Below are 576,716 nucleotides of genomic sequence, written 5' to 3'. Positions count from 1 at the left end.
TCCTGTGTGCCTGGGCCTGTGCAGGGTGTTCAGGAGGGGAGAACTCACTCACGAAGCCAGGGGTGACTGAGCATCAACTGTGTTCTGCTCGTTGTGCTATGAGTTAGGGCATCATGATGGACACCTAAAGGAAGCCGTGATCTGGTGGGGGAGACAGACACAGAAGCAGATGGCAGCGGTGGCAGAAACATTCCAGGCCGCCGAGCCTGGAAGACAGGACCACTCAAATACAAAGACCGTTGTGGCACAAGGGACCTTGTCAAGCGCTACTTGGAGCCAGGAGGGCCCCCTGAGTTCAGAGCAAGCAGGACAGGCCGCTGCCACCACGGGCCTTCAGAGAGGAGAGAACTGCTGGGGCAAGGGACGCCAGGGTGACTTCCTGTGGGCCTCAGTGTGGGTGCGGTATCTCGAAGAGGATTTGTCCGTGTGTCCTAGATGGTTAAGGGAAGCTTTGGGGTCCCCAACCCTCTGCCTCTCTTGGAAAAACAAATGTGTATTAAAGTATAGGAGTCTTTTGCCCAGAAGCCTCTCTGTCTGACTGCTCCTTGTGCTTTTGTCTCTTGCCACCTGCAGGCTATGATTTAGGGCCCCCTCCCCAGGTCATCTGTCCCCTGCCCGCTCCTCCTTATGTCCCCTGTCTGGTGGCAGCCCAGTGGGCCAGACATGACATGACTGAGGCGGGCAGCCTCTGCATTCTCGGCTGCTGTGACAGCTGACAAAGTTACAAGGACAGGACGTCAGGGAGTACGGGTGGCCTGCTCCCTCCGCCGGCTGCCCCTCTGCTCCATTCCATTAGGATTGATCAGTCTGGGTCAGGGGTCTGCTGGGCCTGCACCGGGCACCTGGAGCTTTCACGATGACGGATGGCAGTGCTGCCACCGTGGCACCCACCCCCCCACCAGCCCTCACTTCCACCTCGCTCCTCACCATTAGTCCACATCCAGCTCCCTCCCTCTCTTGTTCTGGCTCTTCCTTCCTTCCTTCCGCTCCATCCTCCGCCCCCAGCTGAACCCAGCTCACCAGCCACTTTGCCAGGCCCCTCCACCCAGCACACTACGGATACTCTCCCTCACACGGCACTGGAGTTGCCCAGCCAACGAGCCTTGACTCAGGAAGTGAGAAAGGCCCCCTTCTCATTTCAAACTGACCAGCAGTCCCTGTGCGGCCAGCAGAGGAGAAGAGGAGAACCCCCAGCAACCACCCTTAAAGAGTTTCCCTCCAGGTAGGAGAGAAGACCTCCCTGCACAAAACTCTTAGAAAGCCTGGGTGTGAGATGTCAGCCAGGAGATGGCATGAGTGACAGACTGGGGGTTCTAGGAGCTATCAGGGTGTCACAGAATGAAGAAGAGAGTGAAGTGGAGAAACTGACTCACAGCCGTGATCCTTCAGGCACCCCCATAAACCCACGCTGTGGGCTCCCACACAGTGCACCCCGTGGACTCAGGCTACCTGCACCCATGAAGGGGGCAGGCAGAGGTGTCTTGGAGGATGTCCAGGGGCCAGCAGGTCAGGAGACAAGGGAGTAGGGGAGCTGCTGTTTCCTTTCTCCTGGGTGGGGCAGGGCAGGTTGGAGGCCCTGAGTCCTGTGCAGAAGCAAGCCTCCATCTCCAGAACCCTCCACAGGCCCACCTTGAAGGATCCATGGAGCACAAGGGACCCAGACTGTTTCTGACAGTGTCCTGTGTGAGTCAGCCACGTGTGACTCTGTGCAAGGTGTGGCTGTGTGTGTTTGGGACCAGGGTGGATTCACTGTGCGTGGCCTCGTGTGACAGATTAGGTGTGGGTGGGGCGGAGTCTTTTGCTGATAGACTTGAGGCTATGTCTGTCACTATGTCTGAGTGTATGTGTGTGAGTGTTTGTGTGTGAATGAGTGTGTAAGTGGGTGTGAGTGTGTGATGTTCAGGTGTGACAGTGTGGCTGTGGGGTGCGGGTTTACAGCTTTCTGGGAGGCCACCATACTTAGGGGAGTGAAGGAGCAGACACCTGCTCTCCGCTTCCTCCTTTCCTCCTCCTCTGGGCATCCAGAGGTCCAGCCATCATGAGCAAATCACAGCCCAGCCCCCTCCCACACACACTTTTAATCAATTTGGTGCTTTCTTATCAAGAAGACAAGCTATTTGCTCCCTGAAGATCAGATGGTGATGGATGAAATATAGGGAATAATTAAATTAGCAGTGTAATGGTGGTGCAAACCTCAATTAAAAAAATATTTCCATTGTCGTAAAGTCGAGCTATAAATTTTAGAAGCCCTGCATTCCTGTGGCCTGCGGTGCTCAGCAGCTAGACTGGCCGCCCTGTGGGTGTGGGTTCCCACCAGATCTGGGAGAAGGACTGGGCTGCTTGAGACAGATTTGAAGCCCGCCCCACCAGCGTATCCCCTTCTCTGTCCCCGTCATACCTGAGCAAGACCCTGTCAGCCTGAGAAGTGCGACTGGCTCCAGCCCACGTTTTGGGTGTGTCCCCAGCTCTCAACCTGGTTGACCTCCCTCTCCCTTCGTGTTTTCCTTACTTTAGACTGAATGTCAGGAATTTGGGGGGTCCAGCTCCCGCCGTGTTTCACCAGCACAGGATCCCGGGCCTGTTCATGAGGTGCCACTCTGCCACAGGTGAGAGTGTGTGGGTGGGCCCCCGCCCCCAGAAGCCCCAGCAGGAGCCTCAGGAAGGCCCACGGGAGGGAGCCACTGCTCCTGCGCACAGCAGGCACCAGGAAATCCCTGTGCACTGATGGAATGGACTGAGGTCACCCTCCAGGGTGCTGGGGAAGGTCTCCTGGATGAGGGGCCAGGAGGGAGAGGGCTGAGGCGCTGGGGCAGAAGCAGAGGGTGAGGGGAGGAGGGACTGGAGAGTAAGGCTGCGTGGAGGGGAGGGGCCCTCAGGGTGTCCCACTCCCTTGTAGGGGGGATTGGCTGCTCTTCCCCCCAGCTAGCTTATTGCAATAACTGCTCCTTGTATGGTCTATTATGCTAATGAATTATAGCAACTGACCTCAAAGGGTGTGTGTTGCCTTCTTGAGCTCATTAGTAACCCAAGAGAGGGGCCCCATGCAACAGGAAAGTTGGAGGGGAAACGTGCAGGGTCAAGTCTTGGCCTGGGCACCGCTGGTGGGGGGTGGACCAGTGGGGAGGAGGATAGGGAGGCAGGAGATAGAGAGGAAGGGGGAAGCTGAGCAGGGGGGAAAGGAGGAGCGAGAAGAGCCAGAGCAGCGGTCAGAGGCCAGTGGGTGGCCCATTTGGGGAGGGGGACAATATCCCCCACCCCCACTTCTTTGTGATCAAGCTTGACTGATGCAATAAGGCTAGCATTGATCCCTCATCGTCACCTTTCTTTTCCTCTTCAAGAAGCTCTCCCACCTCAGATGGTCCCTCCCCTTCTCTATCCCTCCATAAAATCTGCCCCAAGGAAAGAGCAGATTATCTGACTCACACTGCTGTACCCCCTAGGGAGTGTGGCATTCATGCAGGGACAAGGACCAGGAAGGCCACAGGGGGATCATCAGCTGGTGGGGAAGGAGGCAGGTCTGGGTGGACTCCATGGGGGAAGCGGGCTTCCCCCAGCCCTGGGCTGGCTGCCCTGGACAGCAGCCCTGGAGCCTGGCTCTGCTCAGCTGTGGGTGTCAGCGCCCCTCCCTGCCAAGGGCTCCTCTGCCAGGCCCTGGCTTTGGGGAGTTGGGGCATGTGGGTCGGCACAGATCTATTGGGATTAGAGCTGGAAGGAGAACGGGTTGGGATGGAAAGCAGAACATGCTGATAATCTGCTCAGGATATTGCAAAAATAAGATCCAGCCCATAAGGGAACCGGCAGTTACGAGAAGAACTTGGAGCATCGGCAAGCCCTGAACTCTTCTCCCAGCCTCTTGAGGCCAGAAAAGGCCCTAGACCAGTGTCCTCCGGTTTCTAGCCAATCTCTGGGTCTATCCAAAGAAGTTGAGAAGGAGCAACTGATTCAATCTCATGGGGGTAGAGGTTGGCAAGAGAACCTAGCTCAGTCTTAGGTCTGGTACTAGGGAGGCTGCAGATCCTGAACCTCCAGGCTTGAACACGAGCCTCCAGGCAACAAGAGGGACTTGGAGGTTAAGGAAGCAGTTGGCTGGCTGTGGTTCTGGGCACCCAAGACTCAGACCACAGAGGCAGGGGCTGAGAGAGGGAGCAGGACCTGGCCCAGAGGTGTGGGTTCAGCCCCATTGAGGGGCTCAGCTGGCCTAGACCCACCCTTAGAGACCCTTCTGACTGCCTGCAAAGTGGAAACCCGTAGGAGGGCAGGAAAGGAGGGGTGGCCCCTGGGCTCCTGCTGAAGAGTCTTGAGCACAAATAATGCACAAGGAACCAGAGAAACTTGGGGTCATCTCTCTCCTTGAGAGATTCCTGCTAGAATCTGTGCCTTGGGTAGGGGTCAAAGCAAAACCTACACATCCCCAAGTGCGGCCAGCAGGGGTGGGAAGCCCCCAGTGCAGCAGGCACAGCTCTGTGAACCCCGTCTCTTTCTCATGCTAATACTTAGACTGAGAGCGGAGAAGGCCCCAGGACCAGATGAGAGGCGCAGTTTTTATTTTTTTCTGCTGGTGGATTCTTCTTCAGGTCACTGCAAAAGAGTGCAGACTTATCCTATAGGAGGCGATAAAACCTTTTTAGTGTGAAGAGAATTCACAGAACCCAACTCTGTCCGCACCCTGAGGTGTGAGAGCAAAGTGAAGGGTAAGTGGGTAGTCACGGGTTTCTTCTTTGAAACCCTAGAGGGGAAACTATTTAGGAAAAGAGAAACTATTTAGGACCATAACAGTTAAAGATTATTGAGAAAGGACTGAATTGTACCTAGGTGTTTTTTTTCTTTATGGGCTTGTTTTATAACACTTTCCAATCTCCTGTTTAATGACGCCATGTTCAAGTTAATTTAATTCAATCAAAAGTTCTATTTTGACTTTTTCTAAGGATAATTAGTGGGGAAGCATGTGTTCTCTCTTGGTTAATGGTGTTGTCATCTACACTGTCGCCAGATCAGGATAGCTCAGCGTCCTCCGTGCGGATTCTGCCTCACCCAGCCCTTCTCTGACCCTCCAGTCTGGCCTCCCTTCCTCAGGCCTGCCTCTCTGCATCCCTGCCTCATCTCTCCCTGTGACCCTGCCATGCTCCAGCTCAGCTCCGACCACAGAAGGCCAATGCTCATGTTTCACCCCCCCTGCCCCAAAACTGCTTCTCTAGACGTAAACCGCTCCTGCCATTTCCTTGATGAGCTCCTTGCTTCCTGCAGGTGGAAGGAAGCTGTTTTAGGCTTACGGAGGTGTGGTCCAGGGGCTGCTGAAGGCTTCGGCTCCTGCTCTTCTTCCAGGAGGGATCTCTCCCGTCAGCCACGTCACTTCTCATCCCTCCCTGATCATCACTTCTACTCCTTTGCACATTGGGATTTCTCTTCTCCTTCTGCAGAGAGCCCCTCCCTTCCCATGGACACACACATTCCTGGCAAACTCTCATTTTCTCCTTACTTACCTCGCTCTGATGTTACCTCCTCTGTGAAGGCTTCCTGTTCTCTGAGCTAGTCATTCTTTCTCTAAGCTTCCAGAAGACACATTTCAACACACATCACGTGACGTTGTCATCCTCTTTGTACATCCGTCAGTTCCACCAGAGCAAACACTCTTTTTGGGGGTGGGGGAGGATATGCCTGAAACATAAGAGCAGGTAAATTAAAATAACCGAAAAGTAAGGAAGATAAATACATTAATTCACAGTCTCTGGAAAATATGCCCAGAGCACAAAGGACATACCAAGGCACATATCACCACCTGGTGGCCATCTTCAGAATTACAAGTTTAGTTTATTTTGATTCGCTAAGTGAATCCCTAAATCTAAACCTGAGCAGTTAACAGTAAATGTCACACTTCAGCGCTATGAGTATAGTGTCTAGAGATAACAGTCTGGCCATTTCACAGGCTTGCATGCAGGTAAAAGGTGTTAACTGATGGAAATACTTTAGAAAATTGCTAAGTATATGTTGAACACAGGCCACATGTCTGGTCCCTGCCAGGGGCTGTGGAGGAGAGAGCTCCCGCTGTAGTGAGAGATACAAGATTCACACATGAAAGGATCAGAGAAACATTCAAAACTGCAGGTGGTGTCAGGAGGGCTTGATGCACAGGGCAGGGTTGAACAATGAATCAAATTAGAACATAGCCAGTCAGCAGGAGGGTGTTGGAGGGGAGTGGACACAGTGGTTCAGATGGCCAGTGGCCTGTCTGATCATCCGAGGGTATGGACCAGCTAAGGCAGGGGGAGGCCACTGCAGGATCTCACTCTTCTCTTGACATCCCATCACTACCATTGTCACCATTGCTGAACCTGTTGGAGGTGATCATATTTTCTTAACAAAAAAGTCCAACACGGTCTGACAAATATAACTGTATGGGGACAAAGAGAGAGGAGGTTTGGAATGGGGATTGACCCAGCAAATCTGAGCAGTATGGTTCTGTGCTCATTAGTACAGAATGGGGGATGGGGGTCCACTGAGGAGGGCAAGTGGCTCTGGGACAGGCAGAGAGAGGAGGCCACCTCTCTGGGTGTGGGGGACGGGGCCCTAGTCCAGGAAGGAGGAAGTAAATCAGGAGGGGCTCCTCAGCCATTCCTCCACCCCAAAAGACGCCTGTTACCGTGGGTGGAAAACAGCAGCCACTCTGTCCAGCCGCAGTGTCCTGTGATTCTCTTCACTTACTTCTCCTACCACCTCCTCTCTGCTCTGTTCTCAGCACTGACACCCTCGCTGGGCTAAGGCTTCCGCAGCATCCCTTTCCTTGCACGACTCCCAACATGGCCCTGGGGACCTCCAGTAGGGGCAGGAGGCCAGCATCTGGAGCCTGTCTTGGTCGTGGACTGATCCTGCTGAGCCGCGGTGCATCTCAGTTCCTTCACTGCAGGCTGGCTTCCATCCCTGCCCACCTGCTTTTCTCAGGATGTGCCACTGGCCCCCTGCAGGCATCCCCCCACCCTGCCCCACTTGCACCCTCCCTCCCCAGTCCCCATTCCTAGCCCTACCACCTCCCTCTCCAGAGCTGAGGCCGGCCTGAAGACAGATATTAATGTGCAAATTAGCACAGCCCGACTGGGTCCAGATTGCCACTTAGAATTTGCATATTAATAAATGTTTTTGTGACAGCATTTAGCAGCTCAGGAAGGACAGAGAGTCTCCCCTCCCCCACCTCCATAAGAGAGATAACAAGACTTGAGAAGCCAAACTTGTCCCCCTCCCAACACCCAAGTTGCAGGACTTCCTCCCATCAATCAGTCAATCAATCAATCAATCTATCTATCTATCTATCCCAGCGTCGCATCCCCCCCACCCTGCGCCCCGCTTTGAGCATCTCTGCCCAGTCTCACAATTAGCCGTAGAGGAGGCAAGACAAGCTCAGAACCGAGGAGGGCTGTGCGGAGCAGCGGGGCAGCAATCATTGTGGCCGGGGTGTCCAGAAGGTCTGCCGGAGGAGGGGGAACCATCTGGGTCCCCAGACAGGACAGGCGTGGTGGGCTGAGGGAGAATTCATTCTTTCCAGAAATCCTGAGGGTCCCCGCCTCCCTGGCCAGCAAGGAGAGAGGCTCAGGAGGCAGCACAAGTACTGGACTGCCAGTCAGAAGCCCTGGCTCTGTGCGGGTCTCCGTCATAACTCATATGAGACCCAGCATCTCTTTGGGCCTCCATTTCCTCTTCTGTAAAATAATAGGGTTAATACCTGACTCCCCGCGTCACAGGACTCTGATGGGAATCAAATGAGATGATGGATGTGGACGTGCCTTGAAAAGAAAGGAGGGGTTTACAGATGCCATGTGGCATTTGGCATGGGAGGGAAAATCCTGAGCCTGTATATTACAGACTTCTGTATTATACATGAGCCATCTGGAAATTAAGGACTGTGTATAATAGAGTTTTCAGCTGGCTGAGGACTGCCTCCTTCAAGCATCAAACTTTTAAACTTTCATTTTAACTACTTGGAGGGAACATCTTTCTAAAATGTATTCCAGTGCCCTGTTTGCTTATTCAGTATAAAAACATCACTTAAAGTTTTCCTCCTGACCCAAGTTTGTCCTTTGCAAGGTAGTGGTGTCAAGAACGCCAGAGGGGGTGGACCATTCTCTGTGCAGGCGGTGGGCACCCCCACTGCTGTGTTCTGGAGATTTTTGCTTCTCCCCGTGATGGTGACTCTGCTCTGCTTCTTGGCCCTTCTGATTAAATCAGTGGCTGATCAGCTTTGGTGATGGAAACCAGAATCACTTAGTTTCACTCGTTCATCCAGGAGTCTGTGTGTGCCAGACTCCATTCCCAGCATGGGGAAATAGTAATGACCGGATCAGGGCGCTCACATTTCTGGGGAGGGGAGCAGGGGAGGAATTTGTCAACGCTGTTTGTAAACTAGCAATTAATAGCCCTAGAGTGAGTTTTCTATGAGCAAAGGTCACATGAGTTTTAATACATGGACCGTAAATATTTTACATTTGTCGAATCAATGAAGGGATTAATAAACCTTAGGGGCCTTTACGACCTACTTCCTGGTTCTCCTGTGTTCTGAAGAGTGAGAAAGCTTGCTTGCTAGTTGCATTACAGAGAGAAAAGGCCTTACACGTGCATGAGTGTGCACATGTGTGTATGCGTGTGTTTGTGTAAATTGCCCGGTTGGAAAGAATAAACAGAACCTCTGGAAGCAGGAGGCCAGCAGATGCCGCCTTCTCCTCCCCTGCCCAGGGTGTGAGGGGGCCGGGGGAGTAACCCCAAGTCTGTGGTTGCCATGCGTGAGATGGAGCCTGGTTGGGTTAGGGACCAGCTGTGCGTGGGAGGGACCCCAAACCTCCTAGATCTGCATTTCCCATTCTCTACAAAGGGCTTCTGCCAAGAGAGATGGAGCAGAAGAGTGGTTAAGTGCTCAAGAGCCAGACTGCACGGGCTGGACTGCTGATACCAGCTCTGTGGGTTTGGGAAGGCTGTCTAGTCTCTCTGTGACTCGGCTTTCCCATCTATAAAATGGGATGGTAACGGTCCCCATCTCGTCGTTGTGAGGATGCTCTGTTAACAGATGGCAAGCACGTAGAAGTGTCAGGGTCAGCACATAATAAGCTCTAAGTAAACATTTGCTGTTTTATTTTTGCTTTAACTGCCTTGCCAGGTCATTTTAAGGACCACAAGAGTTAACAGTTGTTCAGTGCTAGTTGTTGCCTCTGGGACACCTCCCAAGCCCCAGACTCCTGCTCCCAGGGCTTGGAGCAGGTGGGGCCCTCCTTTACAAGCCCTCTGGTTGCCTCCCCTCTCCCCTCCTTGCCCCACTGGGCCCATCAATAAATATTCAATCAGTGCTGATGAGTGAGAAAGGGCTCAGGCTGAGACTGGGACAGGACAGGGTCTTGCTGTGAATTCTCTGTAGATGCAAGAAGTGGGTCAAGCAGAAGGGAGGGCTGGGGCCAACAGGAATCTGAGCCTTAACCCAGATGGCAGTGGGGGTCAGCAACCAGCCACAAAACGTCCTCTGAGCTCAGTTAAAACAACTCCAGCACCTGAGTCCTGGCCTGGGTGGTGGGAAGAGATGGGGAGGAATAGAGGGCGCCACCCCTGTCATCTGGGAGACCCTATGCAAATGGCAGAGGCAAGGTGCTCCTCTACCTCCCATCCTAAGAGAGTGCTCATGGGATGGAGAGTTTAGTCCCTACCCTAGGGCACCAGCAAGGCTCCCACCTATGGGAGCCCACCTGCCTTCTAGAGCCCCCATATGGTGTGATACAGCTTTCAGCATTCTGAGAGCTTGGAGCCTCGAGCCAGAGGGCCTGAGCTGAACCCAGATGGAGGATGAGCTGTCCTTTAGAGCTCACCTTCTCCAGAAGCCTTCCCTGATTTTGTGACATAATTGCCTAGTAGACCAACTACATTCTTTTCTCCAAAGTAGCTCCCTGAAGATGGGGACTGGACCTTATCCCAGCACCAGCGCAGGGCTGGCATCAAGTAGGCCCTCAGTACTGGTTGTTAGATGGAAGGATGGATGGATGGATGGATGGTGGATAGAGGGATGGTTGGATGGATGAACAGATGGATGGATGATGGATGAATGGTGGATAGAGGGATGGCTGGATGAATGAACAGATGGATGGTGGATGGATGAGTAGATAGATAGACAGATGGTGAATGGATAAATGGATGAATAGATGGACAGATAGATGTGGATGGATGGATAGATGGATGGATACTGGATGGGTGGATTTATGGATGGCAGATGGAGGGATGATGAATGGATTACTTGTAGAAGAGTGGCAGGGTAGCAGAGGCCAGGGTAAAGAGGAGGACATGAGTATGGGGTTGCGCAAGGACCTTGTGAGGATCGACTTGATGGGAATAGTGGGGAGAGGGAGGTTGCACACAGACCTTCAACCTGAGGCCCAGGAGAGAGGACCTCAGTACCACATGGGCACTGGGGAAGGCAGAAGTTTCCCCAGAGGGATAATTGCAGGTAAAGTGGGGAGTCAGGGGAGTGGTTTTTGGCAGGATGTGGGAGGAATGGCAGCTGGTCCTAGAGGGAGGTAAGGTCAGAGGAGTTTCTGCGTCTCCAAAATCATAACAGTTTTGGGAGCACCAGCCATGTCACCAGTGACTCACCCTTGGGTTCAAATCAAACACAGGACTGGGCAGGAGATGGGGGTAACGCCCCAAGCTAAAAGGAACCTAACATTCTGGCTATGGCTCAATGGAAAATGTAGACATGAGGCCTAGTCCCCGGGACTCACCAACTCTTTGAGTGGGAGGGCGGGTCCAGGGGTGAAGGGCCCCAGGGCAGAATGGCGGCTTAGCCTCCCTTGCTAAGGCTCCTTGAGAGCCTGACATTGAATCCGCTCCTCTGCCTGTCTCCAACACCATGTGCCATGCACACAAAATGGGGAGAAGAGGAGGGCCAGTGGGGGGCCACAGCATCTCTTAAGTACTCTCTCAGGAGAACCCTTTCCAGCTCTGCTCAGGTCCCAGCACAGGCAGGAAGTCCTTCCTTGAGTCTGGCCTCCATCCCTCTTGGTGCAGTGTAAATAAAGAAGCAGAGGGGGTCCAGTTGGAAGTTCCAGGAGACAGTTCTCAGAATTCCCTAGAACTTCTCTGGGGCGAGGAGACATTGAAGGACTTTGCTGGCCTCAGTGGGGCCCCAGATCTTGCCTACTCATTCAGGAGCAAAGGGCTGCACTTTTTTTTCCTCGTGGACTCTTACTCGCGATGCCAGAGCTGGCCGTTATGGAGGTGATTAAATTTAAAGCCACTGCAGTAAACTCCAGCCTACAAAAAGCAGCCAGCTTCATTAATAGGTAATTGGAAGCTAAGCTTAATGAGGTAAGAGAGAAAAAATTAATATCCACCGTCCCTTTTAGGATGGCCAGCACACCTCCGCTGCCACCACACTTCCTCGGTGGCACCGGCTACTAAAGTCTGGCAGGGAGGCGTGTCTTATAGCTAGGACAGGACACCAGGTGATGGAGAGCAGGGTGGCATGGTCGGTCACAAAGACAGGAAGACCGAGGAGGCTGAGAAGGGAGAGCAGGAGGTTAGTTAGGATGGGAACAGTGGGGAGACTTCCTGGAGAAGGAGATATGTCAGCTCTGAAGAGTGCAAAGGACGAGTTGATGCCGTGAAATTAGGGGCTCAGGAGGTGCTGGCTGCCTGGGGCTGTCCCCGCCTTCCTGGACGCCCCATGTTGACCCCCGACGTTGACACAGCGGCCAGTGCGCTCCCCAGCTGCTCCTTCCCCATCAGGCCTGGGCACGCCCAACTCTGGTCATATGTCAGCCAATCCTCAAAGATCTAGTCTCTCAACATTTGTGGGTTTTCATAAGACCCTAAAAAATAAAAGCATGGCTTACCCCAGTGGTATTTCCCTTTAATTTGGGGTTTATAATATATATGTGTTTATCTCATGGAAATGAATACTTCCAAGAGACTTGCTCGTTGCAAGCGTTGTCTGATTTATTTCCTCTCGATGCTCCTAGAAGGATGTGGTTGTTAATAACAATAATGCCGCCCATCTTACAGCACTCTCTGCTTTTCAGGGCATTTTAAAATCCATTATCCTATTTAATAGAATTGTAGACTCACAGGGAAATTGTAAAGTCGGGGGAGTTTGTCCTTGGCCACCCCTATGGCCTGCCAGTGCCTGCCTGCCTCCCTTTCTGGGCTCCCTGCTCCTCCTGTCTGGCCGCCCCAGCCCAGCAGAGCCACTGTGAAGCCAGACCCCGTGTCCTGTCCTGCGACCCAAGGAAGCGGTGGCCAAGAATTGGAGACCCTTCCACTCCCTGGGGGACGGGTGGGCATTCCGAGGAGCTGTCTGCTTTCCTCACCTTTTCCCAAAGTCGGGAGGAGGGCTCAGGTACTGGGAGGAGGGGGGGACATGGGGGCGCTCCAATGCCAGCCTTGCCCCCAGTAAGGGGCAGGGTGAATGGGAGGTGACCTCTTTAGTTTCTCGAGATGGGGCACAGAGTGTGGCTCTCTTCCCCTACCCAGCGCCAGGCTCCTGGAGGTCCAGCCTGTGCATACTTGGGGGTGTGCAGAGGAGGGGCCCTTCTCCCTCTCAAGACCTCTGCTCTGCCGCCGCCTTAGGATTCTTCCCCCGGTAGTATCTTCCCTCTGTCCATGGCTCTCCCTTCTCCCTCGTCTCCCCCAGCCCTTTGAGCTCCCGCCTCTTCTTCCAGCTCGTCCTCTCCCTCTCCTGTGCACAGCCTATCCTCCCTCTCTGCCCTTCCTGTGTTCCCTCAGCCCCGCCCCAGGTGCACGAGTCCTCCTACCTAGTGGGCAGCCCGAGTCCCAGAAGAACCAGGCACTGTGTCACATGGGGGTCCCACCTCTAACTCAGACCCCAGAGGCGATGACTTGAGTAACTCAAGCCGTTTCCCCGTGAGCACACCTGTCTCTTCCCGACAGCCCAGCCCCAAGAATGGGGTTATAAGCCCATTTGTGCACATTGGTTTCATTTTCTCCATTTTCTCTCCTGCCTGTTTTCTCGGTGCCTCCTCCTCATTTCTAAGGCCTTCGGAAATGGCCCTTCAGCTGGGACCTGCCCAACCCCACCCTGCCTCTAGGGCTAGTACATTAGAATCACCAAAGAGCTGAAGAAACATCCCATGCCAGGGTCCCTCATACAGATTCTGATTGGATGCGTCGAGATGGGTGTTTTTTCTTTTCTTTTCTTTCTTTTCTTTTCTTGAAGCTCCCCGGGTAGTTCTCAGTGCAGCCTGGGTGGAGCCCAGTGAAGTAGTCCTTTGGGCTGTTAGACCTCAAGGCCTTAAACAGGGTGGGCGGCTCCTGGAGAGGCCGGGACGTTGTCCTCAGTCTGTCGCGGGGCCATCAGCGGAGCGGTACCCACGTCCACCCAGGGGCAGCAGACGTGCGCCCTCGCCCTTCCAGCCCTGCTTCTCCCACTTGGACCCCTCTGCGTTCCCACCTCCCAGGAAGCCTCTTGTCCACTCTCCCCCCTCCCCTGACCCTCCCCACTGTACACTCAGCCGAAAGCAAATACTCAGTACATAACCCCAGAGGTACCCAAGAAGTAGGGAGGGACTGTCTGCTCTGCTTTCAAATTTCCACGTCCACTGTCATGAATTGAACTCCAGGTTATGACCCCAGCTCTTGCCAGGCCAGAGAAAAAGCTGAGCGTCCTCCCCCTGCTTCCCGGGAGGTAAGCCAGGCCAGCACTGCCACCCACTTTGCAGGGGCCCCAGAGGCCTGGCCCATATTCAGCCAAAGCCAGACAAGACCCCAAGACTCCTGTTCTCCAGCTCCCTGTTCCTGGGCACAATGCATCATGGCAGAAGAGAAGCGGAGAGGGGCTCTATTGCAGCCAAGTCTTCCTCGAGGCCTTCCTGGAATTCTCCAGCACCCAGCACTGTACGCATGGAGGCCTTGAAGGCCAGAGGAAGACTGCGCTCTGGCCAAAGGGATAGGAGAAGCAGGGAGCACACCCAGGCAGTGCAGCGTTGCAGGAGACAGCAAGAGGAGGGACGGATGCAGTGTTTGTGGAGGCGCCCAGGCTGGGCTGCAGGGGAGACGCAGCTGAGGAGAGGACAACCAGGCCAGGAGGGGGCTGGGGCAGATTACAGAGGAAGGAGGGCTGAGCTGATGCTACGGGGGTCGGGGGGCCATTGGAGCTCCTGAGAGGTAGGTGGCCCCAAAAGGGACATGGTCTGGAGAAGTGAGGCTGCCAAGTGAGGAAAGGGCTGGACTGGGGGTTGTCCTTGTAGGAAAGGGGTGAGGGCTGGCGGGGGAGGAAGGGGAGGCGGAGGCAGCCATGGGTGCACTGCAGCAGCCCGCTGGACGTTTCAGATGCCCTCCTCATTAAGAACCCCATCTCTGCTCCTGACTAACCTGCCCCGAGTCTGGGCTCAGTAAAGGAAATTGATTACTTTCCATTGCAATTAACATCTGGTCCCGGGTCACATCGTTAGGATAATTTGTTACAGGAAAAGCAAAGGAACTAGCTACCAGGTAATAAAGTTCTACTGGACCCAATTAAAGAGGCCTCCTCCAGCCCATGGGGAGGGGCTGGCATGGGGCAGGCTCCCTGGGACAGAGCCGGGGACCTGGGAGACTGGGAGGGTCATCAGAAGCAGACGTTTGAGGGTGAAAGAGTAGGGGAGCTTGGTTTGAGCCCGGGCCCATCCCCATACTCGGGCCTCCGGCTTCCCCAGGCCATGGGCGGCTGCACTGGGTGCTGGATGGAGCCGCCTCTAGCCTTACTCAGGCTTTGTGTCCCGGCTCTACCACATAGGGAAGCCACCTCCCTCTCTGTGGCTCTGTTGCCCCCCTACCTCACAAGGATGCGGAGGATTAAATAAACTATTGAGGGTCAAGCTCTTTGCACAGGTCAGCAGTCAGGGAGAGCTGCCTATGATTGGGTGATCTGTGTGTCCATCCCTATGCAGAGCCACAGTCCAGACTGTGGGGGCTCCTCAGGGTATGTCCCTCCCTCCTCACTGAGAGGATGAGCCCTGAGGGCCCTGAGATGACCCAGGTGCCCTCCCTGGGACCAGACCATCGGCTTGGTCACGTTAATGCTCCTTTCCTTCCTTCTTCAACCCCATGGCTGAGCACTTTCCTAAAACTCCCCAAAGATACCTTTGCAATTCATTTGTTTGCCAGGTGGGCAGATTTATGGTAGGTATCTGTATAAATATTTATACTCTGCAGCAAGGAGGTTTTAGAGGTCACACACACACACACACACACACACAGGCCCTCGTGCCCCCACTCCCACCCTAGACACAGCCAGCCCCGCCCCCGGCCCCAGTCAGCTGCAGCTGAGGGATGAGTGATGGCCACACTTGACCTGGAGACATGCATCCAAGGCTGGACAGGCCCACACCCACATGCACACCGTCATCCCGCTGGGCCAGGCCCTGTGCCACCAGCTTGCTCCACCTCCGTTCCACAGAGGAGAGGCCACAGCTCGGAGAGACAGGACTAGACCCAGAGCTGCACAGTCAGTCAGAAGCAGAGGTGAGGTTTGAGGTCAGCGCCGGGCCAGGATGACACTTCTCTGCTCTGCATCTCCTTGCCATGAGGGGTTACCCTCTGCAGGAGAAGAAACCAGGCAAACGGGACACGATGGCCTTCCTGAGGCTTTTCCATCAAGATTCATTCTCCCCGAGACTTTGGGAATACCTGGTGGGAGAGCACCCCACCCTCTCCCCAGGGACCCCCCACTTCTGCACACCAGCATGGCATAGTCAACACTCAGTCCTGAGCAGCCCCCTCAACAGGCGGGGAGCCCCACAGTGGCCAGAAAAGGTGGAGATCAGAGAGGACTGGAGTCAGGAGGCCTCCTGCAGGGTAGGAAGCGTAGGCATCCCCTAACCCCCCCATCCCCTACCCCCCTATCCCCTACCCCCGCCCCCGCCATGGGAGGTAGGTGCTAGACGTCAAAGGGTAGCAAAGGTATGACAGTAGGACAGTGAGGGCCATGCCTTCGGCAGGTGTGTCGGGCAGCACAGACCCCAGCCCGGCTGGGCAGAGGGCTCACAGCCCAACCACCTGCCTTTAAAAATTAGTTCACTGGGGGCTGGCCCAGTGGTGTAGTGGTTAAGTTCCCACGCTCAGCTTCAGCAGCCCAGGGTTCACAGGTTCGGATCCCGGGCACGGACCTACACACCACTCATCGGCAGCTGTGCTGTGGCAGTATCACATATACAAAATAGAGGAAGATGGGCACACATGTTTGCTCAGGGCTAATCTTCATCACAAAAAAAAAAATAAAGAAAAAATTAGTTTACTGAACTACACACTTAAAAATGGTTAAGGTGCTAAATTTTATGTTGTGTATATTTCACCACAATTTTAAAAATTTAAAAATAAAATAAAATCCTGCCATTGGGGAACTTAAAACAATAATTAAAAACAAAAGAAAGGAAGGAAGGAAAAAAATTAGTCTTGTTGAGCCTGCGAGGAGCAGGGCTAAGGGCATGGGGGACGTGAGAGGGAGCCTGCAGGGAACCTCTCGGCCAGGCTGTGGGTGGGAGCTTGGGGCTTGGCGGCAGTGGGAACAGCTGTCTCTCCAGCATGTAAATTGCTGTATATTTGGGTAAAACGCACACTCCCAGCCCATCGCTCAGCTCCCACATTCTCCTCTCGAATTTTTAATTTGGCGAGAGCTGATGTATGGTGGCTCATCACTCCCCAGTATTATTGTTCGATTAAAGCAGGCCTGTAACCCAGCAGCTGTAGATCATCCGGCCGTTGGGAGCCCACAGGCAGCTCGCCTGAGGCCGTGGTGTTGGGAGGGAACTCTTTACCTGCCCACCTGGGCCTCTCATGTCCACCAGCAGCCTGGCAGGGGCACTTGTGTCCGGGACACACCCACCCCTTCCGTGCCAGGCTGGCACGATGCCGCACCCAGACAGCCTGCCCAGCTCCTCTCTGGCTGGCCATGTCCTACCCATTCTGACATTTCAGCCTCTCCACTGATGCCCGCTTCCCTTGGAGGCTGAACCACCCTCTCAACCTGGGCTGGGAGGTGTTGAGACACAGCTGGTTCTGGGGCTGGGTGGCCTGGGGCACACTACTGAACCTCTCTGTGCCTCAGTTTCCTCATCTGTAAAATGGTGACTCTAAATGCCACTCTCAGGATTGTGGTGAAAATCAAGTGAATAAATACACAGATCTGCTAATCATCACCGTTACTATCACGGTGTTCTTTGTTCCGACTCAGCTCCTCAAGGAGCGAGAGGCCTGTTGTGTGCATGTTTGTTTCCCTTAAGGGGCTCTTCAGTGTCTTGGGTCAGAGTCCTGGGATGTTGCAGTCTGTGGTCAGCGGGCAGGTGGGGTGTACAGAGCTGGGTCGCCCCCTCCACACAGCTCTGTCACGACTTACCAGGTGGTGTCCAATCCAGCCGCGGTCTCCCTGGGCCACCTTGGCATCCCCACCTGTAAGATGGGAATCATCTTTTCCCTGCGTATCTTCCCAGCCTGTTGTGAGATGTAGAGGAGGCAGTGCGCATGAACGCACCTTCAAGAGTTAGCAGGTAAAGGCAATGTCAACGTGTCTGCTGTCAGATCGAGTCTCCTTGGTTGAAACCTTCTGATAATCAGGCTCTCACTCATCCCCTGGCGCATCCCCCACCCCAGCCCTCAACAGGCCACACCAACAACTCACTCAAGCAGGGCCCTGCCCACTAGAGAATGCTCCTCTTTCCAAGGAGCTGTTATCTACACTGTTTTACCAAACTCCAACTGCTCATTGAAAAAGAAAGAAAAGAAACGTGTGCTTATGAGTGTCTGAACTGTGCCCGCCCCCAGGCCAGTCCTGTGACCTCTCTGACCCCAGAGCCTTGCTCTCCCTGGGCCCCTGATTCAGACGGCTCTCTCACTCACCCTAATTGCCACCCCCAGGGCCTGGCACTGCTTGAGGACTGCCCCAACCCCTCCCTGGCTCTGATTTTATTCCATCCTGGGCCAGCCCTTTGGTCACACCGGCTGGGGGTAGCAGAGGGCCTTGACTGCCCTCTCTCAGCTTCCAAGAGCCCAGGTCCTGGTAGCAAGACCATGTCTCTTCTCTCCCTCTCGATCCAGCAACAAACCAAGAAAACCCATACTAGGATCCTAGCATTGCTCAAGGAGCTTTTTACATGCAGATCATGAGAAGCCTCTAGCTGTTCAGCATGAGGATGTGTATAGAAGGAAGGATCTTTCTATCAGGAGGGCTGTGGCCACAGTCCAGGAGAAAAAGAGGTGCTGGATGAGATGTCTACAAAGGGCTCACCCCAGGAGGGTCCATGCACATCCTCAGAGGCCAGGGTCCCAGGGCTTCTGGCCAGTAATCAGCCCCCAAGGACCCACAGAGCACCCCTAGGACCTTGGCACCCTGTGAACCACTCCAGGGCTGGTACCATGAATTTTTCAGCTTTATACTAGCTGTCCCTAGCATGGGTGTTAAATGTTTGTTGACTGAATTCTTGGTTAAGATCTTTGAGGAATCATGGCAAATAGAAATGACGCTGTGAGGCCGAGAGAGGCAAATGTAAAGTCTGATTTCCACCGAAGAACAGGGTGGTCCCTCAAGCAACAAGCCAGTGAGTCCAGTCAGCCCTCAGCAAGATTCCAGAATAGATGGGACGTGCATGTTAGAGAAAGAAGTGGTCGTCCTCAGGGCCTACCAAGGATGCCCTAAAAACCTGGCCAGACATTTATTTTCTTCACTGACAGGTCAATTTGAGTTGGGTGGCCCTCAGCAAGTCTTCTCGTGCGGATCTTTTGGCGAATCAAGACAGAATAGTCTGGATGACAGAATAATCAGATTTGTAATTGGTTGAAGACCTGTTGCTAAGATATAGTGGTAATTAGGAGGGTATCAACCCAGGGAGGTGTCTCCAGGATCAAGAAGCTGCCTCCGGCCTTGGTCCTGCCCTAATCCACGTTGTTATCAATGACTTGGCTGCAGATAAACCAGTCAGACTGACTGAATTTTCAGTTGGCTTAAAACCGAGAGGAAAGGTGCATCTGTTAGAAGACAGAATGAGAATGCAAAAACATCTCAGCGTTGAAAGTGATGGGCAGAATCCAGCAAGATGAAGTTCAATGGGGAGAAATTTGGGGCCTTTCACTGGGGGCGGCATTCTAACTGCAGACGCACAGAGAGGAGAAGGTGTGCCTTCGAGCAGCTGCTGACAGCTCAACAGGAGTCTCCAGGATAATGTGGCTGCCTGGAACCTAATTGCTCCCTAGGCTGCATTGAGGCAAGTGCAATGTCTAGAAGGAGAAGGGTTGGTCCCACTCTGCTTTGTGCTATTGAACCAGTTCTGGGACCCAGTGAGAGGCTGGTAAACACTGGGAGTGTCCAGAGGCCCGTGGTAGGACGTGGGAGACTTTACATGCGTGACATGTGACATGGTTTAAGGAGGCAGCGCTGTTAAACCAAGAGAGGACCAGCTGGGAAAATGGTCATTTAAGGGTGGTGCCAAGGAAAAGGCTTGTTTCCTGTGGCTCTGAAGGATGAAATTAGGCCACTTATGGAAACTACCAGAAGTCAGATTTCAGGTAAACACTGAAAGCATGCTAACTTTCATTGCTGTCTTGAGGTTAAGTGACTGTACCTGGACGAACTGGACACCTCAGAGCAGGGTCATTTAATGGGGACTAATGGTCAGGATGTGGAGAGGCTGGATGGCCTCCAAGTTCCTTGCAAGTGCATCTGAGTTCCTCGATTCCTACCGGGTGTGGAGAAATCCCAGGGGCCCCTCCACCCTGCGATATACCTTCTAAGTGTAAGTGTTCCAATAACATCCCAGACCAAGGTGGATGGGTCTGGTGGGAAGACTGGAACATCCTCCCACCTCCCCTGCTTCTGAGCAGCAGGATGAATCCATTAGTGATATGACCCTGGGAAGATGGCTCCAGCCTGGACAGAGAGAGCAGCCATCCTCAGCTGCTTCTCCTTGGGCTCAGGAAAGTGGGGAGGCTGGTCCTCCAGAAGGAGGAATGAAAGGGCTCTCATCCAGAGGAACTTTCTGGGATGGCACCCGTTGGACTGGGAGCCGGGAACTGTAGTGGGCCCTCAGCTTGTAGCCTTTGGGAGTCAGAGTCGGAGGGTCTCTCTTGCTTGCTAGCTTTCTCTGTTCCTGTCCCTCTGGCTTCAGGCAGTAGGTGCCTTCTGCTTTAGGGGAACACTTGACTGAGGCAAGCCGGGGGATCAGGTGAGGCTCTGAGGAAAGAGAGGAAAGGCTTTGCATAATCTCACTGGGAGGAGGCGAGGAGGGGAGCCGAGGCTTCTGCGGTTTGCATAGCCCAGGGCCCCAGGGCACAGAGGAGACAGAGAGGAGTCTCATACATGAGACACAGTGCACTGGTGCATTCCCTGGGCAGTGTCTCTCAGAATATGCTGTGGGGGCTGCGTCCCAGAGTATAAGTCCATGGTCTGGCCTGGCTGGAGCAGAAGGTATGAATGGGGTTAGAGGAAGCAGCGATTCTGGGAGAATCACTGAAACCAGACCACAGAGGCCCGTGAATGCCAGGTGGAGGATTTAGAGCTAATCCTTTGGCACTGGGGAGCCATAGCATGACTTTGAGCAGTGGAGTGGTAGAACCAGGCATAGGTGTGGGGCAATAAGGAGTGGAACTAGGTCAGCGACAGTGAGACTAGAGAGGAAGGGGCAATTCCAGAGCGTTTGAAGAATTGCAAAGTGTTCCCCCGAAGCAGAAGGCCTGGCCCTCTAGTACAGCAAGGAGAGGGAGTGTGGTCAGGACACTGCCTTGAGACTTCAGAAAACCCAGTGTAAACACACACTCACACTGTCAGGAGATGCTGTCCCACACCCAGTCAGAAGAGGCCGTCCCTACATCCCTATCCTGCACCCAATCCCCAGAGCCACTCGTAGATTCTTCGGATGGCCCAGAGAGCCAGTCCTCCAGGAGGTAGTGCAACCACGGTAAATTGGAGTGAGGAGGCGTCTGGGGGAAAGCATGGCCCTTGAGCAATGGCGGGGCGAGGGTTTGGGTCCCACCAGAACCGGGGACCCAGCCCAGCCTCCCGCTGCCCCCTCATACACGGCAGTGTTCTGGGAGAGAACGTTTACGTGTTCCATTTGGGTGCTGGTGGCCCCATGGTAGAGGCTGCAGACCAGGGGAGAGGCTCAGCAGCTGGGAGGGACTGGGGGGCAGGAGGCTTAGATCCCTCTGGAAGCATCTCTAAATGAACATCACCCCAGCTTGCCCTGCCCTCTCCTCCCTTCTGGAATCTACCTAGCTCTGCCCAAACAAGCACATGGCCCCCAGAAGGCACATGCCCCTGAGGCTTGCAGTGCGCATGGGCTCACCTGTACACGCCTGTGTGCAGCAGGAACAGCCCCGCCCACCCATACAGGGGCGCCTGGGTGTTCACCCAGATCCTCACAGGCACCTGCTCATGCTCACACACAGATGGTACATGCCCATCTGCACAGCACAAGGCACAGACAACACAGGTGTGCGTGGGCAGCTCACCTGTGTGTGCATGTGGCTGTCCCCCCCAAGGACAGAGCAGACAGGCAGGCCTGGGCTCACGTGCTTGCGGGAGTGTGGTGCATGGCTGCCAGCTCCCTCCATGCCAAGGTGCTCCAAACCCTGGGGTCAGGCTGGAAAAATGATTTTGTTGGCTGAAAGTGATGGAGGCTGGCCACCGACATGGAGAAAGAGGAGGTTTTATGGCAGAAAATTGGATTTGAAATCAAACCAGGCCCCTGGGAAGAGGGCTGGTCAGAGAAGGCAGCCATCAGGATGGGCAGTGGAGGAGAGCCCAGCCAGGAACCAACAGGGGGGAGACAGCACCCTCCTCACTCCTCCCCGGGGAGCCAGGCCCCACTGTCTCACTGTGGGGGGAAGGATTAGCCCTCAGGACTAGACAGGCAGCAAGGGCTGATAGAGAAGTTTCTGGAAACATAAGTAGGAAGGCATGAGGTCCAGCGGAGGGAAACCAGCAGGGAGGATGAGAGGATGAGGCTGGACAGGAAGGTGGGGTCCCCTGGTATGTCCATCTGCACTGCACACAGGGGAAACCAAAACCTCACAAAGTTGGGTTCGGGGGCAGGGGAAGGTTGCGTTCTCACCTAATAGATTGATGAATAAATGAATGAATGACGTCTCTATCCCGGGACATGTGACCACACCCAGGTCACAGATGGCATCTCTGAGACCCGAATGACCCATAGCTGTGTTAAGGGGGGTGCTGGAACCTGGCTCTGAGAATCCCAGGGCAGCACCCCTCCCACAGCTGTGGCCATGGCCCTGGGCTCTGAGCACCCACCCCACTGACCCACCTCCTCACCAAGCCCACCCTCCCCTGGCCCTGCTGGAAGACTGCCTGGGTGTGGGGATGTTAACAAAGCCAAACAATTAACTGGAATTGCACAGGGGGAGGGGGGAGCTCCTGGCGACGGCACGGTTGGCATAGGGAGAGATGGATGAACTTTCCCACTTCACCGGCGCCACGGAGCTGACAGTAAATATCAGAGGTAATGATATTGACTTTAAGGTATTATGGCTCCAAATGTCACTTGTGCTCTCCTTCTCTTTCTCTCTCTTAAGGGAAAAAAAAAAAACAGTCTCCCCGATTTGATTTACATTTTTCCTTCCTCTCTTCCCTGTTCCCAGAGCAGGGAGGATGGAAACAGTCCTGCACCCACACCTGGTGAGTACCCCACACCAGAGCTCGTTAGAAAAAGTCAGATATGGCTCCCCTGTCCCTCTTGTCCCAGATGTCTCATGCAGGACGAGGAAGACATCCCCAGAGCATCCTTTCCCTCCCTCCCCCAACCCCCATCCCAGCTCAGGAACCCCCTGCAGCCCTCCCAAGGCTGAGAGAATCAAGGCCGACAGGTCCAGCCCCCCAGCTCTTTCCAGCTACCTGCCCACCTGTGTCTCCAGTCAGGCTCTTCTCCCCCATCATTCCCACACCCCTTTGACTATGCTGCTACTTTCCCGCCCACCTGCCCCGTCCTCTCCATCTCACACCTCCTCCAGGAAGCCCCCCACCACCACTACCTGAGCCCCATCGCCCTCACTTCCTCCTGCAACACCCCAGCACATACACCCTGCGGCAACCCCTCCTCGAGTGGATGCTGGCCCCATGGCCTCCCAGATTTCCTCCCCAGGTGGTATCTCTAAAGCCAAGTTAAAGTTCTGAGAGGCCAGCACCCCAACTCACCTACTCCTGGATCCTGCAGAGCTCAGCATTTTCGCTGGGGTTTTCGGTAAATATCTCTTAAATGGGAAACCAGTAAGGAGCCACCCAGAAGAGCTCTATGTGGAATGGGGAGATGGGTGAAAGCAGAGAGAAGAGGGGAAGGTGGGGTGGGAGTGGGCACCAGATCCATCCCAGACAGAGAGGCTCCAGGTGTAGCGGGAAGAGCACAAGGGGGGAGGTTGGCAGGTCTGAGATTCCAATCCAGGTGCTCCGGGACCGGAGGATGCTGTTACCTTCTCCAAGCCCAGCCTCCTGGTCTTCCACTGGGAATATCGATGCAACCTCTACTGGCTCCATCTCTATGGGAACCAAGCTTCAGGTCCCACTGAGGCAGGAGAGGAGCAGGCCAGGGGCCCAGATAGGAATGTGGGGAAGATGGGATCGGCGTCGGGCAGACTGCAGCCCCCTCCACCTCCACTCCCGCATAAGTCACCCACCTCTGAGCCTCAGCTGTTTGTTTGCAAAAAGGGATAGGGACCTGTCCTGCAAGGCTTGTGTGGGGTTTGGAGCTGGCAGGTGGAAGTCAGGAGCAGAGGGCCTAGGACACAGCAGAGCTGACATCTGGGCATGACTTGTGGATGTTCTTAATAAGCAGGATAATAGTAAAGACCTGACCAGGCTGGGCTCTGCACTGTGAGCAGTTTTCAGGGTTCACCGCATCACTGTTCCAGCCCAAGCCTTGTTCTGTTGGGCACCTCATGATCTCATTTGGGAAGAACAGAAACCATCCCCCTCGGCAGGGTCTTCACAGGGCCAAGATCTAGAGAACACGGTGATAGATGTTGCCCCGCCCGAGGCCTCTCCTTTTCGAACATTTCCAGTGACAGGGAGTGCGTGGCCTTTTCCAGATGTTCTGTTCCGCAGTTAGACAGTTTCAAGGGTTAGAAAGTTCTTCCTTTGGTTGAGCTAAAGCCTGCCTCCCTCTAAATTCCCACTGAGACCCCATGTCATGATCACACAACTCACTGTCGAGGGGGGTGCCTCGTTCCTGATCACCCAGTTGATTACCTGGATCCTGGGCAGGATTTTACTATTGTTCCCATGAAGTGTCATTTTTCAAGAGGTAATCTGGCGTCCAGCTGTTGACTTAGTTTTAAATCTGCCCTGTCTGCTTTCAGGGACTCTGAGGGAACCCTCTCTCCTCCTTTTCATCAAGACCCCTCCCCAGCCCTTGGCCCCCAACCTCAATCATGGGGGTCAGGGGATGTGCTCCTCCCTTCTAATGAGGATTCCTGCTCTGTGACAGGGGTGGGAGTGGGGGGGCGGGAGGGGGTCAACCAACCCTGCTCCTCCCAACTTAGGGGGTGCTGGAGACCCCTTCCTCCCTTCCTTGGGCTACTTCCCTGCTCAAGAACCTGCAGTGGCTGCCCATTGCCTCTAGTGTTGAGTTGTCAAGGCCCTTGCTATTCCAGCTCTTCCTCTCCCTTTTGGTGCCTTTTGCCCAGCGCCTACCCCTTACTTCAGCATGTTAGTTCTCTGCTCTCTCCCACCCTACCCCATAAATCATTGCCCAGAAGCCTCCCGCATCACTGCCACCCCCCCAGTCCTCCTCCTTTACGTGGGTGTTGGATTCTCACCACCCCAGGAGACCTTGGGTGACTGCCCCAGTCCCCACTGGCCTTCCTCCTCTCTCTCTCCTCCAGCACCTGTGGTCTGATCCTCTTCTGCCTCTCGGCCACTACTGTGGTCTTCCACTGCCCCCTCCCCCGCCGCCTGCCAGTCTCCAGTCTGCAGAGGGCAGAGGCCCTGCCTTCTGTTCCGTCATGTCCCATGTCTATTTCTTCCTGTCCCCCTCAGCTGAACTGCATAGAAATCACCTATATTTCTCTGTGGAACACCTTATGAGAGCATTTGAGACTTATTCTGCTGTAAGCAATCCATTTCTCTTCCTAATTCTAACTTTAGGCCCAACCGGAAGTGCTAGTGACCAAGGTTTCAGGCACATCTCTTCCATGGGCTGAGCAGACAGTGGGGCTGGGGGTCCAGTGCGTGTGCTGCTGAGGGCCAGCCCCGAGGGAGACAGCGCCACAGGAGAAACCCTGGATGGGCTCGGAGTTACAGACTGCAGCCTCTGGACCAAGGCCCACAGCACAAAGCGGGACCCTCCAGTTACTCTCTCAGGATCCGGTGCTCCCTGCTCTCCTCCCCAGCTGTGGCGTGAGTGTCTGACACTCCAGGTGGGTCCCAGAGCACAGGTAGGGGATGGGGTCAATTCCTGGGGTGGCTGCCAGGGAGAAATGAGAGGACATTTGTCATTTCTCCTGCCCCAGGAACAGGACCCGGGTTGGGAAACAGAGTGAAAACCAAGAACAATGTTTGTGGAGACGCTGGCTATAAGGGAAGAGTGGGAGGAAGGGGAGACAGGGACCCAGAAGGAGAGGGAAGCTGACGAGGGGCGGGCACGTGTGCCCTGTGACTGGGCTCCCTGGTGCTGAGTGTGAGGGATGCTCTGCAGACCTTACCATCACCCATCCCCTGGAAACATGCCTGTTTTGAGCAACCGAGGGTGAAGAATTCCATAGAACAAAGGAGCCACCACTGGGCAAAGAGGCTGCTCCTTTTATCCCCCTTTTCCAGGCTCTTCACCCAGAGGGGCTCTGGTTTTAGATGCGAGGTGTCCTGGAGACACAGTGACAGATGTGGTCCCCACCCTGAGAGTCCTGGATGCAGACAAATGGGCAGACAGGGGACCAAGCAGAGAAAGGGAGGATGCTGAGCATGAGAGTGGGGCCCCACATGGAGCAGAGAGGTGCACAGCAGTGGGCGGGGCCAGCGAGTGCAAGGAGGGCTGGGCCACCCAGGGGGTGTTCGCAGGGACAGCCATAGGGTCTAAAACTCAGTAGTCTAGAAGCCGTGGTAAGGAATTGACTTTGAATAACCAAAGATAATCCAGATCACTGGTAACCTGCACCCTTTTAACTCCAAACTATTACTGTCCTTTCCATCATCCTCCCTATAGTGTGGTTGGCAGCTGACAGTTTCCACTTCTACTAGGTAACTCCCTAGTAATACCTGCAGCCCCTCATACAGTCCCAATTCCGAACTCTTGTATGCTAAGAACCCAGATTATCAATACCGTTAAGATTCTGCCTAAAGTAAAGAGTTATAAGGCTCTAAGAGAAGGCCTGAGAAAATCTATGGTATAAAGAATGTTGGTACTTATTTTCTTTTTTTAAAAACCTGTACCTACTTTTTTTATGTTGATGTTGGATACCTGGAAAAATGTTTCCTCCTTTCCTCTTTCTTGTCTGTGTCCTGGTAGGTGATAAATTTCTGTACATGAAAATATTGCCTGGGTGGGAAGTTCCCTTCCTGTGTCGCAGGGCTACTAATGGCTTTTTCAAGGCACAAAAGCATGTTCAGCATGTCCTAATCTCACCCGGCCTCCCATGCCTCCCTTCCACACACACACACACACAAGCACGTGTCCAGGACCCTCCTCAAAGGCCTAGCGGCACCTGTGCCCAGTGGGCATTTCTGCCCTTGCAGCCCTCCAACCACAGGAGAGGGGGTATTCCACTCTGTGTGGGGGTATGCCTAGGAGATGTGGGGAGAAATGAGAGTTTCAGAGAGAATCAGAGGAGAAAACGGAAGAAGAAACCAGAGAGGGCCTACTATGTGCCTGGCTTTCTCCTGAGCATCACCTCCTGTAATCTCCTGAAGGGCCGTGAGCAAATATCATCTCCATCGTCCAGACAGGGAAGCTGCCCAAACCTCACCTGAACCCTGAGCCAGTGTGAGCAAATGCATAGAGATTTGTCAGAACAAGACAGGAGGGCCCGGGAGGCAGGCGAACAGAGAGAGAGCAGGTGATGAACAAGAGATGGGGGAAAGGCTGCGGGAGACACAGGACAAGGAATGAGGTTCAGAGAACTCAGGAAGGGCCGGCGAGGAAAGCAGGGTCCAAGGGACTTATTCAGACCTACCTACGGGGCCCTCAGATAAGTCCAGGGCAAGTCTACTCCAGGCTGTGGCAGCCCGGTGGTCCTCGCTGTGCCCTGGCAGAAGGGAGCCTAGCAGGGCAGTCTGCACTGTGCTCCCTGACCACACCCCAGTCCTGTGACCCAGACCCCCACCCATCCGTGGGCTGTGCTCCTTCCTAGGAGCCCAGAGTCTGGCTGGCCCCACGCCCTGGGCGAACAGGACCTGCGGCACTGCCAATTCCAGATCAGGTGGGGCTGCCTCTCAGGTCTGGCCTTGATCTTGGGCTGCCGCCTGGGAGTGGAGTGTCGGCAACCCTGACTTGATTAACATTTAAATGCCATTTGGTGTGAGGAGGAGGAGCAGGAGCAGAGCTGGAACAAACAAACCTCGGAGCTGAAGCTGGAGTGGGGCGTCTGGCCGGAGGAGCCTGCCTAGCAGACATGGAATTAAAGATCTTTTCTGGTCCCTGGGGGTCTAGGTGGCCAGGCCTTCTGTCCCTTCTCAGGGGCCCCCGGGCCCAGCTCTACCTTGAGCTCTTTGCTCGTTTCACCAAGACCGAGGGACAGTGCCCATCAAGTACACACAGGACACACACCAGGGTCTTTGCTGTGCTTTGTCAGACCACGGGGCCAGGTGGGGGTCTGACCACAGGGCTTCTCTGATCCTCCAGCTTCCTGCTCGTGCAGCATCATGGCCTGGCCTGGCCTTCGTGCCCCTGGAGATCGGGGTGCACGCAGTCCACCCTCGGAAGCTCCCCTCGGCTTCCCCTCCGCCTCTCCCTCCCAGGGCAGGCGGGTGTCTCTGAGGGAAGGCATGGAATCCCTGGGCCCCTCTCCAGCCCCTCCCACTCACCCGGCAGAGGCTGCCTCTGGAGCAGCTGTAATGGGCCAGGCTGCGCCCCAGCTGGGCATCTCTCAGGGGAGTCTTTCCATTGATACAGAGCAAAGGCTTTAAAAGCCACTTAAAATGTCCTTAATGAGCGAGAGTGACCCCTCAGGAGGAAGAAAGGCCGGAATAGAGCGTGGAGCTGAGGGGAGCCACAGGGCAAGCCCGCCTCCCCCCTACACCTGCGGGTGGGGCCCAGGCGCCATTGCAGGCCACCTCAGAGCCAGGTAGGGGTGCACTGTCAGCTAGGCAGGCTCATTCTGTTAGCCCCCACAGCTTGATTTGCACATCCAGAAGGAGCACTGTCCTTGGCAGTCATTAACACAAGAGTCTAAATAACTTCACTAACGGGGGTGGGTGTTTCCTGGGATTTGCCAGCCCACAAAGCTCTGTCGCTTCACTGGTTGAGCCAAGCTGGTCAGGCAGCTGCAACGGGGTGAGGGGTTCGAGGGGTGATGGTCCTGGGGCCACAACTAGAAACCCCACTTAGCAATTTCAAGTCTGATGCATCCTCGAACTCTCCATATCCGAGGTTAGTTTTGGTTGAACTCTGCCCTTTGGTGGATGCATTTGCTGAGCCAAATCCAGGGCAGGAATGTGACATCGCCAAAGACCAGCACCCTTGTGGAAACGCAAATGTCCCTGTACAAATGACAACTCAGTCCTAGATGAATGGCCTTCTCAAGCCGAATTTTTCAAGGCTTAATGTGTTCCCAGCATTGCTGGGGGCCCTGGGGGTGCCGCTAATCACACTAGACTTTCATGAGCACCTTCGATGAGTCATACTGGTGCCAGGACCTATTTCATCGCACATGCCCTCATCTAGCCTCACCCACCTCGAGGAAGGTGACAACATTCTCATCCTGGAACGGCCCCGTGGAGGCTAAGCTAGGGTAGGGAGATTTTTCACAGTCACGCATCTCCATGGATTGGAGCTGAGATTCAACTCCAAGCCCATCTGGCTGCAAAGGCCACTCCCTCCCACTGGTGCTCCCCCTGGACTCCCCTGCAGATCTGCAGATGCCCGTCCAGAACCCAGACATCAAGCCAGCAAGGAACCTTCCCTCCTCCAGAAGGAGAGTGTGGTCATTAAGAGTGTGGAGCTGGAGCGGTGCTGCTGACCCCTGACCAGCTGCATATCTCTGGGCAAGTGATTTCACCTGCTTGGGCCTCGGTTTTCTCATCTGTCCAATGGGGATAATATCACTCTGCTTGTTCTGTGAAGCACTTGGAGTAGGGCCTGGTGGACAGTAAGCTCTCACTCACGGTGTTATTGACACGAGACACGCAGGGGTTTCTCCACTTGAAGGGCTCTGCAGAAGGCCCTCATCGTAGACTCTTGCTCAGTATGGGCTGGATACTGTGCAGCTGGTAAGCGCCAGTATTGGGGTGAGGCCCCTGGCCTAGCAGTGATGAGACAACACTAGCCTGGAGCCCCCTGAGGCTCCATCCCTGGGTCAGATAGTGAGGGTCCAGGTGGCTGCGGCTGGAGATTGGGAAGGGGCATCGGGCAGGCAGAGCTGAGCAAGTGGAGCAGGCTGCTCCAGCCTAAAAGGCAACAAAGGATGGCTGCACTGGGGTCCAGACAGCCCGCGGCTGCTCAGCTCCAGGCCCAGAGATGGCCGCTGACCAGCCTTCCCAGGCACCCCTGAGACTCTCCCATGTGGGCCGAGGTTTTGGGGTACCTGGCTTGGCTGGCCTTTTTCTTTCTCCCTGAGGGTTGAAATCCCTTCATTCACTCAGCAGGTCTTTATTGAGCTCTTACTATGTGTCAGGCCACAGAAAACAAGTCAGGCACACTGTGTGCCCTCCTGGAGCCTATGGTCCACCAGGCAACCGGAAGCTGACTCAGCGCCAGCCCGCAAGTGCATCAGTCAGCAGCTGGAAGGAGGGCCTGCAGCCCGCACACCAAGCACATGCATAGCACACCATGCCCGTGTACAGCCAAGATTCACAGCCAGGTGTAGAGCACATCTGGGCTCAGGAAAGCACAAACAAGACAGGATAGTTTGGGGGGCCTGCCTCCCTGCCAGCCTCCCTCAGCACTCCCTGCCCTCACACGTCCTGCTCCTGCCACGTTGCACATACTCTCTCACCCTCCCGAGCTTTGCACATGCTGTTCCCTCCACCTAGAATGCCGTTATACCTTCATCTGCCTGCAGGCTCCAAGCTCAGACCTCAGCTCCTCTGGAAACCTTCGCGGACACCCCTAGACCTTCCTCTACAGCTCCCACGGGGCCTTGCACAAACCTCCATGGTCCCCGTGGGCATTTCAGGCTAAGAAGACATCAGACCACAAAAGCACACAGCGTGATCGAGCGAGACAAGTGGCTAGAGCACAGGGCAGGTGGAAGAATGGGTGGGAGAGGGGCGGGGGGGCAGCAAGGGCCTGGGGCCCTGCGGGGGGAGCAGCATGCAGGACGGCAAACGAGGAGAGTAGAGGCAGGAAGGCCCGTGGGAGGCTGCTATGGTCACTCGAGCGAGTGGTGTTGAAGGGCCGAGCTCGGGCAGAGGCTGTGGGGGTGCAGAGCAGAGGGGCAGGGCATGGACGCCCGAGCCAGAGCAAGACCCGGGTGCCTGGCGTGAAACTTGGTGGAGAGATCTGGGTCCGAGTCAGCGAGACCGAGGTCAGAGCGTGGCTTAGCTGGGGATGTGGGCGAGTTGCCGAAGCTCGCTGCACTCCATGTTTCTCTTCTGTAATAATATTTTCAGGATTACTGAGAGGATTTGGTGAGAACAGCATGAAATGTGCAGCCACTGCTGGCCACAGGGTTCCTCCATTGGTGCTGGGCCCTTTAGACACTGGGGTCCTCCATGTGCCTGGGGGTCCAGGCTCTGTCTCCGCCTCTCTTCTCTCTGCACCTCTGTCTTTCCTGATACCTCCTTCCGTGGCATTCTCTCTGTTTGGGCCTCTCTCTGGGCCCCTGTCCCACACCCCATCCTCTGTCTCTTTGCTGCCTCCCTATCCTTTTGTTACTCTTCTTTCAATTCCTATTACGCAGAACAGAGGAATATTTTATTATTTGGTGTGTTTATTAAATCAGTTTTATGTTCCCTGTTTTTCATTTTTAAAGTGGATGAGTGCCACACTATATTTTCCTATTAAAAAGCAAAAACTAAACGGAGTAGCTAGGATGGCCCGCAGTGGTTTTGTCCATTGGTCAGTGCTCCTTGATAGAAAACCAGCAGGTTGGGTATTCTCCTAAGTCACGGGGACGCCACCTCATTCAGAAAATGAGGGGCTCTCAGCACACCCATAGCAGCATCTCCAGGGAGGCGCTGGGGACCAGGCCCTGGGCTGGGCTAGGTGTCTGTGGCTGGTGGAGACGGAGGCTGCAGGCTGAGGCTCAAACGGAGGCTGCAGGATATTCAGAGGCCCTCCCTGTGCCCTCGGTGTGGGCTACGCACTGCAGCTCCCCAGCAGGGGCCACCCAGGCTCTGCTGAGTCCTGGCTCAGCTGGTTTAGCCCCAAGGGCAATGGCACAAGGGCCCAAGGAGGCCCGCCTTTAGCTCCTTCGTCGTCCCATCTTGGTGGGGGGGGGGGTGGCATGTAGGGGGAGTGAGTGCAGGTCCCAGAAACCACCTCCACCAGGGAGCCTGCCTGGACTGCTGCCACCCACTCTGATCATGGGCTTCTGTCTCTGTCCTTTCAGGCCTGTGTTTTCAGTTTAAAGTTTACAGCTCATCATGTTATAGCACACATGCACAGGCACATGCGCACACACACACCCTCCCAACATTGTCACACACTGTCACACACATGCGCACAAATACACACTCAAAAACATCACATGCCTTCTTGGATACAATCAGGCCACCTCGTGGGGATTCATCTTCTCAAACATATTCACCTGTGTGTACACACTCACAGGCCTGTAGACACCAGTAACCAGGCACACACTCACAGATGCAACTGTGTACCCTTGAACACTCCCACCTCACCTCCCCAAGCAGGCTCACGGTGTCACTCTCACAGAGAGTCACATACAAACCCAGCCATGCCTAGACACAAATCAAGCATTTCCAGGGACACACAGATACACACACACACAAGCACAGGAGCACACATGCGTGCGTGCACACATATGCAAATACACACGTGTGCACACCATGATCACCCTTATGTCCATCCATAATCTGATCCTAACAAACAGGCGCCAAAGCGCCCTCTGCTCTGCTCCCCCAGGCTTTCACGTGGGCATGTTCCTTCCCTCAACACCCTTCTGCACCCAATTCCTAGGAGCCCTGCCGTGAGTTCTGCAGAGAAAGAGTGCTGGAAACCCAAAGGCTTCCTTCTTGAAACCTCTCTCCCCACTGGTGGGTGTCTCACTGGCTCCTGAGTGCCACCGTCCTGGCTCCCACACAAACCAGAATCACCAAAGTGACCTGAACGGCAGGGCGGGCCTTTAGAGCCCTTACACGCAGGTTCCTGGAGACCCCCTGGAGAATGGGAAGGCTGGAGAAGGTGTAGGGGGAAGGCCCAAGCTGGCCCTTTCCCTCCTGGAGCCCCTGGCCCTGGGCCTTGGCTCACTCCATAAGGCAGCCACCACCAAGAGCCTCTCACAGGCCACAGGGTGAGAAGTCAGGGGAACAGAAGCCAAAAGGGGACCATCTAGTTCCTGAACCCTCCAGTCTTAGAACCTGGCCAAAATGGACCAGGGGTTTGCTGAGAGAATAGATACGTTTTTACCTACGTGTGGGGACCAGAATGTTTTCAAGGTTATATTGGTATGTTACCACTCAAGGGCCCACAGAAGAAACATCCTAACGGAGGTGTCTTGAAGTTCTCCCAGGCACCCAGATCAGGATGGAAATGTCCAGGTCCTCTGCGACCCTCCACCAGGCCCCACAGCCAGATGCGTCTCCTCCTCAGTCTGTGGTGCATTTCCCCCATGGTGGACTCTGAGGCTGGGCGGCTTGTGGGTGAGGCTAGGCTTATTCTCCCCTACTCTGCATGACCCTGGTAGTTACTCACCTAGACTCAGTTTGAGCATCTGTGACATGGGATACCAGTACTTCCCTCATACAGCTGTTGGGAGGGGAACTGAGCTCCTGGCACACTGCCTAGAACATGGTAGGGGCTCAAGAAAGTTCAGTTCTTCCCCTAAGAGTCTGAGTCCTAAGAAAAAAAATCCCAAACCCACACCTCTGGCTCGGACCTTCATCCTAAGGACCAGTCGTCACCACCGCGTTGGTCCAATTGACATCTCCACCTGAAGCAAGCTCACCACCCGCCCTCCTCCCCAGTCCCGCACTATCCCCACCCCGGATGTCCCTATTACTGTCAACTGTGTTGCTGCCGTCAAGCCTTCGGGTCCCCTTGGAGGGCTCCTGGTCCCTCCTGCATGCTGACCTGAGCCCCAGTGGTCCTTCCCCCATGCCCCCATCACTGCCAGCAGGCCCCAAGCCCACCCAGTTTTCCTGGGGCCCTTTGCAGGAACATCCCAGCTGGTTCTCCCCACACCCTACCCCATCACCTCAGAGCCGTCCCCAGGAAGACAACCTTACTGCTCCACTGCTGTCCCCTGGCATTGCTCAAACTGTCCCCACTCCCGGGATTTTTACTCTATCTGTAAAACCATATGCCCAATCAAGTTTACCCCTGGCCCCTCAGCCCCTTGAGAAAGGGTCCTCTCTGATGCATTCTTGTAACCCAGCCCCTGGCACAAAGCAGGCACCAATGGCCTAGCTCTGCCCAGTCCCACCTCTGTGCCTCAGTTTCTATCTTTCCCTGCATTCCCAGGTGTCTCCCCTCCTCTGAGTCCCCCACCTCCTCCCAGGAGCCTTACCTACCTGAGCCTCCCCACCCACCTTGAAGTGGAAGCTTCCACCATCTGAAGCAGGGCCCCACTCTCCCCTGCCTCTGATCTGACTTCCAGATTCTGACCTGATTTTGGTTGCTGAGAATGGCAGCTAAGGGCGCACCAGCTCTGGGGCCAGGCTGCCTGGGTTCCAGACCAGATACATTTCTTTTCTGTAGAATGGGAAGGAGGTGACGTGGAGGATGAATGGGATGGTGTATGTAAGCTCTGAGGACGGTCCAGGCACGAGATGAACATTCAGAACTGGTAGCCGTCCTGGTCATTCTGCCGGCTGCCTTGCTTTGGTGTTCTTCTCCTGGCCTGGCCCAAATGGAGCACCCTACAAAGCCATGGCCTGGACCCCGGCCCATGCAGCTCCCAGGACTCTGGTCTAGAACCCAGGAGAGAGCGCACAGCTGGATGTTTGAAAGAGAAGGGAGGAGGATGCTGCCAGCACCACGCTGCACACACCCCTTATTTAAGCTGCATCTGCCAGCCGGCCATTTAGAACCTTGTTATATATCCGGACAGTCTCTGCTGTCCTGACTTCATCTGCTGGCCACTCCTGTGGCTGCCTGGAGCTTCACCTGAGCAGTGAAAATTATCCTTGAATGCATTTTTTCTAGACACCGGCTCAATCTCAGGGTAAAGCCAGCCCCTTCCTATCAAAGGCAACCCCTTTTGGCAACCAGTCAATTGGAGTTGAGGACACAGGCGACCCACTGGAAACCTGGGCAGGAGGTTTGGGGATCCACTGGGCTGGGGGACACAGGCCCGCGAGAGGGAGAGGCACCGTTTCTCGGAGAGGAGACCGCATGTACGTAGTGTGTATAAATGTATACGATAATCATTAGCAGCGATTCAGCTGTCTGCTGCTGGTTTGCAAGATAAATTGCATTAATCAACACGATGCCTTCAGAACTTTTGGCGAGCCGTTTCTTATGCTAATTGGACCACTTAAAGTAGACTGTCACTGCGCGGATCTCCGCTGTCAAGACAATTACTGGCATATGCAAGCCCCTCCCTCCCACCCTGCCACCCCCACCATCACCTTTTCTTTTTTAAATATAATATTAATGAGAAGAGCTATGCTAATTACCTGGCCAAAAATAAAACCTTGAAAGAAGAAGGGGGGAAATGGGTAAGGATGTGACCGACAGGGGGACCTGGGTGACCTTGAATGCTGTGGGGAGAAGCCCTCTGGGTGGAGGCTTCCTGGAGGAGGCGGTAGGATCAGAGACCAGGTCTGGTCAGAGTTCTGGGCCTGCGGCCCTGCTAGGGTGGAGTCCTGACTCGTCCTCCCCTGCCTTGGTGACCCTCAGGACTCAGGTCAGACACAGCAGGAACCCTGGGACCGGGGACCCTAGAATCTTAGGGTCTTGGGTGAGAGACACCTACAACCCCAGAACCAGACATTCCGAACCTTCTAGACTCTGAGAGATCAAGGAACCCTTGAAAGGCCATCTGATTTCAGCCTGTCTCCCAGAAAAGACTAGCAAAAGAACCCACCGATCAAGTAAAGCCAAGTCCATTGCCTGCCTCAGGAAGAGAGGGCACCTGCCATCTTGGTCTTAGTGGTGTATCGGAAAAGGGAGGCGTTTATAGGGTTGGGGATCTCGTTGGAGGTGGGTCTTGCAGTGTGGGGACCTGATTGGAATTGGGTGGAGCTGTCAAAGTAAAACCAGAGCTGGACAGTAGTTAAAGCAGAAAAACAGATTTTATTCAGGAACTATTGCAAAAGAGGAGAAGAGACCCCCGTACAGAACTGGGCTCAATTCCAAATACAGCATAAACGAGTGGGGATTTATAGCCAAGCAGCAGGGTAGGGGGCAGTGGATAGAAAATTCCTAAAAGGAGACATGAGGGGTAGGGGGATTCTGGCTAACCTGACTTGACAGGACTCTTGCTGAAGGCAAGCCGGGCCATCAGCCATCGCCTGTGGAATGAAGGGTGAGGCATTTGATCAGATGTGAGGGCGATCAGATATCGAGAGGGTAGGTTGTCTCTAAACAGACTTGACAGGATTCTTGCTAAAACTGGGCCACTTGGCCCAACAAGGACAGACACCAAGGTGGAGGCCTAGACAGCTAAGAGGAGCTTGGCTAAAGTTCAGTCAAGGAGCCGTCAGGTCCGTGAGATGATGGCTTGGAACTGGGGGACACGAGGGTTTCGAGCAGGTGAGATGAGTGAACAGCCTTTCACGGCGAGCAGGTTCGCCCACGTGCATGATCTCTTGTCCTGAGAAGGGGAGCTGAGTGGTTTCTTGTTCAGAAACATGGATTTTCAGGAAGTTCCTGGAACAAACAGTAGTTACTTGCAACTTTCTCTTCCTGGGCTGAGAACTTCCTGGAATGGTCCAGTCACGGTCATGTGGACAGTGTGATCTCCATCCATCCATCCATCAAGCAGCAGGGCCGCGGGCAGTCGTTCTCCGCGTCTGCATCTGTCAGGGGTGCTGCCCCTCGCGCGCCTGGGCCTGGTTGCTAACGGCCCTCAGCCGCCTAACTGGACATTGAATCCTATCAATTCTAGCTCCTCACTCAGTCTCGAGCATGTCCCTCTCCTGAATTCCACTGCCACTGCCTGACTCCAGGACCTCCCTGGGCGCCTCATCATGGAGCTGCCAGAGTGGCCCTACAAATCCAGTCACAGTAACCGCACTCTGCTGCAGGACCAAGTCCTCTCGCCTGGCCTGGACACCCACGGCCACCTCCACCGGGTCCCTGCTTGATTCTCCCCCCTACCTCCTCCTCCCCTCTCTCGCGAGGTGAACTCTGTGCAGTTCCTCCACTCCTCCTCTGTGCAGCGCCCCACCCTCCACTCTACTCACAGTTTTCTGTCTCTGGGCCTTTGCACCTGCTGTCCCTCTGCGCAGATGCCCCTCCCAGCTCGTGCCCCTGGCAAAGTCCTTCAGGAATCAACTGCGTCAGCTGCCCTCCAGCAGGTCCTCAGTCACTTGCTGCTTTGTGGCCCTGATGGGCCTGACTGCGAGCATGGCCTCAGCTCCCCTGCCTGTGTTGTTTGTTTCTAGGCCAGGCCTGTCTTATTCCAGACGCATCCTTGCTGTCTGCACAGTGGCTGGTCCATGTTTGTGCTTGACACGAGCTTGTGGAGTGAAGAGGTACATCTTTCTATTGCCTTTTGGATAAAAAAAGGAATTCCTCCTTAGGCCCCCTGTAATCCCTCCTGCTTTAATGTAAGCCATTGTATCCTCTGCTGCTTGCCCCCTTCCTCCATAAACCTACCATAGGAAAGACCCAGACCCCATAGGCAGCCGCATCTCCACACTGACAGGCCACCTTGGCCCCTGACTCTGACCTGGAAGCCTCCCAGCTTTCCCACCACCTTGGTGCTGCTCCTGCTGGATCCTACACAGACGCCCCAGAAGAGGGACAGGACAGTCCCTGTCCTTGACTCAGGGTCAGAGAGGGAGGGCAGGAGTCGTCTCAGGAAACGGAACAATGCAGACCCCCTGTCTCCGTGTTTCCCGTGAAAACTTGGTTTCCATGAAGTGAGTTACCCTCTGACCATGTCCAGTGTTTCCCTCTGGCCCTGCGTCACCCACAATGAGGAGCACTGGGAGAGGATTATGGAGCAAGATGGTCCTGCCATCAGGGGGTCCCCATGCCCCCAGCCCCTACTGTGCTGTGGGGGTAGACAGCACACCCCTGGAAGGGAGGGAGCAGGGGCAGGGGGTGGGGGAGGAAAGGACAAAGGGAAGCCCAGGTGAGCTGGGAGGATCCAGCACTGACGGTTTTCAGGCGGCCTGTCTATGTGTTATCATCCCAGCTGAGTCTCACCTCACCTGGTGAAGGACATTTGACCCTGCTCAGCAGATGAGGAAACTGAGCTCAGAGGGGTCAAATGGCAACGGATTTCTGTACTCTTTCTGCAAAGCTGTTCGGAGAAAGAAAGAAAAAGGGATCAAGAGAGAAGAGCAGGGGATCAAGAGAGCACGGGATCAAGAGGTGGATTGAGGCAGAGCAGAGAACTGGGGATCCCGGGCACGGGCGAGCAGCCAGGACAGGAGGCTGGAGGCCAGGTGGGGAGCGGGGAGAGCTAGGCCCACCTGGGGCACCCTTCCCCATCCTCTCCAGGCCCAACAGCCTCTCTCCCTCTCCCAGGCACCCCTGAGCCTCCAATTGGCCGAGGTTAGAATCAGCTGGAAGAAGGGACAAAGGGAGCCCTCAGGGAGGACCTTCGACTGAATGCTAATCTGAGGACCCAGAACTGAGTCCTACCCTGGGCAGGCCAGGCCACAGCAGGCAGGCCGAGGAGGCCCAAACTCTGCTCCCGCCAAACTCCTCCAGCCCCCACCCCTCACACCAGAGTGGGACCCTGTGCACCCACGCACCCCAAATCCTCAGTGCACCAGTCTGTTTGTCTCCTCATGCTTCCTTGTTGAACCTCCTTTCCCAGTGGAGCCAGGGAGCCCCGGGCAGGCACGAGGCAAGCGTAGGGCAGGTGTAGGGCTAGCTCTGACTTCCCCAGAAGGTGCTCAAGTGACAGCGAGGTGGAGGCAGGGCCAGGGAGGACCCTCCAGCAGAGGGTGTGCAGCTGCCTCTGTTGGGCCTTTTTGTGGTGAGGAGACCTGCCCCGGCAGAGGGGGCAGGGAGAGCTTGTCTGGGACACTTTTCAAGATAAAAGCAGATAGTCAGGCACAGAGAGACTGGCACAGGGCGGGGCAGGTGCTCACAAACCCCTTATTAATAAATGAGTAATTGGCGTAGCCGTCCCCTGACTGATGAGCACAGCAGTGCATCAGCATCTTCCACGTGAGGCCACGGATAAATCTTCCCTGTGTGGCCGCTGTCACCAACGCACTTGGCCAGGGAGGGTGGTGTGACAAGGAGACTTTGGAGCCTCCCAGGGCACCCCCTAGCACTCTAGGGCTCCCCCTTCTCTTCCCAGCAATGCCTCAGAGCCTACGGGTTTCTCTGCAGCCTCCACCATGAGACAGCCTAGAGAGTCCCCTGAGGCCTCCTTCCAAGCCTCTTGCTGCTGAAGCCTCTTGCTGCTGTTGGGACCTGCTTCCTCAGGCTTCCCCCACCTCCCGTCACCCCTCCCTCAGCAGGTCCTGGAGGCCCCATCTCCAGGTCACCTCTCCCCCCACCCACAGCTCCCATCCCCCTTCACTCCACTGTGTTCTCCACTGCTCAGGTCAGGCGCTCCCTCCTTCAGACCCATTAATGACTCCCCATCAACGACTCCCCAGTGCTGCTGGGAACAAGGACTCAGTGGGATGAGATCCTGGGGCCCCAGCCCAAGCCTGCTCTGCCCCCCTATGCCCACCCCAGCCTTCCTGAAGCTCCTCACTCTCGCCCTCTCCCTCCCCACCTCACCTCGTGTCCACCCACAAGTAACTCCCATTGCCCCAAGGGCCTTCCCCACCTTCTCCTGCCCCCCACCCCGGGCTCCATGTGCTCACCCTCAGTGTCACCTCCTCAGAGACGCCTTCTCCAACTGCCCTGTATAAACTGGGCAACCCCTCCCCCACTCTTCTCTGTCCCTGCCCCTGCAGCCCTCTCACAATCAATCATCATTTGTTCATAGTTCGTTTATATGCACGATGTCCGCCTCCTGCCCTGAGTAGCTGGTCCTTCAGGGCAGGGCATCCACACCTGGCACACGGCAGGTGCTCACTAACCCTCAGTCCTAGTGATGACTAAAGCTAATCAATTCCAGGGTGCTGGCTATGAAATTGGCAACTCTGTCACACCTATCTCCCACTCTGAGTTTATCTCCTGCCTCCTCCCTGGGGCCCAGAGCCCTGTCTTCCCTGGGCTCCCCACGGAGGCGCCTTCCTTCTGACTCACCGTGCTCTGAGTGTGTCACCTCCCAAGGGGTGTACATTCAGAAGGGGACCTGGAGACGGGGACTTGTGCCCCAGTCAATGGGGCGATGCTCTCATGGTGTCATATTAGGCACTGGGCAGGCTGATGGAGGAGGCCGGCGCTGTTCCAGACCACAAGGGAGCCCCTCATCCCCCACCACACACAGGAGGTGACGGTGGGACGTCCCTGCTCCATGCCCCAGAGATGGCCTTCTCGGTGAGCCGGAGAACAGGCACAGCATGCCTCTCCCCAGGAAGGCGCCATTTGGAGTAATCAGTTTTTTAATTACTAGTAATTAAATGTGTGTAACCTGCCCAGCTGCCACTCCAGGAACTGGGACAGAACTCCTGGGGGTACAGTGGGTTAGGCCATGCTGGGAGTGGCCAAGCCCGTCTTCAGCCACCTTGGTGCCAAGGAGGGTGGATGGGCGAGCAAGAACGAGCACGAGTCCCCAGGTGCCAGAGAGGTCCAGGGGGGCTGAGGGGACCTCAGCCTCAGGGTGGGCTGCCTGCATTTCTGTCCCAGGGCTCCCCAGCCTCCTTGGGGCCTCCTTCCATTTTCCCTTCAGCCTGGAGCAGCAGGACACCACACACAAAAGGTGGGTGCTTACAGGGGGGGTCCCACCCTGCACTTTCCTCCCTCTCAGCTTCCCAGATGCCCAGCCACTCTCAAGAGAGTCCTCCTAGGGGGTCCCCCAGGCCACCACTCCGCAGAGCAAAAAGCCGGCCCATCCCCAAACAGAAGCACTTAGTTAATTTAAACATCTATCGAGCATCTATGATGCTCTGGCTGCTGCAGCCACCCCTCAGGGGAGTCTACGGGCCCCCATCTCACCACCCCCTCCCCAGGTTCAGATTGAGGCTGGCTGGGGCCAGGCCCTCCAGGTGACACCCTCCTCTCAGATTTGACCCTTTGCCCTGCCCTTGGCTCCCTGGCATCTCCACCTCCCTCTCCCTCTTGTTCTCTCCGTGCTGTCCCTCTCTCTCTCGACTTCCTCTCTCTCCTGCTCCCCCACTTTATCTCCCATTTAGGGTCTTTTGCAGAACAATTAAAACAAGAGAAAGGCAACCTTCTTGCTTTCTTGCAGTTCCCATTTGGGGAAGGGGCGGTGGGGGCAGCCCCTGCTGGCTGCAGGCCTGGTCCAGCCCGATGATGCTTTAATTAAACCCGTCCTTACAGGAGCTCCACACACCGCCAGTCCTGGGACTCCAGCCCCTCCAGAGACCGAGCCACCAGAGGTCTCCCAACAGGCTCACACTTCATGGCCCCCTCCACCCCCTCAGTTCTCCCCTCCTCCCCACATCCTACATCCTGCACACATGGGCTTGAGTAGATGCTGGACAAACAAGAGGGTTCCAGCAGGTGGCGCAGAATTGGGGGCCACAGGCACAGATGGGATCAGGGTGGGCATACTCCCCTCTCAGTCTTCAAAACAGGACAAAGGACTCCTGTGTGCATCCCTGGGGCACAAAGTCCAGGAGGCTGCAAGGCCGCTCGCAGGCTGGGCCGCCAGGCGAGTCCCCCCCTCCAGCCATGAGCCCCTCATCCGTCAAGCGGGAATGGTGACAGCTCCTGTCTTCAGGTTCGCGAGCGGCCGTGTGCCTCTGAGAGCCCTTTGCCAGCCTGTAACATAGGGTTAGTGCATGGATAGCAGACACAGTGAACACTACGGAAAGCCATGCAGATGGGCACGGCGACTGTGGCTCCTGTTAACTCCAAGGGAGAGCACTCTCATGCTTCACTCTGGAGCCTCTCCTTGTCTCGGCAAGGCCGAGTTCTTCCAGAGTCTAACTGTAGCTCCTCCTGCTGTAGCCAAGGAATAGTGCCACCTTTCCATACCTGCCTAGAAAGCAGATGGCCCACCTTAGGGGCTTAAAAACAGCCCCAGGAGTCACTGTGGTCCACGTTACCTCTTTTACCCTCTGCCTCTCGGCACCCCAGGGCTCAGCCCCAGCCTGCCACATCTCCAGAATTCACTTGTCCTCTGTCCCAGGGGCTGTTTGTGGGGTGTATTCCAGCAGCTTGTCATTGGCATCAGCTTCTTGGGAGCCTGTGGAGCAGGCAAGGTGGCCCTTGATGATCTGGCTTTTACCTGGCACTTACTCTGGGTGCCCAGTCCCGTGCTGGGCACCATCCTGCTCTTACAGGACTCTGGGGAGATTCGGGAATGAGCCATCTCCAGCAGGCAGTTGCTAAACAATGTGGAGCCTACAGACAGTCCTGGGCAGTGGGTGGAGCCAAAGGGGGGCCAGTGGTTGATGCTGGAGCCATCTAACGGGCTTCCTGGAGAAGTGGGCTCTTAGATAGAAGTCTTTGAAGAATGGGTAGGAGCTGGGCTGGAGGGAGACCATTTTTAGCAAGGGGAACAGTGAGCGTAAAGGAAGGAGGGAGGGACAAGACAGGGTGAGGGGCAGTCTGGCAGGAGTGAAAGGTGAGGGTTTGGGAAGTGGGGAGGCTGGGTGGGGTCTGCTCCACCACACATGCACCCACCCGCCTGTCCACACACATGTTCTGGGAGAGCCAGGCTTTGCAGGGCATAGAGTGTGGGCAGTGCCCAGGTGATCATGGCAAGGAGGAGGATGCCGTGTGCAAAGACTAGCCACCCCGTATACACGCACATGAGCCACAAGCAATCAAGTAGTCCCTTCCTGCCCCTCTCATACACACGCTCCCCACCCGCCATGGGTGGGGGCAGGCATGGAGGCTGAACACAAAGCCCAGCCAGGCCGGAAAGCCCACAGCTCCGGACCCTTAGACTGCGCCTGGGCGCCATCTGGTGGTTTTGTGGAACACTGCACCCTCCGGGGTTGCAGGATTCTTGGAGCATTTGGGACATCACACCCAGAAGTGACATCCCTGGTCCTCATACACACACAGAATCATCGATGGCCGGTCATGATGCGACGGCATCACCTCAAATGCACACAGGGCCTCACAGGAAAACTCCAGCAGATACACGTGGAACTAGATGCAGTCATTGCCGTCCACACTTCTTTTTACCTCTTCTCGCCACATAAAATTTAGGAAGTAAGGGTAGAAAACACAATTCGTAGCCCAGCACAAACATAACCACAGCCAACATCTTCGGGGCGTTGGTGTGTGTTCAGCACACCGTTCATTCTCTCCCGCGGTCACACTGCACACAGTTTCGAGCTCGCACATCTAGCTGGACCTCCTCCTCCGATGTGAGAACCGGATGGCTCCACAGACCCCCCCCCCCCCGGGTGCGCATGCTCACGCAGACCACGCGGGGGACAGGGCACTGGGACCCGTCACATAATCCATCACGTTATAACCCCAGGGGCACCCTCGCACTAATAGGAGTGGTGAAATTAAACACACTCTCTCGCACTGGTTTTGTCCCATGAGGCTCACAGCACATCTTTACATCCACCAGCTCAAACACTCGTTATTATGTCCCCCCATTATTTCCCAGATGAAGGCGCCCAGATTCAGAGAGGTTAACTCGCCCAGAGTCACAAGACGAGGAACCCCCTCCCCTGGCCTCTGGTCTGTGCTCCCTGGGGAGGGCAGGGCTGCCTAGAGAAAAGAGGCCCAGGGACGCTGTTTCCAGTCCAAGTGGGGGTGGGCAGAGTGCGGCTGCAGAGCGCGGGGCAGGATAGATGCCCACTCCTCACTCCCGCTCGGCACTGCCTCCCAGAGGCCTCCCCAACCCTGTAAGGCGGGGACCCCTCCCCGACAAGGCAGCGGCAACAGAAAACAGAACGTGGGGTCAGTTATTCTGTAAGAGGCGAAGGCTGCCCCTGGAGCCAGCCAGGGGGCCGGCCCGTGCTCTCTCCAAGCTGAAGCTGCTCAGAGAAGGTTGCCGTCTTTAACGGGCCCCAGGGACTGCTGCAGGGAGCAAGAGGACGTGAGAGGAGGTAGACAGGCTGCCACGTGATTGTGTGTGTGTGTGTGTGTGTGTGTGTGTGCGCCCGCGCGCACATACCCACTGTTATTTTTCCCCAGTCTAAATTGCATCCTGTATGGATGCAAACTGGTCATAGCTCTCCCAGGACAGAATAACCCCGGATGGCTCTTGGAGGCTGGGTAGAGGGGGCTAGAGGAGAAGAAAAGAGGCTGGAGCCAGCACCTAAGATGAAATCCGATGTCCCTCCATCCTTCGAGACTGGGACACACACACACACACACACACACACACAGAGCCTCACAGACAACGTAGCCTGCAGGTACATTTATGGGTAGGAGAGTGTGGGAATCTTAGCAGAGAGACTCAGATCAGTCAGAAAAAGGGTGGGATTAATCAGGGCAGACTTCCTGGAGGAGGAGGATCTTGAGGCTAGTGGCCTTGGGAATCCTTTAGAGAGATAAGTGCGTGCTATGAGGCAAGCATTGTTAGCAGCTTCATGTGAATATCTTATTTAATAATCATAGCAACACTTACTTTTAAGAATCATCATTTCCCTTTTTATGAATGAGGAAACTGGGGTTCAGCAAAGTCAAGCAACCTGTTGAAGGTCACACAGCTAGTAAGTGGCAGAGTTGCCATGGAAGCGTTAGCCTTGTTGGCTCCTGGGAGCACTTCCTTTCATCATCATACAATCCTAGTGTCAGAAGGAACCTAAGTGGTGGTTGGGCATGCATGTGGATTGCAGCTCCGGGACCTGCTGGAGCACCCTCACAGGACAGGTGGCAGTCCCCACCCTGCAAGGGTCCTGGGCCCTTGTTGGAGCAGGAGATGTTCCTGCCACATCCTGACGCCCGGAGCTGGGTGAAAACCCTTATACCCTCCACCCACTGCTTTCCAGCCCTTTGGAGACAATGTGATGCCCCTGCCCCTACTCCAACCCTCCTCATTTAAGGTGGTTTCCAGACACCCCCCAAAACGTGGCTCCCAATGGACGTTCTTATCCTGTGTCTGAGTACCCAGCATATTTCTACCTAAATGTGTGGGCCGTGGCCCACACTTCCCCTCCTGGCAGCAGCAGTTAGAATCCTGAGCTGGTTGCACAAGTGGGTGCTACCTCCCCGTCTGCTCCTCTGGGATCACCAGGGCTGCTGATTTCCCCGGGGAGCCCCACCTGCCCTCCTGGCGAGGACCCCCTGCAGGACACACAGCTGCAGCACGGAGCTGGTTATTCACACCCAGATGGATCAGTTTCCTGCACATTACAATCAAATCTGCTGAAACCTAGCTTCCTAGGCTACCGCGTCTCACTGAGACGCCAGGGAATCCCAAAGGCTGGTGCTCCACCCCGCTCACCAAGGTGGTTCTCACCACCAACCCTACCTTAACCAGTCGTCCTAAAGAAGAGAAATTGGGCATTTCCTATATGAAGGCAAGGGGTGCAAAGGGGTGGAAGCTGCAAGTGGCCCAGGCTTCAGCTGGATATCGATGAGAGTATGTCTCATAGAGCATCAACTCACAGGTGGAGTGAGCGCCCCGGCATGGGAGGCTTGCAAGCTGGGGCTGCATGAGCACTGGAGGGTGGGGTGAGATTGCTGCCGGTATCTCATGGGTGGTGAGATGAGACCCCTGCCATCTTCTGAGTCTGTGATTCACTGTCACTGTCATCTCCAGGGACATATTCTTTAAGAACGATCCGTGTTTAGCATGACCATTTGAGAAAACCCGACAGACCCCTGCAGACCCCCCTGATCTTGGTCTGGAAGACCCTGGTGTAAAAGATGGAGAGGACATTGACCACTAAGGTCCACCCTCAGGCCTGTGGGACTAGGGCACAGGAGATGGCGCTGGGTTCAGGGATACTTGTTAAATGAGTGAATAAATGAATGAGTAAGGGAATGAATGAATGGTCAGCTACAAGACCACGTCCTGCTAAATCCTCTTCCTGCTCCAAGGCTAGCCCTAAATTCAGAGAACCTGCAGGCTCCCCTGGGACTCCACACCCTATGGGGTCCAGCCCAAAGCCTCGTGAGAAATGCTGCACCTGGGACCCGGTATCTGTCCCCGCTGGAGGGACCCCAGCGCAGTAGGTGCTGAGCCCCGCCCAGCTGTCCGAGGCGTGAGCCTGAGAGCCCTCCAAATGGAGGCGAAGTTTCTGAGATCAGAATGGACGCCCCACCCTGGGAGTTGACTGCATTTCCGGAGCCCAGGGTTTGTGGGAAAATGTGTGCTGACACCCACCAGGCGACCCCAGGCACCTGCAGGAGGCTTACTGTGGGAGACCCTGTATGGGGGAAACAGTGGGACAGACAGAATCCCACGTCACTGGGAGTCCCAAGGCCGGGGAAGCCCAGTGCAGACCCTCTCCCCTCCACCTTCCCTCCCTGCTCCCTCCAGTCTCTGTCCATTCACTGGCAGCAGCATAACCATGTGTCCACACAAAATACACCCTACAAAGAGGACTTCCAAGCATTTGTACACACATGACTCCACACACGGGCACACACGCACCTAAGTGTCTGGGTGCCAGGACCCTCAGAGCCGAGCTCAGGTGAGCACCTCCCCCAGGCCCGGCAGAAGTCCCACTTTCTGGTAAAGGGATCCATTTGGGGGACAAACACTCCCCCTCCCCACACTGAGGGAGTGGCTTGGCAGCAGGGTAAAATTTATCATCATTATCCTAATATCATCTCCAGGCTCGACAGTGGCAGCAGCTAAAGAAAATACCAAGGCTTAACTTGGGGCACGTGGGAGAGCGAGGCAGAGATAGGAAATATGATTTATGATGGAAATCAATGCAATCATAATACTCTGTGCTTGTAAAATTGGGCTGTGCCTCCTGTGCCCACAGGCCCACTTCAACCCTGCCTGTCAGAATGTTGGGGACCCTGGGGCCGGGGGGCCAGGTGGGTGGAGGGACCCAAATGATTGGGACACTGCCCATCTTCTTTCTCAGCCTTCTTTGGGGATAATTGGGGTGCAGGGCATTGTCTAAAGAGGAAGATGGAAGGAAGCAATTTAACCTACATCAGGCAAAGTCTTGGGTGCTTTTGCCCACATGGCTTGATCTGATCACAAGACAACCTACTGAAGGTAGAGAATTCTGTCCTGCATTTTCAAGTCTGTGAAACTGGAGCACAGAGAGGTTAAGTGACTAAGTTAAGGTCACACAGCTAGTCAGGGCAGAGCCAGTCGTGCTGTTTCCATGACATCACGTGGCCTGGTGTAGGTGTAAAAAGGCTGTAGGGGTGTGCCAATGCCATGTGGTGTGAGGGGCGCCAAGAAGGCTCCATCTCACCCAAAACATCCTCTCTGCCTATCCCAGCATCCAGAATTGCACCATTAGCAATGTCCCTTTGAGTTAAGCCATATCCTATTCAGTTTATAAAATGTGGTGGTGGTGATGGTGACAATAATAGTGATGGTGACAATGGTGATGGTGACAGTAGTGATGGTGACAATGATGGTTTTTCAGATGTGTTTGTCACTAATATGGGGCAGGGGGTCAGAGTAAAATGCAGACGGACATTGCAGGGAGTGCTGGAGATAAACTTATTTCTACCTCACAACTTCTCTAGAAGAACTGAACCAGGAATCCTGCAGAAACGGTGGAGCAACCTCTCTTCCTGGTAGATTCGTACACGAGCATTCTTCTGTCACTGACTGGAAAATCCCTTCACTCTGTGACAAGCCATTTGTGCTAAAGATGGGGGAGGGGCAGTGATGGAAACGAGGGGAAAATGACTTCTAAGGATCCCCCACCTGAGTTCCTGCCCGTCTGGGGGTAAAGCAGCAGTAACTGAGGGAGCCTCATGACAGGGGCATTTTCTCCTTACGACCTCTTAGAACAAGGCAGCGTTTAAATCAAACGGAGGAGGGAAGGAATGAGTGAGGGAATGAATGAATGCCATCAGGGGCAGCCTCTTCCTGACTGCACTTGTTGAATTCAGCGGCAGGGAATGAAATTAGACCCTGGGGAAGAGCCGCCTCGCGGGAGGGCCGGGTCTCTGCGGAGCACAGAGGCTGATGGCGATGGGCTTTGAAAGGCGCGGGCACAGTTCAGCCCCCAGGAAGCTCTAAGGCCGGGATATCAGGAAGGACCATTAAACTGGGCTCTGAAGGCGGAGAGAATCACGAGGAGGGGATGTAGGGCTCAGAATGCGGGGCGGTGGGTCTCCCCGGTCTCTCCACCACATCCTCCTCTCTCCCGGCCTCGGGGGACACTGGGGCGCAGGCCAGCTCTGCAGTCACCGTCAGCTGCCTGTCCACCAGGCCCGGGGCCACCCTGCCCCTTTCTGATCAGCGCCTCCCGGCCACTGAGGAGGAAACAGACAGGTGAGGCTGCCGTGAGCGGAAAGGGGTGCAGGGAGGAGGGAGCATCAGACGGGCGAGGGACACCGCTGGGCCAGCAAGCCAGGAGAGCTGTGACGCGGCCAGGGCCCGGGAGGGACAATGAGATGGAGAGAAATGAAGCGGGACTCGGCTGAAGCCTGGGGTCGCGGGGCCGGGCCGGTGGGTCGGACGGGGGTTGGAGGTGACAGCTCTGGCATTTCGAAGGGCACCCGGGGGCCAGCGCCTGCCTTGACGAGACCTCGAGAGCTCGATAGACTTTCCAAACCTAATTAGTGTTTAATGGTCTGGAGAGACGCCGCATCCGCCGTCCCTGGCCGCACCACGCCGTCCGGCTTCAGATTCTTAATTAACCTTTAAGGAGGTGATCCGCTGGTGGCCGCCTCGGAGGCCACGTCCGTCCCCACTCGCGGGCGCGCCCAGGGCCCACGGCTCTCTGGGAGAGGGTCTGAGGCTGACTCCAGCCGCCTCCTTTAAAGCAGGCTTTCGAAAATTCTCCCACCGAGGTGTCCCCGACTCCGCGCCTTTGCAGTGGAGCAGAGGCAGTGCTGAAGGACACAGAAATAAAGGAAAGAGGAGAAACGCAGCCATTGCCGCCGCCGTTAGGGGGCGCAATCCGGCAGGGAGCCCTCCAGGGGCAGAGGGAGGGGACTGGGATGCAGCCGGAGGGGCGGGCAGCTGCCAGACTAGGGGTCCTTGTCCCCGTGTGAGGAAGTGGGCTTTATCCTGTGGGCAGGGCGAGTCCCTGAGGGGGTCCCCGGCAGCTCATGGTTGAGAAACGTCCTGCTTCCTGCCAAGAACGTGACACGAGGCAGGAAGAGGGGACAATCAGAGGACAGTAGTGCTTGGAATAGAGTTGAATTCCAACCTGGTGGCGCAGAAGGTATTGGAGAGTGTGAGCCTGGCCACTGGGCGGTGGCAGTGACACTCCTAAAGCCGGACAACCCATGGAGGGAGTCAGGCTTTGCGCTGGAGGTCATGCACACCTGTGGGACAGCCAAGGAGAGTGACCAAGAGCGTCCGAAATGTGACAGGGAAAGACGGGGATGGAGATGAGGATTTTGGAATTGGGAGTGCCAGTTGAAGAGAAGGGGAGAGGAGGGAGAGGGTAAGTGGCCAGCAGCACCTAGGAGAAGCCCCGTGTTCAGGGGACAGGGATTGACAGGGGAGGGCAGGGAATTCAGAAGAGAAGCAGAAGAGGGTGCAGTGGAGGCAAGGGGGGGGCACCAGCATGGAGAGCGAACCCCTGCATTCCAACACCCCACTCCCCACACAGCACACACCGTATGTACACACCACAGTCACCTCAAACACACTGCACGTGCTGACACGCACACATACTCACAAACATACACACCCACTGACACCTACAACATCTGCATCACACACTCCCAGTCACCCACTCCCAGTCACTCCCTCCACACACTCGCATCTTGCACCCACACTCAGATGCCCCCCCCACCATGTACTCCAGCCCCCAGGCACATACGATCACACTCAACACCTAAGCCTGACACACTCGTGAGCAGTGCCCATGACCCCAGAGACCCTGGCGTGTTCCGGGAGGAGGGCCATGATCGATGCTTATTAATGAAGCTGCCCCGGAGATGGCTAATTGATGGCGGTGTGCGGCTGTTGTCTGGAATTTAACCTGATTCATCATTTAGCCTGTTGGAGGCTGGAGAGCTGTGTTAATTAATGCCAGGAAAACAGACTTGGACGAGCTGGAGCTGGCGGTGCAGCCTCCTATTAGAAAACAGAGAGCAAGGGGCAGAGGGAGGGAGGGAGAGAGGGAGAAAGAGAAAGAGAGAGAGAGAGAGAGAGAGAATGATTAAATCTAAAGCCCAGAGACAAAACAAATTTCAAAAAGCAAATGTCGGTGCCATTTCTCGGATGACTCAGGTTTGCGCTTGGCCGGCATCGTCAGGCTGTGGTGTGAGGATTAAGAGCAATTTCCTCTAGATTTGTCATTTACTTGGTGTGGGTTTGTTGTTTCCTCTAACTTGCCTGGGGACTCTCTCTCCAGGCCCAGAATTGAGCCCCTGGATGGGGAGGAGGGGTCCCAGGTCTGGGGAGGGTGATAGGGAAGGCAGGACCCCTCTCCTGGTCATGGAGGGGGCTCAGCCTGACAACAGAGTCCACAATCCCAGGGCAGCCTGGGGGGCTGGGCGGGGGCAGGGGGAGGACTCAGAGCGTCCGACTTAGGGATGGGCTGAAGGGAGACGGGGCCTGGATACCACACAGGGGGGTCCCTGTCCAACCTCCAGGGCCAGGGGCCCCCTCCCCTTCTCAGTCCCACCCATTCAGCGTGTTAAGAGGCTCAGAGTCTAAATCAAGAAGGTGGTGGTCCCACTGTGGGCTGGGAAAGGTCAGACCCAGCTGGAGGGAGTCCGACCCCCACCTCCATGAGGCCCAGAGCCCCACAACCAAGGGCCCTAGTCAGGCATGAGCTCTCAGGAAGGGCCCAGAAACCTCGCTGTGATGGGAGGGCCGTGAGCATGTTTTGATGGAAGAAACCCAACCTCAGTTCTGCCTAGCTGCGGCAGCCTTGGGAGATGGGCTTGACCTGCCCTGTGGAGCTCTGGTACGAGGGCAGATGAGGGGAAACTAGGGGAAGTGGGTTCGGGCTGGGAACACGTCCTCTCTTGTCACTAGAGCTGACCAGCGGGGCTTTAGGAGAGAGCCCCCAGTCCCACCACTGTAATGTGTGAGCAAATACTGAAGAGCCGCCTGCTGGAGCTGAGGAAGGGACTTCTACCAGAGTGGGTGGCGGGTCCCTGCCACGTGCAGAGCTGTGTGGCTGGGCATTTGGGGAATCAATTATGATGCTGCACTGAGGGCAGAAGGCACAGTGGGCGGCTGGGGCCCAGGAAGCGTGGGCTTGAACACCCTTTCAGCAGGCCCTTCTGCAGACTGGGTAGTGAGTTGCTGGAGGGAAGGGACAGGTTGTTCAGGTTTGCCGTGCCATCTTTGTGCCAGAGAACAGGGCCTGTCACACAGGTGTTCAATAAGCATTGGAAGCATGGATGGATGGATGGATGGATGGACAAACGGACTTTGTGACCATCAAAGCAAAAGGCTCTAGTACTGGTATGCCAGGTAGAGAGGGTAGAGCGGGGCAAGTGGAGGAAAGGTTTTGGGGGCCGAGGGGGCCAGAAGTCCCTGAGCTCAGGGTGTGCCTGCCTCAGTAGAGCGTGGCCTCCCCCACCCCAGTCTCAGCTGTTCAGAGGCTGTCCACTCTTCTCGGTTCAATAGAGTCCAAAAGAGAGCCCCGGGGTGGGGGGAGGAAAAAAATCAAATGTTAGGTATTCTCTCAAAAATGATGGAAAGACCCACTAAGAGAAGAGGCAAAGAGGAGGTAGGGGAGAGGAAGGGAGGGAAGGAGGAGGGAGAGGAGAGCTGTCACTTACTTATGGAGCACTTTCAAGGTGCCAGGCTCCGCGTGCTGAGAGGTTCACCTGAGCTGTCGTGTTTAATCCTCTCCACACCCCATGGGCAATGTGACTCTAAGTCAAGTAACTGCCCCATGTCATATGAGCAAGGATATGGCAGAGCTAGGAATGAAATCCAGGCCTCTCAACTAAATCAGGGCTTGTTGCATCCAGAATTTTCTATCCACTGTTGTTTAAAAAAAAAAAATCGCACACCCCCCTGAAGAGGGTTAGCGACCCAGGCTGGCCAGCACAGGCTAATAAGCTTGGTTTCCACGGCAGCAGATCTTAATTAGGACCACAAGGGTCCTCCCACCCTTGCCAGGGCAGCCCTGGGGTGTTGGTGGGAACGGATGAGATGGACTTGGGGCTTGGAGACAAAGAGACAGGCTGCCCTTGGCATGTGGACCTGAGGGAGCCCTGACTGGGAGGTATGGGCGTATAAACTCAACTGCGCTATTCCATCATGGGTTCTCACTACCTCCGCCCCATCCACCTTACCTGCCACAGCCCCCAAAAGCATCTACCCATGCAGATGGCCCCCAACCCCAAACTCATTGTAGTGGAGGGGGCGGAGACCAAAAAGCTGACCCAGGAGTCCGCGCCTCCTGGAAACCAGCAGAAGAGACCTTTGACCAGCCACGTCCCATGTGGGGGCGGGGGGAGGGGGGAGCGCACCTCCTTTATTTGTGCCAACCCACCCCCTGCCCTGTGGGTGAGGGGAAAGCATTCTGTGAGAACAAGGAGAGGAATGGGGGCTTGGCGAGGGATGGGAGAGAGAGAGGAAAACAGAGAGAAGAGGAGGTGACAGCCCCGGGCAGTCCCACCAATAGGCTCCGTCCGCGCTGCCCGCTGTTGGCTGTTTGCTGGACACTGCCAAGCAGAGCAGCCTGTTGCATAGCAACTGCCAGGAGCCTGTTTGTGGGGGCTGGACCAAGGAAGCTGCTCAGGCTGCAAAGGGGGCTGCCAGGACTGAGGCTCCCGCGCCCCACCCTGCCTCCTCACCACATGCACAGAGCTCCCCACCCCACGTTGCCTGGAGCGCCAGCCAGCCAGCTCAGGCTGCACACACCTCCCAGCCCCCACCATCAGGTATGCTAGGATTTCACCACCTTCTCCCTGAGACCCCCTGCCAAGTAGAAAGCACACAAGGCCAGCCTGGGGTTGGGGCTAGGAGTCCGTCTGGAACCAAGAATTAAAGCCAAACTGGGGAAATTTTACTTCAATCCCTCGAGTACATCCTATGCACAAGCCCTAGACTTCTGTCTTCCCACAGATGGGGAGGGGACCAGGTACCGAGATGATGCTGGCCTTCCTGATCTAGACATTCATCCGCATTCCTCAGGCACTCCCATCTGGGCTCCGCACCCCTGCGCACGCGGCCGCCTCCTTGCTCTTTCTGAACCTGGCCTTGATGGACTGCCATCCCTGCTGAAAATAGATGGGGATACCACTGCCCACAGTCCAAGCTCCGACCCTCCAAGGGCCACTCCAGGTCCCCCTGCCTCTGCCTGACCTGCCTGTGCACTCACTCTCCGAGACTCTCCTCACACTCTCTGGCACCCTGCTGGCCCTTCCCTCAGCTCACCCAGGTCTTCTATGGTTTGTCCTGCCCCTGAATGCCTGACCCCCATGTCCTATCCCACATCCTCCTCTCCCCCACCCCGTGAGTTTGCTCACCTGGCTCATGTGGTTTCAGAGAGGACTGAAGAACATAAGCCACGTCATGTGGTCAGTGCAAGGTCCGGAGCTTGGGAAAGACTTAATAACTGTCACCTGCCATGGTCACTCGTGCCTCCCAGTCCCCCATCCAGGCACACGGCTACAGCCCATGCAGGTCCACACACTCTCGTGTCCTGACTCAAAGCCAGCAGGCCGGGGCTGGGTCACAGCCGTGTCATTAAGACAGGCTCCTCTGCTGCTTCTCAGCCGCCTTCCCGTCATCCCCTTGAGGGCCGCCTTTGACAGCAGCAGGCCAAAGTGAGTCCAGAGGTGATGACTTGCAAAGTAACAAGTGTGACTGGGGGGACCCGATCACCAAGGGCTTGCTGGAGAAGGACACGAAGGCTTAGGACTCGACTCTTTAGATAGTTATGAGAGAAGGTGAGGATGAAGGTGAAGAGTGGGAAGGGAGGGGGCCCTGCAGCCGGCACAGGGAGAAGGTGAGATGTCTCCGTGGGTGACCCAGAGGGGACCTCAAGTACTTTGCCAAGGGACAGGCTCAGGGCCTTGGCTGGCAGCCAGCCCCACCCACAGGCAGCTCCGAGCTGGACGTTCTAACCATGGAGAGGGGTTAAGAGCCAACAGGGCCTACATGCCAGTATGCGTCCTGACCCCACAAGCATCAGATGGCCTCCTCCGAGTGGGGGGTGGCAGCAGAACCAGATTTATTAAAAAATCTTATCTGGAGGGTTTGCATTTCAATGGGCTGTGGATTTGCATATTTTAACAATAACCTCAGATTCTTCTGTCTGGTCTGCGCTCACTGGCTGTCTCTCTAAACGATGATCTCTGCTCCAGTAAACCCTTCCTAATCCGAAGGTACAACAACACCACTTTGCTGGAGGGAAGATGAAAGAGCCTTTCTCTCTCGGCCGGAAACAGGGTTGCCCGGCGGGTGACCGCTTCTGGCCTCTGGACACTCCTGCTGCAGGGGCATGGCTGAGGCAGGACGGAACAATGCCAGTGAGGGGGCACAATAGAGGATTCAGTCATCCATTTGGTCAGTGAGCATTTATTGACCACCTACTGTGTACAAGGTGCCACGCTGGGTTCTGGGTGTGCAGCGGGAACAAAATGGGTGTGGGCCTTCCCTGCTAAAGAGGAGTCAAACACTGAACAAATAAATCCACAAATTTTGGACCATAATGGTCCATAACCATCCCAAGTTGTGGCAAGGCAATGAAGGAAAGAATGGGGAGCTTGAAGGGACATCTGATTTAGATTGCAAGGCCAAGGGGGAAGCCGAGACCTGAGGGAGGCATGGGGGGAAGCCGGGCAGAAAAGAGAACAAGAGCCTCTGCACCCACAGGCAGCCTTGGGGGCTGCCCCTCACACCCTAGGAGGGGTGCTGCCAACTGGCCTGGCCAGGGTGGGCCTCAGAGTCTGGACCGTGGTCGGGGGCTCCAGCCACGGCAGGTGTCACTCTGCAATAATTGCTGGGATGTTCTTGAGTCAGAACTTTATGATGACAACAGACGGGATTCCTTGCATTTTCCACCCCTCTTGATGGAATGAACCATATGCGATTTACTAAGGAGGTAATTAAAACATTAATATATTTACAACAAGCTACAAATGTGTGTCGCTTCTGCCATTCCCCTGCCATCCCTTCTCAAGAGGGGACTGCAGAAGCCCTGGGCTGGGTTCCTTCTCTCATTCCAAGGTTACTAAGGGCCTACTATGCACAGCCCTGGGAACCCAACAGGGCACTGAGTCAGAATCTGCCCTCCTGGGGCTTTAAACAAATAATTTCTCTATTAATTAATTTGTTAATTATGAGTTGCTAAGTGCCGTGAAGGCAAAGTCCTGGGGGAGGGCGGAGTCCCTGGAGAGCGCCCCCCTGTGGTGCCCACGATCTCCTGCGAGAGTTCTCTTCATATCACGTGGTTGCCTCCTTACCACCAGCCTTTTACACCAAAGGCTGGAAATTCTCAGTCTATGCTCCCCAATTTGCCCAAAGTCCATCTTTAAAAGATAAATCTTTGAGTGATGATCTCTCTGTGGCTGGAGCTCGTGCACTGATCTGAGCAATGTTGAGAACACCCGATGGTCAAGGAAATGCCCATGCCTGGAGCTAGGGGATGGAGATAACTTTCAAGGGTGATGGTGACCCAGAAAGGCATCGTCTTCAGGGCAGCTTCATGGGCACTCAACCTGTGCAGTCACACGGGGCCCCACACTCAAAGGGTCCCACGCTCGGGGTTTAGTGCTCTGCAGTCAACATCTTAAAATTCTTAAAATTTTATCTTCGACCTTGTATTTTGCAAGTGAAGCCCGTAGGATGAAGGAGGACGTGTAGAAAACCAGGGGTCTTTGCTTATGAGAGGTTCTGCCACCCACCGCCTGCCCGATCCATGCACGTCCTGGGCCCCACATGCAATCACTCTGCCCTCCGCACCAGCCAGCAGCGGCCCGGGTGCACGTTAGGGGAGGGTCAGGGAGGGCCCACTTACCCTGTGGTACTACAGGCTGGCAGCACTGTGGCATGTCTGGCTGGCCTTCAGAGGCCATGTCTGAAGAGCCTACTCAGCAGGGGTGAGCCTTTTGCCCGGGTACCTAGTGCATCCCTGGCACAGCATTTACAATACCCTCGAGGGTCGCCTGTCCACTGTAGGTTGGGGTCGGGGGAGCCCATGGGCCTAGGTGAAGTCTGGTCTGACTTCCCAGGGCCCACCCCCCGCCGGGTTGCAATATGTCAGTCTGTGGTCAGTGGAAAGGGGAACCCAGCAGTCCCCAGGCCCAAGCTGCCCGCCCCCCACACCGTGTTGCAGGGCGGGGCTCTGGGTACCTGTGAGGGTCTGCCTGCCTGAGGGGACTCTCTCTCCTCCTTAACCTACCTGAGTCTGGCTTGCGTTTGTCTCCTCTAGCCAGCCCAAGGCACCCTCCAGGCTCAAGCCACAAAAAACATTGTGCAATTTCAGTGATTCTGTGTAAGAGTTAAAGGTTCTGATATTTGCATTTAAAACTGGCATCACACAAAATAAAGAAGAATGGTAGAATCCATGCTAATAATTTAAAATTTATATTTTTCTTTACTTAAAACGACATCAAATAGCAAATAAAAATACCGTGACAAGTCAAGAAAGAGAAACCGTGGAAGAAAGGAAAAGCTTTACATTTGAGTGCTTTAACGATGCTTTTTTCCTTGCTCTTTGAACAAGGGGCCCTGCAAATTATGTCTCTCTTCCCAGAGCAGCGATGCCGCTGGGGTTGGGGCACAGACGTCCCAAGGGGCCCCAGCGTGCAGGGTCTGCTTCTTCACCATTTCCATGACCGTCATGTGTGCTGAGGTGGGGGCAGACAGCATAAAAGTGGAGTTCTCTGGGGGGATGAGAACAAACAGCGGAGACGAATGAGTAGGAGCCAGGCTCCTCACAAGCGCATCCAAGAGTGGGTGGGCAGGGACGGAGATAAGAGCTGCCTCCAGTGAAGGCTGCAGGTTTGGACAAGAGAAGAATCGGTGTTGCATCACCACACTCCTTCATGACTTGGGGAGATTCAGGCCCCTCTGGTGAGCAGGGAGCTCGGTATCGCCAGGCACTCACACATCCGGAAAGGAGCCGGAAATGCTCCTCAGCTTTGAGGTCTGGACACCCACCCTGGAATTACATCCGGGGGCTCAGCTGCCAGCTGGAGAGCACTCTGGCCGTCCCCGCAGGCCACCACGGTAATCTCTGCCACCCAACCATCCTCCCTCTCCCCTCCCCTGGCACCGTGCCGGGTGTTGGTCCAGACCTTCCTGAGGCATTTTTGGGCCACGGTTTGGAAAACAACGTGGAGGCTGATATTGATTGGGAGCCTACTGTGCAGCAGGCCCTGCACCAGTTTCCTCCCTTATCTCGTTTAATCCCAACTCCAGCCTAAATGAGGTCTTTTAAAATGTCTGTGATGTCACACAAGACTGCTCAAGCATGCGCAAGCGTGCACACACATGCAGACACACTCTGGGGAACTCAGTCCTGAGTTAGGGTCTAGGGGCTCCGGGAGTAGGAAATCAGGTCCCTGCTCTTGCTTGAGAAACAAGTGTCTTTCTGTCTCAGTCTGTCTCTCTGACACACACACACACACGCACGCACATACACACACAAGAGAAGAGAGAGAGAGCAGCAGTGCAGGGCCACGTGTGACTAGGGGGCTGAGAGATAACCTGGAAGAGGAGGAAGTCTTATTAAGGAAGAGGAGAGTTTGGATGGCCAGTGAGGAGTGACAGGGAACTTTCCAGGTCCTTTTATTTCTGAGACAGCTCTGGTGGGCCACGCTGGGGCGGGGTGTGAAGCAGAGGGCTCAAGTGCCTGAGAAGATGCTGGAGGAGAAGCCAGCTCGGGGGGGGAGGGCCCCAAGTGATCCTGCAGGCAGTGGGGGTGGTCCCCAGTGAAGCAGGGGTGAGTTCACGGGTGGACGTCCCCAGGGCTCTCACGAGCACTGGCTTAGGCAGGTGTCAGGCCGTGAGGGACCCAGGGGGCTCAGCACCCCCAAACCTCCATGCCAGCCCTCAGGAAGGTGGTTACAGCAGAAGGGAAGCCAGGTAAAGACAGGCCCTTCTCGGTCTGGTGGCAAAACACATCTGGGCACTCAGGGACCAGCGTCCCCCTCCGCCGGCTGGCCCAGCTCTGGTGGGGTGCTCACTCCAGCCTCACAAGGAGCCCCTTGTGGTGGGTGAGGGGAGAGGAAACACACAGGCAGGAGCATGGCTCTCGCACAGAAGCACAGCCCGGGTTGTACCAGAAGGACAAGAAAAGGGGTAACTGTAGCTGCCAGGGTTTATCAGGGCCATCTTCCCACATAGGGGAGGGACCCCCTGCACGCTGACTCACAGAGGGTAGCAGAGACCTGCAGACACCAGTGAGAGCTAGAAGTGGCAGCAGGGAACAGAGAAGGGAGGGAGGGGATGTGGGATGAGGAGAAGAGTCAACAAAGAGCCGGCTGGCCTGTTTATCAGTCTGTCTGTCTGCCCACTGGCCACAGGCCTCTCTTTCCGTGGGGAGCCACGCTGGACGGACAGGTGAACTCTTTGGACCAGCGCAGTCATCGTATTTATTCTAATTGTATCGTAATCGTCCCCAAGGAGCCTGGTTCAAATGAGCTTGACATTATTAAAATTTTAATGCCCAGTTTTCATAGCTGAATGAATATTTAAAGGGTATGTCCCAGCTTAAGTTATGATGATGAAGAAATTAATGGAATGTCTTGTTTAATGCATGGATATGTGTTGATGCAAAAAGTGGCAGAGATGGGGAGGGGGAGGGAAGGTAGAGCCCAAGCAGAAGAGGCCTGGGAGGGAAGGAGCCACCCGCCTGCCGTCTGCTGTAGTAGGGAGCAGGGAGGGCCCCAAATCCTGGGCCAGGACCCCTCTCTCCCCCTGAGGGGGCCCTGGGCTGGAAGCAGAAACACAGTCGACAAGAGCTAGTGGTGTCCCCGGAGGACTGACCCCAGAAGCCTGCAGGGCGGCTTCAGGGAGCTCTTCCTGACCCAGGGAAGGCAGCCCTGGGGCACCAAACCCCACCTCAGGCACCTGGAGGCACAACCAGGGCTGAAGGCCACAGGGAGACCGGGGGACTCTGATGACACCTCAGAAAGAGAATCAGCAAGGAAGGCGCCTGCACCCCAGCCCAGGTCCCTACCGCCCCCAGCCCCAGGCCCTCCTGAAAGGATAATACAGTGGCTGAGAGTGACAGCTGGACAGACGAGCAGGAGATGGGGAAGGGAAAGGCACCAAGAAGTGGGCTCCAGTGTCCTTGAGGCACAGTGTTCACCTGCAAGGGACACCCTGGGGCCCGTGTGGTCCTGAGGCTATGGCCAGGGTCCGAGGGTGCAAAGTTAGAAGAAGAAAGACAGAGATGGCATCTGCCCCTCCCACCTTCCTCCCCATTATCCTCTCTCCCCTTCCTCAATGTCCCTTCCTCACTGGCCATCTCTGTGTCCTGGCTCAGCCTCCTGTCTCCAGAATATGCTCGCTCTGTCCACTCCCCCCTCCTCAAGGCAGAACCAGGCCTTGGCGAGGCTGGACAAGGCCAGAGTCTGGAACAGGGAAGAGAGACACTGGCTGAGGGAGGGAGATCTCCCTTCAGGCCGGAGGCATCTATACAGAGCCTGCTCCAGCTGAGAAATCTTCTCAACTGAGCCTGACACTTTATTTCTGCTGAGAATTAAGAAAGCACGGGGCTGTATTTTATCTCTCCATCTAGCCTGGCACCTCTCTGACAGCCCCGCAAAGGCTGTCTGGACACTGACCATCCCCAGATCATAATGAGACATGAAAAATGACCCCAGGAGCCACAGGTCCATGAGAACCAACTTACTTCCCCTCCACCAGTCTGTTTGGAGCACCCCGTGGGGGCCCAGCCCATGGCTGAGGGCAGGTGGGAGGCTGGACGAGACCCTGGATCCCTGCTTTGGGGAAGCCCACAATCAAATTGGAGCCCAGCACTGAGTCGTGGAGGAGGTCTGGGGGCACTGTCCAGGGCTGGCCCGGTCAGGAAGGCCTCCTGGGGTTGGGGTTGAGGAGGATCAGGCCTAACTCTGTGAGCCTAGGGCAGAGCATTCACGAATGCCCAGGTACCAAGTTGGACAGTGGCGGGCTGCCTGAGGGTGGGGCGCCCCCTGGCATGGAAAGCTCTGTGCACAGGCAGATTCCATTTGTCTTGTTTAATTTACTATGGAAAATGGGCCCCATCATATCAGAAACAGCTCTACCCCAGCCCTTGTTAATCCACAGGACCACCCCAACTGCTCTCATGTAGAGAAGACTGTCTGTGGGACCCAGAAACAAGGTGCCAGGGGAGGACGCTTCCCAGCGGTCCCTGCCTTTCCTCCTGACATCACCCCTAAGCTTTGGGGTCTGCCTGGGCATGCTCTGGCCCCAGGGATGGAGCCTTCTCCTCAGCCTGCCTGCCTCCCTCATCTCCACAGCAGCAGAGCCCAGCTGGGTCTGGTTCACACACCTCTGCCTGCCCCTCCTCAGCCACACCTTCCCCCCACTCCTTGCTGAGGAAGTCTGAATCCCCTATCCGGCCCCCTGCTCCCCACACTTCTACTTTGAACTTTCCTGGACCATCCCCAAGCCCGTCACGCCTGGTGCCCAGCATCTCCTGAACACGTAGGCAGGTGTCAAGAGTCCTGGGTTCATCTTGATATCACCATTGACCACCTGTGTGACCTTGGGCTAGTTTCTTAACCTCTCTGAAACTCCATTTCCTTGGTTAAAATTAAAGATAATCTATTTGCATACATCATAGGAAAAGTTATGATAATACAGCAATATAATCTATGTAGCAGCTACTCGTGTTCCTGTAGGTGTAGCAGTGTATTGCTACACTGCTAGAGGTGGTGGGGGCCCGATTTGGGGGGCTAGGCTAAAGAAGATGTATTTGATTTGTTGGCCCCAGGAATCTGGCCCCAAACTCCCCTTGCCAGATGGACATTTTCCCCACTGACTTCCTCCCTGGGCCCCCTCCTTTCAGAGTAACTGGGGTCAAATGAAATAAAATATAGGAAGGCCGTTGTATTGTTGGCACTGGGCTACCCATCCGGGCTGAATCCCAGATCTGCCACTCCTTGGAGCTTTGGCTTCTCATCGGCAAGAGAGACAATAATCCCTACCTCAGAGAATTACAATAATTACATAAGCAAGAAAGCTGTAGAAATATACCCAAGACAATACGACGGCCAGAACTGGGTCCAGGTCCGTCGTTGGGGCCATTCTGGGGTAGGAAAATGTCATATGTTTGAGGGAGACCAGGAGGAAGGGGTGTTCCAGGAGGGAGGGACAGTCTAGAAAAGGGTTGGATGCTGAGTCCCAAAAGGCACTGGACGGGAAACCAGGAGCGCCCCGGCTCCCTCCTGGAGCCCTTCTCCCATAACCAGAAGCCTGCTCTGCCTCCTGGACCCTTCGCTCAAGAACTAGAAAGGAAAGGGTTTAAGGGGGAGCCAGGGCCCCCTAAATGAAGCCAGGAACTTCATTATGTCCCTCCTCCTTCTCCCTGTGGTTGGAGCTTTCCATCACACCACGATCTCCTCTGCTGGCAGAGTTTACGTACAAAGCCCCTTTCTTTCCCTCAACTCCATAAGGCATGCCAAGTGGGGATCTCATGGCAAACAACGGCACCCTGACTGCCTCTCAGTGGATGGACCCCCAGCATCCTGTCTTGCCCCCTGGCCACCTGTGCCTCTGCTCCTCTGTTTCCGTGTCCTGCCTCCTGCCTCTGTCCTTCCTTGCAGTGGCTCTGCCCTTCCCCTGGCCTCGTCTTCACCTTGCTGAGTCACGGGCACCCACACTCCCCCACCCAGTTGTCTTGACGCAGCCAAAACTCACTTCGAATCCTAGACCAGAAGGCCAGAGGAAGCTTGTGACTGGCTAGTCCAGCTTCTGTACACCAGGGAGATTGGCAACAAAAAGTTACCCGGTGCAGGACGGAAGCCTAGAACGGAAGCCCAGAAATAGCCCTGGCAGACCCAGGTTCCCAGGGTCATCCTGCCACCTGGTGGCCCTGCCTCAGCTTCTCCATCTATAAAATGGGGGTGTTAGTACCTGCCTGCCTGCCTCTCGGGGTTTGTGTTTACCAGAGAAATGTGATAAGGGATAAGGGAGGTGCGTGGCAGGCAAACCACCGGCAAAGACACCAAGTACCATTCCATTTGTGTGATTCCCACCACTTTTATTGCTTGAAATATCTTGGGACCTCAGGGCTGGAGAGCCCAACCTCATGCCTTGGGCAGCAGGGAGGATTAAAGGCTGCCGCCGCCGAGCTGGGATGCTTGGAGTTCAGAGACCCCTAGTGGCCTGAACGGGGCATTGAAACGGGTCCTCGAGAGAGGCCGCACTGGGATACTTGGGGAGTCCGGCAGTGCCCGGGTGTCCCCCTGTCACCCAGATGCCACAGGAGACGAGTAGCTGCGCCCAGCCCACGTACCCCAGGGGACAGCCCTGGCTGCAGTCGGGAGCCCCAGCCCTGAGCTCTGCTCCCACCCGGAGCTGGGTGGCCCAGCACCTCAGGCACCCTGGGACCCACAGCCCACTTCCAAGATGGCACGGGGTGGGGTGAAACTCGCTGCCATGCCCCGGCCTGGGCAGGAGGCAGTCTGCGGCCAGAGACCAGCTCATTTTGGCAAAGCCAGCTGTCTCTCCAATGAACCAGGGCTGGCCAGAGAGGCACTGTGGGGACCTCAGATTCCGACATCACAGGCTAGCAAGAGCTGCTCAAAGCTGGCAGGGGGACACCACAGGGTCTCCAATCTAGAGAAATTCTCCTGAAATCCTGGGTCCCTGGGGACTGCACAGGAGGGGAGATGGGTGGGGCTTTATGAAGACTCACACATTTGCAGCCGCGCGGGTGTGGGGATGCATGGGTGTATGCGTCGGTGCGTGTGGTCTGTGCACCTATATACCTGTGAACACTTGTATACCTTTAGGTGTGGCTGTGTCTGCCCCCCGCCCCCCAGGCCTGCTCTAACACTGTCCCCTGTGCTCTGTTGCAGATGAACCGGCCGATCCAGGTGAAGCCCGCGGACAGCGAGAGCCGAGGAGGTAGTAGCTGCCTGCGCCAGCCCCCTTCACGTGAGGGCCCACTTGTCTCTGCCCCCCTCCTCCCTCACCCCTCCCTCCCTCCCTCCCACCCCCAGCGGTACAGCGACTCCCTGCCACCTCCTCCTGCCCGCTGGGGACCTCCAGGCTGGGGGCTGACACAGGGCTTTGGAGCTCTGGATGACTGGTGTGGGGCAAGTGAGGGGAAGGGGGAGACGATTGGGGTCTGCCAGTTGGTGGGGTTCCTTCCTTTCTGCTAGTAAACAAGTGGCATGTCTTGGGACACTCTTCTGCCCCCTTCAGGACACCCCAAAGGGTGCGCCCACCTCCATGTTACCAAGGGAGACTCCACTGTGATGAGACTTGATCAGTTGAAAGGGTGCCCGGCTGGGAGGGAAAAAATGGGTTGCAGCCCTGCCCTGGGAACATTCAGGCCAGAGGGGCAAATCTGAGAAGGGCCGCCCGTGGGGGCATGGGACCGCTGAGGCCAAGATCCTGGTGATACATACAGAAGGATGGAAAGATGTCTGGAAGGGGACAGAGCAGGAGGACATGGGCTCAGCCCACAAACACAGGCCCCCTCCATCCTCTCCACCAGTGAGGGCTCGACCACCAGGCCAGGCTCTTGGCATCCTGCGCCCACCATCCTCGGTTCTGGCCCCAGTGCTCATGCCCACACCATGCCCAGGCCAGGGCCCTCTGCTCTTAGGAGGGCCTCTTAGCTCAGCCAGGCACTGAGGAATTTCTTCCTCACTCTCCGTCCCCTCAAAAAGTTTTCCAGGAAATGAAGAGCAAAAAGTATAATACACAAAAGCTACTTGCAAATTCAGAGAGTCAAGATCCTTGTCCTGAGGAAACTGCAGTGTGGCCACAGGTGGTCTGCCCGCCCCTGGGGCTTGTGGTCCCTCCAGCCTAGGCCGCTGCCCCTGGGCCCCAGCAGGGCCCTGACCTGGGCGCAAGGCCTCCATGGCCTGCAGCCCTCTAGATCCGGGCCTCGACTCGCACCCACAGGGCCCGGCTGGTGTCTTGGTGCTGCCTGAAGGGGCCCCATGTCCCAGGGCACAGACACACTTCCCTGTGGCCCACTGAGAGCTTCCCATCTTGAGGACCCCGATAGCAAAGGTGGGTCAGTTGAGGGGTAAAGATGGTTCAGGTACGAAGGACCCAAGGGAGCAGAGCCCACCTGGTTCTCCGCTTGCTCCTGCCGGTTTCCTGGCAGTCAGTGAATTGGTCTTCTCTGCACCCAGAGGCTCTTCAAACACCCAGTGTCAGGCGTCCTTGCCCCAGCAGTGAGGGGAGTGCTGTCCTGCCACGGCCTCACGCAGGGCTTCTCCTCGGTGGCACGTGGCAGAGCCTCTCCTAGGGACTGTCTCCAGGAGGCAGGCCCAGCAGAACCTGGGCCCCGGGTCACCCCGTCACACAGTGACTCACCTGCAACACGCTGTTCCCGTAGCAGGGCCAGGATGCACGAAGAGCCCCTGTCCCAGGCAGGTGGCTCCGACAGGAAGTAGCACCTGCTACTTCCTACAGGAAGCAGTCTCGGAGAAGGGGTCCCCGAGGTCAGGCAGCCAGAGACTTCGGAGGAGCTGGCACCTGAGCTGGCCTTGAAGGAGGGGAGAGTCCACCTGGAGAAGGAGTGGGGGTGGTATGAAGAAGGCCCCACAGAGGGAGGCCCCTGAGAAGGAGCAGCGGGCCCCTCTGGTGCGGAGCAGACAGCTCCAAGTCCAGCCAGTTTTCTCCAGAACCGGAGCGGGTGTCGGGAACCCCTCCGCCCCCAAGGCCGTGCTGAGCTGTAAGGCAAACCTTTTCTCCCTCCACTTGCCTCCGAGGCGATAGCTCTCCGACGCCAAGTTGCTAACCTCATCTCCTTTCTCCCATATATCTGAGGCCGCTGACACTCGCCCCAAACCAGATTAATCAGCTCTTTTATTCTCTCTGCAGCAGAAAGGGGGGAAAAGAAAGCCAAACCTAAACATCTCTCTATTAATTGCATATTCAATATTAAACAGTGAGATGATCCTGAGTCAGCATTATCACCAAGCTATTAAAAAAAAAGTCAGTTTAAAATAATTTAATATCCATTAAATACTTCTTAGGGGGGAGGGGATGGGGGAGAGGTGAACATTGAAAAAGATGAAAGAAATGGGACGGGGAGAAGGGGATGGAAGGCAGGGATAGGAGTGGGATGGAGGAGGAGGAATGCGCTGGGAAAGGCCTGGAGGATGGGAAGGAGTGAGGAAGACTTGGGGGCTCAGCTCGGAGGATAACGGAGGGTCAAGAAAGGGAAGCGGCCCCAGAGGAAGAGGGAGGGTCTGCCCCACCCCAGCTCTCCGCATCCCAGCTCCAAAAACTGTTCCCAGGTTACACAGAGTCCCAAAGACCCTGAGGACATGGGACACATGTGCCCTTAGGACCCCCAGCTGCACGCCAGGTGCCCTTGAATGCTCACAAGCAGCACAAAGAGATGTATTTTCTGCTTAGGATTTGGGGTACACACAGGGGCCTTCGGCTGGGGGGCAGGAGGAAGGCTTCCCTCAGCCTCGCCCACCACAGAGGGAGGCCACAGCCCACTGCAGTCACGTCAGGATCCCAGCTTCTTGTTCCAAATCTCATGCTTCTAGAAGCATCCACTGGTCACATCAGCTTACACTCAGAGGAGGGCTCCAGGCACAGGCGTGGATGGAGGAGTGTCGTGTGTGTAGGTCTGTGGGTGCAGGGGCAGCTTTTTCACTTTCAGGGCTCCCATCTCTGATAGGAACGGCTAGCTGATGCTGACAGGCCCCTGTCTGTCAGGAACGTCCTTTCTGGACCGTCAGGATCTCAGCTCCTTTTCCTCTGATGTGGGGCTGGCTCCATCCAGCCCTACCTCCAGAGGCTGGAGTGGAGATACAGGTATCCGAAAGGCGCCAAGTGTGAGGAAGACGGGCTGGCTGGGTGCTCAGCTCCCCAGAAAGAGCACAGGATGGCAGTTCTGGTTCTGGTCCAGCGTCCCAGTCGTGTCTTTGCCAGGAATGAGCTCCGGCCCAGGTACCCCCTCTCTGGGCCTCCACGCCCTCTCCCAGGGACAGGAGGGCTCACTCTCAGTAAGGCTGCTGTTTACAGAGCACCACCGAGGGCTGGGAGTTTAAACAAATATGTTTAATCCATACAACAACTTTGGGAAGTGGAAGTTATTGGCCCCACTCAAAGGTACAAACCAAGACACAGAGATACCAGGTAACTGGTTCAGGGTCACAGAGCTAGAAGGTGGGAGAGCTAGAATTCAAACTCCTGCCTGTCAGTCACCAGCATCTGAGTGTTCTGTATTTCTCTGACTCCCAGGATAATCTCCCAGACTCAGGGAGTTTGTCATGCCTCAAGGCTCATTCTCTATGTGACCTAGAGGGGAAGAGCAGGGTCCCAGGAGAGGGAGGCAGGGCCAGGCCAGGCAAGGAGCTCCTGGACCTGCCCATGAGACGTGAAAGAACAGCAGGTCAGAGAAGAGAAAGCTCATCATGGCCTGGAGTAGGCAGGGAGGGCTTCCTGGAGGAGGCGAGAATTGGACCAAGACGTGTAGACAGGACACAAAGGAAAACGGGGCCCTGAACACAAGGCCAAGGAGTAGGCTTGTCTCCATCAGAAGCAGGAGCCACTGCTTCTGGAGGGGGGACCAGGCAGAGAGAGGGCATCACAGCTGTAATGGCCCTGGGCAGGAAGACAGGAGACAGAGCCAGCTACCACCACCAAGAGCCAGGGCTCCAGCTAGGCAGGGAAAGAAAACCGAAAGAGAAAAAACCTCCCCAGGGGTCATCCATGCAAGGAGGATCCAGGTGACCCCGCAGAGCTTGCTAGAGCAAGCCGTATTTAAACTCAGATTCACCCCCAAATAAGCAAGCCCATTCATTAACCAGGAGCGTGAGGCAGGCAGGGGACAGAGAGGAACCAGGTGGAGGGCGCCCCCCACCTGTCCTGGCCGTCTCAGAGGCAAGGACACTCCCCAGGGCATGCAGTGCAGTGTCCTTTGCCTCCTGGCCCCAAGAGCCCGTTCACAGTCAGTGTCTGAACTGCGTCTCCTCAGCTGCAGGGGCCCTTCGGCCTCCCACTTCCACTCTCAGCCCACAGTGTGCTGCCCTGCAGCCCTGACCCCTCCTCATCCTCCCTGGTCTCAGCCCAGGAGAGTAGACAAGCCCTCCCACCGAGGGAGGCTGCTGTGTCCAAGTTGTGGGGCTCCTTTCAGGGAGTCAGGCTCTGGGCGCCCTGGCCTGGGGCAGCAAACCTGCTTGGGGACCCCTGGGCAGAGCTGGAGGAGGCTGGGGCTGGGGAGTGTGCCCACCCACCTCAAAGGGCCCGAGAAGGTCAGCAGCCAAGTCGGAGGAGGGAAGGAGCGGCTGAGACCTGGGCCAGGTGTAGCAGACATTGGCCTGACCCCACCCCACCCCCACCACTCCCAGCAGCTGCGTGCTGTCTCCCCTGACCCCTAGAAAGCCCTCCACCCATCACCAGAAACCACTCCCACCTCTTGTACAGGTTAGAAGGTGGAGCTAATGTGGGCCTCATCCGTACTGTGTTTGGAGGCGCCCCAGAAGGCAGTCACACACCCTTCACACCAACAACATCTCACCAACATGCCATATGCCCACACTGACAAAGCCACCCACTGACACACACCCAACTTCACACACGCTCCGAGTGAGGTGGAAAATAAACGTCCCTACCAGGGACACAGTGGCTGGGGGTGGGGCACCGACTGGGGCCACCAGGGTTTATCTCATCAACATGAAATGACAAGAAAAACAGCAAGACGGCTGGTTGATGAGTTGGAGAAGTTAGAAACCAAGATTGCTTTGGAGGAAGTCCTGGGAAAGCGGGGTTCGGGATGGCCAGGGGCTGCCCTGCTTAGAAGGGGCAGGTGTGGCTCTGGGGAGCCCCCAGAGGGAACATGAGTCTTCCAGGGTCTGCCACCACGGCCTTTCCCTTCCACAGCACCGGGGACTGGAAACCACCCACACACACAAGACATACTTCAGCCCACACAGGCCTTTGGCTGGGACACGTGAGGCCTGAGCTGGCCGAGAGGTCACAGCCCTCGATGAGGACCACTGAGGGGCTCCCAAGTTCCCTCCCCGGCCCATCCGGGCGCATTTGCCTGAGGAGGCCTTTGTCAGGCCCAGGAAAGAGAGGCAGGGGGCAGCTGAGACTGAACTTGAGAGGAGAGCCTGGACGGAGGCCCCATGGAAGCCCAGTGGAAGGGTGTTGAGTGGACGCCGGCGGGGGGGCTGAGCTGCGTTATAAAGTCTTGTTCCCCCACTGGCTGCAGGGCCTGGGGGAGGCTTAGGAGAGGTCGAGGGCAGTAGCCCTGAGCTCCAGCCATGAAAGGGGCCCTGAAGGGGTAGTTGCAGTAAGCTACTATCTGAGGGCACCCCAGGGAAGCTTCTAGAAGGTGAAAGAACTTCTTTTTATGTGTTCCCCCAATCCCCCGCCCCAATTCCTTAAGAATTTCCCGGGGCAGAAGGACCTCAGAGCACGTTCCCTTTCCTCCCTCTCCTCCATTTCCAGACCTGGAAGCCCACATCTGCTTCTCTGCACCAGCTCTGTCTCCCTCCCTCCTGTCTCAGCCTGTCTCTGGCGGGACCTGGGCAGGTTGAGGAAGGCAAGGGAGGTCCGGGGCAGGGGTGACAGCCTGTGAGTCATCCCTGTTCCACTCATCCCCGTCCCCGAGGCAGGTGGGCGCCCAGTCATTTAGCCAAGCGGCCTTCCTGCAGCCTTTCGCTGCTTCCCCGTTCATTTAACAGCATCTTCAGGGTGTCTGTCCCCCGCTCACGGTGGCTGCACTCGTGTGGCAGCGGAGTCCCGCTGGGCCGGCTAATGAGGTTGGACACATCGCATGTGAACGCAGCTCCGAGGCCCTCCCCGAGGCCACGTTCCCCACCATAAATCCGTGGCTGATTCCGTCCTCCCGGCCCCTCCACCATCTGTAGCCCCATCGGTTCCTGCGGCTTTTTAAATCCTATTAAGTTCCTCATTTCTCCTCCGAGCATTATTTTATTTCTAAACAGACACAGACAGCGTGCTGTCAGGCAGGCCTTCGGGGGGCCGTTGGCAACCAGCTGAGGGGTGCGGGCCCAGGCAGGGGCAGCTCCCGGCTGCCGAGAGGTCCAGGGGCCCCAGCAGACCCAGGGCCACACCGCTGACCTCCCAGTGCTGGGTTTCTCACTTCCAGACTTTTCTAGCTGTTTAGTCCCATACTCCAGGTATGCAACTGAGCAAGCGTTTAGATGAAACGGACGTGCGGGCTGGTCCTGCCTGATGAAAATTCGATGTCCAGAAGTTTCAATTTTCCGATCTTAGGAAGCAATATATAAGTCACTTGACAAAAGGTTCTGGGTGAACAGAAACCCCTCAGGGTTCTGCTAGGAAGCCCTTGGCAGGTGGGAGGGGTACACAGAAACCTAAAGCTAAAGGAGCAGGGGCCACAGCACATTGAAGATTAATCTGAAATTATACCAAGACAGTAGGAAACCAGGTTTAAAAAAAAACGTATTACTCTAGACAGCCCCTGGCCCGGGATGCAGTGTGGGGCAGGGGGTCGGGGAGGGGGAGGTGTGAGAAAGGCTTGAAGGACAGGTGTGAACTCCCTGCTTGAAGGACAGGTGTGAACTCCCTGAGGGACTTCCTGGGTGAGGTCCCCTGGGGAGTGGGGGTGGGAGTGGGCAGAGATTCAGCCCCGAACAACAGCCTCATTTGTGCAGCTGTGAAGCCACGTGTCTGGAAGTCAAATCCCACACCACGAGCCCTCCACCTCCACCCCAATCTCTCCCCTTTGGGGCATCAGGCACCTCCCCCTGGGTCCAGTACATCCTGATCTCTACTGTGTTGCTCCTGGTTTGTACCCTGCCTGAGAGACCCCAGAATGAGCAGAGCTAACCCCACCCCAGCCATGATCTAGGGAACCTATCAGTTGGAAATACTTAAACAAAAGTAGGAGGGATTGTGGTCAGATACATGGCAGAACTTCCTGCCCATCAAAGAAGCCAAGCCCTGGGTAGGACACTTGCCCTGGCGACGAGGTGTCTAATCCTTCAGCCCTTCCCAAAGGCAGATCACCCACAAAGGGCCTGGCAGGGCCTGCAGTCACCCCCGCCCCAGGCTGCTCCCTGCCCCAGGACTGTCTGGGCCCTGCTGTCTTATGTCTGACACGAACTTCCTGAGCTGAACACTGTAATGCCTTTTCTTAAACATGGGTCCAAAATAAATGAGGGATTCAAGTACACAAAAGATCTGCCAGGACATTGGCTTGGGGGCTGGTGTTCAAGGGAAAACATTACAATCTACAGCTCGAGAAACTCCAGTGGGAATAGGACAGGACAGGCTGACAAAGCAGGCTTGCTGAGCTCTAGGAAGAAGGCTGAGAGAGGCTATGGAGTTGCTTTTCTTCTTGATAGTTTTTAAAAACGGGAGAGGCTGGGTGAGAGGGAGACTCATGGGGGGAGGGTGGACACTCGGCTCCTGGGGCCTCTCCCGGCCTCGGGGGGCGCGATGTTCCCCTTGTGCCACGGTTTATTCTCCATGATCCCTGTTCCTTCTGACTTAAAAGAATCTTTGTCTCCTTTCTTTCCCAAGCCCCCTTTAAAAAGAAATTGTAAAAATCCAGGAAGCTCCTCTAGTTTACAGAACCGAACCCAAACAGCAGCTGCCTGAACTAGGTCTTTGTGGTTGGGGAGGGAGGTGGTTGGTGGGAAGGGTCCCTAGGGAGGGCCCCGTGGAGGTTCCTGTGGGGCAGACACATTATAAATACCTCTGTAACTCCTGCCATAGGTGCGAAATTATAATTAACTGCAAACCTGCTGAGTTTAAATGGACTTTCGGTTTTCAGCCGGGGAAAGGGGTGTTGATTGATCTGCATTTTGTTTTTGAAGGGTTTTTTTTAATCCATTCAGCAAGTTAAGTTGAGACTCACTGGCTCCTCGCCAAATTCCCTCCGGCCCCGACTAATTTAGCAACGGATTGTTTCAGGGGAAATGGGAGATGAATCATTGCAAATGGGCTCCTGCATGATATTTAAAAGCTGCCTCGTGTGTGCCCAGGCTGAAGGAGCTGAGGACAGGAATAGGAATGACAGAGAGAGGGGACCACGGCCCTCTGTCTCCTGCCCCATCGCCACTCCCATGGTGTCCTGCTGCAGGCACTGTATGTGCACGCAGGAGGAAGATTCCCTGCTTCTCCGAGAGACGGGAGACGGGCAAGATGAGACAGAGAATGTCACACGAAGTCCTTCCTGGGCTGGGCAGTCCTCGGCGCTGCCTTGAGTGAGCCCTGATGTGGACGAGATGTGTCCAGAGCCCTCCTGGTCCCTGGCTCAGTCGACTTGAAACAGTCAGACTTCCTGATAACAACACGGGAGTGGTGAGGTTGTACGGGGGAGGTGATAGGGGAAGGCAGGGAGAGACAACGTGGACCAGACAGATCAGAACAGGTAACACCTACCTGGCCTTCAGAGGGGAAAGGATTTGAATGAGGAAGGGCAGAGCTTCCCAGGTGGGAAGACAACCTGAGCCAAGGCAAGTCTGGAGGATCCCAGGAGGCCAGAATGAGGGGTCTGCTTTGCAGAGAGGGCAGGATATGGGAGCTGATTTCCAGATGGTACTTTAAATGGATGCATTTAGGCAAGGGGAAGCCATCTAAGGCTCTGGGGCAGGAGTGACATGATATAGGTGGTCCTTTGGAAACAGTAGTCTAGGGATGCTGAGCCAGATGTGGGGAGGGAGCCAGAGCAGAGGACCAGCAGGGACAGTGCTGGGCATCACAGCCAGGGCTCTGCCTCCAAACTTCCTGCCCTTACCAGAGCGAGGCCCCACCTCCTCCTATTGCACAGGGCATGATGACACCCCCTTGGAGCTGCCATAGGTGGAAAGCAGTTGGTGGACTGTAGAATCTTCCCTGATGACAGCTGCTGCTGTTATTTTATTCTTAGAGTCCAATCCCTGGGAAATGAGAGGAGGTGACAGGGTGAGGACCTCTGACAAGGTCTGATCAACAAAGTGCAAGTAAAATCTTACTGCCTAGGGCCAGAGCTTTGTGGAGCATGTGAATTACCAGAATGAGGCGGGACAAGGAAGGCTTCCTGGAGGAGGTGACTACTGGGATGACAGGTTTACAAAGAGGTAGCATCTGGGCTAAGTGTTACAGGCAAAGACGTGAAAACAGACAAGCAAGGCAAATATGTAGCATCTTAGATTATTATTATTATTATTATTTTTGGTGAGGAAGATTGGCCCTCAGCTAACATCTGTTACCAATCTTCCTCTTTTTGCTTGAGGAAGATTCGCCCTGAGCTAACATCTGTGCCAATCTTCCTCTATTTTATATTTGGGTCACCACCACAGCATGGCTGACGAGTGGTGTAGGTCTGCGCCAGGATCCGAACCCATGAACCCGGGCCACCAAAGCAGAGTGTGCCGAACTTAACCACCAGGCCACGGGGCCAGCCCCTTAGATATTTTTAAAATAATGTTGAGAATTTGTTTGGCTGGAGAGGAGGGTCCACTTTCTGGAAGACTTGGATTTGGTGCATTTGGGTCTCATTGCTCCTCGAATTTCAGGGCATGCACACCTACGCCATGCACACACCTGCACCGTGCACACACCTGCGCTCGTGCACACAATGTCTGAGTCTGTCTCTTCTCGCCCTTCGGTCCAAGTTCACCAGGCCTGTCCCAGAGTCTCGTTTCTCTGCTCGATGCTGCTGCCCATCCTTCCTGATCAGACATGCCCTGCCTGCTGTTGGGGAGCCTGCTCCTTCCCCACCCAGCACAGGGCAACACAGAGAACCAGGCAGTGTCTGCAGCAGCTGCTGCTAACACCAAGCTAGGGCTCTGAAAGGAAGATGGACAGAGCGGTAGGGCCTCGATCCTCCCATTAAGTCATCCAGAGCCTCAGCTAAGAGCGCCTCGAGCCCTGCAGCAGCCCTGCAAGGACAGCCAAGCAGCACCCCCATTTCATGGAGGGAGAGACAAGGGCTCGGAAAGCAGAGCTGACTTGCCCAAGACCACACAGCCAGTCATCAGCCTTCGCTCCTCAGCCTTTCTGGGCAGGCCTCCATGCCTTGCTGCCTTCTCTCAGGTCTGTGCTGGGGTGCTGACACCCAGAGGAAGCTCTCCCAGCATCAACGCCACCTGTCAGATGCACAAAGGATGAGGCTGGACCACAGCCTTCAGGATGGGCTCTCTAGCTCCTCACTGGCCTCACCCAGGCCCTTTGGGAACGGGGGCGTCTAGGAGGACTCAGGGCAGGTCTGAAGCTGAACTTGCCTGGATGCGAGACCAGTCAGTCAGCAGCAAGATGAGCCTGTCTGTGGCCCGTCTGAGCGTGGAGGGTCAGCTGGGAGGAGCAGGTGGAGAAACGCCATGTCTGCCCGGCACAGGAGAGCCAACCTTGGCACTCAGGGCCTGTCTGTCTGGGCCCAGCAAGGAGAAAGGCTTTGCGGAGGCTGGAGGTCAGGAGGAACCAGCCAGCATGGGTTTTCTTTTTCATCATATCAGGGACAAACCCATGATCCCGACATCACGGACGCCACATCCCAATACTGGGTAACTGGCCCACATGACTTAGGACGTTTAAGGCTCAGACATAAATGGCCAATTGCAAGTGACTCAAAACTTCAGAGAGATGGTCTCTGCCCCTGGAGAGCTGATGGACCATGGCAGACAGATGCACGGGGTCCAGGAAGATGTCTTCAAGTCTTTGCTGAGTTCTGGGCCCTAGAGAAGCTCACAGTCTGATGGAGAGATCAGTTTACCGCCTCAGGTGCACCACATGAGCAGTGGGGAGAGTGCGAGCCACTGCCGGCAGCAGAGAGAGCTGTGCAGGCCGGAGCAGCCAGGGAAGGCTTTCTGGAGGAGGCTCCCTGTTGCAGGGGAGTCAAGCTGAGAAGCTGGTGAGACAAGGAACGCAGGCTCCATGGCATAGAGTCTGTCCAGGGAAAAAGAGGAGAGGCCTGAGGAGAGAGTTGCAAGGAATGCCTGGCTAAAGTGTTGGGGGTTTTCTGGAAGATGATGAGACACCCTGGAGACTGCGCAGGCAGTTGGTGATTGATGGAAGCTGGACCCAGGAAGGCCGACCACCCACAGGGAGGACTGGACAGGGTGTCATGGAGACCAAGGAGAGCCCGATGCAACCTCTAGCAGTGAGGGGATGGGCAGGGGGCATGGGAATCAAACCATAAGTTCAAGAGCCCTTTTGTCACCATGAAATACGAACTCCAAAGCCACCCCTGCCCTGCCCAATTCCTGCTGCCTTCAGACCTCCAAGTACACACCCGCTCTCAGGCACACGCCCGCCCTTGGACGGTCCTCTCTGACCCTTCCCAGCTGCGCAGCTCCACGTGGTCGTAGCCCTGCTGAGATGCCTTCTCCAGCTATTCCCCACTGGACTTCCAGGCTCAGAACCTTTTCCTGCCCTCTGTCTGAGCCATAAAGTCAGGCAGTGAGTGTTAGTTTCTCATCTCTCCATAGAGACTGTGCCCTCCTTGGGGGCAGGCATGTCTGGCCCTCCACAGAGCCCGGCTAGGCACCCCCGCAGGCCTCCCTCAGTGCCAGCACCACGAGGCCAGTCTCCCACTTGTGTCCCTAAGTGGGAACCTTCTCCAGCATCCCAGCTCTCTGCCAGCCTAAAAGCAGCCTCCTCTCTCTTCTCCCCACCCCATAGCCCCTCCAGAGTCAGACCCACAGGCAGGGGGCGGAGGTGGGCAGCAGGAGAGGTACCACTGACATTGGCATTCTCCTTGCAGCGCATCTTAATAATTTAATGGCTATTAGCAGAGCCGCCGTGGTGGTGGGGGAGGGGGCACAGGGGGAAGATTTATAGAGAGAATTCACTCCAGGTTGGGGTTTTGTCTTCCTCTGTTTTCCTGGCATTTATCATGCATGTTTTAATTTGGATCGCAGAGTTGCTACCATCTGGCCATTATCGCAAAGAAATATTCATTTTCACTGAGTGACACAAGCTCCATTCATCACGGAGCGCGCTGATTGCCCCGCGAGTGTAGGGCTGCACTTTCTCCTTCATTCGAAATGAACCTTGAGCTATGAGTAGGTCCGATTTGCCACAAGCAGAGGCAGGGGGTGGGCGGCTGCCACTGACCTCCCAGCCAGGGGGGCAGGGGGCACTTTGGGGGAGGGCCAGGGTGGGAGTCGGGAAGCAAGCCCTCTTCTGCCATCACAGCCCTCCCAGCTCCCCTCACTTCTCCTGGGGAGGGGGTATTGGTGGCCCCCACAGTCTTGCCCCAGGCATCTGACAACCAATCCCCCCCCACCTCGAGTCCAGGGCAGTCCCCAGGCCAGACCACATTGATGGCAAAGGTAGCCCCTCTGTCCAGTCCTTGGGCCCTCGCATCTGATAAACGCACTGATGCTGTCCTGCCAAGGGCGGAATTTGCTTAAGCAATCTTTCCCTAACAGAATATCACTCTAGTCGTGTCATTTCAGGTCAGGGCTGTGTGGGGGACAGAAGGGCCTCCTCATTCTCCTCTTATCACGTTATGGTGGTACCATCGGGGCGGGGCCTGTGGGAAGAGACGTGTCTGCCTCCAATTGGGACATTTCCAGAGTGTCACCCTTGTATCCACCCGCTGCTCACTGCAACACACCATCAGGGGCCACTGAAGGCCTTTTATCAGCTTTGGCCTGGAACTCAAGCATAAGGCTGGACACCCAAGGGGGTATTACAGAGCATCCTCTGATTGGGCTGAGCCCCACTTTAAGCCCACTCAATAAGCAGGCATCCAGATCAGCAAAACAGAGAAAGGAGGAGAAAATCTCTTTCCATCCATTTTAGATAGTGAGTCAGGGCACCCAGAATTTGCTAGGTCCTTCTGTCTTTCCTGCCCCAGTGGGGATTCAGACTCAGCATGAAGACATCAGCTGAGCAGCGCCCCGCCCCCCATCCCCAGCATTAGATACTCCCAGGAGGGGAGTGAATTAGTGTCAGAAACAACTTCACAACGGAGATGTCTGCTTTGCCAAAAAGGCAAAATCGGGCAGGAGGGCTTTCATCCACAGAGGTTCTGTTTCCCCAGGTCTTGGCAGGAGCCCAGGGTCCATCTGACCTTCCAGGTGTCTGTCCTGGAAACTGTGGCCAGACTCGGAGACGCTGAGCCCCGACTAGGACTCCTGTGCACTCCTCACCCTGTACAGATGGGTGCACCAACCTGATTCTTGGCACAGGCGGTTTACAGTCTGGCTAGGACTGGGGTAAAACCACGAAAAGACCTCGAATCAAAGCGCTAAGTAACCCCAAGCGAGGGCCCTAAGGTGCAGGACTGGAGACCAACTGACCTTAACCGCCCTCTCCCCTGGCCAGGTCCTTCCATGGGTCACTGTGTTTCTTCTTCTCCCCACTCCATGACTTGGTGATTATTGCTCCCTTGTAGAGATGAGGCAACTGAGGCCCAGAGGTTAACTTGCTGGGGTCACCAGCTGATAGGTGATGGGTACATCGAGGAAGGAACCCAGGCCCCTCTGATTCCCAGCACCATGCCTGGTCTGGAAAAACCATGGATGACTTTGAGCAGGAGGTGGCATTTCAATTGCATAGGATGGGAGCCGCGACATTCTAGGCAGGGGGACCTGCCTGCCTGTCTCACTCTCTGGTTTTCTGTCCTGGCACTTGTTGAACCTAATCAGCTGTCCTCACCGCAGACCCCTCCTCCCCGCTTCGGCAGCCTGCTGTGAGGCCTCCGCCTCCTGGTGGAACGCGGGGACTGGCGCTAAGCCGGGCGAAGGGCCCCTCCCCGCCCCCCCAGGAACGGGGCGCTGCCCCCTCCTCCCTTGGAACTCATTCCGTGACACCAGCAGCTCTGAAACATCTGCTTCTCCATCCCGGACCCGCAATTTGAATAAATTACCCCGACGTGGCGGCAGCCTGTTATTAATGGCTTGAGTTTTATAAGATGCTTTAGTTTAATAACACTGTAGGCCGGCGCTGCGCTTCTCCCAGATATTTTTATATTTCGCCTCTTCCCCTCCTCCTGCCCCCCTCCATCCTCCTGCCACCTCCCGGGCTCCGGTCGCAGGCCACAACCCCACCAAGCCCCACTCTGCGCCCCGCTGGCTGGCCCTGGGAAACCCGGGGACCACCAGCCCCCACCGGCGCCCCGCCGCCGTTCGCCCAGCGCGGCGCAGCCGGACCGTGTCCGCCCTTCTAGGCGATCGACGCGCCCCCCCCTCTCCCCGCCGCGCCGTCCGTTTCAGGGCCGCGGGGAAAAGGGGACCACCGCCAGGTTGATAGCTTCTCTCCCAGCCTCACCGAAGGAAGCCCACAGGGACGGAGCGGCTGAAGGCGGGGCAATGCGCAGAGAACACTGTCCCCAGGCTCTGGTTCTGCGCTCCCCATCCCATCACAGAGGCTCTGCTGACTTTGTGGACCCGACAGAAGCCTCAGGAGCGAACCCACCTCTCCCCAGATGGGCTGGTAGTGCTCGCAGCTTGGGAGAGGCGAAGGCCGCATTTTCTTTCTTTGTTCGCTGCTCCTGGTTCCTCCTTCTTTTGTTGGTTTGCGCTCAGGCCCGACACACCTCCTTCAGGAAGCCCTCCCGGGTTACCTCCATTGCCCTTGTTCCGGCCCTTTGGGCTCTTCCTAAACGCCCAGACACACCCCTACCCCACTGCCCTCTGTCCTCTGGCTTTTTCTCCCCACAGCCTGCCAGCCTGCCTTCTCATGGAACCCCCTGGGGCCTAGCCCTTCTAGAATATCCCGAGTTTGATTAACAGTTGGTGCTCATATTGTGCGTTGCTTCAACAAGCTTGTGTATCTGTGTGGGTGAGGCTTCCTGCAAAGAATGAGTACACTTGCTGAGAGGGAGAAAAGTGGGCCAAGAGGTGGGTGGGTTTGTTCATTGGGGATATAGGCTAGAAAACGTTGAGGTTTAAATAAGTAGCCAGTGTAGTCATGTCCTCAATCTGTTCCCAAAAACATCAACCACAGTCACGGTCAAGAAGTACAGAGATGCAGTTGCAAGCTTAGCCCCCAGCTCAGGAAGCCGTAGGTACAGGCCTGGCGGGCAGCCAGCGCTCACCTCACCGTGGGGCTGTGGGCCAGAGGAGCCTTCTTCTAGAGGAGTTGGCCCCCAGGATGGGTGGATGAGCCTGCCGCCAGGAGGGCCCCAGAGCCAGTGTCTGGAAGCAGAAGGAAAGGATGTGCCTGTGGGAGGGTGGAATGGGAGGTAGGAAGGTAGGATATTCCAACAGGCTGGAGGCCTGACCCACCAGTCTCTGGCCCCCTGGAGAGTCCTTTGAACTCCCAAAGCCCAGATGTGGTATTCTGGGGGAGCTCTTGGAGGACCCTTCTGTGCCTGGGCAGAATTTAACTGTTTAGTTTCCTGTTCCTGAGGCCCCAGTGGTGACCCTGACACTGGCTCTAAAGGGAGGATGTGCTGCAACCCCCTCCCCTCCCACCCCATTCTGAGGGCTCCAGGAGACTGAGGCTCTCACTGCTTCCCATTTGGTCTAACGTTACTGTGGGACTCTGCCTTGGCTAAGAGCCCCACCATTATAACATAATTACTGCTGAAAATGACCTTTAAAATATATTTTAAATTCAAAATGTCTTTAAACCCTTCACTGAGCACCATTTTTCAATTTCAACAACTGTTTTCCTTTTTGGGGGGGAGTGAGGGGTGGGGAGTGGAGGAAGGAGCCCTCCTCACAGATTTCAAATGTTAATCTCTCCCTGTGACAGAGAGAGCCAGCCCCTCAGGGGCACCCTGCAGGGGGCCCAGGGAGGGTGGGCGGAGAGGACGCCCTGCCCTTCCTCAAGCCTCATCTCTGGGGCCTCAGGCGCTGCCCGCACCCCGCCCAGCCTGTGCCCCCAGCCCCCAGCCTGAGCTGGCTCTCACCCGGGGCACCTGGATAAGAGCCAGAGGAAGTGCTGAGAACATGGGGGCAGCTGTGCCAGTTCCTTACAGCCCTCCGCTAGCCGCCTTGCCTCCTCTTCCGTTCTCCTTCCAGACGAACATTCTCATACAACGTTCAGTTCCCTGCCTGCTCAGCACCCTCCGGGGCCCCAAATTTCTGCAGGATGAAGCCCCCTGCCCACTCTGCTCCCCTGCCCCCCATTTCACACCCGCTTTGCCCTGGCCTGGCTGGTGCACCCTGTCTCTCAGGCAGCCCGTGCTCCTTGCTGCTTCTCAGGCTCCGTGACGGTGGTCACCTGGAAGGAGAATGGACGAGGAAGCAAAGCCCGTAGAGGAGGGCAGTTTGCAACCGGCCACAGCTGCCCCCACCCGTGGTTCCCTGGAGGCTCACACAGGCGGGTCTGGGAGAAGGATCTAACCTGCCAGGCATACCACACTCCGCCGACCGCTTCGGCTCACCCGTTCTCCCCGCAGCCCCTAGGAAGCTCTGCTGTGCCTCCCACCTGGAATGTCTGATGCTTCTATCCTCACTAGTCAAGTCCCTCCCTCCCCCTCACCATTCCAGGAAACCTGTGCTGCCCAGTGTCACCTCAGCACCTTCCGATGTGGTCACTGACTTGTGTCCTCCCTCATAGTGATCTCATGGCAGTCTGCCCTCCACACAGCTTGTCTCCCCTTCAGAAGGGGGCTCCCAGAGTCACTGAGCTAGTTGCCAGCAGCAATGATAAGGGGATAGAGGCAGCGTGAGACCGTCTGGCCCCTTACATGGACGGGGTACTTTCAGGGGTTCAAGTCATGTTGATACTGACAGGAACTCCACTCTCCGCGTCCACTGGGGACTTAGCCACTTCCAGCAGCAGGAGAGGGTAGAAGCAGGGGGTGGGGGTGGGGGGGAGCTGACGTGGTCAGGGCGTTAGGTGGGTAACTCCATCCATCTCTACCAGGGAGGAGTGGCCGGTGGGCATCAGACAGTTCTTCCAGTGTGTTCTTGGGACTTTTCCTCAAATGACCAAATTTCCATCACATCTAACTTGTTCACTATGAAAGTTAACATACATTCCAAAGCCAAACCAAAATGAGATGGGTACTGTCCAATTCTTTGGATCATCTGGGTTTTTAGATTATCCATTTGTGAATGTCACCTGCCCTCGGCCACGGAAATCAGGATCCCTCAGTGTTGAGAAGTCATCGGGGTGCTGCCCCTCCTTGGCTGAGGTTTGGGGCACGGCAGCTCCTTGGCCTCCCACAAGGAAGGTCAGGGCGTGAGGGAGGGAAGAGAGGTGATGAGGGCTCCCAGTGCTCAGAAAAGGGGGTTGTGGGGATGGGGCAACGGGATGGCATCCATGACCTGGCTTTGAGCCCAAGTCCAGTTCTTGGACCCTTGCTGCTGCCTGAAAGGGTCCTGAGAAGAGAGGATGGGGGGTGGGGGGGCGTGAGACCACTCTGAAGTGATGAGGCTCCTGTAAAGAGCAAGATGCTGGAAGGACAGAGCAAAGAGCAGCGTGGGGCGAGACGCCAGCAAGCATCCTGGCCAGGCCTCTCTGCCTCCAGCTCTTCCCACAATGACACCGCCACACCTCCACTAGATTGACTGTCCTCAGACCAACTTGATACTCTATTCTCAAGCTCAGGAATCTAGAATGTTTCCCTATTTCCTACTCCCTTTGACTGACTTTCAAGAGTGCCTTCAATCTGGCCCCAGCTGTCCATCCCCTCCATTGTGAGTACAGGGTGGGCATGGAGTAGCTTAAGAATAGCCAGCATGAAGAGTTCTAATGCAGTTCACCTTGTGGTATGGCCATCTTAAGAGAAGTATGGTGTCCAGAATAGGGGATGTGATGGTTCTACTTATACTGATAAGATCACATACTATTTTACAAATGAGGTATTTGAAGTTCAAAAGAACAAAATTACTTGTCCACAGTCACACAAAAATTAAATGGTGGGCCGGCCCGGTGGTGTAGCAGTTAAGTGCACGCGTTCCACTATGGCAGCCCAGGGTTCGGATCCTGGGCATGCACCGACGCACGGCTCGTCAAGCCACGCTGTGGTGGCGTCCCATATAACGTGGAGGAAGATGGGCACGGATGTTAGCCCAGGGCCAGTCTTCCTCAGCAAAAAGAGGAGGATTGGCAGATGTTAGCTCAGGGCTGATCTTCCTCACCAAAAAAAAAAAATTAATGACTGAATTGGAACCCAGTTGTGGGTGACTCTGATGTCTTGGCTCCCAGCCCCTTCTTTCTTCATTCCTTCCCTAAATCCTGCCTAGCCACAAATCCCAGCTCAAAGCCTCCCTCCTCCAGAAAGCCTTCCCTGCCTGCATCAGCCCTGCCTGTCCTCTCCCAGCCTCTGCACAATCCTTTGTGTGTGTGTTTGCTCCACAGTAAGGTCGTAAGTTCCCTGAGGGTCAGAGAGTAGCCCCAGCCCACACACCTTCCTGCAGGTCCTCCCCAGAGCTAGGATCAAGTGGAGGAACCAGGGCAGGTCCACCTTCCCACACCAGCAGCCCGCCACCTCCTCTGCCTGCCCAGGCCCAGAGCAGCCCGGAGGTCTGGACAGTGGTGGTGAGGACAGCAGAGCAGGGAGAAGGGGGAAATGGAAGGCATGCCACTCCAGAGAGGTACACGTTCCATGATGTACACTAACAAGAGGATGCATCATTCCTCGTACTGTCATAAATATTATATTTGTAACATCAATTAAATGGCGGTGAACTTAAATCATTTATAATAGAGATACAGCCACTCAATGAACCGTTAGCAGAGTCAGCGCCTTCTTGCTCCTAGCAGAGTCCAGCAGAGAGCAATGGCTCAGCCTGGGCTCTGGCTCCTAGTGCCTCCCCAGAAGGACTCCCGGGGCTCGTGGAATGGGAGGAGGGTGAAACGGACAGGGGAGCCCCCACCCTGGGGAGGTGCAGCTCAGGCAAGCTGAGCTGGGAGAAACCATTTGCCTTGCATGAGGCAGCCCCCAGTGCAATGACGGAGAAGGAGAACGCCTGTCCTCAGGGGTCTAATGGGTGGCGCCTCCAGGAACACTCATCCTATAAGCTTCACTGCCGGGACGGGTGCTACTCCTGTGGGCCCTGGGAGGTAGACGCCTTTGCCTTTTGGGAATGCTGTGCTGGGTGCTGTGCTGGGTGCAGGATCCAGTGCAGCAAGCAATCCATGAACATCTACATCGGCCGGGGAACAATGCCCATCTCTGCCTTCTTGTAGTGTCAGGTCTGATGGAGGACAGGGATGAAGAATCAGGCAGGAACAAGAGTGTGTGAGACCCGGGGGGCTGTGGGAGCCCCTGCAGTGGCCCCTCACCCTAGCTGGGGAAATTTTCCTCCATTCCCTGCCGACTCTGAGCCTCCTCTCTCTCCTGGACGACAGCGCCCCCTCCTTTCCATGTCCCTGTCTCCACCTGTGCCCCCAGAGTCCATTCCCCACACGGTGGCCACATCAGAGTGTGTCTGTCCACGGTATAACTCTTTGGAGGCTTCCGGTCATCTCACTCTGGTGGGAGTCCAAGGCCCTCACTTCTCCTGTCCTGCTGCCTCCATGACTCCACCTCCAGCCACCCTCCCCCTCAGTCCCTTGCTGCAGCCCCCTGGCCTCACGGCTGCTCCTCAAACATCCCTGCTCTGGCCTTTGCACCAGCTGTTCCTTCTGTCAGCCCTCTCCCCCATGTGCATTGCTTCCCTTGTCTCAGCTTACACGTCCCTCTCACCCGGGCCTGTCCTGACTTGCCAACTAAGGTAGCCCCACGTTTTATTTTATTCATGGCACAGACCACTTCCTGATCTTTTCTTATTCATCATCTTCCTCTCCCCACTTAAAGGGGAGCTCCAGGCAGGCAGGACTCTCTGTATTTATTCTTCTCTGTGTCTCAACACCTTGCACAGTGCTTGGCCCAGAGCAGAGACTCAGAAAATGAATGGCAGGATGCACAGGACAGGGAGGCACTCGAGTAGGGCTATGAAAGTGCTGGGGTGCAGGATCCCACCCGGCGTGCAGTCAGTGAATGTCTACAACGGCAGGGGTGACATATACCAGGTCCTGGGCCAGGTGCCAGGGGTCAGAGGGGAAGGGAGAAGGCCCCACCTTCAAGGAAGCTCAAGGAGCACAGAGGGAGCCCGGGGCTCAGGTCTTCTTTGGGGGCTGGGAAGCTGGGAAGGTTTCTTGGTGGAGGGGGAGTTTGTAATGGATCCAGAAAACGGGAGGCTCCAGGTGGTGGAGGGGATCCCAGTCCAGGCCTGGGACAGCCTGACCAAGGCCCAGCACGGAGGCGGATGGGCCACTGGGGCGGGGGTTAAGAAGGGGAGCGAAGTATGGGGACAGCACAGGGCTAGAAATGTGACTCACTCAGCCTGGCCAGCTTCCAGAAAACTCTGTGCAATCAACCAGAGAAACACATTTGAGAAAACAGAATTGTGAGAGTAACTTTGAAGCCTCGGTTGCCATGGGAACATATCTGTAAATACTTAACTGCAAACATTAAGTGACACACAGGATGGAATGAGGAAGCGAGAGGCGGCAGTGCTCGCGGCGGGAGCTGGCCACGTCCAGCGGTGCCTTCCATCATCAGCCAGGGCCTGCAGCGTCTCCCCACTTCCTCACCCCTTTCTCCCAGGGTCTCTGCCCTGGATCCTCTTCCTTCCACCATCTCCCTCGCTTCTTGCCCTCCTTGCCCCCGTGGCTCCGTGACTGCATGGGGGCCTGTAGGGCGCTCACCCCGGAGCCTTCTTTGTCTGCCCTGGCACTGACCTGCCTGCTCTGGTCCTGCCCAGAGGTTTTTAAACCTTCTGGGTCACAGACCCCTTTGGGAAACTGAGGGAAGCTTTTCATTCATCCATTCAATTGTGCCACAGAAGGTTACTGAGCACGGCCAGGCCCTGTGCTAAGGCTGGGCGGTCCCTGCCCTCCCAGGCCCTATGTGTTAGGGGAGGGGGCAGACAGTAAGCAAGATCCCCAATCTAGAGCAAGGGCTCCAGCACGTCAGCCAGAGTTCACAGTCAGGACAGGGCCCTGAGCGAGTGAAGGGGTAGAAGGGGTGGGTGGAGAGGATGGGAACAGACCCTATCTTGTAGAATCTTAAAGACTTTGGGTTTTATTCAAAGTGAAACGGAACCACTGGGAGGTTTTGAGCAGAGGAGGGACATGCTGTGCTAGCTCTGGCTGTTGTGTGGAGACAGGCTGTACAGGACAAGGCAGAAGCAAGGGACAGTTAGGAAGTCACTGCAATGACAAAGGAGAGATGGATGTGGCTTGGACCATGTGATGGGTTTTGTGGTGAGAAACACTATGGTCCTTGTAAGAGGGAGCATTTGTGCATCTTTGGGCCATTTTATGCACACTCTCAAGACCCTCCTGGACCCCAAGACTCAGCCGCAGTCCCCCTAAGGTCCTGTGGCCCTGGGTTCAGACCCCACACTCCTGGACCTCTCACCTTTACTCCAGTGGACATCTCTAGTCCTTAGCCCATTCGTGCAGCCCAGGTGAGCAGATCCCTTGAGCCCAGTGCAGGCCAGGCTCCCTTCCCAGCTCCCACAAGAGCCATGGTGTCATTGATGGCAGTGCCTCTGCCCAACACCCAGCAGGCTCCACTGAGCGCTTGGAGAAGGTGGGGGATGTGTCAATGGGCCAGAGGGCCCTTGGGTGGCCCAGGCAATATGGATGAATCTCACAGACATTATGCGGAGTGAAAGAAGCCAGACACAAATGAGTACATTATGTATGAAATTCTAGAACAGGCAAAACCAAACTGTGATGAAAAAAGTCAGAACACTGGGTGCCTTTGAGGAGGTTGGGATGCTGCCCAGAAAGGGTCATGAGGGAACCTTCTGGAGAGATGGCAATGTTCTCTATCTTGATAGGGGCGTGGCGTACATCAGTGTTTGCACTTGTCAAAACTTATTAAATTATATGCTTAAGATGTATACATTTCACTGTTGGTAAAGTTTATCTTTAAAAAAAAAATAGACCTAAGAAGGATGATGTGTTCCAGACAAAACTAGGAGGGGTCAGCTGCCTAGGAGGACGCCAGTCTCTCCGTGGGGAAAATGGTCCCCCGCCTTGTCAAGTGCTCCGAGGCAGCTGCAGGCAGGAGGGACGTGATCTGATAAAGGAATGCATGTGGAAGTGTTAGAGGTTGACTACAGGGATAAAGTGATTTTGCATTTTAAAAGAGAATTCTGAAGACAGCAATGCTTACCCTACAGAGATGAATCTAATGGTGGGATTCAAGACCCCTTGGCAGGCAGTGGTAGGAGCCCCCCTTGCAGATCATCTGCTCTGTGAACATGATGGCAAAAAAGAGGGAGAAAGGGAGAGAGAGAGAAAGGTTTATCATTAATTAATATTACCCCTCCCCCCCAGCTGCCTCTCCATTGCCATGTGTCGTGTCCATCCGTGACATGGCCCCCATTCCCCCCGACCCCTCCCACCCCCGGCCTTTGATCCTCTGTTTCTTCCCCTCCTATCTCCCCCTTGCTGTTGATATTGCCCTAATTGATCTATGATCCAGGTCAGAGCCTTGCAGAGTCTGATTTCAGTCTGGTGTGTTTCTCTCTCTGCTCCAGAGAGGCCCAGGGGTCCACGGGAAAAGGCTGGAGGGGAGCTTCTGCTCCTTGATTCAGCCCTTAGTTACTGGGGTCCCTCTTCTGTTCACCGCTAACTCCCCAGCCCCAGAACCCCCACCCTGCGCAGTCTGACAGGAGAAAGACTCCCTTAGGAAAATGACGCTGGACCATGGGTGGGGCCAGAGCCAGGGGCTGTCCCCTGGGTGCGGCATTGGTGCGCACTGGAGCAGTCAGGGAGGGCTTCCAGGGAGGGGTGTTGCACAGGCTTTCAAGATGGAGGAGGACTGAGATCAGCATTGGGAGACTGCAGGAAACCAGGGCACCCATAAGTCCCAATATGCCAGGACAGGTCCCAAGTTGCCAATCGTCCTGGACGAATTATTTATAATGCCCTTTCAACCTAACAAGGGTCTCAGTTTAGACAATCAATTATATGGTCACCCAATTTGTTAAAAACAAATAAATAAAAAAGATGACTGAATGGCAAAGCCAAGAGGCAAATATGCCCATGGGTGTGCCAAGTGGCTGGAATGCGTGGTCCTGGAGGAGGCAAGGAAAAAGAAAGGAGACAGTGGGGAGGAAGGAGACTGGACCAGGGGTGCTCTGAGCATGCCGAGGGCTCCAGAGCCCCTCGCAGGGGCCCTCTCCAAGCGAGTGGAACACAGCAATCTCACACTCTCGCATTTCCAAGAGAAGGCAAAGACCCAGAGAAGCGACATCCTTGGGCACAGGCTGCACAGCTCGTTGGTGACGAAGCATGATAGAACTCAGGCTCCTCTCCACACCCCGACACTCGCAGGGCTCCACCCTGGGAGAATAGTGACAGTTGCATGTCCCACTTCTGACGATGGGTGCAGAGGACTCCCCAGGCCCACCCAGAGATTTCCGATGAGGGGGTACAGATCGTATACAGATCGAATTCCACCGCTTACTAACTGTGTGACTGTGGGTGAGCTTCTTGACCTCTTTATGTGCCTCAGTTCCCTCATCTGTAAAATAACCGTAGCAGTAATACCATTTCTGATGACTGGTGCGTTGCAGGAACTCCAAAAATAGACAGAATCCTTTCCAGGAACCCCCTGAGCACCCCTGCTCCCAGCATATTCTGGGCCCTCTCTGCATGGGGTGGTCTCTGACCCATGCCCATGTGTTTAGCCTCATCACAATCCTCCTTGGGTCCACTGGCATTGAGTTCAGGGAGTTCCCCTCATTTACGCCCAAAGCATAGTCCTTTCAGCTTCTTAGCCACTCCATCCCGAACTGGATTCAAGTTCCTTCTTGAAAAGTCGCAAGACTGGGCTTCTCAGGCATCAGCCAGGACTTAGGCACCAGTGGCCGCTGGATGACCTCCTTGAGGAAAATGAGAGGAAGAAAGCAGGACCTTTGCGGCCCTCCTCAGTCCGCACCTCTAGGGCAGAGATTGGGGTGGGTGAGCCAACATCCAGGAGAGACCCCAAAGGGTGGGTGCTTTCATGGCACCTGCTCCTGGGGGTAGGTGAGGCACAGCACAAGGAAACGCCTCCCCTCTGCTTTCAAACTAGAGCCCCAGAGATAGAAAGAGGGCTGTGGTCACCTACAGGGGCCAGAAAGATGGACACCGACAGGGCTGGGGCGGTGCCTTTGGGGCATGTCTTCCCACCTGAGACTCTCTAATGACATCTGCTTGGAAAGCAAAGTGTAAACTGATGTCTAACAGGGAACAGAGAACTTAACTTCTGCATTTCTCCTATCTTCTCCAGCAAAGAGACTGGCCTTCAGGATGGGAAATGTAGATAAACATTGTAAAAAGAGAATTAACATCCGAACAAGGCAAGGAGTCAAACCTAGCCCCATAAATTAGATTGAAGCTCCAGACCAGAGCAAACTGTGAGCTGTGGCCCTGGGAGGGCATACGGAAGGGGCCGATGGGCTCTGGAGCTGCTAGGGGTCATCCTGGAGGTGTCGTAGAGCCTGGAAATAAACAAAGGCTCAGGTTTTTAAAAGGTGAAGAGGCTGGATTCCCAAAACTGGCAGATTGTCAATCTTGAAGACAACCTTTGGCAAAGTTCTAGAATAATTTTGTCAAACTAGTGGCTCAAGACACTTAGGGGAAAGTGATGGTGACTTTGGAACCACTGTGGTTCACCCAGAGTGAGCGGGGTCAGGGGGCTGGTGCCTGTTTTGATAAGTGGGTGCTGTAAGGCCCATAACCTGGCATCGTGTCACCTAATGGGGGCAAGTGGCGAAGTTGCCCAGAGTAACTCAGAGCTGGGTGGGCAGGGAGGGAGGTCCCTGGTGACATCCATGGCCTTTGTCTTTGTGCCCTCCTGCTGAACATTTTTATGAAGGACTTGGGAGGAAGGGTAAGTCATAAAAGCTGATTTTTAGATTTTCTCCTGACTGGCAGCTGGTCTGGAGGATGAGATGCTGGATAATACACTCAAAATCCAAAGGCATCTCTCCAGTGCAACTCTCACTGCAGATGTAGCACCATGTGAGCCCCTGTGGCTGTCCCCCGCCCTTGCCACAATAGCAGTGCAGAGGTTCTAACCGCTTCCTTTCTGAAACCCGAGAACCTACACCCCTATTGGGATGAAGAGTAATGGAAGATTCTGGAAACTTTGTAAAATCGTGTATTTGGGAACTCGTTGCCAGTTGGTTGGTTGGTTGGTTTCTGTGTTCCCTCCTTCCCCGACCCCAACATGTTTTACATTGTAATGAGACAAGTATCCTTTGGGGTACTAGGCCCCTTTGAGAATCTGATGGAAGTGATGAACCCTTTCTCTAGGAGAAATACTCATGGATGTGAAATGGGGCTGAGCATCAGGGGTTCCCTCTAGCCCATCAGAGAACCTCTTAGGAAACCACGGATTTCCAATAGGCAGCCCCTGCCAGGCAGCCCACCCGGCAGTCACTGCACCTCGACGTGACCTGGTCTACTCCTTCCTTCTGAGGAGAGTGGGGCAGTGATCACGCAAACCCTTGGTGCCTGTAGTGGTTTAAACAGTGTCTCCGCAAAATTCACATCCACCCAGAACCTGTGACCTTATTTAGAAATAGAGTCTTTGCAGATGTAATCAAATGAAGACAGGTCGTATTGGATTAGGGTGGGCCCTAAATCCAAAAGGACTGGTGTCCTTAGAATAAGCAGGCAATTTGAACACAGAGAGACAGAACATACAGGGAGAACACCAGGTGATGATGGAGGCAGAGACTGGAGGGGTAGAGCTGCAAGCTAAGGAAAGCCAAGGATTGCCGGCAACCACCAGAAGCTAAGAAGAGGCAAGGAAGGATGCTCCCCTGGAGCCTTCAGAGAAATCACGGCCCTGCTGACACCTTGGTATCTGACTTCTAGCCTCCAGAACTGTGAGAGATTAGATTTCTGTTGCTTTATGCCGCCGAGTTTGTGCATTCTTGGGGGAGCCCTGGGAAACTAACGCAGTGCCTGAAGGAAGCTGGAGCAGAGAAGGATGCTCAGTGGGCCTGTGGCTGGGCCTCCACCCCTTCCCTCATCCCACCACACTTCATGGGGTCCTGCTGGTCCTGGCTGTCCACCTGAGCCACTGCCACCAGGCAGCCCCTGGGTTTTGCCTGTGAGAGGGTTCCAGGCCACTTGAAGAGAAGTTAGAAATCCCAGCACATCCATCTTAATATGTTTTATTACAGCCTGCCAGTTTAGACTAATGACGAATTTATTGTATAAAATACCAGCAATATATTTTTTTATTTTGTTAATTAATTATCTCAAACAAAGGTGAAATTTATAAAAGTGCAGAAACGGTGCGCATTGTAAAATCACCTTGCAGCAGGAGATGAAATTATTACTAATATAGGATCAAATTATTATTGTATTGACTTACTTACTTTATGACTTTGTAATGGATTTCTTCATTATTTTCTCGGGATTGTGGCATTCGTGATTGCATTAAAGTCTGTTAATCTATGCAAATATCATTAGGCACTGCTAATAACCAGGCAACTTTCCTCCATTTCAGGGAATGCGCTAAATGCTTGGCCTGCGTGGGTCACTTCTGGGCAGCAGGGAGGGAAGAAAGACAGCAGCAGGCAGTTGTGGAAGCCCTCTCCACTCACAGCCCCGCCCAAGGCAGCAGGGGTGGACACTTCTATAGGGTGGTTTGAGGGTCTTGGGCAGGTCTCTTTGCCCCAAGCCATCACACATCTTCTTTCCCTATCAGAGGGCCTGGCTTGTCACCATAAACCTCCATTCCTTTGGATTAAGGCTTTGGAGGGCCTTGTTAAAATGCTCCTATCCTGGAAAGAAAACCTCATTGGCTCAATATCCACTGTTAGTGCTCTAGAACCAACAAGGTGGTAGAGGGGAACATAGGGCCTTGCTGTGTTGGGACAAGGGACTGGGCAGTTTTTATGAAGATTACAAAGAGAGCTGGATCTAATTATGGATGCTGTCCGAATAGAGTTGGCCAAAATAGGATATTCTTGGGGATACCTGTGGATCCTGGAGACCTAAGAGAGACGTCTCCAGTGTGGTGGCGTAGGGGAGGTGGATGAGTAGATAGAGGTAGCCACTAGGTGAGCCACTCATTCTTCAAAGGGATTCTAAATCCCTGTGACCTCACCCCTGGGTCCTCAGGTCAGCCCACGGCTGCAGGCCTCATTGTCCCATTGCCCGATGGAGGTGGTGAGACCAGGCTGAGCCCCCTGCCCCAAACACAGAACTGATCACAGCTGGTGGGAACCACATCCAAGCCCCTAGCCCCTCAATCCGAGGTGGGATTTTATCCATTTTATCATTGCTGAAAGTAGACCCTGGTCACCCCAGGGTGCGGGGTGGAAAGACACGTGTCTGTGGGTTCAGGTTCCCATCTCAACCTTGAGCTTTCTCAGACTAAGCCCCCTCCTTAGTACGTGGGTTACTGTTATTATTCGCTCAAACGGCATTTCTGGAGCATCTGTTACGTGGCAGGCACTTCACTAGGCGCTCCCGACAGTGAGAAAACAGCAAGCTCCGTTCCTGGCACAGACAGAGATGCTGACTCACGGTTTTTAACTGAAAACTGTGTGGGACTTATCATTCTCACTCTCCTGGCTGCATCAAAGGATGAGCTTGAGGATCAGGCTCAGAGAAGAGTGGACACCCAGCCCAGGTCACAGTTTTGGGGACTCAGGGCTGGAGACGAGTTTCCTAACTTCAGGTCTGGGGTGCTCCCCGCCGCCCCCCACCACCATCCCCCCGTCTGGGTGGGTGACACTGGTCTTGCAGGTGAGATGGCACCAGGCCCAGGATTCGGCTATGGCATGTTCTCCTCCTGCGTGAGTTCCCACTGCCCTCCTTGGATCAGCATGCCCAGACTTTTCAAGGTTAAGGAGCCATTTTTAACATCAAAAATTTATCAGCACCCCCCCCCCCCGACAGATGTTTTACTTTGAGTATCCATTGTTTGAGAGAATGCAAAATGGCAAAAAGCTACCTTGAATTCAGCAGTGCTTTTAAATGAATTGGTACTTTTAAAATCACAACAGCATCTATATGCATTTGAAAAATAGTCACATCTACCTAGGAGTGAAGTATTTCTGATGCAGTCAGCAGACAAAGCTTGAGGTGTCTGGGCCCCCAAGGTCAGATGGTACCACTGCCCTGGGCCATCTGGCTGCTGTGCACTGGGAGGAGAGAAGGGTGGGGCACGATGGATGGCACTGGCAGGGAGCATCCCTGTGGCCACCAAGGGGGCACCTAGGCTGAGAGCCGTTGCCATCCCCCTCTTCTCCTCCTGTTCCTCTCTCTCCATCAGCCTCTTCAGCCTCCTCTTCCTCACCCTAAGCCCTGGGTGGGGGGACTCCTTGCTAGGGCTGTTGTAGCCCACACTTCCCACTGCCCGTACATACCTGGCCCCACCGCACATCCTGTTCTGATTACAGACCCCCTCCCCTCCAGCCCAGCCTGCCCTCTGTGGCCCCCCAGCTCCGCACCATCACAGCCCTTCTCCTAGACACCTACCTTCATCCCCACCCCCTCGCCCTCCCTCTCAGCCTCTAATCCTTCCCAGCCCTGCCCCTTCATGCTGCTTTCCCAGCATCTCCTTTTCCATCCTCAGCCACTATAGGCCTAAATATTTATCTGGTCCCTTTGATCAGAAAGGACATTTTCTGGCAAAATCAATCATGTTGAGGTGACACGAGCCATCACATTTCAAAGGCCTCCCTGAAGAGGGCAATGATGAGGCTGAAGGCCTCGAACCCAAAGGATGGAACTCAGGTCCTCAGGCAGGCACATGCGAGGCATGTTCTATTCTGCACACCTGAGAGGGCACAGCTGGCAGAGATACCTGGTGCCAATCCCACTTAAATCACTTACTGCCCTGGTGAGCTTGAGCCTGTTACTCAGCCTCTCTAAGCCTCAGTTAACTGATCTGTCAAATGGGGATATGACTGTGTTATATTGAAGCATGATAGTGAGCAGAATGTGTGGAAAGGCCCAGCTGGCACAGAGCTGTCAGCACCATCCCCTGTAGAAAAGTCTGGCTGCAGCAGAGAGAGGAGGACTGGCGGGGTGCCCCTGCTAGTGAGCCAGGGTCTTCGCCCTCCTCCATTCCCAGACGTGCCTGCTCCAGGCAGAGTGGGCCCCCAGTGCTGTTACCTCCAGCCTCTCCTAGAGAACTGTTGGTGGGAGGGTGTGTCTTGCTTTTCAAAACAGGATTCTCCAGCTGCTTGCAAACAGGCATCTGTGTTGAGTAAAATTCCTTGTGTTCTCTCCTCTGCACTCCCATCCCACGTTTCCTTCCTTATCCCCACCCCTCCCTGCTCAACTCTTCCCAGAGAAGGGAGGCAGGGCAACCCATCCTCAGTACCCATGGCCTCAGCCATGGTGATGCCCCACCCAGCAAACGCTTCATCCTCCACAATGCTCCCCCTGTCAGCCCCCATCCTGCTCCACCCTTCCACAGCTGGGCCATTCAGGCCCCAATTTGGAAGCACGTCTACCCAAGGATCAGGTCTACTCTTTGCGTCTCCCAACACAGTGCCTTGCACATGGTTTGTTGACTGACTGCATGTCTGACTGGTGAATAACAGAAGGAGTCCAGAGCTGCCAGGCAGGTTTCTGAAAAAAAGAATTTCCCCTTTCTGCCACTCTCTAAACTGAACTTTATAGTAACCAAATATTGCCAACCTAAAGGCCTCAGGGGGCCCCCTTGAGAGACAAGAGCAGCCTCATCTGTTGTTAGCAATGACACCCACACACCAACAGTTAATGTGCTGCCATCCTTCAAAATTGCTTGATCTCTCAAGGAGACTGACAGTAGACTGATAGTCCCCTCACAATCTCATTAGTCATTAGAAATAATAACGTCTTGCAAATTGTGCAGCCTCTTCCAGTTCCCAGAGCCATGTGATCTCCTGAGCTCACCAGAGCCTTGACACCATCTGGTCTAGGGGGCAGGCTGGGGAGTGCCTTCTACGTGGTGGATGAGAGCTCCGGAGCCAGACCACCTGAGTTCAAATCCTGGCCCTGCTATTTATTAGCTCTGGGACCTCCAGAAAGTTGCCAAAGCTCTCTGTGCCTCAGTTTCCTCATCTCTAAAATGGTGGTGACAGTGGTACCCACGTCATAAAATTAAAGTGCTCGGAGCAGCGCTTAGCCCACGGTGAGTGCTCAGGATGAGTCAGCTCTCACTGTTCTCTCTGAGGGCGTGGTCCCTGGCGGAGGGGGTGAATGGATGAATCTCTGCGTATGCCATAGGGGCCCAGCCTGCCCCACTCCAAGATCCAACCCGCTCTGTGGAGTTGGAGGACACAGCCTTGGCCTTTGAGGAGCATGCATGTATGGGGGAGACAGACAGGCCTGCCCCCAGGAAGGGGGGCCCTCATTAGGAACAATGGGGGCTCAAGAGGCCACCCCGGCTGGCCTGCAGGCTCAGGGAAGCATCAAAGAGAAGCTTCAGGTGTCCACAGGAAACCAGCCCCACTGCAACCTATGTTAACCACAAACCCATGAGACATGTGAGGTGCGGGGACCTGAGCTGAAAGAGAAGTTGGTTTAAGAGAGGTCTTGGCCAGAGCAGGTTCCTTGTTCTTCTGAGAGCTGATACCCCAACAGGTGTGGGTGGCCATGACTAGTTTTCTGACCTTTTGCATTTAGACCCCATTATCTGAAGTCCTCAGAAACATCTTGGCCATCTATCCATCTACATTCACCTATTGCTATTTATGTACCATCGATCATAAATCTATCTGGTTTCTGCGATCATTTTTCTCTCATCTGTGTATCTATCTATCATCCAACATTTAATCTGGATATCTAGCATCTATTAATCATGTCTGCCATCCATCCATCTCTGTATCTATCTGTAGTCCATTATCAGTCATGAGTTAATACAGTGTGTACTTAAGCATGGACCATCTGAGTTCCATGGGGAAAGGGGTGAGGGGCAGCAGTGACTCCACGAGGGCTAAGGTGGCTGGAAGAAAGATGGATAGCAAGGAAACTGGAGGGCTTGTGAAAAAGGAGCCTGGGACTCTCCTGTCAGAGTAGGGCTGGCCTGATGGATGGAGGGGAGAGGGGCACCAGACAGAGGAGAGGATGAAGAGGAGGAGGCTGCGAAGCCATTAGAGGAGTGAGCTTCATGCTGACCCAGATAGTCCCTCCCACCCTACCTCCCTAAATTAGGACAATGTCTTTCCAGGATGACCCTATGAGGGATGGGGGGATGCCTAGGCTCAGGTGTCAGGGCAGAAAAGGTGGGTGCTACCCTCCCCCCAGCACCAGTAGGCACAGAATCCTGCAGTCTGAAGGCTGAGCTCCCGCAGACAGGCCGAGGGCCAGAGATGTGGTTCCCCAGGAGAGATGGCCAGGAGCAGCCTGGAGAAGACCCACCACAGCCCTTCCCAGCCCCAGCCGCATGTTGGTATCACCTGAGTAGCTTAAAAAAAAAAAAAAAAAAATACTGATGCCTGGGCTCCAGACTAATCTATATCCCAGGGGCCAATCCTAGGCATCTGTATTTTTGAAAGCCCCCAGGCGACTTTCATTGCAGCCAGGGCTGAGAACCACCCTCTTATAAGATCTGAGACTCCTGCTGTTGTTCTCAGAAGGGTGTCCCGAGGAGGAAGGAGCAGGCTTTGGTGGTCTAGGGGCAGGATTGGGCTCTTGGAGGCGGGGGGCTCTCCGGGGGGCACACATGATGGACTTTCTTCCGGGCTGCCTCCCGGGCCTGGCATGGAGGCCAGTGGGAGTACTGCCAGGGTGTTGGGGAAGCGTCATCCCACACTGGGTCGTACCAGAGGAGGGCCTCTGAAGACCCCACCCCCACTCAGGGTCACCAGAGGTCCTCGTCACAGTGTCCAGGGGTGGGGTGGGCTGGGGGCTGCAGCTTCTGGGTCCACGTGTGACTCCTGCTGTGTCAGGCTAGCAAGGTTGATGCTGAGGTGCTTGCGCCTCCGCAGGAAGGTGGCAGCAGGCTGTTAGAAGCTGGGGTACCGCTCTCCTCCCTCGTCCCACAAGAAGCAAAGCCTCACCCTCAGTGTTAAAAATGGGTGGTGGGTCAGAGGGCCAGGAGGTTTGCCCGGCTCCCTGGCACTGCATTCCATCTCTGGCTGTGGCAGGGGGCCGGGAGGAGGCGGGGTGGACCCAAGACCACCAGCGCTCTCCACGAAGCTGTGGGAAGTTGGGCCACAGCTGGGAGGATCTGTGGCCAGCGTGAGGGTCACCCATGGCTACAGTTAGAGGCTTGTCTGTGACCGGGTCGTGTGCAGGTGGAGTGTATCCTTCCAGCAACTGGGCAGCTCCAGCACTCAGCTAACGACCCCCACCCCCTCCGCGGTTAATAGAGACAAGTGGCTCTACGTGGGTACTTTTCCTTCCTCCCCATTATCCGCAGCCACCCTGAGTAGATTCTCTGCCCTGTCAATGAAATGCTCTTGACGGCATTCCTTGGTCTCTCCTCCTTTTGCCCCCACCCCCATGGACCACCCTGCCCCTACCTGTCCCCTGCAGAAACTTCCTCCCCCTGCTGGAATAAAGCCCTGCTTTTTCTGTCTCCTTGAGAGCAGAGGACAAACTGGCCATAATTTATGCTCCCGCATGATATAAAGGAAAAAAGGCCCCATTATGCTATAAATTATCCTGTGATGGGCGAATTGCTGGAGAGTGTGCCAGACGCCAGCGGAAACCCCATTAGACAACAGGGTTCGGCTGCTGAGAAGTCCCCACAGAACTCCGGGCCGTCTGTCGTGAGCCGTGCGCCTGGTAAGGATAATGTAGCAGATCAAATGTATAATCAGTTACCTGGAGAGATGGCTGCGCGCCATCGCCCCAGCAAAAGGTGACTTCTACGTAGAGCCACGGTGTGTCCCAGGCTCCCGCTGGGAGGCCTGGCGCAGACTCAGAGGCGCGAAAGTTGAGGGTCGAGGGCCAGAGAGGAAAGCAGCAAGGTGTGCTGTGATTTAGGGAGCTGGGCTGAGCCAAGGGAGGACATGGTGGGCAGTGAGAGTGGGCACAGGTGAGGAGCCTGGACCCAGGGTCTGCGTCCCAGGCCAAGCTTCCAGTGGTCAGAGGTGAGGGTCCAGGCCTTGGGCCTTGAGGGAAGTGTTTAGAATATGGTGGGTGGGAGAAAAAGGAGGAGGAAGGAAGGGGTCTGTGTGTGTGTGTGTGTGTGTGTGTGTGTGTGTGTGTGTCTGTGATTGCTACTCCCTCATACCATGTGCCCTTTCACGCTCCCTGCTCTTGCACATGCTGCTCCCTGACTTGGGATGCCTCCCCCTTGCCTTTTCCACCTGGCACACCCTACCCATGAGTCCTTTAGGGCCCAGCTCAAGGCTTTTAGACCCCTCTCCACCTCCCATGCCCACAGAGCTCATCACTCCAGGCTCTGTGCTCCCATCATGGCTGGTGCCCACTCATCTCCAGGGGACACTTATTTCCTACTTTCTGAGGATTCCTGGAGTTCAGTGCCCTGCAGATGTCTATGACATGATCTCTGAGACAAGAGGAGGAATAGCAAGTTCAAATGCCCCGGAGCAGGGCTGTGCATGGAGTGTTCCTTACACAGCGTGGAGACCTGCGTGTCTGGAGCAGAGGGAAGGAGGGATCAGGGAAGAGATGGAGTGTGGGGTGCCTGCCTATCACTTTACGGGTCACTAGAAGACTTGGACTTGTTCTCAGTGAGGTGGGAGCCACTGCAGGGTTTGAGCAGGAGAGAGACAGGCTCTGCCCTGGATTTTAACTGACCCCTCTGGCTGCTGTGTGGAGAGCAGATAGCAGGGGCCTGGATGGGTGTCAGCAGTCAGTAAGGAGGCGACTCTCACGGCCTGGGCCCCATCCTGAAGCATTTGGAAGGCAGAGCTGAAGGAAAGCAAGCAGGGGAGGGGGGGGTGGCGGGGGGACTGGATGCGGTTCTTCTCCAGTCTCCTGCCTCCTCCCATCCCAACATCAAACAGAGCCTATCTGGAGGGAGCTCAGCAGATCAAGGCCTGGCACTGCCTCCCCCGGGGCCAGAGCTGGCTGAGGGTCCTCATTTGCATCCCGGGTGGAGTGGAGCCCCCTCTCGGCCCCCCCACGCCACCCCATCCCCGCAGCCTTTGATCTGGTTTGATGTCTCCTTCAGCTTCTTCCCAGGCAGGAAAGCTCTCATCCTCTGGAGGCGGCTCCCGCCCGGCTGTACCCCTGGCTCGCTCTGACACAGGGCGTATGTTGTGGGGATGAAGGGAGGCATCGCTCTTCTACTCACTGGTTCACTTCATTCGGAGAACCCTCCTTGGCCTGGCCTGTGACTTGTGTCCCAGGTGAAGGGACTGGCTCTCAGGAGGGCAGCTGACCCGGTCACACGGCTGCAGCGTGATCCAAATCCAGGCCCTTACCTCTGGTGTGGACGGCGACGCTGGAAGCTGCCTGCACCCGCCAGAGAGCGGGCAGTTGTTGGGTTCTCAGACACGAGAGGAAGGGGGTGCAGACCCTCCCCAGCCCTGTCCACCACCCCTACTGGGAAGGCAGGTCTGAGACTACGTGCTGCCTGCCAGGGGAGTGAGGTGGCTCTACCAGGGCTGGCAAGGAGGCAGAGGAGGCCTCTGGATTCGAGTGGGGTGGGGGTCAACAACCTTGAAAATGACACAGATTTAGATTCAGATGATCGGTTCCATCCCTACTTGCCCCTTAGGAGCCATGGGTGCTTGATAGGTCTGGACCAGGAGAATTCGTGGAAAAGGCACATAGTGGTGCCCAGTGTAGCTTCTGGGGAAACGTCTCTTATTTTGGATCAATCCTGGTAGACCTCCTAGAAGAGGCCGGGGAGTATCTCAGTGGCTCCCGAAACGCTGCCATTTGGTCAGGGTGGTGCGAAGGGAAGCCTGGCTTCTCAGACTAGCCCAGGCAGGCATGGCTTTGCTCCATTCAGGGTCCCTGGGGGTCCTTTCCACACCCCAGGGAGCCAGCACCGCTGCGGGTGAGCAGTAGTAACGGCCTGGATGCGGCACAATGACTGTGTTTATTAAGTGTTTACTCTGTGCCAGGCACTGTGCTAAAATCTCACGTACCTCGACTCACTTACTCCCCACAACAGCCCTACAAAGTGTATGCCATTTTTCTCCCCTTTTACAGATGAGGAAACAGAGGCTCAGGGAGGGTCTATGACTTGCCTAAGGTTGCACAGTCAAAAAGCAGTAGCACCAGGATTTGACAGACAGCCTCAGTTACTCTGGAAGATGCCCTGGCCCAGCCCCTCCTGTCACGTTGCCCCCATGCCTCTCATCCTCTTTGATTGAAGGTCCTCCCTGGCGCACGATGAAGTTAGGGAGGAGGAACAGGTCCTTCCCCCTCAGACTCACTGCCTGTGGGCCGTCGGGCACTGAGATCATGTCCAGGGAGAGCAGATGGTGCTGGGATCCAGGGAAGTCCCCTGGCCCCACAGTAAACAAACAGCCTAGAGACACCCTGCATGACAGCCCTCAGGGCTCCAGGCTCTGCCAGCAGCTGAGGGGCAGGTGCATGGGGCACCGGGGCTCTGGGCTCTGGCTCTGTCCTGCCCAGCCCCAGAGCCATAGGCTGCAGAGCAGAAGAGAAGCCTTGCAGCTCAGTCATGTGAATGTCTGGCAGGTTCTCCTTGCTCCCCAAACTGCTGCTCTAGAGTCTCCAGGGACCCTATGGAAAGTGTCCCTCGCTGGCCTGGCCCTACATCCCCCACCAAGTCAGGCCCCCCAGGTCTCCCAGCAGCCCCTCTGCCACCTCGCCAGCCTCAGACCTCAAAGACATTTATTCCCCACCCAGGGCCCTGGCCCCTGGGTTCTCCCCAGCTCAGGTCCCCCCACAAACCCTCTCTCAGCAGCTGGAGGGAAGAGAACAGTAAAAGTCTATTGTGGCAATAAAAGGCATTAACCATCTGAACACTCGCCCACAGTGCCCCAGCAGCCATCTATCCTTAAGCAGGAAATATTGTTTAATGCTGATGGTAATGAGCGAATCAAATTTTGAAAATTAAACCAGAATTTGAACATAAGCGCCAGGGCGCTGGCATTTGGCCAGTCAAGTGACGCTGCTGCCACCCGCCTCCTCCTGCAGGGGCCTATCAGGCTGCAGGGTCAGCAAGACGCTCTCCAAGTGTCTGGGGGCCCCTCAGGCACCACCCTGAAACATCCTCACAGGGGTCTGGCCTAAACCTGCCATCATGTCTTGCTTCTCTGTTTTCTGGGCTCTCCTTTTACAACGCAAATCCTTCCAGCCAGAGCCCCATTCTGCCCTGATGTTTTCTGAGCAAATGAGCACGTGGAAGGGTTGGAGGAAGGATGAGACTCTGGCAACAGACGCCATTGCCTGTTCATAACCACCTATGGCTTCCCGGGAGGTGTAACCCAATGCTTTTTGTAAGTTGGGAAAGTAAGGCTCAGAGTTAGATTGGGGTTCTGGGAAAATAAAAAAGATTCCCATGGCCAGAGGAATGGGAGATGTGTGTGCTGGTGGGAGGGGAGCAGGCAAGAGGCAGTTGGGAAAGCAAAGTCAAACTCCCCCAGGACTCCATCCTTGCAAGCCCCACAGAGGCAAGGACTACTTGGGAGCGAGTGAGAAGAGCAACCTTTGCTCAAATTCTCTTGTAGGCCTGGAGCCTCCTGCACCTGTCCCCTGGACATCATAACTCCAGCCTGCCTCCTCCAGGAAGCCTTCAGGGCGTAGCCACTTCTCTCTCCCCGAACTGGCCCCTTCTGGCCTGCAGTCCAGAGCTGTTACCTGTCTGTCCTCTCTCATGGGGGGCTGTGGCAGAGGCTCTGTGGCCTGTGGACCAAAGACTTTGGACTCTCCAGGGATCTGAGAGCCATGCATACCCCCCCACCCCACTCTCCATTGAAAGAGGAAACCCAGAGAGGCCCCCAAGACACATCTCAGACTTTATTCAGCCAAGTCCCAGGCACACAGTAAGTGCTCACTAAATGCTTGCTGAAGGAGTGACCAGGAGGTAGACCCAGGAGGGATGTCAGGTGCTCTGGTCCAGTCCCGTCTGAGGTGGCTGTACACACCCTCACCCGACACAGACCTGGGTACTTTTCCGTCCAGTATTTGATTGGATGTGTATCCTTGGGGGGGTGCAGGCAGGTATAGACTCTGCCCACTCCCCAGCAGTGGTGGTAGGACATCTGGGCACAGAGAGCCGAGTTGCCCTCTCTGCGTTCAGGCAGGGCTGGGACTAGCACCTACCTTCTGTCACCCAGCCCTTCTGGGGAGTCACACTCCTGCTCCCCAGAACCCCAGGTGCTCCCTCACAACCGCAGACACAGGCGCTCACATTTAAAAGGGCAGGAAGGCTGCAGCAGGGGTTACAGGACTGGGAAGTCAAGAAACCCCAAGAGACAGGGTGTCGTCCAGGTCCCAGCTGTGCGGCTGCAGCTGTGTGACCTGCAGCTCCCTCTCTGCCGACTTCTTCATCTGAAAAAAGGAGGGGCTCTTGGTGTTATTTGGGCCCGGCCCAGCTCTGCCACTTTGTGGCCTCATTCCCCCTGGGGAGGACACACCAGTTCTAGGGGCCACTGCGTGGCAGCTCCACTGGCCTCTGTGTTTGAGAACTTGTATATTGTGGACGGCCTGTCTCCCCATCGGGATGTCGGCTCAGTGAGCAGACTCTTTTGTTTACTGCTATAGACGCAGTGCTTGGAACAGTGGCACAGAAAAGGTGCTCAGCAAACAGGTGAATGACTGTAGGAGCATGCTTCCCTTGCTCCACGCCTTGACCAGGAGGAACCCACGTGAAGACCCGAGGGTGGGGGAGGTTCAGGGTATTTTCACATCACCCAGCAGGTTGCTGGCAGGGCCCGTGCAGCCTGAGAGTCAATGCTTTCCTGTGCGGCCACCGGATTCAGTTCTGGGAGTCAGAATGTGAGCATAATGCAGCCCCCTGCCCTCAGCTGGGCTCAGTGGAGAGGAGGATCCTGGGCTCCAGACACTAACCTCCACTCACTTCCACATCTCCCCCGTGGCCCAGTGACCTCCCACCCAGGGGCATCTTCAGCCCATCTCCACCCTGGCTCTGAGGTCTCTCCTGGCCTCACCTCCCTTTCTGGTGCCCTGCATGGCCCAGTTCCAGCAGCGCCTGCCCGAACATCTTCTCAGAGGCGCAGTGACCCCCCGTACCCCAACTGTGAGAGCACTACAGCCTCCCCATCACCCAGAGCCCCTGCATCACTCAGGCAGGCAGGCTGTGGTCAGGGTCGGCTCAGCCTGCCCCAGGGGGTCGAGGTCTGTGTTGATGCTGCAGGGGGTGGAAACTGGCTGGGGAAACTGAGTCATTCTCCGAGACTCTCCCTAGGTTGGTATTGGACCCAAGACAGCAGCCAAATGGTGCCAATGGTCATCTGACACAGCTTGGGGACAGTGCCTCAGGAAAGTGGCTAGAAGGAGAGGAGGGCATAGGGGAGGTTGTCCGTCTCAGCAGGTCAGCCACAGCCTGAGTCTGGTCCTAACTGTTAATTCAAGTGCTCCTCCTGCAGATGCGGATCCTCTGACCTCTGCCCCTCTATGACCTCTGTCTCCTCCTCAGATCAGGGCAAACCAAGGTGGGGGCACTCCATTTCCTCTTCCTCCTGGATAGAGAGTCCCAAGTAGTGGTCATTACCGTTGTATCACTGCTGGCCAGGTTCTCTTGGACGCATAGCATCCACCACAGGAGGAAGGCCTAATTATTCCCATTTTATAGACCTAAAAACTTGACGGGGGGAGCAGTTATACAGCTGGAAGGCAGGGGAGCTGGGGTTTGAGCCAGTGGGCCTGAGCCTGCAGGAGGAGACCCACCCTCGGGACTCAGCATCCTGCCAGCCCCCGGTCTGAAAGACAAGCCTTACAATCACTCACCCAGGACCAAAGCCAACTGGAAATGGACAGAGTGCAAACTGAGCATGTTTGAAGATCCTAGAAACTAACGAACATTCCAACATTCGTGTTGGGTGGGGTCATCTCAGAACACCTGGAGGAAGTGAGTATGGATCTGGTGTCTTCGGTTGTTTGCAGCCTTCCAGAAAGGTAAGGCTAGTTGTAGCCTCCATGGGGAAATCTGGTTGCAGGAAGAGGGGGAGCCCAGTCCCCTGTACATCTAAAAAGTCCTCAAGAAGGAAGGGCCCAGGCCTGGAACAGAGAACTGAGAGCTGGCAGTCAAGGGAGATTCAGGGGAGGGAAGAAGGAATTAGCAAAAAACAAAAACAAAAAACTGGCGAAAGGGAAGTGGCTGGATAAAAAGGCACGTGTGGATGAATTTTAATGCAATCAGAAAGCTGTCATAATGATAATAAAGGAATATATTCAGACATCAGGAAAGGCGAAGGCGCAGAGCTGTGGTCCCAGCATTTAAATCAGACTCCGGTGGAGGAGGGGCCTTCTCTTTTCTCCTTTTTCCTTCCAAGAGAGGAGATGGAATTTTTAAGCAGGTGGGCCAGGATTTAGCAGAAGGCAGGTTTTCACTTCTGTGTCTTCCCAGAAATCCCATTTATTCAGAGTCTTTAAAAGGCACTGGGGGTGACGAGGCACTCTGGCCGGGCCTGGAGAGCAGAAGTTTCAGTTATTCAACTAAAGGCTTTAAAAGCTCCCGGTTCATTTCATGTAAAATGCTGTTGCTGCTTCTGGGAGTTAAACATAAGCGGTTGCCCCTTCTCTCCTCCGTCTCTGCCTTCTCCTCTGCCCATCTTTTCTCTCTGCTCTTTGTTTCTAATTCTTTTCTCTCTGTCTCTGCCCTTTGCCCTCCCTCTCTGCTCCTAACCCCATCTCCTCCCATCCCTTCTCAGCTTCACCCCTTCCACTCTCTCTCTTCCTTCCTCTTGGTTTCCCAGTCTCTGCTCCCCCATCCCAGAGCTTGGAGTCGGTGAGCCCTGGAGATGGGGCAAGGGTACGCCCAGCCCAGCCACAGCCCAAGGAGCCAGATCGAGTAGCCCAGGCTGGGGCAGGTGGCAGGGCCAGGGCTCCAGGCCCAGAGCTTGGGCTGAAGCCCACCAGTGGTGGAGGTCCAGCCTGGTGCGCCCTACCCGGAAATGGTACAGGAACTGGCAATAATGCCCTGCAGAGGATGGAAGCAGTTGGAACCCAGGGCCACCTTATCACAGAGAACTTGCTCCGTGCTGAGTGCTCTGGGCTGCCGGGTACCAGCAGGGCAGCGGCCAGGCTTCCTGAAGAGGAGGACTCTGGGGTGGCTTGCGAAGGAGTACAGGGGCCTGGAGCGTCCCTCTGCTTTGCTCCAGCCCCCAGGACAGCCCCTCAGCTCTACATGAACTCTCCCGGCAGTGTGGGCAAGGGGGGCTCTCTGGGGCAGGAGGTACCAGCTGCCCTGAATACAGAGGGACGTAGTCCCAGAGTGCCCTTGCGTTCAGAGGAAACCAGGAACCCATGGCCATGCGCAGTTTTGGGGGGTGAGCATTTCTGCAGCCTCATCTGCGTGTGCCTGTGTGTATCAGTTATTCAAGAGCCAGCGAACATCTATTGAGTCCCCACAGAGGGCGGGCACCACGGGAACCCTGTTCCAACTACTGTGGCTGCACAACAACTTAGTCCCAGACCGAGTGCAGTAAAACAACAGTTTATCATGCTCGCGGATTCTGTGGGTCAGGAACTCAGGGCACAGCATGAAGGGCTGTCTGCTCCAGGATGTCTGGGTCTCAGCTGGAGGACTCCAAGGCTGGGGGCTGGACTCATTCACTGCCATGTCTGGTGGTTGATGCTGGCTGTCAGCTGGGGGTCTGGGTTCCTTTCCGTGTGGACTCTCCAGGTGGGCTCCTCGGGGGTTCTTCACAGCACGGTGCTGGCTTCCACAGAGCAAGTATTTCCCAAAGAGAAAGCTAGACGGAAGCTGATCCCTTTTATGAGCCAGCCTTGGAAGTCAGCTGGTGACTTCTGCCATTCTTTACTGGCTGGAGCAGTCACAGCCCCGCCCAGATTCAAGGGGAGGGAACAGAGACCCCACCTCTCAGTGGGAGGAGTGAAAGTCACTTTGAAATAAGAGCTTGTGGGATAGGGAATTTTTTTTGCAGTCGCTTGCTGTTGCTACAGATGCACACAGCCCGACGTGATCCCTGTCACCCGAAGCAAACAGCTGACTGCGGTCAACAAACTCCTCGGTCCTCAACACAAGTGCAGGGAAGCTGCTGAGGGAGCCCAGCTTCAGGAACAGGCTCCCCAACAGTGCCCAGGGCTGAATTCTGCAGGAACAAATAGGAAGGACCAGACCAAGAAAGGGGTAGCAGATGGAGGTAAAACCATGTGAGACAGAAAAAAGATATGCGCCTGGGCCTGGCATATCTCTGGGCCTTCCATAACTCTGTCCTGAGGGCCTGCTATGTGCCAGGTACTGGTACACAGACCAGCAGAGGCCTGGTCTCTTTCCCCACGGAGCATACATGGGGGTGTGGGGCAGGGAGCTAGACAGAAATCAACAGCACAGGCAAAGCAGTAAATAATTGTCCTTTGAAATCTGGGCCATGGGAGTGAGGGGCTGAGACAGAGAATAAAGGAGAGGAAGAAAGAGGGGCCTTAGTGAGGAAGCAATATTTAAACTGAGGCCTAGAAGAGAAGGATTCAGCCTTGTGATGTGGAGGGCACTCAGGCAGAGAAAAGAGCATATGCAAAGGCCCTGTGGCAGACTTGCCTGTTGTGAGTTAATTTTGGTAACTGTGGGTGAAGGTGGGGAGAAAAGTGTGTGTCCAAGAGGAAGGAAGAAGGGAAGGGAGGGCTGCTGAAACAACCTGTGTACCTTGGGTGAGCAGCCAGACCAGTGGCCTTCTCCCTCAGTGTGCAGCCTGTCCTCTAGGCAGGAGGGGGCAAAGTCGCTGAGATTCAGCTCCTCGCTTGACACAACCCCTTGCCTCCTGCTCTGGCTGTGCCCTCCCTCTCTCCCCAACGCCCCCCCCCCCCCCGTCCCGTCCCGCCGTTGCCCACCCCCTCCAGCTATGCCCCACCTCACCTCGCCCTCTCTCTGCTCCCTCTCCCAGGCTGCGAGACCCCGCCCCCACTCCTGCCCAGCTCCCCCCTCTCCCCCCGGAACCCTTCCCCTCCGGCCGTGCCTCCTTCCCCCCGGGCCCGCCCCCGCGTCGCCCGGCCCCCGGCCCGGGTAAGCATCTCCTAATTTTGTTCCAGAAGATAGAAAACTTTTCGTGGGCATGCTCAACAAGCAGCAGTCTGAGGACGACGTGCGCCGCCTCTTCGAGGCCTTCGGGAACATCGAGGAGTGCACCATCCTGCGAGGACCCGACGGCAACAGCAAGGGTGCGTGGGGGCGGGGCGTGCGTGGGGCGGGGCGAGGTAGTGGGCGGGGCGAGGTGGTGGGCGGGGCGGACCCGCCAGACAAGCGCCTGACTGACGGCGGAGTCCGAGGCCGCCGGGAGCTGCCCCGACGGGCGGGCCAGGAAAGGATGCTTGGAAGGGGCGAGGCTGTCGGGCCTGGGGGTAAGGAATGGCCGCGATCGAAGGGCAGACAGGGACGGGGAGACTTAAGGGTGCTTTCAGTCTCCGACTCGTCCAGGTCTTTCTCTGTCCGTCTGTGGCTCTGTCTCTGTGTTTCTCGGTGTCTCCCTTTCCCACTCAGTCTCTGTGTGTCTCACCCATTCTACTTTCATCTGGGATGCGCCCTCTCCCCTCGGCCGCTCCCGTGCCCCGCCTCTCCGTCCTTGCGCTTCTCTGGCCTTCCTCCGGGCCCACGGGCCGTGGCTCAGCCTCTCCCGTCCCTCCAGGGTGCGCCTTTGTGAAGTACTCCTCCCACGCCGAGGCGCAAGCCGCCATCAACGCTCTGCACGGCAGCCAGACCATGCCGGTGAGTGCGGCTGCTCCAGGGTGGGGGCGGGGACGGGGGCAATGGAGGGACCGAGACACCCCCTCCACCCCGCACACCCTCGGGGCCCCTCTCCCCTCCCTCCGCGCAGTCCACACCGTGCCAAATACCTGCCGCCCTCACAGCGTCTCCATGAGACTGGAAGGCATTACCATTATCCCCATTTCTCAGACAAGGACACTGAGGCCCAGAGAGGTTAAGGAAGTGGCCCGAGGTCACTCCGGATAGAAAACGCCCGCGGTGGGGTTAAGACCCCAGACCCTTGGATGAGCGCGGGTGCCCGTGCCCCGGTAGCGCCCTGCCCAGAGGACCGGGTGGGTCCAGGCCAGGGACACCGACAGCTGGGAGCGGAGGCCCAGGGCAGGTGGGCCTCACGCACAGTCCTGGCTGCAGGGAGCCTCATCCAGTCTGGTGGTCAAGTTCGCCGACACCGACAAGGAGCGCACGATGCGGCGAATGCAGCAGATGGCCGGCCAGATGGGCATGTTCAACCCCATGGCCATCCCGTTCGGGGCCTACGGCGCCTACGCACAGGCAGTAAGTGGGGGCTCAGCCAGGCGGCTAGGGGGGCAGGGGTTCTCCAGCTTGTTCCGCTCAGAGTCCCAGAGAGCAGGGAGTCCTAACCTCGGTGAGGGGAGCCCTGCTTCTGGCCCAGAAAATACTGCTCCTGCCCTGGGGAGTGAGGAGTGGTGAGGAATGAATCCAGGGAGTGGAGGCCAGAGGGACCTTAGAGAAGGCTGGTCCATTGTGGGGTGGCTGCCAGGAGGAGGTGTGTTACTGTCCTGTTTCTTAAGGGGAGGAGCTGGAGAGAGACCTCTAGGAAGAGCAGCAAAGTGGGTTACCCTGAGCGCTCCTCCACCAGTCAAACCCTAGGAAGCACCAATTGGGAAAGGGAGAGAGTTTCAAGTGTCCGGTTGTCACCACCCCACTCCTACCCCCACTCATGGAGAGGTGTCCTCAGGCCTTGGGACACTCCTGACAGGCCTCTTGTGAGGTGCCCAAAGCCACACCCACACCCACACCCACACCCACACTTCCCCTGCAGTCCCCCCAGCCCTGCCTCAGGCCATTGGCCCACCAACTTCTTTCTTCCACATTGGAGCCGGCTCTGCCAGCATCTCTCCTGAGTTGCCTCCCAGAACATGTAACCACAGCCCCCACAGGAGTGGCGCTGAGGAAGGCCAGGGTTCTGCTTCTACAAATGCTAGCTCACCTTACTTCTTCAGCAGTACCCAAAGTGGGCCGGTTTCAACAAACTCCCCAGTCCTCACTCACCTTTATGAAAACATTGCGGGTGCCTGGGGTTCTATTCCTGATTCTCCTGTGGCTGCTACCCAACAGACTCCAAGTTAGGACCATTTTGGACAGAAATCCACACCAAGTTAATTCTACAGAGGCTCATCCAACATGTCTCTAGAACTTTAGGTGTCACATCTCCATGAATGACACCCCTGGAGCCAGTCCCCTTCCCCACCCTCTACAACTTGAGAGTACCTTAGACCCTACCGTTACTTTTTTTTTTTTTTATAATTTTATTTATTTATTTTTTCCCCCAAAGCCCCAGTAGATAGTTGTATGTCATAGCTGCACATCTTTCTAGTTGCTGTATGTGGGACGCGGCCTCAGCATGGCCGGAGAAGCGGTGCGTCGGTGTGCGCCCGGGATCCGAACCCGGGCCGCCAGCAGCAGAGCGCACGCACTTAACCGCTAAGCCACGGGGCTGGCCCCTTACCGTTACTTTTGAATACAGTTCTCTCTTAGGGGGTGGTCTGTAATAGCCATTGAGAACTAGAACAAGAAGGGAGGAGACATCAGGGCTCTCTAGGGGTGGGGGCAGGGAGATGTAGTTGAGCTCCCTGGGGCTCAGGGCCTGGGAAGCTGGTCTCTGGGAGCTGAGCCCCCTGGTGGGGAGGGCGGCCCCCCTGGAAGTGCATGATATTTTTTCCACTCCCTCTGCCCCAGCTGATGCAGCAGCAAGCGGCACTAATGGCATCAGTCGCGCAGGGTGGCTACCTGAACCCCATGGCTGCCTTTGCCGCCGCCCAGATGCAGCAGATGGCAGCCCTCAACATGAATGGCCTGGCGGCCGCACCCATGACCCCAACCTCAGGTGAGCTGGCAGGTACTAACACAGGGCCTGGCCCAGCGGGAGAACAGCTGGACCCAGGCTGGGACCATTTGTTTGGCCAGTTTCGGCTACCAATGGACCATCCTGTGACACAAGCACATGGTGTCTGGGCCCAAGCAGGCCTCATCTTCTGGTGGCCCCAAAATATTCTAATCCCTGGGGACCCAAGAGAAGATGGGATGTGGGCCCCATGCAGTCCATGATATGATTTCTGGGTGGTGAGAATTGCATTCAAGTTGTTTAGCCATGTCAGGAAGCAATTCTATCTTGATCTCTATTATAGATATCTGGAAAGAAATTGACATGAAAACATGTCCCTTTGAGGTCCTAGGGGAGAAGAGCTCTGCCCATTCTGTGGCCTTATTTGGTCCCTGGCGCAAGCACAGAGGGACCCCCTTTTTTTTCATTTTCCTTTAGCCCAGCCTAGATTCAGTGGCTTTTTCCAAGAGAACAACACAACAAGCAAGAGCCCCAGAAGAGTTATCAAAGGACAAGAGGGTTGGAGACAGCCCTGCTCACAAAGCATGTTTTTAATTGGATCTTGGCTATTGTCCAGTCCAGTGATTCTCAACCAGGGGCATTTTTGCCACCTCCACCCCCCTAAGGATATCTGGCAATGTCCTGACACATTGTTGGTTGTCACAACTCGGAGAGGGGGTGCTACTATAATCTAGTAGGTACAGGGTACTTTTAAACATCCTACAATGCACAGGACAGCTCCCCACAACAAGAGAATGTCTGGTGCCACATGCCAACAGTGTCAAAGTTGAGAAACCCTTGTCTAGTCCCAAGGGCTGGCCCAACCCCCCAGGCTCTCATTCACTGCCTTGGCTCTCTGCTCCCAGGCCATAGCGGCAGTTTTCCTGACATCCAGCATCTGTTTCTTTCCTAGCTAAAAGTCTCAAGTCTGTGCCGTCTCTAGGCCCAACTTGAGCACTACACCACAGCTCTGATCCCCAGCTTAGGACAATCCTTAGACCAGGCCAGCCTCAGATCCTCAACACAGAGAGACCTTGCTTCCTACATGAAGAGGAAGGCCCTTTCCAGCCTCTGGGGCCTCAGTACAATCACCATGCCATCCACAACTTGGGTTCCACCCACCTGGCATAGGGAGGGCACAGCGTATTGTCATCTGACCCCAACTTTACTCTTGCTACAATGATCATCACCGTTGACTCAACTGGAGGAGGCCAAGGGGTCTGCTTTGTATGTGAATAGAGCTGAGTCTGGACTCTACAACAGCCTCTCTCCCTCAGTGCAAGGGAACACCAGAATTAAGACCTCTTCCACCCGAGTAGCAAAACTCCTTCCTGGGGAGACAGATCAGCCCCTCAGTGATCCAGACAAGAGAGCAGAGCCAGCAACTTGGTGGCTATAAACAAGGACCTGCCCATCCTGACTTCGCTGGGGTGAGCAAGAGGCACTGAAAAAGACCGAAAGAAGACCAAGTGTGGTCAAAGTCAAGGGCACTGAGAATAGTCTGTGTGCTGTAGGTCCAAGGTTGAGCCGTCAGTGGTCAGGGAAGTCTTGGAGCAGGTGGGATTTGGACTCTGCCTTGAAGGATGGATACCATTGGGATGGGTGGAGTCCCTGCATGCTGGGAGATAAACCCTGGCATGATTCACAGATAGGATTGAGTTGGTGTGTGAGGTCCAAGTCCAACCCCAGGCCTTTGGAGCCAGCAGGGCAGAGCTCCATGACTTGACCTTTCTCACCTTTGTTCTGCTTGCCTTCTCTTCTCTTCCACCCCTTCCCACCTCTGGAAACAGGTGGCAGCACCCCTCCGGGCATCACTGCACCAGCCGTGCCTAGCATCCCTTCCCCCATTGGGGTGAACGGCTTCACCGGCCTCCCCCCACAGGCCAATGGGCAACCTGCTGCAGAAGCTGTGTTTGCCAATGGCATCCACCCCTACCCAGGTAAGCACATCTGGTATCCCTTCCTTCACCATGCAGCACACTTCTCATCCATTCTGTCCCCGCCCTTGCTGTTAAAATAGGGAACATGTGGCTCCTGCCCTCTATCTCTTCCTTGGTGGGACCCCAAATGTGATCAGGGAGAGCCAGCCTCCTGCCCTCCTTCAAGAGCCCCTGGTGGGAGGGAAGAAACCAAATTCCCATCCTTGGGCATGTGTCAGTCTGATGAGTGGGAAAGGACCCCATTCCTGGGGCTCCCTCAGGTAAGAAAAGAGAATAGATGCAGTGTACAACCAGGCAGAGAGGCTAGTGACTGCAAATTAATTGAGAGTGAATTTGACTCATGAGACGTGAAGAGATAGAAGCTAAAAGAATAATCATATTTAGTGTTAAGTAGGAAAAGACTCTTTGGGGAAAGAAGGAGAGGTATATAGATTGGCATTCTGGCTAGTACATATCAGTTCAGTCCCTTGGTACACATAAAACCCTGGTCAGCACTTTGGACAGCGGATCAGGACCTTGGACAGCTCCTGGGCCCTACTTTCCTGAATTCTGGCGTGAAGGAAGATCCAAGCAAGAGGCCTGTTCCTGATTAACTTTGTTCCTCTTAAACTTAGCAGTTCTCCCGTGGTGAGTGTGTCCAATTGACCTGAAGCAGCTCCTCTGTCTGGTCCTGAGGATGGATTGACTTTAGAGCAGACTAGCAAGGGGCAAATGTCCTAGAGCAGACTAGCAAGGGGCAGTGTAATAGAGATGTAAAGAGTGCTGACTTCCTTCCTGGAGGGCAGATGGCAGGGTTACGGAGTCCCCATGAGTACTAGTAAGTGCCCAGTCTCTGCCGGATGAAAGGGGGGCCCCAGAAGGAGGGGAGGACATGGGCCTATCCCCTGGGAGGTCAAAGTTCAGTCAGGAACACTATATACATTGACAGGACGTTGAGACAGTGTGGCAGAATGGAGTCTGATCAAGAGTGAATGTTCCCTGACTTGAGATGCTAAAGGATTCAAGTAAAAGGAGAGTTCTATAGGCTGAAGAAGTCCACAGAGCTTCTCTGAGGAGGAGGCTCAGATTGGACTTTAACAGATGCGTAGGAGTTGGAGAGGTGAGGATGAACAACGTGGAGCGGCTGTCCTGGAAGCCCAGAGGCAGGAGGGGCCTGCCTGACAGGGGCAGGGGGTGGTAAGGAGGTTGGCCCAAGTAGGACAGAGGAGGTCAGCCGGTGGTAGTTCAGCAGTGGGGGGCAAAGTTGTGCTCCCTACTCTAGTTGCCCATCAGAATCCACTGTGTGGCTTTGAAAAACCATAGAAGCCCAGAGATTCTGATTTCAGTGTCTGGAGTGAGGCCCAGACATCCAGAGAATATAAAAGGTGCACCGGCAGCAGAGTACAAGGTCACTGTGCTAGAGGGAAATAGAGGAGAATTTCCTGACTTTGAACTTGGAGTTGTCCTTGATCCCATCCCAATGCTTGACCTGAAACCCACCCCTCAGTGCATAGAGAAGAGACCAGAGAAGCCTAGAGAGTGAAGTGGCAGGGCCTGGAGGATCTGGAGTGTTGTGTAAGGGTGAAGACTCCAGGCTGACAAGGGAGGCAGGGAGGGGCTTGGCAAGCTGGAGGTGGAAGAGATCCCACCAATCTCAGCTTCCAGGGCTCCTCCTCCCTCAGGTTCGTGGGCTGGGAGATGCAGTCCCCAGCACATCTGGGTGGTTTCATTTCCTCCCTCCTCCCTGCCCACAAGCCCATCTGGATCTCTGGATTTTGAGAAACCTGTTCCTTCCCCACTTCCACCAGCATCTGTGAGCTATTTCCCTCATGGAATTTGGAAATGTTTCTCTCCCCCATTTGTAACAATCTGCCACATCCCATAAACAATTCCCTGCCAGAGCAGGAGGGAGGGATGGAGGGTAGGAAAGGAGAAAAGTAGTACATTAAAAAAATTAATTTACCATCTTTAAATGCAGAGTTTGGAGCCGCTGTAATGAGCGAGATCTTTCAAAATGTTCACTCTTTGGCAGTTACTAATGAGGTCATTAAGCAGAGAAGTAGAGAAGGGTTTCAGAAATGCTTTTCTCCACTTCCTAGCCTCAGGTAGCTTCTCTGTTCTCCCCTCTTGCTTGAGATCAGGTTGGAAGCACACAGTGTGGCCTTTGCTGCCACATCACACCCCTGAAGGAACATTCATTCATTCCTTATGTCGCAGTATTTGCTGAGTACTTGCCATGATCCTGGCACTGTGCTGGGGGAGCTGTCATGTAATTTGTGCAGGTTATATTTTGCCCAGGGCACCAAACTGTGTGCCCAGAGGAAGAGATACCTTTTCCTAATTTGCATAAAGGCATATGTGGGCAAGCAGCTAGGAAGACCAAGAGGACGAGCCAGACATGGCTCTCCCTCCAGAGAGCTGAGGCTGGCAGAGGGGTCAGGCAGAGGGAGCAGGAGGGACGAAGAGACCACCCCGCCAAGCACCACCACTACCTCAGCAATCAGAGCTCCAGGCTCCGCCGTGGGGGAAATATAGGGACAGGGTTTTGTTCTGGGGCAGCCCCAGACAGGAAGGGGCCTGCATCCTGACCTAGCTTTAGCTGTCCCGCTCTGAGCAGTGCCCTTCTGGGCCCAGCTCCCCTGCTGCCTTCCACGCTATCTCTAAGGACCTCTGCCCCAGGATTTTCCCTTGGCTCTCCTGAGGCCCAGGGGCTATGGAATTTGACTGAGAGATTCAGAGATAAGAGTTCAGAAAGGAAGTTTGGGCATCCTTCCTGGTCTACAGGCTCCAAAGCCTGGCACTGCCAGTTAACTTGGCTGGCCTGGGTCACCAGGCAGATAAGCTCAGATGGTTTTTTTCCTGCCTCCCTGTGTTATCGAGTTTGCCTCAAACATACTGAGGCTGGATCTGTCCCCACCCACCTCCCAGAGCCTCCAAGGCCAGCCCACTCCCACTTCAGCCATCATTGGCCTTGGTGACCAAAGGCAATGTCCACCACTGGTCCATGCTCCAGGCTTTTGCCCACAGCTTCTGCAGACACAGCAAAGGCCACAGAAGTCAACCAAGCCTTTTCCCCAATCCAGTTGCCTCAAGTTTCTTGCCAAAGTATCAGCCCAAGGGTCCTCTCCTCGCCCTGGGCAGTAGGCATCCCAGAGTCACGAGATCAGGTGCAAGGAAGGTCCTTGGTCTTCTGGTTCTTCAGTTTCCGTTGGGCACACCTCATTTGTGTGGCCAGTCCCTGCTGAGAGCATCTCAGCCATGGCCTAAGAGTGCAAGAGTGTGCAAAATCCATAAGAATAAGGGAGAAGTCCTTCTGTTTAAGCAGGCATGAGTGGCCCAGGAAGACAGAGTGACAGGTGAAGCCTCCCTTGCCCTTTTTTTTCACCCAGCTGGGACTGCCCCTGACTTCTGCTGGAGATAAGTGAGGATGTCACCATCCTGACAGCCTCTAGCCCCCTCGCCTGATTTCCCACAGCCCTTCTCCAGGGCCAAGTCCCTCATGTGTCTCCCCACCAAGCCCCTCATGGTCAAGCTCTCCTCTGGCATCTCCTTCCCAGGCCTTCACAGCCTTCTGCATGAACCGCCCATCCCACTCCACCCTAGGCCGGCTGCAGCCTGTAGCCCCCAGTCAGAGTAGGCAACCTTCTACCCTACTAAGCACTGTGGGCTGGGGAAGGGGGAAGCCCAACAGCGTCCAGGAACTCAGGGTTCCTGCCTCAGATGTCCTGTCCCAGGGCAGGCACCACAGTAGCTAGGAGGGGTGATGAAGCCACAGTGTCTCCTCATGGGCATGGTGTGGGAGGGGCTGGTTTGGGTGGACACCACTGACCTCTGTCCCCTTCGCTTCCCTGCAGCGCAGAGCCCCACCACCGCGGACCCCCTGCAGCAGGCCTACGCTGGAGTGCAGCAGTATGCAGGTCGTTAGTATCCACGCGTCCCCACACCTCTCCCCCAGCTGTGTGCATCTCCCCACGCCCCACCCCAGGCCTGGGCCCAGCACTGTGTGGAAGGGAGGAGGGGGGACAGAGTGGCAGGGAGCTTCGGTGTAAGGAGGGAGGGCTCTACTGGCAGAGACCCCCCTCTGCCTCCCTCTCTGCAGCCCCCCAGCATTCAGGGAGAGTATCCTCATCCTGGCAGGGTGCCCTTACAGTGGTGGGTGGTCAGAACTTCAGGTGAGCTGGTGAGCTAGGTTGAGGCTTTGACCTTGCTGGGCAGCTACTTTGAGGCCAGATTTCCCTTCCCCATGGTGCTGCCCGGGCTGGTTTGTCCAGGACCACCAAGCCACAGAGCAGCACTGGGGTGAGGCCAGAGCTAGGGTGCTGCCCATCACAGTCCACAGTCACTGCTCTAGCAAGCATACATGCCTGGGTTTGAGGGAAGGAGAGACCCTGGAAAGGAAGCACTTTCCATCGCCTCTCCCCCAGCCATATACAGGTAGCAGGAGTGGGGCTCGAGCAACGATGACAGGGAGCAAGGAAGGCTAGAAAAAAAGAGGTAGAAAAAAAGAGAGGAGAAGAGAGCCCTGGGGTGAGCAGATGGCCTGGGGTCACTGAACGGGAAGGTGGTGAGCAGTTTTAGGAAGCACAAGGCAAGCTGTTATGCTTGTCTCCCTCCCACCCCTGGTCTGGGCAACATACACACACACACACACACACTACACACACACACACCCCCCGCATAATCATCCTGGCCCAGCTAGTGTCCTGCTGTCTGGCTGAGTCAGGTCCCTTCTCACTGTGCTCAGAAGAGCCAGCGATGTCTGCCTTGAGGACGGTAGGGCTGCTTGGCAACTTGGGGACCCGGGTGAAGCTGGCCTCTCACATCTGGGGCCCAGGGGAAGCCCTTTCTGTCATCTCCTGGGCTCACCTGAGCTCTGACCTCAGGTCCTGCCCCTTTGGGAGCCAAGCCAGGCTAAGGAGGGGGCTGGCTATTCTTGCCCCACCTCTGACCCTTTCCGATTAAATACAGAAAGCGTCAGGTTTGTCCAGCTCTGTCCTGGGGGCCACCCGCTGGCAGGATCCCAGAGGCCAAGCTCTCCCCGAGGGTGGCTCCCCGTCTCCCACACGCACCATCTGAGTGGGAGTGAGGCTATGTCAGCCAGAGTCAGCATGGCTCAGAGAAGGGGGAAACCTTCTTGTGGGTTCCAGGTGGTGTGGAGTGATCTTGTCCATGGCATTCTGATGTTTTTGATTATCTTTTATTGTATATTATCCACACGAGTGGGCTGTCCATCGTTTCAGATTAAACTTGCCTCTCCCCATGCGTGCATGCACGCGTGCACACACACACACCCCTCTAATGTTCACCGTGCTGCTTCTCCTTCATTACTCCTGAAAGCTGGCTTTCTCTTAAGTGGCTGAGCTGAAACGCACTTTTTGGTTGCTCTGCTTTTACTGCTCAACACTGAAATTTCTCTCTTTCTTCCTGCCTCTCACCCTGTCTCTCTCCATGTCACTGTCACCGTTTCTTGCTCTTGCCTCTTCTCTTTGGTCCTCCAGCAGCCGCCTACCCTGCTGCCTATGGTCAGATAAGCCAGGCCTTTCCTCAGCCACCTCCAATGATCCCCCAGCAACAGAGAGAAGGTGAGTCCATGAGCTGGGGCTCCTAGGCTCCTCCCCACCCCCTTCTCTCCCCAAAGAGGCTGTTTGCCTGGGCCTTTGTCTGGGTGTTTCATTCGAAAGGTGACCACATTTGTGTGTTGTGTCGAGGGTGAAGGAAGATGGCAGGGTTGTGAGACATGGCGCTCTCTAATCCAAGCACCAAGGGATGTTTCTCATGGGCAGCTCTGGACACCCAAGTGGGGAGATCAGGAAGGTTGGGCCCTGGAGGAGGTGGGGTCCAAGAACCCAAGAATTCCCCCTCCCCCATGGACAGGATTTGGCCAGTGAGGAGGAAGGGGAGAAGTGGGAATGCTCATGGCTGCGGGTGGGGGGGAGTGGGGAGACCAGTTCATTGTGGACGGGGGAAGTTGTACCCCCTGGGTGACCAGGAGAGACAGCTAGATCTCCTAGGGCAGGACTCCATGGGCAGGTAAGGGGATGGGAGGGCCCCAGTGCAGGCCTAATGGAAGGAGGGCATCCTGGAAAGCCCCTTCCAGAGGCCCTTGTGTAAACAGGGCAGGCCAGGCAAGGCCAGTGGGGCTCAGAAGGCAGGGACTTCATAAAGACCCTCAGTGTCCTCCCATTCCAGAGCCTAGAGACAGACCCATAGGAGCTGGATAAACAAGCCCACCCTCCGGGGTTCCATGGGCCTGAGAGAGCTCAGTTTGAGGGGATAGGAACACTAACAAGGTCCTGTCCTCCCCACCCCCATGGAAAGGGTCACCCTGCCAGTGAGGCTGCCCCATCTGCCCTAGTAGCCCACATGGCCAAGAGCTTCCAATGGTCTCCAAAAGGCTGGGTTGTAGCCCCTGCAGCAGATCGTTGGGAGCCATGGGATTTGGGTTAGTCCTGGAAAGGCCCCTGGGGGTCTGCTGGTCCAAACCCCTTTGGTTAGACAGGCCCCGAACAGGCCCCAGAGCCTGGACAGCTGAGGGCCCGGGCTTTGAATAAAACCCTTCTGTGTCTGACTCCCAGATTGGCCACCTCCTCCCCTCTCAGCCTTGGTGGCCTCACCTGTAAAATGAGGACAGTGATGATTATTCCCCAGAGGGGTGTGAGGATGGAACTAGCTCAAGTCTGCCTTCCGACCTCTAGCAGTTGCCTATGGATTTCTCACTGTGCACACAGCCCTTCCTTCACCAAATTGTCACCCCTCCAAAGTTGTACCTGAGGCATGTCCCCAGTTTACATGCACTGGGCAGCCCCTGAGATCTGTACCATCAGATCTCCCCCTGCCCAGGAGAGCCAAGCCACAGGAGCTGAGGGGTACATACTGGGGCCCCCTGCCCACCATCTGCAGTCACGCCCTGCTGAGCTCTGACTGATGTCTGGACCCACCATGGGTGAAATGGGGGTAGGGGTGGCCCATCAGCCCTGCCTCCACCAGAGGGTACCCTCCCTGGAACCTGCCCTGCCCTCCTGCTGCCCAGGCCAAGCCTTCCAGCGCCACGTCAGTCAGATCATAGCTGTAAGGGGCGGGGTCCTGGAGTCCCAGTGTGGCCAGTCAGTTCCAGGCCCAGAATAGAGAGTCGTACCCAGAGGCCCTGCTACTTTTGCCACCCCACTGGCTTCAGGCTGACCCACCCTCACCCTGTAGTCAGCGCTCTGCATCACTCTGGCCCTTGGGCTCAGGGGTCTCTAAACCTGCTATACATACACACACACACACAGCTGCAGGTCATTGCTGCTCTGACCAACACCCGACAGCCCCTATCACTGGCCTTAAACTCAGGCCCGCTATCTGCTCCCTGCCCCTCCCCCCACTCACACTCTGCCCCACCCCAGGCCTCTAGCTCTGAACTCCTCATATCTTCTCCCCATCTCTGAGCAGCTTCAACACCCCCACCCCCATGCCCTGCTCCCTTGGCCAGACCCTCTGTGGCCAGTCTCCACTCCAGCCTCCTTCGAGAGAGGGGATCTCCCACTGTTTTACCCATTCTCCTAGACTGTAGTGCGCTGGATGGCCCACTGTGGGGGAGCAGGGCTTGGGGAGGGCGTACGTGAACTCGGATGCATACAGAACCACACTGCAAACAAGGGCAAGCTCATGGTGCTGGGAGTGGGGTTGTTGGGGAAGGTTTTGGGGGCTCTGAAGGATGAAGTCTTCAGCATGTAGAGATGGGGAGATGGGTGTTCGAGGCAGGGAGAAGAGCAGGAGCAAAGGCATGGGTGCTGCCAAGTACGAGGAGAGCCTGGGTACAGGGGGAGACAGGTTGAAGGTGGGTTGGAGCCAGACCAAAGCTGTGTCCACAGTGTTGCATGAGGCATGGACGAGAAAGAAGGCTGTGTTCCTCTAGCCATGCCAGTGGTTGGCCTCTGTCCATCATGGTCACCTCCCCCATGTAATGCCGTTGAAATACCAAGACACGCTGGTTGCTAGGGAGGACCCTCCTTCCAGCTCCTTGTCTTTGAGTTGAGCCTGAAAACCAACAGGTGCCTGAATCCCCAGAGGCAGTTTGCTCCACAGACGGGTTGAGGTTACTCTGCCAGGGGCTGCAGTGCGGCCCGGGTAGTCACCTTCTGTCTCTAGAGCTCCGTTTCACCATTTCTCAGAAGGCTGGGTTGGACCAGATTGATCTCCAAGGTCCTCCCAGTTATACCATCTGGATGCTCTATAATCTGTGAATGAGGGAATGCAGTGAGGGCTTGGGGTAGCTGGAGCAGGACAATGTGTAGGCTTGCTGTTGAGGGCTGAGGGGCACAGGCTAGGAAAGTCCCTGTGGGGCTCAGCCACACACTATGCTGATGGGACTGAGCCTACAGGCCCTGCCCTCGAAGGTTCCTTGTCTCTTTAAGGAGAATAGACATAACATCCACACAAAGCAGCTTGCAGAACTTGAACTTGGAGTGAGGGCCCCAAGTTGAAGTCAGGTGTCAGTATGGGGTAGAGTGGTCAGTGAGTGAAGCTGGGAAGAATGAGGATGGGAGGAAGAGGGAAGGCACGTGCTGGGTTTGGGGGGGGCAGGAGGACTGGAGAAGGCAAATGCCTCTACCCCTGGAGAGCGCCCCATCTGATTGGAGAGAAAAGCTCTCAGACATAAAGAAGAAAGAGCCTCAGACCACAGAGTATGGAGTATGAACTCAGGGAGCACCCGAAGGGAGAAGTTGTGGGGAGTATCTGGGTGGGAGTCCTGGAGGAGGTGTGGCTTAGATGAGGCCTTCAAGCTGGTTCCTGCCCCAAGGGGACTCACCTCTAGCTGGGACCATCAAGGGACACATTCACCGGGCATGAACCAGTGAGAACATGGCATGTTTGGAGGGGTCGGGGTGACGGGAGGGCCACCAGATCTCGGGGGATCCAGCTCCGGGGACCCTTGGAACTGGGTGAGGGAGCACGCTTGCGCCGTCCCGAATGCGCCGTCAGCTAGCAGTCTGCCTGGGAGACAGCAGTCCAGGGAGGGGAGGCCGGAGGGTGTGGGCGGGCAGATGGTGTAGGGTGGGGACCAAGGACCGAGGGGTCAGCGGCTCCGAGGGCAGCTCTGGTGGTCTATCGCTGTGTACCTGTGGGGGGTGGAGAGAGATGGAGGGAAGGAGGAGAGCAGGAGGGGAGAGGAGAGGAAGAAGGACAGACTCCAGAGGGAGCTCTTTGCTCCAGAACTGGGTTATCTGGCAGAGACCCACGACAGCTGGTTCTGGCCGTGAACGCTGCATAGCAGCCCACATCGGTGCCTTACAGCCGTCACTTTTAAGCTCATGCTTGGTCTGCACCAGCCTCTGATCAGAACCTCAGTCCTTACACAGGTCTAGCAAGTGCCGCAGTTTCCTCTGCATGTCCTCCGTAGGCTGGAAACCATCACTGAAATGACCACACTTGAAATAGTTAAATTACATGTGGCTTTCTCTGTTTAAGATGGCAGGAAACAGATGGAGCATTTTGGAGAGATTTCCATTTCAAAGAGTTAAAATTGAGATTTCAGTCATTTAAAAAGAAAAATGAAATACTTTAGCTATCTGGAAATTTCAGAAGTCTAAAGGCCTCAACAGTGTTGGGGGTTTCTGGGGCACTGAGATTTATGAAAGATAGGTAAAGAGAGAGAAGAGCACAGACTATGGAGGCAGAAGGCCTGGGTTCATATCCTGCCTCCACCCTCTACTAGCTGTGTGACTTTTGGCAGGTGACTTGACCTCTCTGGGCCTCAGTTTCCTCATCTGAGAGGTGGGGATGACAGAAGTACTTGCCTCATAGGGCTGCTGTAAGGATGAAGTGAATTAACCTACATATAAAGTGCTTAGAACAGCCTGACATGTAGTTCATGCTACAGCAGTGGCAGGGCTGTCATTGTTTAATGAAATTGGGAGGCTTTCATGTAGTGAGGGTCACAGGTACCCTGGCTAATTGCGAAGCCTTGTTGAAGCCCCTGCTGTGCACCTAGCCCACTGGAGCGGGGCAGGATAAATCTTGGTTTCTGCCTTCAAGACCAGGGCTGAGTTTAAGGTTCTGGGGCAGGGGAGAGTGCAGCCGTTGGGGACCAGAGGGGAAGGAGTGTCTGCAGGCCAGGGAGGAGCATGGGCCAAGCCCCCACCCCATGGGGATTCCGGGCCCCAGAGTCTGAGGTGGGCCCTGCCTACAGGAGGTGAACACCACAGGCATGGCTGCCCCAGGGCAATTCCCTCTGTCCTCCCCTGAGCAGAGCTGGGCAGGAGGGAGGCCCAGCAGGCCCTCTTAGGTCTCCCCACCCCTGCCTCTCCCCAGCACCTCATTTCCACGACTGATCAGGCCTTGGCAAGTTCACCCCATTCACTCATCAACTCTGCCTCTGGAGCCCAAGAGTTGCCAGGCACCCTGTTACCAATCCATTTTGCAGAAAAGGTGACTGACTGAGGCACAGAGAGGTTCAGTGACTTGCCCAAGGGCAGAGTAGAGACCAGAGCTCAAACCCGGGGCTCAGCAGCCCCCACTCTTTCGTGGCCGCCTTTGGATCTTGGATGAGACCCCCCTCCTAACCTCGCCCCCACCCCTCCCTGCTGCCGCTGCCTAACTCGCTCACCTCTCCTCTGTCTCTCTCTCCCCTCCCTGCCATCCCTCCTCCCCCGCCCACCCCCTCCCCTCACCGCAGGGCCCGAGGGCTGTAACCTGTTCATCTACCATCTGCCCCAGGAGTTTGGGGACGCTGAGCTGATGCAGATGTTCCTCCCTTTCGGTAATGTCATCTCCTCGAAAGTGTTTGTGGATCGGGCGACTAACCAAAGTAAATGCTTTGGTGGGTAAAGATAACAAACCAACTAGCTTCACCTAGGACAGGGCGGTGCTCGCACCAATTTACCGGTGTCCAACTGCTTTAACCTGCTCCTTCACATCGCCCCTCCCTGCCAGTGCTCCCTGGGGCCCAACCTCCAGTCTCCTTCTCTTGCCCCTCTTCTCTCTTCTGCTGGTCTTTTGGCTCTGGCTTTTCCTGCCCGCCCCCACCTAGCTCCCCATTGCCCCATCCCAGTCCAGGAGATAGGTTCCCCTCCCAGCCAAAAAGTCCAGTTCCCACCCACTGAGAAGGGGGAGCGGCCACCTTGGGCAGGGGTGGGAGGGGCAGGGAGCAGAGCCCAGCAACACCCATTCTCCCAGCAGCCCTCTCCTCTCTCCATCAGAGTGCCCCCTGGGGTGAAAGCCGAGCATCATCCTTGGAGTGGGGGGTCTGCCCAGCTGAGGCCCCTACCCTGCCTGCCCCTTGGCCTCCTCTGTCCACCTCTCTTCCTGCCCCCACCCCCCTTCTCGGTCTACCCTGCTCTTTGCTCCCCTCCTTCCATCCAACGAACCCTCCTTCTCCCACCCACTCCCCTCAGGCCACCAGAGCTGCATTGTTGAGGAGTCAGGAAGAGGAAAAAGGTCCCTGCCCTCAGGAACCCTCAGGTCTGAGCGTAGATGAAAATCACCCTACTCGACAGCAGTGAAATGTGCGAGGCACCGAGTAATAGTGTAATGAGAAAGGCAGGTGGATGTAAATAAGGGAAGGGGAGGGAATTCCAGGCCGGGAGAACAGAATAGACCAGAGCATGGGGCTGGATGAGGAGTCAAGGAACAGTGAATGAGGAAGCAGGAGGCTCTGGGGAGAAAGGAGGGTTCAGGGGACACCAGCGGTGGGGGAGGGTCTGTGCTGGGGAGGGCTTTGACCTCAGAAGAGGATGTCTTATGTGGTGTGGTAGGCAGTGGAAGATGATGGGAGGGCCTCGGGCTAAGAGTAATAGAATGAAGATACAGCTTTCAGGAAATGTGCCTGTGTCCGGGTGTTAGATGGGAGAGGGAGGACTTGGGAGGATCTAGGAGTATGGTTTCTCCATATATAGAATGCCCAGTTAAATCGGAATTTCAGATCAACAATGGACGCATTTTTAGTATAAGTATATCCCAAATGTTACCTGCAATATCTGGAATATACTTATACTAAAAAAGTGTTCATTGTTTATCTGAAATTCTGATTTAAATGGGCATCCTGTGCTTTGATTTGCTTCAGACATCCTGGAATCGCACCTCCCCACACCTCTCCCCTCCGCTCCTCCTTAGCCTCTCCTGCCTCCTCTTCCGTCTCCATCAGCCCTTCCTTCTGGGCCCAGAGCTCCCCAGGATTCCCCAGGCCTGAGGAGTCCAGTCCCCAGAGAGCCACACATGGAACCCGAGCTGAGTCTGCCAGAAGCTCAGGATCTCCTGGTTGACCCCCAGACTCGGTCTGTGAGGACAGAGTAGGAGGCTTCATTGGCCTGGGAACCCAGATCACAACCTGGGGGTGGTGGAGGGGAGAAGGTACAAGAGTGTCGAAGCATCAGGAAGCACATGTTAAGGAGATTCCAGTTTGGAGACCAACTGTCCAGAACCATGGAGGGCCTAAGTTTCTAGAGCATGTTCCCCAAAGCAGTCAAGACCTTTGCCCCATTGTCCCTCTCCCTCTGGCAGCTGCCACAGGAAGTTTGTGATACTTCAGTGGCCTAGAGTTGCCAGCAGCTCATTTCTCTTTGGGTGTGGGAAAACAAAGCAGAAGGAAAAGACAGGGTTGTACCCTGCACTGTTTGGTATTTCTCCTGGCAAATTACAATTACGTATGTAAAAACAACAAACTGGAGAGGATGATTGCATTTGCTCTTTAAGTAAGCCTTGGCAGTTACAGAAATCAGAGGAAAACTGTTCAGAACCCAGAACACACTGGGCACCTGGGCTAGAGCAGGCTTGGGGCGTCTCTAGCCATACCCTCGGGGCATCTGTGTTGTCCTTGGGTCCCTGGCGTGGGAGCAACCCAGCTTCTCAAAGGCATTTCCTTAGAGCCCACCCCAAGTGCCACCCTCACCACTGGCCCATTTAAGTTCCCCAGGACCAAGATTTTTTCCCTGCTTTTTCTGGAAATCATCCTCTGTATACCTCTACTCTGGCTCTTTCATCTCTTCCTGAACGACCTTCTAGCACTAAACATCCACTGGCCTTGAAAAAGGATGTGGTCCCGCCATGCTGGCCTGGCCCAGCGCTTCCTCCTTAAGCCTCCTGGGTTCTCTGCTTGCTCTGGCAGCTGAGCCTCCTGCAGCTCTCCCAGAGGCCTCTCCTGTGAGAGGGAACTCCAGCACTCACTCCTGGGCCAGGCATTTAACCCTCTGAGCCCCAGTTTCCTCATTTGTGAAATGGGGACTTCAGCAGTCAGCCCTCAGGGATGCTGTGAGGGTTACATGAGGTGGTGTATGTGAGGGGCTTGGCCAGAGCGGACCCTCAGGAGGGGCTAGAGCCCCCTTTATTCCCAAAAGGAGGGGCCATTTTTGCCACAAACGTGGTCCTGCGTTTAAGTGAACCCCTCAAAGGCTCCCCTCGCTCTTTATAAGCATAACCAGAATCTTCCAGAGGCCTTCAGGAGCAAATGTGCAGCACTAATGGTTCCTATGTTGGTGGGAAGTAGAACTGGAGGGACATGAGGAGGGCCTCCTATCTGTGCATCTTCCTATGGTCCGGGAGGCAGGAACTTTCTCGGGGGTGGCAGGAATGGGGGAGGGGGCTCTGGGAGAAGGAAGACGGCCTTGGAAACAAACATGGGAGACGGTGCCCAGAGTCCTGCCCCTGGGGTCCCCAGTCAGCAGAGGAGACGCTCCCTGTGCTCCCTGCCCCGACTGCTAGCCAGTTAACAAAACTAGGTAAGGGAGAAAAGTCTCCTTGAGATCTGAAAAGTCAGGTCTCCTTGAGCCTGAATTCTTCCTAAACCCCTGGCTTCCGGAGACTCTAAACTTTTCTACGAAGGTTGGGCTTCTTCCCTCCAGGACCTTCTCCCTGACTCGCCTCACTCGGTGGCTGTCCCTTCCCTCACACCTCCCCATAGACAGCGCCTCCAGCCCCTTTGCTCTTTCTCCTGTCAACTCCCTGCTTTGCTCACATTTGTTTCCTGCAAAAAGAGCCACCAAGCACAGGTGATGAGGCAGAGTCGGAACTGACGGTGCTGGTGGGCCAGGGGAGGAGGGCAGGGTGTAACCTGTCACCTCTCTCTTGTCCCGGAAGGGAGAGAGAATTTAGTTCAGCCACCCTCCTTAATCTGGGGGAGAGCAGTGTAACAGACACACAGTTCACACATTTGAAAACTGCTCTGCTCTGCTCACCACTTAACTGTGGTCTTTAGACACAGAGGTTGGTGGGGAGGCGTTGGGCCAGGAGGGGGCGAGGGGAGGAGGTGGAAGGATGCCTCACATTAATCTCCCACGATGGATAATCCTAAATCTTTCCTATCTGTTTTGGCATATGGACTTACACAGATATTGGTTATGTTGTGCTGGGCCCAGTTCTGACCAGTTCCATTGCTCATTCGCTCGCACTCTTGAATACACTCCTGTGCGCGTACACACACTCCTCCTCCATCTTTGATGGTCCGTGGCTGCAAGAGAAAATGTGAACAAAAGCAGGAAGGAGACAAGAGAAAGAGAAAAGAGGTTGGATGGAGACAGTGTCTGGGGCGGAGTTAAAAAGGGAGAAAGAGCCACCACATGGGTGGAGCGAGGGAGTGGTTGCAGACGGGCCAGACGTCCCATAGACAATTAACCAGGAAAACAACTTCTACTTCAGTGGCGTCTGTTTATCCCTTATATATCTAATGGCCATTTGGGGACCGGCACCCCAAATAAGGCATGTATGCAGGATGGCCTGGGAACTTTGCCAAGCTTAGTTTCATATATTTTGTAGGATCTAAGTCCATTTTACAGGCAAAAAGGCCTCTAAAGTCAAATAAATTCCAGGAAATACTAGTTAAACAAAGCTATAAAGGTTTATTTACTGGAGAAGTTGGGCTGGGAGGGTAATGTTTTCATTTGTTAATGTGCCTTAAAGGGTCCCAGAGGGACCTGGCTATAAACCTACTTGACCACAGAAGCCCCTTTCTCAAGGAGCACCTATTAGGGCCATTTTAGGAAATGCTGATGTAAAGTGTAGTCTCTATAAGAAGATGCATTCCAAGTCCCAAAGCGGTGAATGAATGAACTCGGGGAACCTGACCCATCCCCATCTGGGGACTGCTTGTTTCAGAAGGTGACTGGGAGCCCTGGATAGTTCTATATCCCGTCCTGGGATGTTGGGAGGAGTGACTGTGTGAAAAGCACTTCTGCAGTCCGTGGTACACGGAGAAGGCTCTCAACTAATTTTTACTAATAGTGTTAATTTATACTATTATTGTTATAATAGTAGTATTATTATGAGGGGTTCACACATCGGTTGGTGTGTCCTTAGTCCAGGGCGAGAGCTCCTGCTCCCAGGGCTTGGAATTTTACTGAATAAGAGAGGTGCTGACAGCCCCTGGGTGCGAGGTGGTGGGTTAATGCGAGTCGGTGTGGATTACCCCGGTGTCCCCCAGGAGCCCGGTTGGGGGCCGCCTCGGCAGGCAGGCCGCGAAGACTGTCAGCCTCTGCCCTCCCCCGCGGCCAGGCGGCCCTGGCGAGGGGGGCGGCCGGAACCGGCGGTGGAGAAGTTTTCTCCGTGGCGCCTCCCCTCCCTGCCCCTCGCACTGCTCTCTCTCCCTAGGCCGGCACCCCGTGCCCTCCCGCTGCCAGGCCCCCTCCTGTCAGGGAGGACAGTGTCCAATAAACTCCTCCACCCGCAGGTGTGTCCGCCCCCTCCCACCGAAGGAGAGGGCTGAGGTGCGGGGGCCGGCCGGGGTGGGGGGCGGGCGCCTCTCCGAGCCCCGCCGCGCCGCGGGCCCCCGCCCTGGGGGAGAGGGCGCCCGGGCGAGTGGCGCCGCCCGAGGCCGAGGTGGAGCTGGGGAGGCCCGGCCGGGCCGCCCAGATCGGCGGAGCCGGGAGCCTCGGAAACGCCCACCCCGGGAGGGACCACACTGACGCGGGCTGGGGGGGCGTGAGGCCGGCCGGGGGCGGAGCCAGGAGCCTCGGAAACGCCCACCCCGGGAGGGGCCACGCGCACGCGGGCTGGGGGGGCGAGAGGCCGGCCGGGGGCGGGGCCCGAGGGGGAGGAGCTTCGAGGCCCGCTCCTGCCCGGAGGCGCGGCGGGAGCGCGGGGAGGGGCCGCCGCCACCGCCCCGCCCTCGGCCCAGACCTTCTCCCCGCCCGCCCCCCCGCGGCCGGGGCGGCCCCGTGGAAACCCAGGCCCTCGTCCCTCGTGTCTCAACAGGCTTCGTGAGCTTCGACAACCCGGCCAGCGCGCAGACCGCCATCCAGGCCATGAACGGCTTCCAGATCGGCATGAAGAGGCTCAAGGTGCAGCTGAAGCGGCCCAAAGACGCCAATCGCCCGTACTGAGCGCCGGCGGGAGCGTCCCCCGGGGGAGACCAGGACTCGCACAGGTAACCGGGGGCGGCCGGGGCGCGGGGACGGGGGTTTGGGGAGGGGACACCGGACGGACCCGCCGCCTCCTCCGGCCTCCATGGGCTGGACCCTCGCTGTGCCTTGGACCCGCTGCACACGGCTCGACCTGCTTCTCGCCTGGTGCCTAGGAGGCAGGCGCAGAGCTGTGGTCATCCCGGCAGAAGTGGGCATGGCCATTCCCCTGCTGCACAGCCGAGAGGGGCAGGAGTGAGGGAACCGCTCTGAGAAGGTGGGGCGAGCCCTGGGCCTGCGCCTCCAGGTCTACACTGGCAATTTGTTTGCCAGAAAACCCTGGGGTGAACAGATGGCATGCTCAGGGCTGGGAGAGTTTGGAGGCGGAACAGGCTCTGCAGGCAGCTGTAGCCTTCTGCTGGGGCCTTCTCCCAGACTCCCTGGCTCTCCCCTCCCCAGCTCTCCTGCCTGGAGGGCTGGTGGCCTTTAGACTCTTGACTCCCTCACCCTTCCAGTTCCCCATAGCTCAGTCTGTCTAGAGAGGAGGGATAGGCCTTTTCAAAGGAAACTTTACCAAAAAAACCCAGGATGGGACAGAAGCTGAGGAGGGTGATGGTATAGCACTGGGGCCACTTACCCTGCCTGCTTTACAGAGGCCATGATGAGTGGGCAGTTGTCACCTTTTCCTGCTCAGTCTGGGTCCTGCCTTGCAGCTGGAGACACATTCGGCCACTCCTCTTCCAGGCCACGTGTTCCCCTGGGTGAAGCGGCTTCCTGGGGAAGGGGGGAGGAGGCAGATGTGCCAGGCCATCAGAAGTCCACCTTCAGCCCGGATTCCCCATTGCTGTGCACTCCTGCAGTCCCAGCTCATTCACAGGCCAGATGGGCTGCCCAGCCCTCAGTCCCTTCATTCCTTCAGTACTGTGCTTCAGGTACTGCTGGGTGCTCGGGGCTCAGCAGTAAGACAAGAATCCGTGCCCTTAGCAGGGGAGACAGACAATAAACAATGATATATGATCAAAGAGTAAATTATATAGTGTGCCAGAATTGTTGGTTACAGTTAAATCAGGTAGTCAGGGTGGGCCTTGTTGAGAAAGTGACATTCCAGCAAAGACTTGAAGAAGGTAGTGAGGCAGGGAGCTGTGCGTCCTCCCAGGGTAAAGGCTGTAAGGTGAGGGCAGGGTGGTGTGTTCGAGGAACAGCAGGAAGCCAAGTTGGCTGGAGGGGAGCTAGCACAGGGGCGTGGTGGGAGGGAAGATCCCAGAGGTGAGGAGGGCCGCTCATGTGGGACCCGCAGGCCATTGTATGGACTTTGGCTGCTCCTCTGAAATGGGGGGCTGCCGCGGGGAGCCATTGGAGGGCTCTGAGTAGAAAAGTGATGTGATTAACTTGCATTTCATTGGGATCAGTGGCTGCTGTGTTACTACATTCTCCGGCCTAAAGTGGAGGTCTAGTGCAGGGACTGCTTAGTTCAGGGTGACAGCAGTCAAGGTGTTGTAAGGGAGATGAGTTCTAGATGTAATTTGAAGGCAGAGCCAAGGATGTTGTTTGTAATGAAGTAGAGGTGGGTGTGAGAAAGAGGAGTCAAGCAAGGATGACACCGGCTTTGGTTGTTGTCATGACCTGAGAAAAGGGGTTGGGAGAAGGATCAGCCATGTAAAAGTTAGGCATTTGAGTGGAGGTTCAGAGTCTGGAGTTTGAGAGGGAGGTCTCCAGTTTCCCAGTCTCCCCTCAAATCCCACCACTGCCCCCAGAACACCTTTCACCCACCCAGGAGCAGCAACACCTACCTTCTCTCGCAGAGGGTGCTTGAGCCTCTACTCCCTGCAAGGCTGGAAACCCAAAACCCGCCTCTCTTGCCTCCTGAGTTCCCACCCTTGCCCGTCTCTGGCTTGCGTGAAGGTGCATACACACGTACATTCAGATTGTGGGCACCTTCCTGTGCAAGGCACTGAGCTCGGTGCTGGGGTTGCAGAGATGGGTCACCATCCTGCCTACATGGAACTTCTGGCTCTGTGCACACAGACACCAGGAGGCAGCCTGCAGATGGCTGCATTTCCATAGGAGGGGAGGTTCGGTTCAGTGAAAGCAGCCCTTTCTGGATATAGAACACTTCTTCTTAAATAAGCTTAGCTCTGCCATTGAGGCATGACCTGGGTCCTGGTGCTTCTTCTCTTGGACTTCCATTTCTTCATTAATGAAACCAAGGTGTTGGAGTCATCAGAGGATTTTTAAGAAGGGGCCTACTCCAGAGTCATGCCCTGAGGTTCTAAGGGGCCCCTGTGGGTGTGTTTTGTGGCTCCCCCGAAAGCAGCCTGTCTTAGCCTCCTAGACCTTGATGCAGCTAAAACCCAAGCAAGGATAGAACCTCCAGGTCAGAGAAATTCCCAGGTGAAGGGGTGAGGAGGGCAGATTTGTTGTTTGGGACGTAAGGTAAGAAGCGGCCTTTGGGGTAGAACCAGCTGGCAGTCATCATTGGGGTCGGGGCTTGAGAGGAGTGGTTTAAAAAGTAGAGTGGGTTCTTCCACCTGGGAATACAGAGGCCAGGAAGATGAGAACCACAGACGTTCACACAGTCTTACCATGCCCAAGGCAGTTTTTATAGGTAACAACTGTAAGATATAACTCTATAGCTGTAGCTGCTCTCAGGTAGGTAGTGTTGTTATTCCCATTTTACAGATGGAGCAGAGAGAGAGAAAGTCACTTGCCCATCAGCTACTACGTGGTAGAGCCATGATTTGAAGCTGGGGGCCTAGTTCCAGAGGCTTAACCCCTTCAAGTAAGGAGAATGGTAACCCCCTACCGCTATCCTCACCCCAGCCCTCCCACCCCAGAGTGTCCTGACTACCAGAGGGGACATGTCATGATGTCTCACTTCTCTGGGGTCAGCGATCTGACTACCTCCTCTCTACTGAGCAGTGATCTAAAGAACTATGATGTGACATAACTCCTACAAGAGAGTTGACCTTTACTCCATTTCGGCAGCATTTTAACGAATGGTGCTTTCAGGCTTCCCAACCCAAGACTGTCAGCGGTTGTCACTGGAGGAGGCTGCTAAGATAAGGGGCACGCTTGGGGATTGCAGGGAGAAGTGGCCGCTGTCAGGCTGCTGCGAGGGAGGAGACAGCATGCACGAGCAGCTAAAACACTGCACGATTTTACAGGCCAATAAACGGTGTTTACAAATGATGAGTCCTCCGTGCTCAGAAGGGCAGGGCTAGCCCGAGCAGGGGCTGAGGGACAAGCCAGAGCTGCGACGGGGAGGGGGATCTCAGGGCCAGGGCTGGCCACCCACAGTGGGGAAGGTGGAAGGCACAGCAGGCCTGGTGGCCAAGGCCAAATCAGAGCAGAGTGTGGCAGGGCTGGGGAAGGAGAGGGGCCCCGGCACGCCACCAGGGGAGCATGGTTGGGCTTTGGTTCCATAAAGTGAGGCCCAGGGATTGGGCTGGGGATCTGACTGGGTGATGGCATCCCCATGTCTCCCGAGGGTGTGGCTCTCCTTCCTCACGGGGTTCTTAGCTTCCCTGCTGCCTCTGCTCCTCTGGCTGCTCAGCCTCCCTATCTTGTGCTAAGATGGGAGTTTCTCCAGGAAATCTTTATCAGGAAACTCAGAGGAAGGAAACAAAGGCAGGAAGAGGGGCAAAAGTGCAGGCATGGCCAGGTCCACAGCCAGCGGGCAGAACACCCAAGGCCCTTGTCCTACCACAGAGCTGGCCGGCACACCCTGGGTCCCAGGCTGAGGGTGGCCCGCAGACTCCTAGCATGTGGTTCTGCGGTTGGAGAACACACTGGGCAGCACGTCTGCCTCCAGTAGGCGTTCCGTGTCTTCTGGGCCCTGGTCTTTGGCTCTGAGTGTGCTTTTGCACAGCATCTGCTCCAGGCTTGGCGGACACGGCTGCTTCGGGTGTGACCGGTCCAGGGCTGGGCCGTGGCTTCGGGCCTGGGCCTTCTCTGCCTAGAGCCCGCCTGTGTTTAGGACCTGCCATCTGAATTGGCTCAGCCTGACTATAATTTCCTCACCCAGGTCGTGAGTTGCAGCTTCCCAGGTTTGATTCAAGCTCCCCCACGCTGGTCAGTGACCCCGCTGCCTCCTCTAGGGCTGTGCTCTGTGAGGCTCCTCCAGAGGGTGGCCTGGAAGGGGTCACTCCTGCAGGCAGAGGTGCAACTGCTCCCTAATGAAGAGAGGAGCAGTTGTGCACGCGCAGAACCCTGGGGAGGCTCCTAAGGGGTGGAGTGAGTGTGAGTGTGTTTGTGTGTCAGGGGCCAAGCGCGTGTGAGAGATGAGAGGCATATGAGAAGGTTCCCTAGATGGAGATTGAGGAGGGGCTGTGTGAAGCTCAGGCTTGAATCCCCAGCATGTGGGAGGTAAGTGACAGTGACAGTGCCAGGTACTGAGGGCAGCTGGAGGAAAGCTCGAGAGGGCGAAGGAGTAGAGCAGAGTGGGGAGGAGTGGGCGTCCGTGAGATGCTCAGGACTGGGGGGAAGGGGGAAGGGGGAAAGAGAGGTCCCCAGGGGTCCCTTAGTTGCAGTTGCCATAGCTGACACCTGATGGCACTGCCTTCCTCAGTTCTTAGGCCTCTTCTCCCACCGAAAGGGACCTGCCAGTTGGATATCCTGGATGGGTCTTAGGGCTTTCTTTCGGGAGAGGTGGAAATGCAGGAGAGGGTAGCACGTCAGGACTTGGTGGGCATGCGGTGGGCCCTGGTCTGAGTGAGGGAGACCTGCTGTTGGAAGAGCAAGAACCCAGCGTGACTGGCAGGCAGGGCAGGGGCTGTGGAGAGGGAGGGGCTGGGAGCTCTTCTGTGAAGGCAGAGCTGGAGGCCAGGTTTGGGCTTAAAATAGAGTCACCTCTCAGCTGCTTTGCGGCTTATCCAGTGACATTTCACGATCCCAGGCTTGCCTTCCACGCTCCCTGAAGGAGAACGCAAAGCTGAGAGTGGAGTCCGCTGCGTGTGGAAGCCTGGTGGATTGGAAACCCTGCAGATAAACCTGGTGCCCAGACTGGGGCACAGGCCTGGGGCTGCAGGGGAGCAGGGGCTGGGGAGCGAGCTCAAGGGTAACCATGAAGAGAGGGTGGAGCTGAGGACCCCCAAATCCCTGAGTGGGGACAAAGAACTGTGCAGTGATGAAGAGTGCAGAAGACAACTCAAGGCGGAATAATTTGATGATGCTTGACCCAGAGAGGAGCTCAGCCTCAACCACTTAGGGCTCCACCAGTAAAGAAGGCAGCTCAGAGCCTGTGAGATGGGTCAGTCTGGAAAGCTGTACGTGGTGGGGTGTTGGGTATAGAGGGATGGAGAGGGAGGAGGTGGAGTAGGGGAGGTCAGCAGAGCAAAGGTGACGGTGGCAGAGACCAGAGACCAGGGCCATGGCACTCCCCTCTCTGGTGGACTGTCCTCTGTATTACCCACCCTGCAGGTGCCCCACAGCCCTCCATGGGGGCCTTCCATGGGTCAGAGCTGCGCGGCTTCTAACGGCGTCACGTGCCCAGAAGCAGCCTCACTTGGGCCACCTTGGGAGCTAAGCAGAGGTTGTGAGGTGATTGTGAAGTGAGATCAGTAGTGTCAAGGCGTTTTTATAGAAGTCCAAGAATGTTGATGTGATTTACCCTAAATCTCAAAACTAAACATGTTCATTTCCTGAAGGTTCTGAGGAAAGAGGGTTGAGGCAGAGCAGAAGGGGAGAGGATCATAACATCGTACAGTGGGTGCTCTTGCGGTGGAGACACCTTCCTGGGGATGGCAGCCAAGGTGGGGCCTGAAAGGGTGGGAGGGCTGAGTTGCTGTCGGTGTGGACTGTACTCTGGCAGCAAAGTGTGTCATGGGTGGACCCCACGGATACAACAGTCACTTAGCCAGCCTCTGACCTACCCAGCAAATCAGGGCCACCCTGACGGGCGGCCCCTACTGGTCCACAGGCTGAAGCCACAGAAGGCTGGGGGGTGAGGAGAGCTCGGCCCCTGGGGGAGAGAGAGAATCAAGGGTCATATAAAGCAGAGAGCGTGCTCTCTCGTCTGCTTGCCGGCCACGGTGGTTTGAGGGGCTGTTTTATTTTTTTCTGGCCCCCTCACCAAACTGCCCATGCTCCCCTCCTTTTCCCAACGCATGATGGATGCCCTAGTGGCCCTGTGTGAGGTTCTGCTACTGTTCACAGTGTATCATGTGTCTGCATAAACAGCCGTGTGTGTGTATGTGTGTGTGTGCTGACGTGCCCATGTTGTTTGTCTGCTGGCTTCCTCCATCCTTTGAGTTCTTTTCAGTTCTCTTATAATTTGACTGCTGTTCTCTCATCAGAGCTTTTAGACTGATGCTGTGGTCTGGTGCTGTATAAGTATTTTTCCTTTTAATTTTGTTTTAACGTCTTCCTTGCCCTTCTTCACCCTCAACCCAACTCTCCCTGCCCTCCCACAGTCCCAACCCCACCCGACCTACCCCTGCCTCTTCCTTCCCCCTTGCCCACACTCTCTTGTCCTCTCTCTCTCTCTACATATATAAATATATATATATAAATCTTTTCTTCTTTTGTCATTCAATCAAATTCCAACAACCCAACCAGGGCCAGTCAAATCCACCACAGTCTCGCGCTGAGCTAGGAATAAAGTTCACGTAATCACATGAGAGTGGAGAAAACAGTCCCCCATCCGTAAGTTCAAATCAACTCAAAGTTCACAGTGTGACATGATGGCGTCATGTAACAAGGCTAAGAATCGGTTGCATGACAATTGCCGTCAAGTTTCGTGGAGGTGCTGTGATTGGAGCGTTTTTCTTGGATGTCGTATCAGTTGATGATTGGCCAGTCATGATCACACGTGCATTTTCTTGACTTTTGTGCTGCCACGATCTTTTTTGCTGTGCTCATTTTCGTTTCGTTCTTGGTGCTTGCAGTGGTTTTACTTTCTGTTGTTTGGTTTTTCTTGTTCAGCGTTTTTTATGCTTCTCTAGATGTCACATAGAGAAAAAAACAAAACAAAAGAACAAAAAAAATAGTAAAAATAAAGATGAATTCCGGAATTCTCGAACACAGGATCATTTAACTGTGCAAACCATTATTTTTTTCTTAAAAAATAAGGAAAACATCTTAAAAATATCTATGCGTGGTTGATTTCCTTGCACTTGAAAATATTGTGATTTTATTTTTTTCTAGAAATTTGGGGGCCTTTTTCAATTGACACTTTCCTAGGTCTGGTCTTTTTCCAGTTAGGCTATTTTAAATCTCGCTTCAAAAGGAAAAACAAAAACAAAAAACAAAAAAATCTCTACAGTAACAGAATGATAAAAAAAAAATTCTAAACCAAAAAACTAGAGTACAAAGCCAGAGGCTCTGAGAGAGAGCCCAGTAACAATTGTAAGGTTTGTATTGTAGCTACTTCTGCTAAATTAAATGTGGGGAGGGGAGGCGGGGGACTGGGGGTTTGGGAGGGCTTTTTGGTTGGTTTGGAAAAAACAGTCCTGACAAAAGCAAAATGCACCTTTTTGTTTACAACTGAAAAAGGGTCCTTGACAAGTGTTTTTTAATTTTATTATTATTTTATTTGGTGTTGTAATTGTTTAGACTGCTGTGTACGGTTTGCTGTTTGTTGAATCAACAGTGTGAAAAACCTGCCAGCATGGATTGATATACGCATGACGTTGTCCCCTCAACTGGGGGCTTTGCAGTTCTAACTTTCTTGATGTAACCAGTCACCCCCATGTATAAGTGGAAGCTGCTTGCTAGAATGGAGATGAGTCTCATTTGTTAATTCACAATGATTAAGCATTCTCCTTCTGATTCTAGTCAGATCATGATTTTTTTCTTAAAAGCAAAACAAAACACCAAGAAGCCACCATTCAAAACAAAATCGAGAACCGTCTCATTTATTTAAGTTTGATGATTAAATCCGCCCGAACTTCTTTTAGGTTCTCCCATCCCCTCCCTTGAAGTTCTGAATTTCCTCTAAATTCCCTGGCATGTATGAGAAAAATATTATGTGTGTGTGTGTATGTGTGTGTCTATGCATATACATACACACATATTCCTGTATATCCACATATGTGCAGGTGAATATATTCTACACATATATCCAGATATACATATATATACATAGCCTCGCAAATAGTTATGGACCTTGAGAAAGGAGCGGTTGGCTGGAAACTGGGCAAGGATTCAACCAAATTTATATCACGGATCTGTCTTCCTTCTTTTCCTCAAGTTGGGGAGGAGTGGGCTGGGCTGCTAGGTTTTTGCTCTCTTGTTTGCTAGGCTTCTGTATACATATTGTATCTGGGCTAGATCCCTCAGAGATCAGTTTAATTATGAATTCACATCCCACAGTCCCAAATTCTTCCCTTGGATTTTAGCCATCCTCCAATCCTAAAGGAACCCAAATCGAGACCCCCTTCTTAACAACTAAAGCTCAGCTCCAGCCTTCACCACTAGGCCTCCCAGTGGTTTCTTACTCTGAATACAAGAGTCAATTTCTTTTTTATGTATCATGATCATGACTAATTCTCATACTGGTCTCTCCCCTCCCTCCCGCCATCCCCCAGAGCTCCCACCCTAACCCCCGAGGCAGGATCCTTTTGGTGTTTGGATGCATTTTGTGGTTCCTCTCTTGGCTTAATCAGCCCTGATTTTCTTCATTTTAGGGCAGGATGCTGAACGGGCTACATTAAAAAACAAACCTCTCTCTATATATATTTATAAATGAGAACTGTTGGATGACACCTTTGACATATCAGCCAATATCAATCAAGCTGAAGACTCCAGACACTCTCTGTGACTGTAACATTTCTTCAAGGAAAGTATAGCATCTTTGGAGTTCAGAGGGCACGTGTTTGGGGGAAAATATATGTATGACATAAAGAAGAAGAAGATGAAAAATGAGGAAAAAAAAACACAAAAAAGGCAACTTTACAAGAAAACTTGAGATCAGATGGGGAGGCTGAAGGGCTGGGACCTGGGAAGAGACGCTGCTTACCAATCCCGGGGCTTTTCCAGCCCATGGGCGCCTGAGGCAGGCTGGGGCAAGCGGTGTGGCGGGGCCTGGTCCCCAGGGGGCGGCTGGGAAGCTGCCACTGAGCATCTCTATCTGTCATTCCTTTAGCTATTTAGGGACCAAAGGACCAAACTTTTTATTGCAGATGTGTAGCTCTATGTCAAATAGAGGGGGAATGGAGGAGAACCTCCTTCCTGCCTCACGGCTGTTCTTGAAACAGCTTAGAGCGATTCTATGAAAAATGTAATAAAAAAATTAAAAAAAAAAAAACACAAAATAGCAAAAAAAAAAAAAAAAGGAAAAATAATGCTTCAATGCTTTTAAAACAGCAAGATAATAGTTCTTTGATACTTTGAGAGGCGCTTTGATTACCCTCACTCAAGTCTATGACACTTTCCTATGGTTTTCTGTATTATATGTCTGGACGGAGCTGTTAAGATGAACCAATTGGTGGATATTTGGGGAAAGCAAGAAAAATATTAAAACTCATTAACTGTGAAGTGTGAGACAACAAGGAGGGGAAAAAAGGGACTTACAAGGCAAGATAATTGTTGTGAAAAGTCTGTAAATGCTTCTAACTCTTCCCCCTCTTAAAATCATAATAGTTGTACAGAATTTTAAAAAGGAGAAGTTTAAAATACCTATATAATAGAAGAAAAATTAGAGGAAAGCAAAAAATAAAAAAAAATAAAAAAGGAAAAAAAAAACCTATAGAAGTTAGCGTTACTGCTAAAATCCCAGATGTTGTAGGACTGTACTTTTGTAGAGTTTAGACTGAGCATCAATCCCTTCTCCCCGCGAGTGCTGTCGGACGCCGTTGACCCCGAGGGCCAGGCCGGGCTCCCCCAGACCTGGGGCTCCTGGCTGCCCGCCGCCGGTGGAGGCCGCGCCCTCGGCAGGAAGGCCCGCCGCCGCCGCCCTCGCCTCGCTTCGCTCGGGAGCTGCGCGCGCTCGCCCGCTCTCCGCAAGCCCTCGACACCTTCCGCTTCACTCGCCTTCCATGCTTGCTCCAGAGACTTTCCGGGCAAGGGAGACCTGGGAACTTTCATCTTAAAACAACTAAACAACACACACACACACAAAAACCTTAAACAAGAGAGAGAAAAATAAACAATCTTTGAAGAATTTCTGAAACTGTTTACAAGGAATTTTGAAAAACAGGGATGTTTAAATGATGCCGGCTCTGTTTTTCTGTAAATAAATTTGCATATTTTGTAGGACTTTTAATTGTAATGATAGAGAAAAAAACAAGGAAAACTATTTAATGAAAGCACGATATTTATCTTTGGTAAATGACTTTAGAGCAGTTAAAAAAGACATTGCTTAAAAAAACTCAGAATCAGAAAAAACACTGAATTATTTAAGAACACATATATTTTAAAGTATAACATATTTATTATAATTTATTTGCACCATTGGGAAGACTTGCTTTGGCGTTCTGCCTTGATACCCTCCTCTCACAGATGTCCAGTTCATCTGGAGGCCAGGAGGCTCTCAGACCTACCATTTTTTTCCGTTTTTGCTTTAGGAGAACAACTCTCTGGTTCCTCTCAGGCCTCCTGTCTTTCCTTTCTTTCTGTCTATTTTGTTGGTTAATTATTATTTTTAAAATTTTCTTTTTCTTTCTCTTGGCTCCTCCTTTTAGGATGTCCAGATGTTGTAAAAAAAAAAAAAAAACAGCTGCAGTTCAGTACAACTGCTCTTTTCACACTCAACTCCCTAAAACTCCTTGTAACCTTCTGTAACTATTGGATGACGCTTTCTCCAGCTTAGCCCTAAATAAAGCACAGTTTAAAAAAAGACTCATCTTCGGTGGTCTGTGCCTCTCGGAATCTCGCCAGCAGTGCCTTGCGGCCCCAAGGCTGGTACCTTGGAAGTAGCTTTGGTTCTTCTCTCCACGGAATCTGTGTGCTACCCAGGCCCTCATACATTTGGAGCCTAAGTAGTATGGAGTGCTTTCTGGGAGGTGATGGGAGCAACAAAAGGAGGTCCTCTTCCACCCTAAGAAAAATCTCTCTCAACTGGTGTGCGTCTCTGAAAGTCTCCATTGCAGACCCATTCTTTTGGTTCCTGGGCAGGGATGGCCACAGTGTCCGATCTCAACAGAAAGTCCCTCTTTCCTCCTTGACAGGAGGAACCTGAGGCCACCTGACCCAAGATGGGGTAGGGGCACAGTGCTGTGAGGAGTTGGGGATGGAGGCGTTGAAGACAGGGACCACAATGAAGGAAGAATGATGAGGACATAGTCCAAAACTTGCCACCGGGTATTTTGCTCTTGGTGCTGCACCTTCCACTGCATTGACAGTTTGCATGGATGGAGGAAACTGAGGATTCTGGATGATGCCCTCAGAGTCAGGGTTCTGGTGGGAGGGGGATGTAGAGGGAGGAGCTTCCTGGAGTACTGTGCATCTCTCTATCATGACAGAGAGAGACGGAGAAATGTCCAAACCTTGAATGCCAGAGGAGATTTGAGAAGGAAAGGTGTGTGTGTGTGTGGGGGGGGGCGCATTTCTAAAGGAGGAAGAACAGGAACTAGGACTTGGGGGAGGGGAGGTGGAGAGGAGGCAGGAGGGAGCAGGTCCTCCTGAGGTGAGAGCCCAGGCAGATGCACACCAGCCTTAAGCCTTCACCTGGCCCTGTCCTGGGACAGACCTTTCTCTCTATCCTATTTCATTACCACCACCCCCACCCACCCACCACCACCACATGCACACCAGCCCCCAGCCTTCAGCCCTGCAGCCTGGTCCAGGAATGGGCAGGGTCTTCATCTCTTTCCACTTGAGGGGGCAGGTAAGCTTCACGGTTTCAGTTGCCTGGTAAGGAAGAAGACAAGAGTCCTGGGAGACAAGGGTCTTTGTGCCCTCCTGTGGGAGAGGGGAATGGCTTCAACCCTCATCTGTCTTCTCTGAAGCAGGAGTGGTCGAGAGCAGAGCTCAGAGCCCCAGCTACAGAGTAGTGCCTGGACCCTGTGTTCCATCATCTCCCATCTCTCTTCCCAGGGCTCATACTAGCCTGTGCAATGTTAGCCTGGGGAGAAAAGGCCTTTATACATCAGGAAATGGGGCAGGCCTTCAAGCCTTGACTTAAATATGGAGACGGTTGCAAGATGAGACCCTCACTGGCCCCTAAACTAACCTACACCTCCCCTGCCCACCAGGCTGCAGCGTCCGGGTGACAGCCTGCTCTGCCCGTTCTGGGGATCTTATGGGGAGCTGGACTTCTTGGAAGAATTCACTGCAAGGGGCTGGATGTCACACTGGGCGTTATGCTACCCTGTGAGGAATGCAAAGGGATTTTGTAAGGAATTATCCCAGTTTTGAGCTTTAGACAATTCAAAACTGTGTTTTCTGTTGAACATTTGTAGTCAAAAGGCAATGAATCTACCAGAGGATGACAACCTCAACAACACTTCCTCCTGTCATTCTCTCAGACTCCAGGGAGCCTCACTGGCTTCCCCAGACCTCTCCTATTCCCTTGTCTCTACCTCCACACTGTGACCCTTCTCTCTGGCACAGCCCTCCCCCTCCTCCACTGCTGTCCCCAGGGAGCTGGGCTGTGAAACCGGTCAGCCAATTTTGCTCTGCTCCAGGCCTGGTTGACTGAGAGGAGAGATGAAAACACAGGGCCCAGATGTGAATATGCCAGTTCTATAAAATAACCCCTTTATTTAAACCATATGCCAAGTGACTAATGTATGCATAGCACATTTAAGAGACAATACAATTTATTAACCCCTAAGGGGGAAAGTCATAGATTCCTTGAAAACTTGCTGAAAACTATCAGGTCACTTTGCATGTGATTACAGGAGTTTGGGGATCCCGCAGCTCATCCATCATCCCCTGATTAAGAAGCCCTGATTTGTGCTGTTATTTAAGAAAACCCAAGACACAATTCTCATTAATTTCTCCTTGTATTCTATGGCTTATATTCCTCTGCTAGTATTCTACCTGCAGTGTGCGATTCTTTCATAGATCTACTTTTAAAAGACGTTTTATTATTAGAAACTCTTTATTTCAAGCATAATGAAAAGTACAGATATTTGCATGAAGAACCCCCCACATACACACCACCTAGCTTCAACATACTGTCAGCTCAGGAATCATTTTGAAGGAAATCCCAGCTATCAAGTCATTTCACTGGTAGATACCTCAGTTTCCCCTCATGTTTTTGAGGCTGCATTGATGCCTAAAGGCTGGCTCTGGGCTGTTGGGGGCACTTGTGGCCTCTCCCAGCCTTCTCCAAGGGTGGGCCTCGCCCCTGGTGTGGCCCCAGGCCTCCCTCCAGCCCCTGTTCCCACAGCTCCTTCAAAGGCCTTTCAGCTCTTCATCTACCCATTTGTACTCATATCTGCTCTCTCACCTTTCTCTTCTCTCCCTTCTCCCTGCCTTTCTGTGTGATGCTAGTATGAAAAGAATATGTTTACTGAGACCTTTCATTTAATAGCTCCTGTCTCCTTCTGGGTTTTTATAAACATCTGACATTTTTCCTGTTCTGAGCTGGATCCCACCCACTCCTGCACACACAGCACAGTACGCTGAGACACAGATGGACCAGAACTTCCCACCCACACAAGTGCCTCCAACTCTTCCATCCACCTTCCAAGTCCTGCTACTGCTGGGCTGGGCAGATCTGCTGCTCCCCCTGGCACGGGGTCTGCAGGGCCAGTGTTTGAATTATGCCAGAGTGGAACCCAAATGAGCATTCCCCACCTGGGTAAGGTGGATAAGGGATATCCGGGCAGTGCACTCAGGGGCCCTGCCCCACCCAAGGTGACAGCATCAGACTTGGTTGTGAATGCCATTTGTCTGTCTTCCCAAATGGAATCCATGCCCAAATAAAAATGATCAGCTACCCTTGATATCCCACCTTTGGTGGACTGTTCACTCCCGGCAGTCAGATGTTCAGTCGCTGCCTGTGTGAATGAGTGAGTGAAGGAAGGAAGGAAGAACAAACTGCAGGCAACTGCAGGCATGTCCCAGAGAGGTAGGTGTTCTGGAAATGCTTTTTTATGTAATAATAGCACATTTGGAATAAATGTATAGCCAACCCTCCCTTTCCCCTCAGATGAGTATTTGCAAGGATAAGCTTTTTACTTTATAGCTTCCTCTCTCTACTGCCCCTCCTCCTCCTTCTCTAAGCTGTCCTCCCTTCTCCTTGCAAATCCTCCCTTGGGTTACTTGCCCTCTCCTCCCCACCCACTTCCGTCTCTGGTCTTCATCACTCCCAGATGCCCTGAGGCCTGGCTGGTGAGGGGAGTGGAAGGCTAGACAGCCAGCACAGCCACCCAATCTCAAATTCTCTTCCTTCATGCTAGCCTAACTCCTCCTCTCTTCAGGGAACTTTGAGCATCTCCATCTCTGCTTGCACCCTCTGTAGAGGTCTAACCAGGATTTGCCCAGACCAGGAGGAAGGTGGAGACTAGTGCATCAGAGTGAAAAAGGCATGGGCTTGGATGTCAGACTGGGATGCAAACTCCAGTTCTCTCAAGTACCTTCTGTGTCACTTTGGAAAAGTTACTTAACTTCTCTGAGCCTCAATTTCCTTATCTCTAAAATGGGGATGATAATCCCCCCCAAGAGTTGTGAGGAGTAAGTGAGACACAGCCATACACAGCTGTGTCCCACCCCAAGGGTTCTCTGAGTTGTAACTTCCTTACAGTACAGATACTCAGAATGAATAATTCAGGCTCTGATCCCCAGCTCCTTCCCTTTCCTTATTTCCATTCCATTGACAATTCATGTCCGAACCGAACCAAGCTTGAACTTGACACTAGACCACTTTAAGTCATTTTCTCTTAAGTTCAGTCAGCCCATGACACTCCCAGAGAAGTCCTGTCGTGTTGAGGTGCACACACCTCTGTCTCTCTCTGCTCATGTTCTTTTCCAGGGGCCCCAATCAGCTGACACTCCTCTGCCCCTTCCTCCTCCTTTGCCCTTTCTTTTCCCAAGAGCAGTCCCAACACCACTGCGGCTGCTGTTCTGCAGCCATCTCCTCCTGGTTCATGTGGCCTCAGGCTGCATATGAATTTGGTCTTTGCATTTAAAAATTATTTATTTTTTTGAATAGGTAACATATCCATATATTTAAAATTTAAAAAGTATGAAAAAGTGTACAATGAAAAGTCTTCTTCCCACTCCCAAATCCAGCCACTCATCCCTCCCCCAGAGGCAGCCAGTGGTACCAGCTGTTCTTGTTTACCCTGCTCTTCAGTGTGCAGATGTGGAGTGCAATGGTGTAAGGAACCCACTGTCATCCTCATTTTCAGTAGGGACACCCAGAGCCAGGCAAGGACATGCCCAGGCTCCCTCAGCTGACCCGGAGGATTCTGAGGAGATGAGCCCAGGCCTGGGGATGCTCAGGACCCCACTGACTGGGTGAAGGAATCAGGGTTTTTCCAATCATACTTACCAGTTGAGCTCTTCTCTTGGAGGCAGGGGTGTAGCCAGCATTTATGGGGTGCTTGCTCTGTGCTAGACACTGTGTTAAGAGCTGCTTAATTATTATCTCATCTGATTCTCACACTGGTTCTCTGGTGTAGATATTATTATCCCTATTTTACAGATGAGGAAACAGGCTCAGAGAGGTTAAGTTCCTTATCTAGATGACCCGGAGTGAGGGGTCAAGCCCACGTCTGTCTGCAAAGCTGTGCTCTTCATCTCTACATCCTGTCTCCCTCGGTTGTAAATTCTCTGCACAATGGCTCCCCTCCAACCCTTCTCTCATGTCTCCCGTCTCTTCCCGCCTTCTTCTCACATGCTTTCTCTCAACAATTTCAACAGTACCTTTAAGAAATGGCATCGTCTATATTGACTTATGTACCAGTCCTTTCCTTCCCTCCTCTCCTGGATTATTGGGGCTGGAACTGGAGTTCTTAAAGGTGAGTGAGTGACCAGTTACTAAACGTGTTGCGAATGAGTTTATAATTCTCCCTGCCTGGTAGCACTTGCTGGTGGTAGGGACAAAAGGGAAAGCATGGGAGGAGAGAGAAAAAACTCAAAGACCCAGTGAGCTTTTATTATTAACAAGGAGAGGAATTAAATAGAAATAAGTGTAATGTTTATTAACATTTTATGCAGCTACCTGAAATTCAAAAACCTTTTGAGCTGTGTCAGCTCTGTTTTCCCCAGTATGCTGAACTCTAGAGAAAACAATAAGCAAATTCTTAAAATCCATGCAAACTGGTTCTCCATCACTCAGAATAAAGGGGAAATTTTAACCATGTCTGAAGGCCCCCACTCCACTAACTGAGGTATGAAGATTCCTCTCGTCTCCAGAGTCTCCACGTGCATCATCTTTGTCGTGGACCCTCTCTCCCTACCTCCTCCCGGGGCCCGGCGCAGGGGGCTGTGGGCATAGGGGTGGCAGGAAATCCAGTGGACTCAGGTGCTGCCAACCTTGTCTCCCTTCCACTTCCTTCTTGGGGTCCAAAGAGGGGCTTCAGAAGCAAGGCAACTGAAGGCGTGGGCAGCGCATGGACTCCATGGACAACCCCTGGGAACTAACATGAGGGCCACTGAGCAGACCCAAACAGCGCCCCACTTCATTCCAGTCCTGCCCAGGGACTCGGATCCCATCATTAGGCCTTTTTCTTTGGGTTAGACTTGGGCCTCAATTAGTTCTGCATGAAAATTACCTTGGGGTGGTTTTGTTCCCTAACCTGCTCAACCAGTATTTATAATGCACATACCAAGTGCCAGCACTGTGCTAAGATCAGAGGGGGAGTGATGAAGACAGCACACACGCAGCCACCTTCCAGGCACAATACAGGTGTGTTATAGTGTTATTTCTAGTGCTGGAAGTAATTCTGCAAGGTGCTATCACCTTACTTCCCAGATGAACAGTCAGAGGCTTGGGGAAGGTAAGTAACTTGCCCAAAATCACACTGCAAGAAAGTAATGGAGGGCTGGCCCCGTGGCTTAGCGGTTAAGTGCGTGCGCTCTGCTGCTGGCGGCCCGGGGTTCGGATCCCGGGTGCGCACTGAGGCACTGCTTCTCTGGCCATGCTGAGGCCGTGTCCCACATACAGCAACTAGAAGGATGTGCAGCTATGACATACAACTATCTACTGGGGCTTTGGGGGAAAAAAATAAATAAATAAAATTATTAAAAAAAAAGAAAGTAATGGAGCCCAGACTCAAAATCAGCTTCACTCCTTCCCCATCATGAGGATCCCTGACAAGCCAAAGACAAGTGCAGGACAGCGTGATGGGACTGTGCAGGGGGCCTGGGGTAGCCCTGAGGAGGGAAGGCAAGTAGCCCAGACTGGGGAGGAGGAGACACTTGGGCTGAGTGTTGGAGGGTGAGCAGAGGTTAAATAGACCCCAAGGGATTGGGGGGGGGGATGGAGGAACAAAGGACCTCAGACCTTCTGAAGAACTGCAAGATGTCTTAGGTAGGTGGGGAGTATGCTGGGGAAGACACAGGGCCTTGTTTGTTTAAAAACAATCCACTTACTTACCCATCCTGGCCACTTCACCGATACTACCCCAGTTAATCTTCCCGATAACCAAGGACTCTGTTTTACGGACCAGCTTAAGTGGTGTGCTGAAAGTCACACAGTGCAGCAGAACTGGGGTTTGAACCCAGGTCCCCCATGGTGGATTCCATACTTGTAATCATTGTATTACCTTGGAAGAGGCTGCCTCTTCAAGGTACACGCATAGTGACTCTTCACTCGGAAGCCTCTCCACTGACTGTATTTCCAAGCCTCAAACAAAGACCTGCAGTCTAACTACAGGACAGAAGAGCAGAGACAGGACTGTCCTGGAAAGGCTCAGACCTCTCTGCCTCCATTTCCTCCTCTGTAAATTGAGCAGGTGTTCTGAGTCTCGAGGATTTGGAGCTCTCTGCTAGGTGCTGGGAAGGGGCGGTGAGGAAAAGAAAAGGCAGAGGAGGAACACCATGAATGCCTCAGCCCAGCTGTTGAAATGAGAATCGCCTGAATGGGAGAACTCAGCAGTGTTTTACCCCCCACTTGATTCTGTTCTCCACACTGTGCAGAAGACACTTGCTTTGCCCTGCCCTGAGTGCTAGGTGACCTAGTGCTGAGTACTAGTGCTGGGCTCCAGGCACTCCCTTTAATTGAGAATGACTTGAGAGCATTTTGTGCGTTTAGCACTGAACCCCATGCGTGGCAGATAGTAGGTGCTGAAGGAATAAGAAGAGGTGCAGAGTGGAGGTGTGCCTCCCACGGGCCCCTTCTGAAGCACCCCTGCCTGCCACTCTCAGCAAGGCCCCTCTGCCCACCTTGTCCCAACTCTGACCAGGGATCAGAAGAAAGCCTGATGGTTCTGGTCTTCTCACTAACCTGAGAGCTCCTGGGATGACAGGCATTTGGGACAGGGTCCCCTTGGGGCCTTCAAAGATGGCTTATGGCTACAGATTCTCATGTTATTCCAGATTTCTGACCATTCACATTCTCCCTGCCCTTAGTTCAGGGTCCATCTGCTCCAGGGCAGTCTAGCTCAAACTGAGCACCTCTTCTTAGGACCCCATATTGCCCTCAGAGCGGGGACCACTTCATCGGGCCCTTGTTCCCACTGTTCTGTGTTGCTCTGTGTGCCTGACTCCCTCCCTAGTTGAAGGCCCTGAGACAAGAGGTGAGTTGTCTCCTTTTCCAGTCTCTCTCCCAGCACTGGGCTGGTCAGAGAGGGTAGTAGGAACACAGCACAGAACTAAGGATTTCACTGGACTGTGCCAAATCGTCCTTGGATGCTTAAACTAGGGGGTGAAAAAGGTAGATGAGAAATGACATTTACATAGTATCAAAGTTTCCCTCCCCCACCCCTCACAAGATACTTATAAATGACAAAAGGAAAGTTAGTAATTGTTACAATGGAGAAACTGGCACCTTAACCAGATGATCAAAGTTAGTATCACCTAGAATGAAAGAAATCGCTCTCAGGAGCCTCCTCATATCATGTATTGAGAAAGACACAGTATCACTTAGTCTTGCTGAAAATGCATAACCTGAATTTAATCATAAGAAAACATCAGACAAACTGAAATTGGGGAACATTCTACGAAATAAATGGTTTGTACTCATCTAAGGAGACATGACAACTAAATGCAACTGTGATCCTGGATTGGATCCTGAGTCAGAATTATGTTTCTTTTGTTAAAAAGATAATTTGGCAAATTTTAAATAAGGTCTATAGATTAGATAATGGCACTGTATTAATATTAATTTCCTTATTTTGATCATTGTACCGTGGTTATATAAGAGAATGTCCTTTTTTAGGAAATACATGCTGAACTGTTTGAGGAAAGGAGTATTATGTCTGCATTTACTCTCAAATATATCAGAAAAAAAGTAATATGTGTATTTATATATGTGTGAGAAAGAGTGAATGATAAAGCAAATGAGTTAAAATGTTAACACATGGGAAATATGGGTGAAGAGTATACAAGAATTCTTTGTATTATTTCCAAAACTGTTCTGTAAGTCTGACTTCAAAATAAAATGTTTGGAAAAAAAGTGTGGCTGGTTTGAAGCTTAGCTGGGTCAGCCTGGGTAGAGCTGTCAGCCTTTTGGACTGGGCATCGCAGGGATCAGTTCTCCCCAGTTCTTCCCCTGGAAACGTGCCGGGAACCTGAAAGGAGAAACCCTCGAACGTGGACATGAAGTGGGTGTCATGGGCAGCGTGGTTTGTGCCTGCAGCCCACTAGGAAATGCTACCAGGCCTGGCTCCAAGACAGCTGGGAGTGCCTGTTCCCATGCCCATCCCCGGGAGCAGCCTGACTAGCAAAACAAGAAAACAATATTGCCTTTAGTTCTGAAAAAAAGAAGGGACAGATTTGAAAATACCAGAGGTGTGGAGTGGACAGTGGGGCAGGGAGGGGGAGAAGGAAGGGCGTGAGCAGCCCACAGCCATGCCTTATGGAAGCAGGTGGCCACGTGGACCACAGCTCGGGGGGCCCTACCTGGAATGGCTCTTGGCTGTCTGCTCCTCACAGTTTCAAGGCTGGGGTCTGGAGAGTCAGTGCTGTTGAGGCAGAATGGCCTGAGAAGCCAGGACCCTGCACAGGGGGCGAGGTGATGGTTCTGACACAGTCCCAAATCTGAGGAAGGCAGCCCAGGCTAGTGGGAGAGACAGAGGTAAACGGCATTCTGAAACTGGGGTAAGCGTGGCAGTGGGGTGCTCTGCTGGAGGCTGAGGAGGGAGCCGGGAGCACTGCCTGAGGTAGTGACATGCAGCAAGTATGCAGCAATGGTTGGGAGCTGGCAGGCCTAGTTTTGCCTGGCTGTCATAGAATCCCCGGTTCTCCATGCTTCATAGGGGCCCACGGCCCCTTGCCAGCCTTCGGATAAATTATAAAAGCACCTGATGTGTATAAAGTGCTTTGCAGTTGTTTACCCAGCAGGTCATGAGCATCCTTTCATTGGATCCCCACGTAGCCTGTGAGCCAGGCAAGGCAGGTGTGCATAGGTGTGCTGTCTACATTTTTCAGATAGAGGCACTGAGTTTGCATAGTGAAAAGACTTGCACAATGTCACATGGCTAAGGTGGCAGAGCAAAGACTTGAACCTAACCCTCTGACAGAGCACTCGGTAAACTGTAAACTGTGCCGAGTTATGGCATCTATGTGGTCTCTTTTCACTGGGCCCTGCTGCTCCTTCAGGTTTAAACAGCAGGCTTAGCATTCAAGGCTGTCCATGAGCTCACTCATCTTGAGGCCCCCTCTCTTGATGCCTTTGACATGTTGCTCTTCTGTCTGGAGCATCCTTACTTCCCTGCCTTTGACCAGGAAAAAGGTCCCATCTTCTGGGAAAATTCTGATTGAAGTCCCCCTCCCAGGGACTGCTGTTCAGGCCTCTGTGACTGCACTAACCTCCAGGCACTCTAGTTGCAGCTCGACATAGTTCCTGTATGCTGGTGGAGGTCAGGAACCATGTCATTGGATTTTGCCTAGTACATAGTGGACAGTCGAAAAATGCTTCCAAGTTTACTGAAGACCAGTGATTCCTGAATTTTTTGGATTACAGATTCCTTTGAGAATCTGATGAGAGCTATGCATCCTCTGGTCCAGGTGAGCATCCAGGTGAGGAGTGAGGCGAGAGACAGGCGATAAGAGAGGGCTGTATGCAGGGCAGCTCCCTACCCAGACTGACGTTTTTGGAAGGGATTTCACATCATGGGAAGAGTTTTCATTTCTGACAGAACACCAGTCCAACACCTCCCCATGGACAGGACAGGACAGAAGGCCCCTGGGTGCCTGGCCCTATTTCTCCACTCAAAGGCTCTTCTGAAGCTTGGCTGGGAGATTTTGGGGATGCACCCCTAGAAGGCAGCCCCTGCTGTGATTGCACAGGCTGCTCCTCCCAGGAGGTGAGAGGCAAGCAGAAGGGCAGGGAGAAGTCCTGCTTGGGGTCACTGCTCCCAAGTCCCTTCTTGGATGCATTGCTATTCAACTTTTTTTTTTTCTGCAATGCAGTAAATCTCCTTCTATTATTCTCCAAGTTGATATAGTAAGCTGTGTCATTTTGAGAAGAAATACATAATGGTATATTAGAGGAATCATGGATCTCCTCATTCATGCTTAGAAAAAATTTATTACAATGTAAGAAAGTCTGAATAACATGAATTTATTATAATGATTTAACACTTCTGCACTTGAGTTAAAAATGCCCCTCCATAAATAACTGTCCCTGGAAAACATAGCAAATTTACACAGTTGACCGTTTCCCAATGTTATATAGATCCAACGAGCTTAAATCACCTCCAGCTGGGAGGAGAACACTGAAAACTGGGGCTGGGAATCTCATCCTACCTCAACTGGCAGCAACAAGAGGCACAAGAGCCAGCCTTCCCTTTCTCCAGCTCCCCCACCTCAGCACCAGACAGGCCCACCTCAGAACTGAAAGGGGCTGACATACGGGGAAGAGAAGGACAAAGAGGGAAACCACAGCTCATGACTGCAGAACAGGTGAAGGACAGTGGGCCTCAGGCATCCTGGCAGTGATCAGGCTGTGAGCTGTTGTCTGTGTGGCGGTGCCAAGGTCGCCCAGCTGTGGACTGCAGAGGAGAGGGGGAGGGAGAAGCCAGCGCTGATGCCCTGTCCACATCTCAAACAGAGCCCGGTCTTCTAGCCAACCACCTCTTCTACTTTCTCACAAACTCCAACACTGCTCTTTATTCCTGGGCCTTCTGGTTCTTCCATGTTCCAAGAAGCCCCCTCTCAGCACCTCCTCTGGCTCCAGTGGATACCCCGTCTAGCCCTACTTTCATGGACACTTTGGCCTCATCATTCTGGCTCTCCTCTGGGCTAGTTTCCAGGGCGAGCACAGTGTTCCAGGCACCAAACTTGTAAGGAGGGATTATCACCTCCATTTTTTACAAATAATTCTATGAATTATTATATCTGAGGCTTAGAGGGTATAAGTAACTTGCCTAAATGTATACAGCTCATAAGTGGTAAGGCTGGGTTGATTTCAATGTCAGTATATGTCGTATTTGGATACTTAACATTCTAACAGGGAAGACAAAACAGTACACAAATCAGTACAGCACAGTTGAGGTGGGCTATAAGAAAAGGCTCTATAGAGTATTATTGGAGCCAAGAGAAAAGAGTCTGTAATGATGCCTGGGGAGATCAGGAAACATGGAAGCAGTGACAACTAAGCTGAGTGTTGAAAGATTCATCCAAAAGAGAGGGACCTGGAAAAGAAACACAGGCAGGAAAGAGCAGTGTGTCTTTGGGAGATGGCCAATAGCTGTGAGTTGCAAGGGGACCAGAGTGAGGTGGAAGGAGGAGGGAGATGAGGTGGAAAGGGGATGTGGGGGTTGGATGCTGAGAGTCCTGGTATGTCACTCTAAGGGGTGCGCCCCTTGCCCTGTAAGCATTGTGGAGTCCTTTGGATTTCTAAGCAGGAAATTACAAATCTTAGACTTGTTTTGGAAAGAAAATGCTAGTCACTGTGGGGATAGGACTGGAGAGGGAGCAATGGAAGAGTCCCCAAGCCGCACTCTCCCACAATCCTCTCAGTACGGCCCTTTCTCCTTTGTGAAAGAGCTGCAAGCAGCCTGGAGTAGTACAAAGAGTCCTGGACTTTGGAGACACGGATCTGTTTCATTTCTTCCTTCCCTCCCTCCCTCCCATCCACCTACCTATCCATCTGTCTGATAAATAATGATGGAGAGCTTACAATGTGCCAGGAACCGTTCTAAGTTCTGGGGAGGTAGTGATGAATAAGACTGACATCTTATTCTGGCCACCATGGGGCCTATAGGCTAAAGGAGGAATCAGACAAATACTGTGTACAACACAGTAAGTGTTGTGATAAAGGATGTACAAAGGGCTAAGAGAGCTCATAGGAAGTCAGGAAAAGGATATTACAGTGCCATCAGGAACTAATGGAAGTTCACAGTGGTTGGAGCACAGAATTCAAGAGACAGAAAGAAAGAAAGAAAAAGAGAGAAAGAGAAAAAGAAAGGGCTGGAGGTCTGAAGACTGCAGTGAGCCAAATAAGGAAGAGCCTTGTGCATCATGCTCAGAAGTCAAATTCTCTCAAGGGCAATAGGAAACTGTCTAGCACTTTAAGCTGGGATGTGACATGATAAGATGACCTGGTAGCTTTACGGAGAATAACAATAGTAACAGGTAACCCTTACTGAGTGCTTATTTATTCCATGCTGAGCACTCTACACACATTAGCTCATTAACCTTCACAATAACCCCATCAGGTAGGTTCTGTTATGATCCATTTAAAGATCAGAGTGAGGCAGAGAGAGGTAAAGTCACATGTTCCAGGATGAATCCAGGCCATCTGGCAGGAGACCAATGAAGAGACTGTGGTCCCAGAGAAGCATCAGCAGAAATAGGAGGACTTGATACTACTTGGAGATTGACTGGAAGTAGGAGAGAGGGACAAGTGGATGACTCTCTTATCCCCAGTTTCTGACTTTGAATTCTATTCCTTGCTAGCTGATGACTTTGGTTGTCTTGTCAAGCCTCATTTTCATTATTAGTGTAAAAGATTATCATCCTCAAATTTTAGGTGTGCACAGATATATGCCTAGCCTCATTCCATAATGGGTTTGAGATGGCTTACAAGAAAAACCCATACAATGAAATGATTTTTAAAAAGAATGATGAGGCCCCATCTCATAAGGATAAAATAGGACAGTACACAGGGCCCAGATTAGGGTCTGATGCACAGTAAGTGCTTTGTGAGTTGTGGATGTTTTCCTGGCACCCACTGGCTTACACTTCACATGTCCAACTTTCTGTATTCCTCCCTTCCGGCACAGGGTCTGGGTTTCCATCCTTTTTACCTGGCTAACTCTGTCACTCCCAAGTCATCACCACATAATGACATTATTTTTGTCCCCCATTTCAGTTTCTTCCTATCCATGGCTTTTTTCTCTCCTTTGTTGCCTAACAGTAGTTCCCAATTTTTGCAACTCCAAGGAGCTCCTTTGTTGAAACCCCCATGCACCCCATGTTGGGAAACAATCTGTTTACCAAAGTGCATATGTAGATTTATCTGCCCATGTGTCATGTATATAGATATGCCAACAAGTCAGAGATGACCCGCCAACAATAACTAAGGCTATCACAACTTGACGTAGTGATTTCCACTTCAACGTAAAGAAGTGTTGTTACAGTTGGCCTGTGCAGCTTTTTTTCTATAAACATGCAAGATTTCCATTAGTCTCTCGGAAATAATGAAAACTGCTCACGGATTACTAGTAACACTCTTGTGGACCAGGCTTGGAATTAGGGGAGTTTAATGAAGTGGAGGGTCCCCCAACTTGAAAAAAATGCCCTGTAGCTAGTCTGAACTTTCTCTTCTATCCACCATTCTGGTCCCTCTTTCCTTTCAGAGCCAGATTTCTAAGATGAGCAGTCTTGGACTCACTCTCTCCTCACACCTCACTTTGGGCTTTCACTCAAGCCCAGTTTAGAGACACACCGATCAGGTTTTTGTTTCTGACTTTCCAGCACTCCTTGGCGTCAGCAACCAAGGCCCATGGATGCCTCTTCTTTTGTGATAGCTTTATGAGCCCTAACTCACACCCCATACAATGTCCCAATTTAAAGTACACAGTTCAGTGGTTTTCAGTATATTCACAGCCATGCAACCATCACCACAATCAATTTTAGAACATTTTCATCACCCCAAAGAGAAACCCCATACCTTTTAGCCCCTTCAGCCATCACCCTCCATTACTCCTATTCCCCCCTGCCCTAGGCAACCACTAATGGACTTTCCATCCCTATACATTTGCCTACCTGGATATATATATATTTTTTAATTAAAGCCCTCCACCCCCTTTTTTGAAGATTGGCCCTGAGCTAACATCTGTTGCCAATCTTCCTCTTTTTCTTTTTTCTCCCCAAAGCCCCAGTACCTAGTTGTATATCCTCGTTGTAGGTCCTTCTAGCTCTTCTATGTGGGACACTGCCTCAGCATGGCTTGATGAGCGGTGAGTAGGTCTGTGCCCAGGATCTGAACCTGCAAACCCCGGGCCACCAAACGCGTGAACTTAACTGCTACACCACCGGGCCAGCCCAAGACATTTCATATAAATAAAATCATACTGTATGTGGTCTTTTGCGACCAGCTTTTTTCACTCATCATGTTTTCAAGGTTCATCCATATTGTAGCATGTACTTCATTTCTTTTTATTGCCAAATAATATTCCATTGTGTGTATATACCGCATTTTGTTTATCCATTCATCAGCTGCTGGACATTTGGGGGGTTTCTACTTTTTGGTTATTATGAATAACGCTGCTATGAACATCCATGCAAAAATTTTTGTGTGGACATGTTTTCACTTCTCTTGGGTATATACCTAGGAGTGGAACTGCTGGTCATATGGTAACTTTATATTTAACTTTTTGAGGAACTGCCAGACTGTCTTCCAAAGCAGCTGTACCATTTTCCATTCCCATCAGCAGGATATGAGGGTTCATGGACACTTCTTACTTTCCTCTAAAATCCCCCCCATTCACTATCATCTTTGCCACTACTGGGGTTCAGCACCTTATCAACTCTCCTCACTAGTGTTTCCATGAAGGGAGCTTCGCTGGAGCAATTTCTGACTTCTGTCCCCACCCCTTGCTCATCACTCCATCCCTGGTGTCCTGTTATTTATCTTTTCAGTCAGTGGCAATTCTGCCCTCCTTTGGTGCACATTCTCAACAGGGCAACGTTGATGTAAATGCTGCATTTGAGGTCTTTCTGTCCAACTCAGTCCCCGGCATGTGAGGTAGATTCTAGGTGTGTCTGATCTCCAGCCCCTAACTCTCCTGTGGGTGGGTCATCACAAGGTCCAGACTTGGAAGGAAGTATTCGATGGTGCGATGGTAGCAACATATCAAATCTGCACCCTTCTATCCAGTCCTACCAGTATAAAACTAAGGGGTGACTGCTGGGGTAGGATGGGGGTGACAAACTCCCAACATCTCACATGCCTGTGACAATAGCTTCATAACAATTGGTGTCTCTGCCTGAAGTGTCACCTGCTTAGGCTAGCATGAGGAAGATGTGTACAATAGAAAGGACATGGCTGCAGAATTAGCTCGTCTTCCAGCCCACTTACTAGCTCCACCACTTAGTGGCTGAGGCACAACACCTGCCCTCTCCAAGATCAGTTTCCTTCTCTATAACATGGGGATAGTGCCACCTACATCTTAGGGTTATTGACTGAATTAAGTGAAATAATTTACCTACGGACCTTGCTTAACACTTAGTCGGCACTCAGTAGGTGTTAGTTTTCTTCCCTTCCTTATCCCATCCCCTCTGATAGACTTGATACTACTGCAAGGTAGATATTTCTAAAAAGTAGTTCTACAATAGTTTATGGCTTTTCATTGCTTGAAGGATAGAACTCCATTGCCTGACATTTAACATTCTTCACAACTGGGGCCCAACATACTTCTCTCAGCTTATTTCCATGCCTTCTCTTCTAGTACCTCACCTATTAGCCACGATCTCCTCACTATCCTTTCAAAACACATCTTGAGCTTTCTTGCCAATGAACACTCCATTTCTGCACTTTGCCACCCCAAGTCCCTTCCCACTCTCCATCTATCTTAGATATTCTTCCAAAGCCTCAGTCAAATCCCTCCTCCATTTTCTCCTCCTCCTCCCCCCATAAAACCTAAGTAAATTCAGCCCAGCAATTTGCTATCCTGAAACCATAGCACTTATAGCCTCCTACCAGTCATTGGAAATTTTACTGTGATGGCTCTTATTATTATTAAAAATTTTAAAGTATGAAACTTTGTCTTCTATCTAGTCTGTTAAGTTCACTGAGGATAAAATGATAACGATAACTACCATTAGTGGAGCCCCTTGTATGTGTCAGATACTGTATGCAGGCCCTTCACATATGTTATCTCATTGAGTTTCACTCTTACAACCATCCTATGAGGTATGCATTATCATTCCTATTTTACAGATTAAGAAACTTAGGTTCACTGTGGTTAATATATTGCCTAAGATTATTCAGCTAGTAAACAGTGTTAACTGAGATTTGTACCAAGGTCTACTTGGTTCCATAGCTCATGCTATTAACCACTTCCCTAGTGGGGTCAAGAACATCTAACAGAACGCTGGGCCCAGAGGAGGCACTCAACTGGCCAAGAGCACCAAGGAAGACCTGAGGACAGCCTTGGGTTTTTGCAGGTCATGGATAAAGTAGTTGGTTGCCCCACTGACAATATGATATAGGCCATTCTTACTGATTTTACTAGTATACCTACCATGTCCTCCACCCAACTGAAGGTAGGCCTCACCCTCATTTTGGCCACTATCTTTTCAGAAGAGGTCTTAACCAGCACTGTAACACCCTTTGTTATTTAGAGAAGACAGTCATGTCCATTATGTCACCTGGAGAGATTTGTCTTTTTCCCAGGGATATTGCTTTAGATAGCCTTCCTATGGCCTCCACCTCTAGGGACAGAAAGAAGTTCCAGGTGGTGACACTTACTCCTTGGGGGTTACCGACCTACAAAGCCCCCGAGGAGTGGACACGCTGCATTGTTGCTCACCTTGGTCTGTGAGAGCTCATTTCTGAGAGATGGTGGTGGAACGTTCAGTTCTAGTTGAGATTCTTAAAAATGTTCATCTTTGAACACCAGATTATGGTAGTGATGTACTATAGTGGGGAGGGTACCAGCTTGGTAGCAAGACCTGCCACTGACAGGATGTGGGAGCTCAGACAATAACTTTTTTCAGAACTTTCTTCATCTGTAAAATGGAAGTGATGGATTATATGGGCTCTAAGGTCCAATCCAGACATAGAATTCTGTGACTCTGGAAGGTGGTGGGATGACAGTGGGAGGGGGAGTGGAGATGGACAAGGCTCAGAGCATTTTCTAGGTGCTTACTCAATCCTGAGTGTGTGAGTGGTGGAGGTAAACAGGGAGGAAAGATAGCTGTGAAGCTGAAGCTTGAGAGGTTAGAAGGTTCCACTTCTGAATGGAACAATGGAACCCTAGGGGTCTAGGAACAACCCACCTTGAACAGCAAGTCTGAGAAACCATGCAACTGATAACTAATTTATGAAACTGGTCCTCTAGCTGCCAGGTCATTCTTCCTCTGAGGAGTAGGGTGACACCCTCACCCCACTCATCTCCAGCTTTGTTCCCAGACTCAAGGGTCACCTTATGACAATTGGGGCAAACTTTACTTATTTCATTTTCAGCTTGGGAGCTGGTTGAGTGATGATTCTGTTCTTGCCACTTCTGCCTCTGAAGGAAGGGTAGCTGCAAAGTCTCCTTGCTCAGGTGGAGGTGCCAGGCTGGCTTGAGGAGCAGGGGGCAAGAGAGGGTCTCTGCCTGTCTTAGTTGAATCCATAGGTGTGATCTTAGAACTGGGTATTTCAGGCACTCTAGCCCTCGCCTACATTCTCCCAGTACCTAAAGCCAACTAGGCAGGACCATGTTTCCTGTCTCCAAGTGCTGTGATATTTCTTCCTTGCTGAGCAGTTTTGGGGATAGGCACAGAGAACGGACTCAGAGGTGCGCATAGATTGAACCTTCCATTCCAGTAACCACACGACTGAGAGGAGGCTTGGTGTCTGTGTGAGGGAGTGGGCTGCAGTCAGCCAGGAAAACCTACTACAATGTGGCAAACCATTTCCTTTCTTTCCATGGACCACAAGCTGCTGTTGTTTTAACAAGTACTCAGGAAAATAACATTTTGATAACCTAGGGCACTGGTCTTGCTTTTAAGCTGTGCCACACTGACCTGATGAGGGATGTTCAAGGGACAATTCAATAACAAACCTACATGGGGAAAATGGTCATAGAGATAATTTATTAACTTAAAATCTCATATTTATATCAACATTTGCCCACGTTAAACACAACACACACTGAGGTGAGGATGAAACATGAGCTGGGAGGAGTCTTCCATAGCCCCCACCTCCCTAATGACCACAGACTTCATCTGGCTCTGCTCCTTTAGGCCTGTCCCTTCCCAGGGTCTCTGGCCAGCAAATCTCTCGTATGAACCATGGTGCTGGAAGCAGGCCAAGTGAAAAGAGTGGCTCTGAAGGAGGAGAGAGCCCCTCCCTCCCCATGACATTTGGGTACTCTAGACAAGTCCCCACCATGGGGTCAGGTATGGATAAACACAAGTGTGCCTCCTGGAAGGGTGACTGTCAGCAAAAGCTTTTCCTTGATTAACCTTTGTTTTCTAAATCAAGCACTTTGGGCCCTACTTAAGGAGCTTCAATGGACACTTCGTCCTTTTCCATTTTGCAAACACTGATTGGTTTTTCTCTCGCAGAATGGTGGGAAGCAGCGTGGGCAACGTGGTAGCACTATCAGCTGCACTCCTAGTATGTGTCTCATCTTGCTTTGGGGAAGTGGCTGGAGGCTGGGGAAACAAATCCCAACCAGTCACTGTCGGGAGCACGTCACAGGGAGGAAAGGTAGATTCCTTTCTGACCTTCTCTTGGTAGGTTAGTCTGCAATTAGGTTAAGCCTCCAGGGTCTACAATAGCCTCGAGGCTGTATGACAACCTTTTCATATATATATGTATATATCTCAAAGTAAGACACAGATTAAAATGTTTACATATACTGTTCAATTCATAATGAAGACGTGAAATTAGACACAATTCACATCCTATTGCCCTGACACTCAGGAAATGCCTACAGGACAGACAAAGGCAACTAGTGGAGGGATGTGGCATAAGAAAAATATGTTAACTGACACTCCGCTGAAAATCCATCTTTGCCCTTCCAAATTGCTCATTCAGGGGGAAGTAAAGAAGCAGTTAAACTCCATTCTCTGGCATGTGACCTCCAAAAAGCCTTTAGTTCAGATCCTGTTTATGATTCTTCTAAAGGCAAACAAGCTTCCTGAAGAAATCATAATCCTTTTCTTGGTCCTTCTGGCATCCTTACTCTGGAGAGCAGTAAGGACACTGGTGTCCAAAACGGGTGAGTGTGGTTATGGTTGATCCAAGGGAGTCAGATTACTTAAGGTGGTCATGACACATGGAGCAAGAAAAAGATAGTTCTGGAAACCTAACTTTAACTGAGAAAATGGCTAGGGTCTCAGTTTGCTTCTACCCATTTTTGCCACACCAAAGAAAGCTCCATTTTCCCAAAGCTTTCTGAAATGGGATGAAACTAATTCAGTTACTCTCACAGGGGTGAACTTTAAAAGGATATAATCTGCAATGATTTTTCAACTTTTCAGGTGAATAACTACAACTAGTTGGTTCTGACCTTATGTTTACCTCAGATTAAGAATATGGTATCCGTAGTCTCCATTCTTCTCTCCTCTAAAGAACAAAAAGACCCAAGTGAAGGAAGGCTGGTTGGAGGCAACAGGGCCTCAGCCTGAAGAGACAATCAGATTTGAAGCTATCCAGACAAGGAAGCTGCTCAACAAGGCTTTTGTAGGCTGAAGTAATCTAGTTTTGATAAGGAATTTAGGGAAGCCATGCAGGCTCACTAAGTGCTGCCCTGAGCGGGCTGACCTTGGCTACCAATACTGACTGACAGAGTCTTTGTCCCAGTTCAAACCTGGGGTTGGGGAAAAAGAAAGAGAGAGAAAAAAAGCAACACTCTCCGGATCAGATAAAGTCACTGAGCAATACACATCTGGGGCTATATCTTCTCCTTGCTTCCAATGACTGGAAAGTTTTAAACTCACTGGCTCTAGTAGGCTCATCATATTGCCCATCAGCTTGAGAGGCCACTAGAGCTCAGGGTAAGCTGAAGCACCCATCTCAAGAGCTCTGCTGAGTAGAACAGAGAGAGAAGGAGATCTCGGGTAGACTTCTTCCATAGGCTTTCTCTGCGTCAGAGTGAGGCCCAGTGGGAAAGGGTTGGGGGACACTCTGCTTGGGGTGGTGGAGCATAATCTGGCAAGCAGAGATGGTTCTTTGGGGCCATAGGACAGTGGCCCTGAGGAGAGCATGTGCAAGGCCTGGTCAACCCAGTGCCTTTGATCCTCATGGGGTGAGAGGGAAGGCCAGGGAAAGCCTATCAGTCTGCAGCAGCTGGATGGTACTCTCCTTCTAGTGGCATCTTCCCCAGACACAGTCAAAGGAAGTTCATAAGGATGAATAAAGTAGATACTTTGGTCAACAAAAAATACTAAGATTGCTCTTATTTATCCTGGGAAATGTGAGGATGGAAGGAAAAGGTTTTAGGCTTGTGCCTCCACTGGATTTCCCTAGGGCAGTCACTCTGTTGTGTGATTTAATGCCAGTTTCCAAGGGTTGGTTGGGTCCCTGCCTCTAGCCCATTGAGCCCTTTTGGTTATGGGATGGGCAGGTGCCAGGCTGATGACTTATAAGACGGACTGGCAATTGGTCCTCAGTGCTGCTTGTGACGGTAGGGGCACCAACTATAACTTCAGAATTAAATGACTACACTTAGATAGAGGTAGAGGTAAGTGGTGAGAGAACAGGGTGGACAGGTAAAAGGGTCTGTCTGTCTGAAATTGCTTACATTACAAGGGGTGACTTTTAAATTAGAGGAGTCTTTCAGAGGAAAGGTTTTCCTCGTGTACAAAAGAGAGCCAAACTTTTCCAGCAAAATATTGAAAAGGAAACACTCTTGAAATGATGCTGAATATGCCTCTGCCATGCATATGGCATATTAACAAATTAACATGTCCTATGTTAATTTTCTAATCTCTGAGTGGCATAGGAAAGATACTGCCCTCCACCCCCACCCCCTTAATGTACTATCTACTGACTGGTCTGATCAAAAACACCCTGGGTTGTTAGAATGATTTCTATATTCAATACATAACAGGATGCTAGTGGGATAGATCCCTGCAAAAGGGGAGACACTATTACTTTGCAATTGAATAATTTAAAATCCTAGATCAGTATACAAGGAAACCCACATATTTCTGGTGGAAATTTTGCAGCATGTGCTTCAGTGTCAAATGAAAAAGATATCTTCCAGAATTTGCTTTTCCTCCAGGTCTTCAGGGGTCCTGCCTGCCCCCATCTTGTTCCAGGTTGATTTTAGAGGACTGAGTCGGCGAGTACTGTGATTCCAGGCCCCAACTTCTCTGGAGGGATGGGGCTGAGGTTTGGAAGTAGACTTTGGGCTCAGAGATTGAACCAAATCCAACAGAGATGTCTCATACCTGTAACACACACAACCCAGATAGGAAATGATCAGACCAGCAGAACATTAGAATCCAAGAAGCCCACAGAGATGGGCTGCCCAGGGCAAGAATGAGATCCCAGATCACAGCACACGCAAGATGGCCTTCCAGGGGAACTTCCGGGAAGGTAAACACAAGAAAGTCCCTGCTGTCGGTCTGTAAATTCTCTTCTGCTGACCTCTAACATTCTCTTCTAATCTGTGAAGAGAGACTGTGGTGGGGCAAAGTAATCATGATAACAGTAATGACAGAGTAGTAACATTTATCGCAGGCTTACTAAGTGTCAGGCACTGTTCTTAATGCTTTACATATATTTAACCTTCATTTAACCCTCTAAACAACCCTATGAGGTACATCCTGTACTCTTCGGATCCCCCTTACATACATGAGGAAACCAAGGCTCAGGGAAGTCACTTCACCAGCATGAAGCCATTACATGGCAGAGTCAGGATTTGAACCCAGACAGTTTGTCCCCAGCACTCTTATCCAGGACACTAAAGCTGCCTCTCAGACTCTTTGTAGTCAGACAGACTTCGTTTAAATCTCTGCTCTATCATTTGCAATCTGTGTGATATTGGGAAAGTTATTCAATCTCTCAGTTCAGTTTCTCCTGAATAAAGGGCTAACAGAACTCCTGTTAGGATCCAATGAATCAGTTGGTATAAATTAACATACAATAAATACTCAATAAATGCTAGTTCCTTCTTGCTATCCTACTCCCACTTTCTCTAGAATCTTGGGAAAAGAAACCCTCATCTGAATCTATAAAGAGATCCCTCCAAAGAAAGACTGCCTTGGTGCCCAGCATTTTTATTTATTTATTTATTTTTTTTTAAAGATTTTATTTATTCAGTTTTTCCCCCCAAAGCCCCAGTAGATAGTTGTACGTCATAGGTTCACATCCTTCTAGTTGCTGTACGTGGGACTCGGCCTCGCGTTGGACGGAGAAGTGGTGCCTCGGGGCGCTCCCGGGATCCGAACCCGGGCCGCCAGCATCAGAGCGCGCGCACTTAACCGCTAAGCCACGGGGCCGGCCTCCAGCATTTTTATTAAAAAGCTTAAGTTAGGAGTGGCATAGAGGTAGAGAAGCTAAACATGGTCAACAATACCCTCATCCATGGCCTGTTGTACGTATTTCAGGGATGGAAAGCCAAAGGCACAAATGTATCTGCCTCCATACTCATTCATACAAAGAGTCAAGTAATTGCTACAGATGTATCGTGAAGTCTCAAGCAGGGCGTGTGTGACCTGTGTAGTTGCACAGGGCCCTGCACTTGGTTTAATGCTCTACTGTTACAGATCTTTGATTTTGTGTTTTGTAAATGAAGTCTAATGGGAGAAGAGAGCATGTGTGTGAGCAGAGGAGACACACTGGGCATGCGTGTGTGGGTTCAGGCCCACACGCACAGTGGGCAATGGGCAGTGTGTGTGCCAAACAGTTGGCTTGCCTGCCTGATGTACACATTCATGCCAGAAGCATGCTGGGGTACTCCCTGCAGGGCCCCAGGGAGGTGGCCGGGACTAGGACCTAGGCCCAGATCAGTGATGGTGATGGCAGCAGCAGGAGCAGCAGTGGTGGTGGCAATGGTGGAAGGCTGGCTTGCCCGTCTTTTCCCAGAACCCATTCCATAGACAAAAATATTAGCTCTCTGGCCTGAGCACTGGGATAAGAACTGCTAGAGCTTAGGCGATAAATGTCAGTGAATTATTACAAAAGCATACACATAGACATTGCAATAAAGCATATCAGAGAGATATTAGAATTCTTCAAAAAGTTTAGAATCTCTGGTTTTAAAAACTGCTGCAGAGGCCAGCCCCGTGGCGTAGTGGTTGAGTTCGGCACACTCTGCTTCGGGGGCCGGTGTTTGTGGGTTCAGATTCCAGGCGAGGATCTACACTACTCGTCAGCCACGCAGGGGCGGCGACCCACATAGAAAATAGAGGAAGACTGGTACAGATGTAAGCTCAGGGCTAATCTTCCTCAAGCAAAAAAAGAGGAAGACTGGCAACAGGGCAATTTGCCAATGACACAATTTGCTCTGTTAGCTCAGGGTAAATCTGCCTCAGCAGAAAAAGAAAAAAAAGTTCTCATCACAAGAAAAAAAAATAAAAAAACAAAACAAAAAATACTGCTGCAACATTGCAAAGCAAATATCCACAGGCTTAGAAATAGAAATTAAATGTAAAGATTGTTGCATCTGATGGAAAAGAACACCATTTTCATATGCAGCTTCAAATGAACCAATTAATGAGGAATACAATTTTAAAATTAATTTTTCTTTGTAATTGAAGATACAGCAATAGAAAGCATAAGTAGGTATTTTGAATTATATACATATCATTATGTGACTTTTGGTTTCCTGTATGACCTCTACAAGTTACCAGACATGACAGAGAAAACATTAAAATGATGTATAAATTTATATTTAAAATTAAATTCTAACATACATGAAACTAATGTGTATAAAGAGTTAAATATTTTTAGAAAAATTGTTCCATAAGAATCATCAGCTCTAGATATAACAAAATTTATATTTTGGAATACTTTATCAGAAATCTATTCCAATTTGTCACAGCCTATAAAATATTAACAGCTCCAGTGTCAGTTGCATCAGCAGAAAGATCCTTCCCAAAATTAAAAATTACCAAAAATTATATGTGATCTTTCATTTGCCAAGAGCAACTGATCTGCTTTTAATTATATCACTTAAAGTTGCTAAAAGTATAAATTTTGATGATCTAATAAATGAATTTGAAAAGTGAGCCAGAAAAATCTTATGATCAATCAAGTTACTAGGTTAATAAAGTATTATTATTTATTGCCTTATATAAAATATCAAAAATATAATCTTGTTGCTACCTGTAGGAAATACCTGTATGTTATTACTCATGTATCACCATTACCTGTTGTTTTATAAACTTCTTCTTAAAGGAAAAAGTTTTGTATTTTAGTACCTTTAACTGCATTTTTTCATGCTACTTTTTGAACAAGGGATTTTCCTTTTGCACTGGTCTTGTAAGTTATGTAGCTGACCCTGCCCTCAGGTCCCAGGCAAGATCCGACTACCATCTCAGGCATGGAAATGTCATGATATTTTCTATGGTATGAAACCTATAAATTGAAATCCTTTTTAGCAGCAAATTTTTTGCAGCTTTTATTCTGACAGCATCAAGGCAATGTTTCAATACAATTATCTTTGTCATTCAAAACCAGGGTTTCTGTGTTCAACCAAAACATCTCTGTTTAAGGTGTAAGCCAATGAGTTGGATACTGCTTCCAAGAAAGTTTGCTTATAAGCAAGACAGACCTACGTGACATTCAAGGAATAGGCTTTGTTTGAACCTTCCTCGGAGACATGTGGCAATCTCGTTGGTAATATTCATCTCTTCATACAGACCATTAATGTTTTTGTTAATTAGAAACAATAGAAAGCCTACATTTTTCTATACAATTTCATGCTTAAAACAGATAGGGAGAGATATTCTGAATGTGGAAATAAACCAGCCGCCCTCTCTGTTAAAAAGCAGAGCCAAAATAACTGAGGATCAGAAAGTATATCAGAAATCAATCTTTCAGAGATGCAAGCTGAAATCCAGAGTAACAATAAGCATTTGTGTTCAAAGACTGATTAAATAGGTGCCAACTTATCATTTGAAAAATAGTTGTGGGCTTCAAATTCCTTCCTAGTACTCTTATTCACATACAATATAGTAAAAAAAATCTTTACAATATGGAAAGAATGACCCACAAAATCATAGAAAGTTAGATCTGATGTATTAGTCAGGATAAGTTAGGTTATGCGGCAGTAACAAATTAACCTCAAAATTCCAATGGCTTAACACAAGTCAAATATATTTTATGCTTATGCTATATGCTTAAAGTAGGTCCAGGCAGAATGGCTCCACTATCTTTTGACTGCATCATCTGGAACATGTGAGCTTCTCCATTTACTTGGAAGGGAAGACAGACTGAAGAACCGTACATAGGTTTTCCACAGCCTGGAAGTGACACAACACTTCTTATACCTGATTGGCCAGAACAGTCATGTTGCTCCAGAAGGGGATATTGGCAAACACTAGTAATGCCTACCCACTGAGGAAAAGGTCTTAGACATAATTTGGAATAATTCTCTTATTTTATCAATGAGAAAACTGAGGTCCAGAGAGGTATAAGTGAACTGACTGGGGTCACACAGCGAGTGGCAGAGCCAAGTGGTTTTTAATCCAGGCTCCTTGACTTCCTAGACTAGTGTATCTTCAATCTTTCCATCAAGATGAATAAGATGTGTAACTAAAGGAAAAGTAAAAGAAGAAAATGGTTGCTGTTTCCAACTACATTTTGTTTAAAAAGTATAGCATGATTAGTTGTAACTCAGTGTGAACACACCCATACTCCTAATATACTGGGCTATCTTTTCACCAACAATTTTATCTACCCTAAAGTACAAATGCTCACCTTCATGGTTCTGCTGTTATAAAAATTCCATTTCTCTAGAAGCCACATTCAGTCATGGATTACACTGTGGCAGAAGAATCAGAAAGTCTGTGGTAGGCAGGGCTCAGTGGCGCTTCCTAGCTAATTTTGTTCATTAAGTGTTTTAATAGTACTTTTGCTATCAAGAAAGACCAAATAATTTGGCAGATTAAAAAGCAACAAAACAGAAGGATTATTTTACAAGATAAAGCTTGAGAAATCTCTCAATTTTACACCAGAATTATATATGCAATAAAGCAAAATAAAAAATGAATTCCCATGGTATTTTGCACCAAATACTGGCAAAGAGCAGTGTGTTTATCAAATTGTGTTCCATGAGCAGTGCATCTTAGTTTGCTGAGGATACATGTGACAGAAGGCTATAAAATTGATTAACCTGGCTTGACCCTGATAGGGATGTTTGGTATTTAAATAATTTAAAGGGACATACAACTTATTCAAATCCATAAAACACTATCCCTTGAAAAACTCAGACTATATTTTAGCCACAGGCATTAACTATGTTGGTTTTTCTTGCCTCTGTACCTCACATTGCCAGTACTCATGAGTTACTTAGGCACACAGGCTGACTTTAATAACTTCATTATGGAGAAGTGATAAGCAGAAGGCTAATTTGGTCTATTCTGCCAGTCTCATCCAGGAAGCAATTCGAACTTGGCTGCACTAGCATTAATTCTGTCCTCTTGGATCTCTCTTTTCAGTTTTGTTTGCCTCTGAGCTAGCAAGATACTTAGACAAAACCCAGGAGAGGATGTAGTCTCTGCAGATTTGACTTGGCTCCACGCCACCAACTCAACAAAGGGACCATTTGACATGGTGTCTGAGAATATTAGCACAGGGCTAGGAAATGAATCGATTTCATGGTCCACTCCATAGACTGCACTGGATGAGAACCTAACCATGACCCTGGAGCTTTCCCCTCCCATTCCCTTTTTCTCATCTTTTGTGATTTCAGTAACCTCTCCTGATTACCCTCCTCTTCCCCTGCCTTTTAAAGGATGGAACGTCCCAGGGCTTAATCCTTAATCCTTAACTCTCATATCTTAGGTGATTCCATCCATTCTCATGACTTTTAACATCAACACGTCAATGACTCCTAAATGTATAGATCCAACATCAACCTTGCTCCCCAGTTCCCGACTCACATACCCAACTGTTGCCTGAATCTCCACTTGGATGTGTTATAGGCATCTCAAACTATCCAAAACAGAACTCTTATTTTTTTCTCCAAATCCTGCTCCTCTCCATCAACCCAGTTGCTCAGGCCAAAAACTTGCTGTTATTCTGGATGCTTACCTCTGGGCTTGTACATATGCTATATTCTCTGCTTAGGATGCTCTGCTCTCAGATCTTGCTTGCTCTCTCCATTCATTAACGTCACCTCCTCCAAGAGGCGTTCCCTAAACACTCTATCCAAAATAGCCATCATACTCCAGTTACTTTATCTCTTTATAGTGTTTTACTTTCTTTATATCTCTCAATACTACCAGAGTACATTATTTATTTAGGGCTCCATGAGGGTAGGTTTATTATTTTATTGATATTGTCTCCAGTGCCAAGAATGGTCTCTGACACGAGGTAGGTGCTAAATATTTGTTGAAAAATATGAATGGGGTCCAATGGCTTAAGTTTTAGTGCCTTCCTCCATAGGCAGCTTTTTTGATCTTTGGGTACATAGTGTTTTAAAAAATCACAATATATTTCAAAGATTCTGAAAAGTATTACCCATCCATCTATTCTTCTTGTTCTCCTTTTACAAAAAAGGATACTACACATAGGGCTTGTGTAAATTACTTTTTCAGTGAATATATTGTGACTATTTTTTGCCTATCAATTTTTTACAACATTATTTTTAATGATTTCAGATTACTTTGTCTCCTAGATGGACTCTAATGTATTAACCAATCCCCTATTAAAGAGCACTTAGGTTAGATCCAAGGTCTTTTGAGACTAAATCAACTACTATGTCTCTTACTCCTTTTTTTCAATGAGTCAATGCCCAAAGGGTATTTCCCACTCCAATTTATCATAGGTTACCAAAATACTACTATCCCTATTATGTTCTGTACTGTCTCTCTTTTTTTTTTTTAAAGATTTTATTTATTTTATTTTTTCCCCCAAAGCCCCAGTAGATAGTTGTATGTCATAGCTGCACATCCTTCTAGTTGCTGTATGTGGGACGCGGCCCCAGCATGGCCGGAGAAGCGGCGCGTTGGTGCACGCCCGGGATCCGAACCCGGGCCGCCAGCAGCGGAGCGCGTGCACTTAACCGCTAAGCCACCGGGCCGGCCCCTGTACTGTCTCTCTTTTCCCAGCCCTTCCCATGTCCCCCAGTGCTTTTGATGCTTTTGCTTCATGATATACTTGGCTGTATTTTGTACTCTTCTTAGAGTACTTCCTCCATCTATTTTAACTGAAACCTGGCTCTTTCCTGAGGTCAATGCTTCCCCTACATCCTTCTCAGTGATCCCTCTCTTGGGGTCAAGAGGCAGTATTGGAATCATCATTGCTTCCACTATTGCTTTTTGATCATTATATCCCCATTCTCACATTAAAATCCTATCGCTTTCAGGATTCCTATCATCTGCTCTACCACCCTCAACCTCTCTTCATCTCTATCATCTATGTACTCACTCACTCTCAATCATTGAAGATGTTAACACTTGATTCAGTCTTCTTCAATTCAGCTCTTACCATCATCCCTGCTAATGTCAACATCACATGAGTGACACTCAACCAACACTCTGACTTCTTAGTTCTTTGATCTCTCAGGCCAAAGACTTTCTTAGTAAGCTTTCTCTTCATATCCTGGAACTTGTCATCAATTAAAATGGCATCTCTTCTGAATTCAGTAATTCAAACATCCCACTACTTCCTGATGCCCACATCTTACCCTCAAGCTTGGTTTTTCAACTATTCACACTATCTCTGTCCTTTGTGCACTTATCAGACTATTAATTCAAACAATCATTGTTCTAAGAACTGGGAATAAAGTGGTGAAAAAGATAGCTAAAATCTCTGTCTTGGTGTAACCTTTAATAGCATATTTTCTTCCCAACCTTTTATCCCTTATTCACCTTGAATTTCATGGTCCAGCATTCCAATCATTCTATTAACAACGCTCTTAAAAACATGTCCCCTGTCTTTTTGTCCTCTCCTCTAAATCTGGAAGAATCACAACACTGCATGAATCCAAATGTCTGGTTTTCTGTGAGTTATAGTTGGGCAACTTAGTGTAAATGAAATAAAACAAAGAAACAAGCAAATGGACAAAAAGCAGATCCAATATAGACTCATAGTCACTAACCTTAAGTGAGTGCTAAACATTTTCCGACAAAGCTGCTGTATTTCTCTAATCAGCTGTTTGGTTCTCCTCATTTCCCCCTCTCCCTATTTATCCTAAACAGATGGCCTGCTTCCCACTTCAGAGAAAACAGAGGTCATTAAAGAGAAATTGTCTTTACTCTATCAAGTTTACAAGTCTTTCAGCACTCATCATTTCCTCCTTTTACATTGAAGGAAGTGATCCTTTTCTTAGACAAGGCTAATCACTCCCATTTGTGCTTCTTCGGGACCTTTTAGTATTGACTATCCACTCTAGAACCATCAATCTTTTCCTGCTTACTGGGTAACCAAGAGCATTTAAGAAGTTCTCTCCTTTCCATAACCAAACAATTTCTCAATTTATTCCAATTTGGCTTTCGTCTTCTACAACTCCACTAAAATCAAAATTACCAAATTCACCAACCTCCATGTTGTGAAATCCAATGGACTTTTTGTAGCCCTTATTTTACATAATGTCTCTACAGCATTCAATGTGACTGATTGCTTCTTTATAAACTTTAAACTGTTTTATTGAAGTAAAACACACATACAGAAAAGTCCACCTATTTAAAGCGTACAGCTCAGTGGTTTTTCCTTTATTAACAGAGTTGTGCAACTATCGTCATAATTTAATTTGAGAACAGTTTCATTGCCCCCAGAAAGAAATCTGTACCCATCAGCAGTCACTCTCTATTTCCACCCTCTCTCTCAGCCCTAGACAACCACTAAACTACTATCTGTCTCCATAGATTTGCCTGGACATTTCATATAAATGAAATCATACAACATGTGGTCTTTTGTGACTGGCTTCTTCTATTTAGCATAATATTTTCAAGGTTCATCCATGTTGTACTACGTAGCATTACTTCATTCCTTTTTATTGCCAAATAATATTCCACAGTACAGATATACCACATTTTGTTTATCCATTCATCACATAATAGATGCTGGGCTGTTTCCATCTTTTGACTATTGTGAATAGTGCTGCTATGAACAGTTGAATACAAGTTTTAGTCTGGACATAAATGCTTTCATTTCTCTTGAGTAGATACCTAGGGGTGGGATTGCAAACTCTATGTTTAACCTTTCAAGGAACTGCCAGACTGTTTTCCAAAGTGGATATACCATGCCATATCAGTATGTGGACATCTTTCTTCCGGGACTATTAAGTTTCTTCAGAGAAGAATCTTTCAATATTCTGCCTGGGAGGGAGATATGGTCTACTTTGGGGACTGGGAAGGAGGCCGACCTTTCCATTTGTAAACTTTGAATTCATCCCATTTTCAGCCCTATCTGACTCATCTCACCTTCCAAAGTATATGAGATTCCCAAGTCCTCTCTTCTCTGTTGAATTTCTCCAGAGAATTAATCTCTAGTCTTCTGCCTGGAACTAATATTCCATATATGGCACTGTGGCAGGAGTATTAAGCTGTTTGATTCTTGCTTCAAACATCCACCTCATACTGTTTTTAGTTCTACCCCATATCACTACTTTCCATTGTTCATCTTGCTTCTAATTCCCAAACTTTTCCAAAGTTCAGTGACATCAATTTCTTTTTGTGTGAATACTTTTCTCAGTGCTTTCTATGTGGTAGCTTCCTCTGTCCTGTTTAATAAGTTACTAATCCTCTATTCATTTTCCATTTTCTAAAAATGTATACAAATCTCTAGTATATGAATGATTCTTCTCCTTTTGTATTTATTCTTGCGAATTTATACCTTTAAAAACATTCATTTAACTCTCATCTTACTGGCGTCTCAGGAAATACAAGAGATAAACATAAGTGCTCAATTAATCATCTTAGCTAGGAAATACACTTTCAGAGAGGTTCCATAAATTTGTTTCTAGGTTTATTATTAGGAATTTCCTAATTTTTTCATTGCTATTATGAATGAGTCGTCCCTCTCCACTATATCTTTTATTTTTTTTTTTTATTTTTGTTTATTTATTTATTTATTTTTATTGGTTTATAACATTGTAAAAATTTCTGGTGTTCATCATTGTACTTGTATTTCTGCATAGATTACATCATGTTCACCACCAAAATACTAATTACAACCCATCACCATACACATGTACCGAATTATCCCTTTCACCCTCCTCCCTCCCCCCTTCCCCTCTGGTAACCACCAATCCAATCTCTGTCCCTATGTGTTTGTTTATTGTTGTTATTATCTACTACTTAATGAAGGAAATCATACGGTATTTGACCTTCTCCCTCTGACTTATTTCACTTTGCATTATACCCTCAATGTCCATCCATGTTGTCACAAATGGCTGGATTTCATCGTTTCTTATGGCTGAGTAGTATTCCATTGTGTATATATACCACATCTTCTTTATCCATTCGTCCCTTGATGGGCACTTAGGTTGCTTCCAAGTCTTGGCTATTGTGAATAACGCTGCAATGAACACAGGGGTGCATGTACCTTTGCAAATTGGTGTTTTCAAGTTCTTTGGATAAATACCCAACAGTGGAATAGCTGGATCATATGGTAGTTCTATCCTTGCTTTTTTGAGGAATCTCCATACTGTTTTCCATAGTGGCTGCACCAGTCTGCACTCCCACCAGCAGTGTATGAGAGTTCCCTTCTCTCCACATCCTCTCCAACACATGTTGTTTCCTGTCTTGTTAATTATAGCCATTCTGACGGGCGTGAGGTGATATCTCATTGTAGTTTTGATTTGCATTTCCCTGATAGTTAGTGATTTTGAACATCTTTTCATGTGTCTCTTGGCCATCTGTATATCTTCTTTGGAGAAATGTCTGTTCAGGTCTTTTGCCCATTTTTTAATTGGGTTGGTAGTTTTTTTGTTGTTGAGATGCATGAGTTCTTTATATATTTTGGAGATTAAGCCCTTATCAGAAGTATGGTTTGCAAATATCTTCTCCCAATTGTTAGGTTGTCTTTTCGTTTTGTTGATGGTTTCCTTTGCTGTGCAGAAGCTTTTTAGTTTGATGTAGTCCCATTTGTTTATTTTTCTATTGTTTCTCTTGCCCGGTCAGATGTGGTGTTTGAAAAGATGTTGCTAAGACAGATATCGAAGAGCGTACTGCCTATGTTTTCTTCTAGAAGTTTCATAGTTTCAGGTCTTACATTCAAGTCTTTAATCCATTTGGAGTTAATTTTTGTGCATGGTGTAAGGCAAGGGTCTACTTTCATTTTTTTGCATGTGGCTATCCAGTTTTCCCATCACCATTTGTTGAAGAGACTTTCTTTTCCCCATTGTATGTTCTTGGCTCTTTTGTCAAAGATTAGCTGTCCACAGATGTGTGGGTTTATTTCTGGGCTTTCGATTCTATTCCATTGATCTGTGTGTCTGTTTTTGTGCCAGTACCATGCTGTTTTGGTTACTATAGCTTTGTAGTATATTTTGAAATCAGGAAGCGTGATACCTCCAGCTTTGTTCTTTTTTCTCAGGATTCCTTTAGCTATTCGGGGTCTTTTGTTGTTCCATATAAATTTTAGGATTCTTTGTTCTATTTCTGTGAAAAATGTTGTTGGAACTTTGATAGGGATTGCATTGAATCTATAGATGGCTTTAGGAAGTATGGACATCTTAACTATGTTAATTCTTCCAATCCAAGAGCACGGAATATCTTTCCATTTCTTTGCATCTTCTTCAATTTCTTTCAGAAATGTTTTATAGTTTTCGGTGTACAGATCTTTCACCTCTTTGGTTAAGTTTATTCCTAGGTATTTTATTCTTTTTGTTGCAATTGTAAATGGGATGGTATTCTTAATTTCTCTTTCTGCTACTTCGTTGTTAGTATACAGAAATGCAACTGATTTTTGTATGTTGATTTTGTATCCTGCAACTTTACCATATTCGTTTATTACTTCTAAAAGTTTTCTGGTGGATTCTTTAGGGTTTTCTATATATAAAATCATGTCATCTGCAAATAGTGACAGTTTCACTTCTTCCTTTCCAATTTGGATCCCTTTTATTTCTTTCTCTTGCCTGATTGCTCTGGCTAGGACTTCCAGTACTATGTTAAATAGGAGTGGTGACAGTGGGCATCCTTGTCTGGTTCCTGTTCTTAGAGGGATAGCTTTCAGTTTTTCACCATTGAGGATGATATTAGCTGTGGGTTTCTCGTATATGGTCTTTATTATGTTGAGGTACTTTCCTTCTATCCCCATTTTATTCAGAGTTTTTATCATAAATGGATGCTGTATCTTGTCAAATGCTTTCTCTGCATCTATTGAGATGATCATGTGATTTTTATTCTTCATTTTATTAATGTGGTGTATTACGTTGATTGATTTGCGAATGTTAAACCATCCCTGCATACCTGGAATAAATCCCACTTGATCATGGTGTATAATCTTTTTAACGTATTGTTGTATGCGATTTGCTAGTATTTTATTGAGGATTTTTGCATCGATGTTCATCAGTGATATTGGCCTGTAATTTTCTTTTTTTGTGTTGTCCTTGTCTGGTTTTGGTATCAGGGTAATGTCAGCTTCGTAGAATGAGTTAGGGAGCTTCCCCCCCTCCTCAATTTTTTGGAAGAGTTTGAGAAGGATAGGTATTAAGTCTTCTTTGAATGTTTGGTAGAATTCACCAGGGAAGCTGTCTGGTCCTGGACTTTTATTTTTGGGGAGGTTTGTGATTACTGTTTCGATCTCCTTACTGGTGATTGGTCTATTCAAATTCTCTACTTCTTCTTGATCCAGTTTTGGAAGGTTGTATGATTCTAAGAATTTATCCATTTCTTCCAGATTGTCGAATTGGTTGGCATATAGTTTTTCATAGTGTTCTCTTATAATCTTTTGTATTTCTGAGGTGTCTGTTGTAACCTCTCCTCTTTCATTTCTGATTTTACTTATTTGTGCCTTCTCTCTTTTTTTCTTGGTGAGTCTAGCTAAAGGTTTGTCTATTTTGTTGATCTTTTCAAAGAACCAGCTCTTGGTTTTATTAATTTTTCTATTTTTTTGGTCTCTATTTCATTTATTTCTGCTCTGATTTTTATTATTTCCCTTCTTCTACTGATTTTGGGCTTTGTTTGTTCTTCTTTTTCCAGTTCCTTTAGGTGCATTTTTAGATTGTTTATTTGAGATTTTTCTTGTTTGTTGAGATAGGCCTGTATCGCTATAAACTTCCCTCTTAGAACCGCTTTTGCTGTATCCCATAAATTCTGGCATGTCATATTTTCATTTTCATTTGTCTCCAGGTATTTTTTGATTTCTTCGTTAACCCAGTCGTTGTTCAGTAGCATTTTGTTTAATCTCCATGTATTTGTGGCTTTTCTGATTTTCTTCCTATAGTTGATTTCTAGTTTCATACCGTTGTGGTCAGAAAAGATGCTTGGTATTATTTAAATCTTCTTAAATTTATGGAGACTTGTTTTGTGGCCTAATATGTGATCAATCCTGGAGAATGTTCCATGTGCATTTGAAAAGAACGTGTATTCTTCGGTTTTTGGATGGAATGCTCTGTATATATCTACTAGGTCCATCTGTTCTAGTGTATTGTTTAAGGCCAATGTTTCCCTATTGATCTTCTGTTTGGATGATCTGTCCATTGGTGTAAGTGGAGTGTTAAAGTCCCCTACTATTATTGTGTTACTGTCTATTTCTGTTTTTATGTCTGTTAATAATTGCTTTATATATTTAGGTGCACCTACATTGGGTGCGTAGATATTTACAAGTGTTATATCCTCTTGTTGGATTGTTCCCTTGATCATTATGTAATGCCCTTGTCTCTTTTTACCGTTTTTGTTTTAAAGTCTATTTTGTCTGATATGAGTACTGCTACCCCAGCTTTCTTTTCATTGCCATTTGCATGGAGTATCTTTTTCCATCCCTTCACTTTCAGTTTGTGAGTGTCTTTAGGTCTGAAGTGTGTCTCTTGTATGCAGCATATATATGGGTCTTGTTTTTTTATCCAGTCAGCCACCCTATGCCTTTTAATTGGAGCATTTAGTCCATTGACATTTAAAGTAGCTATTGATAAGTATGTACTTACTGCCATTTTTAAAGTTTTTTTTTTTCCCTCAGTGTTGTAGTAGTCCTTCTCTGTTCCTTACTTCTTCTATACAGAATTGATGGTCACTTTAGTTTGACCTCTGTCTGAAAGCTGTACTCTTTAACTCCCCTCCTCCCTCCTTTTATGTTTTTGATATCATATCTAACCTCTTTTTTGTGCATTTGTATCCAATACGTTCTAATCATGGAAATAGATAATTTTTCCTATTTGTGCTCTTCTCTTTTCCCCTTAAATCAGCCCCTTTAACATTTCTTGTAGCACTGGTTTCTTGGTGACAAACTCCTTTAATTTTTGCTTATCTGGGAAAATTTTGATCTCTCCTTCCATTTTGAATGATAACCTTGCTGGGTAGAGTATTCTTGGCTGTAAGTTTTTTTCTTTTAGTACTTTAAATATATCGTGCCATTCTCTTCTAGCCTGTAAGGTTTCTGCTGAGAAGTCAGCTGATAGCCTTATGGGGTTTCCTTTGTATGTAACTTGACATTCTCTTGCGGCTTTTAGGATTCTCTCTTTATCTTTAATTCTGGACATTTTGATTATGATGTGTCTTGGTGTGGGCCTCTTTGGGTTTATCTTGTTTGGGGCTCTCTGTGCTTCCTGTACCTGGATGTCTGTTTCCTTCCTTAGGTTAGGGAAGTTTTCATCTATTATTTCTTGAAATAGATTCTCTGCCCCCTTGTCTCGCTCTTCTCCTTCCGGGACACCTATAACATGGATATTAGTGCGCTTGATGTTGTCCCAGAGGTCCCTTAGACTGCCCTCACTCTTTTTAATTCTTTTCTCTTTTACCTGTTCACCTTGGGTAATTTCTTCTAGTCTTTCTTCCAGCTCACAGATCCGTTCTTCTGTATCCTCTACTCTGCTTTTGAGTCCCTCTAATGAATTTTTCATTTCCAGTATTGTATTCTTCATTTCTGATTGGTTCTTTTTTATATCTTCCATTTCTTTGTTGACATTCTCACTGAGTTCATCTATTCTTCTCCCCAGATCAGTGAGCATCCTTAACACTCTTAGTTTGAACTCTCTGTCGGGTAGGTTGCTCATTTCTGTTTCACTTAGTTCCTTTTCTGGGGTTTTGTCCTGTTCCCTTACTTGGAATGTATTCTTTTGCCTCCTCATTTTGCCTCTTTCCCTGTGCTTGTGTCTACGTATTAGGTAGGTCAGCTACGTCTCCTGCTCTTGGATAGGTGACCTTATGTAAGTGATGCCTTAGGAGGTTTCCAGTGTGCTTCCCTCAGTTCTCAATGTTCCAGGGGTGACCCCTATGTGGGTTACGTGTGTCCTTCTATTGTGGCCTGTTAGCTCTCCCTATAGGCGCCCAGGGAGGCTGAGTTATGCTCCTGGCCAGCTGTTGTAATGCTCAGCTGTTTGTAGTTGTTGTGGGCCCTTCAGTCTCTTTATCAGGTGTGGGGAGCCCCAGCACAGTTGGCTGTAAGTTCTAATACCACATTTGTATTGCAGTATTTCTTTTAACTGAGTAGGCCCCCAGTGTGGCAGGTTGTTAGGCTCAGGGCCTTACAATTGCTGTAAGCCTCTAGCCTATTAGGTCTCTTGTCAGCTCTCTGAGGATTGCAGCTGGGTGGGGCTGGCCTCAGGCACAGGAGCACCCAATTGTTTCAGGCTTTGGAAGGTGGGGCAAACCTCCTATGTGGGTCTTTGAGAAGCACAAGTCTTCTGCAGCTGACAAGCCCTGTTGCCCACAGGTCCACACACACAGTCAACACAGTCCTGCCCCGTGTGAGCGCCCCGACCCCCAAGCGGACCCAGTCTCTCCACGGCGGGAGCCCCACACACTCCGCCACCACCCCACACTCTCCACCCGCTCCTTGTGCACACCCTGCCCCGCTCAAGTCGGCTCAGTTGCCAGGCTGCAGAGAATCCAGTCACCAATCTATGCAGGCCCACACGTTGCCTGAGGGCTTGTTGTTGGGTGGGGCCAGTCTCTAGGGTGGGCTGCCTGCCCTGGCTGAGCTGGATTAAATCGGTGCTCTAGCGGGTGGAGCAGACCCTGGGCTAGCAGGCCTCAGGGAGAACTCCAATGGCGTCTGTGTCAGCACACTCACACCAGGCCACAACAATGGCTGCCGCCAATGTCCCAGTCCCTGGAGAGGTCTCACCCCTCACCGAGATGCACTCAGGGCCTATTAGGTGAGTCTCTTGTCACCAAAGCACTGTGCACCTTTCTTCCTGGTGATTTTAGGATGCTTTCTGACACGGGTGAGTTTGTGCACGGGCCCTTTAAGAGCCAGTTTTAGTTTCTTTGTGAACCGGGCTTTCTGGGGGTGCTCCCCAATGCTTTAGTAGCAGGCAAAGTCAGATATTATGCCGCTGGTCTCGATTGTGCTGGGTCCACAAAATGCCCACAGCGGGGGCGCTCCCCGGCTCAGGGCCCCGCGCCTCCAGGGAGGGTGCGTACCTGTGAGCTGCTCCCGGGCGGCCGTGAAGCTGGCGCCTTGTGAAGGCGGCGTTTTTCCTCTCCGGAAGGGAGTCTCTGCCTCTTCTACCCCAGTTAGGATTGTCCGTTGTTGCAGGAGTTCCTCTTATCCCGTTTTCAGTTCTGTCTCAGGGGTAATTTTTCCACGAGTAGTTGTAAATTGGCTGTGTCCACGGGAGGAGGTGAGTTCAGAGTCTGCCTACGCCGCCATCTTGACTCCGCCTCTCCACTATATCTTTTAAATAGCTAATGCTGTTATAGAGATTTATAGTAATTGAGTTTTATACGTTATTGAACTCTCTTAGTTCTTTAAATTATTTTTTCAATTGATTCTTATGGGTTTTATGGGTAAGCAATTATATTGAATATAAATAACAATAAGGTTATGTGTTTCTCATTATTTGTATTATTTTTTTTTTATATTATTGTATTGGCTAGAACTTCCAGGGAAATGCCAAAACTACAGGTTTTATAGGTACCTTTGTACAATGCTGATCTAACAGGAATTACTCTATTTTTTCATTATTACGTATTTCCCATCCAGATATTCTTTATTGTGTTAGGAAATATTTTCTCTTTTGGCTTACTAAAATCAGGAATGAAAAATTAATTTTACCAAATAACTATTCAGTACATACTGAGATGATAATAAACTTTTCCTTCTTTGATATATTGTTAAGAAATATTCTAGTTTTGGCTTGCAAAATAGTAACCATATTTAAATTCATAGAATATATTCTACTTGGTTATACAGTATTACTCTTTAAATATACTGTTAAGTTAGATTTATTATAATTATTTTAGGGTTTAAAAATCTGTATTTATAGGGAATATTTGTTTATAGTTCTTCTTATGGTTCTTTATATCCCTATATATTATTCCTACCTGGGTAGGGGAAAAAAAATGGTACCAATTCAAGAAAGAATAGATTTATAAAGAAGGTAGAAAAATAACCAATTACCACACTGGGTCAGGAGTCCTAAAATAGGTCTTCTCATGAATCCTAAAGTTGTTTTTCTTGAAAGTTCTTTACTTTTTAATTGCTAAAGCAAACCTAGGCTGGCATTCAGGTTTCTGAAATACGTATGGAAGATACAGCATATCTTATATGTGCTTCACAACCACTTGTCAAACATCAGCAAAAAGGCTTGTAAGAATAATAGGGTGGTCTTGAACCTGCCCATGGGACTGTAGACCTCATAGGAGAACTACTAATATAGATGGAGAGAAAATCATGTGTGCAGACACAGGATTGAGGATATGACTCAGAACCTTACCTTTCTATCTCTTGTTCTCCATTCAGCAGAGGTGCTGTTACAAGAGGACTCTGCTAACTCTAATTTAACAAATTTCTTCTTGAAGTGTTTATAAGCCACAGAGTGAATACCATGCAAAGTCCATGTACCTTGGAGGGAGGCTAAAGAACTTATCAAAAAGTCATATGGGTATATGGGAGATCCTCCAATCAAGAACAATTTTAATATAACATATTAAAAGGCACAAATAACAGTAAAATCTCTTACTCATGTTATTATAATTTATATTTTTCTATAATCTTTGCCTTTTCATCTAAGTCTCAGTTTCTTATATGGGAAGGAAAAGGAACTGAAATAGCCACAATGATTTTTTTTTTTCGTGAGGAAGATTGGCCCTGAGCTAACATCTGTGCCAATCTTCCTCCAGTCTGTATGTGGGACACCGCTACAGCTTGGCTTGATGAGTGGTGTGTAGGTCCATGCCTGGGATCTGAACCTGTGAACCCTGAGCTGCTGAAGCAGAGTGTGCAAACTTAACCACTACGCCACCGGACCAGCTCTTATAGCCACAACAATTTTGAAGAAGAAAACAGAGTTGGAAGGCTCATACAACATGGTTTTAAGACTTACTGTAAAGCTACATTAATCAAGACAATGCGGTATTAGTGAAGAATAGATAGACAGATGTCAGTAGGAAAAAAAGAGAGTCCAGAAATATACCAACACAAATATGATCAACTGAGGTTTTTACAGATGTGCAAAGTCAATTCAGTGGACAAAAGATAACCTTTTCAACAATTAGTGCTGCAAAAATTGGACAGCCATATGCAAAAAAATTGAACTTCGGCATAAACCTCACACCTTATACAAAAATTAACTTTACATTCACCAAGATTGACCACATTCTGCGCTATAAAACACACCTTAACAAACTGAGAATAGAAATCATATAATGTTTGCTCTCAGACCACAATGGAATTAAATTAGAAATCAGTAATAGAAAGTTAACTGGAAAATCCCCAAATACATGGAGATTAAACAACACACTTCTAAATAACACATGGGTCAAAGAATAAATCTCAAGAGAAACTAAAACATATATATATATTTTATATATATATATATTTATATATATATATAAATATATATGTGTGTGAGGAGATCAGCCCTGTGCTAACATCTGCCAATCCTCCTCTTTTTTTGCTGAGGAAGACTGGCCCTGGGCTAACATCTGTGCCCATCTTCCTCCACTTTATATAGGATGCCGCCACAGCATGGCTTGCCACGCAGTGCATCGGTGCGCGTCTGGGATCTGAACTGGCAAACCCCGGGCTGCTGCAGCGGAGCGTGCGCACTTAACTGCTTGCGCCACCAGGCCAGCCCCTAAAATATATTTTGAACTAAATAAAAATGAAAATACTACTTACCAAAATTTATGGGAGTCAGTGAAAGCAGTGCTTAGAAGGTAATTTATAGCCTTGAATGCATATATTAGAAAATAAACCTAAAATCAATCATGTAAGTGTCCACCTTAGGAAACCAGAAAAAGATCACATTAAATCTAAAGTAAGCAAAAGAAAAGAAATAATAAGAGGTAGAATAGAAATGAAAGTAATTGAAAACAGGAAATCAATAGAGAAAAATCAAGGAAACCAAAATAGTTTTTTGAAAAGATCAATAAAATTGATAACCCTTTAGTTAGGCTAACTAAGAAAAAAGGAGGGATGACACAAATTACTAATATCAGAAATAAAAGAGGGTACATCACTACAGATCTCATGGACATTAAAAGGATAATCAAAGAATACTAAAAACAACTCTATGCCCACAAATGTGATAACCTAGATGAAATGGACCAATTCTTTGAAAGACACAATCTGCCAAAAGTCACATAAGAAGAAATAGATAATATGAATAAGCCTATATGTATTAAAGAAATTGAATCAATAATTAATAACCTTCCAAAAGAGAAAGCACCAGGCCCAGATGGGTTCACTGGTGAGTTCTACCAAACATTTAAGGAAGAAATTATACCACTTCTCTACAATCTCTTTCAGAGGATAGAAGCAGAGGGAATTCTTCCTAACACATTCTATGAGGCCAGCATTACCCTAATACCAAAACCAGACAAAGACAATACAAGAAAACTAGGAACCAATATCTTTCATAAACATAGATGCAAAAATCCTCAACCAAGTAGGATTTATCCCAGATACGCAACGCTGATTCAACATTTGAAAAGTCAGTTAATGTAATCCATTACATCAACAAGCTAAAAAAGAAAAACACATGACCATATCAATAGATGTAGAAAAACTACTTGACAAATCCAATGCCCATTCATAATAAAAATTCTCAGCAAACTAGGAATAGACAGTACTTTCTCAACTTGATAAAGAATATCTACAAAAAACCTACAGCTAACATCATACTTAATGTTGAGAAACTTGCATTTTTCCTACTAAGTCCAGGTGCAAGGCAAGGATATGCTCTCACAACTTCTTTTCAACACCATCCTGGAAAGACTAGCTAATGTAAAAAGACAAAAAAAGAAAATAAAAGGTAAACAGATTGGGAAGGAAGAAATAAACTGTCTTTTTCACAGAAGACATAAGTATCTATGTAGAAAATCCAAAAGAATCAACAAAAAAATTTCCTAGAATTAATAAGTGATTATAGCCAAGGTTGTAGGATACAAGGTTAATATACAAAAGTCACATGCTTTCCCATACACCAGCAATGAACAAGTAGAATTTGAAATTAAAAACACAACACCATTTATATTAGCATCCCCTCGAATGAAATATTTAGTTATAAATCTAACAAAATATGTACAAGATCTATACAAGGAAAACCACAAAACTTTGATGAGCAAAATAAAGAAGGACTAAATAAATGGAGAGATATTCCACATTCATGGATATGAAGACTCAATATTGTTAAGAAGTCAGTTCTTCACAAGTTGATCTATGGATTCAATGCAATCAATCCCAATCAAAATCCCAGCATGTTATTTTGTGGATATTGACAAACCGATTCTAAAGTTTATATGGAGAGGCAAAAGATCTAGATTAGCCAGCACAATATTGAAGAACAAAGTTGGAAGACTGACACTACCCAATTTCAAGACTTACTATAAAGCTACAGTAATCAAGATAGTGTGGTATTGGTGAAAGAACAGACAAATAGAACAGAACAGAGAGCTCAGAAGTGGACCCACATAAGTATAATCAACTGATCCTTGACAAAGGAGCAAAGGCAATACAATGGAACAAAGATAGCCTTTCAACAAATGTTCAAAGATACCCTGGAACAACTGGACAGACATTCCTACGCAAAAACATGAATCTGGACACAGACTTTACACCTTTCACAATAATTAACTCAAAATGTATCAAAGACCTAAATGTAAAATGCAAAAGCATAAAACTCCTAGAGGATAAATAAGAGAAAAACCTAGATGACCTTGGGTATGATGATTACTTCTTAGATACAACACCAAAGGCACTATCCATGAAAGAAATAATTGATATCGTGGACTTCATTAAAATTAAAAACTTCTGCTGCAAAAGGCATGTCAAGAGAATGAGAAGACAAGCCACAGACAGAGAGAAAACATTTGCAAAGACACATTTGATAAAAGACTTATCCAAAATATACAAAGAACCCTTAAAACTCAGTAATAAGAAAACAAACAACCTGATCAAAAAATGGACTAAAGACCTTAACAGACATCTTACCAAAGAAGATATACACATGGCAAATAAGCATATGGAAAGATGCCCCACATCTTATGTCATCAGGGAAACAGAAATGAAAACTACAATGTGACACCACTACACACCTATTACAGTGGCCAAAAATCTGGAACACTGACAACACTAAATGCTGGTGAGGATGTGGAGCAACAGGAACTCTCATTCAGTGCTGGTGGGGATGCAAAATGGTACAGCCACTTTGAAACAGTTTGGTAGTTTCTTACAAGACTAAACATATTCTTACCATATGATGCAGTAATTGTGCTCCTCGGTATTTACTGAACAAAGCTGAAAATATGTCCACACAAAAATCTCCACATGGACGTTTACAGCAGCTTTATTTATAATAGGCAAAACTTGGAAGCAACCAAGATGCCTTCAGTAGGTGAATGGATAAATAAACTGTGGTACATCCAGACAATGGAATATTATTCAGCACTAAAAAGAAATGAGCTACCAAGCCATAAAAAGACATGGAGGAAACTTACATGCATATTACTGAGATAAAGAAGCCAATCTGGAAAGGCTACATACTGTATGATTCCAAATATATGACATTCTGGAAAAGGCAAAACTACGGAGACAGTAAAAAGATCATTGGTTGCCAGGGGTTGGGCAGGGGTGATAAATAGGCAGAGTGCAGACGGTTTTTAGGGTAGTGAAAACACTCTGTATGATACTATAATGGTGGATACATGTAATTATAAATTTGTCAAAACCCATAGAATGCACAACACCAAGAGTGAACCATACGTAAATTATGGACTTTGGCTGATTATGATGTGTCAATGTAGGTTCATCAGTTGTCACAAATGTACCTCTCTGGTAGGGTGTGCTGATAAGGGGAGAGGCTATGCAGGTGTGGGAGCAGGGAGTATATGAAAAATTTCTGTATCTTCCTCTTAATTTTGCTATGAACCCAAAACTGCTCTAAAAAAAATAGTCTTTTAAAAGTTAACTCTAAATGGATCATAGACTAAGTGTGAAACATAAATTTAAAAACTTTTAGAAGAGGGCCGGCCCCATGGCTTAGCGGTTAAGTGCGCGCGCTCCGCTGCTGGCGGCCCGGGTTCAGATCCTGGGCGCGCACCAACGCACCACTTCTCCGGCCATGCTGAGGCCGCGTCCCACATACAGCAACTAGAAGGATGTGCAGCTGTGACATGCAACTATCTACTGGGGCTTTGGGGGGAAAAAATAAATAAATAAAATCTTTAAAAAAAAAAAAAAAACTTTTAGAAGAAAATATAGGAGAAAACATCTGTGACCTGGAGTTAGGCAAAAAATTTTTAGATATGACATCATGAGCACAATGCACAAAAGAAAAAATCGATAAATTAGACTTCATCAAAATTAAAAACATTTTATTTGTGAAAGACATTTAAAAAGACAAGTTCTACACTGGGAGAAAATATACGCAAATCACATATCTAACAAACGACTTCTATCCAGAATATATAAAGAGTCTCAAAATGATACTAGATGGAAATTTGGATGGACACAAAGTGGAGTTTATAAGATATATATAAGTTAAATGTATGATAACAAAAGCACAAAGGCTGGGAGGGGGAAAGTGGAAGTATACTGTTGTATGGGTCTTATACCATACATGAAGTGCATTAATATAACTTAAAATAGACTGTTCCAATCATTTGGAGCTATTGTAAATGGCATTGTTGTATTCATTTCAGTTTCCAAATGTTCATTGTTAGTATAGAAGTACTATTGAATTCTGTGTGTTGGCCTTTTATCCTGCAACCCTTATAATTATACTCATTTAGTTCTAGGAACTTCTCTGCAGAGTCCATGGGACTTTCCATGTAGACAATCATTTTGTCTGTGAATAGGGACAGTTTTATTTGTCCTTTTCCAATCCTTCATCTGAAGTATTTTTAGCATTTCTTTTAGAGCACCTCTGCTGGTGATGAATTCAGTTTTCCTTCATCTGAAAATGTCTTCATTTCACCTTTATTCGTCAAAGATATTTTCACAGAATATGGAATTCTGGGTTGACAGGTCTTTTCCCTTAGCAATTTAAAAACGTTGTACTCTTTCTATTGTCCTTGGTTTCTGATGAGAAATACATAGTCATTCGAATTGTTGTTCTTCTATATATGTCAGTTTTCTCTGGCAACTTCCAGTATTTTTTCTAGTTTCTAGTTTTCACAAGTCTAATTATGATGTGTCTGGGAGAGGATTTCTTTGAGTTTATCTTGCTTGGAGTTTGCCAAGCTTCTTGAATCTTCTTGTGTCTTTCACCAAATGTGAGAAATTTTCTTCTAATATTTTTCTACTTTATGTTCTTTCTCCTCTTTCTAATACTCTCATACAGGTCCCTGAGGTTCTGTTTAAATATTTTTTCAATCTTTTTTTCTTTCTGCTGTCCAGACTGGATAATCTCTACTGATTTATCCACAAGCTTACTGACTCTTTCCTCTGTCATCTATTCTCTGATACTGAGCCCATCCAGTGGATTTCTAAATTTCAGTTATTTTAATCTTTCAGTTCTAAAATATGCATTTGGTTCTTTATATCTTCTATTTCTATGCTGAGACTTTCTACGTTTCCGTTAGTTTGAAGAGTGTTTGTCCTTCCTTCTTGAAGCATGGTTATAATAGATGCTTTAAAGTCGTCTGATAATTCCAACATCTATGTCATCTCTGGTTTGGCATCTATTGATTATTTTTTCTCTTATGAGTTGAGATTTTCAAGGTTCTTCATATGCTGAGTAATTTGGATTGTATCCTGGACATTTTGAATGTTATGCCATGAGACTTCGGTTTTGTTTAAATTCTAAGGAGATTGTTGATTTTGTTGTGTTTTGTTCTGTTGTACCAGGCATTCAACCAGGATTGGTTCAGGACACAGTTTTCCAATCTGTTTTCTGTGAAGTGTTGTTATAATGTCAGTTAAGTTTTCAAAGCATTTGCAGTGCTATTTGAATCAGTCCCACATGTGCCCTACTCAGTGGACAGTGTGGGACCTGGGCAGTGGTCCATCCTGAAGTACAAAGCCTATGGTCTGCTGTCTAGGGAAGGGGTCAGAAATTTTTCTGTAAAGGGTCAAATAGTAAATATTTTAGGCTTTGCTGGCCAAGAGGCAAAATGAAATGGTACTCTTATATAACAATGGAGAAATTAATTCCACAACTTTTTTATTGACAAAATTAAAAATGGAATAATAATTGAGTATACTTTTTTTTTTTCCCATTCACGTCTACTAATGAAAAGAATGGAATTCTTTTTTGTGGGGGAAGGGCGGATAATTTCACTTAATTAGGGGTCAAAGTTAATGTTCCCTATCATCCAAATTGAAAATGTTCATCTGTTAATGCTGATCTGTAATGAGATTTTTTTATATATTTCATCTGTGAAAATGTCTTTTCATACAGATAGGTATTGTCAAATAGTGATATTAACCCACAACCATATGATTTTAATTGAGAATGTATAGAATTCTATTAGAGTCTTCTCTTAATATTTGCCTTGTGGCATGTCATTTCATTGAAGATTAATCACTCTGATGGTTAGGTAGAATTGCACAGTTAAATGGATTTTGCAATAAAGAAATATCCTTTGCATTTGCATCTAAGACAGAAAAATGTTCCTGGAACTGTAGATTGAGCTCAGAAAATATATTTCCTAGAAATTTGTGTGAAAATGGAGATCTCACTTCTTATTTTAACTTTTCACAGCATGGGAAGTATATAAAACAACTCGATATCACTGATGATTCAAACAAGGTTAGTTGTTGAAATGACTATCACAGTACAAGTTTGTATATAAGCATCTGTTTTGCCTTGTAATTTTAGGTTGAATTCATTAAGAAACATTGTCAAGTCTGCAGCAAAAACTAATTTTCAAAGTGATTCAGTCTTCAATAATAGAGGCTGAAGGGGATTTTTCTCATTTAGAAAAATTTCAACCTCAGTCCTCAAAAAAATCATGAAATTCAAAAAAATCACAAAAATCTTTACCCCTTCTAAGCCATTGAACTACTGGGTAGCAATTCAGGATATTCATCCTCTGTATCTGACAGAAATTCATGGAACTGATGATGGTTAGGTCCATGAGAGCAAATGAAGTTTACCATTGACATTACTGATTCAATAACACATGATAAATTCAAATATTTTCCTCAATAGCTGCTGATAAATAATATAATAAATAACCATAAGCTTTAAATACCTTACATATTCACAAGCTTTGTAAATTTGGTTAATTAATCCTTTTTCTGCTCCATACATAATTTTACAACCATCAGTTGTAATACATCTTAGCAGATTCCACTTCAGGTTGTATTGAAATAGTATTTTCTCAACTTTGAAAATATTCTTGCTTGTAATTGTTCCACATAGACTATACACAGAGGGTAATTCTTCAGTCACTGGCACTGACTTGGCACTTGGCACTGACTCCAACTGACCAGTATCTGTAACATCAGTCAATTCGTCAAGAATCATGAAAAACCACCTGAAATCATTTGCCTTGTTTTTATTATTTATTTTATTTTATTTTATTTTGTGAGGAAGATCAGCCCTGAGCTAACATCTAATGCCAATCTTCCTCTTTTTTTTTGCTGAGTAAGATTGGCCCTGAGCTAACATCTGTGCCCATCTTCCTCCACTTTATATGGGATGCTGCCACAGCATGGCCTGACAAGAGGTTCGTCGGTGCGTGCCCAGGGTCTGAACCCGCGAACCCCAGGCTGCCGAGGCAGAGAGCGCGCACTTAACTGCTTGTGCCACGGGGCGACCCCTCATTTGTCTTGTTTTTAAATTGACTACTGATTTTCCTCCTAATGTCAGCTCTTTAAGCAACTTGAGATACTCTATAAATAGCTAGATCTCTCTCTTTTTGTAGCTCTCTCCTATCCAGCCCTCTGTCCTACAAACACTAGTCACCTTGGCCTCCCTCAGACTCCCAACTCTGCCTCTCAAGTCAGTGAACTTGTTGGGCTCCACTCAGGTTCCTGAATTGTGGTTCAGAAATATAAATGTAGGGCTAACCTCATTTATTTCTCCTTTTTAAGGGATAACTGTCCTTGATGTACAATATTGGAAAACAGTTGTTTCATATATTTGGTCTGTTTGTTTAGTTGTCTCAGGTGGGAAGATAAATCCAATCTCTGTGACTCCATCTTAGTTGGAAGAGGAAGTGCCCTGCTAGGATCTTGACTTGAATTTCAAAAGCACGCTTTAAGAATATGCTTTAAGAAGCTATCTTGCTTCCTCATGGTATTCAGGTTTTGCCACTGGAGGGATTTAACCCTGCCCACAAATGTTAATTATTTTGCTTAGGGTTTAGTAAAATTTTTGGAAATATATTTAATATTTGCATTCTGAAGGTGCCAGAACATCACATATTTATTTCCCAAAATACCCAGATTAAAGTTACAAGAAGAAAGCTGCAGGCTCTTCATGTGATGGCAATCCACACTTCCAGTTTCTCAGGGAGAAAAAGGACAAGTAAGACATTTGTAGGGTGAAACAGATCTCAGAAGCAAATAGTCAAGTTTTTAAAAAATGTGTATCAATGTGATTTAAATCAACATTAAGGATTAACTAACTAGAAGGATAACAGAGGCATCAGTAGTACAAGACACGCTAGCCAGATCTGAAATATCAGTAATCCCGTTGTGTCCCTACATGGCAAACAAATAAGCATAAATTTTAAACCAAATTCTACCTTCGGGTTTGCTTTATATTGCCTCCTTCACAGCGATCTCCATAGCAGACATGCAAATGAAAGGTAAGAAGAGCAAAAAGGGCATGGTTACCCAACATGTCAAAGTGGAAAGAGAATGCTTCTTTTTCAGGAATCAAGTTTAGATCTCAGGAAGGAATAGAGAAAACACAGACAGAAAAGTAAAATGGAACAAATTCTTGATTTTTCCTTCCATCAAAGATATTAGACAGCTTTCAGGAATCCCTTTGAAAGATAAGATTTCTAAGAAAAAATAATTGCAGTTTCAGAGGCTCCAACAAAGCCTTTGGAATTATAGGGACTTTCCTAAGAGTTACTTTTTTTTAAAGTTCTCATTAAACATAAAAGCAGAATTAAAACTTTTGCTCCTCTACTTCTTTCCCCAATTTCCCCAACCTCCTAGTCACTGAAAAAACATAAGCCATGAGGAACTATATTACTCTTCCGACCACGAAATTACCAATTTCCTTGTATCTGCATCCATTTTCTTCCTTCCCTCTGTCACAACGGAAGAGTGAGCGGACCATCTCCCAACAGAAGCTGACCCTTCCTTATCTGCTCTGAATTCCATCTCCTGTCACCTTCTTGGGGACTTGCATCATTTGATCATCTCCTCTCTCTTCTTCAATATCACTTTTTCTCTCAACTGAATCATCACCACCAGCATTCAAACATGCTCTAGTATCTTCCAATATTAAAAAAAAAAACCCTTAAACTTCTTTATAGAAAAGTCACAGTTAATAAATGAACAGGGAATAACAACAGAATAGTCATCATTTTGCAATTCTTGATCTAGTCAGCAATCATCAATGGCTGCTAAAACTTTAAGTGAAAGGTTGATAGAGACCTTTATAATAGATGGATCAGGATTTATTTTCTTCCTGTAATTATTTTATTTTCTTCCTGATACATTTTCTTCCTGATATATTACAATAGGAAGTACACAGCATCACCTATGAAGTACTCTACGTATAGAACAATTAAACTTTAACCTAATCAAACCTCTAGATCTAATTGTCAATTCACATGAAATACAAAGTACAGAGGAAGAGGCTAAATGATGTCATAAGAATATAATCATTCAAGTCCTAGAATAGGTGAAATTTTACAAGACAAATGACTCAGTTACTTCAACAAATAAATGGCATAACAAAAGAAGTGAAAACTGTTATAGATTAAAAGAGATTTAAGAGATCCATCAAGCAAATGTAGTATGTAGACTTTAAATGCATAGTGATTAAAAAAAATCAATGATAAATATGTACATTTGAAACAAACCAGGAAAACTGAACATGGACAGAATATTAGATGATATTAAAGAATTTCTGTTATTTTGTTAGGTGTGATAATAGTATTTTAAGTATGTTTTAAAAAATCATTATCTGTTAGAAATACATACTAAAGTATTTATTGGTAAAATGACATGTTGTCTGGGATTAAGAAGGAATAGTGAACACTGAAGGTTGCTGAAACTCAGTAAACCACATGGGTCCATTGTATTCTCCCTACTTTTGTGTGTGTTTGAAAACCTCCAGTACAAAATTAAAAAGAAATCTCCCCTAACCCACATCCCCTTTTGCTTCTCTTTCTAACAAGTTTTTTGAAACAGCAGCATGCACTCTGTCTACTTCCTCACCTCTCATTTGGTCTGCAATCACTCCAACTTGGCTTTCCCCTGACTACTTTCCTGAAACTGTTCTTCCTAAGGTCAACAAAAACCCTCCATTCTGGCAAATCCAGTTTCAATTATTTTGACCTCTCAGACTCACGCTACAGAACTGACCATGCCCACCTCCTTGAAACACTTTCTCTCTGTTCTTGGTTTCCATGACATTACAAGCTCCTGAATTTCTTCTGGTCCTTTGGGCCACTCCTCCATATCACTTGCTAGCTCTTTTTCTTCTATCCAACTTCAAAATATTGGCATTCCTCAGTGCTTAGGTTAGAAGTCTCTTCTCTTTTCAGCTTTCCTACTCTTACTCTTCTCTTTCTTTTGAGGCGATCTCAGTATTATACAACAGCTCTGTGCCAATTCTCAAATTTATTATCTTTAGTCCAAACTCCAAAATCCAATCATCTACTTGATCTCTCCACTTGGATGTCTCGAAGCATCTCAAACCCTAAACCAAAATCTTCATCTTTGCCCCATACCTACCCCTTCTTTCATGGCTAAATCTGTTCCCTTCTCTCCCAGTTTTCTCATTTCAAGAAAAGTTCTTTCATCCATTCCATTTCTGAAGCCAAAAATTTTAGAGTCATCCTTGATAGCTCACTCTATTTACTGCCCTCTTCCCCATAAGGTCCTGTTGGTTCTACTTCCTAAATATATTATGGTGTTGATTGTTCCTATGCCATTTCAACCCTTGGGTCCCAGTTACTGTCATCTCTCATCTGTATAACTGCAACAGCCATACAACCAAAGTCAAAAGATAAAAGAGAAGCTGCGGAAAATATTTGTGACATGTTACAAAAGGGGCTACTTTTTTTTTTTCATATGTAAAAAGCACTTACAAGTCAAAAAGAAAAAGACTAACAATTCAGTGGAAAAATGGACAAAAGGTAGAACAATAGTTGGTAGAAAATACAAATGACTCAAATATAAAACTTCACTCATAAGAGAAATGCTAATTAGAACTACAAGATATTATTTTTACCTTTCTGACTGGCAAAGAACTAAACTTTTCGATTACACTCTTGAAGGTATAATAAAATAGGCACTTTCAAATATAGCAAGTGGGAACATAAGTTGTACAACTTCTATTGAAGCAATTTAGCAATATCTATCAAAATTTATAATGACTGTGACCCACAATTGTATTCTTAGGGATTTAGTCTATAGATATCCTCACACATGTAATAAATGACATGTATAGGAATATTCATTGCAGCAGTGTTTGCAATCATGAAAGACTGGAAATAACCCAAATATCCATTCACTAGTGGGCCGATAAAATGCATTAGTGTACCTTCATACAGTGGGACAATGTATGTATTTAAAAGAACAAGGAAGTCCTTCAGTACACACATTCATACACAGAGCCAAGATTGTACATGTATAATTACTGTGGAAAGGACACACAAGAAGCTGGTAATACTTACATCCAAAGAGGGTACTTGGCTGGCTGGGAGACCGGGGTGTGAGAAAGCCTTACTTTTCATATCCCTATGAATTTGTACTTCTTAAATAAGGCAATAATTATAAAAACAATCTAGTTCAGGTTTCTCTGACAAGTCAATATTTAACCCAACTGTACCTGAAATTCCTTAATGGGTTTTTCCTATAATCTGTGTAGCCTAGCATTTTACCTAGGAGAACAATATGAAGAAATGATTTAGAGGAAAGCACAGACATTCCCTTTTATGGAGATTCCTGGATTAAGAATAAATAAAATAAAATGTCCAAGAGTGGTGATGTGGGCCTGTAATTCTTATCTGTAATTGTGAAATCTTGAGAGTACTGAAAACTGAAAGTTTTTCATAACCTTTTTGGTAGCAACATTTGACCTAATCCAAACTTATTTGGTCACAAAATCTGAACTGAGCTGATGTGAGGCTATTGATACTTCTTGTTATTCCACTTCATGTGACTAATTATACATTAGGCTCTAATCCATATGTATATGCACCATGTTACCTTAAAAAAATTGTGAATTCTGAAATACATTTGGCTCCAAGAGTTTTGGATGAGGGACTGTGGACCTGTATCATTTTCTCTCCTGGCTATCAATCCTGAGTTAAGTCTTGACACAAAGGTATTATCATTAATAGAAACAGCCTTCTGAAGGTTACCCAATCTTCTTCTTCAATAATGCCCATCATTAAAGGTTCATGAGATGCCTGCTCTTGGCTTTTTGTTGTTGTTCTTTGTGAGTTTGGGTAAAAGACGATCACTATGCAAGTAATGTACTTGCTCTCAGAGATTTTGATATGAAAAGCAAATTTGGGCAAATCTGAAAATTTGTGCAACTATAAAAATGAAATTGTTTAAGAAGAATTTCTTTCCTGGGCCGGCCCCATGGCTTAGTGGTTAAGTGCGCGCGCTCTGCTGCTGGTGGCCCGGGTTCGGATCCCGGGTGCGCACCGACGCACCGCTTCTCCGGCCATGCTGAGGCCGTGTCCCACATACAGCAACTAGAAGGAAATGCAGCTATGACATACAACTATCTACTGGGGCTTTGGGGGAAAAAAATAAATAAATAAAATTATAAAAAAAAAAAAAAAGAATTTCTTTCCTTTTTGTCATTGTAGCAGGAGCTACACACAGATCAAAAAAAAATTACCATCCCTGCTCCCCATGCCTGTACTTTTAAGTACTGGAAAACTTAAGATATATTAATTATTTTCTAGCATCTTAATCATTCCGTGAAATCATGATGTTAGATAATGGCCATTTAATACAGAATGTTCTCTTTTCTATGGAATTGTAACTTTCTACTAATTATGAATTGAAGCCTAATTTAGTATGGCTGGAAGCCAGCACAACAAGTGAAATTAATAGACCAAAACCTTAGTTATCTTGAGAGAAAAGCACTGTTAGACAGCTTGGAGTCAAAGAATGTTCCCTGCTAGGCTCCAGTAGGAAAAGCAGTAAGCTGACTGCCAGAGAACATAATGCAGAAACCAAAACCAAGAGAAGTGCTTGCCCTGTAAATTCTACCAGGCCAAAGTGATGCTAGAGTACCCTGTTTATTAGCATGCACTTTGTTTTTATTTATTTATTTATGTATTTATTATTGAAGTATAGTTGACATACACTATTGTATTAGTTTCAGGTGTGCAACATAGTGATTTGACATTTATTTACATTACAAAATGATCACCCTGATATATTAGCATGCACTTTAGAAAGTTCAGGGCACGTATGGATATGCATTCATTCTATTTTATGCTACACATTATTGAAAACACATTCTGTAACATAAATAATTCATCAGTGCATTGTTTGAAATTTAAGATTACAAAACTGAACGGTAGTGTTCTGTTTTATGACTGTACTTTCAAAGAGAAAGACAATATGGACAGATGGACTGTATAACCTTTATATGAACCTATTAGGGAGAACAACCCAACAGAAAAGAAACAACCCTCACCCTCCACACATACAGAATTTCTTTGTGTGTGTGCAGAGGCTGTTATCTTTAGGCTTAAGTAAAATCAGGTGTTCAGGGATGCTTTAGCGGGCACAGAATGAGCTGGAGATTAAGGCGTTCTGCTGGCTCTCAGTGCCACAGCTGAAGCTGGGAGACTGGAACTGACTGTGAGCAAGGTGAAACGGGAGTTCTTTGGAAGGAAGAGACCAGAGATTCTTCCAATTTAACATAGCAGATTATACCCTTCCATCCTTTGGTCACAAAGAAGGTGATAGAGGTTAGCAAGGGGCAAAATCAAAAAACAGTAGAAACTAGTGGATATACAGTTAAAGAGCTCACTCTCTTTGTTGAAAAGTATAGATAGCCCCCAGAAGAGACATCACTTAAGTGGTTTATCAGGATTGTGAACTCAGAGACTGTTTCCCTAATTCTGGATAAATCTGCATGGAGAGGCATGTTTGGGTTAATATAAGACTCCCAATTGGCCATAGTCTTTGACACCTTGGATGAAAATTAGAGATGGGGGAACATCCAGCCTTTTGGGGTGAATAAGGGCAACAATACACAATGTGTATCCTGAAAGAGGAAATTGCCGAATTCTCCTATTAAAAGCAAAATGGAACACCGCAGGTGAAGCAGCTGATATGCTGTGAATGCAAGCCATGTTGGATTGGCATTATGGTAACCAGGATGTTCTCCCAATGAATATGCCTCTGACCCAGACCCTGATAAAAGATGTGATCTGAGTGCACCTAATATCACTCCCATGTTACTTTGTTTCTGGGGGCAGGAGAGGGGATAAGAAACAGTTCAGGAAACTATACCTGATTTACTGTCCCAAATTCCTTTCATAGGCTTTACTGATGCTAGAAAATAGAAGTCATCCGTAGAAAGCAAGGAAAGGAAGAGGAGTCAACAGACGAGAAAACAAGAGTAGCCACACGGAAGTATTTTGGTTGTTGTAAACATATGGAATGGAAAAATCAGAAATTGATGGGGAAGAAACCAGAGTTTTAACAGAGCATTACCAAGACTGGGGGACTCACTGGGTTTCTCCCAGTGCTCTGGCAGTAAAAAGACCCAGACAGATCAACTATCTATTCCAGTTTGGAAGAATTTAGAAAATTGGATGACAAGGAAAAGCCCAATGAATTTGATATTGAAATACAAGAGGTGTCAGTAAAAAAAGCTTGAAGCTGATGAAGATTGATAGGAAGGCCAGGATCTCTTGGCTCATTGTGGTTGGCAGTGGGTCAGCATAGTAACTGAAACTGACATCCCTTGTTTGGGTCAAAATCAATGATAAATGGAAGAAAGGAGGTAAAAGAATAAATAGGGTAGGCTAAGGTGAAAAGCCAACACTATTTTGGTGTCCTGAAAGAGGCTCAGAGCAAGAAAATAATATTCTTTCTTAGCTCAAACTCTAGACGCCTGGAAGGTGAAGCAATATGGTTTGCCAAAGCTGCCTCTGCTTCTGCAAACAGACAAAGAATGGCAACCAGCAAGTTTGAGTGGCATCCTCCAGGAACTGTCTTTGTCCTGCATTACTCCTAACCAGGAAGATTACATTTAATCATTCTTTCCTCTACAAAGAAACTCATTCTAATTGCGTGATTAACTTTAGTATGTATTTTTCTCATCTCCAAGATAGATGTAGGAGTCTTTTTTAGAATACACCATACATTTTATAGCAATGATTTATACTTCAGATTAAATTTGTGCATAGATCCAAAAAAGAAGGAAAAAGGAGAGAAGTTTTATTGGAAACACAATCACATTGTAGTATTCCTAAGGTAACTTAAGGGAGAAACATGTACATTCTCATTCCAAACATTCAACCTTGCTAAGAGGCCAACCCAGGAAATTTTATTTAGCATTGCTAATTCCCACCTACCTCTTTCTTATTTATTCATGGAATGGTTAACACAAAAGAGTTTTTGCTTTTTAAACTTCCAGATATTTTGCAATTTAGAAAAATTTAGTCTAAAGAAAGAGAAATGTATAAGAAGTGAAAGAAAAAAAGGATTGGAAGGAAATATACTAAACACTAAAATATTAACAGTGGTATATACATTATATACAGTGGGTTGTAGGATTACAGGTAATTTAAATGTTACTTTTAAAAATCTATATTACCACTGCAATTGTCTCAAATATGCATAAGTGCTTAAGTGATTGCTGCCAATCACTGGTGTCAGTTTCTTTAAAAACTCATTAGCAAACAGATTCTTGAATGGATCCTCCCTAACCCCTATACACAGCCCTCTAAAAAGGATTACAGACGGTATTATGAGGAGGTGAATGCTGGATGCCCATGTAACAGCCATTTAATCTTATTCAGTAGTTTAAATCTGACTCTGGGACCACAGGCTGAAGGTGGTGGCAAGAAAGTAAATTTGAAATAGCTCATTATAGACCACACAGTATTTCATAATTTTGGTAAGGGCACATGAATATATTTCTTAGAAGTTAATGGTAAGTAGTTTATGGTAGTAAATTGTAATTCTAATTCTGTGATATCTTTGATCTTAAACCTCTGATGAAGGAAAGATTTTAATTTTTTTGCCAACAGTGACTGGTTAAAAAAAGATCTTGGCCTCAGTCTGATGGTTTTCATATTCAAACACTTGAGGATATCTTGTGTTTCAATCAGAAAATTCATGATAATCTGTACTAATGAAATAGTAACAGCAGCCAATGTCAACAGAGAGGTTTTTCCCTCTTTTGAGCCTTGAGGCCACACTTACCCATATGAAAAGCCATATTAGCTGAAAGAAATTATTTTTTTTTCTTAAATAACAGCTTTTTGTCAACAGATTTTTATCTGTCTTTGTTTGGAGATCTCAAATGGATCAACTTTACTTTTTTCAATCTAAAATGAACGTGACACAGGGATTTACCCTTTATACAACAACAGGAACAGAGAGAGCACAAAAGACTGTGTAGTCTGCAGGGCGTGAAATTAAAATTTGCACATTGATAAAAAAGACTCCAAAAGACAAAAGAAGTAATGACACAATGCTACAATCCTAGCATGAAACCTTCTGGTGTGAATAAAAGTCAAGGCCATGTGACCTACAGCTTTTACATCAGAAGAAACATTTTGCTGTTTTCAAAAATATTTATATCCTAAGGGACAAGATAAAAGAACTGGGGCAAGCTGTGGTGAAGCACAAACTTACTGAAGGGGACAGTTCTGGAAAATCTACTGAGCTCAGCAGCACCTGGACGAGGAGCAAAGGGAAACTGCAATCCCGGCGGAGGGTGGCTCGTCTACAAGCATCATGGCAATCCCAGTGACTCCTCACTCTTCTATTGTCCAGAGTGGTCATGCTTCCCAGTGGTTTCGGGGCCTGTTCCAGTCTTAGTTCTGCCACTAATTAGCTTCCTTTGTAAATCAGTGGTTTGTGTTCAGTCATGATCCACCCCTGAGACAAAGCAATACCTCAGCTTTTACCAAAATCTGGTTCTTCTATCACCAGTCCGTTTCTCTCCAAAGCCCAGAAGACAGGAGTTGGCTGCAGGGCGCTTTATTTTAGGAGCAGCACATTTCTCACTCATGAGCTGAGACTGTGGGGACAGCAGACACGGGGCTGGATGGAATGAAGGGATACCGACTGAGGAGTGTCCTCTGAGCTAGCTGGCATAGCACTTCCACCTACCCTTGCAGGAGCGCACCACTTCATTAACAGAGAACATTGACAAGCATCCTAATGAAAGTCCACACAGAATGTCATTTGTGGTAAATAGTCCATTCTGCACCTTGTAGGGCAGGTGTCTCAAGGTAAGATACTTCCAGCCTTCAGCAGGTTATACCGAGTGCCAAGTACATGACTGTGGTGACTTCTGTTGGGCAGACTTCTTCCAGGGCACAGGAAAGAGACAGCCCTCGACAAAAAATAAGCTTAACATCTCTTCCCTCAGCATGGACTGGCATGGTGCCCCAGCTCTGGCTTCCATTCCAGCTCTTAAAAGTGCTTCAGCAGGGTTACTCAGAGGCCCAGAAAGAAGAAAATCTCCTGGGTACAATTCCCAGCATCTTTTTATTTATTTAATGCACAACATTTAAAAAATAATCCCACTGGCTAAGCATGCCTTTTATCCTATCTTTCTTATTATATATTATCATTATTTAATATGAACATTAATCCAGAATACTTTTAAACTGTCAAAATGTAGACAGGATGACTTCTTCATGTATGTTAAGAAACACAACTGTATACCAGGCTTTTATAAGACATGTAATTATATACAAAGTTTGTCTGCTTTCTACCTTGCTGTCCTGGTATTGGGCTGGAGCATTTTTTCTTGGCTTTAACGATTGGCTCTAGTTTTCAAGTAGCCTGTGTCCCGTGACAGGGAGAGCCTGAAGCAGGGTCCCTATTCTAATACAAATCCCAACCCACCTCAGAATCTCCCAGCTCTCCCAAAAGAAGAAAGAGCCTCTCATGTATAACAGTAATCACTCTCCCCTTGCCTGCCAAGAGGTTTATGTTCCAACCAAGCTGATCATTTTATAAGCATTTGGGGATGAGTGCCAAGCAACAAGATGATGAGCTTTCAATCTCAGTAACAGTCATACTTCAGAATGCACCCATGACAAAAAGAAAATCAATGAAAGGCCTAATGAATAAACAAACAATGCATTGGGCACTTACTCTTGAGCTTTAAGATTTAACTTGGAACCTGTCTTTCATGGATAACATTAGGATTTGTACACTAAGTGGTTCATTCATCTTCTCTAAAAAGTATATCAAAGATGTTTTGGTGAGAACATGGACCCAGAAGTCTTAACGCTAATGAAAATTACAACATTACAATATTACTATTTACAAAAAAACTTTCATATATATCTTTCTCTTAATTTTTGTGGTTAAACTCATAAAAAGTTATACGTAACACAAAATGTTAAAATAAATTTCCCTATAGGACAATAAAGAAAAGGTGGGCTAAAAGAAGAAAAAAAAATGACTGCCATGTCTCTTTTGGGTAGCCATATCTCATTAATATAAAAAGCAAATAGTTCATGGGGAAAATACGAAAAGTGTTAATATATTAGAAGTGTTATAAATACACAACTATATTTAAATACATAAACAGGGTGCCAAAATGTCCAGCTGAGCTGAAGATACATTAGCCAATGACCATTAACTATATTATTCTCTGTCTTCTCCATTGTAAGAATTCTTGCTGATAAAGTCTTTGATTTACTCAGCGGCATTCTTGGTACTATCATGAATTATCCTGACCATTCCTTCTTCAAGACAAAGCACGTAGCCTACACTAATATATAATCACCTTTTCCAATATGTGTGGTGACTGCAATTTGGACTTCAAGAGTATCATCATTTTTCTGTATTTCTCTTGGGCCCTCCCTATACTAAGATCTGATGTTTTCAGACATGATTTCTTTAAACACTGAAAAAGTAAATTGGACCCGGTCCCCTGTCAACTGGGAAGGCCAGAAATTCCCATGGAACTGCTCTGCACTATGCTGTGAATGACAGGGTGCCAAGTTTGCCTATCTACTTAACATTTCTCAACTACTGGCCAGCACAAAACCCAAAGATTTTGAAGGGAAGTTTAAACCATGTTATTCTGAAATCAATTATTTAATTATATTTGAAAATGTTCATTTCTCATTATTTTATTCCCAAAATACGTAAATTACCATGAAAGCAATAGATAGACCTACATGTTTCGTTTTGAGTTTATCTCTAAACAAAGGCTAAGGTTCAGACACATATGATGGAAGGCTGGAAACCTAAGGTTCCATGTGGTCAAGAGAGTCTGTCAAGGTTTTGCTGCAAGAAAGATGTAGAGAGAGGCAGGATGAACCCAGGTTTTTGGGCTTTAATTTTAATACCCTTTTCTCTAAGCCCTGCTGCCTGTCTGCATGCAAGGATTTTAATTGGAGGAAACCAAAACAACAAAGTAGCCATAGACCAAAGCAGAGGATTAGAAGAAGCCCTATGATATGGCTGAACATAAGAAATCGCTAAGCAAGGACAGTTGTGAGACATTGTCTAAGCACTCATCTCAATGCAAAGAACATGCTGAAACTGCTCACATTGAGGATCTGCTGTCATCCAGCCTAGAAACCGCCTGAAAGCCTAGACATTTTCAAATTCTTATAAAATGGGGAAAACCTTCAAGTAGATGAAAATGTGAGGAAGTTCTGGGAAGTAATGGAAGCACAACTAATGGATAAGCTGGGTAGAAACCATGGTTCTTTTATAGATGTGGAGAAGACATAAAGGAAAATAGTTCCTATAGGAATGCCATGAACTGGTAAATTTAAAGGAAACATTTGCTTTGTGATCGTACATTCATTCATTTATCCAACAAATATTTATTAAATGTCTACTAAGAGACAGGCCTTGCTCTAGCAAAGGGATATAGCAACGAATATAACAGAAGAAATCCTTGCCCTCTTAAAAGTTTACATTCCATGTTATACAGGAGAGGGAGATATAGACAATAAATAAAACACATTAGTAAATTATATAATATATTACAAGGTGATAAGTACTATGAAGAAAGATAAAGCAGAGAAGCGGAAAGAGGTAGAAAACATTAGGAATGATTTCACTAGGAGTTTTTCTCTTGCTACTAGCTGAGAGTTCCCTCAGAGAACTATGGGTCCATATAAGCATTTCATAGAGAAGACTGCTATCAACAATATGTTTCAGTGATTAGTCCCAAATTTCAACAGTTTAGATTGGTAAGTGGAGTTCTTCAAGGGCCTCTTAATCATTTTTTTCAGTGCAGGCTTATTGATGTATTCTGATAATCCCTTGGGGACAGCATGACAATGGCTAAACAAAATTGCTAATGGAAAGGAGAGGCCCTGGGGTTGGGTGGGGGACAGAAAGAAGAAGAGAATATTGATGTGCTGGGGTTAGGTAGTGAGAGGATGTGCAGCTCCAGAGCAGGGGCTTCCAAATGTGTGTCTTTAGACAAAGTACATCAGAGTCATCTAGGAGAATTAAAAATACACATCACTGGGGCCCATCCCCTGGCAATTCTGATTCAATTAATCTGGGATGAGGCCTGGAAATAGGTACCCTTACAAAGATTCTTAAGTGATTCCAATATGCAGATAGACTTTAGAACCACTGCTCTGAAGGGAATTAAACTTTCAGGATTTTTAAAAAGGGCTACTATGGGGCCAGCCCGGTGGCATAGTGATTAAGTTCGTGCGCTCTACTTCATCGGCCTAGGGTTCACAGGTTCGATCCTTGGTGCAGACCTACGCACTGCTTATCAAACCATGCTGTGGCAGGTGTCCCACATATAAAGTAGAGGAAGATGGGCACAGATGTTAGTACAGGGCCAATCTTCCTCAGCAAAAAGAGGAGGATTGGCAACAGATATTAACTCAGGGCTAATCTTCCTCACCAAAAAAAAAAGGCTACTATGAGGAAGAAATCCATTATCAATAACTCCGATGAGGCCTGGAGTGACCCTAGAAACAGAAGTCCTAGGAAGAAAACATTAAATCCTAACTCTACTATTTGGCCAAGAATTTTACTTCCCACCCTCCTCTATTTAGAAGAAAAACAAATGGGAACACCTCAAGACATTAGAAAAATTTGCCAACATTGCGTAAGAAAAATCCTTTGAATGCAGGGTCATTAACATTCACTTCTAAGTCACACTTCTGCAGAGCACTATCACTCCATGCATTTTGCAGAGGGGCTAGTACCATTCATACGCACTGTTCTAGGCACCCAAACAGGTCTTGTTGCCCAGAGCGCAGAAGATGGAAGCGAACACTGAGTGCACACTACAGCCTGCACGAAGTTAAGGGCTTTGCATACCTTGTCATATTTAATCCTCTGAGCAAATCTGTAAGGTAGTTATTAATATTCTTATTTTCACATGAGGAATCAGGCTTAGAGAAGTAAAGTAGCAGGCATGTTTACAGGGTGAATATTAAAAAATATAACCCTATCGCCTGCCTCTATGATGAACCTAAACCTATTCCTAACTGTCAGGGATACATAGAGTTTGGAACTACAATAGCGAGGTCTAAAGCTCTGTCCCTTATTGCTTGTGTAATCTTGGGAAGTTCTACAACGACAACACTATCAAGCCATATACCAAGACTGTGGTAAGTACTTTATGTAAACTGTCTTGCTTAATCATCATGACAAGCCTATGAAGGAGATATTATTACCCTCACTTTATAGATTAAATTAAATGATTTGTCCAAAATCACATTGCAAGCATTCAAATCTAGCCCTATAAACCTAGGTGTTACAATTAGTACACCTGGGCTCTTAACTGTTATATAACTGCCTCTTGGAGCTTTACTTTCTCATGATTGTGAGGATTACATTAGGTAACAGAGATAAGAGAATTTTTATAAAAGCATTAAAGTGCTCAGAAGAGTAAGTGACACTCAACGAATGTTTCTTAACATTGAATTTAAGGGAATTGATGACCTTGGCCCAAATGAACAGCACTAAAACAGCAGTTCATGAGGCTAAAAACTGTGAAATGATAGCAGGAGCTGGCAATACTGAACAGATGTCACTAATCATCGCATTTTTCAGAGTTCAGTACCCTGGAGAAGACTTACCACGGAAGCATAATCCTCACCTATTGCTGCCTTGACAAAGAAATAATGTAGTTATGTCTTCTGTTCCAAGGGTAACCTTAGGGTTTTTGCAACTACTTGGAACTACAGGGTGTAAAATTTTGAAATGAGTTTACCTCCTACAAATGTGTGCCCTTTGTTTTCTTTTTAAATATTGTTTTTAAACTTATATAACACATCGTTGTTGTAGAACATTTGGAAAATATAAAAAAGTGTGAACAATAAAATAGCTTTTATAATTTTTTCACCCAGAACTTTGAAAGCTTTACTGAAGCCAAGGACTACAATTCTACGTGATCAGTAAACATAAGCTGTTGTAATGTACATTTTCCCTGTACAGTATGTTCTTCCTATGGTAAGAATGTCTTGGCAAGCTTCCCCAAGCTAAATTCATTTCTTAAAATTATGCTATGCCTTTATTATTTCTACTTAGCCTATCTGTTTCTGTTTTCTTAACTTACACACTCTATAAACATTGTGTGCAAGAGGAATGGATGATTATATTAATGGCTTTTAACACTGGGAATTATAGTAATGGCCCAAAAATCATGGCTTAATTAAAAGCAACATCTTTTCATCAAAGACATAAGAATTTCCATGCATTCAACTGTTCTTATTAGTAATGCACCTGCTGGCAGGGAATTCCAAGTTAAAAATCAAATTAAGATAAAAATCCTTTAGGGCCGGCCCCGTGGCTTAGCGGTTAAGTGCATGCTCTCCGCTACTGGCGGCCCAGGTTCGGATCCTGGGCACGCACTGACTCACTGCTTCTCCGGCCATGCGGAGGCCGTGTCCCACATACAGCAACTAGAAGGATGTACAACTATGACATACAACTATCTACTGGGGCTTTGGGGAGGAAAAAAACAAGGAGGAGGATTGGCAATAGATGTTAGCTCAGAGCCGGTCTTCCTCAGCAAAAAGAGGAGGATTAGCATGGATGTTAGCTCAGGGCTGATCTTCCTCAAAAAAAAAAAAAAAAAGATAAAAATCCTTTAGAATGGCTGGGCTTTTCATCCTCCTGATTAAAAATGGAAGACAGAGAGGCATATTTATAACCTCATATTTTCTTTTACATATTCAATACATTCTTTTTTGAAGTTTTCAGATTATTCCTTTTTATTGTTATCATTTTATGTGCATCATTTCATTAGGTTTTGTTTTTATTTTGTTATTTACAATACACTCGAAATGGAAAAGTTATAGTAAATGCTACTTTGATTTGTGTAGTGTATAAACTGTTACTCTAAGGGCAGATAAAGCTAAAATGCTAGTTCACAATAACAGCCCACATTTTAGGAAGTCATTTTGAAAAATCTAAAAAGAAATTCTATGTAATATTTTGAAACTGAGTTTTAATAGTCATTAAAAAAAGCTTTACAATGATACGTAATTTGTATGAACATATATTATAAATGGATATATCTGTACATGCCCAACACAATACCTGATATACAATAAGCGTTCAATGAATAGTAGCCAGTATTGCCATATATGGTCATCACTCATATACTCGACTACACAGAGACAGTGAGGTCTGCTATTTAAACCTACTACACAGACCCAAGTAGTGCCCGTGGGCTCTGGTTTGAGGTTTGGGGTTTTAGTTTAGGTCCACTCTCTCTACCTTCAGGAGAATAATATATTATCATTTCCTCTGCTAGGCACATGAGGGAATCTGGTTGAGTACTTAAAATATTTGTGTAAATGCATAGGTGACAAAAAAAGTCTGATTTTTAAAAAAAAGATTTTGTTGCAGTTAGGATTCTGGGCACGAGCGAGAAAGTGTTGCAATTTGGCTGTTGTGTATAATGGAACCACAGCACCTCCTCTGCTCTGTATGACTAAGTTTCTTCCTATCAAGTTATAAAAACAAATTCTAACTCTTAAAGTAAGTCTGTCTGACTCCTGCCCTAAACCAGAATTTTATCAGCTTTGTGCCTAATACCTCAGAACCAAATACAAGTTTTAGGCAGCATGGGAGAATGACAAAACACTAAAATTTGAAGAGCTAAATTCAAGTCCTCTTTCATGCTTCCTTACTGTGTGACCTTGGGCAGCCACTCAGTTTCTCTCAGTTCTCATTTCCTCACTGTAAAATGGGATAATACCACTACTTATCTCAAAGGGTTTGGGTGCAATTTATTTTATTTTTTATTTATTTTATTTATTTATTTTTTTGTGAGGAAGATCAGCCCTGAGCTAACATCCATGCCAATCCTCCTCTTTTTGCTGAGGAAGACTGGCCCTGGGGTAACATCTGCACCCATCTTCCTCCACTTTATATGGGACGCCGCCACAGCATGGCCTGACAAGCGGTGCCTCGGTGCGCCCCTGGGATCTGAACCCGGGCCGCCAGCAGTGGACCGCGTGCACTTAGGAGCATGCCCACTTAACCGCTACGCCATGGGGCCAGCCCCCATTTTTGCTACTAGTATAATAGAAATATGTTTCTTGTGCAAGCGTTAAATACTCTGGCAGCTGTCAATCCAGAGTTTTGTTGCCTGAGATAAAATAGATCACATATTTTTATGCTTTTCCCTTCTCTGCAATTTAAATGGTTACTGGCAATGTGATTTGGGAAACTAAACGGAGCCTAAATTGCCCAAGGGCTAAAGCCTTGGTTCATAACCCACAGAGAATGAAGAGGGACAAATGCAGAAAGTTTGTCCCTCTTTGTGGCACAGAAAAGGACCAAGATGCCATCAGTTGTTCTACCACTGTAAAGGCTATGCCATCATAACTGGAACTGGAAGCAACTGGATTTTCATGTCAAGTTACTTAAGAGAAAAATAAAGATAAAAAACATTGTCTTTTTTAAAAAAAATAAAAATTGTATATATTTAAATTGTAGAACATGATGTTTGGATATAAATATACATAGTGAAATGATTACTACAGTCAAGCTAATTAACACATCATCTCCTCATATAGTTACTATTTTTTGTGTGTGGTGAGAGCACCTGAAATCTACTCTCTCAGCAAATTTCTAATATTCAATGTAGTATTATTAATTATAGTCATGATGCTGTACACTGGATTTCCAGACTTGTTCATCCTACATAACTGCAACTTTGTATCCTTTGACCAGCATCTCCTCATTTCCCCCACCTTCCCACTCCTGGTAACCACCATTATACTCTCTGTTTCTATGTATTCGACCTTTTTAGATTCTACATATAAGTGAGATCATGTAGTATTTTTCTTTCTGTGTTTGGCTTATTTCACTTAGCATAACGTCCTTCAAGTTCATCTGCATTGTCGCAAATGGCAGGATCTCCTTCCTTTTTAAGGCTGAATGATATTCCATAGCCCATTCATTTGTTGATGGACACTTAGGTTGTTTTCATATCTTGGCTATTATGAATAATGCTGCAGTAAACATGGGAGCACAGATATCTCTTTGAGGTACTGATTTCATTTCCTTTGCGTATATACCCAGAAGAGAGATTGCTGGATCATATGGTAGTCCTGTTTTGTATTTTTTGGTGAGGAAAATTAGCCGTGAGCTAACATCTGTTGCGAATCCTCCTTTTTTTGCTGAGGAAGACAGGCCCTGGGCTAACATCTGTGCCCATCTTCCTCTACTGTATACGTGGGACACTTGCCACAGCATGGCTTGATAAGCGGTGCGTAGGTCCGCACCGGGGATCCGAACCTGAGAACCCTTGGCTGCCGAAGCGGAGTGTGCAAACTTAACCACTACGCCACCAGGCCGGCCCCTGGTAGTCCTATTTTTAAGTTTTTGAAGAACCTCTATACTGTTTTCCATAATAGCTGTACAAATTTATATTCCCACCAACAATATACAAGGGTTCCCTTTTCTCCACATCCTTGGCAACACGTGTTATCTTTTATCTTTTTGATAATAGTCATCCTAACAGGTATGAGGTGATAGCTTATTGCGATTTGGATTTGTATTTCCCTGATGATTAGTGATGTTGATTGAGCATCTTTTCATATACCTGTTGGCCATTTGTATGTCTTCTTTGACAAACTTCAACATCCATTCATGCTAAAAACTCTCAAAAAAGTATGTATGGAAGAAAATTTCCTCAACACAAAAGTCATTTATGAGAAGCCCACAGCTAACATCATAATCAATGGGGAAACACTGGAAGCTTTTCCCTTAAGATCTGGCACAAGGCAAGGATGCCCACTCTTGCCACTTCTATTCAACAAAGTACTGGAAATACAAGCAATAAGGCAAGAAAGAGAAATAAAAGGCATCCAAATTGTTAAGGAAGAAGTAAAATTATCTCTGCAAATGACATAATTCCATATGTAGAAAACTCTAAAGACTCCACCAAAAATCTGTTAGAATTAATAAACAAATTCAGGGCCGGCCCTGTGGCTTGGTGGTTAAGTGCGCGCGCTGCGATGCTGGCAGCCCGGGTTCGGATCCCGGGTGCGCATTGAGGCACCACTTCTCTGTCCATCCTGGGGCCGAGTCCCACATACAGCAACTAGAAGGGTGTGCAGCTATGACATACAACTATCTACTGGGGCTTTGGGGGCAAAAAATAAAAAAAAAATAAAATAAATAAAAAATAAAATAAACAAATTCAGTAAAGTTTCAGGATACAAAATCTACATACAAAAATCAATTGCATCTCTTTACACCAACAATGATCTATCCAAAAAGGAAATGAGGAAAACAATCCCATTTATGATAGCATCAAAAAGAATAAAATACTTAGAAATAAATTTAACTGAGGAGGTGAAAGATCTGTTCACTGAAAACGATAAGATGTTGATGAAAAAAACAAGACACAAATAGAAAGATATCCTGTGTTCATGGATTAGAAGAATTAATATTGTTAAAATTTCCATTATACTCAAAGTGATATACAGATTCAGTGCAACCCCTATCAAAATTCCAATGGCATTTTTCACAGAAATAGAAAAAACAATCTTAAAATTTGAATGGAACCATAAAAGATTCTGAACAGCTAAAGCAATCTTGAGAAAGAAGAGGTAGTTGGGGCATCACATTTCCTGATTTCAAACTATCTTACAAAGGGACAGTAATCAAAACAGTATGGTACTGGCATAAAAACAGACACATAGACCAATGGAACAAAATAGAGAGCCCAGAAATAAACCCAAGCATAAATGGTCAGCTAATTTTCGACAAGGGTGCCAAGAATATACAATGGGGAAAGGATAGTCTTTTCAATAAATGGTGTTGGGAAAACTGGACGTCCACATGCAAAAGAATGAAATTGGACCCTTATCTTATACTACATACAAAAATCAACTCAAAATGCAGTAAAGACTTAAATGTAAGACCTGAAACTATAAAATTCCTAGAAGAAAAGAGGAGAAAAGCTCCTTGATGTTGGCCTTCCTAATGATCTTTGGATATGACACCAAAAGCTCAGGCAACAAAAGCAAAAATAAACAAGTGGGACTACATTAAAATCAAAAACTTCTGCATAGCAAAGGAAATCATCAAGAAAATGAAAAGGCAACTGATGGAATGGGAGAAAATATTTGCAAACTCTATGTTTGATAAGCTGTTAATATTCAAAATATATAAGGAGCTCTTACATCTTAATAGCAAAAACAAACAAAAAAACCAACCAACCTGATTAAAAAATATGAGGCTGGCCCAGTGGCAAAGCGGTTAAATTCACATGTTCTGCTTGGGCGGTGGCCCTGGGTTTGCTGGTGCAGATCCTGGGCGGGGACCTACTCACCACTCATCAAGCCATGCTGAGGTGGCGTCCCACACAGAAGAGCTACAACTCTACAACTATGATATACAACTATGTACTGGGATTTGGGGAGAAAAAAAAGAAAAAGAGGAAGATTGGCAACAGATGTTAGTGCGGCCAATCTTTCTCCAAAAAGAAAAATGGGCAAAGGATCTGAATAGACATTTTTTCAAAGAAGACATAGAAAAATACTGTCTTCAAGACAGAGAGGAGAAGTTTAACTTCTAGATCGCAGGGTACTTGGATCCTTCTGGCCTGGGCTTGGTAGAGTATGGCCCAGTATTCTGAGCCTGGGCCCCCAATGTCAACCTCAATGGGCAAAGGGCTTTCATAAGCCACCTTCAAATCAGCCATCTGCAAACAATTGCTCGTGAGCATGACTGTGCAAAGGCAATTGCTCTATAGAAAGCTCAGCAAAGTGTAAACTCACACCAAATTTTTAGCATTTAGCATTTACAGCAAATTTTTCAGAAAACATTAAGCATATGGTTTGACAGCAAAGAACCAAGGTCTTAAAAAAAGAAAAAATTAAACTATTTTTTTTAAAAAGCCCCCAAATAAGCTATCAAGTTCTTCAAAGCACATACTCAAATATTTTCCAACCCCTCCAACAAAAAAAAAGGTCCACAAAATCACCCCCCAGCATACCTCAAAAACAAATAAAGCAAAATAAAACAAAACCTTCAACTCTGTGTTGTGGTAAAAGAATCTTTCCGAAAAAAGCTCGAGTAGAGAGGTGAAGAGGACTTCCTAGAAATAGGCTAACTCAAGCTCCAGTTCCAAAAATTCACTAATTGGGCATGATTTGGTGAGATCTGCCTTTCTCTCTTCACATCTCACAAGAAATTTTTTAAAAAAAGAGGACACGAGTCCCATCCATAACTCTTATGAGTCAGGGAAAAACGAACAGGCCTTAGTAATCTTTTACTCCTGGGGCTGAGAATGCAATCCTGCTGCTGCACGCGTGATACTTGCCTCTATTCATCTGTTTGGAATAATTATCACTATGTTGTCATATGACTGAGAGACAGAAACTCGACCAGTATTTTAAAAAGTGACAAGATTTTTGTTTCATTGAACAATCCCAGAAGATACTCTCTTCATTTTAACATAAAATATGTCAGATCTACATACCTAAATAGGAAGACATCAACTTATAAAGTATATACAGCTGTAATAGACTCTTTTTTTTTTTTTTATAATTTATTTATTTATTTATTTTTCCCCCAAAGCCCCAGTAGATAGTTGTATGTCACAGTTGCACATCCTTCTAGTTGCTGTATGTGGGACGCGGCCTCAGCATGGCCGGAGAAGCGGTGCGTCGGTGCACGCCCGGGATCCGAACCCGGGCCCCCAGCAGCGGAGCGCGCTCACTTAACCTCTAAGCCACGGGGCCGGCCCTGTAATAGACTCTTTTTCTCAAATTTGAAATAAAAGATTTGAAGATCCAAAGCTACATTAATGCAAGTATCTGTCTGTTGCAAGTATACTTTTTGATTAAATTGGCATACATCAAGTACAATTAGGAAGGTTATTTATAACGAAGAAATACATAATTCTGCATCTTAATGGGGATGACAATTACAGCTGATGGTTGCTAATTAACATTACTTCTTTCGCTGTCAGTGTCAGATATTTCCTGTACAATCTTTATTGCTGGCAATGGACACACCATTTTGGAAGGCAAAAAAGGGTTAATTATCAGTAACATTTGTACTCATAACAAATTCATTGGTAACCCGCTCAGCTCTGGTTTCCTATTGGAGACTAGAGGATCAAGTCGAATCAGTAAACTTGGACTCAGTGGCATGGCAGGAAAAGTATTTGTTCAACTTTCTTTTTGAGCGAAGGTGCACCTACCCACCAGGTGTTCAGAATGACCAGGAGAAAAGCTCCTCTAGTCTTCTCTCCAGGTGGAGTGGTCTGTGGGTGTTGCCTATTCCAGCTAAGTGGAAATGCATAGCACCGTTAAGTGGCGCCACCCTCTAGTGCCAAGATGACCACTGTGCTTATTCTCTTGGATAGCTCAGGGGTGTGTGATCAGTGCTGGAGGCCAGAAGTGAAATGGAGAGAAAGAAGCATTGCAGCTGCCAGCAAGGAAAACTATAAAGCCCTCTTTGCTTGTGCTGTAAGTTACATATTTATTTTGTTAGCATGAGATAGATGAATATTTCTACATAGAAAGGTGCCCAGCTAAAATCAGGATAAGTGATATTAATGTCCTATGGTCAGTATTATTGAACCTTGAAAGCAATAAACTTTATGAGTCAATAAATATTACATTTGCAACATAGTTAACATTCCTTTACTGTCTCTAGCACTTATTACACATTGTAACCGCAAGTCTACAATACATTATTCATACTTGGGGTGTCACCACGTGATGGATTGCTGTAGGAGAGGCTGTCCTTTAAATAAATCAACAAATAAAAATGCAAATGTTAACATTTTCAGCCACAACTTTTTCTATCTTGAATGGGGAATGAAAATTTCATATTATATTGACAGGCAGCAGAGAGTACAATTAACAAGCTACATTGCGAATCAGAGAGATGACTTTGCCCCGCCTGGTTTTCTCACCTGCACATGGACTGATATGGGATTCTTCTAGGTGTTAGCTCTTTTCAAAGAACAAAGGAAAACCTGTCTCCCACCAGCATCTGTCCTACCCCTATCCTCTTTTGCAACTCTAGAAATTCTTGGAATTTAAGGTGAACAGGGGAAGGGCGTTTACTCTTGCTCTCCTCAGTACCTTTAAAGGTCTGTTGGGTTGAAGAACAATAGGCTTCTTTTGCATTAAGAGTCTGTGTGTAACTGAAAAGTAGTCTATAAAAAAATGCCTTTTTTACACTTCTAAATAAAGACAATTCAAATAATCCTGATTCTGAAATTTGGAAAGCACCCACTGTGTCGCCCTCCTGGTAACTGATTTTCATAGTCCTGAATCGTTTTCTTTAAACTCTGCACTTTGTGTAACAGACCTATAATATGCCAACATGCACTTCTAAGGATAAAATCTGGTGCGCCATACATTATTTTATTTAGCCAAATGCTCATTATTTAAGAAGCTTCTGAGAATCCACATTTAGCTGATCTGCAGTATTAAGAGCTAATAGATAAAGAATCCTTTTTTAAAGGTCCATAGATATGAGTCTTCATAGCAATTTTAACTTGGGCTTGTAAAACTCTACAAACTTGATATGGTCCATTTAGAAAATGTGTGCTGAGGATGTTCTACAAAACCCGTACTCGGGAAACATTTTATTCTTTTTCATGCTTCTCTCTAAACTGAAACGCAAACATCAAAAACATATTAAAGTAGCATTAAAGATCTCATTTTAATCTTCAGCAATAGGAGAATTCACCAAGATTGAAAATCCAGATTGTTTCTCCTCTTTACCTGTAATTCTTCCAAAGGAATCTCTCAAGATGAGCTGGGATGGATCATCTTCAAGTGGAAGCATTTAGCCACAATGTTAAGTGGTCCAGGGAGGGAGCCCCATCAATATTTCAGAATCACAACTTACTGTGGATCTTTGGCAAAATGCCAACAATGGCAGCATTAAAAATAAAAGAAAGGAGTAACGGAAAAAGAACGTGGTAAACTAGTTAAATTTTCTTTTGATTATAGGTGGCCTCCAAAATAGGGAGGTTGTTGTTGTCAACTATTATAATATTTAAGATCATGGGCTTTGGAGTCTGAAATGCTGCTCTACCTCTTACTAGCTGTGTGACCTTAGGCAAGTCACTCAATCTCTCTGAGCCTTAGTTTCCTAATTTTTAAAATGAGGATGACAGTAGTACCACCTCATAAAGGCTGTGAGGAAGAGTAAATTGGATAATCTTGCATTAAATCAGATAAGCCTTTGATATCAAGGGCCTGGCACAGTGCTGGGCACATAGTGGATGTTTCATAGATGACAGCCATTATTATTATCCACTGAGTTAGAGTCATTTCCCAAAAGTTCTTTAAAATTATGTCTTAAGATCTATATTCATCTGATAAGATGCTAGGAATTTAAGTGTTCAATCAATCATATGCCCAAGGAAACATAAACCAAGCCCTTTTGGTGTTAATGTTTATATATTCAGCCTTAAATACATAATATGGGAGTTGGCTTTATTTGATATGAGAAATTTTAACACCATATTTCTTTTCCTGACTCTAGAAAAGGCTGATCAAAGTATTAACTCCTCAAATATCTCTGGCATAAGTAAATGTTGACAGTCCTTTAACTGTAGTATACAACCCATGACAATTTTCAATATCAACTACTTCAGTTAGTTAAACTTTTAGTCCAAGTGTATAACCATTCTGTGATAAATTGGGAAGGACCTGCTGCTAAGCAGATTTTCTGATGAAAGATAGGATTAGCTTTGCGTTTCTATGGAAATCCTCGCCAATTACCATTATCAGCGAAGAAAGGGCAGGTATAAAGGAAAGAGTTCCATGAGTTCCACCTGGCCAAATCTAGATGCTTCCAAATAAGGGCCTCTCTCCTGAGCAAGAGCCACTAAGAAGTGTCAAGATTTTCCCACTCCTTATTAAATGAACCTCAAAAAATGCTCTTATCTGGAAAATGTTAAAGCAAAGAATCCCTGAAGCTCACCGGGAGTTGTTGTGTTGGAACGGTGATGTGGTTGTGGTTACAAGCTGCTTTTGGTTTCCTGTTGTCATTGGAGATGTGGACGCATCTTTTCTAACTCCTGATGTTGTCCCTGTATGAACAATAAAGGAAATGACTAGGGCATTCAATAAAAGGAAATGGAAAAGTCCAATCTGAGTAATATATTAGAGATGACAGGAATTCCCCAAGCTTTAAAAGTAAGCCATTTTTTCCCCTGAAATTAAACAATGGCAGATGGAAAACTCAGTGGGTTGTTTTGGTTGTGTAAACATCAGATATCCACAATATCTTACTTTAAACAAGTACATTTGTGCAATAACAGACTAACTAGAGATTTTGTTTTTAAACTAGATGGCCTGTCATATTCCTGGTGATTTGGGTTTACTGTGAAAATGCACAAGAATGTAGACTGCTTAATTTTGTTCCCTTTAACTATCATAAGAAAAGACCTTTCGGGGCTGGCCCAGTGGTGTAGTGGTTGAGTTTGTGTGCTCTGCTTTGGCGGCCTGGGGTTCGCAGGTTCGGATCCCGGGCGCGGACCTATGCACTGCTCATCAAGCCATGTTGTGGCAGCGTCCCATATACAAAATAGAGGAAGACTGGCACGGATGTTAGCTGAGGGATTTCTTCTCTTTAACAAAATATAAAATTCCAGCACTTTGTATCTCCACACCCCCCAAATTAAATTGATCCTCCCCCTAAAACTTTCAAGGTAGACAGAAATCTTGAATGTTTCTTTTAAAGAACTATGCATTGGGCTAAAACAAGTATCCTACTGGAAGAGATGCTCAACTAACTATTCATTCCAGGGCTGATTTGGCCTCTGTTCCTTTCTAACAGGCAATGTTTAGTTGATAATTCCTTTTTCCTTCTGGAGTGCTAAATAATAAGATGAGATGGACAAAAAGATTTTTTGTTTTTGTTGTTTTCTAATTATTACTATTTCTAATAATAATAATTTTTCTTCTCCTTCTCTTTCTCCTTCTTTTTAATATTATTTTCCAAAAAACACAAAATATCCTTGTTGTTTTCTTGGAATACTATAAATATCTCATTCACAATTTTCTTCTAGTTCCTGGGTAACTGTTGCCCAGGCTGCTTAAAGAAGTTATTTGGGAAGAGTTACTATTTCTTTGAAGAAAGGATGAATATTCAAATAACACAAAGACAGCTTTGGCATGTTGGGAATACCAGACCCTAAAATGCCAAGAATACTGGGAATGGCACAGCTTAGGTGTGACCAGAGAAAATCAGGCCTAGAGAAAGCAAGAGCCTTATATCTACAGAGATTAGTGTCAGAACAATTACCATGATCCTTGGTATTCAAAAGCTGTACTCAGTAATTGACAGTTCTCTATATGTACAGATGTAAAAGACCAGCCATTTAAACGTACAATTCAGTCCTCTTTGTATACTCAAACCTGTACATTCTCATACTAGAAATAAACTCCATACAGTGCATTCAGTCGGTAAATATTGCCTGAGTACCTAATGATGGGCAATCCTGGTGCCAGGATTGAGCTCAGGCTTAGTTTAGGAGGAGGAGAAGGAAGATGTGAGAGTAAGAAACTGAGATAATCTGAACAATCTGGTAAAGAATCATAAATAACCCAAGGCCGTATCAGGTAATAATAACAACTAACAGACACAGTACACTTACTACGTGCCTATGTGTTCTAAGCCTTTTCCATATACTATATTCTCTCTTTTTTTTAAAAACAGCTTCATTAAGGTATAATTTGAATACCATAAAATTGAACCATCTTAACTACAGTTTGATAAATAGTCGTAAATGTATGAAATCATGGCCACAACCCAGTTTAAAAAATTTTTGTCACGGTATTTACTTATTTTTACAATCCAGTTTTAGAGTATTTCCTCACTCCAAAAAGTTCTTTCACACCCTTTTGTAGTCAATCTTTTCTCCCTGTCTGGTCTATTTCTATCCCCCTCCAGCTCTATCTCTATAGTTTTCCATTTCTAGAAATTAGTTATATTTATCCTCATAAACACCTTTTGTGATAGATACTATTTTTTTATATCTAATTTACAGATAAGAAAAATAAGCCATAGGGGACTCACACGAGCTGCCCAAGGTCACAGCTAGTAAGTGATAAAACCAGCATTCATGCCCAGACAATCTGATCCCAGAGTTTTCACCTTTATGCTATACTGCCATAGTAAATAGTATAAAAAGTCTGAGGAATTAAGAAGTGGGAGAGATCACATCTGGCTATGGGATTAGGGAAGATTTGATGCAGGAGGTGCAATTTTGATAAGAAGGAATAAGGAGCATGGAATTAACAAAAGCATTGAATTAAAAGCCTCAAGGCTAAATATTTAATGTATTCAGGAAATATTTATTGAGCATCACTATGTCCTTGTACCTTGCTAATCACTTTAAATCACTTTACATGCATTATCTCATTAATCCTTACATCGGTCCTTAAATTACTGTCCTCATTTCATGGAAAAGGAAGTGGAAACTGTGAAAAGGTCAAGCAGCATGTCCCATATCACACGGCTAGTAAGAACAAGGCTGGGTTTTGAATGCAATCAAGGTCTCTGACTTTGTATTGTAAACTCTTAAACATTGTGGTAGTTGGCCTCAAAACTAAACAAAGCAGCAACAACAACAAAAAAAGCCAAAGTGGTCTCTGGAGAGATTATTCTTGTGGCACAATTGAGAAGAGAGTGGAACAGGGAGAATGGAGGCAGGTAAAGCAGTTCACTACAATTGTCTGGGTAGAATCCTGGGTGATGAGAGGGGAAATTAAAATGGGCAAACAAGAATAGAAACAACTCAGAGGTATGTGTGGGTGAGGGGAGAGGGAAGAAGAAATGCCTGGTAGTGCTAGAACACAAATATCTTTCCAGTCACTATTCCAGAAGACCTGAGCATTAGTCTTATTCATTCTGTTTTGATACTTCTGTCAAAAGTGTGGTTGAGACAGTTGACATTTGATGGAGACAATTTAAAGAAGGAATTTTAAGAGTCCAGAGACTTCTATGGAATCCACAGATGTACTTCAAATGTGTGAATCCCTCATAATTGCAGGCACAATAATGTGTGTGTATGTGCTCATTCATTTTTCTGAGCATGGGAAAGGGAACATAGCTTTCATCAAATTCCGAAAGGGTATGGACCTCCCCAAAAATTAAGAATGACTGCTCTAAGGCATAGGGCAAGTTGATTCTTCTTCTTAAATCTCTAAACTCTATTCCTTATTAAGTTTCCAGGAAGCTACATATCAACTTTTAATTATACTCGTTCCTTCTATGAAATTTGATTTAATATTAAGTATACCAACAATTACACACAGTTATACATATTCATAGAACTACATATCCCTCTTATTTATACACACACACATAAAGATAACATACACATTTTAAAAATAAAAGTGCTGGTAAAAATATTACCCATTAGGCTGATAAATTTCATATATAAATGTATATGTTTATATCTATAAATATATGTGAATATATGTAAATAAACATACATATATTTTTGCATACAAAGATGGAATTGAACATAATGGATCATGTCCTAATTACATACAGCTGGGTCTATGTCTGCTTGTCTGTCAATGAGTATCTCATGATAAGATAACTTCTTAGAGTTCAATGTTCAGGAAAACTGTTTCCGGGCCCTTTGTTTTATTTTGCATTTTAAAAATAGCTGAGCTATATTATACATTAAGTTTAGTTTAAAGAATAAATGACAAATAAAATACCAAAGTAAGCCCTTTTCAGATCAAGAAATAAAGTACTGGCAGCATTACCACCCAGAAGCATCACCAATATCTATCCCCAATTACAACCTCTTCTCGCTTCCAGGAGCCAGCCACTATTCTCATAATTATTTCTTTTCTATTCTTTATATTTCATCATTTATATATGCATCCTAAAAATGTGATTTAGTTTTGCTGCTTTTGAACTTTATAATAATAGAAACATACTACATATACTCTTTTTAAGACTTCTTTTTACTCAATATTATGTCTGTGAGATTTATCTATGTTGATGATTTATGTAGCTGCCATTTGTTTTCTTTGCTATGTAGTATTCCATCGTATGCATTCACGACTTTTTATCCATTCTGCTGCTGATGGACATTCGGAGTGTTTCTGGTTTGGGGCTGTTATGAAGAATGCCACTGTGGCAGAGGCAGCTAGTTAAACACTAAAATGCACTCTTCCCTTCTTCCTGAGTGCACAGCTAGACTATATCTCCCAATCCTCATTGTAATATTCCTGTCCTATTAAAACCTTCCACATGTACTCTTCCATGCCCGTCTTCATCCTTGCTGACTGCTATGGAAAGGTCAACAAACGGTTTTCTGTAAAGGGTCAGATAGCAAATATACTAGGCTTTGTGCGCCATCCAGCTCCTGTTCTAACTATTCAACTCTGCTATTGTAGCTGAAAGCAGCCACAGACAATATATAAAAAATGGAAATGGCTGTGTTCCAATAAAACTTTATTTACAAAAACAAGCAGTGGGCTAGATTCGTCCACGGACCAAGTTTGTCAACCTCTGTGTTACCGTAATGCTCCAGGTGATCTTGGAAGGCACATAAAGATGGCAGAGCCATCATTCTTTGAAGCAGAGCTGCTGTCAACTTGAACCCCTACCCTGGACTGTTACAGGAGAAAGAAAGAAACTTCTTGTTCTTTAAGCCGTTGATTTTTTTTCTGCCTACTTGTTACCACAGTTTATCCTACCCTAACTGAATATAGTTGCTATGAACATATTTGTAAGTTAATCACTGTGTGTATGAGATTTTCTCTAGTATATATACCTAGAAGTGGAATCACTAGGATGAAGGGTATTTGATATTTTTTTTATTTTTATTTTTTTATTTTTTAATTTCTTTGAGGAAGATTGGCCCTGAGCTAACATCTGTTGCCCATCTTCCTCCTTTTTTTTTCTCCTTAAAGCCCCAGTAGATAGTTGTACATCATTGTTGTACATCCTTCTAGTTGCTCTATGTGGGACACTGCCTCAGCATGGCTTGATGAGTGGTGCGTAGGTCCGTACCCAGGATCCAAACCTGTGAACTCTGGGCCGCCTGAAGTGGAGCGCACGAACTTAACCGCTATGCCACCGGGCCGGCCCCCAAAGGGTATATGTTATTTATCTTTAATAAATAATGCCAAACTGTTTTCCAAAGTGGTTGTATGAATTTACACTCTGACCAGCAGATAGGCATTCCTGGTGCTCTAGTCTTACTAACACAAGAATGATAATGAAAACACAACCGATGATAATTTGTGGGAGGTAGCTAAAGCAATGCTTAGAGGAAAGTTGTAGTTTACATACTTATAGTAGAAAAGAAGAAAGATTTAAAATTGATGATCTTTGGGCCGGCCCCGTGGTTCAGCGGTTAAGTACGTGCACTCCGCTGCTGGCGACCCGGGTTTGGATCCCTGGCGCGCACTGACGTACCACTTCTCCGGCCATGCTGAGGCCGTGTCCCACATACAGCAACTAGAAAGATGTGCAGCTATGACATACAACTATCTACTGGGGCTTTGGGGGAAAAAATAAATAAATAAAATTATATAAAAAAAATAATAAAATAAAATAAAATTGATGATCTCAGCTTTCAATTTAAGAAGCTAGAAAAAGGAGCAAATTAAGCTCAAATTAGTAAAAAGTAAATAATAAAAATAAGAACAAAAATCAGCAGAATAGAAAACACACAATAGAGAAAAATCAACAAAAAGAAAAAGCTGGGTTTTTTCCCCCCAAAATTTAGTAAAATCAATTACCCCCTAGCAAAACTGATCAAGGGAGAAAATCACAAATTACCAATATCAGGAATGAAAGAAAGATATCACTACAGATGCTAAGGCCATTAAAGAAAAGGCGTGTTATAAATAACTTTATGCCAATAAATTCAACAACTTAGATTAAATGAGCAAATTCCATGAAAAACAAAACTTATCAAAATTGAACACAAAAAGAAATAAATCTGAATAGTCCTACATCTATTAAAGAAAATGAATCTGTATTTAAAATATTTTGCACACAAAACAAAATCCAAAATAAGAAAATTCATACACACACAACATCACCATCAACACTACAACAAAAGCAACAACTCCAGGCCCGACGTTTCAATGGTGAATTCTATCAAACATTTAAGGAAGAAATAATGCCAATCTTACACAAACTCTTTCAGAAAAGAGTGAAGGGAAAAATATTTCCTTAGGAGAAATGTCTTAGGAGAAATGTCTACTCGAGTCCTTTGTCCAGTTTTTAATTGGGTTGCTTGACTTTTTGTTGTTGAGTTATAGAAGTTCTTTATATATTCTGGATACTAGATCCATAGAAGATATATGATTTGCAAGTTTTTATCCCTTTCTGTGGGCTGTCTTTTCATTCTATTGTTAGTGTTCTTTGATGCAAAAAATTTTTAATTTTCACTAAGTCCAATTTATCTATTTTTTTTCCTTTGGTTGCTTCTGCTTTTGGTATCATATCTAAGAAACCATTGCCTAATCCAAGCTCACAAAGGTCTGTAGATCTATACCCATGTTTTCTCCTAAGAGTTTGAACTCTTATTTTTAGGTCTTTGATTAATTTTGAGTTAATTTTTGTACATAGTGTAAGACATATAAATGATCAATTCAACTTAGTTTTTTTTGGCATGTGGATATCTAGTTGTCCCAGCACTATTTGCTGAAAAGACTATTCTTTCCCTATTGAATTGCCTTAGTGCTCCTGTCAAAAATCAATTGGCCAGAGATGTATGGGTTTATTTCTGGATGCTCAATTCTATTCCATTGATCTCATTATATAACCTTATGTCAATACCATACTATTTTGATTATCATAGCTTTATAGTAAGTTTTTTTTGTTTGTTTGTTCTTGTTTTTTGTGAGGAAGATTGTCCCTGAGCTAACATCTGTGCCAATCTTCTTCTATTTTGTATGTGGGTTGTCACCAGAGCATGGCTTGATGAGTGGTATAGGTCTGCACCTGGGATCTGAACCTGCGAACCCCATGCTGCTGAAGCGGGGCCCGTGAACCTAACCACTACGCAACTGGGCTCGCCCCTGTAGTAAGTTTTAAAGTCAGAAAGTGTGAGCCTTCCCACTTTCTTCCTCTTTTTCAAGATTATATTGGCTATTTGGAGACCCTTGCAATTCTGTATGAATTTTAGGATTGGTTTTTCTATTTCTGCAAAAAATGTTGCTGGGATTTTGACAGGGATTACATTGACTCTGTAGGTTGATTTGGGGAGTATTGCCATCTTAACAATATTAAGTCCTCAAATCCATGTCTTTCCATTTTATTTAGGTCCTCTTTAAGTTGTTTCAGCAATGTTTTGTACTGTTTAGTGTAACAGTCTTGAACTCGGTTAAATTTCTTGCTAGGTATTTTATTTTTTTGATGCTATTATAAATGGAATTGTTTTCTTAATTTCCTTTTCAGTGTTCACTACTAATGTATAGAAACACAAGTGATTTTTGTGTGTTGAATTCCATCCTGCAACTTTGCTGAAATCATTTATTAGCTCTAAGAGTTTTTTGTGCATTAGCTCTAATAGTTTTTTGTGCATTCTCTAGGATTTTCTATATATAAAATCATGTCATCTGCTAACACGGATACTTTAATTTCTTTCTTTTTTTTTTGCTGAGGAAGACCGGCTCTGAGCTAACATCTATTGCTAATCCTCCTCCTTTTTTTCCCCAAAGCCCCAGTAGATAGTTGTATGTCATAGCTGCACATCCTTCTAGTTGCTGTATGTGGGACGCGGCCTCAGCATGGCCGGAGAAGCGGTGCGTCGGTGCGCGCCTTGGATCCGAACCTGGGCCGCCAGTAGCAGAGCCCACGCACTTAACCGCTAAGCCACGGGGCTGGCCCTAATTTCTTCCTTTCCAATTAGGATGTGTTTTATTTCTTTTTATTGCCTAATTGCTCTGGCTAGAACTTCTGGTACAATGTTGACTAGAACAAACACAATTCCTTAAGAACAAGGTCTGCTCTGCTCCCTCTGGGTCCAGGTACTCACACCTGGAACTTAGGCTGCTGGCTTCAAGACTGCTGCTATGCTGGGGAAGGGAGTAGAGCAAGGCTAAATTAAAACTCCACAAAGTTCTCCTACTATGTTTGAGAAGCCTTTTTTTCTGGTTAAGCATTTGCTTGGTTTCTGTAAATCTTTCACTATCTTCTAGAGTTCTGATATGGTTTTTGCCAGGTTTTTCAGTGTTTCTGGGTAGGAACGAGCCCCTGGAAGTCCCTACTCTACCATTTTTGCTGACAGTCTCCTGACTCATTTATGACACTAGTGTAAGTCTGATACCAAAATCTGACAAGGTCATTACAAAAAAAAGGATGTTACACGCCAATATCTCCCAGTCAGCATAATTCATCAAATTAAGGGAATAAAGAAGAAAACACATGATCATCTCAATAGGTGCAGAAAAAAGATTTGATGAAATTCAACACTCATTATGATAAGGACTCTCAGCAAATGAGGTGGGAACTTTCATAACTTGATAAAAAGTATTTACAAAAACCCTACAGCTAAAATTATACTTGATGAAAGACTGTCTGCCTTCTCTATGAGCTCAGGAACAAAACACAGAAGTCTACTTTTACCATTTTGTTCTATATTGTAATGGAAGTCTTAGGCAGTATAATGAGATAAGAAAGAGAATAAAAGGCATAAAGATTAGAAAGAAAGTAGTTGTTATGGACTGAATCGTATCCTCCGCCCCCAAATTCATATGTTGAAGTCCTAACTTCCAGTACACCTCAAAATGTGACTATATTTGGAGACAGGGCCTTTAAAGTGGTAATCAAGATTAAACAAGGTCATATGGGTGGGTCCTAATCCAATATGACTGGTGTCATTATAAGAAGAGGGAGACTGACCAGGGATACATGCTTACAGCAAAAACGTCTTGTGAGGACACAATGAGAAGACTGCCACCTGCGAGCCAAGCAGAGAGGCCTCAGTGGGGAACTGGAAAGGAACACGAGGTAACCTTCGTGAATAATGGAAATGTACTATATCTTAATTGGGTGGTGGTCACATGGGTATTTGATAAACAATTGTCAAAGTTTATCAAACTGTACACTTAAGGTCTATGCAATTTTATTGTATATAAATTAAACTTCAACTAGAATAAAAGGAAATGAAAAAAACCCCACAGTTTTCTTGACTCTTAAGGAAGTGCTATTTTTTTTGGCAAGGAAGACTGGCCCTGAGGTAACATCTGTTGCCAATCTTCCTCTCTTTGCTTGAGGAAGATTGGCCCTGAGCTAACATCTGTGCCCATCTTCCTCTATTTTGTAAGGGGGATGCTGCCACAGCATGGCTTGATGAGTGGTGTGTAGGTCCACACTTGGGATCTGAACTCATAAACCCCGGGCTGCTGAAGCAGAGTGCGCAAACTTAACCACTACGCCACTGGGCCAGCCCCATGGCAGTGCTGTTTTTAAGACCCCACTCTATTGATATCTCTTGGACATTACAAATCGATCACCATAAGGACTTTGAAGGGACAAGTATATACATTTCTTAAATCACTAAATTATAGGAGGCACTGAGGTCAAAAGATTTAACTGATTAGATCCTTTTTGTGGGAAAGCAAGGCAAGAACACAGAAAGAAAAATCAATACATATAATGTTATATTAATTCATTCCACAAATATATAATGAACACCTACCACATATTAAACAACGTTCTAGGAGATGAGGATACAACAATGAACATATGAAATGCTTATATTCTAGCCAGAGAAGATGCAAAATACAAAAAATCAGCAAATTATATAGTATTTTGAGATATGTTTTTCTATTGTAAAGGATGGGAAATGTAGAGCCTCTGGTTTAAGTGATGATATTCCATATATAGCAATTTCAACTCTTAACGCTAGTCTCTTGCATTTGAATTCCTTTTTTGAGTGAACTGGACAGGACAATTTAATCTACATGTCTGGGTTTATTCAGAGCCCTATACTATGCTTATCTTCTATGTTCTGTCGATAAAGGCATCACCTTTGAACAAATCTTTTAGCTCAGACATCTGGAAATCAGAAGTAATATCTTGTGGTACCTTTTCTAATGGTTAAACATACAATAATAATGATGATGATGCTAATAATAAAAGAAACATAAATAAATGCTCCTTAGTCACAAGATAGAAATGGGTTCTATACTTTGGATACTCTAACTTGTTCATTTCTTTAATCATGTCACCTATATTAATCCATTATGGGTTACAAAAAACACTCACATCACTGCAAGCACAGGCTCATTTAGAGGAACAATTAGGAGCTTCAGAGATTATTCTTCACTTCAGATGAGTCTACAAGAATCCTCTTCCAGTAAAAGAAAAATGTGTTTGGGACCACCTCAGGGAGCCTCAACCAGTGACAGCTGCTATATATTATATTACCCAAAAAAACCCAAAGACAAAATGAAGGGCAAGATCAATACCATCAGGTAGATCCAATTTCTCCAGGTTTAGCCTCTCTCAAACTCTGTCAAAGTTTTAAGGCGATTCAGAGATCAATGAAAGAGGAACAGAAGGAGGTAGCTCTAAATGTAGTAGGGGCTTTGGATGGCTTCACAGCCTGACTTGGGAATGGGCAGTGCCAAGCGTCAAGGTCTAACCTTTGATTCTGGAACATGTGTGCTCAGTGTCCTCAGAACCTCTGCTAGTCCATCAGCATAAGAGGAAAAAAATGCTCCCAGCTTCAAGGGCTCTTATAAAAGAGAATCAGTGATGGGTGGAATCAGGAAGGGGTGGTTCTAGGCAAGCTAGGAGAGAATAAAAATACTTCTGCACAGGGAGGAAAAAAGAGGAATGAAGACTGGGTGTTTCCAGATTTATGCCTTTGGCTTAAAAGTTCTTTACTCAAGTTTAGATTTTCCTAAGTAATGTCTCCTTGCTCCACATAGCTCAATAAAAGCAACTAAAACAGAACATTCCAAGCATTGATGATTGAAAAACAATTTACATTTTAAGCATAATTCTGACAACACTGTGTATATTTTTGCAATCACCACATTGTTTCTTGAGACAAGAATCAGGTCTTTTTTACAAGTGTCGTATCAGTAAAGGTGACAGATGGCGAGGAGGATAGGAGAGGTAAAGGAGTAAGAGACTGATAATAAAGATTAATGGTCCTGCAGTAAATGTCCTATGCAGGACTTCATGATTAAAGGACAACAAAAGTAACAAAAGATATAAAACAGAAGAAAAGCATATTAAAAAATTCAGACATACTAAAGAGGGGAAAGCAATTAAGGAGATACTAAACCAAGCAGTGTAACTTAGGCAATTAGTGCTAGGTCATTGGCCTTAGGATAAACAGAGTGTCTAAACCTCTTGCAGCACACCTTGGCAAGTCTGTCTCCCATTTGGTTGGGTGCCACAGCAAACGCCAACGCAGTAACTTTGCCCTGTACTGTAATCCGTGTAAACTAGCTCTGCAATGGGCAGAATGGCTCAAAGGGGCAACTTCGGCTACCTCAATGATCAGGTACACCATTGCCAATGGCTCCAAATCAGAATAAAAGAAGAGAACAATACAAGACAGCCTTCCTAGTGACTGGAAAAAAAAGTTAATCATTCCTATGAATCCTTTAAAACAAAACTCTTAAAAGGATGAAAAAGTTTCTATTTTCCTCACTATAACCTTCCTAACTCTATAACCACTCTCCCGCAAAAAAGGAAGAGAAAAAAATATCTAATGAAAAAAATAAAACATGAGTGAAAAAATGTTCCTGAAAACTTTGCAGAATTGTAACAGCTTTCTCTTGGTTAAACTGATTGGTATAGCAACATTATAAAATGACCATTAGGATTCATTGTGCACAAGGGAAAATGCTGAAATGTCAGCAGACTACACAGCAAAAAGGAATGGGTTCTGAACCCCTGTTAGTCAAAAATGATTTTGTTTCAAATTATAAATTGATTCTTTTTGGACACAAGCCCTTTCCAGGGTTCCAGCTTCTGTAACTGGGCCTGGGAGAGATTAACCTCCACCACGGCAAGGGCTGGCCTGATGATACCTTTCTCAAAGTGCCTTTTCAATTGCCGCTGTAGTCTTAACCAATAACAGAAGGTATTTGTCCCTTTGCTATTACACTATATTTTTCTCATTTTGCTATTTTATTTTAGTGCTGACACACAACACAAATTTATTGACAAGTTAACAGAAGACTATGTTAAGTCTTACAGCAGAACCACCACATCAATTTTGACTGGCTCACCACTCTCCAGAGTGCAAAGTAAGAGTTTCCCACCTCTGATGGACTACTAACAGAGAAAGTAAAGAAGATGCTACCTCAGATACTAAGTCTCCTCAATTTCATTTTTGTTTCTGGCAGCAAAGTCGGAAAAGACAAAAGTTGTTCTAAGTTATCCTAAAGCAATGGCAGTCTACAGAACTTTTGCCTCATGTCAAACAAAACGTACTTTTGCTTTTGTTTCAAATTGTGGATAGCCTTCCTTCTGAAGTTTGGATTAATTATCATCTCTCAATTATCTGGGAGAGGACTAAACAACTTCTAGATTAATCATAATTAAAACCAAAAAACATGACAAAGCTGGCAGCAGATGACCAAAGGCAAGGAGCAGCACACCTGCAAGATCTTCTCAGAAAGCACCACTCATTCTCAAATAAATAATGTAGTGTGGCTAGAGAGATTATGACAAGTTGGCTTCTTAACACCAGAGGTGGGCAGGTGCTAGCCCAGTGAAAAAAGAGGTCAGTAAGAAGGGAATCAGGGTTAATGGTTGTGAGTAGGAAAGAGAGATGTCTGGGAAAGAGGCGTGAGCAGCAGGGGGCTCTGAGACCTTCCCTGGCCCTTTGTTTTCTGTCCACCTCTTCTGTACAATGAAGCTCAGACTTGTTCCATTCTGCTCCAAAGTCCTCTCCTTAATAATTCCAGAAGAGAATAAGCCAAAAGCTACTCCAGAAACAACCGGGAAACACAATTAAATTTGACTGTTTCACTTAACATTTCACATAGATATTTAGAATTGATTTCTTTTAAAATATCTACAACATATAAAACAGGAAGAATTACTGGCACTTAAAAGACTGCTAGGTAATACATGCTTAAGACTTATGAGGTTTTGTTTTAGCCACAATGTAGAATTATACATGACCTCTCCTACACTCTCCCCATATTTCCAGTTAATTGATTAACTGTAGTTGGTAGAGTTTACTTCCCATCAGAGATTTATGTTCAATTTCTTGTCCTCTTTATTCACTTTGAACATTATTTTGTGTCTATGACCATACTTACTGCTGAATAATTCTTACAGTTTGCTGCTTGCAAAAAGAGGGACAAACTGGGTAGTTTCTCACATGAGTATTCTAAGAGAAATGCTGATGCAATTCACTGATGTGGTAGATGTGCTACCTGCCGCCTTGCAGGCACATGTCAGTTTGTAACATATGTAACTCTTGCTCAGCTTTGTAGGAAATCCTCTGGAGTTCACGACTAGCAGGCAGCAGCAACCACTTGCCCCCAACAGCTTCTCATTTTGCTACTATACGCTAAGCTTACCTCTTTGGGGTCGATATGTATCTTTCTTTTGACATGTCCACAGGGCATCATCTTCCATATGCGACTGAAACCCAACTGTCTTCTTTTCACTTCTATTCTCTCCACTGTTAGTGGACTCTTGGTACTTTTTGATGGATGGTGATGTTCCAAGCAGCCAGCCATCACATTTTGACTTCAATAAACTGAAAAGGATAAACATCAATGAGCTATAGAGAGCACAGAAGCGGGTACAGATCACACAAAGGCATATAAATTCAGCATGAGTTGAAATGCCTTTCATGGCAGTAAAAACTTTCTTTTTCTTCTTACTTTTATTGAGGTATAATTTAAATAATTTACTATCCTGTGTCCTGCCACAACAATTTTGGAGAATAAATGGTCTTTATCCTCAAAAAGCCTATATTTGGAGTTGGGGAAATGAGACTCAGACTCACGAAACTGCTAATAAAGCCACAGAGTATGACTAAAAACCAGAATATCTATAGAAATAAAAAGTATGCTAAAACAAGACCTGCATAACTAAAATGTTTCCAAGTACTAAAAATGAACATCAGGGATTAAAATACCACCAATTTGCTTCAAATGCATTTGTGTTTCTCATCTTCAATTGTTATCTATTTCTTACGTACCTAGAGTATGTAAGGAGTAGTACAATAGTGCATGTCGAAGAACTGTTCTCTGTCCTCACATAATTTCATTATCAAATCAGCAAGGCAAATATGGAGTAAAAGGAATTTTCATGAACATCAACACAAGTATGTATGTTTTTCTCTCTAATAAACTGTGTTCCCACCATTAGCACATTTCCTCTTATAACATTTTATTTTTTTAGAGAGAAATGTTCTGATGATGTATATCCCTTGCTATTGCACCAGCCTCTTCCTTCTAACTTAAGTTCACCACAGACTCATGACGTTTTGATTTTGTCTTCCCCGTGCCCATAAACAATGTGAAAATTAAAGTTAAAAAAACAGAAGACCCTTACTCAAGAGGTCTTTACTCATCTAAAAATTAAGACGTTTAAACTCCCCAGAAGCAGAGGTAATCTCTAGATAAGAAGTAGTTGATAGAGTATTACTGGATCCATTACTAATCCCAGATGGCCCTTGACCAGGATATAAATTATGTAAACCCATGAAAGTCACTGGGCTTCTGGTTTGTGTTGATCAGCATTTTTAGTAATGTTTGCTCATATCATAATTTATTAATAAAAACCAAGAAATTAAATGGCTTTATGTTCAGAGTGATATAAAGAAACAAAAACTATTAGCAGTACGGCTTAATATGGGCATAATGCAATGTATTAAATTTATACTCTTTTAAATAATTTTTTTATCAGAACTCAAGGGATCACTTTCCCGTGTGGACTCACCAGTGGATGTGTATCTTAGCTCATATAACTTCTATTCATGGGACAGGAAAATAGGGATAATAAAACTACCTCACTGTGAATGTAAGATAAATTTACCCCAACCCAGAAGCCCAAAATCCAAGCACATCCAACAACTACATCTCTGCTTGTTCTTATAGAAAATTAATGTGACCAACACTACTGGCTTCCCCAAAATTCATTCATTCTCCGCTCAGCTGAGCTCCCAATACTAGTTAATGCTGATCACTCCCAATACTGATGGCTTTCTGCTTCTTTACCTCATTTTACACAGAAGTTTTTCTGTACCTTTATTCCAAACCCTATCCTGGTAATCCTCTATCTCAACAGGGGACTTGGCTTCTAATTTCCTTCCATCTTTATCCATCTACTATTCCTCTTTTAATGTCTCAGAAGAAAATTATACTTTTTGTTCATACTCTTGATACCACTGACATATGCCCTTTGTAACCATGGCCTGTCAATAATCTCTTTTTCTTATAATTTACAAGCTCCTCCTCCATTTGACTGGATTCTTTCCTAGGAGTATAAACAGGATTGGACTTTCCATTAAAAATCAAAACCTAAACCTAAAACCAAAACTCTTCCCTTAAGTGGGAAAGTATAATAATAGTGTCAGTGAGGGTGTGGGGACAAAAGCATTTTAATACACTACTGGAGGAACTGCAAATCGGTATAGCCTTTTGGGTGGGTGATGTGTCAACACAAAATAAAAATGCACCTACTGTCCTAACAATTCTACTTTTAAGAAGTTATCCTATAGAATTACATAAACAACAGCATGAGAATATTTGTTTAAGGAATTTATAGAATTATTTGTAATAGTGAAAAACTGAGGGCAAATATTCAATAGGAGAGTGAGTAAATAAACAATAGTACAGCCATCATAAGGAATACTCTTCAGCCATTAAAAAGAATGAGGTAGATTTCTATACTATTGTAAAGAAAATTCATGACATACTATTAAGTAAAAAAAAAAAAAAAAAGCAATTTGCCATAACAGAATGTATAATGTGATCTCATTTTTGCAAAACCAAAAATAAACAAAAAATATTTTTAAGTTCTGGATGGATAAATACCAAACCAGAGAAGAGAAGCAGAAATAGAGTGACTGAGGGAGAGATTTTTATAATTTAATTTATATCCTTCTGAATATTTCATTTCTTCCAATAGGCATGTACTTTTGTAATTAAAAAACAAAAACTTTCACCATCTTCTTCACATTACCATCTTCTCTCTCCTTTCTTTCTCTGCCAAACTTCCAGAAAACAGTAATTAATTTTAACAGACATACCTACTAAAACTATTTTTTAAAGAACAAATCTAGTGACCTTTTCTCTTTCAACAGTCTTGCTTGTTCCTAGACAGGGCAATTGACTCCTTTCTTAAAACTTTTTCCTTTGGACTTCATAATATATTATCTTGACTGGTTTTCTAGTTTTAGGAGGCTTCTACTCAGATTCTTTTACTGGGAACTCTTCTACTTCCTTCCTCCTAAATGCAGACTTTCCTGAAGATTCTGTCCTTGTCCTTCTTCTCTCTCCCCTTAGCACTTCCTCAGTAAACCTTGCCACACCATTGTATCTTCAGGTATGACTTCTAAATAGATTCTTCTAGCCCATAGTGCTCCCCAAAACTGCTGACCTCATCACGTATCTGCTGAAGGTTGTGAAGGGATGTCTTGTCATACCTTCCAAACCGACTCATGTTAAAGCAATGCATTATCTTTATCTTAAAACTAGTTCCTTCATCTGTTTTCATTCTCATTTAATGACACCACCATTCTCACCAGTCACTCATGAAAAACATCAGTTATCTCAACTTTGGCTTTCCTTGCTCCTGTTCAATAAATTGCCAAATCAATCATTCCTTTATACAGTCATGTGTCTTTAACAATGGGGATATGTTCTGAGAAATGTGTGGTTAGGCAGTTTCATCATTGTATGAACATCATAGAGTGTACTTACACCAACCTAGATGGTATAGCCCACTACACACCTAGGCTATATGGTACTAATCTTATGGACCACTGGTGTATATGTGGTTGTCATTGACTGAAATGTTGTTATGTGGTGCATGGCTGTACATTCATCAGATATTTATTGAGGACATACTCTGTGGGCCTCATAATGTGCTATGGGGCTTGGGTGGGCAAATATAGAAAACAAATATTTATTGAGCACTTGATATATGCTAGGCACTAGATATACAAACATGAGCAAAACCGGGTTCGTGTTCTCAAAGTGATTTTAGTGGTGGAGACAGACGTAGAAACAGATCATTTTTAATATGATATGATACATGGTACGATTCAGGAACACACAGAGTGTTAATCAGGGCACAAAGACAGAGCATCTAGCCCTGTCTCCATAACTGAAAGGAAATTCCTGAAGCATTCAAACTAAATACTGGAGGATAAGCAGGAGACAAGGAATGATGGAAGGATGTTCTAGGCAGAAGAAAACAGTATTAGCAAATATAACAACAAGAAAAACTTCACCATGTATTTTGGGGAGAAGTGGAAGATGAAGAAGGAGCGATAGGAAGAGGTCAGATCATGAAAGGTTTGGTTTCTCATGTTAAGGGGCTTGAACTCTATCTTGAAGGCAAGGCAGAGTCACTGAAAGGCTCTAAGGGGAAAAATGACACAATCCAAGTGGAATTTATGAAAAATTATTCTAGCACCATGTAGAGAATGTACTGCAAGAAGCTGGATGAGTTGGAAGGCTGCTGAAACAGCTCTAATGAGAGATGATGAGGGTATGAAACAGAGAAGCACTAGTAGGAATGGAAAGGAGATAGTTTTTAAAACATATTTAGGATTTAAAATTGGCAGAACTTGATAAATGTTTGAATGTGAGAAGTAAGGGAGAAAAAGGAGTTGAGAATGATCGGCAGAATTATTTGTGGATAAACAATACAGAGAAGAAGGTTTGGGGAGGGTGGGAGAAATTAAATGTAACTTGAGATGCCTTATGAAACATATGGGAAGCTATTTTAAGAAAGCAATTGAATCAACAACTCTGTAGCTTTTTGCTAGTTGGCTGACTGACTTCAGGGTGGCGGGGTTGAGAGACAGAGTTGAGGAAATATATGCTTCACTTTCAATTTTCTTGGTGAAGGAGAAGGTAAATTCATTCTTGTGAGTGAAAGAAAAGGGTATTGAGGAGAGAGATGAAGGTTTGGAGTATGTATTAAGGGAATTCAAGATAAAAATGACCAAGAACAAAGAAAAGATTGTCCTGCAATGTTGAAGCCCTAACAATTAGAAATTATAAATTTATATCAGGGGTCAGGTGCACAGACGTAAAAGCAGAGAAACTCTGAGCGCTTGATCCAGGGTTAGGATTTTATTAGGAAGGTGCAGCAGACTGGAGGTCAAGGTTCAAGCTCCAACACCCTACACCAATACAGTCCCCAGTATGAAAGCCCTCCCTACCTGCACAAACTCTGATATTCTGTGCCATGCTGCCCCCTTCTGTGGATCAGGTTCTAACACCTCACGATCAAATTAATTTGGGGTTATGATGTGAGGTAGGGATCAAGGTTCATTTTTTTTCACTATCTATATCCAGTATATCCAGCATTATTTGCTTAAAAGACTTTCCTTTTTCCAAAGAATTGGTTGGCACTTTTGTTAAAAAGCAGTTGAACATATGAGTGTGTCGTTCTATTTCTGGACTCTCTTCTGTCACACTGATCTAGTTAATCTATCTTAATGTGAATACCAACCTGTACTGATTACATAACTTTTATTTACATACCTAAAATAAGGTAGCATAAGTCTTTCTATTTATTCTTCTATAATAGCAAAGACTGTCTTTACTATTCTAGGCCCTTCATATTTCTATATAAATTTCAGAATGTTTGCCAATTTCCATAACAGTATGCTGGTGTTTCTGACTGAAACTGCATTGAATCTAAGCTTCAATTTGGAAAAAATTGGTATCTTAACAATATTGAGTGTTCTAATCCAAGAACATGGTATATCTATCTTTCTATTTATTAAATTTTCTTAAATTTGTCTCAGTAGTATTTTGTAGTGATCAATGTAGAGATTTTGTATATTTTTTAAGTACTCCTAGGTACTTGATTGTTTTTGATGGTACTGTAAATGTTTTCCCTTATTTTATATTCTAATTGTTGTTTTATATCTATAGCTATATGATAGCTAATTGTGATATGTAGAAATAAAACCGATTTTTATACATTGAACTTGAACTTGAATTCTGTGAGTGTGTTAAATTCACTTAATTCTAGTAGCTGTTTCTGTAGGTTCCTTAGAATATTTCTACGGAGACAGTCATGTGATTTGAGAATAAAGACAGATTTACTTATTTCTTTCCAATATTTTTCATGCCTGATCACACTAGCTAGGACTTCTAGTACGATGAGGAATAGAAGTGGTAAGAGTGGACATCCTTATGTTACTCCTAAAAGTGTTCATCATTAAGAGATGTATCTTTGTCCATACTCTGTATCAGATTTCTAGTTTGATGAGAGGTAATGTTTTTTCCTATAATGAGTGAGCATTGGAAGACTTATGTTAAATGCTTTTTCAGCATCTGTTTGAGATGATGTTTTTCTTCTTTATCACGTTAATATGGCAAATCACATTGATTGATTTTCAAATGTTAAGCCAACTTTGCATTCCTGGGATAAATTTTACTTAATCAAGCTGGATTATCCTTTTTATATATTCCTGGACTTCATTTGATAATATTTTGTTAAGGAACTTTTTGTTTTGCATTTATGTTCATGAGGAACATTGGTCTGTCATTTTCTTTTCTTTTAATGCTTTTACCTGGTTTAGGTCTCACAAAAGGAATTTGGAAAAGTTCTTTCTTCCTCTGGTCCAGTGGTTCTCAAGTAGGGTAGAAAGAGAGCATTTTGCCACATAGGAGACATTTCGCAATGTCTGGAGAGGGTTTTGATTGTCACAATGCGGGGGGGGTGGGGTGTGCTACCGGCATCTGATGGGTAGAAGGCAGGGATACTGCTAAATATCCTATAATGCAAAGGACAGTGCCCCCTTCCCCCCAAGAAAAATTATTATCTGCTCCAAAATGTCAACAGTGCCAAAGCTGAGAAACCCTGTTCTAGTCTCTGAAAGAATTTGCGTAAGATTGATATTATTTCTTCTTTAGATGCTGTGTAGAATTCACAAGTGAAGTTTCACAAGTTGAAGAAGTTACAGAAGTGAAGAATTCACAAGTTTTATTTATGGGAAGTTTCTTAATTAGAAATTAAATTTCTTTAACAGATATAAGACTTTTCAGATTTTCTACTTTTTGGTATCAATTTTGGCATATTGTCAATTTCAAGGAATTTATAACATTTAAGTTGTCAAATATGCTTGCAAAAAATTGTTCATAATATTTCTTAATTACTTTTTCAAATATTGTTAGAATCTACGGTGATATTTTCTTCTCCATTCCTGATATTGGGAAATTTTTTTCCTCTCTATAGGAGGTTGATCATCTTGAAAAGGTTTATTAATTTTATTTACATTTGCAAAGAATCAACTTTTAGCTTTGTAGACTTTCTCTATTGCTTCTTCTCTTTTTCACTGTAAGAATTACCAAAGAATGGCTGCTACAAGCTTGAAAGCAGAATAGAAATATAGAAATACTACAAATTGGGTAATGCCAGGAGAAAGTGGAGTTCTGGCACAGCAGAGATATTGTTAATGTCCTAGACTTCAGCTAAGACACCAGAAAGTCTACATCCTAGACAAAGCCTTACTGTAAACCTCTAACCAAGCCTAAAATCAAGCTATGACTAAATACACAGGGAGGAAAGAGTTTGGAGATTGAGTCTTACTAATTTAGGGTGGCTTGGGAAACACCTTGGGCTTTCCAGAGATCTGCCCTCACAAAGCATATAGCCTAACCTATCCAAGTTCAAGGTGACTAGCAGGTAGTTAAATTGCTGAGAAGAGCAAAAATCAACACTCTTTAGAAAATGATAATAAAATCCACATCTCTAAATGTATCATCCATAATATCCAGGATACAATACAAATATCCAGACACAAAAAGAAAGAAGAAAATGTGACCCCAAGTTAAGAAAAAAATTCAGTCAACTAAAATCAACCAAAAGATGGCCCAAATATTAGACTTAGCAGATAAAGACTTTATTTAAATCAGCTGTTATAAATATGTTGATGGACATAAAGGAAAACATGGTCTTAATGAGTGAACAGACAGGCAGTCAGAGTTGAGAGATAGAAACTCTAAAAAAGAACCAGATGGAAATTTTAGAGCTGAAAATTACAGTGGTTGAAATAAAAATTGGAAAACTGGAGATGAAAGGTCAAAGAGTAAGTGAATTTTGTGACAGAATCAATAGAAGAGACCCAATTTGAAGAACATAGAGAAAAAAATTGAAGAAAAATGATCAGAGTCTCAGGGATCTTAGAGACAATACTAAACCATCTAACAAACACAATTAAAGTCACAGAAGGAGAAGAGACTGAAAATAGGATAGAACAAATATTTGAAAAAATATATTTTAAAGAAATAATGGAAGAATATTTCCCAAATTTGATGAAAAACATTGACCTATAGATCACAGTCAAACTGTTGAAAACCAAAGATAAAGAGAATCCTGAAAACAACCAGATCAAAACGTCAATTACTAAAGAAGAATAATGATATTGACAGTTAACTTCTCATCAGAACAATGAAGGCCAGAAAATAGTAGAACAATATCTTTAAAGTGCTGAAAGAAAAAAAAAACAACACCAAAACTGTCATCCCAGAATTCTGCATCTCATGAAAATGTCCTTCAAAAATGAAGGAGAAATAAATTTTCAGATAAACAAAAACAGGGAAAATTTGTTGTCAGCAGAGCTGCACTACAAGAAATAATAAAACATTTCCTGAAGGAAAATGACACCAGATGGAAACCTGGATCTAGAGAAAGAAATGATGAGCATCAGAAATAGTACATATGTGAATAAATATAAAAGTCTCTATTTTCTTATTCTTCTCTTAATGTCATTAAAAGTTTTATGAATGTTTAAAGCAAAAATGGTAACACCGTATTTTGGGATGTATAATGCAGAGCTCTCATGTATATGACAATAATGTTACAGAGAATGAGAAGCTAAATATACCTATACTATAGAAAAATTCTTACATTCTACATAAAATGGTACAATATTAGTACTACATAGACTTTAATAAGTTAAGCAAACATATTGTATTCCCTATTGAAATCAATAAAAATGTGCAAAGAGACATAGCTAATAAAATAATAGAGAAATTAAAAGAGAAAACTGAAAAAAAATTTTTTATTACCCCCCTCCCAAAAAAAAGCAGAGAAGAAAAAACAGAAGAAAAAAGAATAGATGGGATTAATAGAAAGGGGGGAAAAAAGCAAATTGTTAGACCTATATCCAAGAGTATCAATAATTCAATTTAATTTAAATGAATTAAACACTCAAATCATATGGAAGAGATTGTCAGAATAGAGAAAAAGGCAGAACCTAAACCATATGTTGTTTATAAGAGTCACACTTCAAATACCAAAGAATAAATAGGCTGACATAAAAGGATGGAAGAATATCTGCCATACAAACAGTACACATGGAAAACTGGAGTGGTTTTATATAATATCAAATAAAGTAGACATTAAGAAAACGAGTACTACCAGAGATAAAGAGAAATATTTCATTGTGATTAAAATATTTCACCATGATTAAAGGGCAAATCATCAGACACACATAACAATCCTAAATACATACGCATCTAACAGAGTTTCAAAAAACACACAGTAATACTGATAGACTAAATGAAGAAGTAGAGCAATTTACAATCATATCTGAAGATTTTATCAATTGTTATCAATTGATAGGGAAAAAAACAAAAATTCAGTAGGTTAGAAAAGAATTGAATACTACTACTAATCAAGTTGATTTAATTGACATATACAGAACATTAGACTCATCAACAGAATATACAGTTTTAAAAGTGCACATGAAATATTGACCAAGATAGATCATATTTTGAGCCATAAAATAAATTTCAATATATTTTAAAAGAATGAAAGCTTACAGATTATGTAAGCTGACCACAAGGGAGTTAAATTAAAAGTAAAAAACATAATATCTAGAATAATTTCAAGTATTTGGAAGTTATGTAACATACTTCTAAATAACCTATGGGTCAAAAAAAATCACAAAAGAATTTAGTAAATATTTTGAAATGAATGATAATGAAAATACAACATATCAAGATTTGAAGGATATAGAAGCAGTACTTAGAGGGAAAATAACTGAATTGCCAATATCAGAAAAGAAGACAAGTCTAAAGTCAATGATATAATATTCCATCTTATAAAGTTAGAAAAGAAACAGCAAAGTAGATATAAAGTAAGTAGAAGGAAGGAAACAATAAAGGTAGAAATCCATGAAATAGACAAAAAATAGAAGCACAGAAATTGGCCCTTTGAAAATATTAATAAAATTCATAAACTTCTACCAAGACAAACTACGAAGAACAGAAAACTCAATTTACAAATATCAGATAAGAGAGGGGATATCACTATAGATTTTATAGATAGTAAAAGAATACTAAGGATATTTCATGAACAACTTTATGCCACTATATTCAATAAAAGAGATGAAATAAAACACACACATTTCTTGAAAAATATAATGTTAACATTGACTCAAGAAGAAACAGAAACTATGACTAGCCTCATATCTATTAAATAAATTGACCTCATAATCAAAACATTCCCACAAAGAAAACTGACCAGATAGCTTCACGGGTAAATTTTATCATATTTAAGGAAGAAATATTAGTAATCTTACACAAGTTTCAGTAATAGGAGGAAACACTTCTCAAGTCATTTTACGTTACCATGTAATATCAAAACCTGATTAAGTTATTAAAATAAAGGAATACAACAAACTAATATCCCTCATGAACACAGACACAAGATTCCTCAACAAAATATTAGCATATTAAATTCAGCAATATATAGAAAGGTACTGCATCATGGACAAATGAGTAGTTTTCCAAAATGCAATGTTGGCTTAACTTTAAAAAATAAATCCATGTAATCATTACATGAAAAGAACAAAGGAGCAAAACCATATGATTATCTCAATAAATACAGAAAAAGCATTTGACAAAATTCTGACAAAAACTCTTAGCAAACTAGGAATAAAAGGGAATTTATTTCAATCTGATAAAGGGCATCTACCAAAAATCTATATTTAACATTATATTCATTGGTGAATTATTGAATGCCTTTTCCTTCAGAGCAAAGCAAGGATGTCTTCTTTAACTACTTCTATTCAATATTGGATTGGAAGTTGCAGCCAATGCAATAAAGTAAGAATAAGAAATAAAAGGCATCAAGCTTGGAAAGGCATAAATAAAGCTGTTATTATTCACAATGTGACTGTGAACTTGAAAATCCTGAGGAATCTACCAAAAAAAAAAAAAAAAGAACCCTGCTAGAATAGGTGCATTTAGCAAGATCATAGTACACAAGGTAAATATTAAAAACTCAATACTCTTTCTGTATACCACCAATAAAGTCAATGAAAAGTGTGCAAGACTGTTAAACTGAAAACTACATGGTATTACTGAGTTAAATTTAAAAAGATCTAAATAAATATAGAGATATATCATGTTCATGGATTGGAAAACTCAATATTTTTAGGATGTCAATTCTCCCCAAATTGATCTAATCATAATTCCATTTCATTAATAGAAATTGATAAATTGAATCTAAAATGTAAAGAAAAGAACTTAGAATAGCTAAAATAATTTTTAATAAGAAAAACAAAGTTGGAAGACTAATAATACTATCTGATTTCAAGATTTACTAAAAGCTCAAAACTACACTCTGTGTGACACTGACATAAGAATGGACACACAGATCATTGGAATAGAAATCCATAAATGTGTGTGCATGAGGGTACATATCCAATTGACTTTTGAAAAGGCATCAGGCAATTCGATGAAGAAAAAATAGTTTTTTCAACAAATGGTGCCAGGATAACTGGATATCTGTATAGAAAAATAAATGAACCTTGAGCCTTACCTCACACTACACACGAAAGTATATTTGAAATGGATCATAGACTTAAATGTAGAAGTTAAAACTATAATAACTCCTATAAGAAAACACAGGAGAATATCTTTTGAACCTTTATCAATAAAAATCCTGCTCTTCAAAAAACACCATTAAAGAAATAAAAGGCATATCACACAATGGGAGAATATATTCACAATACATATATTTGATGAAGGTATGGCATCTAAAATATACAAAGAATTCCATGTTAAATAATAGGGTCGTTTATACAATTAAAACTGGTTAAAATATTTGACAGATACTTTGCAAAAGATATATGAATGGTCAATACACAACATTAAAAGATACTCATCATAATTAGTCATCAAAGAACTGAATATTAAAACCACAATGAGATGCCACTTCACATCCACTAAAATGGCTGAAATGAAAAAGTCTGACTATACCAAGCTTTAGCAATGACGTGGAGCAAACAGGACTCTGATAGTTTGCTGGTGGGCTTGTAATGTTATATAGCTTTGGAAAATAGTTGGGCAATTTCATGTATTGATGTATACATGAATTAAATGTATACATCAATTAATTAAATGAAATTTAATTCATTTAATTAAATGTATACATTTAATTCATGTATAGTTAAAAATAGAGGCCGGCCCCGTGGCTTAGTGGTTAAGTGTGCGCGCTCTGCTACTGGTGGCCCAGGTTCGGATCCTGGGCGTGCACCAACGCACCGCTTGTCCGGCCATGCTGAGGCGGCATCCCACATACAGCAACTAGAAGGATGGGCAACTATGACATACAACTATCTACTGGGGCTTTGGGGAAAAAAGGAGGAGGATTGGCAATAGATGTTAGCTCAGAGCCAGTCTTCCTCAGCAAAAAGAGGAGGGTTGGCATGGATGTTAGCTCAGGGTTGATCTTCCTCACAAAAAATAAAAAAATAAAAAAAAAATAAACTTACAATATGTTACAGTAACTATACTCCTAGATATTTAGTTAAGAGAAAGAAAACACGTCTACCAAAAGACTTGCACGCAAATGTTTATAGTAGCTGTTTTTTATTTTTTTTTTTCTGGCCAAATCTGGAAACAATCTAAACGTCTATCAACAAATGAATTGATAAACAAATTGTGGTATACTTATACAATGAACTACTTTAACCGCAGGCCTTTCAGGACCAATTCAACTGACCCCACCTTATCAACAGAGTAATTAAGAGTTGTCTTTCAGGAACTGAGACCCCTTGTCCAGTTCAGGCCAGTTGAGACCACCAACCCATCAACTGGGCCTGTGCAAATGCTCCATAAGTTACTTTTTGAAGTCAAGGAGCTAAAAACGCTACCCTCAGATCATGGTAATGCTGCCATTTTGTGAACACGTGTCCTATGAAGAGCCATGAAGCTTGACTATGCTTGCGCAGATCATCAATTACCTCACTTCTCCTTACTTCCAATCATCTATCTCCACAGTTCAGACTGCCCTTTCCCCATGAATTGTTCCCCAGGCCCTGGACTGGGGAGACAGATCTGAGAGCACACACTCCCATCTCCTTGCAGATCAGTCTCACAAAATGAAGCTACATTTCTTTTCCCAAAAGCTGATGCCGTAATAATTGGCTTTTTTTATGCGCATTGGGCAAGAAAACCCCAATTTTGTGCGGTAACACTACTACTCAGGAATAAAAAAGTAATGGACTAATGAAACGTGCAGCAACATGCATAAATATCCAAAACATATGGTGAGTAAAAGATGCCAGATACACACATACTGTATGATTTCATTTATAGGAAGATGTAGAACATGCAAAACTATCTTAAGTGATAGAATCAGATCGTTGTTTGCCTGGGCCAGAGGTTTGTGGGGGAACTTACTGCAAAGTGGCACAAAGTACTTTCTGAGGTGGTGGATACTTTCTATATTACTTGAAGTGTTAGTTACACAGGTATATTCATTTGTTAAAACACATCAAACTTCGTGTGTGCATTTTATTAAATGTAAATTATATTTCAATAAAGTCGATTAAAAAATAAAGTTGAAGGAAACAGCAGAAAAAATTTTAACAGAGACTTTTAGATATAATGAGATGTATCAAATTAATAACTCTATGTTATTTCCAAAACTACATAGATCCAGACAGTGAACTGAAGAAAGATTCATTGACCATGTACTTTCTACCACTCATTCACTGTGCGAGGCAGCATAAAGTCAAAACCTAATTCTAATGTCCATTAATGCTTATTCTGAGGATCAGAGCTCATTTTACTGAGCCATTTAATCAAACCGTGTGATCATTTCAGTGTTTCTTATCACTTCTTACAGTCCAGATAAAATGTGTACAAAATTCATTGAGGGGCTATGTCTAACACAGGACATCATTCACTGATATGATGAAATTATTAGGGATAGTTTTATTTTTATATAGCATCTGTTGGAACTGTTAAAGTGATGGTAAAATGATGAAAATTGTTACCGCACCAGGTCCATTTTTGCCCGCTGCCCAGAGAGCTAACCACAGAGACCACGAGATTGCAGAGACAGAGGGTTTAATCACAAGGCAGCCAAGTGAGGAAAACGGGAGAACAAGTCTCAAATGTGCCTCTCTGAAAATAGGGACTCAGGGATATTTATGGGGAAGGGAGCAAGGTGGTCTGAAATGATTGGAGGTGAGGAGAGATGAGGTAATTGATGATCTGTGCAAGTATAGTCAGCCTTCATGCCTCTTCGTAGGACACATGTTCACAGAATGGCGGCATTAGCATGCCCTGAGGGTGGAGTTCCAACCTCTTGCCCCCAAAAGGGCCCAGTTGATGGGTTGGTGGTCTCAATACGGCCTCAAGTGGACAAGGGGTTCAGTTCCTGAAAACATAGCTCAAACACCCATTACCATGGTGACCCCGACTCCAGGGGGATGTTACCTATAGGAACCTAGTGGGAGTCAGACAGCATATTACCTAAACAGCACAGTTAATGGTGGAAGTTTATCATGCAGATTTAAGTCCTCATCTTCTGTTCTGATCAGTTTCTAGGTAAGGCCATCCCCCTCTTCCTGGTACAGGGAAGAAGATACTTTTACAGATGGAGATTTTCTTTACAAATGTAAATGTCTCTCATAAAGGGTAACCAGAACTAAGAATGGGCTTAGCAAGGACCCACCCAGACACTGGAGATGTCTATGGTGATGGCCTGTTCTGGGGGCAGGCCTCCCATCCCAAAGTCCTTTGGTTAGTTAGTGGGGGTGAGGGTCAAAATGTCATTCAGGCAGAGACATATTTTGAATTGGCAAATTCCAATCTCCCATAGTTACTCGCTGCTTAATCACCAATGGCTGTTCGCAGGTTTCAAAATCAAGATAACAGAAGAAAAGAGGTTAAACTCATGGCATTTAGGACTGCCACACTGTATAATTCACTCTTAAGTTGCTATGATTTTATTGAACTTTATTCCCACATTTTAATATTATAAAATACTAGATGGGAAACTCTGAGGAGCCCTGATTTAGGATGGGGAAAGGGAAAAAACTTTTAGTTCTTCAAGTTCAAGAAAATTCTAATAATCCAAAGTTCCCTGAACTTTTCCTTCTTTTTTGCCCAAATCTCATATCACGATAGTTCTGTCTGAGCTTGAATGGCAAATTTTAAATGTCATTGAGGACCAAGTGAATACCACTTGTATTTGCATTCCTTAAAAAGTGGAAAAACATTAACCTTTTGTTTTATTGAATTAAAATGCCACGGAAATGCTGATGTAGTCTTGGGAGACTGGAATACTTTCACAAAGAAGAATAGCTGTCATTTATTAAACACAAAGAACAATTACTTGATAGGATGCCTTCTGACAAAAAGCAGATTGGTATTCTCATCATAGAAAAGGCATTATAAAAAAAAAAATGTAGCCAAGACCTCTGAGATTTGAATAATTTAAAGCTGCATTTGGTGCAATTTGAATTTTTCTTTAGGGAGGCAAAGTTAAATACCTTTAATTTGTTCTAATTATTTCAAATTTGCAAGTTAATTATGGTTGATCATTAAATAACAAAAAGGACTATCGTCTCCATAGAGTTTTACCTCCTACCCTCTGCATTACTTAAGCTAGATTTTAGTATGCATGAATTAACTTTCTAAATAATCACACGGTTTGACTAAATGGCTCAGTAAAATGAGCTCTGATCCTCAGAATAAGCATTAACGGACATTAGAAATGCTACTGGGACTCATGTTACTTACATTATAAGTATTTTTAATGGGGCCTTATTTACTAATCTTTATGTACTGTTCAAGTTAGAATACCATATAGATACATTATTCTGCTTTACTGGAGGAAAAGTCCAATCTTTGAGACAATAAAAACAAATGTCCATTTAACACCAAATAAATTCATTTTGAAATTAATCCAGGGATATGATGATGGATTTTAACTTGTTTTAGCTGTTCATCTCAATGAATCAATCTAGCAAAAATGGTCTGCTTGGTCTGTAAATGGAATATTATACATCCACTGATGTGCTAAGTGATTTAAGTAGCAAAAGGAGGTCCAATGAGCTAGTATTTAAATTCAACCTGCTACTTCAAAGAAAGAATTCATGGTTTCTTGTGTTGTGAGAGCTTCTACTTACCACTTCTGTGAATACTTGGCTACCAACAAATGTGAAGCCAAATGGCATATAACCCTACTGCTTAGAACTCTTAAAAATAATTTTCCTAAACATCTCAACTAAATCTTCATATTCCCCAGGGATGGAGCTGTTAATGAATAAAATATTCTAAGACCAAAGAGTTGAAAGAATAAAATTTCAAAAATGAAATTTCCATATGCTGTCAGATCTTTCTATGTTCCCACTCCAAAATCATCAATACAAATTTTATTGCCATACATCCAATAAATATTATCTGAGAGCCTACTGTGTGTCAGTTCCGTGTTTGGACATAGGAATACACAAAGGAATAAATGACTACCTTTGAGTATTTACAGGTAAACAAGAAGAGAGAGCCAGCCCAACAATGAAGACATAATGTGGCAGGTGTTATGATGGCAGTATATGCAAAGCGTTATAGGGACCTGATAAACATGACAGAAAGCTTGCAAGAAAGGAATGGGGAATCACGGAGAGGATGAGGTAAAAAAAAATCAGTAAAAAGGAATGATGATTTAGTGGCATATACTATGCAAAAGGCACTGGCATGGTTCTAGCTCCAAAAGATGTTGCCATCCCAGTAAAGAATTTACTTAGATAATATGCCAAATCCCTTAGGTGTGCTGGGTAGAATAAGGTCTCTGGAAGACAATAGGTACTTTAGAGGTAGCGAAGATATAACTTAGAAGTGCATGGCATAGGAAAGAGAGGAGTCTGACCCAGAGGAGTAGTTACAGGGGCCTAGTAGTTTAGAATGTTAACTTTCATGTCAGACACAACTGGGTTCTGGATAGCTATTTATAAGTTCTGATGTGATTTCTCAAGCAAGTTACTTAACCTCTCTGGGCCTCATTTCTTCATTTATAAAATGAAGTTAATAATAGTATGTCACTCATAGGGTTGTTGTGAGGATTAAATGAATTAACACATGTAAGATACACAAGAGTGACTAACCCATAAATACTACCCAAATGTTAGCTTCTATTATTATCATTATTTCTATTACTATTAAATGAGGCAATATTTAAAAGACTTAGAGCAATATCTAGTACATAGTAGGTGTTCAATAATTTATTACAGACTAGATGAATAGATGGATGGTATAATTGCTGAGAATTATAGAGAAAGAGTAGGTCACTGGGCTAGGGGGGTGGGTAACTGGATCGGATCCGAAAACCTTGAATTTGAGGGACCTGTAAATCATTTGGGCTAGATAATATTATCATGCAGTTATAAGAGACCCGAGATAAAGATTTTAGTGTTATCAGCATAGTAATATGATCTAAATTCATGGGAATGAATTAAATTTCCCAGGGAGAGAAGTCTATTGAGAAGAGGGAGGAGGATGGAATGGTCAATATTTAAGCAGTAGGTAGAGGCAAAGGAAGCAGTGAAATACTTTGCGGGGAGGAGAAGCAAAAGCCAACAGGGCGAGAATCTCCCACAGGGAGGCCAGCAGAGAAAGAAGAAAGGATACTGCCAAGAAAACAAGGAAATGAAAGAGATATTAGAAAGGGTCGCTGTGTCACTTGCTATTGAGAGGTCAAGTAAGATGAAGATTGAAAAGCGGCAGAAAGATTTGGGAATTAGGATACTTGTGACCATGGGGAGCATGGTTTGACGGATACATCGGCGAGGAATAAAGGGAAGTGAAGAAGTGGAAGCAGAGATGTAGATTACGCTCTCAAGAAGTCTGGAAAAAAGAAAAGAAAGATAGGACAGTGTTTCAACGGTAAAGCAAAGGTGAGGGTTTTTTAAAGGAGAAGGATCTTTGAGCACGTAGAAAAAAAGAGTCTGAAGACGTATGACAAGAGGTATCAACGCAGTGAAATTGTTAGGAAAATAGGAAGGGAATGTGAACGAGGCACTGATGCAGAAGACATTTGGATTTGAGATCTCTAAGGGACCTCTAAGCAATGCCTCATAGGCACTTTAAGATGTGAACTCTGGAGAGAGGTCAGTGCTTCACACAAAGATGTGACCCTCATCATATAATTAGAGATTAGGGCAGACCTCATTTTTAGTGAGGGTATACACTTTATACTTGAAGATGTCACTAGATCTTAATTTGCTCCCTCACCAAAGGGAATGTAGCTGGAATTTCATTAATTATAATATCTTTATTTTAATTCTTCCCAGAAGAAGCAGCAACTGAGAGAGTTAAGAAAAAGAGAATGGTGATGAAGCTGTGCTAAATAAAACGTTGTGCTGTAGCCATCACCAAATTACTAAGTTGAGTTCTGTTGCTCTGATTCCAGAAATGCCTTCAGAATTTCTCTATGGTCTTCAATAACAAAAATAGCTCTTTAAGTCAATTAATGTATATTTCAATGTAGAATGTGTACTTTTTAACTTTTTAAAATTATGTAAGAGAAGGTGAACAGTTGGGAAGATGAAAATGTCAGTTCAATATAAACTAAGAAACACAGGTATAAACACAAGTATGAAGATTGTCCACTACTCAATCAGTTTCCTAAGGGCAGATACCATGCCCTACTCTTCTTGTAACCACAGGCCCTCCAGGACCAGTTCAACCGACCCCATCTCTTATCAACAGAGCGATTCAGAATCGTCTTTCAGAAAAACTGCAAAATCACGTAGTCAGAGCATGTGTAAAATCATGACTTGAAACAACCTAGGAACCAAAGTTCCTCCTTCCCACAGAACCCAAGGACTGAGACATGACTGGAACTTGAAAGCTGGACTCTTATCAGAAGTGAGGTTCCCTCCTTCAGGAAGATCCAGTGTTAAAATTCCTTCCCCATCCTGTCATATATGTTTAAAACCTTACCATAAATGCTTGAAGCCCACCAATCAAAACCTGTCCCACCGGCATCTCAGTGTGCCAGCCTGTTCTCCCTAACCTTTTAAATTTTGTCCCAAAGCCTGAATCAGGGAGACAGATCTGAGGGCACATGCCCCTGTCGCCCTGCAGATCGATCTCACAGAATAAAAGCTGATTTCTCCCCCAAAGGCTGATGCCATAATTAATTGGCTTGTTTATGCGCAGCAGGCAGAGAACCCCAGTTTTGTGTCGTAACATTCCTAGATCTATAATCCATATTTTAATTTCATCAAAGCATGTACTTATGAAGCTTCAAAAATCTGGCACAAGATGAAAAAGACATTATGAGGACATGTTTATAATATGCTAAAAAATATCTTGCAAATGAACTGTGAATATAATACAAAATTTTAGAACCAAGGCTAATCCAATCCAAGTTACCAAAGACCTATAAATTTATTGGAAATGTCAAAAAAACCTAACGGTGGTCAGTTAAGGACTGTGCTTGAAAATCTCCCTGAAGAAAACCTAGGTCCAATTGTGAATCAAAACACAGCCAGAGTGTTACTGAAGATATAAGATGAGGACCAGCCCATGTTTCTGCTATCTCTAAAGCAGTAATTCTCAAAACGTGGTCCAAGGATGTAAAAAATATTTTCATAATAATACTATGATGTTATTTGTCTTTTTCACTTTGATTCTCTTATAAGTATACAGTGAAATGTTCCAGGAGGTACATGACATGTGATATCACAACAGATCGAATGCAGAAGCAGATGTGAGAAAACAAAAGCCAGACATTAAAGAGATTTGCAAAAATGTAAAGCAATGATACTCTGCTTACTAAATTTTTTTGTTTTGGAAATATAGCTTTCATAAAAATATATTATTTATATCAATATGCAATGGGTTTACTATTATTATTTTTAAATGAATAACTATTTAAATATTAATTACTAACACAGTAAATATTAATAATCTACATTAAATAGACATAATGTATATAAAAAGTCTTTGGAGGGTCGGCCTGATGGCTCAAGCGGTTAAGTGCGTGCGCTCCACTGTGGCAGCCTGGGGTCTGCCGGTTCGGATCCCGGGCGCGCACCGACGCACCGCTTGTCAAGCCATGCTGTGGCGGCGTCCCATATAAAGTAGAGGAAGATGGGCATGGATGTTAGCCCAGGGCCAGTCTTCCTCAGCAAAAACAGAGGAGGATTGGCAGATGTTAGCTCAGGGCCAATCTTCCTCACACACACACACACACAAGTCTTTGGAGTCCTCAATAAAATTTAAGAGTGTAAAGGGGTCGTGAGATCAGAATGTTGGAGAACTCCTGCTCTAAATAGCATGATAAATGATGAGACCGTGGAAATAATTACAAACATGATCTTTGGGAAACTGAATGTGGCATCAATATGGAAGATTCCAGAGAATCAATGGGAGCAGAGAATCATGAAAAAGTTTTGGTTTTTTTTTTTTTTTTTTTTGGTTTTGTTGTTTTTTTGTGAGGAAGATCAGCCCTGAGCTAACATCCATGCTAATCCTCCTCTTTTTGCTGAGGAAGACTGGCTCTGAGCTAACATCTATTGCCAATCTTCCTCCTTTTGTTCCCCAAAGCCCCAGTAGATAGTTGTATGTCGCAGTTGCACATTCTTCTAGTTGCTGTATGTGGGATGCGGCCACAGCATGGCCGGAGAAGCGGTGCATCGGTGCGCGCCCGGGATCCGAACCCAGGCCACCAGTAGCGGAGCGCGCGCACTTAACCGCTAAGCCACGGGGCCGGCCCATGAAAAAGTTTTTAATTAGAAAAATTAGTAAACAGTAAAATTGACTTTTTGGGGGGATATATAGTTCTATGAATTTTAACACATATATAGATTCTTTTAACCATCACCACAATCAAGATACAAAATGGTTCTATCACTCTAAAAAAACTCCCTTTACTATTTCTATGTAGTCATACCTTCCTCTCATCCCTAACTTCTGGCAATCACTGATATTGTTCTCCATCGCTGAAGTTTTGTCTTTTCCAGAGGCCATGCAAATGGAATCAAATAGGATTCAATTTTTTGGGGGGGAGGGGGCCGGATTGGCTTCTTTCGTTCGGGACAATATCTTTGAGACTCAGCTAAGTTGTCACATATATCAATGGTTCATTTTTATTTCTGGGTAGTATTCCATTGTATGGACTTACCAGAGTCTGTTTATCCATTTACCCACAGAAGGACATTTGTGTGGTTTCTAGGTTCTGGCTATTGCAAATAAAGTTACTGTGAACCTTCCAGTAACTAAAGGAAGCCCTTAAATTTCAGTCAGACGGTAAAGTAGGACGTGTTCTGGCTCTTACCACTGATAACAGCATGCTTAAAAAGGAGTCCTCTTCCTGTATTCTCAATAAAAGTTTTGTAACAAACTTTAAAAATATCATCCAAAGTTCCTGAGATCAGACTATATCATTTACATTAACAGAATGCTTATTCCCTGTTTATTGAAGGAAAGTCAACTTACCTTCAAACAAACTCCTTGAGAATTTATCAGGAGTTCCAATTCCAACTTGCTCTTTCCCACTGCCAATTCAAGAGACTCACATTAACTTTACCTGATCAATAAGAACCACAAAAATAACCCACTTCCTGGCATTTACAGAATCATGTGTTTTGGGGTTTGACTGCTGAGTATAACAACAATAGGCATCAAGAGGCTTCCTTGTCTTCTTGGACCAAACAGCTAAGAATCTCCCCTAAGGCTTTGATTATTATATAGGGGACACCCAAGCTGGTAATGTGAGACTTAGAATCAATGAACCTTCTATAAAAATCCTGGGTGCAGCACCAGCATGCTACAAGACCTTTTATGTTTTCATATAATCAATCTGACAATAAGTATATACACACCATTCTCTACCACAGGGGCCCTTAGAACTGGCTAACAGCCATTGATGGCTGGAGGCTTTGGGTAAATAAACAGCAATTTTGAAATCTACTTTTTGATTTTTGCCAGTGGGTTCTATTCATAGTACCATCATCTCCTGAAGTAAATGAGAATGTAATAGAAAGCTGAGCAAAAACAAAAAACAGCATTTTAGAGAGATTTAAAGAAAACACTTAAAAGGACCCATAATTAGAGTAGCCAGCTTTGAGCTATGAAACTGTGAATTTCTTATAGTTTGTATGAGCCATGCCCTAGCACCCATTTGACCCAGAGTCCTCCAACAGTAGGAAAAGTCCCAGAGTATAGGGATAAAATGAAAGCCTTTAATTACCCCAGTGTGACTAGTTTAAAGGAAATCAATCACACTACCTTAATGTTAATAGTTATATATAATTTACACAGTCCTTTGCATGTTTTTCTCATATAACATTTGTTGCTATTGGCATTATTGTATAGTTACCAAATGAACCATAGTTTTTGAATTTTGCAATTTAAAATTGGTATCGGTTGAGTTGTGCTGTTTTGCAAAAAGGTTTCTGTGCAGTAAGTGTGTTTCATCAAAAATCTCACTGTTAGGTGTCACGATGGATTGCTTGTTGGAAAAAAGTGAGAGGTAGGAGCAGGGAGTTGCTAAGTAGGAGTATATGATAACCACTTGGCCATGAAAAACAAATCATGACAGCATATTGTGTTTATTAGTTCATTCATTTAGAGATGCATGCTCCTTTTACATTGCTCAAAGGCTCTGCAAACACAGAACTAAGGGATCAGAACTCATGGTTCAAAAGGTTGACTTCAAATAGCACTACTCAGCCACCTTTGGCACATACCTGCTCTGCGAAGCAAGGGCAATTTTGACACTACTTTGAATCTCCAGCAGCTATAAAAATATGCAAAAGCTATTTGCTAAAGATAATGACAATAGCATTATAAAAAAATGTTTACTGAATATCAGTTACACTATAGTAGGACATGTAAGACATAAATTAATTCACACAACAAGCACAACCTGAGCAAAGAAAGGATCTTGTCTAGTTGGTTCCCAAACTAGACATTAGCAGAACCACCTGGGAGCTTTCTGAAACTATAGATTCCTGGGCCTCATCCACAGAAATTGTGATTTAATAGGTTGACATTAAATGTCTTTGGTTTCTTCCTTTATTTCTCCTATAACATGGATTTCAGTTTCCATAGAGCCATGAAGGGACTAAATAATATCTATCTATAAGATTCCCTCTAAACACTGTTTTAGCTGCATCCCACAATTCCTTATATGCTGTGTTTTCACTTTCATTCAGTTCTATATTTTCCATTTTAACTGTAGAGTCAGCATGCTCTACAAAATAATTTATATTTTCACCAGATATGCATTTTGCCATTTTCCCTGCAGCCCTACAAGCATGGGTATTATCACTCTATAATTTTTGCCAATATGATGAATGAGAAGTGATAGCTGACTGCTTTTTCCTTGAAGAGTAAGAAGCCAGTCATGTAAGAATCTAGGGATAGACCATGCCAGGCAGAGGAAACTGCAAGTACAAAGGGTTGGGATGAAAATCAGCTTAGTGTATTCAAGGAATTGCAAGGCCACTGTGGCTGGAATATGCTGAGCAGAGTGACAGCAGTACATAATGAGGGCAGAGAGGTATTCAAGGACCACATCATGTAGGGCCTTGTAAACTGGGGTAGAGTTTAGATTTATATTTCAAGTACGCATTGGAAGCTACTAGAGGGTTTTAGGCAGAGGACTGACACGATTCTGACATACATTTTTAAAATAACCACTCTGACTACTGTGTCAAGGATGGGCTGTAGAAATCAGAAGCAGAAATAGGAACATCAGTTAGCAGGCAACTGCAATAATCTGGGTGGAAATGGTGGTGGTTTGAATTAGAGTGGAAGCAATGGAAATGAAGGCAAGATGACAGAAAGTGAATAATTTGAGAAGTAGGGCCAATAGGACTTACTAATTAACTGGATATGGAGAGTGAAGGAAGGAGGGAAGTAAGTCAAGGTGGTTTGTGCAGTTTTTGACTTGAGCAGCAGGGCACAAATCTATCTGAAATGGGTAAGAAGAACAGTATAAATTTAGGTTTTCCAAACACCTTTTTTTGTCACCTTAGTGGTATTCTGTAAGAGACAGTGGTGACTACATGTTCAGTCTGCTTTCTTAGTTCATAAATCATCTTATAATTAAGAATCATGTCCAGAATTAGTGTCTAGTTCATTGGATTATAACATGAAGAATCCATTTCTTTTTTTAATTTTAAATGAAATTATCCATCTTTAGCCTCCTGGCACCTCCACAGTTTTCCACAAATCTTCAAGGTTAGCAATAAAGGGTTAGCAGCCTTATCTACAAGAACTTCTACTACCTTGAGATGTATATAAACTAAGCCGGAAGAACTGAATTTATATATTTATATCTATGTGTATATATATACACATACATATATATGTATATGCATATATGTATTTTAAATAAACTCCTCACCTATCTTTTGCTTCAGTTTTCTTGTACCAATGGTTGTTCCACTCTTTCTAGACCAAAGATCATTCATCTTGAAAAGAAAAATAGTAATTGGGTAATGTTTCATACTCTTTGCCATGTGCTAACACATCATAGGCCCTAACTAATAAGCCTATTCTTGGTTTGCCCTTAATCCTTCAAACAAAATCAAATAAGCTATTTCAGTCATCCATGGCATGTTTTAAAACCCTAAACTTATTTGGGACTTTAGTATATTTGATAGTATTCTTTGAAATTCTCTTATATCTATTCTTAGACATATCTTTCTATTTTCATAGCCACAATCTAAAGAATCCTCTCTCAATTTCTCAATTAATTTACATTTGCATGGTCACAATTATACTTCTGATATTTTCCCAGCTCTTTTGATTGTATCCTTTTGAGTCTCAGATCAGAAAATCATGCTTCTCTTTTTTCTGCCTTTCTTAAGTTTTAGTGACACATCTAATTATGACCAATTTTTCACTTGTCAGAAATAGGGTGAGCATGACAACTCTACTGGTTACCTTCATCTCCTTTTAGATTATGAAATGCTAACTGGCAGTCAAGAATTCTTAGAGTGGAATAAGATTTCCAGTTTTCATTTCTCTTTCATTTTACCCAAATGCTCTCCAGCACAACAACAACAAGTAAGAATGCTTTCTCTCTTAAGTCTGACAACCACTCTATGACGTTTTCTTAAGAAGGACTAGGGAAATCGAGGCTTAGCAAGGTTAAACAATTTACCCAAGTTCATACAACTGGTAAGTGGCAGAGCTGAGATATGATCCCAGGTCTCATTGCCCGCCTTGAGCTATTAGGTCACTGCACTACATTGTCTTGTAATGATCCACTCCCGGGATAATGGAATTCCACACTTGTATGTATTTTCCTGACATACATCACTACTTCAATGTCCCAAGAGATCTGTTTTTCAAAAAAGGAGGAAAAATTCAATATTCCCAAAATCAGTTGGACATGCAATGCCACCAGACATCTTTCTATATTTTCTTGGTCAGCTCTTTCCCTCTCTCAAGCTCTTCACAGCAGTAATTTCAAGCCCTTTTCACTCTTCAAACCTTCAATCCCACCCTCAATCAGCCCTATACTTTCCTTGCCTCCCCTACCACACTCAAATAGATCATCTCATCTCTTGCTTCACAGGAAAAATTGAGAATATTACATGGGAACACCTTCAATTACCTGTTAATGAACCTATAAACTTAAAAATATTTGTCCTTTCTACATTCCCTCCTGTTATAGTGGGTAAAGTCTTCCTTCTCTTGACTGAAGTTAATTCTCCCACCTGTGATTCAGATTCCATTTCCTGTACTGCAGGGATCTCATTTCACCGATAATTCCCTCTCTTATATTTTCCACCTTTTCATCTTTACTGTCTCCTTACCATCTACATTTATTTTTTTTATTTTTTTTTTTTTTTAAAGATTTTATTTATTTTATTTTTCCCCCCAAAGCCCCAGTGGATAGTTGTGTGTTGTAGCTGCACATCCTTCTAGTTGCTGTATGTGGGACTCGGCCTCAGGATGAACGGAGAAGTGGTGCCTCGATGCGCACCCGGGATCCGAACCCGGGCCACCAGCATCGCAGCGCGCGCACTTAACCACCAAGCCACAGGGCCGGCCCACCATCTACATTTAAATATCCACTTCTTGTCTGGCTTAACAAAACCTTTCCTTGACTCTACCTCTGCTTGCAGCCATGGCTCCCAGCCTCCTCTCCCCTTCATGGCTAAGTCCCTTTGTCATTGTCATTTCCTCAACTTCCACCCAATCCAAAGCCCATCATCATCCATCCCCACCAGCTCTGTTGCTAAGTCCAGTGGAATATTTTCAGCCTTATCACACTTGCTCTTTCAGCATGATACAAAGACCATCACTCTCTTCTTCAAACACTTACTCCCCTTGATTTTTTTTTTTTAAAGATTTTATTTATTTTATTTTTTGCCCCCAAAGCCCCAGTAGATAGTTGTATGCCATAGCTGCACACCCTTCTAGTTGCTGTATGTGGGACTCGGCCTCAGGATGGACAGAGAAGTGGTGCCTCGATGCGCATCTGCGATCCGAACCCGGGCCGCCAGCATCGCAGCGCACGCACTTAACCACCAAGCCACAGGGCCGGCCCTCCCCTTGATTTTATGATGTCATTTTTCTCTTGGTTTTTCATCAGTTTTTCTCATTGCTTGTCTCAGTTTTCATCACAGGCTACTTTTCCTCTACCTATTCCTGAAATGTTATTATTTGGGGCTCTGTTTTAGCCTTATGTTATGTCATCTAAATGTATTCAGATTTTAAATGTTTAAAAACATTGTGCTAACCAAACACTATGCCTGTAGGCTTGAATCAGCCAGGAGGCCACCAGTTCCAGTCTTCTGCCATAATCTCCTTTAGAGATTATTTGGGTTCCCTTTGTTTCAATGACCATTCATATGTTTTATACACATACACATACACACGTTCTCTGCCGAACATCTCATCCATTCATTTATTTACCCAAATAACAAATATGAGGCTTACATCCCTTCCAGAAACTTAAAGTCCAGCAGAAGTGTTTTCATTTTATTTTTGACATGCTGAATACCAGATATTTTTTCATGAACATTTTCTCCTTGTCAGGTCATGTCTTCTATCCTATATAGCATGTTCATAGTTTTATCCCTATAGTTCCTCTGTATCCACTTTAAAGTTCTCTAGATTAGGACAGCTAGCTCTCGATGTTCTTCCCAATCACCATATAAAGTACTCCACTTTCAGCTAAGACCCTTTTTTCTAGTTGACTGAGGACATGGTCCTATAATTCAAACATATTTTTGTAGTCTGTAGTTATATCTTCATACTTAAATGAATAATTAGATTTGAAGAGTCTCAACAGGTTCTTTATAACAATATAGATAGAGGTTCTAACAATGGCATACTTTCTTATGAATGTCAGGTCTACATAATGCTACCTCCAAATGGGTATAAGAGAATCATCAACTAACCTGAGGAATTCCCTTCTTATAGAGGACAACAATAGATTTCCTTGATTCTGCTAGAACTTAGATATTTTCTTTACTGTTTTTGTGTTTTTCAAATTCAGGTTACCTAATGGTAACTGAATTTATCCTTTTCCAAATTTCTTTACTTAGTTTGCACATCGATAAAACGGGAGAGCTGGACTAAACCTCGATAGGCTCTTTAAACTCTAAAACTGTAAAAATTCATCTTCATATTCTAGCTTTTATTATTTTCATTATAACTTTTCAAGAAGCACAATTTCTGTTGTATAAGCATGGTAGAACAGACTATTTTTCTTCTCTTTCTACTGCGATATTTTTCTGCTTGCCACCTACCTGACAGGGCTTTTCCCATTAAGAAAGCTAGAAATTTCTAAAATCTACATGCTTGCTCAGAATCCTATACTTCCAGATTCCTTTTATATTAGTTTCTTCATTCTTTCTAGAAACTCTTCAAACTTTCTACTGAAGTAGAGTTTAAAAACCTATCTTTTTTCACTTTTCACTCAAAGACACCTGCTTGCATGTAAAACTCTTATGACTGAAAGACAAAAAGAGCAAAATTTCTATAATTCATCAGAATAGTAAACTACCTCATGGCTAGGAATTTCAGTTTCAGGCAGAACTAGAGCCTTTTCTGGTTCTCCTTGAGAGTTCCTGGGCTGGTTCTCTGGACGAACTGCCAGATCTTTTTACTTCTTTAGTAAAACCAATTCCTTTCTTATACCAATCCAGTATTTTTGCACTTCACTTTACTAACAAAGTAACAAAGATTATATAATCCCTTTACCAAACTGGGAGGAATTGGAAAGGATTACTCATCTCTTCTCATCCTCCTTTCTTTTTTTTAAATTTTTTGTTTATTGCAGTAACATTGGTTTATAACATTGTATAAATTTCAGGTGTATATCATTATACTTCTATTTCTGCATAGATTACATCACGTTCACTACCCAAAGACTAATTACAACCCATCACCACACACATGTGCCGAATTATCCCTTTCGCCCTCCTCCCTCCCCCCTTCCCCTCTGGTAACCACCAATCCAATCTCTGTCTTTATGTGTTTGTTTATTGTTGTTATTATCTACTACTTAATGAAGGAAATCATACGGTATTTGACCTTCTCCCTCTGACTTATTTCACTTTGCATAATACCCTCAATGTCCATCCATGTTGTCACAAATGGCTGGATTTCATCTTTCTTATGGCTGAGTAGTATTCCATTGTGTATATATACCACATCTTCTTTATCCATTCGTCCCTTAGGGCACTTAGGTTGCTTCCAAGTCTTGGCTATTGTGAATAACGCTGCAATGAACACAGGGGTGCATGTATCTTTACGCATTGGTGTTTTCAAGTTCTTTGGATAAATACTCAGCAGTGGAATAGCTGGATCATATGGTAGTTCTATCCTTGATTTTTTGAGGAATCTCCATACTGTTTTCCATAGTGGCTGCACCAGTTTGCACTCCCACCAGCAGTGTATGAGAGTTCCCTTCTCGCCACATCCTCTCCAACACATGTTCTTTCCTGCCTTGTTAATTATAGCCTTTCTGACGGGCGTGAGGTGATATCTCATTGTAGTTTTGATTTGCATTTCCCTGATAGTTAATGATTTTGAACATCTTTTCATGTGTCTGTTGGCCATCTGTATATCTTCTTTGGAGAAATGTCTGTTCAAGTCTTTTGCCCATTTTTTAATTGGGTTGTTAGTTTTTTTGCTGTTGAGATGTATGAGTTCTTTATATATTTTAGAGATTAAGCCCTTATCAAATGTATGGTTTGCAAATATCTTCTCCCAATTGTTAGGTTGTCTTTTCGTTTTGTTGATGGTTTCCTTTGCTGTGCAGAAGCTTTTTAGTTTGATGTAGTCCCATTTGTTTATTTTTTCTATTGTTTCTCTTGCCCGGTCAGACATGGTGCTTGAAAATATGTTACTAAGACCGATGTCGAATCATCCTCCTTTCTTTGCAGCTAAGGTCAAGTTGCTTTTTTCCCCACTTCCAGCTTAGCCAAAGTAACTTCTGTGTGTCATTTTATAAGGAAACAAATAAGCAAATAAAAAAACCAAACACTTGACATTCCTATTCTTATGGAGGACATTTTAGTGTCACTGGGATTCAGTGCCACCAATTTCTGTTGACAATCCCATCTTTTCTTTTTTTTTTTTTTTTTTAAAGATTTTATTTATTTTTTATTTTTCCCCCCAAAGCCCCAGTGGATAGTTGTGTGTCGTAGCTGCACATCCTTCTAGTTGCTGTATGTGGGACTTGGCCTCAGGATGAACGGAGAAGTGGTGCCTCAATGCGCACCTGGGATCCGAACCCGGGCCACCAGCATCGCAGCGCACGCACTTAACCACCAAGCCACAGGGCCGGCCCCAATCCCATCTTTTCTTACTACTAAAGTAGTGCAGCTACCATTAGATCACACTAAGTAGTCATCAACTAATCAGTACATGTAAAATCAAGATGAATTTTAAAAAAAATCTCTGCTTTCTCTGATTCCTTTGCATAATATTCTGTCTTTATACCTTCCTATTTTTGAAAATAAAGTTTATATTTTGGAATAATTTTCGATTTCCAGAGACGTATAAAGATATTACAGAGAGTTCCCACACACCCTTTACTGAGCTTCCCCTAAAGTTAACATTTTACAATACTATGGTACTTTTATCAAAACTAAGAAAACAACATTAGTATATTACTATTAACTGAACTCTAGACTACTAGGATTTCATCAGTTTTTACACTTATGCTTTTGTTGCTGTTGTTCCAGGATCCATTCCACGTTGCATTTAGTCATCACGTCTCCTTAGTTTCCTAAAGTCTGTGACAGTTGCTGAGTTTTCCCTTGTCTTTCATGATCTTACCTGACTAGTTTTGAGAACTGCCCAGGTATTTTGTATAATTTTGTATTTGAATTTGTCTGTCGTTTTTCCCATGATTAGTAAAATATTATGAGTGCTTGGGAAGAATACTGCAGAGGTGAAGTTCCCTTCTTATCACATCATGGCAGGGGTTACATGACACCAACATGACTAATCACTGGTGACGTTAACCTTGATCATTCGAGTAAGGTAGGGTTCACCAGATTTTTCTAAAGTATGATTTTCCACCTTTCCATATCCTATTCCTTGGATGTGAGTCATCAAGTCCAGCTCACACTCAAGAGGTATGGGGATTAAGATTTACCTCTCGGAGGGGAAAGTATTTAGTTATATTATTTGGAATTCTTCTGAAGGAACATTAGTCCCTTCTCTCTCATTTATTTGTTTACTTATATCAGTATGGACACATCTACACTTACTTATACTTTGAGTTGTAATCCAATATCATACTATTTATTTTGTTGTTCAAATTGTTCCAGCTTTGGTCACTGGAAGCTCTTTTAGGTTGGCTCCTGTGTCCCTTTGACATTCCCTCATCCTTTCGATTTCTGAGCACTTCCTTGCTTTCTGGCTCACGGTTCATCTTTCATTCTCTTTGCCCCATCTCTATAATTAGCCATTTCTCTAAGGATTCCTGGTTTCTTTTATTGGAGAATGGTATTTATTATTTTATTGTAGTCACATTGGTTTACAATATTGTGTAAATTTCAGGTGTACATCATATTTCGGCTTCTGTATAGACTCCATCGTGTTCACTACCAAAAGTCTAGTTTCTGTCGGTCACCATTCATATATGCCCCTTTACCCCTTTCACCTTCCCTCTACCCCCTTCTCCTCTGGTAACCACCAATCTGTTCTCCATATCTATATGTTTGTTTATCTTCCACATATGAGTGAAATCATATGGTATTTGTCTTTCTCTGTGGGACTTATTTCGATTAGCTTAATACCCTCAAGGTCCATCCATGTCGCAAATGGCATGAATTTGTCCTTTTTTATGGCTGATTAGTATTCCACTGTATATATATATCACATCTTCTTTATCCATTCATCCACTAATGGGCACTTAGGTTGCTTCCAAGTCTTGGCTATTGTGAATAATGCTGCAGTGAACATAGGGATGCATACATCTCTTTGAATTAGTGTTTTCATGTTCTTTAGAAAAATACCCATAAGTGGAATAGCTGGATCATATGGTTTTTCTATTTTTAATTTTTTGAGAAATGAAGAATGGTCTTTAGAAATCAAAATGTGGGTGTTGGGTGTGCTCACTGCTACTGGGTATCACTGCTTCTAGGCCCTTTTGGCAGACATGGTTAGGAGATATATATTATGCATACTAACTCACATCTGTATTTATTTTTGTATATATCCATATGTATGCTTGTGTGTGTATATGTATATATGTGCTATGGACTTAACTGTATCCCCACAAAATTCAGATTTTGAAGCCCTAACCCCCAGTGTGATGGTATTTGTATTGGAGACGGGGCCTTTGGGAGGGAATCAGGTTTAGATGAAGTCATGAGGGTGGGGCCCTCATGATGGGATTAGCGCCCTTATAAACAGAGACACCAGAGAGCTTGTTTGCTCTCTCTCTACCACATGAGGACATAGTGAGAAGGCGGCCATCTGCAAGCCAAGAAAAGAGCTCTCACCAGAACTTGAACATCTTGGCACCCTGATCTCACAGTTCCAGGCTCCAGAACTGTGAGAAAATAAGTTTCTGTTGTTTAAGCCACCCAGTCTTTGGCATCTGGTTATGGCAGCCCGAGTAGACTAAGACAATACATAAACATGAGTATATACTAATGTCTCCACCTCAATCTAGTACACAGCATTCAATCTAGCCTTATACCTTGCTTATCTTTAATTTCCCTCTATATCTCTTTTAAACAAATAGACTGTAGGTATCTAGTATTAGTAGTTGTCATTGGGCTGCAGATATATCTTACTGGAATAGACATTTACTCCGGATATGGATTCACCTTCTGTGCACACATGCTTCTTCCAAAATTACCGCCCATGGACCTACAGAATGCCTTATCCACCATAACGATATTTTACACAGCATTGCTTCTGATCAAGGAATTTACTTCACAGCAAATGAAGTATGGCAATGGGCCCATGCTCATGGAATTCACTGGTCTTACCATATGCCCCATCATTTTGAAGCAGCTATCTTGAAAGAACAGTAAAATAGGCTTTGAAGACTCAGCCACACTGCAAGCTACGTGGCAATACCTTGTGGAGCTGGGGAGAGATTCTCCAGGATGCTCTAAATATGTTCTAAATCAGTGTCCAATATGTAGTGCTGTTTCTTCCATAGCCAGGATTCACAGGTCCAGGAAAGAAAGGATGGAAATGAGAGTGGCTCCACTCACTATTACCCTAAGCAATCCATCAGCAAAATTTTTGCTTCCCTTCCTCGTGACCTTAGGGCCTGTTGGTCTAGAGGTCTTCATTCCAAAGGGAGAAATGCTTCCATCAGGAGACACAACAATGATTCCACTGAACTAGAAGCTGACACTGCTACCAGGCCATGTTGTGCTCTTCATGCCTCTGAATTAACAGGCAAAGTACAGCCTGTACAGTAATAGGCTGGGGTTGTTGATCATAATTGTCAAGAGGGAAATGGGTTGCTACTACACAATGGAGGTAAGTAAGAGTATGTCTGGAATACAGGAGATCCCTTAGAGTGTATGTGTCTGGGTGCCAAGTTGACAAGGGGTGGGCCGTGACAGTCTTTTTTATATGTTAACTTGGGTAGGCTACAGCCTCCAGTTAACCAATCAAACGCTAATCTAGGTTGTGGAGGTATCTCCGAGATGTGATTAAAATCCATAAAATCTTAGGTAGTCTGGATGGGCCTGATTCAGTTCTTGAAAAGTCTTAAAACCAGGGCTGAGGCTTCCTTGAGAAAGAAGAAATTCCCTCTGTGGACAGCAGCATCACCCTGTACCCGAGAGTTCTCTTGCTGACGGCCTGACTTATGGACTTCAGACTTGCCTAGCATAAGCCAATTCCTTGCAATACATCTCATAATATATATTTCCTATGGTTCTGTTTCTCTAGTTGACCCTGATTAATACAATCCTCCACCATGCCACATGACATAACAAAGAAAGATTCTTTCCATCAAACAGCCCAGGGCTCAAATTCAAGGTTAAAGGATTAAGGCTTGCACACACTGTTTACCAAAGGAGAAAATGCCAAATAGCAAAAGCAACACAGAAATCAATCCTCTTCATCACAGGAGCAATGTGAAAAACCAATGAGTTGAGTTCAATATAAAATCTTCTCTGTAGGATTATCAAAAATTAGTGCTGTTTCATACGTAATAGCCAGTTCTTCTGAGACAGACATCCACCTAAAACAAACCACTATGAGCTAATCGAGATCACAATTGTATCCTCAGACACTTTATGATCAAAATACATGCCCCGAAACACAGTCATTATTTCATCTTATCTTCAAATAAACCTCTATCTACTCAGGAAGTTACCCTATCTACCCAGGAAGTTCCTACATACATACTTCTACAAATAAAAGAATGCACTTTTTTTTTAAACTTCTGTGTTTGTTTGTGTTTGTCCAGTGTGTATTCAACTGTCCTGAATCCAACAATTGATTTTTAAAGTATATCCAGGCAGCTAGAAAAGCCAATTGAAGCCATTGCTAATTAAAAATAAAAACCTTTAATGGCATCTAAAAATTTTATATCTTTTCAGAGAGAACTCTTGGGACTTCTGAAAATAAGAATAAATAAATTGACTTAACAATCACTAGTCTTAACCTTGCTGCCTCCATTCTTTTACAGGCATATAAAAGTCTCACATGCCAATGTGATATTTTAGTAAAATGCTTTTGGCTTCCATCCATTTTGTCTTAGCTCTTTTTCCCTCTTCCCACTGCATAATATCTTATGTGTAAATACTTCAGTTGTATAAATGACACACAGCAATATGTTTATAGATTCCTTTCATAGAAAAATCTTACATAGTTGTAGAAAGAAAAAAGGAATCAAAACCTGGACATATTTTATCAATTAAGTCATAATATCCAGAAACAGTCTCTTGGATTCTACCAAAGATTTGATATGACAACTTAGTCTGCACTTGCAGGCTTCAGACTAATCTCTATTCATTGAGGCTTGCAAAAACATGCTAAAAAATAAATGATACTTTTTAACCAGCTGATACCTCCAAGACAGCACTGTTTTTCTCTCAATCCTAGGAAACAATATACAGTATCCAAGATGCCACCTCTATTCCGTATTGTGACACGAATCCATATGTTTCAGATTGGAACAGGACAGGCAGTTCCTATCTAAACAGAAATCAAACTGCTCTCATTCCAAACACATCTGGGAACGAAGTTATCAAAGCAAGCTGACTCAAGTGGCAATGAAACTTCCAATTCCCCAATCCCACTAATATTTTTGGCTGGAAAGAAAATTACTTTCACAAAGATTTGTGAACGTATGTTACAGTGAAGGGTGAAAACCACCACTTTTCTATCCATTTGTGTACAGCAGATAAGGCGTAAATGTTTACACACTCTATTAGTCAGCTCCTTGTGTTTAACCAGTGGTAGCAGCAACATTCGTTAGAAAATTTCTCTAATTTCTATAGATGATGCTCTCTACCCCCTATCTCTACATACATATAAATAAGACACTGGGAAAACACTATGTAGCCAATAATCTAACATCCTGAAAATTTATGAATTTCTATCTCAGAAAATATTTATCCCACAAACTCATTATGTACTAAGATAACAAATGTGATTAAAAAATTATCCACAGCCAAGAACATGTAGATACTACATATGAAGAAGCTAATTCTAAGGATATACTATACTATATACAAGGGGGCAGTAGGTTTGTCTTTTTCTATTCGAGTGCCATCAATCTGCCAAGTTACAAAGCACGTGTAGACAATAGCTTGGGAGAACCCTAAGTATGTTCAGTATATTAGCTGTCATTTAAAAACCAGTGTTTGTGGCAAAGATAGAGAAGGGAGGTGCCCTAGTTTGGAATGTAAGAACGAAGCTTCACTCTTGAAGGCTATGTAAGGTCAAGCTAAGGCACGGACAGAACAGGCACCAGATTGGTGATGTGCTACCATCTCCCTTACTGGTTAAATGAAAAAAATGGAAAAGCTGATTAATAAATTATATATTTATCACCAAGTTATCTTTTTAAAATTGTTGGTTATATACAATTTTTAAATTCCAAATTATCATTCACCAGGACATAGGTCTCCTAAATAGGATTTCAATAGTATTTGCTCCTACTTGTCTTACCATTGTATCTGTTTTGAATACAGAATGAGATGTCATCTTGGAGAATTAAGTTTGAAAAAGCAACTCTCAACTAGAGGAAGGGGTAAGTGGGCAGAAAAATCTTGAGGAGAAAGAGAGAAAGAGTGATGTAGTCTGAAAGCAAGCAAAACTTTGTACCATTTCTTTTGTTCTTATACTTAATTTATTTTGAATATTGAACAACACTAAAAATAGAGGACAATTTTTTAAAGTTTTAGTGAAATAAATTTATATACCATAAAATTGACCCATTTAAAGTTATTCTTAGTAAGTTTAAAGTTGTGCAACCGCCACCACAATCTAATTTTAGTTCCAACACCCCAAAAAGAAACCTCAAGCTTATTTGCAGTTGCTCCCCATTCCTAACCCCTGCACTAGGCAATCAGTCATTTATATCTTTTATCTTTAGATTTGTCTTTTCTGGAAATTTCTTATAAATGGAAAGGTACAATTCGTGGTCTTTTGTGACGATCTTCTTTCAATTAGCATGTTTTCAAAGTTCATCCATGTTGTAGCATGAATTAATACTTTGTTCCTTTTTATTGCCAAATATTCCATTGTATAGATATATGACATTTTGTTTATCCATTCACCAGTTGCTGGACATTTGGCTTGTCTCCACTTTTTGGCTATTATGAATAATGGTGCTGTGAGCATTCACAAAGAAGTCTTTGTGTGCATGTACGTTACCTAGGGGTGGAATTGCTGGGTCACGCGGTAATTCTATGTTTAAGTGATGATTTTTATATTTATCAAAAAGGTAAAGGATTTAAAAAGATTGAAATGTGGGTCTAGAGGTAAGTACTGCAGAGGAAACAGGTTTTTATTTTATTTGTTGTTGTTAGCACTCCTAGAGAGCCTGTGTATAGCAGAGGAGAACCCTGAGTGGTCTTTTTGCACCATCCTCTCACCATCAGGTGCAATATCAGACAGTGCTTCGCTGCTATTCAAAGGGTTTTCACGGCCAGTTTTTTCGGAAATGGGTGGCCAGGTTCTTCTTCCCACAGTCTGTCTTAGTCTGGAAACTCTGCTCAAACCTGTCCACCATGGGTGACCCTGCTGGTATTTGAAATACCGGTTGCAGAGCTTTCAGCATCACAGGAACATGCAGCGGCCAAAATATGACAAGTGACAGACGGGTGGTGTGGTTCCCTGACCGGAAATGAACCTGGGCTGCGGAGATGAGAGAGCCAAATCCTAACCACTAGACCACCAGGGATGGCTTTTTATATTATAGCTCAAAAAAATTTGAGAGAGGACAGGAAGATCACTGTCCAATCCCTGAAAATTTCTCTATTATCAAAGCTATGTAACATTCAATTAATAGCAAACATTTTTCTCATTTTACTTTATTATACTTTATACTGCAATGTTTCTGAGCCCAATTTTATAATTTGACTGATGATTTCTAGCGTGTCTAAGGTAGACAACAGTGATCCCCACTCATGTTAATCAGTCATGTTGTTAAAGAATTTTGAAAGAGAAATTGGAGAAATGTTCTATTTTTGCATGAGCAATTCTTTAGGCCAAAAGGTTATCTATGAGTTTCAAAGAGCAAAGAAATGAAGAGAAGTTAGAAGGTAGGGGGAGATAATCAGAAGGGGATTTGCTGTGCCAATTACCATGGATAATCAAAAATAATCCTAAAATGATATTGCCAATTGATCACTAAAGTGGCTCTAGAAATTTGCATTCCTACCAGCAGTGTATCAAAGTACCAGTTTCCCTAGACCCTTGTTAACACTTGATATTATTAAACTTTTCAATTTTGCCAATTTATTGATTTAAAAATGTTATCTTTTTGTTGTTTTTAATTTTCATTTTTCCAAGATTAATTGTGAGAAGATTTTATATGCATATTGGATATTCAGGTTTACTCTTCTGAGAGTTGCCTATTTGGGGTAGTTTATCTTATCAATTTGAGGGAATTTCTATATTATGGATGCAATACTTCTTATTCATCATCTTTTGATGGCTTCTTATTACATACTCCCTCTATCCTCCTCCCAGATGCTATCCTTACCGTCACCTTTCTTACTAGATGATCTACCTTCATATTTTACTGAGAAGATTGAGATTTTAAAAAATCCATTCCATAAATATTTTATGAGCACCTACTATATGCTGAAGAAACAATCTTCATAACACATAGAAGATATGTTATAACATATCATATGTAACAAGACAGTAATGATCCATGCACTCATGAAGCTTAAAGTTGGGTGGTGGTATACGGGACTTCAGAGTACTGTAATAGGGAAGGATGGGAGACACATGCTTTACATCGACTGATTAGGAAGGTAGCCCTCAGCAGATGATATTCAAGCTCTCATCTAAACAAGTTAACACTAGGAAGAACAGGATTAAGAGTGTTAAAGGCAGCTACAGGTATGATGCAGCATGCACTAGAAACTGAAAGAAGACCAAGTGTAATGCAGCTGAAACATAGGATGCAAGGAAGAAAGTGCAAAGTTAAGACAGGAGAACATAAAGGGCCCTAAAGGCCATGGTTAGAAGTCCACATTTTAAGTAAAATGGGGGTAGGGGTCACTAAACGTTTAAGAAGGAGAGTGGTAGGAGATAAGGTAAGCAGAAGCCAGATCATGTAGAACACTCTAAGACAGTCGAGGAGTTCAGATTTTATTCTACATGCATTAAGGAATCTTGTTTTTTGAGGAAGACTGGCCCTGCACAAACATCTGTTGCCAATCTTCCTCTTTTTTCTCCCCAAAGACCCAGTATATAGCTGTGCATCATAGTTGTAGAGTTGTAGCCTATGTGGGACGCTGCCTCAGGATGGCTTGAGGACCGGTGAGTAGGTCCATGCCCAGGATCCGAAGCAGCGAACCCTAGGCCACCAAAACGGTATGCGCGAACTTAACCACTACACCACTGGGCCAGCCTCGCATTAAGGAGTCTTTGGCAAGGAAGTATACAGCTGCTGTGGAAAATGGATTGTAGCAGGGTAAGAATAGAAATAAATAAAGTAGACCACTTAGGAAACCTCTGCAGAAGTCCAGACTTGATCTATGGTGGGAGGAGTGCATACATTTTGGAGGTAGAATAGAAACAAAAGAATGTGCTTATAATTGTTTGGGAGGGGAGAGGGAAGGAAGGAGAGAAACCAAGGACATTTTTTAACTTGAGTAGCTAGTATTATTTATTGAGATGGAGAAGACTGGGGATGGGGGAATGTGGAGTGGGTGATGGAAAAGGGATATAAGATTTCTGTTTTAGTTTTGTTATCTGTAAGATATCTATTAGACAGTCTAGTGGAAGTCTTGTGTAGATGACAAGATCTGTGGATTTAATGATTGGAGGAAAGGTCAGGCCTGTGGAGATAAATTTGAGTCATCAGCATACGGATGATATTTAAAGCCAAGGGCCTAGATAAGGTCACATGAGGAGAATGTGTAGAAACAAGAAAGAAGTGGTGGGTCCAGGTACAAGCAGAGAAAGAGAAGCCAGCACAAATAACTGAGAAGTTGACAAGTGATTTGAATTGATCCCCCTACCTTTTCTAGGACTGTGTTATATCAATTACGCATTTTCTGCAGTCTCTTTCTTCATTAGCCACTTCCCCAAGATTATAAAAATGCTTAGGTCATTCCTATCCTTAAAATCATATTCCCTCAACCAAATTTCTTTCCAAGGCACCATTTCTGCTTTTCCTCCTTTGTTTCCATGACACCGCACCAGGCCGCTTCTTTGTCAACTTTTCACATTATCACTCTTATTCCTTCAGATTCCCACAAGTAGGCATTTTCTAAGGTTCTCTTTACATTTCTCTAAACTTTCTCAGAAATGAATATCCATTCTTGCAGCTACAACACCAATGCAGATGACTTCCAAATCCAAATCTCTAACTTCAATTTCTCTTAGGAGATTTAGATCCAAATTTCTACTTACATAGTAGACAGCTTTGCGTGGAAATCCAACCCATTTAATAATCATGAACTGTTAGAGATCAAAAAAAACCTCTTAGTAAAAATCCACTTTAACTCTCTCATTTGCAGGCAAGGAGACTGAAGCACATAGCATTATCTTTAAAGCCATGTGGCTACTTACTAGAAAGACTAAAACGTGGCATTCTTGACTCTTATTCCAATAGTCTTTGAAATCAATTAATCCATCTTCATCACAGAATCAGTTCTTTTTCCTGACTTTTTTATTCTGCCAATAATACTGGTCCAAAACCTTTGACTTGATATTTAAACTCTCTCATAATCTAACTTAATTAATTAATTTAATCTTTAGTTTCAGTTTCTCTTAACTCTTCTGGTCCAACTAAAGCATACTTACTGCTGTGCCCCTCACATACTGTGTGATTTCCTTCCTCTACTCAGACTCTCTCCATGTCTTCTCCCCTCCGAAACACACACACACACACCCACACACACACCCATAGATACCGCTAGCCTATCAAAATTCTCTCCTATTTTTTAGGACTTATCTCAAATATTACCTCTTCCAAAAACCTTTTCTTAATTTCTTTGGATTTCTCTTATAGCCCTTACAGTCTATATAAAGAATAAATATTTGCATATTTGCCTTACTCTACTATTAGAGTATGTGCAGGTAGGGGCTTCTCTACATTTCCTGCAGTACCTAGCAAGCCAGGCATGTTTTTTAAATAATAGATGTTTAATTAAAATTTTTGTTGAATTGCTCAGTATTATATGAAAATGCAAAAATAGTCGGATTTTTAGAAATCTGCAGAATTACAAAACTAATGTTAATTTATAAAGGTCATCTTTGTATAGCCAACAAACTAAAAAACAAACCAGAGAACTTATAAGCAATCAGAGTTGGTTGTGACTTTTTGAGTCATTACCATCTTTCATGTGATAATTATCTTCCAATGGTTTGGCTCAGCTGTGCCCTACTATTTGCTCTTATTTGTCATTAAGGCCTCACATATTATTTCTTCTCATTCTATAGCATTTATGCAGGAAGGCAGCAAAGTAAGCTCCCTTGACTGTGATTCTTCCCAAAGATAATAGAAAATAAATTGCAATTAGATTTTGGTAATTGTATATAATTAACTCAAAATGATCTGTTAATTATAAAAAATATGTTTTTCACTTCTTTATTATCTCATTTATTTTAGTTCCAAAGTCTTAATGCCTCACTTGAGTAAGTTTAATATTTTAAATACACAGAGCATTCTTAATACTCAGATAATTTAAATTTCCAAATAAACAAAATTTAGCTTAAAATTAAATTTTATCTAGGGAGTTCTACTGGCAAAATCAAAGAGCCTGCAAGGTAGAAAAAAGGTCATTTCCCATAATAATTCTTGATTATATTATCTGAAATCATCATACATTTTTGCTTAAACAATTCTACAAAAGCTGCTCAAGGCTGTACAGTATTCTCCTTTGACCCATCTCTACCTCTTTCTGGGGTTAGTGAAGACAATGTCATTTCCACAGCCAACTAAATCAATCCTAAGTCTGTCAGACTTAGGAAGCAGTTGCCAGGGTTTCTTCAAACTCTTATAATGTATATTAACATTTTAAAAGGTCTATGGTCTTATCAAAGGCATATTAGGTAAGATTTTTTTTGGAAGCGGTGCATAGTCTTACCTTATTTTTGTCATAATTATTTGAATGTAAGACCTGCACGCCCAGATGCACCTAAACTTTAAAGCATGTCCATCTCTTAGACTGGAGCGCAAGTTTCCAAAGCATTCATTACACGTACCAGAACAGCAGTGATGAAAACTTTCATAAATTGCAAGTACGAGTATGAATTGCTACAACTTTTTGGGAAAGAAAATTGGCATGGACTGTTGTAATCTATAGTTGTAAATTATAAATGTAAAAATATCCTTATGTAAAAATAGCCTTTGACCTAGCAATTTCATTTTTGGGAATTTATCTTAAAAAAAATAAAAGTACCAGAACAAAAGAATGTAAGTACTCTCATGCTTATTACAGCTTTTTGTGTAGTGGTAAAGAACTTGAAACTATTTGAATGTCTAACAATAGAAGTGCTGGATAAGTTTTGGTGTATATGGAAACCATGGACTATTATGCATTTATAAGAAATGAGTTAGTAGTATTTGTATTCGTTTTCTACCGCTGCTATAACAAATTACCACAAATTTAGTGGCTTAAACAACACAAATTTATTATTCTATAGTTCTGTAGGTCAGAAGTCTGACACGGGTCCAACGGGGCTAACACTGAGGTGCCGGCAGGGCTATGTTCCTTTCTGGAGGCTCCAGGGGAGGACCTGTTTCCTTGCTTATTTGGGTTGTTGGCAGAATTCAGTTCCTTGCAGTTGGAGGACTGAGGTCCCCATTTCCTTGTTGGCAGTCAGATGAGGACTGTTCTGAGCTTCTAGAGGCTACTTGCATTCCTTGGCTTATGACCTCCTTCCTCCATCTTCAGAGCCAGCAAGGGCAGGTGGTCATTCTCATGCTTTGAATCTCTTCTCCTCCTTCCATCTCATCTCTGACCCAGCGAGGAAAGGTTCTCTGCTTTTCAGGACTCATGTGATTAGACTAAGCCCACCTAGATAATACAGGATAATCTCCCCATCTCAAGGTCTGTTCCCTTGATCATACCTGCAAAGTCCCTTTGCCATGAAAGGTAACATATTCAGACGTCCCAGGGATTAGAGCACAGACATCTTTGGGGACAATTATTCTGCTTACCACAGTTCTGTATCTAAAAACCTGATAAATGACCATTAGGCACTAGTAAGTGGAAAAAAAAAGATTAACAACTAACGTGTTCAGTTTGATCTCAAATATAGATGCTGTATATATATGTAAGAATAAAGAAAGGTATAGAAGGAAACACATTTGGGTGCTAATACTAATTCAACCAAGACAGTCAGGATAAAGAATAGCATAGAGAATAAAAGATGACTATCTTTTCTTGATGTGTCTTTGGATGTTTTACATTTTACGAGAAAAATGTTTTTCTTTGAAATTTAGAAAAAGTTTAATTAAAAAATAAGATGAATTATGAAACAAAATGTATAATATAAATACAGATCACATACTCATAAAGAAATAAGATCTAGAAGTTATATACTAAGATTACCTTTAGGTGATGAGATTATGGGTATGCTTTATTTTCTTTTAGCCTAACAGCATTTTATATTTTTTTCTACCATAGGCAAGCAAGTAAATATATAAACATATCAATAAACATGAGTAGCATTAAGAATAAGAAATTATTTTAAATGAAAAACAAACATAATAAAAGTTCTTATATATCAACTAAAGAAGAAATATAATGCCTAAACATAAAAAATATGGATACAGTCAGAAAATGAAAATTCTACAAAGAAACACGAAGAGTTAATAAACACAGAGAAAAGTATTCATCCTAACTGAATATTCAGTAACTACAAATTACAATAGGATTCTATTTTTCCACCTATTAAACTGTCAAATATTGTTTAATTATACAAATCAACATTGGAGAGCCAATTTACATGGCTGAATAAAAACAAACTTCTATTCCCTTCTGAAATCCTTAAAAATAATAGTAAAAGGATAAAAAAGACTTTAAATTATGTGATTGTTGTCCTTTCTTCTTTATTTTTCTGCAAAGAAGAGATGTCACAAAATTTTAGAAGCCTGGAAATCAGATGTGTAAGTTCAAACTCAATTAGTCAACTAGAAAAATCAAAACTGAAATATTTTCTGGCTAGGGCTGAGAAGGGGGTTAAGCTGAAACATGCCAGAGAACTCCTGAGAGGCTCAGGGATGGAGGAACCATGCAGGAACGGAGGTGGGACCGAAAGCATGACTAGTTGAAAGGCTGCATAGCAGTAAAAATCCAAGATGCCCTCCTCTATCTCCAGAGCCAGTTAGCTATCTCTCTCCATCTTAAGAAGACTGGAGGCTTATTCCCCCGGAGAAGTTGAACCAGAGTGACTCTGGTCTTGGGGGCCTGAAATACAGTTGAAGACAGAAATACCACATAGTTAAAAAGGTTATTAAGTTAAAGCCTACATAACAAGTAATGAGTCCCATTCCTCTTCCTCCACTGGACTCTCCATATTAGCAGCCAAGCTTATATAATACACCCATCCCTAATTCCCATCCAAGCAGAAGATTAATCCCTAGGGAAACTGATCACCTCAGTAGAAAAGACCTACAGATACTAACAGGCAGAGGTTCCTACCTGATAACCCCACAGTGAAACCCATTAGTTGAAAAGTCCTGCTTATATATACCGAGAACTTTCAGTAGCTTTTCACTGCTTTGTAAATATAAATGGATCATCAGACATTTGCAGGGGGAAAAAAAACCTTGAACTTCGTGAAAATAGAGACAAGGCACCAGAAAAAAAAGAAACTTTAAAAACTATTATTAATATCCTCAGAGATAAGAAAATATATTGCATATACAAAACAAGCATGGATTCTCATTTTAAAAAAGGACATTCAGAGAATAAAGTGTTCTTGGAAATTATAGTAGTAAAAAAAATCAACAGAAGGGTTGAAAAATAAAGTTCAGGAACTCTTAGAAAATAGAAAAAAAGACACAGATATGAAAGATAGGAGAGAAAAGTAAGGAAACAAGATATGATTCCAAGAGATTCAACAACTGTCTAATAGAGTTCTGGAAAGAAAGAATAAAAAAAGGGAAATGGAGAAAACTGACAAAGAAAATTTCCCCAAACAAGAAATTTTCCCAATTAAGAGTCCACTGATTACTCAGCATAACAAATGAAAAAAGGCTAAACTAACGCACATCATCATTAATTTTTAGAACAATGCTAAGAAAGACAAGATCCTAATAGTGTCCATGGAGAATAGGTCACATAAAAAAGATAAAGAATCACATTGCACCAACCTCTTCATGGCAACCCTAGAAACTAGAAGAAAATGGAACACAACCTTCAATCTCTTCTGAGGAGAAGTAATTACCAACCAATAATTCTATATGCAGCTAAATTATACATTAAATGTGAAGCTAGATGTAAGATATTTTTCAAAGGTATGAGGTCTCAAAAAATTATTGCCTCTGTACGTCCTCTCAGTAAGCTATTGAAGGACATGTTTCAGGAAGATGAGTATAAACTAAAAAGAGGACATGTGATCCATCAAAAGGGAAATATAACACAGAAAAGAAGTAAAGAAAATTTCCAGGATGATGGATAAGGGAGATTTCAGGATGAAATCCCTAGGCAGCAAGCCTAGAGAACAACCAATTCAGACTAGAGTGGAATTACGAAGAGCTCCAGGAGGGATATCTTAAAACAAACAAACAAATCAAAAGGGTGGGAAAAAGCAAAAAATAAAAACAATGAAGAGATATGATAATAACATATATCTGAATATACTCAGAGAATTATACTTTATTGGTGAGTTTGGGAATGACAGGAAATGGGAATGTTCAGTTGCATTAGGCAAGAAATTTTTGTGTTTTGTGTACTGCTGTATTACTCCAAGATCTAGAATGTACCTAGAAACTGGTGGGAAACTATATACATTTGAGTGAATTAAAAAAATGAATAAGTACATAGAAAATTAAATAAGGCACTTCTAAATTCTAGAGAAAACAATTTATCATATAAAAGTAAATATAATAATTTAATAATCATCATCATAAATGAATATAATAATAAAATAAATTTAATAATCAGTATAGTACATGGCTCAGCTGTGTATAAAATATCTACAGTCTTATTGTAAACATATTGTGATATAGCTATATTGAGAGGACAGAAGAAAGGATATAGCATGTATGGGTATGTATGTTAGAGAGATGGAGGAGGGGAAGAGGGCAGAAGGAAGGAAGAGTGGGAAAAAGGAAGAAAAGAGGGAGAGAGCAAATAAATGGTTATCTGTGAGAGGCAAATCATCATCTTTCAGAGCAGAAAGTCAATACTTAATGCCTACATAAATGTGATATTTAGAAATATGGATATAAATAGTAGAAAAAACAGATAAAAGAGGAAACATCTAAAACAGTCAAAACTTCTTGTCTCTAAAAAGTGGAAATCGTGAGTAGAAGGGAGTTGTAGAGAAGGCTGCTGTTTTGCATAAGCCTTGTTAAACTCACTGAAGCTTGAAACTATGTATATGCTTGATTTCAATAGTAATAAAAATTAAATTAAAAATAAATTATGGAAAGTCACAAAAAGACAAATATTGTATGATTCCACTTATATGAAGTATCTAGAGTAATCAAACTTATAGAAACAGAAAGTAGTATGGTGGTTGCCAGGAGCTGGGGGTAGGGGAAAATGGGTATAGGGGAAAATGGGTATAGAGTTTCAGTTTTGCATCACAAAAAGTTCTGGAGGTTGGTTGCGCAACAATGGGAATATACTTAATGCCACTGAACCGTACCGTAAAAAATGGTTGAGATGCCAAATTTTATGTTATGTGTATTTTACCACAATTAAAAAAATAAACTATGGCAAAACTATGCTGAAAGGAGAATTCTTGGGTTCTGCTCCTGATAATAGCTGAGTAGCTCCTATAGGACCAAACCTCCCACAGGTAACAACTATAAACCGGGAGAAAAAAAAAACTTGAATGCACTGAAGCATGGCCAAAAGCAAGTAGAAACTGTAAGAGGATCAGCACTTGAAAGAAGACAGCAGCATTGGGAGAGTTTTCAGTGTTTTTTAGTGGCTTTTAGCTGAGGGGCAGGATTAAAGAACTGGAGGACAGAATCTGGGCTGACCAAAGCAGCTGAATGAAAGCCTCAAATTCTGTGTAACAACCATGCCAGTTCTGGCAACAACCATGCCAGTTCTGGCTGACCCCCGGACTACACATGAACAGGGCAGACTCAAGCATCTCAGCTAAAGTAAAAAGAACTCAACAGTGATTATAACTGCCACTTACTCCAGGGAGACAGAGCTGGAATTTGAGTTCAGTCAAGTTAACTGCCTGCTAACGTAAAAAGTTAACATTCAGAGAATATAACTGAATTCCAGAGTCATTCACAATGACCAGAGAACAACCCCAAATTACTAGACACACAAAGAAATAGGAAAACATGACCTATACTCAAAAGAAAAGTCAATCAATGGAGACAAACCCCAAGATGACCCAGGTGTTAAAATTAGCAAAGATTTTAAAGAAAAAATGTCTGTAGTGAATAAAATAGAAAATTTCAATAAAGAAATAGAAATTATCACAAAGATCCAAATGGAAATTCTAAAACTGAAAAATCCAGTATCTGAAAATTTAAAAAAAATCACTGTATGGGCTTACCAGCTGATTGAAAATAGAAGAGTTGATAAATTGAGAATAAATAAAAAAAAAGATTTTAAAAAATTAGCAGAGTCAGGAATCTGTGGAACCATATCTAAAGGTCTAATATAGATGTAAACAAAGTCCCAAAAGGAGAGGAGAAAGAGAACAGGGAAAAAATATATATTTGAAAAACTAATGGACAAAAATTCTTCAAATTTCATGAAAAGAGAATTCTCAAACATGGCTTTGGGGGTATAAATTAACTTTTATGGAAAGCAACTTGGCAATGTGAATCCAGAATGTTAAAAGTATTCATATGTCCTTTGAGCTAGTAGTTCCACTTGGAGGACTCCATACCAAGGAAATAGGTAGAGATAAAGTAAAAAATTTATTTACAGAAATGTTATTCAAACTATAATTTATAATAGCAAAACCTTGTATTATCCAATAATAGGCTAATAATATTGAGTAATAAGAATTGTCACACAATAAATATTTGTTGAATGAATTAATATCAAGTTTCATAAAATATTTAACGACATCAGAAAATATGATACAATGAAAAAAGCAAAAAGAAATTCTGTGTAAGCATAATCCCTATTACTCAATATAGAATATATTATTATAAAAGAAAGACAGAAAGGGGAAAAGAGGTCAAAGGTTTGTCTCTGAATGGTAGGGTTGTGAATGATTTTTATTTTCTTCTTCACACTTTTCCATATTTTTCAAAATTATTTAACTTGATTGTATTTATTTATATGATCAGAAAACAGGTTTCTCCAATATGAAGCTATAAATATATACCAAACATATCCTTAATATCTCTGTCCTACTTATTCTTGTCTTCATTCACTGCTCAAGCTTACCTTGGTCCAGAGTCACGACCATTCATATCCAGATTGAGCTCTTGGGGTTTAGCAAGCTCTTTATGAGCAACCAGTTCTCTCGACTTAAATACAGCTTGAGTTCTTAACCTGTAAAAATAAATTTGACACAGAAATAGAACAAACAATCCTAAACTTTGTATGGAACCATAAAAGACCCTGAATAGCTAAAGCAATATTGAGAAAGAAGAAAAAAGCTGGAGGCATCATGCTCCCTGATTTCAAACTATATTACAAAGCTATAGTAATCAAAACAGTATGGTACTGGCATAAAAACAGACACATAGATGAATAGAACAGAATAGAGAGCCCAGAAATAAACCTATGAACATATGGTCAATTAATTTACAACAAAGAAGCCAAGAATATACAGTGGGGAAACCACAGTCTCTTCAATAGAGTCTTGGAAAAACTGAACAGCCACAGGCAAAAGAATGAAACTAGGCCACTATCTTACACATTACACAAAAATTAACTCAAAATGGACTAAAGACTTGAATGTAAGATCTGAAACCATACAATTCCTAGAAGAAAATATAGGCATTAAGCTCCTTGATATCCATCTTGACGATGATTTTTTGGATCCGACATCAAAAGCAAAAGCAACAAAAACAAACATAAGTTGGGGTGTTTACTTAAAAAATAAACATCATTATTTTAACATTATTTTTAAAATAAACATCAAACTAAAAAGCTTCGGCATAGCAAAGGAAACCAACAAAATGAAAAGGCACCCTACCAAACAGGAGAAGATATTTGCAAATCATATAACTGTTAAGAGGCTAATATCCAAAATATATAAAGAACTCATATAACTTAACAGCAAAAAACCCAAACAATTTGATTAAAAAATGGGCAGATCTGAACAGACATTTTTCCAAAGAAGACATACAAAAGGCCAACAGGTACATGACAAGATGCTCAACATCACTCATCATCAGAGAAATCAAAACTACAATGAGATATCACCTCACACCTGTTAGAATGGCTATTATAAACAAGACAAAAAGTAACAAGTGTTGGCTAGGATGTGAGAAAAGGGAACCCTTATGCACTGTTGGTGGGAACGTAAATTGGTGGAGTTACATGGGAAAACAGTATGGAGGTTCCTCAAAAAACTAAAAATAGAACTACCACACAATCCAGAAATTCCACTTCTGGTATTTAACCAAAGAAAATGGAAACACTAACTCAAAAAGATAAATGCACTCCCATATTCACTGCAGCAATATTTACAATAGCCAAGACATGGAAACAACCTAAACATTCATTGGTGGGTGAATGGATAAAGAAAATGCGGTATGTATACACAATGGAATATTATTCATCCATAAAAAAGAAGGAAATCTTGCCATTTGTGACAACATGGATAAACCTTGAAGGCATTATGCAAAGTAAAATAAATCAGACATAAGAAGATCAATATTATATGATCTCACATATATGTGGAATCGTAAAAAACAAAAAGGAAACACACAAAAATTGAGTTCATGGGTATAGAGAACAGATTGATGGTTGCCTGAGGCAGAGGATAGAGGATGGGCAAAATGGGTAAAGGTGGTCAAAAGCACAAATTTCCAGTTATCAAATGAATAAGTCAAGGGATGTAATGCACAGCACGGTGACTATAGTTAATAATACTCTATTGCATATTTGAAAGTAGGTAAGAGAATGGATCTTGTAAGTTTTCATCACAAGAAAAAAAAAATGTTGTTGTAACTACATATGGTGATAGATGTTAACTGGACTATTGTGATCATTTTGCAATATATACAAATATTGAATCATTATGTTGTACACCTGAAACTAACATAATGTTATATGTCAATTACACCTCAATAAAAATATATATGTAGAAAATAAACACATAAACAAATTAATTAATTTAGAGAATTTCTAATCCTGTGGAACCTAAGAAACTGAATGGTAACCCTTGGAAGACTAGGATCTTCCAACCTAGACCCCCAGCAATAATCTTCAGATTAAAACTCAATCTGTCAAAAATAAATGAGTATGTCCCAAATACACAAAAATAAACACAAATCACTTTCAAAGGAATTCGAATTTTCTTTATTTATTGAGAAGTGGGGGAAGACTGATTTGGTTCGAATAACATTTAAAAACTCAACACTGGCCGGCTCCGTGGCTTAGCGGTTAAGTGCGCGCGCTCTGATGCTGGCGGCCCGGGTTCGGATCCCGGGCGCGCCCCGAGGCACCACTTCTCCGTCCAACGTGAGGCCGAGTCCCACGTACAGCAACTAGAAGGATGTGAACCTATGGCATACAACTATCTACTGGGGCTTTGGGGGGAAAAAAAATGAATAAATAAAATCTTTAAAAAAAATAAAAAAATAAAAACTCAACACTATAGATGCTTTAGGAGCACTTTAAGCTCTTATTTAGAAATTTAAAACTTCTCTCTATCCACAGCTAAGCAAGTGTATTTTGATCACCAGAGTCTAAGTGAGAATTCTAGTAACATCAATTATCACTGACCCTGCCCAACATATCCACAGGAGGCACCTGCTTCCTATACCGACAATTCAAAGAGCTGGGGCTACATCTCACTGACTAACATATTTTCTCAGGGTCACAGAAAAATTCCCTAAAGGAACTAGAAGAAATTCTATCAATCAATGCTAAATTAGTCCCACCCTCAATGTACCGAGGTGGGAAGGCAGTTGAAGAAATTAGCATGAAGTTCTTCCACTGGGAGTTTGGGTGGCAATTAATAACTGGCGCCAAATACGTGACCCTTACTACCCATTCTGTCAGTTTTTTAGAAATGTTTTCTGGTTCATTTTTAGAAATGAAATCTGCAAAAGTATATTCTTTAACTATAAAATAAAGCCATGAAGAAGTAAAAATATTGTTAAAACAGTATGGTCAGTTACATCCTTGTTAAAAGAAATTCTTGCAACTAACTATGCATAGTGATATACAAAGAGAAGTATGTAGATTAATTACCTTCTAGGATTAAAGTTTAATAATAATATTTGGTAGTGACACACAGGTAGGTAGGTAAATGCAGAGAGCTGGGGTAGCTATACTTACATCAGACAAAACAGACAAATCAAAAATTGTAAAAAGAGACAAAGAAAATCACTATTAACAATAAAGGGGTCAATTCATCAACAGGATATAACAACTGTAAATATATACGCATCCAACATTGTTGTTATGTGCCATCAAGTGGGCTCTGACTCCTGGTGACCCTAAGAATGAGCAATGTCCACCATGTCCTAGACTCAAGAGTCCTACTCACCTCCTGTAGACTCATGCCTATGGCTTCTTTTACGGAGTCAATCCATCTCATAATTGGTCTTCCTCTTTTCCCGCTGCCTTCTACTTTTCCCAGCATTATTATCTTTTCCAAAGAATCCTGCCTTCTCATGATGTGCCCAAATTAGGACAGCCTTAGTTTTATCATTTTTGCTGCCAGTGATAGTCCAGGCTTAATTTGCTCTAGGACCCACTTGCTCATCTTTCTGGCAGTGCAGGGTTTCTGTAGAGCTCTCCTGTAATGCCATATTTCAAATGAATCAGCATTCTTCACTGCCCAGCTTCTGCACCCACACATAGTAATTTGGAATAAGAGGGTGTGGATAATCTTGGCCATGGTCTCTAGTGACACTTTCTTACACTTGATGGTCTTTCCTAATTCTTTCATTGCTGCCCTTCCAAGTCTCAGTTTTCTCTTGATTTCTTGGCTGCAGTCTCCATTTAAATTGATGACAGGTAAACAAAATCTTTAGCAATTTCAAAGTCTTCATTTTCTACATTAAAGCTGTGTAGTTCTTCTGTAGTCATGATTTTTGTCTTCTTGATGTTCAAATGCAGTCCTGTTTGGGCACTTTCTTCTTTCACTTTTGTCAGAAATCGTTTAAAGTTATTGCTGCTTTCTGCCAGTAAGATGGTGTCATCTGCATATCTTAGATTGCTGATATTTCTTCCACCAATTTTCACTCCTCCTTCACCTGAATCTAGCCCAGTTTTTTTTGTATGATATGTTCTGTGTACAGATTAAACAGACAGAAGAATAAAATGTACACTTGTCTGACACCTTTGCTTATAGGAAAGCATTCTTTCCTTCCATATTCTGTCTCAACGGTGGCGACTTGTCCACAATATAGGTGATGCATCAAGGTCAATCAAGTGCTGAGGCACACTCATTTCTTTTAGAGCAGGCCATAGCTTTTCATGATGCATGCAGTCAAAGGCTTTACTGTCATCTGTAAAACACAGACTAACCTCCTTCTGAAATTCTTTGGAGTGCTCCAGTAGCCAATGAATCATTGCAATTCAATCTTGTGTTCCTTCCCCTTTTCAAAATCTAGCTCAGACATCAGCTATTTCTTGCTCCATATAAGGTAAAAGTCTTTTTTGTAGCACTTGAGCACCACTTTACTTGCATGGGAAATTAAGAGTAATGTTTCTACAGTTACTGCACTCCTTGGCATCTCCTTTCTTGGGGATTGGGATATATACTGAACATTTCCAGTCTGTAGGCCATTGTTTTGTTTCCTGTATTTGTTGGCATATTCTCATTAGGCTTTTGACAGGTTCAATCTCTGTGGCTTGAAATAATTCTATCGATAGTCCATCTACCTCTGGTGACTTATCTCTTCGCCGTACTTTCAGGGCAGTTTTCATGTCACTCTATAAAATTATAGGTTCTTCCTCATAGGATCCAATATTGGAGCACCTAAATATATCAAACAACTACTAACAGATCTTAAGGAAGAAATAGACAACAATACAATAATAGTGGGGACTTCAATACTCCACTTTCAACAACGGATAGATCATCAGACAATAAAGAAACATTGGACTTGAACTATTAGACCTAACAGACATATATAGAACATTCCATCCAACAGCAGCAGAATACACATTCTTCTCAGGTATAAAGAGAATATTCTCCAGAGTAGATCATGTTAGGTCACAAAACAAGTCTTAACAAATTTAAGAAGACTGAAATCATACCAAGTATCTTATCCAACCACAGTGGTATGAAACTAGAAATCAGCAATAGAAGAAAATCTGGAAAATTCACAAATAAGTGAAAATTAAACAATGGACTCCTGAGCAACCAAAGAGTCAAAGAAGAAATCAAAAGGGAAACCAAAAAATATCTTGAAACAAATGAAAATAGAAACACAACATACTAAAACTTCTGGGATGCAGTGCTAAGAGGAAAGTTTATAGCAATAAATGCCTACATTAAGAAAAAAGAAAGATCTCAAATAAACAACCTAAATTTGCACCTCAAGAAACTAGAAAAAGAAGGACAAGCTAAGTCCAAAGTTAATAGAAGGAAGGAAATAACAATGATCAGAGCAGAAATAAATGAAAGAGGGACTAGAAAAACAATAGAAAATACCAATGAAAACTAAGAGCTGATTTTTTGAAAAGATAAATAAAATTGACAAACCTTTAGGTAGACGAACTAAGAAAAAAAGAGAGAAGACTCAAATAAATAAAATAAAAAAGGAAAGAGGAGATATAACAACTGATACCACAGAAATACAAAGGATCATAAGAGACTACTACAAACAATTATATGCCAAAAAACTGGATAACCTAGAAGAAATAATAAATTCCTAGAAACATACCACCTACCAAGACTGAATCACGAAGAAATAGAAAATCTCAACAGACCAATAATGACTAAGGAGATTGAATGAGTAATCAAAAACCTCCCAACAAAGAAAAGTCCAGGACTAGATGGTTTCACTGGTGAAGTCTACCTATCATTTAAAGAATTAACACCAATCCTTCTAAAATTCCTCCAAAAAACTGAAGAAGAAGGAACATCTCCAAACTCATTTTACGACGCCAGTATTACCCTGATACCAAAGCCAGATAAAGATACTACAAGAAAAGAAAACTATAGGCCAATATCTCTAATGAATATAGATGCAAAAATTCTCAACAAAATACTGGCAAACCAAATTCACCACATTAATAGAATGAAAGATAAAAATCATATGATCATCTCAATAGATGCAGAAAACATATTTGGCAAAATTCAACATCCTTTCATGAAAAAATTCTCAAGAAATTGGGTATAGAAGGAATGTAACTCAATATAATAAAGGCTACATATGACAAGCCCACTGCTAACATCACACTCAATGGCGAAAGGCTGAAAGCTTTTCCTTTAAGATCAGGAACAAGAGAAGGATGTCTACTCTTGCCATTTACATTCAATATAATACCAGATGTACTAGCCAGAACAATTAAGCAATCTAAAGAAATAAAAGGCATCCCAGTTGGAAAGAAAGAAGTAAAATTATCTCTGTTTACAGATGACACAATCTTATATATAGAAAACCCTCAAGACTCCAACAAAATACTGTTAGAATTAATAAGTGAATTCACTAAAATTGCAGGATGCAAAATAACCATACAAAAATCAGTTGCATTTCTATATACTAACAATGAACTGTCTGAAAAAGAAACTAAGATAACAATCCATTTACAATAGCATCAAAAACCATAAAATACTTAGGAATAAATTTAACCAAGGAGGTGAAAGATCTGTACACTAAAAACTATAAGACATGGTTGAAAGAAATTGAGGAAGACATGAATAAATGGAAAGATACCTCATGTTCATGGAATGAAAAAATTAATATTGTTAAAATGTTCATACTACCAAAAATGATCTACAGATTCAACGTAATCCTTATCAACATTTTATTTGCATTTTTCAAACAATCCTAAAATTCGCATGGGACCACAAAAGACTCTGAATAGCCAAAGCAATCCTGAGAAAAAAGAATAAAGCTAGAGCCATCACACTTCCTAATTTCAAACTATATTACAAAGCTATAGTAATCAAAACAGTATTGGCATAAAAACAGACACAAAGACCAATGGAACAGAACCAAAAACTCAGAAATAAACCCATGCATATATGGTCAACTAATATTTGACAAGAGAGCAAAGAATACTCAATGGGGAAAGGACAGTCTGTTCAAGAAACAATTGGGAAAACGAGATATCTATACGTAAAAGAATGAAATTGGATCACTATCTTATACCACTCACAAAAAGTAACTCAAAATGGATTAAACACTTAAATATAAGACCGGAAACTATAAAACTACCAGAAGAAAACATAGGGGAAAAGCTCCTCAACATTGGTCTTGGCAAGCTCAGGAACAAAAGCAAAAATAAACAACTGAGACTACATTAAAATAAAAAGCTTCTGTACAGCAAAGCAAACAGTTACCAAAATGAAAAGGCAACTTATGGAACAGGAGAAAATATTTGCAAACCACATATCTGATAAGGGGTTAATATATAAGGAACTTATACAACTCAGTAGCAAAAAAATCCGCCCAAACCAAAAAACAAATAACAGAAAAAATGGGCAGGATACCTGAAAAGACATTTTTCCAAAGAAGACATACAAATGGCCAACGGGTACCTGAAAAGATGCTCACCACTAGTAATCATCAGGCAAATGAGATATCACCTCATACCTGTTAGGATTGCAATTATCAAAAGGACAAGAAATAACAAGTATTGGGGAGGATGTGGACAAAAAGGAATCCCTGTACATTGTTGGAGGGAACGTTAAGTTGGTACAGTCATTATGGGAAACAGTATGGAGGTTCCTCAAAAAATTAAAAATAGAGGGCCGGCCCGGTGGCTTACGGTTAAGTGTGCGCGCTCCGCTACTGGCGGCTCGGGTTCAGATCCCGGGCGCGCACCGACGCACTGCTTCTCTGGCCATGCTGAGGCCACGTCCCACATACAGCAACTAGAAGGATGTGCAATTATGACATACAACTGTCTACTGGGGCTTTGGGGAAGAAAAAAAAAAAAGGAGGAGGATTGGCCATAGATGTTAGCTCAGAGCCGGTCTTCCTTAGCAAAAAGAGGAGGATTAGCACGGATGTTAGCTCAGGGCTGATCTCCCTCACAAAAAAAAAAAAAAAAAAAAAATTAAAAATAGAACTACCGTATGATCCAGCAATCCCACTGCTGGGTATTTATCTGAAGGAAACAAAATTAGTATCTCAAAGAGATATCTGCACTCCTGCGTTCATTGGAGCATTAATCACAATAGCTAAGATATAGAAACAACCTAAGTGTCCTCAACAGATGAATGGATAAAGAAGATGTGAGACATATATATATAAATGCCACACACACACATACACACACACACACACACACACAATAGAATATTATTCAACCATGAGAAAGAAGGAAATCCTGCCATTTGCAACAACATAGATGAACCTAGAGGACATTATGTTAAGTGAACATACTAACATACCAAAATTTGAGAGACATAATTAAAACAGTGCTGACAGAGAAATTTATAGCATGAAATGCTTCCAGTAGAAAAGAAGAAAGTCTCAAATCAATAATCCAAGCTCCTACCTTAAGAAATTAGAAAAAAGAAGAGCAAGATAAATCCAAAGCAAGCAGAAGGAAGGAAATAATAAAGAAACAAATGAAATAAATAAATTAGGCCACTATTACCTTGATACCAAAACCAAAGACCGTATAAAAAAAAGAAACCTACAGATCAATATCCCTCATCAATATTGATGCAATTATCCTTAACAAAATATTAGTAAATAGAATTTAGTAATATATAAAAAGTATTATACGCTATCATCAAATGCGGTTTATTCCAGGGGTGCAAGGCTAGGTCAATATTCAAAAATCAATCAACGCAATCCACTATATTAGCAGGTTGAATAAAAAAAATCACATGATCACATCACTTGCATAAAAGGGATCTCACAAAATTCAACAAACATTCATGATAAAAACTTTATATAATCTACAAAGGAAAAAATTGATAAATCAAACTTTATCAAAATTAAAAACTTCTGCTCTGTGAACAATCCTGTTAAGAGAATGAAAAGACAAGCTACAGATCAGGAGCAAATACTTGCAATCCACATATCTGACAAAGGACTTACATCTACAATATATAAAGAATTCTCAAAACTCAACAGTAAAAAAAACTCAAACAGTCCAATTAGAATATGGGCAAAAGATATGAAAGAAACAATTTACCCAAAAGGATGGCAGGAGGGCAAATAAGGAAATGAAAAGATGTCCAATATCACTAGCTATTAGGGAAATACAAATTAAGACCACAATGAAATATCACTACACATAGATTAGAACAGGTAAAACAAAAATTTACGACAGTACCAAACGCTGGCAAGGATGTGGAGAAATGATCTCTCATACGTTGCTAGTAGAAAAGTATTTTAAATTAAATATAGTATAAGCTAAATACATATTTAGTTTAAGAAGACTAAATATGCACTTACCATACGATCTAGCAATCATACTCCTAGCTTTCATTAGTAGAAATGAAAAACCTTAGTCCATACAAAAACTTGTAAAAAATGTACATAGCAGCTCTATTTGTAACAGACAAAAACTGGAAACACCAAATTGTCCTTCAACAGATGAATGGTTAAACAAATCAGAGTATATCCACATCCTGGAATACTACTCAGCAATCATAAGGTACAATATATGCAACAACCTAGATGGATCTCAAGAGCATTACACTGAATGGAAGAAGCCATATCAAAAGTTCACATACTGTATAATTTCACTTATATAACATTCTCAAAAATGACAAAATTATTGAAATAGACAACATATTAGGAGTTCCCAGGGGTTAGGGATGGTGGGGGCAGAAGAAGGTGGGGAAACTCTACTGGGGTAGTACAAAAGAAATCTTAGTGGTGATGAAACAGTTCTGTATTTTTATTGTGGTGGTGGTTACACAAATCTACACACATAAAAAAATGGCATAGAAATATACATATACGTTGTACCAATGTTCATTTACTAGTTTTGATAATGTATTGTAGTTGTGTAAGATGCAGCCATTGGGGGAAACTGGGTGAAGGGTACACAGAACCTCTCTGTACTATTTTTGCAACTTCCTATCGATGTATAATTATTTCAAAATCAAAAGTTTTAAAAACCTCTATAAATTTTTGCATACATGTAACTTGCTCAAAAGCTGTGTTTCATAGCTCTTTCATCTAAGCTGGGATGATCAAGAGAATAAAGACTTTATCATCATTATGCAGCATTATTCGAATATAAAATGCTGTTGCAATGAACTTGACCCTTATTCTAAAATCATCCATTCTCTCCTGCTACGGATAGACTGTGCCCTCTTTCAAGTCCACATTTGATTCATTTTCTATCCAAAGTACCTAGAACCATTCCTCACATACCATAAGCATTCAATAAATGTTTGTCAAATGAAGTTCTCAGGAGAGACTACACATTAACTGGAGGATTAGAGATTGAGGTCATAAAATCGAAGCAACATTTCAGCCTTTGTGACAATCTTGTTATAAGAGGTTTCATTTTCACTTACTTTAAAAGCTTCCAGGTTTCAACAACAAAGAATAGAACTGTTTGATCATAAAAGAAGAAAAAAAGGAAGATCACTTTTGGTTCTAAGAAAAGTATTACACTGAGGGAAAAATGTCAAGAACCTTCAAAGAAATTAGAATGTAAAAAATATTAAGCAGAGTCTTTAAGTGAAAGAAAATTAACTCCAAGAAGTAAAGGAAATAACAGTAGTTTTAAGTGTGTCTGTATAGGATGTATGTGCCTAATAAGAATGTGTACAAAGGGGAAATGATATGTTTGACCAAGGAAGAAATGGTAGGGATATATATAAGCACTTCCCTATGAAAACTTGAAATTTAGTTTTTTTTTAAAAAGACATAAATACCATATTTTATTGTGTTTCAAACACAATTGTCTGATTTATTACTATTTTTGCTTGAATAAATTAAAATAAACTTTATGACTGCATATGCTGAACACTATATAATATCAAAATTGTACTTTAGCTTTTTTTTTTTTTTTTTTTGTGAGGATGATCAGCCCCTGGCTAACATCCAATGCCAATCTTCCTCTTTTTGCCGAGGAAGATTGGCCCTGGGCTAACATCTGTGCCCATCTCCCTCTACTTTATATGGGACGCCGCCACAGCATGGTTTGACAAGCGGTGCGTCCGTGCGTGCCCGGGATCCGAGTCTGCGAACCCCAGGCCGCTGAAGCGGAGCACGCGCACTTAACCACTGCGCCACTGGGCCGGCCCCTGTGCTTTAGCTTTTGAAACACTGTTCTTAGGGAAGAATTGTTAAGAGAAGAATAGTTTAAATGTGGGTAAGTTTATAAGAACTGGTTATTGAACAGGTTATGTTTCATGACCAGAAAAGGTTGAATTTAGAAGGTTCCCATCATTTGCTATATTTTATATTACGGTGGATATACATAAATATTGAATGATGACAGCCAGTCATACTTCTTCACAATCTGATTTCACAACCTGAAATCTCAAGCATTTACTTAACGCCTAATATTCTCTACATCAAACAGCAAAGGATTTGTGTAATAGTAGGATCATTTAAAAATACTGTCTTTGGAATCCAGCAAAAATTAGACTGGACTGCACAGAAGTAGATACTCTAAGCTAACACTTTGGAAGACAAGGCAATCTTTCAAGTCTTCCAAAGAAGACAGTGGAATTTACTTGGTAGTCATAGTTGGTATGCATCTTGAGCAAGCCAAGAACCCGAGGAACCTCTGTTCCTACACATCTGTTATAGTAACACAGCAGTCATTTTACACCGTGTTCTCCCAGCTACAGACGTTGCTGAAAGTACGGGTAGGACTCACCAATTATAATCCAGTCGAGACTGATGAAGCTGCTGCTGTTTTAGGAGCAGCTTTGTCTCCTGCTGGGCGAGCAGATGCTGAAGGCGCTCCTTTTCAATTTCCAGTTCCATTTTCTGAAGCATAAGTTGCTGCCTTCTATCTTCTGAGAGTTGCTTTTTGACATCAGTTTCACTAGGCTGAAGTGCCCCTCGGCCATGCATCAGAGATGCCCAGGAAAGCTCACAATAACTGCAGGATTCTGGATGTGTCTTGGAATATTGAGGTGCCAGGTTTGTAGGATGGCTGTCATGAACATGATCTGCATTTTCAGAAAGTCTGTGATCACAACACTGACTAGAGGGAGCAGGCTTAAGGTGTTGGCATTCCTTCATCTTCAATTCCTCTGGTGGAGCTTTCTCTGTAGGGACTGCATCTACTAGTTTTCTCCCTGGGGATCCATAATTACATGTTCTGGTCTCTGACTGCACCCTGTCTAGATCCTCTTTGGGATAATGAAGGGCTGCTGGTTTCAAAGAATTATTCCTAAACTCCACAAGGGATTCTGAAGCTGGGTCCTGGTTTGCAGACTTAGGCCTTTGCTTGGTTTGATAGTAGGTTTGTGGTTTGGCTACACTCAAGTAGGAACCATCCAGTTCTACAGAGGAAGACCGGAGAGTGCTTTTCCTATTGGATACCTAAAAGGAACCACAAGATCACTTGTCAAATAAGAGCACAATGGAACGAGTTATTTCTTTTGGCTTTTCAGAAATCAATGATATATGTTTGTCAAGACAAAGCTGCTGTTTTGTTTTCTTATATAATAAATGACAGTATTCACACAGCTAAACAGACACGTGCCTCAAAGCTAAACCCATTTTCAAACAATCTACATTTCAGTAAATCCATAAGGATGAGAAAAAGAAAGTGTTGCTACTTGCTGCTTAAGCAAGATTTGCAGGAGCTGCAAATAATGAGGATTACATAAAATCAACTTTGAGAAGAGAGAAAAACATTAAATGTTAATGTCTTAAAATGTTTAATTTTGAATACTAAGCCAAGAAATCCATTCAGCCACCTTAAATACCTTTTGATTGGCCATTACACAGCATGAGATTTGATGTAAAACATTTCACCTTATATTGAACAGGATGTTAGTTACTGCTAGAAATTTGATGAGTTTTTATAAATATCGTTACAGCACACAGATAAAACCAACCACTTTCAACAAAATATGATTTTAATCAAAAGTGGTTATTTAAATACAAAACATATTTAATTTCAGCTATAAACGTAAGTGATTTTTCAATTAAGCTGTTCAAGTGATTACAATCTGATAGAACTCAGGCAGAAAGGAAGCACTTGCAAATTCCCTTTGACAGGCCAACAGAGTGAGCTTTCCCAGCATTTTAGCCTGAAGCCTGTTCTATCAGGGAGAACAAAACTTAGTGTATATCAGTGATTCTCACAAACTTTAGCATGTATCAGAATCACCTGGAGGGCACGAATTGCTGGGCTTCATCCTCAGACTTTCTAACTCAGTAGGTCTGGAGCAGAGTCCAAGAATCTGCATTTTTAACAAGTTCCCTGGTGACACTGATGCTGCTGATCTGGGACCACACTTGGAGAACCACTGGTCTGTATCACAGGCCATCTGACTCCTCCTGTGTCCCTCATAAAGACCATTTTGATTACATCAGACCCACTCAAGTAATCCTGGATAATTTCCTCATCTCAAGATCCTTAACTTAATCACATCTGTAAAGTCTCTTGTCATACAAAGTCCCCTGTGCCATATAAAGTGACATTCACAGGTTCCAGGAATTAGGACATGGACATATTTGGGAGGCCATTAATCAGTCTACCACAACTTCTTTTTAAATAAGAACTAATTCATAAACAGTTTTGATGGTTATCTATTCTAAGGACATAGAATGAACGAATAATTGAGATCCCTAGCAGAAGGGGGAAAAAAATCCCACCAATTTACTTTGCAATAGTTGAAAATGATGAAGTGTCTCGTGAAAAGTGTCAACTAACAGAGATATACAGCAACACCACGTTTCCTACCCTATGATAAAACAGGGCTATTACAATGATTCTTAAGATTTTAAGTGAGTTTCTAAAGCAGTGTTAAAGGAGTTCTATTTAAATGAGAATGAGCCACATCTGGGAAGAAGACCTGGTCCTCTTCAAAGAAGACATGCAATTCTGTGCACTGAGCAGAATGACAAGCTACAGAAAAGGAACTAGTCCTAGGGCAAAATTTATGATAAACTACCTCATAAAAAAATTTAACCTTTTTTTACACCTAAAGGGAAACTCTAGTCCACATTAATCTCCCCTAATATGAACTTCTGTAGCATTGACTGTCAACACAAATATTTAACATTTATCATCTGCTACTTTGTATGGTAAACTATCTTTTTATAGAATTATTATACTTGAAAAATGACAGATAAATTTTTTAAAGGTTCAGAAACTTAAATCAAATATTTTATATCATCATATACTTTCTAATCCATGTATTATTAACATAACAATAGACAGCATGTATTATTTTATATTCTCATTTTTGTTCCTTAACATTACTTACATATACACATTTTTAGGTATTAACATAGCTACACTTACTTTAATGGCACTGATTGTTTAATTATTCACTAATGTCACACATTTGGAATATTTCTAAAATTGTTTTTGGTAGTTAACCTTTTATGTTTTTGAGAGGCAGTACAACTTAATGATTTTGATGCATGCTTTGCTCAGAGAACACTGCTCTGCCAATTACCTGCTGGGTGATTATCTGCTGTCGGTAGGCAGAATTCTAACATGGTCCACAAGATTGCCATCCTCTCAGTGTACCCACCCTGTATTATCTCCTCCCTTTGAGTGTAGGTAGGGCTTGTGAATATGATGAGATATCAATTGTTTGATTATGTTACATTATACAGCAGAAGGGACTTTACAGATGTGACAAAGGCTCCTAATCAGCTGAATTTGAATTAATAAAAAGGGAGATATCTTGTATGGGCCAGACCTAGTTAAGTAAGCACTTTAAAAGAGGGTCTGGTGCCCTCCCCAGGGTCAGAGATTCTCCCGCTGGCCTTGAAGAAACAAGCTACCACGTTGTGGGAGGGCCAATGGAGGAGATCATGCGGCAATGACCTCTGGAGCAGAAGGCAGTTTCCAGCCAACAGCTAGCAAGAAAATGAGACATCTATCATACAGATGTAAGAAACTGCATTCTGCCAAGAACCATGTGAGCTTGGAACCTAGGACCTAGAGCTCCAAATTAGAATGCAGCCCTGCTGACATCTTGACTGCAGCCTTCTGAGACCCTGAGCAGAGGACCCCAATAAGCTGTGCTGGACACATGACCCACAGAAACTGTGAGATAATAAATGTTTACTGTTTTAAACTGACAAGTTTGTAGTAATTTGTTACACAGCAATAAAAAACTAATAGAGCATATTACTCAACTTGCCTGATCCTCAGTTTCCTCAACAATAAAATAGGGATTAAAAACAGCATTTACATCAAAACTGAATGTGATGGTGAGACAGATGGGCAATTATCAAGGGTGACAATTTATAAGGGTACTAATTCACAAAAGGAAAAAAAAACCCCTTTTATTACCCAAACTTTCGTCAAGGAGAACATTGTGGTGCATGTATATATGTGTGTTGGGAGGTGAGGGGGTGAGATCCCTAAGGGGCATGTTCAGTTGCAACCGATTTGTTTTCTAAAGAGAATGAGTTCAGTCATCTACCTCTATTTTGCTACAGTGAGGTTTTCAAGTTGGGCCAGAGTTGAATTGCTTAAGATAACAGAGAGGTTCTTCATTTTTCTCCTTCATACAAAGGATGTCAGACTTACACTAACATCTTGCACTGCCTCTTAGGGTTGTTGTGATGATTAGATGAGATAATCCATACAAAATGCTTTGGATAGAGCTTAATAAAAAGTTCATATTCAAGAAATGTTTCCTATTATTATTATTACTATTATTATCACTGATTTCTCTGCTTCGACAATTTTTGAAGGCAGGAGCTATATTTACTCCTCTATATGTATAGCACTGGGGCTTGCACATAGTATATTCTCAATAACTATGGGTTGACTGTATCAGCTTAGTAGACAAATTCAAGCTGGGTTATGAGTCAGTAACTAAAGAAAACAAAATTAGAATCCATGATTAGGCTGAATCGTGTTACTAAGGAAGAGGAAGAGAGGAGAAATAGAAAACTCCCTGTTAGAATCTGAATATAAGAAATTAAGTCATTTTATTAGTGGAGTTAAGACAAATATTGCCTCTGGGACACATGGAAGTCACATTGGGCCTAAATAAAACAGATGTGTTTTTCTTTCCGGAGCTGCTCCATGCTTTCTATGTGATATTTACAAACACGATTTCTCTTATCTAAGGCTTAAACTAATAGCAAATCCAAAACCGCTGTCTCTTGCATATGGGTGTGATATGAATTTTTCAGATATATAACACTAACTTAGAAACCAATAGATTTTTTAAAATGGAAGCATAATTTATAAAAAATAGAATACACAGATCTTAAGTGTACAGCTTGATAAATTTTTACATTTGCATATATACCCATGTAATCATGATCCAGATCAAGTTATAGAACATTTCCATTACCCCAGAAGGTTCCCCTGTGCTCTTTCTAGTCAATACCACCTCCTCACACTCCCAGGGGTAACCATTATTCTGACTTTTATGACCATAGATTAGTTTTGCCTATGTTGAACTTCATATAAATGGAATCATACAGTATGCTACTCTTTTGTGCCTGGCTTCTTAAGCTCAACATAATTTTTGAGCTTCTTCTATGTTGTTGCACATATCAATAGTTCATTCTTTTTTATTGCTACATATTACTTCATTGTATCAATATAGCAAAATTTGTTTATCCATTCTCTTATTGGATTAGGTTGTTTTCAGTTTAGGGCTGTTATGAATAAAGCTGCTATGAATATTCTTATACAAGTCTTTTTTAGACATATGCATTTATTTCTCTTGGGGACAGGGTAGGTATATGTTTGACTTTACTAGAAACAGTAAGTTTTGCAAAGTGGTCGTTCTATTTTATATCCCCCTTAGCAAAGTAAGAGTCCTAGTTGCCTCATATTCACACTAACACTTGGTAGTGTAAAGGTTTTTTATTTTTAGTTTTGTTTTTATTTTTATTTTAGTAGTGAAATCTCATTGTGTTTTTATTTTGCATTTCCTTGATACATAATGATATTAGTGAACATATGCTTGTTGTTCATTTGGATATTTTCTTTTGTGACATTCTTGTTGAAACTGATACCTTTAAATAATTCAAAATAATTTTTAAAGGACTGAAGATAAATGAAAAATGAAGGTTAGGGAAGACACTTTCATGCAAATTATTTCTGATGAGAGAACGTGGCTCTAAATAGTCACCTTCATTGACCACTGAATGCAGAAGATGATCCCAGAACACCTTGCCACTTTGGCTGTTCTTAACTCAGAGTTTACTATGTACTATGCTAAATTTTTTATATTCGACCTATAATTCTTAACAACTCTGTAAAGTTACCATTTTACAGATGAGAAAATGAAGTTCAATGAATTAACACAACTTTCCCAAGGTCACATCAACACTTTCTGTGAAACATAGGAATATGTCTCACTCCAAATCTATAGTCTTCCACTACTCCATGGTGTAGCTTTCTTTAAAAATTTCTTTAATATGAAATAAAATAAACATAGAAAAGTGCACAGGGCCGGCCCTGTGGCTTAGCAGTTAAGTGCGCGCGCTCCGCTACTGGCGGCCCGGGTTCGGATCCCGGGCGTGCACCGATGCACCGCTTCTCCGGCCATGCTGAGGCCGCGTCCCACATACAGCAACTAGAAGGATGTGCAGTTATGACATATAACTATCTACTGGGGCTTCGGGGGGAAAAATAAATAAATAAAATCTTTAAAAAAAAGAAAAGTGCACAAAACAAATACGATCAGCTTAGTGAATAATCACAAGGCAATGCCCCTGTAACCACCATCCAAGAAACAGAACACCATCTGTACACAGAAGACCCTTGATGGCCATGCAAAATCACTACCCTCTACCTCTTCTGCCAAAGGGAATAACTATCTTAACTTTTACGGGAATACCTTCTTTCTTTTAATACTTCCCTGCTTAAATATCCATACTAGAGTTCAGTTTTACCTGTTTATTTTTAAAGTATAAATGGAATCATATCATACACACTCTTTTGTGTCCGACTTTTTTTTTTTTTTAATATTTTTTGTGAGGGAGATCACCCTGAGCTAACATCCAACGCCAATCATCCTCTTTTTGCCAAGGAAGATTGGCCCTGGGCTAACATCTGTGCCCATCTTCCTCTGTCTTATATGGGACACTGCCACAGCATGGCTTGACAAGTGGTGCGTCAGTGCGTGCCTAGGATCCGAACCTGTGAACCCCGGGCTGCTGCAGCAGAGCGTGTGCACTTAGCCGCCACGCCACCGGGCCAGTCCCAGTGTCCAACTTCTTTCACCCAACATTATATTTGTGAAGTTCATACATGGTACCGCAGGTGGCTGTAATTTGTTCGTTTTCATAGCTATATAGTAGGGGTCAGCAAACTTTTCCTGTAAAGGGCGAGACAATAAACATTTTAGACTTTGCAGTCTATATAGTCTTTGTCATAACTATTCAGTTCTGCTTTTGTAGTGCGAAAGTAAGAGATAATACATAAACAAATGACTATTCCAATAAAATCTTATTTATGGACGCTGGAAATTGAATTTCATATAATTTTCCTATTTCATGAAATATTCTTTTTCCCCCCAAACATTTAAAAAGTTAAAAACCATTCTTAGCTCATGAGTTGTACAAAACCATGCAGTAGGTTGGACTGGCTTGCCATAGTTTGCCAAATGAACTTGATGATTACATTGAATGCTCTTCCAATTAAAGGATTCTATGAACATGCTAAGATATGTTCAAAACTCAATAAGCAAATTGAATAATATGACTTGCAATGTGCTATCTATTTTACATGTTTTCTGTGTGATGAAAATGAGTTGGGTGGAGCACTTAATCAGAAATGAACAGAATGATATTTAGCAGAAAAGCATGTAAAAGAATATATCTAAGCAGGAAAAACAAATTGTAGAAATTAAAAAAAAAGTTTACATAGAAAATGACCTATGATTCGCAACAGATAAAAAAGTTGAGTTCAAAATGGTAGAAAATTTGGATTTGTCTTATACAAAAGGTACCACAATCCTTGGCTACATCTTGAGCCTCTAAAAGTGGCAGAAACGAAGCCAATAAAGTCTTTGACAAGGCATGCTATGGGATGCAGAGCACAAAAGAAAGACGACAAAATGCAGGCATTTTTAGCTTATGACAGTTGGAGCATAATGTCTCTTAACTCAGGTAGACACATGCTAATGACCAGATAAAACAACAGCAAGGAGAAAAGTATAAGGTCTAAGAAAAAGTGTGCGAGACTTAGCATGGACACAAGGAAGAATTTTCTGATACTGAGAGTTGGAAGAAGGTTTTCCAAATCTTTACAAAACTTTGACAGGTATTTTAAAAAGATGTCATAGAAAAGAAAGATGTCTATATTATAAACATGCATAATATGATCTTGTATACACGTATGCAAGGTGTATACATGTGTATAAGCACACGTGTATAAGCACATACCTGAACACAGACAAAATCATATGCTATTCCCATGATAATCCAGAGTTTTCCTGTATTCTCATGTGTTAAAAAAATAATAACTGCAGTATTGCTTTGTGAAATACCATCAACAAGTAAACAGTGATGTGTTATAACCTTCTGAAAATCATTTTTACTGGCCTGGTCAATCTCTCTGCTTTGAGCTGTAGAGAGGCAAACTAAACTGCAGTAATTATTTCTTGCAACAGGTTGTTATTTACTTTGTGTGATTAGGAAGTGATTACATACAATGCATTTATGAGCTGTTAACCACAGGATTAGTCAACAGTATCAAAAGTCTTATTGGCATTCATTTCTCTGATGATAAAAAATAATTTACTATCCTGGCAAGCACCCTATTAACAACCCTCATATTCCCACTGATAGCCTAATAAGAATGAAAATCTCAATTTTGTAACTTCAAAATTTTCCCCTGAGCCCTTTATTTTACTGCAAAGTCAGAAATTCAAAACCTAGATAAATATTTCTAAACCTAAACTACCGTGTGTGAGGCAGGTCATTGCATTACCCAGAACATTTGGAGCTAACATGAACTAAGGCACAGAACAACATGCTGCATTTTTAGTCGGGCTTACATGGACCAGTTGTCAAGCTGACAGGAACTACGTAATGCAGCAGCTGCACTGTATGGTTTGCCAAAGTCTCATCCCAAATAAATGTTCATTCTCCCCAGTGCAATTAACTCTCCGATGCTGGCAGATTTTGCTAGAAGATCATCAAGGTAGATTACCTTCCAGTGTTATGAACTAAATACTTACAGATGTTATATCATCAGTTATAACTTACAAACTTCTGCATTTAGCAAGAAATCCAGGCAAATGAATCATCTAATTTATGAATTATTTATAAGAAATTCACAGCATGCTCCGGGCGTCATCCATGGCCTTTTCCAGGTCATATGACACCAATTAGAGCTGAATTTTAAATTATTCAATAACCTGAACTCTCTTGTCATTTAACATATAGATATCAATGCAGTAAACAAGTTAAATCTAATGGGCCCTAGAGGTTTAAGCTTCTCCACTGCTCAGCAGCTGAAGCTGTAGGCCACCAACGGAAGAGAAAAATAACAGAATGCAGCAGTCAAACGCATTTGCAAGACTCTAATAACTTATTCTAGTTCCCATAGGGATTGTAGCACAACTTAGGAATATTGAATCTAAAAGACATTAAAGTCAATAATTATGAATTTTGAAAAAATATAGGTACACAATAATGTATAAATGACAGAATTCTAGCAACAGATACCAAATGCCATACCAACTTTTAGGATATGTACAACATAGGCCTGCCGAAATTTTTAACAGTAACTACCAGACTCAGAAAAGGCTAACCCTCATATTCTTTGACCATTACTACATTTCTGAAAGCTGGAATTTGTTGATTTGCTATAAAAATGAATAGAGAACAGTATACTTGAGTTGACGTCAAAAGACCTTGATTAGAATTCCAGTACTGCTACTTAGAAGTTCTGTTATTTTTGGCAAGTCAGTTTACCTTTCTCTTGGGCAGTTTAGACATTGGCAAAATAAGGGGTTGGGTTTGATAATCTTTTTATCTCTCTTATCTCTTGATTATCTCTTTATCTTTATTAAAGATTGTTTATGCTATCTTTAAGAGCTGAAAAACCCAGGGATTAGGTTCTTGTACTCAAAGAAAATGAGAGAAAAGAAAAGGGTTAGATGAGAAATTATACCAATTAGTAGTAAACATTCTGCTATCAACTAACAGACCTACTGCAAAATTACTGAATGTCCTTTGGTTCTATTTTCCCTAGCAAATGTTGTGTTTTAACAACATTACTGCTTTATGTGACTCACATGCTGAAGAACTTAAATCAGCATCTTAATTTCTCTATCTGGTAGTTAAATCTGAAACAGATACAAAAGAAAACTGAATAAAACAAATGTATAGTTGCGAGGACAGCCCTAAATATTTTGATGGAATTTAAAAGGGACAACCATTCACCACAGAAATACATAACAGTGGTGCTGATTCAAATTGCTTTCATATATACGATCGTAATTGCCAAAAGCAGGAAAAAAAGAAAAGAAAAACCAGCTTTATACATATTTTCTAAATCTATAAGAGGAAACAGATGCATAAGTTTTAATTATTTAATAAAGATCAGAAAGCAGGTAAAGTAATTTTATAGAGAAAATGAGACAAAGATAAGTTAGAAGTGGTGAGGACAACCTTCATAGGTAAAAATGAAAACAAAACATATTGAACAATAAAGCCAACTGGTACTTAGATTTAGTTAAGGATGAAGCACAAGAAAATGATCCCTAAGAGTGTACACAAATTTTCTTGTGCCACTCTCTTGGCATTACGTTTACAGAGCGTATACTGGGGCTCCAAATGGTCCATTCACTGTCCTCTCATCTGTCCCTCCAGTAACCATCAGGCTCAAGAATGGAAACAAGAACTGCATGTAGGCAGATGTTTCAATGCAGTTCTTTTTAAGGAAGCAAACCAGATCAGTTTGTGTCAAATGAAGGAAAGTTTTAACAAAGAATTTTTAATACACTATCTAGAAAACATCAAGTTAACACTATTTGAACGTGACTGACTATCTCTGAAGGCGAGGTCAGAGTTTAGAACCCATTTGTGTTGTTGGCTGCGGGGGAAAAAAAGTATTTGTGTTGTATTTTTGAGATAAGTATGTGAAAAAACTCTTCTGAAAAAGAGCATTTAAGAAATACCAAGAAGTGTAACCTATAGTCAACTTGTAAAGAAATAGGAGAGAAGGAAACCAGGCTGTTTTTTATCAAACCAAGATTTTCCAAAGTGAATCACACTCTTTCACTAAAGATTAAAGTCTCCTATATCCATTTTTTCCCCATGGAAGTGGCTGCAAATCAGGGATGCTAAAGAAACCTAATGAGAAGCATTTCAGAAAGCCCCGAGGACTACCAAACCAAACAGATTTAAGGCAGTCACTCTTAGAAGGCTAGCCCTTCCTTGCGGACTTTTAAAAAATTAGGACATTGTTTATTAGCTAGTTTAGTTTCCTGTAAAAAAACCAAGAGAAGGGTCCGGCCCGGTGGCACAAGTGGTTAAGTGCACGCACTCCGCTGTGGCGGCCCAGGGTTCGCTGGTTCAGATCTCAGGCGCGCACGGATGCACTGCTTGGCAAGCCATGCTGTGGCGGAGTCCCATATAAAGTGGAGGAAGATGGGCACGGATGTTAGCCCAGAGCCAGTCTTCCTCAGCAAAAAAAGAGGAGGATTGGCAGATGTTAGCACAGGGCTGATCGCCTCACACACAAAAAAAAAAAACCAAGAGAAGAGATTTCATTTGGAAATTAATAAAAAATAAATGAGTGATGAAATTTCCTCATGCTCAAACATCCTAACTCCTTTTCCTATCCTTCGAAATTCTACTCATGTTTCAAGGCTTGCTTAGTACCACTTCCTTCTATTGTGGTTTGCCCATCCTCCAGCTCAGATTAGTTGTGCCTTCCCCAGGAGGAATCCCAGGAGTACTTTATTCATTCCTTTATTGTTGTATTTATTTCATCCTGCTCCATCATAGTTCAGTGTTAGCTGTTTTCACATCTCTAAGTTTCCTTGTGATGTGTAAGTATCTAAACTTCTGCTTATAGAAACTGCAAACTCTTTGAAGGCAAAGACCTCAAAGGATACCATTACTTTTGTTCATTGCTGTATCTCAATGAGAGATAGTAGGTGCTCAATAAATAATGATTTTTGCATACAGTTTGGCCCCTCTTCAGTACATTATATGGAACTTGAGGACAGAGGCAATGCTACTTTCAACTTCATATTTCAATGACACTGGTCTTTATAAATAAAAGATACTTAAATTAATAATATTTGTTGAATGAACCAAGAGGCAAAAGCAGGAGCAGCAAGTTAAATGGCCTAACTTGTATCTTAAGGAACTCTATGGTAACTTATCTTAAAATGTAGTTTACTTTTGCAGGAGCCATTTATTTTTTCTATAAGTACCTTTTCTGAATCAAAGTGTTTAAAGGTTGATGAAAAATTCTATAGATGTAGGAAAGATTCCAACTATGTCTTTCATTGTACAGAGGCAATAAAAATAGGGATCTAGATGCCTATTTAGTTTGGATCTGTGAAACAGTAAATTAACAAGGGCACTTTTTGCTTTTGAGATGAGAATTTAACCTTACAGCAGATCATTATATTATTTTCTAAAACGTTCCATGAAAAACTACAAAACAGGTGTGCCACGTCAACGTAAAGCAGGGATAGGCAAACAGGTTGTAAGACATAATAACTGAATAAAAGGCAACTGCCACAGGATCCCTACTTTGAGTTATTAAAAAAACAATCAGCCTTAGCATAAGTAACTCTCATATACACAAGAATGGCATATTTTGAGACAGACAATATTAAGTTCAGAAGAAAGATTTATGGAAATTTTGGACAAGCAGGGCATTCAGAAATGTAAAGTTAATTGTGTTGCCCCCCAAATCCTTTTTCAGCTAACGGTGTCATCCAATGTGCAAAACGATACTCCCAAACAAATACAGTCCTATAACTATTCTGGGTGCTGCTCTGGTGCTAAATGTGAGAAGAAAGAGTTTTGATGCTAGACATTTTGGGAGAAATGATTTTTTTTTAAGTCATTAAATGAAAGATACATAGGAATGAACAAAACTTCTGTAGCTAAAAGCCAAATCTTGTATATTTTTCTAACAACAGAAAGGAAGAGTATATATAAAGAAAATACTATGGATAAACACATTCAGTATTATTATTCACTTACTTTTTAATTTTACTGAAAAGTATAGGCTGCCACCTTCGTGTGGGCAGGAGGATGGAGACCTGGAAGTATCTGCCAGATACTGTGCTAGCTGCCAAGAATACAAAGCTTAACAAGACAGAGCCCCAACCTTCATGGCCCTCAAATTTTGGCTAAGGGGGAAAACATTTTTATGTGATAAGGTCTATTAAGATTCTCATGTGCAAAGAGTTGAGGAACATTAGGGAGTTTAGTTTTGCCTTTAGTGGGGGGAGGGCAAGTAGGGAAGGTTTCATAGTAGAGGAGATAGTTAAACTAAATTTTGGAAGACAGATCGAAGTTTATTAGTGACAAAGGTGTGTGTGAGGGTATGTAGCATGTGTGGGCTAGGACATTTCAGGTAGAAGGGGAAATAAGAGTGGAAGAACAGAGATTATGAAAATGAATATGTGTGTGAATATATGAACTCTAAGTAGTCCAGAGCATGGAGGACAGGATGATGGGGAATGGATGAAGCCAAAATGTTACTATGTGCCAGAGTAAAAATGGTATAAGTGCCATGTTACAGAAGTTGCACTTTAAATTTTTTATGCCCACCTAATATAGGAAGTGGCCAATGAGCCAAATGGTGGGCAGTTCAAAGGAAACAAAATAATGAAAGGCAAGATAATCTACAAAGTATCTGTAGGAATCAGGACATGAAGTTTATATGGGGAGACAGTAAAAAACAAAGAAAGAAGGCAGGCCTACCACAGATCAAACCATGAAGAAACTAAACTGAAATAATGTAATTAAAATTAAAGTGTTCATATCTGCACATTATACTAAATGATCTTTGGAGAGTAAGGGGACCAAGTAGAGGGTAGGTACCTAGCAAAGGCATAAAAAGGAAAAAGGTACCAACAACCTTTCTACAATTTGTTGATTAAGTACTCTGTGGAATTTCTTCAAGGTCTAGTACCTCTAAATTCTCAAAAAGGTTGGGCAGAATCCATGGTGGATTAGTTTGTTACAGTCAATCTCCCCTCATGAATAACTATGAGGACAAAAAATTTTTTAAAACCTGTTTGAAGGCATTAAAGTGTTACTAAGGTAGTGAGGACATGAAGGGGCCAATATCCTAGATAAAAGGTAAACAAGAAAACATAGCTTGACATTGGTTGTCACTTTTCTGTTCAAGGAATTCTAAATTAGGATGTGCTGGCTGAGAAGCTAAGAAAGGCTATAAATAGTCTCACAGGGCTGGAAACAAAATTTGGATTTCAGAGCTTGCCAAAAGAGAGGTCCTGTCAAAAACCCCAGGCTTTCAGATAAAAAAGACAAAATTGGGGCTGGCCCCTTGGCCTAGTGGTTAAGTTTGGCATGCCCTGCTTTGCTGGCCCAGGTTCAGTTCCCAGGCACGGACCTACTCCACTCTGTCAGTAGCCATGCTGTGGCAGTGACCAATAAACAAAATAGAGGAAGACTGGCACAGGTGTTAGCTCAGGGTGAATCTTCCTCAGCAAAAAAAAAGACGAATTGTCCTATTTGCAACAACATGGATGGACCTTAAGGGTATTATATTAAGTGAAATAAACTAGACAGAGAAAGACAAACAGTGTATGATTTCATTTCATATGTGAAAAATAAACAAACACATGGAGAAAGAACATTGTTATAAACTAATATGACCTAAATAAAAAACAACAACAGCAAAAGAAAGCCAGGCTTTCAATTGAGACCCCTAAAAAGCAAGCAGTAAAAACGAAACAGAAATAGAAAAAGCCCATGTACCTACTAAAGTTGAACATCAAACGCACTCAGTATCAAACTGGGTAAATATCATTTGAATCAATGATAACTGCCTGCAAGAAGAAAAAGCAAATTCTCTCTAGAAAAAGATAACATCAAACAGAGACCCATATTATATCTAATTTTTTTCACAGACAATGTCTAACATTCAATAAAAAATAAGCAAGCACACAAAAAGATAAAAACAACAGACAAGGAAAAAAAGAAAATAGAAACAGAACCACAAGAGACCTAGATATTGGCATTATTGAACATGGACTTTAAAGTAATTGTTATTTATGTGATTAAGATATTAAATGATATGATAGAGAATACTTCAGGGAACTGAAAACTAGAAAAAAATTAAACAGAAATTTTAACTGAAAATACAATAAATACAATTAAAAACTTAACAGAAGATTAGATATATCTGAGGAGACAATTAGCGAACTGGAATAAAAGTCAGAAGAAAATATCTAGACTAACACAAAGAGATGAATGTAAAAGGATGGAAATATATAAAAGAATGTAAGTGACATATGGGACATGATGACAAAAGCCTAAAATACATGTAATTATAGTACCAGAAGAAGGGAAAAGAGAGAATGAAGAAGTAATATTTAAAGATAATGCAGAGAATTTTTCAAAACTGTTATCAAACCAGAAATTTAAGAAGTAGTACGAATCTAAAGGATGATAAATACAAAGAAAGCCATACCTAGAGCACATTACAGTAAAATCATTGAAACCAAGGACAAATAAAATATTCTCAGAAGCCAACAGAAAAAACAGGCATCTTACCTTCAAGAAGATAATAATAAGACTTACAAATAACTTTTCAATTGAAAATAATTCTATTACCTAGTGAAAATATTCACTAAAAATGAAAAAATGAAAGTGATAGACTTTTGTTTCCAGTCCTGAGGGAGTAAGTGGGTCAGAAATTAACTTCCAACCTTAAAAAAGAAAATCTGAGAAAATGTAGGAAAAACCAGTTTCAGACAGTAGGCAACAGGTAGCAGAGATGATGCTATCTGAGAGAAAAGAAAAAAATTCAGTGACTCCTATAGTAGAAAGGTAATAAATAGACAGACAGAATCAGAAAATTGCAAGTCTATATTAGAATAGGTTAGTAAACAATTATAACATAAAGGCTAATGGGAAAGAAAGCATCAAAAATAACTATAATCACTTTAATTTGGTAACAAAGTCACAACACAAAAAAAGGATAATTTGTGACAACAAAAACATGCAAGGGGAAGAGGAAAAGGCCAGAACCTGCATAGACTAATGGAGATAAGATGTTATCAGCAGAAAAAGGGCTATTTCATCCATCAGATCTTTTATACACACCTCATGGTAACCACAAAACAAAAATTCAGAGCAGAGTCATGAAACATAAAAAAATAGGAAACTTAGGAACACATCACAGAAAACTACCAAATGGAAATGGCAGGCAGAAACACAAGGAAAAAGAAACAATGAAAGTATAGAGCAACCAGAAAACAAAAGATAAATGGTAGGAGTAAGCCCTCATACAGAAATAATCACTCTAAATGTAAATGGGTTGAATTCACCAATCAAAAGACACAGAGTGGCTGGATGAATTAAAAAACAAGACTCAACAATATGCTGCCTCCAGGAGACCCATCTCAGCTCTAAAGAAAAACATAGGCTCAAAGAAAAGGAATGGAAGATGATACTCCAAGCAAATGGCAACCAAAAGAAAGTAGGTGTAGCTATACTTATATTAGATGGACATTATATAATGATAAAAGGGACAATCCACCAAAAAGACATAACATTTATTAATATATATGCACCTAACATAAGAGCACCAAAGTATATTTATTAACAGACCTAAAAGGGAGAAATGACAGCAACACAATAATAGTAAGGGACTTTAACACCCTACTGACTTCAATGGATAGATCATTCAGATAGAAAGTCAACAAGGAAATATTGGCTTTAAATGAAAGACTAGACCAGATGGACTTAAAAGATATATATACAACATTCCATCCAAAAGCAGAGTAATATATATTCTTCTCAACTGCACAGGAAACATTCTCGAAGAGAAACCATATGTTGGGAAACAAAAACTACCATATGATCCAGCTATTCCACTTCTGGGTATAGATCCAAAGAACATGAAAACACTAATTCAAAAAGATGTATGCACCCCTATGTTCACTGCACCATTATTCACAATAGCCAAGACTTGGAAGTAACCCAGTGCCCATCAACAGATGAATGGATATAGAAGATGTGGTATATATATACAATGGAATACTATTCAGCCATAAAAAAGATGAAATCTTGCCATTTTCAACAACAAAGATGGACCTTGAGAGTATTAGGCTAAGTGAAATAAGTCAGATGGAGAAAGACAATTACCATATGATTTTACTCATATGTGGAAGATATACAAACAAACACATAGATATAGAGAACAGACTGATGATTATCAGAAGAGAAGGGGGTGAGGGGAGAGTGAAAGGGGTAAAGTGGCATATATGTATGGTGATGGATAGCAAGTAAACTATTGGTGGTGAACAAGATGCAGTCTATACAGAAGTCGAAATATAATGATGTACACCTGAAATTTATACAATGTTATAAATCAATGTTACCTCAAAAAAAAAAGAATTAATGTAAAATAACTAGATACATTCCAGACTCCTATCATCCAACATTTTATCCGTTTATGCTGCTACCAAATACATGAAATAAAACTTTAAATGTATTACATAAATAATAAAGAACTAATACAAGAAAAAAAAAAGAAATCATAAAACATAATCAATTAACATAAAAGATGAGGACAAAAAGAAGTAGATGGGACAAAGAGAAATTAAACAGCAATATGGTAGATTGAAACCCAAACATAAATGAACTAAACACTCCAAATTAAAGCACAAGATTTTCAGACTGGATAAAAAAGCAAGACTCAACTATACAGTGTCTACAAAAACTCACACAAAATATAAAGACAACGACAGATTAAAAGTAAACTGAATAGAAAAGGATGTACCATTCAAACACTAATAAAAAGAAAGCTGGAATGGTTATGTTAGTTTCAAAGCAGACTTTAGAGCAATAAAATTGCCAGGGAAAAATAGGAATATTTCATAATGATAAACGGTTTAATTCAACAAAGCATCAAAGTAATCCTAAATGAGTATGTACCTAATAATAGAGCTTAAAAATACATGAAGCAAAAATGACAGAACAGAAGTGAAAAACAGAATAACAAATAATTAAAGTTAGAGAATTCAACACTCTTCTCTCAGTAAATGATAGAGGTAGTAGACAGAAAATCAGTAGGGTTATAGATGACAAACAACATTATCAACCAATTGGACCTAATTTACATTCGTTTTAAGTGCACATGAAATGACCACCAATAAAAACTCTATGCTGAGCCATAAAACAGGTTTCTACAGATTAAAAAGAATTGACATTAAGACAAAGAAATTAACTAAGACATCAATAACAGAAGATATGTGGAAAATCATAAATTATTTTAAATTTTAGGAACATACTTATAAATATCCTATTCATGAAAGAAATCACAAGGGAAATTAGCAAATATTTTGAACTAAATGAAAATGAACACATAACATACCAAAATTTAGAGGATTCAGTTAAAGCATCGTAGGGAAAAGAGTGAAATTTATAGCTTTAAATACCTGTATTGGAAAAGAAGATCTCAAATTAATAATATGAGCTTCCATATTAAGAAACTAAAAAAAGAAGAACACACCAAACCCAATGCAATCAGAACAGAAATAAAGATTATGGCAAAAACTAATGAAGCATAACATGGACAACTAGAGAAACAATGAAAACAAAAGCAGATTCTTTGAAAAGGTTAAACCTTAGATAGACTGATCAAGAGAGAAGACAAACTACACTATCAGGAATGAAAGAAAGACACCACTACACACCCTAGTCATTGAAAAGATAATTAAGAAATATTACAAATAATTTTATGTCGATTAATTTGACAACTTAGATAAAACGAACAAATTATTTGAAAGACAGATTGCCTGAATGGATCAAGACGAAATAGAACACCTTAATAACTCTATAACAAGTAAACAAATTGAATTTGTAATTTAAAACTTCTCATGAAGATAACTTATGGCTCAGATGACTTCATTGATGAATTCTCTCAAATAGTTAAGTAAAAAATACCAATTTACACACATTTTTTCATGAAATAGAGGAAAGAGGAACACTTGCAACTTATTTTACGTGGCTAGCATCACTCTGATATAAAAACCAAACACATTACAAGAAAACTAGAAACCAATATCCTACATGAACATGGATACAAAAATTCTTACTAAAATATTACCAAATTAAATACAACAATATATAAAAAAGGTAATATAAAATGATCAAATGATGTTTATCCCAGAAAAGGTAGGTTGGTCTAACAACTGAAATTCAATCCATGTAATGCACTATCTTAATAGAACAAAAGATAATTATATGATTAGATTGATAGAAGCAAAAAAAAGCATTTGACAAAACAACAACCATTTAGCAAATTACAAATAGAAAGAAATTTCCTCAATTAGATAAAAGGCATTTATGCAAAACTTATAGCTACTGTCAGATTTAATAGTAAAAGATATTATACATTCCATATGAGATTGGGAAAAAGACAAAAATGTCCACTTTTACCACATCTCTTTGGCATTGTATTGGAGATCCTAGCCAGTGTGATAAGGAAAATAAATAAATGGCACAGTTTGGAAATTAAGACATAAAACTGCCATTACGTATAGACAACACGATCGTACATGTAGAAAACCATAAGGAATTCAGAATATCAAAATTACTTATTAAATTTAGCAAGATTGCAGGATATAAGGACAATATATACAAATAAGTTATATTTCTATATTAGCAAAGAACCATTAGAAATTGAAAAAAAAACACTATTTACGATAGCATCCCCAAACAAGAGATACTTAGAGATAAATTTAACAAAATATGTGTATGATCATGCAATGAAAATTAAAAATACTACTGAGAGAAGTTGAAGAACACCTGATTATATGGAGAGAAATACTGTGCCATGGATTAAGACTCAATATGGTTAGGATGTCAGCTTTCCCCAAGTTGATTTATAGTTTCAGTGAAATCCCAGTACATTCTTTCATAGAAGTTGGCAAGCTTATCTGAAATCTATATAGAAATTCAGTGGAGCTAGAATAGCAAAAACAATTTTGAAGACAAAGAAGAAGTTGAGGGACTTACACTGCCTAATTTCAGAATTTATTATAAAGCTATGTAATGAAGACATCGTGGCAGTGGCATTAGGATTACAAAGAACTGGAAAAGGATAAAGAGTCCAGAAATGTATATATATGATTGTCTCTTGACAAAGGTACGGTACTAGTTTTCTAAAGTTATGCAACAAATTACCACAAACTTAGAAGCTTAAAACAATATATGTTTATTATCCCACAGTTTCCGTAACTAGGTCCTCTGCTCAGAATCTTATGAGGTTGCAATCAGAGTGATGGCCATGGTCAAAAATGAGGCTTGGAGTCCTCTTTTTTTTTTTTTTTTTGTGAGAAGATCAGCCCTGTGCTAACATCCGCCAATCCTCCTCTTTTTTTGCTGAGGAAGACGGCCCTGGGCTAACATCTGTGCCCATCTTCCTCCACTTTATATGGGAGGCCGCCACAACATGGCTTGCCAAGCAGTGCGTCGGTGCGCACCCGGGATCCGAACCAGCGAACCCCAGGCCGCCGCAGCGGAGCGCGCGCACTTAACCGCTTGCGCCACCGGGCCGGCCCCTGGAGTCCTCTTTTAAACTCACATAGTTGTTGGCAGAATTCATTTCCTTGTAGTTATAGAACTCATGGAGGCTTGCTTCTTCAAGTCCAGCAGGAGAGTTCTCTCCAGAGAGGATCCTACACTCTCTTTTAAGAGCTTTTGCTTGATTGTCAGGCTTATCCAGGATCTCTTTTTTGATTAACACAAAATCAACTGGTTTGGGGCCTTAATTACATCTGCAAAATTCCTTTACCTTTGTCACATTCTATTGGCCAGATGCAAGTCACAGGGTTCACTTCCAGTCAAAAGAAAGGAATTATACAAGGACATGACACACTGGTAGTCACCTCACTGTGTCTGCCACAGGTAGTAATTCAATGGGGGAAAACGTAGTCTCTTCAAAAAATAGTCCTGGACAACTGTATATCCATAAGGAAAAATACAACTTCTACCCTTACATCACTCCATACACAAAAATTAACTCAAAAGGAATTTTAGACCTAAACGTAAAAACAAAAATTATAAAATTCTAGAATAAAATATAAGACAATCTTTGTGACTATACAGTAGGCAAAGTACGGTTTCCAGATTTAGCAAATGAAAATACAGGACTCCCAGTTAAATTTGAAATTTAGATAAATAATAAATAACATTTTAGCATACATTTGTCACAAATATGGCATAAGACATAGCAATATTTTTTAAAATCCACACTTATCAGTGGTTTCCTCTGGTTGAACTGGCCATAGACTACTTCAGATGAGTTTGAAATCACGAGCAAGTCCATGAGCTGCAGGCTAGTCTTGTACTGGAATCATGGTACAACTTGTGATATTTTAAGAATAGTTTGTCATTTGTCCCCCAAAATTGTATCATAATCTGAGCAAATTTTTTAAAACTACATGATTTGTATACGTAAGAACTGTGTCACTGTAGTAACATTGTTTTAATTCTTAATCAGGACTGTTTTAAATTATGATTTTATATTACTAGCTAACTTAGGTAATGTTTTATTTATTTTAAATTTTAGTTTATATATTATGAAACCGCTTCACTAGACTTTTTTGTCAAGAAAAGACATCACTTTTCTGAATGCAGAAGTAGTTAACTATTATACACCAAACAGTGATGATGGAAGTGATTCTGAAGAAATGAAGGCCAAGAGTTCATACTAGTTTTATTTCATATTAGTTTTACTTAAAAGTGTGATCTTTCATATACTGAGCGCAGTTTTGTGCCAATAAATGATAGTACAGTGCTAAAACTATAGTGTATTATTTATTGAGATGTTCTGGCTCAAGAATGAATGAAATTATCAAAATTTACATACACACATGAAGTTAAAAACCAAAAAACTTCTTTGAAAGAAAGAGTATTGAGCCAACAAAAGCAGTGTGCAATATTTACATATAAACATTAAACATTAGTGTTTTGTGGGCTTATATGTAGTAATTTGGATTGCTAAGAATAAAAAGACCATATACAATTGCCAAAACATTAGTGAAAGACTGCATCCAAGGTATTTCAGGATGTTAGGTGAATCTGTAAAGAGGGTTGCTCAGGCACCACTTTTTCATGACATCATAGTTTGATGCAGCTATGCAGGAACTGGCTAGTAATATGGGAAACAAATTTATGGAATAAAATGAGCACGGTATTTTTCATTGGAAGCTGAAGAATTCACACATACTGCCAACATGGCAATTTTTCTAGTATATGCGCGATTTAAACATCATGATATGAAGAAAGAATAGCATTTTTTGGCTTCATTGCTGACAAACATAACTAATTTTGAACAGTATAAGACACTACGAAGGCTTACATTATTCCTAAATGTGGTTTGACAGCACAGCAGCAATACAAAAACATTCTGGACCACATATCAGAACATAAATAAACATATTAATTCCTTCCTCTAGAAAGTTTTATTATTAAAAAATCCAGTGAATTAAATAGTGCGCTTAGTAACATGTTAAAAATGTGGATTTCAAAAGCTCATAGATAAGAGAACAGATTGGTGGTTGCCATAGGCAGGGGCTGGAGGTGGGCAAAATGGGTGAAGGTAGTCAAAAGGTACAAACTTCCAGTTATAAAACAAATAAGTCATGGGGATGTAATATACAGCACAATGACTAGAAAGTTGCTAAAAGAGTAAATCTTAAAAGTTCTCACTACAAGAAAAAAAAATTCTGTAACTATGTATGGTGACATAACTAGACTTATTGTTGTGATCATCTTGTAACATATACAAATACAGAATCATTATGTTGTACACCTGAAACTAATATAATGTTGTATGTCAATTATACCTCAATAAAAAAATACTAAATTGTAGATTTATATAAAAAACATGGATTTCACATGGATTTCACAAAGGCAAATGCATAAAATTTGACATTATTCTATTTATTTCTGACAATATGGAAGCAAACCCCTAACAACTGTTATTATATGCTGAGGCATGATAGTTATAGAGGAGAAAAGTTCCGTTGATAATTTGGAACAAATCTTAAGTGTTTCTGCAACATAAGAAACGAATTTGCCCACAACTTTTAAAAGATATGAACTGGAGAGCCAATCTAGCTTATTTGTCTGATATTTTTGGTATTTTTTACTGATTTTGAATGCTTTCATGCAAGGTAGAAATAAAACATGGTCTTCAATGGTAGACGAGAGTGAAGAGCAAAAATGAACGGTAGCAGTTTGGAAGAGCAGCAACACTAGGGATTGTTGCTATATTCCATAATTTCAATGAAGTAAATGACGATCTTGATACTGTACATCTGTAAAAAGTTATCATTGAACTCCTTTCAAATTTGATGTTTCAATTTTTATTTTCCATCAAAAGAAGATCCATGCATAGAAAATCCATTTCTTTCATTGAAAGAATTAAATTTAACTATAATTTTAAAGAATAAATTGTTGAAACTGGTTAATGATAAAGTATTGGACATAAATTTTTAAAATACAAGTTAAAAGTTAAGAATGAATATTCCGAGCCTAATGAAATTGCTTTAAAATCTCTTCTTCCATTCTTAGCAATATACCACTGTGAGAGACATTTCTCTATATTAATAAAACAAAACAGAAAAAGTTTAAATATATATTATCACCTGTGAGTATCATTATCACCACTTCAAACAAGATTGCACAGGTTACCAATGAAGGAGCAACCTTATGTATCATATTAAAAACTTTCAATATTGACATATCTGTTGCTATTGATATACTTGCTGCTCATTCAAAGTATGTACAGTCATTTATTATGGGGGAACTGTGATTTCACACATACATTTTTTTAGTTATGATTCCAAGTGACAAAAAGTGATGTAATAGTCATTCTCTATTTTAATTACCTGTATGCATGCTCTGATGAAGATTTTTATAATTGTTTTTTCCTATGTTACATCTGTTTAGATTATGTTTACTGAAATATAATTTATGTCTGTTGAAACTATTAATAAAGATTTGCTTATGTCATTTATTTCATTTTCTAGTATTTCATTTTTAATGAATTTTACAAAAGTTTTAGTCCATGGAAATTAGAAACAAACAAACAAAAAAATCAAACCTGGTCCGTTACCTCAGACAGTTTAGTTTAGGAAGCCCTGAACTGAATCATCTAGAATATAGCCAGTCTGTTACAACACTATTTTGAAAGGGTAGACTTGTTCCAACGTGACTTATATATTAGGGAATAATCTGAACATAATGCAAATTTCATATTTGCTTATGCACAGTTCTTTTTGTGAAACATACTAGGTGAACATAGAAAACTTCATCCAGCTAAAGTGAGCCAGGTAAGAATTTACAAAATGCACACATGCACACACACAAAGCAACCACCAGCCATCTCAGTTCCCCACATGTGTAACACTACAAGGTTGTACTTTGCTATCCTTTCACACTGTCAACTTTTCAATATAGAAAACACTCAATTAACATCCCCCAAATGCCTAAGCATCCTGGTTCAAAAATGTCAAGCAGTACATGCAAAAGGAAAGTTTCAAGTATTGAGGAGAAGCTTGAAAGAATAAAGTATTTTGAAAGAAACAAGAGAACGTGCTACCTCCTGAGCAACAAGCATAAAGGAATCCACACTGAAGACCATCAGAGACAATCTGCAAAAATAAAAAACCTATGGCTGATGTAACTTCAAGTGCTGTAAAATCAATAAGAACATGGCCTAAAGAAATAAAAGAAATGGAAAGACTGGTGAGCATTTGGATTGAGGACCAAATAGTAAAATAACTGAGGACAACCTTTTTCACAATAAAAGAGAAAGCACTTTCTATATACAATGATCTTAAATTAAATCAACAAATCCTGTAGAATTGGCTCTTTTTCACGCTAGTTAAGGCTGGCTTAATGCTTTCAAACATCAATTCAACTGTCTGGCAAAGCTGTGAGTGCAGATGAGAAGTTGCAAAAGAATTTCTAGCAGTGATACAAGAGTTTATTGAAGAAGGCTACACATTATTAAATTTTCAATTTTGATGAAACAGATATCTATTATAAAGGTATGCCTCAAAAGACATATACCTCAAATGCAGAAAGATGTGTCCCAGGATTTTGGGCCAAAATATTACTTAACTGCATGTTCAGTTCCAATTCCTAACCCAGGTCCATAAACCACACCCTTTCATATCCGGTATTATAACTCTCCTTCTCATTTCAGGTAACTCTACTTCACCCACTTCACAATAATTCACAAGCTGCAACTCTTACAACACTCACTTCAACAAGCAAATTTCAGGTCTATTTTAAGGTGACGCGTCAAATTTATTTCATTATCTTCGTATTTATTTTTAACATTTAACATGCGTAAACCTGTGCTACTATTTTTATTAGGTTCCTGTTTTTTTTAAGTATTGCTTTAAGTTTTTGAGTGTTGTATCCCTAATCCCACTTTTCCCATTAGCGCTGTGTTTTTTATTGTGTGGTTTTGCACAGCATGGTTATTTTTAAAAATATGTATATGTCACGTTATAGCAGAATTGAATGTACTCCTCTCCTCAACCATTTTCCTACCACCTCCAACTCTCAATAATGAAGGGAGACAATGAATAAGATCCGTAGTTAGTGTCTTTGAAAAAGTATCTGCATTCTCCATAATTCCTGGGAGTGTTGGTATATATTTTAAAGAAGTTAAAAAGAGATAATTTGTAACTAAATAACCAATATGTTTGGGAATCTTGCCCTCCCCCAAAAAAGTGAATGCTAAAGAAAGCTTTAAACACAGTAAAGAAGCAAAATGCTTGAAGTGTTATAGTCCACGACTTATGAAATTAGAGGTCAAAATTATTACCTTTGATGTTTGACTTCTGAGCTGTCTTGAAATATCTTACTAGCTTCTTATTTTGAGAGATTCACCTTATGCAGCCAAGCATATGGAATCAATAAAGGTGCCATTTCACTTGCCATGGGCAGGTGAATTTTTTTTAACTTTTACATTACTACTAGCTTAGAAAACAGCAACATCTACAAAGCTCTCTAAAATACATCTTTCATTTGCTATTACGTAGTAATGTTACTTAGTAAATACACCTAATTTGGGTTCAAACTAAAGATTGAGATACTTCAGTATTTACAGCATTCAGGATGACAAAATACCTTACTCTGCTCAATGACATCCTTAAAATAACTCATTTAAGCATTTACAAATGTATACATGCTGATCATGCTTAGTACTTAATTCTCATCTAGCATCCTAAATGTCACCAACAACGAATATTCCTTTCACATCTTTACAATGCAGTACGTATCAACCTCAGGGTCCTTTGTGAATAAAGAAGCTAAAATAATTTGGGAGTCTAAAGTCATGAAGTCATAAAAACTTCTGGTAGCCTAAAGACAAGCAAAAACCAAATTTTCTCTTAGGAGCCATCTCTGTATATTCAATGTATGTAACATATGTCATGCATTTTTTTCTTCTTATAACATTCTCATGGTGCTCAGATAATTTATTCAGATCATGAGTATGAAACATAAAATTAAAGATCTAGCTCTTGAAATTGTATAGCAGCATTGATTTACATCATGAAGTTCTTACTTAATGTACTTATATAAGAAAAATTGCAAACTAATCACAATATAAATAAGAAGTTGGTACAGTATTCCAAGAGAAAAAACTTCTAAAGTTAAGAAACAAATATATATTAAAAGTTATAGGTATTTAGACATTACATGATAGTTAATTTCACATTTTTTTAAAAGCCAGAAATTTGTAGTATTCAAAGGAGTTAGGTGTTTTATTCTACTAATGGTCCAGAGAAGGAAGGATAGAAATATGGACATACACAAGCATATAGTAATATATATAAACAAGTACATGGCACACAGGCCTACATACATTAGCTTCAATCTAAAGCAAATTTCTTTTCTAATTTGTGGACTGTCAAACCCAGAGAATTATGTAGCACAAGTGGGTTGGGTTCCCACTATCCATTCCCTTCCTCCTTCTGGAAAGGCACTGTGATCCTTCTAGAACTGAATAGAAACTGAAAGATTGTTCTTTCCAGAAGACATAATCATTTAAGAAATCCTATCCCCAACAAAAGGCACTTATGTGTATATAACTTTCGATGTTTTGCTTATTGCAATGAAACTCCAATAAAATGGACAAAATATAATTTTGAAACAATCATATTTGTTGAAGTTTAACCTTATTACACTACAGTATAGTTTTAAGAAAAATAGCCATATTATAGTTTCAGCAAACTAACCCGGCTTGAAAATGATAGTTTAGTGATAGAATAACTTTCTTTCTCCTTTTATTTTACACTAACTGTACCGTTTCTTGATTGTTTTATTTATATAAATTCCCAGGAAAAACATCTAACTCTTAATCTAGGAAAATAATCAAAAGCAGAAAACCTGAGGGTGGAAATTCTGGAGTGACAAAGTGTGGAACTCAATAAATCCTCTCCTGTTAAAAACAGTGAGAAAACCATACTCAACTGTGAAAAACAACCATTTCAGGACTGTGAGAATTGAACAAAGGCATACAACAAGTTAAGAAGCATTTATTCAAACTGAACCCTGGGTAAGAACAGGGAGAGCCTGTGGCATTTTAGCCTGAGGCTGTCTCCCATGCCAGATCCCTGCTAGATAGGATAGGTAGAGCTACAAGCGTGGGGCAAGCCCTGAAAACTAACAGCACAACTAGAGGGTGCTAACTTGATTTGGAGTGAAGAGTGAAAAATCATCACACCCTTAAGAACTGTAGAAACAACAGTGACCTCTGTGGCAATGAGAATAACCAAAGTTGCAACTAACCTGAGGTTGTAATCCCGGCGGGGCAAGCAACTGATTGGTAGAGCAGTCAGGAGTTAACAAGGAGACTGGGAAAGAAGACAGCAAGAGAGACCCTTGATAAGTTTCTTATATACCAGATGGTATGGAAGGCAGTGTGCTGTGTGCACACTTAGCAGAGACTAGACAGGGTTTTAACTATCTGCCTATCTCCATCTGAATGTGCGATCTTGTGAATATGTAGACAAGACATGAGAAAGTGTGGCAGAAAGCAAAGGCCTTCCAACCCACTCACAAACAGATCCATTGGCAAAGGGTAGAAGCCATAGTGACTCAAGGTGTTTGAGCACAAGCTATCACCAACCATTAGCTGTTTGCTAATTAAGTTGTGCCGACTCCAGACTGAACCACTATGAAGCTAGACTTCAAAAGAAAAAAGGTTGAGTAGAGACATCAGTGGACACATATTTCAGGGGAGACAAACTCTATAGAATTAATTCAAGCAGGGCAGTAAACAAACAAAAAGACAACAACAACAATGACCTTCAAGAAAAGGAAAAGAAGCAAGAGCTGCTACAATATACTATATAAAATGTCCAGTTTTCAATAAAAAATTACAAGAATTGTGAAGAAACAGGAAACATAGCCCATGTTAAGGAAAAAAAAAAACAATCAACTATCTCTGTGGGGGCCCAAATATTGGACTTACAAGGGTTTCAAAGGAGCTATTATAAATACATTGAAAGGCCTAAAGGAATGCCCCAATTAAAAGGCATAGGGTGGCTGACTGGATAAAAAAACAAGACCCATATATATGCTGCATACAAGAGACACACTTCAGACCTAAAGACACTCACAAACTGAAAGGGAAGGGATGGAAAAAGATACTCCACGCAAATGGCAATGAAAAGAAAGCTGGGGTAGCAGTACTCATATCAGACAAAATAGACTTTAAAACTAAAACGGTAAAAAGAGAAAAAGAAGGGCATTACATAATGATCAAGGGAACAATCCAACAAGAGGATATAACACTTGTAAATATCTACGCACCCAATGTAGGTGCACCTAAATATATAAAGCAATTATTAACAGACATAAAAACAGAAATAGACAGTAACACAATAATAGTAGGGGACTTTAACACTCCACTTACACCAACGGATAGATCATCCAAACAGAAGATCAATAAGCAAACATTGGCCTTAAACGACACCTTAGAACAGATGGACCTAGTAGATATATACAGAGCATTCCATCCAAAAACCGAAGAATACACGTTCTTTTCAAATGCACATGGAACATTCTCCAGGATTGATCACATATTAGGCCACAAAACAAGTCTCCATAAATTTAAGAAGATTTAAATAATACCAAGCATCTTTTCTGACCACAACGGTATGAAACTAGAAATCAACTATAGGAAGAAAATCAGAAAAGCCACAAAAACAAAATGCTACTGAACAACGACTGGGTTAACGAAGAAATCAAAGAAGAAATCAAAAAATACCTGGAGACAAATGAAAATGAAAATATGACATGCCAGAATTTATGGGATACAGCAAAAGCGGTTCTAAGAGGGAAGTTTATAGCAATACAGGCCTATCTCAACAAACAAGAAAAATCTCAAATAAACAATCTAAAAATGCACCTAAAGGAACTGGAAAAAGAAGAACAAACAAAGCCCAAAATCAGTAGAAGAAGGGAAATAATAAAAATCAGAGCAGAAATAAATGAAATAGAGACCAAAAAAAAAAAATAGAAAAAATTAATAAAACCAAGAGCTGGTTCTTTGAAAAGATCAACAAAATAGACAAACCTTTAGCTAGACTCACCAAGAAAAAAAGAGAGAAGGCACAAATAAGTAAAATCAGAAATGAAAGAGGAGAGGTTACAACAGACACCTCAGAAATACAAAAGATTATAAGAGAACACTATGAAAAACTATATGCCAACCAATTCGACAATCTGGAAGAAATGGATAAATTCTTAGAATCATACAACCTTCCAAAACTGGATCAAGAAGAAGTAGAGAATTTGAATAGACCAATCACCAGTAAGGAGATCGAAACAGTAATCAAAAACCTCCCCAAAAATAAAAGTCCAGGACCAGACAGCTTCCCTGGTGAATTCTACCAAACATTCAAAGAAGACTTAATACCTATCCTTCTCAAACTCTTCCAAAAATTGAGGAGGGGAAGCTCCTAACTCATTCTACGAAGCTGACATTACCCTGATACCAAAACCAGACAAGGACAACACAAAAAAAGAAAATTACAGGCCAATATCACTGATGAACATCGATGCAAAAATCCTCAACAAAATACTAGCAAATCGCATACAACAATACGTTAAAAAGATTATACACCATGATCAAGTGGGATTTATTCCAGGTATTCAGGGATGGTTCAACATTCGCAAATCAATCAACGTAATACACCACATTAATAAAATGAAGAACAAAAATCACATGATCATCTCAATAGATGCAGAGAAAGCATTTGACAAGATACAGCATCCATTTATGATAAAAACTCTGAATAAAATGGGGATAGAAGGAAAGTACCTCAACATAATAAAGACCATATATGAGAAACCCACAGCTAATATCATCCTCAATGGTGAAAAACTGAAAGCTATCCCTCTAAGAACAGGAACCAGACAAGGATGCCCACTCTCACCACTCCTATTTAACATAGTATTGGAAGTCCTAGCCAGAGCAATCAGGCAAGAGAAAGAAATAAAAGGGATCCAAATTGGAAAGGAAGAAGTGAAACTGTCACTATTTGCAGATGACATGATTTTATATATAGAAAACCCTAAAGAATCCACCAGAAAAATTTTAGAAGTAATAAACGAATATGGTAAAGTTGCAGGATACAAAATCAACATACAAAAATCAGTTGCATTTCTATACACTAACAACGAAGTAGCAGAAAGAGAAATTAAGAATACCATCCCATTTACAATTGCAACAAAAAGAATAAAATACCTAGGAATAAACTTAACCAAAGAGGTGAAAGATCTGTACACCGAAAACTATAAAACATTGCTGAAAGAAATTGAAGAAGACACAAAGAAATGGAAAGATATTCCGTGCTCTTGGATTGGAAGAATTAACATAGTTAAGATGTCCATACTTCCTAAAGCCATCTATAGATTCAATGCAATCCCTATCAAAGTTCCAACAACATTTTTCACAGAAATAGAACAAAGAATCCTAAAATTCATATGGAACAACAAAAGACCCCGAATAGCTAAAGGAATCCTGAGAAAAAAGAACAAAGCTAGAGGTATCACACTCCCTGATTTCAAAATATACTACAAAGCTATAGTAACCAAAACAGCATGGTACTGGCACAAAAACAGACACACAGATCAATGGAATAGAATCGAAAGCCCAGAAATAAACCCACACATCTATGGACAGCTAATCTTTGACAAAGGAGCCAAGAACATACAATGGGGAAAAGAAAGTCTCTTCAACAAATGGTGTTGGGAAAACTGGATAGCCATATGCAAAAAAATGAAAGTAGACCATTATGTTACACCATACACAAAAATTAACTCCAAATGGATTAAAGACTTGAATGTAAGACCTGAAACTGTAAAAGTTCTAGAAGAAAACATAGGCAGTACGCTCTTCGACATTGATCTTAGCAACATCTTTTCAAACACCACATCTGACCGGGCAAGAGAAACAATAGAAAAAATAAACAAATGGGACTACATCAAACTAAAAAGCTTCTGCACAGCAAAGGAAACCATCAACAAAACGAAAAGACAACCTAACAATTGGGAGAAGATATTTGCAAACCATACATCTGATAAGGGCTTAATCTCCAAAATATATAAAGAACTCATGCATCTCACCAACAAAAAAACTACCAACCCAATTAAAAAATGGGCAAAAGACCTGAACAGACATTTCTCCAAAGAAGATATACAGATGGCCAAGAGACACATGAAAAGATGTTCAAAATCATTAACTATCAGGGAAATGCAAATCAAAACTACAATGAGATATCACCTCACGCCCGTCAGAATGGCTATAATTAACAAGACAGGAAACAACATGTGTTGGAGAGGATGTGGAGAGAAGGGAACTCTCATACACTGCTGGTGGGAGTGCAAACTGGTGCAGCCACTATGGAAAACAGTATGGAGATTCCTCAAAAAAATCAACGATAGAACTACCATATGATCCAGCTATTCCACTGTTGGGTATTTATCCAAAGAACTTGAAAACACCAATTTGCAAAGGTACATGCACCCCTGTGTTCATTGCAGCCTTATTCATGATAGCCAAGACTTGGAAGCAACCTAAGTGCCCATCAAGGGACGAATGGATAAAGAAGATGTGGTATATATACACAATGGAATACTACTCAGCCATAAGAAACGACGAAATCCAGCCATTTGTGACAACATGGATGGACATTGAGGGTATAATGCAAAGTGAAATAAGTCAGAGGGAGAAGGCCAAATACCGTATGATTTCCTTCATTAAGAAGTAGATAATAACAACAATAAACAAACACATAGGGACAAAGATTGGATTGGTGGTTACCAGAGGGGAAGGGGGGAGGGAGGAGGGTGAAAGGGATAATTCGGTACATGTGTGTGGTGATGGGTTGTAATTAGTATTTTGGTGGTGAACATGATGTAGTCCATGCAGAAATAGAAGTACAATGATGTACATCTGAAATTTTTGCAATGTTATAAACCAATGTTACTGCAATAAACAAACTCCTTGAGCCATCAAAAAAAAAAAAAAGAAAAAAAAATAAATAGCACCAGTCATTCTCCACAAAAAAAAAAAAAAAAAAGGCCTAAAGAAAAACATGTTTAAAGAATTAAAGGAAAGTATGATATTGACAAAAAATGGAGGCTATCAATAAAGAGATAGGAACTATTCCAGGAATGAAAGGTTGGTTTAACATAAAAAAAATCAATTCACGTAATATTGTGTATTAGTAGAATGAAGAACAAAAACCAAAAGCACATGATCATCTCAACAGAAGCAGAAAAAGCATTTGACTAAATTCAACACCCACTCACAATAAAGACTCTCAACAAACTAGGAAGAGAACTTTCTTAACTTGACAAAGAGTATGTATAAAAAATCTATAGCTGTAGGTTTTACTTAGTGTACTTAATGGCAAAAGACTGAATGCATTCCCTCTAAGACCAGAAACAAGACAAGCATGTCCACTGTTACCTCTTCTAGTCAACATTGTACTAAAAATTCTAGTCAGTGCAATAAGAAAAGAACAAAAAAGACATACATTATGGAAAGAAAAACTTTTTATTCACAGATGCCATGATCTTTTATGTAGAAAATCCTAAGGAATCTATTTTTAAAAACCCACAAACTACTAGAATAGTAAGTTCAGCAAGGTTATAGAATACAAGATCAATACACAAACATCAATTGTATTTCTATACATTAGCAATGAACAATCGGAAAATAAAATTAGGAAAACAATTACATTCACAATACCATCAAAATAATATGATTTTTAGAAGTAAATTTAAAGAAGTGCAAGACTTGTGCACTGAAGATTACAAAACACTTTTAAGAGAAATTTTAAAACATCTGAGTAGATGGAGAGACATTAAATGTTCATAAATCGAAGAGCTCAATTTCATTGATGGCAATTCTCCCCTAATAGGTCTAAGATTCAATGCAATCCCTCTCAAAATTTCATGAGGCTTTTTTGGAGAAATTGACAAGATTAACCTAAACTTTATATGGAAGTGCAGAGGCCCCAGAATAGCTAAAATAATTTTGACAAACAACAACAAAGTTGGAGAACTTACACTTTTTGATTTTGAAACTTATAAAAATACCGGCCGAGGGGCCAGCCTGGTGGCGTAGTGGTTAAGTTTGTGCGCTCAGCTTCAGCAGCCTGAGGTGTGAAGGTTTCAATCCTGGGCATGGACCTACGCACCACTTATCAAGCCATGCTGTGGCAGGCATCCTGCATATAAAGTAGAGGAAGATGGGCACGGATGTTAGCCCAGGGCCAATCTTCCTCAGCAAAAAGAGGAGGATTGGCAACAGATGTTAACTTAGGGCTAATCTTCCTCACACACACAAAAAAAACACTGTCAGACATTCATGATCAACTGATATTTGACAAAAGTGTGAAGGCAATTCAATGGGGGAAAGGACAGTCTTTGCAACAAAGGGTGCTGGGATTATTAGATATTCATATACAAAAAAAAAAAAGAAAAGAAAAGAAAGAATTGAGACCCTTACCTCACACCACACACACAAAAAAACCTCAAGATGGATCAAAACTTAAATATAAAAGCTATTACTATTAAAATTCTATTAAACATCTAGAAGAAAACATAGGAGAAAACATTTTTGATCTTTGGGTTAGGTAAAGATTTTTCAGATATAACACCAGAAGTACAATCCATAAAAGAAAATATTGATAATTTTTAGTTCCTCTACATTAAAATCTTTCATACATCAAAAGATACCATTAAAAAATGAAAAGCATGGGGCCAACCCAGTGGCATGGTGGTTAAGTTCATGCGCTCCGCTTTGGCTTTTGGCCTGGGTTCGCAGGCTTGGATTCTGGGCGTGGACCTACAAAAAACTTGTCAAGCAATGCAGTGGCGGCGTCCCAGATGCAAAATGGAGGAAGATTGACACAGATGTTAGCTCAGACACACTTGTCCTCAAGCAAAAAGAGGAAGATTAGCAACAGATGTTACCTCAGAGCCCATCTTCCTCACCAAAAAAAAAAAAAAAAAAAAAAGAAAAGTCACAGACTGGGAGAAAATATTTGCAAAACAATTTTCTGATAAAGAACTTGTATTCAGTATATATAAAGAATTCTTGTAATTCAATAATAAGAAGAAAAATAATTCAATTTAAAAATGGATAAATAAATAGGCAAACAGATATAGATATTTTATACATGAAGACACACAAATGGATAATAACCACATGAAAAGATGCTCATCATCATTAATCATTAGGAAAATTAAAGCGATTAGCATGTTAAAACCAAAAGAACAAGTACTCACACCTACCATAATTGCAATAATCAAAAATACAGACATGAGGAGTTGGGGAAACTAGAATTCACATACACTGCTGGTGAGAATGTAAAATGGTATGGCCATTTGGGAAAACTGTTTGGCTATTTCTTCAAAAATAAAACATAAAATTACCAAATTACCCAGCAATTTCTCTTCTAGGTATCTATCCAAGAGAAATGAAAAAATATGTCCACATAAACACTTGTATGCAAATATTCACGGTACCATTATTCATAAGAGCCAAAACTGGAAACGATCCAAACTAACTGGCGAAATGTCAAACAAAATATGGTATATCTATAAAATGGAATACTATTCAGCAATAAAAAGGAAGAAACTACTGACACATGTTACAACATGGATGAACCTCAAAAACATGATGCTAAGGGAAAGAAACCAAACGCAAATGGCTATGTATTATATGATTCCATAGGCGCAGAAAAGGCAGATCCATAGAGACAGAAAGCAGATTAGTGGTTGCCCAGGGCTGAGGGTAGAAAAAGGAATGACTGCACCTGGGCATGTGGGACCCTCCTGGGGTGACTGAAGTTTTATAAACTGGATTGTGGTCATGGTTGCACAGTTGTATAAATTTAACAAAAATCATCAAATTGTATACTTAAAATGGGTGAATTTTATAATAAAAAGACAACATTCATTCATTCAGTCATTCACTAACATTTATTGAATGCATACCATGTATAAAGTACTGTTCTAGGTCCTGTGGAATCATCAGTGAATATAATGAGTCTGCTCTAATGAAAACCCATATTCTAGTGGAAAAAGACAAACAAACAAGCAAATAAATAAATTACAAAGTCATCTGTAAGTGGTATAAACACAATAAAAATAGGGCTATTTGATGAAGAATAGTTGGGGCAAATGATAAGAGACTAAATGAACCCTTGCCGCTTCTGTTACTTGCTTCAGGATTTCTGCCATCTTTTTAAGATCCCCTCTGCTATGACAGGCAATGTGTCATTAACATGGGAGATCCAGGGGCTGGCCTGGTGGTGTAGCGGTTAAGTTTACGCGTTCCGCTTGGGGGGCCGGGGGCTCGCCAGTTCTGATCCTGGGCACGGACCTATGCACCGTTCATCAAGCCATGCTGAGGCAGTGTCCCACACAGAGCAACTAGAAGGATGTACAACTATGACATACAACTATCTACTGGGGATTTGGGGAGAAAAAAGGAAAAAAGGAGGAAGATTGGGAACACACATTAGCTCCGGGCCAATCTTCCTAAAAAAAAATGGAGATCCATACTTCAACTTTATCTTGTTTCAGATGGGCCTTTAGAGCCTATTGGCTGAAAAGCAATTTGATTTGGGGAGAGATTTACTGCACAAAGCCCTATCTACTTATGGCAATATATAAATAGTGAACAATACAGTTTATAGAAAACAGGCGGAAATGGGTAAAAGTTAACTATAATGACAACAGAAAATACAAGCATTTCAAATAGTGGAACAGATGTCATTTTCTTCACTGCTAAGACTGGGTGATGATAAAAATTCAAATCAAAATTACTGTAATAATATTCATAATGTATGGTTTCTTTAGGGTCTAGAAATCACTATCAGGTATTGCATACTGTATAATTTTTGGACATATTTTGGCTGAGGTCATGGTTAGGATGATTATACTTAAGCTGTTTTTTTACCTGAAATAGCCTAAAGAGTACAAAAAAAAAATTAGTTCTTTAATCTATATTAAATCTGGAAGGTAAGAGAAGCCCTGTTCACAGAAGACTGTCCTAAAATGCTATTGCAGAGAGGAGGGAGGGGGTATATGTGGAAACAACATAAACCTTAATTCTTATGCCACTTTTCATGTGGAAGTAGGAGAGTGGACTCAGGCATTTAAACCAGAAGGCTAACCCAGGCAATGACTGCAGATAGAAAGAGCAGGCGTCTGTAAGCACGGACTGGCAAACTGGCAACAGTCTTCATGTTTCTGCATGAGTCAACAAGAACTAATCAACTCAAATTGTATGGAATATCTGTGCATGCCAAAATGTCATCATTTGCTCAAAACAGTCAATGTGTCCAAATGAATTGTATGTAAAAGGCTTCCACCAATCACCTCACCTTGGAAGCCTGGCACAACTTCAACAGGCATAGACAGCATCCAAGGTCTATCAGGCTTATTAGCTAAATCCTAATCATCTAGTAATTTAAATGACACCACAGTCAGCATGCTTTTGATTAATCTATGAACAAAAACTTTCTCTTACAAAGAGAAGGACAGGGCAATCTGCTTCTTCCTGAGAAGTACTTGAACCTGGAAGTCTTGCTTCATTAAGATAATATTAATCCTATAATTATTGTTAGAATTCCTCTCCCAGTTAACACTTTCAGGTTGGTGCAACAGGTTTCTAGGGGTCAGTATGGTTGCTAATCCATAATAGATTTAATACATTTCTTGGAACTATAAAGGAACAATTGTAAATGCTTATTGACTTGGCTAAGAAAGACCGCTAAATCAGCCTACTTCAGTGCACCAGAAAGGCATTTTCCTTAACCGTCACCAACAGTGTTATCTTTCAATGCTCTCCAGAAACCACTGACCAAGTGTGGTTTCTTTCACAGAGCCGCTTTCTGGGCAAAGTTGCTAGGCGGCAACAAGCGCATCTGCAATCAAATGCTTACAAAACAGTGACAATTTTTTTGGCATTCCTGGGAAAAAAGAAGCAGCCGTTAACATAAGACCTTCTTAATATCTGTAAACGCAAATCTGACTCTAAACATAGAATGTCTCTTCCTTGAAGGCATACTTTGAGGGAAAGGCAGGGGAAGAAAGCTGAGGTGTCATGGAGAAGTAGAGAGGAACTGAGGGGTGTAGACCAGTGAGGAAAGAAAGAGCAATACTTAAACCAGGAAAAGCTATATTGATAAAAAATATTTCAAACTGGTTTTTAAAAACAATTTTAAGGGTTAGTGTCAAGAGGGCAGCAAAGGAGGACTCTGAACTCACCTCCTCCCATGGACACAACAAATTTACAACTACTCTTGGAACAATTACCCCTGAGAGAGAACTGAAAACTGGATAAAAAGAACCCCCACAACAAGGGACAGTCCTGACTGAGGTGGAAGAGGCAGAAGTGCATTTCTGGAGAGAAAAAAGGCCACCTTCACAAGCCACAGCACTTCATGGCTGGCCAGGAGCAATCCTAAGGTATGCAGCCTTCCCTGGAGGAGTAGGGGATTGGAGCTGGGCAGTGTTACTGCTAAAAGCATCTTCTGAACTCAGCACAACCGAGATGAGTGTCATATCTGGCTTGGCTGGCTACTAATTACACAGAGAATACTCCCAGAAAAGCTATCAGACACAAGAGAAAAAAAGCCTGCTCTTAAAGGGCCCATGCACAGACTCACCCATTTCAGAAAGCAACCTAAAATCACCAGAAAGAAAGGTGCATAGTTTTTTGGTGAAAAGAGACTCACCTGATAGGATCTGGGAGCAACTCGCTGAGAGCTGAGACTTCTCCAATGACTAACACATTGCTGGCAGCCATTATTGTGACCTAGTACAGGGGTGCTGACACAGAAGCTGGCAGATGCCTTTGGAGGTCTTTGCCTGGCGTGTTAGTCCAGGGGCTGCCCCCCGCACTAAAGCACTGATTTAATCCAGCTTAGCTAGGGCAGGCAGCCCGCCCTAGGGACAGGCCCCACCCAACAGCAAGCCCTCGGGAAACTTGTGGGCCTGATGGGCTGGGTGCTGGGAGACTCTGCAGCCAGGTGAGTGGGTTGGTCTCTGCAGGGCAGGACGTGTGCGAGGAGGGGGTGGAGTGTGTGGGGTATTCGTAGAGTGCGTGGGGCCTCTTCAGTGGGGAGACTGGGTCTGCTTCAGGGGCTCAGGGCACATGCACAGGGCAGGATTGTGTTGATGGTACATGTGTCCCTGTAGGTGGAGGGGCTTGTCAGCTGCAGAAGACTTGTGCTTCTCAAACAGTCACATAGAGGATCAGCCCCACCTTCCAAAGTCTGAAATTAATGGGTGCTCCCGTGCTTGGGGCCAGCCCCATTCATCTGCAATTCTTGGAAAGCTAAAAAGAGCCCTGCAGGCCAGAAGCTTACAGCAATTGTAAGCCCCTGAGCCTAGCACCTAGCCATGATCAATTAACAGAAGTTAAGGGGTCTACTGACTTAACAGAAAAGCTGCAATAGGAATGCGCTATTAGACCTTGCAGCCAACTGTGCTGGGACTCCCCACTGATAAAGTGACTGAAAGGGTCCATAGCAGCCAAACACAGCCGAGCATTACAACCAGCTGGTCAGGGGGACACCCTAGCCTCCCTGGGCACTTGCAGAAAGAGCAACCATGCCACAAAAGAAGGACACATGTTGACCACAGAGGGATCACTCCTGGAACATTTGGAACTGGTGACAAGAGGGAAGCACACTGCTGGGCCTCATAAGGCATCTCTTACATAAGGCAACCTCTCTAAGATCAGGAGATGTAGCTGACCCACCTAATACACAGACATAAGCACAGAGAAAGAGGCAAAAAGAGGAGGCAAAGGAATATGTTTCAAGTAAGGGAACAGGAAAAAACCCCAGAAAAAGAACTAAATGAAACAGAAGTAAACAATCTACCTGACAAAGAGTTCAAAGAAAAAGTCATAAGGATGCTCACTGATCTTCAGAGAAGAATGGATGAACTCAGTGAGAATGGCAACAAAGAACTGAAAAATATAAAAAAGAATCAATCAGAAATGAAGAATACAATACTGGAAATGACAACTTCACTAGAGGGACTAAAGAGCAGAGTAGATAATACAGAAGAACAGATAAGAAAGCTGGACGAAAGATTAGAGGAAATCACTCCAGCTGAACAGATAAAAGAAAAAAGAATTTAAAAGAACGAGAACAGTCTAAGGGACCTCTGGGACAAGACCAAGTGCACTAACATCCTTGTTATAGGTGTGCCAGAGGAGAAGAGAGAGACATGGGGCAGAGACACTATGTGAAGAAATAATAGCTGAAAATTTCCCTAACCTGAGGAAGGAAACAGACATCTGGGTACAGGAAACAGAGAGCACCAAACAAGATAAACCCAAAGAGGCCCACACCAAGACACATCATACTTAAAATGTCCAGAATTAAAGATAAAGAGAGAATCCTAAAAGCCGCAAGATACATACCTTTCCTTTACATACAAAGGAAACACCATAAGGCTATCAGCTGACTTCTCAGCAGAAACCTTACAGGCTAGAAGAGAGTGGCATGATATATTTGAAGTGCTAAAAGGAAAAAACCTACAGCCAAGAATACTCTACCCGGCAAGGTTATCATTTAGAATGGAAGGAGAGATAAAAAGTTCACGAAACAAGCAAAAATTAACGGAGTTTATCACCAAGACACCAGTCCTATAAGAAATGCTAAAGGGACTTATTTAAGGGGGAAAGAGAAGACCACAAATAGGAAAAATTATCTATTTCTATGATAAGAGGATAATGGATACAAACGCACAAAAAAGAAGTTAGATATGATATCAAAAACATAAAATGTGGGAGGAGGGGAGTAAAAGAGTAGAGCTTTTAGCAAGAGTTCAAACTAAAGAGACTATCAACTTCATATAGATTGCTATATACGTAGGTTACTAGATATGAACCTCATGGTAATTGCAAACCAGAAACCTATAATAAATACACAAAAAACTAACAGAAAGGAACGCAAACATAATATTAAAGAAAGCTATCAAACCACAAGAGAAGAGAGCAAGAGAAGAAAGGAACAGAGAAGAACTACTAAAACACCCAGAAAAAAAGTAACAAAATGGCAATGAGTACATACTTATCAATAGCTACTTTAAAGGTCAATGGATTAATGCTCCAATCAAAAGGTACAGGGTGGGTGATTGGATGAAAAAACAAGACCCATATGTATGCTGCATACAAGACACACACTTCAGACCCTAAAGACACTCACAAACTGAAAGGGAAAGGATGGAAAAAGATACTCCAAGCAAAGGGCAATGAAAAGAAAGCTGGGGTAGCAATACTCATATCAGACAAAATAGACTTTAAAACAAAAACTGTAGCAAGAGACAAAGAAGGACACTTCATAATGATAAAGGGAACAATACAGTAAGAAGATATAACACTTGTAAATATCTATGCACCCAACATAGGAATACCTAAATATATAAAGCTATTATTAATAGACATAAAAGAAGAAATAGACAGTAACACTAATAGTAGGGGACTTTAACACTCCAATTACACCAATGGATAGATCATACAAACAGAAGATCAATAAGGAAACATTGGCCTTAAATGACACATTAGAACAGATGGATTTAGTATATACAGAATATTCCATCCAAAGACCACAGAATACATATTATTTTCAAATGCACATAGAACATTCTCCAGGATTGATCACATATTAGGCCACAAAACACATCTCAATAAATTTAAGAAGATTGATAGAATACCAAGCATCTTTTCTGACCACAGTAGAATGAAACTAGAAATCAACCACAGGAAGAAAACCAGAAAAGCCACAAATTATGTGGAGATTAAACAAAATGCTACTAAACAACGATTGGGTCAATGAAGAAATTAAAAAATTCCTGCTGACAAATAAAAATGAAAATACGACATGCTAGAATTTATGGGATACAGCAAAAGCGGTTCTATGAGGGAAGTTTATGGCAATACAGGCCTACCGCAACAAACAAGAAAAATCTCAAATAAACAATCTAACAGTTCACCTAAAGGAAATGGAAAAAGAAAAACAAACAAAACCCAAAATCAGTAGAAGGAAGGAAATAACAAAAATCAGAGCAAAAATAAATGAAATGGAGACTCAAAAAAAAAAAAAAAAAGAAAAGAAAAAAATCAATGAAACCAAGAGCTGCTTCTTTGAAAAGATAAACAAAATTGACAACCTTTAGCTAGACTCACCAAGAAAAAAAGAGAGAAGGCTCAAATAAATAAAATCAGAAATGAAACAGGAGAAATTACAACGGACACCTCAGAAATACAAAAGATTATAAGAGAATACTACAAAAAGCTATACACCAACAAATTAGATAATCTAGAAGAAATGGACAAATTCTGAGAATCAAACAATCTTCCAAAATTGAATCAAGAAGAAATAGAGAATTTGAATACCAATCACCAGTAAGGAGATCGAAACAGTAATGAAAAACCTCCCAAAAAATAAAAGTTCAGGACCACACGGCTTCCCTGGTGAATTCTACCAAATGTTCAAAGACAACTTAATACCTAGCGTTCTCAAGCTATTCCAAAAAATTGCAGGGGAGGGGAAGCTTCCTAACTCATTCTACGAGGCCACTATTACCCAGATACTGAAATCAGACAAGGACAACACAAAACTAGAAAATTGCAGGCCAATATCACTTACGAATTTAGATGCAAAAATCCTCAACAAAATACTAGCAAATCAAATACAACAATACATTAAAAAGATCATACACCATGATCAAGTGGGATTTATTCCAGAGATGCAGGGATGGTTCAACATCCACAAATCAGTCAACATGATACACCACATTAACAAAATGAAGAATAAAAATCACATGATCATCTCAATAGATGAAGAGAAAGCATCTGAAAGATACAGCATCCATGTATAATAAAAACTCTGAAGAAAATGGGTATAGAAGGAAAGTACCTCAACATAATAAAGGCCATATGTTACAAACCTACAGCTAATATCATTCTCAAGGGAGAAAAACTGAAAGCTATCCCTCTAAGAACAGGAACCAGACAAGGATACCCACTTTCACCATGCTTATTTAACAGAGTATTGGAAGTCCTAGCCAGAGCAATCAGGAAAGAAAAAGAAATAAAGGGGATCCAAATCAGAAAGGAAAAAGTGAAACTATCACTATTTGCAGATAATATGATTTTATATATAGAAAACCCTAAAGAATCCACCAAAAAACTTTTAGAAATAATAAATGAACACAGTAAAGTTGCAGGATACAAAATCAACATACAAAAATCAGTTGCATTTCTATACACTAACTACAAAGTAGCAGAAAGAGAAATTAAGAATACAATTCCATTTATAATTGCAACATGAAGAATAAAATACCTAGGAATAAACTTAAACAAAGAGGTGAAAGATCTGTACATTGAAAACTACAAAACACTACTGAAAGAAATTGAAGAAGACACAAAGAAATGGAAAGATATTCCGTGCTCTTGGACTGGAAGAATTAACATCGTTAAAATGTCCATACTTCCTAAAGCAATCTACAGATTCAATGCAATCCCTATCAAAGTTCCAACAACATTTTCCATAGAAATAGAACAAAGAATCCTAAAATTTATATAGAATAAGAAAAGACCCCGAATAGCAAAAGGAATCCTGAGAAAAAAGAACAAAGCTAGAGGTAAAACACTCCCTGATTTCAAAATATACTACAAAGCTATAGTAACCAAAACAGCGTGATACTGGCACAAAAACAGACACAAAGATCAATGGAACAGAATCGAAAGTCCAGAACTAAACCCACACATCTATGGACAGCTGATTTTTGACAAAGGAACCAAGAACATACAATGGAGAAAGGAAAGTCTCTTCAATAAATGGTGTTGGGAAAACTGGACAGCCACATGTAAAAGAATGACAGTAAACCATTATCTTACACCATACACAAAAATTAACTCAAAATGGATTAAAGACTTGAATGTAAGACCTGAAACTGTGAAACTTCTACAGGGAAATATAGGCAGTAAACTCTTCGACATCAGTCTTAGCAGCATATTTTCAAGCACCATGTCTGACCGGGCAAGAGAAACAATAGAAAAAATAAACAAATGGGACTACATCAAATTAAAAAGCTTCTGCACTGCAAAGGAAACCATCAGCAAAACGAAAAGACACCCTAATAATTGGGAGATGAAATTTGCAAACCATATATCCGAAAAGGGGTTAATATCTAAAGTATATAAAGAACTCATACATCTCAACAAGAAAAAACCTAACAACCCAATTAAAAAATGGGCAAAAGATCTGAACAGACAATTCTCCAAAGAAGATATACAGAAGGCCAATAGGCACATGAAAAGATGTTCAACATCATTAACTATCAGGGAAATGCAAATCAAAACTACAATGAGATATCACCTCACGCCCATCTGAATGGCTGTAATTAACAAGACAGGAAACAACAAGTGTTAGAGAGGATGTGGAGAGAAAGGAACTTTCACACATTGCTGGTGGGAGTGCAGACCGGTATAGCCACTATGGAAAACAGTATGGAGATTCCTCAAAAAATTAAGAATAGATAGAACTCCCATATGATCCAGCTATTCCACTGCTGGCTATTTATCCAAAGAACATGAAAACACAAATGCGTAAAGATACATGCACCCCTTTGTTCATTGCAGCATTATTCACAATAGCCAAGACTTGGAAGCAAATCTAAGTGCCCATCAAGGGATGAACAAATAAAGAAGATGTCGTATATATACACAACGGAATACTACTCAGCCATAAGAAACGATGAAATCCAGACATTTGTGACAACATGGACGGGCCTTGAGGGTATTATGCTAAGCGAAATAAGTCAGAGGGAGAAATACAAATACTGTATGATCTCACTCATAAGTAGAAGATAAAAACAACAACAAACACACACATAGAGGCAGATATTGGATTGGTTGTTATCAGAGAGGAAAGGGGGAGGGAGAAGGGCCAAAGTGTGATTAGGCAGGTGTGTGGTGATGGATTGTAATTAAGTCTTTGGGTGGTGAACGTGTTGTAAGCTACACAGAAATCAAAATATAATAATGTACACCTGAAATTTATATAATGTTATAAACCACTGTTACTGCAAGACAAAACAAAGAATATACAATAAAAAAAAACTATCTAAGCTTAAAGAACTCCTTTTTGTGTTAAAAATAGCATAGTTGATTACCTCACTCTAAACTAAAATTAGTTTAGATTGTTTCATCACCACAGAAAAAGCATATCAAATAAGAATGGATAAAAGTGACAACAAAGGAAGAGACTTGTAGACCTGAAGATGAATTTTGTTCATTTTCTATCTCATCGAAACTCCTGGTTCTCCGGTACTTGTGTGATTAAGCACACTGATCATTTCTTCGCACAGACAATATTTCTAAGTTATCTGCACCAAGAAGATAATTTTGGGAAATGTATTTATAAAACTCTGCATGTGATAGGACTCACCAGTAGTTTGATCAACAGATGACATTTATTTCCACTACAACAGCGCAAAGGTTCTCAACCTTTAAAGTTCATAAGAACTACCTGGAGGCCTTGTTAAAATACAGATTTCTAGGCTCCAATGCCAGAGTTTCTAACTCAGTAGGTTGGGTTGGGGCCTGAGGATTTGCATTTTTAAAGAAGTACTCAGGTGATGCTGATGCTGCTGGTCTGGGGAACACATTCTGAGAAGCACTGCACCAGCAAATGCTCCTGACTTCAGGGGTGGATTCCCTTTGGCTTTGGGACGTGAGTGTTCAGTTCAAATGTTTTCATTTCTTTACTTCATACAATGGGCTGCACACTCCTTTCTTGCTCCAGCCTCCTCCCCTCTGACTGTTCTATACCTAAACATCTATCACGGATCCTCCTTTTGTGAATACTGGAAAAAATAATTCTTTCCCATTAAAGTAAGTACCTTCTGTCCATAAATTATCTTTTCCCTAAAGGTCTAAGACTATGTGGTCTATATGTAATTAATAAAAGAAAAACACATTTGGATTTCTTTTCACTTATTGTACTCTCTCCTCTATTCACATTTTATATCCATTACTTTTCAATGTATCTGGTACTGCAAAGTACCAGATGTACCTCATTCAGCTCTTTTGTTCAATAATGTTTATTAAATTTTCTACTTCCCAGTTTATCTGAACTTGCTTTTATTTTAAGAACAAGTGTATTTATGACAAGAGCACACTTAAACTTTTGGGATGCAGAGGATTATTAACCAATCAGTAACTGCATTTCATTTCTCTATCCTTTAAAGGTATTAAGAGATTTTCACTAAGCACTGCATCATAGAGAAGGCACATGAGATATATCTGGTGAGAGCACCTTTTATTGGGTGAACTCAAAGTTTATTTTTATTGAGTTAAATCAAATTCATATAGGAAATGTTAATGAGCTAAAAGATTTGCCCAAAGTACATGAATCTTGGGCAAAAACCATGGAGTTTGATTCTCAGCCTAAAAGCCAAGAATTCAGGAAATATTTCTATTTCTGTAGTTCTTATTTAAATCTTCATTTTCCTTTTATTACTTTGACCCCCAAAATAAGTACTCTTTACAAGATTCCTATTTTACATCAATTTGGGCTTTCTTTAATTATAAATTACAATAAATCTGACAAAAATGTAGCTTCTCTTCCCTTAAATTTTCTCATATAAGTATTTTTTTGGCCTGTGAGGTTATATTTTACCTTCTCTAAAACAGCAAAAAACATTCAAAAACTGTATCTCCTACAAGTTTTTGTTCCTGTGCATTTATTATGCTCACAATACACATCTCCCTTCATAAAGCCTCTTTGTTTTCCTAAGAATATCACTCAGTTTGTATGCCAAAATCTAACAACCACATTTAAGACAGTTTCAGTGAGAATTTCTATTTGGGGGTATTTTGGAGTAACATGAGACACACTTACCTGCCCACTGTAAACTAGAAAACTGGACAAAATATATAAAACTGTTTTCAGACATTGAACAACAGGTAGCACAGGTATAAGAGCCCTAGAAGAAGGTAAACAAATGAGCTAAGCCCTACAATGGCCCTGGACTTCCATTTGGACAAACATTCCAGACTATGGTGCAAAGAGGGATCTTAAGAAGAACACAAAAGTCTTGGTAAATTACAGAGATAGAGATCAGAGTTCAGGGAGATTGAGGTGACCAGAGTTGCAGGACACAGTCCCAGAGAAGAGAGAGCTATGCAGAAAAACTGTTGAGTTATCTGCATATTGGCTTGTTTGTCTTTTTGCTGAATACCAAGACTGCACATGTGTAGAGTGAAACTCCAATAGCCTGGGAAAAGAAGAACCAGAGAATTGTAAGCAAAACAATTTCCAGAAGTCACACAGAACAGAGAGATGTACAAGTTTTGAGCAGCCAGAATAAGAGTTGTGGTTGATGCCAGGAAACTCAACCCTATTGAGAACTCAGAAAGAGCTAAACAGCTGCTAGAGAAAGGACTAGCGTAGAGACTAGCCCTAACAAAGTTGAAAGACAAGCCTCAAAAATATCAAGCTGATCCATCAAAAACTTAAATGCCTGCCAGGACACTCTGTAAGGGAAGACAAAAAAATCTAGACACTTATCAATCTAACATCCACACTGATGAGCACACAATGAAAAATTACAAGACATGTGATGACGTTGGACTAATTAGTCAATAGAAAAACACCTAGAGATGACAAGTGATAGAATTAGCACATGAGGACTTCAAAAGATGTATTTCAAATAACCTCAATGGGATTAAGGATGTAAAGGAAAACATTAACATAATGATAAAATAAATGAAAGACAAAAAAATTACCAAATGGCATTCAATAGTTGAAAAATAAAAAAACTGAATGTTAACCTCATGCAGTAAAAGTTTTAGGAGATTAGATGTTGGTAAAGACAAGATCAGGGAACTTGAACTTGAAGACACAGTAATAGAAACTATCCAAAATGAAGCACACAGAGAAAAAGATTAAGATTATGGAACAAAGCCCCAGTGGTCTGTGGAAAGATAACAAGTGATCTAAGATACGTGGAATTGGAGTGCCTGAAAAGGTGAAGACAGAAAAAAATATTTGAAGAAATAATGATGTAAAATGCTAAAATTTGGGGCCGGGCTGGTGGTGCAGCGGTGAAGTTCACATGTTCCACTTTGGTGGCCCAGGGTTCGCCAGTTTGGATCCTGGGCGCAGACCTACTCACTGCTCATTAAGTCATGTTGAGGTGGTGTACCACGTAGAAGAACTAGCAGGACCTACAATTAGGATATACAAATGTGTACTGGGGCTCTGGGGAGAAAAGAAACAAAAAAGTAAAGAGGAAGATTGGCAACAGATGTTAGCTCAGGGCCAATCTTCCTCAAAAAAAGAAAAAGCTAAAATCTAATAAAAGCTATAAACCCATAGACCCAAGAAGCACAATGAAACCCAAGCAGATAAAGAAAAAAGAACACCAAGCGGCATCATTATCAAATTGCTAAAAACTAGTGAGAGAAAGATCTTAAGAGTAGAAAGGTTAAAAAAGACATTAATACAAAGGAACAAAATAAAAACGACAGTAGAAGCTTATTTAAAAAAAAAATGCAAACCAGAAGAAATGATACAGTACTTAAAAAGTGGTGAATCCAAAAAAAACCAATTGCTAAGCCAGAATTGTATAACTGACAAAAATTTCCTTTAAAAATCGAAAGTGAAATAGATATTTTCAGAAAAACAAAAGATAAAAGAATTTATTGCCAGAAAACCTACATGACCATAAACAAACAAATATCTTCAGGTATAAATAAAATGATACTGGATGGAAACTTGGATCTAAACGAATGTAGACTTCCAGAAATGGAAATATAAGCAATATTTTTTCACATTTAAAATTTATTTAAAAGATAATTGACTGTTTAATGCAATAATAATAAAAAAAACTTGGAGTTTATAACATATATAGGAGTAAATATATGACAAAAAGAGCTGAAAGGATGGAAGGGGAAAATGGAAGCATTCTGTTGTAAGGTTATACACGAAGTAGTAAATTATCACTTAAAAACAGACTTCTAAAAATGCATATTGCAACCCTCAGAGAAACCGCTAAAAAGTAAAACAAAGATAATGAGCCCAAAATAGAGATAATAAAGACTAAAACTAATTAATCAAAAGAAGGCAGGAAAAACTAAAGAAAAACTGAAAAATTGGTGAAAAACAGAAAATAAATTATAAGATAGTAAGTTTAAACCCAACCATGTTGATAACTGTATCAATTGTAAAGGATCCAAACACTCTAACAAAACGCTAGAGATTATCAGACAGGATTATAAATCAAAACCCAAATATATGCTATCTATGAGAAGCCTACTTTAATTATAAAGACAAAGATAGGGTAAAAGTAGAAGGATGGGAAATGATATGCTCTACAAGTACTATTTATAAGAAAGCTGGAGTGACTATATTAATATCATAAAATGCATACTTCAGAATAAGTAATAATATCAGGGATAAAGAGGCATGTTTCAAGATGAAAGAAGTTAATGCACCAAGAAGACATTACAACCCTAAATGTAAAGGCATCTAACAACTGAAATTCAAAATACACGAACAGAAATGAAAGGAGGAATAAACAAACCCACAAGCACATTTGGAGCTTTCAAAGTTCTCTCTTAGTAACTGATGGAAATAGGAGACCAAAAATCAACAGGTATATAGAAGATATGAGCAAATACCATAAAAATATTGACCCTATTGATATGTATTGAACACTCCATCCAATAATTGTATATTATATTATTATTACATGTAGATAAAATATTTACCAGGATAGTCCATATTGTTGGGCATAAAACAAGTCTCAATAATTTCAAGGTATTGAAATTGTGGCGAGTATATTTTTGCACACAAGAGAATTAAATTAGAAATAAATGACAGAAGCAAATCTGCAAACACTTAAAGTTAAGACTCTTACAAATGATTATAAACTGTTCAAGGAGGAAATCACAAAGGTAATTAGAAAATATTTTGAAATGAATCAAAACAAAAACACGACAAAAAATTTGTAGAATGAAGATAAAGGAGTTTGCAGAAGGAAATTTATAACTTGTTAAATGCTTATATTAGAAAAGAATACAGTTCTAAACCAATGATTTAAATACCCATCCTAGCAAGTTAGAAAAAGAAATGCAAATTAAAACTGAAATAAGTAGAAGGAAAGAAAAACATATGGGTAGAAAGAAATGGTTTAGAAAACAAACAATAGAGAAAATCTAATAAAAGTTGTTTTGTTAAAAAAATCAATTGGCTTGATCAAGAAAAAAGAAGATAAATCATCAAAATAAAAAATGAAAAAGGAGCACACAGACACAGATGCCAAAGACATTACCAAGTTAATAAGGAATATTATGAACAACTATATGCTACTATATATGACAACTTAAATGAAACGGAGAAAGTCCTTGAAAGACTGAAATTACCAAAACTGACTGAAGACAAAAGAGAAAAATCTTAATACCTCTATGTCAATTAAAGAAATTGAAGTAGTAATTAAATACATTACTACAAAGAAAACTCCATCTCTGATGGCTTCAGTGGTGAATTCTATCAATCATTAAAAAATAATGCAAAGAGCAAACAGAAAAAGAAAGAAACAATTTCCAATTCATTTAATGAAGCCAGAGTTACCCTAACATCAAAACCAGACAAACCTATCACTAGAAAAATAATCTGCAGATAAATATCCCTCATAAACATAGACGATGTTAAAATATTGAGGAAAAAGGAGGAAAAAAAAGACACTTTGCAGAGATAACCATAAGTCAGTTTCTCCTTGCCACCCGCTGACAAAGTCTCCACATACGGTCTTTATCAGCTGTAGACCAATTAAACCCATCAGTTCACAGGTATTCATAGACATAACACAAAAATGAATCTTCCTTCAGAAATCTAACATTTAAAGCTTTGAGATGGAACTAAGAAAGATAAAAACTAGAACCAAATTTACTGCTATCTTACGCTCCATTCCAGTGCAGATTTTAAGTAGTCTCCCCACTGGTATGAAAAACATGACAATCACCTGCATTTAAATGAGAGGAGGAGGAGAGTGTGATCCTTGATAACATGTGAGCAGTGGTATTCAATGAGTGTAGTGCTCACTTGTTTACTATTAAACAGCAATATGCTCAAATTATTTGCCTGATGGGCTATGGAAACTTTGTCCTAAACCAACAGAATATGTATGATGGCTTAGATTTTCATAAATATTTTTTCATCTTAACATAACTCATCTCCCAAAGTGACAATTTCTTAACAATTTAATGAGAACAAACCACAGTTAGATAACATCTCTATTTCTTACATTCAGATATGGCGGAAGTAAAGGAGTCAACGTGGGGCTCTGACAAGTCTCCAGATTCCTTAAATTGCCATGTGACAATACAACGTACCAAGCAAAAGTATCTATACAGTATTTTTTAAGATTTTTTTCACTGGAGAATGTATGTAATTTAACTTCCCAAAGTCTTTAATTTCCACACTGTATTATTAAATAGCAGCCTTCTCTAAAGGCACTTTGCTATCTAAATAGCAACTGAAGCAATTTGCATAAGATCAGAAGAGAAATAGGCAATTCTATAGTCCTAAGCGTCACCAGCAGGTCTGCCTTTCTTAAAATCCTCTCTGACCTCAACTTCATTGAGGCACATGCTTGGTCCCTGCCAGGTCAAGTGCCAAATAAATTCTTCAATTAAAGAAAAAATCATTTAAGGAACATTCATGCTCTAATGGCTGCAAGGTAACTTTCAAGAAACTATCTTCTTAACACCAAAACAAATACAAAGAAATCCTACCAATTAATTTTTAGAAGCTGTGAAATGCCCATCTCTAGAGTCAGAAGTTGGTAGTTGTACTACGGACATTTTTCTTTCTTAAAAAGAAAAGTTTCTTATACAATAGGTTTCATTACAGGAATGTATTGATTGAAACTAGTTTCATTGCCACTAATGTTCTGCTTAATTTTAAAGATAACATAATATTGAACAGAATAATGTGTTCTATTAATAACATTTTATTGAAAGAGTAAACTGATTTATTGCATATGTTTGTCCAAATAAGCACCCAGATCATTTGCCATAAATCTTCCTGAGTTTAAACAGAAGGCTGAGATGCAACTTGATAAAAATAAAAAGTTATCATAAAACATAATGAAAAATCCAATTTGAAAATTAAACAGTGCACTGCTCAGCTTCATGCTTTGTTTAGGGTCTGAAGCTTGCAATGCAGATGAAAGAGCTGGTCTAGTTTACTTAAAACGGCTATTGTGAGTCTTCATTTGGGAAAAACTATAAAAATAATTAAAATCTGTTAGAGGAAATCGGGCCATTTAGCTTCTGGGGCAATTCACTCTAATCTCATTGCTTGTCCACTTTAAAGTAAAATAGCTTATTTTTTATCGAAAAATACTTTTTAAATTGAACTTTATTTTGTGGGAGTGAGAAAGGGCAGAAATTAACATAAGACTTGCATTCACAAACTAAAAATTTCTCCATAGCTTTAGTTTTCAGTGAATCGATTCAAATCCATCCCTGTGTGTACGTGTATACACAGGAGCATGGGCAGACACCACCCAATTCTAGCAGGTGATATCTGAAAGGATGCCATCAGGCCAGTCCTCTAAGAAAGGTGATCCATACACCATTTGGAAGGCAATGTCTGGACTTTACAGCCAAGAAATAAGGTTATGTTCTACTACATACTTGCCACTGATTCTATATAAACTTCGTCAGTTATCTGTATCTGATTTCTCTCACATAGAAAGCTGTTAAAGATCTCTTTTGTATCATTTACCATTTAGAAAAAACCTTGTTTTCTGAATGTATGTATGGCATTCTGGATATTAGGAAGTCTGACGTGCTGTAATCTTTCGGATTAATTTTGCAAAAGAGAAGTTAACTATTTTCAAGAAACAGTAATGTTTGCAGCACAAATTTTAAAAGCAGTATTACAGAAACCACAATATAGATATTGGCTTTGATACGGGCTAGATTTAAGAGTTCAACATTTAAATAATCTGAATTTATTAACCAACACCAAATAGTGCAATTATACTCCTGTTTACAGAATATCCACCACCTGGGTAAATCCTTCACCTACTACATAACATACCATAATTTATTAAACAGTCTTTTACTGATGGAAATTTAGATATTGTGCTGACTAATGAGGCATGGCTCACTCCATCCTCCACATAATTGTAAAATTTGGGAAGCTACAAATCACATATTCCAGATTCCCTTGCAGCCAGGGCTCTGGACGTCAATTAGTTTCTGCCTATTTCACATGATTTTGGTGGTCTCCTTTTGTTTGTCTCTGCTGGCAAGAACACTGGTGAAAACATGAGAATTCTCTCCAGCAAAAACATCTCAGGGAACAATTTTCAGTTTTCTGGGTAAGAAAAAGCAGTTGTGGCAGCAGCAGAAGCACCAATGACTTATTGATCTGGCTTCCTAACTCCTAGATCTCACTGGTGGGAGTCTATTCTGTAGTTTCCTGGGTGTCCAGAGACCGTTACAGCAGCCAAAGATGCATTGCTCCTGATCCCAGCATAGCTCCAGTGATGGTCTCAGAGCATTGCTCCTCAAGGATATTAATTCTATATTGTTCTGAAGTCATTACTGGAAGTCCAACAAAAAACCTGCTTCTTCAGAACCTTTCAAAGCTTTTATTCCCAGTATTAAATTCATTTCTGCTTAAAACACCTAGAGTGGTTTCTGTTCCCCACAATGAACTCTGACTGACATAGTTTTGCTATTACTAACAATGTACTTATTTTTTTTCTTTTTCTAAATTAAGGTACAATTTATACATAGTAAGATTCACCCTTCTTAAGTATACAGTTCTTCAGGTTTTGAGAAAAGAATGCAGTCAGTAATCACCATAACAATGAAGATAGTTCCATCATACTAAAAAATTCCCCATGCTTTGTAGTCAACCTCTCCCCCAACCTCAGCCCCAGATTTATGTCTGTCTCTGTAGTTTTCCTTTTCTAGAATGTCATATAAATGGACTCTAACAGTATGTAGCCTTTTGAGTCTGGCTTCTTTCACTTAGCATAATGCACTTGAAATTCATGTATGTAGTGTGTATATCAATAGTCCACTCCTTTTCTTGCCAAGTAGGCTCATTTGGATTGTTTCCAGCCTTTAGTGAATATGAATAAAACCACTATAAACATTCACATACAGGTTTTCATGTGAATATAGATCTACATTTCATCCAGATAAAATCTAGGAGGTAATCCAGGTGAAAAGTGGAGCTGGACTAGGGTGGCAGTGAAGGTGGTAAGAAATGGTAGGAGTTGGGATATATTTAGAAGGAAGAATGGGCTGGATTTGGTGATGGATTGGATCTGGAGGTGAGACTCTCTCACCTCCAGATGTCAATTATGATTCCAAAGATTTTCTTCCTGAGAAATAGAAAGAATGAGAGTGCCACTTACTGAGCTAGACAGATGAAGGTGTTACAGATTTGGAAGGGAAGTCAAGAGTTCAATTTTAGTCATGCTGAGTTTGAAATGTTAGTGGACAGATCAAGTATATGTTTACTGTTAGCTTCATTAGATTGAAACCCTTTAGGGTAGAATCTATATCTTTTACTAATATGTGATTTCCTAGAATAGTAAGGGAACAGATTAGAAGATTTGGGGGTATTTATCACCCTTAAAATTCTGCAGTGAGAATCAGGCTGTCACAGGTACAAATTTACAAGTGCACTAAGTTCTTGTATTCCATAAATGGCTACTTGTAGGGTCCCTATAATTTAGGTGAATATAGCTCTGCTCTGTGACAGCTAGAACCAGCATGTATATAGCAAAGAAATACCACTTTATTGAGAGTATGAGGTAATTTCATGGTTAGGTTAGGGAATTTTTTATGTTGAATTTTCTATTTTTTGTTTCTGTCAATTATTGCTATACCTCTACTCTCTTAGGTCAGAACAAACAGCTTTAGTTCCATAGATCTTAGTGTGGCATAATCTCAAATGACAGCATCATTTTAATTGAGTTCCAAGGCTGGACACCCTTGGACACAGTGTTTTAGCTTTGATGTTGCCCTCGTAATGAGAAAAGGATCCCAAAGAGCTCAACCAACATTACCTCTTACTTTTCCACAGTGTATATACTGCTTCCTCCATCACTTTCCCTTTAATGAATCTGCAACCCCAGGCAATGGAGATGAAAGCAGTTACGTCCATACGTGATCCAAGCAAACTGCAGATCTAGTGGAAGTGGAGTGACCAAATTCTGGTGCCAGAGTGAAATATATTATAGTAGTGACAAAAAGTGCCTCATTAAAGAAACCCACAAAATGGTATCAACTCCTTTTTTTTTTTTTTTTTTTTTTTTTTTAAAGATTTTATTTATTTAATTTTTTCCCCCCAAAGCCCCAGTAGATAGTTGTATGTCACAGCTGCACATCCTTCTAGTTGCTGTATGTGGGACTCGGCCTCAGGATGGACGGAGAAGTGGTGCCTCGATGCGCACCCGGGAGCCGAACCCGGGCCACCAGCATTGCAGCGCGCGCACTTAACCACCAAGCCACAGGGCCGGCCCTCAACTCCTTTTAAGATCTCTTTACTCTTTCAACAACAGGCAAACGTATGACAGTAACCCAGCAATTCTGATATTTTGCTAGATTTTATACTCCTCTGCACACCAAGCATAATTTCTTCAAAATACCTCTTTGCCCAGATATATCATGGTAAGCTTTTCCTTATTCTTTTCAATGTCTAAGACCTCTTCATGACTATTTATATTTTAGTTGCCCTAATCTTTATAACTAACAATTTCTAAATAAATACTCTATCAATTAGGAAATGTGTAAGGGAAGAGAATTCTTTTAGCTTAAAGAAATTAGGTCTTTTCTTTTTCTTATAATGAGGTGTCTGGAAGTACACAATCTGGGGCTGTTATAGCAGTGCCACAATGTCATCAGGGACTTCAGTTCCTTTTATCTTTTGGTTCAGACAGGGACTTGCTACCTTTTACTCACAAAATGGCTGCTCAATCTCCAACATCAAGCCAGCATTCCATAGCGCAAGGTTTTTCAACTTGGCCTATTGACATTTGTACCAGATGATTCTTTCTTGTGGGGGGCTGTCCTGTATACTGTAGGATGTTTAGTCATACCATGGCCTCTACCTGCTAGATGCCAATAGCAACCCCCAGGTGTAACAACCAGGAATGTCTCCAGACATTGCCAAATTTCTCCTAAGGGTCAAAGTCACCCCTGGTTAAGAACTGCTGCCACAGACCAAAAAGAGAATGGACAAAGGACAAAAAAAGCCTAACTGTGCAGCCTGCTACACTCCCATTCTACTCCTACCCCCGTGGCCCTCTTAAGAGGATTTCTTAGAAGCCCCATGGAACAACTTTTACTTACATTTCACTGGCCAGAACTGTATCCCAATGCCACTGCATCTGCAAAAGCTGGGTAATGCAGATTTTAGCTGGAGACACTGCTACTCGCAATGACTGGCATTCATTTAAGAAGGAATAAGGAAGAAATAGATAAGAGGTAGGCAACTAGCATTCTTTACAAGAGAAAGTGTTTCAGTACTTTATTTAAGACAATTCTGTTCTGCTCTTTAAACTGACATTCTTGAGTACACCGTTCCAAAGGCTCCCAAGGTTTTAAAAAGAAATTTTACCCTGATTTCTGTCTTATAAAAGACTTATTCTTTTTTGCAGAGGCTGCCTTTTCCCTTAAGAATTGGCTATTCTTTCCTAGTTCTTTGTATGTAGAGTAATCTCTTTTTCCTCTTTCTGGGACTCCAGTGACACAAAAGTTAGGTCCTTAAGGCTCTGTTCATTTTTTTTTCCAATCCATTTTTTTCTTTCTCTTCTTAAGACTATAGAATAGTCTTAATAGAAATAGAATAATTTCTATTCATCTATCTTCAAGTTTACTGAATCTTCCTGTCACTCCATTCTGCTGATGAGCCCACCCAGTGAACTTTTTATTTTAGATATTATATTTTTTGGTTCTAAAATTTACATTTGGTTCTTTTTAATAGTTTCTATTTCTCTGCTAAGAACTTCTATCCATTCATTCAAGTGTGTTTACCTTTACGATACGGAGAATTGCTATAACAGCTGCTTTAAAGTTTACACCTGATAATTCCAATATCTGGGCGACCTTGGGGTTGACATCTGTTGACTGTCTTTTCCTTTGAGAAACGGTTATAATTTCCTGGTGTTGGGTAGGTAGCATAATTTTGAATTATATCTTGGACATTTTAAATGTTATGTTATGTTGACTGAGTCCTGTGACCTCCTATAATCCACCAGAGAATTTGTTTTAGTAGGCAATCAGGTCAGTTAGGTTCAGGCCACAAGTTCTTTCTCAATTTCCCTGAGCAGTTCAGTTCTAACTGAAGTTCAGTTCTCAAAGCCTTTGGAATGCTGCTGTGGGTCTGACTTATGCATGTCTAGCCTAGTACTCGTGCTGGTCATACACAAAACGAGGGACACCCTTATCCATCTCTCTTTTCTGAGACTTCTCTCATATCTTTGGCCCACAGGGCCCCTTTCCCTGGCTCCTCAGGCAGGAAAGGCAGGGTTTCTCTTGCAGCACTGCCACTGCAGCTGCAGCTGAGCAACCGGGTCTATCTTAGCAGCAAAGCCAGGAAAGGGCAAAAAAACAAGCGGATTCCCCCCAGTTTGTTAGACTGCAGGGTCCCTTTTCTTGGTTCCTCTAGCCAGAAAAATGAGGTTTCTATCAGAGTTTCAGTTGCCAGTACCAAGCCATGAGAGAAAAGAAAAACAAAACAAAAACTAGGAAACTCACCCCCAAACTGGTTGCCTCTCTGAGTTTTGACTTCCTACTACCATCTGCTTGCTTTTGTTTACTTACATAGTTGCTCTTGTATTGTGTCCACTGTTTTTAGATCTAATAAGCAGAAAAGGTAGGCTACAGGGGGCTTATCCCATGCTGGCAGGAGTATAAATTTTCTAAAATGTGTTTTATGAAAGTCATAGAATTATAAACTTCTATGAAAGTTATAGAAGCTAGCCACACAAACCAAAACACAGAATCTTAATAGGTAAAGAACAAAAAATAAAGAAGAAAATATATTCCTTCCTAAATCATAAGAGTTAAAACAAAACAATCATCAAGATGAAAAAGGAATTTTTTATAGCCAAGTGTCTGAACTAATGAAGTCAGACTGCTAATGGGTCATACTGGTTATAAAGAAAAAGACCAAAAAACTTCCTGAAGAACTTGCTACTATTCTTCCTTTTAAAGTAACTTTTTGGGAGGAGGAGTAGGGGGAGAAGGGGACAAACCAAATAAAAAGCAAGGAGTTTAATACTGGAAAGTCAAAGCATCAACCAGGAACCTCAGAATGGCGTCCTTCCATTTGAATGTCTTGTGGTGATAATTCAGAGAAAATTCTTTAGCTTTTCTCATCTGCAAATGCTAACGCCAGAACTCCAATACTGAAACACAGAGTACTCCCCCTTCTTCCTCCTCCCTCCTGCATTTAGTCACCTTTTCTTGGTAAGGATTGGTATACTAACTAGAAGTCTTCAGCTGCAAGCAAGATGTTTAATTTTCATATTTCTTTTTCATAGCTTTAAAGAAAAAAGAACCCAAATATTTATTTACTTTCTGTTTTTAAAGTTTACAGCCCTTTCAACAGACTCAGTAATCAACTAGAACAAATATAAAAATTCTCATCTGCTCCAATAACAACCAAACAACTGTGTTAGAATCTTGGCTCTACTCATTATAACCGTAATTAATCGACTTTGAGCAAGTAACTTAATCTCTGTGACCTCCATAAAAGAGGATAATGATGGTGCCTACCTCATAAGGTTAAGGGGTGAGAATTACATATGTCAACATATATAAAGAGTTTAAAGTAGCATCTGGAACAGATTAAGTGCTATGTAAGTTATCAACTATCATTGTTGTTGCTGTTATTAAAATAAGTATGAGTCTAACAAGGCAGAAAAGTGGAAAAAGAAAGGATTTTAGAGCCAGACAGAAGGTTTGATAGCATGCCTAACATTAACCATGTAATCTTGGGCAACTTAACCTTAGAAAAGCTATTTCATCATTTGTAAAAAGGAAACAACAATATCCACTCATGGCATTCTGAGGATTAATAAAAGATACTGTTTTGTAAAACAAATAGCACACAGAAGTGATCAGTAAATACTAGTAATTATTACTATCACCATCACCCAACTTCTCTTCAAACAATAAGGTATTCTTCTGCCCTCTGTAGAAGTTGTATATTTTACTTTAAGTTCTTTGAGGGAAACTAGAAAAATGCAAATTTTAATTTCACTGAAAACCACTAGCCAAAGGACAACTTTCCTAAATCCCGGAAAATGAGAAATAAGAGAAAGGTGCATTTATCTAAAGTTTTGCCAAACCCAATCCTCTGACAAAAGTACCTGGAATGGTTATCTTGTTAGAGGTCTTAGAAAGAACTCATCAACAAAGCAGTTTCATCATATGTGCAAATTTCATTTTAAGAGCACTTCATTTTGTTGCTTTACTAACATATCAGTGATTGTTCTCTACTGGAATGTTTTTTTATTTGAGGTTTGTGGAGCTTTGATTAAAGTTGGTGGATTGAACAGCAAAGGAATGGCAGGAAAGAAATATAAAAAGGTACAGACACACAGGGATAAAAAAATTGGAAAAGATACCAACAAAACTTTGGATGATGGAAACTAGGTGGATAAACTACTAACTGATTCAGCATGTATGAAGCAGAATTCTAAGTCAGAAGTAGGCTGACTGGTATTAGCTCAGGAATTGGAAAGACTGGATACTACTAAAAATGAGGGTAGAAGTGAGGCTGAAAAGAGCAGAGTTGATTGAAAGTCTGTAATAAGGAGACAGTAAGTTTTACAAGGAGATGAGTTTGTAAAAGAAAGAAGGCATTTAAGCTAAAATAGGCAGACTGGGAAGTCAAGAAAGCACACTATGGAAACCACACACAGCAGCAGAAGTAAAGAGAGACCAGAGGTTTTCAAAACTAGAGCAATAAAAAACACATGATGCTAGTGGTCTATCTCTGCTCTGCCTATAACTAGCTATGTGAACTACAGTACCTGAGTTTCCACTTCCGTAAATGAAGAGGCTGGATGAGACGAGTGCTTCTCACCTAGGGTTCACATTAGTATCAATGAGGGAGGGGAACCCTTTTCAAAAACCACACGTCCGGAGTCCTATCCACTGACATTATGACTCCTGGTTATGTGTGTTCCAAAAAATCTCCCCTTTACTGAAGAAGATGATCTCAAAAACTCTTTCTCGTTTTAACACTTTATACTTCAAGTAACAAAGAAACATAAACATAATTAACTCCACTCGAGAAACCCATTGCGAGCTTTCCTTTAGACCATCTTGAAGCACACCAGGGACAGGCATAGAAGAGTAACAACATGAATTTACTCCACTAAAGAATGTTTGTCCAGTGAATGAATGTATCCGTGACATTGTTATGAATTTATTTTATAACTCAAATTAAGTAGGTTCATTTCCAATAAACCACGATAGGGTACAAATTTTCTTGATATGGGAAGTTTATCAGTGGATGCAATAAACTATATAACTAATATTCATAAGCCTATCCTAGATGTCCAGCTAACTGACTTTGCTTTGATATTGCTCAGTTTCCCACAATTGTTTTAATTCTTCTGTCACAGCACCTCAGCTTTAGCTTTTCTTTTGTTGATTCTTCTTTTTGTATTATTTGAAAAGTAATAAATGAACACAGAACTAGAAATACAAACAGTTATAGGAGGAAATAAAATGGAAAATAAAAGCATCTCTGTCCCCTACTCCCAATCTCAATCCTCAGAGGATAACCGTCTTCTCTATTTCTGACTTTAGTTAGAATAACTAAATATTACCTCCACAACTTTAAATAATATGCTTAGACCTCTACTTCATCAATTATAGCTACCTATTTATTAAGGAAGATCCAGTATTTTCCTCACAATGAAAGAGGCAGAATTTACCTCACTTATACTACATCCTTTAAAGTTTTTCTCAGCTACGTTTTTATCTTTAGTTCTGCACATTACCCTCCTAACTTTGAATGATAATTATAATCTCTACTTGATCCATTACTTTAGCTACCCCATCTCTTTCACATCACCAAGGTTTTAGCATTTGTATTCTTCTCAGAAATAATGATTGGATCTCCCACGCTTTGTTTACAGATTTATTCTGAAAACAGAAAGTCTACAAACATATAAAATATGTAAATACTTGTCACAGCAGAAACAGGATGTGAGTAGATTAATAGAAAGTAAGACTGTCAGCCTATTGTCACTAAACCCCATGCCTGAAAGGGAGTGTCCTAAGTGTAGAGGTCAATGGCATTGATTTTCTAACATTCAACCTCTCAGAATCACGCCTCATTTTAGTTTACTTCATTTTAAATCACGACTTTCTTGTTCAGCTTTTCATTTTTACTACATTTCTAAGTACCTCTTTCTCCCAATTGGTAGGAATACTTGCTGTTCCCTCTGCCTAGAACATTCTTCTCAAACTCTTCATATGGCTGGCTTCTAATATTTGAGGTCTTGGCTCAAGTGTTCCTCAAATTCCTCACCAGAGAATTACAACCGTCATATTATTTGTAGAAATGCTCAGTTAAATACTGATTTCCTCATAAGTAGGTTATTTCCAAAACTGCTGCATGGCTGTGGAAATAAAAATAAAAAAGGGATCCAGGAATGAGGAATATACAGCATTTAAGAAACAGTGGAACTAACCCAAAATTGTAAAGAAAGGCCACATGTGACAAGAAAAAAAAAAAAGCAATTGGACTCTTGTCTCACAGCAATCTCCAAAATCAGTCCCAGGTGAATTATAAACATGCATGTGAAAGACAGAACTATAAAACATTTAGAAGGCAACAAACAAGAATATTTTATGCCTTGGAGGAGAGAAGGACCCAAAAAGCACAAATCATAAAAGATGATAAATTCAACTATTTTAAAATTAAGAACTCCCATTTATGAAAACCACCATAAAGACAGTGAAAGATAAAACCATAAACTGGCCAAAGATATTTGTAACATATATAACAACAAAGGATTAACATCCAGATTATGTAGAGAACTTCTACAAATGAATATGAAAAGACAAACTACCCAAAAGGAAAGTGGGCAAAAATTTGAATAGCATTTTACAGAAAAGGAAAATGACAATATACATATGAAAAGATGCTCAACTCCACGAGTAAGCTGAGAAATACAAATGAAAATGACTATGAGATGCTATTTGTGGCAGTCTGTTACACTGGTGGCTCCCAAACAACTACACCTCCCAATAGTCCCTTCCCCTTGAATCTAGTCTGACCCAGTTACACACTTTAACCAATAGACACTTTGCCAGCTGTGGATCAAATCTGTAAAAAGACCTGGCAGCTCCTATTCTTGCACTCTGGGAGCCCTGAGCCTCCAGGTAAGAAGTCTAGCTACCTTGTTGGATGAACCACAGGGAGAGGCTACATGGAGAGAGAGGCCCTGAGCCAACATGGAGAGAGAAAGAGAGGCCTAGCCCTGCCAGCATCATAGCTAACATGCCAGTTGCATATAGCCGCATGAGTGACACAGGAAAGACCAGACAGAAAAACCATGCAGCCGAGCCCAGCTCAAAATGTAGAATGTTAGTTGTTTGTCTAAGTTTCAGGGTGGTTTGTCAAGCAGCAATAGAAAACTGAAACTGAAAGTGATTTTATTGGTTTCATCTTCCAAAATTCTGAACAGTAAAAAAGCTGTCAAATATCCTGAGAAAAAAAATCCACTCAGTAAAGCCTTAAGACATTTTTTTGAGGGCATATACCTACTAAGCATTTGCAGTTTGTTAACTATATTTTAAGATATTTATTAGAAGTCTTTCGGCACAGAAAGGAATTAATACAGAAGAAAAATTTTCAAGATTCAAATAATAAAAGCCAGAGTCTAAATCTTAATTGTAAACTATAGTGAAATGATTAAACCATGTTATACCTGACAGAACACTATGCAGCCATTATAGAATATGCCAAAATATAATGTTAAGTGACAAATATAGAATCCAACATTATAAGTACACAACGATTAGTATTATTTTCTATAATGTAGTTAAATTACTCATAATTTAAAATATTTATTTTTTTATAAATTAAGGGCTAATACATGAATGGAAACAGCAGAGAAGAATGAGGTGTAAGGGGAACTATCAATTTTTTTGAAGATCTAGAAATCACTATTAACTGTTTACACAAGGAGCTACCTCCTCTGAGGGCAAAGCAAAGGCTGCCATTCCCATTGTCAGTATTTACTATTAATGTATGAGTTACTTTTTTCTCTCAATAGGCACTATCTATCATTTAAAAATCTTTTTTATATTCTTTGAGTACACATTTCCACTTTCGGGAATTTACCCAATAGAAACACTTACAAACATATTCAAAATTATATGTACAATGATGTTTACTGCAGTATTCTTCATAATAGCAGAAAATTAGAAAGAACTCAAATATATATCAATAAGGGATTGATTAAATAAATTATGATATATCCATACACTAAAATACTGAATGGACATTAAAAAGGATGTGATTAATACATATAGTACTCCTCTGGAAAGTATATGATATATATATATTATTAAGCAAGAAAATAAAGTTGTAAAAATTATATGTAAAGTATTAACCCACTTTTCTAAAAAAGTATTAGATCTGCATAGAAAAAAACCTGGAGTAGTACACATTGAAATTAACAATAGCTATTGCTGAGGAAGGAGAATACAGAGGACTTGTAATTAATACACCATTTTTTTTGGTGAGGAAGATTAGCCCTGAGCTAACATCTGTTGCCAATCATCCTTTTTGCTGAGGAAGATTGGCGCTGGGCTAACATCCGTGCCCATATTCCTCTGCTTTACACGTGGGATGCTTGCCACAGCATGGCTTGATAAGTGGTGCGTAGGTCTGCGCCTGGGATCCGAACCCGTGAACCCCGGGCCGCCGAAGCAGAGTGCACAAACTTAACTGCTATGCCACCAAGCTAGCCCCAAGACACCATATATTTTTGAACTGCTTGAGTTTTCTATGACCAGAACGTATTAGCTTAAGAATAACAAAGAAACAATAAACCATCTTAAAAAGTAATATACTAACAATAAACCATCTTTAAAAACAAAAACCTCTGTCTTTCCTGGCTTGTGTCCACAATGACTAAATACTAATCTCTCCAGCTATTTCTGGAGTTCCTGGGGCAGAATCTCTCTTCTTAATGATTTAAAGAAATCAGAGTCATGTTTGGATGGGAATAAAAGCAGAAGAAATTTGAAAAAAAAAAAAAATTGCGGTAGAGGCTTCTGTTAGTTCCTCTAGATTTACCTATGTTCTCTCCTTGGGGCACTATCCAATTGCAAAGGCTAGTCTAGATGGACCATAGATCCCACCTTAGGCAGTGATTCTGATGAACCCAAATAACAGTTGAACATAGCAATCCATTTTATAACCCGTCCTTTTTTCCTTGTGCTTTAAACCAAATGAACACTGCTGGTTACAAAAATTTTATTTTCAGAAGATGAAAAAGCCCTTTATTCACTAATCTCAATTTTATTCTCAAAGGACTCAATTCTGGTGAATTTAGTACCTCAGGACCAACAAATGAAAACCAGGTGTGATGATGCCTAAATTGACATAATAATTCAGGCTGAACGTCATAAGCACAAAAGATGAATAACTAAACAGAAGGGCATTCCCAAACAGATGATATTTTTGGTGTTCACCAGAATCTACTTCACAATCCTAATAAAATCCATTATAACAATAACAATTGGGAAGCTAACTGTTATACAGCACTTACTGCATGCAAGGTACAGTTTTATTTGTTCTACATTTATTCATTCATTTAATCCTGACAGATACCATATAAGGTATATTTATTTCATTTCCCCCATTTTGCAGATGAGGAAACTGGGGCTCACTGATGAGATAATTTGCCCAAGGTCACAGTAAGTGGTAGAGCTGACTGTATAGGAACCCAAGCATTTTGGCTCCAAGGTTCACGCTCATAACTGGCATTCAGAAGGAATCCTTCAGGGACGAGCAGAAAAATATCTTATCTACCAAATAGCAAGCCCTACAGCAAGACTATAATTATAAATCAATATCCCCAAATATGGCCTAAGGAAGTAGAATGCTGTGGCTTGTCAAATGGTCACTTATAACATCTTTTACACACACACAATACTTAAAAATCATGAATTGTATTCCGAGATATAGCCAAATGCCTAACATTTCTAACCCATGGTGATGGTTGTCTATTTACTGGTCTGGATGATAGTAATTTATTGCAGAATAAATCAACGAAGTGAGCACAATATCTAGCTATATCCTGTTAACAGGCGTTCTAAAGAAGAACTGAAACCCGGAAATTTCAAGTTTTATAGCTGCTTCTTCAATCCATATTCACTTATACAAAGATGTCACAGTTAAAAACATTTAAAGTTCAAATTATCTGGAGAAAAGATTCATACAAAACTTATTTTCAGAAACTGATATTCAGCCTATTCCATCAGAGTTGATTGCTCTTATATGTAAACTTCATTCAAGTTTCTGCAGGTTTGAAAATACAAAGACTAACATTTAAAGCCTGTGTAATGTGTCATTAAAAAGAAATTAAAATGAAAACACTTCTACTTTGTCAGGAATATACAGTTTGTTAGGATAATGGCTATACTAACTGCTTCCAAGTCTCTTTTTGAGTATTAAATATATCATGTTCTGTTATAGATATTACAGGGGAAAAGATAAAACTGAATCAGGGCTGGAGAATTTGCTCTGATCACAATGAGGCCAGGCAACTAGAACTTTAAAGGAAAATCACCAAGTTCCTTTTTTTTGTTTTTCAACAGCCTTATTGAGATATAATTGACATGCAATAAACTGCACATATTTAAATTGTACAAGTTGATAAGTTTTGGCATATGTATATACTCAGGAACCATCACCACAGTCAAGATGACGAATATATCCATCACCTCCAAAAGTGTCCTGTGTCTCTTTGCAATCCCTTCGACTCACTGCCCTACTCTTGCACCTGCCCAACCAGGCAAGCACTAATCTACTTTCTATCATTAGAGATTATTTTGCTTTTTCTTAATGGAATTATACAGTATGTAATCTTTTAAGTCTGGATTCTTTAACTCAGCTTAATTATTTTGACATTTATCCATGTTGTTGCATGTATCAGCAGTTTCTTTTTGTTGCTGAGTACTATTCCATTATACAGATAAACTACAATTTGTTTATCAGTGAACCTGCTAATAACATTTGTGTTGTTTCAAGTTTGGCGCTATAAAAAACAAAAGCTGCTGTGAACATTAGTGTGTGGATATATGCTTTTATTTCTCCTGGGTAAATACCTAATAAAATGGATGGATGATATAGGTGTATTTTTGGCACTTTCTTAAATAAACTTTTGCAAAGTGGTTGTACAATTTTACATTCCTATCAGCAGTGCATGAGAGTTCCAGTTCCTCCACATCTTTGTTTGGCAGGACAAGCTTTTCAAATTTTGGCCAATGGCCAAATTGCTAATAGCTATGTATTGATATGTTATTGTGATTTTTATGTTCATTTCCCTAATTACTAATGATATTGAGCATTTTTTTCATGTGCTTATTTGCCATCTATACATCTGTTGTGAAGTATCTGTCCAAATCCTTTGTCCATTGTCTTAATTCAGTAGTTTGTTTCCTTGTTATTCAGTTTAGTGAGTTCTGTATATAGTCTGGATGAATCCTTTATCAGATATTTATATTCCAAATGTTTTCTCTCAACCTGTGGCTTGTCTTATTCTTTTAACAGGGTCTTTAGAAAAATAGCAGTTTTAAATTTTGATGAAGTCTAACTTCTCAATTGGTTCTTTTATCGATTGTGCTTCTGGTGTTGTAACTAATAAATCTATGACTAACCCAAGGTTGCAAAGATTTTCTCCTATTTTCTTCTGGGAGTGTTATAGTTTTAAGTTTTACATTTAGGTCTATAATCCATAAGATAAGATCTAACTGGAATACTCTACCTAACGTTCCATGAATTATGAATTTTACCCCTCTGGTTGATAGGAACAGGAACTATTCCCAGTTGTTATTTTACTAATATGAATTCTAAAATGAAATGGTCATTATTCTGAAAAGTTCTTATCACTTGCCCCTCATCAATTAGGTTTCCCTGTTAGTCCAAAATAACAGCACTTCTCATTACCTCCTCACCTTCATTTAGGCCAAACATCATTACATGTTCCAAATTTGCAACGAGACTGTTAGCATATGCCCAATATTATATATGTGAAGTCCCTGTTACTATCTTATTTCTATGCTAACCTTTACTCTGTTTTTAGGGCAACATCATCTACTTCCTATTCTCTGAACTCCCACAGTTACATCATTTCCATGTCTCTTTCCTAGTATCTCTACTCAAATGCTTTTAACTGTGATTCCACCTGCAGAATAAAAAATTTTCCTTATTCTTAAACTCTTAAGTCACTTGGAAGTATGAGTTGACACTGATTTAAACCTGACATTGATTTAAATGTTGCAATTTATTTCTCAGTCTGCATATGTAACATCTACAATTTGTATCTATGATAGACATAAGGGCATCTTTATGGTCCTGTAGGTTCAACTCTAAGGTTTCTAAGAATTGAGAAGCATATTGATAGCTAGTCACGTAATCTTCTTGTAAAGCAATACTAGTTTGCAACTTTGAGGGAGAAAGAGATCTGTGGTTAAATGCTCAGATGCAACTACGAGACCATACTCTTGAAGAACTGAGCAAAGCAAACCCAAAAAGAAAAAATAGTGGCAAGGATTGAGAGAAAAGAAGATTTGGTGCTCTAGCCTACCAGAAATAGAAATGGTCCCATTAGGCAAAAGAGTAGAAGTATAGTACACTGTATTTCTATTAATCTGTAAGTGATACTAATTACCAACAAGACAGTAAAGAGACTAGACATAAGGAAAGTTAAAAATGGGTTAAAAGTTCCAAGTCTGAATGTTGATGGAAGCATATCCAGATGCAGACAAAAGGCAACATAGCAGGCCTGAGATTGCTATCCTTAGAAAGTCCTGCTTGCAAGGCTGGCCCTTGGCTGGCATTTTGGGAACCTGGATTTGGGGAGTATGCCCACCATTCCCTAAATGATAAGGGTATTTTACTGCGCGTAAATGGTTTGTACAAACAATATGGTTTACGCTGAACATCTGCTTTCCTTCTGGGAGTCTGGAAATTGGTACATGCTAGACAGAGGGTGCCTACAGGACCAGCCTCCAATAAAAACGTTGGGCACTGAGTCTCTAATGAGCTTCTCTGGTAGAGAAAACTTCATGTATGTTGTCATATCTAAAAGCTGGAGGAACTAAGTGCATCCTGTGTGACACCACTTGGACAAGATTCTTGTAAGACTGGACCTGGTTTCCTCCAGAGGTCACCTCATGTACCTTTTCCTTTTGTTTATTTTGCTTTATATCCTTTCACTGTAATAAATCTTAGCTGTGAATATGACTATGTGCTGAGTCTTGTGGATCCTCCTAGTCCATCACCAAATCACCCCCTAGTGGGGTGGTCATGGGAACACTAACAAACCCGGTTTCTGGGTTTAATAGATTAATGTGGTCCCTTGCTTTAAAAAAAAGTGACATGAATGTGGCACATAATTCCAGTTGGGTGGTCCTCCTCTATGAGATGGTGCTATGAGTACTCAGACAAATTTTCTGAGAGAAGAGGCACCAAGCAAGAATCATTTACATAGCAGAGTGAGAGAAGAAGAAAAAACAGCAGTCATTCAACCTGTCAAGCAGGCAAGCTTTCATCAAACACTTATTTCATGCCCAAAGCAGAGCAAAATTGTGTAAGCCTACACATATTTTGAGAATTATGAACACTGTGCAAAGGTGTAAGCCAAAGAGACCAATAGATTTACAAAGCAACAGAGCATTAAACTTAAAAAGTTAGTGTCTTGACTCAGTCTGGAGGAACTGAAGTTACCAACATGGTTGGCTAACCAATTAGAATAGTATTACCTCTCAATGCCAATGAAAGGCCTTACTGATAGACAGTGAAAGATGGAGGAATAATGGACTCAGGCTTTAGTGCTAAACAGTGCTGTATTTGGGGAGACACATAAGTTATCTTTTATGTTTATACTTCCTTCTAGCCTACTCTCTTAACATGTTGCCTCCATAGGTAGTATATTTACATCTGACTGATTAAAAAACATGACAATCACTCTTAAAAACGCTATTAAAGTAACCAGGAAGATACCACATTCTAGGAAGTATTTATCAGAGCTTTCTTTTAATCAATACTCCATTTGAAATAAAATAAATTTACTTAGCAAGACAGAAATTATTCATATGGCCTGGGAGATTAAGATCACATAACAATACAAGTCAAACAGTGAACTCCAAATCCTAAATTAATCTGACTACTCCACTCTCAGAGATTTCCTCCTGCTCAGTATTCTTAAGATTTAGCATAACAAAAGTTAGAGCAGGAAGGAACCTTAGATAACATCAAGTCTATTCACGTTTGACAAAAGAGACTTAATGTATCCCTCCTATGACATTTAGAATAGAACATCTTGCAATGTTTTCTTATCCATCCAACTATCTATCCTTCTTTCCCTTCTTTCCTCCTTCTCCTCCCCATATATCCATTCTGTCTCTTTAATCAGAGAAAGTCAATAAAAGGGAAGTCCTGCATCTACTTTGGGTTTTTGGTGGCCAATGTCTTAACCTGTAAAAAGCAGGTTTGCAATAATTATATTTAATTTTGACATTGAACTTTTCACTGGGTATGATTTACCATTATTCAACAATAAAATTTTCAACTAGCGGAAAGGTAAAAACATATGCAATATACCACAGACTCTGAGAAGGACAGATCTCACTTAAGCTAACAAGCCCAGTCATGACTAGTTCTGAAGGAAGTAAAAATTATATTAAAAAGTTACTACCTTAGAGACAGGCACCTCCACGCCCTAAGGATTCCTGGTATAAGGGGGAACGTTTATCGATCCTGACTGACTCTATTCATGGAAGACCCACCCTAAACTGTTCGGGGAAGAATTGAGAACAAGAGAGTGCTCCAGAGGGATAAGTTTGGGAGGGTAGGGGTGGAGGGGGTCCAGATGGGGACGCATGTGTGTAACCTGATAATCGCTTCGCGCCATAGCAATTCGCGCCATAAAATGTAACTGTTTAAATGTTTTGAATTAGCCAATCATGTAAGACCACGCCAACCTTTTCCCGCTTTGTGCTCCCAAACCCTATATAAGAATTTGCCCTTTAAGGTCCGGGGTCGACTCCTCTGTCTCCTGCGAGAGATACGTGTCGACCAGGAGCTCCGCTTAATAAACCTCTTGCGTTTGCATCAAGCTTGGTCTTCTGTGTCTGTGGGTCCGCGCCTTCCCGAGACTGGAGTTGGGGTTTCCTTTTTGGGATCCTACAGTTCATGTCTGTAAATACTCAACTTATTACGGGAACTTATAAACTTCTCATATCCAGGCATTAATCACCACTCTAGGACAGTTCCACCATCACAGATAGTTCTACTGGACAGCACTGCTCTAGGAAATGTTCTGCTAATGTGGTACCAGGATTCACAACTGATTTCTCAGTGTCTTTCTGTTTTGCTTATATTCCATGATATGCCTAATCCAGAGGCTTTTTATCAAAACAAACAGTAAGCATATATCTAAGACATATAAAAAATCATAGGTATAAAAAATAAAAAATAGAATATTTAAAGTAGTCATGTGGTAGGACTTTAAAATTATTATTTCTCTAAAAGACACAGGTTTGGCCATTAATTCTAATGGAAGGGGACAAAAGCTTTAATTACTCTTTTTTAAATTATTTTTTTATTTGGAAAAGTTATTTAGAAACAATATCAGTAGCTGAAGGTGGTCAAAAGGTACAAACCTCCAGTTTTAAGATAATTGAGTTCTGAAGATATGATGTACAACATGATGACTACAGTTAACAATATTGTATCGTATACAGTCACGCGCTGCATAACAACGTTTCGGTCAGTGATGGACGGCATATGTGGCGGTGGTCCCATAAGATTAGTACCATATAGCCTAGGTGTGTAGTAGGCTATGCCATCTAGGTTTGTGTAAGTACACTCTACGATGTTCCCACAATGACAAAACTGCTTAATGAAGCATGTCTCAAAAGTATCCCTGTCGTTAAGTGAAGCATAATTGCATTTGAAAGTTGCTAAGAGTTAAATCCTGAAAGTTTTTATCATAAGGAAAAAAAATTTGGAACTATGTGAGGTGACGGATGTTAACTAAACTTATTATGGTAACCATTTTGCAATATATACATATATAAAATCATTAATGTTGTACACCTTAAACTTACATAATGTTGTATGTCAATTATATTCAATAAAACTGGAAAAAAACGAGTAAGAGAAAAAAAGAAACAATATCAAACACTAAGAGTTGTAAAAATAAAGTACATTAACACTTATATACCCATATTTACAATATTTACCTAGATTTACATATTGTTTACGTTATATCTCATTTTCTTTATTATTTGCACATTCACACAATTGCACACACACGTAATATTTTTCTGAAGTATTTGAGAGTAACTTACACACATCATGACTCTTTATCCTTAAATACTTCAGTGAACATTTCTTATGGATAAAAATATTCTCTCACATAACCACAGTTTGGTTATCAATTTCATAAATTTTATCTAATCTACCATCTGATTTTATCAGTTTATCTAATAATATTCTTTATAGTATATTCCTTCCAACATTATAGGATCTAGTCTAGGGTCAGATACTGCATTTATTTGTCATATCTTTTAATTCTCCTTTAATCTGGAATATTTCCACAGCCTTTGTCTTTTATGACATTTCCATTTTTGAAGTATACAGTACCCTCCCTCCTTTATTTAGCAGAAGGTTTGTCATTTTGTGTTTGATGTTTCCTCGAGATGTAGATTCAGGTTATGTATTCTTGGTGGGAATAATGAATAGGTGATGTGTTCTCATAGTTTAACATCTGTCGACACAAGAGTCTACCTGTCTTTCATTGGTGATGTTAATTTTGATCACCTGGACTATTTCTCCATACTGTATAATTATTGTTTTGTTTTTCTCCCTTACAATTAAAAAGCAGTCTAAGGGGAGACAATTAAAGGCCATGCAAACATCCTGCTTCTCATCATTTCTCCCTAGATTTAGCAGCCACTGATGACTCTTGCTTGATCCCATCTTTTCCATGATGGTTTTAAAATGATGATTTTCCAACTTTAGCACTCCCTCCACATTTACCAGTTGGTCTTTTGGCATTCTTCTGGTAATAAGAACCCTTCTTCCTCCCCCATCCATCCATCCATCTATGTATGTATGTATTGTATGTATGTATGTATGCATGCATACATGCATCTATCTATCTATTACTGGTATAGACTCATGAATGTCTATTTTCCCCCAATAGTGTGTAATTCATTAATTCATTACTGTTCTTAATCATTTAGTTTAAGTAAGTTCTTTTTAAGTAAGATAGTTCCTGTATTTGGGGATAATATTTAAAAATGAAGCAATGATTGGGTTATTAACACAATCCCAAACTGGCTCGAAATGTTAGGCCTGATGCCTGATGACAAGAAAGTTGGGGAGGGGGAGAGGAGAGTAAGGAGACTGTAGACGTCTGGATAGTGTGGAAGTGTTCTCACATGGACATCAGACAGACGAAAGAAAAGCATCTGGAATGAAAGCAGCCACAGGCTTTCCAGCTATACCTGTTAGCCACAAATGGAAATGCCCTATTCTATGTTTTGAAAATTGGCTTCCATTTAAGGGAAAACATATAGTTAATGAGCTAAGCTTCTGCGCAAGAAAATTTCTGAGAAATTATGACGCACAGCAAAATGGGGCTAAAATAAATGTAGAAGAATGACAAAAGTGGCAGCACTAGTTGAACATGGATAGAATCAGGACTACAGTTCAACACAAAGATATGGTCATAGCTACTCTTATAATCCAGCAACTCCACAAATTACTTAGTTTCCTCACCACAACTAAAAACGACGCAGTATCCTCCCCTCCACTATCCAATTCAATGCTCAAAGGTTCTAAAGAAATGCTATTTTCTTAAACAGTTAATTTAGAGCTACAGAAATGAGCAGACTTGTCATTAAACAATTACCCTTGTAAGGAGAAATCTCATGAAGTAAAAGAATGAGAAGACAATTGTCTCCACAGGTGAAAATTTAGAAATAAGTTTTCCAGTCAAGCATGTTAAAGATGACAGTCATGTAAATGAACTAGGTTTCAGAGTATGCTGTACTTTAGAGACAGAAAAAGTAGAATCGGAGTGACAATCCCACTGGCGGGAAGACAGGACAACAGGACTGTAGCCAGCAAGGAAAGCTTACAGGGAAATCTTCTGAGAGTTTGTGAGGTACATGTGTCACTTGGTAGAGACAACTTGCACACAACCAACCCTGACACGTGAGGAGAGTTCATTGCTGGTAAAAAGAAAAAAAAGAGGAGGCAAGGTTGGGCAAAGGGCAGGAAAAGTGAAGATCTGAGTGATAAGCAAATAGAATGTTAGAATGGAAAGGACCTTAGGGTGTTTCTTCTCTTTCCTTCTACTTTTCCATTTTCTCTAATAGAAAATGGAAGATCAGAGAAATTAAATGACTTATTCAAGTGTACAGACCTGAATTATAGGAAGAGCAAAAACCAGAACCCCAAACTCATTTTCAACCAAGCAGCTGAATTATAGCAGAAAGAGCACTGACCTTGAGATTACAGAGTCTGGGTTTGAATCTTTACTGCCACTGGCTCATTCTTTGGGCATGGGCAAAAGTCATGGCATTTCATGAACACTTGGAACGAAACTCATTGGCAGTCTAAGAAAAGTGAATTAGAGATTTCTGTGAGTAGAGACTAGGGTAGCATTAACAGTTGTAAGTTAATGTTAAGAGGTCCCCAAAGTAGAACTCTGAAATGTCAGTGGTAAGACCTACAGAAACCAGAGAGAACTTATTACGTTATTGTACATAAAAAATAAAATTCCTAACAATACTGCGAGTACAAATAGGGTAAATATGGAAAAATACATTTGCATTATCTTCCCTGTTTGCTCCACCCCAGAGTCTTTGAAACCCAACAACAATTTTTATTGTACATAAAAAATAAAATTCCTAACAATACTGCGAGTACAAATAGGGTAAATATGGAAAAATACATTTGCATTATCTTCCCTGTTTGCTCCACCCCAGAGTCTTTGAAACCCAACAACAAAAGCCTAGAATTAATAAGGGGCTAGGCTCTTCATTTCTCTCCTTAATGCTGAATTTTCAGAGCTCTTCATATACCTAGGATATAATTGATTTATAAATATTTTCCCAGAGTCTGTGATTTGAATTTTCCTTCTCTCAGCAGTGTCTTTAGAAGACTAGTTCTTAATTTTGATGAAGTGCAATTTATCAATTTTTCCTCTATGAATCATGCCTGTGGTATTGATTCCAAGAAATTTTTCCTTAACCCAATGTGAAAAAATTTGTTTTAATGTTTTCTTCTAGAAGTTTTATAGCTTTAGGGTTTACATTTAAGTTTAGGTACAACTGATTATATATGAGTAGGTCTAATTCTGAATGCTGTATTCTGTTCCGTTGATCTATTTGTTTATCTTTACACTACCACATTGTCTTTATTACTGTAGTTTTAAAATAAGTCTTGTTTGATCCTTTGCATTTCAGTATGAATTTCGAAATCATTTCTCACCCCAAAAAAGCCTGCTGAAATCTCAGCTGATATTGTGTTGAATCTATAGATCCATTTTGGGACAAGTGACATATTAGTAATATTGGTTTTCTGATCCATAAACACAGTACATATTTCCATGTATTTAGGTGTTCTTTAAATTCTTTTGCGGAGCAGCTGTCAGAGTATAGGTCATATTTATCCCTGAGTATTTCATATATTTTGATGCTATTATAAAATGGTAATTTTTAAATATAACAATTTAAAAATTTTTTAAGATTCAATATCCTACTTTGTTGCTAATACACAGATATACGATTGATTTGAAATATTTTTTAATTGTGGTAAAATACTCAAAAAATTTACCATCTCAACCATTTTTAGGTATACAGTTCAGTGGTATTATATACATTCATAAAGTTGTACAACCATCACCACCTTGTAAACATCTTGTGAAACTGAAACTCTATACCCATTAAGCAATAACTCCCTATTCCCCACCCTGCAGCCCCTGGCAACGACAATTCTACTTGCTGTCTTTATGATTTTGACTAAGTACTTCATATAAGTGTTATACAACTGATTTTTGTAAACTGATCTTGTACTTTGTAACCTTCCTGAACTCACATAATTTCTAGTAGATTTTTTTGTAATTATATTAAAAGTCTGTGTGTACATTTACACTTTATGTAGACAACATTTTGATCACATCATCCTCAAATAGTTCTAGTGCTTTTACAGTCTGTGGGTCTTTTATTTTTTTCATGACTTACTGCACTGACTGGAACTTCCAATACAATGTCGAATAGAAGAAGTGAGAGAAAATAACCTTGTCTAATTCCTGACCTCTCACCATTAAAAGTATAATGCTGTCTATGAGTTTTTGTGAGATGCCCTTAATCAGGTTAAAGACATTCTTCTTTTTTTTTTTTTAATTTTTTGTTTATTGCAGTAACATTGGTTTATAACATTGTATAAATTTCAGGTGTACATCATTATACTTCTATTTCTGCATAGATTACATCATGTTCACCACCCAAATACTAATTACAACCCATCACCACACACATGTGCTGAATTATCCCTTTCGCCCTCCTCCCTCCCCCCTTCCCCTCTGGTAACCACCAATCCAATCTCTGTCTCTATATCTTTGTTTGTTGTTGTTTTTATCTTCTGCTTGTGAGTGAGATCATACAATATTTGACCTTCTCCCTCTGACTTATTTCGCTTTGCATAATACCCTCAATGTCCATCCATGTTGTCACAAATGGCTGGATTTCATCATTTCTAATGGCTGAGTAGTATTCCGTTGTGTATATATACCACATCTTCTTTATCCATTCGTCCCTTGATGGGCACTTAGGTTGCTTCCAAGTCGTGGCTATTGTGAATAACGCTGCAATGAACACAGGGGTGCATGTATCTTTACACATTGGTGTTTTCAAGTTCTTTGGATAAATACCCAGCAGTGGAATAGCTGGATCATAAGGTAGCTCTATCCTTGATTTTTTGAGGAATCTCCATACTGTTTTCCATAGTGGCTGCACCAGTTTGCACTCCCACCAGCAGTGCATGAGACTTCCCTTCTCTCCACATCCTCTCCAACACATGTTGTTTCCTGTCTTGTTAATTATAGCCATTCTGATGGGCGTGAGGTGATATCTCATTGTAGTTTTGATTTGCATTTCCCTGATAGTTAATGATGTTGAACATCTTTTCATGTGTCTGTTGGCCATCTGTATATCTTCTTTGGAGAAATGTCTGTTCAGGTCTTTTGCCTTTTTTTTTTTTTTTTTTTTTGTGAGGAGATCAGCCCTGATCTAACATCCGCCAATCCTCCTCTTTTTGCTGAGGAAGACGGCCCTGGGCTAACATCTGTGCCCATCTTCCTCCACTTTATATGGGACGCCGCCACAGCATGGCTTGCCAAGCAGTGCGTCGGTGCGCGCCCGGGATCCGAACCAGCGAACCCCGGGCCGCCGCAGCGGAGCGCGCGCACTCAACCGCTTGCGCCACAGGGCCGGCCCCATTTTTGCCCATTTTTTAATTGGGTTGTTAGTTTTTTTTGTTGTTGAGATGCATGTGTTTTTTATATATTTTGGAGATTAACCCCTTATCAGATGTATGGTTTGCAAATATCTTCTCCCAACTGTTAGGTTGTCTTTCGCTTTGTTGACGGCTTCCTTTGCTGTGCAGAAGCTTTTTAGTTTGATGTAGTCCCATTTGTTTATTTTTTCTATTGTTTCTCTTGCCTGGTCAGACATGGTGCTTGAAAATATGTTGCTAAGACCGATGTTGAAGAGTGTACTGCCTATGTTTTCTTCTAGAAGTTTCATAGTTTCAGGTCTTACATTCAAGTCTTTAATCCATTTGGAGTTAATTTTTGTGTATGGTGTAAGGTAAGGGTCTACTTTCATTTTTTTGCATGTGGCTATCCAGTTTTCCCAACACCATTTGTTTTTTTATTTTATTTTTTTAAATTTTTTGTTTATTGCAGTAACATTGGTTTATAACATTGTAAAAATTTCAGGTGTACATCATTGTACTTCTATTTCTGCATAGATTACATCATGTTCACCACCAAAATACTAATTACAACCCATCATCACACACATGTACCCAATTATCCCTTTCACCCTCCTCCCTCCCCCCTTCCCCTCTGGTAACCACCAATCCAATCTCTGTCCCTATGTGTTTGTTTATTGTTGTTATTATCTACTACTTAATGAAGGAAATCATACGGTATTTGACCTTCTCCCTCTGACTTATTTCACTTTGCATCATGCCCTCAATGTCCATCCATGTTGTCACAAATGGCTGGATTTCATCGTTTCTTATGGCTGAGTAGTATTCCATTGCCAACACCATTTGTTGAAGAGACTTTCTTTTCTCCATTGTATGTTCTTGGCACCTTTGTCAAAGATTAGCTGTCCATAGATGTGTGGGTTTATTTCTGAGCTTTCGATTCTATTCCATTAATCTGTGTGTCTGTTTTTGTGCCACTACCATGCTGTTTTGGTTACTATAGCTTTGTAGTATATTTTGAAATCAGGGAGTGTGATACCTCCAGCTTTGTTCTTTTTTCTCAGGATTCCTTTACCTATTCGGAGTCTTTTGTTGTTCCATATAAATTTTAGGATTCTTTGTTCTATTTCTGTGAAAAATATTGTTGGAACTTTGATAGGGATTGCATTGAATCTGTGGATTGCTTTAGGAAGCACGGACATCTTAACTATGTTAATTCTTCCAATCCAAGAGCACGGAATATCTTTCCATTTCTTTGTGTCTTCTTCAATTTCTTTCAGCAATGTTTTATAGTTTTCGGTGTACAGATCTTTCACCTCTTTGGTTAAGTTTATTCCTAGGTATTTTATTCTTTTTGTTGCAATTGTAAATGGGATGGTATTCTTAATTTCTCTTTCTGCTACTTCATTGTTAGTGTATAGAAGTGCAACTGATTTTTGTATGTTGATTTTGTATCCTGCAACTTTACCATATTTGTTTATTACTTCTAAAAGTTTTCTGGTGGATTCTTTAGGGTTTTCTATACATAAAATCATGTCATCTGCAAATAGTGACAGTTTCACTTCTTCCTTTCCAATTTGGATCCCTTTTATTTCTTTTTCTTGCCTGATTGTTCTGGCTAGGACTTCCAGTACTATGTTAAATAGGAGTGGTGACAGTGGGCATCCTTGTCTGGTTCCTGTTCTTAGAGGGATAGCTTTCAGTTTTTCACCATTGAGGATGATATTAGCTGTGGGTTTCTCATATATGGCCTTTATTATGTTGAGGTACTTTCCTTCTATACCCATTTTATTCAGAGTTTTTATCATAAATGGATGCTGTATCTTGTCAAATGCAAAGACATTCTTCTATTCTTAGTTTTTGGAGTTTTTATCATGAATAGAAGTAGGTTTTCTCAAATGCTTTTTTTTTGCATCTATTGAGATGAGTGTATGTTTTTTTCATTTTTAGACTGCTAACATGGTGAATTACACTGATTTTCAAATGTTAAGCAAACCTCACATTTCTGAGATAAACAACACTTAGTCATAATGTATTTTTTATATTGTTGGATTGAAATTGTGTCAATTTTGGTGTCTATATTTGTGAGGAATATTCATCTGTAGTGTTCTTTTCTTATAATATCTTTTTCTGGTTTTGTATCACAGTAATGCTGGCCTCATATAATGAGCTGAGAAATATTACCTCTTGAATTTCCTGGAAAATGTGTATAGAATTAGTACTATTTACTTCCTAAAGAAATAATGTTTGATAGAATTCACCAGTGAAGCTACCCAAACCTAATGTTTTCTTTGTGGGAAGGCTTTTAGCTACAAATTCAATTACTATTATAGGGCTCTTCAAGTTATCTATTTCTTCTTAAGTAAGCTTTGGTAGTTCGCATCTTTCAAGGAATTTGTCCTTTATATGTAAGTTGTCAAATTTATCAACAAAGTTGTTCATTATGGATTCTTATTTCCTTTTAATATCTGTAGAAACTGTAGTAATGTTACATATCTCATTCTTGATATTGGTAATTAGCACCCTCTCTCTTTTTTTCTTGACTAATCTGCCTAGAGGTTTATCAACTTTATTGATCTTCTCAAAGAACCAAGTTTTGGTTTTACTGACTTTCTCTCTCTCTTTTTTAGCTTTCTATTTCATTAATTTTTGCTAGAATCTTTATTATTTCCTATCTTCTGCTTATTTTGGACTTAATTTCTCTTTTTGTAGTTTCTTAAGGCAGAGGCTGAGGTCATTTATTTGAGACCTTTCTTTTCTGTTATAGATGGTTAGTCCTATATGCTTCTAAATACTGATTTATCTGCATTCCACAATTTTGATATGTTGTGTTTTCATTTTCATTAAATTCAATATACTATCTAATTCCCCTTTGATTTCTTCTATGACTCATGGGTTACCCAGATGTTTGTTATTTAGTTTCCAAATATTTGGTGATTTCACAGATAACTTTCTGTTATTGATTTCTAATTTAATCCCATTGTGGTTCAGAGAAGAACTTTGAATAACTTGAATTATTTTAAACTTACTGTGATTTGTTTTGTGATGCAGAACATAAACTATCTTATCAAATGTTCTGTGTACATGTGAAAAAAATCGTATTAGACTATTGTTGGGTGAAGTTTTCTATAAAACTCACATCATATTGGCTGATGTAATTCCAGTTTTTTACACCTTTACTAATTTTCTGTTTAAATGTTCTATCAATTATTGAAAGGATATTAAAATATCTGACTAAAATTATCAATGTGTCTATTTCTCCTTGCAGTTCTACCATTTTTTGCTTCACATATTTTTACTTTTACTCTGAAACAGACTTATATAATATGAATGAAATTATTTTATATTAGCTCACATAGTTACCATTTCCAATGTTACTATTTCATAGTTACCATTACTTTGTGTAAATCCATATTTTTTTCTGGTATTATTTATTTCTGTCTGAAAGACTTCCTTTAACATTTCTTGTAATGCAGGTTTGGGGGGAAAGAATTCTTTGAGCTTTTATAGTCTGAAAAAGTCTTTATTTAACCTTTATTTTTAAAAGATATTTTTTGTTCAGAATAGAATTCTAGCTTGACAATTTTTTTCTTTCAGTACAGTAGTCCCCCGTTATCCATGGGGGATACGTTTCAAGACCCCTAGTAGATGCCTGAAACCATCCTTATATATACTTGTATATATACGAGGTAACTAACCTTATATATACTACGTTTTTTCCTGGAGACAGATACCTATGATAAAGTTTAATTGATAAATTAGGCACAGTAAGAGATTAACAACAATAACTAGTAATAAAATATAACAATTATAACAATAAACTGTAATAAAAGTTACCTAGATCTTAGCAACCTCTGCATTTCTTTCCTTATTAAGTTGAGAACGTTCACCTTTTCACTTAAAGGAAGCAATTTACAGCTTCTCTTTGGCATATCCAAATTTCCAGCATCACTACTCTTGCACTTTGGGACATTATTAAATAAAATAAGGGTTACTTGAACACAAGCACTGCAATACTGTAACAGTCAATCTGATAACTGAGATGGCTACTAAGTGACTAACAGGTGGGTAGGATATATAGCATGGATATGCTGGACAAAGAAATGATTCACATCCCGGGCAGGACAAAGTAGGATGGTGCAAGATTTCATTACGCTAGTCAGAATGGCAAGCAATTTAAAACTTATGAATTGTTTATTTCTGGAATTTTTCATTTAATATTTTCAGACTGCAGTTGACCGCGGGTAACTGATACCATGGAAAGCAAAACCATAGATAAGGGGGGATTACTGTAATTTAAAGATATTGTCCCACTGTCCTCTCACTTGCATTGTTTCACAAAAAAATCTGCTTTCATCTTTATCTTTATTCCTCTTTCTGTATTGCTTCTTCTTCTGGCTGCTTTTAAGAATTTTTCTTTATCATTGGTTTGGTTTTATGTAATTTGATTATGACGTGCCTTGATTGAGCTTTCTCCATATTTTTTGTGCTTTTAATTCACTGATCTGCTTAGATCCATGGGCTTATAGTTTTCATGATACTGGAAAAATTGGGGGCCATTATTTCTTCAAATATTTCTTTTCTGTCCCCACCAAACCCATTTGGGAACTCCAATTACACATAGAGTAGGCTGCCTGAAACTGTTCTACAGCTCACTTACGCTCCTTTTCTTGCAGACTTTTTTTTTTTTTTTTTGGTGAGGAAGATTGGCCCTGAGCTAACATCCATTACCAATCCTCCTTTTGCTTGAGGAAGATTGTCACTGCACTAACATCTGTGCCAATCTTCCTCTATTTTATATGTGGGATGCCACCACAGCACGGCTTGACAAGAGGTGTGTAGGTCCACACCCAGGATCTGAACCTGCAAACCCTGGGCTGCCACAGCAGAGTGAGCAAACTTAACCACTACGCCACTGGGCAGGCCCCACTGTCAGACTTTTTTGTCTCTGTTTTATTTTGGATAGTTTGCATTGCTATGTCCTCGTTTGACTAACCCTTTCTTCTGCAATGTTAAATGTGCTGTTAATCCTTTCCAGTGTATGTTTCATTAGACACTGTAGTTTTAGTTTCTAGAAGTCTGACTTGAGATTTTAAAATATATATTGTTTCTACTTAACACGCTCATCTTTCCTCTAACTTCTTGAAAATATGCAATATAGTTAAAATAACTTATTTAGTGTCTTTACTAATTCTATTGTCTTTGTCATTTCTGGGTTGATTTTGATTGGTTTTATCTCATTTTGCATATTTTCCTCCTTTACAGAGCTGGTAATTTTTGATTGAATGTCAAATATTGTGAATTTTACCTTTTTGGTTGCTGGATATTTTTGAATTCACGCTTGAGCTATAAATATGCTTGTGCTTTGCTTTGGATGCAGTTAACTTTCTTGGAAACAGATCCTACCAAGTATTGCTTTTAAGCTTTGTTAGATAGAGTCAGAGCATACTTTAGCCTGGCATTGATTTTGACCTTCTACTGCAGCAATACCCTTCTAAATACTGTACCTGATGTCAATCTGGCTGGGGGAAACAGGATCTATTTCCAGTCTTATGTAAGTTCCAAGGATTGTTTGGTAGTTCTTTCCCCAGACTCACTAAGTTTTCTCATACTTATGCATTGATCATTACTTAGTTTAAAACTTGAGAGAGACCCTCTGCTGATCTGTGGAGCACTCTCATTGCAGCTCTCCCCTTGCTGGTATTCTGCCCTGTAATCTCACACTATCTTGGCCTCAGGCTCCCAGCTCCATCTGCTCACCTCATGGAAACCACCAGTCTCTGCTTGGGTTCCCCCTCTCTGGCTTGCCAGCTGGAATCTCTCTCTAGGTAGCATCCTTAGGCAACTGCATGGCTCATCTAGTTCATTTCTCCTTTTTCAGGGATAACTCTCTTTAGTGTCTAATGTCCAATATCTTGAAAACCTTTGTATGATATATTCTGTCCAGTTTTTTATTGGTTTAAGGTAGGTGCATATATCCAGTTCCAGTTATCCCATCTTGTCTGAAAGTGGAAGTCCTAGAAAATCTTTAAACCAGGAATGAAAATAGGTTGTGTGCCAACTTAGATTGACTAACAGTGGCTATTGGGACAGTGATAAAGATTATGAGGTCACCTCTGTGCAGCAGGTAACAGCAGCATGTATACCAGCTGTTATACTTATAACTCTGAATTGTACTAGAGTAGATTCTTAAATTCTATGATTACAAAACTAAAAAGAAGTCAAGAAAATAATAAATGACAGAGACTGAAGTCCCAAGATTGTGTGGCAGTAAGTAGTGGCAGTAGAAGTAATGAGACAGATATTTAAGTCATTTTGGCATAGTCACAGATGAAGACTATTATTTAGTCTTTCATCGGCAAGTGCTAACAAACAATATGAGCTTCTCTGAACAAATAGGAGGACCGATGGCAGCGTGAAAAGAAAAGCCAGCGAGAGAGAGATCAGAACTTGAAAAGCATCTAATGACTTGGAAGGAAATAGGGAGAAGCCAAAGAAGAATGAAAGGGGAAAAAAGACAGAGAGAAATAAGAGGAAATAATGAGCAGTGATAGACAAGGTTTAGCAAGGGACCAGAGAGAATTGATACTAATACAAAGGAGTGTACCGGCCATAGTGATTATTGAAATGAGCTCAAAGCTACATAGATATTCCTTCATAGAGGAAGCTAATGAACTGGGTGAATCTTGGCAGCTCTTCTCAGTCACCTCTGACTCCTGTACAAACCCTCCTCTATTCCTTTAGTTTTTGTGAGGGTCAGCTGACATATATTTTCTAATTTCCCACAGTCATTTATTTGGAAATGTCATCTAAATCAGTCTCATAACCTATTTATATGCCTTTCCTCTTACTGGCTTTTCTTCTTTCTCCACACAGCAATGTGTACCTCTACTTTTCTTTTTATATTGCAATATTCTTAAAGTGCTCATCCATGTTTGCCATACCCAGTCACTATCACATAGCACTTGTCATTATCTGAAATTTTTAATATTTAATTTCTTTTCCTTTGTTAAATTGTCTTTTGAGATTATAAGGTCCATGAGGGCAGGAGCTGTACCCACATCACTCAGAACAGCAAGCACACAGCAGGTGCTCAATAAACATTTGCCAAATAAATAATTCCATCTTTACCTACCTGTTCCACTTATTTTTCTCCCATATGAGAAAATTAATCTTTACACATTGACATGAACATTAAAATCTCAATCAGATAGTGAGCTTGATCACTATAATGACAGGATTAATCAATCAAATAATGTACTAAGGCTCAAAATCACATTAATTTTAAAAAAGCAGGGCCGGCCCCGTGGCTTAGCGGTTAAGTGCACGTGCTCCGCTGCTGGTGACCCGGGTTCGGATCCCGGGCGTGCACCGACGCACTGCTTCTCCGGCCATGCTGAGGCCGTGTCCCACATACAGCAACTAGTACGATGTGCAACTATGACATACAACTATCTACTGGGGCTTTGGGGGAAAAATAAATAAATAAAATTATAAAAAAAAAAAAAAGCAAAAAACAGGCTAGCAAAGATTCAAACAAAAAGTTAACAATCAAGGGAAGAAATAATTTAATGTTCATTGAATAATAAAGATTACAAAAATCGGGTGGCAAGAGTGCTTGAAATTTAACTTAGTTAACAGGCACTTGACAGAAGGTAAGTTATGAGAAGGTTTGACTCCATAAATAGAAGCACAGTCAAATATTACATTTTTTTCTTTTTTTACAGATATTACCTGTTTACCTGCCCTGTCAGGTAAACTGACAGGGTCCCTGTCAAATTGCTTTGTCAATAATGCCTGATATATGAATGTCAGTATTCTCATCCAAAATGGGGGGAAAGGATAGTTAGGACTTCTTCCAGCTGGTATCTTGGTCCTTTGAACAACAGCTTAGCTTTGAAAGAGTCCAGATGGATACTAGACTGATATCAGTGTAATATTAAAGAGTGGTCCAGGTCTCTCTCTTCTGCACTTAGACTTCTTCTCTCAGCATGTTGATGCTAACTCTGCAAAGTAAGTACTGCTAATGTGGCTGCTTATATACCGCAGTCAATAGAACTGGTTCTAGACCAAGACTTTCTGTTCCAGGAGTAAAAATTCATTCATACTTTGGCTGAGACAATCTATTCATTTGTTTATTTTTATTGTGGTCAAAACCACTAACAAAATTTACCATCTTAACCATTTCTAAGTGTACATACAGTACAGTAGTATTAATCATATGTATGTATCTTTTTGTATAACAGAACTCCCAAACTTTTTCATCTTCCAAAAGTAAAACTCTATATCCACTGAAAAACAACTTTTTCCCCCTCCCCAGCCCCCAGCAACCACTATTCTACATTCTGAGAGTTTGTCTACTTTAGATACCTCATATAAGTGGAATTATGTAGTATTGAGAGAATCTGTTTAATACTAGATTCTCTTTCCTATCACATGATGCTCTGTGACAGATAGCACAGTCTTAGAGCCAAAGTCTACTTGAAATAAATGAACGAAATAGCCTTCTGAGATCTAGGATTGAGAACCAATGGCAAATAGTCAGATATAAGGGCAAAAAACCTTGACTCGAAAAAGAGTGACCATGAACCTAAGTTGTTCAATATATTTTGACCATTGTATCCCAATCATATGTAATATAGAGAACATACAAAGTTTAATGTTATTAATATTACACTAGTTAAAATACTTTTCAGATTTCATTTTGAATCTATAACCTACCAGCAAAAAACATATTTCTTCAAGCTAATAACCAGGTATTAACATCTAGACTGCACTGAAAAATAGATTTGCTGGTTTGAAAAATATCTGTGGAATCCGCAACTATGTATAAAAGTACGCATCCAGTACTAATTACCAATTTGATTTGAAACAACTGACATTAAGACAATAGTAAATACATGTCTATAATGCTGATTTAATTTTCAACAATTATGAGACTTGTAGTATGTCACCAAATAATTATTTATTATTATTCAATTCAGTCTGATTCAAGGATGTGGAGTAGGTATGCATGACTTTCAATGAAGTGTATAGAGATCGATCCCTTCTCTCATACTGGTAGCAAATGGTCTATAATAATTTGTATAGCTGTCTGAACAAATAATAAAAAGGCCATGATAAATAAGATAATGTGTAAAACATACTGAAAAGTAAAATATTTAAAAACTAGTAAGAGTAACCCATTCTGCAGATTGGTGAGCTACCATGACAGCAAATTCAACACAAAATTCATATATTCGAATACCAGACAGAGAAATCAAGAATTCAGACAACTGAAAATAAAGATGTAAATTTCCACAAAACAAAGTAGACTCTTATCTAGAGAAAGATGTTCCAAAAACTTCATTATTTCCAAAAACTCAAATATTACTATGACATACAGTTTGCTTAACTTCTCTGCCTGTGGCAGGCAGCTTCTCAGATGGCCCCAATGATCCCTGTCTCCTGGTATTCATGCCCTTGTGTGTGAACATCTCCCCTTTGCACGTAGGCAGGACCTATGACTTGCTTCTAATACAGCAAAGGTGATGAAATGTCACTTCCTCAATTAGGTTACATAAAATAGCAACTTCTGTCTTGCTAGCAGACCCTATTGCCTTCTTGGCTTGCACATTTTGATGAAACAAGCAGTCACGTTGGAGAGGTTTACATGGCAAGGAACTGAGGGTGGCCTTCAGTCAGTCAATAGACAGCTAGGAGGCCCATAGTCCAAAGACCCACAAGGACCTGATTCCTGACAACCACCATGTAAGCATGAAAATGGATCCTCGCCCCAGGCAAGCCTTCACAGGAGAACTCAGCCTCTGACAACACCTTTATTGCAGCCTGTGAGTCCCTAAAGCACAGGACCCAGCTAAGACCTGACTGGATTCCTGACCCAGAGAAATGTGAGATAATAAATGTGTATTTCAAGCTGCTAAATTTTGTGGTGATTTGTCACAAAGCAATTGATAACTAATATACCATCTTTAAAGTAGGGCTATCTCACAGTCTGGTTGCATGAATTAAATGACACATATTACATATGAGAAACTAAATTGCTTAAGATGCAGATACTAGCTGGTTAGTTCTGCTCACTCCCCAGTTAAGCAACTTGTGGCATTCTAGCCAGTAGCTGGAAGAATGTAGTTTATTTAGAATATAAAAAAATTTTGGTAGCAAACAACTTTAGAGTAACTTATACCCTGCACTTTATTTTCATTGTATTTTTTTGAATTAATAGACTTTTTTAGAGTAGTTTTAGGTTTAAAAATTGAGCAGATAGTAGAGACAGCTCCCACATACTCCTTCTTTCCCCTTCATGGTTTCCCTAATTTTAACATCTTCCATTAGTGTAGTACATTTGTTACGATCGATTAACCAATATTAATGCACTACTGTTACCTAAAGTCCATAAAATCCATAGTTTACATTAGGATGTGTCTTTGTGTTGTACACTTCTATGAGTTTTGACAAATGCTCTACCTATTCATCTCTCCTCCACTCACCTTGACCCAGGGCAACCACTGATCTTCTTACTGTCTGTATAGTTTGCCTTTACCCTGCAATTTGAGTTAATCTCCTACAGTAATATAACTTACTCTTTCCAGACCAGATAACAACAGTGAGTTAGAGTCAGTATATGTGACAAAGTGTTCATGCTTCTCTTTATTAGAGTTATTCTCATGCTTTTTATTAGAGTTATTCTCATCTACATTTCAGCTAATTTTTCTGCATTTTGACAAAGCATTACCTTCTTCGGTCTCTCTCTCTCAGACACATTCTTTATATTACCTATTTTCTTGAAATAATAGTTTAAATTCTGTCACATTTTATATTTACTTTTTGAGTAAAGAATATCAGAATAGTGGACAAGCCAAAATCCTATGTCCTGGGTTTAAGAATGTCTCTGATTGTGTGTTTGGGGTGCGGGAGGCATATCACTACCCTTCTAATTGTTTGCTTTAGCCCACTCCTCACAGTTCACAGTGACAAAGAAATTAAATAGGCACAGTCATCTTAGGATTCAAAATTATGTTTATCCCATAAACAGTTAACAGAAGTTTGCCTGGACCCTAGACTCTCATTACCATTATGATTCATATCATTGGACCACACTTCAAATAAATCTATGTCAAAACAAATCCTACAAACTCTCTTAATATTAACTTCCCTTGCACAGTCTTTGCAACACACCTGATATAATACTAGATTTAATAAATTCATCCCTCAAAGGTAGCATTTCCTATTCTTTTTTCCTTGGCTATCAAAAGTATGTATTTTATTGACTAGCGTTGTTTATTGACTTAAGGGTACAGCTGTTAAAGTGGATCTGGGAAGCAGCCCTACAAGCACACTGAATTTACCAGCAAGACACCTGGATATTTTGAAATGGTCTTAATATGGCTCCATAAAGCAAAGCTCCAACCACTCCTCTTTGTGGTTACTTGACTCTCAGAACATTCACAAGAATTTTTTTTCTTACTAAGCATTTTATGTCCCATCAAAGGCAATACTTCTGGTTACTATTTAGTTACATAAGAGTAAACAATACATTGTGATCAGTCTTCAAGTTCAGGTGGTCACTGTAATAGGGATAAAAAACACTGTACCTAAAGAAAACAAAAACTAATGCTGAGAAAAATCAATATCTGAGTTCAGGTTTCAAAAACAGTGTCCTACATGTCAGAATAATGTTGAATTTAATTTTTGTGCATTGTGTGAAGGGTTTAAATTTCTCTTTTCTGCAAGCGTCTAACTGTCCCATCAATGCTTGTTGAAAAGATTATTCTTTCCCCCATTGAATTGCCTTAGCACCTTTGTTGAAAATCATTGACCATAATTGTTAAGAGTTTCTTTCTGAATTCACAATTCTGTTCCATTGATCTATATGTCCATTATTATGGCAGTACTACAATGTCTTGAATATTGTATGTATTAGTTTTCTATTTCTACATAACAAATTACCATAAACGTAGCAGTTTAAAAAAACACAAATTCATTAGCTCACAGTTCTGTAGGTTAGAAGTTCAGGCAGGTTTGGCCAGGTTCTTTGCTTAGTCGTCTCACAAGACTGAAATCAAGGTGTCAGCTGGCCTGGCTCTAACTTGGAACATGTGAGGAAGAATATGATTCCAAGCTCATTCAGGTTGTTGACAAAATACAGTTCTCCTTGTGGTCTTAAGACTTAAATCCCCAATTTCCTGCTGTTGGTCAAAGACCATTCTCAGATCCTAGCCCTGTCCATCCTCAATGCCAGCAATGGTGAGCTGAATCCTTCTTATGCAGGATATAAGACCAATATGTAAAAATCAATTTTATTTCTGTTTACTACCAATGAACAATTCAAAAATGAATATATTTAATAAAAGTAGTGCAAGATTTGTACACTGAAAAAAAACAAAACATTGCCAAGAGAAATTAAAGATCTAAAGAAATGGAAACACATTCCACCATGTTCATGGATTGCAAGACTTATGTAGTTAAAATGGCAATTCTTCCCAAATCGATCCATAGATCCATTGCAATCTCTTTCATATTGCCAACAGATTTTGATAATTTCTTTTTTGCAGAAATTGGTAAGGTGATCCTAAAATTTATATGGAAATGCAAAGGAATCAGAATAGCAAAAACAATTCTGAGAAAGAAGAGCAAAGTAGAAGACTGTTCTTTCTGATTTCAAAATTTACTCTAAAGCTGCAGTATAGTAGATAGAATTTTAACTTGATTCTCATGACCTTTGTCCCATGGTGAAATGGTTTTACTCCCATGACTATTATGTTATATAGTAAAAACAAGATTATATAGGTGGGCCTAACCAATAAAATCTGGGCTTCTTATAACAAACTCAAAGACAGCTTAGTGTTAAACAAAATTAAAGTAAATATTATACATTAAATACATATTAAAATGTATAAATGAAATTAGATAGAATTAAAATGGTAAGGAGCTCTATTACCACATGACTATATGTGGTAGTTAAAAAAATTTTAACCAAAAGAATACATGAAAACAATCACAGAATAAAAATTAGTCCCAAGACACTATGGATCTAAGCATTACAAAAATGCTTTTAAAAAAACTATAGATACAATAATAATAGAACCATCAAGAAACATTAAACAGGTGCTCAGCAAAGATTTATCTCTAGTATATTTCAGATTCTGTACAGTCCATGACCCAGACATGAATTAAGAAACATGGGGCAAAGGCATCATGAGAAAAACAGAAAAGTTGTTATAAAAGGCCTTTTGCCAGATCAGAACATCAGAGATTCATTAATATCCATTGCCCATGGCTAAAAAGTGATGACGATTTTATCTATTTTATGAAAAAGGGAGAAATTTCAAGAAGATTCCAAATCTACCTATTTATACTTACTTGCCAAGAAAATGAAGAGTTAAAGAAAATAGCAAGGTAGGCTTGCATACCCACATTTTCTAACTATAGTGGGAGAAGCTATTCAAAATGCCACCTAAGATTTCTCTTAATATAAAAAGTACTGAGGAAATACTGTAACATTTCTAAAATGGTACAGCCTATCAAATAAGAGTAAAATAGAGGTTATAAGCATATAAATTTGAGGTGACCTTGATTAAGTTCAGATTCACAAAAAAATAACAGTCAACCGTGACAAGAAAAGTTATATTCTAAAATGTACATTGGTCAAAACTATGGTCACTAGATCCCCTCATGTCCAAGACCAAGGTCATACTGTGGGCAGGTGCTGTTTTTTAAGATAAGGAAATGGAGTAACAGGCACACATCAATGAAATATCTCAATCTAAATAGAACAAGTGAAGAACTTTTCCAGAATCCACAATGATGAACCTGTAATGCTGAATGAATTACAAAATGAATGTAGAATGCATCCATCTTTGAGGCAAAGCAAGAAAAAGGATGAGGGAAAAACAAGAAAAAAACTCACTTTTGTAAATGGAGCAATTTCTTTTCAAGGAAATGGTAGAAGTCAAAAAAGAAAATCATAAGCTAGGGCATTCTTCTGGAGAACTGTGGATTTAATAAAACTATAAGCAAAACTTATAATATGCAATTTAAGCCAGATGGCAACCAATGCAAAGAGACAGAATGAGCCTCTCAAAGTCAAATGGACGCCTCATGAAAATGAACTGCTGACATCTCCATCACCAAATCTGGCGAAGAGTTTTTTAAAAAAACTTATTTTGAGAACAAAGATTTATGTTTACCTGACATTGTGGCTACTCATAGGAAAAACAAAGAAAGAGTTTTCCACCATATCTAGTATATTTGTGCTCTGATGTTCAAAAACCTGTATGTCCGATCAAAAGCCAAGGAGGGTTAGTCATAGAAACAAAGACATCTAAAGTTAATTTTCAACATTTTTTAGCTATCTCAAGTTCTTCTTGTCTTTCTTCAAGAAACTATGGAGCCAGACTGGTTGGGTTCATATTTTGATTTGCCAACTTCCTAGCTGTATGACCTGGGCAAGTCACTCATTCTCTGTCTGGGATTCCTCCTCTGTAAAACGGGGATAATAACCTCATAGAGTTATTATGAGGACTAAATGATTTAATATGTGTTAAGAACTTAGAACAGTACCTGGCACACAGTATGTATCATATAAACAAATCTGTTAAATAAAAATAAAAATTAAATATTTATTAAGCCAAACCCTATGTAAGGCTCTGAGTATACAAAGACCAATGCAACAGGATGACTGTTTTCAAAAAAGTTTAATGAGGGAGATAGATGAATAAACAATGACTATAAAAGAACAAGAAAGGTGCTATAATAGAGACGGGCACAATCTATTTGTGAGCACATAAAGAGGACATTTAACCTCACTGCATCCTCATTTAGGCTCTCAGAGTCTTCACAATGATGCCCTTCCTGACAGGAAGTAGACTTGTTAGCCAAATTTACCAGTTTCCATGAGGAAAGAAGAGAACATGCTTACCTTTGCTCAGCTAAGAGAAGCCTGTCACAACAAACCAGATAACACAGGAAACGAGGTGATAATCTCCACTTGGTATTCAAAAAGAAACTTTTTCTTTCTCTAGGTTCAAATGGCAGAGCCTACAAGTGGCCTTTAACTCTCAACTTCGTTTTCATTGTATATACATATTATATGAAATATACTGGACCACCAGGCACTTCCTGAAAACATGGTTTTAAAATTTTCTCACTATTAAGTCAAAATAAAAATTCAGAAGTGTCTCTTTTTGAGAGTAATCTCTCCATTGACTTGGCCAACATTTTCATTCTAGTATTTGTGAGTTTTTTTAAATTAGTTTTGCTCCTCAAGGTTAAGGTTGAGAGGGAGTGTTAACTATGACTGGTCTCTAGTGAAACCTCCAAGAATCACTTGCTTAAACATAAAACACTAATACCCAAGAAAGTTTTACTTTCCCTCAATTTCAGAAGTAGATAGAAAAAGGGTTAGATCTCCTTACCTAATGTCTTTAAAGCCCCCCTAGTGACTATTTCGTGACTTTCAGTCTATATCCTTAAGGTCATAAGACTCTTTACACTGGCAATTGAAAGATCCTTCTGCCTTGCCTCCCATACCCTTGCCAAACAGCTTGCCCTTCATTTTTGTGCCCTCTAACACACCTATGTCATGCAGAGGGAGGAAGTGAAAATGCAAAAGTAAAGGTCAGAAATATGATCTTCATGTTACAATTTTCTCTAGCCCACTCAAGAGAGCAATAGGCAAGGATTACCTTAAAAACTCCCTGTTCTGTTTTCAACATGGCAAGGAAAATCCAGACAAACAATCAAGATTAGCTGCCACCTTTTCTGCCTCATTTTATAGCCTAGGTTTTCAGAAAACAGAACAGAAGAAAGTATTGCAAATTAGAATACAAACAAACCATTCATACTTTGGCCATTTCTTATAAATGTTGTGATTTAAAAAAAAAAAGGATATGTTAAAATTCTAAGCTATACCACATTCTATTTTTTCTTTTCTTTTTTTTTTTACTTTTCCTTATGTCCAAACTTTAGGTTCAAAACTGGAGTTTTCTTGGCCAAAACTCCTAAACCCATCTGAGACAGGTATCTCCAGGTTGAACAGCAATAATGTTGTTTGGAAGGTTTGCAAAAAACCATTCAGGACCTGATACTACTCAAAGGGGGAAGATAACACTTTGGTACATTATTCATGATTTAATACTTAATATGAATGACTTTGACCCTACTATAAGGTTTTTTCTACAATGTTTTAATACACAAGGTTTGTCTTCATCCATTTGAAGATTTAAACTCATGTGGATATGAAAAAGACATCAAGTATCACTTGCTAGAGGGCAAGAAGTCAGTCTTTAGGGCTTGTTTTACATCATGACTGATGGGGTTCTGAACATTCATGTAGCTATATAATATATACCACTTGATGATATGTATATAAATGTTTATATACAAACACTCTCATATATCTTTATGTAATTAATACATATATAAAAATCATAAAATCATGCAAAATATTCTGATTTTCTCAAATTAAAGCTTTTACATGTCACCAAGTCACTTTTATTATTCTAAAAATGTAAACATGAGTTAGGAAAGGCTTATTAGTGTCTTCCCTAAGGACAATGAGTAACAAACAGCCCACCTGATCTTCATTACACAAGAGAGCAGTGAGTTTTCTTTACCATTCCTGCTATGCTTTCATACAACCAGGAGATTCCCTACTGACCCACAGTGTGCTTCAAGTAATTATTCCTGACCTCTGGGCCCCAGGAACAGGAGAGTAAAAGGAAAGAGTGAAGTAAAAGATACTAATTCAATCATGTGCTGCATTTGCATGTTTTAAGACAATATTATATACTGTGAGACAAAGTAAAAGGCAAATGACTCTTCTGACATTTTGCTGATCTATTAAAGAAAAGATAAGAATAAAGATGCTTACCTGTTGTTCCTGCATTCTAGCAGCACCAAGTTCTGGGAGAGACATGGTGAGCTTCTCTTGTTGTTCTGATAGATATTTCTGATAGAGGCTTAGAAGTTCTTGGCATTCTCTATACTGTAGCTGAAGAGGTGAGATGGTAAATTAAGGGAAAAAAACTAATAAATGGATTCAAACTGTATCCATCAGTGCTGTTTTTCAGATTCCAATAAACAAAATAGAGACAGAAGTGCAACCATATTTGGTGCAAGTGCAGGTAAGTGTAGTCTTCAGATGAACACAGTACGTATACACCCCCCCAAAATCACGAAACAATAATGCAAAAAGAGAGTGGCAATGGTCATCCCATTGGAAGAGAAATTTCTCTCTCAAATCTTTAAATTTGAATAAATAAAAACAAATAGAGACACATGCAAAAGAATGGAAGTTGGACCCCTACCTCACACCATATACAAACAGTAACTGAAAATGAAGCTAAAACTACAAAACTCACAAAAGTCAATCTTTGTGAACTTGGATTAGGCAATGGTCATCCAAAAGCACAGCAACCAAAGAATAAATAAATAAATTGGACTTCAAAATTAAAAACTTTGTTTCAAAGGATGCTATAAAGAAATTGAAAAGAACCTCCAGAATGAGAGAAAATATTTGCAAATCCTATATATGATAAGAGACTGGTATCCAGAATATATAAAGACCTTATATGACTCAACAATAAAAAACTATTGATCTAATTAAGAATGGGCCAAGGACTTGAATAGACATTTCCCCAAAGAAAATATACACATGGCCAAGCAGCATAAGAAAAGATGCCCAACATCATCAGCCATCAGGGAAATGCAAATCAAAAGCACAACGAGGTACCACTTTGTATCTACTACAATGGCCATCATCAAAAAGACTGACTAGGGCCGGCCCAGTGGCATGGTGGTTAAGTTTGCATGCTCTGCCTCGGTGGCCCAGGGTTTGCAGGTTTGGCTCCTGGACGCAGATCTTGATAAGCACCGCTTATCAAGCCATGCTGTGGCAGGCGTCCCACATATAAAATGGAGGAAGACGGGCATGGACATCAGCAAAAAGAGGAGGATTGGCAATGGATGTTAGCTCAGGGCTAATCTTCCTCACCAAAAAAAAAAAAAAAAAAAGACTGACTATAACAAACATAAACAAGGATGTGGCGAAATTAGAACCCTCCTACGTAGCTGATGGGAATGTAAAATGGTGATGCTACTTTGCAAAACAATTTTACAGTGACTTAGAGTTACCATATGACCCAGCAATTCCACTCCTAGGCATACACCCAAGAGAACTGAAAATACATGTCCACATAAAAACTTGTACATGCATATTCACAGCAGCATTATTCATGCTAGTGAAAAAGTGAAAACACCCAAATGTCCGCCAAGTGATAAATGGATAAACAAAATGTGGCACATCTATACAACAGAATAGGGCCGGCCCCGTGGCTTGGCGGTTAAGTGCGCGCGCTCTGCTGCTGGCGGCCCGGGTTCGGATCCCGGGCGCGCACCGACGCACCGCTTCTTTGGCCATGCTGAGGCCGCGTCCCACATGCAGCAACTAGAAGGATGTGCAGCTATGACATACAACTATCTACCGGGGCTTTGGGGGGAAAAAATAAATAAATAAATATACAACAGAATATTATTCAGCCACAAAAACAAACAAAATATCGCTACATGTTACAATATGGATGAACCTTGAATACACTGTGCTAAACAAGCCAGACACAAAAGGCCACATATCGTATGACTTCGTTTATATGAAGTTGTTGTTGGTTCTTTGTTTTGTTTTTTTAAATACTTCTTCCAATGAGCCAGGGGAATGAATACTCAGTTCTAAGGATACCACATCAGCACTAAGAGTTACATTCATCCATGTCTACTTTCTGGCCTCTTTTCCAATTTTTTGAAGTACCTATTATATGAGAAAAGCTGAAGGAAAAAAAAGAAATGTCCAGAATAGACAGAAAGTATATTAGTGGTTGCCAGGAGCTGGGGGAGGGAATAGAAAGCAACTGCTAATGGGTATGAGTTTTCTCAGGGGAGGTAATGAACTTGCTCTGGAATTAGATGGTTGTGTTTGCATAGCTTTGGGAATATACTCAAAACCACTGAATCATATACTTTAAAAGTGTGAATTTTATGGAAGCAACCCAAATGTCCATTGACAGATGACTGGATAAAGAAGATGTGGTGTGTGCGTATATCTATCTATACATATAGATAGATATACACACAATGGAATAATACTCAGCCATAACTAAAAGAAAAAATAGTCAATTTGCAACAACATCGATGGACCTGGAGGGTATTACGTTAAGTGAAATAAGCCAGACAGAGAAAGACAAACACCGTATAATTTCACCCATATGTGGAAGGTAAACTAACAAACGGACAGAGAGAACAGTTTTGGTGGTTACCAGGGGGAAGCGAGTTGCAGGGTGGGCACAAGCAGCGAAGGGGGGCATTTATATGGTGACTGACAAATAATAACGTACAACTGAAATTTCACAATGTTATAGACTATTATCACATCAATTAAAAAAAGTGTGAATTTTTTTGTACATGAGTTACTGTTCTGGTAAAAATAATTACTCCCCACTATACACAGAAAGTACTAACAATAATAAACATAAAGGGATTATAATTAGATTTTTGTTTTGTTTGTTTGGTTTTGTATAATGTCTGTTAAGTCAATGTTTCATTAATAGAACCACCATCAGGAAATTTTCTGCCCATATACCTCCCTACATATTTTAGAATCTAGTATGAATAACACAGCAACCTAATCTGGAATACCCTCTCCCACAGCTCCTCAAAATTGCAAAGTGCTCAAGGTGAAGATACTAAATTGGAAAGGACACCTAAAAGTATAGATCAGGTATCTGGGAGAAAAATAGTTCTATCCAAGAGAGAATTCTGTTTCTTATTTCTCCTTGTGGTAATTTCCTGCCCAAGCCCATTTTTCTTTCAGGTCATTTCTGAATCTCCCCCTTACATTTAATTATGTATGCTGTTGGTATAAAAATGACTGCCCAATGAGATTATTCTGTATAAAAACTTTTATAACAGGTCATCATGATTAAGGGTGGGAATAATATTTTTTAAATGTCAAAAATAGTGACTGGTTTCAGTATTCCTTAACATTTTCATAACCTAATCATTGCTTCTGGGCAGATTCCTATTCTAATAACTTTTGCCAATCATGACTGCATAAATAACCAATTGCTTCATTATTCTCATTATTAACCTTTAACAAAAAAAAAGAGCCAGAGATGGCTTGTAGAAGGGGAGCTGGTTCACAGTGAAAAGACAGGTTACTAAGCTTAAAGAATACATTAATTAGAAGAGCTTATTGAATACTCAGCATCTTAAAAACAACAACAACAACTATAGAATGAACAGTGGTCTAAATAAGCTAATATGTTTTCAAAGTCAATCTATATCAGACCAGGCTAGTTTTACATTTCCATCCTTTTTGTCAGCAAGCTCCAAAAGACAAGAATGATTTGTGGAGGTCCCAAGAGTCTCTGTCAGCTATGATGTATATAAAAATAATTTTTTATTCTAGTTGTGACCATAGGCAGTAATGTTTATAGTAGATGAACATATTAGCATGGATGCAGAATGTGAATTTTACTCTCAAAAAAGCCAGCACAATTATACAGCCTAAGAGTTAAATGTCAGCATTTGAAGACAAATCATAGGCAAATTCATTTAACCACATGCTATGTGGCAGAATATAAAAATATGCAGTCCTATCTTTATCCATTTTTTATAGCTATCTTGATTCATCAGATTTTGAAATGCCCCCCTTTTCCTGGAAAATCCAAAATATATGTCCACACAAAACAGTAATTTTCCTTCTTCCCTAGCACAATGAGACTCCAACCCTTCATCTGAAGAGAGAGATTTATGTTAGGAAAATGTGGGTAAAATGTCGTCTTCACTGATTTGAAAGAAGGAGTACAGTGAGAAAGATGACATATTTAACTCAATCCTGGCCAAGTGATAGAAAAGAACTCAACAACTGTAGAGAATCTAACCTAAGGTAAGGTGTATACCAAACCATGATGTGAATCTAACACACTGGTGTTAGTACACTGGTGTTAACACACTGGTGGTCTGCCCAACCACTTCAGAAATGATAGAAATAGCAGTCATCACCACCTCATTAAAGAAAGAAATCTTCATAAGATAAATAAATATAAATTAATATTAAGCAAGATCACATCAAAACCTAAACATCAAATTAATTAGCTGAAATGGCTGCTGGAAACGGTCATTCTGCAAAGCTTAAAGCCTTAACTCCAAAATGCATTACATAGAAAAATAAAACTAAAGATCAAAGCAGAATGAATAGCGAGATAAAAGAATAAAAACTGTGGGTGAGAAAGAAATCAGACGGAGGGGGAGAAGGACCAGAAGACAGGATAGCCTAGTAATAGGCTGCCAAAGTAGAAAGTGACTGTCTTAAGCTGGAAGAATTCCTATGGTGTAGCAGAGACCACCCCTACACTCTGCCCCACCCTTGCCTCAGATATCTGGGATCCTTGGATGTGGTACTTAGTAATCTTGATCTAATACAGAACCAAATGAAGGGGGGTCTCGATAAGAGGAGAAAAGGGAGAATCATTAAATTAGGGCCGGCCCTGTGGCTTGGTGGTTAAGTGCGCGCGCTGTGATGCTGGTGGCCCGGGTTCGGGTCCCGGGTGCGCATCGAGGCACCGCTTCTCCGTTCATCCTGAGGCCGAGTCCCACATGCAGCAACTAGAAGGATGTGCAGCTGCGACATACAACTATCCACTGGGGCTTTGGGGGGAAAAAATAAAATAAATAAAATCTTTAAAAAAAAAAAAAAAAAGAATCATTAAATTAAAAAAAAATATTCTCTGTTTTTGGAACAAAGACTCCTTGGAAAAACTGCTGATTCCCATTTTAGGGTAGGGAAAGTACAAAGTGAGCTTGAAACATCCTGTTATATTATAATGCAGGAAAGTGTTCAAAGACAAATAGATGGGGGCTTGTCAAAAGGAACAGGAGCAACCCTGAAGGGGATTCTCATAAGCCAAATTTGGGACAATTTGAACATCAAAAAGAATGACTGTAATTAATGGCAAATCAAATAACTAAAAATCCACCAGTTTATAGTGATACTTTAAAAGTAAAGAAGAGTGGAAGGGGAAAAAAGTGAAGCCCTTCTTTACAGAAGAATGCTAGCTAATTACTTAGAAGGAATGGTCAAATTTAAAAATCACCAATTTACAATCCCCAGTGTAATAACTAATTCAGGCAAGGATCATTAATAGATACTGAAACCAGTGGGTGAAAGGTTGATAAATAAGATATTCATAAATAAGATTACTTACAGCAAAGAAGAAAATGTACCTTTAAATGGTGAAATCTGGTAGTCATCACCCAAAATGAATTAATTTAGGATCACTAATAGTGGAAAACCCAGAAATTATGTACCCCCTAATGTATGATGTAGGTAACGTGACTTATGAAATATTCTTGCTAAATATGTTTTACCTGAATCTAATCAAATCTGTAAACCTAACTCCTGTTTCATAGGAACCAGAAGAAATAAAGGAACAAGTTAAATCATACCTCGAGGAAACAATCAGCCAAATCGGGCATGTGGGAGATTTTGCAAAGTATTTGCCCCGAACTCTTCAAAAAGTCAATGTTACAGGAGAAAAGAGTGGGGGTGGGAGGCCTATTCCAGATTAAGAGATCAAAGACACAACCAAATACAACCCATGAACCATGACTGATTGGATCCTGGCTCAGGGAGAAAAACAGTCATAAAAGACATTCTTGGGACAATTAGGGAAATTGGAATATGGACTCAATAACAGTTGATATTATGGAATTACTGCTTATGTTCTTAGGGATCATAATGTGATTTATAAAGAGAAATGTTTCTATTCCTATGAGATGAGTATGAAGTACTTAGAGGTGATATATGATACCTGCTACTTTAAAGTGGTTCAGAAAATAAGCAAATAAATTTTTATATATATAAGTAAATAAATTTTTATATATATAAGTAAGTAAATTTATTTATATCTACATAAATTTGTATATTTATTTCTATAAATTTATAATATAAATAAAAACAAATATATATAGATTTATATATAAATAAATACACACGTGAGAGGAGGCAAAGTAAATATAGCAAAATGTCAACAACTATGGAATCTAGGTAGCAGGTATATGGTGGGTCATTGTACTATTCTGTCAACTTTTCAATATATTTGAAAACTGTCATAACAAAAAGTTACAAAAAACCTTTTTTGGTTTTTATTTCTGTTTGTGTTTTGTGTGTTTTCGTCTTTCTGCTACTATTCAGTCTCTTCTTGCCTTCCTAATTCCACTGTAAGTTCTCATGGGAGAAGCAGAACCCTAAGCATCAGGTCAGCCTCCTAAGAGCTCTCTACAACTCCATGTATGCATGGTCATTAAGGCAGGTGACAAACTGTTTGTATGATCTGATTATATACTAACTGGAACTGGTCCTTTGAGCCAAGAATAGGCACATCCAAGGCAGCAAAAGGCCATGTAAAAAAGGCCTGTCAACCTTTCTTCCAGTCATTTAACAAAGGCAGTAGTACAGAGTGAGTAAAAGCATAGACTTAAGTGTCATCCAGCATTCTTGGCTCAAATCTTAATTCTGCTACTTAGTAACAATGTAACTTTGGACAAGTAACTTCTCTGACATTCTCATCTAAGGATAATAATACCTACCTCTCACCTCACAGGGCAACAGTGAATATAAATGAGATAATAAATGAAAAGCACTTAGCATAGTGCAGAGCACAAAATTCAATAGATTTTTTTAAAAAGACATGGAGGGGACAAGAGATAAGAAGTGCTGGTGAGGTGAGGATGTGGAGAAAAGGGAACTCTTGTGCATTGTTGGTAGGAATGTAAATTGGTACAGCCATTATGGAAAATAATATGGAGGTTCTTCAAAAATTAAAACAGAACTAACATATGATCCAGCAATCCCACTTCTGGGTATATATCCGAAGGAAATGAAATCGCTATTTTAAAGAGATACCTACACCCTCATGTTCACTGCAGCATTATTTACAATAGCCAAGACAAGGAAACAACCTAAGTGTCCATCAACAGATGAATGGATTAAAAAAAATGTGGCGCATACACACACACACAAAATGGAACATTATTTAGCCTTAGAAAAGAAAGAAGTCTTCTCATTTGCAACTACATGGATGAAACTTGAGGGCATTATGCTAAGTGAAATAAGTCAGACCAAGAAAGACAAATACTGTATGATCTCACTTATATGTGGAATCTAAAAAAACTGTACTCATAGAAACAGAAAGTAGATCGGTGGGGAGTGGGGGAAACAGGTGATGGTGGTCAAAGGACACAAACTTCCAGTTTTAAGATGAATAAGTTCTGGGGAACCTAATGTAAAGCATGGTGACTATAGTTAACAATAGTGTATCGTATTCTTGAAAGTTGCTAAGAGAGTAAATCTTAAATGTTCTCACCACACACACACACACACACACACACACACACACACACACACAGGTAACTATGTGAGGTAACGGATATGTTAACCAACCTTATTGTGGTGATCATTTTGCAATATATACATATATCAAATCATCACGTTGTATACCTTAAACTTACACAATGTTATATGTCAAATATATTTCAATAAAGCTGGAAAAAAAAGACATCAAGGGGCTTAGAGAAAGAGATTTAAACAAATAAGGATAACATGTTCTAGGAGAGACACTTAACCATAGGGTACAGTGGAGATTTTTTAAAAAATGGGGGTAAGTGGTCACTCTGACTACACTGAGGGGAAGTCAGGAAAGGATCCAGAGAAGATGTGACCCTGGAAATGAATTTTGGAAAAGGAGTATCTAGATGCACTGGGTAGGCAGGGTAGGGAGTACCCTCAGCTGAGAGATCATCAGGAGCAAAAGCACGGAGAAATAAAACCGACACGCACAATAAGGGGACTGCAAGTAGTACAGCATGGATGGTTAACTGGTCACGAGTAGGGTTAGAATGAGTGAAGAGGCTGCAGAGACAAACAGGGGCCAGACCTTGAATGTTACACTAAGTTGTTTGGATTTTATTTCTATATAACTCATTGATGTATTACAGCCAATTTGTATTTTATAAAGATACCTTTGGTAGGAATGTGAAGAATGGATTGAAGGGCTTGAGACTAGAATCAAAGCAACCAGTTAGAAAATTGCTACAACAGTCTAAATAAGAGATGAGAGGGGCCTGAATTGAAGTAACAGTGGTAGGAATTGGGGAGGAGGGGGTTAAAAAGGGAAATTTAAGACACCGTCAACTTATGAACTGGGTGACAAGACGTATGACCAGATGTACAGCTGCATTTACCAAGACAGAGAATGCAGAATAAAGAAAAAGTTTGGAAGAAGTGGGTGCTGCTACAGACATACTGAGTTGGAGATGCTCAGGAAGGAATATTAGGTCAAGATGTCCAATAGAGGATACTTGGATCCCTGCGCCTGGAGTTCAGAAAAGAAGTCTCAGTAGAAATAGAGATTGGGAATTAATCACTTTATGTGTGGTGGCTGAAGACATGAGAGCGTGTAACATTGTCCAAGGAGTATGTAGTGTCGCTCATTCGTTCTTTCATTCATTCAACAAACAAGTTCCATAAGAGCAGAAATGTTTGTCTGTTTCGTATACTGCTGAATTCCTTAGCCTATATAATAGGTGATTAATAAAGTTTTATTGAATAAATACATTTACTGAGTACATTAACATCTGAGACTGCGCTAGATGCTAGACATACAATGATGAACAAGACCAACACTGTCTCCTGCAGGGAACTTATCATCCAGCAAGGAAGGCAGGTAATCAAACACATACTTACAATAATGAATGACGAAAGTAACGGCAAGAACATTATGTAGTGCTATGTGAGCACTTCCTGAGGGGACCTACATGACTGAGGAACCAGGGAAAGCCTCTTGGAGAAAGAAATGTTCAAACTGAGAGAAGAGAAGGGGGCCAACATAACAACATTTAAAAGGCAGGCAGAGGGGGCGGGCCCTGTGGTGTAGCAGTTAAGTGTGCGTTTCGCTGCTGGTGGCCCGGGTTTGGATCCCAGGCGAGCACCGACACACCACTTGCCGGGCCATGCTGTGGTGGCATCCCATATAAAGTGGAGGAAGATAGGCATGGATGTTAGCTCAGGGCCAGTCTTCCTCAGCAAAAAGAGGAGGATTGGCATGGATGTTAGCTCAGGGCTGATCTCCCTCACACGCACACACACACACACACTAAATAAATAAAGAAAGAAATTTTAAAAAGTCAGGCAGAGAAAAAGGAATCAATAAAAAGATGTAGTCAACTCTGTCCAGTGCTGCAGAGGCCACACCAGTTAGACTGAGAGTTGAGGAGGCTATGGATGACCCTTGCCAGAACAAAAGTTTGATATACTTAGGTGTTCACCATTTCCCCTACTGTTTTTGGAGGACGAAATTTATGCTATTTCACATCAAAGAAAGAAGCTTCTGACAAAAAGAGATGTTTTACTCAGGGTCACCTTGAGGTAAAAACAGCTGACCACGTGGCTCCAACTCTAACGCAATCCATTAGTCACAAGACTCTTAGGGAAATACAGAACTCAAAGATTTTCACTATGGTGGGTATTTCCTTCACTCTGAACACCTACATACTACATAATTATAAAGACAGCAGATACTGTGTATTCTGCTTAGAATGTTTTGCCTGTCCCTAATCCTAGGAAATTCCTGCTTATCCTTTCAAACTTAGTTTTTATGTCACTGTTCCTCCAAGCTTTCACTGACCTGCCAGGCAGAGTTAAGCATCTTTAATATAGTAAATAGCATATAGCTAAAATTATTTGATTATATTACTATCACCTAAAGTGGCCTATGTGTTCATCACAGTACTATATTAATAATAGTACTATATTAATCTTGGTGTCTCTCTAGTACACAGCAGGCACTTCAAAAAGGTGGGAGGAATGAATAAAAGAATAAAAGTAAAAGAGCGTCTACTGAATTTCATGTTAGCTCTGGGTTTGGAATTGAAACAAACCACAGACAGACCAAACTAGACAAGAGGATGCCTAAAAATACTGATTCATTATAAATTTTAAATTGTTCTAACCTTACAAGATTTTCTCATTTTGAAGCAAATATGGCTTCTGACCATGTCCTATTTCTCACCTCAAAATCATTTACTTTTCTCCCCTTTCAAAAAAAGAAGTACACATTTTCTGAGATATACACTGAGGTCCAAATTATATATCTAGTTTGGTACTCAATGACAATATATACAATTGAAAATGAATTGCTGGTAAAAGAAAAACTGACAACAAGATGAACTGATAAGCAGAGCTAGACAAGAATTTCATATGAATGCTTCCCCCTTTTTATTAAGTTGTGATCTGTGCTGGAGTACAACCCACTGATATAAGTCTGAAATTTTCCATTTAATTAAAAGAGAAATTTATGGCAAATTCAGGACAAGGCCACCGTGTTTTTCAATTTCCTGATGATAGTAATCCACTGGGGAGGGGAACAAATCGTCAAATCAAACAGGGGAAAACTCAATGTTCTGGACACTTACAAATGGAAAAAAAAAGTCAAATGCCTTACCCAATTTCTTCTGGATTCTACTCATTCTGTTTGAATAATAGCAACAAAACCTGAGCCAGGGAAAGATACCTAATTAGAGTATTTAACTAGCTTTTTAAGACTTTTCCAAGCATTATAGTCTCTACCTTTTTTCTTGCAGAGTCACAAAACAAGATGGGGCAGAAAAAGACTTGGAACTGAGACGCTTCAGATTCTGTCTTTTGCTCAGACCATTAGACTCGGAGGTTTTCCAGTAAACTAACCACACAATGGAGACCCAAGGTTTTTTCCTCCAACTTTAAAGGTAAGGAAAATGTTCATATGCAGATATCCTAAAAAGCAGGCTATCAATGTGCCAGATTGATCAGAATTTTGGTTTCTTTATGGTTTCCTTTTCACTTAATACTCTAAGGATATATATTTTCAAGCATTCACAGTAGACGTGAAAGACAAGGTTGCAAAAACATTTCTATTCAAAGTCATGGATTTTCTCTTGCTTCTAACCTGCTTAAAAATTTATTTTGTTAAAAAGTTCCATGTTTCAGCTAGACCCGAAGGAGAAGTATTTTCTCCATTTGGAAGGCTGCTTTAAATCAATTCAGCCTTTTTTGAGTTACAGGAACTATCCTAGAATTGCAGAAGAAATGGCTATTATCACTCCCTATCCCCCACCAGAAGTTACTTTATAAGGTGAACTGCAGTAATAATGACTAACACTAGAAAATTTCCAATTTCAAAAAGGTAAATTCCTGACAATACAGACCACTGAAAATGGCCTGCACACTAAGCTCTCTAGATTCTGAAAGGCCGATAAATGAAGTTGTGTGTATAATACTTTATGAAGCAGAGCTAAACATACCAAGCTAGGGCACACTAGCTAGCTCCAGCCATGACAAACAGGTTAAAAGCTTAGAAAGAAGTCATCTCATTCTGCTCCCTATCTTCAAGCAGAAGAGATTTGTTCCTGTCATCAAATTAAAATCCTCCATTAACTATCAATATCAATATATATGATATCTCCCTCTAGTCATACTCCCGTATTTGTCTACTTGAACTATCTTTGCTGCTATATAAGACCATTTCTGAGTGAAAATGTAAACCAAATTGAAGAGGCCCCTTAATCTTCTCATTTCCAGCAGCATTATGCTTTCCTCACATAGTTCATCTTTCAGCTCTTAGAACGGTTGTGCTTGCCATCTCGCCCTTCTTCAGATTCCTTATTAGAGTTCTCTTATAAGAGTTAGATACCACTATCACCTAACACACTATTAAATGCTTATCACCGGAAATTGAGGATGGCTCAGTATAACCTCTACTAGGGGTGGGGCACTTCTAAGTGCTTTAAAGCTATTACAGTATTTCATTCTCATCACAAGAACAAAAAACATGAGGTACCATTTTAGTCTCATTTTACAAATAAATTTGCAGTACAAAATGGTTAACAACTTACCCAAGTTTACTCTGCCAGTGAGCTGGGATTTGCAATAAAGTCCTAGAACCACTATATCAGTGTTTCTTAAAAAATAACGTACACAAGAATCACCTGCAAATCTGGCTAGAAAGCAGATACCGATTCAGTAGATCTGAGATAGGGCCTAAGATTCTACATTTCTAATAAGCTTCTGAGTGATGCTGATTGCTGGTCCACGGACCACACTTTGAGTGTGCATATCATCTCTAAGTACCCTCCCTCCTCCATGTCAGTGAGAGAAAGCCCATCTTCCTCCTTTATGTTCAAGTGTAATACATTATCGGACTCCTTTGCCTCCTCCATTTAAGCCATCCTTAGAATATGATGTTGTTGTTTTTTTCTCTTTTGGTCAATTGTTTTTGTTTTGGAAAGATGCATATAGAAAATAAGAAATGTGAAATAACCCATTTTTCTTCTTTAGAAGGAAGTAGTATTCTAAATTTTCAGAGCAGTATAACATTTCTATTGTGGCTGACTACTGAAGTAATGACAATTAGCAAGTATTACCTGTAGGGCTTGAGAATGTATATTGGGGGAAGAGACCACGGGAAAAAATAAACAACCACATTTTTTCTCTTCTACTTTCAAATAGATATCCACCCTCTACCTTGCCCAAGCACACTTTTAAAGCTAAGTTTACAGTATAATTTCTGAATTCAGTTTAACATTGCCAGACCATTAGCTATGGCCTTGGGGAACAGCACTCGCACCAGAGTTGCATGCACTTTCTAATGCAGTATGAAAATATGACCCAATATAATAATTCTCAGTAAAAATCAAACAATTTCCACAAAATAATATTCATAACTAGAGTGAAAAAGGAGAGTTCTTATAGAATGGAATCACATCTAACATTTTAAGGTTAAACTGGAAAAAGTAGTAGGAATATCCCATTTCTTGCCTCTTTGAAAATGACTGAGGCTACTGCTTACAAACGCAAATTATTGCTCAGAGAAAAATTAAGTAACTTCTATGTGCAAGTTTATTATCTAAACTTAGCCAATGCTGCAAAGACTGAAGGTAATAAAGCATTTTATGAACAATTTCACTTCACTGGTTCCTAATATAATTGAGCTTATGTGGACTATTTAACACAAAGATATTTTAAAAACTGGTAAAGAATAAAATTATTTGCTTGACCCTCTACTCAAAAAATGTTATAGAGAAATAGCCCAAAACAGTCAGGGAGAAAAGTTTTACAGTGTCATTAAAATCAAGGAGTTAGGTTTTGCCTTACTATTTTAACACTATTAACTACTAAATAAATTAATCTAAAAGGCCATACTTAAAAGAACAATCCCTGAGACCTAGGTTTTTACCTATATATGCTTAACAATAGAGAACTGAATCTACCATAAAATTCCAAAGTAATGAACAGAACAGTTAAAGCCACTGATTTCTATTCTATTTTCTTTACTTAAGCAATTCCACTAGAAAGCAGAAACTTTCTATATTTAGTCTCTGTCTAGTGCTCATTTTTTTTGAAAAATCAGTCTTAGCTAAATCAATTCACCCATGTCTGCACTGCGAAAAGTGAAAACATCCTCTTTTGGACAAGGTAAGACATCTAAATACAAGATGATGTGTTCAGAAAATTGAGTCAATGTTTGTAGTCAGAAAAAATATTTTAAAGAGAAAAGTGAAATAAGTACAGTAGGATTTCCAGATGGAGAAAAGATGGAGTAAACATAATTTTTCTTTTTCCTCTCACTAAGTACAGCTAAAAGCCCTGGATATCACATATAAAACAAACAAAAGAAGACTCTGAAAGATGGTGAGAAGGTGGTAGACTGGCTAAGGGCCTCAGAACCTGGGGAAAAAAACAGTGATAAGTAGCCTAGTTTTGTTTTTGCCTCATAAATCCTGTACTGAGTGATGAGAAGTCAACAACCGAGAAATGCCAATGGACACAGACAAAAAAAATCTACGAGAAGCCTATTCTCGCTAGCCAAAAGAAAAGGAAAGGAGAAGTCTGGAAAAATGAAAACAAGAACTGCTTTACTGTAGCCAAACACCACAGAGAACACTGAAAACCCATCCCCACCTCCAACGGCAAAGGCTAATGGAGGAGCCTAGACTTCTAGGTGTCCCTCTACCCCAACCCCCTCCTCCCTCCACTGGGATGGTATCAGAGAAGATTGAGTGGGGATCAAGGACTTTAATCCCTACCTGAAGGTAATGACTCCCTCCTCTACCTCCTTCACCCTCATGATTACCAGTAGAGGCCTCACAGGGCACCTGGACTTCTGCTTCCATCTAGCTTTAATGAGGTGTACCTCCCTGCTGGGGTGGTGTCAGAGGAAGCTGAGTAGAAAGCAAAGAATTTCAGCAGTAATGAGTAGAGGCCATTTGGGAAGCCCCTGCCCTTCTCACCAAGGGTGGTATCAGCAAATGTCTAGTAGGGAGCTGAACTTCTAGCCCCCACTCAGCAGTAATGAGGTCCTCCCCCTGAGTGTCAAAGAAGGCTGAGGGGGGATCCTGAACTTCCATCCTCACCTAAAAGTAATAAGATAAGAGCCTCTTCTTTCACCTGTGTGATGTCAGAAAAGGTCTGTTCAAAGAGATGATTTAAATAAAACTGTAACATAATACCCAAAATAGAATATAATTAAAAATCACTTGCCATACCAAGAGCCAGGAAAATCCCAACCTGAATGAGGAAAGACAATCTACAGATGCCAATATTAAAATGACACAGATGTTGGAAATATCTGACGAGGATTTTAAAGCAGCCATCAAGAAATACTTCCATGAGAAATTACAAACATGCCTGAAACAAATGAAAAATGTCTCAGCAAAGAAATAGAAAATATAAAGAAAAATCAGATGGAAATTTTAGAACTGAGAAATACAATAACTAGAATAAAGAGCTTACTGGATGGGCTCAACAACAGAATGGAGAGGAGACAGGAAACAATGAATGAAGTTGAAGGTAGAACAATACACATTTTCCAATCTGAACAACAGAGAAAACAGACTGAAAAAGAAAATGAACAGAGCCTCAGGGACCTGTGGATGACAACAAAAGATCCAGCATTCACGTCACTGGAGTCCCAGAAAGAGAGCAGAAAGAGGGTGGAGCTGGAAAAATACATGAAGAACTAACGCCTGAAAATTTCCCAAATTTGGCAAGAAACATAAACCTACAGAGTCAAGCAGGTAAGCAAAAACCAAACAGGATAAATCCAAAGAAATCCATACCAAGATACATCATAATCAAACCTCTGAAAGCTGAAGATGAAGAAAAATCTTAAAGCAAGAGAAAAGCAGGGCCTTAATTTAAAGGGGGAAAAAATCAAATGACAGTGATTTTCATCACAGAACATGGGGGCCAGAAGGAAGTGGCAAATTATTCGAGTGCTGAAAGAAAAGAACTGTCAACTCTAAAATTCTATATCCAGCAAAAATATCCTTCAGAAATGAAAGAGAAATCAAGAAATTCTCAGATGAAGGGCAACTAAGAGAATTTAGGTCTATTCTAAAAGAATGGCCAAAGATTCTCTAAACAGAAAGGAAAAGGTGAAGGAAGGAATTTTGGAACATCAGGAGGGAAGAACAGAAGGAGCAAAAATATGGATAAACAGATCTTCCTTCTCCTTTTGAACTTTCTAAATTATGTTTGCCAGATGAAACAAAAATTCTAACACTGCTTGATGTGGATAAAGAAAAAACTTAAAGTGGAATAACCAGGGATTAATAGCTTAAGCAACTGCATCTGGAAGTAAAAAATTTAATCATTCTTAAGGACATCCTATTTCACTGAAAAGCAGAAGGCCAACAAGAACTTGTTCAATATCCACAACTTCCTCACAACTCCCATCTCAACACATCATTCTCTCAGGTCCTGGCATTCAATAAATCTTGAATGAATGAGTGAATGAATGAATGCTAAGACAAACTTTTCCATTTGTGTTCCTGACTTCACCCTCTTCTTTATCATTCAGGCGACTGCTCTATACATTATTCTATTTTCTCATGATCTCAATAGCTTTTGGCTCCTTCCCATAAGCCTTCTACTAAGTGCATCCTAAGAAAGGCCCTCCTCAAATAATACTTTCTTCTTAATCTGCCAACGTCTTTCTCTCCTCTCCATCATCACCAAAACTCTAAAAGATTAATCTAAACTCATTGTCTATACATTCTCATTTCCAATTTAATTTTTGGCCCAATATAATATATTTTCCAGCCCTGTCACATTATTTACACTATATTCTTGACAAATATCCTCGAATCTATTACTTGCTAAACATAACAACCTGATTTTGGGTTTTATTCTCCTTGCTGTCCCTTTTCAAAGGATTTCCTCTCCCAGTTTCTGAGTTACTGGCTCATTCCACTTTTTCCTTACTGATTCTTTTAAATCTCTTTCATTGACTCTCCCTTCTTTACCCACCATTAAATGGAGATATTCCCTAGGACAATGTCCTAGGACCCATTCTGTTTTCATGACGTTTTCCCATGACCTTATATTCTACCACAGCTTCAAATTCAATACATATGCTGGTGATCCCCAGGTTTCTACTTCTTAGCTATTCAAGAAAAGCAATGTGACGTGAGGATCTACAGCAGTCCCATGTTACAAACATGATTATTATCCATTAGAGTACACGTACATACTTGGAACTACACAGTTTACAAAACGACAATTGATAAACTTCCAATTTCTCAAATTGTTTTCAGTATTTTCAAATCTTAATGTTGGATTTTTACATTTAAGTTACAAAAGTTAACGCTCCAAAAAAGTTTTAACATCCTACTACTGTTTAGAGCATCATCATAATGTTGTTGAATGATATATTATACAGAAAGTCCTAATACATACCACTTTCATTTAAAGGAGACATGAAATTTACTTTACTAGAGACTAATGTCTCATGCTTAGTTCCTGACTTGATTACCCTTTGAAGTAAATCCAAAATGACATATGCATGATATGAATTTAGTTAGGGTTACATATATACAATATAAAAGAAATCACATTGAATAAAATTAAGGACTATGGTATCCATCAAAACAAAATTTCTTCTTTTTCTCCAACTGGCATCAATAAGACTACAGTAATTTTTTAATTCAGTTTTCTAATACTCAAATGAATTGTTTCCTAGTTCCATGTATACCACTTGTGCAATAATTGTTTAAAAATGACTTAGGAGCAATGAAAAATGCTAAATAACTCCCCATACTGGTAAAATCACTGATATGACCTATTTATACTGATGGAATAAAGATTACAAGCACTACATTACTTTACCGGATTAGACATTTTCAATGATCAAGGAGGTTATGTACATCTTACCCCCAGTTCAGGTAATGCTCTGAACTATACAGACTATGTAGGAATGATAGACTGTGTTTTAAGATATGCAGTTCAAGATCACCATATGGGCACCAACACATATTAATGCTGAGCAAGTCAAGGAAATATCTAAAGAAGGCTTAACAATGAAAGTAGTTGTGTACTTAAATAAGTACTGCAAACAAAATTTTAGTCCTTTTACTCAGCGCAAATCTATTCTTTTATAATAGATAGGTATTCAAAGTTGGATTACAGTGACCTTCATACAAGTGGTAGGTACCAATAATCTGAAACTCCCTTTGAATATACAAGTCCCAAACAAACAAGGAAGGCACTCTGCAAATCTTTTCTCTGGCACATTGTTAGCTCCTTCAATTCAAAAAAGGGTTTTATGTAAAGATGCCAATGGGCCATGATAATTGTATCCAGCAAGCAGTCTGTGTAGCACTGTACCAAATCCTGATAGGGCTCAGGGAAGTAAATTTGCTTTAGCATCATTTCCAGGGATGCCTCCTGGAATAAAATTTGGAAATGTTCTGTCTTTAGGAAATGGTAGAGGATTTTTAAATTTGTGTATTTGTCAATCGAACTGCCAGCGAAATCTCCCTTTTAATAAGTAGTAGGAGTCATGATAATGTAGCTGAAAACATTCACTCCCCGAATACAGACATAATCTCTCAGTTATATGTTCCAATTTCTATGGTACACAAGAGATTGATTAAAAATGAAATGCAAGCTCCACTGGGTGGCACAAGACTACGCCACAGGAAGGGTTACTTACTCCTACTACTAAAAATTATTCTGCCTTTTGTTTTCTCATTTAAAAAAAATATATTTAGATTACAAAATTAAAACAAGTAAAAGTAGCACTGCATAATTTAGCTGTCGTTTTCTACCAAATTGCTTATAACTGTAACCATAAAATGATGATAATCTACCATATGTGCAGCTGCAAAACTAAGAAAAGCACTGGTCAGTGCTGCTGTGAAATGTGAACCTACTACTCCCCCTGGTGCCCGTGCAACTGAATTGCAATAAAATAAAAAGTTCCATTTCTCCAAGAAAGGGTGAAATTTCATGTATTGTCAGTTCTGCGAAGGCTTGTTTTGAAAACACAAATTTGTTTCAGTGCATTTGATGTATTTGGAAATAATTGGAGCATAATGTGAATATCACCCACCAGAAGCAGGCAGAAAACGGTACCTACAAGCCCAGTAGGAATACACAAAACACACCCACACATCTCCCGCCTCAAATATCTACCAGCTACAGTAGTTCACCCTGTGTTATGAGCCGTATCCACCCACATCTAGTTTTAAAAATTTCCATCCAATCTCAGTAACCCTTCTTCTATCACTTTACAATAACTCACAAGCTGCAACCCTTTCCACATCCACTTCCACAAGCATACTTCAGGTATTTTCAAGGTAAAGTGCCATATTCATTGTAGTATTTATGCATTTCTTAATTATTTAATATGTGTAAAACTGTGCTATAATTTTTATTAGGTTTCTTTTTTAAAAAATGTTTCATTGATGAAGTTTTTGAGTGTTGTGCCCCTAAATCCATTTTTCCCATAAGCCCTATGGGGTTTTTTGGCATCATTTTGCATAGTGTGGTGATTTTTAGGAACACGCATGTCTCCTAATAGCAGAACTAACTGTATATTAAATAGTAAAATTTAAATGCCTCTACTATATATATGTATAGGACAAGAGTAATTATAAACAATTATCTAAATTTTGTAACTTTAAAAAATGTGTTTTATGTGTCTATTTCCATGAAAGTATTATTGACTTTTTCTGTCTCCTTTTAGAAAGGATTTCTCCTCAGTTATATACCTTTATAAGAATTCAGGAGGGAAAAAAATTTATATATACATACTGTCACTTTTCCCATTCAAGCTAGTAATCATAGCAAATTGTTTGTGCTCCTGCTATAATTTGACAACCAAATTCTTTCCAGAAGTCTGAGGAGAGTAAAGGTCCAACTGACTCAAAAAGAAGTCAGGATGATTCCTTGTTTTGTGTTCATATGTCACTCAAAACTTGAAATAGCCAAAAAGTAGCATAAGAAACCTATGCAATCTATTAAGGAAGGAGAGAGAAGGAGGTTCAAGGGAACACAAACGCCCAAAGAGCTGTTCTCACCAATGATAAACGCAGCTTCTCACAGGCTTTCCATTTTTCTGAAAAATACCAGCATTACATTCAGATAAAAGGGAAGTCAGGGTAAAACCTTTAAGAATTCATAATCCTGCACTTAGTTAATACTCTTGCTTACATCTAATGCTTCACAATCACAGGAAGCTTTGTCAATCGCATACCTTCCTTATCAGAGTACACTTCAAAATTAGCAGTCTCTCTACAGTGGGCTTAACCTTTCCACGTTATCAACCTCTGTAAATAGAGAAACTTACTGTCAGGCAGGAAGTCTACAAGCGTGGCCCATGGACAGCAACATCAGTAACCCCTTGGAGCTTGTGAGAAATGCAAAACCCTGGGGCCCTCTCCAGATACGGGTCAGAGTCTGCATTTTATCAAGCTGCCCAGGTGACCGATGTACACATTGAAGTCTGAGGAGCACCAGCCTAAACTACTGTGACGAAGCTCCAGGCTCCATTTCTGCCCATCTTGCACTTCTATAGAGTTAAGAAATGCAGCTTCCCTGACACTGAAGTCATAGCTCTTTTACAGTGAATTAACTAGAATGCTTATTTTTTAAAAATTTGCTGCTATTTGGTTGGTCTTTCTAACCTTGTTAGAACACAATCTGTTTGGATCACAATGGATAAGAATGGATAGAATGGATCACAAGAGATTTCTGGGATAAAATTGATTAACTATGACTAAACATTAATTCCTAAAAAGGCAGAGTTTCGCATATAAGTATATATAAAAAATAAAACACATGTTTTTTGGTATATACACATGCAAAACAGCAGACATTTGCGCAATAAAAAACCTAGCAACTCACCTTTATGTCACATGCCTAGGACATATTTCATTAATTAAATAAACATTTTGAAAAACTGCAAAGAGTTAATATTTTCTTCCCCAATAGGATATAAAAGCACTAAACTGAGTGTCCTGGTTACAGTGAATTAAAACCTACAGAAGAAAAGGTTTACTAATGGTACCTTTATAAGATTTGGTGTGAGAGGACTATTTATCACCGAGTTTTACTGAAAACCAATATACATCTCATTAATACATGCATATTGCCATATAATTTTAAATGCCAAGCGCCCAGGAATTCTCTGGTAAAACGGCCCCTGTTCTCAAGCTATCTCCCCTGAACCCCTAATATGCACACACACAGCATATACTTGACACAGACTAGCCTTGCTGCTTCATTAGGACAAGGAACTGCAAAGTGCTGAGAGATACACCCTCCGCTCTCCTTTTTTAGGGGTAGGGGAGCTTTTATTTTTTTTAATTGAAATATACTTGACATATAACATTGTGTAAATTTAAGGTGTACAACATGTTGATTTGAGGACATTTATATATTATAATATGATTGCCATTGTAGTGATAGTTAGCACCCCATCACATTACATAATTATTTCTTTTTTGCAGTGGGAATAATTAAGATCTAATCTCTTAGCAAGTTTGATGATTATAATACAATATGGTTATCTATATTCACCATACTGTGCATGAGATCTCCAGGACTTAATTATCTACTTGTTGCAAGCTTTCCTCTCTCCTCAACCAGTTTCTTAAAAGTCCACTGTGTGTATGCTGCAGAATCTTCAGAGCAGCCCCCATAAACATATACAACAGTAACAACAAAAACAATGAAACAAAGACTAACATCAAACCAAACCAAACCCAAAGTCCCCACTAACCAACTTATATGGCTCCAGATAACATAAGGCAATAGACGGTCATTTGCTACCTGGGATGGCAAAGATGGCACTATCTGGGCAGCTTTTCACGAGAGGGAAAATGTCCATTTCTTTAAGATACAAACTGAAAGGCTTATACCAAATGAGCTCCAAATTTGCTACTTTTATTAAGTGACTTCAGGTCTGGGTAAATGAGGAAAGGGAAAAAGGAAGAACAAGAGTAGAATAAAGGAAAATGGCAGCAAGGAAGAAAACATGTATACTCAGGAAAACAGACTGACCAATAAAGGTTAAAAACAAACAAAAATGCAAAAATAAGCCAAAAAAATAAATCTCTTCTTAATTCACTAGGAGGACTATAATGCTTTTGCTTTCCTCAGAAAGATAAGGATACAATATCTTGAACTGAAATGTTGGAATTCTGGACACAAATATTAAAGATGAGAATCACCAAGATTGGAAAAACAAAATAAACAACTGTACTAGGTAATAAAAGCACAAAAATAGAGATGAAGACAGAAAACAGAGACCTGTTCAGATCTAGAGATCTCATTTTGGGTGCATGATTTCCACCCAAACTTTGGCAAACCTTTTCTGTAAAGGATCAGACAGTACTTCAGGTTTTGTGGGCCATAGGATCTCCTGAAACTAAACAACTCTGCCATTGTAGTGCAAAAGCAGCCATAGACAATGCATAACCAAATAAGCATGGCTGTGTTCCAATAAAACTTTATTTACAAAAATAGGCAAAACTAAAAGTAGCCTGGATTCTGTAGTTTGCAACACCTGCTATAGTCTAGCTGAGAACTAGAAAGACTATGGCTATAACTTTCCTGGGGTTTTATAAGAAATAGATTAATGAAATGATGAGTGAGAATCACTCGGCCGCCAGCAAGAAGGTGGTCTCTGAGATCAGTGTGACTGGTTCTGTGACTGATTAGCTCTTTGAAAACTAAATTGGGCTAATATTTAAATAAAAGCATATATTTACTACAGATCTTATTTTATCATATTGCAATAACATATACTTTTCCTTTCCCCAAGTTCTGTCCTTGTTACTTTCATTGATTTATTAAATAAAGAAATAATTTTCCACTGGAAGTGCTAGCCAGAACAGTTAGGGAAGAAAAAGAAATAAAAGGCATCCAAATTGGAAATGAAGAAGTAAAACTGCCTCTATTTGCAGGTGACATGATATTATATATAGAAAAGCCTAAAGACTACCAAAAAACTGTTAGAACTAACAAAAAATCCAGTAAAGCTGCAGGATACAAAAGGAATACACAAAAATCAGTTGCATTTTTATACACCAACAACAAACTGTCAGAAAGAGAAATTAAGAAAATAATCCCATATTCCATAGCATCAAAAAAAAATAAAATACTTAGGAATAAATTTAACTAAGGAACTGAAAGATCCGTACACTGAAAACTATAAGACATTAATGAAAGAAACTGAAGAAAACACAAATGAAAACATATTCCGTGCTCATGAAATGGAATAATCAATAATGTTAAAATGTCCATACTATCCAAATCAATCTACAGATTCGGTACAATCCCTATCAAAACTCCAATGGCATTTTTCACAGAAATAGAAAAAACAACCCTAAAATTTGTATGGAACCACAAAAGATCCCAAATAGTCAAAGCAATCTTGAGAAAGAACAAAGCTGGAGGCATCATGCTTCCTGATTTCAAACTATATTACAAAGCTATAGTAATCACAACAGTATGGAACTTGCATGAAAACAGACACATAGATCAATGGAACAGAAAAGAGAGCCAAGAAATGAACCCACACATATCTGGTCAATTAACTTATGACAAAAGAGCCAAGAATATATAATGGGGAAAGGACAGTCTCTTCAACAGTCGAAAACTAGATAGTCACGTGCAAAAGAATGACTGGCCCACTCTCTTACACCATACACAAAAATCAACTCAAAACGGATTAAAGACTTGAACCTAAGACCTGAAACCATAAAACTAGAAGAAAACATAGGAGATAAGTTCCTTGACATCAGTCTTGGCAATGATGTTTTGGATTTGACACCAAAAGCAAAGGCAACAAAAGCAAAAATAAACAAGTGGAACTACATCAAACTAAAAAGCTTCCTCACAGCAAAGGAAACAATCAACAAAATGAAAAGGCAAGCTATGGAATGGGAGAAAATATTTGCAAACCACATATCCAATAAGGGTTAATATCCAAAATATACAAGGAACTCATACAACTCAACAGCAAAAAAACTCAATTAAAAAATGGGCAAAGGATCTAAATAGACCTTTTTCTAAAGACATACCAATGGCCAACAGGTACATGAAAAGGTGCTCAACATCACTAATCAACATGGCAACGGAATGATCCTTTATTTGTGGGCAGAAATATGACTATCAGTAGCAGAGAGGAGTAATGATGGGACTCCAATCAACAGCTACATCAAACTGAAATGACTGAAACACAGAGACTGGAAAATCTTGGCATGACTGAAAAAGGGGCAGAGAGTCAATTTATCCTTTCACCTCGTCTCCACTCTAGAAAATAAACAAAACTGAACAAACTAAGAAATCCTGCTTTGTTTTCTTTCTTATCCCTGTACCCTCAAATTGTGACTGAGTTTCTGACGCTCTACTATTGAAGTCTAGAAGTCTGTCCTTCTGAAGATAAAAAGACCTATGAAAAGGCATGAAAAACACCCAGTGCAGACAAAAAACATATATACTAGAGTGCTGAAAATCCAAGGGTGTATATACTTTCATTATTTTTATACACTGATTAAAAAGGGGAGTTTGAAACCAGTTCCAATATCATAAGTTTTCATCTTCTACTAATTCTACAAGCGAAAAGCACACAATAAGGAGCACCTCAGTTTTGTTGCTCTCTTTCTTACCTCAGAGCAAATGCCTCAGAATATGTTATAGAGCTACTTTCCCACATTTATTATTGAATTTCATTTCTCTCTTGGGGCTTTAGGTAATTATGGTAAATGTCAGTTACAGAACTACTTGAAATACAGAAAATCTCAAACTTTTTCTAACACATATCAAAAGACTGATTATTGCAAACGTTTCTGGTCACTGAGGTGTCTAATACAGTCTGTGTCATAAAGACAATAAGAGCATCATCATAAGCTTACTTTCAATAAAAAGTTACTTCTTTTGTTCATGTTATATATTTTTTCCTCTATGCTCCCTTGAAGATGTAAAATAAACTTATAGAATAGGTTGGATCATGGATGGAAAGAAGGGAGAAAGCGATTACATTTAAGTGCATATGATTTTGTTAAATTATACATCACACTTTCTGTATAATATAATACGCAAGGTGGAATTCTTTGGAGCAAAAACATTCTTACAGAGAATATATAAAAGTATAAGTAAACTGTTAAATGTTAAAACACATAAAACCAAAATTTAAAAAAATAAAATAGCTAAGCTTGGTAATATTCAAAAATTTACATCACAGCACATTTTCCCTAAAGCAAAGAATAGCAAAAACATTGCAAAAGAGGAAATTACTGGGCTTTGTTTCTGGTTTAAAATAAAAGCTGGAGAATAAACTAATATTTCACAATACTAAAAGTCAGAGGAAAACAAATCTTCAAATATGTGATAGAGTTAAACTACCTCAAGAGGGAGGCCAACTAGAACCAAAAGTCCTCTCACTACTTGCAAAGAAAAAGGTCAGGATGCCTTGAACTGTCTTTATAGATCCAAGTTCTAGCCAAAAGACTTATCGTTTGGGGGTGTTGCCCATTTGTTTTTTTCTTATTTTGCTTTTTCATTGGATTGATGTTGGGTAAAAGGAAGAGAAATTCATGGTGACAGTCTTAGTGACTGCCCTAATTTTGGAATATGTGCAACCAATGGAGACATATACTGAATGACATAAACATAAAGACATTATTACATAACAAAAACTGGTAACTACGGCAAAGTGTAGGGCCCTAATCCAGGAAAGAAAAATTGTTTACTTTTATGCTCACAATTATCGTGAGTTACTATGGAATTATGTGGAATTATTATAGCATTTAAGCTATACTCAGATTAATTTTGAATGGCATACTCTTTATTCATCTTATATTTAAAATAGAGGAAGAATTAAGGCAAAAATGAGTGGTCATTGCTTTTATCTGATTTAATCAAAGGGCAGAACACTATTTTACAAAGTGGATTCCATAACTAAATGCAGAGCACGATAGGAGATCCATTCTTGTAACACTACAGAATCAAAGCATCTTGACGCACAACTAACCTCATCACAAAGCACACCTCATCACAAAGCACACCTCATAACATCTCTTTGTAGTACTCAAAATGCCTATTAAAGAATATGCTCCTATCCATTCATTTCAGCATTACTACTATTATTTTTAAAATTATTTTAAAAACTAACACTATTAGATTCAAAATTAGAAAAGGCAGTTCTATATGTGAAGTATTTCTGCTTAGAACTACTTAACTCATATATAAAAGACATTGTCATGATTAGAAGGGAGGTCCACTCTGCTTAGAATGTAGAAAGTCTCTAGAGAATCTTGCTCCCACACTAACAATGAGAAAGAGTCAGATAATCTGTAGAATATAACATTTGGGCCCATCAGAGATCAGGTCACAAGACAATCAGGTAGACTGAATTCTAAAGGGCGATAAGCCTGTCTAAGGAGAGACGGGACACAGAATCCAGAAGAAGAGGTGGTCATGATAAAAGGAAGATAAGAAGAAATACCTGAAATGTTTAACAAATTACTGATGTCTGAGTGTGGGCTAGTGTGACAGCTTACACATCCCTGGGAGCATCAGACACAAGAGTATGCACTTACTCACTAGATCTTTCTCACAGGCCCTTACTAGGGGCTTATAAGAAATACTGGGAGTGGAGCAAGACACTTAAGAGAGTCCCGTCAGTGGTGCATACGTATAAAACTGCTCTCACTTCTTGGACCCTTCTCTCATAGAAAGAAAAAAGCTGGAAGCTTTTACGAGAAGGTCAGGAACATTACCTACCTATACTCAGGGACCAGGAACACAAGGAAAAACCTGCCAGTACTCCAGATTCCACACTAGGCACAAGGTAGCAGATACCCACCACTACAGAAATTTAAAGTTTGGTGCACCAAAGATAACTACAGTAACAATAAAACTCGAGTCCAATTCAACTATTGACTAGAATGACTCAAACTGCACACTAACTGACCGTCTGATAGAAGAAAAGAGATGCCCATTTCTGAGCATAAATACTATTACGTATAGTATAATAACCTCAGTCTCTACTATTCTTTAACACACAATGTCAGGTATTAAATAAAGAATAAAGAATTCCTTTGATGGCCTTCTCAGCAGACTGGGATACAGCACAGGAAACAATCAAATAACTTGAAAATAAGGCAGCAGAAATTATCCAAAATGAATCACAAAGAAGACAAAAGAATAGCACATCCCAGGATCTGTGGTACCATATCGAGCATGTGTAAGCAGAATCCCAGAAAGAGACAGAGAGAGAAGGGGGCAAAAGGAATATCTGAGGAGATAACGAGTGGTGAAGAACTTTGCAAAATTAATGAAACACAACAAACCACAGAGCAAAGAAGCTCAAAGAGCTCCAAGCAGGATAAACACACACACACACCCTTAGACATATCATAGTCAAACTGCTGAAAACCAAAGCCAAAGAGAAAATCTTGAAGGCAACAGAAAAAATGATTTTTAAACTATTGAAACAAAAGTATATACAATAGCAACAACATTCCACATTTGTGACTTGATAATTACAAATAATAAAAACACATCTAACTAATACTTACTGAGCACTTATTACACGTCAGACACTGTTCTAAGTGTCGCAAAAACCCCATGAGGTACAATTAATATCTTATTTTACAGATGAAGAAACTGAGAAACAAAGGTTAGGTAAACTGTTCAAGATCACACAGAATCTGTGGCACTGGAGGTCAGATCCCAGCAGTGTAGCACCAGGGTCCATACTCTCAATCACTATACCATTCTGTTTTGGTCAAGACCTTTATCTCCACCCTATTAGGGTACTATAAACAACAATAATTAACACACCACCATCATACACACCCTGCTCCATCTGTGTTCCTAAAAGAGAAAGCAACACTGATATAGGGAAGAAACTTCCTCTATCACCACTGGAGTTGGAAGTGAATGTTAGCATAGTTTTCACAATTCCTTCTTTTTTTTTTTTTTTTTTTTAAAGATTTTATTTATTTTATTTTTTCCCCCCAAAGCCCCATTGGGTAGTTGTATGTCGTAGCTGCACATCCTTCTAGTTGCTGTACGTGGGACTCGGCCTCAGGATGAATGGAGAAGTGGTGCCTCGATGCGCACCCGGGATCCGAACCCGGGCCACCAGCATCGCAGCGCGCGCACTTAACCACCAAGCCACCGGGCCGGCCCTCACAATTCCTTCTAAATTAGATAAACAGTTCTAGGCAACAGGAAATCTGAACTTTAACTGTACTATATGCATTTATTTTTGTGCTGAATTGCACCTACTTGTTCTTACAAGGGCACACCCATTAGGAACCACTTTTCTCCTTTCTCTCCTTTAAAGCACAGTGAAAATACCAAATCAAGGAAAAAGTTATTACTTTTTCTAAATTGTCTCTGCTCATAGTTGGCATAATCTTCAGGCAAAAGTTTTGTCACAGTGTTATGATTAATTTATTTTTCATAAGCTTTTCACTTTAGAATAATTTTAGATTTACAGAAAAGTTGCAAAGATACTACAGAGTTCCCATATACCTCTTATTCAGTACTCTCTATTGTTAATATCCTACATTACCATGGTACATTTGTCACACCTAAGAAACCAACACTGTTACATTACTATTAACTAAACTCCAGACTTTATTCAGATCTCACTAATTTTTCCATTAATGTGCTTTTTCTGTTCCATAATCCAATTCAGGGTACATTTAATTGTCATGTCTTTTTACTCTGCTCTAGTCTGTGCAGTTTCTCAGTTTTTCCTGACCTTGGTAAGTTTGAGGAATACTGGCTAGGTATTTTTGTAGAATGTTTCTCAATTTGAGGCTTGTCTGATGTTTTTCTCATGGTTAGAGTGGGCTTGTGGATTTTGGGAAAGAATACCATAGAGATGAACGTCATTCTCATCACATCATAGCAGGGGTACATGGTATCCACACTGGTGATGTTAATTTTGATCACTTGGTTAAGGTAGTGTTTACCAGGTTTCTCCACTGTAATGTTACTTTTCCCTTTCCATATTCTATTCTTTGAGGGCAAGTGAGTACAACCTACTCTCAGAAGTACAGAATGGGAATAAGCTCTACCTTCTGAAAGGGGAAGTAGCTACATTTATTATTTGAAATTCTTCTATAAGAAAGAGTTGTCTCTTCTCTGCCATTTGACTAATTTATTTTTAATCTATTGTTTAATATGGGGTGGCCATAAAAGGGTTAGATAAAGTAAATGTTTTTAGCTGAGATTTCATTCTCTTAAAGCCAAAGAACAAGCCCCTAAGCCCACTTTTCAGCCCAACTCTACTGAAAAGAAACAAATTTAGTGTCACAGTTGAGTAAACAATTCTGCCCAGTGCATCTGTATAAAATTAACCTTAGGAAAGAAGCAAAGCTCATCCAAAGTATGCTTTGAATGGAGAAATATGGGACAAGACTGGGTCTTCACATCACTGTGCAAACAAAGTCAGACACACACACACACACACACACTTCTCCCTCCCCCTTTCCCTCCCTTTGGGATATAGGGTGAGTAGGATGGAAGGAAGAAAAGGAAAAGAGTGAAATCAGTGTTCCCCTTTCCTATTAATAACACAAAGATGCCTGGTGCTGCCATCTGCTATTAGAAATTATATCTCTAGAGGCCAAGGAAGGCATGATAACCAGATATGTTAAAATAAGAATTTCAGATTTTTCTTGGTTAGGCTATAAATAATTTCTCATTGCCCAGATAATCTGTCCTTCACCCAATCAATTAGCCCCAAGGAAACTGAACCCCTTGAGCAAGGAGTACATCTCATAGTAAAATGAATATGAAAATGCTTAGGAAACCCCACACCCGAAGACCTGCACTCAAAAACTACAAAAGCTGAGGGTTTCAGACAACAACAAAAACAACAAGACAAAAAAAGTTCAGAGAACTCCTAAAAGAAGAAATCAAAGGGGAGAGAAAGGGCAAGAGGAGAGAGACTAAGAGAAGAAGAAAACTAAATGAAATGAATATTACCCACAAAACTAACCATTTGCAAGAAATCATTTGTAAGAAATATACAAGAATCAAATTTTTTTCAAGAAGGCTAAATTGTAACTAATGTAATTAGTTTGAACACACCTAAGGAACACTGGCCTGTTTTGTACAGTACCAAAAAAAAGGCTCCAAATTTTTTTAGTGTATTTGAGATCTGTCCAGGAAGAAGGTATCAACCAATGGTCTGCAAAACACCAATATTCTATTTCTCTTCCTCATTCAGCCCAGCCCTTCCTCTTTCTGGGCTCATACCTCCGCTGTTCATACAATTCCAATGGGGCCTCTAGAATCTCTAATATTCTACCAAGATATGTCTTTATGTCTTCTGTCTTTACCTAAAATCCTCCCTCCCATTTCCTTACCTTAAATTAAATATAGATCACCTAAAAGTAATCATAATTCTGTAAACTTTAAAAAAAAATTTAAGAGTTTACAAAACACTTTCTCTCCTATTCCCTCACTTGATCTTTATGATAATAAAAACACCATGACGTATATCTTCTTACAAATGAAGCAAGGATAATATACATGACTGAAGGCCATATCAGTTCTGGTACTACCAAGGGTCCTTTACAAATCACCACAAATGAAGACCTGAATTCGCTTGGTGGTTCAGCATACAGCAGTTCCTAAAGGTCCCCAGTGACTACCTGTTCAACAAATCCAATACATACTTTACGGTTCTCTTATATGACTTCTCTGGATCAGTAACTCTCTTGAAGTGCAATCTTCCTTCAGCTCTTTTTGGCACAGCTCTTTATTAATACTATTTCCTTTTCTCTACCTATTCTTTTTTATTCTCCTTCTAAGGCTCTATCTTTCCATACCTAATAAATGTTAGGGTCTGTCCTTGGCTTTTATTTCTTTTCATGCTATATGTTCTTCCTGGGCAATCTCATCCAAACTCCAAGCTGCAAAAGCCAATTATATTCTGATGACTCCCAGAAGCACATATCTGGTCCTAAAGTTTATTCTCAACTCTAGATTCTTAATTAAATTGAGCCTATCTCCAAATTTAATGAGGCCAAAATTAAAGTCATAACCTTCTCTTTTTAAAACCTGCTTTTCCCCATATATGTCGGATCCCATCTACCTATACGCCCAATCCAGAAATCAGAGGCACCCAGACTCTGTTAGCTCCCACAACAAATCCTTATACCTATTCTACCTCTAAATACCTATCAAGTCTGTCTCCTCCTTTCCAGCCTCATAAGTTCTTATTTAGTTCAGTCTTTAGCATCTCTCTCATCTGGAATACTGATCTACTACACAGTAAGCTTCTGAAGACTTATTTCACCCTTTCAACCAATCTTTTGCCTTGTTGCCACAAAGATTCTTCTAAAACACCAATTAGATCAATTCACCAACCCCTACCTTCAATAATCAAAATCAAACACCCCACCTCTGCCCACCCCTGCTGATATCTCTCACAGGGCAAGTCCAAACACCTTTGCCATTTGAGACACTCAAGGATTTGGACTAAGCTTACCCTTCCAATATCATTTCCTTCCACCTTGCCTTTGAAATTTCTATCTCACCATTGCAACCTATACTTTCAATAAATTAAACTCCTGAAGTTTCCTAAACACATTATGACAGTGTCCAATAGAACTTTCTGTGATGATGTAAATGTTCTATATCCATTCTACACAATACCAGTCACATGTGGGTAACTGGGATCACGCTGAGAACTTAAAATATGGCAAGAGTGTCTAAGGCACTAAATTTTTTATTTTATTCAATTTAAATTTAAATTGTCATGTGTAGTTAGTGGCTAACATATTAAACAGTACACCTCTATGCTCTCTATATCTTGGGATATGTCTCTCTGTCTAGAATGTTCCTTTCTTTATCCCTTACTTGCTAGTATGGTAATTTTCTACTCATCTTTCAAGTCTCAACTCAACGACTGTTTTATACAAGTCTTCTTTACCCCATCAACTCCCACAACAGCTTGGGCCAAAAAAAAGGTACCATTTATCATATTGTGGTCATTCTTTCAAGCAATATTTATTGACTGTCTGTGTTAAATGCTGTGCAAGGCAATCATGTCACAAAGAAGAATAAATCACAACTTCATAATAAGAAATTTATTGCTTATTAAGACAGACAAATGCAAAACTGTGTGAGAGGTGCTATATTGGAAGTATCTGCCAATACTGTTCTCTGAACAATGCCATGCTCATTTATATCTTGATCCTTTTCACACGCTTTTCCTTTTGTCTGGCATTCCCTCCTTTGCCTTCTCTACTTGATTACTCCTTTGTGATTTAAGAATTAGATTGAGAGTCAATTCCTATGAGGAGTCTTCCTTGATCCCTAGTTAGCCTCTCCTCTGCTCTCTGAAATCTTACCTGCAAATATCTCTATCAAAGATTTATCACATTACAATATGTAATGTTACAAATAGCTTTACTTGCTTGTTTCCCCCATACAGTGTGTAAGACAGTGCCTAGTATATGGCTGGCATTAAAAAACTGTTTGCAAAATATATATCTACAAACTAAGAGAGATATTATCAATTAACATTATTCTTACTTTCACTTCTGCTAATAACATATACAACTCTGACTTTTCACCTAAGCCTTATAGGCAAATTTCCACTTACTTCTTTGGTAAATGGACATATTCTAAAAGACCTACATGCAAATCAAACTGAACACACCCAAAACTTATTTACCTTATCCAAAAAACTACCTGAATCTTGTCCTGAGTCCCTGCCTCTTCAGGGGACTAAAACCTACAAGGAAAAAAAATGTTTTAAGCACTCTGAAACCAAGCATAATACATGTTATACATGGTTCACTTTTACCCACAACACTACAATCCCTATCACTATTTTATTCTTGCATTACCTCTCCTCTTACGTGAAACTAAACAACCTAAGAATTATGCAATGGCCATTTTATAATTTCGGTTATATATGCTCAGAAGACTCTTAAACCAAAAAAGATATTATTCTCTTTCAGAGAGTTTCACAGAGCAAAACCAAAATTACTCAAAAGCTGCTAATATATTACTTCTTATTCTTTCTTATCCCATTATCCAAAATTCTTAAATATGAAATTAAATTTAAAAAATGACAATAGAAAAAAAACCTATAAGGATAATAAGTGTCCTATCTAAAAAAAAAGTATTTTGTTACACAGAACTATTAAAGTTCTATATATATGTGAATGTAGAGTCATGACTCAACTTAAAATGATGATTTGGAGTTCTACTTGCAACTTCCAGCCTTGTTTTCAATCTTAGGTGGAAAAGTATAGAGTCTTCCCTTTTAAGTATGAGTGTAAATTCTTTGTAAATGCCCTATGACAGGTTGAGGGAATTGTTTGGCACACATATTTATAAGAAAAGGATGTTCGATTTTGTCTTATTTTTTTTTCTTCATCTATTGAGGTAATCATATAGTTTTTTGGTTTTGGTTAATACCGTGACTTTGATTGATTTTTGAATGCTAAACTAATCCTGAATTCTACAACAATTTTGGTCATGATATATTATGGACTTTTTATATTGTTGGATTTGATTTGCAAATATTCTGTTCAGAATTTTCACATCTATGTTAACAAGGGATATTGGATTGCAGCTTACTTTTCTTATAGCATCTTTGTCAGGTTTTGATATCAGGATAATGTGCATAATGAGTTGAGAAATATCCCCTGCTCTTCAATTTTCAGAAACAGTTTGTGTAGGACCATGTGTAGGGAGGAGGCCTGATTTGCTCAAATCTTGCACAGTTCCAGAAGTACCTGATCTTGTGACTAGCCCTTGGCTGGCTCTTGGGAACTGAACTCTTAGAATGTTCTGATAAAAACTGTTTCGCACGCTTGGAATCTTGAACCACACCATACCAATTTATCTATGTGTCTAGATAGTTTGTGCAAACAATGTAATTTATAGTGAAAACCTGCTTTTGGTAACTACGGTTGGTCATGCAGGCACTGTGTGACTGATCTCCAGTAAAAACCCTAGATTATGAGGCTCAAGCAAGTTTCCCTGGTAGACAACACTTGTACGTATTGTTACAATTCATTGCTGGTAGAATTAAGTGTATCCTGTGTGACTCCACTGGGTAAGGACTCGGAAGCTTGCACCTGGTTTTTTCCATGCTTTCCCTGATGGATCTTTTTCTTTTGCTGATTTTGCTTTGTATCCTTTTGTTGTTAAAAAAAAAAAAATGTAGCTGTGGGTATAATGACTTCTAAGTCCTGCATATCCTTCTAGCAAATCACTAACCCTGGAGGTGGGCTTGGAGACCCCTAACAGCTCTAACAGTGTGATACTGGGGACTGCCAACAGACACTAGTATTATTTTTCCCTTACATGCTTAGCATCATTCACCAGTGAAGCCATCAGAGCTTGAAATTTTCCTTGTCGGAAGATTTTTTTTCCCCCTTAAACAATAGACTTTATTTTTTAGAGCAACTTTAGGTTTACAGAAAAATTGTGTGGAAAATACAGAGAGCTCCTGTACAGCACCCCACCCCAAGAGTTTCTCTTTTTATTAACACCTTGCTTTAGTATAGTACATTTGCTACAACTGATGAATGAATCTTGATACACTATTACTAACGTTAATAGTTTACATTAGGGTTCACTCTTTGTATTGTACAGTTCTATGGGTTTTGACAAATGCATGTCATGTATCCACCATTACAATATCATATAGAATAGTTTCACTGAACTAAAAATCCACTGTGCTCCACCTGTTCATCTTTCCCTCCTTCCTCCACTCTTCTTACCCCTTCAACCAAGTCCCTGGCAACCACTGTTTTTTATTTTCTTTTTTATTTTTCTTTTTATTGTCTCTATCCTTTTGTCTTTTTGAGAACGTCATATACTTGGAATCATACAGTATGTAGCCTTTTCAAATTGGTTTCTTTCACTTAACAATACATATATAAAGTTCCTCCATGTCTTTTTGAGGCCTGATAGCTCATTTCTTTTATTGCTGAAAACATTCCATTGTACAGCTCTACCACAATTTGTTTATCCATTCACCTACTGAAGGACATCTTGGTTACTTTCAAGTTTTGGCAATTATGAATAAAACTGCTATAAACATTTTTGTGCAGGTTAGCGTGTGGATATAAGTTTTCAATTCACTTGGACAAATAGCAAGGAGTATGATTGTTGAATTATATTTTAAGACTATATTTAGCTTTATAAGAAACTGCAAAACTGTCTTCCAAAGCGGCTGTACATTTTGCATTCCCACCAGCACTGAATGAGAATTCCTGTTGCTTCACATCCTCATCAGCATATGGTGTGGTCAACGTTTTAGATTTTAGCCATTCTAATAGGTGTGTGGTAGTATCTCATTGTTGTTTAAATTTGCAATTCCCTAATGACATATAACGTTGAGCATCTTTTCATGTGCTTATTTGCCATCAATATATCTTCCTTGGTGAGGGGTCCATATCTTTTGCTCATATTATAAATTGGGTTGTTAGTTTTCTTATTGTTCAGTTTAAAGAGTTCCCTGTATATTCTGGATATAAGTGCTTCATCAGATCATGTGTTTTGCAAAGATTAACTCCCAGTCTATGGCTTGTCTTTTCATTCTCTTAACAGTGTCTTTCCCAGAGAAGTTTTTAATTTTAATAAAGTCCCACTTATTAATTTTTCTTTCATGGATTGTGCTTTTGCTGTTGTTTCTAAAAAGTCATCACCAAACCCAAGGTTACCTATATTTTCCCCTATCTTCTGTAAGTTTTATAGTTTTATGTTTTATAGTTAGGTCTATGACCCATTTGTAGTTAATGTTTATGAAAGGTATAAGGTCTGTCTCATGAAGATATCCAGTTGTTCCAGCATCATTTGTTGAAAAGATTATCCTTTCTCCATTGAATTGTCTTTGTTCCTCTGTCAAAGATCAGTTTACTATATTTGTGTGGGTCTATTTGTGGTCTATCTATTCAGTTTTACTCATCTATTTGTCTCTTCTTTTGCCAATACCACACTTTTAATTACTGTAACTTTATAGTAAGTCTTGAAAGTTGGGTAGTATCACTCCTCCGACTTTTTTCTTCTTCAATATTTTATTGGCTATTCTAGATTTTTGCTTTTTCATATAACTTCGAATCAGTTTGTCAACATCAATAAAATAATGTGTTGGGATTTTGATTGAGATTACATTAAACCTATGGATTAAGTTGGGAAGAACTGACATCTTCAAAATATTAAGTCTTCCTATGCATAAACATAGAATATCTCTCCATTTATTTAGATATTCTTTGATTCTTTCATTAGAGTTTTGTAGTTTTCCTCATATAGATCTTGTACTTATTTTGTTAGACTTATACCTAAGTAGGTATTTCTCTCTCTCTCTTTTTTTTTGCTATGAATGTAAATAGTGTTGTGTCTTTCACTTCAAATTTAATTGCTCTTTGCTAGTATACAGGAAAGCAATTGACTTTTGTATACTAATCTTGTATCCTGCAACCTTGCTATAATTGCTCATCAGGTACCAGGACTTTTTTGGTTGATTCTTTGGGAGAGATAATCACGTCATCTGTGAACGAAGACAGCTTTATTTCTTCTTTCCCAATATGTATACCTTTTATTTTCTTGTCTTATTGTATTGCTAGGACTTTTAGTAGGATGTTCACTAAGAGTTTTTAACTACAAATTCAATTTTTAAAAAACATATAGAGCTATTCAAGTTAGCTGTTTCTTCCTGAGTGAGCTTTGGTAGTTTGTGTCTTTCAAGAAATCTATCCCTTTCATGTGAGCTGCGAAATTTATATGCATAAAGTTGTTCATAATAATCTCTTATTATTCTTTTAATACCTGTAGAATCTGTAGAAACGAGACGTGTCTCATTCCTGATCTGGTAATCTGTCTTCTCTTTTTTTGCCTGATCTTCAGTATGACTAGAGTTTTAACAATTCTACTATCTTCTCAAAGAACCATGTTGGCTTCACTAATTTTTTCCTATTGTTTTTCTGTTTCATTGATTTCCTCCCTGATCTTTATTATATTCCTTCTCCTGCAAATTCTGATTTCATTTGTTTTTCTTTTTCTACTTTCTTAAGGTGAAAGCTGAGGTTATCAACTTGAGACTTTTCTTTTTCTTTTCTTTTTTTTTTGTGAGGAAGATCAGCCCTGAGCTAACATCCGTGCCAATCCTTCTTTTTTTGCTGAGGAAGACTGGCCCTGAGCTAACATCCGTGCTGATCTTCCTCCACTTTATGTGGGACGCCGCCAAAGCAGGGCTTGATAAGCAGTGCGTGGGTGCGCGCTAGGGATCCGAACCCGGACCACCAGCTGTGGAGCACGCGCACTTACCCGCTATGTCACGGGCCGGCTCTCTTTTCTTCTTTTCTAATGTAGGTGTTCAATGCTAAAAATTTCCCTTTAAGTACTGTTTTAACTGCATCTAAGTAATTTTAATATATTGTGTTTCCATTTTCATTAAGTTCAAAAACTTTCTAATTTCTGTTTGGATTTCTTCTTTGACTCATGAGTACTTAGAAGTGGGAAGTAGGATAAAAGGGAAAAACACCCAGTCATAAATGTCTTCATTACTTTTTGACATGGAGGAAGCACTATCTCTACTGAAAAACAAGAATAAGAATTATGTTCCAAGGCTTGGTATAGTTTCTTCCACTGTAATGAAGCTCCTACATCCACACGTGATACACTTTAAACCAAGAGCTATCTGTGCTAAAAAAGCACTTAAAAAGGAAATGATTCGTATTAGGGGGCAAATGGTTCAAGCAGGTAACATTGCAGACTAAAATAAAGAGATAAAAGAAGAGTGTAAAAATATCAGATGAGGAGTTTATCCCATGGATTGTGTGTGGGGTGGGGAACAAGAATATTCTTCCAAAATAAGTCACATATAAAAATGGGAGTAAGCTAAATGTCCAACAATTGATTTGTGAAATATATTAAGGTATATTGATATATTGTAATACTATGCTAACATTAAGAGTGATCTTATGGGGCCGGCCCGGTGGCACAAGTGGTTAAGTGCCCGCGCTCCGCTGTGGCAGTCCGGGGTTTGCCGGTTCAGATCCCGGGCGCGCACTGACGCACTGCTTGGCAGGCCATGCTGTGGCGGTGTCCCATACAAAGTGGAGGAAGATGGGCACAGACGTCAGCCCAGGGCCAGTCTTCCTCAGCAAAAAAAGAGGAGTATTAGCAGATGTTAGCACAGGGCTGATCTTCCTCACACACACACACAAAAAAGAGTGATCTTATAATAACAAACCAAAGGCACCAACACTCCTCTCAGGACAGTATATAAAATGTCTCCCAAATAATCTTTATTATGAGAAAAACATTTCCAACCTAAGTAACGTGAAGGATGAAACCTGCCTATACTCATACGCTCTTAACTCAACACTTGTGTTCCCGTTAAATATGAAACAGTCTACCTTGTCTAGACTTCTGTTGAGCTAAAAAGAAGTGTTTCTCTTGTTAAAGGCACTTATAAAAGAAAGAAATATTACCTCTACAGGTCCAAATGTCAACAATTTTAGATATAACCAATTGAGAAGGGCATTCACAGGCCAACCTACTAAATTTGAACCATTCGAAAAGCAGCCTACTAAATTTTAACATCAAACCATATATAACCCCTGTGGCAAAATACAAACAAACTTCTCAATACCTAAATCAGAAGGAATTGTTAACATGATGGATTCTTCATGATTGATTTTCTATGATGATGCTGACCCAAATATAAAATCTACAATCACTGAAAAATAGCACACCCACCCCATGCTTCACTTAAAGGGGCAAGCCAAGTTGCCAATTGAGAGATGGGATTGAGGGAGGTGGGCAAACATGTTTGAACCAAATCAAAGTATGGCACCACACAGAGGATGAAAGGAAGAGAAAGCAGACTCTGCCTCTTCAAGAATTGTATGATCAGGAGGTAACTAGGCAATTACATTCAAGACATAGCACACAAAGACAATGGCATTAATAACTGGAAAAACCTAAGTATGGTGTTAAATGCTATCCCTATCCTGCTAAAATCTATGTAATCTTCAAAAAAAATACAACAGAAGTGCTATGACTTGATTAAATAATACAGGTTGTCTCTGTAAAAAAAACAATTTTCAAAAATCTTTGGAAGTGTAAGTCTAAGTACTTTGTGTAAGTACTTTGATAAAAATATGTCAATAAGGGAAAACAAGTTCTAGGAGTGAGTTCCTAGAATAAAAATGCAACCGTAACTAGGGAGCTTGTCAAAACCCCCAGTAATTTATAATGAATCTTGGAAGATTCTGAGAGCAAAAAAAAATGGATCAGACAAGTCATACTAAACTTGTAAGCTGGATATCTGTTATATTTAAGACCATAGATGACCTAAAGTAAAAATATATCTGGAATTTCATTCCATCTGAACTACCAAAAAATACTCTTGTAATCATGACCACGAAAACTGTGTTTTCAGGAGCTTCTGCTTATATCCAAGAAGGATGAATTGGAACAAAAACTGCCCTCCCATCATAAATAATTAGAAAAGTGGACAAAATATATGAAATAACTGTGTTTAGATGTTGGACAAAGAAGAACGCTAGGCTATGCTGCCAGAGAAAAGATTAAAAAAGGTAAGATAAGCCCTACAATTACCCCAGCTTACTGCTTAAAGGATGTTGCCAGGCCACAGCACAGTGAGAGGAAATCCATATGGAACCTGATAGGCTTGCTGAGTTATGTAGATAGAGACTGACATACAGGGAGGCCAAGGATGCTTAGTCTTTGCATGACAGTATTAGAGAGGAAGGAGTTGCAGAGAGAGAGTGTTCTGGAGATCTGCAGAGGGATGCAGTCTCAAGCTGAGTACTAATCTACATATTCATGGAATGAAACACCGTGAAGTCAATGAAAGAACTATTTAAAAGCAGAAGGCTGTTGGGGCTGGCCCAGTGGCATAGTGGTTAAGTTTGCATGCTCCACTTCGGCGGCCCGAGGTTTGCGGGTTCGGATCTCGGGTGCAGACTTATACACGGCACATCAAGCTATGCTGTGGCAGCACCCCATTTACAAAATAGAGGAAGACTGGCATAGATGTTAGCTCAGGGACAATCTTCCTCAAGCAAAAAGAGGAGGATTGGCAACAGATGTTAGCTCAGGGCCAATCTTCCTCACCAAAAAAAAAAAAAAAAAAAAAAAACCAGAAGGCTGAACAATTGCCAGGGCTCACTCAAGGATGAAAATAGGTAGCATTCCCACCAGGTAGAGTAGAGAAACTATGTAATACTCAAGGTACTTGACAGGGTCCTCGGAGAGGTCACACCTTAATAATGGGGCTAATTAGCTTTAGAATAAAGGTTTATGTGGAATCCTCTAATAAAGCTTAAAAGCAAGACTCAAAAGACACACAATAACTCCAAATAATTTGTTTTAGTGTCTAAACAAAGACCAAAACTTTTTATAACTACAAAAAGTAAAACAAATTAAGGTTCACAGGGTAGAGGATAACTGTTATTCTACTTTTACAAAGTTCTTTTAACAAGAAGTAGTATAATAGTAAGTCTAAGTAGACTTTGATACTTTAAAGTGCATATTGTAATCCCTAGGGCAACCACTAAACAATAATGTAAAGTGACAGAGATAAAATTCCAATAAAGGAATCAATATAATATACTGAATATTCAACTAACACAAAATAAGGCAGGAAAGGAGCCTCAGAGATAAAACACAAATACAACAAACAGTAAACTAATAGCAAAATGGAAGACCTAAATTCAACCACATCAATAATTAAATATAACAGACTAAGCATTCATGATTAAAACAGAGATTGTCAGAATGGATGAAAAAAAAATATTCAACTATATGCTGTATACAAGAGATGCACTGGAAATAAAAGTAACAGATAAGCTGCAAGTATAAAGGATAGAACAAGATATATCATTAACAGTAACCATAAAAGAGTTGTGATCATATTAATATCAAATAAAATAGACTTCAAGAGAAGTATCACCACGGATGTAGAGGAAAATTTCACAATAAAAAAGGGTAAATACATCATGCACACATAATGTTAATAAAGGTATATATACCTAGTAACATTGCTTCAAATGACACCACCAAGCACCTTGATCCAATTGACATTTAAATTTAGAAACTGCTATCCCCAAAGCTGTAAATATACATTTTTTGCAAGTGCACATAGAATGTTAATCAAGATATGCCACATACTAGGCTGTAATACGAGTCTCATTAAATTTTGAAAGGCTTTAATTATTCAGAGTATATTCTCTAAGCATAAAGGTATTAAATTAGAAATCAATAACAACATACTTCTAAATAACTCACGTGTCAAAAAAGAAATTTAAAAAATTCAAAAATATTTCAAACTGGGCCGGCCCCGTGGCTTAGCGGTTGGGTGCGCGCGCTCTGCTGCTGGCGGCCCGGGTTCGGATCCCGGGCGTGCACCAACACACCACTTCTCCGGCCATGCTGAGGCCGCGTCCCACATACAGCAACTGGAAGGATGTGCAGCTATGACATACAACTATGTACTGGGGCTTTGGGGGAAAAAATAAATAAATAAATAAAATTATACAAAAATATTTCAAACTGAATGATAATGCAAATACAGTATTTCACAATCTGTGAAATGCAGCTAAATCAGAGATTAAATAGGTATTTATATCTTTAAATGCTTATGTTAAAAATGAAGAAAGGCTTAAAAACAATGATCTCAGTTTCCATATTAAGATGCTAGAAAATGATTAGCAAATTAAGCCCAAAATAAGCAGAAGGGAGGAATAAATATAAAAGCAGAAATCATCAAAATAGAGGGCCGGCCCTGTGGCTTGGCGGTTGGGTGCGCGCGCTCCGCTGCCGGCGGCCCGGGGTTCAGATCCCGGGCGCGCACAGACGCACCGCTTCTCCGGCCATGCTGGGGCCGCATTCCACATACAGCAACTGGAAGGATGTGCAGCTGTGACACACAACTATCTCCTGGGGCTTTGGGGGGAAAAAAAAAAAAAAAGAAATCAACAAAATAGAAAACAGACATGAAAGAAAATTAAGAAAGACAAAAGTTGGCTTTTTGAACTTTAATAAAATTGATAATACCTCTGCAAGACTAATAGAAAAGAGGGAAAATTAACTAATTACCAATATAACAAACAAAAGAGGAGGTATCACTACAGATGTTGCACAAATCAAAAGGAAAATAAGGAGAATCCCACTTCCTGTAATGGTGAAACTGTTTTGAACCAACCCTCCCACAGATAACACCTTAAAGCTCCAGACATAAAAAAATCTAGATATTAAAAAACACCTATCTCAAGGCACTGGAGGTTAGCCAGAAGCAGGAAAAATGGGAGGGGAATTGCCAACTGGAAGAGGAGAACACTGGGTGAGTTTCCTGTTCTTATGGTTTTTTACCAGAGTGCAGGCCCCAGTAAACGCTGAGCAGAATGGCTAAATTTTGGAGAAATAGTCTAAATAGTCTTATCCGTTGTTAAACCAGAGAACAGAATTAAAGTTGATAGTGGCAGATGGAAACTGAGGAGGAATAGTCCAGGAAGGAGAAAGGAAGTGCAGAAATCCTATGTATTAAACTCTGTTTACATCTCTGGGCTGACAACTGAACTACACATACACAGTTTCCAAGCAGACCAGCTAGGAGTAAATGAACTGAGCAAAGATTTCAGCTATTGCCCAATCCTGGAAAAGACAGTTTGGTGTTTGAAGTCAGGCAAAACAAAACCAAACAAAGTCCAAAACTCTTTAGAGGAATACAACATAATGCAAACTGTCTATAATGTATCATTCACAATACAAGGGAGAGAATCCAAAATTATAAGAAAATGTAACTCATAAAGGCAATCAACCAAGACTAACCCTAAAACGACTCAGAGGTTGGAGTTATCTGACACGGATTTAAAATAGCTATTATAACTTGCTCATAATGAATAAATAGACAAGGAAATCTGCACAGAGGAAGAAAAACTACAAAAATTACGAAATGAATATTTTAGAATGGAAAAATTCAATATCTGAAATGAAAATTTTACTGAATAGGCTTTAAAAAGCAAATTGGAGATGCCAGATGGATGAGTCAGTGAGCTTCAAGACAGACCAATATGTATCATCTAATCTGAGAAGCAGAAAGAAAAAAGATTTTAAAAATAAATTGAGATCCAAAGACCTTTGAAACAATATTAGGAGGTATACATACATGTAAATTGGAGTCCCAGGATAAGAAAAGTGAAAGAAAAGGTTAGAAAAAAATTTTGAAAAAATAATGGATGAAATTTTCCCAACAGTTGAAAAATGTAAATGTATATGTTCAAAAACCTCAGTGAACCTCATGTAGGAAAGAAAATCACACCTAGACACATCAGAGTAAAACTACTTTGAAAAGAAAAGACAAAGAAAAATAACACATTATATGCAAGTGAAAAATGATATGAACTATAACTTACTTCTTATCAGAAACACTGTAGGTCAGAAGAAAGTAGAAGAACATCTATAAAGTACTGAAACAAAAGAATGGAATATTATGAACTACTTATGCCAGGAAACTTGACAACATAGATAAAAGGAAACTCCTTGAAAAGCACAACTGACAAAAACTGAAAGAAGATGAATTAGAAAATAGAAATAGCCTTTAATATATCAAAGAAATTGAATTTATTACGTTTAACAAAGACAACTTTAGACCAGAAAGCTTCACTGGTGAATTCTATCAATGATGGAAGAAATAAATAAAAACAATCTTACGCAAACTTTTTGGGGGAAAAGAGGATGAAGAAACTTTCCCTACTCATTTTATTAGGCTTCCATAACCCTAATACCAGAACTTGAAAAAGATATTACAAGAAAGCAAAATTGTACAACAATATATTTCTTAAGCAGTAATAAAAATCCTGGTAAATTGAATCCAGCAATATATAAAAAAATACTACATCATGACTAGGTAAGAACTATCCCAGGAATGAAACATTAATATTTGAAAAATCAATCAATAAAATCCACCATATTAACTGAATAAAGCAGAAAGACTTTACGATAATTTCAAATAAATGCAAAATAAGCATTTGACATAGTTCGACATCCATTCACATTAAAAATATTCCGAAAACTAGGACTAGAAGGAAACTTAACCTGATAGAGAAATTTATGAAAACCTTACAGTTAACATCGTATATCATAACGAAAGATTGAATGTTCTCCCCAATATCAGAAGAAAGGCAAGGATATCTGCTCTATTCAACATTGTTCTGAAAGTCTTGCCAGGAAAACAAATCATGAGAAAAATTAGACATACAGATTGGTAAGGAAGAACTGCTTCTATCTGCAAACTACATAACTATTTAAGTAGAAAACACCAAGGAATCAACAAAAAAAGCTATTAGAACTATTAATGAATTGAGGAATGTCTCAGTACAGAAAATCAATGGACAAATATTAATTATGTTGCTATATGCTAGGAGGAAACTGGAAAACGAAATTTTAAAAAACTTTCATGTACAACAGTGTCAAAAACAAAGTACTTAAGAATCCATGTAACAAAAGACATGCAAAACCTCTACAGTGAAAACTTTAAAACACTGCTGAGAACCGTTAAAGAAGAGAGACGCAACATTTTCAGGGATTGGAAGACACAATATTATTAAGATGTCAGTTTTCTGCAGATTGATTTATGAAATCAATGTTCTCCTAATCATAATCCCAGCAAGGTTTTTTTTAAATAGAAACTGACAAGCTGATTCTGAAATTTACATAGAAATGCAAAGACTTAGAATAGCCAAAACAATCTTGACAAGAACAATGATGGAGGATTTACACTACCTGACTTAGAACATTTACTATAAAGCTACAGTAGTCAAGAGTGTTGTACTACATAAGAATAGAGAAATTGATCATACAAAGTCCAGAAACAGACATTTATTATCCGCAAAGATGACACAGCAACAATGGGTAAAGAAAGTCTGTCAACAAATGGTGTTTAAACAACCAGATAGCTATATGGAAAAAAACAACTAGCTCAACCCTTACCCGGCAGCATATAGAATTTTAAGTCAAGGTAGATTTTTTAAAACCCTAAACATAAAAGCCAAAGCTTGAAAACTTTTAGGGGAAAACAGAGGAGAATATTTCTTTCTTTCTTCTTCTTTTTTTTTTTTTTTTTTGGTGAGGAAGATTAGCCCTGAGCTAACATCCGTTGCCAATTTTCCTTTTTTTGCTGAGGAAGAATGGCCCTGGACTAACATCCGTGCCCATCTTTCTCTACTTTCCATGGGACGCTGCCACAGCATGGCTTGACAAGCAGTGCATCAGTCCAGGCCCAGGATCCGAACCTGCAAACCCCGGGCCACCAAAGCAGAGAGTGCAAATTTAACTGCTAAGCCACCAGGCCTGCCCCAGAAGAGAATATTTCTATGACCAAAAGATAGGTAAAGATTTCTTACACAGATCCTAGATTATATCAATAGCAAGTGTGCCTGATCCTGCATATCTCACAGATTCTACAAAAAAAGGGGACACATTAAATTTCCCAATTGAAGCAAAGAGGAAGATGTAGCCTGAGAAAATACATAATAGGATTAAACAAAATTTAAAATCCATAATTCTTTGTTTATATGTGGTTGCCCAATTCACAAAAAAAATTCCAAAGATGAATCACCCTGATCCCTATATTCAAGATATTACTAAAAAGGTATATTTTCAATATGGTCCATGAAAAATAAGAACTAGTGATAGAAATGCGATGCCTTAAGTTGCCTAATATAATTGTTATAAAATATATTTGTAGGGGCCGACCCGGTGGCGCAAGCAGTTAAGTGCGCGCACTACGCTGCGGCGGCCAGGGTTTCGCCGGTTCGGATCCCAGGCGTGTACCAACACACTGCTTGGCAAGCCATGCTGTGGCGGTGTCCCACATAAAGTGGAGGAAGATGGGCACAGATGGTAGCCCAGGGCCAGTCTTCCTCAGCAAAAAAAGAGGAGGATTGGCAGTTGTTAGCAGAGGGCTGATCTCCTCACACACACACACATACACATACACAAACACACACACACTATATATATATATGTAAACATATATATTTATAAATATATATATGTAAATATATATATATATTTATAAATATATATATTTATTTGTAGAATATATATTTTTATGTTCAAGTATTTCACATACAAAGTCCAGAGCTCCTTATTTAAAGTTGCCTTTTTTTTTTGCCTTTTTTGCCTTTTGCTACAATGAAAAGATTGAGTAATCCTGTACTCTTCTGAAGACTTATCTAAACTAAGAACTCATCTATGATGAGAAAGGATTTCATTCAGTAACTGTTCTTTGTTATAGCAAAACTCCATGTCCTTGAACTTTGGATCACGCAAATATCATGAGTTAGCCCTGCATTTGAGATTTCTCTATGTTATTGTGTATAACAACGGTTTGGTCTTATTTATTGCTGAGCAGTATTCCATCAAATGGATCTACCAGTTTGTATACTCATTCACTCATTGAAAGATATTTGGACTGTTTCTAGTTTTTGGTGATTATGTATAGTGCTCCTAAATACATTTCATACAAGAGTCTGTGTGATCATATTTTCATTTCTCTAAGACAAATGTCTAGAAGTAGAATTGCTGAGTCATACAAGAAATTTATGTTTAACTTGATAAGAAACTGCTAAATGTTTTCTAAAGTGGCTAGCCATACTATTTGCATAACCATCAGCCATGTATGAGAATTTCGGTTCCTCTGTATCCTTGACCTATTCCAGTAGGTGTGAAATGGTATGTCACTGTGGTTTTAATTTGCATTTCCCTAATAAGTAAAGATGTTGAGCATCTTTTCATGTGTTTATGTGCAATTTGTATGCTGTCTTTGGTGAAGTGTCTATCGGGGTTCAGGACAAACTACCCCAAAATATGGCACCTTGGCATACTGAATCTTTCAAGCTGGACGAATTTGAGAAATGCAATGTGCAGGGAGGACTTTCTGACCTTCCTCTGAAGCAGGTCATAAAACCCTTGTGTGAGAGGTGCCTTCCCTATACTCAGAGAAAAGGACCATCCATATCTCCAAAGATGAAGGGACCCAGAGAGGAATCTGAACGAAGAGGCCTTGCTAAGCATTCCCCAGTTAACTGGACTAGGCTCACCTTTGTCCTATCACATCTTCCCACAGCTTTCCACTCTTCATCAAGCCTAGCATAAAAACACTCTGGTTTAACCATTTCTTCAGGTCTTCATTTCCTTAGGAAGGCTCCTGTGTTATGTAAAACTTATACCAAATAAATTTGTATGCTTTTCTCTTGTTAATCTGGCTTTCGTTACAAGGGTCCGCATTGAGAACTCAAAGGAGTAGAGGAAAAAGATATTTTTCTTCGCTACATGTCAGTTCAAAACTTTGTCCTTTTTTTATTGTGTTGTTTTCTTAGTGTTGAGTTTTGAAATTTCTTTCTATACTCTGAATGCACCTCATTTGTTGGATGTGTGATTTGCAAATATTTTTTCCCAGTCTATGGCAGAATTTTTCATTCTCTTTAACAGTGTCTTTCACAGATAAAACTTGTTTTTTATTTTGATGAAGTCCAATTAATAACTTTTTTCTTTTATGGATCATGCTTTTGGCGGCATCTCCAGGAACTCTCTCCCTAACCGAGGTCGCTATTGTACCTTTATCAAAAACCACTGGCCATATTTGTGTGGGTCCAGTTTTGGAGTCTCTATTCTGTTCCATTAATCTATGGATCTATCCTTTCACCAGTACTGTACTAGATTAATCTAACTAAATTAGGTAGCATGAGTCCTCCAACTTTTTTCTTGTTCTAAAAAATTGTTTTAGATATTCTAGCTCCTTTAGCTTTCCATATAAATTTTAGAATTGCTTTGTCCATATCTACAAAGAATCTTGCTGGGATTTTGATAGGGATCTATAATTCCAAGGTAATTAACATCTTTACTACGTTGAATCTTCCACTTCATGAACATGGTTGGTCTGTCCATTTATTTACGTTTTCTCTGATTTCTTTTGTCAGCATTTTGTAGCTTTGGCATACAGATCCTGCATATATTTAATACTTAATTATTTAATTTGTGGGAGAGATATTGTAAATGGTACTATTTTTCAAATTTCAGTTTCCAGTTGTTCTTTGTGATAGATATTTGTAAATTGCTCTTATATCCTGTAACGTTTCAAACCCATTTAAGAGTTCTAGGAGTTTGGTGGTTTTTGTTTTTTAAGATTCCTTGGGGTATTTATGAAGTTAATCAAAGTATGAGAGCTTAAAGCTAATATCTAATCCTAAACCATGCCCAGGATTTTTTGCTGTCTCATCAAAAGGCCTTCCCTTATGGAGCACATGCTTATGTGTTATGGCACACAAAAAAAGAGAGAGACTCAACTGAGCAGGTTTTGTTTCTTACATTTCTTTACTACATCTGTATTATATTAAAAAGGTATATAAAAAGGTAGGAAAATAAAAAGCCCAAATGACTACATAAAACACTCTAAGAACTTGTTACCATGACAGTGCCTTCCCGTATATTTTCAGCTAAAATTTATACTGCCTAGGTGGTACAAAACAATAATCTAGATTACAGAGACCACCACATGATAGCACCCACAAGAGACCTGGAAAAAACCCAAATTTACTTTAGAAAATCCTATTTCATCACAAACCTCAAAGAATTCCCAAAGATACGACTACAAAGCAAATAAGTAATTCACAGCAAAAATTCAGTAACTACACAGGAAATAAAGCACCATAAGTGATAATCAGCAAAACAAAAGACAGCAGATACAGACTTACAAAGGCTTCATATTTTGGAATTGTCTGTCATGGAATATAAAATACCCATATTTAATACACCTAATAAACAAAAAGAAAGATGAAAATATGAACAGAAAGATGAAAAAACAATAAAGAATGCCCAAATAGATTTGAGGACCAAATAAAACTTTTAATAACTGAAATTTAAAATTTCAGTGGATGCATTAAACACAATAGCTTAGACAGAAATGAAAAGAGAAATAGATTTTAAGAGAGATATGAAAAAGTTAGCCAGAATGTTACATAGAGAAAGAAAGAGATAATGATATCGGCTCAAGACAAGGTTGACATAAGGGATGCCATGTTGTAGAAAAGAAACTCTGTTGTAACTTTTAATGACCTCTGACAAACTAACCCAGCTGGATATGCACCCTCCAGGAGATCTAACTGCTATGTTGATTTTACAACCCCTGCCTGTGCATATACCTCCCAACAGCTATAAGATGATAACTTTGTTCTTTTGAGTTCCTTAGGAATGTGATGACCCCCAAACAGAGAGTCTATGCTGAGAGCCATCATCAATGAAAACTGAAAGATCTGGTGTGGGGATTCCTAGTCTGTAAGACCAGGAGGTCAACATTCCTAACCCCTCCCCTATAACCCACAGGCCTATATAACTGCTATAAGATTTGTGCCCCCTTAAGATGGTTTTTTTCAGACATTAGTCGGCTATCTTCCCTCTTGCTAGCAAGCTATAATAAAAACGTCCTTTTTTTTCCTACCACCTTGCCTCCTGACTATTGGCATGTCTTGCGGCGAGCAGAAGGCCCACGTTGGGCGGTAACAATTATAAGAAGAGAGATCAAAAGATATGAGGAATAGAATAAAGCAATCTAAAATACATCTACTCAGAATTTCCTGAAGGCAAAGAATGAAAGAAAGTGGCAACATCAATATATAAGAAATAAGAACTAAAAAATTTTCTCTAGCAATGAAATACAAATCTGCAGGTTCAAGATAACAAATGAATCCTAAGCAGGGTAAATACGTAGAAGGAAATTCATACCTAGAGTCATAACAATGAAACAGCAGAACAAACAGATAAAGCAAAGAGGACTGAGAATTATGCAAACAGATGGCTCTAGGAGAACACAAATGGAAGCCAGAAGATAGTGGAATGATATCTTCAATGAACTGACAAAATGTAACTATCAACTTAGAATTTTAAGAACAAAGATAAAAATAAGAACATTTTTAGACAAACAAAAGTATAGATGAACACCAGGAAACGCTCACAAAAAGAAATACTAAGAATGTAATTGAAACAAAAGATAAGTGATGCCAGGTAGATCGTGTGAAATGCAAGAAATAATTTGTGGAGTATTTTTAAAGCTAAAACTCAAAATGTTTAAAAAAAAAACCCTATAACTCGAATACATAACAATGACAACATAGAAACTGGAGAGCAGTTAATAGAATTAATATGTTCTATGAGTGAAGACTAAAGATATGAACTTCAGACTTTTGATAAGTTAAATACATATGCGAAAATTGAGTAACCAGTAAAAAAATAAATACACACTTAAAAATGAAGTACAGAACTTTTCTCAGGCGAAAATATTAAGAAGTGCACACGATATAAATTAAATATCTATAAATAATTAATAAAGAATTTTAAAGTAAGGGCAAGAACATCTCCCAATAGTGTGTGAGCGAAGATTAATTTCCTTAGGTAGCAGTTGGAGAGACTTAGCTTGATAGAGAACAAAAACTGCTGCGGCGTGGAAAACAGACAACAATAGGAATAAATAAACGGAAAGGAAATGGTTGAACTAAAGAGACGACTTGTTTTAGGATAAGACAGCTATATAACATGGAGTCAACTAGTGCAAAGACAAATTGCCAAACTAAACATAAATCAAAATAAGCCAATATAGTATTTGAAACTGTGTAAAACTGACTTTTATGCTCTTAAATGTACTAAGTGATTATTTGTATATAATGGAAAGACTATAATCTATAACTGTTAATATGGCAAAGACTGCCACTTAAACATTAATCTTTGCAGTAATATTGGAAATTGGAGAAAACTACACTTAAGCAAATTATTTGAGGCGGGAAAAACAAAACATATAATTAAATATATATATATATTTATAACCAATTAGACCACCCTATTTCAATACGATACATAAAATATGTAATCTATTTTAATTTTCATTTCAAACCAACTGATTTTTTAGCATAAAAGTATCTGCAGTAAATTGGAAAGAGCTAGAGCTTTAGGGACAGCAAGAGATGGATCCAAACCTAGCTGAACTACTTACTAATCGACTGACCTTGGGCAAATCACATAACCTCTGTGAGTTTCAGTTTTCTGAGCTGTCAACATAAATACAATAAGGAGTCACTATTATTTTCTACCTAGCCATTTTTATTCTCATCACTACAGGTAATCTTGATACATGGCTATCGAAAGAGCCTTACTATATTTTCTTCTAGTTCTCAAAGTCACAACATAGAAATAATTAAATATATTAGATATTAACAGTCTGGGGGGAGTCACACAGTGTTTACAATCATAAAAATGACAAATAAATTGTTTCCCAACTCAGCACATACCAAAGTAAGAAACTGTTCTTAAAGTTAGTAGCACTAACGTATGTCTCAAAAAATAAAATAATTGATTAGATATGACCGCATTGCACTCCATATAAATTGTCACAACTCCCCCAAAAATCATTGTAGGGAACATCCATTACTAAGTAAGAAGTTATGACTTCAAAATAAGATTAAAGGCTGAAAATGTATTGGATGCTGAAAAGGTATTAAATGCTAAAAAATGTATTTCATTGTTGGTAAAACAATGAAAAGAACTTCAAAGGAAAAAAATTTACATATTTCCCAGAATGGTAACCAGGGCTAAAGAACAAAAATACAAAAGAAAAAAAAAAAAGAACTTGCCAGATGTTTATAAAATAAAACTGGTTTGAAGAGACCAATGGGAAGTTTTAGACTATTTGGCGCTATTTTTGTATTATCTCATAACATTTTGGAAAATATTAGATGAAGACTGTATAAATTAAAATAAATTTCAAACAAGGCATACAAATGTGAGTCTATCAATGAGAATTTATTCTATTGAGCATAGTACTAGATAAAGCAAAAGAAAGTTAAAATGAGACATGGTAAAAGACATTTTAAACTCAAGAGCCTAAAATGTAGTTAAACAAATAAATCACTTGCACCTTAAGTCTTATAAAAATATTTTTAAATCAGATAATTTGTAAATATGCAAATCCCTCCATAATGCCATAAGAAATGAGAAATATATCTTTTAATTTAGATTAGAAGTATAGATGGGCAGAGAGGAAGTCATTTCCATTGTATTAAAAATAAATGTAATTGACCAAAAGCCCAACATAATTTACCCAAAATATATTTACTGCCCTACTGAATAACAGTTATTGCAACACGATTTTACTGCAAATATATACATATGTGTGTATTATTAGAGATGTAACTGGAACTTAAAAAAAAAAGCAACTATTCTTCGAAAAACAAGAACAATACTACGGTAGGCATAATAATGCCCCCATCACCACAAAGATGTCCGTGTCCTAATCCCTGAAACTTGTGAAAATGTTACATTAAATAGCAAAGAGGACTTTGCCCAAAGACATGGCGTGGCAATCTTTTGGTAGTGCCTTGGGAGGATCAAAAAGTCAGAGTATTCAATCACACAGAGGGATCTTAGAAGAGATTAGGCATGTGACTCATGGATTCCTTAAGCCATTGAAGCAGAACTCAGATATACGGAAGGGATAAGTCAGGAAAGATTTGTGGAGGAGCCTCTTGTCTAATAGAATGAATCCCCAAAACATACAAAGGAAACTCTCAAGGTTCTTGAGAATGTTATAGAAGCAGAAACACTGCCAGTTTGGACTGAAAGGGACAAAGAGAGAACAAATAAAAGAAGGTTCTTGGGCTCCCCAAATAGCATAGGCTAGAAACAGAATGATGAAACTACTGAGACGCAAACATGTGCTACCCTTCATGAAAAAGGAAAGATGATCTAAGGGCAGAGCTATGAGTCCACAAGGATAGAACCTCAAATCAAAGAGGATTTTTTCCAGGCACTGAAACCTAATGGAGTTTGCTAGGCTGGATTCTCAAGTTGCCTGGAACTGGTAACTCCATTTCTCCCTCTATTCCCTCCTTTTTTCAATAAGAATGTCTATAACTAAGAATGTCTATGTCCCATCTATTGTCTTTTGGGAGCAGATAACTTATTTCTTGAGTTTTCCAACTTTACAGATGGAAAGGAATTGTGTCTCAGGACAAATTATACCCAGAACCTGGCCTGCGCCTGATGTAGATGCTTTAGACGATGAGACTTGAATTTTTGAGCAGATGGGATTTAGAAGAGATTTTGGATTTTGAGTTGATGGCGTAATGGGTTGAGACTTTGAAAATGTTGGGACGGAGTGAATGTATTTTGCAGGTGGGACAGGCATCAATCTCTGGAGGTCAGGGGGCAAACTGTGGTAGGCAGAATAATGGTACACCCAAAGATTTCCACATCCTAATCCCAAAAACCTGTGAATATGTTTTATTACCTGGAAAAAGAGACTCTGAGAGTATGATTAAATTAAAGATCTTGAGATGGGGAGATTATCCTGGATTACTGGGGTGTGCCCAATGTAATCACAGGGGTCGTTATAAGAGGGAAAAAAGAGTCAGAGTCAGGGAAGGAGATGTGATGACAGAAAAAGAGGTTAGAGAGATGCAGGGCCAGAAGGAATACTGATAGCCTCTAGAAGCTAAAAAAGGGCGGTGGCGGGGGGAGGGGCGGGGAGAAAAGGATCCTACCCTAGAGCCTCCGGAAGGATTTCAGTCCTACAGACACCTTGATTTTAGCTTACTGAGACTGATTTTGAACTCTGACCTCCAGAACTGTAAGATAATAAATCTGTGTTGTGCTAAACTACTAAATTTATGATAATTTGTTACAGCAGCAATAGAAAGTGAATACGAATACTTTGAAGAATCCACATAAACAGAAAAACCTAACTAAAAGACTAACAGAGATTTTAAGGGAAAAAAGAGTCTTCCAAGGCCTGAGCAGTAATCTAAGGTACTAAATTCTAAAAGGAATAAAGCAAAGGAAGAAATACTTTTTCTCACTCAATAAGGCCTTCAAAAATTGCTTAGATTTTCTTATTCCCAGTGAAATATTTAACAATAATAATAATAGTATCAAAGAGCTCTTTCTGAGGGCTTACTATGCACCAGACACTGTGCTAAGCCTTTACATGGATTTCTTTTATCACATATAATCTTCTCAATAACCAAATGAGTTAGAATCTGTTATATATCCACAGACTACAGAGGGAGAGAATGAGGCTTAAAAAATAATTTGCCCAAGTTCATGCAGCTAAAAAGAAGCATATCTTTGTGTCGAATCCAAATACGTCTTGTATTTTTTTCAACCGCTACTCAGTGTAGTGCAATTTCTTTCTTTGGATCTGTGTTTCTTGCCTAGATGCTTTAGAAAGTAGATGACTTGCTTTGTAAGAAGATAAAGCAATTTAAGAAGTAGATAAAGTACTCTATGTGTAACGCTTTTGTACAAGGTCACACTGACTAATAGTGAGGTAAACTTAGAGGGAAAACAGGAATTCTGGTTGACAAGTGACCAAAGCCTTTTTTGGTTTAAACATTCATTAACAGTTTTAATAAAAAGTCCAAGTCTTCTCTCCTGCCTTGGTAAGCTAAGAATTTTTTTAAAAAACTGTCATATCTCCTTGATGGCTTACAAGGATTCTTGGCCACAATTCTAATTCCTAATTACAGTACTGTCATAGAAGAGGTAGAATAACAGGCTAAAAATGCCAAGATCTTAGGAATTACACTGTAAATTGATCCTAGTAATTTTTATAAACTAAACTCTAGCATTAGTTTACTGTTATATAAAGTATCTTTTGAACATAAAACAGAGTACAAAACCAAGAGAACTTTCGGTAGATTTGGGGAGCCTCAAACACATGGCTGATTTTCCCTCAGGATTTTTGCCAAACACTAGGGACGTGCAAGGCAAGAGGGTAAGAAGTAATCTATGGTTTTCTAAGTCAGGAAAGCCACCACTGAGGGGTGGTAGTGACTAGAAGGAGTCACAAGGGGGAGTTTCTGGGGTGCTGACAATGTAGGGCACAACCACACTGGGCAGCTAGGGGTGGACTGGTTTCAAAGACTTTTCATCCTCCTGAGCATGTTTCTCACAACAACGACAAAAGAGCAACAGGGCAAGCAGAAACACTCAAGTCTCATTTTTTAAAGTCCAGGTTTGAAAGTGACACAATCTTTCACTTCAGCCTCATTCTATTTGGCCAAAGCAACATGATTACACTCAAAGTCAATATGAAAGTAAATTATATGTAACTGCAGTGTCACATGGAGAATGGATATAGGAAGGAGTAAAGAACTGGGACCAAATCTACCATACAGACAGACTCTGGTTTAATTCTGTCCCTACTAAGTAAGCCTAGATAGATAATAAAGCTTACTGTAATTTGGCTTTGGAAATAGGGATTCTTCTGTGAACTTGTTCTAACAATAAAATTCATTTCAGAATGCAATATACTATAAAAAGGAGGGACCTGCTCAATTTATGGGTAATATATTATTATAAATAATTGGCAATGTTTATTTTTATATACAAATAATAATTAACATACATACTGGATTCACACAGCTGCAAATTCTCTGTCTTCCACGTAAATATATTCATGCCTGACACAGAGCCCCCCAAATCAGTTTGCAACAATATGGTCAGAATTAGCTATAAAAAATCTTTATGGGTTCCAGAGAGTCAAACTGTCTGTAAGTTGATAAAATAAATAAAAATAAATTACCTTTGTATCTTAAAAACAACCATCTCCCTTAAGTAAACTATCAGGCTCAAGTTCAAGAAATGACAAATGGAGCAATTCTTCCATAAGGAGGAAGCAACTATGTTTTACACATTCCTTTTTAAGCATATTCTAAAGCAGAGGAAAGAAATTTGCTGCTTATATTTTGAATTAGCTAAAATTAACACAATTTAAGAAACCAATTCCATTAATTCCCAAAGTACTGCATTACTCCAACTTTATGAATATACATTTGAAAACATAGATGAGATGGACAAATTCCTTGAAAGACACCAACTACCAAAGCTTACTCAAGAAGAAATAGATAACCTGAATGGCCCTATTTCTATTAAACTTGAATTGGATTTGTAGTTAAAAATATTCCCATCAGAAAGGGGGTAAAACAAACACTCCAGGCTCAGATGGTTTCATTAGTGAATTCTAACACAAATTTAAAGAAAAAAATAAAACTCATTCTATATGTTCTTGCAGGAAATTGAAGAGGAGAAATGCTTCTCAACTCATTCTTTGAGGATAACATTACCCTCATACAAAACCAATAAAGACATTACAAGAAAAGAAAACTACAGATATAGCAATATCTCTCATTAAACAAAAATACTTAAAATATTAACTAATAAAATCCAGCAACATATAAAAGTATAATACATCACACCAAGTGGGGTTCAGCCCAAGAATGCAAAACTAGTGTAACATTTAAAAATCAATATAATTCAGGGCTGCCCCCGTGGCTTAGTGGTTAAGTGCGCGTGCTCTGCTACTGGCGGCCCGGGTTCAGATCCTGGTTGCGCACCGATGCACTGCTTCTCCGGCCATGCTGAGGCCGCGTCCCACATACAGCAACTAGAAGGACGTGCAACTATGACATACAACTATCTACTGGGGCTTTGGGGGGGAGAAAAAAAGGAGGAGGATTGGCAATAGATGTTAGCTCAGAGCCGGTCTTCCTCAGCAAAAAGAGGAGGATTAGCACGGATGTTAGCTCAGGGCTGATCTTCCTCACAAAAAAAAAAAAAAAAAAAATCAATATAATCCACCATATTAAGAGACTAAATAAGCAACACTATATGATGATAACGACTGACACAGAAAAAGCTTCCAACAAATTCAACATGCATTTGTGATAAGAACTACCATCAAACTATGACTAGAAGAACACTTCCTTAACCTAATAAAGGGTATCTATGAAAAACCTACAGTTAAAACCATAATTAATGGTAAGAGACTAAATGCTTTCCCACTAAGATCTAGAACAAGGCAATAATGTCCTCTAGCACCACTTTTTTTTTCAACATCATATTAGAAGCTCTAGTTAGTGCAATAAAGCAAGAAAAAGAAATAAAAAGCATATAATTGGAAAGAAATACAACTGTCCTTAATTTCAGACAACATGATTGCCTAAGTAAAAAAATTCCAAAGAATCTACCAAAAAAAATTCATAAAACTGAGTGTAGCAGTCATAAGACACAAGATCTACATACAGAAGTCAACTGCATTCCTTTACGCCAGCAATAAAAAATTAAAATCTAAATTTTTTTTAAAAGTTTAAGATGCAGATTCTCTCCAGTCTGATATATACATTCAACACAATCCCACTAAAACCTAGTAAGCTATTTTGTAGATATCAATCAGCTGATTCTAAATTGATATGGAAAGAAAAGGAACTAGAATAGCCAAACAATTCTGAAAAGGAAGAACAAAGTTTTGTTGTTAGTGTTATCAAGTGGATTCCAACTCTTAGCAACCCTGTATACAGCAGAACAGAACCCTGTCCAGTCTTTTTGTGCCATCCCCTCACCTTCCGGTGCTATATCAGACAATGCTCTGCTGCAACTCACAGTGTTTTCATGGCTAATTTTTTTGGAAATGGGTGGCCAGGTCCTTCTTCCTTGTCTGTCTAGCCTGGAAGCTCTGTTGAAACCTGTCCACCATGGGTGACCCTGCTGGTATCTGAAATACCTGCAGTGTAATTTTCATCACAGTAACAAACAGCCGCCATAGCATGACAACTGACAGATGGGTGGCATGGTTCCCTGATGGGGAAACGAACCCGAGCCATGGCGGTGAGAGTGCTGAATCTTAACCACCGGACCACCAGGGCTGGCTAAGAATAGAGTTGGAAGACTCATATTACAGGATTTAACATCTACTGTGAAGCTACAGTAATCAAGACAGTGTGAATTGGTAGAAGAATAAATACATAAATCAAAAGAACAGAAAGAGAGCCTAGAAACAGACTGACACAAATACATCAACTAATTTTTGACAAAGGGCAAAGGTAATTCACTAGTAAAAGGACAGCCTTCTCAACAAATGGTGCCAAAACAAGTACATGTCCACATGCAAAAAGACTGAACCTAGACAGACTTTACACCTTACAAAAGTTAACTCAAAATGGATTAAGGGTCTAACTGTAAAACACAAAGTGATAAAACTTTTCAAAGAAAACACAGGAGAAAATATGCATAACCTTGAATTTGGTGATAAGTTTTTAGATATAACATCAATAGCACAAACAATGAAAGAAAAAACCTGATAAAAATGGATTTTATCAAAAGTAAAAACTTTTGCTCTGCAAAAGACACTATTAAGGGAATGAAAAGATAAGCCACAGACTGGGAGAAAAGATGTGCAAATTACATATCTGATAAAGGACTTGTATCAAGAATATACATAAAATTCTTAAAACTCAACAAGAAAACAAACAATCCAATTTAAAAATAGGCAAAAGATATGAACAGACACCTCACAAAAGAAGATAGACAGGTAGCAAATTAGCATATGAAAACATGATCAAAATCAAATGTCATTAGGGAAAGGCCAATTAAAAACTATAATGACATATCACTACATACCTCTTAGAATAGCTAAGTCCAAAATATTGAAAATAACTGCTGGTGAGAATGCAGAGCAAGAGGAATTGTCATTCATTGCTGGTGTGAATATAAAACAGTTCAGCCACTTCGGGAGAGAATTTGGCAGTATCTTACAAATCTAAGCATAGTTTTACCATATAATCCAGCAGTCATGCTCCTAAGTATTTACCCAATTGATCTGAAAACTTATGTCCACAAAAACTTGCATGTGAATGTTTATAGTAGCTTTTTTCATAATCACCAAAACCCAGAAGCAACCAAGATGTCCTTTAATAAATGAGTAGATTAACAAACTGTGGTACATCCAAACAATAGAATACTAAAGTAATAAAAAGTAATGAAGTTTAGGCCCTGCAAAAACATCGATGAGTACTTATCAGCAATGATGAGGTGTTATCCAATAGCTTCCACATATGGGAGACAGGGGTTGGCTGTGCCTAAAGGCAGAAAGGAAGGCAGTCAGTAAGACAAAGGGTAACCACTGCGCACTGGTAGAAACGACAGTGTGATGACAGTGGAGAAATGTTTTTAAAGTACTGAAGGGGAAAAAACTCAAAATGAAGACTTTTTCATAAATTTAAAGACAAAGAATTCATAACTACAACAACTGTGAATGGAAGTCTGTCAGGCAGAAGGAAGTGGTAACAGAAATATGGACTACATAAAGAGCCCTGGAAGTGGTAACTACATGGGTAAATATATAAGATATTTTTCTTATTATTTAAATCTCTTTAAAGATAATTGATTATTTAATAAAAATAATAGTAAGGTGTGGGTATGAAATTAAAATGTATCTTAACTGCACAAAGATCAGAAAGTGAGAAAATGGTACTATACCATTATAAGGTAGCTAAAACATATATAATCCATCATTGGAGGGTTGACTGTTATTAGTTAAAGGTGAATATATACAACTTACAGCAACCATTAAATACCAAAAAGAAAAGAGTGATAGCTAATAAGCCAACAAAAGAATAAAATGAAAATTTTTTAGATATTCAATCAATCCAAAAAAAAGGCAGAAAAAAGGAAAAGAGGAACAAAGATCAAACGGGTCAAATTGTAAAATGATAAACTCAAAGCTAACTATCAAGAATCACCTAAGAGCCAGCCCCGATGGCCTAGTGGTTCAAGTTTGGCACTCTCACCATTTCAGCAGCCTGGGTTTGTTTCCTGGTTGGAACCACACCACCCATCTGTCCGTTGCCATGCTGTGGCAGCGGCTCACATAGAAGAACTAGAAGGACTTACACCTAGGATATACAACCATGCACTGAGGCTTGGGGAGAAAAAAAAAAGAGGAAGATTGGCAACAGATGTTAGATCAAGGCAAATCTTTCCTTGCAAAAAAAAAAAGAATCACATAAAATATAAATGGTCCAAATACCCCAATTAAAAGGTATACTTGTGGGCCGGCCCCGTGGCTTAGCGGTTAAGTGTGTGTGCTCCGCTGCTGGTGGTCCGGGTTCGGATCCCAGGCACGCATCGACGCACCGCTTCTCCGGCCATGCTGAGGCGGCGTCCCACATACAGCAACTAGAAGGATGTGCAGCTGTGACATACAACTATCTACTGAGGCTTTGGGGGAAAAAAAATAAATAAATAAAAATTAAAAAAAAAAGGTATACTTGTTAGATTGGATTAAAAAGCAAGACTCACCTACGTGTTGGCTATGAGAAATGTGCTTTATACATAAAGACACAATTAGGTTAAAAGTTAAAGAATACAAAAAGATACACCATGCTAACACCAATCAAAAGAAGCTAAAGTAGCTTAATAAACATTAGGCAATGTAGACTTCAGAGCAAAGAATATTACTAAGGATAAAAGGGGGCATTTTATAATCATAAAGGGGTCAATTCATCAGGAGGAGATAATCTCAAGCTTCTGTGCACCTAAAAACAGATCCTCAAAATACATGAAGCAAAAACTGATAGAATTGCAAGGAGAAATAGATAAATCCACATTTATACTCAGATTTCAATTCCTCTTTCACAATAATTGATAGAACAATCAGATGAAAACTCAATATGCCTATAGAAGTTTTGCACCACACATCTGATACCTGTAGAATAATCCACCTAATAGCAGAATACACGTTAATAGAATACACTCCTCTCACATACACGTCCCATCATTATCCAAAGCTATAAGTTGGGATGTGACAACTTAGAACTAAGAGAGCAAAGACTCCACCACCCATCTCCTACACAAAACATTTCTTATTGCAAGAAATTGGTACAAACAGAGTTTTAATATACAGGGATCTTGTTAAAATGCAGATTCTCAAAAAATTAAGTCTGGCATGAGCCCTAAGATTCTGCATTTCTAACAAGCTCCCAGGTGTTGCTGGTGATGCTGAGATTACATATTGATGGGGTGAACTTGGAATAGCAAGAGACTAGAAGATGGGAAGAAAGTAAGTAAAGGAGGCTAGGGTTACTTAAGTTTTCTTTGCTTCTAGAAAGTCAACGACAGACAAAAACATAACATTTTTTGAGTAATTCTAATGCAGTTACAAATCATTTAATATGCATTATTTCATTTAATCTTCAAAACAACTCTTCAAAGTAAATACTATTACTATTCTAATTTTTCAGAGATGGAATTTGAAGTTCAGAGAGGTCAGTTATTTCCACACATCACAGAGCTATCTAACTATCTGGCTTAGCAAAGCACAGGTGTTCTGAGCACTAAATGAGCTCCATGGAAATTTTCTTTTCTTAACATTTCCCCTACAATCACATCCGTCTCAGATTTCTCTTTGAGTCCTTCTCTCCCCCTCTTCACTGGAAAGACCTAAGCATAACCACAAAATTGAGCAAAGAACTTTTACAAATACCATTACACAAACTGAACTGGCAAGTATTTCTGTAAATATATCCCTTTAAACCTCTTCTGGCTGACTTTTTTGTTGTGTTGAAAGAGATGTTTAAGGGGCCCGCCCCGTGGCTTAGCAGTTAAGTGTGCGCGCTCCGCTGCTGGCAGCCCAGGTTAGGATCCTGGGCACGCACCAACGCATCACTTGCCCAGCCATGCTGAGACAGCATCCCACATACAGCAACTAGAGGGATGTGCAACTATGACATACAACTATCTACTGGGGCCTTGGGGAGAAAAAGGGAAAAAAAGGAGGAGGATTGGCAATAGATGTTAGCTCAGGGCTGGTCTTTCTCAGCAAAAAGAGGAGTATTGGCATGATGTTAGCTCAGGGCTGATCTTCCTCAAAAAAAAAGAGATATTGAATAGTTTACCTTAAATAAAATATAATTAATTGATATGAAATTAAAAGCAAGAGATCTGAAAAATTCTAACATTCACTGTGAAGTCAAATTAGACCTACTTGCATCCATTAGCTCCTCAAGTGATGATTAAATGAAGAATTGGGAAAACACAAATATGCCATACACTGATGATTTCAAGAATGAAGCAATATTCTGTCTTATTGCAATGTATTCCACAATGCACATGTATTGTTTTTAAAATAAGGAAAAATAGATTAAAAATTTTTATTTTGAAATTTGTCCTATTTTGAATAAGACATTAATTACCAAGCATTCTCTTGGCTCCTCCCATTTCCTCAAATACTAGCACTACTCACAGAGCTGAGTAAAGATTAATAGATATATATTTGTAAATATTTCCAGAGGCTAGAGAATTGTAAGAGCAATTACTGTCCTAGCTAATGATGGAAAAATAAAGAAAATCTATGCAGTGAAAAACCAAACACCCTAAATTAAAGTTTCCTTGAACAGGTGTAACACAGTGGATGCCAACGAGTCTCTGCAGCTTTGCAGAACAGGTGGCTCTCAGGCATCTTACAGTGCTCGAGGTTTATGTCTAAGTACTTTCATCATCTCTAAAAGGGAGGTGGTAATTGTGTTTCCCCAGCCATAAAAGAGAAAATAAGTATAACCAAACGGGTAATGTCCTCCCAACTGGCTAGTACTTTACAGAAAATTCCTGACTTTATCTCGAATTTTTAACTTTACGAGAAACCTACAAAGAAACTGTCCTAGAACAAAATTTAGAATTCTTTCATCCTCTGAAGTCAGCGCTTGGAAACCAGTTACATAGCACTTAAAACACACCTCTTTGCTGCCGTGAAGGTAGTCAAGTTCTACAGCAACAGAGATATTCAGGGACAAGTTGTTGGATTAAATATCATGGCACAGTAAAACTGAATAGGCAGATAGAATTTTTATTTCAATATTCAACCTCTTTCCAGAAAAGGAAGAAATGTGTACAAGGAGGAAAATATAAATGGTATTTTTTTGGTGACAGGGAATGTGTTTCTCTAGCTTTGTGGCAAACTGTACCCCATGAAAAAAATTTTGTTGCTGAAGAATACAATCACAATAGCTTTATAAACAGCTGAAAATATTGCCTTGCTTATAAGTGAGGCTATATTTTCAGAACTTTAAAAAAATTTTTATACACAATGTCTATCTGGCAACAATGAAGGCTACATTTTCCCTAGATAGAAGGGCATGACCAATGTTTTCAATATGATAGTTCAGAAGATCCTATCACTGTGAGAAGTACTAATCTCAGACTATTTTAAGAGATAATACAGAAAATTTATGAAAAGGCTGGGGTAAAAATGAATAGCTATGAAACTTCACCTCTATAGTAGTTTCTTCACAATCTTATTGTATTTCTTCCTTGGCAATTCCCCAAAGAACAGAAGTCCTTGCAAAAATTTCAGTTGCCTCCTGACCTGTTAAGCCAAATAGCATTTCTATGCAAATAATCCTTTTATGCTGTATCAGTTTTATGCTATATCAGTTCTAATATATTTTTAGCAAGCGATTTGGGGCAAGAACTCTTAAAGCTGTTTTTTTACTCTATCTTGCCAGACTGCCAACCTTGCATTTTGAACTTTGCAGAGTCAGCTTTGGAACTGCAGGTCCACTAAAATGCCACCCTGAGCTGTCAGAACACAAGAAAAGAAGGAGCCCAAGAGGACCAAAAAGTGCTAGTGTCTTCATAGTGGGCACCAAAAAAATCTGAATCAACCCTCAAAGCAATTCTTCAGTTGGTTGCTCTTGTTTAAAACTTTCCAGCCATCTGATTGACAGAATTCACAAAAAGATCCACAATGTTGGAAAAACAAAAGCTGATAGTACACATAGATATCCAAAAGGCAAGGAGTTTTTCCATAAAACTTGACCTTCCATATTAGTTCTGCTGCCTCACTGACATGCTATTGACCTCCCATCCTGCACCCCTCCCCACCAAGTGACTCATTTCTTACATTGAACACTTTCTAATGCATACAAAGAGCTTAGAGGCCCAAGAGCATTAACATGACAGCTTCTACCATCAGGTATTACAATCCAGGTTAAGAAACTAAAGGAAGAAAAACATAGAGAATACTTTCAGAACTAACAGTGTGGCCTGATATATTCAAAGGCATTGAAAAACGTGCATCTCAAGATCAACATTTCAGAAGGAGAATTCTAAATATTCATAAGCAACCAGATCTTTACTAAGACTGATCTCCTCATTCAAGACAATGTAACTAACCCTAGTCAGGTAGACAGCTATTCATAATGAAATATTTTGAAGAGAAAACCAGATTGTAACATTTAACCCTGGAAGTTTTATTCCATAAACTTATTTATATGGAGACAGACTCTATATCTAAAAGTGCAGATTTTTAAAATTTCCTTTGCCATTTGGGGGATGGAAAAGCATCCCTGATTTGTATATTAAAGCACAAGCATCTGTCCTACTGATGATATTCTAGGGAAGCACATTAGCATAAAATTTAACGATGTCAAATAAGTGGATGTGAAATAGGGACTGCGAAAAGACACTATTTCCAAGGCTGACAGAAACATCACTGTTTAGAAATGCAAATGAAACCATTATGTTCAATAATTATATGAAAATATGAATAGTTCAGCATGTTTTCCAGCCCTGATGGCGGTTAATGGGATGTACGCTTATGTAAATAACTACTATTAAAGCTAATGCTGAAAAAAACTAATAAATTCATACTAAAGCAACTGATTTAGTATGCTTTTAAACCCCAGCAGTGCTCACTTATTAGAAAAGAGTGCATTATTATGTTTAGAACTCATTACTGCTACAAGTCACTGCAACTCCATCAATTACTATGCATTAATGAAAATGATACACATACAAAAAAAAATTATTGCCTCTCAGCAGTTTTCTTTAAAGACAAAATCTAGGGGTATTACCATCATGGGGCCTTGTAGGGAACTTATCCACAGTATAATCTTTATTACTAAAACAGTATTCCCAATACTATCGCCCTAGGGTATTTTGATCATAAGGGCTAAACTTTATGTAAAAATATCAGTATTTTACAAGGTTGACCGTTTAACATCAATAAGAAATTTTTAGGATTTGAATTATATTTTTAAAATTTTTTATTAACATATATGTGGCACATGGTCCATTTTTTTAAAGGGAGGCTAAGAAATGAAAATACACAGTGGTAATCATACCAGTGTAGAGGAGAGATGGTTTCATTCCAAGATGCTGCATAATATAACAGATAAATCCCACTTAGTTCTACATTTATGCCTCAGTGAATTCTGTGGAACTAAGGGATTGAATTTTTAAGAACAAACCTAAAATTTCCTTCTTGGCCACAAGATGGATTTCTTGCAATATATTAAATATTTAGTATAAGAAATTAAGAAGCTGGAAAATCCTTGTTTAAAATTCAAGTTTAGCTACCACCTAACAGCAAGGAAATGCTGATGGAGCAGGAATGCAAATATAGAAATGTCTTTGCTCTCACTCCACCTGTGTCAACTTTCACAATTTATTGTTTCTTTAACATATGTAATGAAATTGATCTTTCATCCTTTTCCAGCATCCACGGAAACAGAAAACACTTCAGCACCTACTAAATATGAAAAATATTTGCTAAATCTCAGACTCAGTCTTGTTATATATAATGAGTATATGTTTATTTTGAAATTATAACTGTCACCTCAGTCCAATGATTTGCAGTTTTAGCTCTAGTATGTTTGTTCATTCAGGCTTTCAAGATGCTTTTACTGTAATTTAGATATACTATCACCAGGTGGTAGTAGAGCACTATGATTGTGCAGCTCCAGCAATAATGTGCAAGTTTTCTCCCAAGAGTCTGATCAAGAAACTCAGGTTTAACAATTCATTCATGTAATGGGTATTTTTTGAGTACCTACTGAGTAGCAGGTACTGCACTAGATTCTCAATGTATAAGACAGAAATGATGTCCCATGAGGGAAATAGACAACAAATAAATATATACTAGAATGTCAAGTACTATGAATAATCAGTGCTCATTCACAATTAAAAACAAAAAGCAAAAGAATCTCTTAGCAAACTAGGAATGAAACAGAAATTCCTTCAGTCTGACAAAAGGCACCTATCAAAAACCTGTAGCTAACATCAATCTTAAGGATGAAATACATAACTTCCCCCTAAGATATGTAAGAAGACAAGAATGTTCTTGATCATCACTTCTATTCAATACCTAACTAGAGGTAATGCAATAAGGTAAGAATAAGAAATAAAAGGCATAAAGATTATAAAGAAAGAACTAAAATTGTTTTTATTTGCCAATCACATAATTGTTTGCATATAAAATCCTAAGGTTCCTGTAAAACAATTATTAAAAGTAACAAGTGAGAATTTATCAAGGTCAAAAGATAAAAATTGACTGTATTTCTAAACCCAACAATTGAAAATTAAAATTAATTTTTTTAAGTTTAATTTTATTTATTTATTTTTCCCCCAAAGCCCCAGTAGAGTTGTATGTCATAGTTGCACATCCTTCTAGTTGCTGTATGTGGGACACGGCCTCAGCATGGCCAGAGAAGCGGTACATCGGTGCATGCCCAGGATCCGAACCCAGGCCGCCAGCAGCAGAGTGCGCGCACTTAACCGCTAAGCCACGGGGCCAGCCCGAAAATTAAAATTAAATTGAGAACAAACTTTTCAAAATTAACAGACTCCTTCCTGCAGACTAGAATGTGCACGTGATGGCTGAAGCTTAGAAGGCCAAGATAAAAAGCAGCTCCCTAAAATCTACGCAGTCGTCATACCTGCCTCAAACTGCCAAAACTCAGATGTCTTTTACGTGAAAAAGAAATAAACATATATCTTGTTTACATTACAGTTACTTTGGCATTTCCTGTACAAAGAACCTTAATCTTGACAAAGATTTATAAAACATCCTTAAGTAGGTTCTACTTAAGATCTCTTCTATGCCTTGTCAGAGCACCATATGTTGCTGAGATTCCTTAGCCATTCCTACTTGATTTATCTTAGCAACAAGCTTTCTTCTTTTTTTTTTTTTTTGAGGAAGATTAGCCCTGAGCTAACATTCGTTGCCAATCCTCCTCTTTTTTGCTGAGGAAGATTGGCCCTGGGCTAATCCTCCTCTACTTTATATGGGATGCTGCCACAGCATAGCTTGATAAGCGATGCGTTGGCACGCGCCTGGGATCCGAACCTGTGAACCCTGGACCATCAAAGCAGAGTGCCCAAACTTAACCACTACGCTACCCAGGCAGCCCAGCAACAAGCTTTCTTAAAACTGCTTTGAAAAATTTAAAAGGATGTTCCCTCATATAATCAAAAAGCATATTCCTTCAAAAACTATACTGTCTTTTCAAAAACTAGAAACCTATCTAGGCAACAGAAATCTGAACGGGGACTCTAAAGGCAAAAAAACCCACAACAACTCTTCAAACAAAAGATAGCATCTGAAATAAAAGATAATATTTGAAAGACTTATCAAATATACCTTCATATCTATTTTGTGTGTTGTAGACTTTTTTAGGGCAAGAAAATATTTTTATGGACCTTAAATTTTCATAGAGCTTTATAGTTTTGAAAAAAATTGCATATTTTAGCTCACTTGATCACCTTATGTGGTAAATAGTTCAGATATTATTAACATGTTACATATGATGAAATTAAGACTTGCAGAGGTCAGTTTATCCAAGGTCATAGAACTAGTTTAAAGGCAAAACTAAGTCAAGATTTCAAGTTTTATACTTCTAGTACTCTTTCCAAAATACTATGTTCTTGTTATATCAACACATTGAGATAAGTCATACTTGAGACATCCAATTTTTAATTAACTAAAAGTTTACACACAGGACTTTTCACATAATTGTTTTTTTGATTTAATAAGGATAAAAAAGCTGCCTTAGCAGCATAAAGCACTTCTCTGCCATCTCAAATTACTATATAATGCTATATGAAGAATATAATTATAAATGCTGTGATATCTCTTAAATGATTACACTTACCATCATACTAAAACCTACTCTCACTCCCTTTGCCTCTAGACTGCTTAACTAGCCCTGGTGCTTTTACCCTGGCACACTGATGCCTTGGGTTTATGAAGGAGACACAGAGGAGGCTATTTGTCAATTTTTCCCTGCACTCAACTAATAACTATTCTCTTCTGTCATCATATTATAGGCTCTCTTCTCTACTGTCCAACTTTCTCTAGTGCAAATTTCTCACTAGGGCAATTACTATTTCTATTCTTCTTTTCTGTCGGTTTCATCTCTTTCTTATTTTCTGCTTTGCCTCTTGCTGCTTTTCCTGTGTTTATCAGCTTTTGCATGGAAAAAGGTCTTACAGGTATGGCCAAAAATAAAACACACACATCATAACAACTATTTGAAAAACTGAAGAACCGGAACACAAGTATTATCTTTAGATATTTGGATTTTCTAGGCTACATTTATTTAGAAATTCAAGCACTGCTTAAGACTTTTGATAGGAAAGACTCTTTCTCCATTTGGCTCTGCTCTTCACAAGCTTGAAGATTCAGGAAAATAGCTCAATAGCCTGGGATTTCTGTACTAACAAAAGAAAATAAAATTGGGAGAAGGTGACAATTCTTACCATTTTATCTACAGGGAGATCCATTTCAGATATTCAGTTAACTTCTGTTCTTTACATGACTATAATTAGATTTACTACTTCTGAATAATTACAGAGCTTGGAAATGCAAAATCTTGCATATAACTATAAAAATAAAAAAGGCAATATTATTGTATAAGATTCTAACTGAAGTGAGAATATTACCATCCGAATCAGTTGACTATTCATAAGTGAAAGCAATACTAAGGTTAAGAACACTAAGACAAATTTGCTACTGATTAATAATAAAAGTCGTTCGTTATATTCAAATCTAAAGTAATCACAAGCTGTGGTATGGCAAATAGCTTTGGCTGAAGAGATTACGTCAGAATAGCCCTTTAAAGACTATCAGTTATGTGAAAGGCTAAAAGGAATAATGAACTCTCCTGAACGATAATTTTTAAGAAATTGATTTATTGAAAGTCTATTTCTTCATGCAAGACTGTAGCAACTTTCCAAAGTAGTTTTAAATGATGCTAAATAGATTTAGTACTACCTACCCAGAGCAGAACTATCTCTGGAAAAAATTTTTAAATTAAATCAGAGATGTAGAAAATCAATTCTTCTGAATTTCAGTCTACTGAGTTTATTTACATGTGGCATCAAAAACAAATGAATCCCTTAGCCACGAGGGCCATTTTAGAAGCCCCAATCCACATCTACCTGAATCCCAGTGTCACTCACTATAAAGCAACACAGAAGCTGTTCTCTGAGGGTGCTACATCTCCACCTCTGGATCCTTCAGTAAGCCAAAGAAATCAAAACACTATCAAAATCAAACCTGAAAAGTAAAACTATTTGTTTTATCATAAAGTGGGTATACCACAGATATTAAAAGGATCTCAGACAATAAGGGAGAGAAATCTCTAAAAGCAAATCTCATCAAAAAATAATACAAAATAATATTTAAAAAATTATTGTTCCAAGTGCACTAAAATCCAACCAGGAGAATAAAAATGAGGGAAAATAATCAGAGAATGATATCTGAAAACACACTAATGTTTAGAAACACTACCCTTCTACAGCTACACTGAAAGGCCTTTTCACCTTATACTTAGAATAAAAATATCAAAGAACTAAGTACATGTTAAATACCGTCTAAATCGGCTTGGGCTGCCACGACAAAATACTATAGACTGGGTGGCTTAAACAATAGAAATTTATTTTCTCACAGTTCTAGAGGCTGGAAAGTCCAACACCAAGGTCCCACAGGGTTTGGTTTCTGGTAAGAGCTCTCTTCCTGGCTTTCAGATGGCCATCTTCTTGCTGTGTCCTCACATGGTGGGAGGTGGTAGGGAGAGAAAGAGAGAGATCTCTCTTCTTCTTTTAAGGCCACAGTCCTATTGGATTAGGGCCCTACCCTTATGACCTCATTTAACCTTGATTAACTCCTAAAAACCCTATCTCCAGATACAGTCACATTGGGGGGGTTAGGCTTCAACATATGAATTTTGGAAGGATACAATTCAATCTACAGCAAATACTAAAATAACACACACATACATAAACAAATGAATCTTGCTAAGCCCAGAACAGAGGGCAAAGGGGTTAAAAAGCACAATCTCATATCTCAATACTCCAAAGCATGTAAATTCAGTAGTTAGATAAATTTATCGCAATTTCTTTAAGACGTGTATCATTTTCACAGAAGAAAAACTGAAAATTAGAAAAGGTACTATAAGATGGAAAGCAGATCTTAATCATTTGCTGGCACATTTGTTTCAACATATAAATACTGCTCAAAATTCTCTTCTAGCCTTAAAACAAACCAAAAAAACATTCCTTCAAATATAGATGCCCCTTTGGCTAGACAATATCTCCTTTTCTTCACAGCCTTCACTTTCTTACCACCACTCAAGTTGAAAGCCACTGCAAATTGGCTTATTCTTCTAAAACGCCATTGAAATGCTCCTGCATTCAATGACTTGTGTAAAGTCACAAACATATAAAGTAGCTGATCCAAGACTCTGACCTAAGCTTTCTTATTCAAAATCCAATACTGCTGCAAGAACACCAGAGCTGCCCAAAGAACCATAAAATACACAAGTTAGGGCAGTTAGTACAGCTATAAATGTTTGAAGAATTCTAAGAGCCAAATACTGTAAAAAAAAAAAAAAAAAAAATTATCAGAGAATATGTCTTAAAGAAGTCTCAAAGAAGAAAACTAGTAAAAGGAACAAGGACAAAGAAATAGAAATAAACTGTAATAAGTAGGAAAAACCAACGAGTCTTTCCTACTTAGTATGTAGAGATCATACAAGAGAGCATAAAAGTGAAGCTCACATATATTACATGATATCAGTAATGGAAGGCTTGAATATCAAAATTAAGAATGTGCATTTGATACTTTAGTTCATAAGAAGCCATGGAAAGGTATTAAAAAGCAATGTGGATGTAATAAAGTGATGTAATAAAAATAGCCCTTAAGAAAGATTAATCTGGCAGCAGTGGTGGACTGAAGTCAATCAAAGGATAGTTGGAGAGAATGGAGACAGGGTCAAAAGGATACTATACAGTAATGAAGGAATGCAGGAAAGCAATGAAGTGTCCATGAAAAGAGCAAAAGACAATGGGCTCGGAATAATGTTTCAGAACGAAAATTATTGATTAAAACTTGATGAATGAATAGAAATGCCAAAATACAAGAAAATCTCAGGAACGTTCTATATATCTGGATTTCTGAATAACTCAGGTTACACTCTTTTTAGTACCAAAAAAATTTTTTAACCAACTTTGGATAAAAAGCACTGTAAAAAAATATTAAAAATTTTCATAAAATTGTGCTTTAACTATAAATCAGGCTAGAAAAGTAAGGCTTATTGATATTTGTATAATTCATGATACAGAAATAATTTGGTATCATGGAAAGATACTTGGTGTCAAAAGATTTCACTCCTAACTTTGCAAGGGGCTGTTTCAGTTACTTCTTCAGATCTGTATCTTTATCTGTAAAATGAGGACAAGAGTATCTGCCTCATCTAACTTAACCAGGTTACTGTGAAGATTAAAAAGCATAAGTGAAAGTGCTCTATAAATAGAAAACCAATATACAAATGTAAGACGTCTTACTAACAGAAGTAGTAGAAGAACTAAAAGTGATGGGATAAAAACAATTTAGCATTATTTGGATGCCTCAGAATCATCATTATGAATGTTAACTACTGCACTGCATTTAATAAATGATGGCCTTGAGAAATATCTAGGTGGGCAGTGTTCTAGACTGCTGTGCATTTTCAGTTCTTATATTGTTTTTAACAGTTTTCCTGTCAACTCCCCTGTTAGCTTCAATATTCTCAGTGTAGCTCCCTTCCCTACTTCTAATTTTCTGCCTTTAATCTGCAATGGACTTATAACCTAGACACCAGATAATAAGTTTACTATGCATATGACAGCCTCAAGAATTCTCATAGGAAAAGTGCAAAAATAGGGGACCAGAGACGTTGAGGAGTACTTCTTTCTATTCTTATTCTTGGATGAGTTCCAGAAAAGTAAAGTGTAAATATAACTCACTACTACAGAGTAACTTAACCCCGAAAGGCTTACTGGAATTAAATTAAGTATATGGATAAAATTTTATAATGTTTTTACTTTCTGCAAACATTTATCAATTCCTCCCTGTGGTTAGCATTAACATCTAAGTATTTTTAAGACAACAAAATACCTTTAAGATCAGTTTAGGCAACAATAAAACTAGTAACAATCAGTTCTTTCCTTAAGCATGCTTATGTCTCTGTAATACAAATGGAAAGAGCTACTTAATCTGTCGTTATGATTTAAAATGACATTCCAGGACTATATACAATGATAATGGTCCAAAACATGCTAAAATTATACAGCATCACAAAGCAAAAAAAAAAAAAAAGGCCTCAAGGAGTATAACTTCTACAGTATTAAAGATAATTATTAGATTAATAAAACAATATTGTCTAGGGCTTGTTAAAAGGAATAAACTGACTTTACCCAAGTACACAGAATATTATTCTATCACCATAGAACTCAATTTGTAAACAAAATACAAAAACACAATATTTATTCAGAACAAAAAGGCTAAGATTCATCAAAGTTGATAAGGTGTTGGGCAACATACATACTTTGCTATATTAGTATACCACACTGCCAGACACCAAAACACCCTCTCCTTGGTCTACAGTCTTCTCCATTTTAAGATGTTCAGATTTTTAATTCTCCCAAAACTATTTCTAAGACTAGAGAAACTCCTCCCTTCTCTTATGAAAGGCCAAAAAGATTAATTAGAAAGGAGAGACTGACTCTTTCTTTTGAAACTTATTTCCTTTCTCATGAAACTTATTTCTACTTCCCAATCCTCCCTATCCAACACCACTTCACCCAGATCTATAACAGAGTTTCTCCTACAATATGGTTCCTATCCTTGGTAAAAGTCTAATGGATCACAGTGGCAGGTCATGGTAGCTTGGGTCCTGTAGCAGAGATGTATAGTTAAACAGAAAGCTTCAAATACCTCTGAAGTATTACTGTTATTTGAACCAATTTTTTTAACATAATTAGATAAAATTCTTGGGAATTTAGTCTATTTTCAGCACAGACATATTAAAAACTTTGGCTCATTCTAAAATATTCCTCAAAAAGGTTAAGGTTGGGCCAGCCCAGTGGCATAGTGGTTAAGTTCACGTGCTCTGCTTCGGTGGCCTGAGGTTCACAGATTCGGATCCTATACACCCCTTATCAAGCCATGCTGTGGCAGGTGTCCCACATATAAAGTAGAGGAAGATGGGCATGGATGTTAGCCCAGGACCAATCCTCCTCAGCAAAAAGTGGAAGACTGGTAACAGATGTTAGCTCAGGGCTAATCTTCCTCACCAAAAAAAAAAAAAAAAAATCAGGGGGCCAGCCTGGTCACATAGTGGTTAAGTTTGCGTGCTCTGCTTTGGCGGCCCAGGCTTCACAAATTTGGTCCCAGGCGCAGACCTATGCACCGCTCATCAAGCCATGCTGTGGCAGGAATCCCACATACAAAATAGAGGAAGATAGGCACAGATGTTAGCTCAGGGCTAATCTTCCTCATCAAAAAAAAAAAAGAGAGAGAGATTAAGGTTAGTTCCTTTAAAATTCTTTCTCCCTAGAGCAAGGTTTCTAAAATGACCACCCATGCAATGGGTTCAAGGATCTGGGCTATAAGCACCTCTAAACCTCTTTGATTTACTAAGTCCCAATCAGGGGGATAATGGAAAAACATCAGAAGGGGAAAAAAACACAAACGTCTCTCTCAGTCTGGTTTCTGGGAGAGAAAATAAGACTTGGTTTCCTCCACAGTGAGCACTCAACAGCTACAAGCAGTACGGAGAGGTTTCCTCTTTCACAGAAATTAGAAGATAAAGCAAAGAACAGCTCAATTTCATGCTCCTACCGTGCCGCTCAACAGCCTAAGCACTTGCATAACCTAATGAAAACCATCGAAACCCCAGTGAAGAAAGGCACAGAAAGGAGAAACAGAGGGTCTAGTCATCTCATCCCTCATCCATATTAATCTAGTAATAATGAGAATTGCTATCTTTTTTCAGTGCCTACTAAGTACAAGACACTGCTAGGTTCTTTTCACACATAATGTAAAGAAACTACCAAATTTCAACAGGTCTGCAAAGAAGGCATTATTAGCTATCCATATATTATAGATGAGAAAAGAGACTCAGAGAAGTTCAGCAGCTTTCCCAAGGTCAGATAGCTAATCACTGCTAAAACAGGATTTTGACCTAAAGCCCATCGTGCTTTCTTCACTGTCACTTCTCTTGCTGTGCTAGTTAAAACAGTGAAGTCAGCAAACATCAGACTTTGCTTTCCTTCTGCAAGCTTCTGATATCATCATGACCTGCGACATATGTTCTGGAAATACAATTAGCTCAAATATTAATCAACTTTCCCTAACAGCTACATCCTCTGTGTCTTATACTTTTACATGCTAACATGTTTCAGAACTACTCCTATTGGACATACTTCCCTCTAAGTTTCGGATTTATCTCTCCTTTCACACTCATTTAGCTACACAAAAAATCTACTAGATTCATCAGACAGCTTGACTTTGTAAATGGCATATTCATTTACACAGTTAAGTTCTCCGGAAATAACGTTTCTTTGTTCAAAATGGAAAATTATCAAGAATTTTTATGTTTTAATAATAATATTCTCTATTTACTCTAAGAACAAATCTTTCAAAAGCCTGATCCAAACGCAAACATGCACAATATCTTTTCTGTTTTCTTACTATGGGACTGATCTGTGTTTGTGTAGTTGATCAACAAATCAAGTTATTAGAACTTTTAAAACAAAAACCTATAAATTTAGTATAACATCTTTACAATGTCAAAAATCAGAATTCATATAGTTCCTCACAAAGAAACAGACTTTCAAATGATCTGAAATTATCTGATTTCACGTGTATGAAAGAGTCTGAGTCATTCATGTATGATAGGTAAATGTATCTGTAGTTAAAATTATATTGTTTTAAATTATAACCTTGTTTTGTGTTTCTAAGTTTTATAGAGTTTTATGTACTATAAAATCATCTATATTAACCTTGGACAGGTTTATGCTGGTAAAGGAGATTTGTACCTGAGCAATCTACTTGGATAAAAACCATGGATGGCACTGTTATTTAATCATATCTTTCTTTCTCCCTTCTTTGACAAGTTCCACAAATACCACCTATCTTTTGGTGATTCAAAAAATCTTAAACCAATTAATTAAACTGTTTCAATTTTTGATAATGGTCTAATATTTACTCTAATCTTCATTCACAACAATAATAAAATGCTCAAATCAAAGCCTTTCATATGTAAAAAAGGTCTAACTATACCACATGTCTAAGTTTTTGACTTTATTTACATGTATTTTCCCTTTCTTTTAGCCTGTACAATAGATCAGAGGTCTATCCTTTTTCTATAGAGGGTCAGATAGTACATATTTTAGGCTCTACAGGCCAGAGGGTCTTTGTTGCAACTATTCAACTTGCAGCTGCAGCCCAAAGCAGCCACAAACAGTACAAAGATGAATAGGTGTGGCTGGATTTAGGTGGCACTATACTGGATTTGGCACATGGCAGTAGTTTGCTGACCCCTGAGCTAAGTCACGGAGAAAACAGGAAAAATTGTGTCACTACAATTACCTAGGGTATCTTAATATTTAGCATGACAGACGAAATCATTCATAGCCATGCTGAGGTTAGACTGCTTCAGACCAAATACAACTAATCTCAACCCTAAGAGTGCTAAATACAATACTCCACTGAAATTAGATTTCTATTTAGCCACACATTTTTGTTAAGCATATCACCAGAAAAACAAGGCTACTCTCTGTGGCCAGCCTTTCTAAATTGTCTGCTACTTCCCTCTCTCACTTTATTTCCCCAACTCACCCCAGTTCCATTAGACATAATACTTATTTTTTGGTCTCAGGAAGGTCAAGGTGTCACCACCTCTTCCCTATACAAAAAGTGATTTCTACTTCCACTACTTCTGCTAAGAGACAGAGATGGAGGCTGACGTCATTCCCAATCCCCTTCTCCCTTGCTGCCTTCCACTATATAAGTTGGACAAGCCAAATGCTCACCTTCTCAGCCTCTCTTGCAGCTTAGCAAGGCCATGTAATAAAGTTCAGGACAATAAATATCTTATAAAACACCGCTGAGGGAGGGGTGCTCTGAGAAAGATTTCATGTTTTTTAAAAAAAGGAGGGGAATCACAACCATCAGGACCTCTTCCTTTCCCTTTCTTCCTGCTTAATGCAAATATGATAGCTGGAATTGGAGCAACCATTTTGCAATCTGGAATTTTGCAAATATTAGAATAATCTAAGAGAACTGTAGAGATGTCAGCACTGAAACTTTAAGCCACTGAATCAATGCTAGAGGCCATTTATCTCCAGAGTTGAAAAACAGACCCTGTAAAGCGAATTTTTGTTGCAAATAAAAGCATTCTTAATCTACCTTTTCTTTAAAGCGCTAAGCTCCCAAGTCACTACTCCGCTTGAGAAGTGCAAGACCAAAAGTGGCTGAGCCTAGTTAGTTTGTTGTGAATTCTGACTAAAGAGCACTACTTTAACCTAGAGAGAAAAGCAGCAGGAAGAAATTCACAAGAAAGTCTAGACTGAGAGTTGACAGCCTAGAGCAAAAAGTCAACGGGCAAAGAAAAGAGGAGGCCCAAGACGATTACTCAAATGTTAAAGAGAGACAGAAAAAAAAAATTGAAAAAGCTCTCCTTTAGAATTATGGGCCAATAAGCCTCACAAATATTCTACTCAGCAAGTCAAGGTTGAGAATTCCGATTATATTAATTTCCGACCACGTACTCCCACTGTTTGAAAAGTAAACGTTCAGAACTCATCTTTCATATTGTTATATTCACAAGTTATATTTTTGTGCTTTTTTTTGAAGCTAATTAATTTATCTTTAAGCTTCTATTTCCTTGATATTCACAAAAGTATAGTTACTGTCAATATATGATCATTTTTGACACCTGAATAATCTTTGAAATAATTATTAACAATCAAGTGAATGATGATACTGACAATAAGGACAGTGGTTTCCTCAAGCATTCACATACTAGTTTAGCTGGTTGATCCATCACCCCAACTTTAGGGACAGTCACTTCTCTTTTATATCAATACCACTGCAAAAAATACTCAAAGACAGGTAATTCTACCCACTCAAAAGAAATGTCAGAAAGATGCTTATTTTACCTCACATCTCCCTTAAAGTACAACTCTTAAGTTAAAATATCAGTTTTTGTTTTACTTCCTTACAAATAATGCAATATAGATATTCACACAGATACACACACCCCCCCATCTAGCTATAAACCCAAAAGTTTTCTCCTCCATGAGAATAGTCTGGTGGTTTTATGCTGCAGTGTAAACACTTACCAATTACAATATCTACGAATTATAACAGATTTTTTTTTATTTTTATGATTTTAGAGTAGAATTCCTTAGGATGGTCAAAGCTTTAGCTAAAAAGAATACCAAATACAAAGAGGTTTCAGGCTCAATTACAGTAGTGGAACAGAATTTAATAAAGTTCCAACACCACATTTTCATGCCCAAATTTCTTATTGTCTTTTTTAGTTGACAAATATGTGCTCTGCAGTATAATGGCAGCAGCAGAACAGCTGGATGGCCACATCAAGCAAAAGGAAGCAACCACACATGCTGTTAAGTGTCGTTCTGACTGCCTAGAAATGGCAGCCCATGCAGATTTACTCCCTGCTATAAATTAGAACAATTATTTCTCTGGAGTTTACATTTTCTTCACGAAAGAGTCAAATTTTCTGCACATTAAAAAAGAGAATTTTCAAAAAGGATATCTTCCCTTTCTTTGATGATCAGTTCATTCTGCTCTTCCAACTGCCTGATCTTCTTCTCAAATGATTCCTGCTCAGCTTTGAGTCGTTCTTCTGTCACTTCCTTTTCCTCACTTACTCTGAAAGAAATACAAAAATGAAAAAGAAAATGCCCATGAGAATAAAATAAAATATGTACCTACAGCTGCAGTTTACCAAAACTAGATTTCTTCCACAGGTTCACTGGTTTCTTCAGAAATACTCTATGTTCTGTTTTTTTTTGCTAACCTTTCTTCCACCCCTTTATATTAAAATATGCCTGTGATTTTTACATCAAGAATGTTTCCAATCTTCAAAAGCATCTTAAATATGGAAAATCCTATGCAGAACATAGATCCGTAATTATAATCCCGGACAATAAAACATCCAATTTTTAAAATATAGGTTTCATTTCTTCAATATTAAAATAGGCACAATCAATTTACTTTGATTTAGATCTTTTTCACACTTTTATTTAAATACTGCCAATGAAATAAACACTATAAATATCTCTTAAATATTTCACTAAATATACATAGGCAATTTTATTCTTTTTCCTCGTACTGATACCCTGCATTCCTCAGTACCATATAAATAACTGGACTGGGATAAAAAGATGGTATTAACATAGAAAAAAGTTTGCACTATATTTATTCTTGGTCCAAAAATGATTATAAAGTTAAAAACACTGACCAAAGAATCTGTATCGTTAATGTTTAACTCTGAAAAGTATTCCAACTCAATCCTACCAAAAAGGGGTGGTTTCTGAAAAGAGTAAAGAGGAAAAAAACCAAAAAACAAAAAAATAGAAAAACATAAAGCTAAACAACAACATTAAAACTTATCTTAAAATGGCAACCCTAATTTTCATGTTAACTCTGTTCACAGAGATGTTAGCCCTAAGTTTCTCTGTTACTGGTGCTTATTTCTCCAAGGAGAGTACAACACATTTATCCTATAAGATCACACCAAGATATGTGTAAGTGAAATCCACAGGAAAACCAAACCTTTTCTTTGAGCTCCTAAATTTACATCCTCCCAGATGCGTACTCTCCCAGAGAAATTTCTGAATAACATGAACTCCATAGCCTTTCCTTTGTTGCTAGCGTTCTGGTGGAGATATTGAAATCAACGAGATACAGAACGAAAATCAGAATTCTGAATGTTCAAGAGTTGATTACATCTTGTCTGAAATTTGTGTGAAAGTGCATGGCACACAGTCGTGTTCAAAAAATAGGTTGATTTCTTCTTGCTCATCATGACATTCAAATCATTTCCCCAACCCCTATTATTTATGTTTAGCATACTACTAGGCCTATGAATGGGACTCAAGCCCTTCTTTCTAAAAGAGTAATCTCTAAAACTAATACAATTACAAGGAATCCAGACAATAAACAAAGAACAAATATACACATATGAAGAGGATTTATACTCTAGTATCAGGTTATCCTGTCTCCTTGTTTTCACCTCTTCCCAATGCCTTTCCTTTTCTTGTTATTACTCTCAAGGACACTTGCACTAACATCTTTCACAGTAATTCCCCATTGCCTCTAAGTTTTTCTAAAATTGTCAAATATTTGTACCCTTTATTATTTCTACCATCCAAATCACTCCTCTTCCCTCTATCAAAAAGCTTCTGCAATACCTTTGTCAAGAAACTGCTTCAAATCAAGTAAACCCCTCAAACTGTAAATAAGAAGAACATGTACACTTGGTAATTTTGGCAAAGTGTGCTTATTTCTCTGGACATCATGACTCTCACTCATAAAGAAAAAGGGCTAGACCAGACAATTTTAACAATTCGTCCCAGCTCAAGTTCTATAACTTCCTTCACTATACTATAAATATCCTGATACTGTGGTTTGGTTGGTACTGTGGTTTGTCCTTTATAAATATGGAGAACATTTGTAAAGAAATAAGAAAGAAGTTAACAAACATTTGGTCAGGGTACATGGTATATAATATTATAATCTAGGGAAACTATAGCCATAGGATGAGAGAAGACGCAGATAAAAAGAGAAATATTAAAAAGTACAAAGATACAAAATTTAGCATGAGGATAGATAATGCAAAACAAAGGAAGTGATGCATCTGTAGGGTTATGCATAAAATAAAGATAAATAAGTCATACTATATACATATTGTAAGGAGAGAATAAATACTGTTAAGGTGAAAAAATATGCAGCAAAATCTCTCCCTGTTTAGAGTGGTAAAATCTTAAAGACAAGACTGAAGAGGAAAATCTGTAAGTAGATAAGAGAACATTTATGTTTATTTACTTAAAAATATTTACTGAAAATTTCCTACTATAGACAAAAATAATCACAGTAACTTTATTCAGTTAGAAAGTATTCAAAAGGAACCTAACAGTGGCTCCCTGTAGTTTCAATCTCATTCATAAAAGCCATACAAATATGAGGAATGGCCCAAAGATTTGTTTCTTCAACAAGTAATGCTCCAGGGTCATAAAACAGTAACAAAAAATTAGATTGTCAAGTTTACCTTAACATTAAATTAAACACAGAGATTATCTCTAGAGTCTACCAGATCAGAACATATAGGTATCATATAAGTATAGCTCAAAAGTTACTTATTCCCTTTGCTGGACTTGAAGGAAATCCATGAAAACTCTAGGGATCATTGAAGGCAAAAATGCTTGTACATATATTCCATAATGCCAGAGTCTACAATGAGCTTTTCCCAAAACTTAATGTGTTCTATCCAAAAAAATCACCCTCTTCTAAATGTAATTTTTAGGGTATGTTTGAAAAATTTGTTGCTACGGTATTTAAACAGGGCTTTTTTTTTCCCCCAAATCATTTCTCTTATGCTGTTATGATTAGACTACCTGTTAGCCATTACTATGCTCTAGAAGGCTATAAAATTAACAAGCTCCATTAAGCACAAAGGGCAACACTTCTTCTATAGGCCTATCTAAAGATATACGTGGCTTCTTTGTGGCCTATTAGCATAGTTACTATGAGCAAGTATATTAATACAGTCTTTAAATGCAGAGGACCTGCCAGTGAAACAACCTCAAGATTTCCATACTGAAATCTGTCTTCTTATTTAATGTGTGTTTAATAATATTTCCCATGAGGTATACGTATGAGAAAATACCTACATTTTTCATCAAAGCAATCTCAGACCATAAAATAAAATAAAAGACCTAATCCTCTATCTTATTTAGAATCCTGCCACAAGTTAATTAACAAAATAAGAATCTAAACACAAGAAAGGGAAATATTTGACTAATAGGATACAAAGGTTAAAATTCTGGACAAGAGGATATTGTTAGTGTGGGTTTGTTAATTATTCACAAGGAGGACAATAGCCTATTCATAAAGTAAGAAATCACCATTGTCAGCATTTATTTAATGCCTCAGAGTATTTCTCAAAAACTTCCACAAAATGTACTCTTATCTAACACGAAAAGACAATTCACACCCTTAAGAGTTGGTTGGTTGGGCTGAAATTTGTGCTGAAATTACTGAATTTCTTTGAAGTCTTATGTTTTAGCTTAAACACCCCTGTACATTTTGTGTTTTTCTCCATAAAACGATCTTTTCTGTTTTAATATAAAAAGTTTTCCCCCATCCACCTATTAAATTTTTTAGTAAAACTAATGTTCTAGAAAGAGATTGATTTTATGGCTTTGCATATCCCCGATGTTCTTCCAGATACTCCAGGAATGGGTGGGTACATGTACACTAACGTGAAAGACAAGGTCAAGGCAGCAAAGCTTCTATCCCAAAGAGAATTACAGCTCATCCAATGGTCAACCAGATAAATTTCTTCCTCTCTTTATTTCCTTGTGTTTGGGAGCTGGGTATGCTGGTTGCATTTAATAAATTATAATATCAACTTAGTGGGTAAGATTTAGAAAAGGAAAAACAGATTTCATAGCACACCTAGCAAAAAGAAAGGAACATATTGTTTTCAAGCAAAAGTAAATGCATGGTGAGAAAGAAGGCTTTCATTATTAAAAAACATTTCAGTGACATCATCTGAATGCCCTCTTTATAAATTTTAACATTTGGCTATTATTTAAAATGTACTGTCTAAAGGAATACAGGTACTTCAAGAAATCAGAGACATAGCAATCTATGTCAAAAGGGCTCTAAGAACTACAGAGCAATATCTAATGAACGCAGACACAAAAATCCTCAACAAAATACTAGCAAACAGCATCCAGGAACAAAAAAAAAGGATTATATATCATGACAAATTGGGATTTATCCCAGGAATAAAAGTTGGCTTAACACTCAAGAATCAGTTAATGTAATATACCATATATCAATAAAACAAAGGACAAAAACCACATGATCATCTAAACAGATGCAGAAAAGTGTTTGAAAAAATCCAACAACAATTCATGATTTAAAAAAAAAACATTTAATGAATAGGAAGAAAAGGGAACTTCCTCAACCTGAAAAAGTCCATTTACGAAAAACGCACATCTAATATCATATTTAATGGTAAAAGACCAAATTTTTCCCCCAATGATCCAGAACAAGACCAAGATGTCTGCTCTTGCCACTTCAATTCAACATGGTACTAGAGGTTACAGTTAGGACAATTAGGCAGGTAAAATGAACAAAAGGCATCTAGACTCTAAAGGAAGAAGTAAAACCATCTCTATTTTACATGATATGATTTTGTATATAGAAAATCTAAGGAATCCACTAAAAACTACTAGAACTAATAAAGGTGTTCATTAAGGTTACAGGATACAAGATCAATATACACAAGTCAATTGTACACTAGCAGTGAACACCCCAAAAAGAAATTAAGGAAACAATTGCATTCACAATCACACCAAGAAAAATAAAATACAAAGGAATAAATTCAACAAAAGAAGCAAGACTTGTAAACTGAAAACTACAAAACATTGTTGAAAGAAATTAGAGACCTAAATTAATGACCTAAAAGACATTCCAGGTTCATGACTGGAAGACTTAAGATGGCAGTACTCTCAAAACTGATCTACAAGTTCAATTCAATCTCTACCAAAATTTCCACTGGTTTATTTGCAGAAACTGACAAACTAACCTGGTACTAAAATTCATATGGAATTGAAAGGGACCCAGAATACCTAAAATATTCTTGAAAAAGGAGAAAAAGATGGAGGACTCACACTTTCCAATTTTAAAACTTGCTACAAGACTACAGTACTCAAGACAGTGTGGTAACAGCATGAGAATACACATATAGATCAATGGAACATAAATAAACATTCACATTAACAGTAAATAGATTTTTCAACCAGAGTAGCAAGAAAATCAGAGAAAGAATAGTCTTCTCAACAAGTAGTGCTGGACAACTTGCTATCCAAACAAAAAAAAGTAAAGTTGAGCTAAAACTGTAAACTCTTGGAAGAAAAGATTTATAGGCATATATCTTTGTGACCCTTGGATGAGGCAACTATTACATAGATATGACACCAAAACACAGGAAATAAAAGAAAAATAGATGAATTGGACTTCATCAAAATTAATAACTTGTGTACTTCAAATGAGGACACCGACAAGAAAATGAAAAGATAACCCACTGAATGGGAGAAAATTTTTGCAAATATATCTGATAAAGGACTTGTAAAAGGAATAAATAAAGAACACTGAGAGAGAGAGAAGTCAAGATGGCAGTGTAGGCAGACTCTGAACTCACCTCCTCCCACGGACACAGCCAATTTACAACTACTCTTGGAAAATTTACCCCTGAGAGAGAACTGAAAACTGGATAAGAGGAATCCCTGCAACAAATGACAATCCTAATTGAGGTGGAAAAGGAAGAAATTCTCTTCTGCAGAGAAACCACCATCTTCCCAAGCCACAGCACTTCACGGACGCCCGGGAGCAGCCCAAAAGTACGCAGCCCTCCCTGGAAGAGAGGGGACCTGAACCAGGGAGCATGCCCACTATAGGCATTTTTTGAACCCAGCACAACCTAGCGAAGTGGCATAATATCTAACTTTGCTCTCTACTAACAACATGGGGGTATACCCCCAGAAAAGCTGGTTCACAAAGAAATTGAAGCCGGCTCTTAAAGGGCCCACACACAAATTCACCCATCTCGGAAAGCAACCTAAAATCACCAGAAAGAAAGGTGCACAGTCCCTTGGCGAAAAGAGACTCACCTGATAGGCTATGAGAGCATCTCAGTGAGAGGTGACACCTCTCCAGGGGCTGGGACATTGGCGGCGGCCATTGTTGTGGCCTGGTGTGGGCGTGCTGACATAGAGGCAGGCAGACACCATTGGAGTTGTCCCTGGAGGCTGCTAGCCCAGGGCTTGCCCCACCCACTAGAGCACGAATTTAATCCAGCTCAGCAAGGGCAAGCAGCCCACCCTAGGGACTGGCCCCACCCAACAACAAGCCCTCGGGCAACTTGTGGGCCTGCAAAGATTGGTGACTGGATTCTCCACAGCCTGGCACTGGGTCCACCTCTGTGGGGCAGAGCATGCACAAGGAGTGGGTGGAGAGTGTGGGGCATTGGTGGAGTGCGTGGGGCTCCTGCCTTGGAGAGGCTGGGTCCACTTCAGAGGTTGGGGCGCATACGTAGGGCAGGACTGTGTTGACTGTGTGTGGGGCCCTGTGTGTGGCGGGGCTGGTCAGCTGCAGAAGATTTGTGCTTCTCAAAGACACACATAGGGGATTGGCCCTACCTTCCAAAGCCTGAAACAATTGCGTGGTCCTGTGCCTGAGGCCAGCCCCTCCCAGCTGCAATCCTCAGAGAGCTGACAAGAGCCTTATAGGCTGGAGGCTTACAACAATTGTAACTCCCTGAGGCTAACAACCAGGCACTCTGGGTGCCTACTCACTTAATAGAAAAACTGCAATAGGAATGTGCTTTTAGACCTTGCAGCTAATTGTGCTGGGGCTCCCCACACCTGATCAAGAGACTGAAAAGCCCACAACAACTACATGCAGCTGAGCATTACAACCAGCTGGACAGAGGACAGCTCAGCCTCCCTGGGCAGCTCTGGAAGTGCAACCCTGCCCCAACAGAAGAACACACGTAGCCCACACAGGGGTCACTCCTGGAACATTTGGAACTGGTGACGAGAGGGAAGTGCACTGCCAGGCCTCATAAGGCATCACTTATATAAGGTCACCTCTCCAAGAGCAGGAGACGTAGCTGACCTACCTAATACTTAGACACAAGAACAGGGAAAGAGGCAAAATGAGGAGGCAAAAGAACACGTTCCAAGTAAGGGAACAGGACAAAACCCCAGAAAAGAAACTAAATGAAACAAAAATCGGCAACCTACCCAACAGAGAGTTCAAACAAAGAGTGTTAAGGATGCTGACTGATCTTGGGAGAAGAATGGATGAACTCAGTGAGAACGTCAACAAAGAATGGAAGATATAAAAAAGAACCAATCAGAAATGAAGAATACAACACTGGAAATGAAAAATTCACTAAAGGGACTCAAAAGCAGAGTAGAGGATACAGAAGAATGGATCAGCGAGCTGGACAAAAGACTAGAAGAAATCACCCAAGCTGAACAGATAAAGAAAAAAGAACTAAAAAGACTCAGGACAGTCTAAGGGATCTATGTGACAACATCAAGCACACTAACATCCATGTTATAGGTGTCCCAGGAGGAGAAGAGCAAGATAAAGGGGCAGAGAATCTATTTGAAGAAATAATAGCTGAAAATTTCCCTAACCTAAGGAAGGAAACAGACATCCAGGTACAGGAAGCACAGAGAGCAGAGAGCACCAAACAAGATAAACCCAAAGAGGCCCACACAAAGACACATCATAATTAAAATGTCCAAAATTAAAGATAAAGAGAGAATCCTAAAAGCTGCAAGAGAAAGACAAGTTACATAAAAAGGAAACCCCATAAGGCTATCTGCTGACTTCTCAGCAGAAACCTTACAGGCTAGAGGAGAGTGCCATGATATATTTAAAGTGCTAAAAGGAAAAAACCTACAGCCAAGAATACTCTACCTGGCAAGGTTATCATTCAGAATGGAAGGAGAGATAAAAAGTTTCTCAGACAGGCAAAAATTAAAGGAGTTTGTCACCAAGAAACCAGTTCTACAAGAAACGCTAAAGGGACTTATCTAAAGGGGAAAGAGAAGACCACAAATAGGAAAAATTATGTATTTCCATGACAAGAGGGTAACAGATACAAATGCACAAAAAGAGGTTATATATGATATCCAAAACATAAAATGTGGGAGGAGAGGAGCTCAAGAGTAAAGCTTTCAGAGGGGGTCAAACTAAAGGGACTATTAACTTAACATAGATTACTATATACACAGGTTACTGTATATGAACCCCATGGTAATCACAAACCAGAAACCTATAATAAATACACAAAAAAATAACAGAAAGGAACCCAAACATAATACTAAAGAAAGCCATCAAACCACAAGGGAACAGAGCAAGTGAAGAAGAAAGGAACAGAGAAGAACTACTAAAACACCAAGAAAAAAAAAAGTTAAAAAATGGCAATAAATACATACTTATCAGTAGCTACTTTAAACATCAATGGACTAAATGCTCCAATTAAAAGGCATAGGGTGGCTGACTGGATAAAAAAACAAGACCCAGATATACGCTGCATACAAGAGACACACTTCAGACCTAAAGACACGCACAAACTGAAAGCTAACGGATGGAAAAAGATACTCCATGCAAATGGCAAAGAAAAGAAAGCTGGGGTAGCAATACTCATATCAGACAAAATAGACTTTAAAACAAAAACTGTAGCAAGAGACAAAGAAGGGTACTACATAATGATCAAGGGAACAATCCAACAAGAGGATATAACACTTGTAAATATCTATGCACCCAATGTAGGAGCACCTAAATTTATAAAGCAGTTATTAACAGACATAAAAAGAGAAACAGACAGTAACACAATAGTAAGGGACTTTAACACTCCACTTACACTAATGGATAGATCATCCAAACAGAAGATCAATAAGGAAACATTGGCCTTAAATGACACACTAGAACAGATGGACCTAGTAGATATATACAGAACATTTCATCCAAAAACCGACGAATATACATTCTTTTCAAATGCACATGAAACATTCTCCAGGACTGATCACATATTACGCCACAAAACAAGTCTCCATAAATTTAAGAAGAGTGAAATAATACCAAGCATCTTTTCTGACCACAACGGTATGCAACTAGAAATCAACTATAGGAAGAAAAACAGAAAGACCACAAATATGTGGATATTAAACAAAATGCTACTGAACAGCCAATTGGATCAATGAAGAAATCAAAGGAGAAATCAAAAAATACCTGGAGACAAATGAAAATACGACATGCTAGAATTTATGGGATACAGCAAAAAAGTGGTTCTAAGAGGGAAGTTTATAGCAATGCAGGCGTATCTCAACAAACAAGAAAAAGCTCAAATAAACAATCTAACAGCACACCTAAAGGAACTGGAAAAAGAAGAACAAACAAAGCCCAAAATCAGTAGAAGGGAAATAATAAAAATCAGAGCAGAAATAAATGAAATAGAGACTAAAAAAAACAATAGAAAAAATTAATAAAACCAAGAGCTGGTTCTTTGAAAAGATCAACAAAATAGACAAACCTTTAGCTAGACTCACCAAGAAAAAAAGAGAGAAGGCTCAAATACGTAAAATCAGAAATGAAAGAGGAGAAATTACAACTGACACTTCAGAAATACAAAAGATTACAGAGAATACTATGAAAAGCTATATGCCAACAAATTGGATACTCTACAAGAAATGGATAAATTCTTAGAATCATACAACCTTCCAAAACTGAATCAAGAAGAAATAGAGAATTTGAATAGACCAATCACCAGTAAGGAGATTGAAATAGCAATCAAAAACCTCCCCAAAAATAAAAGTCTAGAACCAGACGGCTTCCCTGGTGAACTCTACCAAACATTCAAAGAAGAGTTAATACCTATCCTTCTCAAACTCTTCAAAAAAATTGAAGAGGAGGGGAAGCTTCCTAACTCATTCTACAAAGCCAACATTACCCTGATACCAAAACCAGAATAGGACAACACAAAAAAAGAAAATTACAGGCCAATATCATTGATGAACATCGATGCAAAAATCCTCAACAAAATACTAGCAATCTGCATATAACAATACATTAAAAAGATTATACAGCTTGATCAGGTGGGATTTATTACAGGGATGCAGAGATGGTTCAACATCAGCAAATCAATCAACATGATCCACCACATTAATAAAATGAAGAATAAAAATCACATGATCATCTCAATAGATGCAGAGAAAGCAACTGACAGGATACAGCATCTATTTATGATAAAAACTCTGAATAAAATGGGTATAGAAGGAAAGTACCTCAACATAATAAAGGCCATACATGACAAACCCACAGCTAATATCATCCTCAATGGTGAAAAACTGAAAGCTATCCCTCTAAGAACAGGAACCAGACAAGGATGCCCACTCTTGTTTACTTCAACACTATGTTAAACCACTCCTGTTTAATATAGTATTGGAAGTCCTAACCAGAGCAATCAGACAAGAAAACGAAATAAAAGGGATCATAATTGGAAAGGAAGAAGTGAAACTGTCACTATTTGCAAATGACATGATTTTATATATAGAAAACCCTAAAGAATCCACTAAAAAACTTTTAGAATTAATAAATGAATAGGGTAAAGTTGTACGATACAAAATCAACATAAAATCAGTTGCATTTCTATACACTAACAACAAAGCAGCAGAAAGAGAAATTAAGAATACAATCCCATTTACAATTGCAACATAAAGAATAAAATCTCCAGGAATAAACTTAACCAAAGAGGTGAAAGATCTGTACACCGAAAACTATAAAACATTGCTGAAAGAAATTGAAGAAGACACAAAGAAATGGAAAGCTATTACAGGCTCTTGGATTGCAAGAATTAACATAGTTAAGATGTCCATGCTTCCTAAAGCAATCTATAGATTCAATACAATCCCTATCAAAGTTCCAACAATATTTTTCACAGAAATAGAACAAAGAATCGTAAAATTTATATGGAACAACAAAAGCTCCCAAATAGCCAAAGGAATCCTGAGAAAAAAGAACAAAGCTGGAGGTGTCACACTCCTTGATTTCAAAATATACTACAAAGCTATAGCAACCACAACAGCATGGTACTGGCACAAAAACAGACACACAGATCAATGGAACAGAATTGAGAGCCCAGAAATAAACCCACACATCTATGGAAAGCTAATTTTTGACAAAGGAGCCAAGAACATACAATGGAGAAAGGAAAGTCTCTTCAACAAATGGTGTTGGGAAAAGTGGACAGCCACAAGCAAAAAAATGAAAGTAGACCATTATGTTACACCATACACAAAAATTAACTCCAAATGGATTAAAGACTTGAATGTAAGACCTGAAACTGTGAAACTGCTAGAAGAAAACATAGTAAGTACACTCTTCGACATTGGCATCAGCAACATATTTTCAAGGACCATGTTGGACCAGGCAAGAGAAACAATAGAAAAAATAAACAAATGGTACAACATCAAACTAAAAAGCTTCTGTACAGCGAAGGAAACCATCAACAAAACGAAAAGACAACCTAACAATTGGGAGAAGATATTTGCAAACCATATATCTGATAAGGGGTTAATCTCCAAAATATATAAAGAAGTCATACATCTCAACAACAAAAAAACTAACAACCCAATTAAAAAATGGGCAAAAGACCTGAACAGACATTTCTCCAAAGAAGATATACAGATGGCCAACAGGCACATGAAAAGATGTTCAACATCATTAACTATCAGGGAAATGCAAATCAAAACCACAATGAGACATCATCTGACTCCCATCAGAATGGCTATAATTAACAAGACAGCAAACAACAAGTTTTGGAGAGGATGTGGAAAGAAGGGAATTCTCATATACTGCTGGTGGAGTGCAAACTGGTGCAGCCACTATGGAACACAGTGTGGAGATTCCTCAAAAAATTAAGGATAGAATTCCCATACGATCCAGCTATTCCACTGCTGGGTATTTATCCAAAGAACATGAAAACACCAATGCGTAAAGATACATGCATCCCTGCGTTCACTGTAGCATTACTCACAATAGCCAAGACTTGGAGGCAACCTAAGTGCCCACCAAGGGACGAATGGATAAAGAAGATGTAATATATATACACAATGGAATACTACTCAGCCATAAGAAACGATGAAATCCAACCATTTGTGACAACATGGATGGACATTGAGGGTATTATGCAAAGCGAAATAAGTCAGAGGGAGAAGGTCAAATATTGTATGATCTCACTCACAAGCAGAAGATAAAAACAACAACAAACAAACATAGAGACAGAGATTGGATTGGTGGTTACCAGAGGGGAGGAGAAGAGGGAGGAGGGTGAAAGGGATGATTAGGCACATGTGTGTGGTGATGGGTTGTAATTAGTATTTGGGTGGTGAGTATGATGTAATCAATGCAGAAATAAAAGTATAATGATGTATGCCTGAAATTTATACAATGTTACAAACCAATGTTACTGCAATAAAAAAACAAATTAATTATTAAAAAAAAAGAACTTTGAGAATTCAACAATAAAAAGAGAACCTAATTTAAAAGGATCTGAATAGCTGTTTCTTCAAAGAAGATACACAAATTGCCAACAGGCACATGAAAAGATGTTCAACATCATTAGCCATTAGGTAAATGCAAATCAAATCCACAATTAGATACCCCTTCATACCCACTAGGATGATATAATCAAAAAGATAAATAAAAACGTGTCATTTGACAATAAAAAAAAAATAATGGAAAAAAAAAAAACAAGTGTTGGCAAAGCTGCAGAGAAACTGGAACCCTCATAGATTGCTGGTAGAAATGTAAAATGGTACAGCCACTCTGGAAAACAGTCTGGCAGTTCCTCAAAAAGTTAAATATAGGGTTACCATAGGACCCAGCAATTCCATTCCTAGGTATAAACCCAAGAGAAATTAAAACATGTTCACACACAAATTTATACACATATGTTCACAGCAGCATAATCCATAATAACTAAAAAGTACAAACAATACAAATGTCTGTCAATAGATATTCTGTGTTGGTCTCAGCCTATTGATAGTGATGCTATAGGCTAGAAATGCTCGTGGGCACCCCCTGGGCCTGTACTGTGGTAAGCCCCCAGATATTTCCCTGACTGGAATCAATGTTGTGGCTGGACTGGCTCATACGGTTCTTATTACTCATAGGTCCTGGAAGGTACAGAGCACACCTGGGGCCACACAGTGAGGTAGTGGTGGGTGAGAGAGAGAGAGAGGGAGAGAGAGAGAGAGAGAGAGAGAGAGAGAGGGAGAGAGAGAGGGAGAGAGAGGGAGGGAGAGAGAGAGAGAGAGAGAGAGGGAGAGAGAGAGGGAGAGAGAGAGGGGACCTTGAGTTCTGTCTTTATTAGGGTTGAGGGTGGAGTGCCTTAGGGTTTGTGGATTCACAAGTGACTGGTGAATTTAAAATGTGAGAGCAGGAATTACAGTGTGGGAAGGGAAAAGTGAGCGGTCAGTCAAATGGTCAGTTATCTAGATCAATCACAACTTTCTAAAAAGGGGAACTTCATGGGTGGGGTGGCCTGGCTCTTTATCTAGTTGTGTAGCTGGCAATGTATCTATCTGAGATGGATGTCTTTGAAGTGGATGCCTCGGCAATCAAAAGTTTAATGTCATTATTATGTTGAGGTACTTTCCTTCTATACGCATTGTTTTTCAGAGCTTTTATCATTAACGGATGCCACATCTTGTCGAATGCTTTCTCTGCATCTATTGAGATGATATGTGAGTTTTATTCTTCATTTTATTAATGTGGTGTATCATGCTGGTTGATTTGCTGATGCTGAACATCACTGCATCCCTGGAATAAATCCCACTTGATCATGGTGTATGATCCTTTGTGATGTATTGTATTCAATTTGCTAATATTTTGCATCTATGTTCATCAGTGGTAGAGATTTGTAATTTCCTTTGTTTGTGTTGGTATGGTATCTGGTTTTGGTATCAGGGTAATGTTGGCCTCATAGAATGACTTAGAAAGTATCTTTTCCTCTTCAATTTTTTGGAAGAGTTTGAGAAAGATAGGTATTAAATCTTCTTTGAATATTTGGTAGAATTTACTGGGTCCTGGACTTTTGTTTTTTGGGAGGTTTTTGACTAATATTTTGATCTCTTTACTAGTAATTGGTCTATTCAGATTCTCTATTTCTTCTTAATTCAGTTTTGGAAGGTTGTATAATTCTAAAAATTTATCCATTTCTTCTAGATTATCCAATTTGTTAGCATACAGCTTTTTATAGTACTCTCTAACAATCCTTTGTAATTCTGTGGTATCCATTGTAATTTCTCCTTTTTTGTTTCTGATTTTATTATTTGAGCCTTCTTTCTCTTTTTCTTGGTGAGTCTAGCTAAAGGTTTGTCAATTGTGTTTATCTTTTCAAAGAACCAGCTCTTAGTTTATAGGCCAAACCCACAGCTAACATCATACTCAATGGTGAAAAACTGAAAGCTATCTCTTTAATAACAGGAACAAGACAAGGACGCCTACTCTTGCCACTCTTATTTAACACAGTATTGGAAGTCCTAGCCAGAACAATTAGGAAAAGAATTAAAAGGAATCCAAAATGGATAGGAAGAAGTAAAACCTATTTGCAGATGACATGATTATATAGAGAAAACCCTAAAGAATTCACCAAAAAAACTATTAGTAATAATAAATGAATACAGTAAAGTTGCAGGGTACAAAAATCAGTTCTGTTTCTATACACTAACAATGAAATAGCAGAAAGAGAATTCAAGAATACAATCCCAGGGGCCGGCCCCGTGGCTTAGCGGTTAAGTGCGCACACTCCGCTACTGGCGGCCCAGGTTCGGATCCTGGGCGCACATCAACACACCGCTTCTCCGGCCATGCTGAGGCCATGTCCCACATACAGCAACTAGAAGGATGTGCAACTATGACATACAACTATCTAGTGGGGCTTTGGGGAAAAAGAAAAAAAAAGGAGGAGGATTGGCAATAGATGTTAGCTCAGAGCCGGTCTTCCTCAGCAAAAAAAATAGGAGGATTAGCACAGATGTTAGCTCAGGGCTGATCTTCCTCAAAAAAAAAAAAAAAAAGAATACAATCCCATTTACAATCGCAACAAAAAGAATAAAATATCTAGGAATAAATTTATCCAAAGAGGTGAAAGACCTGTACACTGAAAACTATAAAACATTGTTGAAAGAAATCGAAGACACAAAGAAATAGAAAGATATTCTGTGCTCATGGATTGCAAGAATAAACATAGTTAAAATGTCCAGGGCCTAGCCCAGTGGCATGGTGGTTAGGTTCGCACACTCTGTTTCAGCGGCCCAGGATTCGCGGGTTCAGATCCCAGGTGTGGACCTATGCACCACTCATCAAGGCATGCTGTGGCAGCATCCCATATATAAAATAGAGGAAGACGGGCACAGATGTTAGTTCAGGGCCAATCTTCCTCACCAAAAAAATAAAAAATAAAAAATAAAATAAAATTCCATATTACCTAAAGCAATGTATGGATTCAATGCAATCCCAATCAGAATCCTAATGACATTTTCCACGGAAATAGAACAAAGAATCACAAAATTTATACGGAACAACAAAAGACCCCAAATAGCCAAAGTAATCCTGAGAAAAAAAGAACAAAGCTGGAGGCATCATAATCCCTGACTTCAAAATATACCGCAAAGCTATAGTAATCAAAACAGCATGATATGGGCAAAAAAACAGACCCACAGATCAATGGAACAGAATCGAGAGCCCAGAAATAAACCCACACATCTATGGACAGCTAATCTTCAACAAAGGAGCCAAGAACATATAACGGAGAAAGGAAAGTCTCTTTAATAAATGGTGCTGGGAAAACTGGACAGCCACATGCAAAAAGAATGAAAGTAGACCATTATCTTATACCATTCACAAAAATTAACTCAAAATAGATTAAAGACTTGAATGTAAGACCTGAAACCATAAAACTTCTAGAAGAAAACATAAGAAGTACACTCTTCAACATTAGTCTTAGCAGTATCTTTTTGAATACCATGTATCCTCAGGCAAGAGAAACAAAAGAAAAAATAAATAGGACTACATCAAACTAAAAAAGCTTCTGCAAAGCAAAGGAAACCATCAACAAAATAAAAGGAGAATCTAACAATTGGGAGAAGATATTTGCAAACTGTACATCTGAAAAGGAGTTAATATCTAAAATATATAAAGAACTCATACAACTCAACAACAAAAAAACAAACAACCTGATTAAACAATGGGCAGAGGATCTGAACAGACGTTTTCCCAAAGACAATATACAGATGGCCACCAGGCACATGAAAAGATGTTCAACATCTCTAATTATTAGGGAAATGCAAATCGAAACAAGAATGAGCCATCACTTCATGCTTGTCAGAATGGCTATTATTAAAAAGACAAGAAATAACAAGTGTTGGAGAGGATGTGGAGAAAAGGGAACCTGCATACACTGCTGGTGGGAGTGCAAACTGGTGCAGCCACTATGGAAAACAGTATGGAGACTTCTCAAAAAATTGAAAATAGAAATACCATATGATCCAGCTATTCCACTACTGAGTATTTATCTAAAGAGCATGAAAACATTAATTTGAAAAGATATGTGCATCCCTATGCTCATTGCAGCATTATTCACAATAGAAAGACTTGGAAACAACCTAAGTGCCCATCAACCGAAAAATGGATAAAGAAGATATGATATACATATATATATACAATGGAAGACTACTCAGCCATAGAAAAGATGAAATCTTGCCATTTGCAACAACATGGATGGACCTTGAGGGTATTATGTTAAGCGAATAAGTCAGACAGAGAAAGACAAATACCATATGATATCACTCATACGTGGAAGATAAAAAAACAATAAGAACAAACACACAGACACAGAGAATAGATTGATGGTTACCAGAGGGGGTGTTGGGGAGGGCAAAAGGGGTAAAAAGACACATGTGTACGGTGACAGATGGCAATTAGACTTTGGGTGGTGAACACCATGTAGTCTACACAGAAGTTGAAACATGATGTACACCTGAAATTTATATAATGTTATAAACAAATGTTACCTCAATAAAAAATTTTTAAAAATTAGCATTGTAAAAAAAAAAAAAACTTAATGTCAGGCACTTAACGTTACAATTAAAAAAGCTACCTGTCAGGCGCTTATGCTACAATGAATGAATAGATAAATTAAATGTGGTGCTGTCCATACAATGAAATATTATTTTATAATAAATAGAAATGAAGTACTAATACATGCTACTACATGGATAAACCTTGAAATCATTAGGCTAAGTTAAGAAACTAGTTTAAAAAGACCACATATTATATGATTCCATTTATATGAAATGTCTAGAATAGGCCAATCCACTGAAACAAAAAGTAGAGTAGTGGTTGTCTAGCGCTAAGAAGGTTGGCAAGAAGTTGGGAGTGACGGTTCATGGGTACAGGGTTTCACTTTGGTGTAATGAGAATGTTCTAAAATTGACTGTGGTGATGCCTGCACAACTTTGTGAATATGCTAAACAAACCCATTGAACTGTATACTGTATTCCTACCAAGGAATGACTTTCTTTCCCCTTAAGTAAAGTACAAGCAGTGAAAGACTCTAGGTGAAATAAGAAGTATATGATGAAACGTGGAATACATGATTTCCTCTATAATTAATGTAGTAGTTAACACATTAAAAATGGAAATGACAAACGCATTTGAATATAGGAAGAAAGACAGATATAGAGAAAAATGAAGAAAATACACGTTGTTTTAAAAACCATAACGATAAAACACATTTTACAAGGAACAAAGGATAAGAGGTAGTATGATATATAATACTTAAAGCTGTGAGATATATCTAATCACTTAAATTCATGTTTAAATTGGCACCCCAAAAAAATACTCACTGGTTACTTCTTTCAGTTCAAGCATTTACTCATTTTATGAAGTATCCATAATCCTAATACCAAAATCTGACAAGGACATAATGTAAAACAAAAATTATAGTTCAATTTATCTAATAAATATAGCTGAAAAAAATCCTAAAAAAACAATTAACAAAGCAAATCCAGAGATACAAAAAATAATATCTCCAAATTAGGTCTATCCCAAGAAGGCACAAGTTGTTTAAGAGTTGAAAATTGATGTAACTTACCATGTTAAGAGAATAAATGAGAAATCTTATATGATCATCTATGAACGCAGAAAAGGCATTTGTCAAAATTCAATCTATTCATGATAAAAACTCCACAATCTAGCAACTGAAGGAACTTCCTCAATCTAAAAAAGAGCATCTATAAAAAAAACTTCTAGTTATCATACCTGTAAGAGGGAAAAAAAGAACACTTTGTTCCTATCCTTATACTTTAGGAATAAGGCAAGAACACCAGCTATTACTACCTCTATTTGTTATTGCCTGGAAGTCTGAGCCAGTGCAATAATGGAAGAAAATAAAATAAAATGCATACAAATTGGAAAAAAAGGTAAAATTTTATGTGCAGAATACAGGATCGTGTATGAAGAAAATATTAAGGAATCTATAGAAAATATATTAGAACAAGTAAATTTAGGAAAATCACAATGTTTATTGTGGTAGCCAACCTCTAAAATGGGTCCCAGTGATCCCTGTCTCCTGGTATTCACGTCTTTGTTTAATCCCCTCCCCTTGAGTATGGGCTGGACCTAGTGACTTTCAAAGTTGACTGGATGTCACTTCTGAGATTATCTTACAAAAAGATAGTGACTTCTGTCTTGGTTACTCTTGCTCACTCTGATGGGAACCAATTGCCAAGCTGTGAGCTAGGATATGGAGAGGCCCTTGAAACAGGGAACTGAGGGAGGTGTCCAGCCCACAGCCAGCAAGGAACTGAGAAACTCAGTCTCAGGAAGATATTACTGGAATTTGCAGGAAGGGGAAGCATTGCATGTGGTGGCAGAAAGTTTACCAAAACTATCTTTAGTAATGTGAAAAGTAGGAAATGTGCCTAATGAACTGGGTAACTCATCTAAGGAGATTTCCAAGTAAGGTGTTGAAGGTGCTGCCTCATTTCTTTCTGGTACTTATAGTCTAGTGGGAGGAGAGAGAGATAAATCGAAGGAAAGACCATTAAAATGAGCCAGGATTTCATAGTTTCAAAAATTCTCAGCCTCTCCAGATAGCAAAAACATGCTAAAATTAAGAATTGTCTTCAGAGCAAATTTCAAATCCAGGACATTGCCAGGAAAAACATGCTCTACAGATAACTCAAGGGTGCAATTTTTGTTAAGACCTCAGAAAGATCAAAGTTGATGCCTCAATAGAATCACACAAAAGACACTTTAAAGAGATTAAGGTTGAGCCTCACAAATCCTCTCAATCAAATAATAGGGCCTCTAGGAAGCTTACTAGTATTTTAAACTGCTAAATTTTGTGATAACATTCAGACAGCCAAAGATAACTAATACAGATCTTAACATATTAAAATCAGTTATTTTAAATTACTCATCAGATAATTCCAACTGCATCTACTTCTGTTGCTTTGTCTCTTTTGCACATGTTGTTTTCTCTGACTTTTCATTTGCCTCATAATTTTGACATCCGGATATCTTAGGTAGGACAGTAGAGATTGAGGCAAATAACTTCTATACTTGGTAATGGGCAGACCTTACCTTTGGCTAGTTTTTTAGTGCAGGGATTGTGTTTAATCAGAAGTTAGTTGGGCAAGTTTGAGGTTTATTGTTGCTATAGTTACCATCAGCGTACCTTAGGCTTCAAATTATCTAGGCATAAACTCCCTTCGTGGGAAGTGAACCAGATGTTTTTCTCCATCTCTGCTCCACCTTCAGCTGTATGTCCTCCCTCCTAGAGAGTCTGTCTCGTCAGTTTCTCATCGGTATTCAACTGTTACTTTTACTAGATACTTGTTAGCCTGGTGGTGGGGGTTGGGGTTAGGGTGGTGGTCTCTATTATTCTAATTAGGCCTGTGCTAATCAGACTCTGTATGCCTGGGTCTCAGAAGTGCTCCTGTCTCTCCCCTATAGTTCTGGGACCAGCATGTAAGCCTGCCCTCCCCCTAGGTTATTTTCTGCCCATGCCTAGCTTCAGTGGTTTTTTTCTAGTGCCCTAAGGGCTATAGTTTATAGTACTCCTCTTCCTGAACTTATGGTTTTTGTTACATAGGGGAGATACAGGAGAAGGATTCCCGAAATACTTTGTGCCCTTTCCATAGCAACTGCTGTTCCCCTCTCCCAGGCCTGCACCAAGAGGGATGCTTTATCAGCGCCTTCATCAAGTGGGGCCTATGGAGAAAAAGCTTGCAAGAGAGTTCAAGCTCCTCCTATATTTGCTGCCTTAGGGGGCTTCCCACTCTCACCTGCCCACATTTGGCCTCCACCAATTTGTTGCCTATTGCAGCTGAAATGTTCTTACCCACTTCCAGCTGTCTCTGCCCCAGGTAAGCTAGTGCTCACAACCTCATCTTTCCCAGTAGGCACATGTCTCTCCTGAGATTTCAGGTTAGTTGGTTGCTCTGCAACTTGAGCGCTCTGATTGTTTCAAAAAACATCCTGAGTTTGCAGTTGGTTTCACCTTTTTTTTAACCATAAGGTTGGGAGCAACATTCTTTGCAGTCATTTAGCCTTACCTAGATAATTATTTATACATACTTATATATTTATTTGTTTGTGCTCTTGTTAAATTAATTAAACAAGGAGGTCATTAGTCTGAGGTGTTTGTAATACCTTAGCAGCCTACTTAAGCAAACCAAACCTAAGCCTATAAATGCCTCAAGGTTAAGAAATCAAAACCTAAGGACAACTCATCATAAGCAGCCCCCTAGGCTTTCTCAAATAAGGCAACGCTTCCTTTGAGATTGTCCAATTTTCAAAGCTAGAACAATTTTAACAACAAAATAAATAATAATATTAGATTATAACCCATAGATATATGATATTAATGTTAAAAGATAAACCGAGGCATATTACATTTTGAGACTTTGAGCAAAAATCACTTCAAATTGGGCAGCCCCGAACTGGAAGTTGTTAGGAGCCCTCCACCAAAAGGAGATAAAGGAGAGACTTGAATAAAACATACACAGAAGTAAGGCAAAGAAATTATTTGATTGGCTATAGCTTAAGTGGTTGCCTTATCTGGGAAAGCCTGGGGGCTGTTTGTGATGAGTTGCCCTTAGGTTTTGATTTCTTAACCTTGAGGCATTTATAGGCTTAGGTTTGGTTTGCTTAAGTAGGCTGCTAAGGTATTAGAAACATCTCAGTCTAATGGCTTCCTTGTTTAATTAACTTAACATTAATTATAAAGAGAAAAAAAAAACTTCACAGTGGAAAAGCCTGGAAGACACCACCTTAATCAGGTGATCAAGTTTAACATCAGTAAAAAGACATATTAATTTCAGGTAGCCCCTGATATGACATACTGAAAAGGCACATCACTTCTGTGGTATTCTTGCCAAAAATGCATAATCTGAATCTAATCAAGAGAAAACACCAGACAGACCCATATTGAGGGACATTCTACAAAATACCTGATTAGTGTCAAGATTAAGAAAGACTGAAGAAATATGATAGATTAGAGAAGACAAAGGAGATGTGACAACTAAATATGATGTGAGATACTGAATTGGATATTGGATCAGAAAAAAGATATTAGTGAAATGACATTGGTGAAATGTGAATAAAGTCTACAGTTTAGTTGATGGTATAGCACCACTGTTAATTTCTGAGTTCTGATAATTATACCACGGTTAGGCAAAATGTTAACAGTATGGAAAACTGAGTCAAGGATTTATGGAAATTCTATCTTTATAACTTTTCTGTAAGTCTAAAATTATTTCAAAATAAAAAGTAAAAAGAAACAAACTCCATCCAAACATAAACAGTGTGTATGTGGGGGGAGTGTCAAAGAGGGATTTTACTTTATCTGCAGTTTTGCACTTTTACTTTTTTAATAAGACAATAGTTTTAATATACAATTATAAGTACATGAAAAGTAGGGAGAAATGCATACTATAGAGCGAATAAGGATGCAATTTTTTGGCCTCTGCAACAGCTAATATAAAATATCACTCAATATTATCCAGTTCCCTTCATGATGTCTTTTTTTTTTTCCCCCAAGGAATATCAGCCCTGAACTAACACCCATGCCAATCCTCCTCTTTTTGCTGAGGCAGACCGGCTCTGAGCTAACATCTATTGCCAATCCTCCTCCTTTTTTTCCCCAAAGCCCCAGCAGATAGTTGTATGTCATAGTGGCACATCCTTCTAGTTGCTGTATGTGGGACGCCACCTCAGCATGACCGGCAAAGCGGTGCGACGGTGCGCGCCTGGGATCCAAACCCGGGCCACCAGTAGCGAAGCGTGCGCACTTAACCGCTAAGCCACGGGGCCCGCCCCCCATGATGTCTTGGATTAATCAATTACTTTAAAAACTACCAGAAAAAGTTCAGCATAACATATTATGACAAAACTTGATTATCTCTTCCACAAATGCTTTGAAAAAGTAGATCATCACATAGCAAATGATCAATAATTGTTTTTCAATCAAAACCTGATAATTAATATGGTAAGAATAAACACTTCCAGTTATAAAGTCCTAACCTGAGAATACTCAAATCTTAAATGTCATAACTCAAGCCATAATTCCAATTTTGATGCAGCAACCTAAGCAAGTAATCTTACAAGAATTTTTGGTAACCTCTGTTCTTCACTCTTCCCTTAGCTCAATGATTCTTCGTCTCTCCTGCTGATTTCAGGTCTAAGAAATCTGAACCCATTAAAACAGGCATATAAAAAATAAATTATGAAAGAGAATAATCACCATATATGAAGCCCAGGGATAAAAAAATGAAAACTGCCTCAGAAAAGACTGAAAAGCTATAGCATATACCTGTGTATCACGTGTACCTACAGTCGTAGCCTCTCACATTTTCATAACCAAAATGTGGCCCAAACATAATTCTGAGTAGATCCAGCAAGGTCAGAGGAGATTGTCCACATTCATATGGCACTGTACATGCTTCCAGAGGCCACGCAAAAGGGAAAAAAACTGCTGTAGAAAAGTTACCTCTTTTAGGAAGTAGGATTTGGCCAAAACCAAGAGAAAGATTGCTGAGCTCTTTGAATTGTAGAGTTCAGAATAGACAATCTGAAAATGAATTCTGCCATTCTACAGTGTCAAGCTACACTAAAGTTCAGAGAACGCCTTTCTACCTAAAGCAAGTTAAAAATTCCTTATCTTTTCTTGAAATTTACTATATAATGCATTATAAAGACTATTTATATCAAAAAGAGAAAAAATCCACAAAGGCTTCAAACAGGAAGACAAAAAACTGAGTCACTGAAAAATTAAAGTCTAACTTTCTTATTGTACTGCAATGTACATTTAATTACGACAAAAAGTTATGCTTAGTTTAAAAAAATAAAAGACCAGAATAAATATAAAATAATAATGATCTACTAATTTTATTATGGGAAACAAATGGTGCTACACTTTCTATTTTTCTTCTGAGAAATGTCAACTAGAAACAGCAAACTGTCCTCTGGGAAAAATCAGAATATCTGAGCCTAAAAATGAACCCTGTCCTCAGATGAGTTAGTGCACAAGTATTCACTGGGGAACCATGCATTATTTTGTAGTGTGGGCACAGGACATAAAATAGTGGAGATTTTTTTTTAGGCTTCTTAGAACATGGCTCATATATATCAAAAACTGCAATTGTGGCCAAGATTAAGACTTTTTTCCTTTAAAGACTAAGCTATAGTACAGTTTGTGCATTAGACTATGGCACCCTTCCCCATCTTAAAAAGTCTCAGTAAAAAAATGCAAATGCATATATAAAAAACTGTCACCATCTTTCAGCACAAACTACAATATTTTGGAAAGCCATTCACTTTTCAGGTCCCCATAAATGACACTGCTTTTCCCATCTACGCAAACAATTCATTAATTTTACTGTAAAAGACTTTCTAAGGTTACTTAATTCAGCAATCTTGAACAAAAAGAATTCTCTCTATCCTAATACCTCCTAGAAAGATCAATCAATAGTCCACTTATCCTTCTGCAAATGTAAATCAATGCTGGACACCTCAGGGAAACCCCTTCATTTACTTGAAATCTATATAGCAAGTCATCTCTTACACTCTCTTCCACAAGCTATATAACTCACAATACTCCTAATTTATCTTTGTGGTATCTGTTCTCCATTAGCCTGTAAATTTTGATTTGTATTTGTAGTCTATTCTTTTATTAGTGTAGTTAACACAAGTAAAAAGGTTCCCTGAGCATCTACAGATTATTAAAAACTCATACCAGGCTTCTTTTTATCTATTTGTTTTCTTGCCAAATAACATAATATGGCTTGCTCACATTCTGGTTAAATTTAACTATGAACCATGGATATATACATATATATATATTTTTTAAGCCTTAATTTTTTTTTTTTAAACTTGGCTAGCATTTATTTATTTTAATTTTTATTTTTTTGTGAGGACGATCAGCCCTGAGCTAACTAACATCCACGCCAATCCTCCTCTTTTTGCTGAGGACTGACCCTGAGCTAACATCTGTGCCCATCCTCCTCTACTTTATATGGGACGCGACCACAGCATGGCCTGACAAGCAGAGCCTCAGTGCGCGCCCCGGATCCAAACCCAGGCCGCCAGCAGTGGAGCACGTGCGCACCTAACCGCTACGCCACAGGGCGGCCCACATATATATATTTTTTGATGTATGGGACCTAACCAGTAAGTCTTTCTCTAAAATGAATTTCTAATTTATTTTTATCCTTAGGCATGTAATAACCTGTACTTGTCACTACTGTCTTTCAGCCTGTTGGAATGAATCCATTTTTCCAACTTATTATGCCAATTCTAAATTTTATTTATATCTTCTATTAACATTTATTCTCATTTAGAAACATCAATAAATCTTATAGGTATCTTTTTGATTCTTTCATACACAGTACCAATAAAGATACTAAAAAGGACCTCACAGCTAGATTCCCAATGGATGCCTCCAAGATACAGACAAGCCAGTCCTGGAATTTGGATACATACGGTTTTCAAGGCCACATTTTTATAAAAAAGGCTATGCTTTTGTAAAGAATGCTTTTCACCTCAAAGGCACCATTTAAAAGAACTATCCTTATCACTTTGCCTTTATATTGCATGTCACTCTGTAAATGAAAAACATGCTATTTATTTTGTATGTTATGCTGAGAGATACTGAGTACTATATTATTCTGAAAATATGCTTGATAGTGGCCAGTGTTGGGTGCCAAGTACTCTCAGTGACTTCTCCCCTAAAACAGTGTTAGGGGATCTGCATAATAGCTGGAATTCTTTAAACATGCTATACTTGAATACGTCATAGGAATACATAAAGTTTTCTAAATCTTCTGGCACTTTCCCCATTTGGTCTGACATTTATTACAACTGAAACAACCATTTTTCATATCTAATTTTTATTGAAAAGACATGAATAAAGACAACTTCTAAAACTTCAGCCTCCTAATCATCCCCTATTAATACTTTTTTCATTATTCTCTATTTACTTAAAAGTCTATTAGTTAAAAAAGTACTGTACCAGGCAAGGTAGGAAGAACACAAAAGAAGTAGAGTTTCTGTCTTATTTTTAAATGCATGATTTGGAAAGCAAAGTATATAAATATAAAACAGTGTGTTTAGTCATGAACCAAGAAATATATCTAAATGTCCTTTACTCAAAGAGAAAACTTTTTTCTTCTCTAAAATGAAAGTTGAGCTTGCATTTCCTCTTTCTCTTCTTCCACTTTCCTTTTTCTTCCTGAACAATTAGGTCCTAAAACCATTATGTGGGGCAGAGTCAGAATTGGAGTGAGATCAAGAGGGCATATGCACAGAAGGGTGGCACAGTGGAATGTCAGCGCCCAAACAGGATGAGAAGGGCGTCAACACATAGGGGTAGTCCAGCACGGGTGTCAGAGCTTCAGTGAAGTGAGAAGAGCATCCATGGAGAAGAGTAGCCTAGCATGGGTGTCAGGGCCTATGCAGGTGAGGTGGGTATCCTTGCAAGGGGGTGGGAGTGACCCAGCATGGAGAGTCAGAGCCCAGATATGGTAAGGAAGGGGTCTATGCAGAGGTTGGGAGTGAGTGCTGGTGTAGAATAGCCCACAAAGAGTGAAAAGAGTATCCACGCAAAGGGTTAACCTGGAATGTCAGAGCCCGAGGTGAGTAAGGAGGGCATCCACACAAGGGAGAGGACCAACACGTGGAGGTCAGAGCCAGAGAAGGGCAGGGAAGACAGAACTGCGAAGGGGTGGCCTGGTGTGGTGTCAAAGCCTAAGCAGAAGAAAGAGGACATCCAAGTAGAGAGGACAGCCCAACATGAAGAGCCAGAACCAGAGCGGAGTGAGGAAAGCATTCAGGCAGAATGCAGCCTGGATTGGTGTGCTGGAACATAAGCAGGGAGAAGAGGGCATCCATGAGAGAGGGATTGGTGGACTAGAATGGTGAGTCAGAGTTCCAGCAGGATAAGGAAGGCCTCTGTGTGGTAGAGGGAATGCAGCAGAGGTGGAGGATTAGTTACATACAAGATGATTAAACAAAAAAGTAAAAATATTAAAGGTAATATAAACCAGGTTTCTCAAGTCAGCCAGGAGAGTTACAACACACAATAAGGGGCCGGACCAGTGGTGTAGTGCTTAAGTTCGCGTGCTCTGCTTCGGCGGCCCGGGCTTCACAGGTTTGGATCCCGGGCGCGGACCTATGCACCGCTTATCAAGCCATGCTGTGGCAGGCATCCCACATATAAAGTAGAGGAAGATGGGCACAGATGTTAGCCCAGGGCCAATCTTCCTCAGCAAAAAAGAGGAGGATTGGCAACAGATTTTTGCTCAGGGCTAATCTTCCCCCCCCACACACAAAAAAACCACACACACACACACACACACACACAATGATTTCACTTAGAGTAGTAAAATTCACGGATATAGAAAGTAGAATGGTGATTACCAGGGGCCAGTGGGAAGCGGGAATGGGGGCTTGCTTAATGGCATAGAGTTTTAGTTTTGCAAAATGAAAAGAGTTCTGGAGACTGAACAACAATGTGAATGTATTTAACACTACTGAACTTAAAAAACGGTGAAGATGGTAAATTTTGTTATGTGTATTTTACCAAAATTAAAGAATTAAATTTAAAAAAATACAATAAGACATCTCATGAAAACAAGTATTTCTCATGATACAAAAATCTTTAACAAAATATTAGCAAATCAAATTCAGCAACAGATTAAAAACAGAAGAAAAAAAAACAATGGGGTTTAGGCCAGGAATGAAAGGTAAATTAAACATTCAAAAGTCAATCAGGCAACACTGGAAAGATGGCAAAGGAAGAGCAAAGAAAAAGATCCCTTTGGTTCCAGAGTATCTCCTGAAAAAGAGAAGGCTTATCAGGCCCTCAAAGCCACCCAGGCAAAGCAAGCACTTTTGGAAAAGCAGCAGCAGAGGAAAGGAAAAGAGCTCAGGTTTAAGCAACTGGAATGGTTCCTACATGATTCCTGGTGGCAACATGTGACAGTGTGTGCCTCAGACAACTAGAAGTGAAACCTCGTGGCTTAGAAGTGCCAGATGAACATTCCTTGGCCTTTGCCGTACGCATATAAAGGATTAATGGGGTGAGTTTACTGGTGCAGAGGACCATAGCAAGGCTTCGCCTGAAGATTTTCAGTGGTGTCTTTGTCAAGGTAACCCCCCAAACCACAAAAATGCTGCGTATAGTGGAATCTTATGTGAGCTGGGGATTTCCAAATCTGAAGTCTGTCCAGGAACTCATCTTGAAATGTGGACAAGCCAGGGTCAAGAATAAAACCATCCCTCTGACAGACAACACAGTGATTGAGGAGCACAGGGATTGGGGAAGTTTGGTGTCATTTGCTTGGAAGACCTCATTTATGAAACTGCCTTCCTGGGGAAGAATTTCCAGGTGATCTCAGCGTTCTTGCACTCTTTCTGTCTCTCAGTGGCCCATCATGCTACCAAGAATAGAGTGGGCTTCCTCAAGGAAGTGGGCTCACCTGGCTATGGAGGTGAACGCATCAATCAGCTCATCCGGCAGCTGAACTAAACCCAACTATCTGAAAGCACAGTGCATTGGAAGCACATGCTTGTTTTTTGGAATTGTTACCCAGTATCTTCAAAGAAGATTATTTTCTGCTGTATCTTGAGAAGCTGGAGGGGAAGGATCAGGGAAAAGATGGTGATGTTCCTGGCAGGCACTTCTCATCACAACCCAGTTCCAAGGAAAAATTCCAGTGTGTTTTCCAAGTTGGCCACTGCTGCCACCTCTGAAATCAGGAAAGGACTCATGCCATGAAAGAGGTAGTCTTGCTTTGTCACATCTTCTATCCTGGAGCTTTAATGTTGGTGAATGAATACCCAAGCATGAATGCAAGATAGCAGTGGACGAAGCCCATGGGCATACTTGAACCTAGGGATTCCCAGGGCCTCGTTTTGGGAAGAACTTGAAATACAACTAAAAAGAAGAGCACAAAAACAGTGCTCACTTGTCTCTGCTGTGAGTCCATGTTCTAACTTTTCAGTGATGCTTTTGCGAACTCTCAAACTTGGTTGGCTCTAAGTGTATCTGGTAGCTTCTTTATCTTAGCCTGCAACTGGCTTCGTCCTCGCTTAGGATTTTAACCTACTCTTGGATCTATGAGAAGGGAAAGGACCCTCTCCCCAGGAAAACATGTATAAACCCAAATTTTTGCTTGGAAGTTTAGGGTGTTTGTAGACCCTTTTCAGGGACCCAGGCACATTATATGAGGAAGTCCTGCACCATCAGGATTGGTCAGCCAGACCCTGACCTTGCTAGTCTCCTCTGGTTCCATGCCCTGTGGAAGATCAAAGCTTACCAAGACAGCTTTTGCCCTTCAAGTCAATTGAGTGTTTCCTATTAAGAACACAGTGGTAGATGGCTGAGCCCCTGTCCCCATTTATAACTTGGGGAACTGCCTACCATTTATTTCCGCTGGGCTTCAGGATGGAATTTTTTGGTTTCTCTAATGATCAGTCCTCTGCTTAAAACCCAAATCAGAAAAGAGTGAACCATTTTCTTGGTCTGGCATGGATGAAATTAGCACTATTTGGTCTTTTAGGTCCCAGGCAAGCAGCCTTAATTGGACATTTTCTCTGCATATTCTAGACTCTAGAAGTATTGCCCTCTATCTTCATGGTAATGATGTAGTAGACCAGCACTGGGGCTCCTGGGGACGTTAGACCTGAAAAGGGGGCCTGATTCTGCTTGGATTGATCGTGAGTGTCCACCCCTAAATGAGCCTTCCCTCTGCTCCTATCACTCAGTTGCCTCAACTTGCCATCTAGGCAGTTGGTTTAGGGTGTGTCAGGTACAGGTTAAGACTTGAAAATATGCTTAACCATTGTGCCCCCTGGTCCCTTAAGATCAGCTTTGCTGCAGTTTTGGCTCATGGGGTCCTCCAACATAGCTGTGAGATTGAGTCACAGGTATAGCAATGTCTTAAAATGCACCAGGTTATGAGGTAATTAATTAGGTTGGTTGGCTCAAGAGTTAACCTGACAGGAATAGATGTTATAGATGTTACTCTTATACTGTAAAGCACTGTGAAATCAGATTACTTTAAAATGATGTATCAAAAAGTCATGGGGAAAGAGCAGTTGTGAGTGTGGAAGCTCAGGGCTTATATCACAGATCTGTCTTATACTAAATATGAGAATAATGTTTCCACTCTTGCCTGTAAAATGGGGCTAATATAGTCTAGCCTTTTTGCTTCACATGGTTGTTAAAAGGATTAAGCAAAATAACAGTTTTTTGCAGCATTATTTACTATAGCCAAGACATGGAAGCAACCCAAGTGTCCCTCCACCGATGACTGGATAAAGAACATGTGGTACATATACACAATGGAATACTACTCAGCCATAAAAAAGACAAAATCGTCCAATTTGCAACAACACAGATGGACCTGGAGGGTATGATGTTAAGCAAAATAAGCCAGACAGAGAAAGACAAACACTGCATGATTTCACTCATTTGTGGAAGACAGACCAACACACAGACAGACAGAACTGTTTGGTGGTTACCAGGGGCAAGGAGGGTGGGGGGTGGGCACAAGGGGTGAAGGGATGCATTTATACGGCGACTGACAAACAATAATGTACAACAAAAATTTCACAACAAAAAAAAAGAAAATTTCCTCAACCTGATAAAGAACATCTATAAAAGACTTAAGATCAGAAACAAGAAGGCAAGGATGTCTATTCTCACCACTTTCATTCAACACTGTACTGGACGTCCTAGCCTATGTATATAGACAAGAAAAAGAAACAAAGTATCTATAGATTGGAAAGGAAAAAGTGAAACTTTATTTGTAGATGATATGATAATGTATAAGAAAAATCCAAAGTATTCTAACAAAAAACTACTATAACAAGAGAATTTTAAAAGACTGAAGGATACCAAGTCAATATAAAAAAAATCAATTCTGGGGCTGGCCCGGTGGCCCAAGCGGTTAAGTGCACGCACTCCACTATGGCGGCCCGGGGTTCACCGGTTCGGATCCCAGGTGCACACCAATGCACTGCTTGGCAAGCCATGCTGTGGCAGCATCCCATATAAAGTGGAGGAAGATGTGCATGGATGTTAGCCCAGGGCCAGCCTTCCTCAGCAAAAAAAAGAGGAAGATTGGCAGATGTTAGCTCAGGGCTGATCTCCTCACAGAAAAAAAAAAAAAAAAAAAAAATTCTGTTTTTTGATATGAGAAATTAAATAAAATTAAATGTATAATAAAAATGTAAAACAACACCATTTACAATACTATTAAAAACATAAAATACTTAAGGATAAATATAACAAAATATGTTCAAGACCTATACCTTGAAAACTACAAATCACTGTAGAGAAAAATTAAGGAAAATCTAAATAAATAATGGAGACATATGACATATTCATAGATTGGAAGACTCAATAATGTTAAGATGTCAATTTTCCTCAAATTAATCAATAAATTCAATACACTCCAAACAAAATGCCAGGAAGCAATTTTCTTTTAGAAACTGACAAGCTGATTCTAAAATTTGCAGTGAAATTCAAAGGACCTAAAAGATCCAAAACAATTTTCAAAAAGAACAAAGCTGATTTACCTGATTCAAGACTTACTATAAAATTACTGTAATCAAGTCAGTGTGGTATTGGCGTAAGGGCAGACATATAGATCAATGGAAGGGAATAAAGAGACCAGAAATAGACCATGCATACATGGTCAACTGATTTTTGACAAAGAGGCTGAGGTAATTCTACAGATAGTCTTTTCTAACATAGGAAAAAATCTTTGCTACCTTGGGATGAGCAAGATTTCTTAGGCAGAACATTAAAAACATGAACCACAGGGGCCAGCCGGGTGGCGCAACAGTTAAGTGTGCACACTCCACTTCAGGGGCCCAGGGTTCACAGGTTCGGATCCCAGGTGAGCGCCAATGCAACGCTTGTCAGGCCATGCTGTGGCGGCATCCCATATAAAGCAGAGGAAGATGGGCACAGACGTTAGCTTAGAGCCGGGCTTCCTCAGCAAAAAAGAGGAGGACTGGCATCAGATGTTAGCTCAGGGCTGATCTTTCTCACAAAAAAAAAAACAAAAAGAAAAACATGAACCACAAAAAAAAAAAAAAACGGATAAACTGAAGTTCATCAAAATCAAAAATTTTGCTTTTCAAAAGAAAACACACTAAGACAATTAAAAGGCAAGCCACAGACTAGGGTGCGGTTGGGGGGACAACCAATATATTTGACAACTTACCTCCAGAATATATAAAGAACTCTAACATTTCAATATCAGAAGAGAATGTGATGGGTGAAAAAAACAGGCAAAAGATTTGAACAGACACTTAATAAAAGAAAAATGGCCAATGATCACATTAGTCATTGGGGAAATAGAAATTAATTCCACATGGAGATAGCACTATAGTCATCAGAATTGCTAAAATTTAAAGAAATGACAATACCAAGAGTTGGTGAACATGCAGAATGATGAAACTCTCGTAAGCTGCCAGTGGAAGTGTGAAATAGCACAACTACATTGGGAAACAGTTTGGCAGTTTCTTACAGAGTTAAATATACACTTGACATATAACTGAGTAATTACACTGCAAAGTATTTACAGAAGACAAATAAAAACTTCATATCCACACAAAGACTTGTACCTGAATGGTATTGACGCTTCATTCAAAAAGACAAAAACTGGAACAACCCAAATGTCCGGTAACAGATGAATAGATAAACAAATTAAGCTATAAGCATATAATGGAATACTAGTCAACAATAAAAAATGAACTACTCTTACACACAACAAATTTAAAAAATCTCAAAAACCTTATGCTCTGAAATAAGCCAGATAAAAAAGGATAAATATTATATGATTTCACCTCTAAGAGTTCTCTAGAAGAGTCAAATTCACAGGGACACATAGTAGAACAGTGGTTACCAGGGGCTGGGGGAAGGGGAGAATAAGGAGTTATTATTTAATGGGTACAGAACTTTAGTGATGAGAAAGTTCTGGAGATGGATGGTGGAAATGGTTGAGCAGCAATACAAATGTACTTCATACCACTGCACTGTACACTTAAAAATGGTTAAGATCGTAAATTTTATGTTATGTATATTTTACCACGCACACATAAAAAATCATTATGCCAAGGGAAAAAAGCCAGAGAGAAAAGAGTACATAGAGTACAGCCATTTATTTGGCATGTCAGAACATGTAAAAACAAGCTATACTGACAGAAATGACATTAACGGCTGCTAGGGATGGGGGATAGAGGAGAGAACTGACTGTAAAAGGTCTCAAGATAACTTTTTAGAGTGACCTTACATTTGTGAAAACTCATTGAAATATAGACTTAAAATCTGTATGTATTATTGTATGTAAATTGCACTTTGATATATTTTTAAATAAATAAGCTTGAGGAAGGAATAAAATGAAACAGAACAGAAAATAATATTATAGACTCTTCTTTCTAGGAATGAGGTTATGTTGTGGAGTACAAAGAAGGTGGTAGCTAGAGGGAAATATATGGTCAAAGGAGTATTTTATTTCTCAAGATGAAAGAGAAATGAGTGTATTTAATGCCAATGGGAAACAGTTATTTGAAACCAGGCTGAAAATTCAGAAGTAAAAGAACATAGAGGCTAGGAATGTTTTGTTGGCAGTGTTTGAAGTATATGAAATTCTGTTCTCTACTTCCCCACTTGGACGAAACTGAGTTTTGCAAAAAAAGTAAAGTATGAGTAGAAAAAAGTAGACTGAAATATCCAACAGAGGAAACTTAGCAAATTCAAGAAACAAAGAACACATTTTTCAGGGCCGGCTCGGTGGCGCAAGTGGTTAAGTGCACGCGCTCCGCTGCGGCGGCTGGGGTTCGCTGGTTCGGATCCTGGGCGCACACCGATGCACTGCTTGTCAAGCCATGCTGTGGCGGCATCCCATATAAAGTGGAGGAAGATGGGCATGGATGTTAGCCCAGGGCCAGTCTTCCTCAGCAGAAAGAGGAGGATTGGCAGATGTTAGCTCAGGGCCGATCTTCCTCACAAAAAAAAAATATATATATAAAAAAAAAGAACATTTTTTTCACCGTATACCTGTACAATAACAGTAATTATAGTAATCATGGGATTTTCAGCAGTATATGCAAATCTGTACTAATACTAACATACTGATCCTCTACCAAGAATTACTAAAAAACTAGCATTTTGCTAGAAAGCAGAAGATTATTGAAACCAAAACATATACTCTAATATTTCAGGTATTCTCCAAGCCTGGCAGCTAAAATGAAATGGATCAGTCAGGGCAATAATGGCAAATCACGACCATTAACAAATGGAGCCAAACTAACGGTAATAGGTTTTCAATGCCATCAAACATATGTGATAAGGACATCCACAGCCCTCTATGTGGGCCTTGTGAGAAAATCGTCTTCAAATACTGAGAGTAACAATTAGAAACATTTTCCTAACACAAAGAACACTATTTGAAGTTGATGAAAACTCTACTTCAAGGACAAGAAAAGCCAAAGAATTCTAGTCAAAAAGGTTACTGCTTATCTCAGGTGGCATATCAAATTCAGACTAGGGCATGTACTCTAAATTCTCATACCCTGTATCCAAGCCCCCAAAACATCACTGCTTTTTGTCATCTTTTATACCTGCGATTCTATGATTTCATCAGGTAATTTTTTAACTTCAATCTTTTTATAAAAGCCTCTACAAACATTATTTTAAGGCCTCAACACAAAATATATTTTGAAACACACCTCATCTAGTTATCTTTAATTAGAAATAAAGAAGAAAAAGACCTTCTATTTCCAAATATGCAATTCAGTGATAAAAACTAGTACTATTTTGTCAACTTTTAGTTATGGCCTTTCTCTAAATTTAACTTTGACAATTTACATTATTACATTTCTCCATAGACATCTTCATTTATTATATTTTTAAGATTCCCCCAAACTGGACAAGTATATTGACAGAGAAATTACACCTACAAGACAGATATGCCTCATACACATTATTAATGAACTGGAGTAGTACATCCAAACAGCTAAGAAGTATCATTGCCAAAATTCAAAATCCCTTATTTGAAAGCATCAGGAGTTAGCAAAATGACAACAGATATTCTTGTGATAGATTACAGTAAAATGAATGTTCTTTTCTGTTCAGATGCTAAGGCAAACCCAAAGATAACTGCTATGCCTCTGATTACAATATCAACCTACATCAACAGTAGAATTAAGTTTCAAAATTTTCCCTCTTGATAGATGACAGCTGCAAATATTTGCACCAATTTGGGAAATTAAATAAACAAGAAAACGTAAATTGGAGAGTGGCTTGTACTGATGTTTCTTTCTTTTCTTTTTTTTTCTACTTTTTTTCCTGCTTAAAAGTATACTTTACCTTTTTTGGCACCACAGAATATCTTTTCTCTAAAAGTCTTTGCTCCTGTAAGTTCAATGACACAATGATATCAGAACATATTTGTAATTTTCTATTTTCAAAAACAATTGCCTCGGGGCCGGCCTGGTTGCACAAGCGGTTAAGTGCGTGTGCTCCACTTCGGCTGACACAGGTTCACAGGTTCGGATCCTGGCCACGCACCGACACACCGCTTGTCAAGCCATGCTGTGGCGGTGTCCCATATAAAGTGGAGGAAGATGGGCACAGATGTTAGCTCAGGGCCAATGTTCCTCAGCAAAAAAAGAGGAGGATGGGCACAGATGTTACTCAGGGCTGATCTTCCTCACACACACACAAAAAAACACAGTTGTCTCTCTTACATAATAATGCATCTCATATAAGGTTGTGTCTCACCTGGCCAATTCTTTAATTAAGTTTGCAATGCGTCTTTTGTCTTCAAGACATAAATCCTTCAGTGATGCACTCTTTATTCCTCCCCTGCAGAAATTCTAAAACAAACAAACAAGAACCTTTTGGTTAACTTTTGCTAAAAACAATTTTTAAGACTTTTCAAGAAATCTCTTAAAATAAGCACAGGAGGTGAAATTTCTTTGATATTGTTTATCTTGCAGAACACTATTTACCTGTTTCATTTAAACCTACTGTGAACTCAAAACAGGCTGAGGAACTGTCTGTCCACCAGGCGACATCATGAAATTTACAAAGAAAACCACACATAAAGAACTCAAAAGCAGAAATGTCTCTGCTTAAATATTAGAGAATAGTAAGAAAACAACTTTCCCTTGGTGAATGTCACAGAAACAAACACCTAATGGAAGGTACTGAGAACCTCTCCTACACCATAGCTCCCAGACTGCTTAAAGGTATACTAAAGTTGGCAGCAGAGGGACTAGTCTCTAAGCTCTCAATGTATCTTAAGGTTCATTCCAAAGGGTACTAGACCAAAGAGTAATAATAATAACAGCTAACACTTACATCTATCTAGTGCTTATTGTATGCCAGGAATATTCTAAGTACTTTACACTTATTAATCTATTTCATTTTCCCAACAATGCTATTAGGTAGGCATGATTCCTATTTTACAGTGAGAGTACATATCTGCTGGGATTACAGCAGTTAAGTAACAGAATCAAGACTCAAGCATAGCCACAGTCTGTACTATATTATCTCTTGTGCTACAAGAAGTTCTCCCAGTACCTGAACATCATTAAGAGAGGTCTTTAAAGCCATGAAACTCAAGAAGTCACAAGAGAACCAGAGGTAACATGTAAAATAAAATAACTATGATCTTTGGCATTTATGCAACCACAAAGTAGGTCAGTCCAATTACTTCAGGTAGCTAAGAATAATCCAAGACTCCTAAAATGAATTCTGGAAATACTGACAGCCAAAGATGGGAAAGATAGGAGAGAACAGGAAATGGGAAAAAGGAGGTGGTAAGAAAATAAAATAAGTTTGGTTTTAGATATGGTCAATTTAAGATGCCAGGAGGACATTCAGGTGTAGGCAGAAAGTTGAAAATGTGAATCTGGCTCTCAAGTCAGAGAAAACATAAAGATTTAAAATTTAGCCATATGATATTATAGATGATGCTTAGATTTTTATTATTTTCTTTATACTTTTCTATGTTTTAAATTTTTTAAAGTTAAGAAAAAATATTAGTTTTTTTAAATCATCTACAAATTCAAGAAAATAAATTAAAATCTTTATTTTTAAGGACAAGAGGTGAATCAGAAGCATATACTATTGTGGGAGAAAATAAAGAAAGAGTTTCAAGAAGAGTGTGGGGTTAAGAGTGCTAATGACAGAAAAAGCTAAACAGAATATGGAAAGAAGTCACTGGATTGGCAGTGGGAGAAGCTGCTGACAACCAACGAAAAGACACTTCAATAGTGGTGCAATGAGTAAAAGAACACACAAGAGAAACTCTTGCACATAGGTGAGAATTTTAGCAGCACTGTGTTTAACAGCAAAATCCTAAGAATCAGGTTTTATCAAGGAGAATAAACTGTGGTATATTTATACAATGCAAGTCGATAGGTACTGGCGTTATACTCCTGACTTTCATCTTCAAACCCACCCTTCCATGCTCTGCTATGTGATGCTGAGGCTGAGACTCTGGAAACCTCATTTCTTCTTTGCCACAAGGCTCTCTGCTAAACTCTGCCAGTAGGAAGAACTACAGGAAGACCAGAGGTTGTTAGAGGAAGAAAGGACACATTTGTTCCTATTTGCTTCCTGTGCCAACAGTGTCACCCCTGTCAGAGTTCTTCACTCTGGCAAGAACAGCTGATTCCAGTTTGCAATTTTTCCAGAACCAGCCTCTATCATGTCTCCTGGGAGATAGCAGTACCAGTCAGGCTGGTTCCCCATCATCAGAGGTCCAAGTTCCAGCTCTAAGGGGCTCCTCCTCAAAGCTTCTAAGTTTTAATAATTCCAGCTTGTTCTGTCTGTTCTCCCAGCCCTAGAGATGGGAGTTGTTTCTTGTAGTTACTACCTAAATGATTCCTTAGTGTTCCCTTTTTACCTTTCCAGTTCTCGAGCACCAATTTAACAAGTCTTTAAATATTCTCAGTTAAAATAACTGACTGAACCCTGACTAAGATATTAGTGAAAAGAAACGAAATATAACTATATACAACATAAATAAATCTCATGAACATAATGTTGAACAAAAAAACAACTCACAATATATACAACGTGAGCTCGTTTATATAAAGTTCGAAATATAAAACTAAACACAAATATGTATTTAGACTACATAGGACAGGGGTTGGTAAGTACAGCTGCAAGCCAAATCTGGCCCACTGCCTGTTTTTTTAAATAAAGGTTTATTAAAACACGGCCATGGACATTCATTTACATATTGACACATATATGGCTCTTTTCACACTACAGTAGCAGAGCCGAGTAGTTGAGACAGGCTAATAAAGGCGAAAGTATTTACTATCTGGCCCTTAACAGAAAAAGTCTGTCAAACCCTGACACAGAAAAACAAAAGAATGATACACACAAAATTCAGGATAGGGATTATCAAAAAAGATGATATAATAAGGGAAGGACACACCTGTACAGTCACTTGACTTACAATGGCATCACTGCAATTCAATGGGCAAAAGAATGGTCTTCTCAATAAAAGGTGCTGGACCAATTTTTTCGTATGAAAAAATGAACCATGACCCTAACTTAACACTATACATATATTAATTTCTGATGAATAATGGATTTAACTGTGAAAAGTAAAACAATGTGGCTTCTAAAAGAAAAGAGAGAACCTACTGCAAAGAGTGTAGCTAGCTAACAGCCTCACCTAACTACTGTCACACCTTCAGGATCCACTGCAGTGTTCGTGCCAATGCCAATGACTGGGAACAGCAAAGATACTAGAACTGGGCCATTTCTGCTTGACATGGCATCCTTAAAGACCAATATTTGCTCTGGGGTTCCCCATTAGCCTGACAGACACTATCTCAGACTGCAAGGCAATCTGAAGTCTGAAGCTCTTCCTAGTCAATCTTTCTCCTTTCTTTCTCCTCTCACAAATGGCAGACCTATAGTGAAATCTTAAGGCTCTCCCTGTCTATTCCTGCTCATTTTACTCTTTATCTTTTATAGGTGTTTCCTCCATTAAATCTCTTCCATTTCTAATTACATCTTGGTGTCTACCTCCCAGAAGACTTGAACTGACATAATTACCATTCTGAAAACATTAATGAATTAAGGACCTAGATACTGAACATCAATGGCTACAAAGATCATACACAGACAAACCACAAGACATTATATTCTTCAATGAAAAACACATACACCACCAGTTTTAGTTTTGAGAAAAAATGCATGCATACATACATACACAACCACATGTGGGACTTCCACATCCAGCCAAAAAGCAGTAACAGGGACCAGATTTATCCCACTGCCTAAAATAACCAAAAAACTTGTCAAAATATATGAAACAATGGTTTTCAGACATTGGACAGCAGGCAGCACAGGACAGTGATCACTGAAAGAGGGGAACCAAATAAGGTGAGCCCTACCAATTATCCTAGCTAATTGCCTGAGAAGAGTTTTCAGGGGTCACGTAGGGAAACCAAGATGGACCTCAGCAATCTTTCCCAGTTGAGAACATAGAGCTGGGAGTCCAGGAAAGCCATGGTATCTAGAATTTGCAAGGCAGAATAAAAGAGAGGATACAGCTACACAGCAAGAGAACTCCAGAGATCTACAGAGGGTCTCCTGCAAGTCAACAACTGAGTACTGACCATATGTTTATGAAGAGACCACCAAAAGCCAGGGAAAGAACAACCCAAAATGAACAGGGGGACTAATCTCCGTAGCTAATACAGTGCCAGGAATAGTCCATATTCCTGTAATTCCAGGGGCTCAGGAGGAGTATCAGAAGGGCACTGCCTATAGTGGGCAAAATCAGCCCTATACTAAAAGCTGCTCTGGTGTCACTTTAAACTAAGCTTTGAAAGGATCTAACTACTTCTAAATAATTAAATTCTGTCCCAGAGAAAAACCTCAAGATTATTTATAGAAATACAAAAATATCCAGAACTCAAAAAAGGTAAAATTCATACTGTCTGGTGGCATCCAATAAAAAACAATCAGGCAGGCAAAGAAGCAGGAAAATACAATCAATAATTAGGAGAAAAATTACTCAATCAAAATCTACCCATAAATGACTTATGACAGAATTATAAACAAGAACATTAAAACAGTTATTATAAATATATTCCATATGCTAAAGAAGTTAGAATAAAGACTGAGCACATTAAGTAGACATGAAATATATAAATAAAAACAAAAGACCCAAAGTGAACTTCTAGAGTTAAAAACTATACTGTTTTATATGGAAAATACAGTAGTTGAGATTAGTGGCAGATTAGACATCACAGAAGATGATTAATGAATTTGAGGACACAGCAATATAAACTATCCATAGATAAACACAGAACAACAACAACAAAAAACTGAAGATAAAAGAAAAAAAAAACAGAGGATCAGAGAGCTGTGGGGTAACTTCAAGTGGCCTAATATTTGTGTAATTGGAGTCCTCAAAAGTGAGGAGCGAGAGAAGGGGGACATAAAAATATCTGAAGACATAATGGCTGAAAAAATCCCCAATTTGATGAGAACTATAAACCCAAGGATCCAAAAAGCTCAACAAACCCCAACCAAAAGAGACATTTAGAATACCATAATCAAATTGCCTAAAACTAGTGACAAAAGAAAATCTGAAAACTAGCCAGAGTTTAAACTCACGCACATTATACACAGAGGAATAAAAATAAGGATGACAGCAGACTTCTCTCCAAAAACAATGCAAGCCAGGCAACAGTGCAGACACCATTAAAGCACGGAGAGAAAAAAACAATCAATTCAGAATTCTATAGCCAGAAAAATATCTTTCAAAAACAAAAGTGAAATAAAGACTTTTTCCGGCATACAAGAGCTGAAAAAATTCATTCCCAACATATCTGAACTATAATAATGTTAAAGGAATTACTGTAAGCAAAATGGAAAATAATATCAGTGATATCAAATGGAAAACACCAGAAATAGTAACTACATGGGTAAATCTAAAAGACATTTGCTGCATTTTTTAAATCTCTTTAAAAAACAATTGAAATAAAAGGAATCCAAATTGGAAAGGATGATGTAAAACTATCTCTGTTTGCAGATGGCATAAACTTATATACAGAAAATTGTAAGGAATTCACCAAAAAACTATTAGATTAGAACTAATAAGTGAATTTAGAAAGGTTGCAGAATACAAGATCAATATAAAAAATCAACTGTATTTCTATACACTAGCAGTGTACAATCTGAAAATGAAATTAAGAAAACAATTTCATTTATAATATCAAAAAGTATAAACTACTTAATACTTAGGAATAAATTTAACAGAAGAAGTACAAGATATGTGCACTGGAAACTACAAAACATCTTTGAAAGAAATTAAAGAAGATCTAAATAAATGGAAAGACATCTTACACACCATATTCAAGGACTGGAAGACTTAATATTAAGTTGAGAGTAGTCTCCAAATTGATCTAAAATATTCACTGCAATCTCTATCAAAATCCCAGCTGATCTTTCTGCAGAAATTGACAAGATGATTCTGTAATTCCTACAGAAATGCAAGGGACTCATAACAGTCAAAACAATCTTGAAAAAAAGAAAAAAGTTGGAAGACTTACACTTCTTGATTTGAAAACTTACTGCAAAGCTACAGTAATTAAGACAGTGTGAAGCTTGGGGAGTGACGTCAGCATCATGGTGGAGTGAACTTCCCCCACTGAACTCTCCCCCTCTGAGACACAACAAAAAGAAATTCATATTCCAACAGAAGCTATTCACACAACACAGGGGACGTCTGAGGCACCCAGGCAACCGTACACCCAAGGACTGAGGTGCTGGAATCCGCAGAGTGAGTGGAAGGAGGTAAGAGGAGCTCCCTTCCTTCACCAATGACTGCAACCCTGAGACTGAGACCATGCGGATCTCAAAGAGAGGGGGGTAGAGGTGGCTTGCTGCATGAAAACCGGCGCTCTCCAAGACCCGTCACAGCCCAAGGGGATTCCCCTACGGAGGGAACGGAACTGTTGCAAGGGTAGTCACAACAAGCTAGCTCCTCAGGAGAGCAGAGACCAACAGCGAGGCAAGAAACCTCTGAGATCGGGGAGGCGAAAGTAAGCGCCCCTCCCCCACCTGGCCCGCCTGACAGGCGCTTCAGCACAGTGGTGCTTCAGCTCAGCCCCATCCCGAGGCAGCAGCCCCCAGGCGCCCGGGCCCCACCAGCAGGGGTGGCATGACCACACCCCACCTCCACAGGCAGTGGCCCTCAGGCGGCTGGGCCCGACCAGCAGTGGGGTGAGCCTGTACCCCCACACCAGAGGCAGCGGCAGCTCAGGCCCTACCATGCCACAGCCCCAGCTGCTCCAGCAGGACCAAGCCACAGCCCCAGCTTCCCCAGCTCCACCATACCACGGCCCCAGCTCTTTCGGCTGGACTGTGCCATGCCCCCAGCTCCTTTGGCTTGACCGTCCCTCCTCCCCCTGGCTCCAGTGGCTTCGGCTTGGCCTGTGCTCAGGCTCTAGGTGACTTGGCACGAGCAACTTCAGCCCAGTGCACTCCAGTTCAAGCTTCTTTGGCTCACCGCACTCCAGTTCCCGCTTCTTTGGCCCAGAGGCGCTCCAGCTCCTCCTTCTTCAGCTCAGCACACTCCAGTTCCCACTTCTTTGGCCCAGGGCACACCAGTTCCCGCTTCTTTGGACCAGCGGCGCTCCAGCTCATCCTTGTTCGGCCCACCACACTCCAATTCCAGCTTCTTTGGCCCAGCGCACACCAGTTCCAGCTTCTTTGGCCCAGCGGTGCTCCAGCTCCTCCTTCTTCGGCTCAACACACTCCAGTTCCACCTTCTTTGGCCCAGCGCACACCAGTTCCAACTTCTTCGGCCCAGCGGCACTCCAGCTCTTCCCTGTTCAGCCAAGCACACTCCAATTCCAGCTTCATTGGCCCAGAGCACACCAGTTCCAGCTTCTTTGGCCCAGCGGCGCTCCAGCTCTTCCTTCTCCAGCCCAGTGCACTCCAGTTCGAGCTTCTTTGGCCCAGTGGTGCTCCAGCCCCTGCTTCTTTGGCCTAGTGGCACTTCAGCTGCAGCTGCTTCAAGCCACCCGCACCCGAGTCCCAGGTGCTTTGGCCTAGTGTGCTCCAGTCTCAGCTGTTCCCACGCTTCCCCATAGCAGCCTCCACTCAGCCACGCCTCAGATCAGCCAGGGGCTGACAAGAGTGCCTGAGGATTGAGGTGGGCCAGAATACACAGCCCTTAACCCCCACTCAGCGGCAGCAAGAGGAAACTGCGACCATATATTTTCACTATGAGGAAAAGTAAGCCAACACTGACAGGCATCATGCAAAAATACATTAAATCTCCAGACCAAAAGGAAAATGAGAAGCACCCAGAAGTCAACCCAGAAAGCACAGAAATGTATAACCTTAATGACAGAGAATTCAAAATAAACATCATAAAAAAGCTTAATGAAATACAAGAAAACACAGACAGACAATTCAATGAAATAAGGAGTTTCTTCACAAAAGAGGCTGAAACTATAAAAAAAAATCAGAAATCTTAGAGATGAAAAACACAATAGAGGAGATAAAAACAAATCTGGAAGTCTTAAGCATCAGAGTTGACAATATGGAGGAAAGAATTAGCAATATTGAGGACAGCAATGCAGAAATGCTTCAGAGGGAGAGGGAAAGAGAACTAAGACTAAAAGAAACTCTCTGAGAAATATCTGACTCAATTAGCAAATCCAACATAAGGATTATAGTTATTCCAGAGGGAGAAGAGAGGGAAAAAGGAGCAGGGAGTTTGTTAAAAAAATAATATCTGAGAACTTCATAAACCTGGGGAAGTAGCTGGAAATATCAGTGAACGAAATAAATAGATATCCTAAATATATCAACACAAAAAGACCCTCTCCAAGGCATATAGTAGTAAAGCTGGCAAAAGTTAACGACAAAGAAAAAATATTAAGGGCAGCTAGACAAAAAAAAAAAATAACATGCAAAGGAATTCCTATCAGGCTCTCAGCCGATTTCTCGACAGAAACTTTACAGGCTAGAAGAGAGTGGAACAATATATTCAAAGTTCTGAAGGACAAAAACTTTCAGCCAAGAATACTCTATCCAGCAAAAATATCCTTCAGATACGATGGAGAAATAATAACTATCCCAGATAAACAAAAACTAAGGGAGTTTATTGCCACAAGACTATTACTACAAGAAGTGCTCAAGAAGGCCCTCATCCCTGAGGAAAAAAAGAGAATAGGGATTCAAAGTTTTGAACAAGGAGGAATATAGGTCAACAAAACCAGGAAAATTGCAGCCCTCTATCAAAATAGATTAGCAAACACTTAAGTATAAAACCAAAGATCAAAGGAAGGTAAGAACCAAGTATAAATACAACCTCATCACGTTAAACACGAACTCACAACACAAGAAGGAATAAGATGTGACAACAACAACTTAGAAGGGGAAGAGGAAAGGGATCAAATTGACTTACTCTAAGGGAATAAGAGACCATCAAAAAATGGACCATCACATCCACGAGACTTTTTATACAAACCTCATGGGAGCCACTAACCAAATAATCAGAACAGAATCACACACGATAAAGAAAGAGAACACTAAGAGAACCTCCATACAGAACTAGCAAACTAAATTGGTAGTCCGAAACACACGGGACGAGAAACAAAAGAAATGCAACAGAACTGGAAAAAGAGCAATAAAATAACAACAAGCCCCCATATATCAATAATTACCCTAAATGTAAATGGACTGAACTCTCCAATCAAAAGACACAGAGTGGTGGGATGGATTAAAAAACAAGACCCAACAATATGCTGCCTCCAGGAAACACATCTCAGCTCTAAAGGCAAACACAGGCTCAGAGTGAAAGGATGGAAGACAATACTCCAAGCTAATGGCAAACAAAAGAAAGCAGATGTTGCCACACTTATATCAGACAAAGTTGACTTCAAGATAAAATAGGTAATGAGAGACAAAGAGGGGCAATATATAATAACAAAAGGGACACTCCACCAAGAAGACATATCACTTTTAAATATATATGCACCCAATAGAGGAGCACCAAGGTACATAAAGCAACTATTAACAAACCAAAGGTTTGCAAATCAATCAATGTGATACACCACATTAACAAAATGAGGAATAAAAGCCATATGATCATCTCAGTAGGTACAGAGAAGGCTTTTGACAAGACTCAACATCCATTTATGATAAAAACTCTCAACAAATGGGTATAGAAGGAAAGTACCTCAACATAATAAAGGCTATATATGACAAACTCACAGCCAACATCATACTCAATAGGGAAAAACTGAAAGCCATCCCTCTAAAAACAGGGACTAGGGTGCCCACTCTCACCACTCTTATTCAATACAGGACTGGAGGTTCTGGCCAGAGCAATTAGGCAAGAAAAAGGAATAAAAGGAATCCAAATAAGCAATGAAGAAGTGAAACTCTTGCTGTTTGCAGATGACATGATCTTATATACAGAAAACCCTAAAGAATCCATCAGAAAACTATTAGAAATAATCAACAACTACAGCCAAGTGGCAGGGTACAAAATCAACTTACAGAAATCAGTTGCATTTCTATATACCAACAATGAACTAATAGAAAGAGAACTCAAGAAGACAATCCCATTTACAATTGCAACAAAAGAATAAAATATCTAGGAGTAAATTTAACCAAGGAAGTGAAAGACCTATACAATGAAAACTATGTTAGGACATTATTGAGTGAAATCAAGGATGACATAAAGAAATGGAAAAATATTCCATGCACTTGGATTGGAAGAATAAACATAGTTAAAATGTCCATCTACCTAAAGCAATCTACAGATTCAATGCAATCCCAATCAGTATCCCAAGGACATTCTTCACAGAAATAGAACACAGAATACTAACATTCATATGGGGCAACAAAAGACCCCATATAGCTAAAGCAATCCTGCAAAAGAAGAACAAGGCTGGAGGCATCACAATCCCTTCGAAACACACTACAAAGTGATAGTAATTAAAACAGCATGGTACTGGTACAAAAACAGACACACAGATCAATGGAACAGAATTGAAAGTCCAGAAATAAAACCTCGTATCTATGGGCAGCTAATCTTTGACAAAGGAGCTAAGGACATACAGTGGAGAAAGGAAAGTCTCTTCAATAAATGGTGCTGGGAAAATTGGACAGCCACATGCAAACGAATGAAAGCAGACCATTATCTTTCGCCATACACAAAAATTAACTCAAAATGGATCAAAGACCTGAAGGTGAGACCTAAAACTATAAAACTCCTGGAGGAAATTATAGGTAGTACACAACTCATCATCAGCCATAAAGGGATCTTTTTGAATTCCGTGTCTACTCAGACAAGGGAAACAAAAGAAAAAATAAACAAGTGGGACTTCATCAGATTAAAGAGCTTCTACAAGGCAAATGAAACCAGGATCAAAATGTATAGGGAACCTACCAGCTAGGAAAAAATATTTGCAAACCATATATCTGACAGGGGATTAATCTCCATAATATATAGAGAACTCACACAACTGAATAACAAAAAAACAAACAACCCAATCAAAAAATGGGCTGAGGGAATGAACAGACACTTCTCCAAAGAAGATATACAGATGGGCAATAGGCACATGAAAAGATGCTCAACATCACTAATCATCAGGGAAGTGCAAATCAAAACCACACTAAGATATATCATCTTACACCCGTTAGAATGGCTATAATCACCAAGACAAAAAGCAACAAATGCTGGAGAGGCTGTGGAGAAATGGGAACCCTAATCCACTGCTGGTGGGAACGCAAACTGGTGCAGCCTCTATGGAAAACAGTATGGAGATTCCTCAAAAAATTAAAAATACAAATACCTTATGATCCAGCTATCCCACTAGTGGGTATCTACCCAACGAACCTAAAATCAGCAATCCAAAGAGGCTTATGCACCCCTATGTTCATTGCAGCATTATTCACTATAGCCAAGACAGGGAAGCAACCCAAGTGTCCCTCAACTGACGACTGGATAAAGAAGATGTGGTATATATATATACCATGGAATACTACTCAGCCATAAAAAAAGACAAAATCGTCCCATTTGCAACAACATGGATGGACCTGGAGGGTATTAAGTGAAATAAGCCAGAAAGAGAAAGACAAACGGTGCATGATTTCATTCATATGTGGAAGATAAACCAACACATGGACAGATAGAATTGTTTGGTGGTTACCAGGGGTTGGGGGGTGGGGGTGGGCACAAGGGTGGAGGGATGCACTTATATGGTGACTGATAAACAATAATGTACAACAAAAACTTCACAATAAAAAATTTAAAAAAAGTAAAAATATTAAAAAAAAGTGTGGTAGTGGCATAAAAAGAAAAATATAGAACAATGGAATAGACTTGAGAGTCCACAAATAAATGCTTACATTTATGGTCAACAGATTTTTAATTGCCAAGACAATCAAAAGGAAAAGAATAGTCTTTTCAACAAATGATGCTGGGACAGCCAGGTATCCGCATGCAAAAAGAATGAAGTTGGGTCACTACGCTCATCATATACAAAAATTAAATCAAAATGGACCAAAGACTAAATGTAATATATAAAACTCTTAGAAGAAAATATTGATATAAATCTTTGAGGTGTTAGATTAGGCAATGATTTCTTAGATATGACAGCAAAATACAGGCAACAAAAGAAAAAAAAAGATAAATTGGACCTCATCAAAATTAAAAACTTTTGTGCTTCAAAGGACACCAACAAGAAAGTGAAAAGAAAATGCACAGAATGGGAGAATATATCTGCAAATCATACATCTGACAAGGGACTTGTAGATGGAATCTATAAAGAACTCTTATAACTCAACAATAAGAGGACAAATAACCCAATTGAAAAGGATCTGAAGAGATATTTCTCTAAAGAACATATACAAATGGGCAAGAAGCACATAAAAAGATGCTCATCATTATTAATCATTAGGGAAATACAAATCAAAACCACAATGATACACCACTTCATACTCACTAAGATGATTATAAGAAAAAAGATGGATATGGATCTCTAAGTAGTGGACAAACTGGAATCCTCATACATTGCTGGTGGGAATTTAAATGGTGTAGCTACTTTGGCAGTTCATCAATAGGTTAAACATAGAATTACTATCTGACTCAGCAATTCTACTTCTAGGTATATACCAAGGGAACTGGAAACACATATCCACACAAAAACTTATACATGAATGTTTATAGCAGTACTGTTCATTAACAGCCAAAAAGTATGACAACCCAAATGTCTTTCAACTGATGAATGGATAAACAAAATGTATATTCAGCCATAAAAATGAATGAAGTAATGATACATGGTACAACATAGATGAACCTTGAAATCATTATGCTAAGTGAAAGAAGCCAGTCACAAAAGGCCACATATTATATGATTCCATTTACATGAAATGTCCAGAATAGACAAATCTATAGAGACTAAAAGTAGATTTGTGGTTGCTAGGGGCCGAGATAATTGGGGAATGGGGAGTGACTGTTAATGAATATAGAGTTTCTTTCTGGGGCGATGAAAACGTTCTGGAATTAGATTGTGGTGATGGATCTATAACTCTGTGAATATACAAAAACCCAATCAATTGTACACTTTAAAAGGATAAATTTTATGATATGTGAATTATACCTCAATTTGAAAATAAGACAGTTGACTATTTAAAGCAAAAATAATAATATATTTTGAGGTTTATGTATAGAAGTAAAAGGTATGGCAATATCACAAAAGTCAGAACTTATACTGTTGAAAGGTCCTTAAATTATAGATGAAGTGGGAAAACATCACTTGAAAATAGCCTCTGATAAATTAAAGATGTATACTATAATCCCTACAGCCACTGAAAAGCCCAACAAAGAATTATAGCTAATAAACCAATAGAATCATAAAAAAAATATGGACTTAATCCAAAAGAAGGCTATGGTTGAATATAAAAGAAACAAACCATTATATTAAAAAACTCCAATTTTTGATAAGAAATTGCAAATTCAACTATGCACATCCCAGTATGAAGTGAGTGCATTGGCAATACAATTGGCCTTTTGAGCTTATCACAGTTAAATCCTGTGGACTACCAAACATAATAATTAGTAACACACTAGATATAGGAAATGTCCTCAAGAACAACAGCCAGGAATTGAAAAACTTTTTCTGTAAAGGGTTCAATAGCAAATGTTTTTGGCTTTGTGGGCATACAGTCCCTGTAGCAACTCTGCCATTGAACATAAAAGCAGCCATAGATATTAAAAGAATGAGCAAGACTGTGTTCCAACAAAACTTTATTTACAAAACAGGCAGCAGGCAGATCTGGCCTACAGGTCATAGATTGCCAAACCATAACTTAAATTCTGGTAGGGGAGACAAAATATAACAAAAAGTAAAGTAAAATAAACCAGTCAGATAGGACATGCATCAAAGGAACATATAGATTACTATTACAGAGGCAAAGATGAGGGAGAAATCAATGTCTAGCCTATAAAAAGAAAGAATCTTTATGATATTCTTTTCCAAGTGAAGGAAATAATAATAATGCAGGCTGATTTTCTTTTAATAAAACATCTTTCTTATAAACAAGGGTTTATCCATCAACTAACAAATTCCCATGAACAAAAATCATAAAGGACGTCTAATAAAAGAAAAAGTTGTCAATTTGATTTACTAACTCCACATAGATCAGGATGTAGGTCTTTTGAGACATACCAAGATAATAAATTTGTCTTAACTAAGGCTAAAAGCAGGCCCAGATATTTTAGAGCAAAACTCTTGAGTAATCTAGATACTATATATTCATACCAAGCATCATCAAAGCATTCTAGAATCCTCTGTATCTTTTAAGAATGCTTGTAGATCACCTAACATTCTTTCAAGGGCTCTTCTACCCTTATATAGCAGTTATTGGTCAGCCCAGAAAAATCAGTTACTGGATAGCACTTATAAAAATTGGAAAATATGAAAAAATAAATAAGAAATCACTGACCTGTTCATTTATGGAATCTCCTGCACCTTTTAAAGACTCCATGGAGATTGAAGCAGCAGTCACCCTGGAAGTCTTAAGTTTAACATCAGCTTTTGGACTCATCATCTTGTGTCTTGATCTGATATTTCCTTCTGTAGAAATTCCTAAGGATTTCCATCACATAAGATTTCAAAATTATATCTTATTCTCTTAAACCTTCCCCCCATCAACCTCTTCCTTGGTATCTTCTACTTTATGGGACCTGATAGGGAAAACTCTTACTTTAAACATAAATAATGAATCATGAAAAGATTATGTTTTGAATACATTAAATATTCAATTGAAATATTTTTAAAAGGTGCTGGAATGTTCAAAAGTCACATTAAAACCAATAAATTACAACATGCCATATATAATTTAACTTAGGGGAAATTAAAAATCTGATTTTTCACATAATTAGAGTACCTTCAATGGTTCAGTTTTACTACTCATCTGTAATAACCAGTAAACTTGAAAGACTCTATTACATAAAGCCTATATCAAGATAGTTTCACACTTTTCTTTGAAATATTAAATTTAGGCTATTATTTGTAATATAAAAAATAAGAAAATAATGTCTTGCTCCTTAACACATGAATGAAGTATTCTACAAATTCATTATAAGCTGCTTGCCCAGTCAGCCCTATAGAGTCATACTAGATATATATATATATATTTTTTTTTTTTTTTAATTTTAGGTTCTAATGAACTGTTCCCCATTCAGTTATACCTGTAAAGTTGTCCTAATGTTTTATCTTTCTCCTAACACTTAAGAAGCAAAGGAAGCTTACCAAATTAATATAGAAAATCATACCTGGAACATATACTACTGATTGTTCTTCATCAGAAACTATGTAGGAGGACATAAAGGAAAATACTAGAAAAGATTATCCAAAATCCAAATGCTGCTTCTGATCTGCACTTCTATTATAATTTGTAATTTCTTTTGACCTGGGAATTTATAACTAGCTTTTAAAAACAAAAAGCAGAGTAATTGAATTAAATGAAACAAAATTAATATTCTTTTAAAGTTCATCTTTATATATTTACAACTATATGTTTTGTAAAGATTTTGGAAGGCCTATTTCCATAAAAATTTATCCACGCTTATTCCCCAGTTAGATACCCTACACTATAAATTCTGCTGTTAGGTTCCTTTCATTTTCCTTTCCTTTTGTAAACAATGAGTTAAATGCTCCAGTTTGCTCATTATGGGAGCACTGACAAGTTATTTTAGGCTTGAATAAATAATTTCAAAATGAGCTTTAGCTTTGAAGAACAAACACTGTTTGAGGGCAAGTCAATCATGCCAACACAAAGATAATTTTTATTCTTTTGTAGTGCATTCATGAAATGTCCCCAGTAGCCCCACTATTTAACAAGTAGGAGAAATTTAAGCCAATAAGAACGATTTTAAATTTCAAAAGGAGAAATTTAGAAAGGCTAAGATCATAACGCTGCTATAGAAAGAGAACAAATATAATAAGAAAGCTTTCTTTCCAGAAACAAAATTTTATTCAGAACTATATCTAAATCCAGATATGTCCACAATTTAATGACCTTCTATTACACTTGCAGGAAGAAAATAACTAAACAATTTTATTCCAAATGATCTAGTAAAGTCCAAAGTTTTCTGTTCTTTTATAAAACATTTTCTTTTCCAAGATTTCTAGACAAAGCAATTTCCTTCTGGGAAAAGGCTAGAGTAATTCAGTGGATTTAATAACACGCTAAAAAAGTCAATGTATTTCAGCTTGGGATCAAACCTAGTAATGGAGTCTTTACAGAGAATGCTGGTTGGAAAAGCTTAGAATCCCTAAGGAACTGGGAATACAAAGCTGGTGCTTTCTGTCTGAGCTGCCAGGTGGTTTCTACCAGCTCTCTGCAGCAGGACATGCACTATCACAGCTTTAAGATTTTGGCTGATAACTAGTGCCCTTAAACTTTAAATTCCCTCAAACATCGGAGATGGAGCTTAGAAAATTTTAAGAGGCACATAAGACAAGTAAACAAACAAAAAAATTAGACCCCAGTACTCCAAACAAACTGATAGCAACTCACACTGGAGCAGAGAGAGAATTTCTAAATTCATTGACACCCAATCTATAAAAAGCTTTACAAAATGAAATTGTGCAGGTTCTTTAACAGCAAAAACGGATTCACTTTTCATATCCTTTGGGACTAGCACACATAGTAGATGCTCAATATGTTTAATTATTTGCTGTTGGAAATATACACATGGAAAAAAGTAACAGGAAAAAAAATCCAAGATGATTCAGGACACGCTCCATATGGCACCGTCTTCACTTAAAAGACACAATAATGATGAATTTGCAGAATATTCTCCAAGGATGACCTATGGAAAGACTAACATAACTGAGTCCTGAAAAACATATTACATTCCCTAGACCATTCACAAAGGAGCCTGCTCACAGCTAGATGAGACCAGTCACTGGGGACCCCATTCAACTGCACCTTAATATGGAAGCTCATGAAGTATTTTATACTTTCTCCTCTCTTCACAAATCTGATACCACTTCCCCACCCTTACTTTCAGCTAATAACTTTGCTTCTTATTTCTTTAGGAAAAACAAACCGTAGAGATCTTCCACAAGCTTCTACTTGCAGATGACTTGATATTATATATAAAAAGCCTAAAGACTCCACTCAAAAAACTGTTAAAACTAAATAATTTCAGTAAAGTTGCAGGATACAAAATTAATATACAAAAATCTGTTGTGTTTCTACACACTATAAACGAACTATCAGTAAGAGAAATTAACAAAACAATCCTATTTACAATTGCATCAAAAAGAATAAAATGCCTAGGAATAAATTTAACCAAGGAGATCTAAGTCTTGTACACTGAAAATTATAAGACATTGATGAAAGAAATTGAAGACACAAATAAATGGAAAGATATTCCATGCTCATGATTTGGAAGAATTAGTATCGCTAAAATGTCCATACTACTCAAAGCCAACTACAGATTCAATGCAATCTCTATCAAAATTCCAATGGCATTTTTCACAGAAATACAACCAACAATCCTAAAATTTGTAGGAAAACACAAGACCCCAAACAGCCAAAGCAATCTTAAGAAAGAACAAAGCTAGAGGCATCACACTTCCTGATTTCAAACTATATTACAAAGCTATAGTAATCAAGACAGTATGGTGTTGGTATAAAAACAAAGACAAAAGACCCCCACGATAGCTATTCCTTTCCTGCTTTATTTTTCTCCATCGCACCTATACTCATCACATAGAATATATTTTTACTTATTCCTGGCCTCTTCTCATCTCACTAAAAGGTAAGCACCAAGAGGGCGAGGATTTTCGTCTTGTTTTGTTCAACTTCATGTCTCCAAACATCAAAGAATTCCTGGCTCATAGTAAACCATCTATGAAAGAATGAAATTGATATTTATTTAATTTTATGAGGCAGTGTCCAACGTCTTAATGTTATCTTTCTTTATCCCATTCAAAATATGCAGGCAAAACCCATTAGTTATATCCATACTAAATTTCTTTTCAAATATAAAAAGACACTAAATAAACTGACCTTAACAAAAGTTTTTAAAAATAAGACTAAAAATATTTGAAATTGCCTCCATCTAACCTATCCTTTCTAACCATTTGCAATCTATCTTCATCCCAGTATCTTAAGAACCCAAATATTTACCTTCTTCAAATACAGAGATTTCCAACAAATGTATATTTTATGAGAAAGTCAGAGACACAATACATACCAAATGTATACTGGACCTTTTATTGGGTTCCAAGTGTCACCTTAGTTCTACTTTGATTTCTTTGGAAGCTCCTCATTAAGCAAGTACAGTAAGTTATCAAGCATCCTAAATGCTGATACCAATCTATCCAAATCCCCAGAATTAAAGAAGTAATTAGAAACTCAAGGCAGAAGTCATAGAAAGGAAGAAGCACGTCTATCCTAGATCACTGGGATCTGAAGGAAATAAACTTACTACTGCACACTCTAACCTTTTGAGTTTGAAGCACTTATCAGCAACATATGTGTATGTAATTATTATTGACCACAATGAATTTCCCAACTAGTAAATTATTTTAACATCAACATAAAGTCCTTGCCTATTTTTAATTGAAAACTCAATGGCAGAAATTATAGCTACTGCAATGTTTTGACCAGGCCCCTTATAGTTCATATTTGTTAATATCAAGTTACTAATACTGTTAATGATAATATGCTTGAGTGCATTTAAGCAATCAAATATAGATACCGAAGAAACACTTCTGATATTAGCGGGAACTATAACAAATGAGGAAAGCAGTTTATGGCTGAAGGGGCATATTTTAAATGCAGATTTGACCCATAAAATGACAACAAGGCATACTTATTGTTTACACATTAGGTATAAAGACATACCTTGCGCAAAACAGCACTGCTGAATCATACTGTGTAGGAGATGCATAACTCACAAGAACAGCAGTGAAAAAGGTGACATTGAGTCACAGATGATCTGTCCTCACGTGAGGGAAACATCTAGGACTGGGAAATCTCTCAATCACATTTCTCTAACTGTTTAGGTGAAGCACTGAAAATACTTCTTTCAACAACGTGAAAAGAATACCAGATCACAGGTACATACTTTTTGGTCTTTTCCTACTGAAAGTTCTACTATAAACGCTTTGGGGTGGTCTGGAAAGTCACCAAAGTGACAAGAAAAGAGATCAAGATCCAAAGAGACAGAACTAAACCAAATGATTCATAACTATCGTTATGCTTTTTAGCAAAGATTCAGTAACAAATTTACATTTGACATTGTTTTTGTGTCCCATGGAGATTTAAAATGAAAATATCTGAAGCTGGATGTTAACTGGTCATTACGTGGAATAGGCAGGGGAAACAGGTGATACTAGTAACCTTGCAATTCCTTTCAAACATCTGAATTTCTATAGAATGTAATCACCACCATTTTTCCCATACAATTTCAACTCCTCACTTTCAGTGGGAAGATGAGTATTGACATTAATTTTTCAAGTAAGGGAGAATGTAAGAGAAAAGGGAGAATATACAATTTCTATATGAAATAGGGAGTAATATGACTACATGAATAAGTGAGACTACAGGGCCACTAAGACCAAGAGCATAGGTTCAGTTTATATACTTCTTAACCAGTCCACTGCAATAGATTGTCTCCCTCCCCGCCCCACACACATACACCATTTATTCTACATCAGAATGATACCATTGGTCATAGAGAAAGTTAAGGAGTAATAACCAAAACTACAAAGGTGGTTACGAAAATGATTATACCAAAGAAGCAAAGTACAAGCTAATTACCTGCAAATATCTCCTCTAGCACAAAATTCTATCATTACAGAGGCAGTGTTTCATGAGAAAAGACTCATCCCAATTTCCTGACTTCCTAACTCAGCCCAGTTATTCCCAATGCACATACTCTTTGCATCACTACTGACATATAAAGGAAAAACTATTTCATTTACACGGTGCACTAGTATGCTTTCATCCACAGTGTATGTACATGATTTCACTTGATTCTCACCAATCTATCAGAGATAAGTGTTAACTATGTTTAGGAAGTGCATAACACTAAACATTCCATGAGCAGCACGGAATGCAAAAACATCCCTTTCTCCGCGGCATGACACTTTAATCCTTGTAGCTCAGTAAGGGCAAATGATAATATAACTTTGTAAGTTTCACGGCGAGCTAAGCAGAACGTGCAAAGAATGATTCTGCGAAAGTTAACAGCAATGCCCCAAAACAATGCTATCACCCATTTCAGCAAACAGACTTGCCTCAGCAAGCACCCAATACACTGATAGCCCTCCTTTTATGTAACGAACATGAAGTAAATTATCGGAACCAAAGCTACCTAACTGGAACAGTCTACCTAACCCAGGGAAGAAACCACTTATGCCACACATCTCATCATAGATATTGAACTGGGAATACTACCCCGAGGGTAAAGCTCCACAGCTTCTCCACCCCAAAACAATCCAAGAACTTCAATCCTGCCGGCGGTGACCCGCAATCTACATGTAAATCAACATTACTTCCAAGCACGACGATATGCATCTTATTCTGCAGCCAGCACCACCAGACCACATCCCAGTGAAACCAAGCCCCACCTCTCCGAAAATCCCAGTATGAAAATAAACCATCACTGACAGGCCTTCGAAGTCCAAGATCCTGACTTGCTCCTAACAACGCAAAGCAAGGACACTCCTAAACCACGACAAAACGCTCCCTGTCCAGCCAACACCCTTTCCTCTTCCACAAGCTCACTCCGCACACTCAGTCGGCCCGAGGTCACCACGGGAAGAGGGACACACACAGCCCCAGAGTGGGCCACGACTCTAGGCCATCTTTCCAGAGCTCACCGCCAAGGAGGGCTGGGAAACATCTGTGCTGAATCCCCACACCTGGAGCGCCAACCTGGAGACAGATCAGGCGCTCTGCCACCTAATGCCCAAGCAAGGGGAAAGCCCAGCACCTGGACGGTGGCCTGACAGGACAGCCGCGCCCCGGGATTTCCACCGCGCTTCTCCCCTCCACTCAAAGTCCCACGCGACCGCTCGCCGCCTGGGGGAGGGCACCGGCGCCCCCTGCCAGGCGGGCAAAGGATACAGTCCCGGCTCCAGAACGCCGCCGCGCCGGGGCGGGAGGGGCCCGCCACGTCCGCCATCTTGAAACAACCGCCACTCCGGGCGTCGCGCTGGGGCCGCTCCGCCCCGGCCTCCAGGCCCAGTCCCCATTGGCCGCACGGCGCAGAGGCCCGCCCCCGCTTGCGCGGCCAACCGCGGCAGGGCGGGAAGGACCGGGCTGAGGAGTCACTGTGTCCCCGCGGCTTGGTGTGGAGGCCCCGCCGGGGCCCAGGGAACGAGCGCCCGGCGGAACTACTACTCCCAGAGCAGCCCGGGCCCCCCATGTCCGCCCCGCCGCGCTCTCAGGCGCCGAGCACTACAACTCCCGGCATGCCGTGAACGTGACGGCCGAGGCTCCGAGGCGGCGCCCAGCCCTCCGGCCCGCCCCGCCCTCCCGCCTTGTCCCCGCCGCTGCCCCGGCCGCGCGCGGAGCGGGGACGCGAGCCATGGAGGAGACGCCGCCCCCGCTGCTGGGCGGCAGCAAGCCGCACCTGGAGAAGCTGACCCTGGGGATCACCCGCATCCTAGGTGAGTGGGGCGGGGAGCCGCGGTGGCGATTGCGGGACGAGGCGGTGTGCACTGGAAGCAAGGAGGGGAGCTGGACCCTGCATGTCAGTGAGCATCGCTGATGTGACTTCCGTTGTTAAGGAGGAAAGGGGGAGTCGGGTGCGTGACTAGGCCAGGGAAGCGTTTTCGGGGAGTGTTCGGACTCGGAGCTGGGAATCTCGAAGGTTCCCCCTACCAGAGGTCACACCGCAGGTCCCGGGAAGGACGGGCAAAGACGTGCAAAGGGGAGACAGACACCTGACAGTTGGAGGTTGGGTGTCCGTTGGGGCATTCTTGGCCAAGGGAGTATCCTTGAAACCCAAGCTCTTACTCTGGTCGCAGAGAGAGCTGGGGGAATGCTGCGCCCAGCCTCCCGGGGCAACAACCCCCACGCGCTCCGTGTCATTTCAGGAGTCAAGACTTGCACCACTGAACGGGTGTTTCTCCTCTATTGAACCTTTACCTAGCACCCACCGCTATGTTAGACTCTGGGGCTACAAAGAAGGGGGGGGGGGCGACGGAAACACAGTTCTCTGAAAAAATAAACAGACGAGGTCCCCAGAAGTGTGAGAGATCAGTCATCTATTATTGCTGGGAAGTAGCACAGAGGAGGAAGTGATTGACCCTACCTGTAGAGTTAAGGAATATGTCCACAGGAGATGATGCTAGATTTTGAAAGACAAATGGGAGTTAGCCGGATAACCAAGGAAGAGAAAGGCAGTCTAAGCAGGCTGAATAGTATGCTTCTATGCCTTCCCATTACTTTTGTAATAAAATCCATATTCTGTACCATGACCCACAAGTCCCTTTATAATCTGCCATCATCTGTCTTTCTGTATTTTCACTCTGCTTTGGCCACAGTGGCTTTCTTGTACGTAAAACACACTAAGCCTGTTCCCGCTTCAAGGCCTCTGCAATTTGCTAGACCCTCCATCTGGAATTACCTTCCTCTGAATGTCTCTCCCTCACTTGGTTCAGATCTCTGATTAAATATCATGACCTCAGACGAGCCTTCCCTGAATATAGTTGTAACCACATCCTTCCCTATCTTTCTCTCTTCCCTTATCCTACATTTGGTTTTATCCTCATGGCTTTATCACTACTTGGAATTATGTATTTATTTGGTTGTTTTTTCAATTGGTCCGTCTCTTTTCTGTAATAGAAGTCCATGAGGATAGGAACTTGGTCTTGTTCTCCCTTGAATTCCCCAGTGCCTAAAACAGTAAATGTGGCATGAAACACTATGATGTGTTAAGGAGAAGTGGTAAGTCTTAGAAATGATGTTTTAGAGTTGGGCAAGGAGAGATCTAATCAAGACCACCCATATCCTATCTCCCCGTTCTTATCCAAACGTCCGACCTGTTTTTTGTTTTTGTGAGATCAGCCCTGAGCTAACATCCGATGCCAATCCTTCTCTTTTTGCTGAGGAAGATTGGCCCTGGGCTAACATCCATGCCCATCTTCCTCTACTTTATATGTGAGCTGCCTGCCACAGCATGGCTTGACCAGCGATGCATAGGTCCGCGCCTAGGGGATGCTGAAGCTGAGCCGGTGAACTTAACCACTACACCACCAGGCCGGCCCCTGTGCTCTTACTTCTTAAACTCAAAGATTTAGTCAGGCAGATTTTGCTATTCCAAAGGTGTGCCTCATTATTCTTTTTATAAATCTAGGGAGTTTTCTATAAATAAGTTATTTTCTTTTGATTAATGTTTAATCTACTTAAATCAAGCTAGCTAAATTTCCCTGAAGCTGTCAGTTCGATTTAAAGACCCAAATACTTAAATAACTGTGAACATTTTAAATTTCATTTATACATTTAATATATTCTATTTACTATTAAGCATTACAGATGTCTGGCAACCTGGTAACACAAGGCAAAACCTACCTAAGGAATTAAGCAATGCTGGTAATTAAATTTATAGTGAAGCTAGCCTCCTGTAAACATTCTAATATTGTTTATAAATGTAATCAAAACCTCATAATTTCAAGTTAATAATCACAAGTCAAAAATCAATTATATGTTTTTGTTTTTTTCTCTTTTTTCAAATTTTTAAAATTTTTTTATTGATGTCATAGTAGTTTATAACATTGTTAGATTCTAATTGTACTTTATTATTTGTCAGTCACCATATAAATGCGCCCCTTCACCCCTTGTGTCCACCTCCCAATTCCCTTCCCTGTGGTAACCACCAAACTGTTCTCTCTGTCCGTGTGTCACTTTATATTCCACCTATGAGTGAAGTCATAAAGTGTTTGTCTTTCTCTGTCTGGCTTATTTCGCTTAACATGACACCCTCCAGGTCCATCCCTGTCGTTGCAAATGGGACGATTTTGTCTTTTTTTATAGCTGAGTAGTATTCCATTGTATATATATACCACCTCTTCTTTATCCAATCATCTATTGATGGACAGTTGGGTTGCTTCCACTTCTTGGCTGTAGTGAATAATACTGCAATGAACATAGGGGTGCATAAGCCTCTTTGGATTGTTGATTTCAAGTTCTTTGGATAAATACCCAGAAGTGGGGTAGCTGGATCATAAGGTATTTGTATTTATAATTTTTTGAGGAATCTCCATACTGTTTTCCATAGAGGCTGCACCAGTTTGCATTCCCACCAGCAGTGAATGAGGGTTCCCTTTTCTCCACATCCTCTCCAACAGTTATTATTTTTTGTCTTGGTGATTGTAGCCATTCTCACAGGTTTAAGGTGAAATCTTAGTGTAGTTGTAATTTGCATTTTCCTGATGATTAGTGATGTTGAACATCTTTTTATATGCCTGTTGGCCATCAGTATATCTTCCTTGGAAAAATGGCTGTTCATATCGTCTACCCATTTTTTGATAGGGCTATTTGTTTTTTGTTGTTCAGTTGTGTGAGTTCTTTATATATCGTGGAGATTAACCCCTTGTCGGATATATGATATGCACATATTTTCATTTTGATCCTGGTTTCATTTGCCTTGCAGAAGCTCTTTAGTCTCATGAAGTCCCACTTGTTTATTTTTTCTTTTGTTTCTCTTATCCAAGTAGACATGCGATTCAAAAAGATCCCTCTAAGACTGATGTCAAAGAGTGTTCTGCCTGTATTTTCTTCTAGGAGTTTTATTGTTTCAGGTCTTACCTTCAAGTCTTTGATCCATTTTGAGTTAATTTTTGTGTATGGTGCAAGATAATGGTCTGCTTTCATTCTTTTGCATGTGGCTGTCCAGTTTTCCCAGCACCACTTATTGAAGGGAGTTTCCTTTTTCCATTCTATGTTCTTAGCTCCTTTGTCGAAGATTAGCTGTCCATATATGTGTGGTTTTATTTCTGGACTTTCAATTCTGTTCCATTGATCTGTATGTCTGTTTTTGTACCAGTACCATGCTGTTTTGATTACTATAGCTATGTAGTATATTTTGAGGTCAGGGATTGTGATGCCTCCTGCTTTGTTCTTTTCTCTAGATTGCTTTAGCTATTCGGGGTCTTTTGTTGCCCCCTACGAATTTTAGGATTCTTTGTTCTATTTCTGTGAAGAATGTCCTTGGGATTCTGATTGGGATTGCATTGAATCTGTAGATTGCTTTAGGTAGTATAGACATTTTAACTACGTTTATTCTTCCAATCCAAGTGCATGGGATATCTTTCCATTTCTTTATGTCATCATCAGTTTCTTTCAATAATGTCTTATAGTTTTCATGGTATAGGTCTTTCACCTCCTTGGTTAAATTTATTCCTAGATAGTTTATTCTTTTTGTTGTGATTGTAAATGGGATTGTATTCTTGAGTTGTCTTTCTGTTAGTTCATTAATAGGGTGTAGAAATGCAACTGATTTTTGTAAGTTGATTTTGTACCCTGCAACTTGGCTGTAGTTGTTGATTATTTCTAGTAGTTTTCTGATGGATTCTTTAGGGTTTTCTATATATAAAATCATGTCATCTGCAAACAGCAAGAGTTTCACTTCTTCATTGCCTATTTGGATTCCTTTTATTCCTTTTTCTTGCCTAATTGCTCTGGCCAGAACCTCCAGTACTATGTTGAATAAGAGTGGTGAGAGTGGGCACCCTTGTCTTGTTTCTGTTCTCAGAGGGATGTCTTTCAGTTTTTGCCCATTGAGTATGATGTTGGCTGTGGGTTTGTTATATGTTGCCTTTATTATGTTGAGGTACTTTCCTTCTATACCCATTTTATTGAGAGTTTTTATCATAAATGGATGTTGGATGTTGTCAAATGCTTTCTCTGCATCTATTGAGATGATCATGTGGTTTGTATTCTTCATTTTGTTAATGTGGTGTATCACCTTGAGTGATTTGCAGATGTTGAACCATCCCTGTGTCCCCGGTATAAATCCCACTTGATCATGGTGTATGATCTTTGTAATGTATTGCTGTATTTGGTTTGCCAATATTTTATTGAGGATTTTTGCATCTATGTTCATTCATCAGCAATATTGACCTGTAATTTTCCTTCTTTGTATTGTCCTTGTCTGGCTTTGGTATCAGAGTGATGTTGGCCTTGTAGAATGTGTTAGGGAGTGTTCCATCTTCCTCTATTTTTGGCAATAGTTTGAGAAGGATAGGTATTAAATCTTCTTTGAATGTTTGGTAAAATTCTCCAGAGAAGCCATCTGGTCCTGGACTTTTATTTTTTGGAAGGTTTTTGATTACTGTTTCAATATCTTTACTTGTGATTGGTCTATTCAGATTTTCTATTTCTTCTTGATTCAGTTTTGGAAGGTTGTATGAGTCTAAAAATTTATCCATTTCTTCTAGATTGTCCAATATGTTGGCATATAGTTTTTCATAGTATTCTCTTATAATCCTTTGTATTTCTCTGGTATCCATTGTGATTTTTCCCCTTTCATTTCTAATTTTATTTATTTGAGCCTTCTCTCTTTTTTCTTGGTGAATCTGTCTAAGGGTTTGTCAATTTTGTTTATCTTCTCAAAGAACCAGCTTTTTGTTTCATTGATCCTTTCTACTGTTTTTTTGGTTTCAATTTCGTTTATTTCCTCTCTAATTTTTATTATTTCCCTCCTCCTGCTGACTTTGGGTTTTGTTTGTTCTTCTTTTTCTAATTCTGTTAGGTATAGTTTAAGTTCACATATTTGGAATTTTTCTTGTTTGTTAAGGTGAGCCTGTATTGCTATGAATTTCCCTCTCAGGACTGCTTTTGCTACATCCCATATGGTTTGGTATGGTGTATTTTCATTTGTTGCCAGATAGTCCTTGATTTCTCCTTTAATTTTTTCAATGACACATTGGTTGATCAGTAGCATGTTGTTTAGTCTCCACATCTTTGTCACTTTCCCAGCTTTTTTCTTGTAGTTGATTTCCAGTTTCATAGCATTTTGGTCAGAAAAGATGCTGGTGGTGATTTCAATCCTCTTAAATTTATAGAGGTTTGCCTTGTTTTCCAACATATGGTCTATCCTTGCGAGTGTTCCATGCGCACTTGAGAAGAATGTGTAATCTGCTGTTTTTGGATGGAGTGTTCTCTATATATATCTATTAAGTCCATCTGGATTAGTTTTTCATTTAAGTCTACCATTTCCTTATTGACTCTCTGTCTGGATGATCTATCCATTGATGTAAGTGGGATGTTAAGGTCTCCTACTGTTATTGTGGTGTTGTTGATATCTCCTTTTAGGTTTGTTAATAGTTGCTTTATGTACTTTGTTGTTCCTGTGTTGGATGCATATATATTTATGCATGATATGTCTCCTTGGTGGAGTGTCCCTTTTATCATTATATATTGCTCCTCTTTGTCTCTCATTACCTTTTTTATCTTGAAGTCTGCTTTGTCTGATATAAGTATGGTAACACCTGCTTTCTTTTGTTTGCCGTTAGCTTGGAGTATCGTCTTCCATCCTTTCACTCTAAGCCTGTGTTTGTCTTTAGAGCTGAGATGTGTTTCCTAGAGGCAGCAAATTGTTGGGTCTTGTTTTTTAACCCATCCAGTCACTCTGTGTCTTTTGTTTGGGAAATTAAATCCATTTACATTTAAAGTGATTATTGATATAGGAGGGCTTAATGCTGCCATTTTATCACTTGTTTTTCAGTTGTTATGTATTTCCCTTGTTTCTGGTCCTGTGTATTTTGAACAGCTAATTCAATTTGGTGGCTCTCTATGATGGTTTTCTCAGTTTTCTCTTTATTTATCATTTGTGTCTTTGTTCTGATTTTTTGTTTAGTGGTTACTATGCAGTTTCTATAAAAGATCTTGTAGATGAGATAGTCCATTCCCTGATGGCCTCTTGTTCCCTTAGTCTAAGCAGATTTCATCCCTTTTCTCTTCCCCTTCTAAGTTGTTGTTGTCACTACTTATTCTGTTATGTGTTATGAATTTGTGGTTAAAATGAAGTGATAATATTTATTTTCGATGTTTTCCTTCCCTTTATCTTTAGAGTTATAATTAAGTGTTTGCCAATCTATTCTGATAGAGAGTTGCAATTTTCTGATTTTGTCTGCCTATTTATCCACTTGCCTAAGGCTTTGTAAACCCTTTCTTTCTTTTTTTTTTCAGGTATCAGGGCCTTCTTGATCAAATCTTGTACTGGGTGGGTCTTGTGGCAATGAACTCCCTCAGCTTTTGTTTATCTGGGAAAGTTTTTATTTCTCCATCATATCTGAAGGATATTTTCACTGGATATAGTATTTTTTGCTGAAAGAGTTTGTCTTTCAAAATTTTGAATATATCATTGCACTCTCTCCTAGCCTGTAAGGTTTCTCCTGAAAAATCCGCCGAAAGCCTGATAGAGCTTCTTTTGTAGGTTATTCTCTTGTGCCTTGCTGCCCTTAATATTTTTTCTTTGTCATTGACTTTTGCCAGTTTTACTAATATATGCCTTGGAGAAGGTCTTTTTACATTGATGTAATTAGGAGTTCTCTTGGCTTCTTTTACATGTAATTCCAGCTCCTTCTCCAGGTTTGGGAAGTTCTCAGTCATTATTTTTTAACAAACTCCCTACTCCTTTTTCCCTCTCTTATCCCTCTGGAATACCTGTAATCCTTATGTTGCATTTCCTAATTGAGTCGGATATTTCTCGGAGAATTTCTTCATTTCTTTGTAGTCTAAGTTCTCTCTCCTCCTCCATCTGAAGCATTTCTCTGTTCCTGTCCTCCAGATTGCTAATTCTATCCTCCATATTGTCAGCTCTGTTGTTTAAGAACTCTAGATTTTTCTTTATTTCATCCATTGTGATTTTCATCTCTAACAATTCTGTTTGGTTTTTCTTTACAGTTTCGATCTCTTTTGTGAAGAATTCCCTCTGTTCAGTAATTTGGTTCCTGCTTTCATTGAACTATCTTTCAGAATTCTCTTGTAGCTCGTTGAGTTTTCTTATGATGGCTGTCTTGAATTCTTGGTCATTTAGATTGCAGATTTCCATGCCTTCAGAATTGATTTCTGGGTGTTTGTCTTTTTCCTTCTGGTCTGGAATATTAATATATTTCTTTATACCATTTGATGGAGTGGATTTGTGCCGGTGCACAGTGATAGTTTCTGGACACCGGTTCCACCTGCCACCTCTTTTGGGGGGTGAGGGGACAGGAGTTTTGAAATGTGAGCCCGCTGCTGCAGTCCCTGTCAACTGTGCCTGTCTGAGCCTGGGTCATTCCTTGGGATCACAGCAGCCCTGTGGGGTCTCCCACCCAATGGGAAAGTAGTCACATGGGGGACTCAGGGCTGCTGTCACCTGCTTCCATAGTCCCACCCAGTTGTGCTCCCCTCTTCGGGGCCACAGCGATACTATGGGCATTCACGGCAGCCGGGGGCTCATTTGGTTTCTGCTGCCCTCTGCTCCTAGGTCGCACCAGCCATTGTGCTTGGCTGGGAGGGACCTACCTTCTGGGACCAAGCCAAAACCACTCCCTAGAACCCTAGTGGGATTGTGTATTCTCCCACCGGATGAGAGAAGGATCACATGGGAGCTCAGGGCTACTGCCGCCTGCTCCCACAGACCCACGTAGTTGTGCTCCCCACTTCGGGGCCACAGCAGTAGTATGGGCATTCACGGCAGCCAGGTGCTTCTTCGCCTGGACTCGGAGCTCAGCCACCCTCTGCTCCTCTGTCGCACCAGCCTTTGTGCTTGGTGGGCGGAACCTCCCCTCTGGGTCCCAGCCTGTGCCACTCTCTGTGGGCTGCATGGCCCTCCCATGTGAGGGCTCTCCCACTAGACGGGAAAGCAATCATACAGGGGCTCAGGGCTGCTGTCACCTGTTTCCACAGTTACGCCGAGGCACGCTCCCACCCTCAGGGCCACAGTGGTGCTGTGGTTGCTCCATCCAGGAAAGTAGTCGCACGTGTGCACTGGACTGCCTGGGGTTCAGAGGGTGCTCACCTATCTCCACCACCTTCTCAGGGGGTAGTCCATCCGCCTTCAGATGTGTAGCTGCTCGGGGCTCTCAAGCATCCTGATGTGGTGTGTGGGTATCCTCTGCTGATCCATGAATGTCCTTTTAGTTGTAGTTCAAAGGGGGAGAGACATAAGGAACAGCTCACTTCACCATGTTGCTCCAATTATATGTTTTTTTCACATTTGTTTTTTGTTTTGGAAAGATAATATATTAAGAGGATTTTTATTTAATTTAATTAATTTATTTATTTATTTTTGGTGAGGAAGATCAGCCCTGAGCTAACATCCGATGCCAATCCTCCTCTTTTTTTTTTTTTGCTGAGAGAGATTGGCCTTGAGGTAACATCCGTGCCCATCTTTCTCTACTTTATATGGGACACCGCCACAGCATGGCTTGACAAGCGGCGCGTCAGTGCGCGCCCAGGATCCGAATCTGTGAACCCCAGGCCGCCGCAGAGGAGCACACACACTTAACCACTTGAGCCGCCAGGCCGGCCCCTAAGAGGATTTTTAAAAACAAGGTAGCTGAAATCAGTGGTGGGTGTGTAGTAAGCAAACTCCCAAACTCTCCTCCCTAAATGATATGTGAAATAACTCCACAACTACAACATTTGATCAAAAACCAAACTCTCAGCATTACTTAAAGACAGAGAATGCCCAATGTGCAAAATAACTATGAGTAAAAATAAAAAAAAAAAATCAAATCCTAGCTCCAGGTCCCATCTGTTCCTGCGCCACTCCCTCTCTGCTAGAAGGCTTTGTGAGAAGCAAAGGCAAACCTAGAAATGATAATATCAAAGAGGCTAGTTGGAGCAGCTAACAGAAAGATTAAAACCACCTCAAATCTGAAAGTACAACAACAACAACTGGGTAGATCAGAGCAGGACTACAGGAATAAATTTCAAAGTAGGTGTTATTTAAAGGAACAGCCATGTCAAAGGGACAGTCTCTGTTTAAAGGAGCAAGCATGACCTAAAGGGACAGTATTCCAAATGCCTGTATTCTAAGGGAGAAAATGTGCAAAAAAGAACGAAGAAGAGTCTTTTGGCAGTTGAAGGTAGAAGGGAAAATAATAAAAAGAAAAATTCACATCCCACCCACCCACCGCCCCCCCCACACACACACAAACCCTTAAAATATCTGGACTTTGCTTCAACTGACTAGAAAAGGTGCCATTAAAGTAGAAATCTTGTTAAACACCGCAATATCACAAAATGAACAAGAGAAGAGTAAAATCCATATAGAACTAATGCTGAACTCAGGAAATGAAATGTCAAACAAACAACTGGGGAAAATTCTTCCTGGAAAGCAACTATGCAGTAGAAGAAAACTGGAAGTCTAAACTCCAAACAGAATTAAAATATATGAACAAGGATTTGAGGATACGAAAAACCACCCAACATCAGACATTCAAAAACTAAGAACAGAGATAGATGAAAAAAGATTTGATTGAACTCAGAAAAGAAATGGAAGGAAGCCAAATTCTAAATTAAGGGTAAATTATAAGGTCCCATAGAGGGAATAGATTGAAATGAAATTTTAATCTGGAGCATTGAAGCAAGATAGGAAAACAATGAAGAAGGTGACATAAAGAAAGTAGTAAAAGGGTCAGGAACAAAGTAGTGGAAATGGAAGATAAGCAAATAAGGGATGCTATTATCAGAGTCTCTGAAGAGTGAAAACAAAATAGAGGAAAAGAACTAATATTTAAAACTATAAGAAAACTTTCCAGTCCTGGAAACAGATCTGACTCTTTATGTTGAAAGGGCTCACTGAGTACCTGAAAAAATTAACCAAGAACTATCATCTTCAAGACATATCCTAGTAAAACTAGGAACAAAGATAGAGATATAATCCTCAAGGCCTCAAAGCATAAAAGAACAAATAACTTACAAAGTGAAAATAATTAGACTCACATCAGACTTTCAAAACCAACATACAAAGCAAGGCAACAACAGAACAGCACTTTTACAAAATTCAGTGAAAGAAAATGTGAACTAAGGATTTTATATCCAGCCAAACTGTCTTTCAAATAAAAGAACTTAGGGAATTCTGCACCCATGAGCCCTTCATGAGGAATCTACTAGAGGATTAGTTTCACCAAATCAAATGTAGATTGTGAAAACCTCAGCAACAAAATGATGATGAACATCATTTTCATACAGACATATACACATAAACATACATAAATATGTATATATAACGCCAAAACCAAGGTGGGATGAGAGTGAATGATTGTTTGTTATGACAAACTAAAAGGGCCTTTAAAAGGGTATAAGTACAAAGATAACTGTGGTAGGCAGAATTCTTAGGTGACCCTCAGTGCCCCACACTGCTGTATAATCCTTTACTCTTGAAAATGGGCAGGACCTGTGAAGATGACAGATATCATTCCATTGCTTAGGTTACATTATATGGCGAAGGCAGAGATATTTTTGCATATGTAATTAAGGTACCTAAACAGTTGACTGTAACTTAACCAAAAGGTAGGTTACGCTAGGTAGGCCTGACCCAATCAGGCAAGCTTTTTAAAAGAGGCAGATTTCCCTCCTGGCTGAGAAAAAGTAAGCTGCCATGTTGTGAGAGATCCTGTGAGAGGACCACATGGCTCCTAGAGGTAATTATGTTTAGAAAGTGCAGGGACCGGGCCTGTGGCTTAGCGGTTGAGTGCACGCGCTCCACTACTGGCGGCCCGGGTTCGGATCCTGGGCACGCACCGCTTGTCTGGCCACACTGAGGTGGCATCCCACATACAGAAACTAGAAGGATGTGCAACTATGACATACAACTATCTACTGGGGCTTTGGGGAGAAAAAGGAAAAAAAACAAGGGAGGAGGATTGGCAACAGATGTTAGGTCAGGGCCGGTCTTCCTCAGCAAAAAGAGGAGGATTGGCATGGATGTTAGCTCAGGGCTGATCTTCCTCAAAAAAAAAAGAAAGAAAGTGCACAACACTAAACACTGAGCAGCACAGAATGCAAAAATACCCCTCTGTCCACAGTATGACATTTTAATCCAACCTGGATAGCCTCATGCAAAAGATTGAAGCTGGACCCCTACCTTATTTCATATACAAAAATTAATGCAAAGTAGATCTTAGACCTAACTGTAAGAGCTAAAACTATAATACTCGTAGAAGAAAACATAGGCCTTGGATTAGTTTTTAGTAACCTTGGATTAGGCAATAGATTCTTAGATATGACACCAAAAGTGCAAGCAACAAAAGAAAAAAAATAGATAAATTTGAATTCATCAAGATTAAAATTGTTTGTGCTTTTAAGGATACCATCAAGAGTGTAAAGAGACAACCCATGGAATAGGAGAGACTATTTGCAAATCACGTATATGAATCACGTATATGTAGCTGGAATCTATAACGAACTCTTAGGACCCAATAATAAAAGTCAAGCCATCCAGTTTAAAAGGATCTGAATAGACATTTGTCCAAAGAAGATATACAAATTGCCAATAAGCACATGTAAAGATCATCATCATCATTAATCATTAGGGAAATTCAAATCAAAACCACAGGGGCGTACCACTTCATACCTGCTAGGATGGCCATAATCAAAAAGACCAACATTAAGTGTTGGCAAGGATGTGGAGAAATTGGAACCCTCATATACTGCTGGTGGGAATGTAAAATGGCACTGCTGCTTTGGAAAACAGTTTGGCACTTCCTCAAAAAGTTAAACATAGAGTTACCATATGGCCCAGCAATTCCACTTCTAGGTATATACCCAAGAGAAATTAAAACATATTTACATAGAAAAACGTTTACACAAATGTTCTTAGCAGCATTATTCATACTAGTCAAAAGTGGGAACAATCCAAATGTCTATCAGCTGAAGAATGGGTATACAAAATGTGGTATATCCATACAATAGAAGATTATTCAGCTGTAAAAAAGGAATGAAGTACTGATACATGCTACAATGTGGATGAACCTTGAAAACTAAATGAAAAAAGCCAGTTACAAAGGCCACATATATGATTCCATTTATATAAAATGTCTAGAATAGGCAAATCTTTAGAGACTGAAAGTAGATTAGTGGTTGCCAGAGGATGATGGGAGTGCAAAATGGATAGTGACTGCCAAAGAAACAGGTTACTTTTTTGGTTAAGGATGCACAGCTCTGTGAATATACTAAAAACCACTAAATTATACACTTTAAAAGAGTGAACTTTATGTTATTGGAATTATATCTCAATAAAGCTATTTTTTTTTAAAGGGAATTCTAGAGGCCAGCCCTGTGGCATGATGATTGGGTTCGGCGCACTTCACTTTAGCAGCCCAGGTTCGTGGGTTCGGTTCCTGGGCGCAGACCTACACCACTCGTCAGCCGTGCTGTGGTGGTGACCCACACACAAAATAGAAGAAGATTGGCACAGATGTTAGGGCAAATCTTCCTCAAGCAAAAAGAGGAAGATTGGCAACAGATGTTAGCTTGAGGCTAATCTTCCTCAACAAAAAAAGAAAAAAAAAAAAGGAATTCTGAAAACAGCCGTCCAAGATTTCCTGCCCTAATCCCTAGAACTGTGAAGCTGTTGAGATATCACACCTGTGATTATGTTATAGTAAATGGCAAAAGAGATTATCCAGGTGAGCCTAACCTAATCACATAAGCCCTCTAAAACAGGCTGATAACAGAAGAGGAAGTCAAAGAGATTTGAAGGATGAAAAGGATTTGTTATGCTTTTGCTGGCTTGAAGATGGATGGGAACACATGATAAGGAATACAGGATGCCTCTGGAAGCTGAAAGGGACCCCAGCTGACAGCAAACAAGTGATGGAGACCTCAGTCCTACCACCACAAGGACTTGAATTCTGCCAATAACAAGAATGAGCTTGGAAGATGACCTGGAGCTCCAGATGAGAATATAACAGTTGACACTTGAGCAGTCAGCTCCTCTGGCATAACGATAGAAATATAGATTGATGACTTCAGCCTCATCAGAGAATCCAGTCATCTTGTGCCAGAGTTCTGAGCTATAGACCTAAAATGAGTGTGATTTAAAGCTACTAATTTGTGGTAGTTTATCATGCAGCAGTAGAAAACTTACTCTACAACTATGATATACAACTATGTACTGATGCTTTGGGGAGAAAAAAGAAAAAAAGAGGAAGATTGGCAACAGATTTTAGCACCAGGCCAATCTTCCTCAAAAAAAGAAAAAGAAAAAGAAATTACCTCCTCAATAAGATTTAGAAAGAAGAAAAAAACCCTTAATACAGGCATAGCTCGTTTATTGTGCTTCACTTTATTGCACCTCACAGATACCGTGTTTTTTACAAGACCCTTCACCAGCAAAAAGATCACTACTCACTGAAGGCTCAGATGATGGTTAGCATTTTTTAGCAATAGATATTTCTTAATTAAGGTATGTACATTTTTTTTAGACATAATGCTATTGCACACTTAATAGACTACAGTATAGTGTAAACATAACTTTTATATGCACTGGGAAACAAAAAAATTCGTGTGACTCACTTCATTGCCATACTTGCTTTATTGCGGTGCTCTGGACCCAAACCTGCACTATTTTTAAAATATTTGAGGTATGCCTGTACATTCTCCCAAATATTTTAAAGAAAAGAGCAAATGATACACATCTCAAAAAGGAGGAAACATAATAAGTGTAATATAATACACATAATTATAAAATATTACGATAGGGTCCAGCCCAGTGGTGCATCGGTTAAGTGTGTGTTCTCCACTTCAGCGGCCCGGGGTTCGCAGGTTCAGATCCCAGGTGCGCACCAATGCGCCACTTGTCAAGCCATGCTGTGGCGGCGTCCCATGTAAAGTAGAGGAAGATGGGCACAGATGTTAGCCCAGGGCCAATCTTCCTCAGCAAAAAAACATCAGATGTTAACTCAGGGCTGGTCTTCTTCACAAAAAAAATAAATAAATAAAATAAAATAAAATATTATGATAAAGTTGAGACCAAACATATCCCTCCTAACAATAGATATGAATAGGTTTAAGTCACCTAGTAATAGAAAAAGATTTTAAATCTGGCTTACAAAACCCAACTATTTACTGTTTCCAAAAACATACCTCAAGCAAACTAATTCCAAAATATTAAAAACGAAGAGATAGATGCATGTTTCTGGGATCCTACAACCATCCACACATTCGGTGATTCACTAGAAGGGCTCACAGGACTCAGAGACAGGACTCGGAGCTATAGTTTATTACATTGACCAGCAAGGGGTAAAGACCTATTATCAGGTGGAATCTAGAGGAATCCATGCATAGTCTTCTGAAGTTTTCCCTCCGGTGAATGGGCACGTAGAATACACTCCTTCCTTAAGCAGTGAAATGCAGCAATATGTGTACAGTGTTTCTACCCAGGGAAGCCTGCTTAAGACTCAAATTCCAGGGGTTTTATTGGGGGCTAGTCACATACACAAAACAACCAGCGACAGCTATTGAAATTTTAGACTCCCAGAAAGATAACAGATGTTTAGTGGTTTAGCCAAAGGTGGGCAAAACAGCCTTATCAATGTAGAACACATGGAAAGGCCAAATTCCCGGGGCCAAATTCCCGGGTACCAGCCGAAGGTGAACCCCACAAGCTGGTTCTTCTAAAGATATTAACCTCAGGTTGGCTGTGTTAACTCTTTTCTGTGCAGTCCACCGCATCCCATCTCCTAGCCCTCCAAATGCCCCACCTTCAAGCCCTGGCTTCCAGTATATCCTTACCTAATTCTTTGATTTGTGTAATAGACTATTAACTTTCTTCAATTATTCTCTTTGGATGTTCTTATCTAGTCACAGAGATATCTAAGTTGTCTTTTCTCATCTGGCTCTAAAGACTTTTAATGTTTATATTGGATTCTAAAATCTCTCATGCTTTTGTCTGGCTGCATGGCCACAATATTTAAGACATGTAAATGACAAGTTTCTCTGACCTGCACGCATTTGCCTGTCCTGAAAAGTCACCTCTGAGCCCACAAACCTAAGCTGTCTTTGTCTGTCAGGACTCTTAGTTGTAGACTTTATACAGTCCGCTCTAGCTACTTTAATGCTAGAAATACACTTTAGCTAGTTAAGGCAGGAAGGGATAGATTAAGGGGCATTAGCCCACAAAAATCATTGGGAGAACTAAAGGGAGCAGACTCTAGGTTGAAAACCATACTGCGAAAAGGGGATGCTAAGTGGGAAGTACCTGCAGCTCGTGTGATGAGGAAGCTGCAGAATTGAGGAATTGCTGCTGCTTCTGCCACTGCTACAACTCTCAACCCGTGAAGTCAGAACACCTCTGCAACTATGCTTGTGAGAAGATCCAGTCTCTCCATTGCCCCTCTACCTCACCCGCTTATTCCCGCCTTCCATGTTTTATGAGTGGGTTTTCCCTGCAGGAATTGTGGTCTCTTGAGGGAGCCTGGCTGCAGTGGAATCTGGGAAATGTAGCCTTTAGCTGACCAGTCTCTAAAGTACAGGAAAGCACACTAGGAGGGAGCAGGAGTAGGTGTTAATTGAGCCAGTCTGCAGGAGTAGCCACATCATCCTTCGAGGCCCAATCAATGCATAGTTTATGACATTTTTTATCACTTTTTCAGTCTTCATCTACCTCCCTCTACCTTTAACTCCTGTGGTCCTTAAGGTCAGTATCACCCAGTTTAACACATAATTATATATCACCTTGAAGTTTTCACTCTTGTTTCATATTTGTTGTGTTTAACTAGGCAAGAAATTTGAGACAGCATCTCCTACTTAAATTCCTAATCCCAGGCAGTGATTTTCCCAAGCTGAGGACATAACAGGTCCTCATTGAATACCCCTCAGAGATTGTTTTCTACTAGAGAGTGTGTTCCAGTTATCTATTGCTGGGTAGCAAACCACCCCAAAACATAGTGGCTTGAAACAGCAGTTTACTCTCTCTCCTGGTTCTGGGGGTTGTTGGGGCTCAGCTGGGACAGTCCTCATTTTAGGTCTTTCAAATGGTTATAGCTGAGACTAGAATTATCTGGTAGCTCAACTAGGCTGGACGTCCAAGATGACTTTTGCACTCATGTGTCTGGCCCCTCAGTGCTCCTCAACATGCCGTTTCTCTTCAGAAGCGTAGCTTGGATGTAGTATGTGATAGCTCAGGGCACAAGGAGAGGAAAAGGGAAACTGCTAGTCCTCTCTAAGTCCAAAACTGGCGCAGCATCGCCACATTTTTATTGGTCAAAGCACAGGCCATCCCCAAATTCAAGGAGGTGGAGAAATGGACTTTACCTCTCAATGGGGATCTGGTAATGGGGATGCAGGGAGGGAAGGAATTGATAGCACCTTATTTGGAGTAAGCTGCCACAGAGAGTTTTCATCTGTGGCATGTCACACAGTTACCTAGAGAGGACTGTGCCGAGTCTGAAGACCTGAATTTCATATCTTCCTTCATTATTTCATTTCATACTCTGCCATACAGTTCACTCTAGCCAGGCAGCTCATAAATGCTTGTCATTGGACACAAAAGCAGGAGAGTGGGGATGGCTATGCCTAGTCAGATACTCTTCCCATGTGGCATCTTAATAGGCCAAAAACAACTTATTATTTCTGTTGCTTTTTAAACAACCTCATAATGCTTTTGCTTACCTATGATATGGTGCTTTATAATAGTGAATATAAATTTGGTTTTCATCCTTGGTTGCAGCACAGAGCTCCTATGAGCCCAAAAGGTGTCTTTTATGTTAATGAGTACCTTTTGGAAAGCCCCTAGATAACCTAAGGATGGGGGCTAGTTGCCAGGGGAACCAATCTTGATTAGAGAGTTGGAACCTTCACTCTGACCCACTGATTTCCAGGGAGAGAGGCTGGAGGTTGAGTCAATTGCCAATGGCCAATGATTTAATCAATCATGCCTATGTAATGAAGCCTCCATAAAAACCCAAAAGAAGGTACAGAGAGCTTCCAGGTTGGTGAACCAGAACACTTTCTCATGCCAGGCCCCAAACTTCACAAGGGCAGAAGCTCCTTTGTTCAGGCCTTTGCCCTATACATCTTTTCATCTGGCTGTTGAATTATAATATCCTTTGTAATAAACTGGTAATCTAATGAGTAAATGGGTTTTCTTAATACTGTGAGTGACTCTAATAAGCTAATTGAACCCAAAGAGGGGGTGATGGGAACCCCTGATGTATAGCCTGTCACTTGGAAGCATGGGTAATCTGAAGTGCAGGGCAGTCTTGTGGGACTGAGCCGTTAACCTGTAGAATCTGATGCTATCTCTTGGTAGATAGTGTTAAGATTGCATTAAATTGTAGGACACCCAGCTGATATCCGAGAATTGCTTGGTGATGTGGGGAAAACTACTCCACTACGTCAGAATTAGCTACTAAGACAACAGGGTATAAAAAGCATTAGGCTTGTGTCCACACCTATGGTCAGAGATTTAGTCCTGTGAAATTATTTAATATCTCTGAACTTCAGTTTCCTTTAAAATGAGAGTAATGTGGGCCGGCCCCGTGGCTTGGCGGTTAAGTGCGCGCACTGTGCCGCCGGCGGCCCGGGTTCGGATCCCAGGTGCGCACTGACACACCGCTCCTCTGGCCATGCTGGGGCCGCGTCCCACATACGGCAACTAGAAGGATGTGCAGCTATAACAGACAACTATCTGCTGGGGCTTTGGGGGAAAAATAAATAAATAAAAAATCTTTAAAATGAGAGTAATGTTACTTGTTTTACAAGATTGTTGAAAGATTAATTGAGACAATTAATATCAATTCCCTGAAATAGAGCATTATACAAATGGAATTTAGTGTGTGTCCCTCTCTTCCCTACCAGTGCTGAAGTGTTGGATAGTGGAGTCTCTACGGTGGGTACTTCCTAAACAACTTATTATATGAAAGTTTTTAAAGTCAGCATGTTGACCAGTTGACCTATCTTACACGTGTTCAAAGCTTAAGTATAATATGCCCTCATCTGTGGTAGCATCACAGCAGTTCTGTCTGAGCCTGTAACCCTTCCACATTGGCCTGATATAAACTGAATAATGGTGTGTTTTCTGTCTGTCTCGACCTGTCCATAGTGATGCTATCAGCTAGGAATGCCTGAGGCACTCATCTGGGCCTGTACTACTTGTGGCAAGCCCCCACAGACATTTCCCTGACTGGAGCCAATGTTGTGGCTGGACCAGCCATTGTGGTTCTTATTGTGATTGCAAGACACACCTCAGCAACAACCATCAGGGAACTTTGAAAAAAGAAATTTATTGCGCACAGGTCTTGGTGGGTACACAGCTTGCCCAAGGGCCACACAGCCAGGTCGCCAGGAGAGAAAGCACGAGCATGAGCAGACCTAGGTCTTAGCCTTTATTAGGGCCCGAGGGTGGAGTGGCTAGAGTTTTGCAGGTTCACTCTTGGTTGGTGAATTTAAAACATAAGAGCGAGAATTAGGGTGCAGGAAGGGAAAATGGGTCACTCAAGCATTCAGTTATCCAAGTTACTCAAGGCTTTCTAAAAGGGGAACTTCATGGGTCAGGGTGTCCTGGTTGCTTGTCTAGTTTAGCTAGTAGCTGTCATACAGGTGGAAATTTGTTTATTTGAGATGGATGTGTTTAGAATGGATGCCTCAGCAATCAAAAGCTTAATGTCAGGCACTTGCATTACATATATGTCCTCTTACAGCCCTACACACTAGACCATCCAGTGGGTGTAGTCAGATGACATCACTATGCGACCAGCTGGGTTGTTGGCAAAGAATTGTTTTCTTCTTTCCTACTACAGGTGGAGTGGTAGGTTGCTAAGACTCATTAAAGCTAGACTCTGCATTTGCATAGGATGATTGCTCTGAAGGGCTATGCCAAGGGGCATGCAATGGCTTATGCACATAAACTCTTCTTTTCTCAACTAGACTCATACTTGGAATCAGAGAGTTGGCTTTGTGGCTTAACTCTCAGCCTCAATGTCCTTGTTGTAAAAATGAATAATAACATTTATTATTCACTATCTTAGCTTTGGTGGAAAATGCCAAATTGGGACCACCCGTGAAGGGATAGACAGTGTCTGCCACCCTAACCAGTCAGGGGCATAGCAAGGACTCACGCCAGGTCTAATGGCTTGAAGCACATAGTGTTTTTCCACCACAGTGCTGTGCTTTCCAATATCTTAGAAAAAACATTGAACAGAAGGCAGAAGAAAAATTGTGTATGTGGTACTTTTTGCTTCTCCAAAGCGCCTTCATTTCTGTTTCCTCTGCTTTCCCTATCAAGGGAAGTGTTATAGTTCTTGTCTTACTGAATGCAAAGGGAAGTGAAGACTCATCTAAGGGCACATAACTAGTGAATGCGTAAAGCAAGACTAGAATAGGTGGAGTCCAGAATTCTTGACTCCTGTATTAGGCTGTTGCTGCATCCCAAGATTTGAGCTTTCTGACAACTTGGAGGAAACTTTATGATGCATAGAAGGGGTACTGGTATAATTCTAGAATCTGTGAACCACATTAAACTAGATTAGAAGTCTCTGCCCTATTCCTAGAGATTTAAAAAATTCATTTCAATACATTCCCTGTTTACAGATGCTTAGGACATAGTAAATAATCAGATATAGTTCAAAATAGAATATAATAAAGTATAAACATATGTGGCTCCGACCCTGTATGTGGTGGGATGGGATATTGGGAAAAGCAGAGATCACTGAGCTAGAGTCATCTGAAATGGTTTCATGGAGGAGGTGCAACTTTAGTATGGCCTTAAAGTATGGGTAGGACTTGGGTAGATTGAGAGAAACATGGACACATTTGGGTATGTATATAGAGAAAGGGATACAGCATATTTAAAGATGAGTACAGATTTGGTTTTCGGGGGTACAGAGGGATGGAGACAATGAGGAAATGGACACAACTGGAACAGAAGGTTTGGACTATAGGGTGGAAGAAGATGAAATCAAACAGGTATAATGAGGGTCTTATCTTCCAGACCAAAGGGAGAACTGAATAAGATCTGATAGGGAACAAGCCTAGGTATGGAGAAGATCCTCTGGTGGTGTGCTGAGGATGGATCAGAGCAGGGAGAGAGTTTCTGGCCTTGATTGCATCTAGACTTGCAGTGACCATGGCCTAAAACAGAGTAATCTACATGATATCACAGAGAGAAAAAGTGGATAGGCTTTATATTAGTTTGCTAGGGCTGCCATAAAAAGTACCACAAACTGGTTGGCTTAGAACAACAGAAGTTTATTCTCACACAGTTCTGGAGGCCAAAAGTCTGAAACCAAGGTGTCAACAGAGCTATGCTTGTTCTGAAACCTGGATGGGAAGGATTCTGCCTCTCCTCTTCCTAGCTTCTTGAGGTTTGCCGGCAATTTTTGGTGTTCCTTGTCTTATAGATGCATCACTCCAACCCTCCATCTTCCCTCTATGCAAGTCTCTTCACATAGTGTTCTTTTTGTGAGGACACCAGCCATATTGGATTAAGGGTCCTCCCTACTCCAGTATGACTTCATCTTAACTAAGCACATCTGCAATGACCTTATAAAAAATGGAATCCATTTGTCATAATGTTAGCCTAACTATTCCTTACTCTTTTTCACCCTGTTCGTAAGAGTATAGATTTAGCTCACTGAGAAGTTTAGTGTGTCACTAGGAATGTAGAATCTCTGATTTTTGTTCAACGAGCTGAATGACTAAGCAGTGATTAACTGTTGGGGACATTCTGGTGATATCATTTTTACCAGGTAGACTACATGGTCCTAAATTATGGCACCGAGTGCCTTGGAGGGACCAACCAGTTCTTCCCTGCTTTTATCACAGGGATAATAAATGCTTCTCAGAGGAATCTGATATTCCTAGAGCAGTCATCAAAAGTCAGCCTCTACTGTGGAAATGTGTGAGAGTGGGCCAATTGCAACTGTATAGACTCTCTTTTTCCTCTTTCAGAATCATCCCCAGGTGTGACGGAGGTGACCATCATAGAAAAGGCGCCTGCTGAACGTCATATGATTTCTTCATGGGAACAAGTAAGTGTTGGCCTGTGGAATCCTTACCTCCCAACAAAGAGAGGTCGACTTAAATGGCCCTGAGAAGGAAAGATTAGGGCAGGAAACCTATTCTTATCTCAGGCCACAGCTGCCTTCAAGATAGAGTTCACCCTTCTCTCTGTTTCTTTTCAGACCACTTAACGCTCCTTTCCATTCCATGCTATTTCCCCAGCATGGAACATCTCCTCTGACTCTATCGTATGGAGGCAGTGGAACATTCGAAGTTGTAAACAACAAAGCTAAAAATCCAGCAATGAAAAGGAAAATTAAATATTAGTAAGCATTCTGGGAAGAATGTGGTTAAGTGTTGCAGATAAGTACTAACCAGATTAATAGCTAGGGCTTCCCAACCCTCCTCTGAACTTTCATTCATTTATTCAGTAAAAGGTTTAAGCTTCTAAAATGGGCAAGGCATTGTGCTTGTGTCCTGGGGATTCAGTGGTAATCAAAAAAGGACACAGTTCCTTACCTCTTGATCTCTCTAAGACATCGTGTAAATCATTGCAAGTATATTTACAAAGCAGACTGAGTACCGAGTACCGTGAAAGAGAGGTAAAGGGAGCATTGGCAGGAAGCCTGACCTAGTATGGAGGTTGAGAAAGGTTTTTCCCAAAGAAATTATGAGAAGTTGTTAACCAGGCAGATGAGACCTGGGAAGAAGGGGCTTTCAACCTGTGTGAAGGTTTTGAGATGAGAGAGATGACGTTTTCTGAGGGCATAAAGAAGGTCCATGTGGCTGGAGCACAGGAGAGCAAGGAAGAGAGGTTGACAAGGACCAGGACATGCAAGGCTCCTTAGATCATCAAAGGTTTGCTCTTTTTCTTGGGAGCAAAGAGGAGCCATTGAAATGTTTTAAATAGGGAACTGGGAAGTTGGATTTCTGCTTTGGAAAAATCACTGTAGCTGAGGAGTAGCAAATAGATTTGACTAGGGGGCAAGAAATTACCCTGCCGTTTAGTGAATGCTTGCTAACACATATCACATAAGTTATTGCATTTAATCCTCATAGTAACCCTGCAAGGTAGGTATTGATACCTCCGTGTTATAGTTGAAGAAACTGAGGCTTAGACAGGTTAAATAATTTGCCCTGGGCCGCATAGCTACCACGTGGCAGAGTCTGAATTTCAACTCAGAGCTGCCTGCCTCTAAGCACATGCCCGTTCTCTTCTGCCAGACTGCCCCTCTAACAGAGGGCAACACTGTGGCAGTCTTGCCCTCAGCAGCCAAGCAGCCACCAGGTATGTGTGCCTGTTCAGTCCCTGGGCTGAGCCAGCAGCAGCTTCTCTGGCTGCCCAGTAACTAGTAGTTGAGGTTTCTCTCCAGGACCTCAGCTCACCAGCACCCCAGCTTGTCTCATGGGCTCACTCAGTCCCCGCTCCTGGTGCAGCTGTGGCTCTGCCAGCCTGGCCTTGACATTGTTTATTATATCCCTCCTGATCCTTTACAAGCCTAAGTCAGCCCTTAGGGAGAACTGCCTCAGGGCTCTTTTGTAAGAGTGAGATCCTGATGTTTTCCTGTCTGCTAAAGAGGAGACTCCTGGCTTGGAAACCCAAGTTCGCAGACCTGGGTGGGAGAGTGAGAGGACAGGAATGCCTTGTCTGGTGTGGAACACCATGAAAGCTATGTCATGTCACTTATTTATTGAAGTAATTTCTGAGGCATATTCTTCTTTGTGTCTTATACCGGATGTTCCCTAGAACTCTCTAAGGTGACTTTACCCACTTTTACTTATTATACTGTAGTTTATTTATTTGGAGCATGCTTTCCATGGCTGCTTTTCAGGACTAGAGTCTGCATCTGATCTCACTGGGATCTAATCTGCCTCCTGGATAGTGCAACTTTTTTGGGTTCCCCTTTAGCTTAGACTGATATTTAGGAGAATACAGTTATAGAGCTGGCATACAGTTATAGAGCTGGCTAGATAGTCATCCAGGTCTGAGAGAATTCAAGGGTAAGCATAAGAGAAAGATATTTTTAACTAGCTGAGATAGCCCATGGAGCATTCTCTTCAGACCTACTCAGTTGGGAGAATTTCTGTGAAAGTACCTAGAATAATGAGATACATTGATTGAAGTTTTCCATTGAGTCCTTTGCTTGAAATGTCTCAGACCTGAGTACAGTAAAACATGCCATAAAGTACAAACAGTATTAGGATCAGTAACAAAAATTGATCTGAGTAGTTGGCATGTCTGAGCTTTTTGAAGGCCTGTGGGGTACTTGAAAGCTAACTTATGGATGCAGATGATAGAAGGAGTTTTGGGTGTGTACTTTTAAGACTCAGTTTCTTTGTTTTTTGTGTGTGTGTGAGGAAGATTAGCCCCTGAGCTAACATCCATTGCCAAGCCTCCTCTTTTTTGCTGACGAAGATTGGCCCTGAGCTAACATCTGTGCTCATCTTCCTCTACTTTATATGGGACGCTGCCACACCATGGCTTGCCAAGTGGTGTGCGCCTGGGATCCGAACCGGCGAACCTCGGGCCGCCGCAGCAGAGCGCGTGCACTTAACCACTTGTGCCACCGGGCTTGCCCCTTTTGGTACCTACTTTTGTCGCTTAAGCAATGGAGGGCAGAAGTTTTGAGCTAGTCTGAAACTCCCCCGCCCCACTTCCTCACCCAAGGAGTTACTGAAGAGCATGTTTCCACAGGAGCAAGTTTGGTAGGATACCCTGACTTGTGCCTACTCCCAGAAGTGCCTGTAGCAGAGGAGCGGGAGGGTCCCAAGGTGCTGGTAAGTCCCGCTTCTCTAGAGGACTGACACTGGAGACCTGTCTCCTTGGAGACACCCCAGTCAGGGCACAGCTGCCATGTGGTACACCTGTTGTCCACAGCTGCATAAATATAGCCAGATAATATTTATCCCTCTAAGAAGAGGCCTGCTGCCTCTACCCTGCCCCTTTGGGCAAATACCACCCTCTGGGAAGCCCATTGAGATAAGATATACTAGTCAGGCTATGGAGGCACTGATGCGAGGAAAACAGCTTGGAATAGGAGTCTTATGCCAGCTCTAGGCCCTTGGCTAAATAATGTAGCTTCTATGGGTCTAATGTTTGGCATCTATAAAATAGGTGGTTTGAAATCAGTGTTATTGAAGGACTTATCCAGTTCTAATATTTTGTGATTCTTTGTCGCAAATGCAGGAAGAAAAGGTTGAAACTAAAACTTAAATGACCACATACCTGCTGTAGTCTCCTATGATTAGAGGAAAAAGTGAACAACCTCTTCCTATTTTAATGTATTCCACCCTTTTTTGTTCTTTAAAAAGCAGTTTCAGCTTGCCTGGTTTGGTGCAGTTGTATGATTTGTGTTCACCGTGCCTGCTACCTGCCTTTTGTGATGCTGGTAGTTAGTAAGACATAATGTCTATACAGAGCTTTTCATTTTTCAGGCACCATGAAAACATCTGCCTCTTACTTCTCACAGCATCCTGGTGTCAGGAGAGTTCTGTTATTATTAAGCATTGCAGCGACATTTCATAGTTGCAGAGTGCTGTACAATTCTTGATTGGTTAGACTTTCCAATCCCCAGATAAAAATTCAGTTTACTGATGGTGAAACTATGGCCCCCAGAGACCAAATGATTTGGCAGACATCCCCTCTCTTCTTAGCTGCACTTTTTCTATGGTCTGCAGAGTGGGTTCTGAACCTTCCTGCAGATCTTCCCTCACATGCCCCTGCTATGAATTTATTGTAAGCACCCTGGTGGGAGACATGAGCCTGGGGCACCTTGTCACTAGTGAGCCCCTCCCCTCTTGCTCTCACTCTGCCCCAGCAGCTCCTCTGTGTTCTCCACAGGTAAGTCCCTTTCTCTCCAGTGCTTCCCTTCCTCCCTCTACACCGGCAGCTCCCCTCTAAGGTCTTTCCCATGCCTTTAAAATTAAAAAAAAGGCAAAAACCTTCAACCTTGTGTCTCCTTTAGCAAGTTGGCCACTTGTTCCTTGGCACAGCCAAGCATGTAGAAAAGTGGTCTAAATCGGGGGTCAGTAAATATTTTCTTTACAGGACCAGATAAAAAATATTTTAGGCTCTCTGTGAGCCATACAGTCTCTGTCTCGCCTACTCATCTCTGCCTTTGTAGCACTGAAAGCAGCTGTGGACAGTACTGAAATGCATGGATGTGACTGGGTTCCAGTAAAACATTTACAAAAACAGGTGGCAGGGCAGAGATGTCCAGTGGTCTGTAGTTTGCTAAGCCCTGGTCTAAATTACTGTCCCCTTCCTTCACTTCCCAGATACTCTTCATCCTTCTACAGCCTCTCTTTCTCCACCACCATTGAGTGGACACCACTCTGTCAAAAATCACCAGAGGTCCCCCATGAAGGGACCTCTTCATTGCTAAAGCAGTCTTACCTCACTTGACATCTCTCCTGCATTTCTCACAGTTAACCACTCCCTTCTTCATCTAGCTCTCTCCTTCCTTGGATTCAATAGTATCACCCTCTCGGATTCTTCCCCTACCTCTCTGACTGTTCCTTTCTAGTTGTCTCTGCCTTGACAGCTCCACAACATTTACTGTTACATATTTGTCTCTGTATAAATTAAGAATCTATTTGGCTCAAAGAAATATAATATTAAACTAAGAATAGCTTAAACGAATGGGAATTAATATTCCTTGCATCAGGAGACCTGAGATGGACAGGTGCAGTTGGTTCATCAGCCCTGACGTTGTTAAACCATTGTCTCTGTAATTCTTTTGGCCCTTTCCTTTGTGGTGGCCAAATGACTGCTACAGTCTCACTTACCACCTCCAAGCTCAAGGGAGGAAGAAGAGGTAAGGGATGGCAAAATGTAAAATAGACATTTACATTTTAATGTCTAGCACTAGTTGCAGAGGAGGTTCTGAAAACTAATAGTGAGCTGGACACATTGCCATCTCAGACAAAATTAGGTTTCTTTTGAGGAGAAAGAAGAGGAAAATGGATTTGAATAAGCAACCCATGTGTCTGCCACAGCCTCCTCTGTACCTTACCTCATTCCTTTCTGTTTCTAGTGCCCAGCACAGTATTCCACAGCAGACACTTAATAAAAATAAATGTTGGATAAATGAGTGAGTTAGATAAAACACAAAGGTCAGAAAGAGTATAGAACTTTCTAGGGTCACCAGGCTTCTTTCCCATAAGCAACCCTTAATTTCAGTCCTGAGAGTGAGGCTACCACAGGCGCCATCTCTGAAGCAAGGAGGCTGCAGGTGCAAAGGCTTCCCCCACTCATGCCCCCAATTGTAGATCCAGATGACTGGTTAAGCCTGGGGGTATTGTTGTTCAAAGGTTATCTTGGCTGATGTCTGCCATATACGAAGCTTCACCAAGACATGTGCCCCACAGAGGCTAATATTTATATATTTTTTTCATCATGCATTTTTAGAGGGAGACTGATGTTTGTGTCGGGAAAGGATTTGGGGGAGAGTATGCTGCCTCTCCTCTGAGTCTTAAGCAACTCAGCTCTAGCCCCAAACTTTCATACCCCACCCACCAAGACAAAAGCTTCCAGTTAACCAGGCCCTCCCCCTCTCCAGAGGAGGGAATTTGAGAATATATTTGAGAATTCACCCCATCCCTCCACAGCCCATCCAGGTTTTCCTTCCACTACGTGAATGTCCTTCCTTCCCGAGAAGAGTTCCAGTAGATGCAGTTGTCCTCATTGCCTCCTGTTTCCAGTTAGGTTTTAGTGCTCCTCTTGATAGGTGTCCTGGACAACTGTTCCTCTGGCTTTGGTTGCAAACAGGTTCATGGAGAGCCTGCCCAGTGTGGACAAGCACCTACAGAAACATTAATTTCTGTGCTCTGGCTGTTTTGCTGGCCTGATCCTGCATCTGCTATTCTGCTCCCTTCCCTGTTGAAGTGGCCTCTGACAGGAAGAGGACAGTGGGTACAAGATTCCCAGAAGTAGAAAAGGTGAGCACGAGGCAGTGGACAGCCTTAGCCCTTCCCTTGAGGCTCAGGCAGTGCTCAAGGAAGTGTTCTGGGAATCAAGCTGATAGCTCCTGAAACATCAGAGTGGCTCAGGTCCTTCCACTGATGCATCAGTAACACAGCTTGTGGTGGACCCTTTCTGGCGTAGCTTGAAGCAACTATTGTAGTTAGCCTCCTTGGGAGGAGAAAAAAAAATATTGAAAACTGGGAGTTATGTGACAGAAGCATCATTGGGCTACACAGAAGTTGCAATACCGTGTTCATACCACACTTATTTCAGACACTGTCAGCAGTGTTACTCTCCCTTCTTGACTTTCTCCACAAATCCTCTTGCTAATCTTGATATCCCCCTCTTCCATTTACTTTCTGCCAGTCATTGTCTTCTTCTTTCCCCTTCTTTTTCACACTCCCAAAAATAAAGACTGAGCATGAATCTGTGGGGAGAAGCCCCCTGAAGTGGACAGATTGCTCCCTGCAGAAGAGTAGTCTCTTTCCAGATAGGGCAGGAGAGAAATTAGAACCCTGAGTCACTGACCGGGGCAGAGGAGCCACCTAAAAATGGTACCCTAAAAGCCCCACTCAGAAGGAAGGGCCTGAAACACTGCAGGACCAGCCACAGTCTGGGCTGCCAGGCATGAGGTCAGCGGCAAGGAAGCAGAAGAGCCAGGGCCACCAGTGATTTATATGAGAATGACAGTGCAGGGTGACAGTGCAGTCTTAATGTTTTTGATGAACTTGGTTTACTTGGCATTTTGTATGTTTATATTAGCATTTGTAATACATTAAATATTTCATTTCACTGTTTTTTTTTCCTATTCTTATGAATTCTAAATAATTTTTTAAAATACCGGCTCTTTTATGCTTATAAAATATAAATTATTTTGTATTCCAAAATTTGTCCTTGAGTGAAATCAATACCATAATAAATGTTGTAATCACTACTACTGGAATTCTCCAGCCTGCCTTAAAGATAATGCCACCAGCCCTTCTCAGCTGGGATCTTAGGGAATCCGGATTAAGAAAGGTTGATAGACAGTAGTTTCCTTTTCTCCACCACGAGGTGGCACTAGTGACCAAAATCTCAGAGTGGATGCTGGCCTTTGGGACGACAGAAGCAGCAAGAACTTTGTGAGAACACTGATAACTGTAGGTTTCCTGTGCTGGGCTCCCAGGGGTGGGAGAAGGGCATTCTGCATGTACACTTTTCTTCTCTGAAAGCGCAGAGGATGTGCTGTATACAAGAGGCACAGGAGCAAACCCTGAACTCCAAATAACTTACTAAGCAGGAAAATAAAAGCTAGCCCAAGGATTCAGAGAATCCTTTAGGTTACGCATCTGTGATATCAGGAACTAGGCGGTAAAGGGAGAAAAAACAAAAACTGATCAGAATGCATGTTTTAGTTCTTAAAAAACCTGTTTTATTAAAATGACAGCTGTTGTCCCTTTAATAATCTAAAAATACTGCTTAAAATCACCTGCAAGCATGAACCTTACCTGAACTTCTCACCTGTAGTTCTTGAAGATGCTGTACCCTAAAATCATAATAATTACCTAGTCTGCTCTCTTCCTGGCAAGCTCACAGCCCTCCCCCACCTCCAGTGTTTTTAGACTCAGTCTTAGAAATTATTTTTGAACCTCGATTCACAGAGTTTAAGCAGCCCTCAAGGTCACTCAGCTAGTGGCAGAGTTGTGAAGTAAACTCAGACCATCCTGCTAAACTCTTAACTTCCCCACACGTTGGGTACCTAGAACTGACTGACAATGTGACCTAAAGCAGACTTGATTTAAGCGGTGTTGAGTGGCACATCTGAAAAGGATCCAGTAAGCCAAAAGTTTGGACGGAGTTACTAACGTAATGCCCCTATGCCTGTATAACCATGTCAAGAAGTCAATCTAAAGGGTCCAAGAAAGGAATTGGAGAACTCATCCTTCTGTACACTTGGGGGTTTGAGTTGGCTAGAGAAGACTGGTCGGGCATATGCACAGATGTGAGTTACTTAGAATTTAGGGTGTGCTCCTAGTACCCTCTGAAAGGATACTAAGCTCTTCCTTTATTCTTTCGACCACCAGTTTGGATAATTTGCCATCCAGATGAAATACTTGTTTATATCCTATTGTACTTTACTTTCTAAGAACTTTCAGAACTATTAGGTTCATTGCATTAAATGCTCTAGAAGTATATACTCTTCACTTTTAAGATGTTCTCATTAATCCAATAATTTGTTTCAGAAAATAATTTATGAGCATGGATGTGAAATTTATGCAGTGATTGCTTTGCTCCAACATCATCAAAACTTTGCTAAGACCTCCTCTCACACCACATTCCTCTAAGTCTCCTCCTCAATTTGTTCCCTTGAGTCCTTTCTCCAGCTAGTTATCCACTGAGGAATTGTCACAGCCTAGCAGACACCTAGTCTGCCTTATCTGATGAGGCAGAAAAGAGATCATACTGGTGACACTGCTCTGCAGACCAGAGTTTTTATAGGTTTTTAATTTTTTTTTTCATTTTATAATTTTCTTTTTATTGAGGTCATATTGGTTTATAACACTGTGTAAATTTCAGGTGTACATTATTATATTTCAGTTTCTCCATGGACTGTATCATGTTCATCACCATTAGTCTAGTTTTTATCCATCACCATACATATGTGCGCCTATACCCCTTTTGCCCTCCCCCCACCCCTTCCCCTCTGGTTACCACCAATCCGTTCTTCTTGTCTATGTGTGTATTTGTTTATCTTCCACATATGAGTGAAATCATATGGTATTTGTCATTCTCTGTCTGACTTATTTCGCTTAACATAATACCCTCAAGGTCCATCCATGTTTTTGCAAATGGCACAGTATTGTCTTTTTTTGTGGCTGAGTAGTATTCCGTTGTATATATATACCACATATTCTTTTATCCATTCTTCTGTTGATGGGCACTTGGGTTGCTTCCACGTCTTGGCTATTGTGAATAATGCTTCCATGAACATAGGCATGCATAAATCTCTTTGAATTGTTGCTTTCATGTTCTTTGGATAAATGCCCAGTAGTGAGATAGCTGGATCATATGGTATTTCTATTTTTAATTTTTTGAGAAATCTCCATACTGTGTTCCATAGTGGCTGCACCAGTTTGCATTCCCACCAGCAGTGTATGATGGTTCCCTTTTCTCCACATCTTCTCTAACACTTATTTCTTGTCTTGTTAATTATAGCCATTCTGACAGGTGTGAGGTGATATCTCATTGTAGTTTTGACTTGTGTTTCCCTAATAATTAGTGATATTGAACATCTTTTCATGTGCATGTTGGCTATCTGTATATCTTCTTTGGAAAAATGTCTTTTCATATCGTCTTCCCAGTTTTTGATCAGGTTGTTCATTTTGTTGTTATTGAATTGTATGAGTTCTTTTTATATTTGGGAAATTAACCACTTGTCAGATATATGATTTGCAAATATTTTCTCCCAGTTGGTGGGTTGTCTTTTTGTTTTGTTGATGGTTTCCTTTGCCTTGCAGAAGCTTTTTAGTCTAATGTAGTCCCACTTATTTATTTTTTCTTTTGTTTCCCTTGCCTGAGGAGACATGGTGTTCAAAAAGATACTGCTAAGACCGATGTCAAAGAGTGTACTGCCTATGTTTTCCTCCATGAGTTATATGGTTTCAGGTCTTACATTCAAGCCTTTAATCCACTTTGAGTTAATTTCTGTGTATGGTGTAAGATAATAGTCTACTTGCATTCTTTTGCATGTGGCTGCCCGGTTTTCTCAACACTGTTTATTAAGGAAAATTTCCTTTCTCCATTGTATGTTCTTGGCTCCTTTTTCGAAGAATAGCTGTCCATAGATGAGTGGTTTTATTTCTGGGCTCTCAATTCTGTTCCATTGATCTGTGTTGTCTGTTTTTCTGCCAGTACCATGCTGTTTTGATTACTACAGCTTTGTAGTTTATTTTGAATTCAGCAAGTGTGATACCTCCAGTTTTGTTCTTTTTTCTCAGGATTGCTTTGGTTATTTGGGGTCTTTTGTTGTTCCATATAAATTTTAGGATTCTTTGTTCTGTTTCCCTGAAGAATGCCATTGGGATTCTGATTGGATTGCATTGAATCTGTAGATTGCTTTAGGTAATGTAGACATTGTAACTATGTTTATTTTTCCAATTCATGAGCACAGAATATCTTTCCATTTCATTATGTCTTCTTCAGTTTCTTTCAATAATGTCTTATAGTTTTCATTGCATAGGTCTTTCATCTCCTTGGTTAAGTTTATTCCTAGATATTTTATTCTTTTTGTTGAGACTGTAAATGGGATTGTATTCTTGATTTCTCTTTCTGCTAGTTTGTTATTGGTGTATAGAAATGCAACTAATTTTTGTATGTTGATTTTGTACTCTGCAACTTTACTGTATTCATTAATTATTTCTAATAGTTTTTTGATGTATTCTTTAGGGTTTTCTATATATAGAATCATGTCATCCTCAAATAGTGAGAGTTTTACTTCTTCCTTTCCAATCTGGATGCCTTTTATTTCTTTTTCTTGCCTAATTGCTGTAGCTAAGACTTCCAATACTATGTTGAATAAGAGTGGTGAGAATGTGCCTCCTTGTCTTGTTTCTGTTCTCAGAGGAATAGCTTTCAGTTTTCCCTATTGAGTATGATGTTGGCTGTGAGTTTGCCATATATGACCTTTATTATGTTGAGGTACTTTCCTTCTGTACTCATTTTATTGAGAATTTTTATCATAGATGGATGTTGGATCTTTTCAAATGCTTTCTCTTTGTCTATTGAGATGATCATATGATTTTTAGTCTTCATTTTGTCAATGTGGTGTATCACATTGATTTGCAGACGTTGACCCATCCCTACAGCCCTGGAATAAATCCCACTTGATCATGGTGTATGATCCTTTTAATGTATTGTTGTATTCGCTTTGCTAATGTTTTGTTGAGGGTTTTTGTATCTGTGTTCATCAGTGATATTGGCTTGTAATTTTCTTTTTTGTGTTATTCTTGTCTGCTTTGATATCAGGGTAATGTTGGCTTCATAAAATGAGTTAGGAGGCATCGCATCCTCCTCAATTTTTTGGAAGAGTTTGAGAAGGATAGGTGTTAAATCTTTGAATGTTTGGTAGAATTCACCAGAGAAGCTGTCGGGTTCTGAACTTTTGTTTTTGGGGGAGGTTTTTGATAACTGTTTTGATCTCTTTTCTTTGGATTAGTCCATTCAGATTATCTATTTCTTTTTGGTTCAGTTTTGGGAGGTTGTATGATTCTAAGAATTTTTCCTTTTTCCTGGGGTATCCAATTTGTTGGCATATACCTTTTCATAGTATTCTCTTAGAATGCTTTGTATTTCTGTGGTGTCTGTTGTAATATCTTCACTTTCAATTCTGGTTTTATTTATTTGAGCCTTCTCTCTTTTTTTCTTAGTGAGGCTGGCTAAGAGTTTGCCAGTTTTGTTTATCTATTTAAATAACCAGCTCTTCGTTTCATTGATCCTTTCCTTTTTTTTTTTTTTTTATCTCTATTTCATTTATTTCTGCTCTGATTTTTGTTATTTCCTTCCTTCTACTGACTTTGGGATTTGTTTGTTTTTGGCTTTCTAGTTCTTTTAAGTATAGTGTTAGATTGAGATTTTTCTTGTTTCTTGAGGTAGGCCTGTATTGCTGTAAACTTCCCTCTTGGGACCACTTTGGCTGCATCCCATAAGTTTTGGTATGTTGTGTTTTCATTTTCATTAGTCTCCAAGTATTTTTTGATTTCTCTTTTGATTTCTTCATTGATCTAATAGCTGTTCAGTAGCATATTATTTAGTCTCCACATATTTGTGAGTTTTCCAGCTTTTTTCTTATAGTTGATTTCTAGTTTCTTACCATTGTTGTCCGAAAAGATGCTTGATATTATTTCAAGCTTCTGAAATTTATCAAGGCTTGCCTTGTTTCCCCACATATGGTCTATCTTTGAGAATGTTCCATGTCCACTTGAGAAGAATGTGTATTCTGTTGCTTTTAGATGGAATGTTCTATATATATCTATTAAGCCCACGTAGTCTAGTGTTTCATTTAAGGCCATTGTTTCCTTGTTGACTTTCTGTCTGAATGATCAATGCATTGATGTAAGTGGGGTGTTAAAGTTTCCTGCTATTATTGTGTTGCTGTCAGTTTCTCCCTTTAGATCTGTTAATAGTTGCTTTATATACTTTGATGCTCCTGTGTTAGGTGCAAATATATTAACAAGTGTTATGTCTTCTTGGTGGAATGTCTGTTTTATCATTATATAATGTCCATTTTTGTCTCTCATTATTTTTTTTATCTTGAATTCTGCTTTGTTTGATATAAGTATGACTACACTCACTCTCTTTTGGTTACCGTTTGTTTGGAGTATCATCTTCCATCCCTTCACTCTGAGCCTATGTTTGTCTTTAGAGCTGAGATATGTCTCCTGGAGGAAGCATATTGTTGGTTCTTGTTTTTTAAGCCCTCCAGCCACTCTATGTCTTTGGATTGGTGAATTCAATCCATTTATATTTAGAGTGATTATTGATATATGAGGGCTTAATATTGCCATTTTATCTTTTGTTTTCTGGTTGTTCTATATTTCCATTGTTTCTTTTTCCTTGTATTTCTGTCTGCAATTTCAGTCTAGTGGTTTTCTGTGATGTTTTTCTCAGTTTTCTCTTTATTTATGATTTGTGACTCTGCTCTGATATTTTGTTTTGTGGTTACCATGAAGTTTGTATAAAAGACCTCATAATTGAGATAGTCCTTTTTCTGATAGCCTCTTATCTCCATTAGCCTATGTAGGTTCCATCCTTTTCCTCTTCCTCTTCTGTGTTTTTCTTGTCACAAATTATTCTTTTTTGTGTTGTGAGTTTGTGACCAAATTGAAGTGATTATAGCTGTTTTTGGTACTTTCTTTCCCTTTATCCTTTATGTTATAGTTACATGTTTGCTAACCTACTCTAATATAAAGTTGTAATTTTTTGATTCTATCTAATTATCACCTTGCTCAAAGCTTTGTAAACCTTTGCCTTTTTGTTTTAGAAAGAAGGGCTCCTTTCAACATTTCTTGTAAGGAAGGTCTAGTGGCGATTAACTCCCTCAGCTTTAGTTTGTCTGGGAAAACTTTTATTTCTCTTTCATATCTGAAGGATAATTTTGCTGGATAGAGTATTCTTGGCTAATAGTTTTTGCCCTTCAGTATTTTGAATATATCATTCCACTCTCTCCTAGCCTGTAGGGTTTCTGCTGAGAAATCCACTGAAAGCCTGATAGAGGTTCCTTTGTAGGTTTTTTCCTTCTCTCTGGCTGCCCCTAATATTTTTTCTCTGTCATTGACTTTTGATATTGAGTTTTAGTATTACATGCTTTGGAGAAAGTCTTTTTGCTTTGAGATAGTTAGGAGTTCTCTTAGCTTCATACTTGTATATCCAGTTTCTTCTCCAAGTTTGGGAAGTTCTCAGTTATTATTTCTTTGAATAAGCTCTCTGCTCCTTTCTCCCTCCCTTCCCCTTCTAGGATACCTATTATCCTTATATTGCATTTCCTAATTGAGTTGGATATTTCTCATAGAATTTCTTCATTTTTTAAAAATCTTAGTTCTCTCTCCTCCTCCACTTGAATCGTTTCTAGATTTCTATCTTTGAGCTCACTAATTCTCTCTTCCATAGGATCTGCTCTATTTTTAATGCTTTCTACTTTATTTTTCATCTCATTAATTGTGTTCTTCATCTCCAGAATTTCTGTTTGGGTTTTTTTTTACGTTTCAGTCTCTTTGGTGAAGTGCTCCTTCTGTACATTAATTTTATTCCTGAGTTCATTGAACTGCCTTTCTCAGTTTTCTTGTAACTCATTGAGTTTCTTCATGACAGCTATTTTGAATTCTCTGTCAGTGAGATTGTAATCTTCTGTGACTTCAAGTTTGGTTTCTGGAAAGTTGTCATCTTTTTTCTGTTCTACCATATTACTGTAGTTCTTCATAATACTTGATGAGCTGATTCTCTGCCAGTGCATCTGTGGTAGTAACCACATTTCTTATTTGACTAATGCTTTGGTTACTTTGGTCCTGAGCTGCTTCTGGTTGTATTTGAGAGCCTACACCATCCACCCTCCATTGGCTTTGTTAGAGGTGTCATCAGTGCCCTCTTTGTGTCACTCGTGCCTCTGAGGTTGCTGGTGCCTTGCTGCTTATGATGTCCCTGCAGTCTCAGGTATCACCCCCAGATCGCCGGGCTGCAGTCACTTCTGCTGCTTCCAAGGTCGCCTGGGTCTCATATTCCCCTACTGGCTTTCCATGGGCTCAGATGCTGCTGATCCCAGGTTGCCTGGGGCTGCTAGTTGCAGCATTGCCAGGGGCACTGGATTCACAGGTATCGCTGTAGCTGCCAGGGACACTGGGTCCCAGGGACTTGTATGTAGCCCTTGCTACTGGTAGAGCTGGTGTCAAGGGTGCAACCATTGGGGGCTGTGTCTCCGGTTCTGCTCTGGTTCCTGATGCCTATGGTCACAAGTTCCACCTGCCACCACTGGGGGAGGGCAAGATCTAAGCAGGGAGAGATTGTCATTGCTGCTCACTTGTGCAGCCTCTGGTCTCTGGTGCAAGCTGGTGTGCTTTGAAAACTCAGGTCAGGGCATTGTGCCCCAGCTGGGGAAAATCCGCATTTTCTATACTGTCCTCACTGTTGGAAAGACTGGGCCACTGCCAGGGGAGGGGGAAGGGCCTGAGTCATCAGCTCTGCTTTGTGTCCTGCATTCTCAGGGCATGTGCACCACCCTCCAGTGCTAGGGGGTGGACAGGGGCCAAGCTGTGCCCACCTTTTCTCCCCTTGCAGTTTCTGTTCACAGGCACGTATGCCGGATCTGCTGGGGGCATCGACAGGGGCTAAGCCACACAACATCTGTCCCTGGAGTCTCTGTTCACAGGGGTGTATGCTGATGTGAGGATCTGCACCTTGGATTGCCACCGCTGCCAGGGGAAGGAGAAAGAGCTGCACCCTAGTTCCACTGCCTCCCAGAGGTCCAGTCCACCCATCTTCGGATGTATAGATGTATGGATCTCTTAGGCGTACTGTTGTGCTGTGTAGGGAGTCCTTTGTTGGTCAATGGATGTCCGATTGGTTGTAACTTAAAGGGGAGAGACAAAGGGAATAACTCACTCCACCATGATGCTTATGTCACTCTGAAGTTTTTTTTATTGAGGTATAATTGACATATAACATACTCTTAGTTTTAGGTGTACAACATACTGATTTGATATATGTATATATCGCAGAACGATTACCCCAGTAAGTTTAGTTAACGTCAGTCACCATACATAGTTACACATTTTTTTTCTTGTGATGAGAACTTTTAAGATTTACCATCTTAGCAACTTTCCAATATACAATACAGTACTGTTAACTATAGCCACCTTACTGTAAATTACATCCCCAGGACTTATTTATCTTGTAAGTGGAAGTTTGTACCTTTTGACTATCTTCACTCATTTCTCCTACCCCCACCCCTCACCTCTGGCAACCACCAATCTGTTCTCTGTATCTATGAGTTCTGTTTTTTTTAGATTCAACATATGAGTGAGACTATACTATATATAGTAGTTGTCTTTGTCTGTCTGACTTATTTCACTTATCATAATGCCCTCAAGGTCCATACATGTTGCCACAAATGGCAGCATTTCCTTCTTTTTGATGGCTGAATAATATTCATTGTATATATATATATATATATATACTACATTTTCTTTATCCATTTATCCAGTGATGGACACTTAGGTTGTTTCCATGTCTTGACTATTTTAAATAATGCTGCAGTGAACATAAGAATGCAGATACTTCTTTGAGGTAGTGATTTCGTTTCCTTCAGATAAATACCTTCACATATGCTGGATCATATGGTAGTTCTATTTTTAAGTTTTTGAGGAACCTCCATACTGTTTCCATAGTGCCTGCACCAATTTACATTCCCACCAACAGTGCGCAAGTGTTTTCTTTTCTCTACATCCTCACCAACATTTGATGTCTTTTTGATAATAGCCATTCCAACAGCTGTGAGGTGATATCTAGTTGTGACTTGGATTTGCATTTCCCTGATGATTAGTGTTGTTGAGCATCTTTTCATGTACCTGTCACCCATTTGTGTGTCTTCTTTGGAAAAATGTCTATTACGTTCCCTTGCCGAATTTTTATTCAGATTATTTTTTTTCCTATTAAGTTCTATGAGTTCTGTGTATATTTTAGATATTAGCCCCTTATCAGATATGATTTGTGAATATATTCTCCTATTCTCTAGATTGCCTTTTCATTTTGTTGGTGATTTTTCTTGCTATACAGAAGCTTTTTAGTTTGATGTAGTCCTATTTATTTTTGCTTTTGTTGCCTTTTCTTTTGGGTCAAATCCAAAAAATCATGGCCAAAATCAATGTCAAGGAGCTTACCCCCTATGTTTTCTTCTAGGAATTTTATGGTTTCAAGTCTTATGTTCAAGTCTTTAATCCATTTTGAGTTGGTCTTTGTATATGGTGTAAGATAGTGGTCCAGTTTCATTCTTTTGCATGTGGCTGTCCAGTTTTCCTAACACCATTTATTGAAGAGACTGTCCTTTCCACATTGTGTATTCTAGGCTTCTTTGTCCTAAATTAATTGACCATATATGTGTAGGTTTATTTATAATCTTTCTGTTCTATTCCATTGATCTATATGTCTGTTTTTATGCCAATACCATACTGTTTTGGTTACTATAACTTTGTAATACAGTTTGAAAGCAGGAAATGTGATGCCTCCAGCTTTGTTCTTTTTTCTCAAGATTCCTTTGGCTATTTGAGGTCTTTTGTGGTTCCATACAGATTTTAGAATTATTGTTCCCTTTCTGTGAAAAATGCCATTGGAATTTTGATAGGGATTGCATTAAATCTGTAGATTGCTTTGGGCAGTATGGACATTTTAACAATATTAATTCTTCCAATCCATGAGCACAGAATATTTTTTCATTTATTTCTGTCTTTAATTTCTTTCGTCAGTGTCTTACAGTTTTCAATGTGCAGGTCTTTCACCTCCTTGGCTAAATTTATTCATAGATATTTTATTCTTTTTGATGCAATTGTAAATAGGATTGTTTTCTTAATTTTTCCTTCTGATAGTTTGTTATTAGTGTAATAGAAATGCAACTGATTTTTGCATATTTCTTTTGTAACCTCTGCAACTTCACTGAATTCATTTATTAGTTTTAACAGTGTTTTACTGAAGTCTTTAGGGTTTTCTAAATATAATATCACATCATCTACAAATAGAGATAGTTTTACTTCTTTCCACTTTGGATGCCTTTTATTACTTCCTCTTGCCTCATTGCTCTGGCTAAGATTTCTAGTACTATGTTCAATAAGAGTGGTGAGAGGGCATCAGTGTCTTGCTCCTGATCTTAGAGGAAAAGCTTTCAGCCTTTCACCATTAAGTATGATGTTAGCTATGGGCTGGTTGTATATGGCCTTTATTATATTCACATATATTTCCTCTATACTTACTTGGTTGAGAGTTTTTATTATGAATGAATGTTGAATTTTGTCAAATGCTTTTTCTGCATATATTGAGATGATCATTTGATTTTTATCTTTCATTTTGTTAATGTAGTGTATGATGTTGATTTTCAGATGTTGAACCCTTCTTACATCCCTGGAATAAATCCCACTAGATTATGGCGTATGATCCTTTTAGTGTATTATTGAATTCTGTTTGCTAATATTTTGTGGAGGATTTTTTTATATGTGTTCATCAGAGATATTGGCCTGTAATTTTCTTTTCTTATAGTGTCCTTGTCTAGTTTTGGTATCAGGGTAATGCTGACCTCATAAAATGAGTTTAGAAGTGTTCCCTCCTCCTCTAGATTTTGGAAGATTTTGAGAACCATTGGAATTATATCTTCTTTAAATGTTTTATAGAATTCACCAGTGAAGCATTTCATCCTGGACTTTTGTTTGTTGGGAGGTTTCTGATTACTGATTTAATTTCCATACTAGTAATTGGTCTGTTCAGATTTTCTGTTTCTTCCTGATGCAGTCTTGGTAGGTTGTATGTTTCTAAGAAGTTATCCATTTCTTCTAAGTTGTCCAGTTTGTTGATATATAATTGTTCATAGTAGTCTCATGATCCTTTGTATTTCTGTAGTATCAGTTATAATGTTTCCTCTTTCATTTCTAATTTTGAGTTCTCTCTCTCTTTTTCTTGGTGAGTCTAGCTAAAAGCTTGTCAATTTTATCTCTTCAAAAAACCAGCTTTTAGTTTCATTGATGTTTTCTATTGTCTTTTAATTCTCTACTTCATTTTTCTCCACTTTGATATTTATTTCCTTCCTTCTACAAACTTTGGGCTTAGTTTGTTCTTTTTCTACTCCTTAAGCATAAAGTTAGGTTGTTTATTTGAGATCTTTCTTGTTTCTTAATGTAGGCATTTATTGGTATGAACTTCCCTCTTCAAACTGCTTTTGCTAAATCCCATAGTTTTTGGTATGTTGTATTTCCATTTTCATTTGTCTCAAAGTATTTTTTTTCTCTTTTGATTTCTCCTTTGACCAGTTGGTTGTTCAGTAGTGTGATATTGTGATTTATAAGAAACATATATATATTTGGTCATTTAAATGACATATATTTCTCAGATATTTTTGGTCTTAATCCACAGTTTCTGGCTCACAGCTCCTAAAATGCTTGGAATTTCCTAAGTAGTGAGAGCGATACATGTATCTTTTGTTATGTTAATTAAGGTGACTTTTGGACTCCACCCATGGCTGGGGGCTGGTTTCTGGGAGAACTATCCATGTGATCAGAGGATTGGAACTTTCACTCCCCTCCCCTGATTTCTGGGGAGAGGAGGAGGGCTTGAGGTTGAATCAGTCACAAATGGCCAATTACTTAGTCTATCATGAAGCCCCCATAAAATGAAGCCCCCATAAAAACCCAAAAGAGCAGCTCATCGGCCCCTTTTTTCAGAGAGCTTCCATGTTGGGGAACCAGAACACTTCCGTGTGCCACTGTGCCAAGCCCCAAGCTCCATGAGGACAGAGGCTCCTTTATTCGGGACCTCACCCTGTGTATCTCTTCATCTGGCTGTTGATTCATATCCTTTAATATCTTTTGTAATAAATTGGTACTCTAGTGAGTAAACAGATTTTCTTGAGTTTTGTGAGCCATTCTAGCAAATTAATTGAACCTGAGGAGATGGTCATTGGAACCTCTAGTTTGTAGCCAGTTGGTCAGAAGCACGGGTAACAACCTGGGCTTGCAGCTGGCATCTGAAGTTGGAGGGGGGGACAGTCTCATAGGACTGAACCCTTAACCTGTGGAATCTGGCTAGATAGTGTCAGAATTGAGTTAATTCTGGGACACCCAGCTAGTGTTCCAAGAGTTGCTTGATGGAGGTGTTAGGAACCTCCCCCTGCCCCATGTTGGAAAATTGGGAGCAGGAATCCTTTACAGTTTGTGTCAGTGAAGTCTGATTTGCTAGAAGGCCCTCACTCCTGGAAACATGGTTTTTGAAAAGAAAGGATAAAAGGAAGGGAGATGAGGAACCTCTGATCCTGGGATGGCTACTTAGTCAGCTGTAGCATGAAACTACAGCTGCACTGTGATCAGTTACTAAAGGTAAAAGTTACCAATGCAATTTAGAAATGGTTGTAGACCTGTCTACCTGAGGGGTTGGCTCATTGTATATACAAGAAAATGCAAAATAATAAGCATGCTAAATATACAATTTCCTGGTTATTGTTATTTGTAATAGCCAAATGAAAGTAAAAGAAAGTGCTAGGTCAGGCCTTGTTGCTGATCCAAGCTCAGGTTTGAGTTAATCTGAGCTTTGGCCATTAGTCTCAAAGCCACCTAGAAATGGAAAGTTATGCAAAGGCAACAGAAAGTACCTTTAAGATCTCTGGTCACCGAGAAGGTAGTTAATTTAGGGGGAGGGCAAAAGCAAGAAACAACTGAAACCATGGGATATAGTGTGAAGGAACTGGCTTATTTTGTGTATTGTTATCATCAACTTCCTAAAGAACCTTTACTAAAATGGATTGTGAGAGTAACCAATTTGGGGGGCTGGGTCTTTGCTTTTGAATGCTGCAGAGTGGAAGAGCATGTTTGGGTTGATGCAGGACTCTCCGTTCACTATTGAACAATCACAGACTCTAGGTGATTCAGACTCACAGGAGGTTATTCCCATGGGAACAGCCAGCCTGGTGGACTGAATAAAAGCCACTGTAAAGTGTGTTTATCCTGAGAAGGGGGACCGCCCGGCTCCCCCCCAATAAATGCCAAATGGAACACCCCAAATGAAGCAGCTGACATGATTAGTATGCAAGCCATATGGGACTGGCTTTATGATGACCAGGATATTTACTCACTGAATATGCCCATTACCCAGGTTATGATAAATGCTGTGATTAAGGGGGTAGATAGTGTCAGAATTGAGTTGAATTCTTATTCTTAGACACCCAGTTGGTGCTGCAAGAATTGCTTGTTGGAGGTGTGGGGGAATCCCCCCCCCATGTTGGAAATTGGGAGTAGAAACCCTTTGCAAGTAGCAGCACGTTGTTTAATCTCCACATATTTGTGAATTTTTTTATTTTCTTCCTGTGATTGATTTCTAGTTTCATACTATAGTGGTCAGACAAGATGCTTGTTATGATTTCAACCTTCTTAAATTTATTAAGACTTGTTTTGTGGCCTAACATATGATCTATCCTGGAGAATGTTCCATGTGCACTTGAGAATGTATTCTGTTGCTTTTGGATGAAATGTTTTATATATGCTGTTAAGTCAGTCTGGTCTAACATGCCATTTAAGGCCAATGTTTCCATATTGATTTTCTGTCTAGACGATCTATCCATGGATGAAAGTGGGATATGGAAGTCCCCTACTATTATTGTATTGCTGTCTATTTCTTCCTTTAAATGTGTGAATATTTGTTTTATATATTTAGGTACTCCCATGTTGGGTGCATAAATATTTATAAATATTATATCCTCTTCTTGGATTGACCCCTTTGTCATTATTATAATGACTTTTTTTGTCTTTTAGTATAGTCTTTGTTTTAAAGTCTGTTTTGTCTGATAAAAGTATAGATACCCCAGCTTTCTTTTGGATTCCATATGCATGGAATATCTTTTTCCATCCCTTCACCTTCAGTCTGTGTGTGTCCTTATACCTGCAGTGAGACCCTCATAAGCAGTATGTAGTTGGGTCTTGTTTTTTTAATCTGTTCAGCCACTCTGTGTCTTTTGATTGGATAATTTAGTCTATTTACATTTAAAGTAATTATTGATAAATACGGACTTATTGCTATTTTGTTAATTGATTGCTGGCTGCTTTGTAATTCTTTTGTTCTTTTCTTCTTCTCTTTTTCTCTTTGTGATTTGATCGTTTTCTGTAGTGTTATGCTTGGATTCCTTTCTCTTTCTCTTTTGTGTATCTACTATAGGTTTTTGCTATTGTGGTTACCCTGAGGCTTACATAAAACAACTTATATTTATAGCAGTCTATTTTAAGTTTATAACAACTTAAGTTCAAATGCTCTCTAAAGCTCTACGTTTTTACTCTCCTCCCACATTTTATGTTTTTAACATCGCAGTTTACTTCTTTTTAACTTGTATATCCATTAACAAATTATTGTAATTATAGTTCATTTTTACTACTTTGTCTTTTAACCTACATACGAGGTTTATAAGTGATTAACCCACCACCATTAAAACGTTAGATTATTCTGAATTTAACTATATATTTACCTTTGCCAATGAGATTTATACTTTCCTATGTTTTCCTGTTACTAATTAGCGCCCTTTCATTTCAGCTTAAAGAAGTCTCTTTAACATTTCTCGTAAGGCTGGTTGAGTGGTGATGAACTCCTTCAGCTTTTTCTTGTCTGGAAATCTCTTCATCTCTCCTTCAATTCTGAACGACAACTTTGCTGGGTAGAGTATTCTTGGTTGGCAGGGTTTTTTTCTTTCAGCACTTTGAGTATATTGTGCCACTTCCCTCTGGCCTGCAGAGTTTCTGCTGAAAAATCCACTAATAGTCTTGTGGGGGTTCCCTTGTATGTAACAAGTTGTTTTTCTCTTGCTGCTTTTAAGATTTTCTCTTTGTCTTTAACTTTTGAAAATTCAACTTTAATGTGTCTTGGTGTGGGTCTGTGGGCTTCCTGGATCTTCATGTCTGTTTTCTTCCCTGGGTTAGGAAAGTTTTCAGCCATTATTTCTTCAAATAAGCTTTCTGCTCCTTTCTCTCTCTCTTCTTTTAGGACCCCTATAATGCAAATATGAGTCTGCTTGATGTTGTCGCTGAAGTCCCTTAAGCTGTCTTCACTCTTTTTCATTCTTCTTCTTTTTGTTTCTATGATTGGATGAGTTCCACTGCCCTGTCTTTGAGTTTGCTGTTCCTTTCTTCCACTTCATCTAGTCTTCTGTTGAACCCCTCTGTTGAATTTTTCAGTTTAGTTACTGTATTCTTTACCTCTGTGATTTCTGTTTAGTACTTTCTTATATTTTCTTTCTCTTTATTGGAATTCTCACTTTGTTCATGCATTGTTCCCCTGGCCTCAGTGAGCATCTTTATGACCATTATTTTGAGGTTTTTTTCAGGTAAATCACTTATGTCCATTTCATTAAGGTCTTTTTCTGGGGTTTTATCTTATTCTTTCACTGGAACATGTTTCTCTGTTTCTTCATTTGTCTTGATTCTGTGTTGGTTTCTATGCATTAGATAAAACAGCCACCTCTCCCAGTTTTGAGGGAGTGACCTCACGTAGGAGATAAAACTTATCACTCAACCCTGCCTTGTGGTTGTCTCTCAATCCCTGTGATTTTCAAAGTATCCTGCTTTTTTAGTAGCCCCAGTAGTTGAGGGTGTGCCAAGACCTGTCAGTGTCCCAAAGGGGAGGATCTCAGTCAGCATCTAAATTCAGGCTGATTGGAAGCCAGACCCTCACGCAGCAGCTTTTAAAGTGTGCAAATATACCTCTATCAGGGGAAGACCAGGAGATGGACATTTCTGTCTGCTCCCTCTCCATTGGGCCCTGGGGTTATATAGCCAGTTAAGAACTGTTTCTTTGTTTGCTACTGTCTCGTTGAACCTGTGACACAAGCCCTGCGTGGCACCAAATCCAGGCTATCAAGGGACGTGTTCTCTGGATGGCAACCACAAAAGCCGGGGTGTCAGACATGTGCACAACCTTCATTCACAGGGACACTGGTGACTTGGAGCTAGGCAGAGGGACAGCACAAAAACGGTGCCCACTGGCCTTCTTGGTCTCTGGAGAGGATTGCAATAGGCCCCCAGATGTGTGTTGAATTAGAAGCCTGACCCTCAGCCACAGCTTTTAAGATCTACAAATAGATCTCTTTCAAGGAAAGACTGTGTGTTTCAGTCTGCTGCCTTTTTTTTTAAAGATTTTATTTATTTATTTTTCCCCCAAAGCCCCAGTAGATAGTTGTCTGTCATAGCTGCACATCCTTCTAGTTGCTGTATGTGGGACGCAGCCTCAGCATGGCTGGAGGAGCGGTGCGTTGGTTCACACCCGGGATCCGAACCCGGGCCGCTGGCAGCCGAGCGCACGCACTTAACCGTTAAGCCACGGGGCCGGCCCAAGTCTGCTGCCTTTTCACAGTGTCCTGGGGGGATAGCTGGTTATGAACTGTTACTCTGTTACAGTCCTGTGGGATCTGGGAAGGTAAGCCCCACTGGCCACCAGAGTCAGGCAGTCATGGGGTATATCCCCTGGGCGGCAGCCTCAAAAGCGGGGGTGCTACAGGTGTGCACAACCTTCTTTCCAGGAGATACCAGCCATCTGGAACGAGGCGGAGGGAAAGCACGAAGATGGCAGGCACCCGCTGGCCTCCCCGGTCCCTGGAGAATATTGTAGTTGGCTTCTAGATATGGGTTAAATTAGAAGCCTGCCCCTCCAGTCAAAGCTTTTAAGATCTGCACATAGGCCTGTTTCACGGAAAGACTAGGTGTTCAGTCAGCTGCCTTTGCACTAAGCTCCAGGGGATAGCCACGGTGAGTCCGCACAAGCCTGTTAAGACCTGTCTCTTAGTTCGCTATAATCTTGTGTGGGTCTCATGGACCTGAGTCCCCATTGGCTTTCAAAGCTAGATGTTTTGCTGGCCTGTCTCTCAGATGGAAGTCTTAAAATTTGGAGGACTAGATATGGGGTCCATACCCTTCGCTTCTCAGGAAGAACCTGGGAGTTGGGTTCCTTCCGGTTGTGTGTCACTGCTCCGTAGGTGGGGTTTATGGCAAGATTGTGTCTCTAGATTTCCTGCTCATTTCAGTGTGGGTTTTTTCTAATTCACCTGATTTGTAGGAGTCACTCAGCTAATTTCTGGATTTCTTTCAGGGAGAATTGTTTCATATGTAGTTGTAGATTCAGTGAGTCTGTGGGAGGAGGTGAGCATAGTAGCTTCCTATGTTGCCATCTTGAACTGGACCTCTCTACTAGAGTTTTGTAGATAAGTATCAGAGTCTTCCTATTTTGGGGATCTGAAACACGATAAATATTGTTCCCATTTGCTTTATGGCATAGCCCTGTGCCCTTTCCCAGCACTGACCTAACACTCAGCTGCTTTATGATTCTAGAAAAATAACTGTATGCTTCCTGAGGATGTGAAGAATTTTTACCTGATGACCAATGGCTTCCACATGACATGGAGTGTGAAGCTGGATGGTGAGTGAGCCTCCTTGCTGTAAGAACATTTTCTTAGCTGGGAGTTTGGATGAAACAACTCTGAGGGCCTTTACAACTTTTGAATCTTTGAATCTGGATGGTTTTCATGGGTTCTCCTAAAATGCAATGTCCAGAAGCTATAATTATCTTCCAAAGCTAACATATCCCATCATTGCATCTTCTACCACCCCATCCAGAGTCTAGCCAGTTCTTAACTGGAAGCTCAATTTACATGATTCCTGTTGGAATGGAGTGGAGGAAAACACTAGTCCTGAGCCACCTCAAAGTCAAAGCCTCTGAGGACTCTACCTTGAAGCAGTCTCCTCACGGTGAGCTGCACTGACAGCCTCTGTTGGTCATAAGAGGGGCTCCTTCCTTCATTCCCAGCGTGGTAAAGACCTCAGAGTTCTGACCCTCAGCACAGAGCCTTTCCTTCTCTCCCTCACATCTCCTCAGCCTAAGTCACCAACCATCTCAGTTTGGAGGCTATCATCTTTAGTATTAAATGTGTCCAGGACAAACATTTGTGTTGCAGATGTGGGAACTCACAGCTTGGTACGTGCCGGAGACTTAGGTACTATGTAGACACGAGAGGCAGTGCTGCACATTTAGGTGAATACTCTAGTAAAATTTCATAGGCTAAGAAACCCTGATCTAGCCACTGGAGTCCCGCCTATTCCTGGCACAGACTTCCCAGTCCTCAGAAGGCCTTTATTGCCTCCAGACTCTAGCCACATCCCCAGATCAACTTTGGTCCTTGGAAAGCATGCCATACCTCCCCATGTTGTCACTAAGAATGCAGTAATTTCAATTGCATAGCAAATCTGCAAGACTGACATCTCCCCTTCATTGTCTTTGCCTCTTGAGTTCCCTTTTTTTGGTGATTCCCAAAGCCTTCCTGTTTCTCTCTCACAGCTGACCAAAGGCACTTTTTATAGCTTACTACTAAGCATTGAATCATTTCCTCCAATGGCCTAGAAACCATTCTTGTCACCAGCATCAGAAGCCTCCTTTGTAGCATGGCCATGACCTTTGTAGTCTAGAGCAGCAGACAGAATGGACAGAGACTAGACTGACTGGCAGATTTTCCCTTGCCCACATCATGGAGACACGCTAGCCCCTCCACAAACCTCCCTCAGAGAAGAAACTTTTCATGAAGATTTTATGAGTGAGTCCCTATTCGTTATCACAATACCTTCTCTAATTTAATCCTCACAACCTCAGTCTTTTTATCTTTATTCCCATTACCATACCCATTCTTTACTGGATAGCTAAAGTCGGTAACAGAAAAGGCAGGGGAGGCAGCTTCTGATGTTTACCTCTTTAGGAGTGTTTTTTCTTAGACTTTCCATGGTCTACACCAGCTGTTTTATTGCCTTCACCCTTTCCAGTTTTTTCATCTGTCAGATTTCTAAGACTTTGTGTGCCATCCTGTGGCCAGCATCCTATATTACAAGGATTCTATATAGTAGATAAGGAAAATATGCAGTATGCCTGTTTCTTATTTACACCCTAATCACAGACGACTAGAACCAAGCAAGAAGGCTGCCAGGTTCTCTCCATTGAGTGAGGAAAAATGACAAGTAGAGGGGGAGATATTTTCCATCATAAAGCTTATAACAAGAAGAGTAGCAAGGGTCAGTTATATGATCAAAGCTCTTACTCCTTTGGAAAGTATAATCCTTCATGCAAGCAAAAGAGGGAGCAAAAACATTTTTAAGTCCTTTGCTCTTCAAACAGGGTCCCTAGCCTAGATTTCCCAGTTCTTTTGGAACATCCTCTTTTTGAATTTTCTTTGGTAGTCCACCCTAACACATGCAGTGGGGACTCTTCACCTGTGGCCCCAGTTGCTTTTTTTGCATGAAAGAGTTGTGCTTTGGAGCGTGTAGTGCATTGATCCTCTTCTTTCCACTTTCCATCAGGTTTCTCAGCCCTAGGCTCCAACAATAGCTGGGTTTAGGTTACTCAAGCAGAAGCCCTTATGATGACCATGGTAAATAGGCTGTTACTCTATGTAATTCTCCTTTTTTATGTTCCCACAGAGCACGTCATTCCATTGGGCAGCATGGCAATTAACAGCATCTCAAAACTGACTCAGCTCAACCAGTCTTCCATGTACTCACTTCCTAATGCACCAACTCTGGCAGACCTGGAGGACGATACACAAGAAGGTACCTGGAGGAACTTCTGCTTTGAGTTAGAAATCAGCCTACTTGTTTCCCTTTTGTAATGTTGAAAACCATGGGAAGACATTGCGGCATTGTAATATGTTCCCCTAAACCCAAACCCTTCCCGTTCATGGCTTCTCAGGACCATGGGAGTAAGGTAAAAAACAGCCTATATCAACAAAGGAAATTTTCATGAAGAGAATGCCAGAGTTGGGATCTTTGTTTTGTTTCCAGCAGCCACTTCAGTGCGTGGAACATAGTAGGCACTTAATGAATACTTGGTAAATGAATAAATGTTACAGATTAAGCTTCACTCAACATGTCAGTATCAAGAGGGTTGAGGGAACATGGCAGTCTGAATGCAGCTCTCTTCCTCTTCATTCCTACCGCCAGGCTCTTTGCCACTCTGACTGAGATGGCTTATAAATCAAATGGCTACTAAAAGCTATGAGCAACTGGGTATAAGTGAAGACTTCTTCAGTCAGAATTGTGTTTGGCTGCATGTAACAGAGACCCAGTTAACAATGTCTAAACTAAATAGGAGTTTATATTTCTCAAAACAAGAAATCTGGAACTAGGCTGGTGTAGCTGTTGAAAACGTTTATGATAAAGTCTCCCTCTGGCTTCCTGGCACACTAGCCTTTGGGTATGGTTTTCATCCTCATGGTCAAGGAATGCAGGTTCTACCTCCAAGCTTCAAGTCTATGCTCCAGGTAGGAAGAAGAGTAAAAGGCAAAGGGCAAAAAACTGTTTCTTGGCAGAATCTTTCCCTTTTTATCAGGAAAAGAATAGTTTTCTCAGAAATCCCTCATAGAGTTAAAGGTTGCCCATAGCTGCAAGGAAATCTGAGGAGGTGAATATTTTTAGCTGTGCAGTATTGCCTCCTCAGACTGAATTGGGATTTAAGTAAGAAAGGAGGGGAGAATGAATATTGAGTAGGCAACTAGCATCACCAATACTAAGACCTTGGGGTTCATTGAAGTCCTGGCAGAGAGAACTGATGCAAGTCTTTCTCATTCAACTGGGCGAGCAGTTGGACAATAGTACTGGAGGATTCGAGGAACAAAGACTGGAAAGTGATGGGCGCCGTGAAGATCCTATCCCTCAGAGATGTGTGGACTCCTCAAGGGTGGGAAAAGGTCACATTTGCTTCATATGTGTGTACTGGGGCTCTCTAACCCCTAAAAGGCAAAGAAGTTGTTACGTAAGTGGAGTAAGTCTTCCCTGCCCTTGAGGCTGAAAGAGTAGTATACTAGATGACAGAGAGGATTTCAAGGACCTCAGCAAAGGACTGAGCTAGGGGTGGATACCAGATTGTCCTACATACTCATGGGGATAAAAACCACTTGGCCTTCTGACACCTGCTGGGTTCATGCTTTTTAGAATAATCCAACAACTAGACCTAAGTTTCATTAAACCTAAATAGAAAAATAGTGACTTTTCTCAGGGGACTCAGCATTCAGAAAGAGGACGATCAGGAAGAAATATCAGAATACACAACCAGAGAAATAAAACAGGACACAGATGAAAACCTAAATAGAAATGAGAATAAAAACACTTAAGGACATTTAAGGCAGCACAAAGACTTCCTGTAGATAAAAAAGTAAAGATTCTCAGTTAAGCAATGGACTAGATTAATTGAAGAAGATTATAAACATTATTGAGACTTGAAAAATAAAGTTCAAGAAATTTCAAAAAGCACAGATAAATAAATTTAAAAGGGGGAAACTATGAGGTAAAAGCTGGGAGGGTAAGAGAAGTAGAAAATAGATCCAGGAGATCTTCCACTGGAATTATAGGTCCCCAAGAAAGAGAAAAAGAACAAATGGAAAGGCAGTAAATAAACACTAATAAACTTCTCTCTAATTGAAAGAGTTCACCTAGACCCAAATTAAACTGATGAGAACATAGACACCTCAGCATATCTTGATGTGGAAAAGAAATACAAGCTTCTAGGCAAAAATAAGAAATTACTTGCAAAGAAATAGTAATCAGACTGACCTCAGACTTTTCACCTGCAACAGTGGAATCTAGAAGATAGTGAAAAAGCATATACAGGTTACCAAGAGAAAAAGAGTGAAAATCAACGGTCCTATATACAGACCAAACACTCCTCTCAAGTTATAAGAAGAATATTAAAGGATGTGTAAAACTTCAGGAAAAATACTCTAAACTAAAAAATAAATGAAACTGAATGGAGATCTCAAGATGTGGATATATGAAGAGGAAAGAAAACAAGGGATTAGTGAACCTCCTATGAGAGAAAAAAAGAGAGTATGTGTGTGTTTAAAACTAAATCTTAATATCTAGGAATGTGTTGCTATAACTTTTACATAAGAAATCTTGGAAAAGAGGGGACATAGTGTAAGGAATATTTTAAAATGTACTATACTGTCTCAGCTAAACCTAAAAGAGAGGAGAGAGGAGAGATATAAGAGTGCTATGGGTTAAATTGTGTTCTCCCAAAATTCATATGTTGAAATCCTAAGCCCCAATACCTCAGAATGTGACTTTATTTGGAAATAGGGTCATTGTAGATATAAGTAGTTAAGATGAGGTCATACTGGAGTAGGGTGGACCCCTACTCCAGTATGACTGGCATCTTTATAAAACGAGGAAATTTAGAGACAGGTGCACTCAAGAAGAATGCCATTTGAGGCAGAGGCGGTAGTGACAGGCAGCAGCGGGCTAGCATGACCTTTTTGGCAGAGGAGGTAGAGAGTGAAGGTGGTGAGTGAAGGTAGAGGGTGAAGGTGGGTCGTGCATGCTACAGCTGGAGGGACCTGTTCCTTTCTCTGAGGAGAAATCATAGTGACTGAGGGGAGGCAAAGGAAAGGGAAGAAGGCAGACAGAGAACTGAAGGAACACGTTTCCTGCTGTCTGCCCTGGGATTCTGGCAAGAGGACTGCCCAAGGACCTCTGGGACTCCCCACACAAGGATCCCCCTACTGGACTGTAGGCACACCCAAAGCCCCAAGTGCGAAGCACACACCTCCCCCACTCTGCTGTCGATCTTTTTTTTTTCATTTCTCTCTGCTAGCTTTTCATATGTGCGCACTCCCAACCTTAGTGGTGAGTCAGCTCTGGTAAGAGAAATGAGAAACTTGTGCTATAGCACCACCTTTTGGAAAACAAAAAATACTCCTAATTACCAATTTGTTGAACTAAAAGTAAACAAAGCCTTACTTACATAAGAAAGGTGTTCACTACTTCAAATGCAACAGCAGAGGCACTTTTCATCAAACACTATGAAAAATCACAGTAATACAGTATCACAAAAAAGAAAATGGTAATTTTCTAGCAATTGAACCCAAAGACAAAGACAATAGCAGTCCTCCTGATAAAGAATGCAAAATAGCTGTTATGCAGAAATTCAGTGGGCTACAAGAAAACTTAGAAAGGTGATACAATAATCTGAAGAGTAAGATTAATGAACAGAAGGATTGCTTTACCAAAGAAATTGAAATTCTAAAAAAGAACCAAACAAATTCTGGAGCTGAAGAACTCAATAAATGAGGTGAAGAATGCATTAGAAAGCATTGGAAATAGAGCAGATCAGATGGAAGAGAGAGTAAGCAAGCTCAAGGATAGGACTATAGAAATGTTTCAGGTGGAAGACGCGAGAGAACTAAGATTTAAGTGAAGAAATTGTTTGAGAATTTTCAGACTCCATTACAATAGCCAACATAAGATTAATGGATATACAGAAGGAGAAGGGAGGAAAAAGGAAACAGAGAGTGTATTTAAAGAAATAATGGCTGAAAACTTCCCAAACCTGGGGAAGCAACTGGATATACAAGTCCACAAAACTAATAGAATACCTTACTATCTCAATGCAAAAAGACTTTCTCCAGGACACACTATTTAAACTGTCAAAAGTCAGTGATAAAGAATTTTCAAGGCAGCCAAGGAGGCAAGACAATAACCTACACAAAAAACGCCATTAGGCTATTAGCAAACTTCTCAGCAGAAACTCTACAGGCCAGTAGAGAGTGGAATGACATATTCAAAGTATTGAAAGATAACAATTGCCACCCAAGAATACTCTATCTGGCAGTTATCTTTCAGATATGGAGAAGAAATAAAGGCTTTCCCAGACAAACAAAAGCTGAGGGAGTTTACCACCACTAGACCTTCCTTACAAGAAATGTTGAAAGGAGCTTTTCAAGCTGAAATGAAAAGACGAAAGTATGCAAAACTCTGATTAAGGTAATAGATAGAATTAGAAAACTGTAACTGTTTTTTGGAATGCTATATTAAACAGTTATAGCATAAAGCTTAAAGGAAAAGAGCACTAAAACTAACTATAGCTACTATAACTTGGTAACAAAATCACAGCATAAAAAGAAATAATTTGTGACATCAAATAAAGATAGATTGCCAGCGGCAGAAAAAGGACTGTTGTGTATATGAGATGTTTTATGTAAACCTCACGGTAACCACAAAGCAAAAATCTAGAGCAGAGACATGAAACATATAAAAAGGGGAGACTGAGCAAATCACTGTGGGAAACCATAAAGTTACAAATGTAGACAGAATCAGAAGGAAAAAGAAACAATGGAGAGAAAAAATAGCCAGAAGGCAAAAGATAAAATGGCATAGTAAATTCTTACATATCAGTAATCTCCCTAAATGTAAATATTTGAACTTAGCAGTCAAAAGACACAGAATGGCTCGATGGATTAAAAAAATAAGACCCAACTATGTGCTGCCTACAGGATACTCATTTCAGCTCTGTAGACTCACATAGGCTCCAAGTGAAAGGATGGAAGACAATATATCAAGCAAATGGAAACCAAAAGAAGGTGAGCATACCCATACTTATATCAGACCTAATAGACTTCAAGCCAAAAAGAGTAACCAGAGACAAGATCGTTATATAATGATAAAGGGGTAAATACATCAAGAAGATATAACAATCATAAGTATATATGCTCCCAATATCTGAGCACTGACATATATTAAGCAAATACTAACAGATCTTAAGGGAGAAATATACAATACAATAATAGTAGAGGACTTCAATACCCCACTATCAGTAGTGGATAGATTATCCAAACAGAAAATCAAGGAAACATTGGAATTGAACACACATTAGAACAAATGGACGTAATAGACATATACAGAACATTTCATCCAACAGCAGCAGAATACACGTTCTTCTCAAGTGCATATGAAAAATTCTCCAGGAGAGATCATATGACAGGACACAAAACAAATCTTAGCAAATTTGAGAAGATTGAAGTCATAGTATCTTTTCTGACCACAATGGTATAAAACTAGAAATCAACAACAAGAGGAAAAGTAAGAAGATCTACAAATATATGGAAACATTTTAAACAACACACTTCTAAACAACCAGTGGGTCAAAGAAGAAATCAAAAGGGAAATAAAAAATTATCTCAAAACAAATGAAAATGGAAATACAGCGTATCAAATATTGTGGGATGCAGCAGAAACAGTTCTGAGAGGAAAGTTTATAGCAATAAATGCATATATTAAGAAATTAGAAAGATCTCAAATAACCTAACTTTATACCTCAAGGAACCAAAGTTAGCAGAAGGAAGGAAATAATAAAGATCAGAACAGAAATAAATGAAATAGAGACCAGAAAAATAATAGAAAGGATCAACAAAACTAAGAGCTTGTTCTTTGACAAGATAAACAAAATTGACAAACCTTTAGCTAGACTAAGAAAAAGAGGAGAGAAGACTCAAATGAATAAAATAAGAAATGAAAGAGGAGACATTACAACTGATACTACAGATACACAGAATCATAAGAGACTACTATAAACAATTATATTCCAGCAAATTACATAACCTAGAACAAATGGATACATTTCTAGAAACACACAACCCACCAAGACTGAATCAGGAAGAAAGAGAAAATCTGAAAATGCCAATAACAAAGACATTGAATCACTAATCAAAAAACTCCCAACACAGAAAACTCCAGGACCAGACAGCTTCACTGGAGAATTCTACCAAACATTTAAGGAAAAATTAACACCAGTCCTCTCAAACTTCGTCAAATATCGAAAAGGAAGGAACACTTCCAAACTCATTTTATGAAGCCAGCGTTACTTTGATACCAAAACCAGATAAGGATACCACAAGAAACCTATAGATCAATATCCCTGATGAATATAGAAGCAAAAATTCTCAACAAAATATTAGCAAACTGAATTCAAGAACGCATTAAAAGGATTATACACGATGACGAAGTGGAATTTATCCCTGGGACACGAGGATGGTTCAACATACACAAATCAATAAATGTAATATATCACATCAATAAAATGAAAGATAAAAATTACACAATCATCTCAATAGATGCAGAAGAGCATTTGACAAAAATATAACATCCTTTCATGATGAAAATCCTTAACAGATTGGGTATAGAAAGAACTTACCTCAACATAATAAAGGTCCCATATGACAAACCCACAGCTAATATTATACTCAATGGAGAAAAATTGAAAGCATTTCCTCTAAGACCACGAATGAGACAAGGATGCCACTCTTACCACTTCTATTCAATATAGTACTGGAAGTCCTAGCTAGACCAATTAGGCAAAACAAAGAAATAGAAGGCATCCAAATCGGAAAGGAGGGAGTAAAATTGTCGCTATTTGCTGATGGTATGATCTTACATAGAGAGAACCCCAAAGAGTCACTCAAAAAACTGTTGGAATTAATCAATGATTTTAGTAAAGTGGCAGGACACAAAATCAACATACAGAAATCAGTTGCATTCCTTTACACCAATGATGAAGCATATGAAAAAGAAATTAAGAGTGCTATCCTATTCACAATAACATCAAAAACGGTAAAGTACTTAGGCATAAATTTAACCAAGAAAGTGAAAAATCTGCACAATGAAAACTACAGGACTTTGCTGAAAGAAATCAAAGATGACACAAACAGACATCCCACGTTCATGGATCGGAAGAATTAATATTGTTAAAATGGCCATACTACCCAAAGCCGTTTACAGATTCAATGCAATTCCCAACAGAATACCAAAGGCGTTCTTCACAGAAATAGAAGAAACAATCCTAAAGTTTGTGTGGAACCACAAAAGAACCTGATTAGCTAAAGCAACCCTGAGAGAAAAGAACAAAGCCAGAAGTATCATGCTTCTGGATTTCAAACTATATGACAAAGCCATATTAATAAAAATTATATGGTACTGACACAGAATTGGACACATCAACCAATGGAACAGAATAGAGAGCCCAGAATCCCAGCATATACAGTCAACTAATATGCAACAAGGGAGTCAAGAACACTCAATGAGGAGAAGACAGTTTCTTCAACAAATGGTGCTGGGCAAACTGGAGAAACACGTGCAGAACAATGCAAGTGGACCCCTGTCTCACACCACTCACAAAAATTAACTCGAAATGGATCAAAGACTTAAACATAAGACCTGATACCATAAAACTCCTAGAAGAAACTGTAGGGAAGAAGCTTTTCAATACTGGTGTTGGCAATGATTTTTTGGACATGATGGCAAAAACAACAAAAGCGGAAATCAACAAATGGGACTATATCAAACTCAAAAGCTTCTGCACAGCAAAAGAAACAAAGTGAAAAGACAACCTACAGAATGGGAGAAAATTTTGCAAACCATATATCAGATAAGAGGTTAATATCCAAAATATATAAATAACTCATACAACTTAATAACCAAAAAAAATAATCTGATTAAAAAATGGGCAGAAGAACTAAACAGACATTTTTCCAAAGAGGACATCAAAATGGCCAACAGGCACATAAAAAGATGTTCAGCATCACTAATCATCAGGCAAATGCACATCAGAAGCACAATGAGATATCACCTCACCCCTTTTAGAATGGCTGTCATCAAGAATACAAGAAACAACAGATGCTGGTGAAGATGTAGTGAAAAGGGAACCCCTATTGTTGGTGGGAATATAAATTGGTCCAACCATGTAGAAAACAATATGGAGGTTCCTCAAAAAATTAAAAATAGACCTACCATATGATCCAGCAATTCCATTTCTGGGTATATACCCAAAGGAAATGGAAACAGGATTTCACTGAGATATATACACTCCCATGTTTATTGCAGCATTATTTGCAATAGCTCAAGTATGGAAACAACTTAAATGCCCATCAGCAAATGAATTGATAAAAAAGATGTGGTACATATACCCAAGGGAGCATTACTCAGCCATAAGAAAAGAGGATATCCTGCTATTTGCAACAACATGAATGGACCTTGAGCACATTATGCTAAATGAGCTAAGCCAGACGGAGAAAGAAAAATAACATACCGTATCACCTATATGTGGAATCTAAAAAAGTCAAACATGTAAAAAAACAGAGTGAAATGGTGGTTACCAGAGGATGAGTAGGGGATAAGATTAATGGTGTTTAATGGTACAAACTTGTAACAAGTAGTAAATAAGCCATGGAGATCTAATGCACAGTATAATGAATATAGACAACAATATTGTACTATAATTATATAATGTAATAAATATTGCTTACAACAGCAGTCATATTACAATATATAAATGTATCAAAATAACCCACTCTACACCTTAATCTTATACAATGCTACATGTCAAATTTATTCACTTTTTTAAAAATGCCATTTGAAGATAAAGGCAGAAATTGGGGTGGTGCTTCTACACAAGGAATGCCGAAAGTTGCCAACAAACCACAAGAACCTAGGGAAGAGGCATGGTACAGATTCTTCCCCACAGCCCTTAAAAGGAACCAACTCTGCCAACACCCTGATCTTGGACTTCTAGCCTCCACAACCATGAGATAAATTTCTGTTGTTCGGGCCAGCCCCGTGGCTTAGCAGTTAAGTGCGCGTGCTCCACTACTGGCAGTCTGGGTTGGATCCGGGGCGCACACCGATGCACCGCTTCTCCGGCCATGCTGAGGCTGCGTCCCACATACAGCAACTAGAAGGACGTGCAACTATGACATACAGCTATCTACTGGGGCTTTGGGGGAAAAAAAAAGGAGGAGGATTGGCAATAGATGTTAGCTCAGAGCCAGTCCTCCTCAGCAAAAAAAGCGGAGGATTAGCACGGATGTTAGCTTAGGGCTGATCTTCCTCACCAAAAAAAAAAAAAAAATTTCTGTTCAAACCACTCAGTTTGTGGTACTTTGTTACAGCAGTCCTAGCAATTAATTCCAGGGGTCCTAGTAGTAGAAAATATAGAACAAAAGAGGAAGCAGAAAGTGGAAGGTCTCATCTTACTGGAGAGAAGAATTAGTACACACCTTGTTGGGGGAAACAGTATGGTCTATCCATTTTCTATTCCTGTATAAGAGATTACCACAAATTTAATGGCTTTAAAACACCACAAATTTATTATCTAACAGTTTTCAAGAGTCAAGAATTCAGCTACAGATTAGTAGGATCTTCTGCTTAGGGTCTTACCAGGCTAAATCAAGGTGTCAGCTAGTGCTGTGATCTCATCAGAGGCACAGGGGCCTCTTCTAAGCTCACTGGTGGTTGGCCTTATTCCGTTTCTTGCAACTATGGGACTAAGTCCTGTTCTCTTTCTGTCTGTTGGCCAGGGGTCACTCTCGCCACCGTTAGGCTGCCCTGATTCTAGCCGTGTGACCCTCTCACAACTTGGCAGCTTACTTCTTCTAAGCAAGCAGGAAAATTTCTCTCCAGTCTGCTACAACAGAGACTCATAATGTAACCTGATCAAGGCAGTGACTACTCCGTCATATTCACAGGTCCAGACCACACTCAAGACGAGGAGGTTATGCAAGGTATATACACCAAGAAGCAGGAATCTTAGGGGCCATCTTAGAATTCTGCATACTGCACTTGGTTAGGGAAATAATGGTATATTGTTTCCAAATAAAGATAGAGTCATATGGATCCAATTATGCAAAGAAACAGAAAAGGGAAGGTAGCCACTAAAAGAATAAAAAATTATGCTAAAATCTCCAACCCAATAAAGGGAATGTTGAATCACATGAGTAAAAATAAGAAAAAGAGAAAAGCAGATATAGTTAGAAAATAATTAAGAAACAAAACATTAAGAGGAATAAAATAGGTCAATCACTATATTAAATGTGCTAGGATAAAAGTTCCCTTTTAAAAATCAAAGAGTGGGGGCCGGCCCGGTGGTACAAGCAGTTAAATACGCGCACTCCTCTGCAGCGGCCCAGGGTTCACTGATTCACATCCCGGGCGCTCACCGACGCACTGCTTGGAAGCCATGCTGTGGCGGCGTCCCATATAAAGTGGAGGAAGATGGGCATGGATGTTAGCCCAGGGCCAGTCTTCCTCAGCAAAAATAATAATAATAATAATAATAAAATAAAAATAAAAGACTGTCAGATTGATATAAAAAGCAAAGCTCATTTATATGTTATTTTCAGGAGCATACTTTAACTAAAGAAGAGACTTCCTCTTCTGGTAATGGCAGATAGGTAATTCAGAGCAGCTTTCCTACTGACAACAACTGAAAAGTCAGGGCAAAATATAAAAATTATCTTTCTAAACACATCAAAGAGCTAACAAGATGATGAGGTAATACCAGGTCAACATCCAGAAGAAGACAGAAATCCAGGTTATAGGCTCAACATCTGGAGTTGCTTCTGCCTAGGTTACGTTGTTTTTTTCAAAAGAGGCAACAAGGCTGCTGAAAAGCTAAGAATCTGACCCATTTGTGAAGCTAGGAGAATAAAATAGAGTCCAGGACCTACAAAAGAAGGCACCCATAAAAACTACTCTGCCCTTTGGGTTGGCACCATGCAGAGCTGTACCCTGGGGGACAGAATGAACCAGAAGTATCCACTCTCCACATGGACTGAAGCTCAGGTGTCAGTCATCTGTATGTCCCAGAAAATGTTAAATCCTAAAACTGGACTAAATTGATCCCAGTACTAATTTCCTTCAAGGGCCTGGAAGAAACAGAAGTTCACTATAGAGAAATGTTCTAAAATTGATTGTGTTAATGGTTGTACAACTCTGTAAATATACTTAAAAGCATTGAATGGTATGGGTAGGTGAATTATATCTCAATAAAGCTCTTACATAAAAAGAAAATTCCACTCTAGAGGAAGGTAGTATTTTATCCTAGACCTCAAATTTTTTTTTATAAGTAATTTTTCAAAAAATAATTTCTACTAAAACATGATCAGGTACATGAAGAAACACACCACCATGAACAAAAGAGCACAAATAGCAGGTAACAGAAAGAGATCTGCTGGTACTCCCAAGAGAGAAGTTACTAGGCACAGGCTATAAAACAATATGCTGGTGTGCACATGGAGATAAAACCAAAGTAAAGTTTCATTAAGGAACTAAAAACTGTGACATTGCAGATTAAAAAGAAAGAAAACAAAAAATTGAAATATTGACCGTCTGCTTCTGGTAATGGCAGATCAAGACTGCCAGATCTGACTTTTACCAGATCAAGACTTCTGCAAATAATACTCTAAACTCTGGAAAAAGTTTAAAAACAGTTACCTAAAAGGACTGGAGGGTAACCAAAAACAAGCAGAAACTGGAGTGGCATCTACAAATGGCAGAAGGGAACCACACTGAGTTTCCTATTTTTTATAACTTTTGCCTGAGGAAAGACCACAGTCAGCATGAGTCAGGGATGCTAAAACTTGGTGGGACCCTACAGTCTGTACTTTGATTTCATCCAAGACGGAGCAACAGAGACCAGATTTATCCTCCCAGCTGGAACAACAAAAACAGACAAAATATATAATGGATTTCAAGACATTGACCTTCAGGAAATGAAGGACAGTGAGCTCTGAGAAATGGGAAATAAAGTAAACCCTAGCTTATTACCTTGAGAGACTTGCCAGTCTACAGCATAGAAAGGGGAACCCAGGCAGAACCTGTTGCACTCCCTGAATTGAGAAGACAGAGCTGAGAGCCTAGCTAGCTGAAGACAGCTCGAGTTCACAGGACTGAGTCACTGAGAGGAGTGAGCTGCGTAGAGCGAGAACTCCAGAGATCTGCAGAGGGTCCTCAAGTACTCATCAGAGAGCTGTTGAGCTCATGCAGGTAAAGAAACTGCCCATGGCCAAGGACAAAACCATCCAGGATGATTAGAGGGACCAGGAATAATGCCTTTTTCTACCAGCCAAGCTGAAATACCTCATGATTTACGCAGAGTTTGACAGGTATTCACAAGGGTCTTGCCTCAGTAATGGGGAAAAGTTAGCCTTAGGTTAAATGCTGCCCTGGTCCTGCCTGACAAATACTAAGCACAAGACCTAAAAGTATCTGTTTCCAAGTAACTTAACTGTGTCACAAAACAGAGCTCAACAGTATTTATAGAAATATAAAAATACCCAGCACTCAACAATGCAAAATTAACAATTTCTGGCATCCATTCAAAGATTACCAGGCATGCAAAAAAGTGAGAAAATGAGACTATAATGAGAAAAATTGATTAATTGCAATTAGTCCAGAATTGACACAGTTTAGAATTAGCAGATATAGACATTAAAACAGTTATTATATAACTATATTCCATATGTCCAAAATATTAGTATAGGCATGGAAGACACAAAACAAAAAAGGACCCAAATTTAACTTTCAAAGATGAAAACTAGTTTCTGAGATGAAAAATACACTAGATAGGACTAACAGTGGCTTAGACATTGCTGAAGAAAAGAGAACTTGAAGAGAACTGGAGAACTTGAAGACATAACAATAGAAACTATCCAAAATGACACAGAAAGAAAAAAAAATTTTTTAATGAAATGCACATCAGGGAACTGAGGGACAACAAATGATGTAATATATGTGTTATTGGAGTCCCTGAAAAGAGGGGGAGGGACCAGAAAATATTTGAAGAAATACTGGCTCAAAATTTTGCCAATTTGATGGAAACTATAAACTCACATTTCCAAGAAGCTTAACAAGCCAGAGAAAAGAAACATGAAGAAAAGATACCAAGACACATCATAATCAAATGGCTCAAATCAAGGATAAAGAGAAAAATCTTAAAAGCAGTCAATGGGAAAAGACAGTTACATACAAAGGAACGAAAATAAGGATAACGGCATATTTCTCATTGGAAAATTCAAAAGCATTAAAATACTCAAAGAAAAAAATTGTCAACCTAGAATTTTATATCCAGTGAAAATATGTTTCAAAAACAAAGGCCTTTTTGAAAAGCGCTTTGACAACATCCATTCTACTGCAGAGAATCTATCCATATGATGAAAGCACCAGAACATAAGGACGTGTACAGAAATGATTGTTGTAGCATTCACAGCAGAATAATGATAGGTGAATGCCTGTCAGTAGAGGGGTGGCAGAATAAATGAGGGTATATCCACTCCCACAGACTATCAGGCAGCTATTAAAAAGAATGAATTAGAGTTACACCAAATGTCTTAGAAGGCTTTCCATATGGTGTTATTGCATAGACAGCAAGATTCAGATAATATGTGTGATATTTCATGTTTATACAATAAATAATCTTGAAGACAAAATTTAAACGTATACCTATATGTCTGTCTAGGACCATATGAGATCAAGAAGAATATGAAAGAATAACCTCCAGGGGAGGGGAAAGCCATGTTAAAAAAAAAAAGCAAAACATTTTTAATTAGAAATATAAATATTTATACATTTATATAAAATTTATGTATATATATGGATATATATAAATAAATCAGAAATATTATTTTTATATACTTTGTTTTATCCAGTCTCTCCTGGATTTGTAAACTCTCCACTCCAGTCACTAATACTAATTTTTATTGCATAATAGCTGTAATGAAAGAAGCAGGAGAGAAGGTTTCTGATGCTTGCATTTCTAAGAATTTATCTTTTTCGGTTACTTTATGATATTTGGTTTCTTAGTAGGTATTTCTAACTGAGGTAGGCTTAGCATTAATTATAATTAATAATAACATTATAATTAGATATTGTAAATATACATTTTAGACAGAGGAAAAGGGATTCTAATCAAAAGATTATAATACAAATGAGGGGAAAGCAGTTATCTGAGAAAAAGAAAAAAGTTATGTCAACCTCATGCCGTTCAGGTTACTCTGCCTTTATGTAGTCCCACTCCCAAGAAGTTCAGTTTGTTTTCCTCATGACACCTTCCCCCAGATTCTGTGACATTGTCTGTTGGTGATCGGGGAGCCCAGACAGCAGGCCTAGACCACGGATAACATCCATTTAGAGTACAGAATTCATTTGGCCCACATTTGAAAATCATAGTTAAGAATATGTCTGAGATAAGGCTTTTTCCCCTGTTTTTCATCCCAGCAAATCTGGATGAATAAGTACATGTTTGAGTTGAGTATGTTTGAACATTACCGTTAACTTCTGGGTTTGCAGGCAATGAGAAGCAGCCAGAGAAGCCTCACTTTGATTCTCGCAGTGTGATATTTGAGCTGGATCCTTGCAATGGGAATGGGAAGGTTTGCCTTGTCTACAAAACAGGGAAACCAGGTAAGAATCATTGACAGGCGTGGTCCTATAGTTTGGATATGGCCTTGGCTGACCTTGCTCTCCAGCCATCACACAAAAGGCACACTCCTCCCTGGCCTCCTGAGACACCATCAGGTCTCTTGTAGGTGCCAAGACCCAGAAAGCGCCTTTGGTCCTCTGAGCATCCCCATCTAGGCCAAATACTAGAGTCTTTTTAAGCTATCATTATTTGGAGTTACTGCAAAATAATGAGATTAGAATAATAAGTGAATAAAAACTAAAATAAATAGTCATTCTGTTTATAGACTCCTCAGCAGTCTCGTGCATTGGAAAAGTAACCAGGAAAAACATTGTCTTCCTTCCATACTTCTATATGTAGGCCAATTAACAGCAATAAACACTTGACTTACCAGACCTTGATCTAGATTCCAGATGGAAAATCAAGCGAAAAAGGCTCTGGCCCCTTGAGCAGCACCCACCACCTGGTCCCTTAACAGCAGTTCAGGCCCTTGCCTAGGGACTATGGAACTGCAGAGCTGGACAAGGCCCAGCTCCTTTCAAGTAGCTCTCTGCCTGGTAGGGGTGAGAAGATACACCAAGATTTAGCTCTGAGGAAGGGAGAGATCATCTTTGCGAAGGAGCCTTCGAGCTACATCTTGGGTTATGAGTAGAAATTAAATATGGGAGGCAGTTGGTAGATTAAAAGGGACATCCAAGCAAAGATGCCATGGGAAAGTTCAACTGATTTGGGGGGAGTGACAAATTCCAATTCACTGGTCCACATAGTTCATCTTGTGGATGAGGAGGAAATGGAGCCAGAAGGCCAGTTATTCCCCTTCATGCAGAGTTTTGAAGGAGTTTGGACATAACCTGGAAGACAGTGGGAGTCAAGGTTGTTTAGCAGAAGAATGACAGGATTGAAATGGAAATATATGTGACCACAGCAGTTTGGGAAGAGGAAGAGACTGACGGATGGCGGTCACTTAGGGAGATGTACAGCCATTAGACAGGAGATGACCTAGGAGAGGTGACAGTACTAAGAAGGGAAGGCCAGAAGCAAGGCAGGAGCTAGTACGACAGTGCCTGCTTCAGCTCCAGCAGGACATCACACAACAGCACCATTAGGACTCCAGGAGAGGGAGCTGGTCTGGGCTCCTCCACCGTGGTTTCTCACAGCACTTCTGATTCCTGACAGAGACATCTTCAGAAAACCAGAGCCATTCAGACTCTCTCCATCGGGCAAGCTGAGACCACAGTATGTACCACTGGGAGTAGGGGGAGTGCTGATTCTGCACAGCAAAGAAGAGCTGCTTAGATGGCCTGAATGCACAGATGGCCAAAGCCCAGCAGGTAGATCAATCGGCTGATTGATCAGGAGTTTGTAAAAGAATACCAAAGAAACAAGTAACAGTGGCCACTGGAGAATGGGACTGGGAGTTGAAAGGGAAAAAAAGGAACTTATATTTTACATCCTCTCTACTGTTGGAATTTTTTTTTGCCGCGAGTATATATCGACTTTAAAATGTCAATAAAAGGAAAAAAGTGTTAAGCCATCCCTTCATTTATTTCCCTTGCCTGCTATTTTAGCATTAGCACAGGACACTGAGATCTGGTTCCTGGACAGAGCGCTATACTGGCATTTTCTGACAGATACCTTTACTGCCTATTACCGTCTGCTCATCACCCACCTGGGCCTGCCCCAGTGGCAGTATGCCTTCACCAGCTATGGCATTAGCCCACAGGCCAAGGTAAGCAAACTGTCATCTCAAACTGTGGAATGTATCAGAATCTTCTGAGGAAATGCTTGAATTGCAGATTTCCAGCTTCCCCATCTGATTCAGGAGATCTGGGGTGCAGCCCAGGAAGGTGCATTTTCAATAAGCGAGGCAGGTGATTCCATCGTAGGTGGTCAACCTAACTTTATACTGATCTAGTTAGCTGGTTCCCAAACTTGGCTGATACTCAGAATCACCTGGGAGTTGTATTTCAAATTCAATTTTATTGGAGGCTTAGTTCTGATTGTTGGTTTTGGATAGGCAGTACTTGCACACCAGAAGAGTGAAAGTCAGTCTCTTATTCCCTGTTCTCTGGCCTCCCCCTGTACTTCCCACAGGCAGCCACTGTTTCAGTTTCTTGTGTGCCCTTCCCGAGGTACTCTATTGCACAGAAAGCACGCGTCCACGCGGTTTTTAGTTCCTTTTTCTTAATCACAAGTGCAGTATACTATTCACATTATTCTGCACCTTCTTTTCACTTAACACTCCATCTTGGAGCTCATTCCCTATCAGTACATATAGAGCTGTCCTTTTTAATGTTAGAGTATTCCGTTGTATGGATGTGTCCTATTTATATTACAGATCTGGGCACCATTTCAAACATACAGATGTCAGGTAATACTGATACACACTGCTGGTTTGAGAACACCAGGTGTATCTGGAAGAACTTGTGACTAGGCGACAATAAATTAGGGACTCAGCTCCATGTATATATTCATCTGGTGGGCCTCACTTTCCTCAAATGTCACATAACAACAATATCCAGTCAACATTGTGGGGTGGTTATAATCAATGAAAGTTCAATAAATGTGATGCCCTTTGCCTTCAACTGCCCAGAAAGGGAAGAGGGCACCAACACAGGCAGATTCCCTGAGCAGAGGCCTGGACTGGCCTCTGTTGTGCACCTTCCCTATGGGAAGCACTCTGCCAAGTCCACCTGATGGGTGGTGGCTGGTTTGAGTGCAGAACAATTAGAAGGACACTGTCCCCTGATGATTTGGGACCTAGCATCCCATGCTCAGGGCTCACTAGATCAGAAAGAAGGAAGCTTACTCAGATTCTTAGTTCTCATGCTGCATTTATTTTAAAGGTTATGAGACTTCATAAAGCAATGTGTGTGTCATCACTTTTGCTTAAAGGAAGTGTTAATAAATTTTCGAGGCAGTTTTTCATAAAACCTCTTACTCTCTTCTCTGCCTCATCTCCCCAGCTCTCTACTCCTATATTTCCACTAAAGAGCATAAACAATGGCATTTCTCCTTTGAATTGTGACCTTCTCTCCCACTTCTGCCTTACAGCAATGGTTCAGCATGTATAAACCCATCACCTACAACACAGACCTGCTCACGGAAGAGACCGACTCCTTTGTGAACAAGCTGGATCCCAGCAAAGTGTTCAAGAGCAAGAACAAGACCTTAATCCCCAAAAAGAAAGGGTCTGTTCAGCCTGCAGGTGGCCAGAAAGGGCCCTCAGGTCCTCCCTCTGCCTCTAAATCCTCCCCTGGCTGTGGAAACCCTGTCCGGAAATGACCACCCCTTACTCCAATTCCCTGCCAGCCCCACAGCGATGATTTCCATGCACAGATGCCCCAGGGGTGCCCAAGCTTCAGATTCTGTGTGTGGAACCATAGGCCTCTTCCCATCTGCGTGACCAAAATCCTAGGCCTTTTACTCCCGTTGGCATTAGCCAGGAGTTGGAAGGGCATACTCAGGTCTCCCAAGAGTCCTTCCCTCATACCCCTCACGGCAGGTTGTACCACCCCCTGCCTCCAGAAGCTGTGGAGAACTTCAGATCTTGTGTAAGTGGCTCAAGAGATCTGTTAAGAGCTTTCCTCACTTTCCACCCCCAACACCCTACCCCTCAGCAGTGTTTAGAGAAGTCCCCCAAAGAAACCACTGGTTTTGACCCATGAGGTATTAGAACTGTGCTGTTCAATTGTAGCCACTAGCCGCATGTGGCTATTTAAATTTAAACTATATTAAAAATTCACTTCCTCAGTTGTATTAGCCACATTGCAAGTATTCATGTGGTTAGTGGATTCTTTATTGGACAGCAGAGACATAATGGAATATTTCCATCATCACGGAAAGTTCTTTTGGGCAGCACTGAATTAGAATATTTTCACACTGCTCTTCCTCAGATCAGTTAATTTTTGTTAGAGAATGTTGATACCTTAATTTGATGGGTCATAATATTCCATGAAAACTTTTGAAGATACATTTGTATGTTCTTTATATCCTTCACCTCAAGCAATTCTTGGTCTGCCATTTCTTTTTCAGTTTCCTGTAAAGCTTCTCATCTTCATCAGTTTCCTATAAAGTTTCTTGTTTCCTGTTTTGTGATGTGATGTTTACACATTTGCCAAAATTGTATTCCTCAGCTTTTTTTTTTTAAGGTGATTCTACTGTATTTTAACCATTTAAAAACAAACTGCCAAGCATTGCTTTACAGGACTCTTCATAAAGAGTTTTGATGAAACCAGCCACTGTTGACAAGAGCTTTTCCACCTCCTCTGCCTACTCTTCAAGAATTCATGGAGTGGCAGAAAGGGATAGAGAGGGACCAAGATGTCAAGGATAATAGCTGAAGTTTAGTCTTCCAGAAGTGTTTTCTGCCAGAACTGATGAAATCAAAGGGAGAACCAGCAGCACCAGATAAGAGATTTCAGCATTTGGCTGTTTTCCACAAGACAAGTCAAGGTTAGAAGGGCATTGAGAAGTCATGTCATCTTGCACTGTGGCAGATGCTCTTCCTCTAGTACTTGTGGAGCCCCCTGGTCCAGTTCTAGATTTCACAAGTGAAGTAGCAGAGGAGTCATGAGAGCAATGGTGCCTTTCAAATCAGTGGGAGTCCTCAAAGGGCTGTAGAAGGAAGGGGGTTCTGATAAGGAAAGGCCTCGGACCTGCCTCAGGAGGAGCAGAACAGTGAAGAGCAGGGCTAGCTGCCTGATATAGAGGACTCACTGCAAAATGAAGATGTGGGGCCTCTTGTCCAAAAATCAGGAAAACAACCATTAAAGGTACTAAAATGTTTTTCCTTTCTTCCATGGTCTCTTTCACAACTTACGGTGGTTTTTATTTGCTACTTAATGCTGTTCTAAGTAAAGAAAAACTAAATTTTAAATAATTAGCATTAATTTTATCATTCATATTTATATTGTGCAATTCCAGTTTTAAATGCAACACTAAGAACATTTAACTCATATGCAGAATCACCAAAATTACAATTTGTATTTCATAGCTTATGTATATTGTATGCATATGTATTTTGTTCTTACCAGAACAGTGGAAACACTGCACAAAACTAGCTCAACTGTTATTTCATTTGTTGATATGTAGACATTTTATCAACACTCTCTCTTTCAACTTACGGTGTCATTTGTGCTTCTTAGAATGCCATTACCTTCTTTTTGCATCCCAATCAAGTCTGGTTCAAAAGGAAAGCATGGCCTCTTGGGGCTCTCAGTGCCCTCATTTACTCAGTTGTTGACACAACATGCTTACCTTGTACTTACTTTGAATCTCCCGAACT

The 576,716-nt window shown here is 41.7% G+C and overlaps 3 protein-coding genes, 1 long non-coding RNA gene and 1 pseudogene across 11 annotated transcripts; 3 read left to right on the top strand and 2 right to left on the bottom strand.

Annotated features, from left to right (window-relative positions):
• Positions 1–101,635: 101,635 nt before the first annotated feature.
• LOC147915285 (uncharacterized) lies at positions 101,636–126,281 on the bottom strand. Its single transcript, XR_015554299.1, has 3 exons — positions 126,176–126,281; positions 123,531–123,653; positions 101,636–101,933 (listed from the first exon to the last, which is right to left on the bottom strand). It is a non-coding gene; the product is annotated as an uncharacterized LOC147915285 (long non-coding RNA).
• On the top strand, positions 104,505–136,984 carry CELF4 (CUGBP Elav-like family member 4). 3 transcript variants are annotated; one of them, XM_004422479.2, is made up of 10 exons: positions 104,505–104,643; positions 105,108–105,187; positions 105,599–105,742; positions 107,168–107,315; positions 109,103–109,252; positions 113,086–113,151; positions 114,730–114,813; positions 119,889–119,972; positions 125,393–125,564; positions 134,163–136,984. In XM_004422479.2, exons 1-9 carry the CDS (start codon positions 104,538–104,540, stop codon positions 125,518–125,520), a joined length of 990 nt encoding a protein of 329 aa, XP_004422536.2. In that variant the 5' UTR covers positions 104,505–104,537; the 3' UTR covers positions 125,521–125,564; positions 134,163–136,984. The 3 variants fall into 3 exon arrangements, with proteins under 3 accessions (XP_004422536.2, XP_087295286.1, XP_087295285.1); XM_087439159.1 differs by lacking the exons at positions 104,505–104,643; positions 114,730–114,813 and adding an exon at positions 104,772–104,823 and having other exon boundaries at positions 119,889–120,032; XM_087439160.1 differs by lacking the exons at positions 114,730–114,813; positions 119,889–119,972.
• Positions 136,985–154,765: 17,781 nt separating this feature from the next.
• On the bottom strand, positions 154,766–508,660 carry KIAA1328 (KIAA1328 ortholog). Of its 4 annotated transcripts, XM_087439155.1 has the most exons (13): positions 508,360–508,660; positions 502,541–502,576; positions 501,709–501,851; positions 487,474–487,568; positions 452,047–452,162; positions 374,744–374,871; position 374,029; positions 340,247–340,320; positions 281,985–282,658; positions 270,261–270,368; positions 222,676–222,857; positions 209,108–209,216; positions 154,766–158,094 (listed from the first exon to the last, which is right to left on the bottom strand). In XM_087439155.1, exons 1-13 carry the CDS (start codon positions 508,658–508,660, stop codon positions 157,884–157,886), a joined length of 2,178 nt encoding a protein of 725 aa, XP_087295281.1. In that variant the 3' UTR covers positions 154,766–157,883. The 4 variants fall into 4 exon arrangements, with proteins under 4 accessions (XP_087295281.1, XP_004422533.3, XP_004422532.3 ...); XM_004422476.3 differs by lacking the exons at positions 340,247–340,320; position 374,029; XM_004422475.3 differs by lacking the exons at positions 270,261–270,368; positions 340,247–340,320; position 374,029.
• On the top strand, positions 479,456–480,201 carry LOC147915284 (large ribosomal subunit protein uL30 pseudogene; annotated as a pseudogene).
• A 6-nt stretch (positions 508,661–508,666) lies between the features above and the next one.
• TPGS2 (tubulin polyglutamylase complex subunit 2) lies at positions 508,667–575,519 on the top strand. 3 transcript variants are annotated; one of them, XM_004422473.3, is made up of 7 exons: positions 508,667–508,904; positions 530,128–530,207; positions 554,722–554,809; positions 556,852–556,980; positions 571,318–571,431; positions 572,998–573,158; positions 574,484–575,519. In XM_004422473.3, the coding sequence occupies exons 1-7, from the start codon at positions 508,823–508,825 to the stop codon at positions 574,712–574,714; spliced, it is 885 nt and encodes a 294-aa protein (XP_004422530.1). In that variant the 5' UTR covers positions 508,667–508,822; the 3' UTR covers positions 574,715–575,519. The 3 variants fall into 3 exon arrangements, with proteins under 3 accessions (XP_004422530.1, XP_087295282.1, XP_087295283.1); XM_087439156.1 differs by lacking the exon at positions 571,318–571,431; XM_087439157.1 differs by lacking the exons at positions 508,667–508,904; positions 530,128–530,207; positions 554,722–554,809 and adding an exon at positions 555,007–555,138.
• The last annotated feature ends 1,197 nt before the right edge of the window (positions 575,520–576,716 follow it).

Source organism: Ceratotherium simum, chromosome 14 (genome assembly GCF_057802395.1).
Source record: "Ceratotherium simum simum isolate JZ-2026a chromosome 14, ASM5780239v1, whole genome shotgun sequence".
Classification (NCBI taxonomy): Eukaryota; Metazoa; Chordata; class Mammalia; order Perissodactyla; family Rhinocerotidae; genus Ceratotherium; species Ceratotherium simum.
The sequence above is the reverse complement of the archived record's forward strand: the minus strand, read 5'-3'. Positions and strand labels throughout refer to the sequence as shown.

Coding starts and splice junctions, on each gene's coding strand:
- CELF4 (XM_004422479.2), top strand. CDS start 104,538: ATGCTCAACAAGCAGCAGTCTGAGGACGACGTGCGCCGCCTCTTCGAG. Junction 104,644..105,107: donor ACCCGACGGCAACAGCAAGG/GTGCGTGGGGGC, acceptor CCGTCCCTCCAG/GGTGCGCCTTTGTGAAGTAC. Junction 114,814..119,888: donor CCCCCAGCAACAGAGAGAAG/GTGAGTCCATGA, acceptor CCCTCACCGCAG/GGCCCGAGGGCTGTAACCTG.
- KIAA1328 (XM_087439155.1), bottom strand. CDS start 508,660: ATGGGGGGCCCGGGCTGCTCTGGGAGTAGTAGTTCCGCCGGGCGCTCG. Junction 501,852..502,540: donor ATCAGTAGTATATGTTCCAG/GTATGATTTTCT, acceptor GGAAATCCTTAG/GAATTTCTACAGAAGGAAAT. Junction 222,858..270,260: donor GGTCGTGACTCTGGACCAAG/GTAAGCTTGAGC, acceptor TATCCTTTTCAG/TTTATTGAAGTCAAAATGTG.
- TPGS2 (XM_004422473.3), top strand. CDS start 508,823: ATGGAGGAGACGCCGCCCCCGCTGCTGGGCGGCAGCAAGCCGCACCTG. Junction 556,981..571,317: donor GGAGGACGATACACAAGAAG/GTACCTGGAGGA, acceptor CTGGGTTTGCAG/GCAATGAGAAGCAGCCAGAG. Junction 571,432..572,997: donor CTACAAAACAGGGAAACCAG/GTAAGAATCATT, acceptor CTGCTATTTTAG/CATTAGCACAGGACACTGAG.